This window comes from Struthio camelus, chromosome 3 (genome assembly GCF_040807025.1).
Source record: "Struthio camelus isolate bStrCam1 chromosome 3, bStrCam1.hap1, whole genome shotgun sequence".
NCBI classification, from domain to species: Eukaryota; Metazoa; Chordata; class Aves; order Struthioniformes; family Struthionidae; genus Struthio; species Struthio camelus.
In genome coordinates, this window is record NC_090944.1 from 129,768,593 (window position 1) to 130,257,042 (window position 488,450).

The following is a 488,450-nucleotide window of genomic DNA, read 5'->3' on the forward strand; positions in this document are numbered from 1 at the left end:
ATTTCCTTCATCATCTGCCCAGCTTTTACTGCTATGAGAAATATGTAGAAGATAGCATGCAGTCTCAGCTGTCAATCTTCACAGCCACCTAGAGTAAAAAGTAAACTATAGCCACCAATACCTTCCAGTTCACGCTTGAACTTAATGGATTTTTCATGGGTGTTAAATACTAAGTTAAATCCATTAAAATCCAACTCTCAAACCAATTTAAATGGTTAATATTTAAGGGCTGCCTATACAGAAGTATAACCAAGGGTGCCAAAATATTGGCGAGAGCAAGCAACTTCACACAGCAGTTTGTTTTATAAAGAGTCTATTTGTTATGAGGAAGATGGTACAACCACTATTTCGTTACTAAATGAATGTTCCTTTAGCTAACATTGGGCAAAAGAGTATACGCAGCAATATGATGGCTCTTAATAGAACTGTGCTTAAAACTGTATCTGTGCCTTTCCTTTTTGCCTGACAAGTCTCCTGCAGAGAGAACATAGGCTTAGTTTGAATTCAGCAGCAGTGAGCATGAATACCTAGCTGTCAGTATGCCTGAATAGGCTTCATTTGTAATCAAATCCACGATGCGGCTCAAACGGAAAGTTGCCTGGTAAATTGATGCAATTTATTGTAAACGCGCCTAGTCCTGTTCCCGCTGTAGCTAGTGGCAGATTGCAGGGAAAGCTGGATCAGGCACTGTTGGCTGGTGCTTGTAATCCTAATGTGGTAACGAGTCATAGCAGGAAAAACATCCTGAAAAGGCTGTACAGGAAACATACCCCACCCCCCTTTCCCCTTTTATAAAAATCTTGCACATTTTTAATCAATTACTTGTCTTCTACAGCTCCCTGTGTCAGTGGGTTTGTGGTCCTCACTGATTCAGAATTGCTAACTGATTTTACTGCAGTTCTGAAAGTTATTGATTTACTGGAGGTATCGTCTCCTGGAGTCATGTGAAAACAGTTTTCACAAATTAGGAACAGTGCCACCTCTGCTGTTTGCAAAGGAAGGTGCAAGAATGCAATCAGTAACTGCTATAAAGGACCAGTAATGTTACTAATGATAATTCTTATCATTAAAAATACCATGAAAAAAAATTCTCAGTTAAAAAAAGTCTCACGAGTTTCCTAGCTTGACTTAGGTTTTTGAATGGGTGGTAGTACTGAATAATAAAATAACTCCTGCCCCCTCTGGCACTGCTAGTCAATCACCCCACAGCATGTACATTACACTGATTTGTACCATGCTGACACACTAATATCCTCAAAATTTGGCCCTAGATCTCTGAAGACCATTATAAGAAATTCACATGACTGATACAATGCTGAGCCTACAATACTTGCAGTTCTCCAACCATTCGTACCATCTGCCTCCACAGATTGGATCACGCTGGATTACTGAAATATGGCGTGGTTTGCACTAGTTTCTCCTCTTGCCTTTGGGTAAACACAGTATTGTCCTTTTCCCACTATCTGAAGATAGCAGATCTGGTGGCGGTTTAAGGATCATACGTTATAATAGGCTTCAGAAGGAATAATTTATGCCCTTGAGCCTTCCTCAGATCTCCCAGAAAAATTAGACATACAATGGCAAAATTTAGCTCTTTGGAAAGCTGTAGGGATTAATAACGTGCCCAAGAGGATTTGGGTGCCAGACAAGAAGGGATTAGCATGATCCACCAGTGTGGCTGTCATCAGTGACTGATCCAGGACCGTGCTCTCCATGTTTTGTAATAGCCATCTGGAAGTGAAAATGGGAGAGAGACTGAGGTATGTTTCATGGCACCGGCTTGTCTTCTCACTAACAGTAGTGTTATCTTTAGTTGTCAGGCAATGCTGTGACATACGTTTTCTGACCCTGCCACGGGCCAGAGGCAATTTGCTTCCAAACCACACAGACAACAGGCTCCCGCATAAATGCCCAGGGATGGCAGCACCACAACCTCCTTGGGTTAGGGCAGACTCGAGGCTGGTAGCCCAACCTGTGGCAACATTGCTTCCAAAGCCTGGCGACAGGGGTTACCCCAGAGGCACAGCAACGCGCCGGCCTCCTGGTGCTTGGTGCTGTGTGGGATGTGGTCAGCCGTGCCCCGGGTCCAGGTGCTTCCTGAACATAATCTTCAACCAGACGAATTATACAAATATTTATGCAAGAGTTAAGCACTCTTGCGACACTCCTGGTCCAGACACTGGTATCTCGAGGCAGGCACTGGTCCACCTTGCTGCAGTCTCCCCGACCTGGGCCCAGCCTTGGACGCTTCAGAGGGAAGCAGAAGTAAAATGGTCACAAACAGCATGCAAAAATAAGGTTGTTGACAGAGCAAACAGGACCTGAAATGGGCAGAAACCTTTTGTGCTCAATGCCCACGCCTCTGTCCCCAAAGGCACTGGCTCTCTCCTGGAGCGCCACAGACCAGGTACGGAGTCAAACAGCCACTCGTGCTTCTTTCTGATGAGATGAATAAGGATGCCCAAAGTTGTCTCTCGTATAAGGGGGAGCAGTCTGGAGAATTGCTATTTCCTGCTTGAAATGCCCAGATGAAATGAAAGCCAACCGTCGGTTATCTCACCTGTAGCTACGCTCTCCTTGGTTTTGGCTTCAAAGGGGATGTTGTCATTAGGTAGAATTAAGGCCTCCTTGATATTATGTTTCCTGGAAGCTGAAGCTTGTGCAACCCTTTGTTCCGAGTCACAAGCCGAACTGCTCCACAATAGACGCAGGACAGGAATAATTAATAACACAAGACCTCACCAGCTGAATTTCATGTGATTCTCGGACAACTTGCTGAGCCTTAACCCTTGCCATGCAGTTTTAAACGCTGGGTTTTGGAGATCAATAGGAAAAAAAAATAGGTGACTGTAGAATATAAACAAACGTGAGAGGGAACCTGACATATTACAGTGGCATACAATGACCATTTATTTTGCCCAAATACATGGTTTAAGTCTTGCAGTATTCTGCAGTAGACCTTTGCACATTTAGCTCCGAAAGAGGGAAAATACTCCAGTAATGTTCCCAGTCAATGGCAACACATATAATCAAAAATGTTTTTATACTGAAATGAAGTCCTTCGCTCTGTTGGGTGTTTTTCAAGCAGTCAAAAAACATAGAAAAAGAAAAAAGCCCAAACTGCCATAGGATCTTGTTAACATTCATGCAAGGAATAGCTAAGAAAGCTTTGCATCTGTTGGCATTTGTCTTCTATCCAATGGTAGGATATCCCCCCCCCCCAAAAAAAAAGACCCCAAAACAAACCAAAAAAGCCTCCCCAAGCCCACACAGCTGAAGACCACCTGTTAATTGCTGCAACAATAGAAAGGGCTCTATCTTGAGTCTGCTGAAAGGAAGTGCTGCAAATGGGCATTCACAGTGAAACAGTTGACCTAAGGCAAGTCTAAGATGATTTAGGGATTTAACATTCCTCCCCCCCCCCCCCAAAAAAAAAAGGAGGAAAAATGTCATCCTACACTCATGCTAATACACTGTTTACAGCCCAGCTCCTTCCCAGAACCTTTGATGATTCACTGCAGAAAAGGAATAATTCTTAACAGCACAGGATTCCCGGGTGGACTGTCAGACCTCCAAAGGACTTTTTGGAGCATCTGGACATATTAAGTCTTCAAAATATGTATGCTTAACACAATAATTAGTTCCCCTGAAGAGACCCCAGTAACTGACGGAGTTTTCTCTGAAACCTATTACGAAAGCATGAAACAGATCTTTGTAAGAAGTGGTGTTGGATTTTTCACTGTATGCTCCAAACATGCTAAAAATCAATATTAGCATCAGGCTAGTAAATCCTGACACTCGAGGAAGTTTGTCGCGAGAACTGCTTTGCGGTCAGCGAGAGCGATGACGAGAGCGCGTGTTGCCAGAGGTGCAGCTTCAGCCGTACCTGTCCCACCGTGCTGCTACTTGCCGACAGGCGAGCGAGCGCCAGCGGGCAGCTGATCCCTGCCAGCTCGTCGAAGGAGCCCGCACACACACACGATATATACGTAACCCAAGGGTTTCTCATCGTAGCTGAGGTACTGAAGGTGCTATGGTATAAAGGGCTGAGGACCAGCGCACTTTCTCCCCAAGGTTAATAGAGCCCACGTGCTACTGAGGGTGCAGCAGGAGAGCTGCCTGCTGCCTGGGGCAGCAACCCTGCTCGGCTGCACGGAGCAGCCTCGCCGCAGCACTCCCCACCATCAGTGCTGGACACCGGCCTCCAAGGGGGTGTCTCTAAGAAATAGTCTCCTTTTGGGACAGGAGTTATAAGCATCATTTTTCTGAAGGCAGTTTTTCCACTTCTGGTGACCCTCCAAAGCGTTCAGAAACCTAGATAAACGTGAAACGAATAGCGTCTATACTGCATGTTGGCATTGCAAATACACTAGAAAGAATACCAGAAAGTTTTCACGCCCTTCAGGATCAGGCATGCAAACTAGCGAATCAGGCAGAGGAAGCAAATGAAATCCTCTCTTGTCAGCAGAACAAATACACAGGACAACTTTGGGCACGTAGCTTTGCCTGAAGAATGACCTCTGCTGGGGACAGCAATTATTTTCCGTGCCTCTTCCATCGTGGATTTCTGATGGAGCCGCTGCAGAGCGTCAGCTAGCGCCGACGCAACAAAAACATTTTTGAAACGAAAGTGTGAGAACCTGCCTAAAGTAATCAATTTATGGGGCTCAGCTGCATCAAAACCTACTCCTTTTCATGTGCTGCTCCCATGCAGCTTTTATTACAACTATTTCTAAGAAAGTGCTGTGTGTAGCCACATATTTATATAATGCAGCATACGGCAGCTGTAATTATCTAAGAGGTCAGAATAAGCGGACGAACGCCTAGCTATATGAACTCCACGAGGCAAGACACTGTGGCTCAAGATACGATTAATTGTGTCAAACGCACCTTGGCCCATAGGTTATCCCAGGGAAGCAGGTCCAACTCAGGAACCAGCCGTGGAGCAACCCCAGCACGGCCAGCCAGGGCAGCCCTTCGGTCCCGGCACCGCGCGGGCTCCCAGGGCACCCCGACACCCCCGTGCCCGCCGTCGCAGGGCTTTGCACCGTCGGGGCTGCAGCCGCAAGCGGGGAACCTGCCGCATCCCAGGAGGAGTTGATAATAGCAATATTTCCACAGAGAGCCAGATCATTTCATTCTCATTAGTTACTCTGACACAAGAAAGTTATCATAGCGTCCCGATCTGTCACCGGGATGATGGAATGGGAATTTGCTAAGCCAGATACGGGTTTTAAATTATGGAAATAGAGAGAACATTGCTTTTCATAAAATAGCTCTGGCACAAAGAGCGCGTGCACACACCCCCCCACGCTGAATTTCCTCAGGGAAAACAAAGCAATTATTTTGTTGCTATCAAGGCGATACCAGGGTGTTTTCTTCCTATTTGTAGGACTCTAATGTAATAAAATGCGTTAATAGCAGCAAGACGTACGAGTCATTAACTGGTGAATATGCCAAAGCGCTGGGCTAAATTGGGTGCTGTGCAGCAGAGGCAGCACAGGGTTTCTCAGGAGCACCGGCTACGGCACGGCCGTGACAACAGGGGTCTGGCGACGGGCCAGGCCTGGCTTGGGTAAGGAGAAGAGCAGAGAGGCAGGAGGAAGAGCACGGTGCTGCAGGGAGGAAGGAGGCAGGGGACCTCTGCAGGGACAGGCCCTGCTGCACACGTGCGTGAGCATCCCTGGCACAGCCAAAGCAGGTAGCCGAGACCCAGCCAAGTCACTAATCCCAGCACTCGCCTGCCCTCTGCGACCACTGACTTTGCTTGTGCCTGGAACCAGCTCAGTGGTACAGCTGCAGTATCCATCTGCCTATATATATATTATTGATAGATATATAAATGTATATATGTGTGTGTGTGTGTGTATATGCACACACACATATATACACATATTAGAACTAGTGCATATTAATATATATCGGCAGGTTTGCTGTGGCTACATTTGACCCTAGTAAAAACATCCCTCAAATATCCTGTGTCAACAGCTCCGCTGGGTGAGAAATGAAGGATTCTGATTTTATATCTTAATTCATAGAGAAATCAAAAAGGAAAGAAAAGATTTTGCAATGCACGTGACCAGATCCAGAGGAATACTCTGTTGCCCCAGCTGCTGTTGGCCCTCTGTGCATGCTGGGGTTAGGAAGGAGTTTCCCTCGCACTGCGCCCGGCCGGGCCGAGCCCAGCAGAGGCACCCACAGCCGTGGGGTGGCTGGAGACATGGCTCATTCTGCTCTTCCCACCTCCTCCGCCAGGGGCGAGGAGGGCTTGGTTATCCCAAAATGCCAAACCACGGCTTCGAGCAATTCCGTACAAGGCTGATCCTTTCAAAAAGGTTAGATGAACTGGCTGTCACTCTTCGAGAGAGAGTTCGAAGGAACATAAACAACTGAGAAACCTGGCAGGAAGAGAAGATTCTCATATAACAGAGAAATGAAACTCTTCCCCACCCTAAAGAAAAGCTGTGAGTACATCCAGATTGCAAAGCCAGGAACTGCTGCCTCCATATTTCTGACAAGGAAACACCATCCATGCCCCTTTCGCCTGCTCAGGTGTGTCACAGAGCTCTCCACGCTGGCTAAAGCGAAGGCTGCTCTCAAACAGGATTTATTCACAATCAATACAGCATATCACATATCATCACAGGCCTGGGATCTCTTGCCTTGTGCAGAGTTGCTTAAGCCTACATGTGCCCATTTCCCAGGCGGATTTTCTGAATGTGCATCAGGAAAAACACCCATCCAGAAAGGGGACAGGGCTCTATTTTTCACTCTCCTCCCATGCAGAGGGAGCAATTGCAGGAAGAGGCCGCTACAGTCTTCTTTAACCATAAATAGAGACAGCCTTCCACTGTAGGAACAGCTTGGTGAGCTTCTTGGGCAGCACAGGTAACACTTCTAGATCAAAGGGAGCATTTTACAGCAGTATAGTGAAAGCGGGGCATAATACTTATTTACCAAAGGGAATGCAGGTTTTTTCCTGCTTCGAGGAGTCCATCTGCATCAGTAAAGCCTGGTGTTTCCTCTCGGTGGGAAGGGACGCTCGAGAAACTGAAACCTCCAGCAAGACCATTGCACCCTTGGACAGAAATGGCTGCAAGCATCAGCCTCCTCTGCCCCTACTCTCTGTCCCCAGCTGTTCCCGAGGCTGAGACACCACAGTGTGATGAGTCAGAGAGACTTCTCACTGTAGACTTCTTAGCTTTGGTTATTTATCAGCCAGAGAGTCTATCTGCTCTGCTCCACTGGTGGTGAGCTGCTAGAGTACTTGGATTGATTTCCTTCCTTGCTTTATTACTAAGAGCTCCTGTGATGCCAGTTTTACTGATTTACATCCTTGGAGAGAGGCAGCTCTTTTTGCAAGAGGTGTCCCACACGACTGAACCTGATAGACCACGCTCGAGATTATTTTACTGATCTTGGCAATTAAGAGGACACTGCAAAGCCTTTTCGAAGGGAATCGGAGTCTTGAGCGATCACCTTTGAAGTGCCCCATGGGAAAAACTTCTAAGAGGAGCAAGACATTGTGACAAGTTTCATGGAGAGTTAGGCCAGGAGATCCTGTTAGATCATCCCATCTGCCTCATGTGCTACAGACACTGCATCCCTCTTGGCTCCCGGGTGCTGGCCCCAGAAATTTATTTAGTTGAGGCTTCAGGTCCAGGCAGGAGAGGCAGGGAAAGGTGCAGGCCATGGCTGTCAAAACATCTCCTACCCTCTCCCACTCTCTCCAGCAAGCTCTTCCCCTCTATTCCCCGAACCAGCACTAGCCTTCATGCAGCCAGGAATAAAACTAGGAAAAAAACAAGGGGTAAGTCAATATACAGGGGTCAATGTACAATATTAGCAGGGCTGTAGAGCAGGCTCTTTTCTGCACCTTTCTGAAAAGACAAGCAAAACCTAGACAGCATATTTCACTCTTCTGATCCATTACACGGTTGAAAGTAAGTCACCTGTGGTGCTTGCAGGCCCCTATACATCAAGGCATGCATTAGTTCTGTTGTCACTGGTAGATTAGATCAATGCAGCTACATTTACCAACAAAAACAAGCCATCTTGAAGAACAGAACCACTTTTTCTTTTTTTTTTTTTAAACTCATTTGATCCCTGTTACACAGGTTATAATCAGTTATTTGAACACCCCAATTATCCCATTCCAGTTCAGTAACACTAATTATGTTACAGCTTTCAGCAATGGAAGTTTCCAAGCTATCCTGCTCATTAGCCAGGCTCCTACCATTGATACAGCAGCAGGCTTTAGATTTATTCTCTTCACATCTGTCAAGTCGGTCCCAATTTGTTCCTAATTAGAGCTTAGCTCCTCCAACGTTACTTAAAGACATTCTCCCTGCTCCAATTAGCACCCAGCCAAGATGATTAGCACCCCTCTCACAGTAAGACACAGCATATTCTTTTCACCACATTTTGCAGCCTACCATCCCACAGAACCAAAGCCTTTAAAATCATATCAGTTATACAACAGCTAATGGATTACCTCCTGTATTTTCTTCTTTGCTGTTTCCATGCTTTGTAAACTGAACACTTATTTTCTCCAGCTTAGAATTTCTAAGATCCTCCTTGCTTAGCACATACATGCTATATCTGCAATATCTGCAATATTGGTTCCGAAGAACCTAAGAATTGAGCCTCTAGACCCACACACTTAGAAGAAGCATAAAGGAATTACAGCATATCAAAAACAGCAATCCCCCCCACTGCCCCAGCCCCTCTCCTACTGAGTGGAGAGTCTCTTTCTTTAGAGTTCTTTTTTTTTTTAATCTCAGAATGCTTTTCAACAATTAGCTTCCTTAATTTTGCCAGTGAGACTCACCTGCAGCTTTTTGTATGTGGCTTTTGTTTCCTGCATCGACCCTTTCACTAAGCAGATATTTCTTACTTGCATAGGAAACCATCAAGAGGCCCTAAAGAAAAGAATAAAGCCAGAGCCCTGCCTCTAAAGAGGAACCAGTGGTAATGATGGCCAAGCTAATCCACTGTGTGCATTTAGGCAAGTATTATTCCTGGGAAGAGCAAGGAAGAGAGGCAGAGGTTAATAGTCTCAATTCAGCAGGAAACGGCAGCATCACAGAAGCAATCTCACTTGGCATTCAGGTGTCTCTTATGTGTGATTAAGGCTAAATCTGGTAGACAACTTAACTGTTTTCAAATTAACTACTGCTACACCTGGCTCTTAGATGCCTGTTGCTGGAAGTGGAGGTGCTGGAAGTATAATTCAGATCCAATATCAGGTTCCTTGACTCCCTATATAGTTACTGGAGCAAGTAAGAGGTCTGTGGATAACAGCCCATACAAACCAAATGAAGGTACTGAACCCAGCTGTTCATCTGCCCCTAAGAAATGCTGACCTGATGTTAGCAGTTGAAACTGGTTTCAGCTAGGGGTGGTAGATTTTACTTGTGCAGTTTCCATGCTCAGAGCTGTCCTAAAGTCCAAGGGTATAATATATTCCCTGGAAGAAGTGAAGAGGGGCTTAAATGCACAAAGGTACTGCTGCTTACCTTTAAATGACTTCCTAGCAGTTTCAGTGCACGGGCAGGTTATAAGACATCTGGCTCTGCAGCCCTTCAGCCTGCTTCAAGCTTACCCTGTGCTGCTCAGCTGTGTGCTCTAACAGCCACCTCAACATCTCAGCTGGATCATGGCCCCCTCCAGCCCTCATCCGGATGCTGCGTGGCCAACAGGGAACCAATGGGAGATCCATGAAGCTGGGAGCATATACTCCTGCTGGAACCCAGCACTGGAGCTAGTTACTAAAACATTCACTTTGAAGGCAAAGCAGAGTCTTGGGCCACCTTCCCCAACTGATAGCAGTAGATTTGGTGGCTATGGTGGGACTGTCTTTCTTGTGGCTGTCACCAGGAGCATTTGCAGGACCCTCTTTAAGTTTTTGCAATGAACCGGGCCTGCTTTGTCCAGCAGCTGCAGCTGCGCAAGCACATAGCTCTGACCCTGCTGCCCGGCCTCAGCAGACACCATCTTCCCCTTGGTCAGCCTCCAAATAGTTCTTCCACACATTCAAGCCTGTCACCCTCTCTCCTCAGCAGCCAAGTGAGTCTCCTGTGGCCTAAGCACAACATGGGCCGAGGCCATCTCCTCCATCAACTGTGAGAACTCTGCGACCAAGCCCCAGGGGACCCCGGGTTATTTCCCAGTCCTTCCCAGGGCCTCCTCGACTTTTCCCACTGTGCTCGCTGTGCTTGTCATTACCACCTGCCCTCCCCTTTCCTGAGGTCTCCCCCTTCATCCTCCTGAAGTGTCCCTGCAGCTGCACTGCACAGGACAGGACACGACCCCTCTTTTATCTTGCTAACTTTAAGTCAGCTTGCAAGTCTGGGCTCCAGCCTTCACACTCAGCTGCCTCTCATCCTTTCAAAGCACCTTGCTGCCCTTGTTCTCACCGGCTGTTACTCCTCCCATCTACGTAAGTCACTCCAGCCTGGTGGTCCCCCTGGGTCCGTTCTGCTTCTACTGCTCTCCTGCTGCTGGGAAGGGCAGTTTGCTAAAGGGTCCTCAGCAAACCTGATCCTGGATGATTTCACACCCTGCTTCTTCCTGTTTTGGGGAGAAGAGTTATTCTCCATTTATTCATCTATTCCTCTTTTCTTTTGCTGTCTTCCCCCTGTCTCCATTTCTGTCCTATTCCTACTCTCTCCTTTGATTTCATGGCCTTGACTTTCAGCTCTGCTTCCTCCTTCCTTCCCTCTTTTCACAGAGTGCCATGTCCATGCGTTTCTTCAGCCCCGATTTCCCCACATCTTTGCTAGTAAGCATTTTGAGTCTAACTGCTTTGGGGACAATTTATATTTAATAGGTATATCTCATAGTACAATGGATTAATAGGTCTGCTTATCTCTTCTCCCAGAGATTTATTTTTTACATTGTAAATTAAATAGGAAAGGCAGGTCAAAAGCCACAGGAATAGATTTATTTTTCAAAGCTCTCACTGGAAGGCAAATGTTCATTTCAAAGTATTGACATAACTGCACGTGTGATTAGCAAAACAGCTGGGGCAATGGAAGAGAAGTAAGGCTCCGTTAGGTTGTCCATGTAGCTTACAGCTATGGCTGAAAATCATGCAAGACCTGCTCTAAAAAAGCCTGTCCTTGCTCCGTTTTCTGTTGCTTCAGAACACCAGCAAATAACACCTTTTTCCTGGGAAGGGATGTCCATGCACGTGTGATTTCTCTTTGTCACAGAATCACACAGAATCACAGAATCGTTTAGGTTGGAAGGGACCTCTGGAGATCATCTAGTCCAACCTCCCTGCTCAAGCAGGGTCACCTAGAGCATATTGCCCAGGATCACATCCAGACAGGTTTTGAATATCTCCAGGGAAGGAGACTCCACTACCTCTCGGGGCAACCTGTTCCAATGCTCTGTCACCCTCACAGTGAAGAAGTTTTTCCTCAGGTTCAGATGGAACTTCCTGTGGTTCAGTTTCTGCCCGTTGCCTCTTGTCCTGTTGCTGGGCACCACGGAGAAGAGGCTGGCCTCATCCTCTTGACACTCCCCCTTCAGATACTTGTACACATTTATGAGATCGCCTCTCAATCTTCTCTTCTCAAAGCTGAACAGGCCCAGCTCTTGCAGTCTTTCTTCCTAGGAGAGGTGCTCCAGCCCTCTAATCATCTTGGTAGCCCTCCGCTGGACTCTCTCCAGGAGTGCCATGTCTCTCTTGTACTGGGGAGCCCAGAACTGGACACAGTACTCCAGGTGGGGCCTCACCAGGGCTGAGGAGAGGGGCAGGATCACCTCCCTCGACCTGCTGGCAACACTCTGCCTAATGCACCCCAGGACACCATTGGCCTTCTTGGCCACAAGGGCACACTGCTGGCTCATGGTTAACTTGTTGTCCACCAGCACTCCCAGGTCCTTCTCGGCAGAGCTACTTTCCAACAGGTCAGTCCCCAGCCTGTACTGGGGCATGGGATTATTCCTGCCTAGGTGCAGGACCCTGCACTTGCCTTTGTTGAACTTCATGAGGTTCCTCTCCGCCCACCTCTCCAGCCTGTCCAGGTCCCTCTGAATGGCAACACAGCCTTCTGGGGTGTTAGCCTCTCCCCCCAGTTTTGTATCATCAGCAAACTTGCTGAGGGTGCACTCTGTCCCTTCCTCCAGGTCATTGATGAATATATTGAACAAGACTGGGCCCAGGACTGAGCCCTGGGGGACACCACTAGCCACAGGCCTCCAACTTGACTCTGCACCATTCACCACAACCCTCTGAGCTCGGCCATCCAGCCACTTCTCAATCCACCTCACTGTCCACTCATCCAGCCCACACTTCCTGAGCTTACCTAGGAGGATGGGATGGGAGACAGTGTCAAAAGCCTTGCTGAAGTCCAGGTAGACAACATCCACTGCTCTGCCCTCATCTACCCAGCCAGTCATTCCGTCATAGAAGGCTATCAGATTGGTCAAGCATGATTTCCCCTTGGTGAATCCATGCTGACTACTCCTGATCACCTTCTTGTCCTCCACATGCTTAGTGATGACCTTCAGGAGGAGCTGTTCCATCACCTTTCCCGGGATGGAGGTGAGGCTGACAGGCCTGGAGTTTCCTGGCTCCTCCTTCTTGCCCTTTTGGAAGACTGGGGTGACCTTGGCTTTCTTCCAGTCCTCAGGCACCTCTCCTGATCTCCAGGACCTTTCAAAGATGAGGGAGAGTGGCCTAGCAATAACATCCGCCAGCTCCCTCAGCACTCGTGGGTGCATCCCATCGGGGCCCATGGATTTATGGATGTCAAGTTTGGACAAAAGATCTCTAACCTGATCCTCCTCCACCAAGGGAGAGTCTTCCTTTCTCCAGCCTTCCTCTCTTGTCTCCAAGGTCTGGAATTCCCCAGGACTGGCCTTAGCATTGAAGACGGAAGCAAAGGCAGCATTCAGCAACTCTGCCTTCTCTGTATCCTTCGTCACCAGGGCACCCGCCCCATTCAGCAGCGGGCCCACGTTTTCCCTAGTCTTCCTTTTGCTATTGATGTATTTGAAGAAGGCCTTCTTGTTGTCCTTGACATCCCTTGCCAGATTGAATTCCAACTGGGCCTCAGCCTTCCTTGTTGCATCCCTGCACACTCTGACAACGTCCCTGTATTCCTCCCAAGTGGCCTGTCCCCTTTTCCACATTCTGTACACTTCCTTCTTCTGTTGGAGTTTGGCCAGGAGTTCCTTGCTCATCCAGGCAGGTCTCCTGCCCGCTTTGCTCGACTTCTTCCTCAGAGGGATGCACCGATCTTGAGCCTGGAGGAAGTGATGCTTGAATATTAACCAGCTTTCTTGGACCCCTCTTCCTTCTAGGGCCCTACCCCAGGTGATTCCCCTAAGGAGGTCCCTGAAGAGGCCAAAGTCAGCTCTCCTGAAGTCCAGGGTTGCAATCCTACTCATTGCCCTGCTCCCTCCTCTCGTAGGATCCTGAACTCCACCATCTCATGGTCACTGCAGCCAAGGCTGCCCCCAACCTTCACCTCTCCAACTAGACCTTCTTTGTTCGTTAGTACAAGGTCTAGCATTGCACCTCTCCTCGTTGGCGTCTCCACCACCTGAGTCAAGAAATTATCATCAATCCTCTGCAGGAACCTCCTGGACTGTTTGTGCCTAGCTGTGCTGTCTTCCCAGCAGATGTCAGGGTGGTTGAAGTCTCCCATGAGAACCAGGGCCTGTGATTGTGAGGCTACTTCCAGCTGTCGGTAGAAGGCCTCATCGATGACTTCCTCCTGATCAGGTGGCCTGTAGTAAACCCCCACAACAGTGTCACCCATGTTACCCTGCCCTTTAAGCCTTACCCATAGGCTCTCCACTTGCTCTTCATCCACCCCGAGGCAGAGCTCCATACATTCTAGCTGCTCCCTCACATAAAGGGCAACTCCACCACCTCGCCTTCCTGGCCTGTCTTTCCTAAAAAGCACATAGCCATCCATGACAGCATCCCAGTCATGTGAACTATCCCACCATGTCTCTGTCACTGCAATGAGATCATGGCCCCGTGACCGCACACAGAGCTCTAACTCTTCCTGCTTATTCCCCATGCTGCGTGCATTGGTATACAGGCATTTCAGAGAGCCAGTCAAGCATGCAAGCTTCCCAGGAGAGGTGCAAGAGGATCCTCCATAGCCATGTTGCATGCTGTCTCCCCTGGCCGCATGCACCCGCTGGAGGCATCCTGACTTGAACGGTGTTTTACTGACTCTCCTGCCACTATACCACTCCCCTTCCACCATCTTGCCTAGTTTAAAGCCCTCCTTACCAGGATGGCCAACCTGTTGGCAAAGACACGCGTGCCCCGCTTGGTAAGGTGGGTCCCATCGCTCCCCGTCAGCTGTTGATCTTCAAACAGGGTCCCACGGTCATAGAAACCAAAGCCCTGTTGCCAACACCAGCGGCGCAGCCAGTTGTTAACTTGGAAAACTCGTCTACTCCTCCTCCTGTCCTTTCCCCTCACAGGCAAGATTGAGGAGAAAACCACCTGGGCTCCCAGACCCTTCACCACCATTCCCAGAGCTCTGAAGTCCTGTTTGATGGTTTCCAGTTTGCCTTTTGTGTCATTAGCACCCACATGGAAGATCAGCAGAGGGTAGTAGTCCAATGCGTGGACAAGCCTTGGCAGTCTTTCCACGACATCTCTTATTCGAGCCCCTGGCAGGCAGCAAACCTCTCTGGACAAGAGGTCAGGTCGGCAGACAGGTGCCTCTGTCCCCTGCAGCAGGGAGTCACCCACAACAATCACTCACCGCTTCTTCCGGGGGTTCCTGCACGGCACAGGGTCTGCCAGGCCAGTTGCCTCGCTTCAAGTCATGCCCAGCCTCTCCTCAGCTTGGAGGGCGCTAAACTTGTTCTTCAAGGGTAAGCCTTGAGGAGGAGCAAGAGCCTTTCTCCTTCTGCGAGAGGTCACCAGCTTCCAGCCCTCTTCAACAGCGTTATGATGCACCTTTACACACGGTGCTGAGCCCTCCGACAACTCCGCTGCAGTGGGGGCAAGGGGACTCCCGGAGCTGAACAGTCTCCGAGAACACCCTGTCAGTCTCCCGCTCATCCTCTCAGATGCTACGCAGCCTACTAACCTCCTCCCGTAACTCCTTTATCTGGTGACGCAACTGGTCAACCAGAGCACACCTCACACAGGAGAGCTGACTGTCAGCCCAGGCCCCACAGAGAGGCCCCAGGCACTGCCTGCAGCCTGACACCTGCAGAGCTGCATCTGCTGTCTGAGGGTCTGTCTGGGTTGAAGCCTCAGACACAGCTGATGCAGCACCTCCAGCAGCCACTGGGGAACGTGCTCTGCGGCGTGTCATCACCACGCCCCGGGGAAGGACACACCACTGTGCAAAATGGAGAGGTGCCTTCTTTGCCTTCTGGTGCCCTTCTGGGCAAACTGCTGCACAAACTGCCACATCTGCTCACTGCCTCTGTTGGCTGCACTCTGGGAGCTGTGCTCTGGCCTGGCTCTTATATAGGCCTCTGTCTAGCAGTGACTCACAAGGGTGCTTGACCCACCCAATCAGGAGCCACCTGAAACAAAAGCCCCACCTCCCTCTGACCAGGGCAGCCCAGAGAGCTCGTTAGCAGCAGCCCCACCTAGCTAGAACTTCCCAGGAGAAGTTAAGTCAAGGTCCCCTGCAGGAGTCCTTGCCCAGCTCTCCCTTCCTGCTAGCAGCAAGCACCGTCTAGTTCCTCGGGGGTCCCCAGAAAGTCTCCACAACTTCCAACAAGGCCCACAAAAGGCCCAGGCAGAGCCCAGACACTGCTGCGCAAACTGCTGCGTCTGTTCGCTGCCTCTGTTGGCTGCCCTCTTGTCACTGCTGTACACACAAGAGCCTGCAGGGCAGATTCAGTGACTTCTTGTGCCGCTGCCCTGCTTGTGAGCAAGGGGCTCAGCGGAAGTGCTTCACGGTCAGCATGGTCTCGCGAGTCAACAAGCACTTCTGAGTCAACCAATATAGAAAACAACCATCTTGTGTTAAGAAATTTTTATTTGTCCTTTGGATCTGTAATGTAAGCACATAAAATTACAAGTGGAAGAAACATCATGCCACAAAATTGCATAGAATTTTTACAAAAATGTGAATTATGCCTCTGAAACAATCATAGATTGAGAAACCAAAAAATATGTACATGTTAACTGAAGTATTTCATCCTACTTGGAAAGCAAGTCATCAAAGACTAATCAATCACAGACACTATTAATACAATGTACAAGAGCAACACTGATTTCAAAGAAAGGCAAGCAATGATGTCCCTTTAGTTATATTTCAGTGAATGTTTAGCTAATACATGAGCATTAATTAACATAATTATGAACATGTTAAATCTAAAATGTCTGGCCTTCCTTAGAATTTTTAAAATTCTGTTTATACTGCCAAAACCAAGCTATTTTCAGTAGTGTAAAGATATCTGAAGTGCACAACCTAGTTTAATATAGACAGCTCTATTCTATACAGCAGAAAGTTCACAATACAGCATTTCCACACATTCAACACGGAACAAGGCAAATACATAAAAGGCACAAGACTTGCACATCATAAAGACCCTTTTTCATTATCTTACTCTAGTTCAAGTAATATCAATATTAAATGATAGCTGTTTCACTGAAATAGTTTGAACAATGCAAGATGTACAGTATTACACAACTACCTTACACCTGCAGAAAGTGGCACTGTACAGATATAAAAAAATGTGAGTACAGTAAATGGTCAAATACAAACGTACTGTAAAATGACTACAGCTGATAGTATACTTAATCCAACCAGTAGAGTTTTTTTAAATATAAATAAAAGATTAATTGGTATTTGCCCAAGTTTCTTTGAAGACTGTGGTGAAGTCCTGGCTCCGCTGAAGTCCATGGGAACGTAGCGCTGAAATTCAAAGGAGCTAAGATTTTACCTAAAAGCCTGTACTGTACAATGATTTCTGTAATGCAATAGTCCTCAGTTTTATTGTGAACACTGCTATTAGCATATTCTTTTAATAATTTAGACAATATGTAATTTGTGGTTTATAAAATGCAGCATTACATCTTGACCCTCTAAGTTTTCAATGAATGATTAATATCGATTTCAAAGTGCAAAATAATGATTTACAGAGGATTACCCTTTTCTAACATTAAGGTGAAAAACAGATTTTTGAATTTTATGTTCACTAATTTCATCATCGTAAATCAGAATAGTTTAATCCAAAATATGATCTCCAAACAATGTGCACTTTTTCTCTCTTTCTGCTCTAAGCTTAAAAAAGAAACATCAAAATACTGTTTGTTTTCCAAGATTTGAACTTATATATATATACAGTTATTTAACTGAAAAGTTAAGCTTGATTTATATTTTATTGCTTAAATTTAAATAAAATAAGTTCGTCAAAATACTAAAATCCTGAGGGAAAGGAAGTAAAGTAACTTAAATGTTACGATGCATTACAATGCCTGGCGATGTAACTGATTTCTTCCTCTGTTTGCTTTTTAATACAAGGTAAGGCCCCGATCTTGCAAACATGCGTGTGAACACTGCTACCCAGAGTAGTTCCACCGAGTCCAGTGGTACACTGTGTGTGGATAAATCATTTATGTGAGTTTGCAGGATCAAGCCTGTCTATGAAAATCTACATATTTTGAGCTAATTTATCATTTACCCTACGATGCCTTTTCACTACGTTACTGAGGGAAAGGCCTTTAGCATTGTACAACGGCTTGGGTACAAATGAGAATCCATCTGTAGCGTTTCATAATTCCTATTTCTGTTAGTACGGGATGCCAGAGAATAACATGTCTTTACCTTTCCAAATATCCTGACTTGGACCAAGTCTCTCTTTATCTTACATAAATTTCTGAAAATGTGCTGTTACTTCTTTCATGCATATCATACAGTACATTAACTTTGATTGTTCTTATTTTAAGAAGTCAGTTAAATGGATTAATACACATTTTAAATAACAGTGATCAGGTTTTTATATTTTGCTTTTATATTTCAGACCTTAATAAAACTGAACCTCATTCTTAAAAATAATGGAAGATTCTGTTAAATTTCAAATACTGTAGTCCTAAACATTTTTTTAATCCTATCAAATTCAGTAAGCTTAAAATATGATACTTAAAATCAATACTTTTGAGTCTGCAAAATATATATCAAATTTATATTCTAAAACTACTTTGATTTACAACACTAACACCACAAAAAGAATTTTATGATTCAATGATAATCTTATATCAGTATAACCCAGATGTTAGCTTCCATAAAGATTCTCTATTCACGTATCCCTGAAACTTTTCATTTGGCCAAGAGACCATGCTGACTTCAAATAGAAACGTGCCGTGCGTGTATATAGATGTATGTGTGTGCACACATATATATATGTGTGTGTGTGTGTGTGTGTGTGTGTGTGTGTGTATACACACACACACAAACTTATCTGCACTCACATCTTATAACAAACACAAACGTACACAGACACAGACAGTTTCTAGACAAAGTTCTTTTCTTTGTTTTCCTCTTGTCTCCACAGTTCCAAGTATTTTCAGCAGCAAATATATTTCTTTCCATATGATAAACATAATATTGAGACAGCAAGCCACCAGTGCTTGCAAAGCTAAAAAGGATTAAATGTTTCAGTGCAAATGTAGAATGGTGGTACAGCTGTCAAGGTGCAGTTCTAAAGGAGGAAACAAATACAATTAAGTACTGTTGTAATATTCTCTAGGATCTGTATTAGTTTGGAGCACTTTGCACTGGCACTTCAAAAGGAAATCTGCACACATTTGTCTCTGTACAATACACTGGTCTTCATTAAACATTCTTAACAGTGAACATGGCCAGAAAATTACCCATTGTAAATTGGCCAAGAGAAAAAAAGGAGAGGATGGTTAACGTGTTACTTTTCCCATTACAACTGTGCTAAGCTTTAGCATAATAATAACATGAAGAATGAGAATGAAGACCTTTGCACAATACTTTTATAAAATGTTCCTTTTGGGAAGTGTGCACTGGAATACAGATTCCTCCTGCCTTCCAAAGCTGTTCAGTGGCAGCTCACGTCAGAAAAGCAGCGACGGGCAGCTTGGGAGTGGTGGGTCCTTGCGCATTAATGGGTGCTTGGGCAATTAAAAAGTAGTATCAAACACTTTTTCTGGATTATCTTCTTCCAATTCCTCTTCACTTTGCAGAGGTTTATGGTTTGATTTTCCACTGTCAGATGCCAGGGAAGAAGGGGCAGAACTGTGGTCTCCATCTTCGCTGATTTTCCCTTTCATGGCTTCCTGTACAAACTCCAGAATTTCCAAAGGCAGTCTTTTGAATTTGTCTTGATACTCCTGATCAAGTTCAACCTGCAACTACAACAAAACAGCAAGCTGTCTTAAATTGTATCGAATGTGATCTGCGCTACATCATGGGGAAAGTACCACACAAGGGGCAAGGAGGGAAACTGGTATCTCATTTTTGTATGACTTGAAAATATATTAATTTTTTGTACTAGCACTACACATTTGATATGCCTATTAATTACCATGCACTCATTGCAAAGTTGAAAGAAAATGCTGCCATTTGTGCACAAGGCTGTTTTTTTGGGTACCATGCTCTGGTACCTAAATCCTTAAAATATATGTGCGTTTAACTGTACTGGTGTCCATAGTCCCACTGGCTTTCACAACATTACTTCTTTGAGTGCGGTAAGGAACATGGGTATGCCTTTGAGAGAGCAAGGTCTTAATTAAAGTTCAGGCAGGTACCCACGCCGTGAGAATTCTTCACAGCTTTAAGTGACAAACATTGCTCTGAGAATAATATAATAACTTTTGCCAAATTTATTGGGTTGGAGAAACCATTAGGAATAATTTGGTTGTCAAAGAGAGTCAGAGAGGGAACGGAAAAAAGTTAAATTACATTTTTTAAGGCTAGATCATGGAAAGTTACATTATCTGATTAATGCAGTATGTGTCTTGGACATTACTGGGGAAAAAGTGTCACATCATTAACAGGATGTAAAAGGCATGCAGAAAGAAATCTGGCTATTGGTCTTCAGGAAGTTGTGGGCCCTTTCCCGGTATTTATTTGTATAGCCTTTGTTTTTAGTGCCCATATTAGGATCTGCATGATCCGTTATTTAAAAACATTAATGTGTATGAAGGCTTCAGCTGAAGACAAAGCCCATTTTTTCATCGTGACCAAATCTGATTGTGGCAGGAAGAAAGGGGGTGAGTTCCAAAGCCAAACCCTGCTAGCTCTCCACCCACCCACCCACCCACCCACCCATCTTAAAAACAGGCAGTCAGATTCTGCTAACTGTAGCTGCAGCAGTTTTGCAGTAGTTTCAAGTAATTATATTTTGAACTAGACTGCATTTTTTCAGGGATGTATAAAGATGATACGAATTCTGATTCTTCAGCTCTATGCTTTAGTCTAACCAATCTAGTTTCACGTCTCCTTCATCACTTCATCACTGCAACAGCTTTCACTAGGTAGTATAAATCTTCACTCAAACTTTAGGACCTATACTACTCTTATCATCCGTGACCTGTCCACAGCATGTGACTTCACCACTATACCTGCCTCTTGAGCCCTTCCGACCCTGTTCCCCACGCTGCTGTTCTGGTTTTCTTCATGCATCTCTGACTTCTCCTCTTCTCCTGCTGGGCAAATCAATGCCCTTAGCTCACTTGATCTAGTTCCACATTCCTTAATTAGATAAATTTTGCAGCTTTTCCTCCACAAGATCTAAGATCTGGCCTTTTCCTTTTGTTTCTTCTGCAGAAGCTCACTTCCAGTCTTGACTCTGGCAACCTGCCTTCTGTTCCAGCCTCTACTGCAGTGCGGACAAACATGATGAGTCTGAGGCATAAATGGTTGTATAATATATTCCTTGGCTCTAAATATACATTTGTATCAACTGTTAGACAGTCACTATCTTAACTACCCTTCTTTCACGTAGTAAAGTCTGAACTCTCCTGTTTTCTGGCTTTATGTCTAGATACAGGTTCTTGAAGGGATCCGCCTTTCTTCTCCATTTTGATAACACCTCCAAAAGGATGTATAATATCAGAGAGAGAAAAACAGTGCCGTAGCATGATTGGTAGGAAATGATGGTGATCATCACTCCTTGCCTGGGTGCCTGCAGCCCAAACACCCTCGGGCTGCTGGAACGCATTGCAACGCCTGGTAGCTGTGCTGCCAAAAATAAACACCAGCAATTGCAGCAGGGAACAACACTGGCACTTTAGGCGTCATGTGGAGATTTACTAGTAACTGGTTCCTGTTGCAGAGTACCAGTGATGGATGCCTACCGCCTAACAAGCTTCTCAGCCACCAAGAGGCTACCGTCTGCACTGGTCTCTGTTCCAGAGTGATGGCGAGTATAGCATTCATGGTGGTCACTTTGCAGATGCAGCCTGCAACATATGTAGCAAAGATGCCATTCTAGACAAAAGGCCAGTAAAATTTCACTGTGTTACCATGGTAAAATCATGCTTTTGGTTACGGTTCATTACTAAATAGCCAGGAGCAGACCAAAACCTAAAGAAATCACTGTATTATCAGCCCTCATTTGTTCAGATCAAAGAAGAGCTTGCAAGCCCCAAACTGTGTCTAATTTCTCAAACTCTATTAGTTGTTCTAATAAAAGATACTACTTCACCCAGCAAACTGTGCCTTGCCTGGGAATTTTTTGTTCTCAGTCAGGGCTGTAATTCTTTTGCTCCATCTACAAGCACTATTTGTTGCTTGGCCTTAGTTAGCTTCCATCCAGCTGGCTCTCCAATGTCGTCTGGATTATGCAGCCAGTTTTGGCAACCAGTAATCACGTGACAAAACTGCAGAGCTGACTCGTTTCCCAGTTCACCTTGCCTCCTGGAGTCTCATAAAACCTTCCTCTTCCCTGTGAAGATGCTAAAATAAAGGTCGTGCAGAATGGTAACACATCTCACAGAAGGAAAAGCAATTGAGTGAGGCAGCTCCATCCATTCTTTCCAGGAGGTCACAGCTAAACCTGGTGGTTTGTATTAACCAGCATAGTTAGTTAACACGGCTGAATGAACACTCACACCGCTTAAAAACAAAAAGGAGGGGCAGAGAGGAGTGTCTGTTAATTTGTGGCAATTATCCAAAGGCGCCATCACAGGTAGGAGGAGATTTATGCCATATGTGCGATAAAAAAACCCAAAGCCCTGCATTCATCCAAAATAGCCCAATGCTCTGTTCAGATCAGACACATGTCCGAATGAAGCAGTGACCCCACTGCCTGGGCACAGAGGCTGCAGGAACGGGCAGTTCCTGGGGTTTTGCAGCAATGGGCGAGGTGGGTGCGTGGGGTGCCTGCTGGAGGGGCTCAGAGCACGCTGTGCACTGCTGGCACTGGGCTCCACCACATTTCTCTGCTCAGGAGCACTTGCAGCAGGGCACAGGGCTGCCCGTGCTGCTCGGCAGCGGTGCCCGGGCACACCCCACAAAGGAGTTGATATTCAGCCCAAGTCCCCACAAGCACAGGCAGCTCTGCATACAGTCGTCTTTTAAGCCTAGGAGTCACAGGAACGGCTCTGGGCCATCGGAAGACAAAGCTTTATATAAGGGCGTGAACTTCCTGAGACAGGACGGTCAGGAGGCAAGGCAGGGGTAAACGGCTGCTGCCTTTCCACACCTCATTGTCATATACAGAAGTACTGAATTTGTAAATTTTGGTCAGCTCAGAAAGAGGTATGTAAATTCAAAAGCCAGAGAAGATCTCCTGGCTCTCAGCTCCCTTTAGAACCCAGATATGCTTAATTAGGTTTCAGGACACTAGAAATATTTGAAATACATCAGAAACTGAACCTTACTTGAACCTAGTACAAGCCTATGTATGTTGGTAGATAGCAGCTATGTCTAATAGTCACCTCTTACCTTACCTATTACCTCTCAGTGGATAATCCCCCCAAAGTCGAGCGTTTAATAGAGATTACATGACTCTGGAGCTACCTCTCTCTCCTCAATGTCTCTAGAGACAGCCTGCATAGATGAGATCTCTCATGAGGAGAAGGTTGAAGTTAGGTGAGACGGAGCTGACACTAGCCAAGGAGGCTTGATGAAAACTGCAACAGTGTGTAAAAATTAAGTTTCTTTTCAAAGCCATTGTCGGTCCTTCCCCCTGCCCCCTGCTTCCCCTCGCTTGCTGTTCAGGCAAGCACATACAGAGTCCAAAGCCGCCACACGGCCGCCTGAGGCACCAAAACCTTCCCCAGCGAGCCGGGGACCTGCAGACCCGTGTTCGCCTCAGAAGGCTTTGGCCATATTTCTTGTTAAACCACTGCTCCCAGCACGACACTAACAGCTGTAGGCCACAGTTAAAGAAACAAGATCCAGTTCTGAGCTTGCTTGCTTAAAATCAGTTGATTCATTAAAAACAAAAAAATCTGTTTTTCTTTTAAAAGTCTCAGTGTCCTCCTGCTAAAGTGATGTCAATATTTTGTGGCAGCACTCCTATTAGTAGCAATAGTCATAGGCGTCTTTTACTTTGCTGGCTGATTACAAGACCGAGCTCCGTGTCAGGTATCATCATGAAACGCGAACCTCTCAGCTGGGTTTGTGCTCCCTAGAAATGCACACAGCCTTTTGCTGTTGGCCACCCAGCTGCATAAAATGTCAGTGTTTGCTGTTAGTCCTTGTCATCTGCTGGATGTTGAACCTGAGAGGGTCAGAGAGCGCCCGAGGGACCTTGGCCCCCGCGAGTGCCGCCACGGCACTCGCATGCAGGACAGCTCAGCGCAGCTCCACGGCTGGGACGCTGCACAGCAGGGGGACTTCTTCTCCTCTCTGGCAGTACAAACATCAAACAGCACCACTGTCTTGCTTCCCCCTGGTATTTTAAACTCAACTGCAATGCTGTTTATGGTGTTATGACGGAAGTAAATCAATTTGTTTGCGCTCATCCCTTAGGCATTTGAATAACGCCTTTGCCTTAATGCTAAAGAAAAGCCATCTTTTTTCAGCCCAATGATTTTCTATGGAAGCCCCAGAACACCTCCCCTGGTATGTAAGAGCTGATGGCAACGCTCCTCCTTAGTGGAAAAAACCAAGCGGCGCTGGCTCAATAGCTGGAAAGCGCAGACTGCTTCTGTCACCTCTCCCACACAGGAGGAAATGACAGAGAATAACAGAGCTGCTCACTCTTTTCAGACCATTGCCACTTCAGGAAAAGGCAAGGCAGGTTCATGTTTCAGAACACATGCCTGACCCAAATTGGAAAAAAAAAAAAAAAAGTATGTGTTAAAATCAACAATATACTGCAAAGCCTTGACCTTACAACAGATTTCACAGAATCACCTCTCCACAGAACGAAGTGAGCCATGGACGTGCCAAAAGCTGGCCTTTCAGAGGGGCTGAGGTGCATTTTTGGTACCTCTTGCACTGACAATAAACCGACAGAGCAGGCAGCAAAGGATGTGTGTTTGTGTGTGTGTGTGTGAATCTCTCTGCATCACTGGCACCTCTAACAGACTTGGGCACAGCATGGTCTTACCAACACTTGGGTTGCCTCCCATCAAAAATCCACCTATCCAGATTTATCTGTTACTATACGCTGTAGCTGCTAAACAAAGTGACCTACACTCGCTTTTAGGTGTTTGGAGATAGACAAGGCGGGAGAAAATAAGAAGGATAATTAGAAGGGCAGATCATTATCTGGACCCTTGTTCCCATTAACACACAACAACCTTCCTCCTTCTGCTTTCTCATTATCTGCCCTCTTATCTATCCTATCATCTCTTTAATCCCCAACAAAAATACTGACTAATGTCACCTCCATAAGAATACTCTCAAACCATGCTCCTTTAGTATCCCAGAGTGGCTGGCAATATTATTTCTTGTTCAGATATATCGTATTCCCACATATTTTACTTACAAGCAATAAGTTAACACTTTAAAACTTGGAGCCATCATTACATGTTTGCAATGGGGTCCTTAGGGATATGAGATGAATTGCATTAGTCACTCTTAAAAGCAGTGGCCATAAGCTTTTACTCTTGAATGCATGTTTCTCTCTATCTGCCTTTTATTTCTTACCCAGCAGTGGTAGTTAAAAAATCGTCAGGCTGATCCTCACATCAGCTTTACAAAATGGATATTTATCGCCACGTTACAGATGAAAACAGAGAGATTAAGCTTGCATCAGGATCAAAAGCCAGAGGGTGCCGTGCTCAGTGACGGCTCATTTGAAAGGGGCTCTCCTCCACAGTTTTTATGATGGTATATCATACTACACGTGCACCAGCACAGGCCTGGAACGGCCTGTGGACCAGTGAGGGACCAAGGTGCCCTTCATGGAACTTGAGCGTTTTGTGATCGTGTTACCCATGACCAGGATAATAGTAGGTATGCTGATGCTTTAATTATGGCTGTCCTGCCGGTGTTGGCGCTACCCCACTAGCGGTTTCCGTGCAGTTGTCATGCCCGAGGGTCCCCTCGGACTTCGGCCAGCCGCTAAGCAGCGCGGCCGAGTGAGGCCTTGGGCTGGAGTGCTCTCTTGTGCCCCAGTCTGACAAGACTGTCTCCTCTGAACCTGATCTACAGCCAGCCCAGCAGCTAGCAGTACGGGTGGAAATCGCAGGGCTTTACATGACTAAGCCTGTACTTCAGCTAGCAGTTAAGACACAACCAGAGGCCCTGGTGGCTAGCCAACTGTCCAGCTGATTGACTCACATTCCCTTTGAATTCAAAAGGATCTTTGGCATCCTTAGTTACAATCGCTTTCCAAAAAGGGTCCTCATTCAGAGAAAGGCATGAGCAACACTTCCTTGGAATGTGGGAGATGAAAATGAATATGGTCATTCAGCTTAACGCAAGGAAAATGCATTAAGGAAAGGAAATATGGTATTATTAAAACTATTTATATCATTTATACCTAGCTGTCATTATTGAACCTACCAAAATAACACAGCATAACATTAAAATAGGGAACACAGCATTAAAAATAGTAACTGTGATCAATAAGGCATCACAGAAGCAGAAACTGTGGTTTCAAACTATTCTGATCAACCCTCTGTAGACTTTCGCATACTTGCAATGTGATCTAATGAACTTCTGTTTCCATCAAGAGCAAAAATAAAATGATCACATGAAAAACTCAGCGTGCTGCCAACACAAGTTACCAGGAAGACTGAAGTTCACATAGAGTGTTCTGATTAAAAAAAGAAAAAAAAATAAAAAAGGGCTTACAGTGTGCATTAAAGCAACCACTAGTCTCCAATGTGACCCAAACTGTCTCTAATGAGTAAGCCTGCGGTTATAGAGACCAAAGGAGTTCCCAATCCTGCTGTTATCGGAGCACCTACACAAATATTACATGCACAACAAATTTAGGGAGGCATCAGTGGGCTAATGCTGTTGCCAGGGTGTGGTGGAAGTCTATTGCCTCTACCACACAGTCAGCTTCAGCAGCTTCCTGAAGACGACAGGCAGAGATGTACGACCTCCATGCCCACCTCCTCCCCTTCAGCTTTCCAGCCTGAGGAAAAGGGAAGCACTGGGGAGAAACCTCGTCCAAGGCATTCCCTCCTGCCATGGCAACGCCTTTGAGGCTGTTAATGCAAACACTGATGCTCCTTTCTGTTGTACCTGAGAAGTGGCATTTAAGAAGGTGGTAATGAGTTTTCAAACTATCTTCTTCTGTCTTCCCCATCAAGCTAGTGACGCTGAACCTCTGGTGTGCACAGTGGTGTGGCCTCATAACGTATGTCTCCTGATATAAGATCAGGAGACCCCCCCAACCCAGAGGCAGCTATCTTATGCAAAGGCAGCCCTGCTTCCACACAGGGACTGCAATTCATTCCAGCTCACGCTTCTTTTTTTCAATTAAAATACATTTTCAATTCAAAATAACTGAAAAAGCATCTAAAGAATTCATCTTCAGGCAAAAATGTTTTCAGAAATTTATGTCTAAAATACCAGTGGTCAAATATTTTGGTGAAAAAAAAATTCTCCAAAAATATAATTTTACTGAATCAAAACCTTTCATTAAGGCCATATTTGTTTTGATGAAGTTTTTCCAATGAAAAATATTCAGAATGTCTCACAGCAAACTTTTTAAAATGTCAGAGTTTCTATTTCTGCTTACAATTTTTCTGTAAAGCCAATTTTTTCTGTTTCTTTTTTTCCATCCTTTTAATCCATCTTACACTGCATCATTCAAGAACATTGTTTCCCATATCATACTCTTTCTTGCTCTTATTGAAAAATAATCAAAATGTTCTGGCTCAGCAATCCAGGTGAAAATGCACTCTAAGGACCAAACAGTTTGGTATCTCCAAAAGTTGCTGACGTTTGCAAGACGAAACTCTTTATTCTCCAATTTGTGAAAAGCTTTTCACAATTTTTGAGTTTTGAATCCAAATGTGAAATATTTGTAACTTGTGTTAATTTACCTTGGGATGGGAGAGAGCAAATATCAAATGACATTTTTAGTACATGTCAAAATAATGACATTCTTTAGCACATGGATATTGTATCTATTTACCTGCTGTCATCTGACACTAATCTCTATCCATAATTACTGTAGCACTACCAACACGAAGTATAATACTTAATTACCTATAACTACTATCTGTTCCTTACGTTTCGTTGATGATAAACTCAATTGTATGAATTTATTTGACGTAACTTGAATAGAATTTATTTTGACAAGAGGTAATCACTGGTCACTACACAATTAATAACAAAACGGGACTGCAACCTCAATAGGACTTAAAAATCTAACTGTTTCTGTTTAGTAAAGTTTCCATTTTCTTGTTCACATATCATTGGAACTAACTGTTTTATTTTCTTAACACCAGTGACACGGGCATTTCACTGATTAGTGAAAGGTTACCGCAGCAGAATTATTGGTCTGAGATTGTTGCCCCTTTCTCACTCCTCCCCTGTTTCTGTAATTCTGCTAAAGCTCTACATACTTATTTTTCTTCCTGTAAATGTTTGACCTATGTGCCTGAAGATAATTTTGAATAGAGGATTTGGGGCTTTTATGACTGCATCAGACAACAAATATGCATAATGTCAGTGACCTCAATTTAGCTTCCAAAATAGCACATACAGGACTCCCAGATTAAGGGTACGGAGAGCAGGCAAGCTGCTGTTCTGTTGCTTTTCATTTTCAGAGCTTACTTAATTAGATAGTAGTTCTGGAGGGATGCAGCGTTAAAAGATATATGAGTAGCAAGAATTGTTAAAAGCAGATGGAGGCTCAATAACAGGGAGAATGAAATTGAGGACCAGAGCTCAGGGATCAAGTGATTTATAGGCAGCAATTTTCCTTTATTGAAAACAGGAGGAGTTTCTTATTAAGGACTATGTTATTCCCTCCACTAAGCAGATTCCTGCTGGGAGGCACAGGAGGAACGACTGCTGTGTCCCCCTGCAGCACGCAGAGCGTGACGGGAGGCTGCAGGCAGATGGTGGGTGGCCAGAGCTGAGGTCGGTGGGCTGCAGCAGCCCGGAGGACAACCTCTGCAGGCCCCTCCGAATGCCACGTACATGCCCTCTGCGATGTGCAACTCAGGAAAGGGGCCCCACGAAAGCAGCTGGGAAATGTGGCTTCTTTGGAAGCCTTTTATCCAGGGCTGAGGGGGAAACCAAGGACTGAAAGGAGTGTGGAAGCACACTGGGAAAGGAGAGTTTTAATGCCATACGTGTGCAGAGCTCATTAGAGGAACCGAAGAGGTGAAGGAAAGGGCTTTTTCTTTTTCTCTCAATAATTGCAAGCATGCCATCATGTTAACATTTGGGCCTAACACAGCTACTCAAGGACAATATGGCTAAGCATGAAAAGAAACTATTCAGGCAGCTGAGGTTTTATCTCAAAAGATGCTGGAGTGTGGAATCATTAAAGAAAACCTAAGGGCACTCGTAACAAAGAAGGTACAGGGAACATGCATTACAGTAGCCAAATGGCAGATGCAGCAGGAATGTCTTTATATTGACTGGAAACCCTCCTATAATGATTATTATCCTCAGACAAGGACATCTCAGTCTCAGTGGATACTCATCACTACCTTTAAAAATAATGGTTAAGTCAGGGTAAGCAAATCATCCAAAAGCATTCATCATCATCATCAGCAAGAACAGCAGGAGGAGAGAACTGCCTATCAAATCCTGTCCTTCCACGGATACAATATTTTGCCATGTGGGACAGTAACCTCTAAAAACACAGTCTTCCAGCAGCAGCTCCAGTCGTCTCCCAGGTGAGACGCTGTCAAGGTGACAGCTCTCCTGAAATGCTTAGATGCACCATGGAAGCAAATAGGGCCTGCTAGGGCCCCTTTCCACCTCCTCTCACTGAACTAGTCTCATGGACTCCACATGCCAGCACCCCACTTTTCAGACTGTAAGAGACATGGGCACACCAACTCCAGGACTTCCTGGGCTCCCAACTCCAAAGCTCCTTTTCTCCCAGAAAAAGCTCCCGCAAGCCAGTCTTCCTGCAAGCTCTCCATACTACTCCTAGAAGTCTGGCCCTGTTGCTCAGCAAGTAGTTGCATTTTTGATGAGTCCATACCTGCGGCCCCCCGTTTCCCTGCGTTCCCTGCCAACAGGTTTCACAGTCCAGATACCTCCTTTTCTATTCACCTCTGCAAAGATCAAAATGGCAAGAACGAACTTGGCTTCATAAATTGCCCCAAGATGTGCTTGATAAAATCACTGTAACACCTTTATAACAAAACCACTTCACAAGCCAAGAAGTGTAAAAACTGTATACTGTGTTATCTTTCCTTACATATACTACCTCTTCGTCTTCCTCTGACTGCTATCTTTCATGCTTCAACTTTGTGTCTCTTCCTATTAAAGCAAAGGTGATTTGTTATGCCTTCTCTAACGTACAACTAGTCCCTGTACCAATGCGCCCTTTACTATCTGCTGTCTCAAGGCATTAGACTGTAACCTCAGGGCCTTCATCAGTCTGTGTCTCCACCTTTATTAACTGCAACCTCAATTAAACCAATGGGACTATGAAGAAAGCTGGGACCCGGGCTCCTAGATTCCAACACTCTCCTAAAGAAGCTTTCATCTTCTTTGTGTTCAGTAAACAGAAATCTATTCCAAGAGCTAATTCAAAAAACAAATGTTTGAACGATAAGATGCCTATCAGCAGGTGCCCAGGTTACACATGTTTTATATATACACAAGCCTGTACTGCGCCTCTGCTGAAAACTTCTGAGTTGGAGAGGCTACTTGCAGCAAGAGCCTAGAAAGGCGATCTTTTGCTGCTCATAGTTGTATTACCGTTAGTAATTTCAGATCACTTGCATTTTCTTTAAGGAACTAGCTTGTACTGAATTCTGTGGGGGGATTTTCTTCACAATAACTTTGTTTTCTATTTCTTTGGTAGTACACTTTAATCTCATGCAAAGCCCCGTTCTGTGCCTTGTAAGCTGTATATTTGGAATCATTCATTTTTCTGATGACTATTTTGTGTAATTGTTTCCTTTTGTGGATAAAGTGCTTTCTTAAGCTGTCCATGCTTTTTTGATGACTCTATAAATATGTGACCTATGTAGCTCATGATGCATATGAACAAAGATAATTTGAGCTGGTACGAATGGGAAAAAAATCTGTTCGCCATGAATATGCAAGATGTTTTAGGGCCAGATTCTGTTCTTTTTCATTATCACTGGAATAACTAAGTTAACTGCACTGCGAGCAAAAGACAGTCTGCTGTTTCAGTGCAGTAAACTCAGAGAAACGCCACTGAAGTCTTTGCTATTGTCAGATACTGCTCTTAGTTTACTGGCGTGGATTTTGGATAAATAACTCTAGTGACATAGCTCAAACAGAGGTTCTTAATCATCCCTTTTATAAAGTGCTGTCTGTATTTTGGATACTGTCTTCAAAACAAAGAAGAAAAAACTCAGTGTATCCATTATCTTCTAATGACCGTGATTTTTTCATTCCCGTGATGCCTCCAAGACACCCTGTAAACAGGCAGCTGACTGTCCAACAGCAGAAGCTTTGGAAGAGTAGCATTATTTTAACTCTCAGTGCAAGGGGCCAGAATAGTCCCTTGGAAATTTCTTTTAAATGGCATCTTGAGGTTACAACAGAAACAATATATTCCAGAAATATTTCAAATCCCAAGTGTACTACGGAAAACAAGAATCTCAAAGCTGTGTAGTGCCGCAGCGGCCAAGTGGGATGTCCCAAGGGCGCAGTGGAATCCATACGGCCAGTTATATAATATGTTTTGCATAGAAGTGGTGCTGTCCTGCAGATTCAGTGGTTCCGGTTGTTTCTGAAAAGAGGAGTGAGGCAAGACATGAAAGCTTCAGGTGCTTAAGGCATAAGGCATGTGTGAGGGCTCAGGAGCTGACAAGGTAGAGACCTGAAAAAGTTACGGTGAAACCACCACCATGCTTTTGGGTTTTTTGCCTAAACTCTGAATACAGTTTAACAAAGTTTTTTTCAGTCTTGAAAATTCATTTTGCTAATAGATAACTGTAGTGTCGCCTGTGTCCGATGCTTGGCAGGACATCTCTAGTAGGTCCCTTCATTATCGCAGAAAATTCCCTCTAAGCATAGCGATTTCATCTCCAATATTACTATAGCATGAAAAGGAAACAAACGGTCTACTTCTCTGTTTCTCTCTAGCGGCACCACTGTGCTACTCCCTGGAAACGGCACAGACTCATCCATCCTATGGCTAAGGCTGGCAGCTCCTTTCACTGCGATGCTCTGCTCTACCTTTCCTACTCAGTCCAAACTCTCAAGCCTGTTCAAAGTAATAAGAGCTCCTAACATGCCCTGAGGTTTGTGTCTTGTGACTACCACCTCCTGAAGAGAACAACGTTTCTTAAGGTATGTGCTCAGTGTAACTTCCATGCAATGGACTATTGTCAGGAAACTGTGCAGAGTTTTAAAAGTAAGCCATCATTAGTACAAAAAATAATCACACCGTTAAAACCTTATACAGCACTTTGAGGTTTATCTTGCACTGACTCCACATCATAAAAGACTCTGCAGCATCGAACTTCACTGAAATGTCTGCTTGGAAAATTACTGAGCACTCCTTCTGTTAATATCCTGCTAAAAATGAATGCTTTTAGACTAGAAGCAATCACTCACTGAATAATGATCAAAGGCATAGACTTTTTCTTTGAAAATCTTTTCAAGTAGTTACTGTTCTGCAATCCCTTGTAACAACAAAGGTTATTCCAAAATATTTCCTAATTATCTCACTAACAACACGCATCTAGCTTCCTCTTTACTATTAGCAGACATGTGCATTGAATCTCACCAGCCAATCTATTTGTATGAGACAATTTAGTGACCAACCCATTATTTTCGCACATAACAATCTAATGAAAAAATCTAGTTTGAATGTAATGCTGAGGTATCTGAGACACATGGACTACTAAACGCAGTCAAATGCGCATATGATGGTTAGATTAGGCAAACACTGGCGAATATTTCTCGCATTTCTAGCAATGATACAGTTGCAGCAATGCTCTTTGGTTTCTTTAGAATTTGGCAGCAGGGAGAACTGAGGTTGTGTAAAGACAAGAAATAACTGTAACATTACAAACTACGACTTTCTCTGATGAAGTAACATGCAATTTTTTTCAGTGAAGCAGCCTGTTCTTCATCACACCCACCCACCTCTAAACACAACAATAAAAGGGAAGCTTCACATGACATATTTGATACACTACTTTAGAAATTCTCTGTATTTTACGTCACCACTACAGAAGTACATATTATTTTTTCCAGAAGACAAGCAGAGATTAATTGGAGGAATGAATGAATGTTGGTATACCCTTCTTTAGGAATCTATGTCTTAATCTCTTTGGAAGGTATTTTTAAAAATAAATTAGAATTAGCTGATTTTGAAAAATAAACTGCAGCTACCCAAGCCATTTACATGCTCTTAAATCTTTGAAATTTTAAACTAAAACAATAGAGAGTTTAAAACTACTCTCGGATATTCTCAGCTGTTGGTGTGTTTCATGAAGAGCAGGCTTCCCACTTTGGGAAAGCAACGCAAGACCATAAACACATTCTAACCCTGCAGCTGAGTTGTATATCGGCTTTTGCTTTGCTGGTTCATGGATGGGACTAGCTGACGTCTTATTTTTATTTATTTTTCATGGTTTATCTGACAAAAAATCAGTTTTGGTAGGAATGATCTGTATTTCCCCTAGATTTTGCCCTTTTTTGAACTGTTGCCCATGTTTTCAGTTCATTCAGGATGAATTACTGTAACGTCCTAAGTTTTTTTGTTAGTATACATAGTTAAAAATCAAGTGGCAAAATAAACATATGTTCCTGCACTTATCTGTATTCCTTTAGGGTCAAATTTTCTAAGCTGCCCAACGCTGGCTTAACTCTACACCGAGCAACAGTGGAGACAGAGCTACTGCCCCTCATTTTCAGTCTTTAAGCCTTTGTCCTTCCAAGAGGACAGTGGCATTAATGACACAGTGTTCCCAAGAAGGGAGAGTTTTGAGACTGGGTTTAACAATGAGAAAAGGTTGGGACTCCACTCAAATTTATTACATAAAGAACAGCAAAACCAAGTGCCAGATGCTACTAAGAACATAAAGTCTGATGCAGTTCACACGTGCTCTGTGTCCACCTGTACATCTCACTACTTCCACCATTATTTCATCCATATATCCACCAATTCTCATTGTTTTGTGCTGTATTACACAGCAAGTATTTTTTGATTTGGGAACTAAAATTAGTATGGAATTTTAACTGCAACTCTTAAAAACTAAATGTAAGAGCAACACTGCCCAGAGGGTCAATCTAATTAAAAATAGCCTGAAGGTTTTTACTTCCCAGTACTACAATGAACTTAAAAGGAAAAAACCTCTTCTTGTCTCTGTACTGCTTTTACTGGATTTAGAAATACTATGCAATGGGAGGTTAACGAAGCCATCCTCATGATTAAGTTCAAGGGATTAATGCTTCAGTTCAGTTGTTTTTTATTTAAACATTTTTTCAAAGGTCATATTAGCACTAGCTATTGCAAATTACCCCTCAAGTTTAAATGAACCTTAGAGAAAACTTTATTTTGACCATCTATAGCAAGCATCCCACAATACAAAAATTGACATATAAGGCAGTTTTATAACACTAGATAAATAATACAGTCTGTCCCACTGTTACACAGAGTAGCTTGAACTCGTGCCTGTCAAAGGGCTCACCCAAAGTTCACTCAAGTCAATGAGAAGACAGTGATTGACTTCAAAGGGTTTTGGATCTGACAGCGCTGGCAACCATGTAAGTACAGGCGAAAACTAACTAGGTCAAAAGAAAGAACCACTAGCACAAAATAGCATGAAGTGCACAATCCTTCACCAACAGAAATCTGTAACTAATCTGAATCAGAAAGAAAGGGTGCAAATGAGGTAAGCCCAATTTCTCTGCTGCCCTGTTTCAGAGGTTCAGGATTTTCAACTGTCTTGCCACAGCAATTGAAGGAAGCTGCAAAGCATGAAAGGAAAAAGACCAGGAAACAGGATCAGGTTGTCACTTAAAATCTAAGCCTGTTTCAAAAGACAAATTCACATGGGGAAGGTCTAAACCTGCCCATCTTTCTCTCTTTTTGCATGCAACCTAATGTGGGTTTCTGCTGGGCACCTGAGCTCCATGAAGAAGGGAAACATCTGAACATGCTTTGCTCTCTTAATGTGTAGTATGGATGAAGAAATACCACCCTGAGCATACTGCAGCCCAACCAGCCAGCAGATATCCAGAGGTCAGTTCTTCCTAAGTTTGGTGGAATACACAGAGCCTGGGCTAGCAATGAGCGATGACGATCGAAAGCGTGCGCCTCATAGCACCTGACATGTTTAAATATGCCCTTTAGTAGGCTTTTCACCTTGCAGTGCAGCTGGACATCTTAAAGTCCTCCTTAGCAAATCTTTTAACGGTATTCCCACTAGTACAAATTGGTTTTGTGGTCTGACCTTTTGCCAGGAAAAGGGATATACAAATTCCCTAGAAGCTTTTCCAAAGGCAGCCGAGACAGGAAATTAAGGGATACTACCACTTACTACCAGTTAGAGAAGTCTTATGTCTGGAGAACGTCTGTACACCAGGAACCTTAGAAGGCAAATTGTGTTTGAAAGGATTTCTTTTCATCAGGCTACCAGGAACTTGAGTTCTACTGAGAATCGGACGTGTTTGTCTGATTCAGCTTTATAGGAACACATAGGACAACTTCCTTAAATCCTTAGTCTGCGTTTAGTAATACGGTTGTTTCCCACTCCATTTTTAAAAGACCACTGTGACGTTTTCAAGTGAGAAGTTTAGTCTATTAAATGCTTAGGTACCTTCATGGCTGACCTTTCATGGCTGAAAATCCACTGCCTATTTTTACAAGTCATGAGCCTTTCAAAAGGACTTGAAAGGCTCTATAATATGCGCCTAAAGTTAATATGGAACTTTTCTATTTTGTCTAGAGTCGTACCTGATGTCATCTGCGTCCGGTTTATAACGATGCCAATGGAGCTGTTCTTGATGTGTCTCCACATGCAATCTTTTCATTCTTATGAAAGAAACACCTAAGTATTCTAAGAATACTCAGCACGTGGATAAAAGGGATGGTAAGTAGTGCCATTCTACCTTCACCGTTTGTCAGGTAAACCATGCCATTCTGGATTAAGGTAATTAGCATCTCATGTTTATTTTTATAACTAGCCTGACAATACATATCTTTTGACAAGATCTTAATGAAAGCAAATCAGAAAAAAAAAAAGCCATTTAACATCAACGGAATATGGTAATTCGCCACAATAATCTAAATCTTACAGGTTTAGTGTCAGTTTTAAAAAGGGAATTATTCTTCCTGAAACTAATCTCAGCGGAATTATTCAGCTCAGTAACAGATTTGGAACAAAAGAGTGAACTAACCCAGTGTTGTCACATCCCCCCTTCTCTGCTCTAGAGGCTGTTAACCATGAACTGTAGCATTTATTATTTCTGTTACAGTAGCTACCAAAGGTCCCAGATGAGGTAAGAAGGAAATTCCTTTGGAAAATTGCTCAAGAAAAAATAATCAAACGTTGGCTAGGATGCGCTGTCAACGTCTGCTCAAAAGTTTCATAGGAACTGGGTCTACTTCTACAGACACTTTTAGGTCAAAAGTCTACTAATTGCTACTAAATGGAATCCCTCAGCAAAATCATCTTATGATTAATGTATACCACTGTCAGGGCTGGTTTTACAAGCAGCACAACTCTTCCTCATTTGAAGTGAGTTGGCTTGTGCATGCATCAGGTCTGAAAGTGATGGAGCTAACAACTGGTGCAGATACTACTGCTGCAGACCCAGAGCGTGCTTCGTAGCATACTTAAATGTCTCTGTAATTGGCTACTCAGTAACTGACAGGAAGAAGCATAAATTTAGCATAGCAAGGTAAACACTGGTGGGTAGAGGAAAAGTAATGATAAACAGCCAAGCTTTTAAAGGAATAACTGCAAGTTGGGCACATGCAGTGTCCACAATAATCATGTGTTTCAGAGCATGCTACCGTCCTTGTCCTTCATCAGGTCGTAAAATCTTACAGGTAGTTCTTGTTTTTTATACTCAACATATATAAACAATATGTGTATGCTGCTTCTTCCAACAGAAACATATACATTATGAGGGACTAATAAAGGAATACATAAAACTAATAACTTACAACAGCTCCTTTAAGGTGGTAATGTCTGTAATGACAAGAACTGACGATAGGGATACGGCAACCCAAAAGGTAGTTTCTCCAGGTATATATAAGCTCCTCAGGTAGCTGCTTGGAGGCTGGCTGCAATACTCTAATAGGTCAATGATTCAGACTAAAGGAAAGCAGGAATATCTAGACCTAATCATTACAATCAAGTAAGAGCCCTAAGTAATTCACATTAGTCTGTGAACAATTCTTGCAGGGGCTGAAGAATATCTGTTTTCTAACAGCTTATTACATACAGCTGTTTGAAGGCAAGTATGATTTGCATTTTGGGTGTTTGCAAAGACGAAAACCAAAATAGGAACAGTAGATCTAAATGTATCAGAGGCCCAACAGATTAACCCAAACGGAGCCAGTGAAATATTATCCCTTCTAGTTATTACTAGAATTTTGTTTGTCTTTTTAAGGGTTCAATATCCCTAATCCCTAGAGGATCAGAATTTGAGAAACTCTTTTTTTCTCAAAGCAGATCTAATGCCTCTAATTATACCCTACAGCGGTATCTCCAACTCTTAGACAGTGGGAGAAGTAAAAATTTTACGCATATTAGTGTTTTGGAGATATATGCAGATGAATTTGCTGTTTTACATGGAGAAGAACAGAAAAGCATAAAACAAAAAAAGAGAATAGAGTAGCAACCCTATGGTATGATTCCCGTATTGCCCAATTCCTTTGAACCTATAGAGGCTTTTGCTTTAACCTGGTACGTAAGTAATTTGTGGGCATGGCAGTCAGGAGCTGGCTGTATTAAGAGGATGGACTGAAGACGGAGAGTCCATGCTTAATTAGACACAAATTTCCTTTAGGGCATTGAGTGAAGTCACTAGTATCAAAAGGACCAAAATTGTCTTTTGTCCATGCTTTCCTATCCCGTACAGAAGGACTCAGACTCAGCAGGCTGGTCAAGCAGAGCATGTGGGATCCTAAGAAGAAAGAGCAGCTCCCAGAAAGGTGGGCCAGACACTAGCACTGAGAGGAATTGCTTCCACTGGTATTTTCTTTCTCCACAGGTATCAGAGGGGCCATGATATGTGGAAGCCACACTGGGGCCTCATCCAGATCTAAAGTCTACTATAGGAAGAGCAAGCTTTTCTACCGACTTCAGCGTGTGCTGGATTTGGTCCCTGCCATTTTGCTCACTGAAGTTAACACAGTTCATCCAAGTTTAGTTCATCAGAGGGTCAAGCCTGAACTCAGGTGGATCTCATGGAATTTCAGTAAGTCTTTTGCTTTATTTCCACTGAGATCCATGCCATCAAAACATGTAACATAGTCCTTGGAGGTCCAATTTGTTTTTAACCTTATTAAAGCTAGGTTTCTTCCTATTGGTAGCTTCTATCTTGTAAGAGTCTTGTTCTGCGCAAAATGTCATTTAAGAAAAAAAAAAAACCTACAAGTAGAACCAAACCTCTTTCCATAAGAAGCACTTTTATTTTTAATGCTCTATCACTATTTTACTATTACTACGGTACTTGACATCTTCCAAATGCATTAAAAAGTTCTTGAGAGGTCTTACAACTTTACAATGTATTCTGTGATGCCAATTCTGATCACAATCTAGTTGAAGATAAGTTTAATGAGCACTACAAAAATACAGGCCTCTTGCGATAAGTGATCAAGTTATTTCAGGAAGCAACAGCATACTTTAAAAACATTGGCTGCATGGTTTAAAGTTCTACTTAAAATGTTTTTATTAAGGATATCAGAGACTTATCTTGGACTTTGGGAGTATTCCAAATGATGGTAGGAAAGTATCAGAGATTATTAACTTACAGAAAACACTTCTAGAACAATGACTTACAAAATTCCATCTTTTACCCATTTCATGTAAATGTATTTAGAACGATACAAACACCGACAAGCATTAGATTTAGTAGCGGTGAATGAATAAAGTCAATTGCTACTCTATGTAACAGTAATAAGATTATTCTGAATTAGTTACAGAAGTTATACCTGAAAAACTTCTTATCACTATGTTATTTAAACTTTCTTACACACCAATTAGTTTGAAATAATAAGTCTTTAGGCTATCCATTAATTGCAGCACGGTAGACACGATCTGTATTTAATGTTCTGCAATGAAAATTAAGCCGAAGCACCAAGCAGTCTTGGCTAACAAAAAAGGTTTCCTCAGCCCTTCGGATACAGAAGGAGAGATAATGGGGGCACTGAATTCACATGAGAACTCTTTCTCAGTTTACTATTCTCTGCTTGTCTCATGTTAATACAGACTACTGAAGCCACAAGCTGTTACCCACTTGTTTAATTTGCAGTGTTGCATTTGCAGTATACTCATTTTCTGATCATGTGGTAAAAGTGTTTTCAGACAAAAAAAGAAAAGAACATCAACGATTAATGCAAAGGAAAGGGAACAACATATGATAACTCCAAGAATATCAGATTATGAAAATCGTGCCATTCAGAAGATAGAGAGGGGACTGGTTGCAGAGAAACATGCTCTATACAACAGGAGAAGTCACCTTTTTTAGTTCTTCTCTCCCCCACTGTTATGGCTCTAGGCTCTCAAAGAAGGCTTCAAACTGCTATTTTAAAATTTACTGTCTTTGTAGAATAGACCTTAGGACAACAGAGGCACCCTTGTCTGGTCATTTTTTGCCTCACTGCTATATTGAAGCTACAATTGGCGTTTGTACCATTACAGCTGCTTCATGCTGGCAACTGTCAGAGGCGCACAGCATGGACTGCCACATCAGTCAGCAGCTGTTGACTGCAGCGGCTATCCTCAGTGCTAGCAATGATGGGAAGTGGAATTATTTTTAAAAATGCAACCATTTAATTGATAGGTGAGCGTCTTTTCTTGAATCCTCTCTGCCTACAGGATCAATGCAGATTCAAAGACAACATTCAGCTGATTCAGAGATCTTGGAAGTGGTCCAGAAGTTAGAAGCAAGCAGCAGCTGTGCTGAAATAGTCTATGTTACAAAGCATGCCTGATGGAGATAATCTGAGAGTATGCCTGACAGTGAGGCTTCTTCAAAGTCAAACTGAGCCAGCTCTCCATCTTTCAGTCTTTTCTGCATATCAGACCACCAGAGTTAGAGCTGTACCTCTTTACTGTTTCTTGTATCCTAAACTTGATTGCACTTGTACTTACTAAGAAAAGGCAGAGCACTGGCCAGTCAACTTACTCTGCGTAATACAGCTCTTTTCATCCTCAGACAATAATGGTTTACGCTTCCACGCAAGAAAAAAGATATCCCCTTTAACACCCAGTCTAGCCACTGTGAGACTCCCTAATATAGGTATCCTGCACTGGATACGTGAGGCTCTGTCACAAAAGATATGCACCATATTCAAGGATGTTCTCTATTATATGCATGTTTGTAAAAAAACGTGTTCCTTCTAACATTTACCAAATGGGAAAAGAGTGTGGACACTGAATCAATCCACTAACAACATGTCTGTATTTTTGTGGATGCATAAGCTCACTAAAATTTGGAAAAAGGGGGATCTGAAGTATTTTAAGTAAATCAAAATAATGATCTAGCTGGCATAAACAGAGACTTTCTAGAAAAAAATCACATTACGTGATATTCATACAAAAGACATAGCTTGTTTAGGGAGGACAGGTAACGAAATGGATCCTAGGTGAGATATTTATCGATGATATTTACCTCCAGACTCCTCTTCAGCAGAAAGACCTGCTGAACCTCTCTGGGTAATGGTAAAAGTGGAAAATAACATGGACATTTTTATGGTTGGTGCCTACAATAGACTATCAGAGTAGGAAGATCAGGTAGTGAGAATTACTCACTTAAGTAAGACTACCTGGAAAACTTCTGCAAAAGGAATGCAGCAGGGCACAGACTAATCTCAAGTTCTTAGCAGGCAAAATTCATATTTACAACACGTATCTCTACTGGCAACTGTATGGAGTTTGGAAAGACAGACACTTATTTTGCATAAAAGACCTGTGCTACTGAACAAGCTTATTGCTTTTTAACACTGTATTAGTTTCCGCAGCAGCCAACAGAGAGGATCTTCACCTATATCAAACCCTCAAACATGGTTTATGTCACTGAACTAAATCTACTCCTGAGGGAATAGCAGCCATTAAATGGCAGCTGATATCACGGGAAATAAATTCCAGCCTTAAAAAAAATCACTTAAGAGCAAAAAAGCCAAGTAATAATTAAAAAATAGAATTAATTTTCAATCAATTAGTATTTTCCAAGTGTGAGCCACAGTAGTGTCTGTCTGTCTGAATATAAATGGGAAAGAAGGGTCTTCCAGGTCAAGAGGAGAAATTATCACTGACATGGAATTTAGGATAAGTTATTGCACAATTTATTTCATTATGCTATGGAGAGCACAAGATCCTGCTCAGAATTACAATGATTCCCTTGTACGCTGAGAAAATGACTGACAGTGAGTTGTCATTCTCTGGAGCTTCTATAATTTCCACGCTACTCAGCGTTACAGCCTCACAGATCTCTCACGCCTTAACTTCAGCAGCATCCAAGCTATGCAGTATAAGGCCTATTACTAAAAGAATAGGGGAGGCGTTAATTGCTACCAAGACCTTCAGTCCTATCAGTAGTAGTGACGGCTGAAACCTGAACTCTGTTCTGAAAACAGAACCTTCAGAATTTTTAGCAGAAAGGAGCCTTTTAAGAGCAGGAAAATTACACTGAGGTCTCACTGACGCATATGCCACATCTTCTTTGAGGTCTGTGTAACACCCTGCAGAACAAAACTCTCACCCTAACCGCTGCTTTGAAATATGTTAATATAAATATTTAATTTCAAGAAGGATCGCAGGAGATAATTTATTATGTCTTATAAGTTTCTAGAAATACTAAAGTTCAGTATTGTGAAATAATCTGCCCTACATGCTACATGTGGTATGTTTTATTTAGGCACTGACACCTATTTAATGAAAATAAAGATGTCCGAATGTGAGCTACCACATGGAATATCGTTCCCACATGCCATACAGTAGTGAAACATGGTGGCTGACATTGCACCAGGCAGAACTCTAGTACATTAAAAAACTATTAAAAAACTTATAAAAGTCCAGGTTTAGAAAAGATGCCAGCTTGACTCTAGACATCGCCTACATGTGGCTGAAGTCCCACTGAAAAACTCTCTCATGTGCTTAAGCGCTTATCTGAAACCCAGGTTCAAGGTTGAGGAATATGTAGCAGTACAGCTTAGCTCCTACTTTTCAGAGCTCTCATTAGCCATCCTTTCCCAGCCAAAGTATCCTATTGGAACAGACATTCTGCAGGGAAAACAAAGATCAGCGCGTTCAGACCTGACCTGTAAGCCTATCATATTCTTTTATTTTGTCTCCACATTTTAATCTCAGGTTTCTGCTGTTGACAAATATAAATCACAATACTGTTAACTGAGGGAAAATCCCTCCTGTATACGACTAATAGCTGGTCATTTGTGGATTAGACACTTAATTGACTGAGGTTTTGAAATTAGGTCATTTCTCCAGACTTCCGCTCAGACACCATCACGGCTTAGGAGGATCATGTACCTCTCCTATATACAAGTATTTTCTAAGGTCACTAGTTCTGTTGAGCTGAAACCCACTGCTTTCTTCTGCGGGGGCGAGAGCTGAGATACCACTTGACAGCATACATGAATACTTGAGTTGATTCTTTCCTTCTGTTCAGCCTGACCTCCCCCTATCTGGAACAGCTACTACAGGGCATTCAAAATGCCTTGTTCCGTAGTTGAAGCAGTGAGAGCTTGAGACAGAAAGGGATGGAAGGAAAAAGAGCTTCTTCCCATCATTCTCACACTTGCTTTGGAGCAAGGGGAACCTTGCGGTGATGGATTCCTTCATATCATTTTGGAGCTCCCCAAGTACTTGCTGTTGATCCATTTTGTTTCCCAGTTATCACTCGTAGGCTTCCCTGAATGGTACTTCCCCTAATACCATACACACAGCCTATGAGGTTAAAGTCCTGAAAGGAGGAGGGACCAAAGGAAAAAAGTAACTCTTGTGGATGAGATAAGATACTGTTAGCAGTTACACCACAGGAGGTTCTTCTCAGAGGTCTGACTTCCTTCTACTTTTGCAGTAGCCAATTGAACCGCCCAGTTCCCCACCATCCTCCCAAGATATCCTCATTTGGCCCAAGCAGGTGATACGAGGTTGGCCTCATAATTGTTTAAAATATAAGTGATGTATGAGAGGAACAGAGTTAACGCAAGTACTTCTGTTTCTCTTTCTCTACTCCTATCCTCCTGTTTTTCGGGAAAGGAAGACAGGGCCTCTCTTAGGAAGAGTAATCAGTATTTAAGACCCTGAAACACAAATAATAGAGAAATCTCAGTTCGCTGGTGAACAGCTGACAATTTTATGTTGCCATCTCCAGTAAGCCACTCTTTTGAATACTGTCAGGGTGCCAACATATCTGTTATGGCCTCTACTTTCTTTTGTCACAACTACTTTGCTCAGAAGATGTACACTCTTGGCTGCCTTGCCTGTATCTGAGAGGAAAATAGCAGTCATGACATCAGGGATCCACCTAGCAACTTAATCTATGACTTACCACAATGAAAGAATGAAACAGTATTTAGAATTAACTGTATTCTTTTTAAAAAGTGCTTGAAAAATTATCACTTTTTTGTAAAAACATTAAAATAAATCGTAAGTATGTAATGGTAGGTATAGATACATGAAGAATATGTTATTGTCCATGTGGACAGAGACAGCTGATTCACAACAGAAGAGCCTAACAAATCAAGTTAAAGTCACACTTTTTAGATTGGTAAAAAAAAAGGAAAAAATCATTTGCATTTCACCAGAGTTTAGAAATCAGCCTCAATTGTGCAAAACAGACAGCACACATACAGAGCTGGTTCCTTCTTTCTTACCAATACATGTTCACAGAAGTATACATGGTAAGTGTGCAAAAAAAAGAAGGCTGATAAAACAACCCACGGGGAAGTACAAGGAGTCAACACACTGATGCTGGCCAAGGAGCAGAACAGAGACCACAGTAAACATGCTCCTTCACCACTGCTGATGGTGCATTGCTGCTAACACTGGTACCAGTATCGCACAGACTGGAACGGGAGTAGTTCAAAAACAGAGCCCCAGGTGTTCATGGAGAAGGATTATGAGAACGGTTACTTGCGTGAGTGATGAACTGGGTCTTTCTTTCTACCGTTATTGTCCACAATCGGAGAAAATTCTTCCTATACAGCTCTCCACCACCCACCGCACTCACCTGTTTGCTCCAGTTCTCTGAAGAGCAGAAACCCCGGGTTTCTACACCACGATCCCAACAAATGGAAGCAGCCCTGCAACTTCCTGTGTTTAATTTAAAGATGAGCTGACAGTTGTGACTTTGCCAGTGCTCCCAGCAAAGGGTAGCAGGGACTAAGAAGCAGACTGTGATGAAGCAGTCATCGACTCCTTCCTGGCTCCCTCCCTCCCTCCCGAAGCCAGAGGGTTGCGTAAGTGCCCAGGGTGCCAACACAAACTGTTTCATCACTTGGCAGGCTGAGAGGGGTGGTGAGAAGCCAGACAAGGATGTTCCCTAGAGTTGAGGAGCTGCAGTGCTCTTGAGAAGGCTGCTTCCTGCACAGGTGGGCTAGATGAGCCAGGAGACACCGAAATGCTGTATGTAGGTGCCTGTCTGGCAAGGAAACCAAATCCTTTGCAGCTTGGTAATTATAGCAGAAAGGTAGGTTTTGTTACCCTATACAGTCTTCACTGAGAAGCCATGGTGGTTCTCTCACCAAAGAGAAGTAAAGCCTATCAAAGCATTCCAGACAGCAGCTTTAGAAGAAGTATTAAATAAAAATACAAAGCAAACAGGAATCACCAGTTCTGCGACAAAGGCGTGTGGTTTATTCCCACCCCCTTGCCAGTGAAAGCGTCAGACCTCCTGGCACAATCATATTTACAGGCTGTTTCAGGAAGCTCACTTATAAATATTTATGTCTCCTGATAGCAAACATATCCCTGAAATACTAATTCATCCTATTAGCATGTTATAATCATTAGCCTTTCCATAAAGCAATGACAAAAATTCTTTTACTTTAATCTACTTTCATCTTTCTTCCAGGCTAGACGGTCTTTCCCCAGCTGTCTTCTACTCCTTTCCTCTTTCCTGAAAAACACGCTCTCTTACCTCTAAATCTTCCCCTTTGGGCTCCACTAATCCTGCTTTACTGATTCACGTTCATAAATTTTTCTTTCTGTCTTCAAATTTTTCTTCCTGCTCTGATGCCCTGGTTTATCCTTTCTCTCCTTACCCACAGTTTGGTGTCAAAGATGACAAATTCTTAATATATCTGATTTTCATCTGGTTTGCTTAATCGGCCAGAGATACCGAGCACTCCTACTTCAACATCTTTCCTCTGTCTCCTACCACTCCTTTTAGCTGCTCTCAGCTCTTTCTTTGACACTTCTTCCCCTCCCACCCCCAAATCTTCTGTATCTTTTCAGATAAATATTTAATAGAGCCTGGTTTTCTGATCTGAGAGTACTGCAGCTACTGTGAGCAGAGAACAGAGAATATCCAGATGACCCAAAGGGCTGTGGAAAGAAAGCTCGTATAATCATGCTACTACATACAGCTCCTGACCGCTGCACTGAGGTGGGGCAAAAGCAGCAATAAATAAAACAGGCAGGCAGACAATGGGGTGGGGTATGACTTGAAGAAGCCACAAATCGCTTTCCCGGTATAAAAAGAATATAATGGCCGGTAGCAGCATATGTTATGCAGCTAGCAGATAATCATCAGGGCTATAAACGCTCAAAGATTTCAGAAGACCCGCCAGGCAGTAAATTGTGGATATTCCTGACTCAAGTTTTGACATGTAAAATGCAAACAACATTAGCATTACTAGATAAAAAGGGGAACATTTCACTCACTTTCACTATAGTCTCATATTCCATTTCTACTTCTGTTTTTCCTCTACTTCTTGTTCTTCTATGTTCTTTAAAACAAAACCAAGGATCATTTCAATTTGAGGTGATTAACAATTACTCTAAGCTGAAATGACATAATTCTGTGCATTACAGTAACACAACATCTCTTTAATCTATGCACTTAATGAAAAACAAAGGATCACTTCATGCTTCTGTGTGCTGGCTTATTAATGTTTGACTAGTTGGTAGGAACACGTTAGGCAGAGAAACCAGCCTATTTATCACAACCTGTCACTCCATATTAGAAGAGGACAATATTTCAACTGTGTTACGTGAGAGATTTGAGTTTAGTTAAAGTTGGAGCTTAGGAACAACACAAGGAGTGACACCTTTTTTTCTGAGAGGAGGAAAGAAGCATGTCTCTGAAGGGGAAATGAGCATCAGCCATGCTACCTGAAGCCTGTATCTAAAGAAGTATTTAAGGCCATTGCAGCAGGAGGGCTTCAGACTGCAGCTGGCCTTAATTCCATGAAGTCAATGCAGGCTGGATAGAAAACCTTCAGGGACAACTCCAAATGCTTACAAAAGTGCTGCCGCTGTTTCCCAAGATGGCCTGCTCCCTTTGAGTCAGTCTTCTATGAGTGCCTGAGCTGGAAGAGGTGCAGGACACAGTGCTGCTGGAGATGTTACTACTGTTCATTTGCCTTCCTCTTGGAGCTGAAACCTCTGCTTGACAGTTTGAAAGAGCGGCAAGATTTTCATGTTGTCCTGTCACGCTAGAAGACCTTAAGTGCTGCAGGCCCCTACATGTTAATTAGTGCTGACTCCCTGGGATAGTTGTGGTTCATCACATACCACCACTCTGAGCACATTTAAGTCGAAATCTCTCTCTTGAAGAGGTCTAAGGTCTGGATCAGAGAAGTCCTGAAGGCATTCCAGCAGCAAAAAAAAAAGGGATCTAAGGTTTTTAGCTTGTGCAGTTACTAGAAGAGCTATAAAATTACAAAACCGAATGGAAAGAAGGGTGACTTTTTGGTTCTTGCTAAGTGTAGTATTGAAGCAAAATGACCACGACGTTTTCAAGTGGCTGCAGTACATTTCATTCTCTGTTGTGCTAAATTATCGTGCTGTCTTGTTTTACTCTAAAACAAAGTGCTATTTCAGTACTAAGTGATTTACTGCTTCATATGGACAGTAACTGCATGAATGTATTTCTGGACTTGGTTCTGCTTGTAGAAGGTAAATCATGGCTATTTTATGATACAGTTGGTGCCACTAAAGTCTTGATACTTCCACATCATGTACTTCATACTCCATCCCATATTCAAGATGGTGAATACCAAATACACCTATTGTATCTACAGTGTCCAAGAGTCAGAGCTGTAACGGCAACCAATGTAATAGTAGTATTAGGTCAGACTCGGCCCAGGAATAATTGCATGCAAGTTCACTGAGGTCAATTGTTCTTTGTCTTAGGTGCTGGCTGTCAGATTTGCTACAAACGAAACTGAAAACTGAAACCTTTAAAAAAGAAACTAAACAACAGCACAAAATTAAGTTTTCTGGTTTAATGTTTAAAGTTAAAATAGCTTCATAACTGAAGTAGTACTTTTTAAATTTGTCACAAAACATTTCCTCTCAAAGGATTTTTTGTAAACTGAACATAATTATTGAGTCACTTCCTTGGTAATGGTAAAGAAGCAGAACAACACAGCTGAGCACTGTGTCCTCATTTCACTTTCATGTAGATTCCTAAATGTCTTAGAATTGAGCCACAATGGCAGGCAAAAATTGTAATTAGCTAACTTAAGGTAGCTGGATTTGGTTGAAATTCTGTGCAAGGGAACTTATGCCATCTTTTGTGTTGCTATGAGTTAATGAAACCATTTTATCTATTTTCTCCTTGAACTCTTTCTCACCTTGGTAGCAGTGGGCTGTAGAACTACTGCATTAACACTGACACAAATGGTGTCATAAGATACGTGTTGGGTATAAGACGGTCAGGAAACGGGTGCCAGTGATAGTGGTAGCTTGCACTATTTTGACATGCAAAATAAATCTAAAATATTAGCTGAGGAAGCAGAAGGTGGCAGTTTGTAGCAGAAAAAAATACAGCAGAAAGAAGGTGAAATGTGAAGTGAAAAAAGAAAACTGCACACTTCCTTATCGCTTCTCCTGATGCACTTAATTTTTCTGTCCCTTTGATCTATACACTTCACTGGTTTTATGTTCCCACTGACACACAAATCAGATAAAGTGCCTTACTTAATACTGGCCATTTTTACAAAATTACATATATGCTTGCAGCACACAAACATTTTGTTACTGTGGATGTTGGCCTAGTTACTTCAATAACACTCATACCTGCTAAAGCCAGCTTAGGATTTGACTAGAAATTCCCTTAAAAACCATTCTTGGAGAACACTAGTAAGCATCATCTTCTTGCTAACTTCCTTTGTTTTTCTTACTTACGGCACCATTTTTAGCCAGCCTCCCTGTTCAGAACACATCTGTGCTTCTGAAAATGCGCGTCTACTTTGCATGCAGGTCATTGCCGGCACGTATTGGTTAGCGCTCACACACCAGGATTCTGGTGTGCAAAGTAGGCACACATTTGCAAATGTGCAGATTTTACCAACCTAGAGGGCAAACATCAGGCTCAAAAAAAATAAACTTTTCAAAAAAGCAACATCCAAAAATGATAGCAAAACAACTCCACTTAATCAAGCTGGGGATTTTCCCTTTGATTATTTAGCAAGTACTCAAAACACAGTCCACTGAATGTAACAGAGATATCTGGATAGCATGAATTCCGCAGTGATATGCAGTTATACGGGTTACAAGATACAACGCCTTTGTTGTACGTAAGGTATACATCATTCAAAATCTATATAGCTTATAGAGCTTTTAACAATACAGTCTGTGCACCTGCACCATTAGGACTCTCTCAATCCAAATGACGTTAGTGTAGCACACATAGATCGTGTATTATACACACATATTTACCACAGAGTGCTCATTAGTTATGGAGCTCCAGCATTGTCTTGCAGCGTTAAAAAGAGAAAGCCAGAAAGAAACACATGGATTAAAACAAACATTGAATTTCTAGCTGTTTTTCATTCTGATGATTGTGACTGCATTTGTTGCAATTACAAGGTCTTGGTTTAAATTCCCCAAGCAACTTCTCGATTCGAGTGTGAGAAGTATCCTTCTGTATGTACAGACATAGCGTTAAATAGCTTTTCATGAAAACTTTGATGTATAGATAATACAAAACAGACAGTATGCATGCTTTCCCAAATCAAAACTAAGCAGCCAAATAGCTATTTATTTTATTAATGCTGGGACAACATTCTAGAGAGAAGATATGTGGGAACTAGACTGTAGAAGAATACTAGTGGTGGGGAAGTGTTAAAATATTATCTGCTATTCATAGTCAACATCTAATGCTGTTTTCCCAGCCATTTTCTGGAGACAACTTTTAAAGAAGAAAGCCCAGAAATAACTTAGTGCAAGCTTAAGCTTTTAAAATACCACATTTGAATATATTCTGTTTTATTTGACATCCGAATGTGTCCTCACTTGTACAAAGGGTCACAAAAAAGGGCGCATTTTATATTTCTGGTTTCTAAACTGTCATTAGGAGCTGTGTTGTGTTTTCATTTATTGCGACATGACTATAAGGAAACACTGCCATACTCAGTCTAGATTTATACTCTTGCAAGTGTAGAAATGTAGCCAGAATCTGGTCGTTCACTGCAGTAAATTGTGCTGGCGTTATACCCCAAATCAAATGCTGTTAATATGAATGCATTCTTCTTTACAATTATCTTTTATGAATATTTACAAATATGATAAAGAAAAATATATTGTATCGGGGGAAATAAAAAGGGAATATTGCTTACCCACAAGGGCTGCCTCTCCGCGCTCCATTTGGTTCTATTAAAAATTCACATTTCTCAGTTATTCAGCTGGCAACTTACATGTGTTGCTATCGGCTCTGCCTCTGGCTTACATCTATGTTATTTTAATAGACCACAGCAGCACAAAACCGCCATGTTAAAGAAAGAAGAAAAGATTTCCAAACGCACCTTGAGTGGAAATGGAAAGCTTTTAAGTCAATGGTGCAACCCAAGTGGCTTCAGATTTTTAGAAATTAAACATCCAGGCCTAGTTCCTGCTCCCGTTTCTGCATTATAACATGTCTATCAAAGTTCATTGGTTGGCAATCTGAGAAACATGTTTCTGCTGCAACTTTGGCCTGCTGACTAAGATGCAAGCATTGCTCACTGGCCACTAAGTCGAGGAAAAAAGAATGTGCCATCTGGAAAGGGCCATATACTGTCTGTTAGTCAGCCAATGGACCAAGCAAACGTGTCTTGGACTTTATGGAAGCTCTGGCCTAAATTATTATTAAGTCATGATTCCTCTACAATTTGTTTGCAGATGGGCTGTAGAGTTCATCTTCAAATAGATGCATTTTAAATAAGAGAGTTCTTTACTCAGATATCAGAAGATCGAATTTACAAAACAGAAGCTTGAATTGCGAAACAAAACAAAAAAGCAAGAGGAAAAGAAAGGATACAGGGCATGCTTTCCCACGGATATAACCTACAGCAAGGTTATACAAACACACACTTAGGACAAAATCTAGCTTGTGGCAACACAGAAACAGTACAAAAACATTTAAAGTAGCAATCTGTAATCTTATACTGAAAAAGTTGTGAAATTTTATTATATTCTTATCTTTCATGGATCAGAAAAGATCCTCCACATCTCAACATGAAGTTTTTTATTATTTGATCTGAGACTGACTGGGAACTAGATGGATGGAGGAAGACAGGCAGGAGAAAGAGAATGATCTCACTCAGTGAAAGGGTACAGTCAATCCAGATTAATTCTATTGCACGTCAGTGAAAATCCCTGGTTTAACAACAATGTAAGTGAAGTCAATCACTATGTAGTTTCACACTTAAGTTTTACACACGCAATCCAACTGCAGCAAGAATGGTCTTGCTAATAATCTTTCTTATTTCTCTTCCTGGACATGAAAAGTAGTTTTCCTACTACTTCCACTCCTGCTTCCTGTTGATTACTTCAGTCATACCATTTTTAAAAATTAAACTGCTATTATCTAACACTTCCATAAAGGGCAAAAGATGAAGTCTGTATATATATTTTTCAATTAAAAAAAAATCCCAAGCATCAGTACAAGATCCAGGCAAAACACAGCTGAAATTCTTTATGTACAAAACACTGCATCTATCACTTTCACTCTCTGTAGAATAACATTTATTAACTTGCAAGCTGAACAAAGAGCAAGGAAATGTCATTTACTCCTTAGAAATATATTTCCATTAATATAGTAAATGAAAGTTAGACACGTACAATCCAATTCAGGATTTTTACACATCAGTGTATCTTTCCTACAGAGCTCTTGTTCATCTGGGTAAGCATGAACAGTCAATGTACTGTGGTAATGAGATCAGTAAGATTCTATGAATGTCTCAGCGGATGCTTTTAATTGAAAGTCTCAAAGACTTACTCATTTAGGACATGGTCTTGCTCCACTGAAGTCAATCTGAATTTTGCTATTGATATCAGGCAGAATAAATTAAAGTTCACTCCTCACTCACTCCATGGATGTATTTGGCAAATTGCTGTAGTCTGAGAGGTAATCAGGCAACACCTGTGAACCAGCTACTTATCCTCAAAAGTCAAAATTACTTTAAAAAATTGAAAGAATGCTAAGGAAATCAGTATTACTACAGCTAGCCCAGCAATAATTTGGTGAGGGACTCTTTTAGGGTTCATCACCAATTATGAAAAACGGGTTCCAACCCTGTCAATTAAAGGGTAAGAGAAACTCAAAGAGACTGATTCTCATTGGGAGAGGGATAAGCAAAGAACAGAAATACAGACATGTATTTTATTTTTTACTGAGAATGGTTTTGGGTTGTTATGATTATTCCTGAGGTACTAAAAGAACTGAAGTCAAGTCAAAAGTTCTTTCATTTGCTATGGCGGCACGGTCACCAAGTGCTTCAATTGAGAATTACTAACATCTTTCTGACATGATAATTAGGCCTTTTCAGTTGGCCTACGCTGCTCTCATTACCAGAAAGCTGGATTCTTGTCTGAGTACCATGGTTTCTACACTGAAAACAATCACTATCTATAAAACCCGTTATTTCATAGAAGGAGGGTATGAAGCCTGCAGAGTCTTTATACATGAACCGGTATTGTTGAGGACATTTTTCCTCTCTAATAGACTTAATCTATCTAGATTAAACACTTAGTCCTTTGATACAATTAGGTATCTCAGTATTTCATGCTAAGTAATACTGTATTCTCACTCGTCCTTTAACTCAAGTATTACAAAGATGAATACATATACATACACAAGGAGCAGGAAGGATCTCCTGCCTCTGAGGTAATCCATAAAACCAAGAGAAATCAACTGAGCTCCATCTTCAAAATAGTTAGGTATTCTGCCTGTGCAATGCATAATTTTAAAATAAGGTATATAGTACCCCAAAACGGGACTACTTGTCTGATGCATAGTTAAGCATCAGCATCAGTTAACACAGTTACTTTGGTAAGAACGCAGCCTGCCGCAGTATTCTGAGATGGCTCAATCTTCCCTCTGTCCTTACAGTAAACAGGTCAAAGAGAGTAAAGCCCAAAAGTTTTTCAGTCAAGTCTACTCATTGCCCCAATTTAGCAAATGTACCACATCACTCGATTGCATTACAGTGTGAAGTGTCACAAACAGTGGAGCCTGTATGGATCATTTTCTCATTGTTTAAACTATCAAAGGTCCTGGGTGAAGCACAGATGCCCAATATCTGCAAACAGTGGCGGGGGGAGCACAGGTTGCACAGTCTGGGAGATGGCATTCTCCCCTTTTCATCAACGCATAATTTAAACCTGTTTTTTTTTCCCCCACTAGCACTGGAAGAGCCAGTAAGACAGGCTCAGCTTCCCCAAACCTCCCATTTCTCTCCCTATCTTACCTCCCTTTTGCCATAGGACAGTATATCGTTCTCTGATGTGATGCAGGCTCTCAGATGGTCATTCCCTGGAGCCTCTGTCACCTTTGCCCTTCTTTTACTGCCTCTGTGCACTGACTCGAGGGACCAGCCGCAATCTGGCTTCAAATCACTGAGTTCACTGACACGGGCGTCGTTTCCCTTCTTGCTGTAGGCGAGCCTCTGTGTTTGTTAGGGCCCACTCGCAGCAATGGAGAAGTGGAGCCTCCTTGGCCAGCTCAAGGGACGTGCACTGCAAGGATCGTGGTCTTTATCTCTTTCCATATCCACCCCCGGACAGTTTGTTCCAAGATATGCCCTCTCCTCACCTTCAGAGTCCAGTACGTTCTAGTACTTTTACAAACGCAAGTTATTTTATATTCAGTTTTGTCTCAGTTTATCAACGAGCAGAGTGAAAGAAAACAGCGAATGCTGCATTTGGCTTTCCCAGTCAGTTATGTAGGAGAGGAAAAAAAAGAGCTGTTTCAGAAACAGCTGCTTTTCCTTTTCTCAGTGGCGCATATGTAAATTCCCTTCAGGCGATGTAAAGAACCAAGCCCTGTGATCTTGACGGTGAGACAGGCACTCCTGTTCTGTGAATGATACTCATAATCTGGAACACTGTAAATTAAAGAAGATTCTTCCTCTAACCCAAAATTTCATTCTAAACTGCACCAGTATAAATCCAAAGCGATACCAGTAACATCACTGAAACGGTTAAGGGCAAATGCCAGTGCAATTGAGATCAGAATCAGGCAAAAGGGCGTCTCACTGATCCAATGCCTCAAATAAATAAAAGTTTAGCATTCTTGTTTATCAGCCTGATTTCCTTTGTGACTCTTCATAAATCATTTCACTGCTATGACCTCAATTCTCCCATCTACAAGATGGTACAAAATATAATTTACTAGCTCAAATTTAATTCCATTAAAAGCTGAAAGCAATAGGTTGTGCTGCCTTATGGAGCTAGCATGATAGCTTAGGCAATTTTAGATCCTCCTTTGTGTTAAATATACCAGATTGCACAGCTTTCCCTGTAGTAAAAGGTGATTTATTTCATAAGAATGTTCAAAATCTAAATCCTCTTCCTAATGAAGTGTCACCTAAAAGGATCTTTCTTACTCAAATACCAGATCAAGAAAACACCAAGTCTCCTAAAATTTCATTAAACATTAAATGATGGTGAAATAAACAAACAAAAATATTTTTTTTTCAATAAATCATTATTAGTTACTTTTATTTTGTAAGATGTAACACATATGCCAATTAGTTCTTCAAATGACTACAGGGGGGAAGTCCCTTCTCTCCCTGTGCTCAGGACTGTATAACAAGCTCAATTAGTTTGCCTCTAAGAACAGATTTTCAGCTTCATTCTTTTCTGAAACCAAAGTTAGTTTCAAACAGATAATGTAGCTACTGCTGATAAACTCAAGATGCCTTAATATCAATTTGCCGAATGGAAAATCCTGCTTATTTTGAACTAATTTAGTTCAGCAGTACCTGTTTAAGATCAATTCACAGCAGACTATTTCCTATTTACTGTTAATTAAAATCATGGATTTCCTGTTTCAAACAGCATATAACCCTGAAGAATTAGCTACAAAACCAGCATATTATTGACTCAGCTGGTGGACTGTAAGTCTGTACTTACTACTGAATGCTGTGGTTCATAAAAACAACAGTCTAAGCAATGACAAAATGGCCAAAGCAAGGCTAGGTGAAGAGGGAAAACAGGAGCCAATCTCTGAAATTTACCTTCTCAGCGTTACAGAAGTGCAGAATGGCTTAACTGTGATTTTTATTTATAGTCTGAGAAACTGAGAGCACAATACACTGGAGCTCTTTCTTGGCACAATAAATGTGGGGACCACCCTGCCTTGCTGTCTCAATTCCAGCCCTTTCCGGCCTTGAAGAGAATAATACCCTGTTCTGTGCCAAGGGAATATCTGCAGGTGGCATCTGGTTTGAGCTTACCCACCCACACCTTTGATGTTAGATTTATACAAAACCATTTTCAACTGATTGTGCTGTGCAGATACAGGCCAATTCTTTCATTTTTTGGAGTTCAGTTAAGTCAAGAGAGTATAAAAGCATGGGAACGGTACTGAATTAAAGGAAGAGTCCACCCAATCATTTCTGTACGTTGGTTCTGAGCATTCATGTTCACGATGTTTAAGCCTCTAATGCCATAGTTACCAGGAAAGCAATACTGACTTGAGCCTGAAAAAAGACTTCTTCATGATACCAAAATTCCAGAGAACAAAAAGAGCTATGCAATCCCTATTTCTTTTCATTAAAACCCATTAATGAAGTAAGAGGCAATACAGGAAGAATGCGAGTTACTTCTGCTTACTAGTGAATGAACTTTTTTTACTTCAAGAATTCTTGCCTCGTTTCCCCAGTAAAAAGCTCAAATCTGCTCAGACTCGTCTGATCAATCACAACATGCCATTTCCCCAAGGAGTGTGAGTTTAAGATGCAACGGCAAGAATGATATACAAACGTAAATCACCTCTGGGCAGCAACCCTGCAGATTTCTAGATAGACATTTCTTCAGAGCTTTCTCAAATCAGGTGCCAACAAATGTTATCTCTTCACTTGTACCAAGTCTCGAATAGCTTGGTGTTTCCTACCCACTTTGTCAGCAGAAAAAGACGAGACACAGTGCATACATCCCTTTTAGAGTCTCCTCTAAAGCTTTTTTTTTTTTTTTTTAATGAGCCTAGATAAGCCAGTTGCCTGAGCACCATATATGTGGGTTATTTCAGAATTTACACTACCACTGGTTAATGTTATGAAAGATAAAATTAACAAGGGTCAGCCTGGAAGATTCCTAACTCCCAAAAGCTGCAGAGATGCGTATCTCAGAGCAGCACCATTCAGAAACAATGATAAGAAGATCCAAACCAAAACTGTACCAATTGTGGGCCAGCAGGTGACTCATCTGAGACGAGAAATAAACAGAAGACCTCTTTATTCATCAGGCTAAATAGCAAGTGAGGATTGATTCCAGGCTGTGATACTTCAAAATGTTGCACTGAGACTTACAAGACTCACAAGACTTACAAGGCAAACAAAAAATCTCAGTGTTTATAAAATCAGGCCTGAAAGTTAACGACTTATGAATTACTTGGATTTTAGACAGTGTCCCACTTTGTTATTAGCGTTTTCTTTGACACCCAAAAATTACTTGTCCGACTTCCCTTCAGGCATGGAGTTGCGTGGAATCCTACGCATTAGGGTTATGGCTTCTATCTGGCGTATAACTGTTGAAAAGATCTTGCTTTCCTTCTTGTTACGTGGAAGAGAGCACATACTATTCTTGTGGCAGGCCGCTGTATGTCTCTGACGCTGAAGAGTGTCTTTGGCATTGCGCTGTTTTAATTTGAAGAGCAGCAGCTATTGCTACATGCTGTGCTGGCATGGGGCGCTTGTTTGCATCTCTCTTTAGTGCAATGATTCTTATGTCACTAATATGTCTTTTTACTTATATCCTTTTATACCCAGAAATAAAGCTTCTTTTTCTTCACCCCCCACAATGCAGTGTTAACCTCTTTGGTGTTAACTACCCCAGGTTGTGACTGATCCCTTACTCATTTTGCTTTTCCTAGGATAAAGTTGTATTCAAATAGCTGTAGCAGTCTGTCTCTTACTCATTTCTTTGGATTTTTTTAATAACAGTGCTTCAAGATATTAATCTCATCGCAAGAAATACAGTAGGTACATAATTAATGCAATAATCACAGTGAATGTATATTCACTAGGTTTAAGAAGAAAGAAATACTTAAAGCTGCCTTTCGTAGTACAAATGCTTAATTGTTGCAAAAATATTTATATAATTCATCTGTTTGAAGATTATGTTCAGGAAGCAACTAGGGCAGGGACTATCTTTTTGTGAGAGGCCCACGCAGAATAAAGCATTTTAAGGGTTCTATTCTTGCAGTGAGCTACTGCAAATTCATTACCACTATAATTTCTTGGAGGCATGGAGTCCTTTTATTTCTGCAAAAATAGAAGGAAGCTAAAGTAAGCTTGTCATGTTTCAAATTTGCTTCAGCTCCAGATTTTTTTTTTTTTTTTCATAATGAGGGCTTCAATTCACATTCATGGGTAAATTTAATTGGTGTGGCTAAAGCAGACAGTATCTCCAACAATCCCCCTTTTCTCTCCTGCAGATTATGCCATCCTCGCAGGCATGGCTGAACAAATTCTGTATCTGCTTGCTAGTTGATGTTGCTTAAATTAATTACGTGCATTAATATAATCTGCTGCCAATTGGAGTTTACATTAATAGGCAGGACTGCAAATAGGGAAGAAAGGTGGAGGTTACATATCTCATTCAGCCGTCTCCGGTGACGCGTCGGGCAGAAAGCTGAGGCTGGTCCCTGATGCAGCTGTCTCGACATACAGTTCTCTGGCTATCTGCACAGCGAGCCAGCAGCCAGACCCGGCCTGCGCACTCTCACCAAATGGTTTTGGTTCTGTTCGAGCTTATTTATGCTGGCAGTTCAACAGACCTGATAAAGCAATAAAACCAGTGGCACAGAAACTCTCACGAAAAGAGATGGTTAAGTGACAGCAGCCAATTCCCCCACCACTGGGGGTGTATCTGAGCTCTGGCAGGAGAAGGGCTGCACTCCAATGCTGTTTAATTGCCATAATAACTTTACTCTGACGAACTAGCTCAGCTTAGGTCAGTTCTGAGGCAGCTCAACAGCACTAGCCAATGGTGACATTCAAATACAGTGGGAAGTGATATGGATACAAGCAATTTGCAACAGTGCTGTTTTGCTTGCATTTCTTACTAAAAGACTGCAATTAAATTAATAAATGGATATAACTATCAATACATATGTTGATATTTAGATGATGAAACATACATCTGTTTAGAGGACTACACAGCGCTTGTCCTTTGAGAGCCTGAAACTACTTCATTTATCTCCATCTTGTTTTCCATTATAACTTATTTATTTAAAGTATGTCAGGGGAGAAACCTAATTTGTAAGGACATTTTCCAATTAACTTCCTTAATTAAAAGTAAAAGTTAGACTCAATTGAATTGTAAAGTTTTATTATTTAAAACAGCAAAAGTCATAGCTTCTGGGAAACAGTCTAGAATACTGCTAGGCAAGTACTATCAAAAATGATCCAACGATCAAAAATCATCTCCAAGTGTTACAGAATGTTTTTTGGCATTCTGACTTGTAAACTATGTTGTCTGCGCCAAAACTCTTTTACGCTATTAGGGAATTATTGTTCCCTTTGGATTCTGCCAGTGCTATAAGTAAGTGCTTACATGCTCTTACAATGCATACACTTAAAACTATTGACTTTAATGAGTTTTAAGTTCTGTTTGGAATATGAATCTTTAATAAGAGTCTCTGTGTTGATCCAACTTTGCGAATTTGTGCTAGAATCCACTAATATCATAGCATATGCCTGCTGCTGCACTGATTCAAATGTCTGTGGTTCAGGAAGGTATCTTTTGAGTCTTCTAAGTTATATTTTTTAAATTAAACCAGGCTCATGAGCAAGAACCTAGGAATCCCATTGCTTTGTGTCTGACTTGGTGATCAGTTAGAAACAGAATCATCTAACTGAACAGTTCACAAGTACTGGAGAAACATTTAAATCTACGTAAGCACAAAAAGGTGATTGCAAGCTACTTAAAGCAGTAAAATTTCTTATTTCTCTAGTACATTCCTGCTACGGGAATAACTAGACTCTCTGTGGATGCAATTGCTGTGGATGCAGGACGTGAGGAGCTATTGCAAACTTTCTCTGAGATGCATCGGCATGTCATATGAACATACTTCTCAGCAGTTGCAGATTTTATCCCTTATGTTGAAAAGGTGACCTCCAGCGGACAGTAATGCCCTTAGGGTATGAAACTGCATTCTTATATTTCAATACTTGCTATTTTTCCTTTTGTAAAGCCAGTCTGCTTTCGGAAGGCCAAATTCGAATGCTCAAACACACGCAGGTAAGTCTACTGAAAGTAATGTGACCTCTTTCTTATATCATCACCCAAATGTTGGCCTGAGACATTGTGTACTGTGGGCAGGTGTAAACATATGCCTAACTCCTACTTGCATCCTAACCATCTTATAACAGCTTCACACAATTTTTAGGCAGCACTTTCCTCTGCTTTATTGTTCTGCTCATAGTATTTAGCTAAGAGCACTTAGTATAAAGAATGCTTCTGCATTTAGTCTCACAAGAGAGAAATAGGAATAAATATATGTGGTTCAATACATTTACGGTATAGAAAGAGTAATTTCTATGTTCGCATAAAATGCTTTCAGAAATAATTTAAAAAAAGCTGGAAACTCTGATATGGCCTAGCCATAACTGAAGAAACAAAATAACTCCAAATTTTGAAGACAGTTAGTTCACATTATGTGAACATACATTTTAAATTAGCATGTTTGTGTGCCGACAACAGCATCATATTCTTATTTTGTAGCGGCGTTATTAACCACATGTGTCATAATGTGGGAAGGCGGGATGAGGAAACCTGATGGCCTCCACACTTAAGAATGTCTCCTTTGTTTAAGAATGAAAATGTTTCCTCTGGCCAGGACAATGTAAGAGTGAAGTGCTTCGCTGCAGATCTGACATTCGCTAAACCCGTTCTGGAGATAGCATGGAACCTGGAAATCTATAAAACTGCCTCTCCGCTTTTTTATTTTCCATACACGGGAAACTCTGACTTCATTGCTAACACAGTCAAGTAGGAAAACTTGAGTAGACCACAAAACTCCGCGGGATTAGTGGTTTCAAAACAGGACTGGGAATCATCAGAACTGGATTCTAAATTTGTCATGCAGACATGTCATTCTGCGAGATGCTTAAGCCAAAGATTTCAAACACTGACACCTAAAGTACATAAGGCTGTGAAATGCAGAGTTAGCTATGCACTGCAGCAAAATCTTTAAGTACATGAACAACGCTGTAATGTTTGAGTTGGAATCAACATAGGGAAATTTTATTATACATTGTTTTTCTTTTGGCATTTTCTATTCATTTTACATTTCAGACTCACAGAATTAAAACTTGTGGCCATATTTGTCTTGATAATGTCATTTCAATTAAGTCACAAGCATTCTCTGTTTGCTGGGTTAAGCTTCAGAGACTTTTTTAAACTGAACGCTTCGAAATGCAAGTTTCCTCAAAAACACATCCTTGCATAATATCTAAAATCTCTCTTTTTAACATCAATTGACCATAATGGATCATTTTCGTTTATTTCGTGTCTTCATACGCATTTATTCAGCCACCCTTAGCCATTCAGTGAAAATTAGATGTATACACTGGGATTTAAAAAATCCATCATTCGTAACTAAATGTAGCTATCACTGAAAAACAGCAGACTCCCTAACTGCTAGTTGTGGCCACACAGATTTCCCGGAATAAAAAAAAGCCCACATTTTTGGATTTTCCCTTAAATATACTTGTGAATGCAGGTAACCCTCCTGTAGTCTCTGCTCAGTGGACCAATACTGTTACCAAGGTCACCTTTGCAGAGTTATATTTGCATCCAGCTGACGTTGATTCATGTTGCCAGATGGCTAAGGACAAAGCACAATCGCTCAACACAATGTGTGACCCACTTACACGCCTAACAATCTGCTGTTTAATTCTTTGTAAAAGCATAGAGACTTTGATTAAAATTTTAATTTTGCTTCATAGTTAGCCCACATGTGGCAAGTACATTTTGCATACCAGATACATCTGGTCCAACAGAGCAATAGCATGATGCCTCCAACTTACTTCTAAAACAGGGCTTATGAATGCGTGTCATTTCCTTATTTCCTAAAGGCACTCTCAAAAGTAATTACAAGTTATTGCTTTACATATGGACAACTAATGAAGTGCCAAACACTCTCATGCTGGCATCATATAAACAAATAATGACGACAATAGTATGTCAGCTACAGAAAGGAAGAATGAAAACATGACACAAAAGAAATTCCTGTAGGATTTCTAATCAAATATATGTAAAGTCATAGGGAGATTCCCAGTTTGTGCTCAAAGGCTCATATAGACGTTTAAATTATAACCGGGACAACATAATTTTTTGCCTTAACTACAATGTGAAGATATGCAAGAGCATTAGTCGTGGCATTTGGTCATTGCAGGCCAGATTCCCCAAAGAGCTCCGGGCATTACGAACGTACTAATTGCCAGCCTGAATCAGACCCAAGGTTTACTAAGGCCTGCACTATCTCTCTGCCCGTGGCTAGTACCAGATGTTGTATCAGAGGTAAGAGCCCTAGAGCAGACACAGACAAAATAACCTCCTCCTTCAAGCAGGTCTTATCCTGAACTCTACTAGTTAACGACTGACTTAAGTCTTGGAATTACAGTTCTAATATCCCTTTCAAAGTATTTGTCAACAATAATTTCAGCTCCGAAATTTTTCATTTCCCGATCAGTCTCCTAACTCCTTTTGAAACCACTTAGCCTTGGCAGCTTTTCAAGGGCTAGGCACCTATAAATGAAGCCAGACTGCTAAAAGTACTGAGTATTCAGCAGCTCAGCTCCTGTTGTGAAAGTTCACGGCCAGATCCTCAGGAGGAACTCAGTGCAGTACATGAAGCTATGCACACATAACTTGATGTCTAAATGAGAATCCTTTGTGAAAACTAAATGCTTTTCTCCACCCTATGGGAAAGGAAGGCAGAAACCAAGAAACCAGAAAGCCCACAGAGAAACAAGTCTAATGCTGTGTTACACGCTGAGGAGGAGGTGATAAAGACTAGTTGGAAAACATCCCATCACATATCAATATTACACACGGAGGGGGATGCAAGGATGCAAAATCAAACATAGGGAAAAGCGGTTGGTGCTATAAGGTGATTCTAGATAACAAAGTAAAGGAAGATAAATGACAGGACACTGCCAAAAATAAAATGTTACTGGTGAAGTTATTACCGATCTCAAGAGTTAGACCTAGGACATATCCTTACTTTATCTGGCATTTCTAAGCTCTCCTTGTGAACACTATATAAAAGTAGACACTACTAATGCAGGCTGAAGTATGCTGAATACAAGGTGGACCGCTCCCTAAGTTTCTCTTCAGTTTACAGTTCTTGTGAGCCTGATTTTGTTTAGTACAGAAAATTCTCTCCCTCTCTTCACGGGTCTGCAAGGTTTTCTTGCCAGCAGCATCACAGGCAGGAGCATATAGGACCATTTTGACCGTGTGCAGTGTTTGCCATGTGGCTGGAAACAGCATTGTTTACACAAAGAAGTTCCCTGCCCCATTGAGAACTGAGAGCTGCCTGGAAAAGACGTTCCAGTCCTGGATGAGAGACGACAGTAAATATCTCACAAAAAATAAAAAAGGCTTTTGGGTTTACAGCTATTATTTTCTCTACATTTAGGCTTTAAAGAAAAGATTTACCTACATGACATGTCTTACAATACTGTTCCTTTGCCGTAACTGAAGTTTTGAGAAAGAAAATAGTGTATGCATATAGAATCTTAAAAAAGCATTAAAAAATTAGCATTTCTGTAATTCTTGAAGAAAGCACAACTGTTCCGGAAAAAATATAAGGCATCCCTTTTTAAAACTGAAAATCACAGAAACCCCCTTTTTGCTTTTAAACTAAAGGAAGCCAAACTCCAAATTTTTAAGCCAAATCTTCACAAGTGTAAATTGGAACTTTTACTATCCCTAGTAATTTGATTTTAAAATACTTATTAAATATTTGTAGCAATTATAACATAGTGATGATTATTCTAATCATAGTTCTTCCCTCATACAAAACGTAAGTATCTTTGTCCTGAGCGCTGCTTCAGCATCAGAACCTAGTAGAAGCTGCTCCTTTGCGGTGCAAGTTTAGATCCTGTCATTATGTCCATCTGGGCGGACCCAGTTCAAGAGTTTCTGTTCTTTTTATACAGAATACCTTCAATTACAGGCAGCAAATGCATAGCAGAATGCCTGTTTTAGTTATGGCCAGTGACCTAATTACAAATCTAAGGCTGCATACTGCCCTCAACGCACAGCAAAGCTCCCACAGCTCTGCACAGCCAGAGATCTGCATAAGGAACCAGCAGACGACCTGACCGGCATGCAACAGGAGCTCTGTTCACGTTCACACGTTATCATTTGCCAACTTGCTGTACACCAAAGATGATAATATAATGTTGATAACATTTTACCACGTCTGATTAAAACTCCCAATGTCTCGTGTCCATTAGGGCTGCGTAGCAAAATAACAAATAAATCCACATAGTGAAAGTACAGGATTTAAATAGGTGTCTTTGGTCCTACTTTGCACAGACCATCCTTCTCCTTTGCTGGGTCAGATTATTTTTTAACTTAAAAATCTGTGGAGGGAGAAAAGTGTCTGTTTGATTTGCTGTTGTGGGGGAAAGAGGCAAAGGTGTCCATGAAGGCTACGCTGTGCCTATGCTGTGGGCAACTGTTTGCTCTTGGGATAGCCTGCACTTTTTTAGCAAGATGCCACAGAAAACCAAACATAACTGAAGAGAAGCTCCTTAAATGAGAACAAAGGAAGCAGAGACGCTTCATTAAAAGTTACATCCCCTGATCCTGCTTTTGCTGTCAAGTCCGTTATTTTTTTCTGTTTGGCCTAACTTTAAAATTAATTACCTTTGATAGAAAACACAATTTGTTACGGTTAAGCTAACAATACTTTGAAGAAAAATGACGTCTTCTGGCAAGTGTGTCTTCAGGAAAATGAATACATTTAGTAAAAGTTATACTTGCTCTTCAGAGCCTTCAGAAAGTAATTTGCAACTGGTTGTGTGCACTGCAGCTTAATGTTTATATATGGGCTATACTGATACACGTACTCGGAAAAACTTCCTTTGTAGCTGCAGTAGGGCAGCTTTTGAGAGGTTTGTACTAGCCACCGACAGGATATGACTGTAAGGGACATATGGACACGTGTGTAGACGTTGCAGGTGCCCAGCACCATGAAAAAAGGAGGCTTGTGATGTGTGAAGAAAGTATGAGTAAAGCTCAAACACTTCCTCACTCCAAACCTCAAGAATTATCACCAGGGCACAAGACATCTGTCAGTGTGGTGTTTCCCCTGCCGATACACACTTCTTATGCTCTTTTCAAACTGTGTAGTGACAGAATACTTAGATTTCAATCACGGAGAAAGTAAGGGAAGCAGAACAGATAAAAATTTATTAAATTTAAAGAAGTAGAATCACTGATTCAAAATGCTTGGATTTTGTCTCAGTCATTTGTAGGAAATAATGGCAAAAATAAAGCTGCAGACTTGAATTATTTATGATGACTTTTAATAAAGCTGTGGGAGCCTGTTGCTTGTAGAACTGATGTAGACACAACCATTTATTCTTAAAACCCTACTTGCATTTAGTATTTTATCATTAGCGTTCTGATTGTCCTTGATTGCTCTGTTCTGCTATATTTGAGTTCAGAATAAAGACAGCAACGATAATTTGAGGTTACTTGATGGGCATTGGATATTAAATTTTAATCACATACTCAGAAGTGCAGAGCATGTTACAAAATATCTTTAGTTTTACTACTCAGCTGTGGTTTGAGACAATCATGCAGCCATCACAAAAGGGAAAAGCGTCTTAAATAGCATGGAAGTGGGGTAAACCAAGAATAGCAATACAATTGAACAGTTCTGTCTGGTTTAGTGTTTTCTTTTGTTTTCTTGGAAGAGCTGGATGGATCATATTCAGGACAGCTCTTTATTTAAGGAACAGAGCACACATCATAAATTAGAAAGTGTAAATATTTAAAGTTTTGTTGAAAGTGTACACAATCAATCCATTATGGCTGAACTCCTTTTTCTAGGCAGTGGCTACAATAGATGTCCTTAAAAGTGATCACTTAATACAATATTGGCCAGAGACCAAGAGAAACTCTGTTTCCATAATGCTGCAGTGCAGAATTCTTTATTTTGAAGTGCCACATGGAACATCTAAATTAAGTTATAGGAGGAAAAAAATCTGTGGTATCCAAAACCTTTGCTCAGGCATATTCATCACGGCATCACTTTGTTAATCATCCTGGAGCTAAACAGAGCTGTTCACCGATGACTAAATCAAATGATCAACTGCTTCAAAGCTGTCCACCCTGATGCCAGCTCTTTTCAGAACTGCACTCTTGACCACAAGTCTAGATGTGCTTTTAGGGTTATAATGAGGAGTAAGCCAAAAGAAAAAAAAAACACTCGAGTTCTCTAGCCAACTAGCGGGAATTTCCAACAGCTCCCAATTTGGAAATGGTTGAGAGTAGAGCAAATACACAATCAAAACCAGTCTGTGGATGCAGTAAGTCTATGCCTGAAGCAAACTACAAGTCAGAGAGTCTACAAACAAGCCAAAAAACAAAAGGACAGTAAAGGATGAAGGGAAGAGGGAGAGATCCAGCACAGAACGAAAAACACAGGAGAGCACAAGGTTTTTTCTTTTCTCTCTGAAGAGTGTTTACAGAATGAATGCCAGAATTAAAAAAAACACAGGCTCTCTACCCTGCATTTTCACCTGTTTAAGATTTTTAAGTCAAAAGTACAACTTTTAAGATTCCTATCCTTTTGTCTCTCTACTATCTGTGAGGATGTTCCTGGGGACTTGAAAGCACTGTGACTGTTTTCGTAGAGGTGCGACTGCTAGACTAGATTCACCTTGATCACCCACCTATAAAATGCTTTCCTCTACCCTCACACCTTGTTACACAGTCAGCTGTGATCTCGGCTGATTTAGCCTCTCTGTGAAACTCTGCTTGGGGAAGCAATAACACTTGTCTTTAGGAGCAAAGAGGAATGATCTTAATTTGTTTCCTCACACATCCAGAAAGCTGGGTATGGGAGATGGTTGCACCTGTGCTTTCAATTCTAGAGCTGTCCAATGTACTACCTTGCCGTTACACATCGCTTTATCGACCACCTTATTGCAAACAAAGGGAAACTCAGGCTAGAACCTGTAACATGGTCTAGCTCAGTCTTTTCTATGGAAAGCTCATGAGAGAAGGCCTCAAGACTCTCTGCAAGATCCACCGTACAAAATTTCCAGGAAACCAACTTCCCATGTGTGCGGCTTCAGAAGCAAGTGGATACGTGCTACAACTTTTTAAGCTTACGTGGAATTTTAAACTATATCTTAATATGGAAGAATATTCTGCTTGGAACCTGAAACTCACAGTGACTTCAGAAGACTGTGATCAAATTTCTAAAGAATGTGCCATTTTGCACTTTGATACTCTAGCCCTTCTCTTTCCTTTGTTGGCAAAGCAATCCTGCCTAATTTTCTCTGGAGGAACAGTAGCAGCAGCTGAAATTTTTCTCTGCTGTTGCTTAAACCACCTGCAGAGGCTAATCAGATAGATACTGAGCAACAGAAACTCCAACATTTGTTATTATTGCATTATACAGCATCCAGACTCATCCAGGTAATAAATTATTTTTCAGACACGCAAAAGTTATTCTATCAAAACACGTACAATATCATAATTGGAAGTGGAGAGAAAAGCTTGATTGCTACCTCTAGTTGCAACTTCGGCACACAATAAGTAAAAAGACAGATGAAATAACTTTCCTCATCACAATAAAACACACTCTTTCTTATTTCAACATCCACTTCTCTTATTTAAACGTCCACTCTGACTTTTTTTAGATTCCAACCCTTCGTAATTTTTGAAAGGTAAAGAGATATCTCAAATTATGACAACACTTAATTGCTCCATGCTGAAGATAGGCAATGAAAATAGCTGTCAGTAAAACTTTGATGTCCGTGGACAGATATAACGTATGCCTGTTTCATAAGTGTCCGGTTGCCTGTCAGAATATATATCTAGGGGCATTTTGTGCAAAATACACAATGTAAAATTCACTTCTAGTCTCTGCGGATAAGATAGACCAAGGAAATGGAAGCAATGTATGCTTATTGCAAGGGACGACTTAGAATTACCATGATGTCAATTTTCATACTTTGCTAACATGGTTGGCTTTAATTTAAGCTCAGGATTAAGGTCCGAAGTTTTGGGTTTAAATTTTAGTTTTTCAGAACAGTCCTAAATTAATGAGATGCAAAGTTTAAACATTTCATCTTAACTTGCCTTTTCTTCTGTTTTCTTGTTCTTTATTACTAAAAATATTGTATGAACATTAAATGAGGAATGTAAAGAAAATGGTACTAATTGCTATTTTTATTGTTTTGAAGGCATGCAATGTATGCCTTCATAAATCTTGTTTAAACTTTAACTTCAGATTCACCAGTATATTTGGGTACTTTAAGCTCCCCTAGGACAGCATGGAATACTCAGAGCATATTGGTCCTGCTTTGTATTGCCAGGCAACAAAGAAGCTGAACAAAGGAGCCTTCCAAATTTCATTTCTTAAACAGGACTAAAATCTGAGTCTGCCTTAGCAAGGATGATGTTGCTTCATTTGCTTGCTGTCCACCCATTATGAAAGAAAGGAAAATAACTGAGGACACGCGCTGTGCCTCATTTACAGTCTGGCCATGGGTGTAGGTGGCCATTTAGAAAGAGCACAGCTAGAACCAGGAAGCCTACGTACAAGACTTTAGTGGGGTTTTGGAAAAGTCTGAAAGGTCTGAAATCTAGTGCTACTAAATTCACTTGGACCTAAACAAATAGCTAAGACCAAGGACTCTTCTTTTTTTTTAAGGAGCCACTTAAAAATCTTATTCAACATACAACCTAAAACAAAGAACTGTTCTTCTAAAAGGATTTGGTTCACAGACAAAAATCAGGAGCAGTAATTTTGAGAAGGACACCTCATACTAGTTTTCACATGCATTAGTGAAGTTTCACACTGCTGGAGTGAATTCATCCTTCGCTTTGGAAATGTAACGTCAGCATCCTTAATCCAAGAGGGTTGAGCTAGTTTTGCTGTTACTGTTTTACACTCACACACTCAATACATTTTTTAACCAAAATATATGTCATAAGTCATCTCTAGGAGTTCTGTATTTATCTCCTTGCATAGTAGACAGATTAAATGGGTTCGGTGAATCTCCTCCTAGCAGAATGATGTTTCCCCAAAGGACTTGAGGACTTGCACAGGCAGACAAATTTCTTGTACATCTCTAGAGTAAGATGAGATGAGCCTCACCTCCAGTTTTGCATCTATGGCCTTTAAAATGTTCTTCAGTTATATTACATTGTGCCTCCTTTAATTCACACAAACTTTAAAACTTTAAGACTTATAATTTAATTCATCTAAAGCAGAGCAGAAATGTGGAAAGATAAAAGTCTAGAAACTAAAGGAAATGCATTAAGAGCATCTCACTTGGTTCTTTCTTGAATTGTTACTCATCTCATCTGCAAAAATTTACACAAAAATAGCAATAGGTGAAAGGAGAATGCAGAAAGGCTGAATATTCCTTAGCTCACAATGCCCTTTTGTACAGCTAGCTATGCACAGTATTAAACTTTAACAAATGAACTACAGAATGTACTGCACTTCCATGTATCTGTCGTGACTGAGATCCCAAAACCACAAGGAAGTACGAGGAAGTGAAATATTACCTATATGCTGCTACTTAATCTGGTCTTAACTGTGTAACGGCAATTCTTCTCAACAAAGTATGCTGAAAGAAGCTTTGACAGAGAAAGCCAAGTAGAGAAACAGCAATTTTCTTTAAAAACACTGACGATATCTAGCAATACCCTAGTAATGAGGAATGCTGAAAAAAAGTGAGGATGGTGCGATGTCAGCCACTGAATAAAATTTAATAGAACCTCTTAGAAATGCAGAACTGGAATGATTACTGCCCACAGTTGTCTGCTGTTTATGGCACCAGATGAATTTCAAACAATAAAAAAGGCTAATATTCAACATTCACCAAGATATATGCGGTAACACTGCATGTAGACATCTGGATGTGATTATAAGTAACATTTTCAAAAGGGCATAACTCAATTAAGTACTTTAAAATGGCATTTGTGTTTATAATTTTACCTGTATCTATTTAACTCTAAAGCTTTCCATGTAATGAGCAATTCATTAGGAAAATGAAGTGCAGCATTTAATCTTCTGACCACAGAATGACCTACATGGCGACCTATATACCATACTCTTAGATGTATGTGTTAAGAGATCAAACTATCAGCTATTCCAAAAATCTTGAATTGATGGGTTGATATATTTTAATTGCAGTAGCCAAACACAATAAATATAAAATTTATAATTTACATAAATTCCAATAATATATCATAAACTATAAAATAAGATAGGATACCAGCTTGAAAGTTAGTGCTCTTTATCAGCAATTTTTAGCAAAATAACAAGAACTTCCATCTCCAAAGAAATAAAAAAACCCAATCCATTACTCTAGGGAAAAAAAAGCAAAAACAACAAAAATGTTGCTGCTTAAGTGCTCTTTATTCAAGTCATCTCCTTCTAGCAGTTTTTCATTAATCACACCACTTGTCCTCCTTTCAAGGGACACCATTGCTCCCTGCATTCATTGAGGCTTGCAGACTTTCTCAGAGGGAAAGCCAATATAGACCACTAGTCCTGAAACTCGAAGGGTTCTGCTATGGCTCTGCGTGCATACATAGTTAACTACAAGCTTAGCTCTGGTTTAATGGCACCACTTGCACTGTGGCATTGACGTGTGTCGGAAACCCTTAATACCATCGTTTGAGAAACTGATATTGCCTGTTCAGATGTCTTCTGAACAGTTTAGTACAATCTGCAATAGCCAGGAACATTCTGAAAACAATTTAAATTTGTCTGCTATTAAAAAGTGACAGTGGGGAGAGCAAACCACTTAAGAGGACCTTTCTTTTGCAGTAGCAGAGAAAGACTAGTCAACTGCATATTAATTCGGATTGCCAAATTTTGGCTAGAAAAAAAGTACAAATGGGGAAAGAACAAGGAGAAGATGGAAACTGGTAAACATTTGACTTCTGGCAATGAGGAAGAGAAAGTGCTTCATTTGATGGCCTAATATCCAGGGAAATCTCAGTTGAGGGATACTGAGGAAGGAACAGGAAACTCCTCTGTCTAGAGATAGAAACACCCCCCCACCCCCCCGAGAGGAAACTAGACTATTAGAAAAAGTGTAATTCACGGTTCATATGGCACAATCAGAGTATATTATATAGAATATAGCACAGTACAGACCATCCTTACAACGATACTTTCTCAGGGAAATATAAATCTCATAAAGAGGGCAGATGAAGTGGCATCAATTAATGCTTGGGGGGCACCTTTTCATATAGAACCTGAGCCCAAATTGTCACTATCCATATAACATGGATAATACATTTATCATATTACATAATGTATCATTAATACTGCATGTTGTCATGGGCTTATGCATGAGACAGTAACTTTGTACAGATATCTGAAGGAGAAACAGAAGCCTTGACCTGAAAAGCCATCATAAAACCTAATGGAGAACATTGCTTCTAGTGGAAGCTGAGCAAAGCCATTTACCATCAGGAAAACAATCAATAAGTCACCACAGAAAGCACATTTGTAAGTGCCTTCTGCACAGTGAGTAACTCTGCAAGTGAGGCAGATAGATAATAAAGCTTTAAAACTAACACAAGATGCTGGAGAATCCACCCTAAATGCAGAAGTGTTATGTATCTTGTGAGCTAGCTATAGAAAGTAACTTTCTAAGATACCACTTGACAACAATCTATGAACGAATCTGAGACAGGTTTAGAAAGGGGCTAATCAGACGAACACTAACGACAGCAGCGTTAGCAGTCAAGGTGCTAATTAAGAAAATCTTGCACTTTGTAGGTAAAGAATATTCAAAATGTTCACAGCCCTTCAGCAAAAGATCAAAATCAAAGAAAAAACGGAGCTCACATCACTAAAGGATCTCAATTAGCCCGTAGATGTACCTGCACAATGACAGGAAAACTTAAGTATGGTGCATGTACAGTGATTACATAATTAGGGCAATAAGAAGTCTAATGTATCTTGTCTTCATGAGCACAAATTCCGTATCAGAATACAACAGAAAAAGAAATTCAATGTAAAAAATAAAAAACGTGTTTCACTACTGCAAAAATCAACATATTAAAGAACGTCAAATAATGAAAGGATTATTATCAGTCTGAACTTTGTTAGAAGTTCTCAGCTAAAGAGCTTCCCCTTTCTCCCACACCACGAGCAGTGTGATCTTGGAATACTGGCTGAAAAGGGCTCGTAAGGCAGGATGGCGACTGTGCCTGGGAGTCTGAGAAACGGAGGACTCTCGGGGAATAGCTAGTTAGAAGGTCTGGTGGAAATAAAAGACAAGAGTAGGGATTGAGAACGAGGATTTGGAAGAACTGACCGGCACTGTGGTGGTAAGAAAGATCTTGTAAGGTTTAGCTTCAGCTAAAAGAACAGAGACAATTAAAACTGGTTTCTTTCTTCCTAACAAGAACAATATCCTCTTCTTTAGGAATACACGCCATAGTGCCTTTTCTGGACCCAAGGACAGAAAGTGATGGAGGAGGATGGGCTATGGTTCACAGTGCCAGTATACGCAGCAGTGAACCTTGGGGACAGTTGTTTCTATCTTAGGTTTGCCCTAAACAAATTAGACTGCTGCTAGGCCTCCAAAGCAGCTTCCTGATGCTCTCTTTCATCCATTTTCTCCTTACTGGGCAACCCTTCCCACAACAAAGCTTACTGATGCCCACCTGTTTTTCCTTTTAATTGCAGAGAGCCTGGTTTTTTTAGTAACCCACATATTAACATGAGAAGGAAATATCAAACAAAAATGGAGGGAGCAGGAAAGCCCAATCCAGAAAAGATAGCCACGAACTGCTTATTTAAGAAGTGACTTGCTGGAGAGCCACAAGGAAAACTGTCCAGAAAAGCATTACAGAAACTAGATGGAAAGGGGACAGCTCTAGCAGTAAAGGCATTGGCTAATGATGCTGCAAGCAACCACAAGCACATTTTCATTATAATTTTGTCAGGGCACCTAGATAATCTCAGGAAGCAGAAATCCCAAACTGATAAACATGAAAGCAAATGAAAAATACCATTTCCAATTAGAGAAATAGGAAAATGAAGCAACTGGAAAGGAAGCAGGTTTTTTTTCAAGCTCTCAAAAAGGGCATTCGCAGTGAACAGGAGTGAAAAAATATGCAAAACTAGTGTTAGGCAGTATGCCTTATATAGATATAGGGATACAGATTTATTCCGTTATTGGATGGAGGGAGGCTAGGCATTAATTGTGAAGTCAATGCAAATAATGAATGCATCATGAAATTTTGATGTTTCATCTGTCTTCTCCCCTGCCAAGCCATCTCTCTGGTTTGCAATCTGCCATTATTCACCACGTGTTAAGCTTTGCGGTGAGGATGGAACTATATTTAATCTCTTTCTTTGTGAGAGGTTTCAGAAAAGAAACAGGGACTTAGGTCTAAGTATTGCAAACGCTCTCTCCTTGGGGTAAGCAGTCACTGCAGTTTATACGGAGACTGCTGACAAGAGAATTTAGCTAACTGGTAGCTCACATTGAAACCTTCTTCTCAACCTTTCTCTTTCCTATGTATTTATCATTTTATTTCCATTTATATACAACTTCTCTAAACACCTCATAATCTTGAATGTGCTCATCCTAACAATTCCCTACGTAATCAAGAAGCGTTAGGGAACTTTGAAGGGTAAGTATGGATGAAGGTGATTTATGTGCTCTAACTCAGGCACGCGAGCTAAAAGGTTTAGTCTCAAGTCCCCTATGGAGTTAAAAAAAAAAAAAAGGGAGACCAGTACCCTGAATTGCTAATCAATGGGACATATTCAAGCACAGGCTCCTTCCTAAGCAGTGAGCAGCATGTACTAATGTTTAGTGCTGCGTGCTGTCTTATTTTGGGCAGATCAAACTAGATCAATGTGATATTACACCTTTAACTCCTATCTACACATGGCCCGAGGTCTCCTTCCTCATGCCATTTTGCTGCATTTATTGCCAGTGAACTTCAAGTCCCTTCCCACTGGATAGGAGGAAAAAATTGTTTCCTCATAGTCTCCATTTATTATCTTTTCAGAAGGGAGCTAGAATACGAAGTAGGCAAATTTAGAGAACAGAAAAAAATCTAGGCATTGGATCCAACTCTAATTGGATCACAGAAAGGTGATCATGCCAGTTTTAAAATCACTAATATAATTTTCTAATACTGCATTTTACAACCCGCAAGGTGTTCCAAGCTATGTTTTTTATGTTTTCCAAAATAATATAATAAAATTGCTAGGATGCTGGTGAAAAGAACAGGCTGTGGATAACTGAAATTTAACAGATGCACCCAGAATGGATATATCAAGCTAATCTCTTCAAACATAGCATATGCATGTTCTTAATATACTTGCTGTGCGTGTGTGTGTATGGATGCATAATAAATATTTACTTTTAGATGCACACAAACTCAGACACATGTATTTATGAATATAAACAGATTATATATGCTCCGTATAAAATTTTCTTGTAATTTCCCTCTGACTTACATTTGTAGCAGCTAGGAGAGTATTAGTGAGGTTATAGGTAGCAGCATGACTCATTAGCAATGCTCCACCTACTAATCTTCAGAACATACAAGACACAAGCAAGCTGAATTTTACTGTAGCAGATTACAGCTCACACTCTCACGCCACAAATCGACGGCCCCTTCAGGATCTCAGAACAGCTGGGCTGGAGTGCAGTCTACCAAAATTAAAGCGTCACTCACTGAGGAAACTACATATATTTAAATTACATATAGACCACCCAGAGTTATGGTAATGCCTCCTTGTTCCCAAACCTTTGAAGATGTGAATCTCAGTGTGATTTGATATCAGAGGCACTGTAAGATATTATTGTTGTATTCTGCTATAGGAGACCTGCATATTACTATACGCATGTTATTAGTTCTATGATATGTATTTGCAGAGCACGTTTTGCAAAAGAGAGGGGGTAATATTAGTGTATCACAGGAGTTAGCTTTCCTGTTTTTATCTCATCTTAATTGAGATAAAATTATTAATTGAGGTTTCTGCTGCCAACTAGGGTTTAGTAGGCTTCCCTGATTTATGAGCCAAAGGTATTTGCTTCACTAAAACTGGCATATAATTGCTTGTCTGCAGTCACATTTGCTTTAAGAAAGGGATGAAAGAAACCAAATGAAATGTGCGATATTACTGGAAAGTATCTCTGTCTGAATAATGAATAGCACTGTGGGAATAGCTGATCAGGTCCCAAAGCAAAAAACAGATAGGGATGGATTTCGATATAGAAATATTTAGATTTATTCGTGCCGAAAATACAAAACAAAGCGTTTTCATTTTGGATGCTGTGAATTTCAATCTCTAACTCTAAAATGTTGTGTCTGTTTTGCCCTTTCAAACAAAAGCACAGCAAAGGAGATGGCATATGGGCTATTCACAAGGGAAAGGGGGAAACTGATGCTACGAGCCTTTTATCAGTACTCCTGTGCTCAGCATATTCAGCTTGTGCTCTGCCTGAAAAGACCCATTTTGCATAGCAGGGAATGCCCCAGTGCCTCAAATGTGCTAATACTGTCCCTCTGAAAATGGCACATTAGGGGGCCAAAGAGAAAGAGTGAGGGAAACGGTACGGGCATTGATGCAAGTGTTAGCATGCCAGGGTTTCAGACTGTTTTGTGTCAACAAAAATTCAACTATTTTGAACAAAAAACAGAAGAAATCAACTGCAAGGAATCTCCTCCGCAATTTACATTATCTTGGTTAGGGCAGTCTGCTAGGGTAGGCTGAAATCCCCTCAGTCTGAGAAAGAAAATGAGTTCAGGAGCCAGCAACTCAGGTGAACAATCTATTCCCCTGGCTCCTATTGTTATCGTGGTTTCTTTCTTTCTTTCTTTCTGTCTCTACTTTTTCCTCTAAATATCAGATCATTTTCCTCTGTCTCAGAGCATATTATTCTGCAAACTCAACTGATGGATGTACTGGACCACATTTTGGATGCAGGGAATACATTATTTACCAAAAAAACAATTTCTAAGACTTAGTCTTGGCACTACTAGGCTGCACAGTTGAGCACAATGTACCTGCTCTGCAAACTCTTATTCTATAAATATAGTTGCAGTTAACTAAGCAGCTTCCATTGCATTTGTTCCAGCAGGTAATGCACATGAAACATGACAAAGTGGGCTGAACACAACAGAGAATCCAAAATAACTGACAAATCACTGACTTTCATTTTAATAGGGGAAAAAAAAAATTAATTCTGACCCAAAAGAGCCAGAACATCTTGCTAGGAGCAGCAGAGTTGGTTAGACACTATGCCCTAATATCAGATTGAGCGGTTGTCAGCGTGGCCCTAGACCCCACCATGAATTACAATTAAAAAAAAAAAAACCACATTCAAGCGACAATCGGCAATCTCTTTTATTAGCTTGACATCCCTTGCGCACTGAGGGCGGCACTGCCAAGCTCCCTGTTGTCATGGATTCTGTGCTGCACATGCCCACCTCCCCCGTGTATTCGCTGCACAGTCCAGTAGTCCCTCTCCTGATATAAAACCTGCCACTTATCTCTACACCAGGGACAGCAATTATAACAAGGGTTAAGCAATTCACATCTAATCCACCATCATTCTTTGGCCTTGATCTCAAAAGCAAAACTGTAATTGCCCATTTCCTCATCATGCAACGATGACTATGACAGTGGAACATCATCAATCAAACCTCAAGCAGTAGCCGAAATGTGCAGCAGCATATGGATTGCAGGCTGTTGCATAAACTCAGAATTATTGAAGTATTTGTAGGAACAAAGCCCACATTGCTGATGGCTCACACACTTCAGAGCACAGAAGGCAAGACTGACACTTGATACAGGCACTTACATTGCATTTTTTCTGTATTGGACTGGACATAAAACGAAAACTGTAATAACAGAGAATGAACCCAGAATCTATATCCTATTTCCCAGCAAAGACACTTTCATCTGTATTTCTCTTTTTCTCCCTGAAGTCTTATCTAAGTCTCAATATTTCATCTAAATTCCTTAGCCCCACTCATGTTTTTTTCTCTGCTGTTTAATTGTAGTTTCAGTTCCATTTTTTCATTGCTTTCACTTGAAATATTACTCTTCCTCTTAGACCACAGAGTTTTGGGGTGCTTATGAAGGATTATTTTTTCATACATCTCTTTCGGAGCTGGTTTAGCAAATCTTCTATTTGATGAAAGACTTTGCAACATTTTCCACTTATACAGCCAAGCTTACAGACATGAAGAACATGTCAGTTCTTCAGCAGCTCTTCTCTTTGGACTTGTCTTTTAATTTGAAAGAAACACTATTTCTATAAGTACTTGTAGGTACTCCTTACAATTTAATAGCAGCAAGTGGTGGCAAAGAGGAAGAGCAATACTAGGGGGAGAGCACGAAAACAGAAGTATAAGAAAGAAGTCTAAGAAAAGAGCCTAAGAAAGAAACGACATACTGTGAAAAGAATGTCTGAGTACAAGACAGCAGGAGAGCTGGCAAAACTGAGGAAGTGGGAAAATGCAGAAAGAAAAGAAATTAAAAAAAAACCCAACAAACTCTTCCTACCATTACCAGTACAGTACATCTGGTAACACTTGTCTCTTTAGTACATCTCTTCATAGTACACGTCTTCATTCATTTCTATAAACTAGTGGCCAGTCCCTGAGATCTGCAAAATGTATAGAATGAGTCCACGTTGAGACTCCTTGTCCCATATTCAGTAAGCTTGAAAAGGAAATTTTTCCATCAGACGAACATCAGAACTCTTGAAATAACGCTTGCTTTCTTTTCTTTTTTTTTTTTTTAGGGGAAAAAGAAGAAGTACTAAAACATTGTCAACTTTTGTCATTCTCATGACAATTTTCCTACAGATGATCTCTGGGTCTATTACTGACTTGGAAAGGTCAATGTTACAAGAGTTTAGAAATTCATCTCGTTCATTCTTGAGCAGGCCTCTATATCTAACCGTCTCTGGAAAGCTTCCATTTCCTTGGTACATCCACTTTTTCCGCACAAAACTCACAAGTCTCTAGGACTCCATAAAAGATCACTTACAGGATCATAGCTGTAGTTTATGTGCCTAGTCACACTCCACAAGGTCTTAGAGAGAACCTCCTCCTGCCATCAAATGGCTGGATAATACCAAAGGTACTGAATCACTGTAGTTAAAACTATATAATAACATCATCCACAACTCCTGTGTTTCTGTCAGAAAGTGCTGATTTGTTGGAAATGATTCAGAGGAGAAACGTAATGAAAATTAATCTTTCAAGGGAACAAACAGGACAGGAACAGCTTGCTGGTCTACTTCCCCAACTACTTTGCTGCAGACTAAGAAGGGCTGTCAGGCCTTTGAGGGCTGTACCCAGGTGGTATGGAAGCATGTGCTGAAATGCGTCTGAGATCCTGGTGTCCCTATCGCTGCACCTTCTCTTCCTTTTGGATGCACGCGGCTTTGTCCCCCTGCTCAAACTCAGCTGCCAACTCTAGCGCATGCCCAGGGGGGCCTTGATGACTTTGATTAGCAGGTGCCAGGAAGACCTAGGAATGGCACTTTTAAAACTTCAACGTTCTTGTGAGGTTTGAACTTCAATATAAGGTTCAAAACCTCCTAGCTCATCAACAACTCAATGCTCTTGAACTACTGGAGAAGATACTGCATATCAAAGCAACATTTTCCTGTTGCAGGAATTTTTGTTCTTTCTAAAAGTAATATCACAGATTCCCTGCTCTGTGAGAAAAATTTAGGGATTTTTTTGTCATGATTGTAAATATACTTTTTAATCCATGTATTCCTTTGAAACTCTCACATTATTTTTGGCATTTCTGCTATCCCTTCTACTAGTGTATTTATCTTCCTGAAGCGTCTCACTGTAAAAAAGACAAACTCAACACACATCTTATCATGAGTGTACTACCAAGACCAACCTGTACCTTGAACGTGTATTTGAACCTGTACTACTACGTCACTCATGAAAAAGCAGTATTACTTGCTCTGTTTTGCAGAGTGATTCTCCACAAAGACATAAGCACTGCCTTAACGAACCATTTGTATATGTAAAGCTGTGCATATACTCCAATCGTTGCAAGACCAGTGACTTCATTTCACTGTTCATTAAGGAACATATTTTTTCCTCATTTCATGTATTTTTAAAAAGCTCTCTAATGAGTTTACAGTAATAACCATTAATATTTCTTTTAACATCTTTCTCTTAGTTGTGTCAAACTAAATATCTTATCATCTGTCATGTTCCAGTTCTTCTTTTGCATTGAAGATCTTATAATTAACAAGTCACAGAATCACAGAACGGTTAAGGTTGGAAGGGACCTCTGGAGATCATCTAGTCCAACCTCCCTGCTCAAGCAGGCTCACCTACAGCAGGTTGCCCAGGAAATGTGTCCAGATGGCTTCTGAATATCTCCAGGGAAGGAGACTCCACCACCTCTCTAGGCAACCTGTTCCAGTACTCTGTCACCCTCACAGAAAGTAAGTTTTTCCTCACGTTCAGACAGAACTGCCTGTGTTTCAGTTTGTGCCCGTTGCCTCTTGTCCTATTGCTGGACATCACCGAGAGGAGTCTGACCCCATCCTCTCTACACCCTCCCTTCAGGTACTTATACACCTTGATCCCCACCTCAGTCTTCTCTTCTCCAGGCTGAACAGGCCCAGCTCCCTCAGCCTCTCCTCACATGAGGGACGCTCCAGTCCCTTCATCATCTTAGGAGCCCTTCGCTGGACTCGCTCCAGGAGCTCTACATCTCTCTCATACTGGGAAACCCAGACCTGGACACAGTACTCCAGGTGAGGCCTCCCCAGGGCTGAGGAGAGGGGCAGGATCACCTCCCTCCACCTGCTGGCAACACTCTGCCTAATGCACCCCAGGATACCTTTGGCCTTCTTGGCCACAGGGGCACATTGCTGCCTCATGCTTAACTTCTTGTCCACCTGGACTCCCAGGTCCTTCTCCCAGCCTGCACTGGGGCATGGGATTATTCCTGCCTAGGTGCAGGACCCTGCACTTGCCTTTGTTGAACTTCAAGAGGTTCCTCTCCGCCCACCTCTCCAGCCTGTCCAGGTCCCTCTGAATGGCAACACAGCCTTCTGGGGTGTTAGCCTCTCCCCCCAGTTTTGTATCATCAGCGAACTTGCTGAGGGTGCACTCTGTCCCTTCCTCCAGGTCATTGATGAATAAGTTAAACAATACTGGACCCAGTATTGACCCCTGGGGGACATCACTAGCTACAGGCCTCCAGCTAGACTCTGTAGCATTGATCACAACCCTCTGAGCTCGGCCATCCAGCCAGTTCTCAATCCACCTCACTGGCCTCTCCTCCAGGCTGCACTTCCTGAGCTTGCCTGTGAGGATGTTATTGGAGACAGTGTCAAAAGCCTTGCTGAAGTCAAGTGTCAAAAGCCTTGCTGAAGTCAAGGTAGACAGCATCCATTGCTGCTGTTGCACAAAGATTAAAGTTGTATAGGAGCGTGTGGTTCTACCTTTGTGGTGCTCACTGTTGAATCTGACCTTAACTTTGAGTGATGGAATTGTGTAAAAGATACTATATAAAGTACTACAGTTGGGGGTGTGTGTGTGTGTGTGTGTATATTTATATATGCTACAGTGCATTTTATATATACTATATACCTACACACTATGTATCTCTTAAGCTTATTTTTTATAATATATGTATTCTACAAAGTATTATTCTAGCTTAGGAAAAGGTGAGAGGGAGTCAACAGCTTATCGGTGCTCTTTTCCTCCCTTAGGTTTAGCATGGAAAACAGCTGCCCTTGCAGAAGCACAGTTATTTTCCTAGCAGAGACTTTTGTCAGGATTAAGTAGTGCATGGTCTAGGCTGGAACACATTCTGACACAAAGCGCTTACAATCCTGAGCCTCTTTAAACGTTTTAATATCATTTTCAGCCCTTTTTTCTTCAGAGATAACAGTCTTAACATTCAAGTTAGTTTAGCGCACTTTTTTCTTACAGCAGGTTGCTATCTTGCAGCTTGTTAGCTACCTGCTCACATTTTGGGAAAAGTTTGCTATGGAGAGCATAAGAAACGCTGAAACAAGGTGAGCGCAGGAGCAGGGAGCTGCACAACACAGGGGCACAGGTTACTGAATGACGCCGGCCAGGCGGGACTGCAGCCTGTGGCTTCCGCTCCGCGTCCGCTTGGCGCCCTGTGCAAGGTGCCCTGTGCCCTGGGCAGCACCTCAACCAGGGCCAGGCCCTACTCTGGCTAAGCACACAGGAGTGTGAGGGACTTAGAGTGGCGAAACGAGAGCCCGTCTGCTCTGGATGAACATAGAAAATGCCCAGCACTTTCCTTTAAGCTTAATAGCATACTGCAGTTCAGCAGAGAACGGGATATTGCAGGTGAAAGAGCTTTGCGAGGTGACAGAGAACAGGTAAGTGGCCTTTCTAGTGTTACACTATTCACTCCAGGTTGGTATTTTCTTGTCATCCTTAGCAATCTGCAGCACACAGAGGAGCACACGCCAGCAGAGACAGCGCGCTCCCGCTACGATGTAAGCTTCCTGAACTGGACTTGGCAGACAGACGCTACATGTTCGCTTTCGCATCTTCTTTCTGGTTTTCTGTTCAGTCTATGGTAAAACACACTGCCCTCTCCTCTTTCCTGCATAGGAAGATTACTTGTTTTAAGAAGAATTAACTCTTCACAAATGTTAAAATCAGGAGTTAGACATACTTTGGCAATTTACGTTACCAAAGGAAAACGGATTTAACTTTCCAACGTTTATTACACCGCTGATCATTTTCCTGGCAATTTGTGACTTTGTTCCCCCTGTAATTGAACTGTTTTTTAATTCAAATTAAATACCTAAGACAATTAAGAGTAACAGTGCGGTACTGTATAATCCTTTACTGTATAAATACAAGCAACTTTCTTGCTTTTGACAAGTGTGGGGATGGCATTTTGAAGGAATACCCCTGACTGCGAGGAAACTTGATCTGTTCTGTCATTTTGATGGATTGTCATTGCACCAGTCACTTATGAACGGGAGGACATCCTTTCAGCTGCACAACAGTACATAACAGCACATTCATTGCTTATTATTTATATTCAGCTAGGCTAATCTGTCTTCCGATCCAAGCCCTCCACGATGTTACAGAAGCCAATAGGGGCAATAAAGGCATGGCAGCTTGCCCTGGAGCGGTATAGATGCCATATGCTGTCCTGCGCTGCTCTAGCAGTGGCCATTGGTGGGTGCAAAGCTGGATGACTTTCTGGAGGCCAAAAGAGGTCTCAGACATGCACCTCTGTCCTCTCACCAAAGCAGACAGCTATGGGTGCTGCTGTACTTCCTACTGAGGAGAGGAAGGTATCTGGGGGGACACCAGCTCTGACTTTGAGTATACAGAGCTGCCTTCACCTTCCCTCCAGCCAAGCGGGAGCTGCAGAGCGGTAGGGAAGCTCTCCCTATGTTCGGCCATACAGCGCCAAGTCAGACACAAGAGGGGAACAGCAGGGAGCAGGAGGGTCTGAGTGCTGGATTTTGGCTTTCTTGGGTCTATTGGGTAGGCTTACCGAATAGGTAACCACAGTGAGCTGAGACATGAAGTCTGTCCTTACCCAAGCCGGATGAAACAAGGAACAGGTTGACTTACGCAAATAAGAAGAAATTAGTGAGGTTTGTTTTATTCAGGAAAACTCAAATGGGCTGACTTTTTTTTTTCTTTTAAATATCCTGCAACCCCCTTTGCCCACAGATGGTAAATGGATTCTGAAATCACCTTTCTTAAAAGTTTTTTTCCACAGTGCTGTTTTATTAGCGTGTTATCCAGGAAAATCTCACTGACATTCCAAAATCAAATCTGTCTACTACCTGACTTCCATTATGGACCATACTCAGCTTTCACTCATGCCAGTTTAAATCATCAGCGACTCAGCTACCTTCAGAACACTGCTTTTCGCTTACTACGGTGCAAACTGCAAAAAAGTTTGGCCTTTCAAGCAATTTATTTTCCTTTTTTTTCTTTGCAGCTCCAAATAAACTCCAACTTTTTTTCTGGTTTCCAGTTGAATGATACATGCGGGGGAAAAATAGCATTCTTTGTCAACAAACACCAACCTGAATTTCTTTTCTCTTATGTCTCTCATGAAAATACTTCTTTAAATTTACAGTCTTCCTACAAAGGTTCTGTGACATCTCTATTCAAAATAAGTGATATCAGAATTCATTAAAATAAAATTTAAAAAGCATTTTGCATATTCTCACTGGAGATGTGATGCCGTTTGATTTGAAAGTTAGCATTCCTGAGTGGTTTTTGGTATAAAATTTGCATAAGACAAAGGTCAGCCTATTTCATGTTAATGAGTGAAGCAAGGTTATTTACTATTCAACTTACAGGCTTAAAGTGCATTCTGCACTGTTTGCCCATTGAGAGAAGCAAAAAAAGAGACAACCCCAGTTTTATGAAGAAACAGCCTGCAACTAGGGACTACCTAACAATTGCACTAATATAACATTTAAACAAACATCAGGGTTTAAGCTACTCAAAGCCTATTAGATAATTAGGATGATTGTTGCTTAGGACTTAAGATGCTCAGAGGTGCTGAGCAAAGTGCTCAGGTCCTCGAGTGAATAGCCCCTGAAAAGTACATCCTTCAATTTGAATGCATGCTCTGACACAGAAGTGGGAAGATGCCAGATCCTTAAAGATCAAGTCAAAGGAGGATTTGGAAATCTCAGTCTAGAAAATTTTGGTTTTGTAAAAACATTCTTTTTAAGTATTTGTTGCTCTTCGAGACTAAGTAAATTCCACTCATTTCTCCATGCTATTGCCCATTTAATGAGGCAGAACAGCATTTTATTATTCCCCTCTGATGAATATACAAGCACCAAAACCCAAAGCTGAACAGTGAAACAAACATTAAATTATTTCCAACCCTCTTATTTCTGTACTTTTTTGGCAGATACTGCTATAACTCATTTTAGCTTAACAACCACAAATCCAAGAGAGATTTCTCTTTAAACTTTAGAGATGGTAAAACTGACCCAACTCACAGAAGAAATAATTTTTACCTAAACATAGAGAAAACAAAAGCAGAACTTCTCAAATAGTACAGTGGCTATCAGTTAATTTTTTCAGGTCTTTTTGCACTTGCACAGAGTCTGAATACTATTTTAGCAGGGCAATGTCCCCCCATTGAATCCAAATCCATGCAGTGCAAAGTCTCATAAAACTCTGCAAGCTGAAATAATCTTTTCTCCAAACTCCTTCCCAAAACTGTTGAATAGTTGCCTGTGGTTAAACTGGAATGCATTTGGAAATGTTTGAACTGAAGTGCAGCTAACCCAACAGACAGTTTGGCTTCCTACAGAGGTGTAAAGGATAAAAAAGGAGATTGCGGTGAACACCACATTGTCATTGTGAGAGGTGAGGTGAAATGATACTGGAATATTCATCAAAGTTCCTAAGAACTGCTTCCTTCCAGCTGAACTTATAGAGTGGTTCTGTGCTCTACGTTTAACTGAAATCAAAGCAAAACGCGCTGCATAATACACTTGCTTTCAAAAGTTAGAGAGGTGGTTCTGGTGCCCTTGCTCTCAGTAACAGTTCCACTCAACTCAGTGACCTTATCTGCATAAGAAGGGCACAATGGTTTATCTAAAGCATTTATGACAAGCTGTAACCTTCACAAAGATCAATTCATTTTGAGATATTCCAGGAAATTAGAACGTACGGATCTGAAATCTATGAAATCATTCATTGGATTTTCAAATATCTTGTTTTAAGTAGTATTGCCCAGCATTGCTTCCTTAATAGACTTACATGATTTGTGATTCATTGTAAAAACAGCTAGACCAGATACAAAACACCCTGGGTGTCCCTTCCAGCCCTATGTAATGAAAAGAAGACACTGGAGGTATAAAAGGCTTGCTACTGTAAAGGATCAGCATCTCACTAATTTGTTCTGTAACTCCTTGAATATGTGCCATTTTATGTCCCCATAAATTTTCAGGAACAGTGCTAATATTAATTATTGATTGGCTATAGAAGTGTCGACTCCCACTGCACGCAATTAATAATGCATATCATGCTGTGAGATAATAAATGTGTTCTTTGAAAGTGACTTAGCAAGCATCGGATGCTTTTACTTTCCATTATCAAGAGTTATATATTTTTAATTGTTTTCATTATACTTTTTGAGAGGAAAAAAAGAATTTCACACCTTAAGGCTGTACTCAATTCACGTGGGAAAAGCAGAGACAGATAACACTTACAAGAAATTTTGCATAGCTCCTCTACAGCTCTGATGCACCCTTTGCCTAGGTAAAGCCTTTCCCTGAGGAGTGCCAGGCTTTCTATAGGAGCATGCACCATCTGGCAGCACTTGGCTAAGGTGGGATTGTGGACAGCAGAATAGGTGGGAGGAGAAACACGAACACAAGCTGCAGAACCAGGAACCACATGCGTTACAACTCCCTGGACAGCTCTGGCTGCAAGAACATGGTCCAAAAGAGTCGAGTGATTCTGAATGGGAGCTGGGGCTGTTTTCAATAGCACAGGAGCCTCAGTTAAGGAGCCTCAGTTATTATGTTGACATTTGAATGAGTTTAACTCTGGCCCGTGAGCCTCAATAACAAAACTCTCATGGATTGCAATTAGAGGGGGCCTGGGTCTATTTACTGTAAGTGAGTCAATTCTCAGAAAAATAATTAATTCCTTGTCATGTCTCATGTGTATTGATTTTGGTAATTACAATGAAATGGGAGGAAACAGGAGAGGGGGAAGAAATGCACTTGATTTATCTTTAATCTGATGCACAGTCTATCAAGAACAAAGAAACTGAGACGCAACGACTGCGCTCATCCTCAGCGCACTCAGTTGTTCTTAGCTCGGGAGCGCCAGACACACGGGAGCGGAGAATCTAAAATCACCCACTGCTCTAACGTACAGAATTCAGTACTGAGGTGTAAAGAGCTGTGTTTCTATAGCAGCCTTCAGAGGATGTGGAAGAGATGCTCAAGGGACAGAAGATCACGACTGGACAAGCTTACTGTGTATTAAGAACTAAGAGAAGAAGACAAAGAAGCAGAATGGGGGAGAAAAAAACTGAAAGTCTTCCTGATAATAATGCTGCAAACAGATAATGTAAAAAAAAAAAAAAAAAAGAAGAAGAAAACAAAGGAGAAAAGAAAATACATACAGGCTTGTTTGGAAATGATGCTGTTAAAAAAAACCACAGCAGCATGAGAATATTTGAACTTTGTTTCCACTGTACTTTCTCTAAAACAGCACTCAAGCTAGAAATTTCTTGACCAAGGGTCGGTCAGTCTCTGACTTCTTAAGAAGGTGAGATTTTCCTTTTCTAAACATGGTTGTGGGAGTGGTTGGCCTGTTTCCATACACACACAGGGATTTGATGATTTCTAGCTTCTATAGCATCAGAGATTAGTTTGTGATTCAGGTATCCTCATTACTTTGGCAGATACAGTATGAAATTCTGGGTCCATTAAAGCCAGTGCTTGCACTGACTTCAGTGGGATCGCAAGAGGCTGAATAATTGTTTCCAGCCTTTTTCCTAACAGCATCAGCTCAGGAAGTAAAACTCTCTTCAACTCTTATATGAGAGAAAGGCTTTTTTTTTATATGAGAGTCCTGCAAATGAAAGCTGAAACACAGTCTCATACCTAAACATTAGAAAGAAATAACATATGCGAGGGAAACGCAGAGTTTAAGGGTGTAAATCAGTTCCGAGTTAAGCACCTCCATCTAGACACGTGAGATTTTAAAACAAAACAAAAAGCAAACCCTCTGCCTTCAGTACATAGAACTAACTTGCACGGAGATCGTGTGCAGTTTTTAAAAGTGGTTGTCTAACATGTCAGCACTCTAAGGCAAATTATCCTCTGGTGACCTACCCACACTGCAACAAAGGAAGCTGCAAACTCATACTTAAAAAAATATTCATCTCATTGCTATGGCAGCCTGTTGGCAATGCCTTGTGAAGCAATGTTCTTGCTGGCTATGACAGAGCTCTGTACACAAAGTCATAACACAACAAATTGTAAGTCACTGATTAATAACCAAATTACAGTGATTAATGATGGCACATCTGTCCCTAGTGGAATCACTGGTAAGAATACAAAAAGAGGAATTCTTTCCTTCTTCATATATTAACGTTTTTGTTTAGGTGTTGAGATGATCCTGCCAGAAAACCCTTATGACATAGCTAGCATGAATTTCAGTAGGAGTTTGGATACCGAAACACGAGAGGCCAGCCCGTTAGAAAAGTTATCCCTAGAAAGGCTGATATTTGCATTAAATATATTGGTTCTTCTCAACTGGGAAGATATTTGATCTATTTTATATCATATGCCCTGTCACAAAGGAAGCTTACGAAGTAAATATGAACATGAAATACGAAGCAAAAAATAAAAAGAGACTTAATAAAACGAGCAATCACGTTTTGCCTAAATCCTCTCATGCTAATAAGAGGCATATACCAACGTATATTCAGCAAAGCCATTTCAGCAGGTGGGAAATGAAAGAAAGCAGCCAGCCCCTGTGAGCCGTGTTACTGCAGAGGACCTTCTCAGGAGAAACGGAGAGCGCTGACTACGGAGCGCTGATTACTGCAGCGCTTCAACTGACGGCCAGACGCAGGGGCAGACAAGGGATCTGGAACTGCTCAGTGCCATGTACCAACTTTTGGCATGGGGACAGCTGAGGAAAGAGTCTAGTGCTACCAGCCCAGTACAGTCTTTCAAAATGCAACCCAACTACTTAGTGACAAATTTTCAGTACAGATTTGCTACTTACCAATGAGTCAACAAATTAAAAAATAAAACAAAAACAAAAACAAAAAAAGGACACAGACACAAAGTAATCAAGTGTCCAAGTATTTGTAAAAAACTGGTATTACAAGTACTGACCGATTATTCTTTGAATTACATTCAGCATTTAAACTTAAGTTTTTTAAATTCACATGCCTGAGAAGCTCATGATCCTAAAATATCAAATTCAAAACATATTTTGAACTTTCTTTTGACCCCGACACCCAGAACATTGAAAAGTTCTGACTTATTTAGAAAATGAGTATTAAAATCAGAGCAGAAAATTAGAAATACAAATATTTTTCTTTATCTAAACTACTGCAAAGTGCTAGCTATTCAGACGTTAGTCTAATTGACACGCTTGATATTTCACAGAAATGAGATGACAACACTGATTAGCTGACACCAATACTGAAATTCCAGCTGTAACGCAAGCAGGGAAACATCAGGACTGTGGACACAGACAAGAAATTAAAAGTGAATCCTAGAACACATATGTGAGCTAGTGCAGAAAAAATGAAAGCAGAGACGACACGAAGGGCTGTGGAGAATCATACCTGCATGTAAACCCTGATGAAAACATGTCTCTGTACAAATAGGCTGATTGTTTAGTTACCAGGCTTTTCCCACCGAAAAATCATATCCAAATGAAGAATTCTGAACTTTCTCCACTGAAGTCAATGGCAAAACGAGCACTAGCTTCACTAGGAGCAAGATGCATCCTCTGGTCTTTAAATTTAAAAAGTGTTTGTGTTTCAGAATATCGCGCATAGATGCAGTGCACAAAAGCAAACGGAGGAAATCCAGCTAATAATATCTAACATTAAGCACTAATATTATAAAAATTGCTCATTGTTTTCCACAAAAATATATCCTCATCAATTATCACATATATCTGAGGCAAGCATGCTAAAAAGATATCTCTTTCTTTCCAATGTAAACTGTGTTTTGTTTTTGTACAGCTAAAGCACCTAAGAGCGAAGGGCACACTCTGCTGGTCAGAAGCACCGTTTACACTGAAGGCTCTTTAAGGACATGCTGGAAGTACTAGAACATAAACCCACTCTCATGTGGCATCTGGACTTGAGGTCGTATTCCCTACTAGGTTGCTACTTGATGTGTTTTTCACCCTAAACATCAGAAAAAATAGCTACGATTTATGCGTGGACTGTCAAGTTTAAACATCAGCCTACCTGATGCACAGAACACTTGCTCTTCTAAAGAACGTTTTTAAGCAGTATAACATTGTTCAAAACTCTTTACCTTGGGCTTTTCATCCAGTATTTGCTGACGAATCTCCTTGTGTTTTTCTACAAGTTTCTCCTGTCTTTTACTTTGAGCATCTTCTAGCTACAAGAAAATACAAGAGTCCTGTCTCAGACATGGCACATCCTCTCTTTCCCACCCCTTCCCCCCAAACTTTTTAATCTACCAAAATTAAAATATTATCATCCTAACTGTGAATATTTCTAATATAAGCTTACACACCTTTCTCATAACCATCACTGAGCTACACTGCTGTAGCAGTTGTTACGTGGACAATACATATCAAACTTCACATATAGGATTTAAAATCAGAAATGTCTAAAATATTTACTATAGACTGTAATACTACTGACAACATTCTTCTGTCCCCAGGAGAAGAGGATCTGCAGTTCCAGAGTCCTGAATGAACATGCTGATAAATTCTGGATTTCATTTAACAGGGCACTCAAACACGTGCCTGATTCCAGCAGGAATTAAACCTACTTAAATTGCTAAACACATTCCTTAGGTTGTTTCCTGAATCAAAGCATTTTTGAGTGAAAATGGGCTCACTTTTGAGTCAAACTTTCCCTGCACTGAAATTAAGAAAAAAATCAATAGTGGCACGTTTCACTGTAGTTTCACACAGCGAGACACGGCAGTGCTCACATTCAGCCCAGAGTAAACCACCCACAGCTACAAAAAAGCTTACGCCTGTAATGAAATTCTTTGACTTTTATTTGTAGAGCTTAGAACCTGTACAAATGTAACTAAGGTTAAAATATATTCTGCAATTAAGCATTTATTGACTGCGGGAGTTTCTTATGCTAGCATTGCATTCACGAGACAGCAAGCCAATTAAAAAGACACACAAACAAACAAAACATTTCTCAGTATCTGAAAGCAACCATGGAGCACGTTTCCCATGAATAAACACAGAACGTTCAAAGATCACATCACAACTGTATTAAAATCTGCCCCTCTCACCGCCATACACCCAAAGACTGACTAACAATTACTCAAGAACTACCTGAAATTCCAGTTTAAGTGGGATGTCAATAACAGTCTATACAGCATCTGCGAAAAATCTGCACTTGCCTAATCTTTAGAATCTTTAGAAGCTTATAATCTTCAGTGAAAAAACACCTGAAACATGCAGGTGGACATTTTACACCCCCCAAATGAAAAATAAACACATGCAATGGCCTGACATACCCTTTTTATGTACTGCACCACCTCCTGGATATACGATCGAATCATTTCAGTCTTCTCTCTGGGGAGGAGCAATAAAGAAGTTATTGCAGTCAGTAAGATCACGTCAATGTATTTTAGTCCGCCGTAACTCCCCACAAAATGGGCAAGGCTATGTTTTGAATGTATGGGACTGCCTACCTAACTTTTATTCCCTTGCTAGATGTGCCATTCCTAATAGGGTGCATTGTAATTATACGAAGTCTTGAGACTCTGCCATGACCCACCACAACAAAAATCCTGCTCTTTCACAGGTTGTCGCCATAGGGTGTTGCTATGTGATGGCTGTATTTTTTATGTCCCTAAACGGACTTTTAAGAGAATGCACAACCATCAGTTGATGCACAGTGCCACATTGTGGCATGTTTTATAGTAGCGAGGTAGTCTCTGCCAGCGAACAGATACTGCTGGCGACGACTTGGAGACAATGGCAAAACTCCCGCTCAGCTCAGGACAGACTCAACTTTAGTCCACAACTTTGCTATTCAAACCACAGAAAGCTGAACTTGGAGGAAGTATTTGAATTTTAAGTGTCTAAATGAGATTGTAATTAGGCAGCTTCTGGAGAAAGGCTGAAGAAGAGATCCCCCAAAGGGATTAAGGCACACAAAATAATAATTCATGGAAACTTGAGTTGACCAGATCCAAGACAGTACTCTAAATCCCAGCTGCCTACGTTAAGAACAGTGAACTGCTATCTATTCGGGCGTTACTAAAATCTGATGTCTTTTTCATAATCAATTATTCTCATTTTGTTATCTTTTCTCTGGGATGCTTAATAAAGTTCTCTAACCTCTATTCTTACATTAGCTGAAGCAGTTCTGTGTGCGTGTGTGTGTGCGCGCGCGTGTATGTGCGCGCACATGTGTGGGCTTCTGAGCGCGTCCTCTTCTTTCAGCACGGCCAAATACACAGATTCTATGTTGAGAAGCTCAAAACTTTGTACATATCTTTCTATTGATTAAAAAAAAACAACACAGCTGTGTCTTTGTTATACGGCAACACTCAGATATTTTGGATTTTTTTATGTCCCTCCTGTATTTTTAACTGGTCTTATATTTTACTAAAACAAAGACTGATAACAAAGACTATCCCAGCAAATAGCGTAAGATTAGAATGTTCCTTTTTCCTTCTGAGCTGTTTGCCACAATAAATGAAGGATAAACAAACCTAGATACCCTTGGGAAGACCTGCACAACTACAATTTGTTTTGTCTTGTGGTGCACAAATGAAATTAATATTTCTGTCTCTGTCCACGGAAACTGCACCCTCCGAGCTCAGTTCTCCTCTCTTTCACTAGAAGTAAGCACATAAAATTGTCACTGGAGGAGAATCAGTAGCACAGCATCTGGGGGGAATTTATCACAAAAGTAGAGCAAACCCTCCAATATGTTGCTGCTATTTAGAGAGCAGCTTTAACAGATTTAAGAAGATAACTCACAAGCAAAAACCTATGTTACGGTGAAATTCAAAGTTGCAGGAACTGAAGTCACTAAGTCTATTTATAGCCAAACTCAGAGCAGTAGTGTTTCGAAGAACAGGGTCTTGGTGAATCATTCTGTCACCCAACCTTTTCTCACTCCCTTATCTTCATGCCACACATACATAAACATGTCCCCATGCCACACAACCGCACCTCTGCAGTAGACCTAGACTCTCAACGCTTCCTGAACAGCAGATTAGATTTGTCTCAAGAAATTAAATCAGTAGCAGCTGAAGTCAGAAGGACTCTACTCCTCTAGTCAGCTCTTGCTGTCTGACTAAAAGCAACCTTGTATTTAGGGTTGCAATCCTTTGATTTTCCAGCTGTGAAAAATCTTGCATTTCTTCATAATATACAAGGATACGGATTCAAGAATACGCTTACTCTTCCATTTGATTTTTATCCTTGGATTTCGCTTCCGTGATCTTTTCCTGCCTCTTCTTGTCCATTTTTTTCTTCAATTCCTTCTTTTCTCTAAAGTATAAGAAAATAAAGGTAAGTTAAAAATGGAACTAAACAAAAAACACAGGGAGTTGTGATCAGTTATAAGGGGAATGGCACCTTACTTTTCACAAGTTTCTTTCAGTTTCTTTAGCTGGCTGTTCTGACACTCCTCCGCTACATCTGTCAACTTCTGAATAAGCTAAAAAAAAACCCAAAAAACAAAAATAGGTATTTTCAGCTGAACAGCATACATAAATCTAAGTTTCCTCAAAAGTCTGTGGCGCACGCGAAAGGGTTATACCATTCGCTGACTAGTTACCTATGATTAAAAGCTAACAAATGTTCTTATCAGTGAAAATGCATTCTTAACTTAAGCAGTCCAGACGTACAAGACCAGACTTGCACAGAAACTAACTACTAGCTCTCTGTACTTCTGCTTCTGGGTAGTCTCAGAATAATAAATGCAAAATTAGAAGATATTTATTAGATTTTACTATTGGTATGAATTAAAATACCTATGATAATTCATAAATGACTACAAACTGAATTTGTACAATACAAATTACAACCTGAACTTCTGTGTCACTAAATACTTCGAGGTTCTCTCTGAGTACTGAAAAAATTCATCTTGCATAGAAAACTATTACATGGATCTGCTTGGATTTCACTGTGGCCAGGTGGATATCGAAAATTCACACATGACAGCTAAGGAAGAGTAAGCTGCATTTTGAACACTGAACACTGGATTCAGAAAATCTGGGTTCTAGGTTTGAAATCTGCTGTGCTGCATTAGGTTCAATCTCATTTCTGCTGACATCGGTAAAAAAAAAAAAAAAAATCTAGTTGACTGAACTGGGAACAAGACAAGATTCCTAACTTCTCTGTGCCTCAGTGTCCCTTAGAGTGAAAATAAGCACGCATGCGGTGATGACGCTCTGGGGACAGTACTGTCTTTACACGGGCAGGGCTTATGTTTAAGTTCAAAGACTTAAAGCAGAAAATTGACCAATTTGACCCGGTGACCTCTGTAGTTTAGGTCTGACTCTGTAAAATGACCCTCTCTCAACTACGAACCAGAGAATACATAAAAATTGCTCAGTTAGTCTGATCCAGCTTTTCTTTCCTTAGATAAAACAAGAAAGATGCTGAGAATAAGCTCTCCTCTAAAAGTAAGATCTCAGAACGAATCTCTCACCTGTAAGCCAAATTTTAATCGGAACAAACAGCACAGCTCAGAGGGAGAGCTGTCCGCATGTTCTCCGTTAAAGAATGAATTTATCATAACTCTACCTAACGGAACGACGCAGAAAATGCGACTTGCCTTCGGGAACTGCCATTCTCCATTCTGAAATCAGAAACGAGTTAACCTGCAACGTGAACCCTCACAAATACGTGAGTCCAAAATGGTCTGTTTTTATAAAAATCAAGACAATTGTTATTGCACCCAACAGGAGTAACCATTCACCAGTGTGAGTAAAGGCTCAATTTTTGGTCCTAACTAAACCGTAAATATTCAGGCCCTTTCCTGTTACTCTGTGCCTTCAGTTCCCAAATACGGTGCAGCTGGATGCCGCCCTCGACAACCAGTGACAGGGCAGACGGCTGTCTATCGCCTCCACCTCCTCTAACCCTCCCACTAATTTAAACTTTCTGCCAACGCATATATGAACGGGGGACAGACGGTGCCCGGTTTCACAACACGGCGCAGCAGCGCGGGGCAGCTGACGCCTGGAGGCTCTCCCCTGCGGCACGGGGAGCTGCACCGCTCGCGTGCTCCGGCGCTGCGCCTGCTCCGTGACACGGAAGTGATTCACGTACCACTAGAGACACATAGGGGCAGCGCGCTCTGACCCACGGCAACGCATTCGCGAAAGGGCGCTGCTAAGCGCTTCCCACACGTTTGAGCCCCTCTGGCCTGCTTTTTGGGTGGCAGGACACCCGGGAGAAATCGCTTCACGCAACGGTACAGAAGCGGAACTTCACGTAACAGAAAGCTACCGTGAGATACGACTTTCTGGAGTTTGAGAAACAGTTTGCACTCCCGCAGCGCCCTTTAAAAATGTTCTTGTAAGCCTCTGAACGTTCGTCAGCATCAGCTGCCATCTGCTGAAGCGCCTCTCCGTTAGCTCAGAGGGCCCCTGATCCTAACATAGCTTCAGCCAAACTCCAGCTGTAAAAACACAAGCTGGCTGGGGCCGATACATGCAAAACCTCTCCTCACCATATACAGATGATGCTCTGCCTCCCTTTAAAGCACTCAGCCTGCAATAAGAGCACTTTCAGGCACAACTCTGTGCCCCGGGGAACGTTTGCAGCTATTTCAATTGGTTTTGTTCTCATGGTGTTTCAATTTGTTTTCCAGCTAATCCTGCCTCCTCGAGCGTTGTACGTTTAAAAAAGTGACAGAACACAATGAAAACACCATCCAAACCCAGCAATAAACGGGAACTCACAAAACTAGAGGACTTAGTAAAAACGGTGGTTTTGCCTTTATGCCTTCTAGCCAAAGCCCCTGAAGTGCGTTAGAAGTGGTAGTGACCAAGGGACGCAGGACACCCTCGAAGTGGCCGTGGGCCACAGGGAACTCAGGCCCTCGACGGGTCTCCGAGCAAGAGGAAACACCACTTAACTACAACCTCACACCGCTTCCGCTACTGACTGAGAGATCGCTAAAGAAAAGCAGACGCCACAACAAACGTACCAGCTTAATGTGCTCTCGTTTCTGGTACTTTTCACTGTAATACTGCTCCTGCCGGAGATTCAGCAGCTGCTGTTGTTGCTTCTCCTTCAGCTCGACTAACTTCTGGGTCATTTCCGAGTCAAGCGCAGCTAACTCCTGCTCAATAGTTGAAGAACTGTGGTCGGGGCTCCCCGCTTCAGACCTGCGACGACACACATAAACACACGCCAGCTCTAAGTCACTCGGTATGTATGCTCTGCCCAATGCTTAATCTCTGCTTTAAAAGCAGCTGGTTTACATATAGCCCATCAAGAAGTTTCGCACCACCACATACAGGGCGAGAAGACGATTTCGGCTGTAGTTAGTCCATTATGCCACTAATTTAATCTTCTATGGAAAGAAGTGTTGAACGTCCATTAAAGAAACGCGTATTGCTTTTAAATCTCATTTCACAAACCTGCCATGAGGAGGGTGAACCTGACTCAATATATACGAGCCATAACTGCAAGCGCCAAGACTGCCCATGACGAGATGCCCATGGCACTTCTTCATCCACTCCCAGACTTCAGAGTAACCCGCGTTGCAAAGCGGCATCGGCCTCAACGAAGATCATGCGAGCTGAGTATTTTTGAAAAACCACATCATCCTTATGTAGGCCCATCAATAAATTTAACAGCCTAACTTTGCATCCATATTCACCAACCGCTTTACAAGCGCCTGCTTAAAAACGCGTATTTTTCTCCCCTCTTCAGGAAACGCCATACGCAGCACGCACAGACGACTGCTGCCCTCAGGAGGAAAGCTGACACACCAGCGGGGAGTGAACCTCCGACAGGCAGCACGCAGGAGCAAAGGAAAAATATAAGGAGGCAGCTAAAGAGCAAACACAAAGAGTTGTTTATTTTTTTCCCCTTAAGACAGAAGAAAGGATACACAGGCACGGTGAAAGGAGACATGACAACACCAAACCGCTCAAGGAAAAAAACAAAAAAAAGATAAACAGCAAAAGCAACATAAATCTCGGGCCATTAATCAGCTAAACCCAAGGAAAACATACAAAATACGATTATGCTGTATCCTTGCTCTACTGCTGTGATTACCGCTCTACTCAGGTGTTAAATCAGTTGCCTAGGAAACCTCGGGAAACGTGCCCGAGATGGACAAAACAGCAAGGCCCTGAACAGAGAGGGCAACAAATGAGTGTGCTGTTGAGAAACCGAAGGAGATCACAAGGCAGAGCGCTCGCCGCCCGTGTCTGTTCTCCCTCGGGTTCACCTTCCCAGCTGCTGTGCGTTACTGCACCTTCAGCCAAAATAACGTGAAGCTGCTTTCATCAGTATCTGAGGATACGGCCCAAGGCATCCTAAACGTATTTGCGGTATTTGTGTTGTTTTTAAATATTCTGCTAAGAGGTTAAGTGATGTCTGTGTGACAGGGGACGTCAGTTTACATACAGAGCCACAAGATAGAGCGCTCACGAATACTGAGGTCAATAATTTATGCCATTCCTCTATATGTTTTGAAGCTGGCATTTCCTTTGTGTTGTTGGGGAAAAGAAATAAGGCCTATCTCTAAACGTCACCTAAAATACTAAGACTGTCTTTTAAGTGGCGTGTTGATTAAATAGAAACTTCAGAACCGCACCAGTAAAATACAAGGATATAAACAAATAGTCCCATCACCCCACAGACATCAACTTCACCAAATCTTGGCTGAATTTTAGAAATGGGCACAAAGCATCCATTGCTTCTGGTCACCGACAACATGACAATCTGATACAGGGACTCCTGATAAAGTAGCGATTTGAACTCTGTAGTTACAGGCAAATAGCTTCAGTAATAGTTTAAAATGATGAAAACCGTCCTTTTGCTGGGAAGCAGTACTCGATCAAAAGTTTTCTGCTTGAGATAATATGTAGTACTTGCAAGTTTGAAAAGCCCTCAATACATATTCCTGTCTTTTTGAAATTCAACATCAGATTTGTTAACCTTCAGATTTCTTAGCATCTGCACATAAAGAAAATCACTTCTCTGAAATTACTGTGACAACTCAGTGTAACGAAGGGGAGTGGAGTCTTTTATTGCCTGACTGTCATGAATGAACTGTGGTCAGACCATAATGAAATAAAAACCCAAATCCTTTTTACTCAAAGATAAATGAATCATTTTCTTTATTCAGTTTGTTTTTCTGCTTAAATTTGAACAGGATATGCTAGAGAAAAGAAAGAAACATGAAATTGTTTTGTCTGGCACTGTCTGTCCCACACCTCCATCTTGGAAAATACGGCAGATAAAAAGTCACAATGGATGTAGCTGACAACCAGTCATTAAGGGAGTTCAGAAAACTCAAGTGTAGTATCCAGAAACCTGAAAACTGGCTACAGTTAAGGGCCAGCTGAACACTAATGTATCACGACTGTTAAGTTCCTATTAAGTCAAATGACATTCTGTCATAAGGCAAGCATAAATGAATAAGCTCCTTTCTAGGGACGACTTACGGCCTGAATCCCAGTTACTTATAATCAGAGGTATGATCAACAAGTTTAGCAGCCAGAGAATGCCTGTAGCTTTTCTCTCTGATGGTTTCCTACCAAAAAGTATTGAGAAATTTTCTTACTGCTTTTTAAATGTTTTCTTCTTTAAGAACTGCAGCTGATCAATTTTATGCAAAAAATTAAAGGGTTTCTGTGATTACCTAATTACTCCAAGCAATAAATTATGTTAAAATGAGAATGCTGCACTGAAGGGACAAAGAACCACCTAGGGGATACCCTTGCCTGTTTAAACACTCACTTGTAACAATATTAGACGCTGACTGTTCTTACGCATGCATAAGTTTTGCCTGGAGTTAGGAATGATCCTTAGTCAAGTTTTGCCTGGAGTTAGGAATGATCCTGAGTCACGCAGAGTCCCCTACTATAGGAACAAGATGATAATTGTGGAAAGATTAATGAGTCACAATAGTCTTTGCATTTTTAACTGATAAACGCAACGTTCCTTTATTACTATCTAAACAGCTAAAGTAAAAATGACATGAGCAGACAAAGAGATAGGGCAATGCACGACTGAGGAAGAGACATGGCACAGAAGGGGTGCGTACTCAGAAGCAAAGTCAAGCAATCATTAAGGAGTCCTCAGGTGGTCTACACATCATCATTTAAACTGCAGTCAGATCCTGATAACTCTATCAGGTGTTTCTTTCACGTAAATATATCCGATGCTTTGTACTCCAGCACCAATTTTTTTCCAGGGTTCTAATTTGGTGACAATGCTTTCCGTCAACAAATTCAGAATATCCATTCTGCCCACAAATAACATAACAGAGGACTAAATTGTGTTTGTTTTGATACTCAGGTGTTGCTCCACCTCCAGAAAGCATACCGTGGTGGTCCTCAGCATGGGCAAGAGGATTGTGTGTTGCTACTTGAAAAACCCTCTCCTTGCTTGACAAAGGCGCTACATTATAAAGTTACATTATCAAGTGTGGGGCAGAAGTCCCCATGGAACTGATACTTCTTCTCCTAAAGGAGGTCAGCATGGGAGATGATGGCGTGCTCTGATAACACATGCCACAGCTGAGCTGTGTAGGAAGGTAAAACACATTGTCCAGATGGGCTGGAGATCTTTCACGCTGCAGTCAGGTTTCTGAACTCTCTCAGTATGCAGGAGATGCCGCATCACATAGTTTATGATTAAGCTCACCACCAAACCGCTGGCTGCTGTTGCCAGTACAGCTGAGTTACCTACCACTACCAGAGGTGAAAGCGTCTCCAGGCACAAATGCTGTGCGCCCTAATTTACAGGGAAGGAGGCAGGAAGTCATGAAAACCTTACCTGGCTTCTAGTGGAGAAGCAGCATATCATGAGGAAAGTTTTGTCTGAGGATTCACACTGGTTTCCCTATATCAAAATGTTTGACTTTATCTAGGAATACGTTTGATTTTTATTCGTACCCTAATGTCACCTCCATAGTACTTGTTTACCATAAAATAAGACTGAGTAAAGATCTTTAATATTAAAGCCAAGAAAGCTACATTCAACATACCTTTTCTTACTGTCTCTTTTTGCCGTTTTTTCTAAAACTGCTCTTCGTCGCAGGTAGTCATTTTGGATTTCATTATACTTTGCAGTGTGCTCTTTGATAAGATCAGTGGTTTTCTTGTGATGCCTCTTTACAAGGTCCTTCATTTCCTTGTAGTGCTTCTTCTGAAGCTTAACAAATGACTTCTGTTGTTTTAGCTCCTCAATAGTCTGTGCTTCCACTTCTGCAATGGTAATAACAAAAGCCCCTTCCACTTTCTCTGACCGCAACCATACATTATCAGAAGACAGAAACTGTCATCAGCGAGGAATGAAACAAAGTATGCTTGTTTACCATGTTAAGTGAAATGCACTAGCTCAAACTAACTAAGTGAACTTACCTGGAAATAAACTAACAAGATTGAAAATACTGTGGCAAATTGAGCTGATTTAAGAGTAGGAAGTGAAATGAAAATTTAGAACAGAAAGATGTCCAACAAAATCAAAACACGTACTGTCTTTCCTCAACTTCTTTCAGATGCAAAAGGTTCCTGCTAGCCCAACATATATAAACATGATGTTACATAGATATGATCACAGTTCTTTTCTGTATTCACTGAACCAACACTTCAAGTCTCCTTTCTCTCTAGATGATTTTTTTTCCAGGGTATGTTACCAACTGAGGGGGAACAAGCAGCCATCTGTCTTTGCTGTTTCGGGTTGTCTGTTGCATTATCTACAGTTGCCAAGGCAGGGAGTATGGATGGCTGAAATGCAAACCGTAGGGGCTACGTAACATGCTGATGTCTGAAACCCCTTCAAATAGCACTTCAGCTGCCTGCACTCCATCCCTCATCCTGGGCGCTGGCTGGTGGCAGTGGTCCTGATACGATGCCCAGTGCAGCTCCTTCCTCCTTCCCTCCCAGCTCCTGCACCTCCCCATGGGCAACCAGGAATTCCTTCAGACTGTGTTCTGCAAGGCCTCTTTTCTGAAGCCCAAAGATGAGGCGATGCAGACAATCGGCGGTGAGCGAGGACAGTATCACATATCTCGTCCTGTTGAAAAAGCTCAACTCACACCCAGGACACTGGATCAAGGCACCCTGGGAAGGACTTATTCTCTCTCTTCCTGGAGACCTCGGATCAGGTGAGATACGTGGCCAGCTGTTTACCAGTCCAGCAAAGGATGGCAGGGCCGTTCTAGTAGCTAAGTGCTGAGAACGGCACTCCAGCGCTCTCACTCAGAATAGCAGCTATCTAGGACGTTCTACCCCGAAAACACTGACCACAGCAGGAGCTCTGTGTCTGCTAGTCTGATCTGCAAGAGATCAGACCGCATAAGCGGTGCTCACGGCCATGGCAGAGATGCACTTCAGGAGGCTCATAGCTTCTTAGCCACTGCCAGCAATAGCAACGGCAGCATCATATTACAGTGAAAGATACCAAGCCCACTGCCCGGATCATGATGTCAGAAGACATAGTCATAGCCAAGTGTCTTAGACGTAGTTCCATCCTCTCACTAGCCCTACCATATCAGAGCTAAAGCTAAACGGATTGGCAGCGGATGAGATGAGGGGGCCTGGACGTCCATCAGGAAGGCAACTAGCTGGCAGAGTAACAAAAGATAGCCAATGTGACCCGAGAAGAACATTTTCAGACAAGCTTTGCTTTGCAGTAGCGCATTTAGTAATGTGCCCTGCTGGTAAACCAAACAGCAATTGCTGCCTGTACAGGGGGAAGAGATGAGAAGGGAGCACCTATTGAGAACTATCAGAGAACGAGAAAGAATTGGATAAGAGATGTATGCAGCCCAAACAGTTGACTGCTCTGATACAGATGTGCCCGTGGTAAATTACTTTACATGAGAGAATCCATACTCCCTGAGTGGCCCGTAGCACTGAAGTGCTTTCTAGCATAACATGAGACCAGAAAGCAGTTTTTCCAAGGATGTCTTTGACTGGTGAGCACTTAAAAAAAAAAAAAAACAAAACAGCAGTGGAAAGGATCCTCGGCTTGTGTGATCTGGGGAGGCAGGTCTAGGAAAGGCAAACTGAAGACCTGTTCCCACACCTCTCTGCAGAATGAGCGCATGAAATCAGCAGGTACTTCCACACACAGGGCCAGTCTCTTCCTGCTGTTGATGGGGGAGACTGCAAGGTAAACAGCACACTGACTTGCATGTGTTCTATGTTTTCCACACCTAAATCTAGGCCTTCACAAGATTTGGACATGGAGTGAGGTCTAAGGTAAGGAAATGACTAGAAAATAAACTGAATTATGAGATTTGCAACCTAAAATCTGTCTCTAAGTTTGTGGATACGACTCCCAGTTGAACAATAGGGCGCTACCTGACTGACAGACAGTTTACTTAGTGTAACAGAGCAGTTCCAGTTTTGCCGGAGTGATGAGAGGGCTGCAAGGCTAATGGAGACAAAATGCTTTCACTACTGTTCACAATATTTGGAGCAGGCTTAGCTTCCATTTTGATAATAATGCTATTTTTTTGTCTGCATGAGATGGTAAGACAGTGCTGTGCCTGTAAGATTGTAAAAATAGGACATTTAAAAAAAAAATTCCCTGTAGGGACCCAATACTAATCTCATGAAATGGGTGCTCAAATGTGTCACGCTTCAAAGCTGAGGAAGAAGAGCTGGTACATGCACTTTCTATGACTTACTGAAGTCATAATCACACAAAGAAATGTCTAAGCCAGATGGGCCATTTCACAAAAATGTGTGTTCCTCTTGACAAAAAAGCTTATCGTTCATGTAGCAAACTGTGTATTTATTACCTGTGAGGACACTCTGAATAAGATCTTCTGTCTTTGCAGGTGCTTTCACCGAACCTAGAGGTAAAAGAGATGACTGACTGATTCTTTTAAAACAACAGACATTATTGTGCTGTTTGATTGTATGCTAAAATATGGCAGGTGACACAGAAGATATGCTAACATAAGTATTCATTAATCATTTGAGAAAACACATCTCTTGAACAGAAAAGTAGCAACATGGAAAGCAACGCTAGTCCTGTGAACCAACACCAAAAAGTAACCTTCCAAAAACCCACCGGAGCTTCCTTGTTTTACTTATGAGAAGGAACTCACTGATACCACTCATCTGAGTCATTTAAGTGGTATTAGGCTGACGGTTAGTACAACTGCTTATATTACGGTGATAGTGCAAAATTTCTGAACATGAGATGAATCCAGCTCCTTGGAAGTCAGTTAGATCAAGCCTATGAAGACTGCAGTCATAAAATTATAAACACTGTGCTTTAGCAAGCATTTATTATAGAGGAAACATTAACACAGAATATATAAATATCTAAGAGTGTATGTTGTATATGGAATAAGATCTAACTACATGCACAAATTAGGCATATTTGTAAAAGTAATTTAAAGCGATTCCTGCACTTAAAACAACAACAAAAAAAAACAATGGCAAACTTTCTTGCCATAATGAACTTCAATTTCAGCCCAAAGGCAACTCTCTTAAGTAGAAGATACTTGTATATTTGAAAAAGACTGGCCATAAGAGCATAATAAAGTAGGGGGGAAGGCCATAAGAGCATAATAAAGTAGGGGGGAAATGCCCACCTGTTTTATTAAAAAAAAAAAAAAAAAAAAAAGAAACCTTTATTCTTTAAAGCACATGAAAAATCTTTAGCCAGATTTATTTTACAGAGATTTTACCTGGTGCTGGTTGGCTATGGACAACCTGAGTTGCTGGTTTCGGTGTAAGAGAGGCAGTGCAATTTACTCCATTTTCTGCTGGTGTTGGCCTAGGTTCATTGTTGGCCTCTGATGGTGCCTCTCCATGGTCAATCTGAAAATACATAATGATTTACATTACTCTTAAGTAACAGATTCAAAATCATTTGTTTTCAGATCTAGTTTACTCCCTTTTTACATTGTAAAATTCTGTAAAGGCCATAAAAAAAAAAAAACTTTAAAAAAAAGGAAAAAAAAGTAGCTTTAAGGGGCCTGGTAATCCAGGTGGTTCATTTTTGCAGGGTAAATTTCAAGAAGAAATAGAGCAAGTATTATTCTGAAGAAGTATTTTTATTCTAAGTAGATATAACTCAACAGGGACATTTTTCAGTACAGTATATATTAGCTGCCGCAGATGTGAAATCTGTATTTTACTGAAGTATGAAAGCATTGTTCTTTGCTATAAAACCTTTCTAGAAATAATGTAGAAGCTGGCACAAAATTATTGCTCAAATCCCTGCTGTGAACAAAAACGTGTATACAAAATTACTTTTAAACTCACAGATACACACAGCACTATCGTTATTCACCATTTCTCACAGCACAGAGACATACTTCTGATTCCCAAGATGTTACATTCTTGTAATCACGCTCCAAGGATAATATGTAAACAGTACCTCCATCCTGCTGCATAAAAAACATCTGTGGTATCCAAATATTTAAGCATTTTCCACAAGCTTTTCTTTCTCTCCAGTTTCCTGAAGGCTCAGGTTTACAGCGTACATTGCACTATGCACTGAACATCGTGCAATCGTCCTCGCGGCCATCAGTTTGTAAACGACAAGCGAGCAGCCAGTGCTCAGCAAGCAAAGCCATTCAAAGCAATTTTGATTTTGAAACGGCCACCCCCGGCTTCTCCGTGTCCCTACGAAGGGCCAGTTGCCATGGTGTCCGAGGGGAGTCCTGGATTTGTTCCTTCAGCTGCTTCCATTTCATTCTTCGATGGTAATCAAATTACATGCAGAAGCAGGATACTGCACGTTTTTTTTTCCCCCTTGATTACCCCACCCTTGCAAAATAGCAGCCTGCCACTGCATCAACAGAGGCAAAATATAGTCTGAAAACGCTGCAGTCAGAAGCATTATGCCATTGAAAACCACGCTAACCACTTCATTTATCTCAAGCAGGAATAACTGCAGTAAAATAAAAGCAAAAGATGACCTGACCAATATTTATGATAGTAGAACGATGTGATTGGCAAGAGCTGTGGCCATATAAATATATACTCCTCACCGTAGGCAGTTCATTAATTTAACAAAAAGAACATTTCCCATCTGGATCATCAACATTTAACACAAATAAAGCTAGAATTTCTAACTTCTGGCAAGTTTGTACCCTAAAAGCTACTGCATGTGAAAGCGGGTTTCATCTTTTTTGTGGCTAGGTTTGTAAGGTGTGAAATGCTACATCATGGCTTGTTGAGAAACTACTAATACAGCCTGCCAGTTTTGGACAGAAAACATCTGCTTTCAGAAACTAAAGTAGAAATACGAGACAGGATCAGGAAGTGAATAAAGAGTAATTTTCAGTGCATCAAGCAATCTAATCTCATTATAAAGCACTTTCTGTTCTCATAATTCATCACCCAGAATGCTAAAGTAAACATGATTTTCCCTTAATAGAGAATATTCTAGGCTCCTTTTTTAAATACACGCTATAATCTAACCTTATCTTTTATAGTTTTAATATTCATGGAAAATGGTTTCTACTCTATATATCGCCATGTCTTTTTTAACATGATATGTTTAAGTAGAGAGACCGAGACCACATGGGTACATACTTACACAGTTTGCATTTTTATTTTTACAGCAAAAAGGCGCTGAAACGTATTTGGGTTGGGAGATCCTCCTCTGGCACTGAGTGTATCTGTGCTGCAGTGGCAGACTGCAGAGCTGTGCCTGCAGTTTTCACTGCTTCTGCAGCAGCCTGCGTATGTCTGGAGACGCAGCTTTCTCCAGGGGCACTGGGAGAACGTGTGCATCCCACAGGGGAGGTCCGCAAAGGACAAAGAACTACAGCAGCACTTACGTGATTTTGAAAGGACAAAGAACTACAGCAGCACTTACGTGATTTTGAAAGGACAAAGAACTACAGCAGCACTTACGTGATTTTGAAAGGACAAAGAACTACAGCAGCACTTACGTGATTTTGTCTCTACCTTCCTTGGCAAAGGATAAGTCAAAACAAGGTCTCCCTACAAGAACTGTCAGATGGTCTTAACTTCTTGTTACTGCAACTTGGTCTGATCATAGTAATTTGGGAAATTATGCCTAAATCTTCATTTTAAATAATGGTTTCCATTTCAACACTGTTCTATGGGTAGAAATAAGAGGTCAGATGTTCTGCTGCTTTCATCTTCAGACACATTAGTGAGGCACCTAGACCTCCTGACTCCCTGACATGGCTCTGGAGCAGGAATTATGCATGTCCCCAGGGACACTACACACCAGCAGGCGCAGCAGACATGCCTTCTACTCTGGCCAACCTCTTCTAGACCCCTATACGCTTCTACTCCCATGACTGTGGGGATGAAAACGTAGGAGCTACTTACATCACTGCTTCAGGCAGGGATAAATACACACCTAGGAACTCCTCACTGCAAATCTCTGAATGGCTCCTTCGTCCGGTCTGCAAAGGGCACTGCACAGGGCAACTTCACTATCCATACACACACAGAAACTTGGTACACGTTCAGACGAGCGCAGTTAAACGTGCAAACCCCACAGCGCAGGTATTTCAGTGCTTTTGTGCTGTGAAATCCTATCTGCAGAACAGTTCTATCTGCACTCTAAGACCAGGCTGAAGTAAAGCTTTGAAGTACTGATCAGAAACCTAAAGCTAGGACTTCGTGTCATGTTCAAGATGGGAATGCTGCAAAATAATACAGAACAGCTGCTGTAGATTTTATCAGTTCTTCAGTGTTCTTGATTTATGTTACTACATTGCTAATTAACAAACAGTGTAATTCTAAGCCTAAAGAAAGGCTAATTTAGCTGTTCAAAAATAATTCATTATTAAGTAGCTTATCTGGCTACTGTTTTGCAAGAAGTCTGAGGAACGTCTTACAAGAATGCAGCTTAAACTTCAAAACAGCAAAGAGGAAAGCTCTCAGTTCCCCTCTGTTTTGACAGCTGCAAGAACCCAGGTCAGATAAATACATGTGTGCGAGGAGAAGGAGAGGGGCGCATGGCAGGAATCAGCGCTAGGAGATAGCGCAGCGCTGGACACAAACAGTAGTAACGGGTAGATTTGAAATGGTACCTAGAAAAACTCAATCCAGGTGCGCTTATGTGTACATTTCTGGCAAACACACTTGGAATTATTTAACTCCACCGCCATTGAGCATACTTGCAATTATTAACCAAGGTGATTCTCACGTGCCAATGCAAGTGAACAAAACCGATCTCTTACACTTTCGCCAGCCCTGCTGGCTGATGAAAATGTTATTTTAGAGACTGGGCAACTCGAGACTCCCAAGTGCAGCCCAGCTGCCAAATATCTTACCTACAATGTATGTTTGTAAATACAAGGTAAGAATGGTGTACCTAGACTGGGAGAAAAAGTGGCAGTTTTGCACATATCCCCTGCTGCTGCATCTACTTAAATGGTTATATATTTTTAGGAAATGCATGGCCACAATCATTATAGTTTCCTTTTAAAGGTATTTCTCTGCTACTTCAAACCTAGCTCCTTTATTCTACGAGCTTTCAAGCTCCTTGACATACGGTAATGTTACCTAAGCCTTGCATTGCAATGCAACTTCCCCTCTTCCTAGTTGCTTTAAAAGGTATTCCGTGACAGAATTTTTCTTAAACTAACAAATAAGCCTGTACAGACCAGGGAAATCTGTAGTTTTTCAAAAGTAAAAATGACCTCTAGAGGTATTTAAAGCATTATGTTAAAAAAAAAAAAAAACACACTTGCTATTAAAATAGACTCTCATGTGCAGAGCGTCCTAGATAAACGTCTAAGATACTATTGGGCTTTTCACAGTGTCCTCATTCAGCCAAACTTGTGACACTCCACAAAGAGTAGATTGTTGGCCACTGAATTGTAATGACTTTCACTCATCTGGTCTGCTTTGGGAATGTATTCTTGGCTACAAAATCTAGTTCACATGAGGTTTTGCACATCTGAGAATTGAAGAAGACAGACACCATAGCTAAGAGCAGTTCAGCAGTTACAGAGCATTTCTCCACGTTTGCCAGGGATCTGCACAGAGCGCCTTTTGATTCACATGACATGCCCAACATCTGACACAAGCCATTTTTAAAATACAAGGTTGATCTTTTCAAATATTGCTAGAAGATGTCCAAGTGATGTCGACTAAAGCTGAATCTTTCTAATTGCTTTGAATTCCTCCCTACAGATAAAAATACATCATAGAGTATATAGGAGACAAAAGCTAAACTGTCAGTACTTTCAAGAATGCTCAAAATTACATTGCTGTATTTGTATGCACAGTATCTGCAATTATACAGAAAAATGGGGTTTAAAGGCTAGTCCTTAGGTAACCACACATATCCCAAACACACACCAAACCACTGACAATCCGGCTCCCACAGCTTTCAACTAAGCTACAGCAATAGGCCTGAACACTTAAGTCACACTATGGTCTCCTCCTTCATCTCTCTCTCTCTTAGACTCATGAGAGACTGACGTCCAGAGGTCCTTTCCAACCCAAATTATTCTATAATGGTCTTAGGTCTCTTTAGTGCTTCTTTGCTCATGAGAAGGGTGTAGAGACATCAGAATCTGTGAGGTGTGAATGCTTCTGTACAGAATAAGCTCTCCAGAAACAAAGTGCTATAAACAGAGCCTGAAATTCTGGAATATTTGTAATATTTTCAGGAAGAGCTACTGATACAGAGTTGTCATTTTTACAAGGGGAACTCCAGCATCAGACTGATGAATACCAGAAGATGACTTATGATGATCTTCATTTATGAAATAATAAAGCTGTAAATCATTAACGTCTAGCATGGCTTTTCATTCAGCTTTGGTATCTCTTTACCTCTGGATTTGCTCTACTCGTAACATGCTGACTTCAGTAGAAATGCATAGCGAGCACAACGTTACTCAGCAGTAATATACCCAAGCCTAACTCCGGATAGGATTTTTAAAGGTGCTTAAGTAATTACCACATATAGTTCCACATAAGGACTTTCAATATTTGTCCTTCTGGGCAAGGAAGGTGCTTTCAAATACTGTAACATAATTTCCAGAGACTGTGAAACCTCCCTTACCTCTTTCTTTACCTCTTCCTCATCTTCCAGTGTCAGTGCTGCCAGCTGCTTAGCTCTCTGCTCCATCAAGTTTACATATCTAATTGGATTGGATAAGGCCTCGATCACATCTAGAAATGAAGGAAATACTTCAGTTCCAAGCCCCTTATGTTATGGTTCGAGTGTTCCTCAGGCTTTAAGAAAGAGAGATGCTTTTTCTATAGATCTGCTCTTTAGAAGTATTCTTAGGCTCTAGAATTAGCAGTGGAAGGGAGTACAATTATCATGTACAAGCACTCTAAAATGGGACATCAAACTCCAGCAGGGGGAACATGTGCTGGCAGTATTGATTCACCAATAGTGAGCCTGATCACTATTCGTTATTGTTACGGAGAGCTAAGAGAAAAATGAGGCAGATAAAAGACGCTGCTTTGGCTGAGCTCTTTAATACGTCTTTGAGTTTGCGCTTGGGTGACATGGATGTGCATTTTCGCACACATGGTGTTTTATGATGGATTTCCATAGACTTTCAGCAATGGCCAGCTTGGCTCCTGCTCCAAGACATGAGGCACAACAAGGAGCATTAATAAAAATCCTTTTGCTCTACAATTGAAACAGCTATACAGAATACATTTCTTTTAACCGAACATGCACAATACGATCTTTGAACCTATCCTGCTTTATAGCTGATTCCAAAATACAGCACTCTACGTTATGGACTTCCCTCTGCTTAAGGGATAGCTACATACAACTGTGTCACGTAAACAAAGTTTCATTTGTGTTTCAGTGGCAAAAGCCTGGGAGGCTTCCTCCTTTGGAGTCATACAAAGTGTGCTGAAAATTAAAGAGTTTGCTCTGATCCTAAACCACAGGTGGATTGCTACAAATTAAGCTGTTCTGCATGAGTGATGAAACATAATGATCCATCAGATGCAGTGGTTTGCTCAAGCAAATGCTGCCCCATTACAACAGGTCATTGACACCACATCCATTTTGCATTTCAATTAACCTTTATATCTCCCAGCAGGAAAATTTCACAAAATTACCTGCATAAGTATCGGGTACATAGTCCTTGACCTCTATGTACACAAAGAGAGCTGGCAGGGTCAAAGGTTGGTTCCTTTCATTCCTCAAACAGATGTAGTGATAGCCTGTAAAATAAGAGCCATCCAGTTCAGAGCATAAACTGGGTATTTCCAATGTAATTGTGCTATCACTTGTCATTTACAACGTGGCTCCAACTGAGCCAGCAACTCCAGGAACTCCTGGTAGGGAAAGTTTTACCTTAAGGTTTTCAGAGCGAGGCTTACAGACAAGGGACCGTTAGAAAAGCACAGGACACTGCAGTTCAAAAGAGCATTTCTCCTTTATTTTTAAGTCCCTGACTGATGCTAAATTGTCATTTATATTATTTATGATACATTCTATTTTATTCCTTCTGGCTAGATTTTTTTTTAGTTTTGGAGCTCTTACTTTTTCTTCCAGAAGTAACTCCCCTAGTACTCAGGAACCTGAACTGTCAATAAAATTGAGATGCCCTAGTCCATCCACAACACAGTATCTAATTAAACGACAACGGCAATGTGGCACTGTTTGTCTAAAGAGCGTGTCAGAATTAATTCTATCATGTTACCAACCTTAGAAATGTATTATAAAAAAGATAATTTGCTGACAGTTTTGAAAGCTGTCCTACGACAGTAAGGGCACAGCGTTACAACACGGCTTAGCCAAGCTACTGGCCGTCCCCAGTCCCCTTCTCCACCCACTCCTGCTCCTTCTCCTGTGCATTGACGCTTGTCTGGCTCTATAGATAGACAGCTCAGCCAGCTCAACTTCAGAAAAGGCAACTTTTGGAAACTGTGAAGAGTTTTCTATCCGTTTAGCTCCCCAACAGACTGCCAGTTTAAAGACAGTGATGGGAGAGCATGGCTAGGGGTGGGAGAAAGGGACTTTCTTTTCAGCCCCAGCAAACTGCCAAAGCTTAGCAGTGCTGCAAAGCTGCACCCTCTGCCTCATGAATTTGTGCCTCCAGCACCACAGCTGCAGCGGCTCTCCTAAGGCAGGATTATGGAGCTGTACATACAGGCAGCGGTAGAAAACAAGTCAGCGGCAGGATACCCTCATCTGGGGAGATCCTCAGATAAACCGCTGCGTACTCAGGAGTATAAAATGGTTCAGTCCTCGCTTTGGGAATAACAGTAACTCTGTGGATTTGTTTAACTGTATGATAGTTTTCAATATTGCCTCACTCCAGTGTGGGTATTCTCCCAGAAATTAAAACAAAAAGAGAACACATATTACAAACGTTTCTCAGCTCCCTTGAGCTCCACAGCAGATTTTCAGCACGTACACAAACTGAAATAATCATGCTGTTCTCCATCACATGCTCTAAACAAACGATCACCAGAGTCAAAAGGACAGAAGGTTGGCCTATGGGTAGAAGCTCTCAAAAGCGCTTGTATGATTTAACATAGGGGCCTTTGTTCTCAAAAGCACGAACTTAAAAGCAGGTACTTTAGCGCTCTTCTGAATAGGCTGTGTTGCTCAAAGGGTGACTGCCATGAATGAGGCTCATACAAGTTTAAGAGCGCACTTCCACCACAAGAGGGAAATCCTGCTTCCCATTCACAGCCACCCTTCCTTCTCTCCCATCACCTTGCTCTGGCACTCCTCAAATCCTTCATAAGGCAATTTTATCTATGAACCCAGCAGAAAACTCATTCAGCATAAAAAAGTGGATTTGTGTTCGACTTACAGACTGGGTTGACTCAAAGACTCAAAGATCTATTGATTGACAGAGCTGGCACAGCAGAACGGCCAGGAACGCATGGCCAGGAGCAGGCAAGAGAGGAGGAAGGGACACGGGAAAGAGAAGTGAGTCTTCAGATTAGACTGGTGAGGAAATGCTGCTGCAGGGACGTGCCCAGCAGCAAGCTCCACCTAGTCCATCTGCACTCGTGCTGAGGCCAGACGACCCACACCAGCCAAGACAAGGCTTGGAGGACTTCTTACAAGTCCCTTGCTGTCACCTGTCACAGCAGAAGAAGGGACTGTTTACAGGTTACTCGAGCTCAGGCAACCTCCAGGCAAAATATCGACAAACAACCGCTAGATACAGGGACATATGAGTTTTGTGCTACTGCTGGGACTGGCTAGCTCAGGTGTAGCGTAGACACGTATATCCTTCCTTTTACACTGTGAATGAAGCTGCAGACACGGCCCGCGCGCTTGTCCTATTTTGGGTTCCTATCCCTCCTGTCACAGGAAAGCTGGTGTTGAAGTCGGACACTTCCCTTGCTCAAAAGGCCAGCGTCACCATATCCTTTTGAAATAAACCTAACAAGTAAGACCCTCACCTGGAAAATTGGGGCTGAGTTCTCAAACAAGATAATTTCCAGTCGAGTGGCCAAATGAATTACAGTAACAGTAATAGTAAGATTTGGAAGAGACCAGAAATGATCTTTAAAATTTTCAACAATAAAGGTAAAATAATTCTAGGCTCATTTTAAAGTTTCGCACAGACACAACGGCTTGCATATCCACCGTCAGTCCTTCCATGCATGCCTGTAAAATTACATTACAGGAGCATGCTTTGCTTTCCTTCCAAGCACTCTCCCATTCTCATACCAAAATTGGCTGCTGCTGCCCTCTTTCCTCTCAAAAGAGGAAACTGCACTTACTAGCATAAACTTGTGAACATGCAGTTGACCTACTGCAGACCAGCAAGTGCCAGCCATGATGCTTAACGCTATTAGTTTTCCTAGTTCATTTACATGAGAAAGCTAGATTTAAATGAGATTTAAATTTCTGGTGAAATATGGTATCTTCCTGTTTGAAGATAAGATATATTATTGAAATTCCCAGTTGCTACAAATCTGCAAAACTGCTGTTGGATCTACTGTAGTTGAAATTCTGGCTTGCTGTTTCTTTTTGCTACACAATGTACGTCTCAATGGAGAAAAAAGTTTACCTGGCCGAATTGCTGAGACAGGTAATATCCGATGACCAATAAATTTCCCTCCTTCTTCATACACTGCTAGCCTCAAACATGCCAGGGAAGGTAAAACAACCTAGTAGGAAACATTGCCGATTAGTATCCTGCTCTGAACGAAAACAGCTGCTTCCAGACACAGGATATATAGCAGGCAGGCCGGGTCAGTTCTGTCCCGCAGGTACCAACATCTATACATCCACAGTAAGACTTTGCCATACAAGAAATCAGAGCGTATGCAACTGCATATGAAAATAACTCTCAGTTATTTTTCAGTCAAGAAACTTGAGGCACTACATGTGCACAGTACGCTGAAAGCGGCAATTCAACCATACATTTTGAACATAGTACAAGGGACTTTGGCAGCTCCACTCTTACCACATTTGAATGAGCTCTGTTCTCACACCCTACGTCTGATTTTTTTCTTTCCTTTGTGTGTGTGTGCGCCAGTGGGATTACATATTTCTGAGACAAGTTACTGATAGACATATTAGTGCTGAAAACTCAACAAGCAACTCAACAGGTTTTGCAGAGTGTCAAAGTATGAATTACATGGACATGTCCACCCCAGTGGGTTTCCAGCGCTGCAGCATGTTTGCTGGCAAGGCTAAAGAGGTTTAGTCAGGCAGAATGCTTGCCAGCATTGGATGCTTCCTGACATGGTGCGGTCAACTGTGTAAGAAAGGACAAACAGCAGAAAACAAGAAGTGAAAGAAGGGTTACAAAACTACCCCACAGAGACCTGAATCACTTTAAATATACTCTGAAATCTCAAAAGTAAAAAAATCTTAGTTGTATTTCTGCACTGCCAACGAGACTTTAAAAAGCGTGCAGCATAATTCATCTCATTTTCTTAGTCAATGTGAATACACACACAAATACATGTATTTTGAACCTTGGTGCAGATACATGTTTTTTCAGAACATGTCATGCTAAAAATTATCTAGACAATGAAAATAAATGCCACAATCCAAAACTAAGAGTTTCTATAAGTTATTTTCAACATGACTAAAAGTAGCAAGCCATGTACCTTCTGAGCACAGAGGCAGTCGAGCATGATCACAACTAAATAGAGAAATGAAGTACACTAATTAGAAGTTCACCACAGAAGAAAAATGCTAGTGATGTTTCGGAACTTGAGCTCCGGCAGGCTGCCAAAAGAAAGTCATTCAGAAAGCAAAATGTTCAGGGAGAAGGGCTGCGCTCGCTAGAAAGCAGGGCTGCAAGCACCAATTGTCTCGGCATCGCCGTGAACTACGTTTGCCTAGGGACATATGAGAGAAGATGTTCCTCAAATACTGGGGCTCAGGACCCACTGAACCACACTGTCCAATAAACAAAACCCAGATAATAGCAGAGCTCCTGTTAGAAAAGTGGCTGTGAGTATGCTTATAAAACACAGCAAGAGGTTCATGCTGCACGATCCTAAAACATGCTTAGCTTTTCTGCTCCCTCCAAGTTTGGACAATTGAGTCTGAGTAATAGTGTTCAAACTGCATGAGTAACTCAGGGGCCTATGTCTCACTTCAGGTGGATGGCATTTCTGCTATTTCATCACTTTGGTTATATTTACGGAGCACAATCTAGTGCGAAGCAGAGGCAACATCGCTTTGAATGCACTAGCTTGCACAGCCAAATCGGTATAGCTGTACCCACACTGTGTTGCTTGCAGGTTAACGGGTTCTGCTCTTCAGCAGGGCTGTTTAGCCCACGCAAAATGCCATGGTAATTCAGGGAAACTGCTTCTGCGATCCGTGCTTGCTTGTTCACGGCTCAGCACGGCACTGCCCCACGTCACAGAGATCCGATATGTTTGCTGTTTCCAGCTCTATCAGTGACACAAACAAGGTCACTTTTAACCTGACCTATTTTAGCAGGGTCTGGCATGACTACAGCAGCAACATTATACCAGAGGTGGTTAACAAAAAAAATTCAGAATCTCTTTATAGCCTTTCTGGCAAATGCAAAGTTTCTAAATTGGAATTATTCCACTGGACAGAGATAAAACAAGCATGGTGCGCCTTCGGGAGGCAAGCGTTACACCAACCTTCTTAAACACGATGGTTTCCTCTTCCCAGACAGGATTAACTGCGTTGCCTTGAGAGGTCTTTGTCTTCAAAGCTTTTCTCCTTGTATCCACAGGCAGGCCAAACATGTCCACTTCTACATAGGTACCAACTTTTTTATCAGAAAGAAACTGACCTGAAATTATCTAAAACCAAAACAAATGAGGCTCACTAGAGATAATTTTGGTAAATTAGGGAACGAGTGACTGCAATTCAGACGGATAATTCTCATTAATGATAAGATAGCATGTGTTCTTAAAAAAAAAAAAACAACAACCAACCAAAACCTCCCCCAAACAATAAACAAACCACTGTCTAACACTGCAGACAGAAAAACAACTTAGGAGGCCTGCTTTCCTGCGACCTTGTGGCCCTGCGTTCCCCTGTGAGTAATAATGTGGTTAAAATGATGCAGCTGTCCTTCCCTCGGCAGGAATACTGATTTGGATCTCATTTCTCAATCTGCCTGCCTGTTTTCACCACACATTATCTTTGAGACCTGTAATTTCTAGCCAGTTGCAACCGCAGGTTCAGAAGATAATGCTGGAAGAAAAGAGGTATGAGCAGCCGAGAAGCTACGCCTGCCTTTTATTGTGAGGGGAAAAAACAAGCTAAAAAATATGCATTCTAATGCTCTTCACAGAGATAGACAGGTTTTGCTACAAAAGCAAGACAACTATGAAATAGCTGGTCTTTACTACACCTTGCTTTAAACTGGAAACCGAATTCTCCTTGCGGCTCTGAAAAAAATAAAGCCTGCAATTCAGAAAACTGAAAAGGCAGGGGAATATGCAGCAGCGTCACTGTACCTTAATAACCGCAGATTTGCTGAAAGCAAATCTTATTCAGTTTTCAGCTGCATCTTATGTGGCCACTGACGTTACAACTAGCAGAGTCTTCTTTGAGCAGGCAGAAGCAGCTGACTTCCGACAGCTGTCTCATTATTCCTGGGGGCTCATTCCTGTTAGAAATGCTGTGCATCTCCCAATAGCTATTGAATGATTTCCACCTCCATCTAGTAAAATAGTAGAAGAAGGTGCCTCAAAACCCCCAGGAGGGTTCCCAGGAGGAACTAAAAGCTTCTGTGATTACGGGTCACCGTGAAAGGTCACTCCCAGCTAGTCGTCCTTTTTTACCATGCATGTCATCAGGTTACTGCTTTGCTCGTATCCCTCGTAGCAGCACGCTGCTACGCTTGCGTCTGCAGCCTGAAAGGAAGCACTTGTTTCTCTCAGTGAAAACAGGAGAATATTTTGCAGGTGGATTCTGTAATAAGGACACTGTTCTAATGAACACGTCCATTAAAGGAATAACAGGATTTCAGAAAGTTTATGCTTTTACACCTCGAGCTACACCGAGTATAAATTTGTGATCCTGTCATAGCCAGTGCAATCTATCACTCTGAACGTTCATAGAAGTAGATTTCAGTTTGCAGATTTCCAGAGGGTCCTTGGACTTCATGAGGAGTCCTTAAAGTAAGCAAGAAAAGCAAGTTGGCAATGACTTGCAGCTGACATTTAGGGTTCTACAATTTTATGGAGAACTTACAGGGAGCCAGAAATTCCTTTTTACACTAAGCGGTGTACTGTTCTGGCTATTTTAGTGCAACCTACCAGTTTATCACAGCATCGTATTTTAAATTCAGCCCTTTGTGAGCCAAACTACTCTTAAATTCAGTAACTTCCTGGTTACTTGCATGAAAAAGAATGTATAAAATAAAAGTACCCTTATTTAACCTGCAATATGAGATGTGGGGCAAGATCCTTCACACTTTAAACATTAACTGTTACTCCATGAAATTAAACTAATTTATTTTCTGGAATTAGTATGGTCATTTGCTAGGCCACTGCAAAACAGAAATGTGTGTGTGTTCTGAGACGGTCATGAGAGCATTTTCACCGGTTGTATACATACCTTGACAGACAAGGTGTTAGCTACTATTCCATCCACTATACTTTCAGTAAATGGGTCAAAATGTTTGTCTGGTCTCCTCATGAATTCTGGCTTTAACCTGTATCCGCTTTTGCCATTGTACTCGTACATTCCCATGTTTATTTGCATAGACAAATCTAGGCAGTAAAATATATTGATAGGAGTAGATCACAATTATAAATAAGCAATAAAATAATATTGCGCGTTGCAATTTCAAGTGTATAATGCAAACAGCTATTCATGGCACACTGCTGTTCGTTGAAAGAGGTTTCAGATTCGATTGCAGCTACCCTCCTGGATTCTTTCCATAAGAAAAAGACATCTTTCAGATATTACTCTCTAGATAACATTTTCAGATTTTAGAGAAGGAGCGTTTATACTTCGGTGTTAAGTTCATCAGTCTCGTACTGATTCAGGACCAGACCTAGCAGAGTACTTACATCTCTAACCCCTTCTAAAATTAGTAGGATGCCTGACACTTGGTTGAAAATGGGCTGAAGAGGTTTTTATTACTCTACAGCCACAGTCTATACTGTGTTATAGTGTTCCTCCACAGTCCTGCCTCCCTGCTCAGCCAAGTAAGGGATCCAGTGGAGCATGCCATAGCCCCCTTCCAGTCTGCGCAGGGTTTTCCTTTCCATGGAGAGGAAGTGTGTACATGGCCATGCCTGGGAAAGGAATAAGGCAACGACACCAGCCTCGAGACAACATAGCCGTGATATCTACTGGGATCCAGTAGCTGGAAATACTCGTACGGCTCAAAGAACAGACATAGCCTTGGAAGACAATACATCCTATTTCAACAGGGACCTGTGCATCTAGGAGCCTGAATGTCTTTGTTTTTTAAACACTTGCTTTTAAAATGGAATTTGCTGTCCAAGTCACTTCAGTCTTGATATACTGAGACTTTGCAAGACACAGGAAAAAATCATTGCCAGATCTCAAACGCTGCTCAATGTTTACCCCTTACAAATGGTGCTAACATGGAGATTATTATGTGTGTACATTGTACTAGCAACAGCATGTTAATTATGAATATTGCTCACGTCTGTTTAAATAATGTTAACTAACATTATGTATTATTCAACTGCTGACAATCTCTTGGTGAATAAACCCTTTCCTACCTACCAAACAAAAACTGCACCACAGAGATGGAAAAGTACAGCTTACTAAATCAAGAGGCCAGTACAACTCACCTACAGTTTGGAAGTTAAGAGCAACCATCTGGCAGCCAGCATTCCAAAAGACCTGTGGCATGTAGTTCGAAGAATCTACACGTGTTCCCTTTGGATAAATTCGGCTTAGCTGCATTTTGTTGTATCTAAAGGGTGAGTAGTTAAGATATGGCTCGTGTGACAAAAAATGCCTTGCAGAGAGGTTATACAATGGTTATACTTAAACGTGGATCTAGACTGGCACGGCATTGCTTTTGGAATTTCTGCAACCAGAATGCGTCCAGAGGTCTGTAATTTTGCAGGAGACGTGATAAACACAGGGGGATTAAAGCTGCTATTTGTTCCTGTACGGAGTACTTGGAATAAGCAAGGAAAGAGCATAGGCATATGCATGAAAAAGACAGCATTCATAAAATTCCATGCATCATCATGACTACCAATTTGCGATTTTCCTAAGATTGTGTTTGTAGAGGCTAATTAGCTGTTACCAGCAAACCTCCCACTGGTGGGGAGGGAGGTGCTCAGCTAAAAAGGGAGCGCTCTTCTGAAATAAGCATTAGAATTAGCCTCCACATACAGACAGAAAGGATGAGTATGCCCTTATAGCCAAGTCCACCAATCTCAGACATCACAGCATGCTGCAGGTTATCTCTGGAAATTGCTCTCCATTAGTCTTCTTCAAGGCATTATTTTATCTTGATCACTCTTTCTGAACTGCAGCAATGAAAAGAAACAGTGAGAAACACTGAAAGGTCTAAACAGATTCCTCCTTAGCTTTTCTCTAGAAGTCACAAAAGAAAAACTAAAAAGGAAGAGGGTACCAATAAGAGTTCAGTGTTCTTGGGACCAGAGGAACAAGAGTCTGAGAAAAAGCAAACTCTCTTGCATGACTCTGCCAAAAGCCAAGTTACCCATATTTTGACAATTTTCTCTCCATAACTCATACCATCTCACATGGGACGATAAAAGTTTAACAATGAGAATATAAAGCAGGAGGTCTTCAATATGTAGCCTACTCCTTCTGCTGTTAGACCACATCGCAAGGATTCATGCCAGCTTTTAAATTAGCTCATCAGAGCTCAGCCCCGTTAATTCACCCAGGAAGATCGTCAAGCCTACACATTTCACTTGGCTTCCCTCTTCTCCCAGCTCCTCTCTCCAAATTCCAGTAAAGCCCTGTAACAAATCGAAGATTTAGAAAGGCTAGGAAAGCAACTTTCTGAAAGTCAAGGATACTCCACAAATTCCACAGGAGACTTTGTAAGTTGCTCAAGCCCTTTGGTTTCCACGAAGGAAGACATTTCAAAACTCTTGTTGCGTTCTGTAATTTTAAAGGGGAGAGAAAACAGTGACATATTAGAGCCTGAAATCATATGCGGTATATGAGCTGCAAACAACTGGTTTAGTGTCAGTTCCTCTAACCCACCTACTGTTCACCCGCTCGTTTCACAGCAATCTCAAAGGATCCATCTATACAATCGCTTGCTGACAGCAGTGAGCTCACTCTGCACGCACTCAAGGGCTCTGTCAAACCCGTGTTAGCACCGCCTGAACGAAGGGGATTGGCACTGCCTTGGTGCGGTACTGCACCAGCTGCAAGTCACCAGAAAGTCAGTGCACGGGCAGACATCTCTCGTGTTTGCTTACAAAATATCGTGTTGATATATTCTGAGAGGTAGAGTCCCACGCTCGTAGGTGAGGAGGAGAGGTAACCTGGCAGCTATTGTGGGGAACACAGAGGGTCTTGCTGAATCTCCAGCCTGTCTTTGCAGGTGGATGCGAAGGGTCTGAGCCAATTTGAAGCTGCAATGCCTGATGTCATATCAGATTAAACCAAACAGTGTGCTAGCTGTGCCTGCAGCGGTTTTTGTTATCTGCAGTATGGCAGGGTAACTCACCTCTGCCTTGAACTGTCACAGAAACGTTCCTACCTAATCGAGACCAAAGGTACACTCCTGTGTCCCACCACGTCCTCAGACCTAAACCTGGATTGATTTGAAGCTTCTATGATCTCTTTAATTTGGTTCAGCTTTCTAAAAGCTGAACAATCGTGGTGAAAAGGCCATACTAAGCTTACAAGTTAGTGGGGCTAAACATTCATTTGTATATCATTTATTACTCACTTTTGCCTGATGTGGGCACAGCCTTTCAATGCACCCACGTGACATGCTGTTGCAAAAAGTCTAAGTCAAAATCCTTTTAGGTTAAGTATTTTTTCCTTTAAACTTTGGTACAGAAGGTAAGGACTCCTGTAGAAGAAGAGCTTCTCATTTCATCACATAATCAGCTGTGCGTATTGCCTAGAAGGGGCCACAGCACTGAGAGATCATGTCCATTAAATGCCTCAGCGCTGCTCTCTTTAAATGAGGCAAATAGTGCAAGTGCTGCAGCATGAACTCTCCAGCCTCAGCACTCCGTTGAAAGCAAACAATAAGCCAGAGAAAGAGCTTGCCCTCATCTAGCTTTATAAGTGACTGGACTGCAGAAATCCAGGATGTCCAGGAGGCCAGCCTGGCCAGCTCCTTGAAGTCAAACTGCGAAGCTGTAGGAGACACATAAAACTGAACAAAAGCGCTTGTCTTGCAGAGAGAAGCAGCACAGAAACAGGTGGGCCGTTTCCTTACAGGAAGCCAAAAGGGAAGCAGAGGCTCCAAAGTGAGGAGCTAGATTTTTTTGGCCAGTGTGGGAGGAAAAAGGAAACAGCGCTACCAGCTGGTGATCTGCAGACTCAGAATATGTTGAAGAGTCAGGGGATCACCATGTGTCCCCACAGCGATTTTCTCCCTCTAGTAGAGCTGAGACCGGTATTTCATTGTAATCCCTGTTCTCTATCCTCACTCTAGTTTTCATGTTCTTTTACATCCAGAACGAACGCTTGGTTTGGTATTTTGGGTTGTTTTTTTTTTTTTTGTTTTTCCAAAAGCATTTTCTTACCATTCCCTCTTTTTAAGGAAGTTTGAAAACTGCTTTCTAGCTAGCAACCATCATGCTACTGCCATTAGTCATAGCTGTTGCAGAAAGACTTCTGCCATTCCCTCGAGGTTGCTCTCCTACCACTTACCTTCCCTTCGAACAAGTTTTATCCTTTCTTTCTCCAGACTTGGTTCCAGCCAGCTCACTCCCATCTGAGCTCTTCATAAAGGCGCTGAGACTATTCCTCTCGCACCTCTCCCCTTAGCAATGGGAAAGCACTAGCAACACATGCATAGCGCTAATGTAGACTACCAGTGCATCATCCAGATAACAAAGCAGTTTTTTGAAGAATGGCATTCATGTGCCTGAACACTGCGAGGTTCACTTTTTGCCAACTGAATTACGGGTTTCTTATGAATCATCTAGAAACGATTAACTGAGTCATGTGTGCATTCCATGAAGGGAAGCTTTCCTGAAGCCTCTTGTACCACGTGAAGGAAATATTTCAGTTGATGGCAACCCAGAGAAAAAAAATCAAGTGAAATCTTATAAAATGACATTGATTTTATGTTTGACCCGTTCTAATCTTCTTCACTCATCATTACTTATTTACTTCAAAATATAGTTATTTACTTTAAATTCTGTCCTACCAGGAAACAGTGACTGCATTTGTTATGCCTCCATGGTTACTTTACTGCCATATGACTGCTATGTAAAGTGTGAAAAAGAATCTTCAACATCTATCACTCCCGGGAAAGAAAAAGAGCATGCTTTTTATTCCATTTAGAATACAAGTGCTGGAATTTGTTGCAGTAATATATTGTATCTCTCAGCTTTATATTAAAATTGAAGAGCATCCGTAGGAAACTGGTACTTGCAGTTGTTAAATGACTCCGTGACTAAATGTGCAGGGCTTAATCAAACTCCTAATTAAAATAAGAACAAATAAGAACAATTATTTTCTGATAGTATCTGGAGGGGACTGAGAAATTCACTTGAAGAAGAGACTGTCCGGGAGGGACATTTCTCTCTCTGGTGATACATTACACCATGCTAGCTTATCAGGAGGAAGTCACTACAGAGTAGACAAACTCTTTGAAAAATTGTTTGAAAATCTTGAAAAATGCTTCTAAATACTTACCAGTTATGTACTGTCAGATGGAGGGAGCATCTCTAGCAAGGCCAACCAGGGGACTGTTACAGATCCAGTTCTATTCAATACCTCTATTAACAACTTGGATGCAAGACTAGAAAACGCACTTCTAAAATGTGTCAATGACAGCAGCAGTGAAGTGCTGTGAACACTATGGAGGCCAGCCTCACAAATCAAAACAAATTTTGAATTAGAAAATAATACATTAGAAAGATGTTATAATATTGAAAAGATGACACAAAGGAAAAAGAAGTCAGGTGAACAAAAATACAAACTGGGCAACAACTAGACAGGTGGCAAAACAGCAGAAAAAAGGTTTTTTGGCGATAATGTACTACTAAGTGACGTTCCCCCCCCCCCCCCCCCCAAAAAAAGAAAGTTTTTGGTTCTGCAGCTGTATAACTGAATTTGAATAGCCTTTCTGTCTCCAATGAAACTACATTTATGCTCATACTTCTATCTGCATTAAAGAGTAAATTTTTTTTTATAACTTTGATCCTAGCTGTTTTAAACCCATGTCACTTCAATGTAAAGGCCTTTCAGTGGGGGAAAAGAAACGTTTAGTCTTCTGAACGAAATTTGTAACATGTTGACTATCTTTTACTACTCACAGCCTTAGATGCCCGATATTAGGAACAGTTAGTGCATATATAGATACCCAAGCCATTTCGGAGCATAAAAGGTGGAATGCAAACAGCAAAGGAGGAGGAGCTGAAATACTGCTTTTTTTCTTGACTCATTTAATTTTAATATATTTAAGGATGACGCCAGTTGCAAGGATCTATGATATTTGCTTTAGCAATGCCACGCCTCAATTAGACCACTACCAGAAAAAAAAGCTTTTTTGGAAAACTGAAATTTTACTAACAGTTGGGAATTAAATCAAAGAAACAAGTACAAATAAAAAACAGTAAAATAGAGAGGAAGTAAAGATCTGGCACCAAGCAAACAAAACATAGTTTCCCATAATTTTAAACTGAAAAATAATACTCATCTAATTCTTTCCTATTCAGTTGATGTTCACTGAATTAAATGAACGTCCAGCAGGAAGTCAGGGCCAGGGGTAAGAGCAAAACCCAGAAGTCATGCTACAGAGGCCACTACCTTAACCAATGAGCAACATTTACCATATAATGATTTTTTCCTACACAAACATCAGAAAGATTCATTCTTCAACATTATGAGTTGACAGAAACAATTTCATGGATCAAAGGTCACATCAAAACTTACAGTAGAAAGTCTGGACAAGAACAGTTCTTGCAAAATATATAACTTGGAAAGGCACAGGCATGTGACACTGAAAAAACCTACACATGAGAATTTTGTAACAGCTGCATCAACTTGTCCTGCTAGGATTCACACGACTGCCTTTCCAGAAGGAGTATTTCCTTCCCACTGTGTACTTGTAACTCTCATTAGAGCTAATGGTAATTATAAACATCCAAGGGACACTATGATAAGGAACTAGCACAGCGCTCTGCACGATTTTGTGGAAGTTTGTGTGTATGCCTGTATAAACACACACATACATATAAATGGGCAGAGGACTTTTTACCATTTACTTTTTTAATACTTCCTTTTGTGAGATGTATTTAACACTACTCTAAATAGGCAGTTGAGACCACAGCTGTAAGTCTGTCATTCAAAAGAAATAAACGGAAAACCTTGTATACGGATACGGACTTAGGAACTCATTGTCTGTCCTTTGCCAAGGCCTCCGTAGGCCCGTAAGGAATTAAAATGCTATATGCTGCTTTAACTAAAAAGCTCCATGAGCATATTATAACCTGTCAAAACAAAGTGAAAAAAGGCAGGCAAACAGTAGGGGGTTCTGCTCTGAGAAAGCAAAAGATGCTGCAATGTTCATTAAGGATGCCATAGAGTGCATTCCCAGCAAGGCATCTTCTGTAAAAGCCAGCAGGGGATGAAGTTATGGCCTTTCCTATACAATACACAGAGGCAGGAAATATGGAATTTGCATATGGGAAGGGCAAACTCTCTGCTTACATTAATCCCTTATAAAAGTAGCTCAGGCACAATATAAATGCACTTCCTCAAGCTGAAGGAATATTTATGATCTCCTTCCTCAAACTCCTTAAGTTATTCTTCAGTCACAGACAACAAATACAATGCAAGTATAACATTTTCAATTACTTGAAAATACTTCAGTTGCAATTACTGTTGATGAAGCTTGATATTTAGACTAATGCAGATCTCAAGATAAATATGGAATCATTGGGCTTAATACCAAGAGAACATTTTCTGTCATTGTGCCTGTATCTAACTGAGAGGACACAGAGTTAGCTTTTCTCCAGAACTTTCTTCCAATACCTGTAGGTAATTTTCAGCATAAGACGTTACTCATACTTAGCTTACTTACTTTTTGATATTTCAAACGACTCAAACTTCACTGGCTGTATGTAGTTCACCAGGTTAGACATCTCTTCTGTGGCCATAGCCTCACTTCCAGCAGTTCCCTGGGAAAGAGAAGGGAAAACATTGAAGTTTTAGCCTGTCAAAATCCATGGTGACCATCAATGCAGTAGCCACAAATACCAGTGTGCAGTCTTGTGTCTACCGTGATATCTCCCACTGATCCTGGCTTAGTGAAGTCAATGCCTCACCCTAGGTGCTTCATATACTAATGAAGAGAATTTGCCATGCAGTTTTAAGGGCAAATTAAACAGATGCTGTTTTCATTCTTTTTACAAGGCTCCTAGGGAAGGGAGTGCATTACCTTTATACTTGCATGATGCTGAGTACACTTATCAATATTGTTGGATAAACACCATAGCTCTAAGCTTTCAACATCCAGTTTTTACTTCCAACAATGCTAAACACACCATAAGCAGTTGGCTGAAACAGACCAGCCATGGTGTTATTAATTCTTGTTCTTCAATAAATTAAAATATAAACGAAGTAGAGATGTGCTTCCAAGCCTATTGGCAACCGACTTCAGAAAACCGGCATAGCAGGTTTCCCACCGCTATGCTTCCTTTCTCCACTAGATGGTAGTCCAACGCCTGGTAACACAAGCCAACCCACGATTGCTGGAACGGAGCCACCAGGACAGAACAAATCTACATGCTTACTTCATCCATCGAAGACTTTTTACAGTCATCATCATAGTCATCATCATCATCGCTCTCAATCTCTGCTTCTCCTGAAATTTTTTAAGCACAGAATAATTACTGGCTGAAGCAACAGTTACAAATACCAGGAACATACTTGAGAAACGTGGAACTGGCACTGCTTTAAGGATACCACATTATACATGTACTTGTTGTCATAAAACAAACCAAATACACGATCTTGAGGGATTTATCTATTTTCAGTGTTGGTAAGTTCTTACTGTCCCACCAAATGAAAACCTCCTCGTGTAGCTGCTGCACAGTCAATATTTGGAAATCATGGAGTAGGTATCAGAACTGAGAAAAGAGTGTTGTGGTGGGTGTTAGCGTGCAGGTACAATAGTACACGCTACTCTGAAGATATGGTCCTGTGCTTAGGCCACCACCTTGGGGTTAGGAAGACTCAACTTCAAATGTCCTCTCTGTCACAGGACTTGACCTTTAATGAGTGCCTTCATCCCATCCATGAACGGCCAAATAACAGCATTCACAGGATGAACAAATGTAAGAAAATTAATGAGATTCCCAAGTACTGTGGTAACAAGGACTGTTCAGGCAAATTCCTCTGTTCTGAACAAACTCCACCGCGTGTACTAAGGGGGCACAGCCAGCAGGCACTGGTGTAAGAACATCTAATTTCAATAGCTTGACTTCAGTTACCTTCATGGAGACTGGCTTGGCATACTTTCCTACTAGCTGAGGCAGCGCATCTCAAATTCACCAGCTGAGGGCAGTGCAAATCAAATAATGGGAAGAACAAGCCTAAATCTCTTCCTCTCCTTGAAAATGCATAGGCATAAAGGCACTGAAGGCATAACTAGGACCAAATAAAACACATTAAGACTTGCTCCCTATAGCAGTATACTCATCAAGTTCCTATGGTCTAGACTCAGAGTCTTTACTGTTAATTGAAGAACGCCTCCTTTCCCCCAACAAAATATTTTGATTTGGTTGCTCCAGGATTTAATCCATTAAGTAATATCTTCCCCTCTCCATTTTTCTCTTTAATATTTCCCACTGTGGGTTTGGCTATCATAAAGTATATACCATGGCTCTTGAGAAGACTCTGAAAGCTAAAGTTTAACTTACACTGCAGTCACTCATCTGCACCGATGAGATTAACAACTCTCCTTAAAGATTTTATTACCTAAAGCTTTCAGCGTTCTTTAGCAGTGGCAATTTTACTTTGGTGGCACAAAAATCTAACCGCTGTGCAGCATTCCCAAACTCTCAAGAGAACAGTAATTCAGTCTCTGTTCCTTATGTCAATTTAAGGCCTAATCCAAAGCCCACTGACTCCATAAAGAAATTCCTCTTTACTCCAGCAGGCCTCGAATCATGCCCAGTGGGCCTCTTCAGACCATGCAGAGCACATATGATTTAAATAATGAGCGCTCCTTTCACAACTGAAGGATGACTACTCAGGCTGAATTTCCTTCCAGACGCCGATGTTGAAATGTCATGCTTTTATTCATGAACGTATTTCTTCCTGAATGTTTCATTGAAGAAAATAACATGATTGCTCAAGAGGCTCAAGGGATGGCGCAGGGAACTTCAACGTACTGCTAAGAGCCAGCCGTGCTCTCACAGGATTTGCAGTGACAGTCTTTGGATGCGAAGCGCTCACTTTATTTATCCAGATTGGCAAAATAACACTTCTCACAATCCACAGAATGGGAGACATGGGCAGACTTCAGCCAACTTGCACTGCTGAGATACCAAGTAGATGAAGGCTTGCTCCTGCTAAAAGTGTCCAGGGAGGGAAGTATGCAACACATTACCCATTCCTCTTAAAAAAAAACTTAACAGGAAAGCTCCCAAGGAGATCAAATCTTATTTTCAAGTTCTCCTTTGGACAGCAAATCCAGCAGAAATAACACACAGGAATGCAAATACAGAATGAAAATGAATACAGTTTTAGAAACTATGACTACATCTGCATTGCCTTTTACTCAATGGCACAGTCCTGTGCTCAAGCTGAAACTTCTTTTGCTGTCACACTGCTGAGATGGAAACTTAGAGCAAGCCTTGGCCAGACCAAGGAGACACTTGAGCTCCTGAGGCCTACAGGCTCACCCTCCTACAGTACTGGTGGGATCAGGCCAGGCGCCACCCTCCGCAGTCCTTCCTGGAAGAGCACAGACACCGTGTATCACAAAAGCATGTGGGATTTGCTGACACACACAGCTATGCTACAGGTTAAGTGCAACCCAGCGGTAGGGAGCTGTATCAGGCAGCACATTAGATCTACTGAAGATCGTTTTTCCATCAGTTTCATGAACATGTTGCAAGCCATTCTGCAAAACTCTTGTTTCAGAAGCTTTTTAAATTTTTGCTACTATATCACCATCATCTAGCCTTCATATAGTATGTTTTACAAACATATCCTAAGAGTGGTTTGGGTTTAATTTAAATCTGACCTCAAGCAGTATAAGGCACAGAGAAGCTTGCTATCAACTGAAGTATGGATCTTCGTATTTTTTGCACTGCTGTGACAAAAAACTTATTTACAATCTCACAGAAAGCTAAATCAGCACAACTTTCTCCTGGAGATCAGCAATAATTCTGACAGGTCCAATGCAATACAATAGAATTATTCGAATAATACACCCAACCTGCTAAATCTAAAGATTACATTAAGGTTGCAAAATCAAAGCACTTAAAATGTTAAGAAACGTTAGAACTAGGCTTCCTTTACTGAATCTTTAATTACACTATTCTTCTCATGCTCTAGAAAGAAACTGGGACTGGTTGTAGAGGAGCATAATGTCTGCAAGGCTGCAGCATCATATGCTGCAGATATTGAGATGCGTACAAGGAATGAGGCGGTGAACAGAAGAGCGTCATGATTACTGCAGCTGAATACTGCCCCACGGAACCAGGCTCTACACTTGACCTTGACACAGTGGTCTTATAAAATAGTAGGTAATTTTAAAAAAAATATTCACAAACAGAAATCTGGCATCTGATTTACAGAAATGCTGAGTGCTCATAGCTGTAGCTGAAGTCTCTGGAGCCGTGCTCTGAATGCTTAAAAATTCAAAGTATTCTTAAAAATCAGATTCTGGACGTTGCTAGTCGGCCACCCCAAAACTGTTCATAAGCTCTCTCAGACCCAGTTGTCCTTAGATAAAAGTGGGTTCAGTACTATTTCTTCAGTTCCCACAGCCATTGTTCAAATCAATGTACTGTTGTTTGTGAAGTGCTCATATGCAGCATCGAGACCGCCACAGAAATTCAGTGCAAGGGGAGCATGCAAGATCTAGGATCAAGTACCGATTGACAGAGAGGAAATATTGACTAATGAACATTCCCTAAAAGAGGCGTGGGCCCTAAAGGAAAGGAATGCCCGGCAGAACGGTCTCTGTAATGCATTTTGGCAGTCACACATGAACAAAGTGACCAAATTAATTCTGCAGTCTCAATTCTAGCATTTCCTAAGTTTTAAGTGTTTATTTTTACAATCTATAGTTAACAGAGATTGTTACATAGATGACTAATACAGTGACTATATACTCACAAACTTACGTACTCTAGTATAGGACTGATCCCCCTGACTTACATCATCATCAACATCTGGATTCACTGCCCAGGTCTCTTCCTACCAGAGCTAATGGAGAAGCTCATGAAGTGCAAAGCTGTTAACGTCTGTGCAGACCAGGCACTCAGAAAAAAAAGTATGTCAGGAGTGGCACGTTGCCACTGGTTTTTCAGTATGTGCTGACAACAGAAAGGTAGAGTTAGGCACCTACGGTCACTTCCAAGTTCTGGAACGGAGTGGGTTGGCATATGCACACCTATTTTTCTGCCGCTTGTAATGTGTCTAAAGCAAATCATGAAAACAGAATTAAAACATGCCTGACATCAGAGTGAATCTTCCTTTGAAATCCAAGACCTACTCCAAAGAATGGCCTTTTTAAAGTTTCTTAAGCAATGGTTGAAAATTCTTCCTTTCTTTCTTTTGCTTCTAATAGGATAAACAATGTCATCCACAAATACAGCAGGACCAGTTTTAAAAAAATTCAGCTTGAGGGAAACTGTCAGCATGCAATTTTTCAGCCCAATTAATCAGAGTTTAGAAAAAAAAGTATAAGCAATGGAAAAAAAGAATTCCTTATGGCAAACGGTAATGAACTTGTTTTCTAGTAGAGATTTCAATCATACACTGCAAGTATTCTGATACTAGGGCATAAACACCTACGCTTTTAGTGATCCCAAATTTCAGTCTTAAGAGGAAAAAGAAATTCTGATGCAGGGAACAGATACTAGGCTGGGAATTAGGATATCCAGATTTTATGGCTTGTCCTGCTGCTGATCTGCTTCAGTGCTTTAGAGTAAATACTTTATCTCTTTCTTTTCACTTTTTGCTTTTCTATTTAGGTTTTAAGCTCTTCAGGGCAATGACCATCTCTTACTACGTTTTTGCACACCAAGGGCCACAGTGGGCCCCTGCAGATCCTATAAGCATTCCCAGAATATACCTATTAAATTCCAGTAACCTTTCTATTTAATTTCTGATTTTGAAAATTCTGCTGATAATGAACAAAAAGTTAAATGTTATTTACTGCTTTTCATTGGCTACATTGCCTACAATTCCTGGTGGTAACAAATACTTGTTTTCAGTATTAGTTTTGCCTGTTTCCATCTTTGGAACATGTGAACATGTCCCAGCACTTTGCACAGAGGTCTGCAACTTGCTGCCAGCTAACGAAAGGCAATGGACTGAGTGGACTGAGCCCTGGCTGACTGAGGAGTAGGTCCCCTACCTCACAGTCTCCCTAATCTTAAACATTGCCAAATCACTGCAGCTCTACAGCGGAAAGGGCTAAGACGTAGCAAGGCTCTGAAAGGATACCAAACGCTAGGCATGCCTCAGAAACAACAGACAATGTTTGCATTTGATATGGGGCTTGGGCACACAGCAAAGGCACCCAAAGGTGCTTGCTCAGCTGCCTAAGCAGTGCAGATAAACGTTGGTGCACATCACTGAGCTTTGGGTCACTAGGTGAGTGACTCCTCAGCCTCAAGCTTTCTTAGTCTCTTGGAGCAAAACCTTCTTTTCCTACTGAGTAAGACCCACACTGCTATACCTTTACCTTGCTAGAGCAACACATATGGGTTGAAAAGCACAACCGTATTTCAGCCTTTGTGTTTTAGGGAGAAGTATATTTGTAGATTCCACTATTACCTGCTCCAGGGGAGGAAGGTTCAAACATACTAGAAGTATCGCTGCACGTGTTAGAAGCTTGCTCAGAGAGCTTCTTTTTTGCGCTTCCATCTGCAGACTTATGTGACTTCTTTTTATTCTTCACCAGGATTTTGTACATTAAATCCATAGGGCTTGGGAGAGGAACTCCAGGTTCAAGCTTGCAGAAAAGGAAGAGAAATTTGTAATAACAACAAAATAAATGAATTTATTGCAATTTCTTATGGCCCACATGGTACAAGACAATTTTGTAACTTCTATGAGCCCTTTTAAAATGAAATGTATTTTCCACAAGAGGTAACTGCCACACTAAAAGAAACAAGGCTACTGGGGGCACTTCAGAAGAAAAAAAAAAAAAGCCTTATGAAATGTCTACAGTAATAACTGAAATAAGTATTAGTTCCAATGGGAAAGCTTACATTATAAAATGGCAGCTATGAGAATCAATTGCATTTAGAAGATTACAATTCAGAACATCAGAACAATTTTTGCATCAGAAATCACATGCTTAAGTCACCAGCAGCGCATGTTGTTTGACCCCCTCCTTCAGACTCTATCGGGGAAGCTTGTATATGAGGAATGAGACAGAACTGAAACACTTAAATAAGAATTCACACAGATAGGTGTGATCTGATAAATACCAAGCCATATTACCGGATATTTTTCCAATGGATCCATAAGCAATGCATCTCCAAATATTAATCTGCAGTATTCTGCCATTTTTGCCTGCTGTTTAGGGCTAAAGGGGGGAAAAGAAAGAAAGAAATGACATTTACTCACGCTACAAACTGAAAGCAGCAGCAATGGAGTACCTAATATCCCTAAACTAGATAAAATTTCCTGATCCTATCATCGTGAATTGTTCACAGAGATCTAGATGTATCAGGCAATTGCTTGACTTCTTTGATAGAGCTTATTAAAAGGATTATATCTGAGGTAAAGACACTATTCTCTTGAATAATAGTGAAACTGAACTTTTAAGATTGGGGTAGATTTTTCCCATGCACTTAATAAGAAATAAAAAATGAGTATGTCAGTTGTTAGCGTATGGAAATAACTGCAACATGAATTTGCCTCTTTCAGGCAACTTCTTTATTAAAAATCTAAATGTTTTCTCCCTTATGTTACTTTATGCATATTCCAGGCTTTCCTCCCCCCCAACACTCACCCCGTTCGGATTTCTTTCTCTTTTTGTCACACACAACCTAGGGCATTAAAACCAAGACGGTTACACTGAAAGCAGTCTCATCTGCAGGCATCTCTTTTTCAAACTTCCCAAACCATAGGAACCTATTACCTGACGTGGCACGTCCATATGGCGCAGCCATATGGAAGAAGGGGCAGAAGCGATCGCTCGGGTGTCAAAAACAGTAACATTGCGTCAGGAATATGCACAGGTACAGAATCAGCTAGTTCAGACCCAGCAAGGTTTCAGGGCAGATTTTAGAGCAGCACTTTCTGCCCTATTCGTGTGGTCCCGCAGGAGCCGAGCGCTGTGCCCATGCAGCGCCGCAGCCCCTGGAAGACCTGCAGCTGCACTTCTGCACGGCGCCCCGCTCCCAAGTGGTGACGTGGTCCCCGCCTCCCCGGTTGGGCTTACACCAGAACCCTTCATGGGTCTGGCCAGCTCAGCCAGGTGCTGGCACATCCTCACCGTCAAAAGTCATAGTGTAGGTGTCATTATACTACCATTAGGAGATCTATGTCAGGTTGGAGAATTGCTGTAATAAGTGTTGGTACAGCCACATTTTATATGCATATCATTTCATACTATATGCAGGTAATATGCATATAACTGGGACAAACGCACCAGAAAAGCTTTCTTAGTGGAGACCTGGACTTAACAAGCTGCTAGGTGGAGCTGCTGGATGACAATTTTAGCTCACTGTTTGGATCAATGGCGAGATTCCTTTTTTATCAGATACCGTGTCAAATTTTACCATAGTAAATTACTTTGGTGTTTTTCATGACATCCTCTAGGGGTAAATCAAACCTCAGCAAACTCTACTTATAATCAGTTTGCCCAAAATGCAACCTAAGTATGAACTAATTCCTGTGTATCACAGTGATGGGAATTCTAGGACTGAAGACAGGTTCTACTGCTTAGAAATACTACTCAAATCATCTTAAAATGCAGCTCGGTGCTACAGTCACTCTCCTTCTACTTTTAGACAACTGTGTATTTTTGCTCTAGATGCCTGTTGAAAATCTGTAACATCTGAGCTTAGGTCTCTTTGAAAGTTTCTATTTTTGATACCCTGATGGGAAGTCTCAGTTAAAGAAGGACAGGTTTATATTGCTTAATATAACTTCCTCAACTGACTACTAGTTATATCATGGAAGATACATGAATGGTAAAAGCAATTATGGCACTATGGAGTTATTTTTCATGAGAAAACAGTTGAGTATATATAAAAAGAGAAGTGCTTTTTTTTTTCTTGTAGATTAACAATACAACTCTGCGTGTTCAGAAAGCTTTGAAAATCCCAACGTGTATTGTTGTATTTCATCACTTGAGATTAAAACAACAAATTCCTATTCCCACAAAGTGTTTTTAGCATACATGACTAATCTTCTACATGAAAAGATTTAAAAAAGATGTAATAGTGGGTTCCTTTTAAAGGCTCTCTACATTATCAGGTCAGTATAAGAGACCCTTCAGGAGGGAAAATCTGCCCAAAGGCGGTCTCTTGTCACAGCTGCAAAACTATTTACACTCTTGCTGCTCAGGTAGTTCCCATATTATGCTATGACTGCTTTGTCATTAGGTAGCCCCAGAGTGCTTGGCGCTGAAGCAGTTCCTGGGGTCAGCAAGGCCAAACCAGAGCTGAGATACAGCCTGGATGGCATTTGAACCGGAAAACGTGATTTCCCCGAGTTCAGCATTCTGGATGGCACTTGGAAGCCAACACAGGGTAAACCAGTCACCAGCTCAGTCTCTTACAAAACATATTTCGAGCAGGTTTTAAATGATTCCACAAAGCTATGGAAGCGCTGCATGCAGCTGAAATCACTAGAGTATTTCATTAATGCTTTCTTTTACATACCGCCAATTCTGCAAAAAATTTAAGAGCCACTTTCAGCCGAAGGTGTAAAATTAAGATGAGGACAAGCAAGCCAGCAGAACTGAGAACCCGCAAGGGAGAAGATGATGGGAAGAATAAATCAGGCCATGACAGTATCTAACTGCCAGCTACCAAGGAAAACACAGGCAAGTCATTCTACTCTAGTAAGAAAGCAGACTGGGTATTTGCCAGAACTCTTGCCTCCAAGGGGAGTCATTATAAGGAAGTTTATCTCCATCTTCTCCACCAGTGTATATTTTGAATGGATCCATGCTCTTAGGACCCAGAAAGTTCACAGGATATTTCCCCGAATCAAAAGAGCACAATTTTTTAAAACTTAGAAATAGACACGAGATCAGACATCAACTCCTTTAAAATGGGCACATCTCCAAAAAGAATTCCCAAGAGGAAACAGAAAGGAGTATGCAAAAGCTAAATCTCACAAGTTTCATAGGATCGCCACAGCTAGAACAAATTCTTCTCATCTTCCATCTTTAACTACATATTTATCTCCAAGACAGCAAAGTGAGTACTTTCAGTTTTGCAAAAGAGAAAAATTTAATGCAGCATATTTTGGTTTAGCATATAAATTCCAAAGTCATTGCTTCCCAAAAGAAAAAAGGAGGAAAAGGAAAATTTCATGAAAAACTAACACTTCATAGTAGTATCAAAAAATCTTGCAAGAGCAGACCAGGCCAAACTAGGAAAATTTGGACATTACGTAATTACTTTTCATTGTGAGCTGGACTAATATATATACAGGTATTTTTAGAATCTCTAAGAAGGGAAATGAGAAATTTAGGAAATTTAAAATATTCAGGAGTACAAGTATTTCACTGAGTGGTATTTTTGTGTGTTCCCTAATTATATACTGTTTCAAGAGATATAGCCCTAGTAATAGTATAGATTACATATTACTACTAGCATTTTAAAAGTCAGAATATTAGTTTCTTTTTATTTTCCTTTATTTTCAAAATTATGAACGGGAACAACTGATTGAGATACCTCCTTTTCTACATCAACCAATTTCCCCATTTGTGCTGTTATGAAACAAAAAAGCAGATACTTCCTAAAGTAAAAGATGTCCACATCTACTGCTGTGGAAAACTGTCTCAGTGTTCATGTAATTTACTGAAAATTGATTTTCTCGAAAACTGATTTTCTTGAAAAAGCTGACTTTGTCTACTCAGTATGATTTTCACTGTAGGCAGCTGGACTGGTATTGCTCATAGAGGAAATATATGCCCCCCAAAAGACGTCAGGGGGATTAAGTGGAAGAAGATTAAGTGGGAACATGATACTTAGAGAAATGGAAATATACAGCATATGAAGAAAAAGTTTCATTAACTTTACTGTGTTGTTTGTATTTTGTTTTACTATGTTTGCACTATGCCTATGATAAAGGCCAGTCACAGAGTCTCCTTGGTACTACTGCAGGATTTATCCTCCTAACATTATGTTATTATCACTTCTGCGGAGACCATTCTTCTGCGTAAGACCCAAATACAGCCACAGATCCTTCCCAGAAGTGTCTAAAATAATTTAAAGTGTAGGAGGAAAAAGTGATAAAAATCCTGTTAATATTTGAAATAATAATTCCAGCAAGAAATCAGCAATATGAATAACTGCAGTTAAATTTAATCTTGGAAGCAATCTTCTATGGATACTGCTCAAGGATCACTTAACCTTTTGCTGTGTCACCAGTGCATTTCTAATTATAGAGCGTCTGCTTTCAGATTTGCAGATAGCTTATCTTCTTGCAAGCCCAATTTCAACGTCAAGGTCTTCTGGAGGTCTTTCCTACATTTTCAGGGCATTTTTCTATTTTTTGACAGATTCATGTCTTTTTCTTAGCACTGTCTTTTTTTAGTAGGCTCACTGTGACTTCAATCAGTACAATTGATGTTACATATAATATTGTATATATTCTAAGATCTAAACACTAATTTCTCTTTCTAGACATTTCACTGTGCAAAATCAGGCAACAATGAATATACTACGTGCTGAAATGACAGTAAAGGAAGTATTCTTCTCATGCTATGAAGCCATTTCAGAGGAATCCTTCTAGGAAAAACACTGAAAGAAAGCAAAATGAGATGATTAAGACTAAGTGCTAAAAAGTAATGTCTTCACTAGGCAGACAAAAAAAAAAGTGTTAAAAATAATCTCATGAACAAAACCAGAAAGAAGAAAAAAAGGCACTTTAACTCCAGCAGTGATTAACACTGTCCTATCTGTGGTGGTGATTTAAAACAGATTTACCTCTGAAAATCAGTCTTTTAAAAAAGACTTGAATACAGAACACAGGTAAAATCATATTTCTACTCAAGTCAATGGTAAGGTTTCTACTGATTTATATGGGACCAGCATATTGACCATCATAACTTGAAAATCAGAAGAAAAATCGGTCGCCCAAATGAAATCAGAATTGATCTCAGGGGAGTTGTTTGACAGCAGTTCTATGAAAACACTTATGGCATTGTTTCTTAATACTCGGGGCAAAACCCATCTTTCAAATCTGGAAGAAAAACAACATTCCGAGTAAACGAAAAGACAAAAGGAGCAGTCCATGACACTAGGTGAAGGTTTCTTTGAGTGGCATGAATAATTGCAGATTTCTCTAGCAACTAGTGAAGAAATGAAGGGATAATTGCAGCAGTAAGTAAAATAACTAGAAATTATTTTCAACCAAAGCAAAATTAGAAATCATACACATTAAGTCTGACGATTTACTGCAGCAAAAAATAATAGCAATTTTCTCACAAAGAGAAAATATTAGATATTGTTTTACCAGACTTGCTTTACTAAAAACGTGCTAATGTCATAGTAACGCATGGAAAAGACCATCAGATAATACAAGTTAGGGGTGACTGATTATTCCACGGCTAGAGCTTTCCGAAGAGAAAGTACCAATCATTTCTGTGGGGTAAACGGCAAAGATGGGAGTACTGCAGCAGTAACTCTACTCCCTCTTTGACACGTTCCTGTAGTATCACAACACCTTCAGTTTTGACAAAAGTCTCACCTTACAGTTTTAAAGTCACTTTTGTATATGACATATCAGATGTGAGTTTATTTTCTGTTACGCCACTATTTACTTCTTTTACTTTCCTAAAATCGAACAGAACGCCCTCATTAACTCTCAATAATTTTAAAGAAAGGAAAATGTAATCCTTGTGGTTAAAATAAATCAGGTGCTGATTCTCCTCATCTGCCTTACAGAAACACAGTGAACACAAATTTTAAAAATACAGAAGAACGAATGCACAATATGATACGTTGAAGAATGACAGGTGAGAGTAAGATCTTTTTTGAAGACCACAGGTTACGTTTGGAAGCACGGTGAAAAGCACTGTGAGCTACAACCCACAGCCGTAGGGGAGCTTAAGCAAGTCTAGGGTGATAAGAGTGAGAAGACTTATTACAGAAAGAAATGAAATACAACATCTGTGTGGTCTTTTACAGGGAGACGGAACTGATTAAACAGGGTTTAACAGCTAGGTAGCCAATTTAGTCATAACCATGTGGCCTCAAAGGGTGAGCAGAGCAAGCACATATTTGCCCACAAAAGGTAGCGTAAACTTATATCCTATAAGGTATAAAGGTAGCAGAGGTCAGCTCTCAGATTTAAAATTTTTCTATCTATCTGCATCATTTTTGATCAACATTGTTCTCAGAAACACTCTTACATAGCTTCTTCTACCAGTTCCTGCCCTTATGATGAGAACATTCTTCCTAAAACAATGGAAAACCAGTTAGTCCTCACCCTTTCTTCTCTTTGAGGAGAAGTGCCAATATCTTTCCTGATTTGCACTGTATCGTTCATAGGTGTCCCAAAGTTTATTTTCTATTATTTTAAATGAAAAAAAAAAATCTCATGCTAAATTGGACCCAGAAGTGCAGGAAACATTTTCACAGATGAATACAAAGGGGAAAAAGTAACTGAAGATGAGGGACATGTTATGGGTCAATGAGACCTCATTTTAAAAAATGTGTTCCCTATAGTCAAATCTAAATAAAAGACAGTGTCAAAATAATAATAATAAAAAAAATTAAATTAGCTCCCCAGGACAAATTTAAAAGTATTCTCACTCCTTTTCTTCTTTTTGCTTAAACAGGAAAATGTCCCTTTCTGCAACTAAGAAAAAAACAAGCAGCTTGAGCAAACTGGTATTTCTGGTCAGAAAGTGTACAGTTGCTGTCAAGGCCAGTCATGCCGCCCATTTAGCAATCCTAGCTAGTCTATGGTTCTGGGCTCTACTTCTGACACTAGAGTAACAGATTAAAATCCGCACACACAATATGTTCACAGCACAGCATGGGGTCGTAAGTGGGTGAAAGTGTTTCTTTTTCTCTGGCAAAGTACTGCTTCACTCAAGCAGTACCTACTTCAGCTGCAAAGTTAGCAGAATTTCACTCACAATTTTCCAGACACTCTCTTTCATACGACAGGTGCTCAAGAACATGCCCAAATTATTCTGGTTATCTTGGCTACTTAGGCTGATATAAATTTTGGGGATAAGAGCTGTTGATAATGTCAGGTAATAAAACTGCCACAAATTAATACATAATCCTGTGCTTATTTGTAAAAATCTAATACTAAACAGGGAAACATGGTAATTACTTACGAATCCACGTGATTTTCAAAGGAAAGGAGAATTGGAAAAGGTGATGTCTTAAATGCACACTCAGCAATAGCTTCTATTACTTCCTAAAGAATTAAAATGCATACAGTTACAAATCTACGTGACTAAAGGAATGGTATTTTAGTCTTTGTAAAGCAAACAGAAAAGAACCCAAAGGTATCTGTTATCATATCCAAACTGCCTGAAATCATACCCAGCTCTCCTATTCTCAATGTCCCAGAAAGCTCTGGATATGCTTTTGCAGCCACCAAATTTTTCAGTCTGAACTGTAATCAGACCTCCACAACGTTTGAATAGTCTCAAGTGTTATATTACTCCACTAACGACTTGTGCCCAACTAAATCAATAGCCTAAATGTAAAACTTGGTCTTTGCATGGAATTGTTCCATGCTTGAAGCTATGATTTTTGTGGATTATTTTGCATAACAATAAACATGCTCTGACACACTTTTATCTTCTAAACATCATCTGCACAAGCCTACATCTGTAAAATCCTTAGTTACTCTGACTCACAAGTTTTCCCTCCCCCCCCCCACTTTTTTTTTTTTGATGAGAGAAATAAAACCCTCTAAGGCAAAAAAAGAAAAAAAAAAGTGTTTCAGTTATAGGAGTTGACTGTGTAGCAATCATCAAACACAGGGCTCAGAAATTGAAGCTTTTGTAGTTGCTGCATTTCAGCTTTGATGGAAGATGGCAACTGTAAATCTGGCAGAGGAGTCATTTGATGACACTAATTGTAGTTGGGTGCACAATATATCCTAAAGCAATTCATCACTGTTAGAAGTTATTCTTGCTTCCCCATCGGAATACAAATCCCTTTCCAGCGGAACTTACTTGAGCGCTGAAGGCTTCGCATAGTCATAGCTGTCAACATGCGCAGTTTAAAAGACCCCACACCTCTATTCCTTCCCAAATCACACGGATGACTAGAAGTTGTAAGATTTATTTATTTTAAACAAGCCTTCTATTGGGAGTTCTTGTTTGTTTTCTGTTCTTTTAAAAGTTCAGCTCAGAAGCATAACAGAAATGCACTTCCTAAAATGAAAGCTGAGGTTCTGGCACATTCTTACGATTTCAGATAGCACAGGCTTGGGCTTGAAGAAAAGCACAAGCTATCTCAGAGTTGCTGATACAAGCTCGGATATAACAGAATTTACAGTCTTCACATAAGCAGGAAAAAAACACAGCTCAGGCACCAATTGTCAGAGCATCCCTTAGAAGATGAGAAAGCAGCTCTTTCAACGCACACTAATACGTGATGAATAACTCCGTTTAATAAACTGCAATGGCCAAATGTTTAATGCTTCACATATCACTAACCATTCACATACCATTCACGTGCTTCGACTAAGATCACTTCTAGCCTTTAGAGAAAGAAAGGCAAAAACAAAGAGCAGGGTGCTGGATGAAGACAGGCAGGAAGCTGCACTTTCTCATCAGTCGTTCAGGGGACAAGACATGGCGGGGGTGCCCTCTGGAGTGACGCCTGCCTCTCACTTTCTCTCTAGCTCCAGTAAATTGCTAAATGCTGGTCCTACCTTGGACTGGTCACTGTGGGTGGGATTTTTAAAAGCATCTAAGGCAATCTTGCCACTGCAAGGGAAAAATAGGGCTGACAGTGGGGTTACAAATACAAATTCCTCTCACCTAGATGCTTTCCACCCACAGCACGGGCATTAGCTTGGTCTCCACCCACCTACATCTCACCATGGTTACAGATCATGAGACAGTGCTTAAGAAGACATGAGACTGGACATGAGAGGTACTGCAGAGAGCAGTCTTCAGGTCTTTCTGGAATACTTAATTGTGACGGTCTCCTTGCGGGCTGGACCTGAGGACCCTCTACGCTTCATCTTCCCAAGTGAATATGAGACAGGTCAAAGGACCTGCAGGTACTCATACCTCTAGAGCCATCTCTAAGCGCAGGCTTGGGCATTAGCAACACAGCTGTTGTTGGGCAGGTCTCCTCTTCACAGAGAGTTTGGACTGACACTTTACTTCCAGTGTAGCCAGATGATTCGGGAACATGAAAACACAACTGGACTTCTGCCTCTCTGAGCCACTCTGAGTATCCTGGTCACCATAATTTATACAAACGTTGGGTCTGGCCATTTTTTCATAATTCTAAGATTTACTGGCTATTTTTCTCCCCTCAGAAATGTTAGGCTCCTCAGTCCTGCCATTTAGAGAGGTAAACTGGAAATCTGTGACAAGCTGTTGCTAAAGGACCAACAACTTATGTTCAGAGAAAGATACAACATATGTCACACTTTTAACACTGCTTTGATACTGTGATCAAATTCTACTCTTGGATTTATACAACAGAGCTGAACCAAGAGGGCAATGGTATTCAACAAAACAGCAAAACTATGCTACGTGCTTGAGTGTAGAAGCAGGAGTCTTGCTCTAGTTATCGACTAGCTCCATGAAGTTATTTTCAACTGCATTCTCAACTCGAGAAAAGGATAAAATTCAGTATATATGGGGAAAAATAGCCTGAAAAGAGTAAAGCCAGGCTGGTACAGGCAAAATCTGAGGATACGAAACTCAGGGGAGAGACAGGCAAGCTGGTGATTCAGTCTTGCAGTGTCTTCTAATGTGAATGCAAATCTTTACGGGCAGGAAAGAACAAAATGGTGAGTTCTGTATTTTACTTCAGTGGTGGAATGACTCACCTGAAACAGTTCTCCAAGGTATATATAAAGTACACACACACACAGAGACTCCTGGTTACGGCATGAAAAATATTGTTATTTCTCTGTAGGATCATATGCTTGCAGCACCTCAAGCTGCAGCTGACCAAAACCTCACAAGTTGCTGTATGTCATAAAGGAAGGTACACACAGCAACATAAGAATGGGGAGTATATATTACTTCTGTATCCACAGTTCAGAAAACCGATCTGAGGCAGTGAAATCTAACAGACTGAACAGAAGTACTGTGTGCCGTGGTCACGCTGAAAGCGTGAACTGATAAATGACTCACCATTCAAGAGCCAGTCATCACTCTGAACTGATTCACACACTTCCGACACATTATTTCACCACCATTTTGCTCCTCCTAAGTCAATCAGCACACTTGGAGAGTTGAAAAGAGAATAGGTAGTAAATGCATTGGTGTGTGTGTGGAATAAAAATATTTGCCCCTAAAGTGACAGATTCCTGAGCAGGTTTAAAATATCTTCCGATATTTCCCCTGCAAAAACAAGGGCTAGAGTTGAACACCTAAACAACCAATGATCATTCTCATTCCTGCTCATGCTCTTTTTAAGAACCAATTGGATTAATTTTGTTCTAAATTCCTGCACATGGCCAAAGGACTTTCAGGAACCAAACTCTATGCATATAAACATCAACTGGTTTCATCAGTTCCATGGGAAAGTTAATAACAGAACTGCAAGAAGGTTCTGTTTTACATTTTCCTGTGATTAAGTCAATCAGTGGAGAGTTAGAGAGAATAAATTGAAAAAAAAGGAAGGAGTGCTCTGGTGCAAGTCAAATTTGGTGTTTTGTCTGTGTGGTAGTATTGCTATTTTTTCTAAGGGAAGTTACTATCTAGACAAAAAAACCAACTCATGCTTCAAGTGTGGGAGACACTTCAAATCTGTAGCTAGTAGAAAAGTCATACCTATCACCTGTAATACAACAGAAATCAGAAATTTTTCCACGTCTTCTTGCACACAGGTAAGTCTAGAAATACATTTCCATGAAGAGTTAGCATCTCAAATAAGCAGGAATTATTTCTTTAGACTTCTAAAATGATAACCTGATGTATCACAAAAAGCTGTGCTGACTACCAATCTTGACAGTGCAAGGAAAACACCTCCATCCTGCTGGGTATAGTATCTACTTTTTATCATAGAAAAAAAAAAAAAGATGAAATTCAAAAACACAGGCAATATGTTTGTGGTTTGAACGGCACTAATATCCACTCCCATTCTCCAAAGCTATTCATTTCTCTTTTTCATCATCCAGTGCTTGAGATTTGACCCCAAGCATCAGGGATACGGTTGCACACACTACTATTAATTTTTTAATTAGTGAATATAACGATGAATGTCTAGATCCCACAGATGGGACCTCCTCAAATGAGGATAAGTAGTTTACTCTCTGTTTACTAGAATTTAAAGGTTTGCATATTGTAAAGATCTACGCTATAGCTTCTATTTCCTACCTTTCTTCAGCAGTTTTGTCTCCTACTGTCCTCAATAACCTGCTTGTTCCCTGGCTGTCAGATATCCAAATGTTTAGGGAGACAATGAGGTTCACATCTCAAGTATCATTTGAAAAGTGTGGCACGAAGCTTCTCTCCCGAGTTGTGGTCGGTCTCAGGCCCTCTTTTCCCACGTGAGACAAGCAGCAGCATCTCTCCCTGTCAGCTAGCTCCTGCCCGTGTTACTAACAACCAGCTCTGAAGGAGGGAAGGAATGAGTAGGGCTAGAAGCCACTTGAAGAGAAAGGGGTAACCTGCCAGGGAGCTGAGAAGGCTTATCAGGAAGAGAAGAGAGAAAGAGAATATTCTGTTCAAATCCTTGCCCAGGCCTTACCCTGTGGCCTGCATCTCAGCTCTCCACACTGCTGCATGCAGGATTCCCTTCCTGCGCTGAGAAATGTGGCTACACTACATACTAGTCCTTCCTCCCAGTCTTCCTGGCTCCGTACGTACCCTTAGATCCACTTCACACTTGCCTTTCTGGTTGTGCAAAACCAGCCGTAGCAGCAATACTTGGTCTTTCAGCTCTGACTGCACCGGCCTGTTTTCTCCCTCTCCATGAGATAGTCTGCATACACGTGCACAGGAGCTTGGATCAGGAAGGGCACTGGAAATGACACTGAGCCCAGTCTGCTGATACGATAGGCAAACATGCCATATAATCCCTTTTTCCGGGATTTCCATGGTCACCAATAATCTCCTCCTGTGCAAGGCTGGAACACTGCAGCTCCCTTTCTCTTCCAATAATCCCGCGTGTGTTCCAAAATCTCCTCTGAAAACGTCCTTTTACCCCCCACATTACTCTTCCTATCTACTTTTGTATTAATATTCTCTGAGCGTTCTTCTTCAAGCTTAGCAATGTACTTGTGATGCACCTGATGCCAAAGAAACTGCCCCAGCTGGAGCTAACTACCCCCACGTGCTGCACTGTTGTACCTTGAAGGATATTTCAGTTGTCATGGTGAATCCGTGTGTAATGACAGGCTCCTCTTCCGCTGTCCGTCCTTTCCAGCAATCGAGCTCCACACAGCGGCAGCCTGACAGAAGCACTTGCCGATACATCTCTACCGATGAGTTACCAGCCAGCTGTCCAGCTGTGACAACATAACAAGCACATGAAAAAAGGGAAGTCATTTTGGGCCTCGGGAATAAATACGAATAATCTAATAATAATTACAGCTAACAGCATCTTGTACCCTCAGCTGACAGGGAAAACACTCAAAGGCATACGGAAAGCACAAGAACTTAATGGAAATGACTTAGGCTGAGTCAATGTGTCATGGTTTGGATTCTGCCCTCAGTTAAACTACTGTGAGTGAGAAGAAATAACGGAATAGAAGCCAGTACTGTTGTCTTGATACAAAAGTTTTGTTAAACAGCATCAATTACATAAAATAAAATGGATGTCTCCGCTCTTAAAGACTTTGCTATCCTTTGACAAGCAATACGAAACCCAGAGGCAACTCAACACGGCAAAATCATGTTTTCTCCTAACATGCGGTATAGTTTAACTCCAGATAAAACAAACTTCCCACACAGTCACTAACAGTACCACTAGAAGGTCCCAAATCAATATTTAACACAGCAATCACCACACTGAATCGGTCAGTTAAATTTCTTGATGTGATACTGCATTATGTAGGGAGAAATTTAAGTAGACTGCCAGTTTCCAAGAATGACATAATATAAATCTAAAAGTATCAGGGAAAACTCAGCTCTTCCTATACTCGCAGACTATTTAAAAAACTAAATAAATCCAGTTGTTGTATTCAGGAAAGGTTATCCAGCCAGGGAGTCTTCATCTGCTAGAACAGGTTTGGTTCCAGTGATATTGATACATATGTCTTGCAACACAGAGGTAAAGAAAATAAAAGAACGGCTTAGTGAGTGTTTTGGATATGAAGAAAACAAGATGCAATTTCCTGTTTTACAGCAGACTTCCTGAGAGGGCATTTCTGGATTTGCTCACTGGAATTCACTTGTTTTTTTCACGGGATAGGGAGTTCATTTATGCTAAAGATTCTTTGCTGATGGGGGTCATATAAATACTCGAGCTACAGTGACATATAACATAACGCAGGCTACTCTAATTCTCATTTACTATCTCTTCAGTACAGTGTTCAAATTTTGTGGGGGGAAGGACATGTTTTGGTTTGCCTCACTAAATATCATTGTTTGCCTTCTCTATGTTTTTACTATCCCCTAAAAATTGTAACCCACGGGAAATATATGTTAATAATAGAAGAAGTTGGACAGTGGTGGATGATTCAAAAATCCAGAGAGCTGGCGAAGTGACAATGTGTCTCTTTCTTACTTCAGTTCTCTTCTGTGTTTCTCCTATCGATTATGGCAGGTTATCTTTACTCACACAAACGCTTTTCGTGGTGCAGTTGTAATGCCTGGGTAAGCAGTTGCTCTTTTTCTTGCAGGATACAAACAAGCATGAGCATGTATCAAGGTACAACAGCACATGTTTCTGTGTACTCATCCTAAGTGCCTGGTTTTGAAAACTTAGCTCTGATTATAGGGATCCTCTGAACTGTGCTACCTGAAAAACTGCATTCATTGAGAAAATTGTGTGCTTTCATCTGCACTTTTGTTTCCCTCAAAGCATATTGAATTTTGATTAACAAAATATTTTATGATTAACAAACTCTACCGTATTTCCTCAGAGACTACTGTCCGTTATTATTGCTAAGCATTTTGGACTATGAGATCTTTGACCTTCAAAGTCCTTAAGTAGATTATGACATGCATCACTTGACATGCACATGATACTTCTCCACACTGCCTTATTAATAAGACTCAGTCCTTTTGGAAGGATTCCTGCTAAGGATGAGAGGATATCCAACCTCTGTTACATTCAATCTTCAAAAAAACTCTCAGTCAGAGTGCAAAACAGTAGGAAATGTTTCAGTAGTCTCAATAGCTTATGGAACGTTAGAGAAGTTCCCTCAAATGTTTTTTACACATATTTATAAAATTCTGCTGTGTGAATCTCGATTTGCATCTATTCCAAGCCATCCCTTTAATTGATGCATTCTAAAATGTGCTATTACAGACACTAAAGGGAATACTTGCAGTATGATATTTTAATATCTTGTGTACAGACATTTTTAATGCTGGAAACTGAAAGCGTTTTGTGTTCCTTTCTATAATATATACAGCATCTACAGGGACACCATAGTATTTTTATTACCTCATGCTGCATTGGATAAGGAGAAACAGATTCTGATAAAAATTAGCTTTTCTAAAACATACTGGGCCAAACCATACCTGACATAAACCAGAATACTAAACTCAATGGGCTTGTGCTAATTTGTATAAACTGAAGAGCTAACCCATGGTTTCCCCATATATACCAGACCCACACTTTTACAGCTTTAAGCTACTTGTTTCTCAGCAAGTGCATCCTCACTGGGTTCATTCATTGCCGATTTTCCAAGTGATTTTCTACTGTGCTCCTGTATATGTTCTGACTCCCAAAAAAGACTGACTTGAGAGAAGCAAAATCTGGATTTCAAATATGCTAAAGTTCCCACTATTCTGATTCATGAATGGGAATCAGCACTTTAAAAAGATGCACATTATTTATGACATATGGATTGAAAATACGATTATGATTTTAAGACATGTATCCTCCCAAAACTGGAGGCTATCTGGATCCAGCAGGTGTTTGGAGTCACTTGACTCTTTTCTGCTCTAAAACTGGAAACTCCCACTCGCCCTCCCACAGCACCACCTTCTCATGGCATGAAGAAGCGCCTGCATACTCTCTTTCCCATCCAGTCCTAAACCTCATCTCTTAAGCAAAGTCCTGGAAAAGCAGTCAGCGCTCTGGATCATACACTATAAAGTGCAGCACGCAGACTCAGACCCCTGTACTACCGGGTGTCACGCTCTTGACTCTAGCAGTGAGAGAAGGTGCTAGCAGCTGAGTTTCTTTAACACATAGCATTCATTTGAATTTATTCTCCTTGCAAGCTATTTTGCCATGCACAGGACAAGTGAATTAGACCCCTCACTGTGACATATTCTGCTACCGTTTGTAAGTAAGTCAAAATAAGGCTCTTACCCTGTGCCTGTTAATTTTAATGCTTTACATCAGATCAAAGCAGGATGTGTGGTCAGGCTTGCTCCAGCCAGCAGCAGCAACACAATTGCTGTCAGTATTCATGCAGGCCCACCCAAGCACAAGATGCAACACTCGGGTATGCCAGAAGCGCCGGGGCTGGCCTGCCTCTAACTTCAGATTTGCACTCAGCCCACTGGCAGCGCCAGCACCGAAGCCAGGCCACGTGACGGGAACTATGCCAGACGAAGCGGCACAGGATAGCGGGTAGCCCTGGTCCCAGCTGTGGGACCCGCTCGGGCTGCTGAGACCAGCACTGCTGGCCCTCCCTTGCGACCCAGCTGCACACCCCACCGAGGCTCTCAAACTGCAGTGAAGTAGCATGACCCATAGCGACCTATTTATGGAGCCTTTCCCCTGCTGCCAGCTCTCCATATCTTACAGATCTCAGCCATGTGAAGATCTTTATATTCTGCTATTAGATCCAGATAGGTTACCCAGCCTTCAACAGAGTTTTATCCTCCTTCAAGAAGAGGTTTTAGAAAATAACATTTCTGTTATTTTAGTATGCTTCAATTGCTGGCCTTAAAACACTAAAATGGGTAATGAGAACAGACGAGTATCTTGAAAACTCACTACTAAGCGATAGTGAATATTACTTAAAGGGTATCAAATGCTTTCACGAGCTTGACTTTCCCTTTCAAGAATCTAGCAACCCAGATTGACCAAACATTAATTTTTTGTACTCTTTTTGTTTACCTCGGTTGCTCGTGGAGATGAGCTTTCTCTAGAAATTTTCGTGCCAACTGCTGATCTGAATTAGAGTAGTTAATTAAGCTTTGAGGACACAGTCTATATAATTGTTTCTCTCCCTTTCAAGAGGTTTCCACTCACTTGCAAAAGTGGAAACTCACTCTGAGTATGTCTTCAGAAAGAGAGAATTGGTGTAGGTGAAGCTGGTAATGAGGGAGCAGGTACCGCTTAATAACATAAGAAGATAAACTGAGATTTAATAGCACTAATATGGACACTCAGTCATCAAAATTGGAGCACAGATTTAAGAATTTGATAGAGACCAAAGGAGTGTCTACGCAGAGGTCCGCCTAACTTCATAGCTGTCTTCCCACAAAAATTCAGCTTTGCCTAAGAGAAAGATGTAAGAGAGCGTGGAGAAGACAGGAATGACCATCTTATCAAAGCCAGTGATCATCTGCAGTTTACTGCAGACAGCTGGGTATATCACTGTATGGATCGTCCTTGTAATCTTAATCCTAGCTATTCTGACTCCAGATGGTGATACATCAAAGTTAAAAACATCAGTCTGTTCACTCTAGGTACAAAAATAATCTTCATTACTCTAATATCTAAGCGGTCAAATTTTAAACAGTTTTTTTCCACCACATCTTGGAGCTGGGGAGCTGGGAAATGGGTCAGCAGCGTCCACTACCTCCCTTCTCTTCTCCCCATGTCGGCTCTTCCCACAGCCCACCCTTCCTTTTGCTTCCTGAGGGACTTAGGGGCTTTGGGAGAGGCAATACCCTCCTCAAAGCTGCAGGAGAATTGTTTTTCAGAGCAGGGGACAGAGCCAGGGTCTCCAAAATTTCCACCTAAGATCTCCCACACAGATCATCTCTCCACATTATGAAGCACAACGGCTTTTCCTCCACTGATTTATTTTTTAATAGAGAGTCAATTCAACAAGGTAACTGTGGAACTGTAGCTGCTTCCACAGTTGCACTAAATAGACCACCAGGAGCAGACAGAGTCTCTGTAGCTGTGAGGTGAAATTATCATGTTCAAACAAACTTAATCGCTGAAAATTCAGCCCTTTTCCCCATTGTCACATGGGCTTTTACGATATTCTGAAGGGGAATCGTGAAAAACAGTAAGAGCTATAAAGTAAAAAAATACCCCCCAAAACTGCTGACTGATGGAAGGGCACAACAACCACTACTCCTTCTTCTAATCTTCTACTCCTCCTTCTAACCCTCATGCTTCATCCCAAGACACACCGTGGCCTCAGCACAGTTCCCGAATGCCCGTAGGAACCTCAGGTATCTGCCTCAGCTTGTGCAAAAGGATTAGCTCAAGCTCCTGGTGCGGGGACAGCGATGGCTCCTCCCCAGCTTGGCTTCTACCTGCTGGGTGAGCTCCTGGACCGCCCTGGGAGCGCCCTGGGAGCGCCCAGGGACTGTCCAGCTCACCGGGGAGGCAGACAAAGGCTGTGGTAGCCTGGAGGTAGCCTGGAGGAGGCGCCTCAGCTTGACTTGAGGGGCATAAAGCAGCAGGCAGTCAAAACCTGCGCTTAGTGGTGTTACATAAATTCGTACATGGAGCAGGCACTGCCCAGCCTTTCTTCCCTTCCATATAGCACTGTGATCTCTAAAATTGTGGAGATACTGTTTGGGAGGCTCTGAGGACGAAGAAGGCTTCAAGGAAGTGCTGAAAGCAGATAATAAGCAAAAATAGCTATGACTGAGGAATAACTGAGATGAGAAAAGCTGGAGGATGGTACAGGAGAGGCTACAGCAGCAATGAAGGAGCAGAGACCATGCCTTTCATGACATTTTTTTCTAGGAAGAACTGAAAGTTCTGGACTGCAAGCAGGAAAACAGATACTGAGTGTGTGATAGTCCCATGTTGGCTAGGCACGCTAAGCCCTTAACTGAAAACTCTGCAACCTACTGCTGCATTTTGATTCAAAGACAAAGTATGTGTGAAAGGCTTATGATTTGCATATTGAGCATTTCACACGCTCTTCTCTGAACAAAGGAAAAAATAATATGCAACAGTAATGATGCATAATCATAACTCATCTTTGACTTCGAGCGCTGCTGAGAGAAATGCTGCAAAGTCACTCCCAACTGTGACAACAGCAATAATCTGAGGCAGTATCGGTGAGGAACCGGAAAAAACCAGGGCTGCACATTAAGGGTTCGAAGGATCAAATACATAAATAAATATGACAGCAGTGAGAAAAAAAACAGGAGAGAGGAAAAAAAAGTTTCTAGAAAGACGCCAGCCTAGGATCTTCCTTCTTGATGGATTTTTACCTTTGTTCTTAAAAATTGCATTTCCCTTTGAAAAAGAAAGCAGTAACACTTCTAAATAAATAATCAGGACTTGATGTACTGCCAAGGGTTTCCACTAAAGGCTAGGAAAATGATCAGGGTAATTAAAAATAAATTCAGAGTGTGCACATGTTTCTTTTTAGGTTATAATGTTTCTTTGTGGATGCTTTTTCTGGGTTAAAAAACTAACAAAGGGACAGATAATTGGTAGGAAAACAAGCACAGTAATAATGAAGTATTGCTACTGAGTGGTTTTCTTATTGTCCTAATAATTATTACATGACTAGTTGCTATTTCATAACTCAAATGACGGAGAGGTGTTACTGAAGCTTCCCTTCCAAAGCCATGAGCACTTCAGCAGGCTCCTGGAAATCTTCTTCGGTAATAAAAATAGCTTAACGCCATTTATTTTACAGGTTTCAGCCGAACTAAGTCCTTGTGGCAAGAAGGCAAATGGCAATGTGACTGCTGTATCTGGTCTAGCCTGAAAGCAAAATCTAAGGCAGTCAGTTTTTGTAATACACAGATAAAAATCAAATCATTAATCTCATTGCCAGCCAGCTGTCGCACATTTGCTGAGCATAATGAACCCACTCAAAGGGAAGGGCATGTGTTTTGTGCCTCTAAATGTTAAAATACACACTCTTAAATGGAATTTGAAAGGGATTCAAACGTAATTTGTCCTCTCCTCCAGTTCACTCTGATTTACTCCCCCCAATTTACTCAGCCAGGAAATTTTATGTTAAAATAACATTGAGGCTCGTACTCCTAAACGTAGTTTCTGAAATTATTCAGAAATGCAGGCCAAGAAATCTGTAGATGCAATCCGAGATGACTTGGAGACTTTCACATGCAAGGCAAAGCAAATCTGAAACATTTTCAAAGTAAACTTTCTTTCTGCTAAAATAATTAGGCATGTTAGGTCATTTGCAGTGCAGAGGTGCTTAAAAAACTTAGAATGGGTTGAACTAACGATGAATTTGCGTCCTTAATTCACTATTCTTTGGCTTCTATGCTTTTAGGTCTTTAAAACAGGGCTCTGTCCTGATCAGGCCTGATAAAAATCTGTGGTGTGGTACTTGCTATAAATTCAGGGAAAGGCTCTATTTTACCTCTTTAAACCAACTTCTGGACAGACCATGCTGTCTGTCCTCCTCGTGGGCCTACGCTTCCTACATTTGTACAACGGCTTTGCTGTTGCACCAAATTCCTCCAGGAATTCTGCCTAACGCTGCCGTGTTCTGCTAAAGCGGGCGCTAATCCTCACTGACGGAACAAAGTCCACACTGGAGGTAAGAGGCCTGCGAAACATCATAACTAAAAATTGCTTTTGCTTTGGAAACGTCTGCACTCTTCCAAAGAGCATAAATTTCTGCATATTGGAATCATAACTTGAAAGCGGCCATACTGATTTTCATTTCTTTTAATTCAAAGAAACAAAGTAGCTGTCAAGCTGAATACTGTTATGTGTTTTAGCACAAAATACATTTCACAGCCAAGATATAAACTTCTGAAAAAAGGATGTCTAATGGAAACAATGACAGTTCATTCACTTAATGAAAGTGCCAGAAGGTGCTGTAGAAAGTGCTATCACAAACACAAAACAGACTCAACTAACTACCCCATGGTCTGTTTAAACAGGGCATCACCACTGCACGGTTATGTTTAGATTACTGCATACTGGCATTTTGCAGCCAGACTGTCTCAGTCAGTCAAGGCAAGTCTGTTAATTCAATAACAGTAAAAGACTACAGTTACACAAGAACCACATTTCCAGCACATATCACGGTATCACCTTTCTTATGTGAGACAAAACAAAGAAACATGAAATCAAACGGAAGAAGAAAACTGCTTGCCAGAATTCTTACATAAACTAAACAAACCTAAAATTGTGGATTTACAAGTGCTTTCTCACATTAAATACATCTTAAGACTATAAAAGGAGTGCCGAAAGCTGGATTCCTCAGCTGTGCCTTACTGTTTCAGGAGTCTTAAAGCTTTGTTGACTTTGGTGCACAAATCACACAGTTCAGACTCGTTAACTCACTCTCACTGATATTAGCAGAGGCTTCTGGGTGCTCAGACTTTTAAAAAGTATGATAGGACCTAAGCATTACAACTCAGACAGTAGATACAGTTGGAAACCAGATTTCCACTCCTCGCAGATATGAATGGACTGTCAGAAAGCTATGTGCCACGTTGGGAACTCACTCTAATCTCTGAATCAAAGCAAATTTCATTGAACCCTGCACCTCAAAAAAATGTCAAATTTGGTATTTAGGAGCAAATGTGTTAGCTGCAGAGACATTTCTCATATTCTAGTTTCCGTATTTGTCTGTCTATGCTTGGTTGCCATTAAAAAAATACATCATACCCTTTCCTCTCCAAATAAGGACCTGTTCTGAAATTCTATCCAAGCTGTGGGAAACTTTCCAAGGACTTCAAAGGGCTTCAGGTCAGACCTTACCTGAAAAACATAACTGCTGCTAACCTGTTAATAAAAGTATGTTTGAAGTATGTGTGGAGCAGTTTAAACAACAATCGGAAGAAGAATTGCCCTTGCTTCCCTGGAGACTAAGCTCTGGCCTCGTTCGCCGTCGATCATTTTGGTTTATTTTTTGGTATCCCCACAAATACGCAATGAATTTCTGTAAAGTAAAAAATTAGATTTCTCTAACACTGTACCTGTGAGGTAGGTGTTGTGTGAGGAATTGATGAAATAGTGTGACAGTGGTTGAGACATATCTTCATTTAAATCCAGTTTCTCGGGTGGAACAACGCCGTTCTCTTCTCCACTCAGATATCGCATAAATCCATCCACTGATATCTGTCCTGAGAGAAACACAGATGCCGGCAAAGTGCCAATTAATTTCAAGCACAGATTCTGAGACATACAGATTTTTATAGTCAACACACACTTGGACAACGGTATGTATGAAAGACCATATCATCATCAGACCGGCCTTCATCTAGTTATTAATGTAGTCTTTTTATTACAATTACCTCAATTTCAGTCATGAAAGTTGCAGACAGTCCATATCCCTTTAACAGAAATCCTTCCATAATTAGTATCTACGATAATCAAAGGCATAGGAGAATCAAGAGATACAGAGGGCTAAAAGAATAGACAAAATAAATTATGAAGTACCAGGGAAGGGGATCTTCTGGGGATAGGAGAAGGTATCCCTGCTGGAGGAAACCAAGAAACCAGTAAACAGAGCGCCACGCAAGGAAACAGGCAATTTTGTTCTCCTTTGAATACGGTCAGTGTGCGTATGTGAATGGCACTAAACTGCAAAGCAAGTGGGAACTAAGCTTTCTTTTGTAATTCTTTTACTTGTGTTCCAGTTGTGTTCTCACTGGAGTGCCAGCAGAAATGAACATTTTATATGTTGCAGGCAAATTAAAAAGTCAAGTTCTATCCTCAGCCCAAACATAACCACTGATCTCAGTGGAGCTGTGCTTTCTACATCAGGACAAATTTCTCCTATCAACCCTTCTGCCTGAATGTTGATTGTAGGGTAAATGTTACTTGTACATTTGGACTTAAAAAAAATCCAGTTGTCTACATTTGATGATTAATGCTGCACTGAACCAACCTGAGACATTTTTCTTTGCCTCGTATTTTTGCTATTTTGTCTTGCTTTCATCTGTTGATTTGCTCAATTGCTTAGTTGGAGTTAATTCAGTTACTTCCTACAGTAAAACAAGACTTCCGTGTCTCTGAAGAACCACGAAGTAGCTACATGATTGGTGTCTCTCACCAATGAGAATTTCTTACCTCTTGCCCCGACCCCGAAATATTCTGTGTAGTATCTCTATCCAAAAATGCTAGTCAACTTGCTATGGATTGAAAAATGGAAGACTTCAGTTCTACTCCTAACTCTGTTACTCCCTCCTTTAGGATCAACTCCTTTTTCTTTCAAGACATGTAATCTTATACACTTTTTTTTTTCACATTTAGAAGAGAAAGGGTCAACCTTCTACCACGTTTTAAAGCTCCTTGCACACAGATGATGCAAATGAGGCACATGAAGTATTTACTTAAAACCTGTACTTGGACCTTGGCATTTGGCTCTTGATCAGAGAGGAAAACCTGCGAGAGTTTTACGTTCTGATGCCTCATATTGAAAAGAGCCCACGATGGTAGCACTAAAAGAACCTCTTTGTACGATCAAAAATGTAGTGATAATACAGAGCAATGTAATTATCATTCCTTCTTATGACAACAATTGTAAGATGGTTGGAAGGAAAAACATCAAGTCCATCTACTATTTTAAGACTGTAGTCTGAGCGCAATCTTGTCGGGGCTCCACAGCTGCTTTGTTACCGAGTAATTAATCATCCCGACAGAGGCCTATATTTTTTCTAGTGAAAGAAAAAGTACAGGGGACAGAGAAAATCAGGAAGAAAACACTACTGAGGTTTCTCATGACACCAAGATTAAAGAACAACCAATCTGCTGAGTGAATCTACCAGATACACATTATAAGTGTAAACAGTATCAGGCGCTATCATGGAGTTGGCTTGAGCTAAACTCATTTACAGAAACACCCTGCACTGACTTCACTGGGATTTAGATGTGATCTGCAGCGTACACTAACACCACACCAGTACTGAAAAATGGGTATGATCTGAATGGGATAACTGCAACGCGGGGAACTAGCCAAACCATGCCGTCACAGCGATTTGCCTCTTTTACTGTTTGAGATAGCTCATTATAGTCACTTTGGGTATCTCTGTGTTGTTCTGAAAGCGCTCTTTCAGGCAGGGTAGGAGGCTTAAAGTTGTTCTGCCGTTCCTCCTCCAGGCTACAGTGAAACAAAGTGGCCGTCACACCTCCTTTAACAATGCGTCAAAAAAAAAACGTGGAACCCAAATCATACGGTGTTCAGAAAGAAAGGCTTCTGTTTTGCTGTACAGATACTCATGTAGAGTCATGCAGACACAGTATCCAAGCATGTCAGTGTGAGCTATGCTTTTAATCCCCAGAGCATACTTGAAACGTACAGACTTTGCAGTCCCTGTTTTACAGATGGAGACCTGAAGCTACAGATAAATTGATGGGACAACATTCAACGGAAAATCTGTGGGTTCAGCTGGCAATTGAAATGCACAATCTTCTGAACCCTGGCTGGGTTTCTTATTCATTTGAACACCTTCAGAATAAAAGGAAGCAATGCTGAAGCCTGCATTTCCTTCCTTCTCTCTGTTTTTGTGGTCCATTCTGCTTCCTCGCTCCCTTCTGCATTGCAGAAAGTTGAAAGAATACAAGGTCTGCAGAGTGGTCCTTTTGCATATTACCACTGCTATTAACATAAATCATAGCAAGTATTATTCACACTTATAATTACATAGTTTCTGAGTTACACAGTTATCTGAGCTTATGGCTGTAGAATGCTATTTTCCCCATCATAATTAAGCAGTCAGCATTTCAGAAACTGAAGCAATTTGCAAGTTCAATTTCAGCCGATACCACACTGGTGAGAGTTTGGCTGTGGAACAGAGATGGCTGTTGTCAAAGATACTTTGCATCTGGGATATTAAGGAGAAGATTTGTTTGTGACTAATGACAATGGTATTCTAAGGCCAGCCGCAGAGAGGGGCGATCCTCAGCGGATAGTTATCCAAAATGAAATAGCCTCAATTTATTGGTAAGATGTGCTCTCTATTTTCTTAAGCATATTACAAATTTACCTCAGATAATTCCAAGAAAAAATAATTTGTGATCTGCTCTTTCAATAACAGCTGTCATCTTTTATCTTCAGATACATATTAGGAAGATTTAATGATACGATTAGATATAAAATGTTAGCAGGAAAAGAAACATACCAGACAAACACATAGGGACAAAGCAGATTCACACGGAAATGCTCTCGGGTAAGAAGAACCCAGCACAAGGACTAGAACGGGACAGACGGCTCAATCATATAGAATTAGGCAGGTCATAATTCCCATTTGGTTTCTGTTGTAGCACAAAATGGCTACTACCATGGAGCCAAACTGGCTTGTCTTCTTTATTCACTCACCTTTGCCTTATTTAAATTTGATCTGATGTCACTTACTAGGACAAAGGCAGATCCAAAGCTCACCTGGGTTTGCTGAAATGCTGCCATTAATTTCAATCCTGTTTGGGGCAATATCTTAATAAATAATCCCAAGGGTAATGCAAAAGGGAGACGACAATGCAGATCACTCTCTTTTAGCTGTGTTGGTAGTGTCAGAGCAGTAAGAGCAAACTCTAAGACATGACTATACCAGAATATGTGTTAACAGCTACAGAACTCAGCTGAGGTCCTTTCCTCTACTGGGTTTGGAACTTACTGGTACAAGGGATTTGTATTTTTCTTCAAATACTTCCTCTTGAATTTATCTGGTTAATTAGAATTTCCCTTTGGGGTCACTTAGTGGTGCTTCATTTAAAAAAATGCAGACCGTACAAACTTAAAAATGCCTTGCTTTTATTGTAGTGTCTGGCCTACTTAAATGCCCAACACTTAATTCCTTCCCATCGTGCCACTGGAACGCCTTCTGCTAAATATATAACCTTCTAAAGAAAAAAAAGTACACACAAAGGTCCAATTATTCGTTCTGAAGGTAACCTTGGTGCCATTCATATCAAAATGATTTTTTTTTTTCATCATCTCAAGGTTTACTCTAGACATTAAAAAGAAGATTAAGGATATTCTAATTCTAACCAGCCTTTTGGTTTTCAACTAAATTCAAATCCACTTCTGCTCAAAAGACAACTACTATCTCAGCACCTCTCTTCAAGAACCGACCCCATAATGTGCCATAGCTGCATTACTTGCAAAGTTTGTCATTAGCTGTCTAATTCCCACATAAAAGGAAAGATGCTCCTGCTGCTTTATTTTATGATTAACATATGGATATTTCTCTTCTTGGAACTTACTATATTGAAGAAATAGAATTGAAGAGGAAGCCCATACAGAGGACATCAAAAATGTCCCAGAGTTCAGTGCTTCACCTGCAGTAAGCTGTGAGGCTGCCTGTTCAGCAAGCGATTCCACAGGACATCTTGAATGAGTGCTCCAAAAGACCTGCTTGGTGGTGACATTCATGCAGACATCAAAGAACCATCACCAGTACCTCAGCCAAGTAAAGTCGACCAAATTTGTTATATTTTTCAGGAACATTTGCTGTTAAGGAGAAATGATTTCTTAATTGAAGGATAATATATTTAAAATGGACTTTGACGTATTCTATTTTGTTTCCCAGGCTGTGATCAGCTTGATTAATTGAAACATAAAATGTTAGTGCAGCAGGTTGATCTTTTTTTTGCATCACTGGCTCCACTCCCTCTGACTGCTCTAAAATGTTTACAAGGGAGAAAAAAAGACTACAAATGAAGTGGCAAGCTTTGACCATTTCAGAATATGTCCTCATCAACTACAACTACATAATCACATACCTTTCAAGATCTATTACATTTGGATCAAAGATGTAAATGTTCATGGGTAATGGTTTAAAGAAAGGTATGTAAAAACGTAGCTGTGACTTTGCAAGAAAGAGGGCTCCTTTGTAGTCAGCATTTGTCAGTACTGAAAGGCAACAGAAGTCACTTCTGTCATCCCAAATCCTTTTTCTCGGCAGCTGTCTTCAGGCAGGTGGCATACTTCTGGCCAATGCTCTACTGAAAATTCACAAAATCTATGGAAGTAATGAAGTGAATCCATCGATTCATTTCTTTCCTCCCTCTTCTGTGGTTCTTCTTAGATATTGCCGGCGTTCATCAGGCAAACGTTTTTCATCTGAAGTTTATCAGACCTGGAATCTCCCCGTTCCTGGAAGACGGTGCATATAAAGTTGTTTTGAAACAGGAATTCCAGGCAGTCAATTAAATGGGCTGATAGGACAGGGCATACTTTGCGAATCCACTCCTCAAAGTGATGAGACTCCTCTATTTGCAGACTTAATGTGTGAGTTAATGTGCCACAAAGCTCTTAATAATCCTCTTGGACCAGGTCTAGAGAAATCCAGCTCCTTTTTCTAGTCGGGGGCTATGACAGTCCTTGCGCTGGGCCAGGGCACTGTGGAGCATCCTGTGCAAGCCTAGACATTGATAATATCCTCATGCTCATGCAGTTTCCAGAGCTGTCAAAACAACAATCTCTCTCCAGTTGCTCAGTGAGACATAAATAACTCTACAAGTTCCTGCTTTACAAACCTCACTAGTTTGCCAGCATGACGGGCACAATGTTTTGGATGTGGAATTGCTTGTGGATCCTTGGGAGCTTGATAGCTCATCAACTGCAGGGTGTAAACCAATCCCTGGGCTCTCAACTTCTAAAACGCCATGCTGAACATAAGGTAAGAGATGTGAAGTTTCAGAGTAGGGCTGAGGCTTTCCTCTAAAAGAAGCTTCTTTATCCAGTCCATGCCCTCTGCAGGGGCCCAGGATAAGGTTGAAACCCCAGAAGTGTAGTAGTCTGGAGGAAACGTAATAGCATAGCTCATCCTGCAAACTTCTCAACCTTCTGGGGGCCTTCTGGGGACCTTCGTTTGGACAAGGTCTTGTGACAGAGTAGGACAGAAAACAAGAGAGGCACAACAGACAGCAGACAAGACCACTGATCTGCTCACTTTCCTTGGTATTTTAATTTTGGAACCTTAATGTTGTTTGTCTCTTCAGATTTGTAATTTTTTCTGTAGGATAGTTAAAAACGTATATTTGCTTGTAAGAAGTCAACGAGTTTGGCTGCATGGATCTTAAAAATTCTCTTCCATATATTTGCACATTTAATAGCACCTTCCAGTTGTTTAAGCCCCTGCTGTTGCTCTCTCAGTTATACTGCAACTGGAAGGCATGATTATGCCAACAGGTTTTATTACGGTAAAAAAGAAAACAAATAAAAGAGGAAAAGAGACAATTAACTGGCACCTCATATCTCCCAGCCAGCAGCACGGAATGACACTAGCATTCAATTTGACAGAGAAATCAGGCCTATTTCAATGCAATCTGTAACATGAGTCACATTCACTGTAATCCCATACAACTGAGCAGTCCTCTGAACTCATAGATTAAAATTCCCCATGTATCTCAGATATTTCATAATCCTATAAGATATCTGTACAATATATCCGATTGGGAAATCTATTTCAAAAACTAGCACGGCAATTTGTAGTTGATAAGGTATTAACAGTTTTCATGGATGACGCAGACTAGGAGGCATAAAGCCCCAGTAAAGTCAATGCTGCTCTGTATCACAAAAAACACTGGGGACAGACAGAGAAGACTCTCAGGCCTCATGTCAGGATCTGCAGTAACTGAAGTACTGTGTCTGAATGCACTTAGTGACACATTGGAAAAAGTTTCAAAATTCAAATTTTTCTTTTCTAGAAAAACTAATCCAGTAGAAAGACGAGATAAAAGTAAACTGAGGCCAGATTAGAGGAGCAGAGGAGTTCCTCTGAATCTGAAAACTAAACTGCCTGAAGATAAGTCCACAACCTGCCACACTGATCAGCAGTAGGTCTAGTTTCATATAGTCTCTAATAATCTCAAAAAGGAGAATCAACAACACAGTGTTTAAAGAACAGACAGTACGCTTGGAGCCGTTATCAAAACAAGATGATAATATGTAATGAAACGGGTAAATGGGAAGGAAATCAATGACAGTGAACATGAAAAATGGTAGCTAACAATTCAGGCAGAGACGAATCCAAAATACAGAGCTGAACGGTATACAGAAGACTATTTACGTAAGTGTAATGAATAATAACATTAGCATAATACGTGTCAAAATAAGAAAGAGATCAAACATGTAAAGTGCAAGTGGAAATAACAGAATGGTCAACAAGTGTTTTAAGTGTAAAAGATAAGGATGAAGAAGAACGGTTAAGGTGACTGGGGTAGAACAAGGTAATGAAATCAGAATAAACAACGGAAAACTTGGGGTGAAAGAATATTTGAAAAAGCTTTGCGATACTGCAACCAATTGCACTACGAACCAGTCTCACAAGAAATTCATCAAGTGTCTCATTGCTTAAACCATTTAAAACTAAACCAGGTATACTCCAGAAGACCATGCTGTTGTGTTTGAATCTCAGTTCAGATTTTCATTAAAAAAAAAAAAAAAAAGAATCAAATTGTATTCTGTTCTGTTTGCTCAGCTACTCTCTCTAGAAAGACAGCAACCCTGCTACCAACAATACTAAAGCAAAACAAACTCTCTTTGGCAGCAGATTCTGAAAAAAGAAACAAACAAACAAAGAAAACCCAGTAAGAAAGGAATAGAGCAAGGTTCACTGCTGTATCCCTGAAGCTATAACAGAGGATGGCAAAATCTGAATATAAATAGAGAACGGTATCTTCTATATACTATCTAAACTAAATGCATACTGAATGACAAGCAGTCAGGGAGAGCAAACACTGGAAATGTGTTGTGCTTAGGTCGCGCACATAAAATCCATGCGGAAACACCACATGGCCAAGGACAGTAAGACCTAGGATATTTTGCAGAGCAACAATCTTCAAACAAGTAAAGCAGAATGAAATGCGTTTGAATCAGAAATGTTTTATCATTCTAATGAAACTATTACTTCCATTCTACAGCTGTACAGACGCATAAAGAAAACTAACACTGGATATCTTAAGAAGAAGTTTGTAAAAGAAAAAAACACTTTCCTGAGCGGAGTTCAGAAGAGGTACTGCAGCTCAGGACACCTGGTTGACTTTTAGGGATGGAAACATTTTACTATAAGCTTTTAAAAAAGCCACATCAAGTAACAAAACTCATAACTCTATAATTAAAGAGCCTTTTCAATCAGAACCGAAACTCTGGAAGCATTCCAAGGACACTGCCATCTCAAATGTGAAAGGAAGATGGAGTTTCACCTGCAAAGAACAGCAACAGTTTCCAAATCTCATCGGCGTCTTTTATTATGAGCCATCCATTTTAATGAGATCTTAAAGTGGCTGCACAACGTTGAGCAAGCTGTTTATTTTATCAGAAGTCACAGGTTGTTCAGGCCCTTTTCAAACACCCAGGAAGAAAGGGTTGCGACCCACAGGGGCTACAGCCTATGGAACACATGTATTTTTCTTTAGAAATGATAGAAAACAGCAAGATATGCACATAAGCAGGGGAGATTTCAAATACTCAGCACTTTCTCTTCCTCAGAATGTAAATGTTGGAGGAACATTCATTTTGATATTGATCATCAGATCTCAACAGCAGCTTTAGAAAAACCTCTGCTGTTACAAAGCATGGCCACAGTTCACATGTTCTGGTAAGCAGAGGTCATACACGGTCATGTGTTAAGAAGCACAATTATTGCAACTCTGTTACACTGTAAAACAGTGCTTTATTAATAGCGGATAGTATATATAAGGCATATATTTATGAAAGCTAAGAAACACACAACTGTCCAACATCTTGCATCAAATAAATCTGCATTACAGTTCTCTATCACACACTTTTAATCAGATCCCTATATGTAACATGAAGTAGTCCCATACTGGTTATTATCTTCTATTTTGAGTCTACCATCAACTTTTTTATTTTTCACTTACTATATTGGTGCACTAAGCACAGACACAGACTCCAATCACTGATGGTATCTCATCCTCATTATCTTCATTCTGAATGCTACATCTGGCTATTTCCCATGCTGCACATACTTCCATATCTGGATATCCTGCTTATTAGCTATGGATATAACTTCTCGTGAGTCAAACTCTCAAATTCCTCTGTACTTAATTAACAAAGCTGTAGTAATGTTTTAGGCTTTGCCTGACACTACATGCAGCTTAGCTCCACTGTTTTCAACTCAGTCACAGTTCTTTCTTTAAACCAAAAGTTTCTGAAACACCAACACACACACACACACACACACACACACACACACACACACAATTTCTGAAGATATATTAGTAATTTTTAAGGAATGAGGAAAAATTCCATTCTAGTGTAGATGAGCAAGCACTCTCAAAATTTTAAGTTAGTCTCAAGTATGATGATCAACATCATCTTCAAGCTGGACGCTTGTGAAATGCTGCACTAAAGTTAGCTATAAAATCACATAGAACTGCAGCACATTCCTTGGCAAGCGTTTACTTTTCTGCTTTTTACTTTTTTTGTTCCCTCTCCAAATGGAATTTTGCTTAAAAGTGTTGGCCTGACTTGTGAAGTCTTTACACTAGCAAGCCTCAGCTACTGTCTTCCAGGTTCTCTTCCAGGAGAGGGACCTTGGCCACGAAAAATCACAATGAATCTACATTTTGATGATTGTAGCTCATGTTACAAGGTAATGCAGAGAAATACACTGATGTAACAGGTGTTTGTGCAGAATCAGCTAAACACAGGGCAGACTCTCTCCTCGAGGCCCACTTTCCCACCATAACTCGTTTGCATGCAAACTTGCCTGCTGCTGTGGACTGTGGTTGAGGTCTGGCATGTGATCCAGGAGGAGATGCTGAAGGCCCTAGCACCTGAGCAGGTCTCACTCATTACATGAAGACAGATTAAGCAAAGGCACAACATAGTGAGCTACACCCCAGTCTCCCAGCAGACCCCTTGAGCTTGGCTATTCCTGAATGCTGTAAGCTCAAACTACAACCATCTACAATGATTGCTGCGGACAGAAAGTCTGTGGGTCAGAGTTGTACATACATAAGCCTGCTCTCTAGCTGCTCTTAACCCTTCAGCACAGCTATGGTAAGAGATCATTTCTGAGAGGATAGCTAAGCAATCCCTTACAAGATATGACAAGGTAGACAGATTAAGTTCAATTAAAGCTACAGATACACTACAGAAATACCTTCATACTTGTTCCTAACTAGCAGAGGAATGAGCACATTAGGACACAACAGATTTCTAAGGCAGGCAGACAAATAGATAATTGGAAAGATTTTAAATCAGACAGATAAAAATACCATTAATCCCAGCAATACAAGATTTATTTCAGACAGGATCTTGAATGAGTGCCACTACTGGAATACATCACTGTCTTCCCAAACCTCTGAAAAATATGTTCTGTAGAACGCCTACTAGTAATCCTGGAAGATGTAATAATGTTATATGCTGGCTTACTTCCAACTGTTAAATTGTATTAGAAGACATCTAAAAATACCAATTCGTTTTTCTCTAAAGTGATACTTCTCTACACAAGCTATTGCTGCACTTGCCAGAAAGTCTATTCTGAACTATAACAGGAAGAAAGTAGAGTGTGACCCTTCCATAGGTGTAAAAAGAAAAAAAAAAAAAAAACACACCACCTGGGAACAGCCTTCATCTAGATTAATATATTTATTTCCAAAAACTCCTCCAGCTGAAGAAGAGATCCCTATTCAAAAGAAGCAGAAAAGAATAAAGGCATGGTTTTGCAAAGACAGTTCAAACAAAGAAAAAGGATAATCTCGGCAGGACTTCCTTGTCTCATCCTCAAGGTTGGTCCTGCAGCTACAGGCACTGCATTATACAATCCCTTTCACAAACAAATCACGCTCCATCTTAATAATAATTGCCTTTTTTGCCCTCTTTACTACCTCTGGTAGGCTGTGCCAGAATCACAATGTCAGGAAACTTCTCTTAATTTCCAGCCTAAATCTATCCAAGGCAAATTTATAACCCTGTGCTCTTATGCCAATATTGTCTTTTAGCTCACTACTTCTTTCTCGTTCCCCAGCGTTCGGCCCTGATGTATTTACAGGCAACAGTCATATTTCCAGCTAAGGCATACTGTTGCAATAGGTGATTATGTCTCACATTATAAGGGCAATTTCCTCATATGGTAGTTGTATTATGGTAGCACACATACTTCAACTAATTTAACAGCCCTGTTATGACAGATGTCATACATACAGAAAGACTCAGAGATTGTTAGCTCCTCAAGGCAGAGACTGACTATCTATTTAGAGACGTGAACAAAAGGATGAGGCAAAAAAGGAAGAGGCACATGAAAGGGAACTGACAAATTTCATTTCATTCAGCTCATGTGCAGTAGGGCAAAAAAAAACGTGCTCGTGGCCTGCAGTTCTAGATTTCATCCACTGGCTCACAAGAGTCTTTAGTCCTTTTGTCCTTATGGGCCCTTTGTAGCTGCAAAGCGCTACATTTGTAGTAGTTATAATGAAGAGGCAACGTTTATTCAAAGTTTATCTATGTTTGTCTCCTTCAGTGCGTGAGCTGGCCCTTTCCACGCTGCTTTATGTTTTCAGAAGTAAACTTTATCTGATATTCACTTTCAAATAATAAATCCTGCTGCTAAAATTGAATACTTCCCTGTCTTCCACAAAAGAGGCAGTACAACAGCAATGGCAGAAATAAAATGTTTTACTTTTCAAGTAAGTTTTCTGTTTATGGGCTCTGATAGTCTGAGGCTAAGTCAAACACAATACAGGCAGGCAGCAGCAGCAGAATGCTTTGCCATAACCCTTGAAAAGCTGTATTGATGTAAAACTCTCTTGATCTATCCCTGAGCAAAAGCTCCAGCAGAAGGGAACGGTGCAGCCACATGCATACCCCAAAATCTCCACCCACGTTTGCTCTGCAGCTCTGTCACCCCAAGTCCTTCTCCTGGGTTCTTTCATCCATTTGCAGAGTTAGGACATTGGATAGTGTCGGTAGAATTTCAAGCTGGGGGCCACCAGGTTTCCAGGACGTAGAAGAGGTTTCCAGGATATAGGAGTTAACTACTATGGTCAGCTTACATATTAGTACAGGTTTGGTTCATCCAGTGCATACCCTGGAAGAAGACTGAGATGAACAGGGGCGGAAAAGCTGCGGAAGACTTTGCTGACAGACTTGAAGCATAAAGGTCAATTTGGTCAGGATTTAGAACGGAGCAAAGCAAGTTGTTTGACTTCAAGGAACTGGGCATCTCTTTGACATGCAACTCCAATTAGGTTTGAGCTCTGGCCACATGTGCATGGAAAAAAAACTCGTGCGAAGGCTAGAAAATCACTGAAAATGCACTCTGCCTCTTCTTCTGCTTGAAAATGCTCTTCATGATACCAGACAGAATAAGAGCCAGCCCTCTCTCACCAAATACTAGAAACACACCATCAAAAATCTGTGTTCTTCTCAGGCAAAAAGACTGAGAAGAGAAGAGGGAGGAGGAATCCGAGTAGCCAAGTATATCAGGATAGAATTTCTTATTGGCTATTACCTTATCAAAATATTATAGCAGGAGGACCTCCTACTTGCTCTGGGCAAAGAAGATTTCATATCTGCTTTTTTTTTTTTTTTTTTACTATTTCAAGGGCACTGCTGTTTCTATGATAAGTGTCTAGTGCTTCCCCAATCAAAATCAGTATCTTTTCTCTTCAGATTCAACCTTATAACGAACAATCTGACTGCTGATTTTACATTATCAGTATTAGTTCTTGCCCTGGAGTTCTCAAGATATAAATTCCACAATATATCTTTGTTCGAGGATTATCATGGATAGGAAAACCAGAATCTCACATCTAGAAGAAACTATCGATTCCAGACCTGATCTGTCTATTTTACACTCATTATAGTTTCACTGATATTAGTGGTGCTATTCCTGGTACCAGATACCAGAATCAGTCCCAGAATTTCTGGAAAGCTCATGTTTCTTTCAAAGCATGTATTATACACAGAAGATTAGGAAACTTTCCCTCCCTGGAACCCTTAACATATTGTGGATGAATGCTATTATAAATGCTAGGGCATAGCAAAATCTAACTCTATGGGTAAGCACATAGGGCTCAGATCCAAGCCAAGTCCTAATCTTCTAAAATGCCACCGAAGAATAAAGTTAAAAACAATTTTGCTTTGTTACAAAGCCACAAAAAGATATCCTGCCACCACTACGTCTTTTTTCAGTGTTGTAAAATCCATTATTACTAGTCCGCATCACTGTTTCATTTTATGTTCTTTACCAAGTCGTTAAGTTAGAAAGATGAGACACTTCACCTGGAATGCAGATGCAAAAAGGGAGTTACAGGACATAATCGAGGCTTTTACATTCTGAAAGATTTTAAGAGTGTAATTTTTTTACTTGGGATACAATCTTCTGAACAACTGGAACATTTCAAGTGAATTTTATAACTTAACAAAGAACTCAAAAAACAAGCAACTAAAAAGAAAAGAAAATGCATTACAGAAGCATATTTTGCTAATTTATTTTGACAACATGAGTTTCCATGAACTTATTTACGATGCTATCTTATTCACACTAACACTTGCTGCATATATATTTCTAAAAACAAAAAGGGCTTTCTGGCAAGCTACCTAACTTAGCACTTACTGCTCAGATCATGAGGTAGGCTAGGACTTTTGTGTCTTATAAATTAGACACTTATGCATTCTAAAGAGTAAGAAACTCTGATTTAACTGAGATGTGTTGTTCTGTCTTCATTCCAGAATGAGAACTAAAGCTGAGAGGTCTTCTGTTGTAACACTAGAATACTGAAAAAACATTGAGTTTTGAGCCTAAAGTTAATGGGCTTTCCCATAAATATTCTTTATTTCTAATGTAAAAGTTAGGAGGTTGAAGTATTTCAACACTTGGTAACACTTTCTACAAATGTTTCAGTGACAGAAAGCCCCACTATTTGACTGAATGGTTCATATATCAGAGCTTCTGCTTTAAACAGACTATGTTATGAGGCATGTCTTAAAAGCGTAGACACATTCGCACAGTACTTTTTTGTGACAACAAAACCTGTTACCTAGGAAATGACCCTCTTCTGCCATCAAAAGACTGTAATGTGCAATTATTCTTAAGCAGTTACTAAAAGGTGAATTTAATGCGATGGGACCAAAATGATTTAAATGTGTTGATGTTTAATAGAGGAAAAGCACATTTTTATTTGGATGAAAACTGCTTAGTGTTGTGAATGCTGCCATGGGAAAAAAAACATTTTGGACATGTAGTAAATACATGTCCATAAAATTAATTATATTTTAATCTATTGTTAATTGCTTATTTTATTTTATTACTTAAAAAAGCCCAGCACAACAACCGCCAATAAACCTGCACCAGCAAAACAGAATTAATACTGAAATTCAAAGGGAGTCATGAAACAAGCTCCCTTAGAATCTTTCTGAAGACGTGTCTATCTAAAACTGACATACTGTATTTATGCAGCTGAGAAACTCTAGAGAAAGAAACACTTCTTAAGAAGAAAGTTCTTTTCTTCTACGGAGACCCAATGATTTTGTCCTTGTGGGTCTTCTGATTAACTTTTCAGTTAATGCCACATAACACAGTCCTGAATGCCTTAAAATAGCTAGAGATATTATTTAAACCTATGCATGTTTAGGAGAGAGAAAAAATATCTTTATTCCACTGCTTATCTCAAAGATGTCTTCCAGTAAGTATAAGCTGGTGTACAGATCCATTGGCCAGAAAAATCTGCGAGCTCTATCCTTAAAGCTCATGTGACGGTCAAAAAAAAAAAAAAAACCCCACAAAACTCAAACCTCTCAATAAAAAAATAAACACTCTCAAAATACTAACTAATAATAACTTATCTCTTTTCTTGCTCCCACCAACTAGGACATTAGGAAGCATATCCTTTATCACTAGAGAGGGACTCCAGCTTTTTCATGTCTCCTCTCCCTAGCAAGCATTGGTTTCCTGTTCTTCATTCCTAGCCTTGTACATGCATATAGCTTTTGTTCTTACGTGCTTCAAGTCTTTAAGAGACAGAGGATGCCAAGGCTCCCTTACTCAGTGGTTTTCAAAACACTTACTGGTTTCAGAAGCACAGGTTTAAATTGAGACAACGGGATTTAAGCTCTCAAAGCCCTTGGGTCTTTTTGAACCTAGAAACTTTTCGAAACGTACTGTAAAGCCAAGAAGAACTAGCACATTTCTGCCAGAATTCCTCCGGAACGTATGTGATTGATAAATTTCACAAAATTTGAGAAACAAAGGCTGTCCTTCCCATCTTTGTATATTCTAAGCAGAGACACCAGAAATTTGTATTGATGTCCCGTCTCTGATCCATAATATAACAAGACCTTGAACAACTTACTTTTATACAAGCCTTCCTAACCTTCAAAGCAAGTAAGGAAATTTCCAATCAACCATTTGGCAACTGATTTATTAGTATTCATCCCATAACCAGTGTGTTAAGTTGAAAGGGAGTACAGTCAAGCAATTATGACATCCACACAATGTAAATGCTTTATAGCTTGAAAAAAACCAAATCTGGAGACATTGCTTAACCAGGCTTAACAGCCACACAGCATGTTTTTGCTGACAGTGAGAGACTGCTCAGCAGTACCAGGAACTTCCTTCTGCCTCCACCTGATAAGGAAGCATGCTATACATAGCACATTAATCTCCTTCACTGTGTGACACAAAGCATTAATCACAACAGTTTGCTTCAACCACAGTAAAGCACCGCTCCACATGCTTAACCTATGTAGGTGTCAAGACCATGTATCTGCTGATGCTACAAAAGCTCAGTCACATCCTACCGATAAAGCAAATACATTAGCAATGTACAGAAACATGGGGCAGCCTTTTTACTCAAAACTGTACAATCTACGGCCCTTATCTAGCAAACACATAGGCACATGATTTTTACCACGTGCTTGAATAGCTGTGTTGTAAAAGTTAAAAATATTATGTACAGCTCTTGCTTACTATGTTCAAAATACAATAATTTATCCACAACAGGTGCAAAAAAAGAGCTGTTAGGGTGATCAGAGGAACGGAAAATCATCTTATGAGCCTAAGTCAAGACAGTGTGACTCTAGTGCTATGGAAACTGAGAGAGAATGTGACCATTCTTTATAAATTCATGTAACTAACTATGAGAGAAGAAGAATTGAGTTAAAATATAATATTGACGTACAGAGTGCATATACAGATCACAAAGAAAGTTAGATGGGAAATTAGAATAAGACACGAATCACCAGATGAGGGAAAGTCTAGAATGGTTTTCCAAACAGGGAGGCGGGAGCAGCGAGTTTAAATTGCTGTAAGAAGGAACTCGGCTCACACACGGGAATGCGAGTACAACAGGGAAAGGTGGCTCTAGAGTTAGAAGTGAATAGGGTTCTTCAGGAGTTTGACGCTGATAGTTTTGCCATGAGGAGGATGTAAGGACAGTAATTTGCTGTGTGTTCATACCATATTTATATTGTTTTTCATTAGGATAATACTTCAGGGTGAGACAGAATTTTTACTATCACTTAGCTTCTGGTTAGGCTTTCCTCCTTCCTCTGGAAGCACAAGAAACTGGCAGTAGCTGAGGACTAGCTGCTGAGCAGAGTTATCTTGGATAATAATCAGTACCCAAGAGGGCTCAGAGATGCCTGCCTGGCACACTTGGTTCACATTTTCAGGGTTTTAGCAATAACCCCACTGAAGACCAGAATGGGGGTTCTTTCCCAGGAAGGACTGGGACTCCTGCATTCCTCTGAAGGGTTGTTCCTTTGTAAAATTATTAGAAGGTTACCTTCTAACAAAGTCTCTGCTGTAGAAGAAGCTAAGAGCTGGGTAGAGTCCTTTCTATTCCCTGCTTCCTTCCTATGGCATCATCTTGTGTGTCTGAGGTTATCGGTCCCTTTCTAATACATCTTCTTCAGTTTGCTACAGTGTTGGGTGTTTTATGGCTAGTGGACGTCTCTGTATCCAGGAGTACGAGGAAGAAGATCCAATGACCCAGGAGTTTCAATTTCATACTCTCTAGTTCTGAAGAATCCCTAGAGACACTCACTACATATTATGTCACACCACAGAAAGTGAGAAATCTTGTTTTAAGTAAAATAAGGCAAATGAATTTGCATGCAAGTACTACGGTAAAAATTCTCACTGAAGACAATACAAGGAAAAAAGGTGATGTCCGTATAACTCCATATAAAGAGTATCAATAGATTAACTTCCGAATAGTTTCTATTTCCTAATACTTCTATTTTAAGATTTTAGATTTACGTTTTCAAGGAAGAAATCCTAATTCTATTCAAAAGGACTTTTCATGTATCAAACTGTATTTGCTAAGAAGTACGTACATCACTCTCTCTCTGAAGTGACACTGCTATCTCTGTTCATGGTTTTGCACAGAATAGTCTTGACATTTCACTTTGACAAAGTTGGGAAATAGATAATTATGGGAATTGCGCTTCACTCAAGAATTAACAGGATGTTCCAGCAAATGGAGCTTAAGTGGTTTTTATATAACTATCCCTTCATCCAACACCATCCATAAACTTAAGCGTATGCTTAAGTGATTTATTATACCGAGGCCAGGATGTTTTGCACGTTGCAAACATGAGATTTTATTCCCTCAACATAAATGCTTTCAGTAAATGCTTTTAATTCCTGAGAATTGCAAGGATTTAGTTTAAGTTTATATCTTTACATATGTGCTACTGCACACAAAATAACAGACAATATTTTGTCTTTGTGAGAAATGATTGGAAGTATAGGCCTTGTGGCTTTATAGAATACCCGAAAAATAAGGGCATTTTTCAATGACTTTGTGTCAGGCTTTTGTAAAAGTAATTTTCTGTGGCAATTTAAAAAAGGGCTACAGGGGCCTTAAAGATGCAATAGAAGAGCTTGGCTTGTTTCATGAAGCTGCTGAACATTAATCCCTGTTTTTCAGTGGGATGTCTGAACACGGGATCGATCGCCAAAATAATTAAACACAGAAATGCTGCAGAAACGAACATGAAAGTAGACAGCTCTTCACCATTTACATATATGTTTGTATTTAACTTCTGTTGCAATACACTGAGTTGCTACTAATGAGTTAACCTGAAACAAGACAATGAGCAGATCCTGTCAAACAGAATGCTTGCTGGTACCAAACAATATGCACATGAGCTGCAGATGTTCAAAGTCTAGAATAAGCTGAAGAAAAAGGATTTACTTTGCATGAAGGCTGGCAGTTTATATCATCTAACGCTTGCAAACCGTTGTGGTGGTGGTCTCTACCACCACAATGCATTTTAAATCACTCAGTATTCAAAAGAATACTTTGTTTAAATCACAGCTTTTAAAAGGACTTTCCGTTTCTTTATGGTATTTTCTTTTATTCTGTATCTGCATCTGTGACTCACTTTAAAGGGGTGACTTTGCATTGCCAGGGAAGAACAAATACATATAGTATGTTGTCAGTTCTTCTGGCTTGCTTCTCCAACCCACACTCTGCAAAACTTCCTCCTTTCTCTCGCTTCTCTCCTTCTCTCTCGCTCCTTCTCTTGCTTCTGCTCCAAAAGCCCAAGTGTTTAATTGCATCGTGCTGGTACAATAGCAATGAACTCCTTAGGCCACCTGTATCTCACTTTCCCATGCCGCTGCTCATCACTTTTCTCTCGTATTTTTACCTTCTCCTGCTGTGCCTTGTTGCACTACTCATGTCTTCCCTATGCTTCTCTATTTCTTGTTATACCCCATTAATTCTAAGGAGCTTTTTATCTGGGACCTCTTCCAACTCGCTTCGAAATTCAGGAGCATGAAGGAGCATGTGGAGAACGACCCTAAGCCCACCTCACTCCATAGGGCTGTTGAGCCTTGTCTTCTGAGAGCGCTATTCTGGATGAAGGCTTCTGCTATCTTGTTCTGCTACCTATTTTACCTGGCAGTCTGGGTACCTTAAAGTTTCTATCTATCTGCTCTTAACATTTCAACTGACAGTACCTGGGCCATTCTAAAAACCTCTTGCTTCCCTCCTTACCTCTCAAATGATTTTGGCCTCAGTAATTAAGAGGCTTTGATCAATACCACGACAAGGAACATACCAGAGTATCTGAGCAGCAGAGCTTGGAAGTTAAGGCCAGCACGTTCATGGGTGTATAGCAGCGGACCACATGTAAGTGTAGTTTGAACATCCGCAAGTCTACTGAAAATAGCATCTCTGTGCAATGGTCCAAGTGAGCATAACTTTTAGTGGCAGGGAAAGTATCACTGATGTGTCAGTTCTTCACTCTACCTTCTCTGCATTTCAACCTGTGAACGGTCCTTTGTGACGGCAGAAAGCCAGAGTGACAGTTTGATTTAAAACACCACATTAAAAGGTTAAATCATTATTTTGAATGCACACTGTTATATTTTGGTGACATTTTACAGACATGCAGCATTTGTTTGCAATTATTCTATGAGTGTAGGATTGAACACACACCTACACTTCATTTAAAATACAGTGAACTGGCATTCCCAAATCAAAGCAGATGTACAGAAAATACTGTGTTCCCGTGTTCCTCCTGATTCGCCAGTTCCTATAGTATTAATACAGTATGCTGAGGATCTGCATTGGGGTATGATTAGCATAGTTTTTATATGGATGCTGCCTCAACTGCCAAAAGATTTGGGGGACAAAGAGCACAGTCTTTACATGGAGGTATCCTGAACATAACTCTTTTCTCCAGTACAGAAACGTACATATGTGTTTGTTGCGTAGACCAAAGAAGAGAACACAACCTCTTAACTCCTCTCACTGCAGAATACAGCAATTTTACTTCCATCTCTTTAGTAGGTCTACATTTTCAAGGTTTTGGGAATCCAAAAAAAAAAAATTAATAGCTGATTAAAAAATGCAAAGACTTTGGAAAGCTGTGCTAGTTCTTGCTTCTGTATAGTACGTGACTCGGGACTTTGGGGAAAGCTCCATAGTGCCTCTGACCATAGATGAATTTACTAGAGACGGAACTCAACTAGCAGTTGCAACTTCTTGGCTCTGTAGCTATATGGTCAACTTTCCCATTTTTCATACGGAAGTGATGAATGTAAGTAGAGCGACCGTCAGAATGTATTCACACTCTGTCTTGTACTAGCTGTGATTCTAAACATGGCAACTAAATTCAGACGCTCTTTATTTTGTATAAAACAACTTATTACTCAAAGTTGATTAGAAATGTTTTTAAGCTACATTCCTATTAGTAACTCTGAAAGGCAATATAGGCTATAGGCATATGACAGAATGTGACAGCTACCATTCCTTACTATCTAAATACCTGTGCTGGCCTGTCACAGTTTTAAGATAAAACACATTAACTTCAATCTTAGTAAGGCCAGCTTAAACTAACTACATTTCTACCGGGACAGGCTAAGAGAATGTGCCAGTTACCACAGCTCAGCTTACAGGGCACTCATCAAGAGGTGGTGTCCACAGCACAGAGGAGGCCTGCAGGTTGTATCAGCTTAGTGCAAGTTTGACGGAAATCAATGCACAAGTTTGAACAGAAAAATACTAAAGGAATTAACTCTCTCTAACCTGGCCTTACATTTCTAAACTCAGGCTTTTCTGTGAGACCTGGTTCTGTAAGAACAATATAAAACATGCCCGGAAAGAAAGGCTCCTACGGAAGAGTAAGTGCATGCAGCAAATGTGGGCACCAATGTAAATTAGGATAAGCTGGAAATGTTCCACAAGTCCCACTCTGAGGGTGCCAGCAAATGCCACCACAACGCTCTTCCTTCTGAGGCTGGTTTTATGCTTCCTCCTTATTGCTAGTCAGAATGCAACTTGACTTTGATTCTGTTTGCACACTAGCACACTTTCTCCTAATAAATCTTTTATTTGGTTTATACAAAGTGCCAATATTTGGCTAATGAGAATGATCGTTTATGTACCAGACTGTCCTGCGGCTGCTGCGAAATAAGGTAAGCACACAGCTTAATATTTGCACAGATGAGAGAGGAGGCTACAACATCTTTTCATCTACTTATGCTAGTACTCTCACTGATGTTGAAAGAGAAACTTGCATAAGCAGGACAAACAAGTGGCATTTAGCCCTCAGTTAAACGCTCTGGAAACACTAAGCTTATTTGGACTGGAAAAATAAGATGAGTTATGAGAAAAATTAGAAGCGTTTTGCTTTGAGATGACGTTGATCACTGTATCTAAAGAGCCACAGATTACCTACAGGGGGACATCTAGGTCAGAAGGCTTCCGAGCAGGTAGGGACACCAGAATCAGTGCCTTCAGGTAAGCTCCAGTGACTTTTGGAAAAGATGGCTTTTTGTTTCTTAAGGACTGCTATGGGCTGGGCTGGGCTTGGCAAATCACAGCAGAAGGTTTTTGTTTTCTGCCCTCCTTCGGAACACTGCAGGGGAGGTGCTCATGTGGGACTGGCCAAGAGAAGCTAGGTAAGAAGGAGGAGACGCTCTGGGTCTTGCCATTAGTCTCCATGTAGAGCTGGGCTGGTGTTGCAGCATCATACTGAGCAAATCTGTTCTTATTTGACTAACTCTGTAGGCCCTCATCTTCTCCTTGCTGTGCTCTGCCCCGTTTCCCTCTTATCTCACGAGCAAACATCACGAGAGATTTCAATAAGCAGTCACAAAGAGCCACCTTCTTTCCTGGGAGCAGCAACCTGCCGGGGTCCACCCTGCTCCTTTTAGCTCCTGCACATTTTCTGCTGACTCTTCACTGTACAGGAGTATCCTGGTTGCACAGCGGGAGGCAGGCATTTGCAGGGTTCACGGAGAGAACATTACATGAGAGCTTGATTCCAGCCCATCAACCCAGGGAATGGACAGCTGAAATCTAGATTGCTGACTCTGACACACTGTTGAGACCTTCTTCCAACTCAGGTTTTGAGAGGCGATATATACAGCAGTGTGCAAAAGACTCCACAGCATTTACAGACTTTAGCTGATGACTTACTTACCTGTCCCACCTCCACTCCCTATATTGCTAGCATTACATACTATATGTTTTTTCTGTGTGCAGCTATATGTGCATCCATTTTTGTGTATGGGGCAGCCCTCTAAATATGCAGTGGATGAACAAAAACAAACAAAAAAAAGAAGAATAGCTTCTCCTAGCTGCCTAAATCCTTACTGCAGAAACATATGAACTGGGCAGTATGGAGAGCCCAGTCTAAGAGTGAAAGAATCACAATCTGCCAACAGCAAGACAGATAGGTAGATCAGACAAAACATCTGAAAAAAGCTTGTGCTCGGACCAGAAAGAAGGGAGATATTTTAACCAACTCTTGAACTGCATCAGCAGCAGTCTACATGACAAACACAAAAGCCTCCATTTAATTAATCTAGGCCAGAAGCTGCAGGCAATATTTTATCAAACTTTTTTTTATATCAGTAGAGTGTGATTTCTGTTCATAATGGGCCACTGACAGGATCCTGCCTTGAGAGTTCTGTTTAACTGAGGATTCCAGGGCTTTGCCTCTTTAATGCTGTTTTCACTCTGATTCTTCAAAGGACTGAGGATGCGGAGCTCAGGTTGCTCAGGAATTGTCAGCGGATGCTTAGCAACTCATGAGACTGGGTCCAAAATCTCTGAACCAAAACAAATTTTTCATATCAGAGCTGCTTCTCAAGACATTCCCATGCCCCTAAAATTTCTAAGGTATAAGGTATAAGCACATTAAAAGCTCAGGTAGTCATTATGATATGTGGACTGCCATAAAACAGAAGGCAAACACAAATTCAGTGCTATTTTAAGACTTACGGTGGTAGTAAAAATCTATGTGCAGAGATCTGAGCAGGCGTTCTCTCACTGTTTTTGGCAAAATGCCCCGTTAAGCCTTGAAAACACTTAAGATTTTCAAAAGGGAATTTTCTGTGATAATGGCACAAAATTCTCTCAGCAAGTCGCACATCTACTTCGTGTAGCACTTTATCAGAGAGCAGAGGGCTCGACTTATTACTGTTATTAAATGATAGATTATTTTTTCTTAGTTTCAAAGCCACTGATCGTTTCTTTCAGTTTTACATTTCAGATGACAGTAAACAGTAAGTGTCATAGGAAGCTTTTTGCTGAAATTTGCCTACCAGAGCAACTGTTCTAAACTATCAGTTATACATATTGCAAACTAAATAGTGAAACCAGCCCATGCTTCCTACATTGATTCCAACAAAACACACTTAATCACATGATGTCTCATAGGCTTATATGATCCAGAAGCAGATGGCTGGAAATGGATTTTGATTCTGAACGAGTCTGCTTCAGCATATACCATCAGGTAATTGATTTATTGTTTCAAACCAGAAACTAAGTATAGTGAGAATATAGAAACTACTGACCTTTCTTTGCTAGATTACTGTTGGGTTCATATTTCTCAATCAGTTGTTGAACTTGTTCCTGTTTTAACGGTGGATAAAGGATTTCATTTAATCGTGGATCACGTTGCTTAAAATTTATAAATTCCATCATCTGATCAACAGTAAGGTATGGTTTGCTCTTGGCACCACTAGAGAAAAATTAAAGCAACAGCAAAATGATTACGACATGTTTCCTTGAAATCTCGTTCAATGTTCTGTATTTTCCCAGGGAAAGTGAAACAAGGTTTAAGCCATCACATAACAAAAATCATGTCCTGCTGTGTTTCCAAGCTAATTTACCTTGTCAGCATGTAATGACAAACATTCTGCATCAAATATCTAGGAGTGAGATTTTTAAAAGTGTTCAGCATTATTGGCATCAATGGGAAAAGTCAGACCAACGCTAAAAGCTTTTCATTACCAAATTCCTGTAACAAAGCTATTTTTATTAAAAAGTAAAAGAGAAGAAGATATGGAATTCAATACTGATCTTGCCACAAATGTTCCACTGGCATTCCAGGCCTAACTACTAGGTTTTACTACCGAGCAAGAGCAGCCCTGACTTTATTATTCCAGTATTTGCTTGTCTTATAGAGCTGGAAAAAAAATGTTAGGCACTTTGCAAAGCAAGCAAAAAGATGCCTATTTTCAGATTTAGTAAAGAGAGTACAGAGTTTGGGTATGATTTGTACCCAGATGGAGATCTGTGAAGCCTTCTGAACAGGGAACGTGCTTAGGATTTTCTACAGCACTCGTCGCCGGCCTAGTTCCACTCTAAGAGAAAGCAAGAGAAAGTCTACCCTGAGGTTCAATGGGAGCAAATTAAGTCAGGACTGAGTTCTTCTGAAATCTTATCCTTCCAGAAAATAAGGAAAAAGGAGTAAGTGAGCACATTCATGTTGCAAACACGCATTCACTTGGTGGTCTTGGGATGTATTTTCAGAATTACTTTGCTTTCATATTTGCTTCATCTTCTGACTCCATTGATTAGGCTCTGCTGAAACTGGGAAGCACAGTGAGTTGCTGTAAGGAGTAGAAGCATCATGAAATAATGCAACAGAAGTTTTATAGCTTGCAACTGAATGTATGAACTGACTAAGCTGTAGCTGGCTGCTAATTTAATTTCACGGTGTAAATTCATGATGCGCAAATCCTAAATGTTACTACCTTTTTTGCAACTCCTAATTAAGCTTTGGGGAGTGATTATACATATTCTCATGCCTAATGCATGTTCTTACTGCTTATCTTTCTTCCTCCCTTACTTTCATGGAAGCCTAAACTATCATAATCCGTACGGAAAAACAAGGCCTGGCAGTTCTGTTCCTCTAGGAACAAATTACTGTAATACTCTGGTCGTTAGAAGCGGAGGCAAAAGCTTGGGAGAAAAGGAACTCTTGATTCGAGGTTAAATAACAGTCCCGTTTGACACTGAAATCTGTTCTTGGCAATCACTGCATGGTGCTGCAGGCTAAATAACCTACTTTGCCATCCCTGGCACAGAAAATCCGTGGAGGGAAACAAATAAATGAGTGTCTTTTCTTACAACTCGGAAAAGATGTGGTCAATTTCGGGCCGAGGGCAGAGGTTGTTTAAGAACACTCGGTACACGTCCGGCGTGAAGTCATCTTGAGGGATCGAATCGTTCTGCGAAAGGGGAAAAAAAAAGTGAAAGAAAGAAACAGCACTTTTATACTCTGTCTGTAAACAGATCACTCACTACTGCGCTTCTTTTGATTTCCTTCCTGCAGCTCACAGAATAAGAAGTTCTCCCAAATAACATAGCAGCTCAAAGAGCACATCTTTAAAAAAATGTAAACGCTTTCATCATCTTCCGTAGGCAAAGCTATCTGTTTCTGTGAGCACCTATGAGGAAGAAAGAAAGGACATGCCCCCATTTAAATACATAGGTTAGCTAAGCATAAATATGTACGCAATTCTGATGATGCTTCTAACCTTACTCCCATCGGGACGGAAGGGGTACAGGCAAGGCACAGGCCCAGTAACTTGGCAAGCAGCGCTGAGCCAGCAGGCTTCAGGAAATAAAACGACAGTGTTAAGAGGAAGAGCTGATCACTTGTCTTTCTAAAGCTTTCAAAGAACCGGGAATGAAGTGGGTCACTGAGTCATAATTAATAACCTTGCTCTGTGACAGTAGCAGAAATTTTTCCTGTTCCTTCCTGAAGACACAAATTGAAGATATTGCCATTTCGGAAAAGTCTCATGGAACGTAGCTTTCATGTTGTTCTACGTGTTCAGATACATGTTGTTCTAAACATGCAGTGCAACTGATGAGGAGGCAGTTGGACTCCTTTTATAAAAACCGATAAGGATGTTTTCCCATAGGAGAGATACCAACTTTTCCACTTTTTTTTTTTTTTTTTTTTTGCATTTTCTAAAATTTAGAACAGTTTACATGTAATCCCACTTCCAGATGGTACTTTTATCATCCCCACTATACCTGATGATTTTTTCCCCAAAAACTGAAATCCAGTTTCTGACTGGAGGGGGTATTAGAATGGATATGACAAACAGTCCTTCGCATGGAGCTCAAGAGCTCTTCTCCCAGTTGGACACGATGTCCTCAAGCTCCAGAGCTCTCTTAGCAGGCAGCATGGATGGCTGCTTTCACGGGGCTGGGAAAAACGAGGGCCCTAAGGAATGCGCAAGCTGAGCAGACTTTCTCAGTGCAGAACAGAAATGATGTGCCCCCTGGCTTCTGCCTTTGCCTGAGTGCACAGAGAAAGGCAAATGGCTTATATGTGGTGCAGAGGAAACCTTATAAAAAAAGCAGGAAAATGATAACACAAAAATGTGGAATGCACACACTGAAGACCTGATACTGAATTTCCTCCAGGTGAGCTAATTTTAGCAAAAGTCATGAAATTTAGTCTCTGGAAGCAGAATAGAATCACGTTATGCTTCTCCATGGCTCCAAAATAATGCCTAATTCTGATGAACTGGAGGAGGAAAATTGGAGGAAAATTTGGACACAAAGCTGTTTCCCTTTAAACACTGTTGAACCTACTTGTGTTGGAAGAAAGCCGCTGATAGAGGAAATCATTGCTTTTATTTATTCCGCCTGTTTAATACAGTTGCCAAGGGAACCGGAAGCGTCTATTCAAGCCTTTGTCAGAAGGAAGGAAACTTTTCAATATTTTTCCTGCTTTAGCTAACAAAATGCAATGGGCCTCACTTTATCTCCCCTTTCATCTGTGAAACCCATGGAAGCCCAAGAGCGTTTTCTATCGTGACTGTCATTCACCGTTCCTGTCCCCTTGTGCACACTGAAACCTGACCCAGCTCCTGCTCAAGCCGCCCTGGCTGGTTTCCTCCCTACCACGAGGCTGTCCATTCCCAGGGCTCGCAGAGCTCAGGGCAAGGGAAGGCTGCCAGCCCTCAGGCCACTCTGCCTTCCTTCCTTTTTTTTGGCAGACTTAATGTGCACGGGTGCTATATGTGGTTATACCTAGCAAGGCCCTTCAGCTCCTCTTCTCCGACCCAGAAGAGCTCAAATTGCCCCACTGCTTACGAGGAGCTCCCCACCACAGAAGGGCAGAGCATGCTCACTCCCCCGCCCCAGTGTGCCTCTCCGGGAGCGGACAGTGGGTTTTACTTCAACAGATACTTCTCAGAGACAGGTGGTATTGGCCTCCCTTTTGAAGGCCTGAAGCGGCAAGAAGGGGACTGGAAGCGGGGCTCTGTTTACACGTGACACCTTCTTCACCTGCATAAATTCTGTTTCTTTCCATCCTTTCTGCACAGGTTATACACTCACAGGCATCGCCGCAGCACTCAAGCACCCTTGAGGCATGAACTGAACAGCAGTTAACGTTCATCTAACCCCAAGATGCCTCCTAGTGCCCTGTGGGGATGCGTAGCATGAAGAATCTCAGGTGAACCTCAGTCTTAGGGCTCCTCCCAAGAACCGGCTGCAACCTATTCATCTTCCTAACAGTACTCCTGGGGACGAGGGCCGCGCTCAGTCACAGGAGACAAAACCCTGAGCAGGTTGCTATGCTGCTAAGAGTTTTGTTTCATGACGAAGAAATGATCCAGACGCAGTCTGCTGCAAGGATAAGTCTGGGTAAGATCACAGCCTAAATGGCACTGCTGGTGATGCCCGATGCATACGTACACTACACAAAATGTCTTGATAGCTTCTCCTGCTTTGTTTTATTTTGTTCTTTCCCCTAAGTCCCCAAACGAAAAATGGGTACAAAATGTTTACTGATGACTGTCTCAGCAGGCATGGGTGACATATGTTGCTCTAATTACTTTTTCTTTTCCCCCAACTGAAGACAGTTACTAATGTGTCAAATTTTCTCTTTAAATGTAGCTACACCTGTTTAAACACATTATTTATGAATTATGCTAAATACTATGAGCCACAACACATTACAACACAAACAGTTCTTGAGAACTAATTTTACACAGCTGAGTTAAAAAATAATTAAAAAAAAAAAAGCCTTTTGATTTGCTTGGGCACCTGCGACACTGATTTGCTTCTGTGGGCACAATCTATAAGCAGTGGCTTTACCAATGCAGCATTCTTAAAGAGGAGCAGGCAAAACAGGCGTTAGCAGTGATATCCTCAGCATCGATAAAGCACTGAACCAGACTCAGCAAGAGGAGTTTCTCTAAAGCTTAGCGCCCTGTCTTCACAAACCGGAGAACCACCCAGCGAATCCCAGGCACATCACAACACCAGAGATTGTCCCCCGCATTATGCGGTAAGACCTGTGATTTTCCTCATTTGTAACTTTTTAGCTCTTAGAAACAATCATTTAGGATCAGTTAAAACAGTTTTTTTTTCCTTTTGTCTGCAGTCACAAGGTGTTGATACACATCTGGTTGCACATTTATCTGGGACTGCTTAAGCAATTTCTGCCTCTGTTATGAACCGCTCACTACAGTGGACAGATAAACAGGACAGGGAGCAAACCATGAGCTGCCAAAGCTTACGGTTGCCTCTTTCAACCTAACAAGTTGTATGCAGCAACCATTCAGGAACAGATACACGTTTCTTAGCTGCTGTTGCCTTGAGCCTGACAAAATCTGGCACAGGAGCAGGGTGGACAGCCAGAGATACCAAAGGAGCCTCACTTTCCACATTTATCCCCACTGCAAATGCCTTTCACCTCCCTTGCACAGCAGCTAGCTGCTACTGGGTGGCTGCAGGAGGAGCTGGTTCAAAAACACACCCAGGAAAAATGACCCTGAATAGTTTACCATGGGCTCAGCTTGCTGACCCAGGTAACTCATGTACTGCACAATTGCTAAATCCAACGCAAGTGTGAGCAAAGGAATTTATGACCTGAAGCTGGAGGATGGAAATATCTCCTTTCAGTGACAGCCACCAGTGACGTAGAACTACACGTGAAACCACACTGAGTAAACTTTGATAAACTTGGCTGTGCTACTTTAGGTTCAGGGTAGTTCCAGTGATTCTTGTGTCTTCCTAATGGCCTTGATTCATAAAGCCTATGCATTTTCTTGTTAGAGCAGGCACCTCAATTTTCACTGTTCAGTGTATCTACAATCACTACTCAGCAGGCCGCTGTTCCTCAGTCAGTTTTTCTCCCAAGGGCATTTTAGACGTTGATTCTGTAATTACCACAGAATTACAATCTCCTGCTGACCTAATATATTTTTTTCTTTAAAGGGAATTTGAAGGCACTCAACACTGTACAAAACGTGGGTCTTTTCTGATAACCTAAGATCCAGGCTTTAGTACACTTTTATTTGTCATTCGATTCGGTTTAAAAATATGCTTCAGTTTCCAAACACTTAAAATGCCTATCTACGAAAAGGATAAGCAATACAAGTCTTTGGGTAGACATATGGAATCTTTTTACAATTACTTATTTCCTACCAGTAATATAAATCAGTGAGCTACAAAACATGAAGATATAAACGGGAGACAAAAGCCTTGCTGTATATATTTGCCACCCCAGGCACAACTTCAGACAACTACTATATTTGGATTGCAAAATCCTGCTTGCCAAAAGGGATTAAAATATTCTGCCCCTTTCAACATCCTGGTCTGAGCCATCCACATGTCAGTGGAAACACCCCCACACCGTATGCACTAATCTCTTTTTTTGAGATCAATGAACAAATTGCAAACTTTCCGTAACATACAAAAGCATCTCTAATTTCTGGCTTTGGTGAACGTTGGCATTCAATTTTATTTTGTAATTAAGACTCTCTATTAATTTCAAGCACTGTTGATTTATGATTTGTCTGGTAACCTGCCTGCTTTTGTAACATCTCTATCCATCCTCTTATGTATTCAATAGCATAACAGCTATTCAGATTATTTGCACAGAAAGGACTCAATAGCTGGCTGGGTTTTACTTGAGTTAATAGTCACCTTCACTGACGCATACTCACCGTAAACCTCTATACTAACTGGAGAGCAGAAACCAGTCTTCATAGCTAGACAAGTGACTAAAATAAAGCTCTTTAAATTCTATTTAAGGCACCCTTTGACTTCAAAAAAAAAAAAAAAAAAAAGCAACCTAAGATTTTTAAAACTGCTTAGGGGAATCAGATCCCAAACTAAAAACTTCACTGGCATTTTTTAAGACTTCATTTAAACAATCATTTAAACATTCACCTGGTTTCAGACCCGTTGGACAATGAATGCTTTGGAAAACCAGATCAAAGAGGGTGAGCTCCTACAAGACTCTAAGCATTCCAGGTCCAATCCAGAGAATAAATAAATAAATAAAATGCATCCTTTAAAAATGTGCTTTAACTTGAAGTCCATGAGTCATCGCACCGCAGTCATGCTAGCTGCTTGGCTGAATCGGGGCTGGAGTGCTCAGCGCTCTAGAGAATCAATCCCTTATTAAGGTCCCAAAATATGAATTGAAGAGTTTATTTTAGGCACTGCAGGGGGGTCTCTTTGGTGCTATTCTTCTGCAGCAGGATGAACGGAAACGTCTATGGCATTGAGAATTCTCCCTCCTCTCCCACTCATACAACGGCTACACATTGTCCCGCAAGGCCTCCTTGCGATCAGCAACACTGGGAATTCCCTAAAGAGAGGGGCTAGCCGATGCTGAAGTGATACCCAAGTCCATGCACAAACAAGCCCATGCAGTGACACCACCCACTGGCAGCGTAGCTCAGGCTGCCCTATGTTCAGGTCACTGCATGTGATGAAGATATATGAGGGACTGCTTCAACCCTGAAGCTATGAATCAGGAAGAGGCAAGACTGATATATGCCGACCTGGCATCCATTTACTTGACTACGAATTTCATTTTGTGTTTTAGGGTTTCCGAGTGTGTTTTGCAGTTTCTGAGAGGTGCAGCAAAGAACCATGGGAAGCTCGTGGCCAGTGAGTCCCAGATCTTTCTAATGTATGAGAGAGAGGTTTTTTTATATCATGCTTAGAGAAAAAACCCTCTTTAGAGGTATTTTTCACAATGCATGACTACAAATAAATAAAAAGTGTAAGCTGTTAATGCCCTCGCAGACTGCACGAATATTCTGAATAATTCTGTGTAATTTTATTGAGGAAGACTCCCCGACATTCATGTGGCTCACATACTGCTAGAGTCCAGTGTGCTTCGATGCTCTGGAGGAATCCCACTTGTCCTGTGGTACAAGAGGGCAGAAAACCTGGAAGTGGAAGCTAAGAATCTTTTTTGTTCACATAAGCAGGAACACAAAGGAGAAGAACTGCAGTCGAAGCACTGATTTTCCTCTAACCCGTTACCTCTGTGAGATTCACAGTTTCATGCTTTTCAAGCACTTAGCTTCTAAAATATTTTATTTCCAAGATAATCAACAACGATTTCTTTGTTGGATGAAGTGTATTTCTCTTTTGTCCCAAGTGAAGAAAGGATCCACTTCATACCGTGAATATTTTTCAAGATGGTATCCCAGCAACGAGTATCCAGCCACGTCTATGTAAAATTGACTCTGCTTAAATAAATAACTGAAAAAGGTTGTGGTTTCTTTCAAGGACTCTAGTGATATTTTTTTCAGTGAGAGGTAAGAAATGATTTTTTAGATTTGCTGAAATTTAATAAATAGAAGCAAGAAATCAACTCAGTTAAAAAGCAATGCTTCAGTGATTTTTTGACGTATCTTAAAAATCGCCTTCACTAACAATTAAATGAAAACCAATCTTTAAAAAATGAATCTTTTCAGGTTTCTAACCTCACGACATTTTTAACTAGTCAAACACCTATTTTATACAGTAATATGTGAAGTACCTCATTTCAGCTGAGATGTTTATAATCTTTTATATCTGTCTTACAATCATTCCCTGGCATTTCATGGAATAAAGCTCCCAAACCTATGATGGAAAGTCCGACTGGTAAGGGATACCTCTTTTGCTTGTGAAGATTTTGCTCCATCGCTCTTCTGAAACACTAGGACTGACTCTATTAAGAAATGACCTCTGACGCAAAGGCTAGGTGAACATCACAGTACAGGCTTTTCTACAAAGAACTAGGGATTAGGAGCTACAGGCTCTCCTCCACTACAGAATGGTTCTGCCCCATCTCCTGGATGCTAGGAACTCGCCTGGAAGAAGCTTCTGGGAGGAGAATCTCCACTTCAGAGGAAAGCCTAAGGACAACGTCTTCAATACAGCGTAAACCAAAATCACCTGCTTGAGTTCATTCCTCTTTAATGAGCCTTCTCCAGAGGGCGGTATCATCCTGCAAGCGCTCCTGGCAGAGCTCTGGCATTAGCAGCATACAATGGCAGCTTCCCTACAGCATTATTACCTTTGGCAGTATAGCATTTGAACGTTTATTCAATGCGCCTTTTAGACAAGCTGCACTGAGTGTAAATTGTCACTTAACTCAAGCTATAGATTTTCTTGTGAGGAAGAAACAGATTACACCGTTAGCTACACCTCAAGCTAAACTTTCCCTGAAGTCATGCCTTGACAATTGTATATAAGTCACTGAGTCTTGTAGGGTTTCTCCAGGACTGGACTCACAGCCCCCTGCCCCTTCCTTTAATCCATTTCACGCTTCCTTCAGGTGCTCCTGTTCCCTACACAATTTCAAAGCAAAGATAAATTCAGATTTGCAGACGGATATCAGTAACTTCTGTGTGGGAAAGAAACTGCTGAGGACCTATCCAGTGTTCAACACTCTGTAAGGGTCAGGAGTAAATTCAGATGCTTACCCTGGAGGATGGAAGATTACAAGCTTCTAACGCAGTCTCCACCCGTTTTCTGTCAGCGGAAAACAAGCGGTATATGCTGCAAAATGGAAATAAACAAGGGGTTGGCTCAAAGACACCATGCTGCCCCACGTGGCTGCGCACCACTTCCAAGTTTATCGTGTCTTTAGCTATTTAAATGAGGAATGTTATTTTACGTTTTAAGCAAAGCTATGCAAAAGTAAGCGAAAGTTCCTTACAGACAAACTTGTAATTCCACAAGGTCTGATCGGGATAAGGAAGAGGGAAAATGAAAGGGTCATGGAAGAGACAAAACGGTTGGGAGCCTCAGGAGACGAGATGCATTACTCTTTTCTTGGTGTCCTGTTCAGATACAGCCCAAATCAGCAGCGATCAACATGTATTTCCATTTGCTTGCTGCTCCGTAACATGAATGAGTTTCACGATGCCCACAATGAGTTCAATTCTACCCCACACAAGCCCCTACTACACTGGATAGTTATTTTGGAAAATTACCACTGCTCTCTTCACTGCATTACCTGAGCAGCATGTAATTGGAATATATCTATGCTTACAACATGTCTCGGAAGTAAAGAAATGACGTTTGCTCATTTTACGCAAGTGGAACAAGGACAGAGAGGCTAACTGTCATGCTCAAGATCACAAAGGCAATCTATGCCCCAAGGGTACTTGAACACAGACATCGCAAGTATCACTAACCATTTGTTCAGTTGGGTCTCCCGAATGGTAACCCTACCAGTGACCACAGCCTGGGTCAGTCCCAGCTGCGGCCTGGCACACAGACAGTAGAGAACTGCCCCTTAAGGGTGGCCTGGGGGCTCAGTGACACAGCAGCGAAGCTGTAGCGACCTCTTCCATAGGTGTTACAAACAACCGATAAACGACTACTTTAGACACAGGGATCGCGTGTCCGTCCCAAGCACATATTCATACTCGAAAATCAAAGAGACTGAAGGGTAGGAAAGGGGAAGAGAACTTACTTCTTCAGAGGAATACGTCCTTCCGGAGTGACCTGCAGCTTAAGTTTTGTGTAACTGTGGAGAGAAAAGCATCCTGTTTTATTTTTGCAGCGTTCAAAAATATGTCTCCACACAGCTCTATAGCCCGACCCTATTGCTCTGATCACTTCTTAAGTTTCAGTCAGTTCTTTTTCACAAAATGAAAATCTTAGGATATCATTAGTAAGTAAATATCTTTTCCATCAACAGTAATGCACCTGCAGCATCAAATAATATTCATCTTGTCACAAATTATTGCATATACCATTAACACACACCTTTATCCTCCCTCCAAGCTCCTTCTCACCCCAGCACAAGTTCCCAGCTCTAACACTAAGCTGCACAAAATCACAAACGAAGAAATGAAGTGGCCCAAGCGGCCAAGCAGCCTATCCTTTTGCCAAAGGAGGCTGCTTCCTTTCTGCTGTGTTCAGAGCAGATATAAACAATGTTGCAGCTTCATCTCCTTCAAATCCACACCCCAATGGATTTCTCTCTTAGGAAATCCTCACCGGTATGAATGGAAGTCTTCCTTTGCATCGTGCCTTGCCATTACTTCCAGCTATGACTCTACCTGTGAGTAGCTTCAAGAAAAATGTTATTCTTTCCTGGTGGTTGAATACTGGCATCAAAGGTGCACTGGAGAGGCAAGATGCTCAGGCTGAAGTGATGGGTAAGTATGTTTCAAGGATGAAACATACTCCTCCCAGCTCACTAATATCTATTATGTGACTGTCTGTCTTGCTACCTCTGTAGCAAGGAGAGCCCCCTCCTTCCCGGCAGAGCAGTCTGCTTGCTCAATTGTGCCATACAGGCCACACGACTTGACTGGACGGGGGGCCACACTCCTCTTTCCGAGACTGAAATCATCTCTGGATGCTGCATGCAAATATCCCTGCCTCCCTGAGTCCTCGCCATTTGACATCTGTGAATGCTTTTCAGGCAGTTTGACCCTAAACGTTGTCGCTCCTCCACTGAAAAGAAGTCAAATCACTGGCAACTGAAATGTCTCCACACAGGCAAAAGTGTAAATATATACAGCAGTCGTGGGCAAGCTCGAGACCTTAGGAATCTGAAGCGATATAAAAATTACAAGCTGAAACTGTCTACAGTCAGGCAATTACGGAGCTTTTGAACTAAGTATTTAGAGCATCTCCATATCTCAGGACCTGTGACTCTTCTTTCACATGCTCGTTAGTGCAGCAGAATGAAGATGTATCTCTTTTTGTCCTAATCTTTCAACATACTGACGCAAAGCCTAGTAGGAGTCACCCAGTAGCTTTAATGAGCAGCAGTTTGGGCCTACAGCTGTTATGTGATGATTCTCCTTGCATGTGAGGACTACTGGTTACCAGCAGCAGCCTGCAAAGAGCTGAACCTTCCGAGCACATTTTCTGTTCCACTAGAAGAATGTAATTAAAACTATAACTGCGTTTTACGGCAACATGATTTGGTGAAAACTATGGTGATACTGAAGTGTTTCAGCAGTGTTTTTACTTTTTGCTTTGACCCACTGGCCTATGAAGAGAAGAAGAAACTGCATATTTCTCACAAACACTCATTTTTCTCCCTACTCACAATACCTGTAATGGCACCACAAACAAACACGCTAATATCTCTAAATAGCTTATGAACATTTTCACAAATCCTTGTCTCTTCATATATATCTTGTGGAAATTGAAATCTCCAGCGCTACTGTGTCATCAAATAGAAGTATTTAGAGGGGAAAAAAAAATGGAGCTAGACTTAAAAAAAATCCGTGATTAAAAAAAAGGTTTCTTTTTACTTGCCTTCTGTTTTTTTAACTTTCAAGTACACTCTGGTCACAATTTAGTGTTTTCCTCTATTATCAAGAAGGCTAGAAATAGAAATAAAACGAAAAAAATAAGGATCCTGAGGTTCTAAGCTTAAGTTAAAGCAAACTCTAAAGATTTGTGTCAGAAGTACAGCCAGCCTCCAGCAGTAGTAGCCACCTTTTTCTTCCCCAAAGTCTTTGATAGACATGGGACATTATTTGTTTCCCCTGCAGTCAATCCATCCAAGAAAGCCAGGCATGCCAGTCTTGCTAAGAAGTCTGCTGCTGAGAGATACACCCATCAGCAGCCGCTGAATGGACTAATTTCAGCAGTGACTGACTGACTCCAAAACTGACAAAGTTTGGACATAATGCTGACCCGAGGTTTCCACCGCAGACTCATCCTTTGCTGATCACTTCAGTAGTTAATATTCCAGCATTGCTGCACTCCAGTATTAATTTTTGTACCCACATACAAAAATACACTGCACAATTACAACAGATGAATGAGCACTTTATATCCAAAATGCCAGTTTTTATTAATACATTCGGCCCAAAAATTAACCCTATTTTTCTCGTCTGACCAAATCACAATCTAATTCTGCTTTAATGCAATTGCTTTTTTATTTCGACAAAAGGGTTCTGACAGGACTGCGGCCAACCCTTTGCTCAGTACAGCAACTACAACAGGGACGTATTTTTAAACTTCAAAGTCAAAGATTACTTAAGTTAATCTGATTTGGCATTTGTGCAAAGGACCCTGCAAACCCAACAGTTCCCAGGTGATTTATTAATTAGTGGAAAACGAAAAGACACAGGAATACCATACTTGCCTGCTATTCAATCTACTCAATGCGTCTAGTGACTTCACCTTTAATTAATATTGCTTGAATAATCATAGAAACATAAGAATAAGGTGGGCTCTACTATGCTAAAATGCTCCTTCTTTGAAGCCTGTACGAGAACGTGCACAGTCCTCCCCACTGCACGCCTGTCAGCCAAGTCCACTGGCCACCTGGGAATTTGAGTGGCAAGGGGCAAGGAAATAGTAAGCTCAAATCACCCCTCTAACTCATCTACAACCTATGGAGGTGACTGCAGTTATCCCTGTTCTTGCTCTCACACAGAGCTGTATGGACAAAGCGAAATCTAATCCAGGGCTAGCGGCTCGGGAGCAAAGGGGGCATCTAGTCTCTGTAATTTAGGAATCTGATGTAAGCACTGCCTAGCTGGTATTTTAGGTGCATAGTCCTAACGGGGAAAGGGGAGAGGGCAATCTAGTCCTTCCAAAGTCAGTGGAGCGACACAGACCCCAACAAAGAGCTAAAGGCAGAGATCTGGTTTACCTAATTCAGACACACTCATTTCCCCACTGACCCATAAAGGAACCTAGAAGACCCTCTGGAAAGTAACTGGAGCTGCTCAAGTTAGCACAGGGCTTTCTCCATTGTCAGCATACGGAATCGAAAGGAAATGCTAAATGCTTCCATCCACTGGGATTTGGTTCGCTTAATTCATCGTTGCTTTCCCAGCATAGCATTATCAGATGATGGTTCCTGCTACATCCAACTTTCAAAGTTTCTTCAAGAATTTGTGTTGACTTCACCCAGATCACAATGAAAATTATGTGAAGGAAACACCCCCTGCCCCAAACAGGCCCTTCTGCCTAACTGCATGGGACTGAAGTTAAGCAGTCAGGGAACCTTCAGACTAAATGTGCATGCAGCTAATGAAATCAGGCATGCACAATCTTGAAGTCCACAAAAGGGGTGGGCTAACTTGGTTCTTGGATGGAGGCAAGTTTCAGGCAACCTAAGCCCCACCTAGGATGTAGTCGGATTGATTTTCTGTCTATGAGCAGAAACTATAAGCTGTTCAGGGGGTAATAAAAAGCTGAATATAACTACCCCATCTGGAAGCCAGGGACAGTGTATCTTGTCTTTTGACAGCATAAGGCTATCAAATACCTCAGCTAGTTATCAGCTTTGCCATGCTGCTCTCCACACCACTTAAGCAAAACCATCTCAGCCTGTGCATTTACCATCCCTTAGATACTCGCTAATCTTAGATTTAGTTCTCTTTCATTTCTGAGGTGCCTGCTGTTTTCACACCCCCAAATTTATCACAAACAGTTTCTGTACTTTGCTGAAAATAACTCCGAATCTATGCTCTATGCAAACGAATCTAGATGAACAGATTTACAACTTCTCTCTAAAGCACGCTAAAACCAGAGGTATTAGACTAAGGAAAATGGAATTCCAGTATTTCTCATTTTTTGATCAGTAACAGAACAAAGGAAAATAAACTAGAAGTAGGCCAGTTTGGAATTCTTTGCATTTACATGGCAAGCTTCAGACTACGGCTGAAGCTACACTTTCTGTATGCTACGGAAAGATGGCATAAAAAGCTGTATTTTAGCTGTGACTTATTAGTATGTGCTAGGAACCTTATCAAGACTTTTCTTTTAAAAGATATTTAGATAACAGGCTTTTTAACACAAGGATAACCTATGTTTACAAAAGTAACAACTGATCAAAGCATAAACAATAGATGACAATATGACTAACAAGAGAGAAGGAAAATGACGCAGACAGAAGAGTAACACCCATAGCAATAAACACTACGGCTACTTACGCTTTTTCCAGAAATGCATCCCTTGACATATTCTGTGCCAACAAATTTGTTGCCAAACTGAACACTTCATCTGACCATTCCTACAGAGATAAAATTTGATTAAATGGGGCTTAGTTTAGATGTTCACTTACATAATGGAAAATACTTTCAATGATTATATTGTTAGGAGAAAGCGCCTAATTAAAGCCTGAACTTGATTTTTCCAATTATAGCTTCCTTCCTGGTCTATCGGACCTGACTTTTTCATTCTGCAAAAAGTGAAGATAATTAAAAATATTTATTGAAAGATATCTTATCCTGGTGTATTGGAAAAAAAAGATCAAATAGATAAATGTCTGATGCAAAGCACATTCCAGTTCCTGGGAGTTGTGCCATAAACATCATAGAAAAATACATTTTCTTGTGTGTTGGATACTATTCTGGCTGATGCACAAAAGGATTAAAAAAGGAGCTTCTATACTACTATTCTTGTAAAATGAAGCGGAAATGGATTTAGGTCCCCTCCGAAGTTAGACAGACCTGACGCTGTCGGACACATACCATACCATAATAAATACCTTGCTAGAACGGCTCCCTTTGTAAGAGTTTGTTACGATAGCCTCTACATCACTCTCTCTATAGGTTGTAAAGTAATTCAGGCGACAAATATCAACCTAAGCTTTTATGGTGTACACTGAATTAAGAACTGTAAGTACAGATCCTATTCTGAGATCTTATCAGCCAGCACGAGAAACATGCCTGAAGAACCACACCAGCAGCAGAGAAATACAGGAACACCTTTCTATTACTCTCCTGTACTGTGAAACTTTAACTGCAATTTGTAGATACTGATAAACAGAACATTGTTGTTTTATATAATCAAACCCTCACAACACGTGTTTAGATTTCTGGTCACTGCAACATCACCCGTCCCCATTTAAGGAGCTAATATATATTCAGTCACAGTTTCTTATGCTGAAAGGATTCATGCCTTTTGAAACCATCACAGTATGTGAAGTGTCTTCTTCCCTTTCTTCATTGCCAGTGTCAGATCTACAACGAACTCTCTGTTTTCTCAGACACAGAGGCTGGGAGCAAGTTTTGATGCCTCATTTCCCCGTGGGGATGTCTGCAACTCATTTATCCTCATGTTTCCACCACAGACTCTTCAGTCCCCACACTCCTCCGCTTCCCCCCATCACATGTCCTTCCTTTTACACTACCCTGTGGTCCTACCGCTCACTAAATTATTCTGCCCTCTTGCCACTCCGACTTAGGGAAGAATTCTCCTCTGCAGCTGGCTGCTCACAGAACGCCTCCCTTCTCCACTTGCACGTTTGTCTCTCTTTTTTTCTCCTTTTATTTTCTCATTCCGATGTCGGTGTCTTTGCTGAAGGTCTTTCACTGGCTCCCAGGCCTTTCTCAGGTTCACAGCGAGACTCTGATACACGGTTATAATCTAAGTACAGACTCTCATAGCTTGTCTCGCAGGTCTCTTCCTGCTCTTTTCGACAACTTCAGCACATTTTTCTTTGCTAATTTGGTTGTTTATTGACAATCTTTAATTGACATTTGTTTTAATTACAAATGTGGCTTTGGATTCACTTTGTTTTAATCCTCTCAAAGAAACAAAGAAAAATATTTAATGCCTTTGCACGCAGTGTGATTTTATTTTTGACTTAATGAAGTTTTCTGAATTTTCTTTGAAACTAAACATTGAGTTTTCCTTCGTATCAGTTCCAATTCAAAACTCCCATGACTGCACCCTCTCACAGATGCATACTGTTTCGGAGGTAATCACTGTTCTCGGTTCTCTTTTTCTGAGGAAAAAAGGAAGTTTCATTTTGACAAAAACTGATAACGATGTGAAAAACATCACTGACTTCCAATGAAACTAATATTGCTACGTTACTTTGGTGCTTACAGGTTTGTTTTATCTAAAAAGCCTTAAGTTTCAGCATGACTAGGTGATCGAGTCAGGACAGGTTAAAAAGATGTAATTGTAAATATATTTTTTTAAGGTGCTAAGATTTGCTCCCTGAAGTTAGCAGCCCGTTCCTGCAACTGGTCTCACACAGCCTCTCACAATGAGAAAAGGCTCCTTACATGCCTATTTTTCCAGGGACCTCCGATCCACTTCAAGATTGCTAAGTCCACACAATTTAAGAGCTCGCACCTAAGCAGCTGAGATGAGCACATCTTCTTGTGACTGATACTCCTGGTGGACAAGCCTTCCTCCCTAAGAAACAGATTTGTTGTCCTGGAGTTAAACGATTGCTGCTGAGGTACTCTTCCCCTCCACCTCCCCGACTGCTTCCATTTTTTTAACTTGTTTTTTCTTGCTAGTTCTAATTTTTAAAAAAACAGGGGTGTGAGAAAGAACAGGAGAAAAGAGCAGGATCTTTTAGCAACAGGACTGCTTCTCTGTAACTCTTGGAACAGAAAGTATATTAAGTGCAGAATCTACTTTCTTCTTGGTAACTCATTTTTCCAGTCTCAAAATAGGCACATCTTGTAAACACTGCTTTGTTTAGGCACTAATAACAGCAGTTAAAACCTCTCCCTGTGACATTAACAGCTGCAAAGATTAATGGCAGCATAAAATATTATTTAGAAATTGAAATTTGTTGGCTTTTAACAAAACTTGATAGGCTTTGTTTTGATCTCACTGATGCTGCTGGGCTTACAACGAACGCATTTTATGGAAAACAGAACTACGGCACTTCAATAATATCCCACACCCCAAGTCGTCCTTCCAAGTGCTTGTTCACAGGAATATAAGGAGAATATACAATTATAATGTGCCTGTCACAAGCATTATGTATATAAACAGTCTTGCCATGTTCCTTTGCTAGCTCTTCCTGGCTCTTCAAGCAGTAGCATCTCTCTTGCCAAATATTCTAAAGGCTACCTGCAGACTGAGCCATTTCTAACTACACAGAAGCCGAGTGAACAACATAGAAGCAACACTTGCTCATTTCCGCTCATATTTTAGGGTCTTCACTCCAGTCACCACAAAGCTGCAGCCAAAAAACCAAGATCAGAAAATACGCCAAGGATCACGTCATCTTTCCAGTCACTGGTCTGAACCCTCAGCAGGAGGTGAAACAACAGCACTGAACACAGATCCAAAGAAATAAATGAGATGCTTTTTACTGACTTCGATGGACTTTGGATAGATCTGTGAGCCAAGACGTGACTCGTTCGTTTAGCTAACAAACGGTTCCGTTTCCTTGGTTTTGCTGCACAGCGTATAGTAAAACTCATATTCTAACTCGGCGTGTAATATAATGCACCGTGCAGGATCCCTTTACCAGCAGCACCGGTTCCACAGCGCAGAGCTTGGTGAGAGTGCTCCACAGGGATGAAAGCTGTTACGTGTAGAAAGAAAACAGCCGACTGTGGAAAGATTATAACAGACTCTGAATCACTGTGCAACAGCAGACTCCTGTGCAGATGCAATACAAAAGGAAAATATAAATCTGGGTATTTTGAAATAGGTTTGTATTACAGCCAGCAAACTCTGTTTGCAGACTGGAAGCCTCTGATCCCTTTTGGTAGAGGAAGTACGCAGCCTTCTAACAAATTCTAATTCCAAGCAAGTCACATCAATCATGACAGACCTGCACGAACCACTCTCCTTTTGACTGTTACACTAATTCATTTTTACTCCTAGGAACTTTACCAACAAATTAGGCAGCTCATTTGTGCTTTGGCAGATAAGTAGTATATAAGCAGCAGCATGTTTTGAAATCTGTTGCTCGAACTCATTTCTCTCCTGTACTGCCTGCCTCAGAATACATACCTTAAGACATTTATCTCAATAGAAGAGATGAGGCTTTTTCCATACGAAAAGACAGCACACATTCTTGAAAATCCTTCCTTCAAATCAGAACTGACTACGTGTGAAGGCAATGTTCCTTGTTTGTTTTTGGTGGGAGGTTAACAAAGCAAGTTAGTGAAATCATATGCTTTGGCAGCCATATACGTTTTATTTAAAAAAAAAAACAATACAACCCAATGGACATGAACTTACACTGTGTATTTGAACATTTTATTATACTGAGTAAGCTTTTAAATACGCCTAAGAAGCTGAAAAAATGAAGCTGTCTACACATTATAGCACAACTTGTGAATCATCTTTGACTGCATCATTTTTCTTATGGAGGAATTCATCAGCTCTTAGATTTACATCTGATCTGAAGCTCATCAAACTTCTTCAAACAAAATTCCCTAAGCTCTCGATCAAGCACTATATGGCTAAGACAGACTACGGCAGTGAGGATAAAGCTGGTGCGAGCAACTGAAACGAGAACGACAGGAAAGAGATGGGAAAGACGAGTTCACTTCAGAAGTGACTGGATTTGGCAAGAGAATAGAACATGGTAGAGAAGACACAGAGATTCACAGGTTGGACTTTGTACTGCTGTGAACAGAGACAGAGGAAAAAGAACATCTGCTCCGAACAGGGTTTGAGAAAGAAATTCTTGCTTAGTCCCGGCTTCTGTGTCTTTCTAGATGCTCATAAATCCTGTCCCAAGACAGACACAGACACACCTGTCTGAAAAAAGGCAAGCACTGTATCGATGCTATTTGTCGTCTTCATCAAGGTGTGTCTACCAGCCTATCGTTTAGACCTAACAAATGTCACACTGCGTTCCTTGTACAAACCAGCCGGTCAGTGTTCTTCAGCTTATTACTAACATATTCTAAAATTTAGCCGTCTTCCCTTTGAGGACTGTGAACAAAACGGTACATTGTGACTTCATTGTAATTTCTAGCTCTTTTCTCAGTTCACTTAAAGCAAGTTCAATAGCCCAAGGCTCACATTTTCATAACTGTCCCACAACTCAGACAATGGATGTGCTGAACACAATTTGTAGTGGAATGATCGGTAGAAGTTTTCAAAGTTCATTTAACAGAAAAGTGGAACACTAGGTCCTAAAGTGGAGGGGGAGAACGGGTTCACCAACCTGTGAAGCAAGAAAACCCCATGATTTAATTACTTCAACGGCCTTACTAAGGCTTTTTCTATTTACTTTGGCTTTCTTCTCTAAGTGAGGGCTGACTGATTCATGTCACACTGCTTGAAAAACAAGGTATCACAAAGGAAGGGTTAATCAGAAAAATATTCATACACTGAAAAGGGAAAGGTGGGGGAAGTTTTCATTGGCACCTGCTTTCCCTAGAACGTCAGTGAGAGTTAGGGTCACAATTTTCATGTGTGACGTTAGAAACTTCTTGTTTTTGCACTCCTCCTCGAACTCCCTGAAGTGCTGATCTGAGTCATTACACAGAGACCGGAGACTATATGGATCACATTCTATGGTCTGGCTCATATAAAGTTGGACAGCTTGTTGAACAAAGAAGAATATTTAGATGCAGTCAAAAGTGATTACATCCCGCTCTCATTGAAACAATCAGGATATTTAGAATGATTTGAAAGCAAGCAAAACTATCTGGATGCTTCTGAAAGTAACACCCTTAGGCTACCTTGCCTAATTGATAAAATATGTATTTATTTGGTCCACCGCACTTACAGTAACAAAAAAGACTCAGATTCTTAATTGTTCAGCCCACAGGAGTTGCTCAGGATTTACAGCAGTAAAACTTCTCTAAAACAGTTTTTGTTTACTGCATTTTAAGGTTCCATAACCAAACAGAAAACGGCCCTAAGATAGGTATTTCAGAACTGATTTAGCTTGACAAATAAATTATTTTTCACTGATTGCTTGCTAGACAGGAAAGCAAAAAGGAGAAGGAAATACACTTCTGATTTATGTGACCTTCCTTGGTAAGGGTTAACAAATTTCGCTGTTGAAGTTTTAATATACTTTTTCATTTTCCTGCATATACTCAGTTTTTTCCTGAAGAATTGCCTCAAGTGCTTTCACTTACGCAGCGTTAGGTTTCTTACCCACCCCAGTAGAATATAGCTCTGCATTTTAAAGCCTAAGGACAGCGCTTCCCACACATCAGTCCCTGGATCATTATGAATTCATTTGTCTCTACTCTTTCCTGTCACAGAAACACAGGAAATTGTATTTTCATCGAACTGACCAATTAGCTAATGAACATTAGCACAGATGGAAACCTAGCAAGGAAAAGTATACCCTCCCAGGTGAAGGCTTTCCTCCTGTGACCTATCTCACCTGGTCTGACATTCTCAGTTGCCTGTGAGGCACTGTATCAAAGACATCCTTTCACCAAAACGTGTGGGGGCAACAAGAATACTGAAGAAGTCCTTACTGTAGTTAAATAATAGGATTCTATGGAGAAACTATCTTTTTGAGCCAATCTAGTGGACTCAGGCACGCAAACTGTATGAAAGCGTACTCTGTGCAAGGTTGTCTGGAGGCTACCATTATCTATATGAATGGAAGTGCAAAAGAGGAGTAGCTTTTAAATGACAATTTGGGATAGCTAAATCAAAGACTTCCCATTTCATTAAACGCAGTTGTGGCATATAGAAGGTGCCAGGTAGCAGCAAAACAAACAGGTGTTAAAATCTATTGTAGCTTCCTTATCTCACACAGCTGTATTTCAGGTGTTTTGTTGGACAGAAGTGGCAGGTACTGTGCAACTGCCTGGAAAAAATGCTTTCATAAGGCAAGGACACCTACTTCACAACTCTTTTCAAGGACTATCAGTAGGCAAAATGAACACTTAAAATTGACCTTTGAACATGACTAGAAAATATCATGAGCCTAAGTTAAATTAGGTGTCTGCTTGCTGTCATACTTGAATATACAAAACAGATCTGCAGATAAACAAACTCCCACTACTCTGACACAGGTCAACCTTAAAAAGTCAACAGTTTACACACTTTGGTATCATGGATGACCCATAATTAGCATACGCTTAGAACAAGCATTACAGGGTGATAACTACTGAAAAATATCAATCATTGCTGGAGAGTCACAATGTATTTCTTATATCTGAGCTGATCTGCACATATATGATTATTTTCACAATGCTCGTTTGGGCTTTACGGAGACAGTAACAAGTAACGTTCTGAAGATGAATACATACATCAGTGACGGAATTTGCTGAAAATACTCCCAGAAAATAACGACCGCCTATATCTCCCTTTGATACTGAGCAGCACAACTCTATTATAGAATGTAGGTTCATCTCATTTGAAAAAAACAGTTTAGTAATCTCCACTTCTCTCTCTTATTTATCCATCTTCCAAAGCAATACTTTAGAAATATTAATTCTATATGACACAGATGAATGTGTATTACCTTTGCTATATCCTCTTGAAATGCTACTAGGTTCAAATACGATATATTGACCAGGTCTGGACCATAGACAACAGTTATCATTCGATTTTCCAGTCGACCTCCTAGGTTCCCAGCATCCAACAGTTCACGCAGTTTTGGATCCTGCAAGTAAATATATTGAAAAAGAGTTAACATCTTTTGTAAGTACTTATATTTAAAAACAGTGGGTTGTTTTTTTTTTTTCAAATACTTAAATTTTGAAAACCTGTGTTATTTTGAACATTTTAAACATGATCACTGTAGGTTCTGATCTGGTTATTTTTTCATTAATATATTCAAAGTTATTAACTCAAAGTAAAAAAAAAAATCACTACCCAGAACCCTTCAAAGCCTCCGACCTCTCCAAAGGCGCAGTAAAGACGAAAAGTTGTCCACTTGTTGGCTGTACCTTCCAATTCTCAGGTATTTAGTCTCTTAATTTAAGCACACACAACCTATTTTACTAGTCAAAATTAAAAAGTCTAGCCAAAGGCTACTGGTCCCTGTAGAAAGATTCGCTATGATTTTAATGGATTTCAGGTAAAGCTCAAAATGAGAAGAATTTATTTTTTTTTTCCTAAAGAATTCACAAGACTGCCTGGAATTAACAGCCTTAAACATTATGCCATGAAATAGATAATGTAATTTTGGTGATGCTTTCCTCTTTCTCCTGCACGTCCAAAAGGACATATATTACTTAAATTGCAAGATACATTCCACTTACATTTAGTTTTCGATCTTTTTTCCATGTTTATGTTCATTATAAAAATTGCTACAAAACATTTTTGTGAAGGAAAGATATATTCAATAATATTGGTTTTTGTTAATTATAGCCAGAACTTCAACTTCATTGGTAGCATAAGCACGTGAGAAACAATTTCAGGTTATTTTGCAGCCCTACTGCTTTCTAAGAAATTGTGCTGCAGAACTTCCAAGAAATGCACTATGTGTTTTTCAAACTAGGAAAATTGCTTGGCCCTCAGCCTCAAGATACAGTATATAAAGGCAAACATAGAGGAAAAGAATAAGTCCTGTACGACTGAATTCAACTCTCTGCATAGAGCTAGTATAATTTGAAAGTTCAGGTTTCTTATAAGGCAGGATTTTTCATTCTGGCATAAACACTGGGAAAAGCCCAGGGAATGGGATCATTACAGGATTACATTCAATTTCTCTACTAATGGGAAGATGTAGTAGATTCTGTGTAGGGATCAAATAATTTTGAAACTGTCAGAAACATATACTGCAGTCTACATTTCATTCTCATATGAACCTTTTTCCTCACTGTCTGCCTATATAGTCAGTATTAACGGTATTTCTTAATAACTTTTGAATAACAATCAAAATCCTGACTGTCCCAATACTAATTCAGTTTGCTGTAAGAGCATGATAACCTTAAAAGGATAAAAATGGTCATTTAGCCTGGACCTCAGAGGAAACTGTACACCCACAAGACCCCAGTCTAAAGGCCATCTTCTGATCGGTGTCAGGTCTGTTTGTAGACCATGGAGTTACGCACATGTTCGCCAAACCCTTCCCCACGTGCAGAAGAAGGTTTTGAAGTACGGCATAGGAACTGGAAAGAAATTGCAAGGCTGTCTATCATAAAGTGCTGAGCCTCACTGAAAACTGGCTAAGATGGTAAGTGTTGCCGGAAAACAGACAGAATAGTGCTGTTTGCGGGCTCTGTGCAGCAGGACTACGATTGCATTCTGAGTCAAAGAAGATTTCATGGATAAACAAGTTAATGCTTTCACATAAGACGAGACCAGAAGAGGGAGATAAAAACAGGAACTGTGCTCCTGACAGGGGGATTGGAAGAAGAAAGACTCAAAAATTATGTTGGTTTGCACCTGGGAATAAAGCTAGAGAAATATACTGAAGATACTCAGTTAGTGATGGTGTATTACTAGACTGGTAGCATCCTCTTTTATTTACTGGATGAATGTTATAAGGCATTTTTTAATTTCCCTGGGAGATGATAATTCATCTACTTTTTACTCTCCACCTTTTCAAACCCTGATCAGACCGAAAAACTCTTCTACTGAAATGGCTGGCTGGGAAAAGTCTGTCATTCCTTCTTTTCTAAAACTAAACAGGATTGTCTATCTGTTTTAATTCTCTTTCACCATTCCTCATTGCTTTCTTCCTCTCCTGGGCTGTACATATTGGTCACAGTTTGCAGAGACGATCTGCAATTATACCAGCAACAGAAAAAGAAATGAGATAATCGTTTCCCTTCGTAGCTATAATCAGCTATAAGATGGATCATACTCTAGCTAGTCTAAGATACGCATCAGTTATGCATCATGCAATAAAAAGGAAACACATGAAACGGGACATTTTACTTCAAAGCAAATACATAAATAAAAGAGATTCTCGGGACTGGCTGAGCAAGGTTTTCAGAAGGGCACAGGAAGCGGCTGGACAAGCAATGTGAGAATGAATTTGGTCCAGTCTTGCAGGTCACAGGATTTTTCTCCAAGTTTTAAAGGCAAGAGATTAAACTATCCTCACTGGTTTTTTTTGTTTGGATGAGTGAAATGTGGAGTAAAATGTTGAATTCTTGCATTCTGTTTGACTTAAGTCTTACAAAGTTCAAAGCATACAATCCCTAATAGCAATACAGTATCTGGTTGCCATGCCGCAGCTACTAATAAGGGGTATACACCACATATCCTGAAGCATCTCAAGACAACATACAATGCACACACTAGATTTAAAATATCAGTCCAGCTTCAGCTGAACATATTTCAATAAAATATAGAAGAATCATCATTTTAGAGGATGCAAACACGATTCTTCACTGAAATATTTCACTTATAAAAAGCTAAACCCCAAATGACTTTTACGGGACATTGCAGATGGACTTGCAGATGTGGCTTTTTAAAAACTGCAATTATTACATTCATTTATGCACCCCCCCCCCCATATATATATATGCATCCTGTGAATGGCAACATTTTGATAATAACTGGAAGCTGGCCCTTTTTGGCCATTGCCATGGATGTATTTGCCTTTTAAGGGTGACAGCAGCACTTCCATTTGTGACTGACAACTTACGCCTTAATTGATAGCCTATGTCATACTATTTGGTCCTCTAGATTTGAAGCTCTCAAGCTTTAGGTACCAAAGCACTCTGTCAGCTCATCATATTCCTCATGAACAGCTCTCCTCCCTTATTACCACACTTAACTGCAAAGGAGATCAGCAAAGTACCCGTCATCAAAGTCTTGAAGACTATCAATGCTCTGTGAATCAAAGTCCTTTTCAAAATGTCAGCAACTTTTCCTGTGGAGATGAAGATCCTGTGCTGATAGGAAAATACATGGAAAACAACCAAGCAGCAAGCCCCAATTTAGCTTCTTTTATGTAAATTGGATTATTTTGATTTTGATAATCCTGTTTTGAAGAACGAGGCTCAAAGTCTGCTGCCGTTTATTCTTTTAGATAGGGGCTCACAAGCAAACAAACCGGTTTTCAGAGCAAGTGCTTTGCTAGACTGGGGCCTTTGTGAGGCACTCAGAGAGCAACGCATACTGAATATTGGTTATATGCATTTTTGTGTCACCTGAGCTACTGAAGCTCTATCATTTTAGGGAACATCTCTGTGGGATGCTGAATAACTGGCACCCTACTGACGGTGGCCGTGTAACTCATAAAAGTCCATTTGTGGCACCATGATTTAACATGCTAGAACCTTGTTTCCCACGCGCGTAGATGTTTTCTGACAAAGAAGCATCCTTTTGCCTCTTTTATTCAAAAGGTCTAGGTGTCAGTTTGCTTCTGCCTTCCTACTAAAGTCTAGGAGGAACTTCAGCTGCCTGAAGACTAGAGCTGCCTGAAGACTTAGCCACAGACCAGGTCAGAAAAGCCAATGTTTCTGATGTAACACTTCTGTGGTTAAAAGACTGACAGATACCCAGAGGGAGATGTGAACTCTAAGTAGACGAGCACAGAGAAGATGACAAGGGGTGGTATTGGCAGCATAAACAGTTTTAGAACCTATTAAAAATCAGATTAACCATGTCAAATTGAGGTAAGAGTTGGGCAGATGACTCTCTGCTCATTCGGAAAAAAGGCCTTGCCTATTTAGTTCCACTGGCATGACAAAACTACCAAAAGCAAACATACCGTAAACCTATCCAAAACAAAAAGTAGAAGAAGTAGAAGAAGAAATTAGCTAGAAACATGGAAAAAATAATAAAAAATTACAGAATTTCTACAACATTCATGAACAAGCACTAAATATAGACTACTTGTTAGAAACCAGGATCCTGCAGATAGGTAGATAAAAATAGATTTTAATCAGACTTCCAAAACTTTCTCCTGGTCTGTTTTGTCTTCCTGGAAATCATAAAATAGTGTAAACTTAAAGAGGCTATTCAGCAACTTGAATAACAGTCTCTGCAACCTCTGCTTTCAGCTGTGGTTGGGGTTATTAAAACGTAACTCTTAATACTTAAATTCCAATTAAGGTGTGCTCTGCACACTACAGTAAATGCGATACATCTTTTAATAGCATCATCATTTCTTTAACCTTTTTCTGAAGACCTGCAATACACCATCTGTCCAAGAAAATCTGTGCTATTTCCTAACACATCGCCATACGTGCATATAAAACGCTGCCACGTAGTTTTATAGATTTAGCCTTTAGAACTTATTTATGATCTGTTTCACACTGATTCTCCGCTGAGACAGGGAAAGCCGTCGGCGCGGGCAGGGACCAAGCAGTGCTGGGCTCTGGGAGCTGCAGGGCGCTGGGCTAGCGCCTCCCGGGAAAGCTGTCTCGCTGGCGCCGGGCTGACACCGGTAGCAAGTCCCAGTCACTCCGCGTGGAAACCGCCTGCAGCCCAGCTTCACTCGGACAGGCTGCGCGTGCTGTCCGGCTCCGTCTCGCCCACTCCAAACCCAAAGGATTACTAACGTCGCCTGTCTCCACAGAACAAAAAGCAGGTTTCTGTGTTTAGCGCATCTCAAGCACTGGTCTAAACACATCAACGGGCAACGGGTCAGCCAAGGCTTCATCTTAAATGTAATGCAACACCTTCCTCACAAACGTTTCTCAAAGCGGCAACTCCGTTTTTGAGAGCAGCTGTCTCTGATCTGAGAACTACATTAAACAGTAACAGAATCTGTCAGATGCTAAAGATTTCCCGCGGGGTTTAATAGCTACAGACAACGTGAAGGCCAAGCTGGCTGACTATTGAAAACCTCAGCCACAGCTTTTGGGTTGAGAGCACAGCTGTGCAATTACATTCAATTCTTCTATGTCCTCAGTGCTGGAAGACATTAAATTACAAAGTAGAGAAAAATAAAGGATAATTTACAGAAACTTTTTTCCACATTTTTTCATGTATCTACTTTGCGTCCCTGTGTGTGGACAGGGACTACCGCTGATGGACGCAAAGGTAAATGAAGCCCTGGTCCATATCACAACGTCTAAATTGACTATTAATAGGAGTAGTGTATGCAATCCTTTTATTTCCCACTTGCAAGAACGGTCCTGACACTATTAATGGCGTGGTAGACACAGATCAGGACTCCAGTATTTATACTACACGTAGACTACATTACACATATAGACTACTCACAGTATGGACCACATTTTCTATACGACATTCAGTCCTGTGCGTGCACAATGTCGTACGCTCCCTGCCCCAAACAACTACTAGCTAACATAAGATCAGCTCGGGACCTGCAAGAGGAAAGCCCTATGATCCTCTCAACCCAAACACAGGCTGTCTCAAGAGCACAGAGATGAACGTGAGGAAGAAGAAGGGAAAAAGGATACAAATTTAGGCAGCCCGACCATGTGTTCACTGGCTGGTATTAGCCGGCAACAAAGGGGAGGAACAGGTTCGCCCCCCACCCACCTGCAAACCCATATGTAGAAGTGCCCTGCGCCTCCTCACTCCTGTTCCCTCTCCGCCTCCCAAAAGCTGTGAGAAATCCTTCACTCCCTGAGCCATAATACGCTAGAGCAGCACAATGAGGCCTGACAGTTTCCAAAGCTTTAAAGCAGATGAGGTTGTAGCAGTCTTCTGGGACAAAAGTAATGGCCACGGAAGAGACCTGTTTGTTCACTGCTCCACATTTTCTATTTCTGCAGTGTTTATTTAGTGGAGGGGGGCATACATCATACAGTGCAAGGGAGAATTACTATGTTCTCCTCCTCAGTGCATGGAATTTTACTTTCCCACTGTCCTGTCAAAGACAATAAGAGCCGCTTTTTGTGGCTCTTACAATGGATTTTGAAAAGAAGCATGTTCCTTATTTGTAATGAAGTCTATTTTTATTGTCATTGTCACACAAAATGTTTTTAAATTCTTAACTAGACAGACGTTGTTTGGAATATTACAGTCATGATTCTAAATGACCAGTCAAAAAGCTTCATGACAATTCTGCGACTATTTAGCTTTTATCTATCAGAACTTGGAGAACTTACTAGCTAATCTTTTAACTTTGTTTTAACTCTTGTGAATGCTACATGAGAATACGGTAGCATATACACAGTGAAAACTGAGCTGCACAGAAAGGCTGGATCCCTCTACAGTTTTGCTTTGAGAAAGAGCAATCTCATACATCCACTGCTTGTGCACGTATTTAGCCAGGCTACGGAAATCCCATGCAGGGAAACATTCTCTTTCAGGTATCAACTAAATACCTAAGTGCTACTGACGTTATAGCTATGAAAGGGATCCCAGAGCCTCCAAAAAGTAGGTGGCTAGTAAAAGAAAACCCACCAACAAAAACCACCACATACAAACCTCAGAGCTTATCAGCTCTTTTTATGACTTCTGTCCATCTGACATACGATTTCGAAATGCTGTCTGGTTCTGGCACTAACAGCGTGTCATCATCTTGACTCTAAAATACTGTCTAAAAAAAGCAAAAGTTTCTTTCAGTAAAGCAGTGTTGGCTGAGAACGTGAACAGGAATTTCTTTGAACCAAAACAAACTTCATTTTATCAGGGTTTGTGCCTTATTCTTGTGTCTTTACTAAAAGAAATGCTGAAAATACTTTGATTTTACAACTGAATGGTTTAATTGTGGTTTAATTATATTAAGCTTTAAAAGACAATACAGCTCTTCCGCTGGGTAAATGTGTAGTACTTGCCACTGGTAAGTAATATAGCTTCTCTGAACCCCAGTTCCTTGTGTCCTTTTTAAAAGCTGGCTGGCTTATCTTTATAAAACAGCATGGAGATCTGTCTCACTAATTCTGTTTTCAGTTCTTTGAAAGACTTCATGTGTGACCCCCGACTATATAGGATTATAATATGTACCTAATTTACAGGAATGCTTTGGATTAAAATAACAGACAGCCTGATCTCATGTCCAGAGATGATTATGTTAAAATTTCCACAGATTTGAAATAGCTAAAGGAAAGGTTTGAAACATATAAGCCATGATACAGAACTTAGTAAAATTAATATAAAATTCAGATATAAGACATGTAAGAGAACAATAAAAACTCAATAATTACTTTCACTAACAGAGGGAAAAAAAAGTGAATGACAGTGCCACTAAATACAGATGTAAATACCTCATAGTACTTTGCCAATAAACAGAGATCGCATTTGCTGTGAACAGGATGCTTGCAGAGTCTTTTTTTAAAAGCTTAGCTGCAGTAAAATTAGAAAAGACTCAATGCTGAGATGAAATCTGCTTCAGTGGCATCTTGTCTGAGAAAAGTTATGAAAAGTATGCAAAACCATGAAAGTACACCTTTTTAAAGATTCAATAGTTAACATATAGTCTAAGTTCTGAAGAGAAGTGCTCCATGGTAGGACACGCAAAACCACAGAAAATATATGCCCATTTGTACCCTTCCACAGGGATACATCCCAGGTTCTGCAGGACAGAAAGCTGCTCAAGGACCTCTTCTGCTCTCCAGAAACCTTGAGCAGGGCCAGCATCAGTGCAACTACAGGAACTGCGAATTTTGTTTCCGCACAAAATATTAATTGTCTCAAGTTAAGTCAATGGCTGAAGCAAAACATTCATTATTGCTTCAGCCAAAAACGTTGTGCTAACGTCCCTACTGGAGGTATAGTATGAAAAGATATCCCTGCAGTGACAAGTAGAGCAAGGAAACGTGGGCCTCCCACTCCTGCGTTTTTATCATCTTCAGTAATCAGAACGTCTTCCAGTTTGTTGTGCAAAACGGAAAAAAATATATATTTACATACATTATAAATATGCTCATACTGTATATAATACAGCTGCAGCAGTTTTATATCAGGTAAGCACATTTTAAAACGACATGGCTCCAACAGTACTTCAGGATTCCTTAGATTCTGAAGTTTTTTATAAACCCAAATTGTTATATTTGTGTCTTGGCAACTTCCAGACTGCAGAAGTTTGAAGTAAAATTGGCAATAGACTTTCATGTCAGTTCCTTGCTCATCAGAATAAGATTTGCAAAGATTCAAAAAATATTTTTCTAGCTCTTTATGTATCCCTGGGAAGTGGTGGGTGGGTGGGGAAAAAGGTTAATTAGATAGCTACATTTGCAAAGACAGTTTTCCAGGCAGCGCTTGAGTTTGTGCTTAAATTAAACTAAGAACCTTGCTAAAATGGGGCCTTACTTTCTGACTCTGCCCAAGGCAGAACTCCCACAGATTTTCTGCAAGTAGATCTAAGTCTTATCTGCAGTAATAAACAGAAAAAGTTTATTAACAGAAATGTGTATATAAATATGCATACGTATGTATTTCTTTGCACGTATATTTTGTATATTTAACCCAATTTCAAAATAATAAATCTAAACACCTTAAAGTATCAAATAAATAGCTAAATGTAGGAGCAGTATAAATAAGAAGTACTAAGTTTCTCTCAAAATCAGACTACTTACGTATATGACTAAGTACTTACACGGCTTTCCCAGCCCCTGACTCCACTGGCTCATGAAGTGAACCAAACGTTCTTAGCAGTGCAAGAGGCCCAATACAGAAGGCCGCCTAAGGGTAGGAATTAGCTTCTAATACCCTACCGAAATGCTTTGCTACCATCTGTCGTAGCTAGAGTGCAGAATTTTGGTCTATGAGGCTTCCTGGGTCAACGACGATAAATAACAGTTACGTCTTAGCTTTCAGTCTTTGGAAGTGTCTCATCTCCTCTACTCATTTCATCTGCCTTTATAGCCAAGCAAGACCGCTAAGCACCTCCCTTGGAAACAGTTCGCCATCTATCTCAGAGTGGAAGAAAATACCCCTCTGACAGTCCTCCCTCTCCTCCTATTGGGTACACAGGGTTTAGAGGCAACTGTTTACTGGAGACGTCCAACTTTTGGAGGTGAGATGATCTGAGTGCCAGCGCTCCTCATCGAATCTTTCAGGGCCAAGGGCCATTTCTGCATGGCCTCTTAAAAAGCTGTGAACTGCTGTGGTGCAACACCTTGACCCTCAGACACAAATTGCTCTTGCAAACTAAATTAAAATTACCGCTAACAACACAAGATACAGATTTCAAAGCTGGCTCACACAGCCTTTCCATCATACATCATATAGCAAAGGTAGAGGAGTAAGAACTTCCAATCAAATGGATTGACACTCATCTTTCACAGAAATGCATGTTTCTTCCCTAATTCTTTTCTTTGCTGAAACCCAAGCCAAAACTATCAATAATTTATCTTTCAGTAATCTCTTTCACTAATTAAAGAGAATGTCCGCACATGCGAATAACTTACACCTACTGAACTAGCTGAAAGGATTTTGTCTTTTCTTTACTGATAGTCACGTGAAATGAATATACTCCGAGTACACGAACGACAGTCAAAACAGTGCTCTCCAAACTCTCTTTTCTATTACAACATAGACCTCGCAAGACATTTGATATTTAAATACATTCATGCATATCATCAGGTCAGTTTCACCAAATTCATTATCTTTCAATCAGAAATAGATTTAGTCCAGTAAAGACAAAACAGTGCTACGGGATTTTAAAAATGTGTCTTCATACATTTTGCGGAAATGCATCAGAGTAATAAGCAACCAAAATATTTGCAAACACTTCTTCTTTGAAAATGTTTTTCATTTTTATGGCTTCCAGATGTATTCCAAATTTTGCCTAATATCACTGTAGCCACCTGTGCACGGAAACACAGCCTATGCCTTACCTAAACATCCAAGTCTTTGTTTCAGATATCGTTTTTGTGCGGAATATGTCAGTGTGTTCAAAATCGAAGGATGTTTCTTAAAAAAATGACTCTAAATAATCTAAACTGGCCTTAAGTTGACCATCTGTTCAGTTAACAAAGTGGTGTATTTCTGGAATAGAATAATAATAATAATAATAATAATATTAGAGAAGAGGAGTCAGAAATGCTTTAGACAAAGAATCAGTCCCTGTGGAAAGAGATCAGAGACTTCCACACTGACTTCTAGGACAGATGTTTCTTGATGCGTGCAGCAATACTGAATGGCTCAGATGCAACTAAAACCTATGGCCTTGTCTTCCCACGGAAATTAACAGGGATGAAAGGACACTGAATTAGGAGTCAAACAGTCAATCCTGATTAACTCTCACTGTGAAACCCGTATTCTAGAGCAATAATTGCTTTTCTCAAATTATCTTAATCCAATTCTATGCTGGAAGTAAGAACATCAATACATCAAGCTTACCAGGAACAGTTCATAAAGAATAACAAAGCCTTAACCTTCTTCCATGATGATGTACAATTTTTAAGGAAGAGCGAATAATGAATTATCTATGTGCCTGCATAAAATATACTTTTCTTTTGTACAGAAATAAAAAGTAAGCAAATTTATACCTGTACCAATGACGTTTAACTCTGAAAAGCAGAGGACTGTGTCAATATGCTTTATCAAATATAAATGCTTTTCCAAATATAATCCTAACAATTCAATTCCTAACAAAATACAATCCCAACAAAATACAATTCTAACAATGAGTTCTAAAAATGGGGGATGAATTCAGTGATCTCATTTTGGCATGATACAATACTTGCAGTGCAAGACACAGGGTATCTACGCTATTATAAAACGCTATTAAGCAGTATTTTGATAATAGTTATGGATGCCCCTGAAGAACTTTCACTACTACAGCATGCCAGTCAAAGGGCCGGCGTGCATCCTTAGCAAGGTCGGGGTGACTGCAGCCTCAGGGGAGCAGGGGATACGCTGGAGAGCAAGGCTGCCAACCGGCACTTTTTTAGGATTCCACGATTTTTGTACAGGCATGTGCCTACTTCTGTTACAAGAATTAGCCAGAGACAACACAATGTGCTTACTGCTAGAGATTCAGAACCAGCTTTGGCAAGCTGGTATTCTTCCTTACAACCTAAAATAATAATGGCTTTTAGGGGAGACGAAGGGATATGACCAAACAATGATTTTTACTTTAATGCTACTCTCTGTGAAAGCAAGGATTTACAAGGAGAATGAGTGGGATGTGCTAAGGAAAAGCCGAGACACTAAAATAGGGCCGCCTCATTTCTCTTGCTGTGACCTTTCTCATAGTTCAAATGATCCAAAACCAGCTTCCCTAGTGCTCTCATGCCAGAACACTGAGCATATATTTAGCTTGCATTTTTGTTTAGTTCTCCTTTTTAATGTCCATATTTCTCAGATTCTTCTTAATTTCATGGTATTCAAGTTTCAAAGTGGTAGCAAAGCTGCGTGTTCTAACCAAAAATAAGTGCTAGTACAAGCTATTTAAGTAAAATTGGACAAAATGTGATTTTTTCAGGCCATTCTACTTCTGGATGTGGTTCTGATTAACATTAAAATACTTTATATCTCACAGCGTACACCTCAATTTAAAAGGCAATTTAAAAGAGGCGAAACATCTAGAAGAAAGCTACACCCATACACAATCTTTCTTTAGGCGTTTTCTCACTAACAATTTCTATTAGCTGCAGATGGTTCATTATTTTAAAAATGACCTTTAAATACGCATATTCCCTTTCACTGTATCTCCCTTCTCAAAGTACTTCGAGATTTTCTTTAGCATAATTTTAAAGAAAGAGATGAAGAAATAGCTGAGAAAAGAAACGTCTCTCATTTTCATACTACCCCTCTTAATTCGTTCTCTTTGGTCTATATTAGACCGCTGGAACTACGGTATGTCTTCGAATCATATGATTTCTAAAGCAGATTGCAGAGCGCGTAAGAGCAGGAACAGTTCCCCTGCTGTGCTGAGTTATTTTAACAGGCTTTCTTCAGAGACGGATGAACATGCAGCTATTCACGTATACATACTTCGTAAAAGCTAAAGTGTTTTGAATCATTTGAATGAAAGGTATTTTGAATGTCCATTATGCTTTTTGGAGTGCTCATAAGGGTTGGAGTACGAACACTTACGTTTTGATGCATTTGTCAGTTGATGGAAGTTTGTCTATCCAGATGTCTGTAACACTGAACGCCCCCACTACCTACCCTGTATAACTTAGAGAGCTATAATTGACTAATGAGCTCTTTATGATTGCAACATTTCATTTACATTCATTAGAACTGAAAGAATGAGATACCCTGTTTGGCCATGTAAACATTATTTTGTTATATTTTACCTGTTTGTGAGACATTTTGCTACTGTCAGAGAGAGACAGAAGCGTAGGTGCTAATATTTGCTAAAACTTTTTCAATTACCAAGTCATTTAGGATGCTTACTGCTAAAGGTTTCAATTTACCTGATTTTAAGTGTTGCACACACCCACTATTCCCTTCAGCTTTAAGTATTTAATTCTAGGAAACACTTTGCAGTACAGCAAAGAAACCTCCAAAGAATTTCAACCAATTCCGGTAAAATCATAGGGAATGAAACTGAGACTTGCAGGAATAAAAGCATAAACTTTCCCTGGTTAAGCTCAAATAATTCTTTTTTTTCCTCGTTGGGCGACAGCAAACAATCAGCTCCTGCAACTCAGGCGGTGAAACTACAACAGACCCATAACGGCACATCTGTTTTACTACCGACTGCCAACTACAGCTTCTCATGCGCTGTCACTTGTCACAACACCTTCACCTTAATTTTGCTACATATCTGTAATAATAATTGAGAAATAAAAACACATTTACAGACCCTTGAAATCTGAAGATTCATGCAAAATTAGCAGGCACGGATGAGCTTATCTCCTGCAGATCTCAACAGAGTTGGGTGTTACACGCCTGCCACTCCTGCTGACTCCAGCTCAACAGGGATCTGCGAGCCAGGGCACCACAAGGGCAAGGCAGCGCTCATTAGCTCAATGCTACCTTGACTCCGAAATCATAATTACTGCTGTAAGATAAGATCACCTGAAAAAGCAGCATGGCAAAACAATCCAAATAGCAGAGGCCACTGCTAAAGATGGTAAAGTTGAGAGATATGAAGCAATATATATCAAAACAGAGAAATCATGTAAGATTTTTTAAAGTTTCTCTTTGGTCCAGAGGAGATGATCTCTTCTCAGTATACCTTTTACTTTTAATACAAATACATAAATGAAAAAGAGCACAAACAGAGTACTATTTTACTGGGCAACGTGACTACTGAAAAAAGAAGTGCAATAAATGGAGTATGAGTAAGATCTACAGATATGTTCTTTGGCTTTGAGTATCAAGGAGAGAGAGAAAAGAATGAACAAGTACCGAAGCTGGATTTGAGTAACTGTATGACAAATTAATTTTACTACCCGGTTAAATACAGGTAGCATGTTCAGTTATTGCTAGGAAAAGAACATCTGAATACTAATGTTTTTGGCAAACAGCTGCAGATAGAAGGAATTCTTCAAGGGATTTATGAACATCATTTTAAGCGGGTTACTTTGTACTCTGTGGTACTGAGAAGCAATCAATGAAGGGGATGTCAAATGTGTGGCTGGATCCATTTGAGAACAGACTCTAAGAAGAATGTAACACGTCAACTTGGAGAACGGTTTTAACGGAAATGATGAGGACTCCATATTTGTGAGCAGGCAAACAATGCAAGAAAACTAAGATAAGGATGATGGAAAATCAATGCAAGAAGAAAGTGATGGGAATGGTCCCTAAAGAAAACGGACTATCTGTCACGAGGTCCATAAGAAGAAAAGACCAGATGAAGACACTTTGGCACACTGAGCAACTCTGTGCATAAGACTTATTCACATATTCACCTCAACAGAGATTCTCTCATAAATACATCTCTCTGCCTACAAATTTGTACAAATGGAGCCTTAAGTAAGACAATTATATTTAGAAATAGTGTTAGCAATAACGGCCAGCTTGGTCCTTCAAGTTTCTCCGTTCGATGAGTTTTTCTTACGGTTCAGAGGAAAACCAACCAAAATAACCAACTTGTTATTTTAGGAAAGCAGACAATACTCAGTGAACAATTTTTCCATTAACAGTACTACAGCATCCTTGATACCCATTGATTGCTTCCCATGGTAGAAATAAAATAAATGTTTTTTTTATTGCACCTTGCTTGAACATGCATGGACTCTATGGATACTAGCTACCCCAAAACCTAGCATGATTTTGAAAACTCTGAAAACCTTTGTCTCAGTACAAATATCAGGTGATGCAGTGAAATTAGATGTAACGGGAAGGATCCTGCGTTAAATTATATCCATAATAAATTTCCTCATTTCAAAGATGTTAACCTGGATTTACAGTAATTTAGAAAAGGTAAAAATTGGCACAGGAAGTTTAATAGTTAGTAAGTATTTTTAAATGCGCCTTGTTCAAATCATGCCAGTTCACAAAGAATTCAATTTCTTACATTTAGAAAGTGGATCAGCACTTCTCTTCCTAATATTACTTGCTAAGTGCCAGAGAGACTTCTAGTTATTCAAGAATTTAATGAACTACATCCAACAATTTAAGGCTGTTTCATTTAGATAAGAGGCTTTCCAACTTAAAGGATAAAACAGCCTTTAAGGCAGTGGAAAATAAAACACATCTCTGTGTATATAAACCACCCAAGCAGTTAAAGCTAAGTCTGAAAATCACATTCTAGCTGCAGGAAGTCAAGCAAATAGACGTGTCAAGCAAGCTGCAGAGCAAAAGAGTGCATGGAAGACTAAAAAGTACTGTGAAAACTCCAGGCCACTTTTTGTGGTCCCCACTTAGTCACAACTTCCCAAGGATCCCCAGTGGAATATTTGACTGAGCAAACTATGCACTCCAGGGTTTGACAAAAATATTTATGAAAGGTTATAAAGTCCAGTGCTTTTTGAAAAGGGAATTAAAAATATTTCATGAACATAAGATTATGGCACTTGCACATTTTATCCAATTGAATCCTTTCCAACACATCTTTAGGAAAAACAAATAAGTTACAATGTAAGCAAACTGGAAAGGAATATTCTGCAAATATGAGACTACCCTATATGTCATTTGCCTAAAACAACATCATTTGGTGCTATGGCTTTCAAAATACAGAGAGTATAAAGGCCTATCTTATAAGTGGACATAAACTTCTAGAGAGAATTTAATAACTTCTCTAAAATATTTCAGTTGTTGGAGTTAGTTGTGTAGCTAATTCAAAACAGTGGTCTGACCTTTTAGTAGTAGCATGCACTGTTTCATTTAGACGTTATCAGATAAATCAAACTGTGTAAAGCATTTGCTCGCATAAAGCACTTGTGTGAGACAGACACTCCTTCGGACAAGGCAAACAGTAAGCTGTAACCTTAGACTACACTCACTCACCGTGTAAAGGCTAGTCTGTAGTCCACTTAAGCATAACATTTAAATATACTAAATCATTTAGGATGGGGCCTTTGCCTTGGAAGACCGCTACTTTCCTAACACGTTCTTTTGTCTTTCCTGCTAAGGTAGGAAACTGTTGCATTTCCAACGCAAAGCCAGTTTCAACAATGACCAGCACGGAATAGCGGACAGGAAGATCAGCTGAAAGTGCAGCAATTGTAGGAGGATTTATGAAGCCAGGCTTTAGTCTAAGGCTGAAAGGATTTAAGGATTTTGGATCAGACCATCAGTGAATAAAAAGTACAGTTAAACTGCTGATCCAGCAACTTGCTAAAGTTGGTTATCCACAAACGTACACAATTCCTGCGCTGCGCTAGAGGCTGCAGGATCAAGCAAAGACAGCTTGATCCTAATATCCAGCTGCAACCTTCATTCAGCTGTACTGCACAGTCCTTATGTTTTACAGTATACATTACTACAACGCATTAACGCTTTGCATTTCTGGAGTCCCCTCGCTCCCTCTCTTTCTATTTTTCCCTCCTTTAACTGAAAAAAACCCAAACACACACAAAACATGGACATCTCCTACGACAAAGGCTACAGAATGCTAAATTTCAATGTCTTAATTTCCTTCTTTTTTTTTTTCTCCTGTCATAAATTCAAAGTATTTCTCTATTTTACTTCTGTTAAAGTCCCCAGAATTTCAGTCTTTTCTTCTTTAAATCATTTTTAGAAAGAGAAATAAATGTCTGCCTCATACTTTCGGTATATTTAGGCTCCATGCAGTGATGAAGCATGTAACCTCCTAGTGTTAACAGGAATAGATGTAAGCATTTTCTCTTTTTTGCATCGCTGTTTAGTTGAGGATCCTATTTTGAAAAGCTAGAAAAACCCAGCCACACACTGGTTTACGTTATGAACATATCTTGCAATAGAAAAAGGCACAATATCCTTGGCGTTTTTATTTATATCTCCTGGCACTGAAAAGCATAAAGCCATGGCTGGCTAGTAATTCTGTCGGCACGACAGTGCTTCCCACGGAGTAAATGCGAGGCCACGCCACTGCGCGAGGAGTCTGCGAGGGGATGCTGCGCTCCAGCCAGCTCCCCGCACCCAGCGGCTCTTCAGGGGCTCACGTCTCCCCGGCTCGCGCTACAGGAGAGCCCAGCGAAGAACAGCAGGTTCCAGAATTTTGGAAATCCGGCACAACAGACTTTAGGGTTTACATTTTCTCAAAAGAGGAAAAAGCCAGCTCCATGCACAATACGGATAAACGTTTATGAAAGCTGTGGTTCCTTGCCCTCTCGCCTCAATGCAGCCTTTCCTTCCAGAGCTGTCACCATTTGCTCCTTCCCAGCGGTGAAGGCTTTACTGAATTATTTTTCTTTCTGCCAATTTATAATGTCTTCAGAGAAGATGCAGAGATGTTATCCATATGCCTCGGCCATGAGGCAGAAGTAACATTCCTTAGGTTTGCTAAACATGTAAGCACCCTTTGCAGATTTATGAAGGTGATGATTTCGGTTCCTTAGAAACTTTTGTGACCCCTGAATACAGTGTATATATAAAACCTTGGAGCAAATTCTCAGCTGGTGTGCAATAACGACACCTGCTTGCCTCAGGTCAGGGCCTCACTTCACTTCAGTACTGAATTCCAGCCTTGGACTGCTCCCGGCCTAGTCTGATTACTGCACACACACTCGATCTGCATGGCTCACGCAGCGCACTGAGTTTTTCTTCCTCACAGTGTCTATGCAACACGCCTTTTTGCATATAGCCGCGGGAAAGGACTCTTGAAGCAAGTGGCTCCCACGCAGACGTGCCCTGATCTTTTTGAACATGATGTGATAGGACTTTCTGGTTGCTACCAAAATGTCATTTGTAAAAAGCTGATGAGCTCCTCCTGTGCACTCATGCTAAATAACCTCTGATGTCACGTCACTGTTTTACAGCCTATCAGAGAAAGGTTGCTATTTTGTCACTTTTTTATAACTCCAAAAAGTCAGAGAGACTTTTCTGTAATTTTCTATTACGTTTAACTTTTCAACAGAGACTTATTATAGAAAACTGAATCCCACTTGTATTTTGAAAATCTTTTCGAAGTTTATGAAATCACATCTTTACAGCACGATCTTGTTAACAAGGTTACCTTGAACGACAATGACTCTGAACCACTAAAATTAGCAAAACGGGTGACGTTTACCACGGAACAAAGCAAAAGCCCTATAGGTAAAGATCTTGTGAGGAATGGATTGGTATTGTAAAAATGGAGATCTATAGTACTTGGTGCAAGCCCAAATGCTCCAATTTAAACTAGTGACTCCCCCAAAACAGCAGTAATATAAGGCCAAGTGGCTCACCCTGAAATCCTACCTAAAAGTATAAAGTGTGTACAATAGAGGGATAAAGTCATCCAGGAACCTGCTTTCTTTTTTCTTATTTCTTTTCCATGCTATTTAAAGACTTTAAATACGTGATGCTTTATTTACTTATTTTTTTGGGGGGGAAAAAAGGATTTAATTTCCCACCGCGTGACAATCTGGAATCCTTAGAGAAAACTGTGTATTATTGCCAATTCATACCGGCAGCGCGATCGCTGTTCGGAGCCCTAATATGCTATTTGTGGCATCTGCCGCTTTCTGCATGACGATTTGCAAGGAACTACTCAGTGTGCAACTCCAAGTGAAAACAGATACGGGGTAAATTTGCAGTAAATGTTTAAATGCCCATTTTCTCTTCAAGGAAGTGATTCTGTTTTTAATCGTGGCTCATAAGTAAGTTCCTGCAGGAAGAGAACAACAATGGGTTTTGACAGAGGGATAAACTAATATTGGGAAACTTACTATTTGGGCAGGAAAAGCAGTATAGCCTGGATTATACCTTCCCTTGGAAAAATACTGTGCCTGATAAGACAAATGGTGAATGGAAGTATTACTGAGCAGAGTTCTGGGCAGAATTCCCAGTAGGAATTTATTTTTGGCTTATCAAGTTTCTAATCTATTTTTCCAACCAGGCTACTGAATAGGTATAAATCTCCTGAATGGTATGAAACCCAGTCTACAGACAGAAACTGTTCGACCACAGTACACGTAATCTACCCAGACACCTGGTCTACTGAGCCCTTTACCTGCAACTCTAGTGAGACACCGGAGCAGAACTCCAGAACCACAATCACATTTACGGCTCAGATGGAGTCTAAAAATATTTTCTTTTATTCCAGGAAGTTAAAAGCTTACATGGGGCTTTGGCGGGGGGGAGGGGGGAGAAGAGTATTTTTAGCCAGTTCTTGCCTCCTGTCAAGTCAAGTTTATGAGAAGCCATGGGAGAGATCATAATCTAGCAGTGAACAATCAATATATTGCCCCATACTACTATTGTAATTTTAAACACGACTATGTAAGAATTACAGGAAAAAAATGGTAAAATTATAGAACATCAGGACAACCGACACAAAGAAATTTGCTACTGCCCCAAAGCCAGTTTGCTATAGCCTACAATTTATCTCAAATCTTTAGCAAACACATTTTGAAGTCACAGATTTAGTTAGCTCTTCGTAAAGGTTTTCATCAGTCAGCATCATTAGGAAGGCTATAGAGTCTAGCCTGATACAGCTTTTACCTTCCAGCCCTAAATAAGCCAGAATATCCATGCCCTTCAGTTATCTTTGCACAACCTTTAAACATCAGAAACTTGATCTTAATTTTTGTTGATACCACGTCTGGCCTGCCAAGTAACCCAGAGTATTCTGTAAGAACAACTTACAGTATAGAGAGTCTGATTCAGGTATCTAAAGAGCAATTAAATGCAATACTGACAATATTTCTCACAGAACCTGCAGGACAAACTGTGTAAAATCAGTCAAGCTATTCTACTGCCCTATTAGACAGTCTCACAGACTAAAGTGTGATAGACAGAAAAATGGTTGATACCAACTAGCAGTAGTTTGGAAAAAAAATGAGAAAAAAATGCTTGAAAGTTTTTCTTTAACATATACATTTCCTGAAGAAAAATGCAGTCACAAATGACAAGTCTACAACCATCCAAAATGACATCTGTGAGAAGAATATTGAGTCAGTTTTTGCCACAGCGCATGACTGAATATAATCAAGGTCTGTTCAGTACATGCAAAGTTATTTGCATCTTGGGTAAAGCAAAATGTGTGGGAAAAGGGACAAATAATGTTCTCTTCTGCCATTTTGCAAATCATTTCACTTTTTGTTCCCCTGTTCCATCTGTAAAATAGGTCTAATGATACCCACCTCTTTTGACAAGTGTTTTGTGATTTATAAAGCTGAAAAGTGCAATGTAAGCTCTTCGTTTGGCACACTCCAATGAAAGGCTCCACTCTTCTTGATATATCTCGAGTTCATAGTATCTAATAATCTCTTGCTGCATCTCCCTGTCAGTATTTCTTCTCAAACTCTCTTTTTGTTCGTTTAGATTTTGTTCTTCGGATCTTATTCCAGCTGTATAAAGTTTGGGATAATGAATCAATATATAACATTTTTCTTAGGAGTCAAGGAGAATCATGGCCCAGGTTAAGAGAGAGATTGTTCTCCCAGATCAGGAGCCCGAGTCAGGTATTTAGTGTTGGACTTATCAAGACTCTTGAATGCCCTCAGCTCCCTGAACATCTCGTCAGGGTTCAGGATGCTTGGCTCACTCTAAGAAAGATCAGGCCCTTGTACTGGTACAAATGCAGACCCTGCACGTTCTTTCAGCAACCTATAGACATAACAGTAAGTTCATGCTTCACGTACTTGCTTTTTATTGAACTCAACACAACCTCTACAGAGATGCTCCCCAGTGACTTTGAGATAAGCAAGATACTCTGGAAGGATGCCCCCTGACTTCATGAACTAAGAAGATGAAATAAAGAATTGAAGAGATTTCACCTAATTTGGCGATAAGGAGAAAACTGAAATCTCAAAAAATATAAAAAGAAAGAAAAAAAGAAAAGGATGCCTCTCTTGAGACCTTCTCTGAGATCCTTTCCAGACAATGAACTATGCTCACTGTTTCAAAGGAATACAAATGCCTACCAAAAAACAAGTACTTTTTTTTTAAAAGCTCAGAGCAACTCATCACGTTTTTTCCCATCAGATTAAGTGTCAACAGCAGGTAAGGAAATATATGACCGCAATGTATCTTATCAGATCACCTGTCAGATAAATTCTCCTCTGCCTTTAAAAAAACCACAGCCACACACACAAAGCAAATTAGGAAAAGACTTTCCGAGGAAAAAATCTGCGAAGGTTGCTTAAAAAGCTTCTAAATACTAAGTTAATGCCATTATTCGACGTTCTGCTTAAGTGGACTTAAGAGATACTGAGTGGAACTTAAAAATATAACCTAGGGAACGATCTGACAGCCCACAGTGCAAGTGGCCTACAGTGTGAACTACACCCATGTACTTTCTGTTTCATTTTCTATGTCTAGACAGTTATGGTAAAACACATATAAAGTATTTACGTGATAACGTAGCAAGATTATAGAACGAAATGTGAATTCAAAGCTTTCCTCAAAAATTGGCTCAAAATGAGTATACTGTGTGGCTTAACTATCTGTATACCTCCAGCATACACTGAAGGACCGCTCCACCCTGTGATTCACTGGTCCCCCAAACTCCTCAAGCCATCAGACCAGAGGACCTGATGGAGCCCACCACAGCTCCTTCCCTGCCTACAGGTTCAGTTGACTTTCAAAGGAAGGACATGCACTTAAATCTCACCTTGCAACTGTGGGGAACATAGCTGTGGGGTACACGGACACAGCTGTCCTGCACAGTGGGCAGAGCTTTAGGACATCAGTTCCAGATGTGTGGCAATCCTGCCCAGGGAACAGGAAGGGCTGTTCAGAACCTCAGTGTAGCAACTGATGTACTTTGAGAATAAAAGAGCAAAGACATACGGGATGAACCGCTCTGGTACTCTTTGAGAAGGGAAGCTGTACCACGGGGAACAAACTGTATTGGAATTGCTCTTGTGAATAATCCCATTGATTTTAACATGAAAGCCTGAATGAGTAAGTCCCACATTCACATGATGACAAAGAAAAGCAGATGCCCTCAGAACACAGGAAGAGTTAGGTAGGTGTGGGCTGCTTTAATATAACGTTCTTGAGCAGAATTTAACAGTCACGGGGTGATGGCTTCCCACTGACGCAAGAGTGATTAGGCCATACTGAATCGAGCAATGAACAAGCAAAAAGTTCATCCCCTTGTCCTCTTGCTTTAACGATGCTAATTTCTCTCATGATCTTCAATGGGAGATTTGCATGTGTCTGAACAAGGCTAGATATAGGTATTTTGAGTTACAGTTTATCCCTAGATGTCTAGTCTAACTCCTGTTCACTGTAGGAGCTGTGCACACACCCCAGGTATTACTGGGCAGTCCAGGTCAGGCAATCACAGAAGCAGAAGCTTAATTTAAGCACTGGAGTGGTCCCATTAAAATCAGGGTACTGCAGATTCACAGGTAAGACATTCAAAAATTTTACTTTGGGTTTTTCAAAGGACTCAAATTATGTTTACATTTATTGTAAGAACCCTTTATGCTTCTAGTGTGGCTTGAACATGCTTTCACATAAAGAAAAACAGGCTTTTTCTTGTTTTAATCCACTTGTTTCTGACATATTTCTTTTTGGAAGGTGTGACATTTAACATGGGCTTGTGAAACATGAAATGTTATTTAGAGAAGTATATACATTTTTGCTCTGAATGAAAGGAGCTGAAAATTAGCTCTTGTAGTCTTTGAAGAATTATACTGCTTGGGCACAAACTACTGAGAAAATTGATTATTTTTCAGAAAGTCAAAGAAATGAGTAAGTGGCTTTGACATCTATAATACAATGCCACTTGCTTTTTACTTTTCAAGCCTTATTTTGAATATTCACATCTGAAAGTAGCAAGAAGCCTTCCCATGTTGTTAGACCCACAAAATAAAGTATTTAATAGGAGAAACAGGGAAGTTTTTAACTCACATGCTGTTTAAGGAACAAAGCAGTGAAAAAAGGGATGGGTAGGAGGGCTCACATGCATGAGACAGGGATTCCAATTAAGACATTCTTTTCCAAGTATAATTTTTCAATACACTTTTAACCCGACTCTCATAAACTCGAGACCCAGTGCTTCTATCACCAGAGGCTGGGACTCGGAATTAATACAGAAATTAGTCCACTTCCTAGAATAAGACATTTTTTGTTCAAGGAAGATGAATTACTGTTTTCTGTACGAAGATTCAAGAATCTGATCAGTATGCTTTGTGCACAGTAAAGAAATGCTGAAAGCATCGATTCCTGTAGAGGTAGCAATGAGTACAAAGAACGCTCTCAGATGATTTTTCAGAAAATTTAAGTGCCGCAGGTCTGATTCTACATCCCTAATTCATTCACTTTCATGTCTCAGGACTGCAAGATGCAAATATTGGCTCTAACTGCTTGGCAAAAATTTAGCTTAATAGGCTAGGATCTACCTCCGTGGACTTCTACAGACCCTTGGCCTCACTGACACTGTGTGGAAGCAAAAAGGGAACCCTTTCTCTGAAATCAGTGCTGTTCAATCGGGTCTTCAGCACGTAAACTTACCAGTGGCAGGGACACACTCCCCTAAAAGATTATTCCCTAACTGCTGTCACAGTTTATCTGGACCTTTTCTGCCCATTACTTTTTCCATACTGGTGTCTATTTCTTGGCGTATGCTTTGATATCTCATGTGATTGGCTTACAATATACATGTGCAGTATTTAGTTATTTGCATTGCTGATTTCATGTTTGCGTATTTTAACCGATGTGCTGTGCATACTCAGCGAAATCAGAGAGGGAAGATACAGGTAGGGTGGTCCCCCTATCAAATACAGATACACCCATATTTGTGTATTTTCAAAACACAAAAGGAACTATCAGCTACCTGCTATGGAGACAATCCTGAACTGTCCGGCAACACTGATTTTCTATATGGCTTGAGCAAAACGACAAAATAGTCGAGTTTATCAGGGGAACTGACTTTTTACAAAAATGCCTGGCGAGTATACAGCTAATTGTAACGGACAAGCTTGAGGTTTCTTTGTGTATTTACACACTGATGGGATAAAGATTGGGGTGGTGAGGAGGGAAGAGGGAAGGAAAGGTGCAACCTACAAGATCTACAATTGCAATCAGGACGTCAATGGGAATTACCCAGAGCCCGCTGAAGTCAGACGGAAAATTGGCAGTAACATCTATAAGCGTTTTATCAAGCTCTACTTCACTGATTGGTACTGAAAGATTAAGGTATGTAGTCAATTTAAATTGAAAGAAATAAAGCAAAATGAAACAATTTATCAAGCTTAAAGTTGTGTGGGTTTGAGATTCTCTGGATTTTGAAGTGATCTGTCTTAGGACTCTCTGTCCGTATAGTAAAGCCATGAACTACATGTTATATCTACGTATAGATATACAACAGTAATCGAGCACTGTAAATGGAGAATAAGCGTCATAGCAAAACTGAATGGGACACTTATAGATCTCCTGTGCGTGCTAGATACCAGAATCCAAGCTCCCTGCAGCTAGGAATACAGCCCCTCGGGTTTACAAGCATCCAATTTCATCCAAAAACGTCTCAGTAACACAAACAAAAATGTACATCAACCTGCTCGATCAATGACATTCCAAAATGTCATAACGAACCTTTTAACCTTCGAAGCCGCACGTGCAGCTTTACAATTTCTCATGAAAAGTGCTCGTGGAGCTTCTGACGTAGCCAGCTTCAGACGCGGCGGTCATCGCCCGCACGCTTGCGGTAGATTTTCTCACACAGATCGAGCTTTGCTTTGACGACGGCTGAGCAGCCTGTCTGCCCGAGTTATGCCATGCTGCTGGACTGGAACTTCTGTCAATAGCTGTAGCGCTGATTTATTTTCAAGGTACATCAGCTTTTATGTATGAAAGGAAAGTGCACGTGCCTATACATGCAGTGACGTACTTGCCATTTAAAAAGGTAGCATTTGCCAAAAGATAGTCATTTTCAAACTCATTTTATGAGGGAAAATAGCAGCACCTTAGATAACACCACCATTTAAGACACCGTGGCTGTAAATGTTGGCTAACAAGAACTTTCATGGTGACAGTCCTTCTATTTTTCCCCAATAATTGCTGACTTGATGCTGTATTTCAGAAGTGCATTTCACATCCTTCTTTTTTTTTTTTTTTTTTTTTTTTTTAAGAGCCACCCCACCCTTAGTTTTCCCTGGATCATTATTTTCAGCCTACGTAGACAACACTATAGTCTATCTGCTGTGAATTTCAGCAGCTGACATCCTTGACTCTGTTTGGTTGAAAGGAACATTAAACATACCCCATATTATCAGCCTGTGTTACAGATTTCCTTTATGCTAACTGTTAGGCTTTAATAGTTTGGCCTTTATTTGCTGTTAACAGGCTGAAAAATATTTTTGATAAAATAATGCAGTGTTTGTTCAGCTCTCCAAAACAGAAATACATAGAAATGCAAGCCAAAGTAGCTATGTGGACAGCTATTAATTGGAAACTAAACGGGTTCAGCAGCCGAGTATTTCTAGTCATTATCAGATTAAATTAATGTATTTCTTTAAGTTCTAAAAGGAGAATAGGAAATTTCAAGTACTTCATCATATTATACCAAGTTGTTAGAATGTCATTTACTACTATTTATCCATGCGCTGCTGTACCTCACAGTCTCTGTTTAACATTATTTTATTTCCATATTCACAATACTGTCAACCCCTAGCACTTAAAACCCATGAGTTCAACGAAAGGCGCTACTTAAAATCTACGGAGATATAGCCTTATTGCTGTTGCTGTCATTATTATCATCAGTATCTTGCCGGTTCCTTGTGTTTTTCCAAACTGATTTCCATACCTTTATAGTTAACACAGTCAGTCTTTCTGTTATATCCGTGAGAAATACATAGGTAGGATGAGGAGTCTCTAACCTAGCGGTGGCTGCCTGATATGAGGAGTAACATTCTGAACTTGCTCTTGGATGGGATGAATACATGTTGGGGTACTTGCCTCTCTTGACAGCCTGCTGAAAGAGGCTGGATGATTACTTGGGATGCAATATTTAGTTTTTGGATAGCTAAAATCATGGAGAATTAGGTTTATTTGATGAAACAATAAGGGTAATAATTGAGATTCTCAAATTTTACAAGACCTCAGGAAGTGGAACGTTAAGACACAAAATAACTCCCGAGTTGCACTAATTTTCAGATAATGAATATGCACATACTAGCACAACTCCACTAGCCACTACTTACTGAAAATACCAAACAGCAAGGCCAAACATGAACACCAAACATGAAAAAACTCATGTAATAAATACGTCGATGAGCAACGTACAGCAATCATTTTTTGCAGCAATTTTACTGTCCTTACAGTTGAAAAAAGAGATATGTGAGGTCCTATCCCCAAATTCTATACGTTTTGCCACTGCTCTTGAAATGTTACAAATATGCTAGTAATGCCATTTAGAAACAGCAGAGATACATTATATAATAGAAGTGTATAATTTAGTCTTTCAAAGAAACCTCAAAGGTCTCTCCAGTGAAAGACATAACACCAAAACTAAATAGGGGGATTTTTCATTAGGCAAGCCATACTGCAAGCACAAGAATAAAAAGCTTTTCATTTGGTAAGCTGTGTGTCCCTGAAACAGCTGGTCTACCACCCAACTGTGTAAGGTGCAGCTGTCTTGCTTTCTTATACAGCGTTCCAGTTATACTGGAACTGTAATCTCGTATTTTTACTAATGAATACATCCATACAAAAAGCTGATTAATTTCTCATCAGCATCCGCCACAGCACGTGCTATTCTTTTACAGGTACAACAGACTGGTGCACAGGCAAAAGCCGACTTTGAAATTTTTTGCCAGCAAAAACGCTCCAGTGAGCAGTACAGGAATATCTATTCCAGACACAATACTGCGCTCGTGTTAACATACTCCTGTATCTGAGATCAAATGCTAACAATATATTTAAACTACTGAATGGTGAAAAGGTTTTCTGTAGAGCCTGCACACTGTCTCCTTTCCCTTTGGCAGCATGCCTTTAAATTTGATTGCTATTTTTTAAATACTGAAGAGCCTAGCCTCCTATTGCTAAACCCGCGTACCTCATTACTGACGCAAATGAGAGGCTCCTCATGCACGCTACACCGCGAGGACACGCTCCCTTTAAACACTCTGCTTTTACCAGAGTAATAAAGCAAGAGAAAAGACTCAGGATTCAAACCAAGCATTTAAAATCTCACTTTTGTTATGCAATTAGAATTATGCTATGCCCTGAAAGCCTCAGGAAGTCTGATTAAAATGTCTACCAGAACTATACTATTTCCTTCCTTCTTTCTCCTCTGAAAATGTTACCAATGAAACGAAGACTCGCGCGACTATTCTGTCACGCAGTTCACAATTCCTCAGAGCTTTCCACACAAAGTTTGCATCGCATCGACTGAGTTCTAAAAATGCAGCCTTTTTCTTCCTCAAATCAGAAGGATGACAATTTTTCTCTTATCAGCAAAGGGTTACAGTGCGCTCTTTAAAGGGTTTTTCACAGTGATGTTGGTCGTGCTAATTCAAATGCAAATGCAGAGATGGTGACAACTCCTCAAGCTGCTACTCTATATGCTTACGCTCCCCTCTTCTGATTTGTGCAGACACAGAAGAGTAAGCCAGCATGTTAAGTAACCAAAAATGGCATAATGCTGCTGTTGTCCTGCTATCTCAGCTGGCTCTGTGTAATTCCCATTTGATAATTTCCAATTTTAGGGTAGCACGCTGTAACTTCACAATAACTTTGATTTATTTTTTTTTTCCGGCTAAATCTTCTGCTTCTGCGTTGAAGATCCTAGTTAGTGTTTAAATTTTAGATATTTCCATATTTCTGATCCCTGTAGTCTTCCTTAGCATAAAGCATGGGCTATCTGATTTCATTTTGAAAGCTTTGGTGAGTATATCGCGAGAGGGTGAGACTCACGTCTAAACTGCCTGCTGGCAGTAAGCATTTGCAACAGTGCGATTTTGTTCGGTTTGAGCTCCACAACCACGACCATGAGCAGGTCTGACAGCATAGGTAAAATTGTTACCGTTCATGCAGAATACCACTACATAGAGAAGAATAATGAAATGAGTATTCACGCTGTTACATCTGGATAATCTTGCTAACGCTTCGCATTCTGTAGGTTGGCTCGTATTCAGGGTCTGCTTGTCAAAGTTTTCATCACTGATGAGGGATGTTTGGTCAGAATTTTTGGCTTTGCTATTGCTGGTCTCGTTCCAGAAGCAATCTGGACGCTTAAAGCAAATTTCCAAACCACCATCAAAAAACAAACAGAAAGATTACAGATCTCAAAAGAGAAATGTAGGAAAAGTAAATCCTGGAAATAAGCAATAGCAGAGTTGCAGCTAGTAATAAGGCAAAGCAGAAAGACAGGCAAATTCCTTCTTTACCTAAGGAAATCAAGAGAGACTTTGAGTGCCATGCCCCTGGAATATATTGTGCAAAACAGGCAGGAGAAGCTTTGGACATAAAGACCTGTATTGCAGTACCTGGAATTCTTTACAAGCAACTTTTTAAAGTAGTTCAATTGATTACATAATTCTTATTTTATTTATTTTCTAAATTACTGGATGTTTTAGATTTCCTTTGGAATATTTTTAGCTCTCACTTTCAAGGCATTTGCCCTTCCACTTAATTTCTGCCCTGAAATGGCAAAAACTAATCTACTTCCTAGATTGTATTGAAAAAGTTCTCCACACCTTCGTAAGACAGAGATTTTACAAGAGAGTTTTCATACACTTCTGCATTTTAAGACCCCCCAAAAAAAAGTGTAAGATCCTAAGCAAGACTTCCTGTCTAATTCAGTAACATCAGCAATTAAAATAGTTTAATACTGCGTTAAACATAGCTTAACTTCATCTTCTGTAGTAATATCTAATTCAAGTTATCACACACTGGCTTGATAAGATCAGGCCTGTCTGCATCAGTGTCTATCATTCAATAGTTTTCATTGACATCAAACACGATAAATCAGGGAGCTGTATTTAAACGGGATGATCTCTATACATTCACATTAATGTAAAGCTATTACCATATGAGTTATTGCCTATACTGAACACTTGTTTTGTTATCATACTTGGCCAAAATTAAATTGTGGAGTCATGTCTAACCGACTATTAGGAAAAGGATTAAAAACAAGATCAAAGGAAGAGAAAACTTCTCAAGTAGTACTGTAGTGACGCAATTTTTCCCAGAACTGCCCAAAGGGATCTATCAAAAATGTGGTTACTGTTGTATTGATGTGGGTATTTCACCCACTTCAGTATGAATGTTAATCAAGAGATTAATCCTGCCTGTTGGAAATCCTGTTGATGCCACAGATTGCACAAAACTTGTGCGCTTTGTCAATGCCCTTATACGTCTGCTCTTAAGTCTTCTTCTGAAAGATTTTTCCTGGCTTAATGCTGAGAACAAGGTGTCTGCTAAACAGGGTCTGACCAACCTCTGAAAATTCACCATAGAAATGACAGGCTTTTTGATCTGTGGAGTCCTGAATGCCTCAATGAAGAGATTTTTTCCCTCAATTTCCAGCTACAAAATCCTTGCTAGTAGAAGAAGATGGAGTATCCCAAAAGATCATTTGAATGGATCCGTGCTTCTCCTGAGTGAGTCCAGCTCACAGAGTGAGGAAAGGGGCCAGGTGCAGAGGCTATAACTTCTTGATTCAGTACAACACAGTATGCCAGAACTTTGCTCTCACTATCTGTCCTTTTCTTCTAACTAAATGCCAAGCTCCTCTTAAAACAGGGAGAGCAGAAAAACTGACATAGGAGATGATAAAAAGAGATGAGGTGCCCTGCACAAAAGAAACTCCATTAACCACCCTAGACCACTCTAAAACTTCTCAGTCAACCAAAGAATTCAGCCCTGGAATATTTCCTGAGACACATCACTATTTTTTTTTTTCTATTTCAGTAGAGTATGGTTTGGGAGATCACTTTTCTTAGCATTTTACAAAGTTTCTCTCTTTCTCTCTCTCTCTCTCACACACACACACACACACACACACACACACGCAGAGGACAGTTACATTTCTACCTGCATAGATGCGATAAATATTTGTAAATTACGAGGAGCACAAATGACACATAGTGAAAAATATAACACATCAGGAGCAATAATGAGATTGCTAGCATGGAAAATTAATGCCCGATTATCAAATATGTACTTGTGCGAATGTGCTGGTTTCATACAACTTTCTGTCATTAATGTAGCACTGCAGCCTCCAGTCAGTACGACATCTTCTATAGCTTCTTACAAAATACGGCAGTTCTAGCAAGCCCGTCCCCCCAGAAGCGTGCCCCTCCTGTGAACCGACACAGTATTCACAACTGATTAGGAATTTTCTGGAGAAAAAAACTAGACAATCCTTCTTTCAAACAGAGTATCAAAAAGACTGTGAGCTGAATGAAAATGAATGCAGATTTCTTGTATCCGTTTTGGAAGCTGTCATTATTTTATTTCAGGAACTTTGGATTTTTAATTTGGAATATTTTTAGTGCTTTTTATTTTAAAAAGTCAAGACATATTATTAACGTATGATCACAGAGTTCACAACTATATTAACCACATTTTGAAATGACTAAGGACATCTACTATCAAACACCAGCCAGGTTTCTCGAGTCGTCACACAGAAAAGATGACCTTTTCCTTCACGGTAAAGGCCTGGGCTTCCTGGGCAGGCTGCACTACGGAAGGCCTCGCTAGAGTTGAAATTCTTCAAAAGTAAAGGGATCAAGAGGGAAAAGACAGAGGAATGAGCTTGACTGGCTAATAAGAGGATGGAAGTCTGTTTAAATAGTGGTTTGGTTGTGAAAAACAAACGAACAATAAATAACTGGGGCACAGGATGAACAATCGTGAGAATCCACTGTGGGGGTCCATCTCACCTATCTTCAAAATTAAAAGTTAGGCATTTGGCCCAACCCACTGTCTAAATCCTCTCTTGCGCAATGGAGAGAAATAGGCACCTCCAAGGAGAAACTGGCCCCAGCCTGGTCCTGGAGCTGAGGCCAGAGAGTCAAGACCTGGCTAGCCACCTAGGATTTAGGCAACTGAAATGAGAAATCATTCTGAGGACCAATAAGCCTAACATGACTGGACACAACCCATGCAATACTTGATTAATCCCTGGACTTGGAGTCATTTTAAAACTCCTACTTTCCCGACAGGAATAGATTTGGATGTTAGAACCGAGTCAACAGTTCTGGGGACGATGCAGTCTGATGGAGACCTACACTGGAGCACTCCAAGCACTGGAATTACTAAGAAAAAGCTCTTTGTTTCTTTCGTACCTCTAGATTTAAAATTGAGGTGACAAAAGGGAGAAGGCTAATAACCTTTTAGGCAATATCACATTTGCTTATGAACTCCCTAGTATCTGAATGTCTTCAATGCTTTCAGAACGGAGCTGAAATTTTCTTGGCATTGCATACCAGTGGCTCAAAAGTCTCTGGGCACTCCTGTGCCCCATGGTGTGGGATGGGCATGCCCACAGCCATAAAATCTTAAAGGTCAAGAGATAAGAGTCCTGTGTTTTTTTAAAGGATTGTTTTCTTCTAGCAGGACAATATCCAAGGGAGGTTCTTCCCCCAACTCAACAATATCCATTAAATAATAAAAACCGCACTGCCCTAGGAACAAAGCTCACAGAAGGCAATAAACCTGTCTGCTGGTCACAAATTAGGCACTTTAAAGGAATACAAACAGCAATATAAATGTTGGAACATAATTTCTAAAAACTTCACAGCCAAACCATTATGACAGTCCTGCCTTAGCACACAGACCACTGACCACAGCACACTGACCCATTACTACCTAGCACACAATAAGCCTCTCCCCTAGAGTGGTCCCAGGGATAAAAATGTTTGGCATTAGGATCATAAGTCATTTCACGTGATGCAACAGCACACAAAGCTAACACGAAAAAAAGAAAAAAAAACAAAAGCTTCCCAGTATACAAACAGTTCCCAGTAACTGAGCTGCTGAGATTAGAGCTCTGCATCAGTGAGATGAAAGCAAGCAAGCAGTTTCTCAGTAGCTTTAATCACAGTGGTTAAAGGAAGCTCTCCAAAGGAAGACAGCATTTGTTCCTATAAATAAAGGCTTCAATTTGCAAAGCACAAATTTCAGTAGGGACCAGACTTTTGCATGGAGTGGGCCCAATCCCTCTGTCAAAACTCTCCCCAGGATGTTGACACTCCAACAATTCACGAGGATCTCCAAAGCAACTGCTGTGCAGCTCCACGTTCTGCAGAGCTAGCTAGGCAGCAAGCACAGCCGTCTGGAAGACTCACTCAATAAGGAGGTTTTTCAGAGTCTTATTTCCCACACAGAGAATAAGGTTTATTTGTCTTTGCAGTGGTTAATGTGCTGTTCTGTTTCCCTTCCCTTCCAGGGAATAAATCCCAATTCAGACACAATTGCCCCTATGGTTACGAAACAGACTGTCAGCTCCCCAAGGAATGACTACTGAGTGCAAAGAAAAGGAAAGTTCAAAACAGGAAGACATATAGAAGAAATACAGTATGACTACCTTCTGCAAGCAGAAGAAGTTTTTTTTTCCCCAGAGTGCTTTGTCCGTGGGTACTGAAATTGAAAAGCATTTTTTGGCAATACTATGGCATGTCATAATTCACAGATATCCAGCAAATTAAGGCCCAACTATAGAAGCGCTCCACATGCAGGACTACTGAACGACTGCTCTACATAGAAACTAGTTGTTAGTTTGAGTGTTAGTACTTTGGAAGCTTCTCGCTGAGAGACACTATCATTTCTACATTTAAAAAAATGTACTGTCTGAAAACATGCAGATATTTAAGCCTTTGAATACCTTCTAAAATGTATATAGTATTCCTATTCAGGAAGAAAGATTTGAAACTCTAACTGATCACTGAGTCCCTTTAAAGAACAGAAACTTATTTGGGGTTGGTAGAGGAATCAAGCAGAACTGTATTACAGACATACTGTCAGATCAAACTGAGGCAATAACAACCACAGAAATAAATACTTGATGCCAATGGAAGTAATTTTAAGCACAGCCGAACAGCCCATCTTTAGCAGCTACTACAACCCACATACCACAACCTTGTGACCGTGCACTGAACTGTATCCTGGGGAAATCTTGCAAAAATCAGTGCTGCCAATCAAAAGTATTTAAAAATAATCAAACTAGCTTAGCAAGTATCCAGAGCTTCAAGATTCATAACACAGCCAGAAGACTGAGCAGCACTGAGAAATAAGTGTAATTTACTTGTTTTCACAAGAAGAAACTTTGGGAAATCCAAGAAATACTTAAGTGACATAGCCAGAGAACTAAAAACAGAACTAAACAAACATCTCTTATGAGGCTCTCCTCCAGCCCTTCTAAACAAATACTTCATTAAACCCAGAAAGGAGTAGGATGAATCCTACAAATATCTGCAGAGAATTTAAAACTAACCAGAATCAGCTACCTACAGACTATATATCAGCAAGGTCAGTTATGTGAATCAGCCTTGCTTTCAGATGTGGTTGCGGTTGTCTTTTTAACTAGGAAGAAAAGATAATAAAATTCAGCAGAAATATAATTATTACACTTCAAAGACAAGATCTTGCTAAGTCTATCTCCAATTCCATCCTGCAGTTAGTGGCTCAGACAGAAATAATAATCTATACCTTAAGAATCTTTTTAATGTAATAAATACAGGAAGGTATTGCACAGAAATTCTCCGCTGGGGACTACAAATTTATACTGCAATGATTAAAGTCAACAACACCCGCAAAGCTTTCACAGCTTTCCAAAATCCTGTTGATTCTTTCAGACAAAGCCCTTAAAGTAATAAAAGCAAACAAAATTATCTTACTATGGGCTGGATTGTTAGAAATAATACTAACAAACCCGAAGTTTTTGAAGCAGAGTCCTTGGATGTCCTCTGCAGATCTCCATTTATTTCTTCTGTCTTATCCACTCAAATTTATTTTGCTTCGGCTCTGAAGATGAACGTTTATGCAGCAACTGCATTCCACATTGGACCAGGTACCAAGTATGAGTTCCAGGTCCCCTTTAAAATTTTCTTTTTTAGCCCTAGGTAATTTTCTTCTTTCAATGAAGTACAATTAGATGGAATCAGCAGCAAAAAGGCTCACCTGCCTCTCAATACAGTGCTGCAGCCATACTAAACAATAATCTCCTACCTAAGCCAAGACTAGCAAGAGCGACTCTAAGATAGGCTTTTAGCCTAGAAATGTCAGCAAAATGGCAATGAATCCCTCAGCAACCACAGTTTGATTAGTTTTCTTTGCAACCTCAGGTTCATCTGACTGCTTCCCAAGAAAATGTCAAAAGACAAATGAAGATACATAACCAGGTAACAATGCCATGAAGGGTCTGGAGCTTTGCTTAGACAAGCAGAGCATACACACTTCCTGTGCCACCACATGGCAGGTCTTTATAACCACACAGGTTCTTCAAAGGTGGAAAAGCAGAATACTCTGCTCTCTCCTTCCTCCGCTCCTGATCCTTTCTCAGAAGGCCACAACAGCCTAGAGGAGGTACATAAGGAACTTGATATCATCATCAGCTTTATACTGTGGGCCAGGTAAGGCTTTGCTTCCCCCACTGGCTACAGCTATGCTGGACGTGCACTGTGTGAACTCGTCCTTCCTGTGGCCACCTCCTGCCTCAGCGCAGAGCCAAAGAGACAAGCGCAATTGTCACAGCCACCCCGTTGGCTGGAAGTGGATGTTGACCTAGGCAACTCTAGAGTCAGCCTCATTGAAAACCAAGCTCTTCTGCTCAGCAGACCTTCATCTCCTGTGCACCAGCCACAACAGGAACTGCATACCACATCCTGCCCGCAGGATCAGCCCTTGGGAAGATGTACAGTCTCTGAATGACTTGTCTGTGCAGAGTAAGTGCTATTCCCAAGACAGCTGACCCTCATCTCAGCTTTTGGCTTAAAACACCTTGCAGAGCACTCCTATCAATGAGACCTCCCAGAACCTTTCTTCAGTATGTTTTCATGAGTTGGAAAACCCCAAAGATACCAAGCTCGTGCACTTCAGGATGTTGAGTCACAGTAAACGAAGAATAAGTCTGTGGAATGAGAATTTACTGCTGTATAATACAGTTTAGCAAAAGCATTACTGTGAAAGACTGTGGTTCAAGCACAACGGGAAGAAAGTACTATTCACTAAAAGTGACAACTTTTGGGAGGGGAGCAAGATATGCTGAATGACAGGACATCTATAAAAAGCAATGCTCAGGGAAAGACACACTGCAGACTGCTGACAACGGCAAGGAAAATGATTTCACAGAATCACAGAATCGTTTAGGTTGGAAGGGACCTCTGGAGATCATCTAGTCCAACCCCCCTGCTCAAGCAGGGTCCTCTAGAGCATATTGCCCAGGATCACATCCAGACAGGTTTTGAATATCTCCAGGGAAGGAGACTCCACTACCTCTCGGGGCAACCTGTTCCAATGCTCTGTCACCCTCACAGTGAAGAAGTTTTTTGCTCAGGTTCAGAGGGAACTTCCTGTGGTTCAGTTTGTGCCCGTTGCCTCTTGTCCTGTTGCTGGGCACCACGGAGAAGAGGCTGGCCTCATCCTCTTGACACTCCCCCTTCAGATACTTGTACACATTTATGAGATCGCCTCTCAATCTTCTCTTCTCCAGGCTGAACAGGCCCAGCTCTTGCAGTCTTTCTTCCTAGGAGAGGTGCTCCAGCCCTCTAATCATCTTGGTAGCCCTCCGCTGGACTCTCTCCAGGAGTGCCATGTCTCTCTTGTACTGGGGAGCCCAGAACTGGACACAGTACTCCAGGTGAGGCCTCCCCAGGGCTGAGGAGAGGGGGGCAGGATCACCTCCCTCGACCTGCTGGCAACACTCTGCCTCATGCACCCCAGGACACCATTGGCCTTCTTGGCCACAAGGGCACACTGCTGCCTCATGGTTAACTTGTTGTCCACCAGCACTCCCAGGTCCTTCTCGGCAGAGCTACTTTCCAGCAGGTCAACCCCCAGCCTGTACTGGGGCATGGGATTATTCCTGCCTAGGTGCAGGACCTTGCACTTGCCTTTGTTGAACTTCAGGAGGTTCCTCTCCGCCCACCTCTCCAGCCTGTCCAGGTCCCTCTGAATGGCAGCACAGCCTTCTGGGGTGTTAGCCTCTCCCCCCAGTTTTGTATCATCAGCGAACTTGCTGAGGGTGCACTCTGTCCCTTCCTCCAGGTCATTGATGAATATATTGAACAAGACTGGAGCCAGGACTGACCCCTGGGGGACACCACTAGCCACAGGCCTCCAACTTGACTCTGCACCATTCACCACAACCCTCTGAGCTCGGCCATCCAGCCACTTCTCAATCCACCTCACTGTCCACTCATCCAGCCCACACTTCCTGAGCTTACCTAGGAGGATGTGATGGGAGACAGCGTCAAAAGCCTTGCTGAAGTCCAGGTAGACAACATCCACTGCTCTCCCCTCATCTACCCAGCCAGTTGTCCCCTCATAGAAGGCTATCAGATTGGTCAAGCATGATTTCCCCTTGGTGAATCCATGCTGACTACTCCTGATCCCCTTCTTGTCCTCCACATGCTTAGTGATGACCTCCAGGAGGAGCTGTTCCATCACCTTTCCAGGGATGGAGGTGAGGCTGACAGGCCTAGAGTTTCCTGGCTCCTCCTTCTTGCCCTTTTGGAAGACTGGCGTGACCTTGGCTTTCTTCCAGTCCTCAGGCACCTCTCCTGATCTCCAGGACCTTTCCAAGATGAGGGAGAGTGGCCTAGCGATAACATCCGCCAGCTCCCTCAGCACTCGTGGGTGCATCCCATCGGGGCCCATGGATTTATGGATGTCAAGTTTGGACAAAAGATCTCTAACCTGATCCTCCTCCACCAAGGGAGAGTCTTCCTTTCTCCAGCCTTCCTCTCTTGTCTCCAAGGTCTGGAATTCCCCAGGACTGGCCTTAGCAGTGAAGACGGAAGCAAAGGCAGCATTCAGTAACTCTGCCTTCTCTGTATCCTTCGTCACCAGGGCACCCGCCCCATTCAGCAGTGGGCCCACGTTTTCCCTAGTCTTCCTTTTGCTATTGATGTATTTGAAGAAGGCCTTCTTGTTGTCCTTGACATCCCTTGCCAGATTGAATTCCAACTGGGCCTCAGCCTTCCTTGTCGCATCCCTGCACACTCTGACAACGTCCCTGTATTCCTCCCAAGTGGCCCTTTTCCACATTCTGTACACTTCCTTCTTCTGTTGGAGTTTGGCCAGGAGTTCCTTGCTCATCCATGCAGGTCTCCTGCCCACTTTGCTCGACTTCTTCCTCAGAGGGATGCACCGATCTTGAGCCTGGAGGAAGTGATGCTTGAATATTAACCAGCTTTCTTGGACCCCTCTTCCTTCTAGGGCCCTACCCCAGGAGATTCCCCTAAGGAGGTCCCTGAAGAGGCCAAAGTCAGCTCTCCTGAAGTCCAGCATTGCAATCCTACTCATTGCCCTGCTCCCTCCTCTCGTAGGATCCTGAACTCCACCATCTCATGGTCACTGCAGCCAAGGCTGCCCCCAACCTTCACATCTCCAACTAGACCTTCTTTGTTCGTTAGTACAAGGTCTAGCAATGCACCTCTCCTCGTTGGCGTCTCCACCACCTGAGTCAAGAAATTATCATCAATCCTCTGCAGGAACCTCCTGGACTGTTTGTGCCTAGCTGTGCTGTCTTCCCAGCAGATGTCAGGGTGGTTGAAGTCTCCCATGAGAACCAGGGCCTGTGATCGTGAGGCTACTTCCAGCTGTCGGTAGAAGGCCTCATCGATGACTTCCTCCTGATCAGGTGGCCTGTAGTAAACCCCCACAACAGTGTCACCCATGTTACCCTGCCCTTTAAGCCTTACCCATAGGCTCTCAACTTGCTCTTCATCCACCCCGAGGCAGAGCTCCATACATTCTAGCTGCTCCCTCACATAAAGGGCAACTCCACCACCTCGCCTTCCTGGCCTGTCTTTCCTAAAAAGCACATAGCCATCCATGACAGCATCCCAGTCATGTGAACTATCCCACCATGTCTCTGTCACTGCAATGAGATCATGGCCCTGCGACCGCACACAGAGCTCTAACTCTTCCTGCTTATTCCCCATGCTGCGTGCATTGGTATACAGGCATTTCAGAGAGCCAGTCAAGCATGCAGGCTTCCCAGGAGAGGTGCAAGAGGATCCTCCATAGCCATGTTGCATGCTGTCTCCCCTGGCCGCATGCACCCGCTGGAGGCATCCTGACTTGAGCGGTGTTTTACTGACTCTCCTGCCACTATACCACTCCCCTTCCCCCATCTTGCCTAGTTTAAAGCCCTCCTTACCAGGCTGGCCAATCTGTTGGCAAAGACACGCGTGCCCCGCTTGGTAAGGTGGATCCCATCGCTCCCCGTCAGCTGTTGATCTTCAAACAGGGTCCCACGGTCATAGAAACCAAAGCCCTGTTGCCAACACCAGCGGCGCAGCCAGTTGTTAACTTGGAAAACTCGTCTACTCCTCCTCCTGTCCTTTCCCCTCACAGGCAAGATTGAGGAGAAAACGACCTGGGCTCCCAGACCCTTCACCACCATTCCCAGAGCTCTAAAGTCCCGTTTGATGGTTTCCAGTCTGCCTTTTGTGTCATTAGCACCCACATGGAAGATCAGCAGAGGGTAGTAGTCCGATGCGTGGACAAGCCTTGGCAGTCTTTCCACGACATCTCTTATTCGAGCCCCTGGCAGGCAGCAAACCTCTCTGGACAAGAGGTCAGGTCGGCAGACAGGTGCCTCTGTCCCCTGCAGCAGGGAGTCACCCACAACAATCACTCGCCGCTTCTTCCGGGGGTTCCTGCACGGCACAGGGTCTGCCAGGCCAGTTGCCTCCCTTGGAGTCATGCCCAGCCTCTCCTCAGCTTGGAGGGCGCTAAACTTGTTCTTCAAGGGTAAGTCTTGAGGAGGAGCAAGAGCCTTTCTCCTTCTACGAGAGGTCACCAGCTTCCAGCCTTCTTCAACAGCATTATGATGCACCTTTACACACGGTGCTGAGCCCTCCGACAACTCCGCTGCAGTGGGGGCAGGGGACTCCCGGAGCTGAACAGTCTCCGAGAACGCCCTGTCAGTCTCCCGCTCATCCTCTCGGATGCTACGCAGCCTACTAACCTCCTCCTGTAACTCCTTTATCTGGTGACGCAACTGGTCAACCACAGCACACCTCACACAGGAGAGCTGACTGTCAGCCCAGGCCCCACGGAGAGGCCCCAGGCACTGCCTGCAGCCTGACACCTGCAGAGCTGCATCTGCTGTCTGAGGGTCTGTCTGGGTTGAAGCCTCAGACACAGCCGATGCAGCACCTCCAGCAGCCACTGGGGAACGTGCTCTGCGGCGTGTCATCACCATGCCCCGGGGAAGGACACACCACTGTGCAAAATGGAGAGGTGCCTTCTTTGCCTTCTGGCGCCTTTCTGCGCGAACTGCTGTGCAAACTGCTGCGTCTGTTCGCTGCCTCTGTTGGCTGCGCTCTTTGAACATAGATATCTTTTCAGTTCTAAATTAATCCAAACTTTCAAATTTAGTTTCGACAATGCAAGAGATGGGTTTCAGATCAACACCTTGTCCTTAACCTGCTCAGAGTATCTCTAGTCACTAATGACATATCCAAAACACACCGATCTATTTACTGCTACAAAGTAAACCCTTGTACAGCAGCCAGCTGCACATGGTAAGTGCAACAGTGACATTACATCAGCAAAAGAATTCAAAGGAAATTCAATAAACTCCAATTTAGTAAATTCAATATCCTAAGCACCTAGTTCCCAAGCCTGACAAAGTTGTAATATATGCTGTTGACGGTAACTAAAAAGTACAGAGTAAAATGATGTTTAATCAGTGATTTTTAAAGTATGACCTTAATCTTTTTCATATTCTCCCTCCTAGAAAGGAACAAACGTGCTTCTTCTTATGTCTCTGTCCCAGAGAACTGCGCCAGTGGCACATCTGCAGGTACTCGACAGGGGTTTTGCTGGCTGCTACCCTCTCTCCTGAGTATCAAAAACAATCATGACATTTCGAAGCCTCTGACACTAGAGAACCCATCTAAGCTGCATATTTTTATCTCCTCTGCCTGAACCTCTCTGGATTCTACTTAAAACAGACCCCAAAATAATAACGGAGGGGAATACACTATGCATACGTGTGAACACAGGGGTAAGAAACGATCAAGAGAAACAGACTAAAAAGAAAAATACAAATTAGCAAGCTTTTGCACAAGAGCAACTCTACAATATCCTGCTCTAACACACCCCAGATCACCTTCTAAGATGAAGGCGAATGCCTTCACAGCAGCAGTTATGAAACCATTTACCCACATGGGAAGTGTGCTACTAGCCTCCACCTGTACTAGAGAATAATATCTATATCCCATTCAAAACCTTCCCTGCTGCCATACATTCCTGTTCAGCTCACAGTCGCAGTGATCCCTTTTGACAGCCCATTCCATTAACTGCAGCTGACCGTAAAATGTGTACTGACCTGCACTTGCCAAATCATATTTTTCTTACTCACAGCAGTAGAGAAGAGCAGAGCACAGAGCCACAACAGTCTAACCCGCCATGGGTAATCCACTAAGGGTATGTGATACCCTTTCTTACTGGAAGCCCAAGAGAAAGCAGGTGAAACCTAATCATTGATCTGACGAATAATCTGTGGCTTAACTTGACAAAGATTAATTATTATCGGAGGAGAAGAGGGAGCAGGAGCGGCAAGCAGCAGCTATCCCCGAGGGAAGTAACAGGCAAGCAGCAGCTATCCCCGAGGGAAGTACCAAACTCCAGAGATACGTTTCCCAACGAACAGGCACAACAACAACCAGCTGCATTTTAAAGCTTCTCTAGACTCAGGACCACGGCAAGACTGCAGCTCCAGCATCCCTTGTTTGCAGCCGCGGACGGACCCCTCAGCCGGGGCGTCAGTTCGGAGCAAAGCTCCCCGGAGGCGCTGGGGCCTCGCTGAGCACCCGTGCCTCCAGCGCTTGGCACGCTGGGCCGGTGCGGGGAGCAGGGCGCCGCAGGCACCCCGAGAGCCGCGGACAGCTCGGCCGCCAGCCAGGCTGGGTGCACGCGGTGGGACGCGCGCATGCGGCGGCCCCGTCCCCCGGCAGCCTGGGCTCCCAGCCATCGCAGGGCAGGCTGCTGCGGGCAGCCAGGACCAGGGGGCAGACATGGGGCGCCTCCAGGCTCCTCTGGAGAGCTCCAGCATCCCCCCGGCTCACACCAGTTAGACTTAGCCGAAGAAAGTCTTTTGCTTTTCAAGTCCAGCCGGGACTGACTTAGGATCACAGAGCGAGTGTCCAAGCGGTCAAGAGACTGGAACACAGAGACAATCTCTCTCCGTTTCTTATTCCTCAAAACCTCCTCTTATTTGAAATATAACCAAATATAACTATTTAAAATCATAATACTGTGTTTTTCTGCAAAAATCTGTATCGTTCCAAAGCTGACGGGTATGTCCTGAAGGGTGAATTTGGGCTATAAATTTACCTGGTGGCATTTTGAAGAAAACGTTTTTCTTTCATCCTTTAAAATATATCTGCAGGGTCTGCAGACACACCTAGAGCTTCTCACACAAATTGAAACGACCAAGTAACTACAAACACGGGAGGGTGATGGACATGCGCATATCTGGCAACAGGCCTCTTCACAGTTTTCACAAAAGTGAAGAGACAGCTAAAGGAGGTTTGCACTCAAGCGGGGATTTGGAATACTTATCTCAGTGAATGCGACACTAAATTATGGAAATAAGTTTTCGTACAAACATTAAAATTATTTTCCCTAAATATACAGTGTCTGACTTCATCACTGTAAATCAGTTAAGTCTTCTAAACTTCAACTCTGAGGCCAATATAAATATTTGACAGAGGTTCACAATAACGTATAAACTACAATATAATAACGACACCACATCATTTTGTAACATTTAAAATAAGCTCTCATTCATAATAAACTTTCTGCAAATTCAAATGCTTAGAAACGATTAATTCTATATAAAATTGTCTTGGCATATAATGGAGATCATATTAATGAGGTCTATATATGAAAGTATCAGTCCAACATTTAGTCATATTAAAGACACACACTATGAAAGAACCAATCCTGAAGTTTACAGTCAAACCAAACCTCATGGATGCCTTGGAAATCAAACTTATGAGCAACCGTTCTGCAGCTAACAGCATCTCCTAAAGATTTCAATAGGAAGAAAATCCACTTAGGGGTGTAACGTTCACCTTATGCGTTACTGCTCTGACACCACAAGAAGTATAGAGCAACTAGCATATTTTAAACAAACTGCAGACAAAGTCACAGCCTCCTCTGTCTATCGCAGCACTAGAACATGAGCCTGTTTGCATCAGGTCCTAAACTACCCGAACTGCTGCCGGGCTTTGCTAGGCATGAGATCCCAAAACACTGATTTGCTTTCTGCCAGCTGCTCCCACCTCATCTACAGCAAAACTGAGAAAAGGGGAAGGATCAAGACCTAAAATTTTTGCTTAATTAAACATTCAAGGAGCTAGACTTTCAGGGAACAGGAGGAGGTAGTTACTATATCCAGAAGAGAAGAACTGGAATTGACTCAAAGGCAGAAAAAATTAATTGCTAGTTCGTCAGTCGTGCAGTCATTATAACATTTGACAGAATTTACACTTTTCTGAAGAAAACTCCAGTTCTTTCAAAATCAACTTTTTCTGACCGTGTTTCTACTAAGAATTTTTGAACTGTTCCAGATCATGCCCCACACACCTAAGGAAAGAAAATAGCAACACCAAAAGGCAAAGGCCTTCACCACCACTTGAGTGAAATATCTTTACCTTGGTTCTAACACGGAAATAATGTTGTGGAGTCAAATGGAGGGCAAAAATCCCTCAGGAATTATGAAGCTACCCTCACTACGGCCAGAGAAAATTAGTCCGTGCAACAAACAAATACATCTCCATACATTTATGGAGAAAGTATATTTTATTCGCTTAGCTTTTCAGCTCCACCTTCACTCTCATCTGTTTAAATTAATAAAGTGGACGTGTAAGTAAATGCTATACAAAAATCTATGTAAAACGTTAGACCTCTGTTAATGCATTTGCTCCTGTACAACTCATCTGAACAGCAGTCATGCTAGGTGCTCTCTGCCAATGCCCAGCCACCAGACATATATATGCTGTACGTTTATATTTTTCACTTGAGATACAGTACTTCAGTTTCCTTCAATACTGCAACCGTTTTTGGAACTGTGTACCTGACTTTAAGAACATTAGTTCAGTTCTATTAATTGGCTGCCTCAATCATTAATTAATCTTGTTGGTAAAACATCTTCATTCTGTATAACATGCAGTCTAATTTCCACGAGGTAATGAAACTTGGCTTTCATGTCACCGAGCAAGCCAGCATGTCAACTAAGAGACAGAAAAAGAGCAACCTGGCGAAAAACAAAAACAGAAGAACAAACCCTAGCCTTGTTTCTCCGTGTTTTCATAAAAAAAAAAATTATTTACCATTGTTTGCTAGCATTTGTTTTAAAATCAGGAAGGTTTGTGCAGTAAGATTCAGATCACAGTTCAGGTACGGACTTTGTATCAAGACGTTTCTTCTTTACTTATAACACACAATCCAACTTCCCAGAGGTGGCTTTTGGTCCCTTTTTCAAAATCTTTATCTGCCTGCAATGGTAGATAGTGTCCATTTGGATTCTTCCAAGCTCCTGCTCCCTTAGCAACCTAAATACCCTGGTAGATCTAGCCTTACATCCCTAAGTCCTTGATTCAGAAAACATCTTAGATGGAATTGGACAGCCTTGGCCAGTGGCATGATCTACTCAGCAACTGACAGAGGTCTGTAGGCATCTCTGCTCCCACAGACTGGCTCTGCATCGGATTAGCACAAGTAACGGTCTGGGAGCAGAGCGAGGCCTCTCCTGTCACGGCTGGTAACTGGGCTCCAACCTTTCCTTCACACTCAGGGAATCAAATCCTCACAACTTTCCTCCCCAATGGCACAGGAATGAGGGAAAATCCTGAATCTATTCCCAACTTCCAGGATTGTTTACACCTTTTGTCCAAAGAACTAATGGAAAATACCACAGTTAGCATCAAGCAGGTATGTTCTGAGATTATGCTTTTAAGTGACACAGAGAAAAGGCTTGCTTAGAGATCCTGCCAGCTGGAACGTAAGAAAGGCCTGCTCAGTGCAGAGGCAGAAGTTCATCAGCACACCTCAGGGTCAGACAGAAGCGGAAAGGCAGGTCTGAGGGCCACAATTCATCCATACGTTTAACATAGTTCTCTTTAAATGACTATATTTAATTTTGTTGACTGGACTTCTGACATTTCTGGAAATTTTATTCAGAGGCTCTGATCATCTGATTCAGATGCAACCCCAGACTTCATGCACACCTACGCTGTGGGGGTGGATTCTCAATTCTGGTTCAACCTTCTCTCTTCTTTTAGCCTTATATAACGTACCTATTTTAGTCTGTACCATCAAAGAGGAAAATTAAGAAAAGCTAGTCTTCATAATTGAATATAAAGTAACTTCTTTATGCTCTTGTTCCTAGCATATTGTACCCCTGGGACAAAGCAGGGACACTTAACTATAATCAGTTACCCACCACCGGCACACGAATAAGTGCAGCGTAGCAAACCAGTCTTCACACGTTTGCTTTTAGTTGTATAGATTTCCAGCAATAATCCAGACGCAGGTAGACCTTTTGCATTTCCAGATGCTGCTAACGACAGACATTTGCAGAGACCTGAGCCTGGAACCTCTCTGTAGGTAACAGGAACTCTGCCCGCACAGGTCCTGCTAATACCCTTTCTTGCGCTGACTTTTCAACTGGTAATTTTGACGTTCACTTTCCAGTGCAAAATGAAACCCAACATGCTTCACTGACAAGGTGGGAACCAGCTAATAGGTTAAGCTCCCACTTTTCTTGCGATTACATTTTTGAGAACAAGTATCTCAAATTTTTTCCCATGCAAGTACAAGTCATTTTTTTTTATAAAAATGGAGATCCACATTAATATTTTAATGTATGAACTTCAGAGAGTACGTCATTACTAAGACTTGCCCCATACCCCTGTGATATTGCTCAAACTTTAATACTTCTTAAGGTTTTATCTCTCTTCTTTTATCCCTAGATGACAATCTGTGAAATTTCACATAATAAAACATAACAAAAAAGCTGAAAATTGAAATTCAAATAATTGATAAAGTTGTAACTCGAAATCTGGCTAAAAAAAGAAAAGCAGCTATTCCACATTTTACTCACAGTTTGGCTTGGAGCAGGAAAAGCTTGTCACTTGCTTTTGAGTATAACCTATTGTAATGTTGCTGATTTTGTGAAAAAAGGCATAATTTTACAGAACAGATGCAAGTAGGGAAAAGCAGACAATCCCTATCAGTGAACAGAAAATAAAATGCTCTCTCCTCTGTCTCTTAACAAAGGAAAATATTATTTGTTTTAATGAAGAGTGGCTAATAGAAGTGCTCTTTGGTTTTTCAGGAGATCTGGGTTTTTTTGGAAAGACTTTTGTCAGGTAATATTTAAAAGCATTAATTCTCAAATGTTTAATATTATTCAGCTGACCCAATCCATTGTCTAATACAAAATGAAAACAGTCAGCTTCATCTAGAGAACAGAATATACTTTTAAAGTTAATGGGATTTGATAAATGACACCTCCTTTCCCAGCCATCCTTAACTTGATATAGTGATCACACATCTGTCTCTCCTCCCCGTGGAATATTCATTTCTGTTACCTCCAAGCCCTGAAAGCTCTCACCTGCCAGCTGATATTAAGCAATAGCCTGACAGCAGAGGAAACAAAATGAGATGAATCTGTGCAACTCAAGAGCAACTGGAAGTATTCCTAGAGAAGGACACATTAGCACAAGACTGTTGATTGTTAAATGCTGTACAAAAGATTTTGCAGCATATGTCCCTCATACTTTGCTCGTGTCTACGCTAGGAAAATGTGCTCTGTTGGCATAATTTTATCTATTTTGTATCTCATGAGGAAAGGGATTTGATGGATTTCACACTGCATTAACACACTGCAACCTTAAGAAGTTTGGCTAATATTATATAGTTAAGTGGTTGCAGCAAAACACAACCGGTACTACACATTTTCCTGTGAAGCAGGTGGGATTTTTCAAAATGTTTGTTTTTCTGAAACATTAAGTATTAGCCATAACAATGACTAATACTGAATATAGCTGGGAACAGAGTCACCTACCCCACTTTCCTGCAAATACAGAAGGAAAGCTACACCCAGATATGACTGGTTTCCAGAAAAGTGAGGGTGTTCCCACAGTCAAAAGCCACAATCTTGGGAGATAAGATGGGCCTTCAGATCCCGCGTCCCTGCGTGTCCCGTTGCTGTCAATGCAAACATTTGTATCTACTTGTATGAACCGCTTCCCAGAATCAGCTCGCAAAGAGCTTCATGAGCTTGGAGGACTCAGACCAATTCATTTCTCTGCCAGAAAAATGGTGCTGAGAATGCCAAAAGAGATATTTAATCAAAGAATTCAGACCAGGCTTATAAACCTCGTAAGTCCTTAGCCAGCTCTCCTATGGGGTTTGCCATAAAATTTGGCCATGAGGAAGACGATTGCTGCATTCAGCAGGCCGTAGTTTATTCTGCCCTGGGAGGGAAGGGATGGGGGCTAAGCAAGAGCTCGGCTTCCTCTGGCTTTGCCTGCAGGGAATCAGCTCGTTCATACGTACAACTATTTAGGTAGCGGTCCCTATGAACACTTACCCGCCGCAGGGTACGTAGATGGGCAGCAGCACTAGCTATAGTTCCTCAGGCAGGAGGGTGGCACGACGGGGAACGTTGCAGCACTCCACCCCTGTGCTCTGAGAGCCTCAATGTCATTCCCTCGCATCGGCACTTATTCCTAGTTTCACGCTTGGCAAAGGCCTGCTGGATTTCTCTATTGCTCTGTTGTGAATTAAAGCTATAGGGAGCCTTTTTTCAGTTGACCTAGAAATACTCAGTCTGTGAATCCAGACATAGCTTCTCCTTCACGCGGCCTTTCAGATAAAACGCCTTGTAGATACTCTCCAGGTGGTTTCCAGTCTCCATGGCGGGTCTTTCGGCACAGTCCAGCAGCGCTGATTTTTACCATCGACCTCACCATAACAAGAGGCCAATTGTGAGTGCTTTGAAAAGTCCCAGTGCAAACGGGCTGTGGATAAGAGATGCTGTGGATTGCTGTTACAAAGCAAACAAGCCTGGACCCTGCCTTTCCATAGCACAGGATCGTTGCAGTTTCCACGCTCCAGCTTGCGAAAGCGCTTGCGCCGCAGAGGCAGCTGTGTACTGTGACACTGCTTCCCGAGCCCTGGCACTGTCAGTGAATGGTGCTGGCAGACATCTGCTTTCGCATGACAAAGAGGTATACAACTTAGCTAGTATCCAGTAAAACGAACCACGTTACCAGCACTGCTCAAAAGACAGGAAAAGGGCGATGGGTGGAGAAAGAAACAAACGGGCAGAGGAAAGAACCAGTTTAAAATTCATAACCATATGTAAGAAACAACGTAGAGCTCAGAAACGCGCTAAAAGGAAAGAATATGATACTCAAGCTAGCTAATGCCTCCTCTGTAGCTGGGCCTGTTTTGGTTTGGCTCAGAAACCCCTCGTCGATACGTGAAGTCCCTCTGGGCAGCTGCCCTGACCACACAGCACACAACAGTGCCAAAGGCTTTCAGCCAAGGCACACAGGAAATTTTATCCAGAATACTTACATATAAAATATATATATATAGGTGTGTGTGCGTGCACATATGTATATGTACATATATATGTGGGCAGTATTTTTATATTTATATACCTATACACACACACATGTATTTTTAAGTATCTTAGACTGGCCACTTTTCTCTTGTCCCTTAGCAGCCCTGTTGAGGCGATCAGCCCAGGCTCCATGTGGGGAGACTGAAGCTCATACCTTATTCAGTCCCACGGCATCTCCCAAGCAGCTGAGCCTCCCGCCTGCCTTTTCGACACCTCCAGAAGTGACAGCAGACGCCCGAGCCCCGGAGACCTCTGCGGCTGCCTGCTTACACTGGCAGCGGGCACGCGCCACGGCCGCTGTTCACCGACACCTCTGCACCCCGGGTCCTTCCGCCGTGCTACGGCATTTTTTTTACGCAGATCGCGAGCAAATCCTTAACCTGATAAAAGGCATTTTATCTCTACCTTCTCCGCTGGACAACCTTTTGTTGAAATATTGCCCATTGTTGTAAAGCATGTGCATTCATTAAAAAATAGATCAAACCACTCCACTCATTTGCAAATGTGTATTTAATCGGAGACAGGAAACTCAGGCCTCTCGAAAAGCAAATATGAGTTTGTAAATAATTCTCCAACTAAGCAGTTTTACCAGTGAACTTAAAAATCTCCAGTGAAGATTTGGGCTATTAAGGCAATGCCTTTCCCAAGCTGTTAGTGCCGTGAAGGTGAGGTGTCTAAAAAGCCTCAGACACCTGATTTTTTGTTGGAGGGGGGGGAGGGGAGAGGGAGGTGGTTTAATGTTTTCTGAACATTTTTCAGAACTGAATACCCAGTTAAGCCTAAAGGCAGTGAATATCAGAATCGATTATTCACATACAGCGAAGAGTAGGCAGAATGTCCCAAAACTTTCCCTTCTCCAAAAGATTAGACATGCAAAATACACTGAAAGAAAGACTACAGTGAAGGAATGATTCCTTAACCAAGGAAGCTACAGATAGGATGTTAATCTCCAAATCCTTCATGAATATTTTTTCGGGGTCAAAATGAACTAAAAATTCATCCCATTCACTTCAAAGGGATGACTTAAGTGCAAAGTACTGCATGTACCTAAAAATATTTACAAGACTGGAAGTCTTTATGCAAATTGAGAAAATAAATTAATCAGTTCAGTCAGAAAATACAGGCCACCAGTGAAGACAGAAGACACGATATGGCCCAAATAAAAGACAAGGTCATTCTGTAATCTCCTTGAATGTAATTCTTCGTGAGTTTAAGAATAATAGCGGTTCCCATTATACCTCATAGTTGTTTGAAGTCGCTCTAAATCTCAGTATGTGCAAGCTGAATATCACTGCCTCTAGAAGTACATTCCTTAAAGGAAGCAGTTTCGTTCACACAAAAGCCTAATCCTGCCAAGTTCCTCGGAAAGGATTCTGCCACCTTCAAGGCAGACCGTACCTCATGCAAAATATGGTAATGGTTACCCAGACCTTCTGCACACTAGAAATATTTGTTTCAACATGGTCATGCAATGAAATACATTTGAAGGACTTTGACTACTTGCTCATTTTAAAACCTGCTTTTTATATATTGCTCCCTAAGTCTGCGTTTAGTGTGAACATGAAGAACATAGTATAATCCCTAGGTTGCTAGGTATGAAAACTACACTTGAATCCTTTGGCCTCAATGAAGTTTCTTTTGTCTCTTATTTTTTTCATTAAAAACACACTTTTCATCCAGCAGCTTGAGCTAGTTTGAAGCTTATTCATGCAGCAAGATTCATTTTTAAAGAAGGCAAAGAAAAAAAAAAAGAAATACAGAAATAATCAAGAGTTTCTTAATCACTATTACCTAATTTAGAATAACACAGTGTGTCTTCATCATAATTATACAGCTATTGCTTCACATCCTCAGACGGCACGTTTCAAGTTGCTCAGATTTTCTGGAACGCATACCTACAAAATGGATAACGCTGTATAATGCTCCTTTCTAAACTGTAAGTTACACTCTCAAATGCAATTGAATCTTGGGGTGGATTCTGGTCTAGGGGACTGCCAATAAAAACAAGCCATTAGTGGAAGACTTTTGATCCAGGAGCAGAGTATCTCACCTCTCATATTAGACAAGAAAATCCCTTTCCCAACAGCCCTGAGAAAAACTAGTTGTGGGTCTATATCGAACGGGAGAAGGGGGAAAGGACAGAGCAGCCTGTGCATATACACGAGAAGGAGTCGGCGGATTGACCAGCAACAGCCTGCACCCCGTTCGAAAGAGAGGCCAATTTCATTATAATTTTTAATTAATGCCTAAACCTTATCTTTCAAGCATATGCTGTCTTCAAAGGCTTATCAAGTAGCAGAATTAAGCAACGGAGCTGACGTACAGTGATCCGAATGCCACTGCTAACAAATCATTGCAAGAACAAAGTCGCAGCAGATTTGGGAAGACTAGTTTATTTGTTACAATGACAATTGTCCTATGGGGGTAAGGAGGGTTATTATTGAGTTTTTTGCAGCTTTTCTAGCAGGAGCCTTTGCAAAATAAGACATTCCTGCCTGAACAAAAAAATAACTGGATGCAATCAACACATTCATAACTGTCTTTCCCAAGGCTCAGTGCAGAAAAAAGCCTCCACCTTTATTCTGCAGGTGCTAATTTCAGAGCACTGTATTTTTAGGAAAAAAAAAAAATTCATGCTGTATGACTGACGTATATTAATTAAACCCTGCTGTGATGTTTATTAGTTTAGGAATAATTATTTAATCAAGAAATAGCTGCGAAGCTCTTGATTCAATGCTGATGAATAGATACATTCAGAAAGATTTCTGAAGCTGGCTGAAGTAGGAAAAAAACAGAATAATTTATACGAATCTGAAAGTGGCAGACCAGTGTAAGAACACTGACCCAGCATTTATTCATGTGCTAAGTCTGAGACCTTTAGCTTCTTTCCTGAATAAACTGTATTTTGATCTGTAAATATTTATTGGCATAACTGAACTAAACATAAAAAAAAACCTGACGGAAACAGGATAAATATCTTGACAGCTCCCTGACAACTTGTGCTACATGTATTCATTCTTTCCACTGTTCCTACATAAACACATCTAGTGAGACAAAAAAATTGTCAAGTGTATGTCCACTTGCTTTTTCTTTCAAAAAGTGAGTAAGCTTTGACTTCTTGACCAGTATTAAAAGCAAGTATGAAACATTACATAATATCCACCATATGACTGGAAGAAAATTCAGCTTTCCTTTCTCAATAAATAAATGATATATTTAATGTTTCCTGCCCTGGTTGTGTATCCATGCTGCAATCTCAAGCAGTAATCAAATGGGAAAACGGTCAGTGAGCAAGAGTTCTCAAATACATTCTATATAAAAAGTCGTATGTGTAGCCAGGGGCCCACTGAATTAAGTAAAAATTTCTTGCATGTAATTCATTCAATCCTAGGTCCCTAACAAAAACCATAATACAGTCTCATGTACTACTATTATTGTAAGTAAAACCACGGGCATGCCATATCTTCTTGCAAAACAAGGTATACCCCAGACCCCCAAAACCTGCAATCAAATGCTGTCACTCCTGCATGAGTGGCTACGGAAAGACTACTATGCAGTCAGACACAGAATAAGAATGAGAACTTCATGCAGTGGAAGAACAAGGAAGCAAGATAAGAACAGAGGAAGAGGAAGAACAGCCTTATATCAAGCTTACAGGATTTCTCATCAGAGACAAGTGAATTCCATAGTGGATTATATAATGCATATATAAGTATATAAAAATAAATATAAATTCTCAACCGAGTGCACGATTTTGAAAACAAAAGGCAATTGCCTTGGCAGACACACTGCTAAGGGATCCGAATGAGAGAGGTAGCTTGGAAATGAATGATTTTCCTATCTGGATGTGAAGAACTCTGACTTTTTTTCCCTCTCTTTCTGAAAATGGAATAATGATGGACCAGAGGAGGCACTGTCAATTCCAGCAATTTCTTTATGCTTCCCTAAAAGTGGTAACACCTTCAGAGGAGGACGAACTTCAAGAAAGTAATCTTAAACTGATAAACCAGCACTGCTTTTCCTTGGAGTGGCAGGAATTACGGAGGAAGAAGTTGCACTAGCGTATGGAGCCGGGGACTTCAGAAGTATCCTGAAGTTGACAGAAGGGGCTGCTAGTGGTTTAGCAACAGAGGACTCTCTCTCATATGGAGTTGAGAGTCTCCTAATTTTAGAAAGAGTGGGAGATTTAGTGAGCCTGAATTTCAACAAAAGGTTTTGTCTGCCAGAGTGAGGAGGTGTAACAGAAATTAGGGTGGGAGGAAGGCATCAGGTACTAGAAAAAGGGCCCAACCTCTCCCGAGCACAAAGATTCTCTCCTTTTGTAGGAAAGCTGAACTCAAAAAAAGGGCTATGTTTGGGGGGCCCTCTCGAGATTATATCAGCTATGCCATCATTTCAAACCCAATCTATGTGTTAACTTAGTCCTGGGATTTTTGTTTTAGTTTAATTTCTTCGGGTTTACTTGCTAGCTCTTTCCACAATTTTTTTTTTTTTTTCAAACTAGGCCAAAACTTAGAGAAATGGCAGTTTCTACTTGCTAAGAAGGCGTGAATAATTTTAGCAACTCTGTTTCCTGAGGATTCATTTCTTGTCAAGCAAGCTAAGAAGTATCACACTGGCAGGGGAAGGGGCAGAGGACAGATCAGATCCTACGCGGTCCGTTTCCTTCCGACTCTTCTATGCGCCTGGGCATCACAGGCGACCTTAACTCTGGCTTTTCTAAACTTCTGAGGAATTAATTTTGGAACATTAACAATATATTCCTGAAACTGCTTCCTGTGCTTACCTAAAACCCGTTACCACAGTAAATCACAAACACCTGTGAGCGGGAACAAACATCTGCAGTGACAGGAACATTCCCTACGCAGCTAATACATAGCCATTACCTTAGGATCAAATTCTAACGAAGACGAGGCGGCTTCTATTTTCCACTTGTTTAATCTCTTCCACAGCATGGGATAGACTAGCTGTTTATTTTGAATAGCCAATATATGCCAAACCTACAAACAGCCTGGTCTCCCCTGAGATTTTACTTCAAGCTAAAAACTCATTTAGTAAAGACAAGTTTTTAAGAAGTGTCTAGACTAGCTTTTGCCCAGGCAACAACTACTTGGAAATACAGAATTATGTGTACGCTGTTTTAAAAAAAAAAAAAAAAAAAAAACCCAGTGGAGGTAGGACTTACAGAAGTTGTATAGCTGCAAAGCCTAACTAATTACGCACAAAAGTTTCAGCAGGGTAATAAAATAAAAAGGCCTGAAGAACCTTAGAGGAAGGTCAGAAAATCTAGACTCTTGACTAGCATCCTTTTCCATGTACTTAATGTTTTTAAAGGACAATCCTCTTAGCAAGGATTACAGGCACAAAGGCTCAGATCTAGCATTTACTTCAATTTACTTCTATGAATACATGCAGTTGTCTGTTTGTCCCTATACACATGAAATGGGCTTGCAGCTAAACTGGGTTAGTGTGTTACTGTGACAGCAGTTTTCATTCTAAAGAAGTGCCCAGACTGTACAAAGAGGAGACAATCAGGACAAGAGAACAGAGACACCTTGTTTTTCTCAGGCACAGGCTTGGAAGACAGACAACCACAGAAAGCTGCTTGGCTAGTGCCCGCCTAATTTTGTGTTGTTAGATGCTATGGCTGAACTGCTTTGCAATATCTCTAATGGTTTTGGATTAGAGTGCAACACCACCACCTGAGGAAGAGACTACAGGTGAACAGATTAAGATTCAGACACCATTTCCTCAGGTCATTTCCCCCCTCACCTAGAAAGGAAGGGGGAAATAAATGGCTTTCCCTTTACTTGTGAAACTGCTTGCTCCTCCTTATGACAAAAACTAAGGGTAAATTCTCTTACTTTTGCAGATAAACAATTGCCACTCTCCAACTAGCAGCCTTAGTGAACCACTAAACTTCTACCCTGACAGCCGAGGACGGGCTGAGATTACCTGACCCACCCAGATCTTTAATAGTAATGAAATGCTGAAATACTGCTGATCGTTGGGAGCGGGGGGCATAGTTTATAATAAAGTTCTTTGTAGCTACGCTATTTCCCCATCTCCTCCTTCTTCTCAAACTCTCACTTTTCCTCTTACAGGTGAGGACAACAGCACCTGACAAACACAACTGCGAAGGCCAACCAGATGTCATCTTTGATGAGGTTTTGCATCTGCGCTGCCTTCCAGGACACGCATCTCTCCTGGGTTCTCCACTTGCTTTTGAACTACTGCAGATTCAAGCATGCTTCTAAAGCAGGGTGTGACAGCTCTCCACGCATATAGTGTGGTTGGTCCCATTCAGCAGTGATCCTTTTGGTCAGAAGACTAGTAATATTAATTATTATGCTTCTAAGGTGTGATCTTGCTATTGTGATCACCCAGCCTGGCTGCAGAGATGCGATGGCATGCATAAGACAGCACTAAACAATCTAAAGGAATACAAGAAAGCAGATCTTGGACTCTTTGGCGGCTTAGCATCTCAAGGTAAAGAACGAAGCCTGCCCTGCCCAATGTTTTGGTATGAAAATACAACGCATGTTTTATTACTTTTTGATGAACCTTCTTGTAGCATGAAGGTTGTGCCTATCTAATGTACAAGAGCAAACATATTTAATTCTGATCAATCTTGCCGAATTTGCAAGCTGAGCTCTCCACCACACTTCTGAGTGCATCATCTTTTACAGAAATGTCTATCTTATTGCATTGAAAATTGCAAGCAGCTGTAGAACAGATGCAGCAGAAGCTATCTTCTGCAGATAGCTGAAGCCATTTCAATCTTCCTTTGGTTTTGCTGTAGATGACATTATTTTCTACAGACTTATGCAAATGAATTCACAGAAAAAAGTCTAAAAACAGGTTATTCTTTCTTCAAAGCCAATACAATTTCTCACAGGATAGGTACCATTACAAAAATTTTATCTTAGCACTGCTTTGACTCCTACTTACACTGTACTTCAGAAAATGACTAACAACATATTAAACAATAATCACATGATCTACATTTTGGATTTGATCACCAAAGGGACTGTGGAAATAATCTGTGGGTAATAAAACTGAAATAATCTAGACAAAAGGAACTATGCATGTGTATCAGGTCTGCACACTATTTTTGATAATCCATGCAATCTATTGGTCTGCCTACAACTGGTTCCGTGAAAGCAACAGGCACATCAAATGTTGTTTTTCATTACCACTGGAAATGCACCTATCTACCGTGTAGCATCCCTGCGTTGTATGCTTTTATCTTTCTGCATTTGCAGACCTATACGATAGCCTCGTAAGTATTTCATATGACAAGGTAAAGGTTTATACCGATGACTTGTAATTAATTGAAGGGTGAACCGTCTTGCTGAGCCACACTCATCACAGAATGTCTCCTTTTCTTGGAGATGGACTGGTTAAAATCAAATAAATACCCCTGCTTCCTCACACCATGCCTTTTTGTGACAAGACTGTGGCACTCAGAACCAAGGAAAAATGCATTCGGCATTACCTGTTTGGCATAAACATAAGGCAGAGGCTATGAGCAGCTAGCCCGCTACACATCTGTAAAGACACGCAAGTAGAACTTGCTAAAAGATTTCTCTCTCTTGCCTGCTGTGACAAAGCAGTTTGATGCTGATGTGTAAGACTTGGTGCTGCTAAGCACAATGGCCCTGAGCAATTCTTTTTGTAACTGTGTCTACCGTCTGCATGATGTAGGATCTTAACTGAAACAGGAGTCTGAAACTCACATTGACTTTGGGTTGAAAACAGCTTTCATAAGAAATTAATATGCAGCATTATTTTATAGTGATAAGAGATGCCTTCTCTTCCTTAGTGCACTCAAACTGTATTTAAAGTAAAAATTCATTTTCCTTATATTTTATAAGCAGTTGCTATTGTCCTAAATTTTGGAAAAGACCTCAGTCTTGGGAAATATTGGGAAATTGAATTATAGTGCTGTAAGGATGAACAGCCGCTTTGTCTAAATCGGGAGGAACCAGTGGTGATGAATCTTGACTTGTGAGAGCTGCTGTTGCCATGATATTATACCACTTGCTGCTATCAATATTACTCTCAACTCTGAACTCTCCTCAGCTTCAATTAGGAAGAACAATGCAATTTGGAAAGTGTCCTGCATTTCTTAGGTTGCAATGCAGTTCATAACTGGGATTAAGAGATTAGGTTTCATATGCAGCTCTACCAAAACAACGCATGAACATTAAGTTGTTACACAGTCTTTATTGCAAAGTTTGCCTACATAATAATCAAAGGACTTTATTACTGGCCAAAAAAAAAAAAAAGCTATAAAATTCCCTAAGGAAAGCCAAGAATGCATCCGTAATACACAAATGGTGAAAGAAGAGGAAGAAACACCACTAGTCTCATTCCCTTCCACAAAACGGAAGACTTTTCCTTGTGCCTGCTCCGTATGTTTGGAGAGCTACAGTCAGGAGCAGGTAAAGATAAAGCAGCACGATTCCGTAGCGGCATGATCCACTCTAAACATCAGCTTGTCCCGCATGATCTTAAACACGAGTGACCTTTCCTTGAATTAGCTTAAATCCAGTGAAGGTGCCTATCAATACCCACGGTATGCAGTGAGCCTATCAGCAGCTAACGAACGGGGATGATTCTGAACGCACCTGTAAGCCTCTATAATGAACCAGACAACGCACTTTCACACACAGGCTATTGCAGACTTCATCCTACTAAGTTAAATGTCTTTATGCACGAGCAGGAGTTGAGTGAGGGCCAGAGCACAAAATTCTAACTTGAGTTAATCCCTGCAGCTAAGGCTTTGCAAAACAAAGAGAAATAAGCCAAATATTCTCTGAGTAAAGGGAACTCAGCTGCCTTCAGCTTAATGTTTGTATTACTGAGTGACTTGGCTCCAATTTTCTAATTGGCATATAGGCCCACGAAAAGCTTTATCTCTCTTTCCAAAAATGTTATTTTAACCTTAGAAAGAATGGGACTCTTACATGAGTAAAGGCTACAGGCTTGGACACCCTGACATTTGTAGATACATTCCAAATTTTAAAAGAAATTCCAGGCAGCACCTTTAACGTCTTTTGTTAACTTTGTCTTTCTGTGCTCTCAAGTAAGAGAGCTTCGTGATCCGTCTGTGGTGCACAGCCGTTAGCAGCAACCACCGCGACTGCCCTGGATCACTGCAGAGATGTGCAGGCAAAGCATGTCTTGAAGCACAACCCAGCAGCCTTCCTGCTAGAAGCAAACTTCCTACGTATTCAGAGCCTCATATCATTTTTAGATGATAACACTGGGCTAAGCACTCAAGGTTTTACTTCGGTTAAAAACTGAAAGAAATACTGACTTTTCAGGAACGGTCAAACAGAGAACAAAGGATCCCTTAAAATTAGTGTCGCAGTAGAGAAAATGCATTCAAGTTATAAAAGCTACAGTATTTTAGAAAAAGGCTTTCTCTTCTTCTTTAACTCATCACTAATGTTAATTGCGTATTTCATACATGGCTTTTGGCTAAGCTGATAACGTGTAATCTTAAAGGGTACATCTGCCTTTTGCTAGTCAAATAAAACGACACTGAAGTAGCAGGTTGAGGCAAAAGCCTAGGCCCCGCTCGAGCCAACAAAACGTTGCTGTTGAAAATCAGCGGGGCCCACATTTCACTTTTGATTCCCTGCATACACAATTTCTGATTATATATAAACTAGTGAAATATAAGGGAGTATCTTCATACCTTAAAATACACGGGTAACCTGATGGAAAATATGAGAAATGACTGTAATATGTATCTCACGCTGAACACTAGATTTCTCTTCCAGAGCAGTGTCTAAGATGTCAGTGAGCTATATCCTTTAGTGACTACAAGGAATATCTTACCATTTCATCATTGGAATACGTTAAAAGGGTCAAAGATCAATTTAAAAAAACAAGGAGAAAGAGAGAACAAACAGAAGCCTTCAATGATGAACGCAAGCAACTGATCTTAAAAAATAATTTTCAGATACTGTTAATCAGCATATCTCACAGAAGCCAGTGGAACCATCCCGAGGTGACCAAAGAATCAGCCACAATTTTCTATGCTGTATGAAAACCAGGAAATGGAACATATAAACGGAGCTTAAATATCTGCTTATATTTAAATACCCAGTTGCTACAATTTGATCTCTCTGTTTGAGCTGGACAAGAGCGAGGAAAGGGCATTTTCTGTTACCAACTTATAGACAGTAATGCACAAGAATTAATTGTCAACAGTATTTGTAATTCAGAATACTCATGTGAGCATTTCCAGAGAGCGTTTTACTGATGGTCAGGCACACATATCCTCTACTACACCTTTTTATACTCCCAACAACCTACTCCAGAGAGTAAATATTTGGATTTATTTAAAATCATTTTAGTAGAATTTTATCAAAACTATTTACTTAGATTGCTGCAGCTACCGTAATAACAATTGGCTCCTCATCCCCATTTTTTTAACACTGTTAGGGGGAAATGAAACCAACATTTCATGATAATTACGAATAGGAAAAAATGAACAAGCTCAGTCCCTTAATTTTTTTCAACCCCATTAACATACTCTTCCCTTACAGGAGAGCAATAAAACGGCCTTCCTTTTAGTATGGCATTGTATATGAGCTAATTTCTCTGGTCACCCCTTATATCCTGGAAATACCATCTATCTGAGCAGGTCAGTAATGCACATACAACTCAAAGGCTAGCCCATAAAGTCCAGATCTATCCCAAAAGTTGTTTTATATGCCATATATACAAACTGACAGAACAACTTTAAAAGCTTTTAGACAACATTTAGAATAGAATGCTAACTTTTTTTTCCTTATTTTTACTTCTTCAACCTCTATAATAAAAATTGGCTATTATGGACAGTGGAGATTTGGCTTTCAATAGCTACTCTTCCAGAAGAAGCAGGGGATTCTTTACAGATAATACAGTCAAAACCCTGCCCCCGCCCCTCCCCAAAATGCCAGAGAAGAGTGCGAAGTAAAGAGCGATGCAACTGAAAACACAGCGTCCCTCCCCAAACCAGACGGACCTAGAAGGAGCTGGGCTGCCCTCACCATAGCTCTTCACCCCTCTTAACCAACCTTCAGCACTTCACTTGCACAGGATCGCAGCGTACGCTCACATACTCTCTTCCAGTAGAGACACTTTCCCAAATTAACAACTCCCTGAAGTGAGACCCTAGTTAAGGTTACTTAAATGATTTAACAGAACTTTTAGTTTTAACTCCTTTTATTTTGAAAGGAATGGAAAGGTGCATGGCCTTTGCTCTGGGGAGCCCAGACTTCTGTCCTCTCCACCGCTGCCGTTTCCCCTTGAATCTCTGTGGCATTTGTTTGTATCAAGCACAAAGAAATAGGAGAACGCTTCTATTTTTTTTTAAAGTTATTGTCTAAGTGATTTAAAATAAAAATTAGAGTTAAAAGTTAGATAATGCTTTCTATGCGATCTTTTTAACTCTCCTTTGCAACAGCAGCTCAAATCAGGCAGCACATATTTTGCATACAATTTCTCTAGTTCCAAGCAGAAAACGTAAATCTCCTATATTTAGCTGAGATTTTTTTTTATTATTAAATTTACACAGAAAAAGAAGAAATTGTCCTTACATAAAAATATGGAAAGCAGTGAAGGGAAAATTAGAACCTGTGGGGCGCAAAATCACTGGCAAGCTTTGCAGGGGTTAGTTAAACATAAAAGCATGCTTAGAAGCCAGCCCTCGGCCAAGCAGGTGCCTAGCAACAAAATGCTACACATGATGTGTTTTTAAAGGGAGAGAAACTCCAGCAGTTGTACTGGTAAGCCTAACAAGAACTCCTGTTTGAAACTTCATCTTGTTACTGGTCGATCGAATTTCATAGGTCAAGGCTAACGGAGGCTTCTGCGACATCAAACTGAATTGCTGAAATCACAGATTCTTGCTATATGTTTATAGGAGCTGTACCTTATGCATAGCCATACGGATACGCTCTCATTTTGTTCATAGGTTTTCTTCATAAAAGTACATAAATATTTAAAGAAAGTCATGTTATAAATTTGTGATGCTCAAGTGACTAGCACACCTCAGCCCTTACACGTAGTATTGATAGATGAAGACGGCTGTCAAGCTACACACCATCTTTTAGCGCTGCATAGAAAAAAAACCCATAAAGCATAAGCCAAGAACACTAGCGCAGTTAAATGAGCCCCCGAGATAACTTCACTTACATGCACAGAACTTGAGTCACGTGAGTAATCGTGGCTTAATTGGCCCTTTCCTTATTTTTCAACTTCACATCCTGAAGAAAGATGCATGACTGAACACACAGTTAATCATTGCAATTACGGACGCTTCATAGTTCTGTATATTGAACAGGCATAAAACTATTTGCACGCTGACAAAATAATGTACAGCTTTGTATAGGTAATGGCTAGAATTAACAGCTTACACCTACATTACAGGATCTATAACCATTACAGCACATGCAAAGACGGAAATCAAATAATGAAAGAACAACAGAAATATTCTGTTGAAAAGGCTATTATGCACTTGTTAGTAACAAATGTCAAGTCAAAAACAGCTGTTCCTCTAAAAAAAGTAAAAACTTGCTAAATTTGTGCCATTAAATCCCAACAGGAACAAAGACCAGTATTAGAAAATCTTCTGAGGTACGAGGTAAAATTAAGGTATCGAGGTGTATAGACTGCCAGAATTTAGTAAATACAAAATGAAATTTTGTACATTTTTTGAAATGTAGTACTACCTGTCAAACTGAAAATGGGAAAAATTAGAAGTGGAAAGAAAAAAAGAAAAAGGACTAACCCCCCAAGATAGATATGGGCCCCCCAAAACATCTTGCAACTGAAGCTATTCAACCATAGCGCACAAAATACCACCTATGAAGCCCTTCTCTTCACTTCCATGTTTTAAAAGCATATTTTGTCAATTTCTGATAGGATTTGGGGTTATTTTTGACAGTACAACTGCTGAGACTGCTGGGTTTCCTTACAGACGGACTATGTGATGCAATCGATTAGGATGTCCCTGGGAGAGAGCTACTTAGTAACGGAAATCACTTAGGATTTGTAGAGTTTTTTACAGCAACCTGTGAAGACCTCTCCTAAAAGCCGTGTTTGCACAGGAATGAAAAAGTAATCTTTTTCTGGGCCACAGGGATAAGCCACGTTCTCCAAATTCCATCCTGAAACCCTTGTTCTTGTTACAGAGTCCTTAGGGAAGCTGAATACACATTAGCCATCTCTAAAAGTATATAGAGTAGCCTACAGAGAAAGGACATCAAGAATGGATTTGAGAGGCCCAGGTCTTCTTTGAATTTGCAAAGAAGTCAGGATGTTTACAGTGACCTACTGTGAAAATCTGGCTATAAAGTCGAAAAATGGGAGTGGTTACTTTCTTAAAGAATGAGTTCTGTTATATGGGTTTGAGATATAAAAGGCATAAGGACAGACTTAAGAGAACAATTTTACTTATTTTATTAAAATTACTGGAAAATCTACTTTTTCTACATAAAAAAAAATTCATCTAAAATATAGCTGCTACAGGAATTATAACTCCATGTAGTCCCTTCATAGTCTAGGTTTCAAGTCCTAATTATTATACATATTAATTTGGTGTGTGCATATGCGCTGAGGATGCCTAACCTAATGTTTACACATAAAAGACACACATACCTTCACACAAGGCGCTCACTTACACCATTGACAATCTGTCTACAGTCCATTAAATTTATCTTAGACAACAATATTCTGTATTTTATGACATCGATAACCTTGTTTTTCAAAGGCCGTAATACCTTTTAGCTATTTTTTACCAAAAAGGAACGTAGCGGGAATTTGCAAATATTAATTGAGGTCTACCATCCTTCAGAATAACAGTTACCAGAACACACTGAAAGAAGCATCGCAGCCTTTCTTGTAAATGATGTCAGGCTGAGAGTAGATATGAATGCAAGTTAGTATTTCACCCGGTCTGAGAATCGTTTTACACGTCATACCAGCAAAAGAAGAATAAAAGTAACATTAAAACGATTCCACTTGACCCTGTTTAATGTGATTTATCCTACTGGAGCTGGAAGAACATAGGCAGTATTTTAGGAAATAGGAAAACAAAACTGATTAATGATATTTTCTCATTTTTCAAAATACAGTGGTTGAAGGTAGAAAATTGGTAAGGAAAGAGAACTTCATTTTCTCTCCTCTCTGCTTTCATACACTAACTCTGACAAGGATGGACTGTGGACTGGTAACAAGTACAGTCTCCTGCACCGTACCTAGCCGTATCAAGAGAAAGCATGTACACTGTTGTTTGGAGCTGCTCTTATGTTTTCAGGTCTTTCAAGTCTTCCATTTCCGAAAACTGTACTTACTTTTTTTTTTTTTTTTTTGGTAAACTATGGGCCATCATAAAACGGCTAGGACTTTTCCAGAACCCCTTGTTTCACTCTCACTCTGCCCTCTACCACTTCATTTATCTCTTTTCCTGTTTCTTCTGGACGATGCCACATTTTCTGCTGATCTCCCTCTTTCAAGGTACCTAACCAGATCACCTCCTAAATCTATCCCCACGATCAGTTTTTCTCTCCTTTTTTTTGGACACCTCGCAGTAAACTTCCTTTCCTTCTTTCCATTCTTCAGACAATGAAAAACATTGGAGACTCCGGCAGCAAGGAAGCGAGATTACTTTGGGGGATCCATCAGGTACAGCACAGCTGGTGGCTGCAGGTGCCGATGCGCAATTGAGTCATTCACTCAGGTACCACAAAATCAATGAAAGCCTTTATACTAGCCTGAGCAGGAACAAAATAAAGCCCATCTCCTCCTCCTTCCCTAACGCCTTGCTCAAACTATCAGGTTATTTCCCCCCAGGGCTCCTGCTAAGCACCAATACCTTCAGCCTAACCTCTCTATTTAAACCATGCATGTAGTCTAACACTTGACACAGAAGAGCGCCCACTAACTTTTTAATGAGCATGCAGACAAGGACTCCAAAACCCCATCACACCATCAATGAAAAGCTCGTTTGCATAGGCATAAACGGAGTTTTTCCTGTCAATACATTTGTCATTTGTTCAATTTAAGGTTCACCCAATGAGCTTAATGCATTTACAATTGAATCTTTGACTGCCTGGCTATGAATAACGGTTTAGGCCTGATGCAAAAGGTTGCTTAGACCTTGAGAGCTATGAAGTTACAAGAACCATTTTGTCATCGGAGTAAACAATTTCAATACGTTTTGAGAAATACAAAGTGTCCTAACAACAGAGCCAATCAGACAATTGAATCATACTCTCTTCTATTAATTAAAAGTCAGTCCTGCTTCCTAAAGCTGAGGATTTTGATGTACCCTTTGTCAACCTGGCAACTGCATTTATCAATTATAACTACTTCTTTCCAAACGACATACATAAAAAAATACTTGCCTCATTATTTGAGGACATCACCTATGATAACCTTTGTACAAATATGATCCTACTTTTTACTTCTAAGGCTTCTGTACATTAAAAGACAAATCAAAAATTAATTTGGATACAGCAGTTTATAAGAAATTTTTTGAGGGGAAAATATCGCTCGAATGGAAATATCTTGGTATTTTTTTTAGCATCGTGGAGATGATTTTCTATGAAACTTGGTCATTACAGTTATTCAACTGTGGAAAATGCACATTTCAAGTGATGTGATAAAATAAGCTTTGTTTTTGGTGTGTCGGACCGTTGAAAGAACTCATGAAGCCAGAGCACTTCCTCCTCCTTCAGCTGCCTCTCTAAGCCACCTTCTACGACCCGTAGGTCTCAGCATCCTCTTTGTTCTGAGATAAATTGCATGCATTTATAACAAAACTGAAATAAATTAAATAAACAAAACAGTTGCATTCAAATTTCATTAAAAAAAAAAAAAGGCTGGCAGCCTGAAAGAGGACATTTTTGAAAGTGCTGTATTGCGCCATTTTTAAGAAAAGCACAACTGCATCTAGAACTAAGTGGTATAGGAACGCAGGGGGTTTATGAGACAAGCTAACTTCTGTATTCCTGGATTTGCTGTTCAGGCCTCCCTTGGGACTCCTCCTAGGCTTTGAAGACAGTTCAGTGGTAGTTTGATAAGCCGCATGGGACTTGAGTGCTGTTTTGCTTCCTTCCCATAACGATCGCTAGCAAATAAGCCTAGACTTCCGTGTGGCATTTAGTCACTTACACACTTTTTGGCATTCTATAATATCCATGCCAGACTACAAAATGTTTATTTATTCTTGCTAATCCACTTGCTCCAATTACAGTTATGGTTCAGAAGACATTTTCACTTGAAATTATGATTTTCAGTTACCTTTTCAAATGGAGTTTTTCATGATTACTGCAAGCCCCGGTGTGATGATTTTCTACTAATTTAAATGCATGAGCCTCAAAATCTTTTTTTCCACACTTTCACGGAGACCAATTTCCTTCCAAACGAAAAGGCCAGGCTGTCTCCTAGATTAGGGCATTTTCCGACCTGCATAAGGTCGCCCTATGGATGTGTCAGTGGCCAGCGTGAAGGCCCGCTCTGCAAAGGATCCTGAGAACAGATCAATTGTTTGCAGTCTCCTGTATCACCTCCCTCTGCATGAGGTGCCACTCTTGGCACAGTTAGCAGTATTGTCTTCCAAAATCAGGGGACATTTATCAACCTCGATAAGAGCACAGTATCGTGAAGGCCACCTTACACTGCTGAGTCTATGAAAGTCCCAGTAGCTGGCACAAGCTGCAACATGCTTTGCAGCTGGTCGAGGATGCGGGCAGCATGCTGCCCTATAAACGCGACCTTCACACATATACATACGCTCAGCCGCCTTGACTTGAATAACGCAAACCTGATTCCCATCAGAGAATCGCCCCCCACTCCTTTTTTTTTTTTTTTTTAAACTTCAGACTACATTCTGGGAGCTGTTGACAAAAGCTCAGTTTTTAATGGCCGACACAAGCTTCACTGACAAAATTTATCATACCCATGTAACACATATCACTGAAAAATGACAGTGTCCTTGGAGTTAAGCTTAAGCTTAATGTTCCAGCACTATATGCTGTTTGCAACACCATAAAAATACTTTCATCTATTCACGAGTTTCAAATAAAGATTAACACTTATCACAGTGAATTTTGAAGCTGGATGACATTCTTTTCCATATAATTTTCAAGATAAACCAAAACAACAGATCACACACTAATCACAGATCACAACAATACTCTTCTCGTAGGCTTCTCCTAACTTAAACGTATACTTAGTTTAATCTCAGAAGTGACACAAAATCACAGCCCAGTAAATCACAAGCAACTGAAGGACAGCCAAAATAAAATACTGAAATGAAACCATTCTGTCCTGTCTCATCAAACGATTGGCAACAAGACGGGCATGACATCTGATAAAGACATCTAGGGAAGCACAGCCTACAGCATCGCAAGGCTCTGTCTGGCAAAGAGCATCTTTGTACTTGCCTCTGGGGGACTCACAGAGTGACTTAAGAAGCTTTGGATATGTCTACACAGCTACTGTAGGGCAAATTCGACACTCAGATTAACGGCCACTCTTGGCACAGTTAGCAGTATTGTCTTCCAAAATCAGGGGACATTTATCAACCTCGATCTATCGACTGAAAGAGACTTAACAATGTCTTAAATAACACAAACTAAGAAAAAAATAATAAAACAACACCACTTCTGCGATCAGCACTGTTGGCACGTCCACAACCTTTCACTCTTTTCTCAAAGGCAGCCTTTCTTTTCTTGTTCTTGAAAGGTAGATGTGTGAAATGATTTCAGATACTCTATTAGTGACTTAAGCTGCGTGGGTTTAGAGGTCAAGACAGCAAAGTGCATCAGAAAAGCCTACGTGCATCCAAACCAAAAGCATCAACTTTTAAAAAGCTGTGATGTAGGAACACCATCTTGTCATGAGATTGTGAGAAGATGCATGCATACAGCAGGCACACAGTAACAGCTGCCTCAGCGCAGGTTGTGATGGCGTTCCTCAACAATCACTTGTAGCAGCAGCATCTTTAAAATCATGGAACACCAGACATACACAACTGGCTGTCTCACCAGAGCTCTGATTTCTAAAATCTGGGAAATAATTCAAATTGGAACTTATTTTCTACTTCCTAGTCTACCAAAAATATTTGCACTTGCCTAAGACCAGATAACTTGGTTGGTTAAGTTGATCATTTTCTAGGAAGGTATTGAAGATTTGATGTCAAATCTCATTCTGTTTACTTATCTGAGTAATTTATTGGGTTTTTATACAACTAGTCAGATAACTTGAATATAATTTTGCCATAAAAATCTAAATCTTACTGCTTTCTGGTGTTTATGACCAGGCATAAATTCATAATAATTTCCTTCAATACTAGGTAGGCTTATTTAGAACCTGAATTATAAAAGCAATTTTCAATAATGTGATGTGTGTGTGAAAAAGCCTTTTCCATAATCACACCACTTATTTAAGAGAGATGATACTTCACAGAACACAATCACATTTGAAGAGGTCTCATTATAGTAACTCCTCTATAACTGGAGCATTAAATAAGTTCTACTGTGCTATTAAAAAGTCTTGAAAATACTCTTTAAAGTTACTTAAAGTTATATTATCACTCTGACACTTCTTTTAGAAAAAATAAGACCTAGAAAGAAAGTCACAGAATTATAACACGAGCACGACAGATCTACTGCAAGCAACTGTGCCCGTGCAAACTAACACTGAGCGGCTGCAGCATGCAACACCCTCTCCCATCAGTAGAGCATCTCTGAAGAGGCAGCAGACCTGCCTTTGCTCCTTCTAGGACTATTCAAGCCTCTTTTGCCCATGCAATGTGAGACCCAGTCCTTTTGTTGCACTGCTTTCTACTGCCTTTTGGTGAACCTTCTGCCTTTGAAGCAAAACTGGGAGAGACTGAGAGGAGAGACTGATTACATTTCTTGCTTTAACTCTTCCCACCTGCTGAAATGTCATGCTGCACATCAGAGTATAGATGGCAAGATGAAGAGGGCAGACCAGATCATCTCTAGTAAATATGTATCAGTCACAGAAACTTCACTTTTGCCCTTCCAAATTAAGTTCTTTAGAAAATCAATCAAATCTAAGTATCAGTTGTAAAAGTACATACAAAAAAGTAGCTAGGCTAACTAAATAAAAACCTCCATATTTTGCTTCTTTGAATCCTACCAGTTTCTGGAAGAATTTACTTTATATGGACTAAAAACATAGCGTGAGGTTGGAATGCTACCATAGACTGAGTAAAGCTTAAAAAAAAAAAAAAAATTGGTGAACAATAGATAAAATAGATAAACATCCACCAATGTTATGGAGATATGATCAAACAGCAAAGAAGAAATAAAAGCGTTATTTCCACTGAAAAGGAATAGGAGTATGCGAGGTTCTAGCACTCTAAAGTTCTTTTTTGGAATATGCATAGGGCTAGAACGTAGCAACTAGTGACTTTTGTTCTTACTGACTGTGTATGCTCTGCAGGGAGAGCCTCTTCTCAAACGGTTTGTTAAACAGCCAAGAGTGAAAGCCTGGTTTTAACTAAGTTTTGCAGTTCCCCTCAGCGGAACTTTTCAGCTTCAGTCGTTGTATGCAGCACCTAAAGGCTGACCCCACAACCTGCTCTTTGAATCCCTGGGGCCCCATTAAACAACCTCGAGCATTTTGGGGGAAGTTGAGAGCTGAAAAATCAAGGCATATAAAATTTTAGAAATTTAGGCAATAGATGCACTGTCTTCTGAGATTTCTCATCCTAAGTAGGTACTAGCACTATTTTTCTCCCCCCACAGGATAATGCTGATATTCATTCTCACGTCTAAAAGCAAAAACGAATTAATAACTTTAATTCGCATTTGCAAGCAGGCCACAATAAGTTGTAAAATTAGTATCTTCTTTATTTCTGGCTATCCATCACTTCCTAATAGTGACAATGCACCACAGGTCCCTCTGCTATGAACAGAGGGTGCAAATTTAAGTGAAAATTTTGCCTCAGGAGAGCCCAGGCAGAGCATTAACTGCAATAGTCTACTCTTTGGGTAAAGCTTTATAATTTCAACATTCCGAGAATTCTTCATATGTCAACAGGCAAGCGACAATTTTGCAACATTAACTCATGTCACTTTTCAACCAAATATAATGATTAGTCAACAAAAATGGCAACAACATTTACATCCATTACCTCCTAAATCCAGCAGATGAAGGCCAGCAAGACTGACAGGCTTTCCAATTACAGTTTAAAAGCTCTAGTATGTAAAACCTAACACAACCCAAAATGTCCTTAGCCAACCCCAAAATAAACTGTGTGCAGGATGTGAAGGTATCTAATTTTAGTATATTTTTGAAGTATACGAACATTAACTTCAATTTCTGCATGGGCTGGAAATAAAATTTAAGACCTTTAATAGCTGTTTAGAAAGCAGGGAAGTTCCCAAGTATAGTTCAGAAGTGAAAACATCACTACATAATTGGGAAAACTATGTATTATAATCTGTTATTAAACAAATAAAAGTTTTGCCAACCTAATGAAAATTGTTACTAACGGAAAGCATCCCCACTGCATGTTCTCATATTGTCAAATCAGCAAAATAAACAATCTACTTACTGGAACGCGTGAAACCCTCAAGGCCCTTTGCAATTGGTCTTTTGGGTGACATACTGCCAAATGTGAAAAGCATTTCTCTTTCGGTGGTTCACGGCAGCAGGCTTGCCAGCCTCCCCAGCGCATCACATCTCCCTGCACAGCAAGGATTTGAAGTGCGGGCCTGCTCTTGCTCACCAAGCTGCAATAATCAGTATACAACCCAGCCAGTAACTACTCCATAACACGCATCAGGCGTTGTGTGTGCGAGTTCACGGGAAGCAAAGCAGATGGTGGTACCTTTGCAGTTGCAGGCAACTGTTTTAACGGACTAATGTAGCAACAACATATTGTGAATTCAGCTGGAAAATGGGCAATTACTCTTGGTTTTGCATACTGGAGTTTTTCTGCAGAACTAACCTTTCCAGTCTTAGCACTGCCGAAATAATTACTTTTCACTAGCTTCTTAGCATTTTAACAGCTCTATTGTTGACAGTATATTAAATAAATGGCACGATGGACAAAGAAACAACCAGATGTTAATTCAAGCTACAAAGCTATGTTCAAGGACAATCACTCACCTTCTCTGTCTCTCATTTATTTGATTTTGAAATCAAATAAGATCAACAAAAACGGGGGGAAAAAAGTACTGGGTACAGATTTTTTTTCTCATCATAAATGCCCATGCTCAAATAATTCTGCCTTTCAGTAACCGTCTCAACATTTTCAGCTAGAGGCTCTATTCTCAAACTGCTTATCTCAAAATGCATCCATCTGTTTATTTCAGCAGACTTTGTAGGAAACCTCAAATACATAAACCCATGTGTATGAAAAACACAGTTACATCAATAGGCTTCTTCTTGCCCTAATAGAAAAGAAAATAAGAATGAATCTTTTTATGATATGATCTCAGAATACCTGCTGGTTAATCACAGAGAATGGCACTCCAAAATTTTTTTCCCTAAGGTTAAATTTTATAACAAACTAAGTTTAAACATTTTTATTCATTTTAGCAGACCAAAACGACATATTCAGATTTGTGAACGGTGAAACAATCTACCTCATCTGAGACTGAAGAAGAAAAGTCTTTCAACCTTCTAAACTGGAAACTTTCTTTAAAACAAATTTTCTTTACATTTTTTCTCCAGTGAAGATGGAAAAAGATCAGATGCGTAACTCCCCACAGAATATCAATCCAGATATTCCACTAACTTTCAAAAGACAATCTTAACCCACCTTTGTTGCAGCTTATCTGTCACAGGTATACCTATAGCGAATTTTGGTAAGTAACTCTCATAAAAATCTCTTACTGGATTATTTCTTTGGAACATTTCCCTAAACCAACACTTACTAAGTACAAAGCTTCAGCGATCTCTTCCGAACAGACCATGCTGATGATTTGTTTTTAATTCTCAGATTTCGTCTTCCATTAGAGGGCTGTTTTGGTACTGTCAAGAAACAAAAACCTCCTGATGATCTGGATGGTGGCACACAGAGTCTGTTTGTTTGCTTTGCAGGTGCCACGAAGCCTGAAGGGACAGCCAGCATGCTGCCTCATAGAACAGACCCAAAAACATCCGTGATACCTGGGAACATGGCCTGAAGCGATGGGGCTCTCTTTACGGGGCACAGAGAAAGTAATACATTTAGGCACGACAACAGCATGAATACAGGATGGGAAAAAAACTATACGTGAGTGCGGATCAGAAGACCAGGATGAATCAATACTGTCGTGAAAAGGCAGACACGATACTTACTTGTACAAAACACACAACGCCATATGCATACATATAAGCATGCCCTATGAAACGAAGCTCTGCTCCCACTCAGGTTTAGTAATAAGGAGCTGGCTTGAATGCTACATCCAGTTTTGGGTTCTGCATTCAAAGAAAATGGATATCAACTGGAGGCAGTCCTGAGGACAGCACTGAGAATGATCTGAGGTCTAGAAAACATGATCTACCAAGAAAAAAAAAAAAACAAAAACAATACACTGGGAATATTTAACCTAAGGAACAAACACTGGGGTGTAATGGCCTAACAGACTCAGCAAAGGTTGCAGTGAAGAGGAAGGCAGTAACATATTTTCCAGGTTCACTGTGGATAGAAAAGGAGGTACGCGCTTAAAGTGCAATCAGGAAGGTTCATATGAGACAACAGGAACGAAAAAAATCACAGTAAGGACAGTAAAGCATTGGTAGAGGTTCCTAGAGAAATATGGCATCTCCAAGACAGGAAATCTTCACGGAGAGATTAGACAAACATCTGCCAAGAGTGGCACTGGTAGAGTTGACCCTATCTGAGGCAGGAGGTTGGATGAGATGGTCTTGCAAGATCTTTGCTGGGTCTGTAAGTCTGTGACCTCTATCTTGCCTGTCCCAGCTGATTCCACTGTATCACTTCATTCACTGCCAAGGCAATGGGAAGGAAAGTTTGCCGCTAGTTTTAGTTCATTTTAGGGATATTCAGAGAAGCAAAAAAGGGAGGGGAATAATGCAAAATAGTTGTATTGTGATGAAGGAGTATAAAAAATCAGCTTTCCAGCACACTGACTATATCCAAAGCAAATCTAGTTACATCAGTGGTGTGTGCCTGGATTCACAGTATTCTAGGGCTGGTGAGAATCTGGTAGTGATTTTAAAGTCAGACACTCATTGACAGGGTAGCTGTACTATGAAAAGAGCTGTTCTAACCCACAGAAAACTGTAAAATGCCATCTTCTTGACTGCCAAATCATTTGTTAGAGAAGAATGTGTGCCATATCTGCTTGTGTCTGTTTACTTTCCTGAAGTTACCTCTCTTATGACATCCAGTTGATGCTTTTAAGACACTGTTCTTCTGTCATAGCTCCATACCTGAATCCAGGAAAATACATAACACTGGCACTGGCTGAAATGTTTTGTCCCAAAGTTACGTGAATGAAAAATGTCTTTTTATCCTTTTAAAGTTTTTTTTTAATTGAATTTTCTCAATTTAATTCTTTGCAAATATCAAAAAAGCAAAACAGACTGTCTTGTTAAATGTTTGTTTTCAAAAATGGAAAATGTTTTCTAACTGCTTGTTTTGCATTTAATTCTGTTTTGATTATGATAAACAGATTTCGTAAATATCCCATGAAATATATGCGCAAGTACATGTTAGTGTGTTTGGAGGGTGGGGGGCTGTAATCTCACAGCTTTGCACAGCTCCAATCACGAGCGACTGCTCCACTTGCAAGGAAACAATTGCGCTTTGGAAGCTAGTGCAAGAGGAAGGACTTGATGCTGAACTTGGCAGCACAGAGGACGAGGAGCTGACAGCTGTGGTTGTGTGGGAGTTGAGAAGACATACACGGCACGGCAAGTTTTCTGGGCTGGGAGTGGGAAAAAGACACGGAGAGGAGGAGGCTCATGGGCGAAAGTGTGGAAAGAAATGGAGAGACAATGAGGAGGCTCTTCCAAGTTAACTGCTAAGGGCCCCTGTCATGCTTAAGAATTGCAGGGAGGGTGGAAGCTTTCCCACTCTGAGCGCATGCTACAAATGCTAGCCAGGACGCTTCTGAGTGTAACAATTACGGGAGCAATACAGTAACCAGCACAGAACCTACAGCTCAAGAGGAAACCACATCACTTTACAGCAGCCAAGAATTGCTGCTCCTGCCTCTCTCCTCTTCTCTCCAGTTTCTCAAAATGCAAGCAAGACACAAACAGTTACTGCTACTGCAGCCATCTAGAGCTTTTTACAGGGAAGAATAACCTCCCCTCCCTAGTCTTGCCTTTCTCTCCAGTACTCTGGAAAAGCATGAGGAGAAGAGCAGAGTCCTGTCTAGTCATGAAGGAGTGCAGAGCCCCTTTCCTCCCAACAACTCCTCAACGCACTCCCAGCAGCTGGAGGCAGGCAGCAGTCACCTACAGGTGGAAATGGAAGACAGGTAGGAAGCAAGCTTGAAAGATACTTTCCACCGCCACCTCTGCAGTGAAACAGGAAGAGTTTAGTGCAAGAGAGAAAGAGATGCAGTAAATAACGAGTGTGGAGAACGTGGGAGTTGGAAATTACAACTGTAAGGAGTCCTTAGCCCTCTCAGCTGCATTGCGCTTTAAACCCTTGAATAAACTACAACCCAATTGTACCTTGCCCTGGAAATAACACTGCTTTGAGATCAACTGGCTCAGATAAAACAATAGCTTTTGTGACTCATGACAGAAGTCTTAATGCTGAAATTTTGTGCAGACCTACTGAGTGTGTCTTTTAGAACAAAGTGCTTATTACCAGGGGCTTGTCGTCCTAAAATCAACCACAACCTTGACATCTGCTTATTTTCTTTTAGAAAACTACCTTGCTTAGTTATTACATATTGAAAGCCTTGTGGTTGCCAAGTTAGAAAGGGTGCAAACTAAGGAGAAAATGTCACAAAGTGGCAATATCCTAGCTGCAGGCTGTGATACTGCTCAAACTCCCTCCCTTCCCCCCCAAAAAAAACCTGTTAGTACTGGGACCTTTAAGAAATAGAAATTCTTGATCTTCCAGTGAAAAACATAAAGAAAAACTTGTACTACTTCATTCTACCGAAAATTTCCACTAAATGCATCTCTTTGCTTTTCATATTTCTTCGACTGTCACTTTGTGAAAGCCAGAAATGAAATGAATTTCTGCGCTTGTTGCCAAGAACAAGTGAGCAGTGTGTTCTGGCTCAGAGGAGGGCGAATTGAATGTTCTCTCCTTCTCGCCAGTACCCTTGTGTCAGCCTGGTAACAACCAGGAGATGCTCAGAGAGTATTGCTACGCGCAGCCCCAAGAAAGATCCTGTAGAGCTGCACGGTGGTGAAGGTATTTGTAAAACTTTTGTCATGCTACAGATACCCTCATTTTTTCCCAAAACTCCTACTGTTTTATGTGCCACTGAAATGAACCACACAAATTCGGTCATCAGGATATCTTTCTTCCCTTCAGGTAACGGCCTTATGTTGGAAGGTCATTAAAAGTGTTTACTCCAGAAGGAAGCAGCCCACCTGTGATCAGCAACTGCAGATCTCTGTCAGTGCAGCAGAAGCTTTTCCTCGCTTTCTCCTTAATTGCACAGCACAAAACTCCTACCACGTAAGCAGTGAAGAATATCAGACAAAGGCAAACAAGACAAAAGCACAGGCAAGCTCATACTTCTCTTTGCCGAGCTGCACCTTCTTTCTCCCTTTCTTGGTTCTTTACATCTCTCGGCAGCACATTTTGGTTTCTTCTCACAGACTTATGGGATGCCCACCATCAGAGAGCTTCAGCACCTCCCAAGGACTAGTTTCATAAACACATACATTCTAACAGGTCTCCCTTCCTCTCTCTCCCCCTGTCACTCACACCTGCAGATGCTATTTATAGTTCTCTGGGTTTTTTCTTCCCATAATGAGGTACTAGAGGAGGTGTAGAGATGGTGAAAGGAACGGAGCCACGTTCATTTCTTCATGCCATGAGGTTTATGGGGACGAAATAAGAACTACTTTTATTAGGAACTTGGGAAGAAAAAGGGCTGAATTCTCAAAGGAGATGAGCGCGCTGGCTCTCTGTGTCCCAGCAGACACCAAACATTGGATGTGAGCAGCCTGGAAGGCTGCAGAGTCACAGCGAGCAGAATTCGCCTGCTGATTCTTGCAACTGAGCGGCTATGAGAAGAGAAAATGCTTTCTATGGATTTAATAGGACCACACATACCAAGATATGGAAATCTGAAGGACACTGGACAGCAATAAAGATGATACTTAGATCATAAATGCAATTAAATTGCATGTAAATTTATGCGAATTGAGGGCCCTAAACGCCTTGCAGGGTATACCTTACCAGCTGCAGGATTAATATACTCCATTCTGTAGAGTTTTTAAAAAAGAGACTTTAGGGCTCATTCCATAAGAAATGATACTGAACAACAGGCACAATTTTTCAAATTCAGATTAATGCAGACAATTTTAAATTTATGTGTAAATAAAGCAACAATGGGAACATCCTTGACAATTTTAATTGCACTAGAGTCAGACACAGAATGGATGAAAGCATAAAGATGTCAAAATTAATATGAAAAACTAGGCTTTCTATAGCCATAATTTCCATACAGAGTATGCTCTGAAATAATATTAGTATATTACAAAGATGGCTAAAGTTTCTAGCTCTAAGGTAGAAAATCAATTCAGTGGAAAGATCAAAGATTAAAGAAGGCAAAAAGGCAAAGGGAAAAAACGCATGGTGGAAGTTCTCTATGCTGTATCATTCTGGATATTCTTCTGCCAACAAAATCTGAAAGATGAACTCAGCTTTCCTTCCTCAGTCTGTTACAAAAAACAATTCTCATGCTTATTGTTTTATATATTGTTTTTCTCTTACAGCTCACTGCAGCAATACTCCTTCAGCAGTCCCATCCCCATCCCAAAACTAGCTTCCTAAGTTTATTGCCTGACACTTTCTCACTACTACTGCCACATCCAAACTCACCGTCTTTTGTCTCTTCTCCAACATCATTTCCAAAATCCTATCAGATCAAGTGGCAAAAACAACGCCAAGATCTTGTGTGGGTGCCAAACCCTCTAAGCTTCTTTTGCTTCCCTCTTCCCTCCCTTACTCAAAAGGCCCCCAAGAAAACCCTCTAAGTAGCCCCTACATCATTTTAACCTGCAAATAAATAGTTTTTCTCCAGGGCCCCAAACCACTGCCTTAGCTTGCAACTGCTCTCTCTTCTAATTCCTAAAATCTTATTTCTTTTCTCTTTCTATCCTCTCCGCCTGCACCCCTTATTTCCTACTTTCTCCATGTACCGCTTCAAGAGCGGAAAGGAACTGTTGTTCACACATTGACAAATACTAACTGCTTCTGTGAAAATGTTATTATAAAGACTGGAAGACTTTGTTCTGATTAGCTTTTTGGGGGGCTTTTGTTGCTGCTGCTTTTTTTTTCAAAATAGATCTTTGAAAACTAATCCGTTCATTCTTTTCCTTCTTTTCCATCCCTTCTTTCTTCCATTTCTGCTTCTGAGTGAGAGAGAAAACGGAGGGGAAAAAAAAAAAAAGAAGGAAAGGAAAGGGGGGGGACAGTTAAAAGAAAGATAAAAAAGTCAAAAAGACCGCAAAAGCAAAATTTTTGAACAGAAATTACTTTTAAGAAACGCTCTTCGGAAGTATTTTTCAAATGTAGATCTTTGGCAAGTTCTGCTAACCCTCCAAGTCGCTAAACAACCAAGGAAGGGGTAGCGAATCTATTTTCTTTTCTGTGTTTGGGTGAGATAATTCATCCTGTCTTGGTTTGAGGCACATAATCAAGGTGTTCCAGATTTGCCACCTGAGGGAGCTTAGCACTCTTTGATATACAGGGAAATCACCCATCCAGAATTAGGTACTCTGAATCACACATTTTAGAATGCATAAAATTTTCTAAGTACAGTGCGTGAATACCTGGAGCTTCTATTTAAAGTGTAAGCTCCTGAAGCACCCTACGTTGTCAATGTTTAAAAAAAAAAAAAAAAAGAAAAAAAGAAAAAAGAAAAAAAAAAAACGCTTTATTCTTAAGCTCTGGCTACACCTACAAAAGCTGTTTAGAGCCTGTCTTAATTATTTTAACAGTAAAGAGATGTCTCCCTGTTTTGGATATATTCTGATCTGCCTTTTAGAAACATACATATAAATCACTGAAGAAAACGATATCGTCATTGCAAAGTTTTCTACTGATGTTGGTGATACCCGGTTATATGCTGATACGGGCTGGACAGCACCCCTGAAGCTGAGGCTTTTGACAGGCAAGTGAGGGGTTAGTTTTGTGTCCTGGAAGAGCTCCTATTCTCCAAAAGGCCTTCAAAACAGAAGAGAGTCAGAGCAACACCGCGGGTCTCTGCTCCCTTCTGAACCATCAGGCCCCCGTTACAGGGGGTCAGCAGCTGAGGAATCTGGCCAACACATCTGCACCAGATGAAGTGAAACGCTGGCTCTCTTGTCTTATTTGACCCTACATAACCGACAAAACTTCCCTTTACTTTCCTTCGCCAACACAGAACCTAGGAAGATGCTTGTATTCTATTTACACAAGCACTGCAACAGGAATTGAAGCAAAACCATGGGTTTGGCTAACAGATAATAAACCAGGAGCTTATTCTACTCAACTGTCTAGCAACTGAAAAGAGTCAGCAGCTGGATTTGCATATTCACAAAGCACTAACAAGAATTTGGCATTTAGTCTCAAAAACAAAGGAAAAGACCTGTCTCTGTTACAAACAGCAGGGTACTACAGGATTTTCACCACCAAAAGAGACGATAAACTTCCCAGCCTACATATCTGCCTTATCATTGTTCCACCACTGTCACCAAAATGAAGAGTGGGCAACCATTAGCAGTTTACCTTTATTACCTAATTGGATAAGGATGACAGGATAAAGAGAATAATCGTATTGCAGTGGCAGAATACGACATTTTAATTAAGGGGATATGATTCTCTTAAAGTAACGCTCCCTCCCAACCGCAGGTTCTTAAAATGTACCTGATGTCAAATCCTTCACTGTAGATTGTGTTTTTTCACTCCCGCTATTTTTAAAAGTTTTTAAGGAGCTTAGAAATAAAACGTACATTTCTCTACTAGGTGTAAATCAATTTTTGCCAGGTGAAGAAGGATTTATTTTTCTATCATTCTGTCCTATTTCTCTTTCATTCCTAAATGTACTATTCTATTCAAATGTACATACTGCATTCGTTGTGTTTTTATAGTAGAGACTGTGGGAAGTCCAGAGCTCTCAGCAACATTGCCATAGCTTTGAGCAGAGCCTTGAGAGGTCTCTAGGCCTCCAGATCTTATCCACTTATCCTTATCCACTACAGGATACTGCTTCCACTGTGCAAAGCAATAGAAAACAAAAAGACTTATTAGGTTGCTGAAAAAAATAGCTATGAAGCTATGACATTCTATTAATTTTATTTGTATTGCATTATACCACAAGCTCATTAAAGAAACACCAAGCAAAGTAATTTTTTTGGTTGTTTTGTTCTCTAGAGCATATCATCTAATATGAAGATCATTCTTTGCATTTCTGTATTTTTTTGTCTCTTTATTTTGCATATGAAATATCATAAGCTGAACTGAAAATATTTTACAGTAAAGAACTACAGATGGAAAAGAATATTCTACTGGATTAATTATGTGGCCAAACATAAGAACCAACTTCATATTTTTATACACACACAAATTATGTTGTGTACCTGACTCGTGAGCACTAAACCAGCACTCTCCAAATAGTGCTTTGAAAACCAGGATCTTAACAGTAAATCAGATGGAACAAACAATTTCATAGGAGAATTCTACTTTATGCTCAAAACTTTGGCCACGTTGGAAAAAAGAAAACAGAAGAGAAAGCAGGACTTTAGAGATCAGTGCCTCAGTGAAATCAACAAAAGGCCTCTTCTACTCACCTCATACCAACTCAATATAACAGCTGCCAGGCGACAGCTCTATGTTCATAGAGCTCTTAAGACCAGAGTCCATCCTGGAATTAGCTGGGCCTAATTCTGAATAGGAGCTGACCACGCTCAAATGGGATCCGTGTTTCTAGCCCCCCCTCTATCTGCAGTGTGGGTCTGTCTCTCTTGCTAAATTCCAGAAATATGAGAGAAATAGGGAAAACCGTTAGTACATACTAAATTAAAGAACTTTGCAGGACTTTATTAGATTTAACAAACACTTATTATTTTCAGAATGTAGAGGTAAATTACTGATATAGTAGAATTATATCAGGTTTGTATCACTTTAGGTAATTCTTCTTCAAAGTAAGGAAGAGCCTTCTGTGACTCACTTCTAGGAAAAAGAGCTATTTTATTTTGATGAAAAAGAAACTTCTGTTTGAAACATAAAAGCATCAGAACACATTTCCCTTCTTTAGACATGCGAATGGTAAAATAAAAGATTTATTCTCTAAAAGATTTTATTTTCTTAGTTACTGATGTTTCTGTGACTCACCTAACATTAAAGGCTGTCTTTAAGGTGTCTGCCAAAGGTGACCAAAAAGCAACAGATGTTGTGAATATATACTGATTTTTGTATATGAAGTTTCCCAAGTGAGTTGTTTCTTCACTGAAACACGTTTAAGGATCCACAAATCAAACAAATCACTGTCAAACTGAAAAGCCTCCCATTCACTTGCTATCAAAAATACTCCTTTGCTATCAAAGTAGTTAAGCTTCAGAAAGTCTGACGTCCCTTTAGACTACCGTCCCTTTGAAGAGAGGCTTTCTAAGACGTTTTACTAATAATGAGCAGTTTGTTTTACATAGTCCTTGAAAATTTTCCACAGTTTTCACTCCATGCTCTGAAAAACAATCAACAAGCTTATGCCAGAGGGAAAGGATCATACTAGAAGCATAACACTGCCAAAAAACAGTATTGATGATGCCGCACACCCGGGAGAAACGCAAGAAGATAGGGTTTAGATAGAACGAACTGCAGGTAGAATTTTAAGTAGGCTGGATGTAATATTCCAAAACATTTTTATGCTGCTCCTATTAACACATCTCTTCAAAACATTCCTTAAGATGCTTCAGTTTTAAGGTTTTTTTATAATGACATTTAAAACTAACTCAACGTGTGTAAGAAACTGCTCCAAAATCTGTCCTTGCTTTACTGTCACTTTTACTGCCATCCTTACTGAAAACTAATAAAATAAAACAAACCGAAATCACTACACAATGAAAGACTACTTATGATGGACAATTTCCAAATGTTATAATGTGAGTTTATAATAACAATTCAGTTAATTTCTTAAGAGAAAAAGTAAACATTACTTGAAAAAGTGAACTTCATTTTGCACTTTATCTAAATATAATACTTCCAGGAGCATTGTCCCCACACCCACGGTGGTGCAAGGCTGATGTTTAAAGCTGGACCAGGTCTATCACACATTTTCCGTGCTACTTAATCCAAATTTGTTTTTTGGGGGTTTTTGTTTTTTCTTCCCTGAAATCTTCCATTTGCTGACTGAACAAGGCTCAAGAACGCTTAAAGATGTTTAAACAAGCGCCTGACATCAACTGACTGAAATAAATAGGAGGCAGGGGCTAATCCCACAAAGGCATCTAACTTTCAGGGGTTTGCTTCCCAACACGGCACTCAAAGAGCCCAGTTACACATTGCAGAGGAGGCAACGACACCTGGGATGTACCACGTATTTCAAACCAGGGTCCTCATCAGCTGGCTTGCTTAGATGCCTTACTTCGAGCTGCAGACAGAAACATATGTCAGCCTGGGGTAGCTGAATCCTCTTGGTTTTGTCCTCTTTATAACCTTCATACCCTGTTATAAATCCGTTTTATGTTTCTATAGTTCAGGATTCAGCATATCATCCAGGGCAAAAAAGTCCAAGAATCTATGCACTGTTGAAGGCCTTTTTATTTTAGGGCGGGGAAGGAGGCGAACCAGACGGCCGCGCCGCTAGGATGGGAAACTCGCTGCCCCGGTGCTGGAGGCCCTCTGCTCAGGCAGAAACCCTGTCGTGGCCGCTGCGGGCGGGTAAGACAGCCTCGCCGCCCTCCTCCTCTCCCCAGGTCCTTCAGGATCACGACTGCCTTCGTTCAAGAGAAACGTGTTCCGACAAGTGCTCCTAGCAACACTCTTCTCTCCAGGAGAATAAACCGCCAAGAAGAAATAAGTCCAGCTAAACTTTTTCAGTTATTGAGCTCTAAAATATAGAACAAGCCACACAGGCTCATTTTAATAATGTATGAATGCTACTTGCTGGGTCCCAGAAGTTATTTCTTCATTCGAATGAGCTTCCAAATTCATAAGAAATGAGCTTAATTTCTTTCCGTATTAAAAGTGCAAAGACTCTCTCTTAATTAACTATGTATCTGTCAAAAGTATTTCTATCCACACAAGTTTATTAAAAGCTCTCCAAAGTATTCAGCCACCAGAACTTATCATTTAACGATTATGCATGCAAAACTCAACTTTTGAACCATCTCAATCAATTAGCTTTTAATTGTTGTTTAGCAGCCCTGTAATGACTAGAGATATTTTTCTAAATCCTGATAAAGCTGCCCCGAGATGCGTAAGCTGGAGTTCAGCTTCTCCACAAAGACTATTTAACCGTGCTTGGCATGTGTATGTTTACAACGTTATCGGCCGAGTAATTCTTCAGAATTATTTTTAGACTGGCAGTATTTACTGAAAGCCGCATACATCAGGCTTTTGTGGACACTGGAGCTATTCACCAGTTCATATTGAGTTCAACATCATTAGGGTCAGACCTTCCACCCAGAATAAATCAACATAGCTCTATTGATCACATGGCTGCTCATCTTATCTATCTGGCACATAAATACAGAAAGAGCATGCTGAAGGCCTCTTAATTCTGCTCTCCTATGGACATAAGGTCATCCGTTTTCCACACACTCCTCATTTTCATATGTTTCAGTACAAAGAGTTTTAAAAAATGACTTTTCACATACCTTATTTCACACGACCACACAGACAGCTCCTCGCAGTTGGGACTACATAACCTCAACCATCTGCCCACTGCTGAAGTTCAAAAATAAAATACAAGAATAAACGAAAAAACGCCCTGTCTAGATGGACTACGACGCTCGCAGGAACAAACATACGGCCCAGTAACACCTGCTTTTGCGGCTCGCCACCAGCGGCGAGGGGGGGACCCTACGGAGGCAGCGCTCTCCTGCGGTGCGGGATGCCCCGGGCTGGGTCCCAGACCCGCAGCGGAGGCGGCCAGAGGGAGCGGGAGGGAACGGGCCGGGGATAGGTGAGGCCAGGCAACGACGTCCCGGGAAGCAGAGTTTACGGACGACTCGTGGAGGGCGAGCAGCGGGGCTGCTCAGGAGCCGGGTAGGCTGAGGCAGGGAAGGCTGGCTGCGAGGAGACCAGACGTGGGAAAGCAAGGAAAGCTGGGATGCAGCCCAAGCACGGACCCCAGAGAGCACCGTTCCTGATGGCTGCGGTTTGGACTGACTGGGAACGGCAGAGGCAGGCGCGTTACGTGAAGAGGTGACAGCAGACGACATCAGGGTTTTACCATGGCACAAGGACTAACCTGAGGGACACTGCAAATGACGAACTGAAAGGGATTGCCACGGCTCTGCGCATACAAAACCTCTGATGGCTGTGCGGCTGTTAAGCCTTGGCATTACAAAGCGAAATCATGTTGGACACCATCTGACTACATCCAAGACAGCGCAACAGCTTGGTCCCAGCACGTGGCAGGCAAGGGCCACAGCACAGAGAGAGCTGGGCAGGGGACAAAAATCAACGTCATTGTGCCCCTAGGACACAACCATCTTGAGGGTCTCATGCCCGCCGTGGCTGTGAACCTGGAAAGGGCCCTCAGGGAGCCCAAGAGACACCAGGGGAGAAGGAGCCAGGAGCGCAGGGTACCTGGCGCAGGGTGAGCGCCGTGATCTCTGCTGATGGCGACCGCCGTGACAAAGGAGCATCAGCAGCGCTGGTTAACAGACCTGGTGTCCTCCTGCACGCCAGCCCTACGAGGCACAGGAAAACCTCTGTTTCCCCTAGCAACGTGTCTCTGGGGGACTAACTATTTCATAGTTTGGTGTTGATCTCAGCATGGCTTACTTTTGAAGCGCTCATAAAATGCTCACTTCTGATGCCACTTCATTACCAGCTTGCCAGAATCCCTGATCAACATGATACCTTCGCGGCCTTCAAAATTAGACTTTGCTCAGCTGAGAAAGTCCCGTCATTTCTGTGTTTCCTTCATGTGGGAAATTAGGAGACGCTTCCAAACTGTGGGGAGGACTTCAGATTTTAATCTTCAGTAATTCAGGATAATTATGCTCCTCTCATAACAAGCAAAGCATTCTCCAGTATTTCATATTTGCCTAACCAACACTAATTTAATTTTTTAAGGGCTGCAGTTCAGATGGTGCATCACAGTGGCTATGGAAACTCCTTGAAGGAGTCCTTTTGATGAGGCACAGACATTTTAAAAAGGCTAATTTATAGATTATTTAAACTACAGTAAATAGACAAGTGGACGAGGCAATTTCTAATAGGATAGAAGGATAGCTAGTATGAAGAACATAACAGAACACTGAGCATAATAGGGAAGTTAAATCACATTATGTTCCTATTCTGCACGTACAAAAGAAAGACTACTGCTACCTTCCAAGACTGTCAACAGCTGTAGATTTATTTACTTATAATGACTGCTTATTGAAAGACCATTTTGAACAACAGACACGTGTCAGGTCCAAAAGATCTCTGCATCAGCAAATGCAAAGCTGAAGCATGTGGTGGGAAAGGATGAGACAAAAAAAAAAAAAAAAAAAGCAGGTACTAGCATAAACTTGTCCAGCCAAATCCTCTGAAGCTCTACAGCCACAGACTTTCACAGAATTCAGAGGTACAATACCTATTTGCATCAAGCAAACTCCAAAGGACTCGAAATCAGCCAAGTGAAACTTTCATATAAAATAAGTGTGGTCTCCAAACAACACAGCACAACAGGCATTTTGCTTCCTTTTCCTCTGTCCTGCGTTACAGCTTTAAAAACTTTTTTCTTCTCAACTGTAATGCATTGATAACGCATGCAAGTTTGCATCTTAAAAGAGGGTGACAGTTAATTTACTGATTTTTAAGCAGTATTTATTATGCTTTTTGTTGTCATTGAATGTTTTTCCAGGAAAACTTCATTATCGTGATTAAACAAAGAAAAACTTATATTTGCGCCTCCACTGTTGTACTGTGTTCTGGCAAAGTCTGAAATGCCATGTGTTTGCCACTCCTAATGCTTCCATGTTCAAGGGGTGCCAGCACTGCAGCATTAACATTTAAATTGCATAACAAAAGTAGAAGAAATCTGTGCAATAACATGACTCCTTTGGGATGACTAATATCGTCTCATCCTCTTCTACAATTCTATTTTGTTTTGAATCCTTTAGAAACAAGAGTCCAAGCACTACTTCAGTCTTTAATTGTTCTTAGTAAAGAAACTTGCGTCAAAAGAAAATAAAGGAATGAGGCAAAACAGCAATCAGGATGATGCGTATCATGGCCTCAGTACAGCAGATCTCTTAAGCCCTAGTGAATTCTTGATCCTTTTCTAAGAAATGTGTTTATTTTTGTTAGCCTTTGTTAGGAGTGGACCTTTCCTGGTATGCTAAACTTAATTAGTGGTAGTACTTGCTTTGTAATTCTAGTTCTCTCTCCCTTGAAAAACTATAGCCTTTTTTTCCATTGGTTTTATTTTTTAATCTCTACAAATATGACTGTTTTAATGCTGGATGAAAATTTTCCCCTAAAAATGACTGTTTAGTAAAACTGAGTATTACCATTCATCTGTATAGGTATCTGCCTGTTTTCAGAAAGAATGCACTACATCTAATCTTCTAATCATGTATTACAAAAACAGGGGCACATGCCTTTAGATCTGAAAGCCAGCAGTAATGTGGCGGCACTTCAAGAAAACAATTAGATGCAAGAAATTTGCAGCATACTTTGTTCTGAGATTTACAGATTCTGAAACACATACGCAGAGGAACACCCCAAAACGTTGCAATTTTTCCAGCATTAGGACCATTTTTCAGGTGGTGATTATTAATCTTAATTCCTTTACTTGGTGATTTTACAAGAACCTGTACCCCATGTGATTATTTGCAGTCCTCACAATTTCCTGTTGTTTGGCTGCTCCAGGCCAGTAACATTGTGACTGATCCAGCAGTTCTGCACTACTTAGCATCCAAAGCCTTTAGAATAAAACTTCTGAGATCTTCAGAAGGCAGATTTCGAGATGGCTACAGGAATGCATGCCCTAAATGAAATCTTGCCTTGCCAGAAAAGGACTTTTTAGAGCCCTGCTTTTCCTGTTAAACCCTTCTGGGCTGATTAAAAACCGTGGCAAGGGCTTCTCTTGTGAACTGTATTCCAAGGCACAGAAAAGATCACATTTTCTCAGCAGCTCTCCAGTTTCTCCCTGAGTGGTACTACTTTCCTCAGTGCTTCTGAGGGGAACAAGAGGAAAATACTGTGACTAATTATCTTTCCCACGTGGAAGGAAGCAAACCTACCAAAAAGCACTGTGGGCAAACATGCTAATTTGCAGGAAGTGGTACCAACTATGCAGTGTGCTTGCTTGTATTATTTTAGACTCATATTTCTGCCATTTTAAAGCGGCCTTTATGATTATTTTTACAGATTACACTTACTTTCAAAACGACATAAAGCAGGAAAAAAGCCCTCAAAGCTAAGACAGAGCAAAGAAATTCAGAACATTTAAAACACTATTTCCCCGATACAAACACTACAAAACTAGAAAATTCCTTGTGACCAAGGATCTAACATTACTGCTGATTGCTCATCTCATCCAAAGGTGCCTTCCTTCACCGATACTCAGATTTGTTTGATGGAGAAACTCGTTAGCTTCGCTAACGACAGAAAGGCTTAGAAATGTTTGAACCCCATCACGATATTTAAAATGCTACGACTGGTAGAGCGGGGTTTTCCGTTACAGAATTGTAAGCAGCAGGTGTAGGGGACCTGTCTTGCCAAGAGTAAGTCCTCTTGCAGCTTTCTGTGGCTAGATTACAAGAAAATATATTGAAAATAAGTTACCTATAGTCTTCAAAATATGCACTGATTAATCTAACAAATCCACACGTCTGCTGAAGAACTCCCTGGGAAAAAAGTAAATGCATCCTATTCGCTAGGTGAAAAGCGTTCAAGTATTTTGTTTGCTTCACCCCCACAGACACCCCCATTCACTGCTACAATTAATCATTTTATACCTTATTTAAGGCAATGGGTTTCGGATCTAACACTCCTGGACATAACGCTAACAATAATTATAATATTAGCGCTACTGCTAACAACAAACTTTCCTTGAGCTCAGCATCTTCCCTTCCCAAGAGCTATGATTCCTGCTGCGACAGAGACCCTTGCTGCTTCCAGCCTAACCCCTCGGCCAGCCCTGTGGCGGCAGATGTGTCTAAGCCCCTGCGGTTGCATGTGGATGCCACAGAAGTCCCTCATCCAGGAGACAAGATTCGGTTAAAAACTTGCTTTACATTAAAAAAAAAAAAAAAAACAAACCTCTGCCTTTAGGTAATTTCTTTTCTGCTCACTAATTTCCTTTGCACTGGAGAACACAAAACCATACCTTCTAACATACAAGGAGAAATAGTTTCAGGAAAGGGAATGAGAAACAAAGTCATAGTTACCACAATAAATCCCTAAAGAAGAAAAGAGCTGATTTTTCTCTCTGAAATAGAAAAGCAACATAGAAAAATCTATCTCCTTCTTACAAAAAATCAGCCAAAGAAGAGTTAAACAGATGAGACACTAAAAAAAGGGGGGGGGGGATTCTTTTATAATTCAATGAACAATTACTTTTTAAAGAGTTTGGAGATGCACAGGTGCCCTGTTCCTTGAGGACCAGTACAGCCAAAGGCAAGTCAGCTGCTGCTGCTCCCTGTTCTAGCAGGACCCCTCTCGCATGCTTCCTGATTCACGGCCTGATAAAGATTATACCATTTGACCAGTGAAATGTAAGTAAAAGTTCAATGCTTCCTAACTGAAAGCTACAGGTTATAATCCATTTGACGGTGCACATCAGTATAAAACCCCTGAAAATCAAGGAGAATCATTAACTCAGTCCCACACAGAACCAGGCCTTTTTTCTTCACATTGCAACTGATTTTATTTTTTTAACGCGAGCTTTCAGTTAAAACCTTCATCATGCAAAATAGTAACAATTTTCCTTGGATTTAGCTGCTGCAACAGCAGGCTTTGCGAGAATTAAAGATACAGACAAATCAGTGGGGAATATGCTAAATTTTCTCCAGTTTGAGGGGGTGCCTGTTTTGCCAATTAGAGGAATCAACTCAAGGTGTTAATGCTTCTCTCCCTTGCTTGCAAAAAGCTCTTCCTAGAAAGTAAGATGTTCCTTATGCTACAAAAATGTTTTACATTTATCCAAGAGAATTTCACTGACATTTAGTTAAATTATAAAGTACTAAACGTAATGCTCATTTTACTTCTTTCTTGCCTTCCTCAAGGAAATGTTAGTATTATGCCTAAACCAGCAACATAAAAATGATACTTCCTAGTTTTCACATGTGTTTTGTGACCTATTATACAACCTCTAACTTTTGGGAGGTGGGGGTTGGTAACAAATACGTAGATCATAAAGAACTTGAAGAGCAGCGACTAACGACTTGGGAACCCAACTCCCATCACCGTTCAGGTAGAATCCAGCACTTAAAGCTCCTTGAGGTCTTTTGAAAATCCTAGACGTTACTGTCAAACCAGCCGTCATGACAGCAGAAAAGCAACAAGGGCTCTGTGTAGGTCCGCTATCCAAATATTAAGCGGGAAAAATAGTTGCTCTTCAGTTTGGAGTGACGGACAAAACCAAAACCAGTAAGAACAGCTGTTTTCACATCTGTGCTCTTCTTTCAAACAGAGAACGACTTCTGTAATCACGACATCCACGGATATATGAATATAATTTGGTTTCTTTTAATAAATCTAGTTATTTGAAGTCTAGCTCGAATGACTCATTATCTTTCATTTTTTTAATCATTTAGAAAAGATAGTAACTAGAAGAGTTAGGGATCACTGCCCCCGAGGGAGGAAAGAGCACCACAGTGTGTTTAAAAAGCTGAGCAGGCTTCAACAAAAGCCAGTAAGTGTCATCTGCTTAAATGCTACTGAAAGTCCCACTCAATTTCTCTGCGTATTTCTAGGTGCCAGAACACCATCGGAAACACACCGGCGGGTGGGATTCGCCCGCCCAGCGGAAACATCTATTAGCCATAGTTGGCTGAACTCTTTGGGATCTTCGGGCAGTCTTTCAGCGCCGAGTCAGCAGTATCACATCCGCGAAGCGCGCGCTTCTCCACTGACCGGAAAGGCACACAGCCGAAGTTAAGGTGACAGAAACGCACCCCACTGTCACTGCCTCATGATTACTGTTCTGCCAGCTGTAACTATATGAAGCATTTTAACTTGTAGTGCTGATTTCTCACTTTTAGCAACCTATATGTTATGGCAGCTTGTGGGCTGAATGATTTTTTGGGGTGCGGATAAACGAAAAAGACATTCTCCAGAGAATGTGTATTACTCTGCTAGAATTTGCATGAATTAAAATTAATTTAAAAAAAAATCACAATAAGGAAAATGCGTAAGGAGCGACAGAAGATACACAATTGCCAGCATTATTACAGTAAATGATATGAAATTTTGGGGTGTAAGACTTGAATAAAAAAAAATTTTAGTGTTAAATTTTTCATATATAAATTACAAATATGAGGCAGCTATAAGAAGAATGCAATTATTACTAGATAGTTTAAATTTATTCACTATTAAATCTCCTTGCATCACTAAAAATTTCAACAAGATTTAGTGGAGTTGCAGAAATATAATCACCAAGATCCATTCAATGTACCATGCCATTAACACATTATTATAAGGAGACTGTAATATGAAAGTATCTCACAGGCAGCACTGTATTTTGCAGTTCCTAGTGCAATTAGATCTAAGTCTGATACACTGAATCTGGTCGTAAGTGGCATGCAAATTGTGAATGTCTTCGTGCTCCAATATAAAGGTCAGTCATGTAAGTTAGCATTAGCTTCACTGGGCAATTAACAGAATAAAGCTCTCTTCTAACATGTAAGGTCCTTTCTAGCAAGTACAGTTGACACTAATAGCAACTAAGGATTTTAAAAATATAATAATACACACATCCTGAAACTCTGATACTTGATATGTTTTTGGTCAAAGTATTCCTTGACATTTCCATTTTTCTCCTCTGTGGCTTGATTTTATTTGTCATATTGTGCCATAGACTTACGGACAAAGCAAATCCGTAAAACTACATCAAAATTTTCTGCACAAGGACTTAAGACTGAAAATTCTGAATTCTGCCATTACGTAGTCTAATATTCCGAGATAAATGTCTGAAAAATAAATATGCATAATCATGATTTTTTTCTAAAAGCTAAAATATGAGTCCTGTGAGCATTTAGGTATAGTCTTTACTTCCTGCAGAGCTACTTACAATATTAATGTTAAGCATGAGCATAAGGACTTCAGCAATGTACATGACAGTTTTCTTCATATCCTATTATGAGTCCTAATTCATAGCAGCAACACCAAATTCCATGCATTACATTTGTGGGACGCTGTGGCTAAGTTCACCCATGTTTCATCCACTTATTCAACAGTTCTGGTTATATCAAGCTGCCCAAGTATGCCCTGCCTGACAGTTGGTAGAGTCTGAATAATTAGCAGTTAATCAAATGTCAGTCCTCAAGCACTAACAATGTAACAACCCCAAATCAGATCAGAAAATATTCCTATCGGATGACCCTTAGCCATGTATGTATTAAATGCATGAATGAAATTGCATCAGTCTCTTCTTTTTTTTTGTATCTGGCTATAATCTTACAAGGGCTACTTTTTCAATAAATTTTAAACATATACTGAAAATATTGGAAATATATTTTAATTTCAAAAGAACACCTGAGTTTCCATTTATACATCAAAGTAACTTCCCTGATTTTCAAAACAACTAGGTATGCTTACCAAAAAAAAAAAAAAAAAAATTAGGACCCATTATGGTTGTTGAGAACCCAAATATCTGGCCCAGTGTTTGCACTAGAATTAATTGCTTCTATTTCTGTCACACAAGGTCCGGGTAATTGGGGTCTATGCTCTACCACCAAGCAGCTTCAAAGTTGAAATCAACCTTCTGCACTTGCAAGCTATGGGCTGAAAGAGCTGGAACGGTTCCTACCTGTTAAATTACTGTGCCGCAGTACTCATGTGGGGTCCTCTCATTAGGTAATAGGAAGGGCAAAAGCTTCATCCCTGTCTGGCTCATGTCACTGTGCCCTTTGAGTTAAGTGTTACTTAGGATTCATGAATCATGCTAGATGGCACAGAGCAAGCTGGTCTACAAGCTGATTCTGGAGGCATTCAATGCTTATAAATACATTTCTGCTATTATCAAATGTTACCATCTCTGATTTTCAAACTTAGCCAGACAATTTTCTTAAGTCCTTTGTTTTTTAAAGCAAAACACAAAACCAATAGTTAATTAAATCAAACTCTGAAAAATAATTTCTGAGACAATGAAATAAAGTCTTTAAATGTTTCCTTCGGATTCAAATGACATTCAATCAGTGATACCACGATCAAGTAGCATTTATATTATGTCTTATCCATCTTGAATGCCACTAAAATACTCTTCAGCATTTTTTCTTTTCTAACGACTATGTCCACTAAGGATGCTCTAGTTAAACACAACGTTTGACTGTCCTTTGTGAGTCATTCTTCTCAAGCCTCTGAAACTAGAATACAGCCTGACCTTAAAAAAGAATTTCCACAAGTAAGTGGCATCTCCCAGCTGACTCCACTTTTACTGGAGATACTTTATGTCTCTTAAATTCAGTGAGAAAAAAGAAACCTGAAAACAAACATTAAAAGAGGAAAATGAATTTTATATGGCCTGAACACTTTTCAGCTTTATCAGGTAGGAAAATTGTTTTCAGTAAATATTATAATGAAAGCAGCTTCAATGACTCAGTGGTAAGCCTCTGTATTACCATATACGAAGTTTGAATATGAATCCTTTTTTCCCCCAGGTTGCCACTTTCTGATTATTGTGCTGAAATAAAGCCCCAGGTTTTGCAGGGGTGGGATTTCTCCTGCAGCCTGACAACGACTACCTCGCTCGGGTGGGCAGCGCTGCCGCGTAGCCTGCCTGGAGGGGGTTCGTACCAAACACCCCACTGGCAGAACGGTGATTTCCTCAGGGGCCTTCAGGAGGGGCTCAGTCCAAGGCAAAAAGGAGAGGAGTTTTGTTTCAAACTCAGTTTTCTTTTTCTTTTCTTTTTTTTTTTTAATAGAACATGTTTACCAGTTGCCAACTATAAAACGGGGTATAAAGAGTCACACCTACCCACCTTCCCCTAAGCTGATGATATTTTCTTCTCCAAGAGATGCTGTTATTGACTGTCTTGCTGGGCTGAGGGTATTTACCTCCTCACCTAGCTGTCAGCTCTGGTACTCAAGTGCTCCCTTTTAACCAGGCTGATCAGGGCATCCTGGGTCTCAGGGGCAGTTAGGGCTCTCACGGCTCAGAGACTGAAACAACTTAGTGCCCCCACTCAGCTTCTTCCCGAGTCTCACAGCGCTCTTGAGTGACTTACATCTCTCAGAAACTCCACCGAGTTTAAGGTGTGGAAGTTATTTCAACTGATGGTGCATATTTTATAATTTGTTACGTATGTCACAAACTGAACGTTGTCAGGCTTTTTGTAAAGAAGGCCAACACCCTATTAGAACAGGCAAGTAGGACCACAGCCTCCACAAAACACGGGGTAATCAGTGCTCCATCCTGAGCACGGGAAAAGTCTCAGCTGGATTAGCGTATTCCACAGGCAGTGAGTGCCCTTCAAGATGTGCACAAAACATACAGATACTAGAGGAGAGAGACAAAAGCAGGGACAAATAAACACAAACTGAATAAACTGGGGTTGAGAAAGGAGTAATTTGTTCTCCACATACATGATGAATAAAGCAAGAAGTAGAGAACATAAACTGCAAAGAGAAAGGTCCATGCTAAAGCTCAGGAAAAGCTTTGGAGGTACCCAGGCAGAAACAAGCCATTGCTACCTGTACTGTTGTTTTAGCTGATGACATTTAGACAGGTGACTTATGCAATCTCTCCGCTAGAATTTACTCTTTTGGTTTTATGACGTTTATTTGGAAGATAAGTATAAAAGAATCTGATCACTCACTTGATACTAGAATCTCTGCCTTCACAAAATGATTAATATTGCGGTGCTAAACATGCCTCTGAGGACACAGACGTCATATCCTACAGGATATTGGTCCAGAGTCTGGTCTCAGAGTATTCCCGTGCAGGTCTGTAGCTATGATCTTGATTCAGTGTGAGGGATAGGCTGCCAGGCCCTGGATGGAAAGTGCTATCAACCTCAACCACCTTGCAAACTGTGCAAGGACAGGATCTAGCCACAGCCACTGACCTCAAGGCAGCAGAGAAACTTCTACTGATGCCTCAAGAATCACGAGATATCGCAAGATGAGGAGGCAGCACATGTAAAATCAGTGTATGCACAGGCAGCTGAGAGCTCCAAGTCTTACTCACTTCAGCTGTTGCATACATAATCGATGGAAGTATTTCGGCAAGCAGTAGAAAAAACTGTAATCTAGATGTACTAATTTTAAACCAAGCTTCGAATTAGATACCCCCATTTTTCCCTTGACTCGGACAGGAGAAAGATAGCAGTGTGAGGGGTAAATGAACTAAAGCACTTCAGCTGCATGTCTCAAAAGTTCAGGCCCTAGGTAAACTCCAAAAAACACCTACACACAAGCTTATTTATGAGCCTGCAAACAGTCCTAATCTTCTGGGGTCTACTCACATACTAAAAGCAAAGCCTGCCCATGAGTGCCTTATTGGATAAGACCAGATTTGCTCAACAGCTTGTAGGATTGACCCCTTTTAAAGCATAATCCACAGATACCAGTGCACAAAGTAAGACTAATTTGAAGTTATACAGCACGTACTCTCTCCATTCATTTCTAAAACAACAGGTCATTATTTAGCTTTTGATGTAGGAATAAAGACATTTTTCTAAGGCTTACGCTACAGTTTCTAAGCTATTCCATATACGCCACTAGCAAGAGAATCAGGAAATTTTTTGGAAGCATTTTCTTTTTATCACAAAGTCCTTCAAAGCTGCACACACATACACTAATCTTTCTTCTCATAGGCTCCTCCCAATCTTCTTTCTACTGTTAGCAGGATGGTAAGCACAGGAACACAGGTGTACTATTTACACAAGAAGCATTTTCTCCACAGAGCAGTGAAAAGGGATGATCCTGAGGACAAGCAACAGGGTGGGACTGGGGAGCTGTAGGGTCCTTTTCTAACTCGACATTAGCCTAGTCATCCATCTCGTGTCACAGTCTGTGAGACTATGACTCGGTCATAGTCTGCGAGACTGGGACTGTTAACACCTGCTCAGCTTAGCTAAGAAGATGAAGTCCACCAGTGCACTTTTTTCTCATCAAGTCTAGAATGAGAGTCCCCTCAAAAAGTCTCTCTCTAGTTGTTGCAAAACATCATCAGAGACCCATCTTCTCAGAACTGTCCTGATCTGCCATCGCTTCTTGGGGGAAAAAATTCCTGCTCGTATTTGTGTGCGCAAGCATTGAATTACCTCTTACTTAGAGCATGCTTGCTGTTGTCGCCGAACGAAACGCACCAGCAAAAGACTACAGTTACTAATTTCTGTGTGGTGACAAAAATATGAATAGAGATCTGCTGAAAAGTTTTCCAAACCTTTATGGATTACATAGCAAAAGGTATACATACTTTTAAAGAACGGTAGAATTTATTTCTGACTGCAGGAAAAGAAAGAAAATCTAGAAGTTACATATCTTCAGAGCGCTACAAAACTCATCACAAGAGACAGAAACGGGCACTGCGTGTGTGTGTGGGAGGAGGAGTGTTAAATTACTCCTGCATATATTTTCTTCAAGGAGTTGAAAAAAATTTTTAGGAAGAAAACAGATGAGAACCACCTGAAGGAAGAATCTGATCAGTTTAGCAGAGAAACGTCTGTGAAATATCTGTAATTTCATATTCAACACAGTCAGTAACAAAGGTGAGCCAGTTACCCCACACTGAAAAAGAAGGATTTTATGTTTACACTTGAACGGGCTCCGAAGCTTACAGTACTGAAAGCAGGACTTTCCACTGACTGCAAAGGACTTTTGAGGAATAACTCAGGATCTAGAACTAAATAGCTGGTTATTAGACTTGTAAATAAGTCACGATCTTTTCTCCTATAACCACCTCAAGAATGAAGAAAAATGATCAGGCTTGAATCAGCTAGAAAATACAGTGGACATTCTGTAGCATGGAAGGCAAACTAAGTAAACCGTTTGGTTCAATTAAGACAAGCCAATATAGGAGCAACTTCATTATCCAATTTGGATCCCAAACCACAATTTTATTTGCTGATATTCTCGTGCTCTTTGCTCCTGGGAACACTAAATTAATCTCTCAGGTCCATATTCAATAAAAGCTCCATCTTGTTTTGGCAAGACTGAGGTTTCATCTGTAGTTAGTTTAATTTATGAGAGTTTTGGCAGAGCAGAAACAAGACAGCACATCTAAACAACTATCTTAATATTTAGGATGACAGGAACCGCTATAATGAAACAAACCTATTCCACACCTAATTTGTTGCCCTGTAATTAACAGTGGCTTCAGGGGAAAAGAGGGAAAGATCCATTGCACACACCCATGAAATCGCAGAAGACAGAGGTATTCGTTTCCTCTCCACATTACGACCACTGCAGTCCACGGACCGAGGGGACTGCAGGGTTTTACCTAGCCCGCGTATCGAGAGATAGTATTCTTAGCCACAAGCGCACTGGATGTTTGACCTTAATGAACGTACATTTTGCGATGCCTGGGGCTGGGGCTGCCCTGCTCCCTCGCGGGGCAGTCCCTGCCCTGCTGCCACCAGGAGCCTCCAGCCTGCCAGTGCCCTGACTTGTATATGGTCACTTCTGAAGCACACAGAGTTAATACAGAGTTGCAGGCAGACCTCCTTGCCTTCCCCTCCACCCTCTACACCAGATGTGAACCAAAATTGTTCATTATTTCACTACTGTGGAAAAGGAAAACACTGGATACAATTCCATATTAAGGAAAGAACAGTGATGGGCAAGGAAATACAAAGCACGGAGAAAGGTCCATAAAACAAAGAGCCTGGCCCATTTCTGAACTCCGAAGTGGTTCACTTCGTATGAATTAAAAGTTTGCCTCAGTGCAAGAGAAGCCAGTTTCTTTTCCCTGGTTTCTGCTCGCCCACTCCCACTCCGGCATTTGTCCTTCACATTTTTGCCATGCTGCGTCTCGCTCCAGAGCGGGCGACACACCAGACGCTTCCTTCCGTGTGAGCAGCAGGCAACGAGCAGAGGGAGGGCTGGGAGCTAACAGCACCAGGCTACTTCTCAGGAAAATCAGCAGGTGGGGTGCACGAAACCTTCACGAAGTCCCTGGCGGAGATGTGGGAAGAGACTGTCGCCGCAGGGAGTACCGGCAACAAGACAAGGATTCGGAGCAAATTTCATTCCTCTCTACATGTTTGTTTGGCTTTTTTTTTTTCTCTCCCCTACTGCAATCTCATTTCAAAGAGAATGGCAGATGGAAGTTGGAAAAAAAATAGGTTTGTGAGAAAAAGGTTGCAGATTTCTTTGAGACACTACACACCAATTATTTGCATAGGTGAAAATACAGGATGACAAGGACAATGATCAGTTTTAGTTAAATAAAGACAGATGATAAGAAAAAGGCAGAGTAGCTACCTTGCTTATTCCTTTTCTATTAGAAGGCATGTTTCACCTATACCAGCTGAGAATACAAAAAAGCTTTAGAAATGACCAGCATCATCACTGTCCTGTGTGAATCATATCCTAGGAAAATAGGATTATAGTTATTAAATGGAGTATTAACTTTCACAGAGCAGAACTAGGCAGCTGACAAACCTTACAAAATACTCAGTCAGAAGGAATCTTAGAGTTTCTTAATGGTCAACAGATAAACATTGGCCACGTGTGCCAATAAAATAACCAACAACTAACCTATGCCAGAATCAACCAAAACAGCTTAAAACGGGTCCATCTACAGAAAGAAATGAGTGAGGCTGACCGACCAGCTAGACCGAGTTCTGTTTAGGGAAAATACAAAATCAAGTCATAAAACAGCAAGCCCTGCATGCCCCGACCGTGGAGCCTGCAACAGTCCCCCTGTGCAAATACTCTTCCCTTATCTCAGGAATTCAGTTGTTACCGCATTCGTCGCACCTTCGCTCCCCGCTCCACAGGAATTGCTCCGGAGAGCGGTGAGGACGTTAAGAGGGGCTGCGGAAAAAAAGGAATACAGTGGGGAATGGGCAGTCAAGCAGAGTCAAAGCACGGGAACAAGAACAGGCATATTTTCTCCCCCGAAATCTGCCCAACTCCTGCAGGGGTTCAGAGGAAACCTGCTTGCCTACAGCGAGCAGGCCCCCGGCGCGGGGCCACACGGCCTTCAGGAGGAAGAGGCAGAAGTGGTGCAGATGCACCACTGGGCACAGTGTGGAGCCAGTAACACCCTGTAATTCCTGTGAAGTGCTCCTATACCATAGTGGTGAGTGCCATATAAAGCACGCAGAGAAAAGAACTTGTTATTGATAGCAATTTCTTTCTGTGCCACGCCAAATTTGGACTGTCAACGCCTTGGCTCAGAATCCGAGTCCCATCTATGTCTGTGGAGCACTCTGAGTATTTACGACTCTTTGTAATTAGTTAACAGCAAAGAGATAAATCATTTTGAGGAGTAGGCTGCTGTGACTGCGCAGTTTTTAACACAGAGGAAATGCATGTACACAATTTGCCCACAGCTATTCAGCGCTGTGCTCAAACACAGCAAGTTTGGAAAATACGGTTCAAATAATGAAAAGTGAATCACTCATCAACAGCTGTTGACGAATCGATACAACATCAGCTTTTTATTAAGAATGCTAAAAAATAACGATTCCTAGAGCAATGGGCCATGAATAGGTGATTAAAGAGGACTGCAAGAGTAAGTTTAAATGACGAAAAGTAAATTAATAGAGGAAAAAAATTTAATAAGCACAAAGAAGGATAGAATTGCTCATGAAGATAAATGAGAACTTCTTTTCAAATGGAGAATATGACAATGCAGGAAAATGTAGGGACATAGGATATCAATCATATATACTATAATTGGCCTCTACTTTCAAACAGATACCACCCCGACCTGACTCCGCCGTCCCCCTTTCTTATACAGCCACGGTTGCTAAGTGCCATACAGTTTTAGGGGGATGCTTCCTGAGCAGGCCTGCAGCACAGCAATGGTTCTCTTAAGCTCCAACAGAAGAGTTAACAGATGTGTTGCCAGCATCACATGTTAAGTCTGCAATAGGGTAGAAAACAGCACGTGGTTAGCCCAAATCCCAGGCCAGCTTGGACCACGGGGACACCTTGTCTGTAGCCACAAGTGCTATCTGTCCCGAGGAGCAGAGAGCTCGGAGCAGTCCTCGGATTCAGAGCTGCCCAGCAACACCACAAGTGAAAAACTCACGAGGTCAGTCCCTTATTTAAGCTGTACTCTTTCTATGGAGTTAACAGGCATAGCAAAATCTTGCTCTGTCCCCTCAGAGACTTCCTTATCCAGCACAGTCTCCACCATGCTCTCCTTTCCGCTACAGCTGGGTAGGGCAAGGAGATGGCACAGGAACAACACAACCACCCCCTCCCCGCCACGTTTCGGTCAGCACGGTGTTCTCCTCTGCCACAGAGATTCTCCGCTGCCACGTTCAGCTCCCGTAACACCAGTTTCCATCATATAAGCTAAGTAAGAAATTCCCCTATTAGCTAAGAATCCATTTTCCCCCCTACTGTTCAGAAATTCAGCCCGAAGCGCCTGACTCTTTGATGTGCCAACCACCACAACGACAATATCAGCATATCGGGGGCGCTCAGCCCTGGGCAAACGGTGCCATTGCATCTGCGTTTGTATGCCCAACCCCCTAGAAACCTCGAGAGTTGACTTCAGACACTAACGCTTGAAAAGTGACTTCAGAAAAACTCCAAGTTCGGGCAAAACCACCCAGGGATTTTGTTGCCTGTTTCAGTACACTGAGGTGACCGTAAAGGTGCTGCCTCAGAACAAAGCAACTGCTGAGGAGAAAGCGGGAGGATAAACGTGAGACTCCAGCAACGTTGCTGACGAACAAGGTAACAGGGCAGGCTTTTAAGACTTCAGCTATGAAATTCAAAGAGCAGCTTAAACCAAGTGGAGAAAGGCTGATGGTGAACAAGTGGAATACCGCACAGGGATTTGGTGAGACGACTTGGGTAACGCAGCTGTGGTTGCAGAACGGGTAGAAGCCTTGCAAAGCTATCAAGCAATGGGCCAGACCCCGCACAGTTAAAGGGCTGTCACTTATAAAATCAGAAATCGATGCTGTCAAGTAAGCACTGAATTTCTGCACTTACTTCTTCTCGCTGTATTGTTCCCTGAGCCTATGTAATTATCAAATATGATGTCAAAAACGCAATGAAAGATTTACACACACACACACACACACACACATTATATCCCCAGCACTGGTTCATCCTTCTATGGTTAGATAATGCCTTAGAGCTTAAAAAAGAAATATTCGCAGGACATTTTAAAATTCAGAAAATGCAGACTCACTTCATCTTGTAAAACAGCTCAGGACAGAAGATAACTAGGAAAAAATAGCCTGAGTTAAATATTCTAAAGGTAAGAAATATGCCAAAATTGGGGTTATGTCTTAATCTCCAGTGACAGAAATACACCAGGTGAAACTGGTATTAAAATGACTAACGTTTTTACGACAAAAACGCTAGCGGTATATTAATACAATATGATGTACTTTGAAGTGGAAACTGTTTAAAAAGTATACAGAATAAAACCAAACCAGAGGAAAGCTTTTTGACAGTAAGATTGCATTAAGGGTAATTTTTATTGCACTTCAAGGGAAAACTGTATTAACATCCATTAAAATCTATGGTAAACTGATTACAAGTGATCGTTATATTTTAAATATGCACTTTGCTGACTTCTGAAAAGTACATGTCAGAAATAACAAAAAACGCCCTTGGAGAATCTACACATGATGGCTTAGAGCAAGGGCTGGACAGAGGACATCCAAGCCTGCCGTCTACTGGCTCAGTCAGTGGTCAGTAGTGGCCACTGCTCAGGAGTAAGCAGCTCATCAATACCAACTCAGGGACTACAGTCACCTGGCTGTAATACGGTATAGAGGAAATCCATGTATCTGCATTATGCTTTTCATGGTAATAACCGAGCGCTTCTAGAATTTCTTTAACCTGCCGTATAGTCTCCATATTCTTTATTTCCTATCTCTTCAACAGACCCCTATTCTTTATCAAAATAACGTCCCTCTGTCAAAGCTATCAGAACTTTGCCCAAGAAAGGACTAGTATGGAAATTTTCCTCTGATTTCACTGTTAGTTTTGCGTGCCAAACAAACATAGAACAATTTCCCAAGACGCTTTTAAGGCAAAAAATATATTTTTCCATACAACTGTAGATACACTTCATGTAAAATGCAGCCTTCTGTAGATGCTCACCATATTTTCATCAGATTTAACCAGCTGCAAGATGCTGTTCAAATGCAGGTTCACAATCAACACTGCCAAACAATTAATATGAGACAGAAGTTTTCAACGTCGCAATGAATGTTTAATCAATTTGTGTTGCCTTGTACTCCAGCAGGCATTTAAAATGCAGGGAACAGCTACAGTTCTATACTGCTGAAAGAATAATTACCACGCTGACTGGGTCCTGAACATAACGTCACTCTACAATATTTTTCTGACAAACACATATAGACAGTCTCACAGATTCTGTGACATTTTCTTTTCTTTCATTAAGTATTCTGTGTGGGCAAGAAAAGAAAAAAGGTTGCAGTATAATTTATGGTACCACTTAATATCAATAACACAATACAGATGAAGGAATCTTAAAAGCAAATCCCAGTGTTTCATCTAATAAGTTACCCTTCTTTTGTTATAAGTAAGTCATATTTTTGACATTCACAATGCAAATGAATGGTTTCCCTTTCTGAAAGAAAACAAGGAACTCAAAGCATTGTCGACTAAAAGATCAAGAAGCAAAAGATGTCACATTTTAAAATTATAAGAGATTAAATGATTAACAATTAAGATTAAAAAATTCCCCACTCACACTACTTCAACTTTCTACAAAGATGAGGAAAAGTCTGAGATGGGAGATATAAAAAATATGGTGGGTAAGTAAAGATTTTTACACACATACATGCTTTTCCGTATACTTAAGAATACAAGAGACAAAAGGGCAGCTTATAAATGTAATAAAAGCATCAATATGCAATGGTATAAATCCACAAAGCACCACGCTTTGGGTACTACAGGAAGTTCTAGCCATTTTGTAAAGGCACAATGAGGAAACGTATAAAGAAGGGGAACACAGACGAAGGTCAAAAATAAGCTTTTGTCACTGGAGAGACGGGGATTCTCCAACTTGGAAGAGAAATGACTGATTGAAAAATGCTCAATAAAATCACGGCACAGCATGGACACGATGAATAGGCAACAATTTTTTTCCATAACCATAGATACAGAGAAACCAAATTAAGCAAAATTCGTGACTGCAGTTAGTTACCTCTTCATTTTGAGAGTAGGTTCATACCTCTTGTAGTGGGCAACATACAGCCAATACAACGGGCATGTTCACTCCATCTGGGCGTATTAAGATCCTCAGAGTGGTCAAGTAGAAGTGCAGATGCCTGCTTACACAATCTCATTTGCAGGCTAGTTTTGTCTTTGCAACGCTTTACATGATGCAGAAGCATAATTTTAGATTCAGTAGGGGCTCTCAGCTTAACATTAGATTATATAGCTTTAAACTGAGTTAACACTGGAACCCTAATAGCAACTTTGGTGATAAATTGGATGTTTCTATCTCAATTGGATCTTAAAATTCCATGCCCTGATGAAAATGTTTGGTAGTTATTTACCTACTATTTGTAATTGTTCCTGATCTGGGAATAAGTGTTAATGTAAGAAATGAAGGGTTGAAAAAAAGTAAGTATCAACTGATGAATTAAAGTAGAAAAACAGTATCAGCTGCATTCTTTTGTCCTAAAATTTCAAGTACTTTAATCTTTAGAGAATCCATTTTCAAACACATATTTTGCCAGTCTGTAAGGATTTGGCATTTAAATTATTCAGTAGCTAACAAAACAGTAATGAAAATTCTCCGGGTCACGTGTATCCCTTGGGCAACTGATTTGCATCTGGTGTGCGTATCAGTATACATTCACACTGACAAGCATGTATTTTCAGCATATTGCAGAACTACTCAATTCCTTGACTTTGTTAGGGTTTGAATGTATTTAATCTACAAACTAACATGCCTTGTTTGCCAGTCTATGAATGTGTATACCTCACAGGATATAACAAACGCTCTAATCGGTTTACTGATACACTAACGTCTAAAGGTTAATCTGCTTAGTACCAACTGGAGAAAACTACAGGTATTTTCTCTAAGTGAGAGAAAACATTGTCATTGAAGTTCTTGGAATTTATCCTGTTTTCAGAATTACGTTGCCAAATGAATAACTGCCTTTAACAGAAGCGGAAGAGATAGAGAATGCAAGAGATGCAGTGCACTTTGCAAACATCTTCTCCTGGGAAAATGACATCATGTCTTCACTGGTCTCAGACATTCTCCTACATAGAGCAGTTCAGACAAAAATGGATTACATGTTGTCATTTTCCATTCAGAAGTTGCAGCTATTTTGCTGGATAGGTGCTTGCTACCCATTAACGTTCTCTATCTGCTTCAACGTTCTGAATTGACATAGTAATGACATCATTGACATAGTAATGACATCTATCAAAAAAATACCAGTAAACACAATGGGATTGTCATATATAACGCCAGACTTGCACTGACTCCATAATGACCTGATTTCTAATCCTGACCACAAAGCTAACATTCGTGCCGTTGATGGAGGCTAACGCTGTCCTGGGACCAGGTTCCAGACCTCACGTAGAAGTCCCTCTCTTTCCTTGTGCAGCCTAACCACAGTCAAATCATCAGCACCGAAGACTTTTAAGCTTCGGCAAAGCAAAGCCTCTAAGTAATTTTCCACCAGAAAATAAAACCGCATGGACACTGGAACTAAATGAATAAACTCCTGCAGAAAACCCAGTTAGAAACAAATTCTGGCCAGTGTAAGGATCTGAGAAGACAGACAACGAGAGGACAAGGACATAGTCCTTCCTCTGACTTAAGGGGTCTTTCCTCACCTCAGAGCAGGGAGGGAGACAGAGCTGGCATAAATGCTTATACTTTTCCTTTACCTCTTACACAAAATGCAACCATTTACAGTCACATGCCACCCTGTTCTAGTGACTTCATCTTTCCTCCCATCTCTGTATTCAGTATAGAGCGCATGAAATGTTTTGGGGTACATGCCTGTTTGAAACATATTGGATAGGTCCGCTGGGCAAATATCATGGCCAGAAAGGAAGGCTGCCCACGCTGCATTTCTCAGGTCATTTTTAAATGGGTAACTATAAAAACAAAATTCATACAATTCTGTAGCTCATTGCATGAACAATTTGTATTAACTGCAGTTTGAAATGTGTGTATAAAATGAAGGAATCATAACTAGAAGTTCTTCCAATGAAGAAATAGATTCCCAACTGTATCCTAAATCTGAAGATTAACTGAATTGATACAAGAAGGCTCTACGACAAGGTTTGCACTGTGAATTCACCTGCTACTGCATACTTTGATTCGTTATCTTTTGCGATGAAGTATGATCGTGAATTAGGTCCAAATGAGTTGGAACAAGCAGTAACACCTAGGCAAATAACACCGAAGAGTCCTGCTCAATTGTCATCGGTGGTCCTGAGAAGCAACAAAAAATACGCTACACAAGGACCTCCTCTCCTTTCATATCACACCAGCATGACTTCTAATACTACTCTACAGACATATAATGCTGAGAAAGTGTCAGTCTTTTTCTCCAACCCATTTGAGAAGTTCAGCACTGCAATTTTTGCTTGCTTGCTTTCTTGGTGGGGGAAAAAAGGAATTCACTGTTGTAGGAAGAAAGCAAAACAAAATGAACAAAACCCACCTAAAATCATACCAGATAACCTAAAAATTAAACTGTAATGAAACCAATGCACTTTTGCTCACTTGTAGAAACTCTTCTATCTTCATGGGGCAACTGAAATACAATTTGGATGCCTTAGTAAGAACGGTGAGCCTGTCAACTCTAATGCATTATGCAAGAAGCCAGACTTCGGCTAATGTAATAAGAGCATCCTGAACAGTACCAAATCTCCTCGTCTCCATCTCTCCACTATCTCGCTCTTTAGCTTTCCCACTTGAAATAGGCTTCCCTTCCCCCCTCCCCCCTTCTTTCTAAGACGTTTGACATGACTTTGCAAGTCAGGTATTAAAAAGAAACCAATGGTCATTTTAGATTTATATAGATCACAGACTCACGGGCTAGCGGGTGTCTGGGAACCTCACTGTATAGTATAAAAACTTGAAGCATATTAAGGTTTAAAAAGCTAAATAAAAGTCAGCTTCAGGAGTCTGTATTACTTTGAACATGAAGGCTGAACTTCTCTTACTCCTTAGAGCTTGCTAGAACTAAGCTTCAGAAAGGAAAGCAGCAGAACTAGACAGAAAGACCAATACTCCAAAGATAAAACATAGCACAAGAATGTAACAGAAGACGTTGAGAATACAGAGAGATAAAGGTCTTGTTGCCTCTTTATGTCCAAAAGAGAAGTCAAGAAACATATCACCCTTTAAAAAAGAAGTTGAAGATACACAGATGAAAACATTTCTTTACTGTAGGCAAAATGCATCTGACAGTAAAAAGAAATCTGTTCACTCTTCTTACAAATAAGCACTATGGTTTGGCTTACTCAGTATGGAGTAGATTCAAACATGTAAATCTCTGTAGGAGATTCTCTGAATAAAAAGGAGCCATAGCACATACGCGTTAGGATGTAACAGGAGAGCAACTGCATGGAAATTTAAGACATACAACCCTGAGAAAATCTGAGACCACAGCTAAGAGCATCGCTAGCCAGCGACCTTCAGTTTGTATGACTAATGGCAGATACCGCGAAGAATTAAGCGGCCGGATGAGCCAGACTTGCTTTGCTCTTCCTAACTGAGCAGCCTCAGTATATGAGATCCAGCAGGGACTTGCCCTTCTCCAGAGACACTCAGCACTGTGGAGACATGAGCCCTCGGTTGGAAGTGACATGCAGCATCCTGGGGCACAGGGCAGACAGGACACCGTCTGCTGTAAAAGAGGGGAGCCCATCCCTTACTCAGCTACTACCACGCAGTACGGGAGGACGCTAGAACAGAGTAGGTCTTTGGACACTGCAGGCTTATAAAGACAGGACTACAAATCCTATTTGTATCCATTAATTTCTATGATGGCGGATTGCAGTTACACTAGAAGATAACTGCAAGTACCAACATTTTAAAATAGAGAACACATCAGAAGCCAGCTGAAATATGTTGGTCCCGGGGAGGATTTTGAAAAATGGCTGGGGAAAACTACATGTATTCTAGCAAAACATACAAAGCCTCTTTCTAAAATAGGAACATTTGGCACATATGAAACAATCACATACCGTGGAGCAAACTGCCTACAGAGCGCAGAATATTTTTCTTAAAATAATTTTAAATGAAATAAAATACATAAATATCCTTTCATGAACATGCACTATAGTACAGATTACACAACACTGCTTCTATTAAAAACAAAGCCTAGTCTAAAAAAAAGTTCATGCTGTTTTGAAATAAGAAATAGTTGACTAGGAGCATTTTCTCATGTAAGTAACAAACTGCATCTCAGAGAGGGATATTTTAAGACAGAGAACAACTGGCCAGTCCTCAGCTGGAGTAAATTATCACTGTTTCATGGGGCTCTATTTCTACCAGCTGAAAATTTACCCCTAAGCCTCTGTCAGGGAAATGGCCCAGGGAACCGCAGACATGTCTATGGAAAGGAATTTATTCTAAATAACAACCAGAGAATTATAACGTTTTGGAGGGTTACAGACGGGAGGGGGAAGTCGATGTAACACACAGTAAGTGACGAAACAAGGAGAGCAGAACAGAAATACTGGCAGATCTCTAAGTACAGTAATACATGTGCCATGCCGAGCAGCCACTATTTAATCTTCAGAAAAGTTAGAAGATATTAGGTGACTCCTGGTTCTCTTAAAATCCACAGTAAGACCCACGCTGACTTATGAAGAATCCAGATTTCACGCTTTATATTCTCTTAAAAGGAACGAGGGTAGACGTAGGACGATGAGTGGCGAAAGAAGCCGAATGGTAAAAATTTCAGGGGAAGGTTTTCCTTCATTTATGTACTGCATTGCTTTCTTGCACACAGAAACTGCATTTCTGTTGCAGATTTGTACAATGCAAGGGAAGAACCACTTGAATGTACTATATTGGCTATAAGGTAAGACCAACATGGGGTGATCTGGGAGCTCTCATATTTCCTTTTTCCCCTCAGTTGTGATTATAGCTTTCGCTAGACTCCCTTTCGCTACAGAGACCTGCTCTCAGGGTACCTTCAGCCGAGTCGGCCCAACCCATCCAACAGTTGCCACCGAAAAGGACCAGTCCCTTTCCTCCTCCCGCCTTTTCCTGCTCTTCTCAGGAGCTGGGGCTCCCCATGGGGCCGTCCTCCCTCCTCTGCCCGGCTGCGGGGGCCATGGCTGGGGGCTGACGCTGCGCAGCCAGGAGCGAGAGGGCTGGAGGCAGCAGCGGGGGGGGGGGCTGGAGGCAGTGAGCTCTCAGGTGGGCTCCGCTCAGCCCGCCCGCTGTGCCGGCACGTTGGCGCGTCTCCCAGAGCTCCTGCCTGCAGTCTGCAGGAGGTGCCCCCGCTCAGCATAGCTCTAGTGGTGGTTAGGAACAGAGGGTGAAAAATGGTCAGCGTTGTTTTTTTAGTTTTTTTTCTTTGTGCTGTGTTACAACTCTCGCTTCTAAACGCTGTGCCACGTATCCCGTCTATTAACTGTGCTTCACCACCCGGGCTGAGTCAACACCTCGGGTTCCTCCATGAAGCAGCCAACGACAGCTGCTGAATGCACTGTCTGCACTAAAATTAAGACAACGGTTATTCTTAACAGCAGGGTTAAACATTTACAGACAAAGATTTTAAGATAGTTATTTTCACAGGCACCTTGGCTCAACAAGGTGAGCCAGCCAGCCTATTTTAAGCCATTGCCCTGATGCTTGGATAGAGTGTCCTCTTGCTTTGTACACTGTGCCCGACTGGCTTCCACCTGCGTGGCAAAGCGAGCTTTGCACTCTGGGGGAGGGCTGACAACCAGGCCTTCACAGTTAATCGGGGTGTTCGCTCCTAATTCGGGACATGCTTGCTGGAGGGTCATCATCCTGAGCAATTGCTTAGTTTTCTGCCTGTTTTTCCTGATAACCTTGACGTAACCCAGCACAGTCATACGCTAAGCAACCCATGAAGCCCACTCTAGATACCAGGTTAATAGACTGTAACAGAACAGCTCCAAAATCATCAGGTACGTAGGAAGAAAGAGTACTCGAGAGATCTTTCAGCAGCTACAATTTTAAACTTAACATTTTCCCCAGTATTACATGTAAAGTTTGAATTAATTCAAAAGACAAGAGAGAAAAGGAGGCTCTAGAGATACTAATGCTTTCTTTATTCTAGTGCATTTCATTTCTGGTGCAAGAAACAACTTTCCTAGTAGCGCACATGCAACACACCCCCCACCCCGAGTTTAACTTTTCCTACACTGAGAGCAGATTTGCTGCTGACAATAACTACTCTCTTACTTCATTTGCAGGAAAATAAGGGACTGGAATCGTCACGCAGTATTTGCAGACATGCGCCACACCAATTCAGCTGGTCAACATAGCTTTATAAAACTATAAACTTTCATTGCGTGGAGTATGTTGCTTGTTAGAGCCAAAAGCTATTAAAATGAATAGCCCAGCTACTGATAAAGAACAACTTCTAATTACATGTAGTAATCAGTAGTTACCATTTATTCACAAGTAAAGCCTTGACTCATAGATGATAAATGACGTGATACTGAAGATGACACTGGCATCTGTATGTGTGAAAAGTTAGTCACATCCCTGGATGCAGAACAGATATGCCACCACGTGGTGTCTTGTTAAGCTTGGGTGTCTTTGTAAACGGCCATTTATGCTCAAAAATCAAAGAGAGACTGTCCTTGTGGAACTGTGGAGGGAGATGCTTTGGACTTGAATTCAGACCAGATGATTCTGCCAAGGAAACATTATAAAAATGATGGAAACTAGCAGGAGCAGATTATTAAGTTTGTACTGTGCTGGATTCACTGCTACTGCTTTTAACAATGGCTTTATCCTTCATGTACCCAAATTGTGTCTCTTCAGGACTTACAAAAACCCAAACCAGCGAAACGTACTATTTTCAGCATTTTACTCTACAATATCCTGTTTTAATGACTTTTTTTTTTTTTTTTTTTTTAAAACTCCTCCATGAAAGGCCACTTTAGCCTACTATAGTAAATACTGTAGGGTATTTACTCTGGAAGCCAAAGCGTTGGCTGTACCTCCATCTCATTGTAAAAGGGCAAGATAACAAATACAGATTTATTATTAAATGTCCCACCTTTCACACTATGCAAATTCACCCAGTCTGCAGCCTACTTTTGGCAGCCCTCTTTCCCAAGGGCCCTTTAGGAAGAGGCTATCAGCCAGATTAATTATTTTAACAATAGCAGTCTTTTCCTAGTGCCATTTCTTCTGTCACCATTATGCGACACAAAGCAGGGAGGAGGCTGCCACCGCTACCCGAACGAAGGCATCCAGCCTGCAACATGCATCAGCCCAAGGCTTCCCAAAAGCACTAGATTTCATGTGCGAGTGCAGCCTCAGCCTTGTGAGACTAGTTGGTCCAGTTACAGGGGACAAGAGAGACCATCACACGAGCCTGCCTCTGGAGGGGGCCACACCAACCATTTGGCTGGAAGGGGGAGCACCAGACTATGCTGTTACAAGACAAATAGAGATAGCTGTTAAAAACCCATAACTAAAATAATCTTCTCCTGTTCATCATTTCTTACAATGCATAAGCTCTCAAATGGAAAATGTGGCAACTCATAAATCCTTTGATATTCAATAACTTATGTACGGTTCATTTCCCAGTTCTGCACTCTTGACAGGTTCTTGACAGGATCATAATTGCAGCAGCACGCGATCACTTTGCTGCACAGACTAAAAGGACACGTACTGACCTTCCCACACACCCTCCCACAGAAGCCCAGCCCCTCTAACAGAGGATGAAACACTGTGCAGCATAGCCTGCGCCTGGGGAGCAGGACAGCCCAGGCCCCATTGCCTGCCCCAGGGGCATTCGTGCAACCCCACAGCAGCCGGAGGGCTTCCTCAGCTACTCCTGCAACATCCTAGCGCGTGAGAAGCAAGCCTTAGGTCTCCTTGTCATACGCTATAGATACAGTTTGGATGGATTTGTTAGAATGGAAAAATGTAAATATGGGCAGTAAGGACAAAATTGCATAAATTGTGGGGTTTTTTTTACCCAGCGGTAACTCCTGAAGTCAGCAGCCCACAGGCTAAACCTGTAGCCTATAGGCTAAAATGCACCAACGATTCCTCAACTTACTGTTTTACTATTCAGTGCCACAGATGTGAATGGAAGGAGAAAGAAGTGCTCCTCTTCCAGCCTAAATTATACTCAGCATTTAATTTGCCCTTTTGCCGTGGCAACCACAGCCTCACTGCTTCTTACTGCAAATGGGACCTTCTTGCAGATGGTGGTTCTAAAGATGCAAAACAGTACGGGCACTGGAGATTTGTTCGCCATGTGAACGGGCTGCGCTGTATGTTTTATTTAACAGAAAACATAAAGCAGTTGGCACTCTGCAACCTACTATGTAATGTTTACAAAATGATAATAATCTAAAAGAAACGCCAACAGGAACTCAGCACAAGTTAAACAAATCGCCTTCAAAGTGGCACTCTGACACAATGGTGTCAAAACACATTTCCCTTCTCACTGGAACAATCCTATTATTTCATATTGGCAAACGCAGGGCAGAAAAGCAATTTTTAAATCATGGAAAATTTGCAAATTTACAAGACAACAAGAGAGCGGCTCATGAGGAAACAGACTTGTTTGGGGTGAAATTGTGCTTCTTCAGGAGAAGACCACAAAGGAAAGGGACGTTTGACAGAGTAAAAACTGCAGAATTATCTCAAATGGTCTCTCCCAGCATCAGCATAAATCCATGAAAAGACAATACAATCTCAATGAATTCAATGAGTGCCAGATCATGAGCCCACTTACGACATGAAAAACATCATATGCCCCTATTAATTGTGCCTTCTCCATACCAACAGGCAAGCAAATGAGATCAAGTAAAGTAAATTATTTTTACACTATTCTAAGAATAGCAATTGTAAAATTAGATAGGAATCAATGCTCAGGTAAGTAAGTCTAAAATGGCATCATGAACTGAAGTAAGAAGGAACTGATTACACCGAACCTGTGTTACTGTGACAATTTTCTTATTTTCTTACAGAAAGCTCAATATGGTTTGGTACATTCCTTGGCAGGAATGTTGTCAATTCTTCTTCTTTCCTGATCATCTATCAGCCATATCTTTTGCAGCACTTAACCTTTGAGCAGAGAGATGATGTTAGATTATTTTAAAATATCACAAGAGATGAGACATATACACAGTATGCAAATGACAACCCAGATGTGGCTCACCTGAATTGAAAGAAAAATGAAATTTGAGAGGAAAGAACAATCTTAAATTTATACTGCCATCTTATACATAATTTGCATGTTTTTCAGACATCAACTTATTAATTTGACAAAAATTGCATTTTAAAATGCAAGATGTTTAAGAGCTTTTTGTACACAAGCTGGAACACCTACTCACATACAGACGAGAACACACGATTAGGACCTGGGTAAGGACTAGTAGTCAAGATAATTTACCAGTCCAAGGGCACAATCCAAATTTCCAACTTAGTCCTTTATTTTTCATTTCACTACTGTGTTTCTTCAAAAGAGATAATGCGTATGGAGAGAAGGACAAACATTCAAAAGGAAAAAAAAAAGAAGTCAAGTGTCTCTACCACAAAGAAAAGTTAATGGCCGCTTTTCCCCCCCTCACATGCAGGAGCTCCACTTGACAGCATTCCCCACACTTCTCCCTACGGTGTGACTGGCCCAGATGGCGGCTGGACACAACAGCATGCCCACAGATGTCAGTGCCAGCTAAGCCTGGGGTGGAGAAGCGGCTGGCTTAACCTATAGCACCTTCATAGACAAAAGTGCTCAGGAATCAAAGGAATTTAACAAGTTTTGAACAGGATTTTACGACACAACTTGTGAGAGCAGGGCCCAGGACTTAAAGACCTGACAAAACCTCTCCCAGATCCCAGGCAGCTTCTTGTGTGAATACAGCTCCAGCATACAGAATCCTGAAGCAGCCGTAAATAACTGAAAGTCCATGATTTCTGACATTTTCAGTGAGAAGAAATGGGCTCTGTCAGCGAGATTAATGTCACTTCTTATTACAGAAGTCCAGCACAGGATGCCTTAAGTTAAAGCAGGAGGGAAAAGGCTAAAGATAGCTCTGGCTGTATGCACATTAGCAACTAGTGAGGATGACAGGAGCAAATTGGTAGCGTGAAGATCCTGCTGGCGCTCAGGACTTGACATTCACATCCTCTGTATTTCGGAGGGTGGGGAAGAAGAGGATGGGGGTATTCCCTAGAACTTGCTCTGCCCGCTATTGGTGGGAGCACATTAGGCATGTTCCTGGAGCACAACTTCCAGTTTAGCTTCATCCAGTTTTCATAAGCCAAGACTGCGCTGCAGCGTGAAACAAATCAGGGCAGATTCGCTTCAAAGCACGCTCTTAAAAACACCAGCAGGCACAAACCTTCTGTTGGCATGAAAGGAGCTGGTCAAGCGTACCTGTGTGGCAGGGGCTCCTGGCTGGAGAAATAAGGCACTAATACACACAATGGGCTCATGCCAAAGAACAATAACAATGAACAGTGAACCGAGTTACTGAACAGCAGTCAAACAGTATTCGATGCTGAGAAGCTGTCTTAGCCAAGAATCAGGGACACTTGACACTTGAGTTACAAGAAGTTCCTTTACCTAGATATAAAGGAAACATGCGTTGGCTATGAAAAATAATGTTGATGTTTAAGGGTGACTGCATGCATATAGACATAGCCACGCTGTTTTATATACGTATGAACAAATAAACGCATGACTGCAAAGCCAAAGTTAAAGAAAGAACCCCTCAAACAGTAAATGACAACAACGGCTGTGCGTTTTGCTACTTCTTAATTACACTTTACAAAAAGAACTGAATGAATATAGAGAGAACGGAGCAGATATAAACCACAGTCTCGCGGTTGGCTAGGGAATACACATTGTTTTATAGAACGCTAGGAACGTGACAAAAATATGTATTTCTATAACGTTAAAAAATTTGTTTCACTTTCCAGGGCAGCTTCGTTCCCTGTGTTTCAAATTACTTCACAATAACGGTATGACTCGGACTGCGGGACTAGGAGGGAGAAGAATCTCCCTTGGGTACTCACTGAAGTCATCCCAACCTCGGCTGGGAGAAGCGCACCCAGCCCTGGCCCTTCTCGGCTTCTTGCGCGTTAGCCAACGCAGGCAGACCCTGCGGGCACGCGGCTTAGCGCCGCGGCTGCCTCGCGGCACGTCCCTAAGCCTGACCCCGAGCAGGTGTGCAGCCACTGCCGAGGTGTTTCTTGGAGGCATGGGGCTGCCGGAGAACGAAACAGCTTTACCACGCGGCTGGGCCCTGAAAAATAACCTAGCTCTTAAGCCTAAAGGGCTTTTGACATCTGCCTCTAATCTTGGCAAGAAACAAACCATTAACGTGCCACACAGTTTAGGATATTTAGCAGACTCCTGTTTTTACTAACATACGTAAAAGATTGTCATAAGGTCATTTCACCAGTCGTATAACGACATAGCACAAGCAGCTACCTGTGGCGCTGCTTATGTTTAAACATCTCTCAGATCTTAGACTCAATAATAACTAGCCAGAGCTACTGAACGTGGCAACTGAAAACTAAAATTCAAGGGAGATTATTCAAAGCTATGCTGAACTCACAAGAATCCTAAGGAAGAAACTTAAGGAAGAAAAAAGCCCAGCAACTTTATTTACATGCTTGGAACAAAGCATAAAGGATAATATAAAACTTACAAAAGTTATTGTGAAATTGCTGGCCAGCTACTAAGACAAAAATCCAATCCTATATTTGTACTGCATGACCATCAAACGTCCAGGTGCACGAAAACTACCTTATCGCTTAGTCTTTGTAGTTACCTGGAGGAAACCTGTGGCCACTGTAAGCGCGGATCGTGTGGGGGCGGAGGGGGATGAGGAGGGTCACCTCTTTGCACAATTAAGAGAAAGGTAAGCCTGGGAGGCCGGGAACCTCAGCGCGGGTGCTCCTGGAGACCAAGCCAAAGCCCACAGTGTTCCCACGTTAGCTGCCCAAGAGCGATGACATCTCCATTCACTGCTAGTAACGGTCATGGTCTTATAATGCAATATCAATTTTCCTCTGCTATTTGCTGAAACTTCTAACTCTTGGATGTCTCTGTTTTCTTGAGGGCTCCTGAGAGCTCCTGCTGCTGAGCTGGCTGATTTCCTAAGACAGGAATCCCTGCACAGATGTGGGCACCTGATTTGTCCCTGGAGGCACCTCAGCTCAGCTCAGTAATTAGGCTGCCACCTTTCACTTGCTTCTGCTTCTAAACAATGCAGCTACAGGCTCGCTCCAAAGCACGTCAGCCATTTAACTACACAAAAGGGATTCTTTCCTCAGCAAAGAAAAAGAAGTCGGATTTGTGAATTTTTGAAAGAGGTATAATTACCAACCATTAGTAGCAGCACATACCAAAAAAGGTTGAAAACTAACATTCGGTAACGGGCTTTCAGAGCCTCTTTCACTTAGTAAAAATATCTGACTAGGAAAAAAAAACCCTCCACAACATAAACAGCATGGAGTCCTTTTGCTGCATAATACGTTTCTTATTTTGGTAATAGCGAAAGGAAAGTTGGGCACTTTCTAAAGCAGTTTGTTCCAGAATGCTAGCTCCCACTGTACAAAAATAATGACCCCTTCCCCACCCCATCCAAACAGTAGCATGCAATCCTTGCAGCACAATATCCCATTGTCCTTCACTGAATGCCTTATTGGCAGCGTAACTAGTGTGAAGGAGGGAACACAATCACTTCTTTGCCCTCCTACTGTTGCCAGTTGGAGTCCAGGGAAACATGACTCACAACTGTTGCCAATATGTTGATTTGAGGGAATGAAGAAAGAGGCCACACTAATATAAATGCATGGACAAGTGCCACACTCTGGCCTCTTCTCCTTTTAGTAACTGAAGTGAACTTGGAAGAGGAAGTCTCTTCCGATTGTGATAAGCAGCAGAAACACACTGTTGAGCAGGACAGCGCGCTTCTGTAGCACTGCTTTCTCCATTTAGAGCCATACTTGAGCTTGGCTATTTTATAAAACGACAAATCTCCTTCTTCTCATGATCCTGGAGCACACAATGAAACCTTTTCAGTGTACACATATTTGCCTGCAGAGAAAATCTCACGATGTCTAAGTTGTAGTTCTACCATCCCTGCCTCTGGTTTTCTGCCTTGTATCACACTTCCCTGGCCTCTCAAGTGCATTTATCAGGCAAGTAGACAGATAGCTTTAAAAGTCTGCCACAGCACACATTCAGCAATTGAGATGCTACCCTGAAGATTCATAAAAAGGCTGAAGGACATGAAGGACACCTTGTGAAAACAGAGCTTACGCTATACAGAAATGGTGGGACACAGCAATATGAAGCAAAACCATCTACATCCAATTCCTCTGTTTCATGAATAACACATCCAAACACTGAGGAGCTGCTAAAAAAGGACATCCATACCCAGGTTACTCATTTGAAGTAAAGCAAAATAAACAAGAAAGAGCGTTCGGAGCTGCTTCTGAAGCCCCACAACGTATGAAGTCAGTATCCCATCACGAGGTGAGCCTCACCGCACGAATTGCAGGGTAAAGGCAGAAGACAATAGGCTGAATGTGTACATGTGGTGGTCCAGACTTTGCAAATGGCCCAGCCTGTTCCTCCTTAGACTGCAGCCACACGACTACTGTCACTACTGTTCCCGCAGCTCCTACTTGTTCTTCTGACGTACACAACCCAAGCTGGTACTTTACCATCCTTTTTTCATTACCATCCTTCTGATTCTGCTTGCTTTTCCTATAGGCCTGTGATGGGGAAGGTCTAGCCAACAGTTTTCTGCAGAACTTAGCTCACGGTTCCATTTTGTTTATGCCTTTCAATTTAGTGAAATAATTATAAATTAATTCCAAGAATAAAGTTACTCATATTCATTAAGCCTGTTTTTACGGAATTTGACAATGCCGAATCCTATCCGGAAAGGATTCCGTATCCATGTTTGCAGAAAGGTTGGACGTAGTTGTGACAATGGTGACTGTGTAAACTGCTGTATCCCACCTCTACCACATGACCGGGAGCTCCCTGAAGGCTAGAGATGATAAACCAATAGTTTCTTTCCATACCATAACACAACTTCTCGTGGCTTGCCACAAAAGCTTTAAAGCTTTTAGAATTGTATTTTAAAAAGTGAGCGTTTTTTGGGTTGTGATTTTTAAATATGTATTTTGGATATTGTATTTGGCAGGACAACCAAGATCTTCTGACATCTGATACCCATAGAAACTGTTTGGGAACAATAAATAGGTATTGTACCTGACAAAAAGCACATTCTAGTTCTTCTCAAAAAGTTTTGGAAATTAAAGGCATTTCATTCCACCAGAGCTATAACAACTTTTTTCTATAGTCTTGTATCAAACAACATGAGCATGACTATTTAGGTCAGAACCTGGATAATACAGGCCGTGGAGTTTCAATCATCAATACTTGCATCACAACCACACTTTTGGTTAGTCAAAGCAGGGGTTGCACGTAACCCACGCAAGGAGATAACACAAAACCAGAAGACTGAAATGCCAGCGTAAACTTAATCCACAGTAAGAGGAAACAACTGCCTGTTCCTATGAACCACTTATTTTCACAGGTATACTATTATAGGAATTCAGAAGCCCCAAACTTAGAACGTAAAGCTTTTTGTTTAAAAAAAAAAAAAAAAAAAAAAAAAGGCAAAGCCCAATAAAGTTGTAACTTACCATCTCTCTAAATTTATTTTGGAATATAAGTTCATTAAAAGCTACATAGCTGACCCATAAGTACCTCTCAACAAGTTTAACGTTGTTCTTCAAGAACCAGGGCAGAACTGGATACTTTCACCTCTGTGCACCGTTGCTGAAGAGCACAAGTAGAAGTCTATTTAACGGAGACTTTCGTGATAGGCTTAGCATCTCTTTTGTATAAAATATTCCAGTTGAACCAGGGAGGATTCAAGTTTTTATTGTACAACTTTCTCTCATGTGAACTGTCTCCCCTCCTATTCTCAACAAGGCATAATATTTCCAACAGCAAAGAACATTCTCCAACTTAAAAAATACGTCCTTCCCACTCACAATCAGTGAGTGCCAACTCTGAACCAGTGTACTGCCCTTTGGCAGACTCAGCAAGCACTTCTATGTGAAAGTGGCAAGTAAAATCTGGATCTAGTGCTGAATTTAGTCAGAAAGTGTTTTGGTTTAAGAAAAATGAACCTAATTTTCAAAATCACCCAAGTAACACTAAAGCTATGTCCCGCTCACTTAAAATGGAAATTGCCTCTCTAAAACTTTAGGAGGAAACACAACGACAAAATCCCTGACGAAGCAGAAAGGAGCAAAATCATTTCACAGATTGATTGCGGCTATTTGCAATTTTCAATAACACAAGTAAAAATTAGTGACAGTGACTGCACAGTATTACGCACAAAATATTTTCCACCCCTCAAAAAAAAAGGGCCCAACAAATCTCAAGTGAATATGTACAATGTTTTTGCTACCTGAAACAAAACAGAAGACCAGTCACACTAACCTGAGCTCTGGACTCGTATTTGGACGAAAAGGCACTGCTAGACTGAAGAAGAGCTGACAGCTCTCCTTCCCAAAACTGTTAGGACCACCGAGTTTAGCTATTGAGGTTAAACGTATCTTATTAAATTACACTGAAAAATTTGGTTTTTACTGCTCATTCTTCCATCTACCAGGGAGTAGCAGAGGGACAGTAAACTTGGAACTTAAAGCTGCATCACTGGTAGCCACCCCACTTTATTCCTTCCTCCCTGAAATTCTAAAATTGTTTGTATTTGTTTTTTCCAAAATCTTGCTTTATTACTTCCAGTAGTCTGGACGGGAATTGATGTGGGGAAAATGCCAGAGATGTCCAAACAGAAGCACGACACGAGAGCTACCGCCTGAAAAGTGAAACTAGACAAATTCCCTTAGAAAAGGTCACGTCTTTTCACTAATGCAGGCAAATTAACCAGCGGAATAACTTATTCAGGCACCGCACGCATTCTTTAAATACAAAGACTGAATGAATTTTTCAATTCAGTATTGATAGGCAAATTTACTACTAAGTTAATGCAACTTGATACTGATTTTCTAACACCTCACCACCCTGACCACACGCTACTTGGCTTTGGCAGAGGAATCACTGGATGAAATCCTTCAGCTCCTCCTCAGCAGGAAATCAGAATGACCATGATGCTCCTCCTGTAAGGTACGCACCAATGACGCGCTCTTAAGAGTCAAACGTCTTGTCACGTCACACAACTGGCGATGACTTGGCGAATGCGAACCAATGTTTAACTCCAGTAAACTTTTCCAAGACCTTCATTAGCACTCAGAAGAAGGAGAGCTTCCCTTGGGCAGCAAAGTAGGCATTATAACTAAACGGCAAAAATATTATAGGGTATAAAGCTCAATGATATATTTCATGGGTAGAAACTGTCAGTATCTTTATTTTTTCCCCCCTATGTTTTTGTTTACAAAACAATTCAAAAATAGATTTTTTTTTTTACATCCTCTTCTTGCACAGCTTACAATTTATACAGAAATGATACTAGTAAATCATGAGAAGAACCATGAAGAAATATTCAGTCACAAATAGCACTGAAGTACAAAGCTCTAGTATTTCTGCCATATACCTTCCAGAAACACGCAGCATAAAAAATATAAAAGAAATCAACATTCTCAACACTACCGCTGGCAGCTGCAGGTCCGGTCACCAAATCTGAATTAAGTGTATTAAATTCTTCATTCCTTCTAAGAGTTTGGAGACAGCTACCAGAAAAGTCAGAGACTCCAGAGGAGAAAGAGAGAGCGCTGACAGCTAAATGAGGCCCGTGCTTGCTGCTTGTACCAGCAGTGTCACGAGTTCCATCCACTTCATGTAGCCACGTGATTTTGTTACTGCATGAAGACAACTTACTACATGAAAATATGACACACAGGCAAAAGACTAGCATGAATAAAGGCAATTTAAATATACGTTTCTTTTAAAAATAAAAGGAAACGTTTTCTGAAAACAGAGAAATCAACATCTTATTGAAACACTGCTATCCTAAGCCATAAAATGAAGGAAGGACAAATGCAGCTGTTGTTTTCTCTTGCTATCAGTGAAACAGGAAAAAGGGTTAGAAAAAACCACTTAGCAAGAGTGCTCAGTTGCAACAGAACGCACCAGTGTTTTTTAGTTTTGAAAGCCAGCCAGCCGATTCATTTAGCATTTTCTAGTAACAGGCACTTACCCATGTCATCTATGCCAGCCTTTTTGTTTGGTACATAGTTATTGTCTTGAAAATTGAGCCTGTCACACAGATTTATAAAAAAGTCCACACCCATCAAACAAATGCAAGCATCTCAGAGATAATCATAACCCTGCACGTAGCAGCAGCACGCAGGGATGTGCTCATTTTAATGAGCATGGAATTGCATGGGTGCATGCAGCTTCTCCTCCCTTCTCTCAATGAATAGCACCTTGTTTCGAGTTATTCCACCAAGTTGTGGAAATACTTATGGAGCAAAAAGCAATCAGCTCAAATAGGGGTATCAATATTTCACTCACGCTCCAGCCAGTTAATAAGGCAAAGGGGTTTCACAGATGGAGACAAAAAACATATACCAGATTCTCAGCTAGCTTAACACCACATGGGTTCCCTCTCAAGTTTGTTGGGGGTTACTTCTATGCTTGATCTTGAAATAGGCGGAATTATTTGAACATTAAGCTGTAAAGACATGGCGGTGATGCAGACGGATGATACTGACTCAGGTTCAAATATGGCTAATCATATTAAGCATGTGATGATACATACATACACACATTACACATTAACACATGCTTGCATATTCATTGACTTTTTCATAAGGAGAAAAATGTTGGCTGGTATAGGAAGAGAATATAAAGATGAGATTGCAACTGAGTTTGCTTATTAATATTTTAGAGATTATCTTGGAAGTACAGTAATACGCTTCTCGCTCAGAAAGGCCAACAAAATCCCTGACAAACAGTGATGATGCTTCTCAATTATGTAGCCTTTACCAGGCATGTTTCAATTGTGTTAATTTTATCTTTGCAGGAATTTTAGGAATTTTGGTATAACGTATTCTAAAAAGTGGTGACAATTTTCTACAACAAAATAACAAAAGGAACAACAGTGATGAAAAAAGACAGTACCAGATAACATGTTGCTTTCTGTGATGAGTCTTACTAGAGTTTTTCTGCTTGCTTCTTCACTAGCCAGAGAGAATAGAACAAAACTCGCTGCTATTTTATATTTAATCCTCTGTTTTCAAGCACTCCCTGAAGTTCTAAGGTATCTCAAGCTAACTGAGGGTAGGCCCAATAATGTCTTAAACACATGACACTAAGTGTTTTTGACAAGCTGTATTATAATTATATTTAAATGTTTTCTTCTAAAGCTTGTGTTTGCCGAAGTCTTTGATGGTAGATTAAATTACCTTCGCTCTAAAATCCTATAACAAATAAAAGAAAACAGAAACGTAGTGTCAATTTGTGTCCAGATCTGCTTACAAAAGGGAATTAGCTCAGGCCTTTGCCCAACCAAGCGCTTAATCATGTGCGTAATTTTTATTACGTCAGTATTCCCACTGTTGTCAAGGAACAATTGAAGCTATGATCTTCCGGTTATACACATGCCCGAGTGCTTCGCTGGATCAGGGCCTAAGAGAATTCGCAACACATATTGCGGTGCCTGAAGACTGATAGTTCAGGGAAAGTCTCTTGTGACAGATGTCAAGACTAAGCTTAGCACACAGCCCTAGGCCATCACATGCTTCCTTAGAAATAATAAGGAGTCAGAGGACAAATTTGAATTACTTTTATAACATAAAACACCGTGTTACACTGGCCTGAGATGAAGTATCATCTACAATTCAGGCAATTAATTGACAGTAGAGCTGTGCCAGTTAATTAAAAAACCTCTGACAGACGCAAAAATTGCATTCTTCATTGCACTTCTGCATGACCAACACTAGCTTTGCAGTTTTACCTAGCACAGGGACAGCTCCGAATCCCAAAAGTAACTTGTTCCTTCCTGTCGAGACTTCACTGCCCAGCAAAGAGGCCACCTGGATAAGCAGCAAATAAAGACGGGCTGGGGCACCTCAAGCTAACAGGCTCATTTGACTTCCGGGGCACTTGCCTGCAGAAAAAGTGGGCCCTGTTGACCAGTCCTGGAGCCTGCGTGTACTTGTTAGCAATTAAGCTTTGTAACAGGCAATAGTGAGATTACAGGTTGAATCTGAAGACCAAGAATCGAAGACTCGGAGGATTTCCGTGGAAACCTTCATGAAAAACTTAACATTGATGAAGTTTTGTATTTACAAAGCGGAGGCTAGACTTAGTGCTTCTGCAAAGGAAGGACACTCTTACTTGTGCTATGGAGTTGAAAGCAGGCTTAGGCAGCCAGAGAAAAGTATTTAATTAGTGCTTAGTCAACCATAGCCTGTCTGTAGCAAGCGCTGCCTATTTTGACGACCACAGTCACCACCCTCTTTCTGCCTCAGCAAACAGTAAGGGAATATAAGGTGCGTTTGGATTCTTTTTGCTGCAAGGGAGTTTTTCCTTTATTTGTTTTACAAACTTCAGCTTTGTTGCAACTTCTGGTCATTATTCAGCCAAGCAAAAAAGAAATATTTCCTGTTTCTCCATAGGTCAATTAATGTAATGCCTTAATAATTTGTACTCTTCCGAGATCCCTATAACCCACAGTATATTGTGCATGGGTGTGTACATATTTTATATAATAAACACACACACAAGTATATCCACACAATAATTTACACATTATATATATGCACTATTTACTTATACACACATTTAATTTTTGACACGCTGCATAGAGTATCTAAATCTTTCTCAGAATTACTGCTCTCTTGCACCATTTTTGGAGAGCAAATTTTAATGGAAATTCATTTTTTACTAGCATAAAGAAAAAAATCACAAATCCAGAGGTGGGCTTAAATTTAACTGGTACCACTAATTTTTTGTGCTGATAGTACCTAGACCCATATGAGAAGCAGACCTCCTCCTACAATTTTACGTATCTCATTCTGTGTTTAATTTCTACAGAACAAGCATATGAAAGCTTTGTGTAACAGTATTTACAAATGCCAATCCTTGCTAAAACAGTGACAATAAAACAGTGACAATTCTTCTCCTTGGTATCCACTTCATACATCTTATATGGTTACTCTTGGCTTGATGAATGTAGCAGCTTAAAACCCCGGGGAGACCAAGAGAACAAAGCCTTTGCAAGCTTCACGGCTTCATATCAAATAAAACAAGCCCAAAGTGCCACACTGCGCAGCACAGTCCCCGCAGAAGAAACGCTTCAGTCTTTTCATGCCAGTGGTTTCTAGTACATCCATTAGTAAACCTACATTCAAATATATTCTCAGATATGGGCCTCCAGAGCAGAACATCCAACTCCTCCTCACTGAGAGGAGGTTCTGTGGTGTCTACTCAACCTGAAGAAATTCAGATACAAATACGGTACAGAAAACACCACAACAGTCTAGCACATGCCATTTGAAACAAGGCCAGCAATTTCTGCGGGGCTTTCTGGCTACAGCCTGCGGGAAAGAAAAGGGGAGTCTTTGGCTTTTTGCCTCTGCTTTGTGACACAATCAAAAGCTCCACTTGTTTCATTTTCTCAAAGCTAAAGTTTGCTTTTTGAGACGTAAGCTGGCAGAGTCTTAAGGCAGGAGGCCTGCCTGCTGCTGGCTGAATACCTGCTGCTCTCGCCGCAGCGGCACCAAAACATCGCAAACCGGCATGACAGGTCACAAAATGCATTTTTGCACTGTCCCCCATGCTCGTGGGCATCCACGATGCAAGGCTGCTTAAGGAGACAGAGCTCTGCAGAAACGCCAGTGTCAGAAGAGCCCTGCAAGCTCAGGACCTGTGTCAGTCATCCTACCCACCCTCCGTTTCTTAAAAGTATTTTCAGATGTTTTCATTTTGGTGACAGACTCTCCTTTCACCATGCAGTTAACCTGTCGAGTAGTACTGCTTAGTGTCAGGCAGACTCACGGAAAGACCGATGCGTGCAGGCCTCCAGGCACGAGCTACAGCGTCGCTGTCTTTATCGGTGTGGATTTTAATACCGCGTATGCAATGATGAACACCTTTCTCATACAGTCCCCAGCGGGCTACCGAAACACTGGGCAGAGACAGACGTCCCGGCAACTGAAACTAGCGCTCCTGTTAGGGGCACGAGTGTGCCATCTTTTTTTCCCTAGGTACCCATACCCCCTAGGTATGTTTCTTTCACAAAGGACAAATTTAAGAAAACTTAATACATTAAGAGCGGAAGCTATATGAAGATATAAACCTTCACCAAACAATTGCGCTCTCTCTATATATAGATATATATGTATATATACATACACACACACTTACATACATACACACACAAATTCATTTCAGGAGATTACTTCTTATTGCTTCATTTGTTTTCATACCTTCTTCTTTTTACTAGCAGTTTAGAAGTATTATTTCCCTAGAGAGACTGAGCAGTAAGTAGGATAAAAATCTTTCTCAAGAGCCTATTTTTGCCCATTTTTTCACCTTGTTTCTGGTGAAAATTCGGGTGAACTCTTGGTTTTTCGTCCATTTTAGATGTCTTCCTAAATAACCTAACTTTGAGGTTCAACTTTGATTACTTTTAAATGATTAATCATCAGCCAGCCACAGATCAAGCATCTCTATTAAAGGCCTGACGCTGGTCACGAAGCACAAGGAGGAAAGGTCTCTGCGCTGCCCGGCCAACATCGCTCTCCAGGGAACGTGAAACAGCGCTTCTTCTGAGGCTTAATCCTACCTCAACTAACGACAAAGAAAAGACTTACAGAGATCAGAGGATTTGAAGCTGGTCTACAGTAGTAACTGAACTTCACTTTCTCACTAAAATCTGATGATTAACATCATCAGAGCAGAGAACGTAAACTTGTATGTCAAAGCAGAAACAGCAGTACTGCAACAGTCAGAAGCTAGTCTCAACTGTTAAAAAAGCTGTTCATATTCATTTTTTATGCTGAACTGACATAGCTGTAGACATTTTTGATTGTGTGCCCTTTTTTGAAGGGACACGTTTTGAACTGTTTTACAAAGACAGAATTGTTGAATTAATCTCATAAGGCCAAACTAAGCTTCGATACGGCTAAATATGCAAAATACTGAAAAGCCAGCAGTGCTCACTGAAACAAACTTCATTCTGAATTTTTAATATTAGTCATTAATACATTAAACAAACATTAAACAAGAGATTTTAAAGTGCCCATAAACCTTATATTGTACTCAGCTTCGAAAAATATGCTTTCCAATCAAGCAATTCAGATGCTTTTTAAAATGTATCTTAAATCCTTAAAATAGTGCTTTCTAATTTGAAACATCTAAACTTAAAAACTGAGACCTTAACTGAATAAGCGTAATTCACACGCGCATTTAAGAAGAGAACACTCGACAGCGCTAACACAGAAAACTTCTTATAATTACCTCTTATAGAGCGGCCATCCCTCAAGATGCCTCCCTGCGGCCATCTGCCCTTTGCACCAAAGAGCTACAAACCCAGCCTAAAAGTTAAATCAGTTTTTCAGGCGTTTTGCTTAAAAGAACAATACTCCTTTGAACTATTGACAAAACAAGAGATGTACCAGTGCAGAAATTGCTACTGGGTCAGCCACACACTATAGTATCTTCCCTGTGCTTTAACATAGAAATACTTTGTCTTTCTCAGATTTTTGCATTAATCGTTCTAATGCATTAGCACGATATTGTCTGTGTTTTCTCTCTCCAATCTCATCTTACGTTCCAAAGATTTAAACCAGTTTAAAGTACTTTCATGTCAGGATATTTAAAACTAAATGATATGGTATTATACTGCAGGGAGTTTTTTTGACTCAAACTGATTGCAAAAGAGAAAGTCATGGGAACCTTGTAATGAACTCAGGTGACTGATCAGGCTATGGGAGAGGGTGACAAAGGTAAGCTTTTTTCCTCAGAAACATCCTCCCCATTTCACACAGGTTCACGCTTATCTGAAAAAGACATGTTATGAATTATAGGGAGGTACAGAATGAAACTACTTGCAGGCAAAAAAGGATTTTTGGAGGTGGCTGCGGTGGATCTGGGGGGCAGAGGATGGTATACTGAAAAACTTTTATATTATCAAGCCTACCAAAAAATGCCGTTCAGGTCATGAAGTGTGTGACCTTGTACCCGTCAGCTGGGTAGGAAAGTAATTGTGATTGACTGTTTTTTTTTTTTTTACTACAAACACGTTGCAATTTCAACCTCGTAACAGGTCTACAAACATTGCCATTTGTGCTTTTCTTGCAGTGCTTTCTGTGTCATCTGAACACCACTGAGTCTTGCCACACTTTTACTGGTGTGCTCCCTCACCTCCCCTCCCCGGTGTGCTCCCTCACCTTCCCCCCCCCCCCCTTTTTTTTAATGCCAAACAGCCTGCATAAGACTCCTGGAGGCCAAAAAGACAAATGATTCATCATCCTCCCTCCATCCAAAATAATACCAATATGGAATCCAATGCTTTCCCTCTCTTAAATTCATCAGAAGATTTTAAGTTAAAGACTCTCTAAAACATAAAAGAAGAAATAGCGTAAATAAATACCAGTTCCAAGTGCCCACTTTTTCCCTTACTCTGTGATTGTAAATTGACATGCCTTAAAGTTTTAGATTTTTGGCAAATTAAGTGAGTGAAACCTTGGTGTTACTAATCACTTGCACAGCAGCAAGTCTCTCTACTGCTCGTAGGAAGGTTATGGAGTGGATATTAAATGTCAGGCCAGGCTGTTAGTGAACAAATTTTTATTACTGCATTTAGCAGTTTTCTGTGGGGCGGAATGATCTCTATGTGGGGTTTCTAGAGCCTGTTTTCATGGCTCGTGCTCCGAAAGAAAACCTAAAGAAAGAATGTCTCCTTTGCCAGTGCTACAAAACTCAATATAGCAAGATGCAGACATCATAATGCAGCACCTTCCATTCTTTGAATTTTAAGTGGAGGGGCGTTTCACGGTACACTCAGGAAAGACCGCAGTATTTTAACAAGACTTCCTGCACCGGAGGACTGGAGAAACTGAGCACAGCTATGGATGGCAAGCTATGGATGGCAAGCTATGGATCTCAGCCAAAATTTTCAGAAATGAATGGCCGCCTGAGTTTCCCCCCACCTTTACCTACCCAGTTTGACCTATCAAATGTGCCTAATTAGGAAAGCTGAAAGCATTTTCTGAAAATGTGCTTTTGAAGACCCCAAAAGGGAAGGAAAATCCAACCGCCATTGACAATACATGCCCAGAATCAACATGAGCGATGTTATCTCCATGCTCCACACAACTTGTTTTGGAACGCACAAACTGAAAGAAGGCTTAAGCGCATGAATAACTTTTTCAATGATTTTTTGGTTTTTCAATTCCTGTTCAACTTTCAGACTAATTAATTAGACTGGTCTTTCAGACTCCTTTGTTAATTAATCAGACTGGTTATAAGAGAGCGCTTCCACGATACGAGCCAGGAAGGCTCCTTTTTGTACAGTTTTCGACATACAGGATCACATTCTTAGCTGGCGGAGAGCAGCGCTGCGCCTGCCACAGGGGGCTTCCATACATGCGGGGCAGCGGAGCCCGCGGCACTCGAACTCACGCTGGTGCCCAAAAGTCAGGAGCGAACTAGAGGATATCCCGCAGATATCAAATACGTGAAGTACACTCAGCCCTTCTCATCTCTAAACAACTAATTTTATTTTCTTGTTACTGTCTCTTATCTGCAGACTCAAACATTTTACCTAGGAAATGACAGGATGCTACAAGTAATTTGTTTCTAGTTCTTGCATTGTCTTGCCCTGAGGCTAATTATATTAATAGACTACCCTGGGTTTAATTAGTATTTTGTCTAACCCCAGCTGATCATTAACATTTCATTTAATCTGATCACTAAAGTACATATTTTAAGTCCAGCCCAGATGAAGGAACTAAAGTGTACTACTACCACTGAGTGGATAAGCTACTGAATTTAACTTAGACCAGGGCATTTTTCAATCGTAAATTTAATTTCTGTATCTCAACTCTATTAGAGTGGATTGCAGAATCTTTCTCCTCATTTAACTGACAGCAACAATAAATCACAAGCTCATTTTTTGTATATCTGAGACCCTAATTCTCAATTCCTGTCACTCTGCGGTTGCGAGTGGCTCTCTCATACATCAAGCTCAAGACTCCAACATCAAACCATCCCAGCGAAGACATACCTTCACAGCAGCAATATGTTAATTTGTTAGGAAAAACCAAGCCATTTCTCTGAAGAAAAAAATTCCTCCAGGTAAAGAGCTCTCTTGCTTCTGTAGTTCTGTCTACAGTAGGGCTTTTATCACTCCAAGTTTATCAGTCTTGACACAGCTGAACCTCTTCCACACATTTCCTGAGCTGTACTTCCAGGGGAGCTATTGCGTTGCTCGCTACGAAAGGCCCAAGGAGATTTATTTGCAAGTCCAGAACTCTCTGCAAACAACTTCACGGCTCTTTTTCTGTTCACTCAGGGACATACCAGTTCGTTTTCAGAGAAGCGTTACACGGAAACGTGAGCGTACACACTTCCCACTTCATATGTAAAGTGTAGCTATTTGTGGAGACTCCCTGTGCAAGTCATATGCCCTGAAATTCCCAGCAGGTAGGAGCAACCCAGAGAGAGATAAGCAGCAATGCCGTAGCTAAAAGAAAGTCCTGAAAACATGGCAAGCACCAATTAACCCAGTTCTCCACAGCGGAGCTGACAGCGCGCACACAACGATAGTCAACCAAAACAGTGACAAAAGCAAAGTCTAAATTCTCAGTATATATTAAAACCGAAGTCAAAGAACAAAACCAACCACAGCTGCGCCGTTTTACAACAGGACATAATGCTGTACTTCACACTGACCTGGATAACGCCCCAGAAATGGGCTTAACACATAGAACTAAAAGTATTTTTATATTGCAATTGGACAAATCTCAGCCCTGCATGTACCTACACGCAGATATTACGGCCCTTGCAGTGCTCCAGTCCTCTTCTCTGAGTTGGTGTTTTGTGAACTCTTAACCACAGCCACATGGGAGAGCTTTCCACATGCCTTTGCCTCCTTCCATGAGCTCAGACCTTAAGGCTGTAAAGGAGCATTAGAAATGCTCCGGGTGGATCCTTCACCCTGGCCGGAATTCACCCACAGTAACTTAAAACAGTCGCAGCTAATTCTATCCCGGGCTGCACAGAGAGAGCCACAACAGTCTCCACTCCCTTGGTTTTCAGACATACAGCTCCATTAGTCCCAATCCTCCTTTCAGCAGGAATCCCCCAAAGTTAACAGCATTGGGGCTCCGCAGCAGCTGGGCTTTGTATATTGACTGTACATGAACTATGTTGAATTACCTAGGAGACGTAAAAACAAGAACAAAGATCAAAAGCCTTCCTTAGCAGGACTTAGGCACAAATTTAGGACTGACAAACGAGAACACACACATACACACACAAAACTCTCAGATATTTCAGATACTTTTCTGCAAGGAGCCATACTTGGTGCCAACAAAAGTTGGTGATACCTGTAACCTCTCTATATAACCTGTAGCTTTAACAATAATTCCCAACTCACTTGTGCGCTGCTCTGTCAACAGCTGCCACAGGACAGACCCTAAACTCTCAGCCCTTTACACCTCAAGATCGAACCAAGTAAAACCTATCAACTGTCATATAAAAGGCGTTTATTTGAAAAGTTCAGGTGTTCATTTTTCTTCTCTTAACATTAATTCCACTCAGATAAAACTTTCATTTAATTGGCAGTTCTGTCCGCTTTAGGATTTACAAGCCACTGCTTTGCTGTGTTTAAAACAATTATTCTCTCGCAGTGCCTAAAGTTGGCAGCCGTCTGGCCACGGAGACATAATTATTTGACTATACAGCCTGAATCCGAACAACCCTATAAAAATGTTTAGGCATTAGATGGCAAAGTAATGAGGTCAACAAAAATAACGTAAGTACATTTTATCCTTTACCAGAAATGACTTCCAACTCACAACACTAATTTGGCCTGTTTACGGCCTGCCTGCAAAATCAGAGGGTAGACGGGCAAGGAGGATACAGTTCTGGAGTAGGTAAGGGGAAGAAAACGCAGTGAAAATTGGAGAACGAATGAACAGCTGAGAAATCCAAGAATGAAAAAGGAAGGAAAAGGAATTGGGAACTGGAACAAAGTTGAGTTTCTCGTAATAACAGCATAGTAAAGGATTAACCATTACTATATGTGGCAATGCAAACTACAAACCTCTACATGAAATATAATCACCTTAAAACCTATGAACTTAAAGGTCCTGATCTTGCAGCTACACAGAGCTACAAGTGAAGGCAAAGGGGAACACCACAGATGGAGGAGTATGCAGAGAAGAGCAATGAATGTTTCAGTATTCAGCAGAGGAGAGGGAAAAAAAAACAACCTACTTGCCTTATATTGAAAAGTGTTTAGAAGTGGTTTAATAACATAACTGTGGGTGGTCTGTCCTGCGGACCAGAGTATAACTTTGAACAAGCAAAATCCTACACCCTTTCTGATACTTGCACAGCGAGTTGCTTCACTGAGTTCAATGCAAAACAAAGCAGAGCAAGTAGTACACGTAAACCTGCTTAGGTGAAGCCTGACATAATTTGCCAAAACAAAATACTAGGTTCCCACAAAATTTCACTTGCTATAGGTACCACCACATGGCAGGAAATGGATTAGATAACCTCAGTTCTCTCATATATATATGGGCATACACTTCAACTGTTTGAACTTAATTTTTTGAATTTAAGTTTTTCAGTCTCAAAATAACCAGGGAATTCAATGGAGGTTGTTCCCTCCACTTATCACAAATCGAAAGAATGTATTTACGAGAAAAAAAAGTAATGATTTAGCTTAATATAACTAGTTTAAGTAATACAACTTTACTCTGAACTGGCCATCCATTAAAATGGACTGCTCTAAATCTTTTCTACTCCTCTTTAATGCCTTTAATTGACAGGCTACATTTTGTCAACAGCTATCTACAGCGGTCTGACAGCTTGCTGATACACCTAAAAGGTTTCAGTGGACAACTTATCAGGGCCAGGATTCTCTGGGGTTATTTACAAACTACTGTGGTCAAGTTATGAATAGTAAACAACACAGAAACCACGTTGTACTATCAAAAATAAAAAAAACAAATGTAAGTGAGGATATAAAGAGCAATATGTTTAGCTATACCTAGAGTGGAACTTCAGGCCATCATTGTTTCATTACTAATTCAGAAAGTATATGGCTACCTTCTGCATTACAAAGCTACTTCTCGAAAACTAAGCTTTTCCTTAAATTTCTCAACACTAATTTTGCCTAATATTAGTCTATGAGGATTCAACTCAATGTGACTTGGAATTACCAATATAAAATAAAGTAGTACAATTTTCCACTGAAAAGTTTTCTAACCTCAAAGTGAAAATGCTGTTGCACAGCATAACATGTATCTTAATTATCACTAAGAAGCTCAAACCAAAGACCAGCTCTGCATATAAACACATGTAATCACATCCAAATATATACAGAGGGCTATGCACAAATTTCTTTATACATGTATAATTGAAATCATGCATCTATGACGTTCAAGTTAAGAATTAAAAAAAAATACATACATAATCTTTATTTCACACAAAATCATATACATAAAGGTTAAAAGGGTGATTAATTTTGCCATAAGAAAACCCCCAAGCTCAGCAAGTATTAGAATCTTTCCTCCTTGATCTATGTCTTTTAAAGATCATAGACTGCATTTTTGCCTAAAAAAAATCATTGCTTAATCACTGAACATATTAATTTTCAAAAACTGTCCTCATTAAGAGGTGAACTTAGCTATGGGCCACAACAGGGTGTATATAAGTTGTCTGAAGGTGTAGCTTTGGGTATACCTAAAAACACAGAACAACCTAATAATGGATAAAGTCCAACCGCGTATTGGTATAGCAAGATAGATCCAAAATTACAAAAATATGATAATAAACTACAATGTTTTCAGGAAAGTTATTTGAAATATATCCTTTCACAAAGGAATGAAAAATATCTCCCGACTCCTGACCGTGTCATAAGCATCTTTTCTTTACTCCTTAGTGTTATCTCCTTATCACAACCAGATGCCTGAAAGCATTAGCTGATCACTCATCATTCCTCTTGAATTATCTGAAGAATTTCTTTCACTGTCTCTCATGCCTGCAAATGAGACCTGAATTGTATTGGTCTTTTAAATGCACCTCTTATGTGGCCTACATATTGCTTCTTACGATTGTTCTTCTTTACTGATGCTGCTTATAGTATCTTCTGTTCAGCTTTTGTTGTTAGAATTGTTAAATAATTATTCTCATGTGGCAGTGGCAATCTATTTCTATGTTGAAATCTGTTGTCTCCACTCTAAAAGAAATCCCAGGGCTGGGAAATCTGAAACTGGAGAATTCATACAAGCTCATACATTCCATGTCCTGCTTCCTTATAATACATGAAATACAGCAAACATTTCTGTGGTAAAAGGAATTCATTTGCAGAATCTCTGCTGCTTGTGACTTCTACAAGACTGATTTTGCAAGATGCTCAGTGTTCCCGCCTAGGTGCTGAATAACTTCAACTCCCACTGCTTGATTTAATTTAGATGGAAACTTCATTCTGATGCTTAAGTTAAATCTTGAATAAATCACTGCTACGCACTAGTTATTTAGGTCTTGTGTAATTCAGATGTTTAAAATGCCTAGTTTACATACAGTTGTGCTAGCAGACTTAAGGTTAAACCGGGAACATAGAAAATTGAAATAATAGTTTGTATTTCCAAGAGTTTTCTTTAATTGTAGAATAGCTTAATAATCTGCTTACAGCCTGTCTGTTTTTGTTTATCTGGAATAAAGCAGCTTGCATGAGTAAGATAATCCAATTCAAAAAAAATACATTCCCTGTAGATGTCTCCAATACGTAGAATTTTGGTCACTGATGTTTTTCACAAAGGCTGCGTTCCTCTTTCTTCATAAACCTTTCCCCTGAGGAACAGTAGATGTTATGTATGAATAGCTTTGGATTTTATTCTTTTAAATATTGTGTTATAGACCCAAATTCCTCTGGCCATTTTTGTTTGCACAAATCTCTCCCACAAAGTATTAGCCATGCTCTGATTTCTGCTAAATATTTTTCATGAGCTAAATTCTACTGGCATGGTGGCTCAGAAACAATGTGAAGCTGATTTGTAAGTAGTGCTATCTAGAGTCTGTAGCTCAGCTCCTTATCCAAACTTCTACTATAAACTTTGACTGTTTGCTTGTAATTCTTGGGAAAGATCTTTTCATTAAAACGCCAACCATGAAAATAAAAAAAAACAGCAAGGAAGAAACACTGTTTTGAAATGGGAAAAAAAAAAAAAAATGAAGCACTTAGTCATCAACCTATTAGTATTTTAAAAGCTAGCTTTCTAGGCACGAAAGCCCAACGTTCCAGAAAAGCGTCCCACTTGGAGGCCGACAGACTGACGGAGGAAAGGCTGGGGATGAAACAACAGCTCCCCTGAAATGGATGGTGGTCTGTGTCCCACTTGCTTTTGAAACGCACAAATGTTAACTTCACTGAGAGAAATTATGCTGCTTGCGATTCAACAGAACGTATGTGAGAAGGGAACCGGCATCTGCATCTTCCATATTCTCTAGCTGCAAGTCAGCAGCACAGAGCTGGCCTCGTTTCCAGAAGAAACAACCGTTTCCTCCTCCTCCTCTCATTCCTTGTAAATCAAATCGTCAAGTGTCGTCCTTCTAACCCCACCCACCTCCTGACAGCATAATCAGGTTTTCAAATTTCAGCACTAGGCGACTTCTCTTCCTGCCACGGGATGTAACCTCTGACGTGCCCTCTACACGGGCTCTTCCACTGCTGCTATTTCCTGCTCAGCTAGCTAGCATTGGTTGCACACCCTATTGCAGGTTGAGAGCCCCTGTTTAATTAACAGCACCCTCAGCCAGTGACTCCCGACGGATACGAAAGGGAAATGCCTCCCCAGACGTTCAGACAGAGCTGAGCGTTTGCAGACAGACCGCCCCCCGCCCCCCCCCCCCCCAGCCCCAGGTGTACCTTGCCTGTAACCCCCGACATGGCACACGGCGTATTCAGCCGGTGCTCCACTCAGCGGTTTTGATTCATCTCTTCATTTGTTCCCAAGTACAGTCTCATCATCTTGGTTTTGATATCACAGCTCAAATCAAATAGCTTATTAAAAAGATCTGGAATCTTGCAGAGAAAAGGGGCTTTGCCTTGACCGATAAGGAAGGGCAGCCTCCGTACAGACGTGGGCGCGAAGGGACTACCTTCCGCTCTACGCCTCTAGGGAGGAGACCTCTGCAAAGGAAGCAAGCTCCCTGACAGAGGATCACGTCAGCTGCAGGTGGGCCTGAGAATGAATGTAAATGTGCTACAGGGGGGGTCTTTATAGGTTGATGATTATAAAATTGAGTTTTTCTGTTCTGTCAATAATTTACTTCCAGTCTGTTTCACTCAAATACCCAACTTGCTTTCCAGAAAATACATTAGACTTCTGCCTCTTCTTAGTCCTCTTCTGCTAAGCAGAAGAATGAGCATCCCAATGTTAAAACCATTTCCCAAAAGAAACTAAGTCATAAGCAAAGGGCAAGCAGGAAAAAGCAATATCACAACATTTTACGTTCTTGATAAACTGACATATAAACTTTGCTGAAAGTTCATTTCATCAGTGCCATAAAGTGAAGCGTTTACTTATCTTCCGCCACTGTAAATCGTCATAACTGGATGATAGCGCTAGCCTATTAACTCCAGCTTTCCTGTGTCAGGCACCGTCTTAGGAAACTGCCTTTCTAAAGACAGTTTCTTTCCAAGATGTCGTTGATGTTAAACGATCGAGAAAGAAAAGCCAAGGAGTCAGGCACACCAATGACAGTAATTCAGTCGCATCAGTGGTACATCCTTCTTCAAGCATCAGACGTACACAACAAGAAGGATTATTCAGAGTTCTAGCTATACCTTCTACATAGTTTTAGGAACTTTCAGGCTGTCTTGGTTCATGTTTCCTGGACTTTGACAGTTAACAACAAGCTCCCTTATTCAAAGAAAAAGTATCTGATGATTCACAGCTGCATAATTAGACTGAAATATTCCACGTTAAGGAATCAAACAAACAAACAAACTCAGCACGTGTATTTTAGGTGATGAGGTTGTCAGGAATTTCTACCCAGATTTATGGAAGCAGATGAAATGTTAATAAAATCCTTACTGATAATTGAAGTTAAGCTCTACTGCAGGTCATCAGTTTTGAGTATTTTACTGTTCCAACCTACAAGCTTTACTTATGACTACAAGTACCCTCTCCTATAACTTACTGTTGTGGAAGGAAAGTAAATTAGAGCTTGTTTTTGAAAAATATACTCATGGATTTAAATAAATGTAAACCTGGAAAGGATTTGAAAGGTCATCAATAAATTGTAGGGGAGAGGAAATACTTCAGTAAAACAAGTAAGTATGCTACTTCTCAGTTTCTCTACAATTTGACACTATCCACACTATCCCTATTTCACTGCAAAAAAAGTAAACAAATATTGAGGGCACTATCCAGTTTAGTTACTACTGTAAAATTGCATTAGGCACAGATCCCAAAATAATAACTGTTCTGCTCCTTGGCTTTTATACAAAACACACACATTTGCAAACACTCTTTACACCATGTCTGCTAGCCAGCAGTTTATGAAACAGAGAAAAAAGGCTACTTTTACAGAATTGCAGGTAACATATCTTATTCTTTCACTTTCTGTAAGTCATCTCTTTCATCACTGAAATGATGTGAATAAATAGCCCTAGAGACAGAGAAGTAAAAACGTTCCAGTCTTTACATATACCACAAAAAACAAGAACATATTTGAAATTAGATAATAATGTTATGTAGCAGCAGAGCGGACTACCAGGAGGTCATATGATCTGTTTATATTCATCTTCCTACCTAGCTAGTGCTTTAACTATATAATATGTGCTGAAAGGGGTAATTGATGGTTAGTGGTCATTCCTGCTGCATAATTTGGACAGCAGTGTGACATGAGGTTTTTCATTAACAGAACATGGGCCAGCTTTCTAGGATTAAACAAATTTGATTTTATTCCTCAAACACGACATGCACTGTCAAACACAGTTTCTTCTTCCAAGAAAAATGTTACAGATAAAGAAATGGAATTGTACACAGATTATAAACCTTACTTAAACTGATTAAAGGTTAATGCATGAGCCTAACCAAAGACAAGTAGTGATGAGGGCTGTGTATCTTTTGAATAGAGCTGTTGTTTTATAGCCATTTTGCATGCAATTTTCAAGAAGCAAGACCAACCACTAGAACACTTTTTAAAAAAAAAAATACAGAGAAATTCACTAACAATGCAACCATTCTACGAATACTTTGACAGTTTGGGTCTAGGTAAACGGAACAAAATGGACAGAAACCTATAATAGGAGGTCCTTCATGTGGCATTATCAAACCACTTCCAAGAAATAAGTAAGTGTTTTGATTCTAGCTAGAAGTAAAGCAGAGAAACTGTAGTACTACAGAAATAGTAGAAAAATAAATATTTATCTGTAATAAAAATGTATCAGTTTTATTATCTGCTCACTAGCGGACTTTTTCTTGGCTTAGCTGTTTCCCAGTAATAACGCTGCTAAAATTCCCCAAGGTGTGCTTTGCCTCTACGTCTCCACAAATTCCCACCTGGATGCTACGCAGAGAAGCTGCCTCTGCCGCTTGCCATCCTCCGCTGCCTCCCCGGCTCGCGGCTGCACTTCCTCTGTGCCAACCCAGCCATTTGTGTGGCTGCACAGTGACAAGTGCCGGGGAACTGAGCCAACCAAAAATGAACAAAACTTTCCCCCTAAGCAGGGGAAAAGTCTAGTTTTCAATTCTCCGAGTTCCTTGAACTCAGGGTATCCCGTGGTTTACTAACAGTTGTTACAAGCAAGTCACGGTGCGGGGCTGAAGATAAGTGGCCAAAAGGAGCGGGCTAAGACAGCTTTTTTCCACGCCATGGTTTATGCTGAGTTACAATGTCTTGAACGTGAGCCTAGACTTCCGCCTCTGCTCTTGGGATCGCCATGGCTAGCTGACGCTTGCAGAGGTTGTTTGGGGGAGTATTTCCAGGGAGGAAAAGTAAAGTTGACATAAACGTTCCTCCTGACAGCACAACCGGTCTCTGCGTTTCAGGCATGGTGGACTCCACCTCCCCCAGGCCAGGGTGCAGAGCTCCTACTTCCACAGCCCCTCGACACGCAGTTTGGTGCTTTAGGCTCTACTACCTTTTTTCATGTTTCACCTCCCCTAGCTGCTAGCCATTAAAAGTTAACGTGCTGCCATGGGTCTTCTGCTGCATCTCCACGATAATTCCAGTCATAAACTGACACTTCATTTCTACCAAACTAGGCATGTGATCCCAACCCATCTTTTCTCCTCCTCTAGAGGAAAAAAATTCATATCGAAGTCAGGCACACTAAAAAAAAAAAAAAACGAAAAAACAAAGAACAGAAACATTTCCCACAATTCTAAAAGAATACATTTACAAAGGTCATGCTTTGTAACACTACTCCCAGATATAACAGCTAAGAATAAAAATGTATGGATAAAAAAATTTTTGCAATAAAATACTCATTTTAATACAAAACGGTATTTTTAGTCTAGCCAAAGTAAATGATTTTCACTGATCTCAGCTATGGCAAAGGCGAAAAACAGGCAAAAACATTCACCACACATTTAAATTAATAAGCTTAAATAGCTATCTCTTCTAAAATACAGAATTTTTCCTCTAAATCTCTCCTGTGATGTTGTTTGAAGTGAATAAAATTAACAAAAAATTTATGCTGAGCATTTTTAGCAATCTCACGCTTAATAAAATTTATTCTATGCTTGTTAAAACACAGACAGACTCAAGAGCTTTTAATTAAGCTTATAATGTATATACACAAAGAAATCAGAACAGATGCATCAAATTACTCTGAGAGCGAAAAAAAAGTTGAACTATGAACCAGCCTCTCTGGGCTTGGTGTGCCTAGCCGGCGCTCTGCCCAACCGTTCCTCTGTTTACAAAAGCACTTAAACCCAGTGTCAACCAGTGTCCACTTCATTCATCTCCTCACTGCAAGAACAGAAAGCTTTTCAAACAAAATAAGCTATTGTGTTGTTTTCTCAGCCACAGTTTCAAATATTAGCGGCTTTGTGCTTATTTTGTTTATTATTTTATCTTAGACACAGATGAGGTGACAAGTCAGCTCATTTTTTGCAACGTGCCAACGTTTCTTTTTGTTATAACTTAAAATAACTCATCATCGGCAAGAGTGGTTTAGAAAAGAGCAATTCTGAACACGCAGAGCTCACTCGTGTTAGGTTTTAAAGCTAAAAACTTATTTTTGAAGCAAAATTAACAGCAAGCCAATCAACTAACTCTGGATGATGTGACTTTAAAGAACATCACCAAATACCTCAAGAATAAGTAACACTGAAATATAGGTTCCTTCTTATTTTCTCTTTGGTGATTCGTCTGCTCATTTCCTGAAGACATTTATAAGTTCTCTACTTTCTAAAACCAAACAAAAATCAATCTCCCCCCAAATTGCAATCATACAGTAAAGTGTGAGCAAAGACATGAAAGCAATAAAGGGAGCCTTACAGCTTTTACCTATGCTTGTGCTCCCAGCAAGAAAGGCATTTATTTTATGTTGGGGATGGGCTCACTCTGCCATCCAGGAAACTGGAAAATACACGGCAAATACAGCTAACAGAGCCCTATAAATAGATTTTGGCTCTATACCAGAACTCCGATTTGTGACAATTGATGTAAATAAGCTCTAGCTTTAAAGCACACTACAAACACAATACTCGAAACCTACTTGGTTGTATAAACAACTGTCTACATGGCACAAAAGTGAGCATGAGATCCACTCTCTCACTGCCCCGTCCAAAAGTGGACACATGGATTTAGATTAGAGTTAGCACAGCTTTCATATTTTCCTTTTTTATCTTGCAAGTAATAGTTAAATAATACCACTTCTTCTCACACAGTTTCAAACTTTAATGACTCTACCAGGATCTAGAGAAGATTGTGTAAAAAATTTAGTTTCCTCAATTGAAATATTGCCACAAACGGATCATTGTCTTAAAAATGAGCCAGATAATATTCAGCATTTCCTAAAATAGTTTATAGAAGTAATAACTCCTTTGAAATACACAGAAGTGTCACCATTTTCACCCCAGTGGGAAACACGATGCAATGTTTAATATGTCAATTATGATGATCTGCAAACAAGCAGAAATACCACAGCTTTAGCAAAATGAATGGACATCATCCCTAAGGGTCTGATGTCCTCACAGGACCAGGGATGAGTGCAAAACTTATTGCAACCTAAAATGCTGTAGTCTGTATTAAAATAACTCTACTGTCACCTCCACAGTGAACATATTTGGATTAATACTGCTGAGGTGCAGAATCGGGCCATGGATCAGTCCACAAACTGTGGCTGGTTGGCGCCGACCCATGGAGCAGTGCACTTCTCCGCTGCCAACAGAGACCTCACTTCCTGAGGCTCCCCTGGGAAAGACCATGCCGGGGCAAAAAGGAGAGGACTTCCCGGCCACCACAGCACACCACGTGTAAGGCTAATATCGAAGTCACCCCCAAAATACATTCTCCTGTTCCTTCTGTTAAAAGCAAGCACAGCTGAACCTCGGCAGCAGTTCTGGTTGTGAAAACCATGCTCTAGCCCATAACCACCCTCCTGTCCTCTCCTCCCCTCCTCCTGCCAGCCAGGTCTTGGCAACTTGCACATGCACACCGGTAGCAAGAGACCGTTGCTGTGAAGAAAGACTTTCTATCAACATCAGAAACCGGTAGATATAAATATTTCTGGAGACAAAGATGACACGCTTCCCTGCAAAATCAGTGTCGTGCATGCTAACACAAAGCAGAAAGGATAAAACAAAAAAGGAGAAAGGAGAAAAGACGGCAGCTCCGGGCTTGCTTCTTCCATGCGTGGCAGAAGCAGTCCCTACAGATCCCTGGAGCCAGCTCTGAGAGGAAGGACAAAAAGGGTTTTATTTCCCCTATCAAGGCAAAACACAGCAAAACTGGACTAATTAGGTTAGCTGAAATCAGCTTTCCTTCTCAAATTGCCAAATGACCATTTTGTGTTTTACAATGTTTTACCAAAAACATATTACAGCAAACATATTACAGAAAACATGTTGGTTTTGTTCTGCAGGAAAATGAAGTGAATCTTGGTCTCAACAAAAGCCAAAAGCCAAATTCCCACTGCCCTCAAAGGGTTAAGGTTTCACCTGCTGTTAGCAGCAGGCAGTTACACCTAGCAAGCGCTGTTCTTCACCTGAAGACAAAAGCATCGTTTTTTGTACAGCCAAAAGCTCCCCACGTTCTGCTCTGCCCATCAGGACTCAGCACCTTTGCCCGCTTTCGCCATTCCCCGGAGGCGGCAGCCGAAAGCACCAAGCCTCACCGCCGCGACCCTCTTCCCGGCCTCGGGCCGGGCCAGCACCATGCGTGCACTGGGCCCCATCCGCAGCTCCTCCGAGACGCCAAGGACTGTCCAAAACTCTCCTTTGCAGGCTTCAGCACGCACGCCGTACTCCGACACTACTCCATCACCTTCCCACCTTCTGCTCGTTTTTGGCATTACGTGCAGGGCCCCAGTCAAGGACACTTGCGTTCCTCTTCCCCCCCCCCCCCCCAACCCCCACTCCTTTTTTTAAGGGCATCTTGACAGCGTGCATATTCCTACCATTATTTCTGAGATGAGTTTGACTTCTTTTTTCTTGTGCATTATAACCCTGCCTAACATTACTGCTCTGTTCACGCCAATGTCTTTTTGAAGCAGTTTATATAAAGCATTCACAACTGCAACCTACGGCTTCTCACACGCTTTTTTTTTTTTTTTTCATGTTTTGATTAAACTCGAAGGAAGGAAATTAACTCTGGGAGCAACAAAAACAAAATCTTCCTGTAATTTCAGTTATGGTATTACAATATATAACAAGTTTCAGTAAAGAAAAAAGAGCATCAGAAGCACTGCAAGTCAGACCTTCACTAAGTACTGGATCTTTCTATTGCAAAAGTTGCTACAAAAAAATCACTGAGTTGGTTAAAAAAAAAATTGTATTTGGAAACTGCAGAAAGGTCTCATTTCCTCTGACCTATTAAAAAAAAAAACGAAAAACATGACACTCGCAATAAACTATAGTGTTTAACACTGTCCTTGGACCAGGAATGGACCAGGACATGGACATAACTTTCCCGTAGGCAAAGAAAAAATTCAAATCAAAAGGCCCTACAACACGGCCCATAACAGCCAGATTCATCGCCTGCTGAGCTGGAGCTAACCACCAGCTACATACCTTTGCTGTCTTCACGATCGCATTCATTTGTCAGCACAGGTTATTGACACTTGTAGAAATGGTAAAATTCATACACCTCAAATTATGACGTTAGTATTTCCCAGTTCTGTTCACACCTGTTTGAGAATTTGTCATGGAAATAATGAAGAAAAAAGAAGTTTTCTTTGCAGGAACGGGTGTTATAGCAAATAACACTCACGAGAAATCTGTAATTTGGAAAGCAGTCAGTATCTCTTAACGGCAACTGAGCCCCAGTCACAGAGTGCACAATACCATAGAAAAAAATATCTGCTGCCACCTAGGCCTATTTCTGTACCGAAAATTTGCAAGGTCTTCTAATTCCAAGGAACAACAAAGAAAATGCCAAGGGTATTTCTTCTCCAAAGCAAGGCACTTTATTTTTATCCAAATCTCCCAAGTTAAACAATGTAACTCAGAAGCTAACAATGTAAACCACCATGGAATCAACTTTAAAAGAGTGAACCTTCATTTTAACAGATTACTGTAATTTACAATCACATACTTATTTTTTTCTGCTTTGCAATTCAATCAAGGCTGTTGTAGGGACTAAAAAAAGAGCTAAAGTGAACTGCAGTGTAAGATCAGCACTGACTCTGCTCAGGCACTTTCTCCACATTCTTGCTACGCTGTGATCCTAAGATCTTTCTGGTACATTTTCAAGCACATCCCTGAATTTCTAGGCTGGTCAATAATTGAAGCTACACTTCAGAGGCATGAAATGGAGAACAATGTATCCAAGAAAGAGCTGGGATCCAAACCATATACTTTAACCCTTCAGTGCAATGAAATTCCTGAATATACCCTAGAACAGAGATAAGTTCTGGAAAAATTCAATTCACCTACTTTCACACACATCCCATCAGATTACTTCTGTTCAACAGAAATGACACACACATTCACGCACAGGATTTCTCAGTAGATGAATCTTCTCAAGAGGAGCCAAACTCTGATTTTTCCGATTTAGGGTCATTTTGCATGGAATGCAAAACAGACCCTCTCCCAGTACCCTGAGCAGCACTGGAAGGACAGCACACCCTTCCAGTGCTGGCCAGCAGACAGGAGAGAAAACTCACACCCAGAAAACGCCCCGTTATTCAGTCCTTATTCATCACTAGTGATGATTGCTCACATTGAGGAGGGACCATGGCACTTTTACCCATTAGCTTTGTAGTGACAGAAATGGTTTTCCTTGGGAAGGATAGGTCCCAGATACACTTGATGTGTAAAAAAAGCCTTACTAAAGAAGGTACTAATCAGTACGAACACGCAGCAGTTTTTATCAGGAGTACATTGCGCTTCCTTCCAGTGAGACACCCATTGAAACCAATGGCTGAAAAATGTAGTAAGCAAATCTGGGGATCTCAGAGAATAGTCTTTTAGCGCTGACATACAGATAGCAATTACTTTTCTCCCGCATGCACACGCTCGTGTAGCACTGAACGTCGCTGTGCCATCCGTTTTGCAGGCGCCATCCCTGTGGACGGCTCATTAACACCCCAGGCACAGAGCAGAGCGGAAGAGTGCTGCAGCAGCTGAGCATCCAAAATCCCTAGGAGCAACAACTGATCAGTTTTATTTCACTAGGAGGAGGCTGTGAAGCAACAGAGTTGAGAAAGCCAGAGACAGGGAATTTATGCTCAATACAGCTACAAGGTATTTTGTCATTACCACACAGATACTATCAGCATTACTTAAAAAATGAAGTATTCACATGCCTTAGTAGGTAACATCATCCTGTTTATAATAGAAAAAAAAGTCTTGCTTTCAGTAATCTGCTACTGCAAAAAAAAAAAAAAAACAAACAAAAAACCCCACACCACACACACAGATAGTAGGATGCACCTGCCTCCACGTTCTTATGCATCCATGGCAGACTAGAGCAAAGGAAAAGTGTTTCCTGACACTCGCAGAAGAATTACACTGAGTTCAATATCTGTTCGAAAAAAAAATCACCTCAACAAGGCAAAACATTCAACACTAGACTTCAGGCCATACAGAATATATTCCTGCCTTAAAATATTTTCTCACTTCAATTATGATAATACGAAATGTTTCCGGAGGAGATCTGATACATATATTCCAAAAAGGCAATGATCCTTTTTAACACAGTACATAAAATATACAAAAAATATTTACAAAATATAAACAGATTCTAAAATTCTGTAAAATCTGTGTCAGCAGATATTCCTACTTGATCCCCTGGAAAATGATAACATGTATTTAACGTTACTATTCAAATATCACTGCGTAAGCGCGAGCCACAGTTTCCTGTTGTTTTTTAATTCAAAAGGACTCTTAGCTATTTCTATGTAGTCCCTAAGCTAATTTCAAACAGCTACTGCTCTCCTGCCCAAACCGTAGGCCCCATCCAACAAAGCAGCTACCTGTGCGCTCGAGTCAGTGACAAACGCCACTCATAATCACTTTACTGAACTTTGGATCAGGCCACAGATAGTTGCCTCTAAGCGTTCTGATCCACTTTAAAAAAGAAAAAAAATACATTTCCCTTATCAAATTCAAAACTTCCTGTAATATTTTACCTTGATTTTGTGTGCTAGTGAGACAGAGAGATGCCTATGTTCCTTAATTTGGTGTCTAGTAAAACGTATGATTATCTTACCTGCAGCTGACTCTCTTCTAAGTCCCACTTCCACACTACTAATAAAACGTTTCCCCACAACACCAACAGAGGCCCGTCAAGAGAGCAGGATCGCATAAAGGTGTGCCTAGCAGTTGTCAAGTTTACTTTTGCACTTTCATCAGAAAACAAGACGTTTCAGCCTCCCTCTGTGGGACATCTGCAGTACTTTAAGAAACAGCAGTACATCTGATGCCGATATCACGTCACGGGGGCAGTGGGGCTTCTCTCCCCAGGTGCAGGCGTGCTTTGGGACATTAACCAATACGCTGAAAAGCCACAGCGATACAACAAGGATCGTTTGCAGTAAGGGCCATAAATTTTGTGATCAACGTTTTAGCCCTGAGAGCCAACTGCACTATCTTCAGTTTCTTCACATTACTTTTTCCATAGACATCTGTCCTGGATATCATACAAGTAGTTAGTAACAAACGTAAGGCAAATATGTGTGTTTATAGCCAATTGTGCTTAGCTGTGAGCCCAGGAAAGGGCTAATGTAGCATGGGAGATAACGAACTCTGAAACTGAAAACTCTTCTAATGGAGTTTTAAGCAAGTTTAAGTAACTTCAGTATTAAAGAAAACGTCTTTGACAACCCCTCTAAATTTTAAAAACTAGTCTGAATTGTTGGCTTTGATCAAAGACACTTTATCATTGTTTAAAAGGTACAGTTCCACGCTATTTACCTGAAGGCTTCCAGCAAGCCTTTGATGTACGCCTCGGCACGCAGGCGCCCCACTGAACACAGGTGATGCCTTACCAACCTTGATGACCTCCAAGTCTCACGTGGCTGCTTTAGCACCAAGCCCTCCTGCTGCCATTCATTACTATTTGGTACTTCGTCTTTGTAAAACATGCTCAGCTTAGAGTAGAGTAGGGGATACGTTTTCACTTGGTTGCAACAGAGGTCTCGTCTCTGAGCCTAAATGCTTTTGCTTGGTTCTACCAGGAGGTGCAGAATAAGCTGCCTGCCATTTACACGCAGGTGGTAACAAATATATCTAACCCTTGCAACTAATTACAATTCAGCTGTTTTCTCTGACCAGTTATTTACAAGACACGGCTGTCATGAAATGCACTAAGCTGAACACTGATACCATGGGGAAGTTTTAATCTTTTGTTCCAACAACTATGCAAAAAAGTTCCTGCATTGACATTTTCATTTGATCATGTTCTTTTGATTCCATCCTCCCACATCTGAAGCTTGAGGGTGTCACGCTCAGATCTTTCAATGCAGACATAGCTCCAGACTTCTGCAAAAATATACACTTCAATATTTAAGAAATACTTCTAGATGGAGATTATCACTCAGAAGGAAAGACTAACATGACGCAGTTGGTAGTATCTTTACATTTTCCAATGAAAAATTCAGAAAAAATAAGAAATTTTCTGTTGCGAGCGTTCATGGCCGAGGCTACATGCAGCATTCTTTATGAAAAGCAACTTGCTTTAATTACTATAGCTCTTAGGAGCCCTATTCATGAAGCAGAAGCTCATTCTGTTAGGTACTGTACGAACACGGGAAAAAAAGGCCTGAGCTTTCCCAAGATTTTGTGATCTTAGTGTAAATCAAGAGGCAATGTGTGGATATGAATACACAAAGAGTGCAAGATGACAACACAGGACATTCTTACTATATATTAACATCTTAGCATCACTAAGCTGACCTCTTAAACAACCTTTATGTTGCCCTAACAATTTTTAAAATTCTTGCCAACCATCGAAAAAATGCAGTTCATGAGACCTGATGGAGCTTTACCACAATTCAGAATGGGGATGGATCTGTGATGGTCATGGCTAGATAGGCTGGTCCAACCAGTCATGGCTGAGGCAAGCCCGCCAGAGCGCATGAGTCGCACCCCAGCGCAGAGGCTCCTGCCGTCTCCGGCAGGATTGGCCGCGGGACTGGAGCATCTCGTGAGTGGGAATTCGCCCCCAGAGACGGCCACGTTGCAACCTCCCCCCTTCCTCCGCGCCCAGGCCAGAAAAGGCAAGCGGGGAGCTGAAACCTTCACGCTGACGCAGAGCGGAGCTGACTACACCCAACACACCACTGCCGCAGCTGGGAAACACTAAATACTCCCTAAGCGCTGCACTCCCCATCTGCATGAAGTACACGCTCAGTTAAGTGATTAGTCCGTGCCCTGCAGTGTACTACTTGAATCTCCCCCAGCCTCAGCCCGAAAGCTCCTGCACGGTCTGGGGGGGTTTCAGATAGCATTGGATTATTACATGCGCCTGAGGCCACCCAAAGCTGCCCTCGCCAGTCACTCTTCACAACCATGCAAAAAGTCACGCTGAAGGAGAAAACAAAAAATAGACCTCAGCATGCAGGTTTACTCAAACACATGTTCAGAAATAGCATTTAAAAAGGTAGGTTTGCCGATGCCTGCTGGTGCTCTTAACACACACGGTGTTTCCCTGTTGCCAGTGGGCAGTGCCCTAGTCTACCTTTTAAAATGCAAACTGTGCAAGCTGTGAAAACATTTGTAAAATACCTTTGCACTTAAAAGTAGAATTTACTGTTATGCACTAGGGCATGAAAGCATAGACTAAAAAATAAAACATACGTTTTACAAATATAACAGAAGATATAAAACCAAGCAGCACAGAAAAAAAAAAACTAACTGAACCAGTGTGTGGGGAGGGGATTAAAAAAAAAAAGATAAAAATAAAAAAAAAGACTTCCTGGCAATGATTCATAGTCAAAGCCTTGCACAAAACAGTCCCTTCTGCCTCGTTCCGAACGCGTGCAAACGCTGAGGCTGAGGACCTAGGAGGCAGAGCCAGGCTTTACAGCTGACCACAAGCTTCCAGAAAGGTCCCAGCCTCGCAGGGAGCAGCGGGCTGCACAAAATCGCCTCAAGCAACCTGGGCCACCCCGGGGTGCCAGGGGATCTCCGAGGAGGCCGCGGCCCTCGGCACGAGGGGCTCCGCAAATTGCTCCGGAGCCGGACCAGCAACCCGGGCGCTGCTGGGCAGCTTTCAGAGCGCGGGTGCAAAACGCTCGAGCCCGTCCACTGCGCTGAACAGGCCGCCCCGTTGGACAGAAGGCGTGTAACCGGAGGACGCATCAAGAAAACGGCTACTTTGCCGCCGGCCAACACCTCGAGCGTCGGGTGCCTCTTGAGGAAGCTCTGCTTTGCTTTGCTTTGCTTTGCTTTGCTTCCCTAAGAGCGTGGAGCCCATCCCGCGCGGCGACGCTGGCCAGGGAGAGGGGGAGCACACAGCTCCCTGACAAGTCCTCCGCGCAGCGGCACCGAGAGCTTCACCGTCCTCTGTGGATGAGGCCCTTTCCCCAAGGGCTTAACTTCCAACAGATCATTGAGGAAAAAAATTTAAAAGCCTCTTAGCAATATGCCCCCTCCCTCCCCCCCCGCAGTAACCTGCATTACCTCACTATGGGCAGCGCTGAGACGTTTCCTGGCAAAAGTCGGCACTGGGGGGAGATGGGAAGGACCGAAAGCCGCCTGCGGCCATCAGCCGCCTGTGCGGCTGGCGCAGAGGGGCGACGGCGGGCAGCGAGCACCCGGGCAGGGCTGCGGGACCCTCAGGGCAGAGCCGCCGCTCTCCCGCTCGCGCTGCCCTGCCCCGCGACTGCCACCGCACCGACGCTGCTCCCTGAGCCTGCGAAACGGCTCGGCCTGAGCTCCCGTCAAGGAGAGCGCGTCCACAGGCTTTAACCATTGTGGAGATGAAACTAAGCAGCGACGCAGAACAAAACAAATATTTAGGGGCTTGCGTTTGTTGTTGTGGTTGCCGTTTTTGTTTTTGTTTTGAGGAGGTTAATGTTATATCTAAGATGAGTCAAACGAGACGAGTTTTGGTGGGAGGAAGGTGAGTTGCGTGCGCATTTCAGTCTTTCTTAATTTTTGGCAGAAACGGAACGTTGCTTAGGCATAATTTACATGAGAGTTTCTAATTTAAAACAAGATTGTTGAAGGGAGAGTGCCACGCGTTTACCAGCAGATAAAAACAACAGCAAGAGCGGCACTGTGGACAGGCAGCACGCCGGCAATCCTGCGCTGCAAAGGCCAGGTCTGCCACTCTCCTGCGCAACCCAGGGAGGCGGCACACTTCTCCAGGGAATTCAGAGCGGAAGGAAAAATAAAAAATAAAAAAAAAATAAACCCAAAGAATCTATCTGCCGTTTCCCTCAAACAGCCTAATCAGGGAAGTTTATTAAACACAACATAATTGCCCTAGCTCAAGGTTTATCATAAAGAAAGGAATAACCACTCAGCTTTCAAATATAATAAAAATGATAGAGGCCTCTTTCGGGCTCTGATAGAAGAAAAACAAACAATCTGACCACAGAATATTGGACTGCCAGCAAAAATATAAATTCAAATACCATACGGAAATCCAGTGACTGGTTTATGTTTATTTTGACAGGCTCTTGTCATTGGATTGGTAAATTAGGAGTTCGAGCCTCATTCAGAGGTAAACCAACCATGCGTTATCGGTGATGTGTTCATTGGCCTGTGTGTGCTTTGACTGGGTTCAAGAGAGTTCTTTACTCAGGCAATAAGTTTGAAAAAAAAAAAAAAAAGATTAAAGATTATTTGCAAACATAACAGACAGCAGTCTGTTTATTGGCAAAAATTTTACCCAAATGTCAGTAAAATTCTGAATCAGTGTACGAGATTACAGAAGGAGACTCAGTAAAACAGCAGTCTTCATAGCGCTAACAGTTCAAACACGAAGACTTGCACCTCCCCACTTCCCTGAAAATCATCAGGTAATTACTTAGACATGTTTTCAGTTTTCCTTTTAGCTTTTGAACCCAATTAGCTCATGGATGACAACTTTTCCTCTACAAACATGTTATAAACTAGCCAACTCCTCGCAGTGAGGAAGGCGAGCGTATTTTTAAATTAAAGCTGAGATGCTCCTGAAATCATCTCACTCACTCTACGATTTGAAGATTTCAGGAAAAGCCACCAAATACAAAAAGACTGGTGAAAATACTGTTATAGTTGAAGCCTTGGTAAACCTCTGATATTAAAAAGGCTTAATTATTCTCTGTAAAGCTTTCTTCTCAAAGTGAGAAAATCTGGGGTAGGGGAGCAGAGAATTTTTTAAAATTGGGGACTATGCTCTATAAATATTTTGGCATTTGAACGATCCCATCGTTCATAATTTAATCTCTTGCAGGTTCTATACAGTATATGCCATTTAAAGAAATTCATTTCCTGTTGAATGTTTTATGATATCTTTGAGGGAAAACATAATAATTAAACGCATCAAAAAAGTTTTAAATGTGAACATTTACCATGGGGTTATTTCCTTACTCCCGCCAACTCATCCTGATATTTATTCTTGCTACTAAAAGCACTTGCACAGTTGCATTAAGATTTTAGTTTCCATAGAAACTGTTATTGGCTAAAGTAAATACAAGATGGTAAAAACTGAATATCGTAGTCCTGCTAGCATAATGCAGCTGCAAAATTGTCACCACCTAACCATTTCGCCAGTACTTAATGCTGCATGACATTTTCAGCTATGTGTCTCTGTTTCAGGGAGATGGACACTTTTTTCGTGGCACTTCCACGCTTCGCAGGGGGAATGTGAATACGCAGCGCTATTTCTGTGCTACATTAGACAAATACACATCTTTCTGTCCAACTTATGTCTGTGTTTATTTTATAGACCTCCTCATTAAACTTCACAAGTGAAAGTACTGTGCAAGCGAAAGGAAGTAAGTAACTGCTTCATCGCAACCAATGATTTACACAATTCCTTCAGCATTTAAACAGTCAATCAACATAAGCCCTCGGCGTCCTGCTGCTTTAACCTCGCTGCTGCCAGCTGAGTGCTGACTGCCTGGAAACTGGAGAAAGGCCCTTCACATTTCAAAAAGGCTGCACTGAATTTACACAGTCACATCTTCAGAAGGAAAGAAATGAACTGTATATTAATCTATTCTCCACATTTCTTTTGCTCCCATCCTAAATGAGTCTGACACTTACTAAAAGGCTACAGTTCTGATAATCATCTTATAATTCCCTCACTTTGTATAACTTTCATTGTGTTTTGAATTCAGATGGTTTTTCTAACATACACAATTAATAAGTCTTTTTTTATTCTCCTCAGAACATTACTTCCATTTATATCCTCATTTAGAGATCCACTGCAGTGCTCTGTACTGCCTGAGATTTGCCCTTCTTCTGAAGAATAAGACTCTGCATGTATATGGCATTTAGCTGGAAAACTCTGTGATCATTTCTGAAGAGAGCAGCTAAAGATAGAAGGACTCATCCCTGATAAAACGTGGAAAAACAAGGCTATGTTCAAGTTTCTCAGTTACACGGGGTCGTTCAAGTACACTGTTTAGTGATTTGGGGTCTGAGGACAATCATCTTTTCTCCCAACTGTTAAGTGTTTAGGTACACACTAAAAGATGTCCCTCCTACATCACTAGAAAGCCATGTTCCAGTGAAAGACATATAGGCTTATTCTCAGATTCTTAAACACTTTGACAGATAAAGCCTCTAACCTTTGTGTCCCACTTCCTTTGCTGTTGAAGTGATTGCTCTACTTAAGAGTCAAACGGCCTATCTTCCACCTAACCCTCTAAATCTAGTATTTCCTTTGGCTGGAGGCATCCAGCCAATTGGAAACTCAAAGCCTCCTGCTTGCGTCTTGTTTTCCCAGTCTTGAGTCTCCTTTATTTACAAGGATCAGGGATGTTGCCATGGATGAAATCAGTATTGAGCTTTCTGAAAGGATAAGGGTAAAGGCCCACTCTGACACTTTTGCACATAGGGAAGTTGCGGAGAGGCTCTAGGGCAAGATGCTCTCAGTAAATTGCTGTCTAGCTGTCCTGATGGATACGGCTCTGAATCACCATCACAACATAACCATCATCTGCATCCCACTTTTAACAGTGCAAGGAGCAGACGGTGAAAGGCTTCTTTGTATGCTGCATGAAGGACGCTTGGTTTTCCACACAGGAACTATCCATAATGATAGTTCAGTATCTATTCTCACCTGAGTAGAAGGGTTGCTGCTCCCTCTGAAAGTACACCTGTAGAAAAGTACCTCTAAAACCTAGGAGTTTTGGCAAATACTACACATATGTACCAGGGATTACACTAGAAACCCCCATGCAATCACAAGCTGCTACTGCTTGACTTAGATCCAAGCTTTCCTGCTGCTATACGAGTTTCATAACTTCTGTGGATGCGACACAAACAGTTGCTTCTGTAACGCTGGCTCACCTGCGGTCAATACTGCTTTGCTCAGAGCCCGCAACATGCATCAAAGCAAAACAGACATGACCAGCCCTAGAAAGAGCATTTGGTTTCACACAGTTTGCAAGATCCTATCAACAGCCAACCCAGGTGCTGTTTTCATTCTGCCCACACAAATCAATGACAAAAAGCAAATTCAATCACACAGGTGGTACATTTCACCACCCTAAAAGTCAGGATTTTCTCATACCCTTCATTTAATGCCACTGCTGTCAAATAGGTAACATGCAACAAAAACAGCCTTTATGTAACCTAATAAATAAAAGTCACCAAGGCAATAGCTATGCATAAATTTTAGATAAAAACATTTTGTTAGAAGAATAAGAATGTCCTCTGTAAAGTGGGTAGCATTTTAAAATAATGTTCTAGCCATTGTTAATACTTTATTGCTATTCAGCATAGAACCATTAATCATGGTGAACTCATTTGGTATTAATGTGCATGTCATAAAGTACTTCTGGAGCATTTCAATTACAACTCAGCCTTCAAAACGCAGCCAGCGTTACATGGAAAGCTTTGAAGAAATCAAACTTGAACAGTCTGCTCTGAGATAACTACAGGCATACTCAGGCATGGAGAAACCACCATTTCTACTCTTAACACATACCCTCCAAAGGCTGAGAAGCTCACGGGGCCGTGCCCAGAGCCACGGCTGGGTGGAAGAATGAGGGAGCGCGCTTCAGAGGAGCTGCAGCCGTTCAGAGCCAGCACGTTTTTCCTCCCCCCAAGACGAGGACAGGAAAAGCATCCTGTTGGGCTACTCCAACCCTGCAGGTTCAACAGCAGTTAAGCAGCCGCAGTGCCGTACTTTCAGGAGCCCAGAGAGATATTCTTTTCCTGTATCACTCCTGTGATTCCCCAAGGCACAAGCTAGCTTCCAGAGCTGAGCACTTGGGTTTCTCTCTGATGTGTAGTTTATGTCCAATTGAAAACATCACAGAAACCATAGATCTACTGCCAACTGTCTTTAAAGACAGCAAAGGAGTATGCAATCCATCAGAGCGGGCCTAAAGGAACTCATATCTTGACCTCTCTGAAGACAGCTAAAAAACTCTCTTTCTGGCCTCAAGGGGCACCAAATGAGGAAAATACGCAGCAGAAAATGCAACGCCGAGCTAAACACTGACCAGTTCCTGGCCATCAGGGAAGCCAGGAACTTCTATCAGTTTAAGCATTGCCCTAGACAACACCCAATTCTCGTCTGTTCACTTCAAACAGAACTTTCATTAGCATTGTCTATAAAGAACCAAATAGTAACAGCTCAACAATCATAGCGCTTCTTATCAGAAACCTTGTTAAATGAAGGAAAATACAAAGTTTTTTTTTTTTTTTTTTTTTTTAATTACCTAAGGGAAATTTTGTAATGCTTACATATAATTCCCCTTCTATTTTCCCCTAGGTAATCAGTGTAACACGTAGTAAACATCCAGCAAAAAAGGCCTACCTTGGGAGCTCTGGCATGTTTTCCGCATCTGGCATCTTTGACGAGACTGATATCTAGCAGCTCAGTCTCCTGGAAAGAAAAATTGCAATATAGATTATTACTACATTAGTTAAAAAGCCTTGTTGTATTAACATAGCCTCACTTCCCAGTTTAGATAACGGTTAGCCTGTTTGCAGTGACACCTGTCCAAACTGCAAACAGTTTCATGGAGCGCTGTATTCTAATAGCAATACTTAAGTTACTTAAGTAACTTAAATTCCTTAAAAATATGCATTTTGTCTCTTATCATATATATACAGAGGCTCAATCAACCATATTAGTCAAGCATATTTCTTGGATTACTAAATACCAGCTGTTGTGGTTTTTTAAATATAATTTTAGCTTTATGTTAGTTATAACGTGAAAAGGGGGATGTTACAAAACTGAAAAATTCTCTCTCTGCAACAGAAAGTCTACCTTATATTTTTAAAAGTGTACATTAAAAAAGTATACATAAAAAAAGCTATATATACAACGACAACATGTTCCAACAGTTTTACAGTGACTACTGTTACATGTTACTCTTGAGTTCTGGGTTCTAATTGTTAAGTTCAGGGTTATAACTCACGCCCTGGTGAGAACAAAACTGACCCATGACGACAGCTTCTGCTAGGCAAGTTCATGTACTACGCTCTGCATGTATGACATGAAGCGTCTTTTTTCAGTGCTAACCTAGTGCTTTCGGGACCCTGCCCCTCCTCGTGTGTGTCTGGTGGCCCAGGAGGGTCATGGACCCTCGTGGGACGCCCTCCTCGGTGCATGGGACACTGCAGCGGGGTGCACCCACCCCACGGGGATCAGCGCAGGGCATTCCTCTCTCTCCAAACAGGCAGTGAACTGTAACCCTGAGCCAACATCCTTTTCCCAATCTCATTCTGTGACAGGACACTTTTCGATGTTGCCATGTTGGTTCTTTTCTTGAATACCTTAGCATTTACGGGCATAGAGAGCTTGGACAGAGGATCAGTGCTGGAGAAGGGAGAAGTGCCGTTCTCAGCAAGCACTCAGATCCACATAGCGTTATGTATGTTTTCCCAAGACCAATACAAATTGTTTTGCAAGACATAGGCAAGACTATCTGATCTGATTTGGCATTACTTGAAGATCTTAGAGCACATCTTAAATTTGTCTGCCTCATTTACACTAGTATTTGGACGAATAGTCCATGTTAGCATAGCTCAATTACATACCAAATATAGTTTAAAGGTACTTCAGCAGGAATGCGACCACACTGCAATTAGAGCTATGACGAATTTTAGTCTTCAGCGCAATGCTGTGCAGAGAATTTGAGATTTCTGTGCAGCATAAAGCCATTATATTTTTAAATTCCAAGGAGAAAAGGTGATTTTCTCGCAGACATATTGTCTCCCATAGATTACTTTGTAGCCTTACTTCTTTTGTACTTGAAGGGACCAGTTCCCGCACAGTTCTTGTAGATACACTTCGGCTGACTTATAAGACAGGAGCTCTACCACAAAATTTTCACTTGCCTATGCATTCATGACATCTCCCTCTGCCCACCATGCCAATCCCAATTCTATCTAATACCAGCTGAACTTACATCACCACTTTTCTGTTACTGGGGACAGGAACAGGATCTTTCTCTTTTCCCCAGCTTGTTAGTGAGAAATTTGGACCTTTGCGACATTTATTTTGGGTCATAATTGCCTGAAACAGGACAATGGGGTCAAAACTGAGGGATGAGGAAGCTGTATAGGCAAGGTTATAAAAGGTGATATTTTGTAAACATCCTTAGGAAATCATCCAAAACACACAAATATACAAGGCATATATATAAAGTACTCTTCTGACAATGCTCCGACCTCTGATGTTTATAGCTGATTGCCATACATAAAAGCCTGTCTACAGCTGTCCCTGTTACAGCTCGGGGGTTTGTGAACCCAACTTTCAGGTCCAGTTTGAAGCTGGTCTTCTTTCCAGATCTACAGCCCCCTTATACATCAATCCTTATTCTGTCTGACACTATCACAATCGACATGAGGCTGTTAGGACAAAGCTCAAAACCCTCAGTGCAGAGAAGTCCTTACACGCAAGAAAGTCCAGCTAACCAGGCCCATACATAGACAACCGCAGCATTCTCATAGCAGAGATAAGCAGAGTCAGTAGCCAAAAGTGAAACGAGTTTTCAAGAGAAGGGAGCAACGCTTAAAAGACTGAGAGCTCACCCTGGGGAAAGATAGCTCCTGTGTAAAAGCACGCAATTCCCCTGCTGAAAGTCCCAAGGTGGCACTGCTACTCCTTCATGCCCCTCACACCGTACCACTAGTCTAATAGTTCCTCTCCTATACCTTTTCCAGTTTCTTAAAATCAGGGCCAGAACAGCTTGCACATGTTCACATGGAACTATTTCAACCTATGATACCTAATCTTGCATTACTCACCAGGAGAGCTGCAAGAAAAACATATAAAAATGGAAGAGTGCAGTGAGCACTAGCTCTCCATTTGCCCACGTACTTTGCCCATTTGAATGGACTTTGTTCCCTCTCTCTCTTCTTTTAGAGAGGCGTTGGGGGGAGCTGTCACAACTGGCTCTCGTGAAACACGCCAGCACCAATGACACCAAGTGACCGTTTGGGATACGTCAGCAGTGGAAGGCAGGCTTGCTGCTCAAGACAGGGAAAAAAAATGGAGATAAAAAATCCAAATAGGCACTATTAAATAGCTGTGTGTTCAGGTACGGGTAGCAGGTGCAACCTTAAATAAAACAAAAAGAACACAATGTAGGGCTTGTCTTGAATTTAATGCATGTGGGACATTCAGATATTGGCAGAACTGAAAGTATGAAATATGGCAGAGCTGTATGAGTGTTTCTCACACCCAGAGCAAGAACTAAGGGAGGAAAATGGACAACAGTCTAGACATAAACGAGGGGAGAAGGAGAGCAGAAGACATTGAATAAAAATGGAGCTAAGGAAGGCAAGAAATTGCAAAGAAAACCAGGGATAAGAGCCAGAAAATTCTGTGACCATAAGGCGAAAGGAAACCAAGACAGGGCAGAAATGTAATAAAACTCCACCAACAGCAAAGGCGCTACGCAGAAAGAAGCGCAAAGACAGCAGCTCTTCAGAATCACGACCCAGATGCTCAGCAAGAGCAAGGAAGCAGAATTTTACTCGTACTGGGCAAGAACGTGCCTTCAGAGTAAAAGGCCAGGGGTTATATTTACCACAACAAATACCATTTACACCCCAAAGCAGTCTCCAGCATGCTGTGAAACGTTCTACAGAAGCTATGGACAAATGCAGTACCTACAGTAAAAATAACATTTAGCACACTGAAAAGATTGACATACACTAAAAATAAAGGCTTTAACAGCAAGCACATGAGAGAAATGAAAGACACTGAAGAAAAGCAGGTCTTAAACAGAGATGATGAACCACATACAGAGTGAGTTTCAGAAGCTTTTTTTGGTTGGATTGTTCTGATGTTTTGGCTCTTAAAAAGCAAACCAATAATAAAAAAGGCAAAAAAAAAAAACCCCACAGAATTAATCATCTTTTCACTTACCAAAGTGCAACTAGATCTCCCATAACACAAACATAAAAAGACCCTTTCAAACTGAAAAATATACATTAGGAAGAAATAGAAAAGCAAAAGCCAACAGGTGCTCACAAAGATAACGCAATAAACTGAAACACAGCTGCTCCGTTCTGTACCTTCGGGGCCTTCCAGCCCCAGCGGCTCTCAAACCGAGACTGCTCGGATGCCCCTTGCCACGGCTGGAGACGGCAACGCTATCCAGCTGTTTGGGCTGCACGCACTGAATAAATCTCCTTCCTTCCCCCCCTTAGGGAAAAGGTGAGGGGTTGAATTTCTTTTTTGGGTTGAAGGGGGAGACATCTGTTGGTTTTCAACTACTACTTGCAAGTCGCTTGCATGCCACTTGTGGGAAATGTGACAACTTGGGGATCCAAGAGCTAAGGAGGAGAGTCCAAGAAGAACAGGGGAGGAGCAGAGTTTGTAGGGCTACATTGACAGGACCTGCTGAGGTGGCTATGGGAACGGCTGCACCCTGCAAATCCACTTTACGGCCCTGCTGTCGTGTTACCTCTTTGTCATGCTACCTCTCCGAGGTAGCAAACAGGCTGGATAATCCTATCTATACATTCCTTCAAATCCCTATTTGACAAGACCACTGAACTCTTTAGGATGCTCTCCTAGGCAGCAATTATGGAAGCTGGGGGAATATAAAGTCCAAAGTCCTAGTCATCAGCACATATCAGAAAGGATTGGTCCAGTTTTCATAATTAAATGTTATATGCGCATCGAGAACTGCAAAGCAGCAGCCTGTTAGCTGCTGTAACCTGTGTTTTAAATTAAGGAGAAAAGAGAGAGATCCGCATCCACCTCGCTGCCTCCACAGGCACTGTTCAACGAGGTGCAGATAAATGAGAATTCATAATGTGCCGTTTCTTAGAAGTTACTTAGTTCAAAAATATCAAACCTTTTGGAATTCCCTGACCCCTGGGCACTTGCTTTCATCTTTCAAACAGCTAATTAAAAAGACAGAGAGCAATTTCCTTCCCAAATGAGAAGACAGACAATTTCCTAATCCCCTATTACAACATATGGATAGACTTTTAGAAAACTAAAAATACACTTAGTACCAGACAGAAAAATGCCCCATTTCATGTGCTGCAAAACAGCTGGCCCAAGTCCTCCTAAGTCAACAGCAGTTTTACCGCTGACTTCCTTGGTGCAAGCTTGGTTGGAAGCACGCTCTGTGTGGCACGGGGCATAAAAGCCAAGGCAACTGAGATAAAACACAACCCATGCAAGTCCAACTATTCCCTCTTTAGAGACCTCCAGGCATTGCCATGGGAACTTACTAATCTTGCAATAGAATATCATCTTTTAGTACAACTGGCAGATCCCACTTCCCAGTAATTTACAGCAGAGACAGTCCTAAGCAGTGAATTATTAATCCTACTATGGTTGTTTTCAACTAGCAGCTGAGACAGAGACCTATTCATATAGGGCTAGATTGTGCAATCTCACTTTTATGGGTGAGACTGCACACTCACAAAAGCAGTAGATTGTGCAACCCTCAGTGACTGCTTGAGTATTATAAAAATAATTAGGCCCATTTGAATTTAACATAGTAACACCAATTTATACCAGTTGAGGATCGGGCTCACTCCTATTTTAAACTGCCGAAAGTGATGCCAAGCAAATCACACTGTCTACGGAAGTTGCTAGTGACATAACGTTAGCTATAAAGCAGGATTCTTTATGGATCTCACTGGAGAGCTCTGCCTAAGAGCCACTGATAGTGCGGCAGGCTGAGTGCTGGAGCGAGTCTCGTACCAAATTTTACAGTTACTATGTCAAGAATACATTGCAAAAGGGCATGCGTGCAGCAACCGCTGCATGGCGTTGGTCAGTCCAGATACCTTTCTTGTATCCCTAACAAAATAATTCTATGTTGAGCATTCACTGTGGTTGACTGGTCGTGTCACTCTACTGCTCTAACCTGCATTTGGTCAATCTCCATTTCTATCTAGCACAATTCTCATGGTAACGTTACTGTAGCCATTGGGGCCCAGGGATATGACCTAACGGATGCACAAGTAATTGAACTCTCACAAATCATTTTCCACTTAAACTTAGCTTTGAAATCTGCTGCTTTTACATCTGAGGAAGAAGATGTGTGCCTGAAGGGTTATTTAATCCTTCCAAATATTTTCAGTTGATAAAATAAAAGACAGCCCTCTGCCTTCAAAGTTTGTCATGTCTTACAGTCTGGCAAACGAACCTTTGATAACTGAGCCAGTTTTGTCAACAAGCACCATTTAAGGCAATTAGATGGCAACATCTGGTTGAAGTTTTCAAACGGAAAATGCCATTTTGCTGAAACAGAAACTTCACTCGGGGACTTCAACAACACTTTATGTTGGCAAAAAAAACCCACAATGAAACGTTTCCTTACTACTGAAAAATTCTATTTTAACATTTTCTGAACATTAAAGCAATGAACATTTCTTAAAGCAAAATATCTATTCAGTTCTGTATTACTTTTATTTTGAATCCGCATTTTAAATATATTATTTAAAACAAAAACTTAAGTGACCTATAATCTTTTCTTTCTAACACGCTGGAAGGAAATTAAAGTCAATGTTTAATTCTGATTGAGAAGAATTAGAAGTTATGCGAAGGAAGCATCTGGCCCTATCTATTCAAACTAAGTATGCAGGCAAACTCAGTAATTTATAATCATTTATAGAATAAATCACATTCAGGTTTCAGACATTTTGATAGCGTGCTTATAAATCAACCACACTTGAATTACTCCAGGACTGAAATTCTCTGTAATAAGAGTGAACATTTAGGGCTAATTTAAGAGAAGGTGCTTTCACAGGGAGGGTATGTTATATATAATTTCTCTCTTAAAAACACTTTTTTTCCCCTTCATTGAGAATAAATTGAATGAAACAAAGTGATTTGTCTCCTTATCCCAAAGGAAAACTGTGGCGAACCGGTGAGCTGCTCTGGAAGAACCCTGCACTGACTGCTGCAGGAACAAACAGCAAGACCGTCAGTGACGGTAACCGGAGCCGAGCTAAGGTGGTGCTGCGCTTCCCTGAAAGCCCTGTTCCATAATTCATAAGCTGTATCCTACTAGAGCAAGCCGGTCCCCAAAGAAGCTGTGTCTATGCTTCCTCCTGGCAACACACAATTCAATTATCAGACATCCAAATCATCTGCTGTGTCAACAAACAAGTAGCACAGCACACCCTGAGGTCCATGAGAAAACTCGCGTCGACAACAGCAAACTCTTTTTCCATATAAAGTTGCTCTTTGCAAGTTCAAAATGTTTGTTACCTTCCCATCTCTTTTTAACAAGCTGTTAAAAATTATATTAATGCTAGGGCTAGTCAACCTGTGTGAAGCAACTAGCCCTCTTCCAGCTCCTTGCACCTGGTTCAGATCGATTATAGGACGCTGTGCTCCTTGCAGAGGTATGAAGAAGCAATAGCTACGCATTCAAACAACAGAACAAATGCTATTGGCCCGGGTTACATTTAAACTAAACTCATATTTCCAAACTAGCTGGTTTTCCCAAGGCGTACTAAAATAAATGAATAAATAAAAGAATGACACGTTTCACGCCAATGAAGATCAGACAGCTCTCGGATTTTCCTCATATTCTTCAGAATCCAGGCTACGTTTGGCAACGTCAGCAGGAGCAGCCATAAAACAGCTAGCACTTGGGAACGTACAAGCACAAGAGGATGTACTGTTCTCGGCCATCAGCCTCACATCCAGAAAATAAAGCAATCCCTTCAAGCCACAAGTTAAAGTTAATGAACTGCCAAATGCACTGTGCATTTAAAGGAAAAAAAAAATTCTGCCCTCTGTAGCGTGGATGCACTAACTAGGAGGGAAAGAGAGGAAAGTCCCTCCCCACTTCTTACAGCGGGGCACCACTGCAATCTTGCTATTATAGTAATGACAACTGGCAGGGAAGAAGGCATTGCCTAATTTTCTGAAGACTTTGCCATTTATTACGCGCAACAGCCGGCATCCGGGGCAGCGCATAGCGGACTCGTGTAAGCAGCTCCTCGCCGTAGGGTTTCTCCTCTTCCCTGAACCTCTGCTCTTGCCTCCACGCAGAACAGCGCGGGCAGAGAGAAGTCTTGGACAACTTCTTTCTTTCCCAAAATACTACAGCCAGACTCTGCCTCCCCATTTCCAGGGGCACCAGAGGTGACTCTTCTCCCAGTGCTCTTATTTTTAAAACTTGGTGAAAAGGACTCCTGAATTTTCTTCCTCCGACAAACCCAACTGCTCTGCATCCACAATGAAGAGGAGCAGAATCAGCAGCATTGCTAATCCTGAGATACCAAGACAGACAGAAAACACTCTGCCGCCTCAGCAACTTCACTCAAAATCACTTATTTTTAAAGCTCTGCATTTCCAGCCAATAAACACTGGCAGAAAATCGCAGCAGCCCCATCTACTTCAGGTCCATTCAGAATATGAAAGTGAGCACAAAGCTGTAGGAGGGAGGTAACTTTGCCTTTTCATTTCACCGCATTTCACCATATTCAGAGGAAACAGCAGGTTCAACTCCTGCACGCACCTTTCTCTCACCAGAGTCATTTTAATTGAAGAGCTGCTGCAGCTTCCAGAGACGTATGAGGTGGCGATTTCTGCTGTCCCCTACCTATGCACTATGTATAGGTCAGTCTGGCCCACATTATTAAGTTGAGCTAAGCAGTCTGTACAAACGCTTCCAGCTAAAAGTACTAGAGAGCACCACTTATGCCTAACAAAAACACATGATTTGAGACAATTCAAACCTCACTCAATTCAATCCCTCCTAAAACCTAACAGCAGGAAACATGCCCCATTACAAAATCAGGAGTAAGGCTGAACAGAAAACAATAAATATATTTGTGTGCTACTGTTTTCTTTTTCCTCCAAAAGCATTTCCCTACTTTTTGTTCATGAAATTTTCCAGGTTAAAGCAGAAAATAGCTTTATTTTTTCAGAGATTTTTCAACAAGCTGAAAATTTCGAAACAAGTGAGGCTGTTTTAGTGGGTAGGTTGCATTAGTAGGCACGGAAGTTGCAAACGTAGCTGAAGGAAAACATTGATTCAAACAGAAAAAGGGAAAAGCAAAATGAAGATCTGAAACTCAGTTAGCTTCCTTCATACTAGCATGTTCTTAGGCAGAGAAGCCCTCATATGGCAGGGCATCAAATGTGCAATTCAGCCAACAAGAAGGGATGGTTTAAAAGTCACTTTGGCTGCACGGGTTTCTTAGGTCTGAAAAGATATCTCTGACCAAATAGTCCTGGCAGACACATACCCTCCTTATAACTCATGGCAGCGAGCAGGGATTCAAGCAAGTGAACGGTTTAAGCTACTGCTTTGTCTGATTCAGAATACAATTTTGACACCAGCCTTTCCATATACCTCAAATTCCTAGCCACTCCCCTCCAACGCAGCTCTCTTTAGCTTGCTTTCTCAATTTCTTCTTTTCTACTTTACCTAAGCAGATAGATACGGTTCATCAGACAAGGAGCAGACGATGCACTTAAGACCATGTTAGAGCTGGCACGTCAGGTAGTTCTCCCAGCACTCTTGCCTACCTGCACCTGGTGAGGTGACCACCACTACTATCAACTATAATCATATGGTGGATTGTCATCCCAGTGCACACATTTTCAAGGGTTTTGTTATCAAATGGAATGGACATTTTTCAAAATCACTAAAACAGAATGACTTTTTTGTCCTAATCAAATTATCTGCAAATCTGAATCTAAAACAGCTTAAGGTTTATCTGGGTGGTCATTAATTGCTCTCAAGTCAAAACGAGTTGAAGGACCTCATCCACTGTAAGGCAGCACCTAGTATTTGGGATTTGACTTAACTGCACAGGGAACGAGTCCCAGATACCTTGCCAGGTTTCTTTGTTTGCAGGTTCTTCTTTAAAAGCCAAGTCACATGACATCCCTACCGAAAGGCCCTTATATTATTCCTACAGAAATGTAAGCCACAAGGAGAACTTTTTGCTATCTCCATAACACTCAGTCTCTCTGCATATATCCCTGGAGACATAAGAACAGTAACATTTTCCAGTACAGGGAAAACAGTCTGCAGTTTATATGAAGCAGCACTGGGCTATTAAGAAAAAAAGGGAGAGGGAATTTTCATGCTAAGTACCCTTTTAATAATGAAAGCAAAACAAGTCTTCCGTGTCTATGCATATAGTTCTTTGCTGTTTCATTAAGGAAAATCTCATTTACTTGGATTTACAGACCGTGGCTAAGCAATCTAGAAACTGGTGCATAGAGTCCACAACTCAATCCCAAGTGCCAAAGAAACGGTCAGGAAGCAGAAAAAAGCACAGCGGTAAAGCTTCATGCCTTTGTCCCAGCAAACTGATCGGTGCCAACGGGTGTAGGATATACCAGTCACAGTGTTCGACAATCCGCAATCATCTCAGATTTTAAAAGTCACCACACTGGAAAAAGGTAATTTTTCCGTAACAATGGAAAAGAATTTAGTCTGCCCCTTCTTCAGTCATGTCTGAAGCTACGGTTCTACTCCAAAGTCACCATTGTTGGATCAGGTATAAGACAGATAAATAATTATTTCTCCCATCAGTATATACACTCCGTAAAAACAGTCCACAGCCCTAAGATCTTACAGCCTAAATGCACAAGACAAACCGAGGATGAAATGAGAAATAGATATATGAAGTAATTTACCACTGGCACAGGGAAAACCAGTGGCAAAGCTGGAAAAGTATCTCAGTATCTTAGTCTCAGGCCCTATCCATTAGACCAGGCTGTTCTCCTTTACCACGCTGCTACCTTTACATCATATTCCAGCTACCGTTGCTGGAGGACAGACAGCGTGCCCTGGGGCTACACAGTTCGACAGAAACTTGAGGTATGAGACTTAGGAACTTTAGGATGGCAGGAACCTGGCTTTTTTGGAGAAACGGGTGCACAGACGACTCTGGTTATAAGCGATGTGCTGTAAACCAAGTGAAAACTCAGTCCCTGGCAGACCTAGAAACGGGCGCCTGGTCATTTAGTTTCCTATTAGGGAACGCTACCTCCTGTAGCTACTATCAGATGTTGATGAACTGGATGACTACTTTCTTGTTTTAAACGTTTTAATGAGCTTTTCGAAGCTTCCTTCAGAACGGGCATTCTGCCACGCTGTCCCTCATGCTACCACTAACCTCCCCAGCTCCTGTGAAACAACAGGAAATCTGGCACCAACAGGAGCAATTTTCTCAAGTTTAAGGCAATGCAAGTGCACTCGCTGCTTGAAACTAGATGCTTCTCATCCAAACAATTTGTTTTTCCTTGCAGTTAGCAGTGGGAGTTGCAGGGACGCAAACACGACTAATGTACTGGTGATAATTGGTTTGGTCCTGTTAAAATTATTCTAACAGAGCTGCACTCCACACTCTCACAAATGAATAACAATAGGAGTAAAAGTAGAACTGATGAGGTACGGCCAGCATTCACACACAGAAAGGAACTGGGGGAGGACTGGCTTCAAAAGGAAATACAAAGCGTATTGTAGGCAGCTTTCATAATGGTACTTGACTGATTTTTATTCACATAACTCGAGAATAACCTGGCAATTTTTAGCTTTAGAGTCGCAAGGAAAAGTACATTCAATTGAAGTTTTAAGCAGCAGATAAAAAAGCAGTGTTTTCTATTAAGAAGCTTCTCTTTTCAAATGAAAAGTCATAATCATATGTGATTATGATGATTAAGCGCCTTCCCAGAAAGGGCCATATCGTATTTTGGGGGTGATGTTCTTGTGCCATTATTTCACGCTGACAAGGGATCACAAACTACATAGATCACTATTGTGCTTTTTCTATTGAAGTGTATTATTTTCAACAGAGTGCCCCAAATAGCGAATAGTCAGAGCACAGACTATACTCTAAACTTTGAACATAGCTGAAATAGCCACTACCAAACTCCTGCTTACTGCATCGCACCGCTGTACTACCACACCTGATGTCGTAGCTCTTACTCAGTCCAATCACCTATTGATCAATACAAGACTTTTCCAAGGTTGAACTACAGCAAATCCTTCTGACTTCTTCTATACAATAATTTTTCTATTTGTGCAGCATGTATTTGATGCATCTAAAAAATGACTAACACATTTATGGGTTTGAATATACATTTCTTAAAAAGACTTCATCAGGTGAGGGCGTTTTTGGCAGAACTACAGTGTTCTCTAAAGGTTTCTGATTAGTTGTTTCATGTGGACGTGTTTGCGGACTGCATTTTTAATTCATGTCAATAGCCTGGAGCTTTTGGCATCTTTATGTTAAATATATACACACTTTTTATACCTTTAAACTTAGCAAAGTTATGAGATTAGGAACCTGGAATTGCTCCCCTCCTTACAAAATGCATGGAGCTTTAAGGTTAAGTTTTAAGGCTCAACAGAGTCCTAATTGCAGGTCTGACTTCTATGGAGGGAGACAATAAAATCATAATCAGCTGGAGACCATACAGAGGCACGGTGCATGGTTCCATACCTCTGCCCACTCTTCTAGCAAAGGCTGTTGCATGGAAAATGCATAATGCAGCAGCATTTCCAACCGGAGACTACAGTCATAACATGGAGCTTGAAGACACTAAAGGCAATAGCTGAAAAGCCACGATTGACCTTCTGAAATAAAGACACTGCTTTTAGGGTTCAGGTTTGGCTTGTGGAATGTATTTAGAGCTGAAACAGCAGTAAAAGGCATGTTGTTCTCCCCAAAACACAAACGTCTCTCAAGTTTAGTTATTTTGTTAACATATCTGTTACTTTGGGATGAAGATTTCTCACTGGATTATGAAGTAAATCATCCTGGTTTTACACCTAATCCATACCAAAACCTGGCGACTAGAGAAAAACTAACACATCATCTACATTTTTGAAAAGGGGAAGAAAGGAAAATGACCCAAGCAGCCACAGTCACATCAGTCTGATAGGCAGAACTTTTAAAACAAACGATGAAAGGAGTATAACAACGCGAAGGTAATACAAAAAACGAGACACACACAGCAGGAGCTTACCAGTCAGATCATATCTTACTGAGCTAATAACATTTTTGTTTGGCACAGGAAGCTCTGAAGGTCCTCCCTGCCTAGATTTTGGTTAGTTACATAAGGCAAAACTGGCACACCACCACCCAGAATTCTGGTCGCCAGTGCTCACAGCTGAACGCAAACTGAAGGAGATACTGAGAAGGGCTCCGAAAACGATCAGGGACTGGGGAGCATGCTTTTATTAGAGAAGGCTAAAAGAACTTGCTTTCCTCAAAGCAGCAAAAGGAAGGCTAAGGACGGTACGATTATTGTCTTTACATATACGCATCGTGTAATCCGTTGAGAAAAGGAGGAGTCAACCTAAAAAGATCTAAAAGTACGGGCAAAATTTAGGACTATTTTTAACTCTAAGTTACTGAAAGCAAAAATCACTTTTAGAATGGAGTTTGACATGCTTCTGGATATTGTTTGCAACTTGCGTTATTTTGACATTCAGAAACATAAGGTTAACCCTGGAAATCCAATCCCGTACTACAGACCTAAAGGAATCATGTTTGTTTACCTCCAAGTCCTTGAATAAATCATGAAATACTAGTGCATAAGGGGCCTATTTTGCAGGTTTTGATATTACAACAGTTTGCGCGGATGTTTCTCCCAAAGAAGAGTTATAGTTCCAGGCTCTTTATATCAACCTAAGAAATAAGGAACGTAAGCTATGCACGTGCATCCCCCCCCCCCCAAAAAAAAAAAAAACAGCTTTTAGGACTGGATCCTCAACATTTTTCTCTTCTAAGGGAGAATAAAATACACAACCTCTGCTACCTGAGGATCTCCTGCACAGCTGAACCAATGAGAATAATTGAGGCAAGTGCATAATGTAAGCACAAGAAAGCACCATTTTGTCACTAGGTAAATCACATTTTGCTTTTTCACCTGTATATAGTTTCTAGTATACTAACTCAGCAGGAACCCGCAACAGCCGTGTTCTCCTCTCTGGGCTGCAACAGCAGGCAAATGCTTCCACTTGTCAGAGGTATACTTGCTCCATACTCCTGCAGCCCATTTCACCTCCTGTTGCTGTATTCTAATTTGCCTTATTACCTCGCTACTTCCCTCATAATCATAAGCAAGTTTAGGAGATAGTTGTTGTGTTTGATGCTTATTCGTGAATTAGAGAAGAGTTAGAGTTTCCAGCTAATTTATTTTGTACAAGCTGTAACTGCTATTATTTTACATGCTCCCAGGGTTTATGGATAAGCACATTTTAAAAATCAAAGCAAATAAATAAATAAACAAACGGAGAACCCAGAGATCTGAATCTAAATGACTGGTGGGTAAGTCTCTAAAGATTTAATTTATATTCATATACTATTAATCTGAATACATAATTTCCTTCATTATTATTTTAAAAATAATTTCCCAAATGTATCTAGAGATTTATACTAATGTATTTGCAGCAGCATGTCTAAAACTGTTCTAGTCGTGGCAGTTGTACTTGAAATTACAATTTACATCCAGTAAGGAAATATGGGTCATTCTGCAAACACAATAAAGATGAAGTAAATGGCAACTTGTTTGAAGTCCTTGAGTTCTCGTCAAGCCACATCTCCCAAAATATTTTGCCCTATACCACACTCAAGCTTTCATTCATCAGTTCTCCTACATTTTCTTGTAGGAGCCAGCTGCTCTGATCGTAATTCAACAAAACTTAGCAGGGGCTCACTTAGACATGTGTGTGATTAGATCTCATTTTCTTTAACCAAACTGAAGGACACACTGCTCTTCAGAGGGGCTCCCTTCAACTGGCACCTGAAGGGCCGTAATACTTGGTTCTTTGCAGCATTAGACTTGGTCCTACTTTAAACACGCTTGTCACTTGGCAGGTATTTCATTGCCCCAGTCTAAAAGTTTGACAGCTGTTGTAAGCTTTTCCGTTACCTCTGAGTTGTCTCTGTTAGCTGCGAGCATGAAAAAGGCTTTCCCCGCCATGGTGGGAAAGCCCATTATTTGAAAAATAAACAAGACTTCAAATACCAGTGAGATCTACTTAAATATCATGCAAATATTAAGTCTTCCTCCTCTGCAGCCTTGAAACGTAAGTCTTCACTCCCCCCGCCCCGCCCCAAAAAGAGGTAGCAAGACAGAGAAACAAAGAAAAAAAAAAGGGGGGGGGGGTTGGGGATCCAAGAGGCTTAAGAATGAAAGGCGAGCTGTTAAGGAAGAGAAATCATTCCAGAGCTGAGAACTTCTGGAACAGCAGGAGGAATTATGGTAAAGCATAGAGAAATGGGAACGGGGGCAGACAGATGCCACTTACTGGATTCTCACTCATTCAGAGAACGGCCAGACCATTCTTCTGAAGAACTGCTCCATTAGAATCAGGACTCGTTACAGATCCCGAATTTTCACAGCCTACCATAAAATGAACTTTCAAAACAACGTCTGCAAAGCGTGGGAGGAACCACGGCGTAAGCAAGCTCTGCTGTGCTCATCGCTAGCATGACACAAGGCCAGAGCCATGCCAGGCTGGGAAATGCGCATCTCAAGGACAGGTCCCAAAGGCACAATGAACACGCAACCCTGAACGAGATTTAACAGGAGCATCTAGGCAGACTGGTTTTAATCTGCTCATAATTCGTATCATCAGAAATGCGAATAACACGGTGTACAGTTGTCCAGCATTTCTCATTATAAGACCTCGATGTCAGCTCCTTATTTCCTTGCCAAATTTTAACCGTTCAGAATGAAATAATCATGCTGGATGATTGCCTGGGGCTGGGACTGTTTGTTTGTTGTTATTTAAAGTAGCAGCCAGAGTAATTTTATCAATTTCCTTGAACGAAGTTACAATTCCTCAAATAAGGCACATCTCCTCAAATAAGGAAAAGATGATGAATGTGAGCCAGAACTGTCTGGAAAATGTGTTTTATGCATACTCAAAATTTCAACTAGTTCTTGCTTGGGAAGAGCTAATGTCTTCCCGCTTAAGGGAATACCTCTGAATGTCGACAGAGTCAAACAAACTGTCTCTGTCTACCAGACCTGTGAACATCAAGCCAAGCTGCACAAGCTAGAACACCAGTAATTCTCAAATTGCTCATGCTAAATAAAAAAAAAACTGTGGAGAAAACATGGTCATATTGTTATTTTCAAACTGTATAAAAATGCCAAAATACAGTTTATTCTAACATTTCCTAAATTCTAAGTGGTTGACTTTGTAGCCTAAGTTATCTTTTAATATGTGTCTCATTTGATTTTTAGATGAAATTTCCTCTCTAATAAAATTAGTGTTAAAAACTAAGTGTTAGAATAAGTATATCTTTCAAAGCAGGCTTGGCTGATTCTAGGATGCCTCCAAAGAGCACCATTAACGTGCAAAAGCATGTTAGAAGAGAAAAAAGCTCTGGCAGACTTAGAAGGTAGATGCATCCTTCAGTAGTTAGGTGGATTGAGAAACAGCTATTTTTTGTAAACACCTTTAAAGAAACTTTTAAAGTTAAGGAAGGAAACAGAAGAAAAAAAAAAATCAGTAAGCACATTCCCCCTCTCCCTCCTGGTATTTTGAAAAATGACAATGAAAAGCAGATAAATCTACTTAGGAAAACAAAGAAAACACCGTTTTGGTAGAGGACAGGGTTAGTGAAATTACCTACCATGATTTTAATCCATGCACACATCAGATTAGGCATTTTACTGATGAGATTTTAATTAGAGATTGATCACCCTTGAAAATCCCTCCCATAAGATATAGTTAGGCTGTTTAGAAATGAGGAGAGTAGGGAGGATGCAAGATACGTGAAATCAGAAACTGCTTGGCTGATCGCTAAGCTAGTTAAAAGACTGGGGAAATCAATCACCCGGGAACTTGCTGGAAGGTCAAATTTGTGTGTATGGTGTCCAGCTCTTGCAGCTGTATGCTGACAACGGCGATATTTAGGGTTCTGCTTGGGAATGCCTTTTTTTAAAAAAAAAAAAAAAAATCCCAGCTCCTGTACAAGAATTACAGGAGTGTGTTAGGCAGGGGTACACTAAATTTTAGGAAAAGTCCTTCCTAACCTTTAAAGCTATGCAATGAGCGATACTTTGCCCAGTTAAAACAACGAACCTCAGATTCCCTCCCATGCTCTTTCCCAAGGCAATGATACTTCCTACATAAATACAGGCAGCGTTTTGCCATGCTCCCTTAGTTGCTCGCAGGTTGTTTTAACTGAAACCACTTATGACAAGTCAAAGGTTCTCACAAAAGGGTCAAAGGTGACTGAAAGCGAAAGCGTTTTGTTTTATACTGGGCAAACATAAAATGCACAGAAACTGTGACTCAACTGTCGAGTACGTAAAAAAGTTAAATTCCAGTAACTTTGGTTTTAGTCTCACTGGGCCAAACGTTAAGGTATTACTCAACCTGACTAAGGGGATCCAAGTCTCTGCTGTCACTGAAGAGTTCTTCTGTTATTGTATGAAGCGTTAAGTAACCTTATTAATTTCCTCAACCCAATGACTAATATTACAGCAGTTTGTGCAACACTAAATTTCACTGGAGAGCTTTTGCAGAGCATTTTGCTAGCACAAAGCCAAACTTAAAAAAGACATTTTGGCCATGACTCTTTGATGGCGGCAGCTTAAATGCCCCAAACAACAACTAAGAATACTCCCCAACAGAAAGACGCCTCTTGCTGTCTTCTGCTATTGCTCACGCTGCATGAAAAGTTGTAAGAGCTTTGCAAAAAATCACGAGAACTCATGACCCTCTTTCTTCTATTAATCTCAGCTCAACGGCTTTATCCTCTCTCTGGTCCGAGCACTATACCACCACGGCGTTATAAAACCAGTGCCGAACCCTTACAGTGGGCCGAGCAGCTGAGCTTCAGTCCCCGCTTTGCCTCCCGGGTACCAAAAGTGTGCGTAGAGGGGTTGTATACTATCAACAAATTCAGTGTAAAGCTCGAGAATAATCCTGTCAGAACGATGCTGTTTGTTTTCTACTAAGGTAAGAAATGGTTCACTTTGGGAATAACACTTCAGGAAACAATCAAAAATGCTGCATAAAAGCCAGTGAAAAAAGCTGAATGGAGCACGGGCAGCTTTCGACCCTCTCAGCCCCACCGCAGGCAGAGAACAGCAATACAGCAAAGCACCCAGAACGGACTGCAGGACAATTAGTACTCCTGTTACGAAATCTGTCTCTCTCATAACAAAACCATCCACCTTGTGGATATATGAAACACTACATTTCCTTTTCGATCTAGATGATAATGTCTAGGACCCTCCCAAACTCACTTGAAGCACTAATGCGTGCACCAACAGCTCTTGGTCTGTGAGGTACAAAGATGTAATGGTACGCCTGTTTCTTTTCCTAAAAAAAAAAAAAAAAATGGAAGTTTTTCTTCACAAAAATTTGCAGAAGCAACTTTTAATTTCTCTGCAAGTCTGGCCTTACATGTCAGTACAGATCAGAATTTACCTGCTGCAGTACTGAAAGGCTTTTAAAATTCAAGTAGTGTTTATCTGATCTTAAAGGTAAGTTTTTATTCAGGTTGGTAGAGGCTTAATCTCCCAGTAGTCTCAGTCATTTCTAAGGGATTATTTACCACCTCAATTAAATGAAAAAAGAATAACATGGCCAATTAAGAAGCAGAAGGTGCTGGGGTTTTCATTAGACTTGAAATTAGCCTTGAAGCTACAACTGCAACTATCCTTATGAATAAACAAACCTTAGCCAATTATTGCAGCAGCAAAACAAACTGAGATACAGTATCAAACCAGATTAACATGAGACTAACTTCTAGAATAAAATATGTTCCCAACATGGACGAGCTCTTCAGCAGTTTCACAGCATCTCACAGAATCCAGCATATCCTTGTCATTATGGCACTGAAGTAAGTAAGTATGTGGATCGTAAGATGTCTTGAAAGTTCAGATGTTTAAAACCACAGAGCAGTTTTAGCACCATCAGGAATGGTATTTTAATATTATTTATTTTTTACATTAGTCTGAATAATTTAGTGTTATTAGTGTAACAAAGTAATTTGTTTGTGCTTAAGAAAGATCCTATAAATATTTGAGCAGCACATCTAGCCTTCACCAAATAAACCAAACGATCTAGATTTTATTGCCGTGGATATAGTATCTACATTTGATCAGCTCATAAATTATAGCTCGCCTCTGATACTTAGATGATTTTGAGAAACGTTTGCTTGATAATGGATTTAAGTAATGAAATATCGTTCTCGTTCCACTGGTAACAGTTTTCCCCACCCCAGAGTTAAATGAAACTGCAGGTTGGGCATATCAAGTCCACTCATTTCAAAAATACTGGAGACATTTCTTGTTTTTTTTTTCCCTATATTCCCAATGAAGGGACTCGAATCTGCATATCATCTTATCGCCCAGTCATAAATCACAATGAAAGATGACAGCAGTGCAGAGTGTATTTCTCAACATCCTCTATCACCAGATTGATTTTACTTCTGAAGGGGTCTCTTTTTCCATCAGAAACCTGTTGCAAATTATATGCTATGAGGTATGAAGAAACATGAAAGACTCATGCTTCCTGAACGGACTTAAAAGGAAAACTGGAAATACAAGCAGAGAATTATTCCAGCTATATATAAATTCTCCCAGAGTTTCCCTGGAGCACAGAAGTCCTCTTTGTGACCGTCTTGGCACGTTTCTGCATTTAACAACTGCCACAGAAACGGTTTCAGAAGCAGACGCAGTGATTCCTTTTGAATCATACCACATAAACTCAGCAGCACGCAGCCAGTACACATGTAACATGCACTGATGAGGCAAGCAAATCGGTATTTACTAGGTACCTCGAGTGCTTAAACTGTGCTCCCCAGGTCACTAGCGGGACTTACGGCAACAGTCCAAACCTCTGAAGAGCTTCAGAGGCCAATCAAAGAAGTGCAGCCCCCTCACGTCTCTGCTTATGAGTCCTGAAACCAATCAGATACTTAGTAATAAAAAAGGTCCTATAAGCATGTGGAATCATGACCTCCCTCTCTTTATAGGCCTATGTACTAAATAAACTTTTATTTCTCTTCTCTCCCAACTTCAAGATTTGATCATTTCCACAATACTGAAGATTATAAGCAGAAGAAAAGAAACATAGCTAGTTGCCATACTGGACTAGTCCAATGGTCTGACTGATTAGAAACCTCGTTTCCAATACCTTGTAGGAAAATGCACACAAGAAGATATATAAAATGGACGCATAACCCAGCTGTCTAGTTTCATTCCAGAACACTTGTTTGCTTGTCTTTACCAATAGTCACGGAAGTAACTTTTTCCAGGCCGCATATTATATAAGCGGTTCTGAATTTGTTACTATTGCTACTTATATTACGGGATACTGTAAAATGGGACAACCAATTATCACATTATCCAAGTCTATCTCACAGATAATCTGTTTTAAAACAGATTAAGTCATCCTATTCTTTTTAGAGAGTCTTGTTTGGAACTCCTCATTTGCTATGTCACTGAGAAGCACTGCTTTCTCTCTAGCATATATAATATGCTGGAATACATAAGTCTTATTAGAGGGAGTTAATCTGCACTTGTTCCAGGTGGGGAGAGAGATCCCAAATCTGTTAAAACTATTCACTGCGGGGCTATCTGGCTTGGCGAACAAGATCTCATCTCCCAGAGGTGCTAAAGATCAGGAGGGCTCCGTTAGCTTCTCCTCCCTCACAGGCAGTGGTCCCAAGTCAATGGGATAAGAAAAAGTGTAGTTGCACAGCAGAATCTCTAGCGGCAAAAACTTAAAGCTTAAAGTAAAAACTGGATGAATTATTTTTATTTCTAAAAGTTACGTTAACAACTACCACTTACCATAGGTCTTTGTATGTCTGCTTTTACAGCTCCCTGTGCATAGAGAAATTTAAAAAAAATTTGACCCAAGTTTATTAAGTAATTTCTGTTATGGTACACTTTTTAAGAATTGTCTGCGATGCACTTAGGTTAACATACATCTCATACGTTATTGAGTCAATACCCCACCCAGTGTAAATCTCAAAGCGCAACATACCCTGAACTGAATTCGGTAATGACTGCTAAAGACAACATTACAATCTGTAATGTCAATACCATACTGCAGTCTATAGCTATAATTTGTTAGGTCAATAATTCACTATACAGTCTACTAGACTTAGCACTGGCTTCCTCAAGAGCTCTAAAATAAATGTTTAAAAGGTTCACAGTAGCATATTTCTAGGCATCCATAATGAGCTCAGCAGCATCGCAGACACATATTATAGAAACTTATATATATAAAGGAGACTGCAATCGTCATTTATAATTTCACACTTATTCTCCAAGGACTGACATAAACAATCGCAACTACTCCTCTAAAACCTGAAAGCCTTAATTCACAAAATAGCTTGCATGATCAATGAAACTCTGTAATGCTTCGTTGTCCCTCTGGCTGCATCTAGAGTTTGAGCAGAAGCTGAAGACAGACTCCTATCTCGGAAATGACACGATAGCTTCCAAAGAGGAAAACTACCTGATTTCCCTCTCGTAAGCGAGCCCCAGCAGCCAGAGTGGGCTGCAGCATGCGGCTGAGAGAGCAGTTAGGTCTCTCAGCTGGCTTTGCTGCGCGGTCCTCACCTTCCCTGGGAAAAGAGGGGAAGAGAGATGCGAGTCCCAAAGATCGCGTGATGGACCACACCGGGTTAAGAGACACACAAGGTGGCAAGCGCCCCCTGTGCAAGTTAGCACAGAATCTGTCCAGGAGGAGAGCTGAGCCGTCGTGCTGAAGTCCTAGCCTTACTGCACGTGCCGGCTCTACTCAGACCGTAGAGGCCTCCATGCCATCTTCAAGCACTCTGCGAGAACACTCAGCACAACTGAAGTACTGATTTTCAGGTGAAAAAGGATGAATCGCAAGTGTTAGATGTGTCACCTATTTTAATAATACAGTGTGATGTAATATAAGATAATAAATTACCTCCTCTGTTAGGCAACCAGGACTCCTACAGGATGCAGGAGCGCTGGCTGTGATCTGAGGTGCTTTGAAAACTTCAAAAGCCTGTCACTACCTTTGGAATAAATACGATCTCTATTAAGGAAAAAAAAAATGCCTAGCTGGCAAATGTTGATGTATGGCAGCTCAATTTACAGTGCACACTGCTGGATTTGCTTTTTAATCTATATGCCAGGAACAACTGGCCTAAGGGAAGATTTTTTTATTGCAAGTTTTGGCAGATCCAGTCAATGTCCATTACTTACAATTACTCACTTTCTGTGTTTCTAGTGCAGTGTCTCAGTTTAATTGTCAAATCCAGATAAGACTTCAACACGTAATTTTTCAAAGGTCTTTTATTAAGTGAGGCAGATGCAAGATATAGGGGAAAAAATAAACAGTTAGTATGAAGCTACATATTCCTAACAGCGCTTCTGGAATATATCTATGTAAGCAGAAAATACATGGCTGGTTGGCACTGAAAAAACCTCTTTGTGGCTTCAAGATTTTTTTTTTTCCTCATTTTTTCTTCAGGAACTCAACATCCTTTGTTTTTCATGTTTCAATATAAAACTAATTTGCACTAAGAACTGCCTCGACTTGCACTTGCAAAATTCGGATAGCTTTTACCCCACTGCAGCATAGAACTGACATCGCAGCGATCCTCGACAAGAAACAACAAAAATCACAGTCCTGTAGGCCTACGTCAAGCAGAGCTGTCGCAGATAACATCAAGACCCCAAGAACAGGAGGAAACCATAAGGGAACTTTCTTCTGCCTTTTCAGTTATTTGCTCCGTGCGTTTGGCAGCGCTCCTCAAGGAGCCTGTACCCCGTTTGCTGGCCGCCAGGCGTAGCCTCAGCTCGTGAGCCAGTGTCACAGCAACCCGCTGGCGTGGTTGTAGAGGACAAAATGCTGTTACGTGCCCGCTGCACGGCCCTGCAGGAACAGGTTTACCTGTCAGAGTAATTCAGCTCCTGGTTTGGGAGCACCCCCTGACGGGAGGCGGGAAAGCAAGGACCAAGAGGAAGCAGCAGCCAGCCTAAGGAAGAGAGGGCGGCATAAGAGGTAGGCAGAGCATACGTTATTTTGTTACTTACTCCCAGAACTTCTTCCTTGGTGGAAGGAAAAGAAAAAAAAAGAAAAGAAAAAAAACCCACAATCAAACACCTAGGGGGGAAAAAAGCCAACAACATTAATACATTTTAAAGGTGTTCCTGCCCAAATAAATTCAGAAGTTTTGGGTGATTTAGAAAAAAATTTTAAATTTCAGTGAGATTTGACATTACCATTTTAAATTAAAAAGCAAAAAAAAAAAAAAAGCACCTACACTCAAACCGCTTCTTTCCTTCCCTTCCCAAACAGAGGGATACAAAGCCTATGAGCCTATTCTCCAACAACAATAGACCAAAACCAAGGGAGTGAGGCGCTAGCTCTGCCACACGCTGGAGAATTTGAGCTGCCCCAGCAGAAACGGCCCGTGAACAGCCAGGCCCTGCACGAGGGTGGCACCTCAGGCAGCGACAGCAGGGCCGCGACGCAGCAATCGACACTATCTGTCCGTCTGCCATAGGTTTGGACCTGCTGCCTCCAGAAGTTACAGCTAAACTCAATCGGACAGAGTTAAACCGACCAGAAGGTAGGCAGACGTTACGGAGTTAGTGCCGACAAATTTTGTGACATGACATGTCAGCAGTGTGACAGACTTATCATAAGCTGATACAGTTTGGCACATGACAAGTCCATACAATGGCCCCAGGTCCTGAATTTTCCCTCAGGTTAGCTGTGGGCAGATGAGGCAGTAACAGTTTATCACCCAGCTACACGTGTGCTTCCCTCTTCTGTTCCCGGGACAGCCAAAACTCTTCTTCTAAGGGAAAGAAGTTTTCCGGGTGAAAAGGAAGGAGGGAGGAGAAACAGGTCAAAGCAGTTTCGATACCGAACTCTGACATGAAACACTCTCCATCTGTCCTTGCTTAGAGGACTCGTTACAAGCACCCAATGTCTAGACGCGCATCTCTCGCTTTCACTCATGACATGCTCCTTTTTGCCAGCATCTTCTAGCTAGCGCTAACAATAAGCATCAGCCTGGAATTTGCAAATGCACTAAGTGTGGGAGTTACTTAACTCCCACTGGAATAAATGGCATAAGTACTAACAGTGCTAATGGAGGAAGGCAGCCAAAATAACTCTTCTGAAAAACGAGCTTGTATGACTTACCTATCCTGCTATGGCTCTTGGAGGACAGAAGAACCTTGGCAAAGTTGCAGTCTCAACATCTATTTCTAACCCAGCACAGCAACAAAACTAATGTAAATGAATAATGCCAAACAAAATGATGTTTTAATATAGATTTGCTGGGCATTAAGAATAGAACAAATGCATGCACTCTGTTCTGAAATGCACTTCCACTAAAAACTTTAAAACCATATTTTAATATTTTCCTTTGCACATCCCTTCCAAAAATAAAGGGTCACATATTGTCCGGTTTTCGCAATCCTTGAGTTAGAATATTCTAAGGATACACGCCACCCCGCAAATAACTGAGCAATACTTTATAGTTGCTACACAATCAAGAGCTGCAGCTAAGCTCAGTACCTCATACAGTGTTTACGCAGGAATTACAGGAATCGAGACAGGAAGAAAATAAGCTCTTCCGCAAGCATGGGAAAGGCCTAACAAGCACAGTCCTATAAATAAATTCCCTGACAAACCAAGTACAAGTTTGACTTCTCCTAACTGAAATAGGTGATACAGGGAAACGCACTGACTGCTCTTGATTCCAGTATGTCTCACTGATTTTGCATCTGAGTGGGTCCTGTAGCCATGGCAGAACCAGGTTGACATTCCTGCTAAACCAGGCTGCAAGACACCTACTCCAAACAGCTCACAGCTTCCTCAGCAAGAAGCCATACACCCACAGACTGCCAGTTATACCTCAAACCTAGGCTGTGAGCACCCATCATCACAGTGCCTGAGGTGAGATAACTTGATGGTGTCAGTCCCAATCCCATGAGGATAAAAAAAAAAAAAAAAAAAAAAAAAAGGTTCTCATCACACTGCTGGCAGACTAGCATTTGAGCAGGCTCTTGTTGTCTTGTTGGTATACCGAGCAGAAAGATCCCACTTTCACACCGATGCCAAGTCAGCTGGTGAGACCCAAGCTGGCTGAAATCAACAACAATCTTTCCATGGGCTTCCCAGGATCTGGGCCTCACTGCACGTGGCTGTTCGGATGCCTGCACGTCCCCCGAAGGGGCATCAGGCTGGTGCACCCTGACCGCACCGCGCTGGCTGCCACAGCCGTGCCTGAGCACCCACCTGGCTAGAGGCGTTCAGCCAAGAGCTATCAGCCTCGCACTTTCTGTGAACCTCACGTTTCCTTCTTTTAAGAGTGAAATCTTTTCATGAGCTGCAGAGCAAAGGGTTCACTGAACACAAAAGTGGATATTGTTTCTAGGGAGATCTGCCATCACATCCCTTCTCCTTTTGGTATCCACTTCCTGTGAGCAGAACATACAGTTCTTTCAGCCCCATGTGGATTGCTACCTAAACACTCAATAAATGCATCCCCCTCTATTTATTTGTTGATGGCTATAGTTAAGAAGTCTCTGGATATGGTAAAAAAATTATGAAAAGATGAAATACTCCTACCTTGCTGCTAAGTAGATTGGCTGAGCGCTGAGGAAACGTTAATCATCAAAAAGGCTAAATTCCCTATCCAGCCTCTGAAGTAGTATCAGATCTGCCTCCTGGCTAAAAATGTCCCTACCTATTATGCTGCCTGTACTTCCACAGGGAGGAATTAGTCTGTTAGTGCAGCCCTTGTTTGATCTATTCCCCTACTCCCCTCTCCTCTCTTGTCCCTCCAAAGGGCTTTTTGGCACTTCATCCTCATGGATGCGTTTACAAAAGGGACAGCATGATCTCTTGTACAAGTTACTTCAACAGATCAAATGGACTGCCCAAAGAAAACAAACTCTTGTCCATGCATGTGGCACATACCACCAGCCTGATTTGATTGCACAGAAAGTGCCTTTCCCCCCAGCTAGTAGCAGCAGGGCGTTAGTACCTACTGTCCCCTCGCGGCAGCGGGTGCTGGATTCAGCTGTGGCTGCACAGTAGAGAGCTTGGGATGCCAATTGTGGGGGTTCTGGGAAGGTTGCGCAGCTTACTGATAGCTTCTAACAGGATCTGATTAGCCAGAGGCAAGACCTTCCTGGATGCTAAGTTATCTGGGTGTAGGTGAAGACATCAGCAACCAACCAACCTCACTGATGCAAAGTGAAAGGCATCAGTCACGTGCTGTGGCCAAGTATCAGTTTTTTGGGTGGGCAGATCAGCCAACATCACAGATTTTTTGCTTTTTTCAGAGTTTACAAGGGGAAGAGAGCAACACTGGGTTGAGTAGCTGCTTTGTTTGTCACAACTTCAGTGCAAGGTTTGGAGGTCAAGGACATTGGATGACCACAGCCAGCCACAGAAGTAAAACACGTGGTCGTAGGCTATGGATTTTGATGCACGATGACCAGGACCCCTTCAGATCCAGAGATCCAAAATAACTCTTCCCAGAGAAAGAGATCTTGGCATGACCAAGAGGAAAGAAACAAGGAACGTGCTTTACACCCACCGGGCATTGTTTATGCCTTGGTAACTACACCATCTGCATGAGAAATAACACTGCGCATCCACAGTGTTTAATTCCACATCATATCCCCATCTCTTTAGCACACGGATCTTGCCTAGAAGAAAGTTTAAAAGCCTAAAAGTAAAAAGCCCCCAAATCCGCCTGAGATTATACTCCGTAGTGACAATTCTATGTACACAGATTTCATCACTTTATAGGGTTTGCGTCACATCCTTACTATCAAGAGATGTGAAAGGTCCTCAAGTATAAATCTGAAAGAAGCTAGAGATACTCTGCATATAAACATTGAATGTCCTCAATACAACAAAGATTATGTGTCATTTGTACAATAAAGTTAGCCAAAGAGCTCTCGGGATTTTTAAAAGTGAGAGAAGCACTTCTAAACAAGCCCTTCTCTTATATCCAGTCATAGTACCTTCAAACCTGGCTGGATTAGTATGGGAAAACATTTAAAACAGCCTACCATATTTCACTGGCTTCACTCATGCAAGGGTTACTCCATTCTAACTCTACTTGGAAACAGACTTTCTTTCAATATGCAAGAATGCCAACGAGAAGAGGACTGAGTCCCAGGCAGACTCCTTTGGCTTTGAATCTTCAGAGCTATTCAGCCAACACTTTCAGCCACATACTCCTTAAGCAGAAAGCTTCAACTTATTACCATAACTAATTATCATAGCCAACAGAAGCCTTCTGCTCAGTACGCTATTAACACAGTACACAGCTCTGAGCGTGAAATTGTAGGCAAGAAAGAAAGAGAATTGTAAGACCTGATTTCTATTTCTGATATTTTAGTCACTTGTTAAAAGCTGTTCTAAAATCAGCAGCAAAATAAAAATGCTACTTTTAGGGCCATTCTCTTCTTAATGAATACAAGAGCTGTTATAAGATAGCACTAAACATAAGTTTAATACTAAGCACGTATTTACATAGTTTAATACTAAACAATATGCCATCCTATATATGGTGGGATCTAAAACAACTCAAATGGTTGGATGAGAAATTTAGAAACAGACATTTGTTGAAAGTAACAGACTGGCACTCTGTAAAGTGCAATAGTGGTGCTGTGTATGTGTGGGTGCTTGCAACCTGGAGTTTTCTTCCCTGTATCTGCTATTCATTTTATCTGCTTTCATCTCCCTTCCAGCATCCCTGTTCCTTGAACGCATAGTGGAAGTGGCCAGGCTAGTAGTAGCCGCTGTGGCCAGAGTGACAGAAAAGAGCTATACCCTAGGGCAGGGAAAGGGCATCCTACGACTGACCTGTGGGCAGGACACGCCACATCACTTCCACTAAGCCGAGTCCCCCACCTCTTTCAAGTTTCTGCAGGTACTATACCTGCTTCAGAAGTAATCCCTCCTGAGGCCTGGATTTGGACAATAGACCTCTCCTATCCTCAACAAATATCTTTCAACGTCTGTTTCACCTTTGCTGACTTCAGAAACCTTTGCAGCAATCGCACTGTTGTTGTTTTTAGAAGGACCCTTAAGTAGCTGTAGGGTTTCCACTCGGGTGGCGATGCTGTGAGGTTCAATTTCACTTTAAATTAGTCCCAGAAGCCAAAGAGGTTTGCTGGCAGCCATGTGCGTCCCTTGTTATGCCACATAATGTTCTCCACTAGCAGATTCCAACTGCACAGACCACAGGTACGGTTCATGTGTGCAAGGTAGGAAGATTTTGCAGCTGACCCTCCACGCAAATAAAATCTCCTTCTCTCAACATAAACCCGAACACATTGTTACTCCAGGCTCAAGATGTTCTCTCTAACCATAATGAAGTACTCGGGGCTTATTATTTAGCATGTCATTATAAATTAAGGTGTAGCAAGCACATCTTTTGACTGTGCTAGCACATGTGGGCAACGGAGACAGGAAAAAAAAACAACAAATGAAAACAAAAAATTCACACACTGAAAAATATCTTAAAATCAAGATGTTCATGGAAGAGGGAGGCCTTGTGTTGCTTGAGTGTCTTCAGAAGAGTCCTCCCAGGCCCCTAAATCCTTTTATTCCACCCAGGTTCCTAGGGAGACATAAGATAAGACTAAACCACGTACAGGGTGCATACTGATTTGCACCAAAAAAAACATATAGACTATAAAGACTTCCCTGGGAGTTGGGAAAGCAAGTACGGCTATGGCCCACTCTATACACAAACCCCTGTCCCTTCTTAGAGGGAGACATAGAAGCAGCTTTCATCCCCAGCTCCCCTTGCCTTTTTTTCTTACTGTTACTGAAAAACCAAGATGCACGAATGAGACAGGAGTGGGATTCTCTAACAAAACTGTTGACTACTTCCTTCCATTTTCTTTTTATCTTCAATTATTCTTCATATTTTCTAATGATTTCCCGTCCTGGCCTCCTCCTGCAGTTTTGATACACTTTTTTGGTTTTGAAGCAAAAGAAAATGAGCCCTAAAAGCTTTATTTCAGAACATTCCGTGGGAAAACAGGTAGGGTAAAGAGAAAGCAGAGTTTCATTGTAAATAAAGGTCTTAGAGACAGTCTCTTCTCAAGCTCATTAAATGATTTTAAGAACAGAATTCTTTTTTTTTTTTTTAAACCTCCTCTTCCACTTCTCTAAAGAAACTCATTTGACATCCTGTTGCAGTTTTGCAGAATTAGCATGCGTTTCCTCACAGATCTCTTGCTATCAGCATCTGACCTTGTCTTTAGTACAGACATCAAAAGACAGCATGCTGCAGTACTTGAATTCTGAAACAAAATCAAGATTGTTTTCCCACGACCGGCCAAGCCAAAATAATTTGAGGTTAACTTTAAATTGCACGTGTTTAAAAATCATACATGAAAAAATACTTTTGGTTTATTTGAACCAATGATGCATGTCATTGACTGTCAGCTCCCACTTCTCCTAGCATTTTGACAGCTTGCTATTTAGCCACAAGGGAGAGCAGGAAAATGTTCCTTATTCTGGCCAAAAATAAAAACAAGCAACACCCATCCCAAACACAACCTTCCCCCAACACACACACCCACCAGAAGACCCAAAACAAACAAAAAAATCCAGAGGAAATTAGCTTGAAAAAAAATAAACAAGAATGAAATTCCTTAGCATACATCTCCTTTGAAAAGAATGCCTGGCAACCACTTCAAAATCAACTGGGATATGCAACCCATATTGCATGGCCTCCTTCTGCAGAAATAAACTGAGAGATCCTGTGCCACTTAAAAGGTATCTCTGAGCAAAAAACAATGGGAGAACGTGTGCGCGCACGTGTGTTTTCAAGGACTGAAATCAGCAGACTTAGGGTATGTTGATTCTGCCATCTTCAGAGACTTTCAGGCAGTTTCGAACCGCACCTCAGCACTGTACAGTTGGCAAATCACGTTTGTTAACTCTCCAGAACATCGTTTCAATTACTCAGTAGGAAAGAACAACAACGTCCCAGGGCGTTTCCCCCCTCTTCCCCGCACCCAAGAGCCAATTTTGTATCTATATCCATGGCTCCATCTGCACGGCACCTTGTATTTTATAGTTACGCTTGTGATCAAAAAAAATTTTAAATAAGTTTATATACTACATGATTTTTAAAAGATAATGCAGTTAAGCTTCTCTTTTACTTGCCTTTGTTCAATTTTTTTTAAAACCATTTAAAAGGTTTTTTTGAACCACAATGGTAAGAATATTTATTTCTCAAAGCAAACAAAAATCTAATCGTTACATAATAATGGGACTGCAGAAATTGGATCTTTAAACAAAACACCAAATATGATGAGACTCAAGACTATAACTGCAGAGTTGGGCAGCAAGATCAAGACCTATGAAAATCTGAAAAAACAGGTGAAAATTGAGGATGAAATGCACCACTCACATCCATGGAAATTTCAGCACCGGTTTCAACAGGACTAGGTTTTTCATATTGTCAGTCCAAACTTAGAGTTTCCAGTCTTTCAGTCTTTTGTGTTAGCTGACCGTGCCTTGGCGCCTTGCCTCTCCATTGAGGGTCAGAATTTGTAAGCGAGTTTACAAGGTTAAAAGCTGTAAGGAAATGACATTTCCTATCACAAAAGAAAAAAAAAAAAGACAATGGAGCATTACAGCAGTTATACCAGAAGTGCACATTGGTCACTGTTCTGATAAGAAAATGTTAAAAATAAAATCCAAGAGCTTACTCATTTGCCTCTTACCGCAATCCACAGCGGCACAGCCTCCTGGCCCAGAGCTGCTCTGAAGCCCCCCGACAGACCGGCTGCACGAACATCTCGGCCTCGGGTCCCATAGCCCTGGAGACGCCTCTGCGGCTTGAAACAAACCTTCCTCCCCTCACCCAAAAAAGGTGGGAGCACTTCCTAAAGGGCGCCTGCCTGACGAACTGCCAGCAGCAACACTTCCCTGTCAGAATCAGGGTCAATAATACGGCCACACCGTCAGTCCCTCCAGCTATCAGGGTAACCCCAGGAAAGTTTGCTGAACTACTATCCATAGCAAAACTAGGAGTTTAAACTTCGGAAACGAACAAGTAAAAAGCTTTTTTTTTTTTTAAAGCTTTTGTCTTTCTCATGCATTCAGAGTAAACAACTCTCTAAAAGAAAAACAGGTATAACATGAAGGAATATATAGCAAAGCTCAGGCAGCAAATGATCCTCTTAAATTTGAGGTACGATTGCTCTGCAGTATAATCGTCGTCATCATCATCATCACAGGATGTCTCAGAAGAAATCTGGAGTCATATCTTGCTGTCTGTTTTGCAAACAGAGTTAATGAGAGTCATGTGGGTAATGTTTTTCATTAAATTGAGGATATGAGCCTGATTCAACTCCACCGAAATCAATGGGAGTCTTCTCATTAAGATGAATGAGGCTGAATCCACTTCTGTAAGACTAGAACGCAAAAGCCTTCATTCAGTCCAGCTCACAGAAGGTATCTGTTATCCTCAGAAGAGTCTAAGGACTACTTTACCACACTGAAAATGAATAAAATCAGGTCAGGAGAAAAGAATATAGACCTGCAAGGGTATTTCAGAACCAGTAGGACATATATTATCATTATTCTGCTATTTTCAGGGTTTTCTTTATATGAAATGAATCAGGTATTCTTAAACATGATCCAAAACTCAAATTGAACCAAATTCAAAATGCACTGACAGAGAAGTAGCATGCATATTTCGGTTACAGGCAAGGAACTGAAGCACAGGCAGGCATTTTTAGATAAAGCAGTGCTCATGTTATGAATGAAAATTGACTGTTTAAAAAAAAAAAAAAAAAAAGGATAGTAATGCCCTCATTTTTTCCAAACAGAAAAAACCTCCGAGTTTCAAGCACTCATTTAAAAGAAAAAGGAACATAAAGCAAAATACTCTCCCCTGGACAAGAGCTGCTAATGATGCATTTAAACAATAAACGATTTTCAGGGGAGGCAAAAAGAGAGCTGAGTGTGGATCCTGACTTGAGCAAAGGACTCGTGTTCTCCTGCTACCCTTTAAGAATAGCAAGTGGCAGCATCTCCGTAGACAGATTTTTACAAGTTTCTTTTACAGCTTTTTTATGTTTCCATATTAAATAATGGCAAGGTGATGGACAGTAAAGAAGGTGCGCATCAGACCAAAAGTATGTCAGGAAAAGGTGCAAGCACGGATAAGGAGTGTTATTATTTGTACCACAGCAGGGCCTGGAAAGCCATGCTAGGCTCAGTGCTGTCTCTTGCTAGTTCCAATGCAAATACACTGCAAGACAGTCCCTACTTTTAAGGGCACAAATCACAGGGATGCTAATTTAATAGCTACCAAGGGCATATAAATTTGGAATGAAAATACTTTTACTTCACTTTCGACTTTTAGCTATTCCAATGTCAGTTCTGCCACTCTTGACAAATAAGTATTTTCACCAACTTTTAGCAACACCCTCCCTCCAAAGCTTTCCCCACTGTTTATATTATTTTTATCCCTTCTTGTAAAGTGCATACGTTATGTTAACCTCCTTCCTAACGCTTTGGAAATGCTGCACTTCAAAAGGACAGAAACGCCTTTTGAGGCATAAATGCAACTTTTATTACAGTTAATGAGGGTTACGTGTCAAAAGTTCACTGAGGGAGGCTGTTCTAGCTCCTTGGGTATTTCCTGTAGCATTTAGGGATGCAATTCATCTTGGTCCAGTGCTTTGTCAACTTTTCACAGTTCTAATTACCTTATTATCTGCTTCAGTACGCCAGTAAAGCCTTTTAGTTTTCTATTTTTTTCTTGCAGGGTCCTACTGCTCATCCTAGGAAATACTTCTGTTCACTTTTTTTTCCCACCTACGTGTGAAAACCAATGCAGAGAAATCACATGAATTTGCTCAGTGAACTTCTTATCTCTTACCCCACTGCAAGGCCAAAGGCACCTGCCAGACCCAACACACCCAATGCCTCATGCTTTGCACTCTCCAGCTGATTGCCTTTTATGAGTACCTCCAGTCCTCCTTTACTTCCTTTTGTAGGCCCGCCTGTGTCTTTCACTTCAGGAAGAATTCTTTTTAGTAACAGTTATCTGGAGGAGGACAGGTCTGGGTCAAATTTGAAACAGAAGGAAAAAGAATATGGAAAGAACAAACTGCAGGTATAGAGACATTAGACTCCAGTTCTTGAGTTTCCATGACTAGAAATAACCTATACATGCCTGTCAGAAGGATGAAAAGCCTATCTGAAAGACAAAACATCAGCCATCTACCAAGGAGACAACCAACTATTTGCCATTTACCCCATTCAAGAGAATTGCTTCCTGTGCATCATCAGAGCTGAACCGAACACAGTGTTCAATCTTTTCTCTTCTGGATTCAGAGGTAGTTAAACTGAATTCCAAACTTAAAGTGGATTCTGCCCACTGGTCCCAGCTTTGAGCCTTTCTGCTACTGTCGTCTTCTTCCCTTCACTTCCCACCTGTCCTCCAGAAAGCCGTTTTCTTATTTTTCCCCAATCCTCCTCTCCCACGTCTTTCTACTCTCCCCCTAAACCTGATAGAATCAGCAGGAAGACCAGGCTTCAGCTCTGTTCTGCCATAAGCCTCCCACCATACTGAAACTCCTGTGAGGCAGGCACACCTGAACTAGAATTCAGCCAATTTACTTTACTAGATCCCCAACAGAGTCATTTAACTTTCATTTTATAAAGCACATGCAAAAAAGGCTTCTTGGCAAGAAATTAGAGCTACAACTATTCTACCAAGGATTACTGATTTGCACTTGTGAGTTGAGTTATTCCCTCTCCTTCAAAAAAAAAAAAGAAAGGGGGGGGGGGGGGAGGAACTGAATCCAAAAGCCTAAAGCCAGATTTATGACTCAGTGCATCTTTCAGGAAAGAACAGACCAGCTTGATGGCCACGCATCATGCTGAGTTTACACTGCTAGCTGCTAGTGGAATCATCCTTTGACTTCATTTTGACGAGGAAGCACCAAACTGAGAACACGATGAACATGAGTCTCCACATGTTCGTGAAGCGCACAGAAGCGCTTCAAAATATTTCCAAGGAAGTACAGACAAATGCCTAGAATACAAATACGCACAGCTCAAAATCAGTATTTATATACTGGATGTTCTCATATCATTACAGACCATGTTCACTGTGACAAGGTGCTCAGGAACCCACCTCAGACCACAAGTTGCCAATCTTTGGGCAAACAAATCTGGCAAAATCCTGACCAGCTACATTTTCAAATGAGCTCAGGTTCCACTTCAAGAGGATTTTCAAAAGTTCCCACACCCTCAGCAGACTAAGGTCTTCTGGAAATAGAGATGATGATTTGAGGGCCTGTCTGAGCCACTAACAGGCATAGACTGCAAAACTCCCTACGATTCAGGTGCCACAGTAAATGAGACCTGTTTAGAGCAGCTCTTGCTCCTAAGTTGTTTCCCTGCTCAATCACTGCAGCTGGGTCAGCCCAGGGAGCTGCCACAGGTTTACATCTGCAATGCAGGCAAAAGTCATTGTGAAAAACCAACCCCAGTTTTGGGTGCCAAAATCCTTCTAGATTTTCTCAAAGACAACCGAGAGACTGGAAGGTGCATCACACTGGGGGAAGGTGGAGGCATCCTTTCTCCTCTCATTCTGTGTGTGCTTCCAGCAAGCACTTGTGGCATCCTGTTTCCATTATTTGTTACTTCTACACACATTAATTGCACCTATTCTTTCTTTCTTCTGTTTTATCTTTTCATCTGTTTTCTTTGGCATTATTTTAATCATCTGAACAGCTAGCTGCCTTCTCTCCTTTAATCACACAGTGCACTTCCTCAAAGAAAAAAGGTTTGGGGGCCAGAGGGTTTGTTCTTGTCTCTTCAGTTTGTTTATTTTTTTCTCTTTAGTCACCTTTCTTCTACTCAAGGAACACAATATTGCTGCAGGGACCCTGTGCGACCAGTGATGGGATCTCTGTTGATGAGAATCTGTTTCCTGCTGGATTGCTTAAGCCTCAAGAATCGAAGGGGAGAGGCCAGGCAAAAAAATAATTTTTGGTTTTTGGATTAATGGAACTTTGTCAGTTCCTCTAAGATGGGAGCCAAACAGCAGCCCAGCAAACCCCTTAAAATAAGTTAACCAAGCAAGACAACCATTAACACAGAAAGGCAGCCATACTAGCATGATAGGAGGAAGCGAAGCAAACCAGTTATGCCCCAGAAGATGGCTGCTGGCATGGAAAGAATTCAGACTCTGAATAAACTACAGTATTGCTCTTCCACCCATGGCCAGATTTTCCAAAGCATTCAACACCCACCACTGCGAGCAAAATTTCAAAAGGGCTTCAGTTCCCATGTAGGCAAAAAGAAGCAAATAGCCAAATTTTTCAAAGAACTCAGCACAAACTCTGGCAGTAAGCTCGTCAAACATCTATTTAGAAGAATCTGGTGTTATTACATATTTCTCTTGTTATTATACATCTCTGAGTTCAGTAATTATATCTCATCTTTCAGGTATGTTTAACATCTACTTAGTTAACTTTTATTTTCTGTTAACTCCTTCACAGCTGTTTCACTTTAGTCACACGCCCTCAGTCATCATTCTCTGAATTATTAGTATTGCTCTCTCCTTTGCCAGTTCACACGTGTTTTGAATTAGGAAGCAAGCCAAGGCTGGCTGCACACACATACTTCCCATTTTATTTCCTTTTTAATGGAACACATAGCCTCTGGTGCCCAGGTAGCTAAACCCTTCCATTATCTCGCTGACCTTTTTGCATATTTTAACAGGTTGTTTCTGCAAGTTGTGCAAAGAATGCAGTATAGTTCTTTGAGACTCCTGCTCTTTCCCACATCCACACCTCTCCTGTAATACGGTCCCTTGCTGGCCATCTCAATCAAAGGGAGCAGGTCGAACCCAGCCTTTTCCTGCTATATGCGAATGCTGCAGGAGTAAATAGGAAAAGAAGTATTTTGATGTAGTACTTAAAGAATGATTGTATTATACTGAAGCAGTCCATGAATGACTTCTGCTAGAAGAGACCTAGCCCACAGCATAAGGAATGGAGCGCACTGGGAAAATCACTGCACTGGGAAACAAAATGAGAGATAACAGAAGTAATGTGAGAACCCCTACATACAGCACTAAACTCTGCAAGTGTTTTTCCAGTGCTCCTGGGGAGCCTGAGGTAAGCCTGGCTCTGGTGCACATGAACAGAGAGAGGAAGGCAAAGGATGCAAACCTAACGGAGACTGCTGCAGTCAACGCCAAGTGCCTCTTGAAAGCCTCCCAAGGAGGCTGTTTGGCTAGTGAGCCATGGCAGCCAGCCCTCAGGGGTGCAACGACTGCATGAAAATTGCATGAGATTCAACCCAAGGATGAATTTTGATGGCCTCCCCTTCCACTCTTATAATGGCTGAATAGTATTTCTCTGGCTACAATGCTCAGCTCCTAGGAAGCTAAGGCTTCTAGAGCATTCATGTCCTGAACTCTGATTCAGCTTCTGTTAAAAAGGACTGTTAGGATTACACTTACAGCACTGGACTAAGATGGAGGAGATTAGCATTCATCTTCTGCCTTTGCTGCATCCATCTTGTGCAACCTTTGCCAGACCACTGATCCGCATTGTGCTTCAGATACATTTTTACAGGATGAAAATAATGCTTCCTTTGTTCCAGATTTTGCTTTGTCTTTTAACAGTATAATTCTTTTTCCAAGTAAGGCCTACGTTCTAAGCTTGTTTGGGACTTTCTGATACTAATAAAATAAAAATAAGAAATGAAAAAGAAATATCAGAAGAAGCTGAATAACTCAGTACTTTACAAAGGCAACTCTTCAAAAAGACAAGAGATTTCACTTTCGTGCCAGAATGGAAAAATCAACTAGTTCAGGAACATACCTTGATGCTGTGCAAATGTGCTAGTAGAATCTCTCCCATTAGTACACAAGTTTTTAGATCTGCAGTATTAAATAAGGCTCCTATTAAACATTTATCACAACCTGTCCCTTTGCATCTGGTGGCTGTGTACAGCAAAGCTAGAGAAGCTCAGCAACAATCAAGTAGCTGCAGTAATGCCAGCCTTACTTTGCGAGAGTTCCAAAATATCTTCTGACACCAAGCGTACCACGTAACAAAATACAGAGCTATTTCTGTTTAAAACTCTTAATGATCTACTAAATGAGCGGGTGGAACGAGGAGGGAAGGGAGTGGGAAAGGACTACGTATCTGTAAATGTCAATAACAGAGCGTACTTTAAGAAAGAGTTTGCCAAACCTTATGTCAAATTTCAAATGACTTTTTTGTATTTTCTTTTTAAAAGGTATTCCATGCATAACAACAATTTTTCTGCAGAAGATGAAAACGTCTTCTGATCTACAGAAGCCACTACGTTATTGAAGACCAAAGAGGAAATAAAATCAGACCTGGAGGTAACCTGAAGTTAACCTACACAAAGGGGCTGGACAGAACTACAGCCACTGACCGACATAGAGCAGGAACTGCATCAAAACAGGAGGGATAGAGAGTGGACATAGTCTACTGGTGCTTCCTTGTGCTGCACTTGTTTTGTACCTGATCTCATACAAAATGGTTTCATACACATTTTTTTTATCAGATTTCATACTGAAGCTGAAAACCCCGATTAGACTCCCACAAGTTGAAAGCATCAGAATCTCAAATTTGCTTAGCAATGTAAACTGTACTCAGAGTTGGGCAGCAAGATCAAGAACCTCGTCTCAAAAACCAGAGTAGTTTCTGGAACAGCTGAAAACTGTAATTTAAGATACATCTCTAAACACTGCTGAGGGAGACCGTCCCTATCACTGATTTTTTTGGATTGGCATGAGGACTTCACAGCAATAGAATATACTCAGTAGATATGTCTGATATTTCTTTAGTCACTGGACTTGGGAAAATAAAAACCCACCTTTCAATCTAAAGGGATACTGAAACTTGCCAAAAACTAGCCTAACGATTCCTCCTTGATTGACTTTGATCAAATATAAAGTGATTTTTCTCAAAGCTGGCATGGCTGCTAGGAAAAAAAATGAAAACCTAGAAGTCTGCCAACAAAACGTTAGAGAAATCAGGGGCAATAAAATGATCAGAAAAGAGAGGCCTATTTGTTAGAAGGCTAAGATGAAGAACGGCAGCTGTGGCTAGTAGTATGTTTTAGATACTCATGGAGACTTGTATGCATTTCGTATGAAAGCAGTGGGACAGGCTCACTGCTTGCAGGGCTGGCATGAAGATCTGCACCCTCCAGAGGTTTCAGTATGCTGCTGTAGAATTTATATCAGATACAAAGGGGTAGTTTTCTGTTAGAAAATATTCACTTCTTGTTCTTAATCTTTACAGAGAGAACTGATTAAACTTCTCTCCCAAATTTAATTTTGATAGTGCATGCTCACAAAATATGTCACAATTATATTTAGCTATAAATCAATAGGGATTATGGTGCACAAAATCAGATCAACAATGGAGAACACAACTTGTGCAGCAGAATCCTGACACAATAAAACCTCCCCATTATGGGGCAAGTTTTACCATAAGAGACAGTGCTTCAATTGTGGCCAGTTTGTATTCACAGAGGGGGACAAAGACAGACAACAGCTGCCATTTGTGTTCACAACAGGGAGAGAGCAGAAGGGTACACAAACTGCAGCGAGTCCAGCAGCGCCTGGACAAGAAGGGACCGCACCAGCCACATCGCTGCTACATATGACTGGCTTTCTCCTTCATTGCCATAAGACTCTTAAATCAATAGTGACAGGAGTCGTCACCCAGGCCAACGCAACTCTGGGGTGTACTGCTCTGTTTTTTGGCTATATCATCTGTCTCACACACACACACAGAAGCAAATCCAGAGTGGGCAGGGATAACGTCACTAAATAGATATAGAAGTCCCTAACGTATTTAGGGATCTTAGGTTTGCCACTCGTGCAGAACTTCCCAAGTCAGGACAGCCAGGGACGGGTACAGATTGTCTAAGCGTCCAACCAGCTCTTATTCATAGCACCGTTTCTCCATGTGGCGAAACGGAAATTAAAGTCTTATTTGGAGTTTTTCAGCAGAGAAAACTCTGTAATAAGTGAAAAGAAAAGACAAAGATAGCACTTACTGTTTTTCAGATTTATGCCCATTTCTTCCCATTTTATCTTGGTTTTCCCAGCATTTAAACATGGCATCCCACACTTAACATCTGTTTAAACACTGCTTAATCGTCTGCTACTGGCTGAACACATTCCCATTAAGTGGGATTTATGGTGCTGACCTGATTAGGCAACAACCATTGGCATTGATTAGCATTAGGCTAAGATGCTTCCCTGGGAGATGTCCTAGTAAAAGAGGCTGTCTCAATTAAGCACATTACAATTAAGTGGACTATATCTATAAGGTGAGCTAATGAGCAGGAAAAGGGCTGGCATTTCAAAGGCCTGTCTTTTTTGGAATATCTTTAGTGCCAAATTAGTACTTTTGAGGGGAGGAGAGAATAATATTTGTTTCTAATAATTCTTTTGGTAACTGCAAACTCTTACTTCAGGGCTAAAGATTTTTCTTTAATCTCCATAAGTTCTATGCCAGCGCATCTCCATGTCGCTGCTTCACCAGGCCTGAAAAGCACAGGTTGCAAGGGAGGCTTTGCCAGCCACAGTTGTCCCAAGAAAGCCACCTCTGCATTGGGGAGGAGCAGCACAGAGGAGAACAAGAGCAGTGTGTAGCAACAGAGAAGGCCGCTTGCAGGTGTCTCTGCCTGATTTGTTACAGGATTTGGGGGGGGGGGGGAGAGACACCTACTAGATGAGGCTGGAAAACACAGGAAGGGAAGAAGTTTTATGGCCAAAATTAGTTGATCTTTGTCCTTGGTCAGGACCCCCTTTCCCTGGCATTTCTAAGAGATGCCAGGCAAATCTCTCTGCATGTGTCTTTGTAACAGAGCAATTTTGGTCCAGTTCGCAGAGGTTGGTCCCGAGCCCCCTTTCCACCCACAGAAAAACCCTTCCGTGACCTTAGCGAGCTGGCGGAGCAGCACCACAGGCACGTGCCAAGAAGCCATCCTCTATTTTGGTGCATAGCCAGTCGTCCCTGCAGCAAAGACATACACTGGCCCCCCTGCGCAAAGACATACGCAGTGCCACCCCGTGCTCGCCGGGGCCCCTAGAAAGCAGACCATTCAGGCCAGCAGTCAGCGGGGAGGAGTCACGCGGCCCCTCCGCTTACTGTTGTGCGGAAAACCTCAGGGGACACAGTCATAAGACAAGTTTTCAATACACCTGAGCCTCATGTACTGAGCACCAACTGCCACAGAAGGTTTGCAATAAAACACACAACTCTGCACAATGGGTTAGCGATGACGCATTCCCCATGGCGGGGAGCAAGTGGGGATGGGGAGAAGCATAGCAAAGCCCTTCCAGCCTGCTTTGCTGCTGTACCAACATCTTTAGCACTAACCAAAACCAACAGGAGCTGTGCCCTGAACACATAAAAAGCTGCTCAAATCTAAAGAGATGGGGTGCAAATCCTACACACATAGCTCAAAGTTAGCAGATGCATTTTACTCCTTCACTCTGTGCCCCGCTCCCCTAATGTGGAACAGGGGTAGCAACACCTCCTGCCTGTCAGAGAGGTGTAGGAAAAATAGATCGGTTCTTTCTGGTGGTTCACTTCAATGCCGAAGTGCAACGTGCCACATACAGTCCCATGAGAAAGTTAATATTGTTGTCTCGAGTGCAGAGCTTGAGCATAGTGAACGGCATAACAGAGACGGACATGCAGCAACAAGGTGAAAACAGAATATCAGATAAACTCTGCCTATTCAACGAATACCACTTATTTCTTGCCCTGTATGAAGCAGATCTCATAGAAATGGTAATACAGAATCACACAATTAACGTCTGTAAGATAATGCACATACATAAAAGGTCTATAGCTAGGTTTTCTGGATAACCTCACTTCCAGCTTTTTTTATATTTTAACTTACAGACTTAACCTTAAGTCATTTTTAATTAGGCTTTGCTTTTTTTTCCTCCTTCAATTCCAGAGTTTAAGTGAAGGAGTTTCTATATGTACAGAGGCCCCCTTCTTTACAGGGATCTGGGGTACGCTTACAAGCTTCACAGCTTCTCCGACACACTTCTCCATTTAAGAAGCTTTAATCTCCTCCTCCTTGCTGCTCGTGCCCACCAGCACAGCAGCTGTTTTCATCAAAGCAACAGACCTGGCATTGGTAGCATTGTGCCACCAAATGGACCGTCGAAATTGAAATTTAGGTCCCTACACACCACAGAAAAATCACTTCTAAAATAGAAATTTCATCTCCACATCATTAAGATTCTTGACAATAACACAAGCTAATAACCCAACTTTAGACAAGAGCAAGGCAAAGCTCGCGATCAGACAAAGCTCCTTCTACATTGCGTAGAGACACCACAGGGAGCCCTCAATCCCTGGCAGGCTTCTGGGTAGTTCAAGTTACTGATTCATACACCCTTTCTGGTAAGCTTCATTTACCCGGTTGACCCGATATCTCCTTCCCAGATGAGAACGACGAGCGCGGCGCAGCGGCGCGAGGCGCACCCTGAAACGCCGCTCCGGCGAGCGGACCAGCGCCATGGAAACGCAGAAATGCCAGGGCCGCGCTGAGGGCACTCGGCAGTCACCACATGAGCAGTGAATCAAGGGCTGAGGAAAACAGCTGTCAGCAGCATTACTTAAATAGATTGCATTTCACAGGGCAGCTCTCATTAATACTGCAGGATGATATTTAAAAACCCGGACTGAAATTTGTGTCATTAGCTACGGCATTATCGCTTGTCTGGCCAGATGACAAAAGGCCAGTGATCTGACCTGCAGCCTGCGGAAAGGAAGGACTCAACTTTATCGCTCCTCTTCGTTTTAACGGCCATTTGACTTATTTTCTACAGCTTGTAAATTTAGATTGTTCCAAGTAATTTATACTGAACAGTTTTATATTGTTTTCCTTCCCCTTTTGCGCCCCGCGGAAAGAAAACAGAGCAGCCACAAGTATTTTCCTATTACACTTCGTAACTTTCGTAACTTAAAAATAAGAAAAGTTCTCAATAGTAACAGATAGATCCCGTGCTACAAGGCACGACCCGGCAGGACCTTGAGTATTCGCTGAAGCGGATCGGCAGACAACTTGCTCCCCAGCAAGCTGAGCAGCAAGCCGGGCCGCCTCTCTCTCGCTCCGCACAGATGCAAACATCTGGCTCCTCCAGCCCAGGTCCTCCTGACAGCTAACCAAAGACTTCAGGGAGGCCTGATTCGCCTCTGCTCAGCATCGCTTATCATCATTTTACAGCACTGCAAAGCGTGTGTTCAATGCTATCAACTCGGCATGGCGGGGGGGAGAAGGGGTAAATACAATATATAGGAAACGAGAGAGAAAGAAGAGAGGCAAGGTACACTGAAGAGGCAGGCCAAGGGCTCTGACAGGTGTCCTCCAGGGACACGTGGTCTGGACGTGTAAGATCTTACTACCCCATAGATGTCTGCCCTGCTGGCAGATAACAGGGTGGTGGGCAGAAAAGAGGAAGGATGTTCTGCCCCTTCAGGCACAATCCAGGGTCTTAAGCCAGTGATGAAGATAAATTTTTGCTAATAAGCCAGACCGATCTGCATTAGTCTTTCTGCCTATTAGGCCATCAGTGAGGTCTTAAACCATCATCACAAAATTTACTGAAGGATATCTATCAGACCCTTACTGCACAATGTAACCTGCAATACCGAGGTAACTAGTATAAGTTTCCTCTAATCTCAGCGGTCTTTGTTAGAGGCTGCATCAATCTATCAAGCTGGTCTGTTCTTATTTATTTCTTTGGTAACATTTGATAAGCTTGCAACTACCCAACTGCTGAGAAACATGCATGCCAAAAAAGTCAGAGAAATATAACCATAACATACCTGCTGTAACTATTTTACTACTATTTTACTAGGCTTATTACCAAGTGATATGAATTATATAGAAATCTGATTGATGATATGCTGCAATGAAGCAGCACACAAGAAACAAGGACAAAAGTATAAAACTACTTTTGTTGCCTGAAGGTTTGAAGAAAGTACTTCAAGAGCACCCAAAGCAACTTTAGAAAGGACTTAGTTTATGCTTCTGAAAACTTTATCTTCAAATTATATATATATATATATATATATATATATATATATATATATATTTGAAGTTTCATAATAGTTGACATTTACTGTCCTCAGCTTCCAAAGGGTACTCATGATATTTTGGGTTGCCAAAATGAGATTTTTTTGGTTTTGTTTTTTAGAAAGCAAGTCTCCTCAGGACATTTCATCTTGAACACCCTCAGAACGGAGGCACCCGAGTTCACTAGCGGAAAGAAAATTTGGCTGAGCTTATTAGAGGCCTTATTTTTCTAAATAAAGCAAGAGCCTTGTGTGACCTGCAGTAACACCGGATGTCTAGCCTCCACCATTACCATGCTTTACAAAAGAAAGTAAACACTGCGTTCTAGCATACCAGCCACACTCCTCTGGGCAAATGGACGAAAATCCCTTCCACTGAAATACCTGTTGCAAAGTTTACCCAGCACAAGCGCTTGGAACAACAAGCGAGAGAGACTGCAGGGGAAAAACCTCCTGAGATCACACCTCTAGGGTGAGAGGACCTTAGCGATTGATCCGAACTTCGCTTCCTTCCTTCAGGCATGTTCATAATCTGGTTCTTAATGAGTGTTTGTACATCTGAAAAACTCCCTTCCTGTGAATGAGGTTTACCCCTCTTTTCTTTCTTTTTAAATAATTCAAGTAGCACAATAAGATGAAAAATAGTGCCTTTCACCAAAAAGCAAAAGAATATACAATTATGCTACCAGTTCAGTTATATTTCCCATGCCTTCTCCTAAAATTTTCTAACATGCTTAAACAGCGAAACAGGATACTTTTAACCATGTATATTTATATAGTATACAGAATTCCAGTTAAATGACCAGTGGCAAAATTTCAATAATTACTCAACAAATCTGGCTATTTGAATCAGTAATTTCCTGTTTTGCTCTCACTACAGGACTGATTCATATCTCCCCCAAAGCCAACAGAAGAGCAGTTCCAGTGTGCATCAATCCAGGGTTCCCATTTGCTGTAATGTAAAGATCTGAGAGACAGAAGCACTGCTTATTTGCGTAACAGCTGCCTACGTGAGAGACCTGCGACAAACTTTTGTCACCCGGTTAGAAAGAAAAAGCTCAGCATTCTATTTGCTTCCCGTTTTATGGGTATGGATGAGTTGTAATGAAGGTTATCCTGGTTACCTACATGCAGAATGTGAAGAAAAAACACGAGCATTTTTATATTTATTTATAAAGCATATTCTGTAACAAATCTCACAGCTCAACTAAAACTTCGTAAAGCAATTTTTCTCCTAATTAAAATACTTTGCTAAAAATATAGATACTTTTTCATGACTTCACATGTTATATTTGCATTTGTAAAATATGTAAGAATCAGAAAAGCTAGATTTTTTTTTCCCCAGGAAAACATACTAAAGTTTCACACCTGAAGAAGCTGAAATGCAATGAAGATCGGAAAAAGATACCAATCACTTGTGACCAGGACTGTGAAAGACCTAGGATTTATTCTGAATGCAGTCGTTCATTCTAAAATTTTGAAAATAGTTCTGCACGTTTAGGACTCGGAGATTCCTAGAAAAACAGTTTAAGACTGTTCTACCCATAGAAATGATAATATTTTATGTCTATAAACCGCATTCACTTCCTTCAGCAGAACGGATCACCTTTAAAGTGTGCCATTTAATAATGGGTAATTAAGTAGTAGAAACAAATTAAGTGCAATACATGCAACTGGAAAGAGTTAGACACCCATCTTTCTAACAGAAACAGAAGGTTCTCCTAAAGCAATCCGACACCTTCCATAATTCACAAATTTTGCCAAACACTTGTGCTCCCTTGTCAATGTTTTCCCTCTCCTGTCATTCAGCAATTCTAGACTAGTCGTTTTCCTGAGTTTTTTTTTTTTTGAAATGCCTACGTTCTTCAACATAGAAGAACGTCTTCAGGGGGAAGACCTTGTTAGGTGTTTCAGGTGGCTCTGAAAATGTTAACTTCCAGTCACGTTGGCAGTAAATGCTGGATTCCTCAGCTTCATTCTATACACCTGATGCTTTCTATACCTACGTCCTGAATTCTCTGCCTATGAACTACCCCAAAAGGTTGCAAAGCTTACAGCTGTTATTTTTGGAATATCCATGTCTAGATGAGACTTTCAGGGTATCTTTGCAAAATTTTATTCTTTTTCTCCTTTTTAAAATGAGCATGAAACCAAACTTTCAAATATGAGCAAATGGATAAGGAGTTAAAATTGGGATGACTGTAAGAATTATGGTGCTTAATTTTCTCATGTCATTTTAAAAACGTTACCTATCATTTCCAAAAAAAACTTCACATCCAAACCCATGCTTCATTTATTATGTACATTGCCCTCAGTGATTAACGTTGACCTTCCCTTCTCCCAAACCACAGAAAAGGCAGAGCCTGGAGTAACTCGGTCAGGCTCCTTCGAGCCCACTGCACTGCACAGGGAGCTTTGCCTAGGCTGTGAAAGCCAGCACTTGCCACAGCTGCAGGCTGTGGACTTAAGTCCCCAGCTGAACCAGCAACAAGTTACCTACAGCTGTATAAACTTCATTTATAGCCTTCTGGCAGACTTTCACCCACTGCCCCAGCATTTTCCTTGGGTCTCACAAGTAGCTCCTGACTGAGCCAGAAGCTGCCTGAGCCGCTACACCCCTCTGCCACCGCAGCCGCCTCGCCTTCCCCAGAATATCTGCCCTTCCGGATCTGGCCAAGATACCTTGTGCATCTCTTAAGCTGCAAAGTAGCAAAATGGTAAAAGTTCAGACTGTAGAAATGCGTACTGTCAGAGTCCCAAAGTCCCCGTTCCTGATGCGAGTGGCAGCCAAATGACAACTGCAAACCACGAGCGAGGGGAGCCTATCCCTAACAGACTGTGTGTCAGGACACTGCTCTCATTTAAAAGTGACTTTCTTTTGCTTTCCAGTTTTGAAAGTATGGAAGGGCAGACATGCCTTGCAACTTACGCCCTTACAGCTTCCAGAACCAAAAATTCTGGTTTGCAGGTCTTTATCTTTTCAAGAGACAATAAATCTCAAGGTATAAAATCGGGAGCAGATGGAGTGGGATGTTCAACCGACAGGATCCATTACCACCACCAAGGGCTTGCCACACACCAGAACAAAACGGGAGCCTTTCATCCTGCCTCCGCGCAACTAGCGGAGGAGCTACTTGCCTGAGTTGGAGCTATTGACAGATGAACACGAGTTGAGACCAGATGCGACTACACTGATGGCTCGCCGATTATTGTTATAGCACTGGTTTACCCATAAATCGTTAGATCACAGTGCTATATGACTCATTTTTAAAGTTGGCAGTAGTTTGTAATAGGGCTATAGAACGGCACGACAGCAGTGAAAAGCTCTCCAGGAAATCACAGGCGAATCTCTAGCTTCCCGTCTCTCCTTCCCTTCAGGAACTGCAAGGGACAGAGTCAAAATGGGACCTTTAGGGGATTAGGGAACAAGAAACTTGCGATGCTACTCCTTGTTTTCCCATGCAGCTGCAAAAAACCCGATTTTGACAAGAATTGGAGTGCATCCCTTCTAACACTTCTCAGTCTGAAAAAAGCCATTTGCAAGCTAGAGAGATAAAGGTAGCGAAAGCAGCAGAATCCCTAGGAGAAGGGCGGCCCCCCAGCTTCCAGGCAGGAACAGTTCTGAGAAAGAGCAGTGCAAACATCACTGGGAAAGCCACACAGTACAAAAACTAAAATGGGATGCTTAATGAACACCAAACAAAGCGAGCCCGGGGGCCCCTGCGTCACTGCCTCATTTGTCTTTCCCCAGATTTTCAGCAATAAGATGACTCCGCACAAGGGAGCGGGGCACAAAAGATCTACTACTGTCTGTCTTCTCTGCTCTCTACTGTAGCATTACTCCAAATTTTAGAGGTGACCAGTCTGTCTGAGAGCCTATGCAGTAACAGCCTGTAACTCTAGGCTTCTGCCACCAGTTCCAATGGTGGTCTGCCCATGTTGACCTGCTATTAGCCTTACCAGCCAGTTTTCATCACCATTTGCTCAAAATGAAACGTTACTGGGCAGGACACAACTAGAAATCGAGGTTGCAACCACTGGCGCTACTGCAAATTGAAGTACATGATGATGAATGAGAAACCGCCACACCAATAACGAGGCTCAAACCAGCATAACATACACATTACACACTTCTCTGAAGGTAAAATTAAAAGGAGGTATTTAAAGGAAAAGGAAAAAAGTGACATTATGGTTCAATACCTAAACCATTAAGACACCTCACCTGCTGTGACAGGTCTGGAGAAATAATTTTGTTCAGCCAGAGGATAACAACAGTGGCCTGGTCGGATGTGTGTTACAAAGCCTGTTCCCTGACAATCGGTACAGCAGGCCCTTAAGCATCTTCTGGCCTGGCTTCATCACTGTAACATACTGATTGCTTGTGACAGGTGAAAAAGGACACAAGAGGACAAGAAAAGCTAAGGGCAGACGTCTTTCACTGAATCTTGCTGATCACAGTGTAAAGTATTTTTGAAGTCTTACGCCAGCACTTTGCAGGAGTCCAAAGAAGGAGATAACCCGTGCAAAGTCAGGGTCAGATGAATTATCTTGGCTGATGAACACCCTGGTTAATCGGGGTTGTTTTCCTACTGCGAGAAACTCAAGTATTTCCTGTAGTGGCTCTTTGTCCTTGAATTAACCAGCTTGATTTCTGGCTTTCAATTGTGATAGGGTGTTTATTAGCTGCACATAACCCCGTCCTGAGGTAGATTCAGTTACAGCAGTGTATTTAAAGCATCTGATGACAGTGACCATGAAGTGCTATCCCACATGAAAAGGGAGCAGGAATACGTAGCAGTGTAGTCAGGATAGCACAGGTTGCAAGTTAGATAGCCAGGAACAGAGGCTGCTTGTTCTGTCACCGCTACACTTTGAGCGCAAATGAGTTATGTTCCACCTCAGGTTTCAGAAGGGAAATAAAACACCTGGGAAAGTGTTCCAAGTTTCAGGAAAAGGACTTCAGAAAACACACAATGTAAAAACAAAAATACTGCTTTTAGTAGATCTGTTCATTCACTCATGCTCTATATCTGAAGTAAAACCTTTCAACTTGCTTGTTTTCTCCAGTATGCTGGAGAATATTCTGGTTGCGTTCAGGGCTTTTGGTTTGATTGCAGACTTAGGAAAGCTTTAAGAGGAAGGAAGAATCCCGAGATAATTATGAATGGTTACTTCAAGGTACATTTTGAGGAAAACAGAAGGCTCAAGAGATGAATAGTAAGTCACCGAGCGTTTTGCTTGAAGGCCATCATTTCTAACCCAGCCTGAGTAGCCGAGAGCAAACATCACTCCCTGCCAGCGGTGTGTATGAAACAGCTCCTCCACAGCCTCCCAGAAACCTCCCCAGTCTCTTTGCAGGGGCTGCGGGCAGAGCATCAGAGAAGAGTACTTTCCTCTCAACACGTAGCTGTTTAAAACAGGCAGGACTACCCAAGTACTCTTGGTAACTTTTGATAGATGGACAGTAGTCTCCAGCAACACTTGTCTAATGTTAACTCCATGCATCTTTCTCTGAACACAGGACAGCTCCACCTGCGGAAAAGCATAGTGTAATGATGCTTTGAAACTGCAACAGTAGCACGCACAGCTGGGTGAGAACTTCACAGCTAGCCAGCGATGGGTTAATTAACCACAAGAAAAGCCAGTCTGGCCTTTCACATCATCATGCTGACTCCAGTCATACCTCCCTTGCACCTTGCTGAGAAAGCTTAACACAAATCTGAGTCTAGCATGCCACAGAGGCCACAAGTGTAGGCTTGGCACCATGCTGGTCTCCCTACAGGATGTCAAAATAGATGATTTGTCTACTCTGCATATTCCCAGGTACGTTGCTTTGTGCGCCGCCGATATTTGCCAAGCAACTTTCACCAGTAATACCTGACACCTTTTGCTCTCTTCCTATCATAACTACCAATGACTCCTTTAAGCCCAACATCAAGCTTGTTTTAGTAATGTTACATCCTCAAAGCCTTCTGAAAGCTTTTTCAACCCTCTTGCAGATCAACAGCGCCTGCCCCAAACCATTCTTCAGCTAGTCATGTTATGATGCCTGGAATTCGTTTGTCTTTATTTATCCAATTTTATAGGACCTTACTCTGCGTTTTATCTGTAAGCCTGCAGTTAAGGTTAAATTGCCTGGAGCCTATACCCTGAACCACTTCACAGCTGAATTCCATGGTTCACCAGTCACCCTGAGTGTTAGACTGAACACAATGTTGTTGCTCCATTAACATGAGGATGCTTACCCAGTGTCTGACCAAACTTTAATCGAGTGACACATACGCCAGCCACATTGCCCACTAACCCAGGCTCTGTTTTGCAGCGTTCAGAGCACGGTAGCCTTTACAGATTATTCTGCTGCTGTTGGTACTTTAACTTTCCCCCTCTCCCCAACAACTTAAGACCAACTGTTTCTTAGGACTGCAGAATACAAAAAATAAAAAGGTTTAAACCATTTCACCAAAAGCAATAAACTAAAGAAGCTGTCAGAAAACTCTATTTGTGAAGTTCTAATTGCTGCCATTTCTAATAAAGACACTCAACTTTATAAGTAGCATTAAGCAAACAAACCAAGTATATAAAGAGAAGACTGTCAGCAGGCAAGCCTTCATGCCATTTGGCCACCAGCTGATCAAGTGGAGCACCCAAAAACACTTTATATAAAAAGATACACAAACTAAAAACAACCTAGAAGATACTTCCTAACATATTCAAGTGATGAGATTTAATTTGGCATATGTTACTCCCACATCTTATGAAAAGCAAAAAAGTTTTTTTTTACTGGCAAAGAAGTATGAAATTTTTAATAGAGTCTGTTCTCTAAGACAGTCAGCAGCTTCCCTGCTTTTTGGAAGTAACTCTTACTTTTGTTGAAAGTTATCACTACAGAGTCTCAATGCGACCTTCATTCCATTAATTTAAGTGCTGTCTCAAAGAGGTATCAACTCAGATAAGACATAAAGGAAGAGAGAAAGGAAGTACTACTAATCCCACATCACAGATCAGGCAAAGAAAGGTTAAGTGAACCTTTCTTGTTTACCAAGGAAGTCTGCATCTAGTCTGGAAAACCAGTCCAAGCCTCCTAATTCCCAATTCAGCTTTATAGCTGGAAAATGGACTTCCTTCCAACTAAAGTTTTACAGGAATTTTAGTTATAGGTTTGCACACAGGCAGAGCAGTAAATCTTTCACAAGAGAAGACAAAGCAATGTCACATACAGGAAAAAAAAGGAGTAGATAAAAATGCTATTTTAGACCCTCTTCCTAAGCACTACTTCTGACCCTTCCCCAACCCACCCTCTCCTGCCACCACATGGGCAAACAAATTACAGCCATTTATCCACATAACGTACACGTAGTTTATTTCATTTACACTACTGTTATAACTCTGCTGAAGTTATCTTTACCTTTGTTCAGGAAGACAAACTGAGCAACGCAAAAATTGCTAAATCAGTGGCATAAAGTTAAAGGAAACGAAATCAAATTAAATGGATGATTGTAGTAGCATGAATTAGTTGAAAGAGGTTATAGGGAGTAGCTGAAGCGCAGCTACCTTTTCAGTAGCTGAGAAGGCATCACTGGATTCTGCAGACTATAAGCAGTGAGTCCCCTCAAGAGCAGAGCGAGGCTTTGGGTTTTTTTTTTTTTTTTTTTTTTTTTTTAAGAAACCAACTTTTCCTGATGCGAATATTGTATCTTCCTCTTTCTTAGCCAAAAGCCTCAACTATTCTCGAAGTAGCTATAGTTTCCTTATGGCTGTAGTACAAATAAAAGATGTGCTAGAAGGGACAGTCAAAAAAGAGCATCCTGAATGATTACAGAAGTTATTCTGCACCATAAACATAATGTATTATAGTCCCTGTCTATAAAAGCATAACCATGTTTTTGAGCAATACTAGGAAATTCCAGGTTTGAATTGACTTTAAAGAGCTGTGTATGTTTTTGTCCATATATTTAATCAATATGAATTGGTTCTAAACAGAAAAGCCATTAGTTGACAGGCTAAGCTATTTCACCCCAAGCAGGAGAGAAATGAATAAACCTATATTCCTTCAGCACGTTATGATTCCACTGGCAGAGATATGACTCATTGGTGTCAATGGATTACAGCTTAAATTCAACAAAGAGTGGCATTTAGCATACTTCCAGAAAATATGTAGAATTTTAACTCACTGTTGATCTGATAAGATGGTCTCCAGCAAACCCTTGAAAGCTCAACAGGAGCCAGCCTTGTTACACAGACCGTGCTCAGACTGTGGAAGTCGACAGCTGACAATGCTGAAGTTTGGAACTTGCACGATGCATGTCTCCACTACTGACAAAATAAGACCTCTAAGGTCCTGTGCAAGATACTGACAACGTTATAGGGCCATAAGCCATGCAATAAGTAATTTTTATTTATATATGCTGAAGACATAGGTTAAAAATAAGATTCTGCATGTGAAAATACCTACACTTGGATTATAAAAGCTCATTTTACTCTCACGTTGGGGAATATATCCATTACTGCAACTGTTCTTCAGCCACTGCATACCTGAAAGCACTCAGCGAACCCTGCCAAGTCAGTATATATCCAAAAAAAGCTTTGAGCTGTGCTCCTGTCTTACCGGCAAAAGTTTGCTTCTCTGGTTGGGTGGAAATGCTTGACCTACTCACAGTCACTTCTGGGTTTAGTCCAACAGTAGTGAGCATCGTTTGCAGAGTTTCAGGCATCGGTAGCTTTCCACTGCTAGTAATGTTCAAGTCCGATATGCAAATGTCATTTAAAAATAAATATTTTTAAGGACTGGAAACATTTCTATCAAACAACTGCTAAAACTCCTTTTGAGAATTCTATTCCTACACGTCAAAGCAAGTTTTATGCATCAGGAAACACACTTTAAACGCTCCTTCGAAGGATCTGTTCACTATGTATTTCTTTCAAAAAGAAATAAAGGAAAAAGGCATATAATAGCTACCCAGCCAACCAGTTTAGGAAAGAGACTGCTTTCATACCACTGTACATTAGTTTGGTAGGAGGTAAAGAGGGTACTCTGAAGTTACATTAAAGCCCTTAACGGGCCAATGTTTAAATATGCAGCATTCAGAATTACAGATTGCATCAGTGACGGTAAAGAACATCAGCTCTGCTAATACCTCAAAGAATCATAACGTGCTTTGATGCATTTCAGCATCAAGCTAGTGAAGGGGCAGGCAAAAGCAAAGCAATCATCTAGCCCGACTTCCACCCAAGCACCTATGCCTCGCACTCCTCTTGGCTCAGTTCTCCTGAAGACTTGGACAAGGGAAAACACTCGACGTGGAAGCCTTGGACGGAGGCGAAGGACAGGCGAGCCAGGAGCACGCTTCGCACCTGCGTAGCACGAGGGAAGTGGGATGGGAAGCAGACCTCCCCTGCAGCCACGCTGAAGTAAGACACAGGACGAAACCTCTGTTACCAAGGGCAGAATTTGTGAACTGCTAGGTGTCAATTACGCAAAGTAATTTACACACATTTCTTCCTATATATATATGTATATATATATATATATATATACATACATACATACACATCTCGGGGAAAAAAAAAAAAATCAAACTCTGTGGTAAGCACAAAAGCTGACATACTGTCATATTAACTTAGAGACACAGGGAGTTAAAGTGCTGAAAGGTAATATGGTTAGGGCAATCATTAGATAAAAACAAAATTTTATTGTTCCAAGAGAGATTCTCTTTCTTGTATGTTCCGGTCACAGGGGAAAATGTTTAGTTTCAGCATCCTTTAGGTGAACTGGAATAACATCACCTCATCTGCATCGTTTAAATGAAAGTTTATGCAGGATGAACCAAAACCCTGATCAAGTAGGAAAGAACATTCTGGAACAGAGTGGATGAAAATCAGTGCAGGATTATGCAGAATTTTTATTTTGTAAGCCCGAGAGCTTACGAGTATTAAAATAAGAATTTCTAGGCATGCATGTGCATGGCAGGCCCAGCAGCGCTGTACGCAAGCCTCACGAGCGGCGGCCCCGGGCTGGGCTGCTTCGCCTGCACCCTTCGCCGCGGCCCCCCGAAAGGGGCACAGCCCTCCCCGCTGCCCGCGGCGCTACGGGCCAAAGGGCCAGGCGACGCCTCGCCGGTACGACCGCCACGGTGAGTCTCTCCTGCCGCGGCGTGCTCGCAGGCTGCGCCCGTGCCGGCTGCTGCGCTCGCTCTCAGATGCGAAGTGCCCGAAACGCCCAGGCCGAGGCGCTGAGCCTGCTGCGAGGCTGAGGGGGCAGACCGCAGCGCGCGGGTATGTCCCACAGGGCTGCGGGCCCCCGAAGCAGGCAGGACGCAGTCCTCAGCGACCGTGTCTACCTCTCCGTTCGTGCTGCGGTCAGGGAAAAGCAACCGCTGGCAGCAGGCAGCGACGGAGAGCGCTCGCAGAGCTCCGCAGCCCTGCCGGCCCGTCTGCCGGCCGGCGAGGGCAGGCCCAGCACAAGCTGCGAGCTCCAGGCCCTCCGAGAGCATAAGCAAGCCTCCGTTCTGCAGCAATACCAGAGGGGCTAATCTTTCTCCAGGGTTATTGCTATAAGAGACTTTCCATACACTCGATCTCATTTACTTTAAGACGACTGTCAGAAAGACTTGTCGGCAACTTCTTGGAAAGGCAGCAGCGGGAGGGGAAGCAGACTGTTAACGTTAGAATATCACCTACCATCTGGATGTGTTTAGCATAGGATCAGATATAAGATTTGGATATAAATTCGCAGTCCTTGGTCCCATGCCCAGACAAAACTGAACTCAAAAACTTCAAGACATGTTCTCGTCTGTGAGGTGGAGTATGTTAATAAAAGCGACATGCACTTAGATAGCTTCACTGCATATACTCCCTTGTACTTTAAAAAACTGTGAGGTGCCTTTAAAAGGAAAAAAAAAAATAGAAAAAGCCAATGAAATACTAACAAGTTCTACTGTACATTGAAGAAAAAAGAAATTGCAAAAAAGAAATTTGCAATCCATGAAAATCCCAGTTTCAGATAGCGAATTTAAAAATGGATTTACCGACAGGCAAGACTGAAAAGGAAGTCTGTGAGCGCAACTTAACTTTGAATATATCTAACAACAATCCCAGTCACAGTCTCTACTCTCAAAAAGAAAGATTAAAGAATTGCAAAAGGATTTTACAATCACCCCTAAAATTCCCCGTTTGAAGAGCAGAGGGTACGTAGACCTCACCACAACATATTCATTCAGAATTCCCCAGGATCATCGCAAGCATCCCAGTTTCCCTTCCTCTCCCCATCCCTTCAGCGCTCCTTCCCCAAACTACCAATAAATAGCCCCCAAACTGCATTTTGAGTACTTTTATAACATCAGTTAGTTTCATTAGACAGACCGAATAAATATTTCGGTACGGAGAAGATTTTGACTTTGCCTAAAAACACCACAAGGAACACAGTTCACCCGGTCTGCCAGCTACGCTCAGCCCCTCCAAAGGGGCACAGCCCGGCCGACAGGTCCAGCATCACCCAAAACGGCGAGCTGCACCAGCTTGACCGGCATGGTCACAATACTCCATTCTTTAAAACAGAATCAGAAATGATCAGGACACTCAAACAGTTTTACTGTAATCTGATATTATGTAAAATAAAGAATTCTTCCTGCTAGCAAATGCAACCAGAAAATCAAATTCCAGCCTCACAGCTCTGAACCCGTTTCTATGGCTTGGTTTCTCCTTCTCTTGTGGCAGCTGAAAGGAGTGAAAGGGCTGAGAAAAAGCCCTCTCCCTACACCATTAATCAAGAGACCAGCCACCTCCTCACTATTTTGGTACTATGTAGATCTATATGGACCCCATAATGGAAAGACAATGTTGAGCTCTGGGTGCCTTTGACGGTTCCTACACCCAGGGCTGCATCACTGCAACATGCAAGTGTAAGACCGAGAGCAGGGGACTATCTTGTCAGCAATACGAACACGCAAAACCTGGAGAGCCCTCCTCAGTAACACCACCAGCAAGGCATCCCCTCGCAGCTCTACCCGTCGTTCAGCAGAACGAAACAACGCACATCAGTTAAGAAGGCCTCCTGCACAGAAGATCTTTTGAAGCAAAATAAAAAAGAACATAAATTTTTCAGTATATTTGTTTTGTTAACGTTTCTACATTTTAAATATTTATTGCTAACAACAAAAAAAAACCAACAATCACTAGCCAGCACCCATCTGAAAACATAACCAGTTTTCTGCACTTTCCATATGGATCTACCAAATTTAAGTCAGTAAGTAAACAGGAAGCTAGAGCAAGGACACAACAAAATTTCGGGGATGGAAACAGGTATTTGTGAGATGAATTATTTTCTCTCCTCCTTTCTTTTTAGAGGGAGAAAAAGGAAAGGGCGTATTTTACGTAAGAATGCTCTGAAGATTGGAAAAAAAAAAAAGGAAAAACTAAAAACACCCACAACTTTTGCTGTAGCTTTTAAACGCACCCTTTCTTTACATAGCCAAATAGCACTGCAGACATATCTCCACCACCCACATAATCAGCATGTCACTCCCCAAGTCACTTACTGCCGGGAGCGCTGGCAGCTTTACACCTACACGTTGTCTCCTCTGCCGACAAAGGTGCACCTTTTTGCCAGGGGTAGGCTGCGCACAGAAACTACCACGTAAAAACCTAGCAAAGATATTTTGCTAAGTTGATACGCAAGGTGAACTGAAGGCAGGTAGTAAAGCACTGTCCTCGCCTACTTATCTTAAAGTAAAAATGACGCATGCCCTCACTATGGCAGTAGTAGCGCTGTTGTACCAGTGATGATTTAAGGATGTGGGAGAGGAAGTGGCTCTCAGGAAGTCAGAGCTCCTGGATACAGACAGTACAGACTGGAGGAAGGACCTGGGTACCCAAAAGCCTTTCTCCTTTTCCCCACTATGTTTGCTGCTCTAATAAAATTTAGACCTCCCTGGCTTTTCTGTGGTGGGATTTCACGGTGGTATCCTGCAGCAAATGCACTAGTTATCCTGATTTGAGAGCAAAATAAAAAGAAAAATCAGAAATTCATATTGCATTGCCAAAGCACACACCTTTTGACCAAAGGAGGACATGGCCATCTGTTCAGCATGCCACAAAGCGCTTAAATTTATGATCAGGTTGCACGTAACAGAGAAAAAGCAGCAAGATAAAAAGCCCTTTTCCCTAGGTTACAGGGGGAGTTGATAAGCAAGTGAGAATTTTTCCTCACAAGAAATGTTGCTGAAAAACAACACGCTGTCAGACTTTCATAAAAAATATTTTCTTGCTGAAAAAGGAAACATTTTCACTTTGGTGTCCCAGAAAAGGAACAGTTCCATGTTCTCTAGTGTAACCTCACATATTTCTTATGAAAACACGAGTGTTGTATAAAAGCTGTCTATTTGATGGGCTAAGCATTCTCTGTTTAAATTAAAAATAAAAAATGTATTTCAAACATTTGGAGGGAGGATGCCCTACCAACTCTATTTAAGAAAGAGAGGAGTAACCTCACAATAAGCCTCTTAAAACGCACAGAAGATCACCTTCAAAAACACCGCGCTTAAGTAGCCAGGAGAGTCTGCAACTAAAGCATGCAGTTACTGTCAGAGCGCCGTGATGCAGCATACGCTGACGCAGCGGTACTCATTGCATTACCCTGTGTAATGCATCTGCGTTACAGCCAGTTCAAAAAGCAAAACTGTTTTAAACAAACGTGCTGGAGCAAAACGTTTAAAATACTAGGTCTTCTCCAGGTCCTCCAATGCAGAGCTTAGCTTGCATCTGTACCACAGTCCCATCAACTCAACGGAGCTCCGTTGACGAGCGAAGCTATGTGACCCACACTAGATGCAGACCGTTTCTCCCCCTGCCCACGTTTTTAAAACGCACATCAGAAATTACGAAAGACTTGACCCAAAGATCTCCAGCCCTCATTACAGCACCATAGATGATCAGGACTGAAAGGCATCATATGAATAAGCACACAAATAAGGGAAGCATACAGCAGACTAACTGATGTTTCATAGCAGTACCTTTTCTTATGGAAGTCTGCATGTGCCAGTATAATATGACACTTCAGTGTAACATGAGGGTAATTTTGAAGCACTTTAGGATCTTAAAGTATTCTCTCTGCACAAGCTATAACTATGACAGTGTAAAGCTAAATCAGAAACTCTGTAGCGTGCATTTAAACAGCAGCACTCCTCAGCTGAACTACAGCATTGATTTAGTCTCCTGCCAAGGGGTGCGTCGTGTCTGTGTGTGTGTGTGTGTGTGTGTACGTACATGCCAGTACATGCTTGAGCAGCGTGGGAAGATAAAACAGGACCTACATTAAGAACAGCTGTGCAACACTTTTCCTTTCATTATGGGGGAAAAAAAAACCACCCTTCAAACGTAATATTAATGCTGATATACTTCAATTTAAAAGGGCAGTGAAAATAACTAGAAGAGCTTGACTCGGTCACAAGTTACTTAAAATATAAACAACTCTAGTCCCAGCCCAAAGTTTTGTTATATCGAGGTATCCGGAGAGCACTGTGAACAAAAGCCTGCTCTATCAAAGCTCACAGGACATTTGCTACTATATTTAATAGAGCCTTAATTTTTCTTTCTTGCATCCAGATTATCCAGTTGTACCTTGTTATCATTTAAGTTCCCCCCAAACCCCGAGGTGTTAATCTTGCAATCAAGGTGTGCTAAAAGCATTCCTAGAAGAGCAGTACATTTCCTGCACGCTCAGGCAGTTCTCAACACTGACTGAAACTCAGCCTGCATCAACAGCAGACTGATCAGCTACAGAGCAACATTCGATCATCTCCCACCACACTGAAAGCTCCTTCAAAATAAGCAGATTGAAATGGTTTACAAGGCAACTGTCAGGGTGCTGTTCCTGCTGAAGAACGCTATGTGATGTTAACTTGTTCTTTCTAAGTTGTAATTTAACCATGAGCAAGAACGGTTAGATATATCCAAGTTATCAGTTATGACACCCAGGCATCTTACCATCCAGACCTGTTTAATCAAATTAGCTTTCACTCTTTCAGTCATCTTCAGAGAAGCATGTAGGAACACGATAAAGTCCATCCCAACGCAGGAACAGATTAAGTGCATAATTTAACTTCTTTTTTAAATGCTACACTCTGGAATTGGGAAGCTTTCCCAAATCAGGACATTAGTCACTAAAAATATGAGTCAAATCAAAGCAAACTCAATCCCTTTCTCAAGAAAAACCTCCTGCCTTTCTTAAAGTTTGTTTATTTTCATTGAAAGTAATAAGGCAAGTCCTCCATATTACTCAGTAGATTTTAATTTGCAAAGCAGGGAACATTCTTGAAAAGATAGGTGTTTCGAAATATGCATCTTTTCATCAGCTAAGGTTCAAAGAATTTTCCAGGGTTGCAAAGGAGCATTAACCCTCCCCAGAAACGTGATCTTAACCATATTTGAGATTCTACATCATTCAGCTGATTTATTCCTGTTTTCTTAGACATGCAAACTGATGCCACAGACAACAAAGCCTACGTAAAAATGATTGCTTCCCTTCCTTCATAATTAGTCTTTGTATTCCCCAATTTGTGAATAAAGAATAACTATGTTTTTCTATTATAAATGAAATGCTTTTAGAGCAGCATGTTAACAGTTCCTTTTTGTTACTGAAGGATGGAAGACTGCAATAGTCTATTGCAGTCCCTCTGTTTTAGGTTTCATAAAAACTTTAGCAGAGATTTCAAAGGCACAAAAGAACATTTAAACAGCCTCCACTCGAATAGAAAACTGAAAACTACTACTTCTTCAAGGAAACGGCCATGCTAAACGAACTAGCAAGAGTTCCATTTTAGAAGAATTTGGAAATTCATGTCCAGTTATAACTAGCACTCTAATCCTAAAGATGCTCACTCCCTCCATTTGACCAAATTTATGCACGCTGATGTCAGTAACATTTTGTTGTCACGAGTAAAGTTTCCCCATAAAACAAGTAGGCCCAGCACATTTCAAAAATACTGTGCAGAAGTAACAATCAGTTAATTTTTCTGGTTTATCTGTAAGTACAGGCGGGATGGAGTTATTTTCTGGATTTCAAAGTTACAGAGAATAAAAAAGAAAATTAGAAGACCGATATCAAGTACTAAACGTAACTCCCAAGACATCACAGAGTTGGAAAATTAAGATGTGTTGTGGTACAAACTCATTATAAATAAATATTGCTTCTAATGACCCTATAACTTGGGACAAGCAAAAAATAAAAGAGAATTACAATCTGTTAGCGACCTGAGAAATGCCGAGTGTGATAGCAGCAAAACTTTATCAAAAAATTATGAAACTATATGTCAGTATCAACTAGCTGTAAATTAACATTCCATAGAATTATTTTTGTTCACTTCATAGAGCGTTAATGCAAATAGGTAAAATAGGAGCCCCTTGCCAGGAATGGGGTCTGATTATCTATCTGTGCCTCTTATCCTACAAGCGTATATGATCTCATATCAGTACAGACACTTTTCTGTCTTATATAATTAGGACATAGGATGCATATTACTAGGGCACCTACGTAAATATTAAATTAGGACATTTATTTTCTTTCAGGGACTTTCTTTCAGATCTGTTCTCATAGTAATAACTGAGAAAATGCATTTACAAGTTAGCATTAACCAAACTTGCAATAAATTAAAACTATCACACATACATGCATTACAAATAAATATACTTAAAGATGGCCAAACATTACAATCCTCCTTTAGAGGCTGCCATTCAAGGAGAAGTCCCAGTGGAATAGTTCATCAACAGAGAAGCTGCAAAGTCAGCTCAAATACTAGTATGTGAAAAGCAAACTGCTTCCTTTGGTCTTGTTAGTGTAAAGCCACAGCAGTAAAATAAGGTGACTATATTACATAGTGACCTGTATGCTTGTCAGTCTAACTGTCAGACTGTCAGTATTTCCAATTAGTATTGTTACAGTAACAAATAACTTGTTTCTAAGCCATGCAAATGACTTACCCAATTGAAACTGTAAACTCTAAATACTTTGATTAAAAGAAAGAAATAGTTTAGGTATATTTATATTAGATAAACAGGGTTAAAACAGAAAGTGTTGCCATAGATAGATGCTGGGTTACGTGAGAAGCCACTGCACGGGGAGCAGGGGAGGGAGGGAGGGAAATCTGAGAGCCAACTTACAGCATTTCTTTCAAGTCACTAGGTCAGGGATTGGTTTCCTCTGAAACGGGTTAGCCTGAAAGGCCACGGATTTTGGGAGACTCAAGCAGCTCCAGAGCATTTAGGCCTTCAGCTCTTGGCAATAAGTAGACCGATGTTATAGGCAGCACCTTCATTCTAAGGGATGTTTTGCCAGATAGCCAAGACTTCACCTTCTACCTTTTGTGCGTATTTTGTTTTAAATGAGCAAACAGGTAGTGTTTTGTGGCTTGATTAAAAAAAAATAATAATAATTACTGGAGACCTGGTCATATCTTCCAAATGATTTCCTTTACTTTCAGAGAAAAAGCTCTTATTAAAAGAATTGCTTTTTGTATTGTGCAACCACCGGTGCAGTACGCAGAGGAGCTCCACCGTATGGCAGTGAAGTCCAATTTTAGAAATGAGAGCAAAAGATCACTCTGGTGAGCTAAAAATAGTAGATAAGCACAGCATAAAATTCAGAACTAAAACCAGAGACTTTTGTAAAGTGAGGCATTATAACGTTACCTAATAAAAATACCAGAAACCCTATCTCAACGTATCATTACAAACCTCTGCCAGAAAATTCAATAAGCTGAAAGTAGGTTCGGTGCAGAAAACAAGCTGCAGTCTAAAAAGCACTGAAAACCAATGAGAAGTTGCTCATGTTCTTCCAGGAGAACTAAAGGTCTCCAACTACATTAATCGACTTTTTTCTCTCTAGTTTGGACACAACCAACCAAGAGAACGTGAAGCGCTTCCAACACCTCCAGCCAAGCTTTCCTGTCTTCCTCACCTGTTCGGACAGAGAACGCGGGCTCGAGGAAGCCCAGGGCACTGCTCCACCTTCGCTCTGCAATAAGGCGGAACAGACTGGTGCTTTGCTCTCCCACATGAGTTTGCATAAATTCAGTGTGAGAACGCTCAAAATGAAACATCTTCTCGTTTGCCTCTAACGAGGATTCTGTGCCACGTTACACTGAGCTACTGGCTGCACTGGCGCTTGCTACCAGCACAGCACCTGCCATCTGCACACTCTGTACTAGCAGAGGTTGCCTTCATCTCAGATTCACCTCCGAGGTGAGAAGGAGCAAGGTTAGAACGAAGAGCCTCCGTTTCAGATCCGTACTGTAACTTTGGGGCCACAGCTGGCAAACACTGATGGGGAAAGCACTAAATCGGCGCAGCCTGGCCTGCCCTGAGGGTCTCGCTCCTGGAAACGGTTCAGAGGCTGCCACTGGTGACAGCTGCAGTCTTGGCTAGCAGAGTACCCTACCGAACTGACAAGAAAAACTTTTACTTTTTGAACTGCGCTATTTCCAGGTGACCACTAGCAACTATTTAAAGATCTAACCAGCTGGGACCTGTCTATATGTGATTTAACTCCTGTCTGTGCAACAGCAAAGGTCACCAAGCGGGACTGTGCTGTGACAGAGAGAAGAGCGTGCTGTCAGCATGGCACTCTCAGGGGGACCCGCTAACTCTGGATTTCACACAACAGGATACCTCTGCTTCTCCTCTCTATTCCGGTGACACACTGCAAAGCACATCTACCTCGAACAGTTTCTCACAGAGAACAGAAGATGACGGGGTAAACATCTCAGCAGGAGTGAAGTACTGCACTATTTGTTGCTCAGCATGGCTGTACAATTTTAAAAGGCAAGACTGACTCTAGGATCGTATCTGTTATTCTAATAAGGCTTCATCCGTGACACAGCTTAATTGCGTCCAGCTTTGCATACACACTAGGATGAGATCTATATTTAGTAAACTCTGCCACCATATTAAGGTCAAAAAATCTGCTTATTGTAGACAGAGTTATAACAGCTACTTACGGTTTAGCTTAGTCAGCAAAACAAAATGCGCCGTACCAAGAAAAACTAAACAAAACATGCTTATGCTGGTATAGCATCGCTTACATGAGGGCTTTTGTCAGTATAACGAGTGATAAAAACAGAGGTAAAGATGCCTTGGCTCTCCTACCTGATACTGCCATGCAATAAAACTAGCAAGTGAGGATTTGGCCACAGCAAGGGGCAATCTCTACCCCAGAGAAATCAGATGAAGGATTACAGAAGGAGAAGGAAAGAGGTCCTTTTACTCCACTCATGGGAAAAAGAGCACAGATAAAGTGAACTAACCAAGGTGACACGGAGATCTCCAGCTGAAATTAAAATAAATCTTGATCTGTTCAGCTTGCTCAGAAATTAATCCACAAGATCCAATGTCTCTAATGCTGGAATGCAGTTTGAAGTGCATACAATTTTAGCTTTGTACCTTTTATTTTAGGTTTTGAATCAAGAGGAATGCATGACATTAATTCACAGTGGATAAACAGTCTGAAGAAGAGAAGATATATAATCATCTCAGCAAATGATGAATCATTTGCAAAACATTCTTCCCCTTTACTATTTTATTGGGAAATGCAACCTTACTAGAAATCAAAACAACAGTATCGTGCACATTTATGCTAATGGCAATGTGTTTCGCCCTGGCATCTAATCTTGCCAAAAGCACTGCTAACAATCAAGGGAAACAAAAACAACATATATTTCAAACACAACAAGCATAAAAACATAGCAAACAGGCCAGAGAGTTCGGGGGCTTCTATCAGGCTGAAAGAATCCCTAGGGTCAGATGATACACATCAGGAAACCACCCACCAACTCCAAGAAATTGAAAAAAACATTTGAATTCTCCACCGGGATTTTTGGAACAATTTTTAAGCAAAATCAAACCAAAACAAAACCCATGATCCGATTCTGTTAGTGAGTAAGAGTGCAATGAGCAGATGGGGTGATGCAGGGAGGAGGATCCCCACCATGACAAGAAAAGGATGATTCTCTTCAAAGAGGTGACAAGAACTGTCAGCAGGAGTGGCTGCCAGAATGGAAATTACAGAGCTGCGCTGGATCCAGTCTGCTTCGGCCAACATAACACGCCAAAACGATGAGTAAGTATCCTATTAAAAAAGCAAAGCCTGCTACAACCCATAACCAAAGGCAAAGATGGCCCCCCCCCCAGATTAAGTCAGATGGAGGTGCATTACACCACGCACCTCATCCTACATCTGCGGCAAATCTCCCAGGGAGCTCTACAGTTTCAATGGCCTTTTTATGTGGCAGACCTTCTAACCTATTTTAGGATTTCAAGGCCACCATGTCACCTACAGATGGGACGTGACTGCTGACAGTAACAATTAGCAAACGATAACAGGCTGTAATTTTTCCTCTCAGGTCAGAGAAGGACTGTTATGATTGCCTCTAGACTAGGGAAATGCAGCAACACAGAGTAGCCACAGATCAGACTTCAGCACAGTCTCACAGTATTGCAGCCAACTCCCTGTTGTGGGCCAAGATTGCAGCATTCCCTTCAAATCAGTTCAGGTTAAGTCCATCGGTAGGCTAAGACATTTGAGCGCGGAAGAAGAGTTGTCATCAACAAGGAAAACAGTTTGTGGAGGCCAGAAAGACTGAGTGGCCTACGCAGCGGTTTGGCAAACAGAAGAACATGCAGACAGCTTCTGTTCAGCAGCAAGCACAACACGACTGTCAATTAATAGCAGTGCCAATCAAATTAGATAAACCTGTTTTTATGTATGTATTTCCCTTGTACACTTAAAAGGTAACAAAAATACACCCAGCCCTTGAAAAAGTAGCAGCTAGTGACCCTATAACTATTGATGGCTTTCAAACACTGGCTTCCACAATCCCAGTCACAGGGTATGCAAGTCAAAGCCAATATTTCTGTAAATCTTTCAAATCCTTCAGTTTAGCACACTTCCTTCTTCTGACTTAAATCATTTGTGACACTACATTGCCTTAAAGTGACACACTGTAAAACCTGATGATGCAAAACCACAAAAAGAATGACTAAAGCTACTGTCAGAGATGGTGGTGATCAACACATGCATAGCATGCTAGGCATCTCCTTAGATTTCCGCTTGCCAACAGAACTCTAGCTTTGCTGGAGTAGGATGCCCTGGAGACTTCATTCACATCTAACATTTTTATCTATTGATATACTTAAGCCATTTCTTTCTGCAGCATCCTGAAAGGAATACATCAAAACACTGTGATTTTTCCCCAGTGTTCGAGGTCTACTTTAAATGACTACTGAGGCCAAGGCAAGTATCAATTTTGTTAAGCTTCACATTCAGCCTTTGGTAAAAACATCAGGGGAAAAAAAATACAACACTTGCGCACTTCTTAAATAGACCTGTCTCTGTCCTCCATCTGTTCCTGGGACATCAGTACCATCACACTTACAAAATCTTCTTGCATTGGATCACATAAATACCAACAACAGAAGACATTTATAAATGCACTTATTAGCTAGTATACCTCACGCTTTCAAGTTTTCCCCTGTTTTCTTGACATCAAGTTCTCAGCTGATGTCTCTCTGTACCAGTCAGAGCTTTCCTCCTCCACAGCAGATTAATCATGACCAAATTGCATGTGTGATGGTCACAGCCATCCTCTGGGCCTCATGTGGAGCCCCGATACCTTGTGATATAACGTGTGTGTGTGTGTGTGTGTGTGTGTGTGTGTGTGCGCGCGCGCGCACGCATGCGTGCACTTGCTTTTCCCTCCAGTCAAAAATGGTAAGATACTCTGAAGACTGGTTCACAGCCCACTCGTGAACTACGCGATGAGATGGAGCGATATGAGAGGGCCTTATCTGAGGCCGCATCTGTATTAGGAATTTGGCTATGACCAAGAACAAGGTTTTGATGTAAATTACCTTAACTAACTCTCTTCGTCTTGTTCTTGTTCAATTCTCTAAGCAGCCCTGGTGCATGCAAACTAAACACCTTCCAGAAGGAACCAAGTCCAGAGAAAGATTCAATACAAAGGCTCTCACAGTACTGGAGACATAAGGTCCAAAACCTATATCTATGGATGCAAAGCCCACTGCAACAGGACTTCGCAGAGCAGAGTATAGCAAACTTGGCACAGGCTTCTCTGTTCTGCATTTTGGACCAGTTACCAGAACAAACTCTCTTCAGAGTCACAGCTGGGTTTATTCCAGAGGGAGCTGCTCATTCACTCGAAAAGAGAACTGAGGAAAGAAATAACATTTATTCAGTGTGGATGACCAGGATGTGGGAATAAAGTGGAGAGCCAGCTTGCTTGGTACAATCAGCACCGCCATCCTGTCTGCCCTGTGCACTCCACAAAGTGGAGCTGCCCGAGCTGCAGCCCCTCTGAACAGGCACATGCAGAACAAGAGTGAACACCGGCAGCAGGATGAACAACAAAGTGGCTTCTGTGACCTGGAAACACACATCTGCATTTATCTGCCTTTTTCTGATAGAGCCTATCAAAGAAAGAATAAGCATTTGCATAAAGTCTGATATTTAGTTTAAAATCTTGCAAATCAATTATTGAACGCAGTTATGGTTACTTTGATTCAATCAAAATGGTTAATGTTTGCAATCAAACTAGTAATATGCGCCAACAGGTACTCGGTCTCATTTGTAACAGAAATGAGTGTACTTTAAATACTTTCAGGCACTTCGTATTTCAAAAGGCTACAACAGTTAATATGCATAAAGATGAATCAAAATATTACGATATACTGTTTGCAAAAACAATTTTTTAGAGCTTCGTTAACTCAGTACTAAATCAAAATAGGGTATACCAAACATATCTACAGGGTAGAAATTAATAACACATTTGCATTTTAGTCAGTGTAGCATTATACAGTTGGGCCACAGACTACCGTCTTCATCTACAATAAAATTCTCACTGAGGTCAAAGGAAGCTTTTAGACTTGAAGTCTACAGCTCTCAAGGCATGACTTCACAGGGATGCTCAGAGAAGTCAACTGGAATTAGTTTAACATATGACCTTAAAGAAGATCAGTTAAACACTATGTGGATGCTTTCCTTCAGAATTAAAGTGACTTTAATACGATTTAGTTTACTTAAGTTTTGAAGTGGAGTAAACTAAATCAAATTAAGGCCACTTTAACGTTGAAGAAAAGCATCCACATAGAGTTTTGATGCAGTACAGCAATCTGCTTTAAAAATTAACTTTGATTAGTTTTCCCATGTGTCCATTCATTCACAAGCCCTTTAAAAAGGCTACAGTTTTAAAACTATTAATCTGATTAAATGAAATTCTGCTGTATCAAATGACAATTCCAACTGTTACTTTGAAGAAATCATTACGTATTCTACATATTAAAGCAAGCTCCCCCATGGAAGAGCCATCCAGATTCAGAGGAAACAATATTTTTGCTGAGATACTTCAGCAAGTTACACTGAAGGACTAAAAGAAAAAAAAAAAAGAAAAACCGAAAGACAAACCCCCCCACTCTTTTTAGAACTTGATGAGTGACAAGAAGTGAGGTATTGGGGTAGGGGGGAGTTTAGCTGGTTTTTTTTTTTCCTTTTGCTTTAGGGTAGAGTAATTTCTTATTTCATGGAGAACAAGTTCCGTATCTACCACACAAAGGACGTTTTCAGCTATAAGACAACCTCCATCATAATATTGCCTTTCACACAAACTTTAATTCAGGAAAGTCAAATAATACTAGTTACATCATTAGCTAGCATCTCAGAAGAAAAGACAAGACAGTTAGGATGGCTGAAAGGATGACTATACATGCACTGTCACAAAGTACTGGGCCAGTGGATACTATATTTTACATACGACAGAAAAAGAATGGGAAAAGAAGAATCCAAAATGAGTACTGATCTGCAAGACTCCAATAGTACCGTTTGCTTTTTTCCTAGACCATTTTATATTTCAGTCAAACACTTTCCCTTTTGCAGAATTTCTGTGCAAATGTAGCAAACATCATTACACTAAAGGCAGAGAGATCTTTCAGAGCTATAAAAACAACTCATCATAGAACATATTTTATACACGCGGTGCATATATATGGATTTTTATAATACATTATTACAACACACATCTCTCGGTCTCCAACTGCACCAGAACTTGCCAGGAGTTTTTCCTCAGACTTATCAGAGGTGATCTAGGAGTAACAACACTCAAAAGTAGCCCTCACACTCCTGAATAAGTGGGACATAGCTTACATGATGAAACATAGCTCTTAGCATGATACGGTGAGACCCACTGTCATCATGGCAAAGATGATCTTGTAGTTACGTGTTGGTGTACACAGCAGCACATAATGAGGAACATTACAGAAGCCTGTATTTTCTTTAATTTTCCCCCATAACAGCCACATTCAAAAGTAAATTTTTGAATGGATCAGCGGGCTATTTTATGTGGCTTGTCAATTGCCCTCTGGAGTCTGATAGCAGTTGGCAGTGTTCGTACTGAGTAAAGAAAAGCTCGGTGGCTTAAAAAGATGAAAAAAACAAACAACAAAAGCAAGATTTGTGGCTTGCAAGCTTCTTTTTCTGAGACCTTCCTGGTTCATGAATTAAAAACAGAGGGCAAATTCAACTTAACAGCAGTTAAGACTAAACGTTTAGGATGCAGAGGATGCATTGCTCATTTACAACATGTTTGAGGTAAGTATCAATATCAAAAGGAAAGAAACACTACACTAAAAAAGACGAGTTGATCTAAAGCTGCAGTTAAGAGCATGAACTCAAGGGAAAGAAAAAATAGTTTGTGTTGGTGGGGGAAACACTTAAAAAATTATACATAGAATTAAGATCAGTGTTATATAATTTTAGAAATGAAGAAAGCAACCCAGATAAGAAGCAGCACAGTCCAAACTGCCAGTTTATACAAAGAAAAGGGAAAAAACGTGTGCCAATAAGGCTGTTAAATATTTATTTCCATTAAGCTTTAAATTGAAATCTAAAATAGAGAAACCTTTTGTTTAAAACCCTGGAAATGGAGGTGTTCTCACCTGGGTGGGTTACAGTCTGCTAGCGGGAAGAATACCTCCACTACACTGCTTGCTACTACGCTGCACGTAAAAGACTGATGCTTATTGGGTCTGCCAGGGAATTGATTTTATAAAGAAGCTCCCTTAGGAAGAGAAAATTTCCTTGCCCCTGGCTTCTCCCTCTTCTGTGGGAGAGGATCCTATTTTGGTGGTTGAATACGTTCCTTCTGCAGCAGAGTGCTTTCATCCTGTTCCAGAGACTCCTATCTTCTCTTTATTTCTCCATGCAGATGGAAACAGGGCCCTGCACCTTGATGTTACTTCCAACATCACAAGAAGCAGCCCTTTGACTTGCCCTAATAGAGCCTAGTTAGGTATAAACATAAGGGTCAGTAACTAGCTATTCCCACATGAATTGTAGCTGAATTCTAAGGACAGACTTGGAGAAGAGCATCACAGCTCGCAGATATGTATGGGACAGGGTAAAAGAATGGTTAGAGGGAAGTGCAGAGCTCTATATACAGGAAATACATAACCAGGGAAGAGTGGTATTACTGATAAAACAACACCACCACCACCACTTAGAATTCAAATTGTTTAAGGTGAACAACGTTACCCTCTGGCAATGACAATTACAATTCTAGATATTACTCTGTGACAAATCACTTCAAATACAATCTTGCCCTCAGTTTTGTCCTCAAAAGTACTTCTACAAACAGCCTGACCAGTGCTTTTATTAATTAATTAGTCCAGGCTTATAAGCAGGCAAAGTTGCATCTATCTTGCCTAAAGATGTCTGCATAAGAATAATTTGTTTAGTATGTTTACTTAATAGAGACAAAAAGCATTGCATCTTTCTCTGCTTAACACTTAAATGAGCTAGTCACTGTTGTATTTAGTATCTATGCTTTACTAACGACTTTTTTGTAAGAGCTATTGATAACATTTAGCATATAGATGAGAACGAAATGGTTGTTGCAAGAGAGAAAGGAGGATCTACCCACACTTGCTACATCCTCTGCTTTTCAGTCAGCACACCAACAACATACACATTTAGCAAATACCACTAGTCATCAGTATACCATTCAGCCACAGGGATCATAACGGTCATCTCTTATTCACTCCTGTCTTACCCATCTTGCTAAAGCTATCTGGGAAGAATGAATCTACAAACACGAGTAACTTCAGTTTTTGCCACTAACAACAAAGCAGTAAAAGTCTTAGCAAACACTGCACGTGGCTGTGAAGCAACTACACAAGGGGGCAAACACTCACACTCTGCCAGCTCTCTTGAGAAGACTGGGATATTTCAGAAGGCATTCGCCTGCCCAGGAGTTGGCGCAAACTTCTTAACAGTTTTGCAATCAATGAACTTGATTTTCCCCTCCATTTTGTCACTTGGTCCCAGTATGTCCCATAACCAGGGCACGTTCTCTGTTCTGTCCTGCTCCCCTGCTACCTCTCTCTGTTGGCACAACAGGAGAAGCAAGCCTTGCTACCCTGTTGATTTGATAGCAAGTGCTAGAGCAGCTCTGAAATTCCCTTTCCTACAGCCACACTCTCTTCACAGTCCGAAATGCAAGAGCAGGAAACATATGTTGGGACAGAGAGCAAACGCTAAGATATATCCTAGCAATCTCAAGGAAGCAGGTGGTTCCTCACAGATCACTGCCAACTCCCGCATCTTACATCAGCCCATGGGCTAGGTGCAGCAGAGGTATAATCAGGCCTTAAATATCCTTTTCTTCTCCATATTGCTCAGCCAACAAACAGCAAAGTCTCCGTTTCGTTATGTCTGGTGGCACTACAGTAGCAAAGAGGCTCAAGACACACAAGTTTCCTGTTTTTATTGTTTAGAATACTTCAGCAGCAATATGCTTAAAACAACCAACTCAGGTCATTAATCTGTTTTAACTCATTTGGCAACTGACAGCTGTCTGCTTCTCAGAATTTGTGTAGCCCCGGTTAGTTTTAATCAGCTGCACAACCATTAAATTATCCTTCTGGTTCTCCAAATGAAGGAGAGAGATTCTGGGAATTAAACTTCTGATATGAATAGTTGTGCTTGCTTGGTCAGAGAGCACTTACCGAGACTATTCCATAACTGTCACTCAAACTTCGCTGTTTCCTTCAGCATTCCTGCCAGTAAACTCTTTCTCTGCAATGCTGCTGGAAAACGAAAGCCATAAGGGAACAAACGCAGGCAACTGGACATCCAGATATGGTAAAGTCTTGAAACCCTGAACACAGTCCAAAATTTAGCCCTTTGCCAATACGTAAGCATTTCCCAAGTTTAGGTCAGAAAACTAAGATGCCAGCTCTGTCTTGTAACGCTATGATTTAGAAACAATACGTATCCGTCAGCCTCAAGCTAAACATACCCTAAAAAGAAACAAATTAATAAACTGTTATAAACTACTGCTAGTAATAAAGTCTAAATTGGGAAGGGTGGGGGAGGGGACACCAAACTACTCCACCTTACCAAGAATGTACCACTGCAGGACTTGCGACCAAATAGTTCTTCTATTTCCAAATAGACGAGACATACAAGCTATAAACAAGCAAGTTCAAGATGTGCATCGATCACAGATGCCACCCTTTCGCTCCACTGTCCTTTATACATTACAGTCCATTTCGGAAGTTCTGCTTATTTTCTTCCCCATTCTGTGCGTTAAGAGACTCGAGGAAAATGATCCAGCCTGTCCAATTCCACCAGGTACATTAGCACATCTCTTTGGCTCCCTTCACATTGTTTCTCGCCCTGGATTTCTTGTACTAGGGTAGTACCTCCTGGCCAGTACCAGCTCATACATTTCTCTGTAGGATGCAAACTCTCTAGATCTTTTCTCAGATAATATTATACACGTGTATGGTCATTGTAATTGTTATTTAAGCAATAAAGCATAGACAGCATGAGGCTTATTAAGTAGTCTGCTACTAGACACTGGAAGCTTCACCTCCCCACTGAATGCTTTCCAGAGGTAAAGTTATCTAATGTACATATGAATTGGACTTACTATATCCCAGCCATAAAAAAAAAGAAATGCTCTACTTAAAGAAGCTGCTTTCATGCGTAAAATTTAAGAACTCGACATGAATAGTACTACTGTTAGCATGATCAGCAAGTATAAGACAGACTTCCATATCCTATAATTCACAGGGTCAGTCTATGTATTTATGGTCTATTTTGCAGCCTTCCAAATTACTTGCAGTTAAGAAGGAAACAGGATGCAATATAAATACAAAACCTTTGAAGATAAGTATCTAGAGCCAGTCATAGTGTAATCCTATTTTAAAGTCACGACTGTAAAGCCTCTCACCGTACAAATAACGACAACGCTTTTGCTGGAGATTAACTAGGATTTCTTGTAAGCTTCACCTTAAAAGAAAACTATGGAAGTGATTTTCATCTTTGTATGTAGATACATAACATGTTGGACGCTGCACTTAAAAACAAAAAACAATCCTGCTTTAACGTTTCACATCACAAGAATCAGTCACCAAGTATACAAAAGGAAACTAATGTAACCCTAAATATTTTAAGAACATCAGCTAAAAAGAAATAAATGTTAAAAAACCTTCTAAATTTGCATATAGTTGAGCCATAGTCAGAAAAAGCCACATTCAAAGTCTACCTAGTCTCCTACCATGCTTACGTAATGCCATTAACTGAAGAAACTTCTTAGATGAGTCATCTGAGGGCTTCTAGAATATAACATTAACTCCAATAAATAGCTCTGCTAAAGTTAGTGCCTGAAACTTTCAAAGACAGCACAGTACTCTCAAGCTCGTAGGCAATGAAGAGCTAGCTGCTTTCCCACTAGCTCTCCCGTTTGTTTTCACTGCCCATTCGCGTGACCTCTACTGGGGAACGTCTCGGGCACGGAGTTCCCAGACGCTGTCCTCTGTCACTGCAGAGCACGCGCAAGTGGTCGTCACCGAGAGCTTGCTCTCTCTTGCCTATGCCCTCAGCAGCTATACAAGATACACTAAAAGCCTTTTTTAATCCTCGAGAACTTCAAGGGCAGGAAACACAAAGGTGTCTTAAACCGCTGTAATCCCCCATTACTTTCCTTCTCCCAAACGAAAAGTCAGCGTCATATTTCTAAGAGTATACCTAGCGTGATCTCCCAGATGATCTCTTTGAAATTCAGAAATTATCAGCTAGGTGCTTATGCCAGTGTTGCCCTCAGTCCACACAAATATACAGTACGTCTCAGAGACGCTGATTAGCTCAGGCTCAGCACAACCTAACTGCAGCATAAAACTTAACTTTCTCATATCAACTCACAAAAGACTGAACAGACATCCTCCAAGAGAGCCAGAGAACCTCGCCACAGAACCTGTGTCTGTGACAGGAGCAATTTCTCAGCAATAGTTTGAAACTCAGTAATATACAGTTTCATTCTAACTCATTTTAAGTACTTATCTGTACAGATGATAGGAACACAGCACTTCAGTCTTCTCTCAAGCACAGAGAAACAGGCTTGCCTTGCATTCATTCATTGCCTTTTCCATAAGCACTTTAGGAGAACAATTTGTGTAGCTGGAAAGTTAATAGAAATCTTGAATTCAAGTGATATTATTGAAGAGTCTCAGAAATGAGACCTGAACTTGCAGGTGCTAATATTTGAAATGAAACTACAGCTGAACAAATCACATTCATCAACAGAGAGAACGGCTATAGCACAGCCCTGTGCATCCAATACAGCCTTAAGTTGCTCATTAACACAGTCATTTGAAGAAATTACCCATCCAATGATTTGAAAATAGATACGTTTGATTTTCTGCAGTGGCTGATGTTCAGTTCTGAAACAGGAAAGTAAGCTAAATTCGCCATATAAATAATCTGAAATGAATTACTCACAGGTGTTTGGCCCCAGGCGTTTACAAGCTCAGCTGCTGGTATACAAGAGGCCTGCAGCACTCAAAAGTCTTAAATAGCTACCAAGCAATGGGTGGCAGAGCCCATAGGTGCACCTAGCAATTTATTTCCAAGCTTAAAGATGCACATGGCATTTGCAGCTACTCATGCATGTTTGTTCAGAAAAATGGGCAGTTCTAAGAAAAATGATAGCTCATGGACAAAAGAGGATATTACTTACATTTTCTTTAAATAAAATTTGCTATAGAGTCCTGTTGTATTCCAGAAGCCCCATATGAAGGGCTTTACCAGATCTGCTAGAGAAACTGGCAGCAGCTAACCAGCCTAACCCAGCAGACTTCTCAGGGTAATGAACAAGAAGCAGCCAAGAAATACTTAGGCCGTGCCTACACTAACGCAGCAAACCTCGAGCCCATAACCATCCATTGCTGAAGACACTGCCAGTATCCCCAGTAAAGCCTGAGGACTTTGTAGCTGCACAAATGGCACACTTAAACCTGACAGCGGAGTTAGAATTAGCTAGCAGAGCTTTATGTCTCCACATCTGCTGATTTCATAGTTTACTAAATTTTATCCTAAAATGTTAAATTTCAGTCCTACATGCATATAATCTCAGCATCTGTACCTCACTGAAACGCATGCTCCTGTGTGCTCACAGTATATGTGAAAAGCAGTAATACAGGGGCATAACGTATTACTGTCAGTGCTACAGAAGAAACCTCCCTAGGTGAATCCTATCTTTTTGAGTGCTTCTGCTTTTGCTAATATGTGGCATTAACACTAGGGTTTTTGTTTTTTTTTTTAAATTTACTATTCTCTCTCATCTTCAAACCTTCATAGCTATTTTAACGTTTTAGCTACAAATCCCCAGATCCAGGAGAACAGATTGTGCTCCTCTAGAAACAAATTTGTCTTGTTAGTAAAGCAATAACAAACAACACTGACACAGGCTGAGTGTAAGTTATTTAACATCACCCGCAGCAGAAGGGGACAATGAACTAAAAATGAATTTGATCCCTTCACACTTTCTTTCCTTTATCCTCCTCAGCACTGAAGCTAATACCCAGAGCCATGTGTAAGATACACTTGGCAGTTGCACGGCTGAAGCTGCCAAGTTTCAAAATTATTTTTTCCTGTCTCAGCAACAGGAGCAGGATCACACACTTTTTGTCAGTCTCCGGATATTCCACTGAGAAGCACTGAAGTCGGCTGCACGTGGAGGGGCTGGAGGAGCTTCCATAAGAAAATTTGTAAACAGATCTACTTGTATGGTTTTCATATAATCAAAAAATTTGTCTATTTAACCACAGATTGAAATACATTTTTGTTAGAGTACAAGACAGACAACTGTCCTAGGCTTTAATCCACCTATAGCCACAGATTTAGGCAGGGCAGAAATGCTCCACTTCTCTAGCTTTCAAGACGCTGGTCAAAACTTACTCATTATTTGCACTGAGGATACTTTTGAAGCTAGATTCTACTGTCATCAACTTCAACGGCACCAAGAGAATTCGCTGAAGAAATAAGTAGGCTGGACAAGTTTTACCCTGAAGCAGTAACTCTTATTTTTTCCCCCCTTCAAATTATAGTGTCCACACCTGTTCCAGGCCCGGCACTGTAAACAGTTGATTTACAAGTTAAGTTACACTTGGTAGCTTTAATTTCCTTCCATGCAGCTTCTGGAAGAGACCCTCCACAGGGCCCAAAACATTTGGTAACCTCACCTGCCAGATGTTCACATCAGCTTTGCAGGTAACCTCTGACAGCAAGTTCATCCCAGCTGGGTACCCAGTTGAAAACAATGCTGTTCTTTGAATAAAACAGCACAACGTACAGGCATCTTTTTTCAGTGCGTTTACAGGCAAACGATACCTCTGTCTGATGTGATCAGACAATAAGTGGGACATGGGGAACTCTGAAACAGCTCTACTGTTTGGGGAAAGAAATGGAAAACAAGAGATGAGTGGATGAAAAAATGACAGCTTCCCCAGGTAGAAGTCTAAAAGGAGAGCTAACCATTAGCAAAAGCAGCTGTGAACTTTGATAATGACACTTTCTGACATAATTACCATAAAAGAAAAGCAATTAAATGCTGGCTTCTTCGTGCTAAAAATCAAACAGTTACAAACGAGAACTCTGCTAAGCAGAGGTATAACATTCTTTCCTGTGATACGTGAGGCAAGGGATCTTCTTTTATGACACTATGCGTAAACATGTTAATTCAATATTGCTCAATGCCTTAAGCTTATTTCATGGGGAAAAGTATCTTATTTGAGAGTTACAACTCTTGGAATTTGAAGTTAAAAATAGCAAGTGCTGTGAAGAGTACGGGCATCTAGATTCTTTAGGAGTTCCAGTTATAATCACATAATGACATCCATTAAACGGCAGTTCCTTCAGCAAGCAATCAACATTCCTCTGCCTTGGCTTACAGCAGAAGCTGCACAACCCAGCAGGACCGGCCATATGCCATCTATTGCCATGTCTGGGGCCAGAAAAACTGAGCAGGCCACAAGCAGGTCCCAAAGCTTGGCCAGTCACTGGAATAACATGAGGCGTGTCAAGAGCCTCAAATGAAAAACAGACACTGATTGAGCCACAGGGTTAAGAAGATACCAGTTCCCTCCTCTCTTCACTCATGCATCAAACCAAAGCCAAGTCCATGCCATTGCACACACGGAGCTTCACAATGGTGCTTATGTGAAGCACAGCAGAGACAGGATTTGGCTGAGTAGCAGTTACATTTATGTCCTATTGCAAGACTTTCACAACTATAGGATAACTCCATCGGAGAGCATGGAAAATCCTGTATTTCATTAACCCAAGAGAGCACTGAGCAGAATGCAAGTTTGCAAGCATGGTCACTTCAGGAACACTACCAAGAGACACTGCTCCAAATTCTTAATCCTCACAGTTTATACCCAGGTACAAGCCTGTCTCTTGTAGTGGATTTCTTAAAATTAGGCACTGTGTTAAAGTAGCTGTGTAAAATTGAAAGGAAAAGTGTCTTTGCTGCCAAATCAGCATAATATTGTATGAATTTAATGCACCCAAAAGAGGTATCTAATATGGTCATTATAGTTGGCAATTACTGTCTCAACTGCAATTCGAGATTAATGGTTAATATACTACTTATCTCTTGAGCTATGTGGAATGCAAATTCTTAAAATGCATGAGTAAAGTGCATCAGACGGTAAACAGTGGCAAGACTCTGAAATCTCTTTGTACGTGTGAACTTATCACACTAATTCTCCACGTCTTAGAGGGGCAACAGGAGTAACTGGAACACAGAAGGAAAAAAAGATGTACTGAAGAGTCTGTTTGTAAATATATAAGAACAGGCCAGTATTTCTAATCAGAGATCAGAAATGCCACAGACTACTGCCACAGACTACTGCCACACTTCTGGTGTGATGAACTGCTGATACCCCGGACCCACCAAAAACAGATATGGTTGCTCCGAACACCTGAAAAAAAAATCAGTCTCACAACTCTGAAAACATTCTTACTTCATCCCTTGGAATGCCATGATGGGACACTGAATTTGCAAAAGCTGCCAGACCTGCCCCTAGGTTTCAGACTCACCTAGAATTAGGATACCATAGAAATCGATTCACTAGTCTGATATATCAGGATCTGTTATTAACATTGCAGGTACACATTAAGGCGAAGGAGGATCTCATGCTGCATCCCGACAACACTGACCCACACTTCTGAACTGCATTTACTGAACCAGGGTAGAACCAAATTATGGCTTAGAAGTGTCAGCCAGCTGGCAAATGGGCAGAAGAAATCAAAAATAAGAGAAATTATCTTTCTAAAGATACAATAGCTACACTAAAGTGAATGTTAAGATCAGCCTTTGCCCTTGGTGAAAGAAAAGTTCTGTTATAAACGTTGAACAAACTGAAACACAAATGTAGGCTGGCCTAGGGAAATATACGCGACAGGACTAAGCAGCAGACACTCAAATAGAGATGCAGTACTAATCTCCATTGCCTTCAGATAGTCACTGAAATACTCCACATCTATTCTCAATTCTTCCTTTCCTTCCTCTTCTACCCTGCCACCTAGACCGCATATAGGGAAAACTTGAAAGAGCTTGCTGTCGGTAAAGTAATAACATTTTTGGTCGACAATATTAAGGACAAAGAAAAAAATCGTTTTATTCTGTCAAAAGCATGTAATTACTAGTTTACAGTGGAGTGGAAGCACCCCAAGTTGTTATTACAAAGCATAAATTGCAATATTTTCTAAGTTGTTTCTGGGTTCCAGAAGCATTTTCCATGTGCATTTTGATGCTTCTGCTCCAACTCACAGCAGCTTGTAGAAACTCACAGTTCTTATGGTCAAGGAAATATGGCCTTCCATTCCCGTCTTGCCTCAGAAATGTTTCCTCTGTGATCTGATATCTCGCTCAGTACATGTTCCTGATGAAAGCTAATACCCTACCTGCCTTTCCTCACTAAAAGCACTTTCTCCCTAAGTACAAGCATACCTGAGATCACCCAGCACAGCAGCAAGTAGTGGAAAAGATCACATCTGGTTTGGCCATGCCAAATGAAGTTTAACGAAAAGTAACACATGCGGGGCTGAGTAACCACGTATTCTCTGAGGAGAACAATATCTCCTATATGCAGGACTTCCAGCATCTGGAGTTCTGCAAGCAACACGCTTTCAAAACATTGTGTGAAATCAGAGACTGAACATAGCCAGTGGCTTGCTGGGCAAGCAAATCTGCTCAGGATTTGTATTAACTTGGCTTTTCTCAAAGACAAAAGATTTATTGTGGAAAAAAAAAAATCAGAATAGAAGTAAAACTCTTGGAAAGTAAAAAAACTCTGAACTTTAAGACATAAGTGATACGACCTACTGTAATTTAGGCAAGACCTCAAGGATTTGACCTAGCCATGCTAAGTCAGACTTTTCTTTTGTATGTAATAGACATCTTAATAAAGGTACAAAGAAGTACTGTAAGCATTGATATTTCTTTGAAAGCACACACGAGGATGAGCAAGATTGTAGTTGCTCGCAAAAGACGTTATTTGTTTAAACTCTCACTGTGCAATGGGTCACTTACTTTCTTAAAACTGCTTCAAGCCTAAACATAGCTACAATATCTGTATGTTTAAGTAGAGCTGGCATTTTAAAAAACACTTGGCCTTAACAACGGTATTTAAAATAACATGGGAATAATTACTGACATTTACTGTGCTGTAAGGAGAACACGCAGAAAGGGGCAAGCAAGCATCTGAACTACACCGACGCCCATGGTTCAACAGTACTAGTGTCAGGACAAGACCACATTAAATCCAGTACTCCACATCCATTCCAAGTTTGTAGACACTCAAGAAGCACTTATCTTCCAGTAAATAAGAACTCAAACATTGTTCAAAGCACTTAAGGATGCATATTATAAACTTGAATCTGGCACTCTTGAGAATTATAGATACAAATGATACAGCATACTGCTCAAAGGGGTAATAGAGATTTTTGCGAGCCTTGGCATTACTACTAGCCTGCAATTTCAAGTGATTGAAAATGTTCAGAACCAGGTTGTCAACAGAATAACAGCAATTTTACATTAAAGTAAACAATTATTTCTGCCATTCTGACTGTGAGCGCTACCTAGAAATCTGAGTAAAAATCTGTGTCATCAAATGCTGTGAATGTTTTTAAAAGATCTGCTGAAGTTATTTACAATAATCTAAAATCCACCCAAACTGTGCAAGAGTTAGACAGCACTTTCTGCTAGTCAAAAAGATGCAACAAATTCTTACAAGCGTCAGGACTCTGCACTGCTACCTTTCCCACCTTCATCCCTTCAGGAAGCGACACCAGCAGTAGCTGCCTTTTCCAGGGACCATCTCAGGCTTCACTTCTCACTGTTTCCACATGCTCAGGCTTTCCTCGCGTTATTTTATACGTAAAGGAGCATAGAAGCATAGGAGCTCCTTATACATAAAGGAGCATAGATTTCTTTTATATCCCTCAGCAGTCTATTAAATTCTCTGAAAAATATTCCAGAGGGACATTCCTTACTCAAAACACCCCCAGAGTTCCTGCGCAAGTGCTCATCCCACATATTGCAGCAAAAGAGATGAGCATCCCTGAGACAAGGACTATATACTTTCTCCTTCCCTGAGAACAGCATGAAACAGGTTTGTCACCTGGGGGACGCTCTGGCGCAAGGAGCCTGAGAATCAATGCAAGCCTTGCAGGCCTCCAAAAAGCCATAGAATGGCAGAACTTTCCATTCTCCCTGCCACTCGAATCAGACATCCTGTTACATAATTTTTACCTTAATTTGGCAATGACATCTCCAGCAAAGACTTCCAAGGACAGCTTGTTTATAATGGCATATTTAACGTTAAGCATTTGAGACACCGCTCTCTGAACACAGGCACGTACGTTTCAGACACACTATCCAGACAACAATCACAATTTTCAAGGTCCAAGTTGCTTCAAAGTTCATTCTTTTGAAAAAAGGTTTGAAAGGCCAACAGTGAGAACAAAACTCTTCCAAAGCTTATCAAAAGTCCCCTAAAAGATAAACCCTATTCTTACTCAGGATGTCGACGATTCGAAGCAGGAGCAAGCACTGTGCTTTGGAGAGCATGTGCTGCTGGTCCAGGGCTCTGACACATGAAGACGTACAAGGGTGGGACTGGGGGAAGCTTCTAGGGAAAGGCTCTAGAAATAAGAAAGTGGCAGCAGGATGGTGGGAAGGAGGAGGACTTAACAGTAATAATATAGTAATATATTACTAGGTTCTCAATAAAAGCCATTTAAAAAAAAAGTCCAACTGCCCTTCTGAAAAACCCCTTTTACCACTATTAAAAAGATATTAGTCAACTATCTCCCGCCCAGACACAGCCCCCTACAAAAAACCAAAGAACACCTTCTCACCTTCTCTGTTCCAGCAGGAATCTGGCAGCTCTCCCAACACACAGCAAATCAATGAGTTAACATTCATGTCTTCTTCCTTGCAAAGGTCAGGCCTGGCCACAGAGCCAGCCTTTGGGGCACGTGGATCCTTCAGCCTCAGACCTCTTCGTGTTTGAGACTGACAGTTTTGATGGGATCTCTGCTGGCACAGAGCTCTCTCACAGTATCCAGGTGAGGAGACAGGGAGACTCATTCACACCCAAGGCTTTGTCTAAAGCATATTCAGAAACAGACTTACAAAAACACACGCAGACGGCTCGGGCTATTTTCTGTGTGCCATTCAAGCATACAGCTTCAAGCACACCGACCAGGGTGGGGGGTCACCAACCCCACTCCTTTCGGGTGTTATACATCTGGCAGATGCAGGGGGGGCACAGCATGCCCATTGCACCCCTGGATACCCGTTGAGCCAACTTCTCCACTGAACTGCCCAAGCAGGCCCCAACGGGCCAGCCGGAGACAGAGGTCTGGATGGCTTTGTGCCGAAGGCACACAGGAAAAACTTGGGCTGGTTCAGTCAAACACAGAGAAGACGGGACATATTCTTTAAATTGCTTCACATGTTATGTTAAGGTTTTGCTATTGGCTTAAGGACAATATGCAAGTTGAAAAATGGAATGTTTGCGAGACAGTGAATATACTTAAATTCGTTGTTTTCCCTGGCAGCTATTGTTTATCTTGCAAGAAGTACTCGCAAATTGCACATTTCATAATAAACATCTGATTAATTGAAAAATAAATCTCCATGTTTGGCCTGACTTAAGCTTGTCCTGTTTGTTTACATGTCTACTTCTCTTTTTAGCAAGTGCAACAAAAATTTCAAGAAAAAACACTAACCTCATGCACACATTTCCTTTGGAACTTTCCATCAAGCTTGCAAGGCCAAGCCTTGCTTTATTTATTGCATAACTTTTTCTAGGAGGTAAATACATATCATCCAGGAAATAACAGCAGAGTGTTTTTCTGCTGATTTACATCAACACGAATCTTCGTACAAAACTACTGGGGAAAATTTCAGCTCTAAAAAATGAGTCTTGAGGTTTCCCACCACAGTATGTTTCCTAGAGGAAGGTGCACAAGCATGCTATGAGGACGTGTTCAACTCCCACAACTTTTAAGCGCCCACTCTTCCTGAGCTCTAAAAAACACACTTAACTGGATGTTTACATATTCCAAAATGCAGTCCTTTTCCATGGAATTTCACCAATTTTGTATGCCCTGGGAAATGAAAAGAGCTGAAACAAATGCAACACAAGGAAATACGCAGAGTAAAACATGTTAGCTGAGGGCTCAAATGACTGAAACGTCTAGAAATTATATACAACAGAAGTCAATAGTATTTTTTTACTATTATTCCCTATGCAAAACATGATAGTATGCTTTATATTCAGGAACATACGTTGAATCAAATACAAAAGCTGACATTAGAGAAAAGGAAAAACAACTTGCACGGACTTCAAGCATGTTTTCCTTCTTGAAACGGTATAAAGTGGGTAACAACTATATGGAAATGCTGGATGAGTTCCAAGGTATCTGCTCAATACCATACACTAATATACATTCCAAATAACTACTGCTCAAGTTATTTTTCAGGTAGCATTAAAAAGTCTCATTCTAAATGGCCGCTGACTTTTTAATCTCCAGTGAGAAGTAGCACAAGAGGCAACAACAGTGTTTAGTTGGTAACTATTAAATTTGCTTTATACATCCAATTTGAGGCTTTAAACACTAAACATACACCACAGACTGCTAAAAAAGTGGATTATTTGCATTGCAGTGGCACAGGATCTCTAGTCACAGGTCAGGATCCCATCCTGCCAAGTATGCAATTAGTTCGTGACTAGGACTGCAAGAGAGCTGCAGTATAACACTATACTATTTGTCACGCAGCCTTGAATATTAGAACCTGACAGAGGAGGAATCTTGGCCCATCCACCAAGGTTATAACCTGCCCTTTCTGAAGGAACTATTTCTTCACAGCAAAAGGGACCTTGGTCTAATATTTCATCTGAAGGACAGAACCCCTATAAGGGCCAGACTCAACCCTATTTCTGTTGAGTAAAGGTTTGCTATGGATTTCAAGGACTGCATTAAAAATTCTGGAATTTTACAATACACGACACTGTACCAGAGGATTAGCTTTGAGAATGAACACAAATATTGAAGTGATCTTTAAAACAAAATCCCCCTACAATTTCTAATCAAAATACTCCAAAACTGTCTGTATTAAGCTCTGTGGTGCTGTGCTATTAAACAAAATTTCACTGCTTCACCTTGTATTATAAACTAAGCAAACAATACAGCACAGGATTTCTCAGGTATCAGCCAACACAAAATAATGGAGTAACTTCACTGACTTGCACTGAATATAAGGTTGGGTATGCCTTCTACTTACTGAACCTCTGCTGTAGCATCAAACTAACGTTTAAACTCACCTCAACAAGCAAAGGACACGAATCCTGACATTCAAGCTCTTACAGATCTACCCATAAATGCTTTAATCTTTCAAAAAGACATAGTAACATCTGCCACAACAGCTGCATTCTGTAAAGTACATTGAAGAACTTAAGTTTCATCCAGTCAGGATTAGCCTTGAATTTTCTTTCTTTTGTGTATCCAAGGTAAGAAATTATTTTAAATAAACCTTTTCTTATAAAGATGACAAAAATGTACAATATTAAAGGTAGTATAAATTGTCCAGGGATGCTTTCAATAAACATCATTTGCCGAGTTAAAGACATGGGTTGCATACAAATACAATTACAGGTTTTTTCCTGTACTTTTAACCACTCTCTTACAAAGAGATGCCAATGAATTTGGCATGACATGAGGTTATATTCCTTTCAGCCTTAACACTGTCGATTTATCATCACTGATTACTCCAGTCAGTCATGTAAAGACAGCTGACTTTTCTATGCAGGATTTCTGCTTTTCTTCACTGAAAACGTGCATTGCAGCAATACCCCAAATTCTCTAAGGATCTTTGAAAGTGAAATTATTGCCTCCAAATTCACAAAAAGTAACACAGACCACCAATTTTTCAGTAAAGTCTATGGTTTCCACTTCAGGGTGTTGCACAGAATCAGGAGTCAATCATCATAATAGTTCTATCTCAAATTGAAACAAAAAGGAGAGAATCAAGCAAGATTCACCTCATTCACACTATTCTTCTCCAGGCCTCCACAGTTCAATTAACAGCTTTCCCTTTTGCCAAGTCCCAACTTCAGTTTTCATCTTTCCCCCCCATAAACTAACAGGTCATTTACCATAAAAATAAGGAAGTATACTTAATTTACTCCAGCATTTTATTCAGTCAATGCAGAAGGCTGCATCTTCAGCTCTGAAAGTTGTACCAGTTTACCCTGGATCAGAGCAACTCAGGTTGGAAGGGAGCTCTGGAGGTCATCTAGTTCAATCCCTTCTCAAACAAGGCCAACTTCAGAATAAAGTCAGGTTGCTTAGAGCCCCATCCACTTAAGTTCTGAATACCTGCAAGGAGCCTCTCTGAGCAACTTAATCCAGTGTTTGAATGTCCTACTGGTGAAGATTTGCTTACACCTAGTTGGATTTTTCCTTGGCTGTCAGTTGTGTCCACTGCCTCCTGTCCTTTTGCTGTACACCTCCGTCAAAGAGGCATGCAGCTCCACCTTCCCTAGTTACCCATCAGGTAGTTGAAAACAGTAAACAGATCCCCACTTAGCCTTCTCCAGGCTGCTGAAGGCCTGTCTCCACAACAGTTGCTGCAAATGAGACAGCTTGCGTAATCATACGTTGAAATAATTTTCCTTTCACACCAGAAGATGCATCATGAAGTAGATTTAAACCTAAGACTGTCCCTGTCCTCTCCATTTTAAAGAAAGTTTAAGTAATTCCATGTACAAACCTACAAAAGAGATCTCATTCATGCCTTAGATGCCCTTTACCTTTTATGTCTCCAAATACAGTGCCATACCAGAAAAACTATGATTGTTGCATTTTCACTATAGATAGGGGTTTTTTGTTGTTCGTTTTTAACTGTATTATTACTTCATTGGACAAGGCATTAATATCTGTGCTATCCTGAGGACTCAAAAAGCATAATTTCAGCGTATGATTTACAATCTAAACACAACTCTCTGTGCATATGCTGAAGGGACTGCAGTGCCACACGTGCAACCTTTCAACTTTGCTTCCTGCAAACACTGCTTGTGCAACCGCTGGTGGGTTCAGTACTTTCCCAGTGCCTCTTCTCCACTGCCACACCATTACCTTCTGCATGATCGGTTCCAGCCAAGCCTAACAGAGCCGGATGGCAGACCGAGACATACAGGTCCTGTTCAACAAGTCCAGTGAAAACAAAAGGATCTTTTTACCCGGCTACTTAAATCCCTCACTGAAGGAAAGGGTGCAATATGAATGCAACTCTTATTTGACACCAGAGAATTAGAGTTCACCCTTAAGATTCACCAGTCCTGCTACTCCTGTGATCACTGAAAGGCTTCTTAGTGCTTACTGCTAAGTCTGCAAAGAGCTACACTATGAAATCAGTATTATCATTTGAACTGTAGAAGTTAATAACTGTAGCAATAACAAAGCACCAAATTAAGTTAACCTTTTTTTTTACAGGTTTTGTTGTTTTGATTTTAAACTTCTGAAAAGTCTAAGTGTACTTTAAGTACAAAGCTTTTCAACAAGTCTCAAGGAACATACATGACCACCAATGAAAGCATTCTAGAAGAAGCCAACACACTTGGAAGTTGTTAGCACCTAATAACCTCTGTGCTAATCATTATTTTCAGTTACTTTAAAAGGCCAAGTTAATGATTACACTAGTAGTAACAGGTGCGGATTATATATAGCTGGCAGAAACCCTTTCCTTCACTAAATTAAGCCTCATTGTTATTCACCTGCAGAAGCCGGAAACTAGATGCCCTAGGGAGAAGATTCAGACACAGAGCTAATGATTATCCACATAGGTGTGATACAGCCAGAAAACATACCCAGCCAAACAAGACACACCCTTATGAAGATATCAAAGTTTCAAATGGTTTCAGACTACTGTCAAAGCACACACACCTCCTGACTTTCTCAAAGCATACTTACAGCCACCCTTTTAAAGAACGTGAAGCAACTGTGCTCACACCAGACTATTAAACATCGTCTGCTCCTGCAGCCGTGGGACAGGTGTATCTTAGGTGACATTGAAGAGTTGTTTTGCACCGAGATCTCAAATAGGAAAAGCTAATCTCAGTCCCAGGATTCTACAGCACTCTCTGCACAGCCAGAAGACAGTAAGACAAAGCCTTCAACCTGCAAAAATTAGTCTTCAATAGGAAGAAAAGTGATGTTTCCCAGCAGATGCTACCAAGAAACAATTACATTTCGCTTCTGAGAATTTTAAGATCCTATAGTTCTGTCTGGTAGCCCATTTACTCTTTCTACAGAAGGGCAAATGACAGATGAAGCCAAGTCTCATTTAACTACAGAAAATTCAAACCAGCATAACAAAAATTGGTTAGGATTGGAAGAGTCTATCAAGATTTAAGGGGTTCCATATTAGCTCACAAGACTTCCCCTCTCCTACAGCTGCTGTAGGATTACAGGGAGGACAAAGAAAGGAAACAAGTGTAGTCCACTGCTTTCAGGAGTTCATGGGAAGGTTCAAATTATTCCAGCTCACACTTGTCTTCCACTCCGAGCAGAAGGAAATTGGCATCAATATCTGCATCATGCTAACTTTTAAATTGTCAAGGAACGAAATGCTGTTGCCACAAGAACAAAGCCCAAAGAAGAGCCTGTCTCATGGCAGCCAGCTGGAAGAGACGAGAGCTAAGCCAACAGCTATAGTATCAGGTAACACGAAGAAGCCTTGTACACATACAAGGTTGGCAGAGAGAGCAAGGTAATTCCAAGAAAAGCCAGGTGAAATAATTCTTACTTGTAGGAAAGAGGTGTTGCAAATCCTGCAATAATACACCAATAAGGCTTTATCTGACATTCCTGCTATGAACAAAATAAAAGTAACTGCTGCACAGAGAGACTACTGTTGTTCCCATGCAAGAGCAACATAAACAATACTTGTGACCACTTCGGAAAAATATTCCCACTCTGGCATGTATAGACAGAAGGTTAAACAAACAAAAAACACCAACACAAAACAAACAAAACACTACCACATGCACACCTCTTCCCCTGCCAAATTCGGAAGTACAATGAATCCTGCTTTAATAATATAGCTGTAAAATAATTACTCCTTCATATTTATCAGGAATAAGGATGCTCAGCAGAGCTTCTTAACTCAGGCTTGACTCCATGCTCCGCAGTTCCCATTTGGATTAGAGCTAGCCCATGCCCTGCTGGCAGAGCAAGCTCATGTGTGCCTGCAAAATGCAATATAACAACTCTGACAAAGCTTTACACAACTCAGCAGTTGTCTAATGCAAGGAAAATCCTTAAATAACTTGTCTATATCTTTTACTTAAAACAAAGAAACAACAAAAAAAATCTATGTTTATAGAGCGTTGTTCCTACATTAGACACCCTTCATGGCTGTTACCACTTGCGCATCTGGAACACCCAGACACAACTGCAGAACAGCTGGTTCTCCCTCCCATTTCAGTTTGAGTACCCTGAATCAATCAAGGTCCTAGCAAGGGAGTTCTGCAACTCACACTGTCCTATCGAGCACATGCTGTCCTGGCTCCCAAGTGACAAAGGCCCTCCTTTGGGGTCAGCATCAGCCATGCTATTCTCCCTCTGCCAGTTCCACCACCCCATGCGAGATTGTAAGGAGACATTTGGTGCTTAGTGTCACCTGTGGCTTCAAGCACAGCCTGCTAGATGCTTAGTGGCTTCCCCTAAACCGTGAGGATGAACCTGCATGGATGGAACTTGCTATAATTAAAGGGTTCTGCAGTTCCCCAAAGTATGACATGTATGAAGGGCAACATTAAAAACAAAAACACCGCTAAACAAAAACACTCCCAGCATACTAGGGAACCAAGTTAAGTAGGGCAATTTTAACAAAAGCCAGAAGCCCCCCGAGAGAGATTCTTTTCCTTATTTTGTACAGCAGAGCAGATGTAGAGTTCAAATGGCTGAGGACATACACTTCCACACCATTATGTGTTGATGAAGGTAATATTCCTGAACCATGACTTAAATTACCTTCTGTTAAGAACATCCCTCACAAGGAAGAAATCGCCAGGCACAAACCTAAGACAACATAAAGAGAGCTTCTCTCTGAAAGCCAATTTAGCTTCAAAGAGCAAGTCTCATAACCAGCTTTTTATTTTGACCACATAACATGAACCCACCTAAAAAACACTGCATGACTTCAGGTTTTCAGATGCACTGAAATTTACCCTCTTAAAAAAAAAAAAAAAGATTTTTTCCCCTCTATTTCAGTGAAGGACCTTTCCAATGCCCAGTTGTGCAACTGTAACATCATACAGCTTCATCTCATTCTAGCATTACTAACAAACCCCCAAGAGTTTAAAAACACATAGTTTAGCTTGACTACTTAGAAAGTGCTCTTGGTCTTTTGGTCTAGCACTTAACTGAAGATCCTTGAGTTCAAATGTTCTAAGCTATCTCCCTATGATTTGGAAAGGGAAGGACTTTTTTTTTTTTTTTTAAATGCCCTTTAGTGCTGTATTCATTAGTTATTTGCCACCTGATCTAAGGCTTCAATTGCCAAAAGTTGTTTATCATCAGCATAACATTTTGCAGTGAATGCAAAACAGAAATCTGCTATTGCTACTAGATTGCTAGGTAACAAGCAGTACTCCTCCATTCCTCTTCCCCTCCTCACCCTACCTTCAATCCTACACACTGTAACATTGACTAAGATCACCAGCCCAACACTGTGCCATGTGTTGCTCTGTAACATAACTTTGACCTAAGTCCAATTTATTGAAGCATGTCTCATACATCAGAGTCACTTGTTCTCTAAGTAAAATTTAAAAAATTACAAGATGCAGAAGACATTTAGGTAGAGGATGGGTCAAAACAGTGCTCCCCTTATGTAATAAAAATGCTCTTCTACATTCTGTAAGCATATTGACTAATACACATCGTTCACTTTACGATCAGCATATATTCGTTTGGTGGAATGCACAGTTTAAAAAAAGACAGAACTCCAAGTCTTACAGGTTCTTACAATATCCTGCATTTTTTGATCTTTCCGATTTATGCAAAAGTTTATTAATTAGTAGCTGTTACACCAGAATGGGTCTCTAGAGCAAACATTGCCATTCAAATCATAATTACACTAGCCAAAGCACCTTCTCAAGCACCTTCTCTAAGAGACCACTCATTTCACAGGTATATTGACTTTTTGGGAACTGGAAAGGGAAAAAGCAGCACATGCAGACAGGTCAATCATTGTGGCAGATGAAAAACTACAGAATATCAATTTAGACAGTCTTTGGAAAAAAAGACATAGGATTTTCCTCAAAACAAACAAAATAGAATGTGGCTGATCCCCATAATACTATCTTGTTTTAAAACGGCTGCGACCAACCCTGACCCTCTCCCTAAACTATACATGAAAAATCTCCATATAGTTAGGAGAAACATGATACACATAACGCACATCCGTCTTTGCATCTTCACCCCATCTGATAAGTGGGGGTAAAAGTGCAGAGGTAGACAGAAGGTAGACAGAGGCAGACAGAAGTGATACTACAATATTTGTCTCTAAAAAAAATCCAAGAAAGTTTGGATTTAAACCAGAATTGTTCATTCAGCCTTACATGACAGTAAGCAGATAATGTCTACTTCTATTCCTCATAACTATAAATAAAATCAAACATGACATTCAGGGTTTCCAAAAGCATTCCATTCTGTGTGATGAGGCTTCCTTATACTGAAAGTAATGAGTCTAAATATTTAAAGTTACCCTATTTAAAGTTTTAATTTTATATACAGGTAAACAACCAAGTATGAAAGATTCAAAAAAAACCCATGTGATCAATATCTATTCTTGTACTTTTTTTTGTATGAACATCATAAAATTCAAATAGGGCTGTCCACCATAGCTGGCAATAGTGTGGTTCCTACAATCAGTTTTCCTTCCTCACCTTGGAGGAACTGAGCTGCTGCCAGCCAGAAAAGGTAGTCAGCTGCTCCCCTGACTAGTATAAATACTTGTAGCTAGTAAGGAAGCACAGGAGGGAACACAAAAGGCAGGGAAAGAAGGTCTTGCAAGAGAAGAGAAGAACCACCAAAAAACACAGGCAGAAGCCATGGCCTACTGGTCAACCTTCAGAGGCATGAAGCAGAAAACAGACTGAAGCCCAGGCTCCCAGTTCCCTGAGCAAGTGCTCCATCAACTGAGCTGGTCAGAGATGAGCATGCCATCTTCTCTTGTCGTGTCTTAACAGGAGAACCACAAAGAGCCCAATGCCATCCGCATACGCTCAGCTTACTCAAGATGAACTTAAATACGCCCTCAGGGATCCAAGCCTAATCCAAGTGCAGAAGGGAAGATACCCAGCTGTTCAAGCTAAAGAACTCATGAACAGAAATAAAAGCAGAGCTACAGGAACTTTTAGGTCAGGTGAAGAGATGGCTAAAAGGATGAGGAATATGGGTATTTCAGTTTGGGGTAAGAGAAACCTACGGTCCATTTTAGGCAATGAGGTTTTTTCAACCAAAGAAGAGAGAACAACATGTCTATGACAGTCAGACAACTCTTGAAGCTTCATCCTCAAATCTATGGAGTATGCCTGCTTTGTAAAGAGTCCCAAGACCCACCTCTGAAGAGGCAGCACTCCTCCACATAACAAACAGGGCAGGTCACGGCCCGATTTACAAAAGTAGCCCCCTCTCCTCTGGTGGCCAAACAACTTGTTGGGGTACATATCAGAGTAATCCCTGGGCCTCCTTTAGAGCAGGAGATGTAACTACAACCTCCCTACCACAACCATCCTGGCACCTACCAGTCTGACTCCAAAAACCTACACTGATTCCTCAGCCAGGTGCAGACTGGCCCTGACAATACCACTGAGTGGACGGGTCAGATATTTTTTTTAGTGGAAGGAAACTATTAAGGCCAGAGCTCTGGCAAGATGCATCTTTAGGCAATAATCAGTTCTGAACCTTAGCAGAATATATCTGTACACCAACTGGCGAGATTCCTTCCGCGAGCTCTTCCAACCTAGTAGATTTGATGGTGGAGGCAATAACAGATAATAGCAAGTGATCATCTGTCACTGCCCACGAGAGCTATGCTCGCACACAAGATTATCACCGTAGCAATTCTTGCAAGCTAGCAAAAGATAAAAAAGAAAAAGGGCTGAAGTGGACAACAACAACTGACTAGCAATGACCCCCCTGATTCCTAAACGCAGTCGTCTTAATGCTCACGTCTAATTCTCTCTTTACTCCGATCTTCACTCTGTTGAAACACCCAGGTTAAATTGAGGGGGTTTGTCATTTCCCAGATGTTACTGAGCTTAAAAGCCTCGTACCTTCTCCTTCCGCACACGCACACACCCTGCTTCTTACGTAGAAATGTATCACTCTGCATTCCAGCAAACTCCATGCATATGAACAGTGCCTAGCCTAGTGTTCAGAAATAGCCCAATGCCTAACCAGATAAAGAAAAAAATCTTCATCTTTGCAGACAGGAAACAGATAGAGGCTCAAGAGGGAGCCTGTGGCAGGAACTGAATATTGCCTTATTCAGCAAGCCACGAGACCATCTTTTCCTTGAATGATATGAAACTTGCCTCTTGCATTTACTAGAGCTGCAACAGGAATAAATACAGCCTTTTAAGTTTTAGTTTTCGACTAGACGTGATACTGTTGTTTGGCATATGACTCTCTTACAGACTACAGCTCATAGCATGCTTGTGCTCATAGGCTAATTCTGTAAATCATTAGTAGCATAATTAATGATATCTAGATATGACCATTCAGAAGACCTAACAATCTATATTCCAAACAAAGCCAAGCCAATTAAACAACACACCTAATTATGTTAAAGGAGTAGGTTTTACAATTTCTAAAACAATCTATTCAGATTACTTGTGAAGTGCTTTTATTTCCCATGGAAAAAATCTCACACTTTGTAGTACCCATATAACTGGCATCTTTTTAGTCCCTGGTGAGTTTACTATCAGCTTATATCGCCCTTGTGATTCAGAGATAATCCTCACATTGGTGTCATCATCATGTTGATTAAATTCAAATGTACAAAATTAATACACAGCTGAAACACTGAGCTCACAGCTTCACCAGTCTCAGATACACTGGTGCTAAAGCTCCCTGCTTTCAATCCCTTTTTTGAACCAGGCAGAGTGAGACTGGAATACAAGTCTCTCTAGATACCAAGGTATATACTATCAGTCAGTCACTCTTCTTATATTTGACAGGAAAACTCAGATAAGCTGTTTTCACTCTAAGAAAAGATTCACGGAAGAAAATCGCAAGAAGAGGGACTAATCAGAGTCAATCAGATGCTTAATTTTCATCTCTCTTTTTTCTATTTACCTCCCATTTCACTAAGAAGCAGAGGAGCTGTGACCTGTCAGACACGAGCATGCCATCTGCACTATAAAGGTAAACCTGAATGCCCAACTCAAGCTTGAGAATGCCAAAAGGCGAACATAATTCCAGATACTGGCCATCTGTGCTCAGATGTCTAGTTCAAGACTACACAACTGCAGAGCTGTGAGCCAAACACGTTGAAGTCCTGGGATAATGATAATATCTGCGAAAGAGAATAGGACACTCTTATCAAAGGGAAGGTTTCTTAGCCATAAAGAGGAACAGCCCTGTTCCATTGTCACCACGTTTCCCCCAGGCTGAACAATACTTGTGTTTTCTGATTGTGCAGATATGACAGTGTTACAGAACGAATGCTGCCCCAAACAAATTCCTACCTGAACAGATGATCAAGTATTTTGAGATCCATCTCTTCACAGGTAGGAATTTCACCTTCTCTCATTCTTGAGCAGCCTTGACCTCCCAGTTAACTCCCTAATCACTTTTCTGTTGTTTTGCACATGACACTTGCCTGGATTTCAGAGGGAAGAGTTCAACCAGCAAGACAGAGCCCTGAAGGTTCTGCTCCTTCCTTCAACCCACAGGACTTGTCCTTCAGTCACTGATGGATTCAATTTTCCTGTCCGTAAAATGCCTGTTTATTATGCCAGCTTATGACACAGGGCTGTTTTAACAAGTTCAGACTCAGTATTTCAAATCTTTGAGTCCTCAAATGACAACAGTACCTGAAAGTGATCTACAGAAATACGAACAAACATCAGGTCAGCACCTTTTTGTGTTACTATTGATACCAAAGAACCGTTACTTAGGCTCTGAGCTGAGATTGTTAAAGACCAGCACTTTTGACTTAACTCATCAAAATCATCACTTCTGTCGCTCGCTGTTCTGATAACATAACAGCGCAGCAACAAATGAGCAGCTCTGAATTATAAGCGTGACTCTGAAAGGAAGTGCATAGCTCCTGTATAAACAAACTTTGATCTACTGCAGGATGGTCAACAGCACCTGTTACTCTAATGTCCCACATTATTACAGTCATTTAGCTAAACAGATCGCAAAAAGAATGCTGTATTAGCCATCTTCCTGGCATAAATTCAGAAGTTTTGCTGAGTGGCTGTGACTGAGTACCATCATAGATCTGAAGGATTTTCACCTCACTCATAAATACTAAATGACATGGCTACACTCAAGGAGCACTACTGCAGCATCTCTGACAGGCTCTTCCTCGCAACTTTCACTGGGAAAAATGTCTATAGGTTCCTGTTTTTCAGTATGTCTACAGAAGGGTACGATGCAGTCATATTTATCTGAGATAGTTTTAGACTATGACTTTTGTTGATAATATGAGAGCAATAAACCAACTTACACTGCATACAAGTATTTTAAAACTACCTCAAAATCAGACTACAGCGGGGACAAACTTGCCATCTACATAAAGCAACAGTATCTACTGAGTTCCTTTGAACTTTCCTTTTTTTTAAACAGGGTATTGATATATATACATATATATATATACACACACACATATATACACATACACACTATTTAAAACAACCATATGAAGTATTTTATTTTGCTGTCAGATACCAGTTACTTATTAGTCACCTCACTGAACTATAGACCATCGTATTATTCCAACCTATCTCATTGCATTTTGAGGCAATGCTAGTAAAATGCCATTGTGCATCCACACCTGAAGATAAGGTGATTTTAGGAGAAAAGCCCCAAGCTAGGGGATGGAAAGGCAAGTTCCAGCTATCTTCAAATCCCAAAAGAATCAGAGCAACCAGATTTTCCTGGGGGGGGGGGGGGGGGGAAGAGCATGCATCTTTTTCATGATCCAGTCTAATCCACTGCAGTGGTAGGTGAACACAATGAAGGGGATGACAACTGCAAAAATCAGACTGGCCTTGGAACAGCACTGTTACCGCACAACACATCGTCAGCTTCATTTCATGCATGTTTGGGAACTTTTGTTTAAATATAGCACGGGCTGGTGATGGAGCAAAGATTTCGTTATGGAAGACTGGCTGGCACAACCTCCTGGCAGAGGACTCCAAGACATACCACTGCAATGGCAGCTTCAGTGGAAAGCAAAAAAACAGTTCAGGAAGTTCAAAGTCTTACTTTCATTTAGAAGGGTGCTGTTCAAAAATAATGTGTTCCTAGGTTTATTTTAATACTTAACAAGCAAATCTAGGTTGAAAGCAGAGGGGGGGGGGAAAAAAAACTTTTAGAAGTTTTTTTAGTGAAATTACAGAATACAGCTATCTTCTGTATTGTTCTGAAAGTTCCCCTAAATAGAGATCTTTATTTTTCCTGGTCTCAGAGACTAAACTGCCTTAAGATAAGTTACATAAGTTTCTCTAATGGTTGTCCCTGCATTTTTCTGCCATATTCCTAACTTTCAGGTATGCATGTTCTACTTCATGTATGTATGTGCATATCTATATTTTTTTTTAAATGAGGTCTTTCACCCAGCTGTCCTGAGCAGCAAGAATAAGAGATAAAAAGTTGTATTTAGAATTTCATTACTGTTTTAACAGTGGCTAAAATAAGCATCGTTTATTACCAGACAGCTGTTCCCTACAAATCAATATTTTTTATTATTACTCATTAAACAACACTTACTGCTGTTTATCAACCAGAGATGGTCACTTTCCTGGGTAGTAAAGCACCTGTCCAAATTATCCATAGTCCTCTTAAGTGAGACATATTGTAAAGTTAAATGTTATCATTCATACAGTTTGTGCAGCATATTGTGATCAACAAGATAGCATTCACCTGGGTAAGCACCAACGTAGACAGATGAAAGTTAGCTTTCAATATATAGAACTTGAAATAGCTGGTAGCATAACTGTGCTATGTCAGCTCACTATCCATGGACTTCAACTGTGAGGCAGATCTTGTAATCTGGAGCTGCCAGGGATGTACTGCTAGCCAATTAGTTAATACACAACCAGCTTGACAGTGTCTGTACAAGTTGCAGCCACTGCAGGAGCAAAAGGCTCAGAAAAGCCCTGCAGGCACGCTATGACCTGCCCTGAAATCAGAGATAGGTTCTGCTAATCTGCAGCCCCCATACAGTAGGGTATCTCTTTGGGGGTGAGGTACGAGGGTGGAATTTCACTTGTCATATTTAATTGCAGCCTTGAAACAGTAATGTTATATATACACCCCCCCAAAGACAAAATTGTTATTGAGCTAATTGGACAGCCGAGCGTTTAACATGCCCTGGAGATTCAGGATTTTAATATGTTCTTTGACCACAAACAGTTCTCTCCCACAATAGTACATCCTGTTCCTCTCACACAATGCAGAGCACATCTTGAATAAAGGCATGTGCCAGTATTAGAAGTCAGACAAATCTACACACTAGAAATTCAGACACTGGAAATTACTTTTCCCAGGGAACGAACAAAAACCAGAAAACTAAATCCTTTACGTTAGTCCTACTCCTTTCTCCTAGCCTACGAGGAACAGCTTGACATCAGTAGAGCTACACTGGTATAAAATAGGTGGCAACAGAGATGAGAACACGCGTTTATTATTGCTTTTTCTTAGTAAGTGAAGGATGGACAGTGACGTCAAGACATCACAATACACTGGAAAACTTGCCTACGTGGAAAAATCGATTAGAATAACTAATGAAGAAGAATACTCATTTCTTCTGTGTAGAGGAGCTCTCATAGAGGCCAAAAAGAGGTTTGCCTGTTGACAGCACACCCATGTGCACACACATACACAAGGCAGCTTCTTCAACAGACACCAAAACAGTCTTTTCTATTTTGGGCATTTGACATCCTCTAGAGCTCATTCAGAATTTTAGTAGCAAAACCTTTACCTGCAGAAGAGACACAACAGCATGAAACATCAGGAAAGCCTAAAGCCAGGCCACAGACAAGATAATACACAGATCACAGGCAGAAGCTGCCTAGTGACTTTATAGACCTTCTATTCCAGCAGAATATTTGGAGGAGAATAGTGATATAAACAGCACCCATGTAGTCAGAAGGGCGCAAAACAAACAGCAACACAGATGCACACAGCGAACCTAAATCTCTCATGACTTGCAGCGTGAGGTTGGTTGCGTGCCATGCCAGTACCAGGATATATAATAGTTCTTTAAAAGCAAGGAAGATAGAACTGAAAGATGATATTCTGGGAAAGGACCTTAGCGTGTCTTCTGGCCATATACATTACCTCTAGATCAAAAAAAGAAGATAGCACTGTACAGAGTACATTGTTACCAACCATAAATACAACAGGCCTTTATCTTTTCTGTTGCATGATGCCAGCTTCAAGCGTGCAGAGCTGTTGTAAAATACCACCAACAGCAGGAGTTAAAAAAAAAAAAAAAAAAAGGCAAGAGAAGGAAGCAAGGTCAAGTATGTAGTAAGAAGCCCTAAAGCAAGTAAGGCAAGTATTAGTGCAAAACTAAAAGTTATGTGGACGTTCTTCCCCAATTACTTGTATTTCAAGAAGTTTTTTCAAGCTTCTTAAAAAAAAAAAAAAAGAAAAGAAACAAAACTTCCAAACACATTTATCACATAACTGACTACTACTGGAGTATGTACACTCACACAGGAAAGTTGTGTGCGTAGACAGAACATATTTTAAAGATCATCTTTTTCAGTGCACTGTCTCTTACAGGGTTTGAAAAAATAAATAAAAAGCATGATGGGGAGATGAAACAGTCTGGATAGCAAGCACTAGAGAGAAAGTATCTGAACTTGCACAGCCACAGCCAAGAATGCAGTATGACAGACACTCCAAGAGCTCAGTTATCCCCCCGATGATCGGGAAAGCTGACGTTCTAGAAGCCAATTTCTGAACTGTGCTAATAACAGGCCAGTCAGCAAATTTAACAGCACATATTCCAGCAAACGTATGTAAAAAAAACAATGAACATGAGTACAAGAGACTTCAGGAGAAGAAACGAGAATGTGAAGGCTAACTTGCAACAAAACCACTGTGTCCTTTCACTGCAAGCATTTCTTCTCAGCTAGGAGACACCGTGTACGTTAGCATCTTTAACACCAAATTACATGTACTGCAGTAGGCTGCAACCACTTAGTACTATGTACTAATTATATAGTAACAGGCAGTCCCTGCTCTAAACTACTCAGAGGACTTCTCCTAACAGACAAAGCTAGCACAGGACAGAATGGAAAACAAGCACAGAGAGGTAAAGCAGCCCATTCCCAAGTTATGGCAAATCTTGACAGAGACGAGACTAGGATCCAGGTTTTCTGAATCCCAGCCCCATACTCTTTCCTAAAAGCATACACAGCTACTAATTAAAAGGAAGCATCTACTGATATGTTAAGTAGTACTATAAACAGATGTGAATTACAAGAAAAGGTCTTATTTAAGTCATTTAGCATTTGAAAGCTTGACATAAACACCCATTAAAGTAGTCACTTCAGTGTGCATATGCAGATTTGGCCACAACTTTTCTTCACTGAAATATTTAAGCTGAAAATTTCAGCAACAGAACAGGTTCAAACCACCACATCATGGAAGTCTACCCTAGAAGTTTCCAATAAGCTGCTTCTGATTTAAAAAAAAAAAAAAAAACACAACAACACACAAACCACCACACACACCCACCACAGATCTGACTGTCCTTGATACTTATCTTTAGCTGTGCAGTCAAAGCTTCCTAACTCTCAACCCACCTAAACAAAAGATAACCTATAATCTTCTTTGTAGGAAAGTCACAATCCATGCTCAGTAAGATAGCTAGGTTAACGTTCTTGCATACCACAAAATGTTGTCTTAGGACTGTTCTCAGCAACTGAGATAATTTAAAAGTGCCTCGTTTGGGATTTCAGGAAGTTGCTGACACTCCAGAAGTCATCCTCCCTTGTTGAAGTTCTTTGGCTTTCCTCATTTCAGAAACTGAAACGTGGACCTACAATGTGAATTAATTTTCTACTCCTACCTCCTTCATAATAAGAGAGTTATCTAGAGATATTAGCGGGAAATGCTGCTCATTATGGATCTTCTGTGTTTGATGTAGTATCATTTCCCTAATGGGCCTTGAACAATTTCCATGTTTTGAGAGCAGAGAGATTTCCTTTTAAAAACAAAATTGGTAATCTGATGGGAAGTTGACCTCCATGAAATATTTCCTTCAATTTTCATTTTCCGTGGCAATATCCTATTGCTTTCCCAGTCTTCTTTTATTCCACTTGCATGCTGATTTTAAGTGATTGTGAGAAAACATGACCTGTGGCTTCCAGGTGACTGAGTCGTTGCTAGGCTGATGTCCCTACTGCATTAACTGCTGAGCTAGAAGTTTGCCCCAATTCAGTATATATTAAGTTCTTCCTCCTTCAAAAGATCTGTGTAGCATATGTAAGGTAAGCAAGGAGGCACAGTTCTTAACTGAAAAGGTATTGTCACACAGTTTCCAGTGTGAAAGCATCAGTACGGGTGTTAGCTTCTGTACTTTTTTTTTTTTTTTTTTTTTTTTTACAACAACAACAAAAAAGGGCACTACCTAGGAGTTCAGGTATACAGACAGAGGTGAGGAGTTATTTCTACATTAAAGAGAGAGCACAGGCACGCAAGTGAGCTTTTGGGGATTATCATTCTGGCTGCTATCAGAGCTAGCAGCTCAACCTTTTAACACTTCACTTGCAGCTGCTTCAAGTTGGTGACAGTGCCCCCCAGTCTGAAAACTGGGGTTGTAGATTAATTAGCTTACCTACTTTCAATACATCGCCTTTTACACTGTTTATCTTCATCTTCACCAGAGAAAGAACTCACCTTTAAGATTTCACTTCCAATTTATACACTGCTCAGCCTAATAGCTGCAACAGTGTTTTAGTAAGTATGATGAATCTCTTCACCCTTTAAGATATTTTCTTCCAGTCCTTCCTATTAGAAATGGGACAGACACAGAGCTTTAGAAGGCAATATTTCTAGGTCATTTTCTTATCCAAAGATCTGCAGCCAGTTCAAACAGCAGTGTTGCTGGTCTCAAATTTCTAGTGCCACTTGTGCTCCTCCTACCATTGCACGTCAAAGTCCTTTATGAATCAAGGAGATGGTAAACCCATGTTGAAGGCCCAGATATTTGCTGTGCTGCCACTTTATTAGGTATTTCAGGTTCACTTCTGATTCCCAGTTTCACTGAGGAGTAAAAAACTCAAATCACAACTCCTTGTCCTAGGGGACTCCTCATCGAGATTCCAGTGAAAACTACTCTTTGTCACCTCTTCTAGCACAGGAGGTATTCGTTCTGAAAAAGGGATTCCAATCCAATTTTACCTAATTGTGCCAAGATACTAGCATCACCTGCTCAAGACCTTGTCCACCTGCAGGAAAGTGAGACCCCTCACTCCCTTTAAATTTCCAAGTGGAATATAATGAGTGACACCTGCCCTCATGAATTAGCAGTAATTAATCTGTAGATCCCCGATCAGCTCACACAAACAATAAACAGTAAAGAAATAGTGCCACAAGGAGACAATCTTGAGCAACATCATTCATGCAATGAAAGCTGCTACATATAAAGAGTTATTATACATAAACCATTCTTGAGTCAGTGCTCTAACTTTTTAGAGAGAAATCACAGGAACTGAAACAAACACTATGCACCTCTACCAATTTCTCTTATCTCAAAAACAGGTGATTATATTAGGAATGGGTTTGGGCAGCCATGAATTTTCCAGAAGCATACAGCAGCCAACACAGTCCCATTCTCCTTAGCACAGCTATGGCCACATTGCCCGACGCACAAACGCAACACTGTTCTTCAACAGGGAACGGAGAGGGCTACTAACAATCTCTCTCTGTCCCCCCAGGCAATAAGCATTTATCCGAACACAGCAGAAACCAAATTTCCTCTAGAAATTAACTTTCTCTTCAGTGGAAAAAGACTATAATCCAAAGTCACGAGGGTCCTTCTGATAAGGAGCCAAGAAGGTATTGTATCTGAGATTATTTCTGCTGATGACAGTTTGACACTAAAGAACATGATGATGAAGATTATACATAATATTTTCATAGAAGCTGATGAAGCAGCCCCACAAGTACTAGAGCACTGAGACCATAAATCACCCAATCCAGATTTCACTCCCTATAAACCAAAAAATGCTCCATGAAAACTTGAATGTGCAAGTCTTGCTCAGTGCCTGCCTGGCAGACTGCCAGGGCTGTACATGGATCTAAGTTCTCCTCAATCCTGCGGTAACTGTATCCTGCAGCTAGAGCAAAAGGCAAATCTATTTGTGTAAGAGGAACTGTGTGATAGAAGCCCATATATCCAAAAACCATTATTACACAGTATTAACAGTAAGGAATGTAAACTGCTGAAATGCTAAAGCTGCTAAACGAATGAGAAGAAAAAATAAAGCAAGTTTTTTATTGTACATGTTAAAATAATCACTGGGTGAGATACGCATCACCTTTTCTCATTTAGTGTTATTTATAATCTCAGTTTTGCAAAGCATTTAGTTATTTAGCCTTTCTCCCCTCTTTTTATATGCAAGGAAGAGAAGTCTGAATGCATGTTTAATGATGCACTTGGATGTTCTCAGCAGTGGGATGCATCACCGAGTAACCTTGCTCTTGAATAAATTAAGCCAAACAGTTGGGATTTGAAGCAGGTATTTTTAAACCTAGTAGTATTAAATATTAAATTCTCATTAAATTATTAGGCATAGTTTAAATATTGATATATTAACTTCAGCCTTTATTGTTTGCTTGTCAACGGCACTGTAAAACCTATAAAGATATAATGAAAAGATCTTTGACCCATAGGCCAGTACAAATATTGACCCAACTGCTTTAAAGCACAGACTCAAAGTGGACACAAAAGAACTCTTTAACATAGCCAAAATCCCCAGCAGCTGGAAAAAAGCCACATCATCTTTCATTCAAAAGAAGGCAATGGGAGTGACTTAGAATTTACAAACATGGTGAAGTTGAGCCTAATCCTACAGAACCCTATGCACTACAGGCACAGCCCTTGGGCTCAACTACACACTTTTGGTCAGTGATCTGTGGTGGGTTTTCAAGCCTAAGGAAACTCATGATTATTCAGGACACAAGAGGGGAAAGGACTTTTGAGGTCAGAAAATCCTCTTCCCTCTTGTAAGGAAGCACATCGTGCAGTTTGTTAAAAATGAGAAAGCTCTGGCTCGAGGTACAGTATTTTTTGCTATAGGCTCTCAGAGCGAACTCATTCTGTGGCTGAGCTACAGCATATCACTGCCAGTTCCGCCAGTGAGATTTACACACGTGCACAAAACAAACAGGCCTATCCCTTTAAACGGAGAGCCTACTACTACTTCTCCTCCTCCCCTAGTAATGAAAATTTTGCAGTTTCCAAAAAGACCAGGTACAGACTGAGTCTCTCTATCCTTAGATATTCTCTGCCTTCATCTGTGCAGCCCAGAGCTGGGGGGGGGGGGGGGGGGGGGGGGGAATCTCTGTCTGCAGGTACTTGTGCGCTGCAGCAGGCTCATCACCCCATCGGTCCTGAAACCATGGACAAGCTGGAGTCACCAACTTTGCAAGCTTCCCTGGCCTCTGTAGCGAGCACTCACTCCCACTAAATCACCGGCAGAGCAGTGCCCATGTGCCAGTCACAGTCAGTGGACAGGGAAAACTTCAAGCCACGCATCCCCTCCTCAGGGGGTAAATATCACCTCGCCACTTATAGCGGTTTCTCAGCACAGACTTCCTTTGGACAAACAGGACCACCATCTGTTTACAACAGCATTTCTCTGGAAGATGGATTACAAGTCGCTGCTGAATCCCCAGGACTGGATACCTATGTTTAGTTGCATGACACATGCTGTTAGACAGCTGATCCCTTTTCACGGTACCAGGAAGGAGACTGAGTCTGCATCTCTGATATTTTCAGCAATCGCTGCGTCAGTGCTGTTACCTAGCTTCCTGCTTTAAAAATAAGGAGTAAATTAGCATGTGCTAGTGAGATGAAGAGGCAGGCACATCATACAATCCCCTTGGACTTTCAAGAATTTGAATGTCCCCACCTTAAAAGCAGCTGGTTGCTTCGCTCCTTTTACTTTTCTTAGGCAGCGTCAGAACTGCCCTGAGCCCGCGGTTAGCTGCCTTGCTCTAACGCCCGTTAGACTACATAGTATGACTTCCAGTTAAAGGATGCAAGAATAATCAGGCACACCCTGACCACCAACACATATCTCTTCTCCTCCTTTGCCTATGCACTCGCTGATGTCTTTACAGACAGAAATCACGTTCCCTCTCTAGCTTTGTTTTGCTGGGCTAAACACACCGAACTCCTAGCCTCTCCTCATCTCCTGAGGAATGCTTTCTATTATTACTCATTATTCTTGTAGACCTGGTCAAGTTTCAATTTATCTTTCTTGAACACTGGTGACTAGAATAAGAACAAATTAAAGTAATGGTATTCTATTTTTAAAAAATAGCAGGGACTTGAGATATGTTTTATTCAGCTCATGAAAATATTACAATGCAATGAACGTTGTCTGGTTTTGCTATAGCAAGAAACATTACTGAAACAATAAGATATGTAACAGATGCTAGCTTGTCACATAAAATTAATTTTTCTTTTTTAAACCCATGTAGAGAATCATTCAAGTAATAATATGAAATCAGCCAGCATTCCACATACAGATGAAGCAAATATTCCAGAGCCTTCACCGACAAGAGAATTTCATAATAATAAATACAATTAAAATCAGAAAGCTGTCCTGCCATGTGTTTAAAACAAAAGGTTTTAAATTTCCTTGATGTTATCACAATAAGGCATAGCAGAATGTTACACATGACTTAATTTGGGAGGATTGTCTTTACTGATGACAGCAAAATATCCTTAAATATGCAAACATACAGTAAGTGTGTCAAATTGTAGGATAAATTGTTATTTTTGAATTGTAAGATCAGGGTTTAAACGAACTTGCTTAGAGGATTTCAATGCAAGTGTGACCACATTACAATAGGCAGTTGAAGGCAAACACAGCATATAAATATCAAAGAAAAACGGCACATGATCAGAAGAACTTGTAGGTATTTTCATTCTACACTACTTTTTACTCCGCTGATCAAGTCATTAAAAAGTGGTTGACCATGCTTCTCTGTTTCAATACAGCTCCTGTTAACATCCAAAAGCAGTCATGCTGGATCTGGACACCTCGCAGGACATACGTAAGCTAGTCCAAACCTGCTTCGATGGTCAAATCCTACATTGTCGCAGAGCAACGAGCAAGATGCATGGATACTTACTTTGCACTGAGCGAGTCTTGTGCAACTAGCTTACTGTTTGCCTTGCCTATGAGCTACCATACAGCCAATCTGTGGCCAAGCAGGCTTTTGGGGGCTTTTTGTCTCTTCAGTCTGCCTTCTGTCTCCAAGTTCAGTTGCTGCCCTTAGAAGTAAACACCAAGGAACTTGGCTCTGCTAAGCCTGGCTGCCATCGGCCTCTCATCACCGAGAGAATGCCCATCGTTATGGTTTTTCACATGGGATGTAACCTAAGTGGCACAGATTCTCACCTGTCTGAAACTACAGACCCAGGATCATTTTTATTGTAGGCATATGGTTTCTGCAAGCAAACTATAAAACTTGCCACTAACTTATTTATCAGGAAGCTACACAGGGCAGCAGGTTAAGAGTCCAGACTGTTAAGCATAACTTCACTGGCAGCCTTTTTGACCTATCATCTGTTCTACTCTAGCATTATCCAGACCCGTAGACTGGGTGCAAACCTTAGGAAAATTGCTTATTCACAAAGAAGGGGGAGGTAACACTAATGGGAGAGCTGCGTTGAACATGTTATTTATTTCTTACAGCAAATAGCACACCCACTAAACATGGCGAGGCTGAGGGTGAAGAGGTGGGAGGACTGACTATTTGGAAGCTGCCACGTACAGACTGCCACAACTTCATTGTGTACGTTCCAGGTTGGGAGGACTGTGTGCAAACCTAGATGCATACGTTCATTTTAGCGAACGCCAATCATGCTGAATGCAACAGACAAATTGAATGCAACAGACAAATTGACTGGCTTCACCTACTGCAAAGGGAAATAAAACAGACAAAGTGGGGGGAAAAGTGGAGAAATAAACAAAAAATGAGGGGAAAAAAAGGAAGCGTTAAGATCTCATTTATGCTATACACAAAGAGCAGCATGCATCGTCACCAGGAACTTTGAGCTCCGAGTGCACGAGAAACAATCCAAAGGACCATCCAAATACGCTGCTAGACACTGAACACTACTTGTTTTCTTCTTCCCTTCCTTTTCTATTTGTTCTTTGCTCCAAAGAGACGTATGAATGAGAAAGGAAAACAACGCAAGCAGCAGCTCACCCAGACAACAAGTTAGAGAGAGCTGCAGAGCTAAAACCACCAGCTCCCTAAGCTAAATAAAATTCTAATACAAGGGGAACAGTTTTTTCATGCAGTGATTCATGTAATTTTTGGATAATTTTCCCTACACGGCAACAGCAAGCAGATTCCTGAGCCAGATCCCTGACTTGAAAGCCCTAGAGCTACTCGGGTTGTAATGTACTGCTTTTCAGAGTGACTAGCAATCAGGACTGGCTGGAAGAATGGCTGCTATGCGTGCCTAGTCTCCATACCCATATGTAGAGATCACCCAAGAAAATGGGTTTGACCAATGATGCTGGCAGTCAGGCTTCTCCAAAGAACTGTTGCATTAGATAGTTCATTTTGTTTGCACTCCAAAAAAATAGCAGGCCCTCATTATGACAAAGGCAAGTTGCTTAAAAAAAAAATAATTAGTTAAAAAAAAAAAAAAGAAAACAATTGCAAAGAGGCTGCACTGTCCTGATATTTTTCAAGTAGCTCCACTGCCATCAAAGGATCACTGTTTACACGACGAGAAGGAAATTAAGAGAATTTCCTATATATCCTTTTCTTAATATGTCAGTAATTTCACAATAAACCTAAATCCAAACATTCTCAAAAGCAGAAAGTGGCATTTCCTTCCTGTCCCTTGCACTATCAACACCCCAATAGAAATATTTTAGTTCTTTAAACAGACAGTCTATTAGGATGGGGTTTGGAAACAAGCTCTACTTAGTCGTCATGAATTATTAACCAGACAAAAATCTTTTTACAGAGGCTTGATTTGCAAGTTTAAAAATCAAACTGACGCTTATGTCTATTATACAAATACCCAAAGTTTTAAAAAATGCTCTGGGCATTATAAATACATTTTTTCTTGAATATGGGAACAACAATTCTATAAATAGCTATTCTTCACAGAACTGCTTCAAGACATTGTTTTTACAGACAACAGTAGGAAACTGAAGGAGGTCTTAGTGCCAAACATATTAGAAGTGAAAAAAGCTCTCCAATCAACTCTGTTTTTCCATTTATCATAATGAAGTTCTCCATTATTTTTTAACTTACACGATTGGTTTATGCAAGGGGACAAACAAAGCTGAAGACTTTGCACTGTGTTCTGGATTACCTACTTGGTTGGTGTAAATCCATAATATGCTTCAATTTCTAATGGGACTCAAAGCTTTGCTTCTTTGAGTAGTAATTTAACAACTCGAGGCTATCAACAGATAAACACACTATTAACCAGCACCACCTTGTACAAGAACCACCAACATAGGACAAGATTTTTATTGTAACTCCATGATATGATTTCCAAACACAATGACTCAAAACCACACTCCATCGCCTCTAAAAATCAATCTCAGGAAGGAAGACAAATAAGATCTAATGTAATAGCAGATAGCCTGTAGAGTCTACACGTTTAATGGGTCCTACCTCCTTAGGACATTTTTGCATTGGTATCTAAACACAAAATCAACAGGAACTTTTTTAAAAGAGCTGCAGAATTGGTAAACCGAGTTGCCACAGCCAGGATATTACAACTACGTATTTAGTCATTTTGGCATACACTCCAACATAACACCAAAGCTAGAACACTAGCAAGTTCTAATACTGTTTTTAACAGGTGCGAATGTTTATTTCGTGAGAAACACTTGAAAATTCATCTGAAAAAGAAGGAGGGAGGTAACCCATTCACTTCCTAGTTTTAATACAGTATTTTACGATAACAACAGACATTTGCAACAATCACTTGCTATTATATATTTGATACGTAAAACAAACCACACCCAATTGCTCAGGGCTGTGCTCCTCTTTCACCCTACTGCAATTCCACGGTCCCTAACAGCTGGAAACATGACGGCGCTGTTGTCAAGGGGTGTCATGGCTGTGAAACTGGAGGAACATAGTGATAAATCAGGCCACGAGCTTTCCCAACAGCTCCCCAGCCACGAAAGCGATCTAAGCATACAGGAATGTTTTTAAAAGAAAGTAAGGGTCCAACGAGGATTAGTAAGAATTTAGTGACGCGGCCCACCAGGCATGGCCTGGGAACGTGTGGCAGTTCAGGAGGATGAATTCAAAGGGAGCTCTGACATCTGGGAATTCTGCATCTGCCACGCACCAGAGCCAAAGTCTTTAGCACACGGCAGGCAGGACAGAGAAAGCACAAAGTCAACTAGGAACCAAAATATCATCCCAAACTGAACCCTGCCTGTACACCAGAACGATTCTATACAGAATCATCAGGCATCAACAGATTATTTTCAAGGCTAGGAAGTGCCAAAGTACCAGAAAACTTTGGACTTACTTCCCTTCTCTCCATGTTTTGTGCACCAGGGATGAGCATGAGCCTATCACATTTGCTCCCTAGGAGCAGAAGAACTTCGGCTGATGTAATGCTTCTGTCTGCTATGCCAGAATTAGCATGCTAAAGCCTCCATCATGCCACCTGAAACAGAACCATTCTAATGAGGAATCTTCTCTCTTACCTTACTTTGATCGGTCCAGTAAAAGAAAAATCCCTGGGGATCCGTTCTGAGAATGATTGGAGTCACAACAGTGGAGTCCTAGCAAAAAGAAATACAAGAATACGTCAACACACAGAACAGGCAATTATGCTCTAGCTACCATGCCACCCCATGTTAACGGACTATGATGTCTAGAAACCACCCTTAAGATATCACTAGTAAGTTGTCACTACAATAATTTAGTATTGCATGCTTACTCTCCGTTTTCCTGACATAATGCATTTCCATTACTGAAAAGACAGCACTAAATAACTCCAGCCTTGTCAACACATGGAGTTATTCCAGAAAAGCTGGAAGTGGATGAAGTTAAACAGACAAAGGACACTTACTATCAAACTCCAGACCATGTAGCAAAGTACTACAAATAGTTATTAGAAGAAGTCCACTGCCCACCTTAATCCAAATTAACCTTCAGATACAGGTAAGAGCTAAACGCTTATAACCTTTCCTTACCACACGAAGGCTATATTTGCCAAGAAAGTCTGAAATAGTATCTATTACAATGCAGTAAAACTTCTGTCAGTTACTTTACACTAAAATCTTTTCTATTTTTTCTACTACCCAAGTATGAAGATTGTAATGTGTGTGTGCGCACACATATACGGGGGTGCGTGTGTGTACGCACACACACCAAGAAAAAAAAAATCAGTTAAAAACCTCACCCTTCTATGGTGACATCCATAGCTCAGATCATTTCAAAACAAGCTCATTTGTCAGTACCTGAACTAAGGAAGCCTGGTTTCCTATATGCTCATGTGTTCTGACTGACAGCTTGCACATGCGTCTAAAGATACAAGCTCTAACTGAAGCCTTCCCACAGATGGGTGCTCCTTACATCTCCCACCCATCAGGATTCCCTGGTGCCTAATAATAATTCAAATCAGTGCAGCTTGGCCCTAATAAGATTTCTCTTCTCTTTCCTCTACCATTTTTCATGACATCTGCAAAACCACCGTTGTCTTCAGACCTCCACCTTTTCGCCAAGTTTGATTAAAAAGTTATGGAGAGAGCCCAGAAAGGAAGACAATGACAGCCAGCAGAAAAATTGCTTAAGCCTTATCTCCACAGGAAACCAGGCTAAATACAGAATTCATCCTCAAAGAGGATGCATGTTTCTGTTGAAGTATTACAGGTATTTTAGAGCTTTAGAAATCATTTGTTTTCAAAGCAACAGTATGCAAGATCATTTTACATTTCTTTGAAGAAAAAAGGCTCTAACTGATCCCAATTAAAGTCAAATGCATTTAACTTTTTTAACTGCAAATTAAGTTATTGGAGGTGACATTATCATAAATGAATAAACACTAACTTATACAAATGCCATTTCTGAGGCAGAAAGATAACACTTGCCTATGCTACACTGCCAGTACAGTCCTTCATGATGGAGTACCAGACTCCCAGTAATGAGCATTCATGAAACAGTGAAGCTGAATTATTCCCAGTTTACAGCTGGAAAAACAAGATACAAAGCTGCTAAGTAATCAGTCCAGCACCACTCAGAAGTCTATGGTGGAACAAGCAGAAAAAATAAAACAAAGCATGAAGCATGTTTTCATCTCACAAGCAGAAACACACAAAAAAAAAAAACCAAGATCAAATACAAGTGTTCAGCTCTTTACACTTAGAAGATCTGGGCTGTGCATTAACTCTGTCACAGGTATAGTGACACCCAAACAGGCTCCAGGTGAGCTTTAGGAGACTGAAGAAGTGCGGGTGCATTAATGCCAGAAGGTGCTATGGGAGCTTCCCAGCTGGGATCAGAGCTAGTTCACATCCCACAAAGTGCCACTGACCCTTCTTTTCCTCATTACAAGGTAAATCCTGAATGCACTGCCCTTAACAGAATTAACATATAGAGTTTGCACCATCCATATTTTTTGCTTTTCCTATTTTTCCATAGTTTCTAATATCTTGTACACCTGAAAGTTGGGTACTGTTTGAGCGCAACAAGCAAGTCGGTTTTATAAAAAGCACCAAGCCTGAAAGATACGTTGAATAGCTGCTAATCTCCATAAGCTCCTAGAAACGTGTTGTTAAATCTCTGCCATTCAAAGAAGGAAAAAAAACCCTGCGCTGGTGTTATGAACTCTCCATAAAATAAGAGTGTATATATATATATATATATATATATATATGTTTATATGTACAAACATATATATAAAATTAAAATATTAAATGTTCTTCTGTGTTAGAATGAGACATACACAACTTGGGGGGCAGGGGGAGGGAAGGAGATGATGGGAAAAAGGCATGAAGAAATTATAGCTAAGATTAATTAGCTTTGCTGGTTAATCTTCCAAATCAGCTGCTTAAACCCCACAACTGTTTAGATTTGTCTGTGCTGATGACACATAGCTGTCAAAGTAAGACTTTTCTAGATGTGGGCTGTAAGATGTTGACTATAATCAGATTCAAAAGTGTGGGGGGTGGGCAAGAGAGCCCTCAATATCTATCAGGCAGCATAAAGGAATCCTTATCATGACAAGGGATAACAATTCTATCTGCTACAGGAAGATTTTTCTGATAAAGAGGAATTTAAAATCTGTGCATTATTTCCTTACTTTTAAGTCCCGTGAAACCATCACCTTGAAGCAGTGTAATATTTCTTTGCCTGTTTTCCAAATTAAATATACTGCTCTGATATTAAGCACAGTACAACTACCATGCTGATGAACACTACATCCCCACTCTGTTATACAGTATACAAACATAGGATCAGAGAATTATTTTTTGAGACTTCCTGTATACATCTTAGGAACTCTTCCACCAGTTAATAGCAGCAATAAAAGTCACATGGACAATGTTCTATATATTGTAAAAGTTATATTTAACTTATAAACATAAGTTCCTCCCACCAAAGGCCAGAATCCTTATCTTTGGGTGTAGAAGAAGGGAAATAAACCTCCCTAGTCACCTCTACAAGTAATGCTTCCCATTCTGCATGAATGGAGAGTCCTCTAACACACAGGACAGTTGGTTGCTTTTGTACTGCTTTGCAATCACAAATTGCAAAGGTAGGCAGCAATCGAAAAGACGCATGAAAATCCCTTTTTACAATTTGCATTCAATAAAGAGCAATTCAAGGCTCTGAATCAGAAATTTGTTTCAAATGACAAATGCCAAATTTACAGAATTTATTGTAAAGTGGATGGAAAACTGTTTTATTTCCCAGAACAAATTCTGCTGTCAGTCATAAGGCCATTAACTCACTTTCCTTACCCAAAGAGCTGAACATCTCATGACTCCCCTGAATGGGGTTAGCAACCCTACACACCTTTAAAGATGACATAATAGGGCACGAGCAACTACTGCTACCTCTCAACTCTCTTGTATCCTTTAGCTGAACAAGTTATATATAGCCCTGCAAAGGAGAAAAAAAAGAAAACCAGAACTCAATGGCCAAATAAATAAAGAGCAGAGACTCATTTCTTCTGTAACCCACTCAAATCCAGAACACGAAAATAAAAAGTAAAAATAATTTTTAAAAAAGAAGGAACGTCAAATCCAATGTATTCTAACTAGAGACTTTCAGAGACAGATTTTTGAAGTAGCTCAGCTCCTATCAAACACACCTAAGTGAATTAGCAAGATTTTATTTTCAAGACACAAATCTGAGTTGGGTGGGTGTTGTGCATCTCCTAAGCTGACAGATTTGGAAATCAACACAAACTTAGGTACCTTACATGGGCATAGCTCTTAGGATCATCTGGCTACCAACAAACAAACCAAGCAACGCTTTGGGCAGGAGCCCCTAGATTTCTGGAACATTTCCAAGTGTATAATCAGTGTAGGAGGAAGAGGTCAAGGCAAAGATCAGGTGTGATCAAAAATGGAAGAGGATGGATAGAGAACGTCAGAGTCAGAGATGCAAATGATTACGAGTCACCAGGTTTTTCAAATGCCACCCACGGGTGCTTCTGCTAGGTAGTGGCAAACTGGCCAGGCTTTTGGTAAATTGTCATCACAAATTCCTTTAGTAGAAAGATTTAGAGTAGCCTTAAACCGGTAGTGCCAGCGTATTGCATATAACACCAGTCAGAATTTAAGTGATCAATGTTTTTAAAGGGCTTTTAATTTGACCTTTAAAAGGCCCCTGCCTTTTAATTTATTGACATAGTGCCAGTTCTCCACTTTCCTCTAGTTTCACAGCCCCGAATGAGTAATGTGGTTGTTCTATACTTATTCCATTGAGTTGCTTCCCAATTGGCTGCATAACCTCAGATCCTCCTGCATTAGCAGTATTCTTTATTTTACACTTTTAAACAAAGAGGTTTCAAATTCACGCCCACAAAGCGCCACCAAGAACTTTGGGATGCTTACCTCCAAGGCACAGCAGAACACGGGCGTAACAGACCAAAGGCCAAATCCATACTTACGTACCTGCCAGATAACTGTTTCAAGGTTTAATTTTAGGTGTGGATCCCCTAGACCCCCATCCAGCATTAACTAGCAAAAAATGACACCTTCATTTTAATTTCACTGACCAATAATATATAATATATATAAAGCCAAACAACAAAGCAGGCGGAAACCTGGGTTTAGTTCCTCTCTGACTGTATGCCCATGTTTCCCACTCCTCAGAGCACCCCTCACTGCCGGGCTCTGGGCCCAGCAGGGAAGGACAGAGCCTTCACAGGGAAGGATTCAACAGACAAGGCCAGAAAGAAAGGCTACACAAGGGTGCACCACCGTAGCTTATGGACTAGGCTTTGGCCTTTGTTCCAGCCTCTCTGCCCTTGATCTATACCTGATGCATGAAGTTAGCAACGGCGTACACTGTTGCCACTGTGTTTTGTGCCAGGCAGAGTTCCGCATTAAAATTATTAAAGAATTATCTCCATTCTGATTCTAAGCTGTGACAAAGCATAGAAAGAACGTTTTTACTTCCGCATGCAATTGAGAAATGCCTACTGCGTTTTTCCAGTCAGAAGCCACAGGCTATAGAAAAGGGATAGGTGGACCACAATTTTAGAGTTCAGCAAAAGACAATCATCTAAGTCCTGCTCCTGGTGACTATGCCCCACTGCATCTCATCTCCAACTCATTTCACTAGAACATACTCCAACAAAGTAGCTTTGCCATCAGAATACCCATGATGCAAGTACTGGGCCAATCCTGCCAAAAATGAGAAGTTTGTAATGAAGCCTACACGTATAAATATGGGAATCAAGTTCTGCATGTATCCTGCCAACTGCAAGATCATGACTCAGAGGAATACGTTTTAATAAACCATATACTAATAGTGTTTCTTATAAATAGTTATAGTCAAATTTCCAATCAATGGGATGAAAAAATGCATTAAAAAAATTAAGTCAAAGAATCTTCAAAGAACCTGAAAACATTTTAGAAAGTTTTAAAATTTTTTAAAGACTTTTAAAGTTCTGGGAAATATAATTTTTAAAATTAATATTAAAATTATTTATGATCTGGATGAAGGGACAGAGTGCACCCTCCGCAAGTTCGCTGATGATACAAAACTGGGGAGAGTGGCTGATACACCAGAGGAACCTGGATAGGCTGGAGAGATGGGCAGAGAGGAACCTCGTGAAGTTCAACAAAGGCAAGTGCAAGGTCCTGCACCTAGGCAGGAACAACCCCATGCACCAGTGCAAGTCAGGGGCCAACCTGCTGGAAAGCAGCTCTGCCGAGAAGGACCTGGGAGTCCAGGTGGACAACAAGTTGACCATGAGCCAGCATTATGAGCTTATGGCCAAGAAGGCCAAAGGTATCCTGGGGTGCATTAGGCAGAGTGTTGCCAGCAGGTGGAGGGAGGTGATCCTGCCCCTCTACTCAGCCCCGGTGAGGCCTCACCTGGAGTACTGTGTCCAGGTCTGGGTTTCCCAGTATGAGAGAGATGCAGAGCTCCTGGAGCGAGTCCAGCGAAGGGCTCCTAAGATGATGAAGGGACTGGAGCATCTCTCATATGAGGAGAGGCTGAGGGAGCTGGGCCTGTTCAGCCTGGAGAAGAGAAGACTGAGGAGGGTGACCCTGATGAATGTGTACAAGCATCTGAAGGGAGGGTGTAGAGAAGACGGGGTCAGACTCCTCTCAGTGGTGCCCAGTGACAGGACAAGAGACAACAGGCACAAACTGAAACACAGGCATTTCCATCTGAACGTGAGGGAAAAGTTTCTTCACTGTGGGGGTGACTGAGTACTGGAACAGGTTGCCCAGGGAGGTTGTGGAGTCTCCTTCCTTGGAGATATTCAAAAGCTATGTGGATATGACCCTGGGCAACATGTTCTAGGTGACCCTGCTTGGGCAGGAGGGTTGGACCAGATGATCTCCAGAGGTCCCTTCCAACCTCTACCATTCTGTGATTCTGTAAAATTAAAAAAAATGCTTTTAGAAGTTTTAAAAATTTTAATAGTTTTAGACATGTTTTTAAAAAATTAAAAAGAAAAATAAATTCTTAGAAAAATTTAATATGCTTAAAATGTGAGATATTTGATTTGAAAAATAAAATTAGAGAATTAAAAACATTTTTGAAAAATTTCAAAATACTAAGCTTTAAATGCCTTTAAACTTCAATCTCTTAAAAGAAATTTAAAATATTTAAATAGATTTCTAAGAATTTTTCAAATGGAACAATAAAAATAAAAATCTAAGAATTTACAAATATTTTAGAAAAAAAAACTTATTAGTTTTTTACTACGTATAAGACAGTACCACAAGCCCTATAAAGCCAGATATTGCTTACCGAAATTTTTATGTCATTTACTCCATTTGCTTGAACCTGCTTCTGGAAAATCTGTACCGCAGTGCCTCCGAACACAAAGCTAAGAAATATAGGTAACAGAGGCACAGTATTCTGCAACTTCTCTTTCACTTTGGAGGAAGGGCTTGAAATTTGGTTTAGCAAGGGTGCAAGGCTGCAGCAAGGGGCGGGGGGGGGGAACATCTCTTCAAAGACAGTTTTCTTGCCACCCCACAAACTGGGGGGGGGGGGGGGGGGGGGGGGGGAAGGCATATAGGCTTTCTTTTCTTTTTTGGGAAGGAGGTCGGGGGAATGAAGGGGTAGGGAAAGGAGAGCACAGGAGAAAGGCAGTCAGATCAGCACAGGAGAATCCCAGTTTACACACGTTGAGCAGATACAGTAGCTGCTCGATTCCATAATGCCCTGGGCACATGCAGGCTGGAGCCAAGCGGGATTACCCGACCAATTTCCATTATGCATTTCTTTAGGCTGACAGCTGAACTAAGAGACAGAGAGAGAGAGACTACCACTCCCCCAGTTTTGCAGTGAACCCCCGAAACAATCAGGAAGGGTAAATATGCCCTTTTATTACAGCTGGCAGAAGAACCACATCTGCTGTGCAAAGGAACAGGTTTCACAAAGAAAACATCAGCGAAAGCAAAATGAGCACTGGAGCTTGGAAGCAGGAAAGGAAAGCAGAACTAGAATAGAGTAGGATCGGGGATGGACCCTGGTATAAATTAAAGCCAGGGCCTGTACACTGAAATCCCACTTGTTGAGTAAGAACATAAGGGAGGAAAAAAAAAAAAAAAGTTCTCCACCATGAGTGCCTAGACACTGGAACAGTCTGCCCAGAAAGGCTGTGCAGCCTCAGTCCTTAGAGCAACCTGATCTAATTGGGCTCGCTCTGCTTTGACAAGGTGCCCCTATGGAGCACCCCTCCACCCCCGATTCCTCTACGATTCAGAGACAAGGGAACGGGCTGGGAAACCCAAGCAGGGGAACTCAGGTTTCCCCACAGCCCTGTCAAATCCACAGGCAAATGGACTGCCTGAGCCATATGAGTCATCCCTCAACTCAAGCAGTACAAATCTGTGTGGGAAGTACAGGGAAAGCACAGCAGAGGTTGCAACTTTGCTGATGACACTACATGACACAGGTGGTCACTCTAGTAATTGAAGACTAACTTCCTACAGCTTTAAAAGCGCCAACTTGGACAGGATTTGTTTCTCAGAAGCCCCCTCAGACTACCCCTGCCTCATTCATTTCTCATGCTTTCAGGAGAACTGTAGCCTTACCTTCTTCTGCAGTCTTGATCTGTCAGCATGAGTGCTTATTTGTTGCAGATGTTGCAAAGTATGCAGTCAAGAAAGAAAGAATAGAGGGGAAAAATGTATAGCTAAGGTAGCCAAATGCCAACAGGGAGGATTTTGTCTCTGCCAGAGTTCTTATGTGGTGCAGGGCGAATCATTTAAAGCAGTGTTCATGGGCATAAATACTGATTTGGGAGGTGGGGTGGAGGGTGGATACTGGAATCTTATTTACATGTTTCCTTTTCTAACATGCAGAGACGCTGAGCCCAAATTCACCTGTAGTCACTGGGGAGTCGCTCTGAACATCTGACTGTATGGTGCTACGCAGTCTGAAAACTAGGTCCGAGGTGTCTAACCACAGATTAAAAATTAGTAGTTTTTTGGTGCTAGTCTCTTTTTTTGGACCTACAGTAGTTCAACTGGGAACTGATTTCATCATCTAATGCATAGTGTGAAAAAAATTAAGAGGTGCTTATGAAACGTTTACTCTATAATAGATAGAAGATTCTGTAATGATTGAAGTTAACTCTGTATTTCACTACAGCCCTTGTTAGAAGCAGTATTTGGAACACACATCAAATATAAGGTGAGGAATGCATCCATTGTGCAACTTCCATTCACAGTTAACTCTGCTTTCTCTCACACAGAATTCCTCATTTACTTAAATGAATTACTTCCAATTTTCCTTAGTATCTACCAACACTCCAAACTGCTCAGGTGCTATATTAACAGAGGTTATCTGCAACTGAAACCAGGGTGTCCCTGTATTCTTTGAGGCAGGCATCCAACCATTCTGCAGGGGATCCAAACCCAACCCCAGCAGAAGTCAATGAGAGCTTTGCAATGGAGTTAACTAAGTTCAGGCTCTCCCCTTTACTGCATGTTAACTGCTGGGAAATTTTAAATTCAGTCTGAATACTCTCCTATGTTGCAAGAGGGGCAAACCACAACTTTGAGTCATTCAGATAAAATACTTTTACGTAGCACAGAGCTGATGCTTGTTTGTCACATAAAAATTAGCAGCAAAGGAAAAAAACAACAAAAACCCTAAAATGTTGGACTATTTCTTCCCTCTAGATTGAAAACATTCAGAAAAAAATAAACTGTTTTTCAGTTTGTTTCAGTTTTATACGCACAAAACAGTGGTTGCTCATTTTTCATGGCCTCAGGAATATACTGTAGTGACAGACTTGTGCAGAGTTTTAAAAAAAATGCAGAAAGAAAGCAAATTGCATGAGCATCAACATCTCAAACTGCTTCTGAAAACTTCCAGCCTTTTTTTGTTTGATGATACTCAGATGTTATATTTACTTAAGACTTATAAAGGAGGTGTATCTCATCCTCTTGATAATCTTTGAAAGACTCTAACCAAATAAAGAAGTCCAAGAATTCTCCCACATCAGTTTACATAGCACTCATCATCTGAGCTCAGAATTACTTTATAAAGACAAGGAATTATTCCAAGAGAAAGATGACATTAAAATAGAACTTAAAAGACTTAGCTTTATTTTGTGTTCTCACTGGAATATCTAGTAAAGCATCGTAGTCACTGAACAATACTACTTACTAGTAGCTTTGCTTCAGTAACTAAATATTTAGGAAAAAACTACACAGCTATAAAACTAAAATTGCGTCCCTCGGTTTAGGTAGTGTTACATTACCTTACTGATATAGTTAACATGTAAGTAAAAGTAAATAACATAAGTTAAAGACCAGCCAAATTCTTTTCTGTAAAGTACATATTATCACGAGGGAAGATAAGAAAGCCTTTAAGCAAGAACTGAAAACAAATCTATCTTTAAACATATACCATCGTATTAGCCTGCTTCCGTATGACAATTACTGCTCTTAGAAGACACCAATCCAGCTGTGCTCTAGCTGTCAAGCTATTTGTTAACTCAGTTATGTCTGTTATTCCCATGGGCCACAAAGGAAAAATAAAGCACAAAAGACATAGCCAAGGCAGGTTTCAGCCCCTTTAGACCTCATAACAGTCCTGTGAGAAGCCTTCCTTAATACTCAGGTTTCATTAACTGCCTCAGCTAGTAATATATTCTGCAGCATTATTTTCAACCTCCTACAAAAAGACTTCACCCACGGACTTGGTTGCATCTTTTTTCTGGTTGTTCGCTATTTTGTCAGTTTTAAAACTCTCATCAGAAAGAGCTTTTTATAACCCTTGTTTTTTTCTACAGCAGAGTAGATCAAGTCAGTTCTTTAAGCCTTTCTTCTCCTCAAATAGATGTAGTTTCTCTCTAGGAGTAACAGACCACATTTGTTGGAAGATCAGTCTGCTACTTAAAAGACTCAGAGGCAACTCTCAGCAGTAAAGTGGTTATGAAAGCCCAACTGAAGGCTGCATGAAGAAACGTGACTTTTCAGAAGCAAGTGCTCAGCAAACTGGCATCTTAAACCAGACATATACATGTACATATCCACAAAAAAACACCTAAGCAGCTAGTCACTTTTATCTTTCACCTATTTAAATTCAGCTATTTCTCTTTAGTGCCCTGTGAATCCAATCTACTTATCAAGAACAAGAGTTAATTCTACAATATATTTTCCTAACTGTAACGCTATTGTAGATTAAAACAGAAACCTAATTCTTTGTAAGGAAAAGGAAAGTGCCAGGAAAGCAATCATTTGTTTGATGTTAGCACTTTACATCCTGATCCAAAACCGAAGTCAGTGAAAAGACTTTAGTAGGTCATTGGATGGCTGAATGTAAGTGATATTACATCCAATCCTGACACACAGAAGTGCGACTTGTCTTGCAGAGCCAGAACTTTTTAATTGATCCTAATGCATTTACAGTTTAGAAAGAAAACACTCCACAGAGGAAATGGAATTGCAAGACTCCTGAACTGCTCACCTTCCACCTGCTTGCATTTGATCTTGAGTGGCTGCCGTAACCTCTTACTCTCCTCCGCCGAGATCTGCACAAAGCTCAGGAGAGGCATTTCTCTTCCAAACCTTACCATCTTCACACTTTGAGGGGAGCAGGGCAGGAACTGGACAAAGTTCATATATAACACGTAGCAGATTTCACTGCTGTTCCTCAGAGAAGAGGGCGCATTTAACAACGTCAGTCCCATGTCTGCTTACCAGGAGCCTCAACAGATCTGTTGGAGGGCCTGTACCGCTACTGTTCTGGCAGGTAGGTTCTGCGCACCATAGCACAGCAGCGTTCTCAAAGCCACCAAATACATTCACCAACAACTCTTACTTTGTTCACCATGAAATTCCTTACATGCCTCTCACGCTATAGCAAGTAAGTACTACTTTGGTTAATATCCTTTCAGCATTCCTATTAAAAGAAAATAAATGCTATTTTCAGTGGTTTATAACTCAGCTGAAAAAGTTTTGCTTTGTGCTGAAACTTGGTACCAGTCAAAAGAACTCATCGACAACACTCCTTTGCTTTGTGAAAGGTCAAGCAAAGTCAATATAGCCATCTTTAAACTGCAAAACAGCAGGAAAGTGTGCTATAAGGATATGCCAGTGATTAATGTTGTCATAGTGCATGGGCAACTGGGAAGGACCGAGTATCTTCTTACGCCAGTTCTTACTCTGAAACAGTAAATACAAAATGGTGTGTAAAAAATGTTAGTACGTGAGCCTAGCTTCTTTGAACCGCCCAGTTAACACGGCGGAGCCAAAGCAGTCATATCGGCCAATTCCATTTTACCGTTACACTTTGCAGTTTACTAGTTGTCGTTATAGCCTACTGTTTCACTGGAGAGTTTGTGCATTCATATTTACATGATAGACTACAGAGGTTCAGATTAATGATCACTTTTTTCTTTAATTCCCTTGAAACAGATTAGTTTGACAGAAAACAAAGACTCTGAGGCAGTTACTGGTCGCTCAGTGGTAAATACTTTTCAAAGTCACTCAGCATGCATTTGTCTGAAGACTCTCATACAGCAGAAATTCATTTTCATTGAGATCTTTGATTTTCTGGCACTTCCATTGCTGAAAAGAAACACTACGGGCAAAACAGTTTTGTTGGGGGGGGGGGGGGGGACAGGACAGGCAGAATGCATACATACACATATAATGTACTGATAACAATGAGTTAACGCTAATATTCTTTTATCACAGTGTGCAGCTCAGTATACATCAGCTTCACAAGACTGCCGAATTTGCTCACGGAAGCACCCACTTCCACCACACAATAGGATTTTTCTCATCTCAGTCACACCTCCTAGGTCACACCTGTGCATCAGTGAGTATCCCTTTTTACCCGAAACATGCATCTTTTGCCAGAATTTAGCCATATTTTATTATGCAGCCTTTATTTTTACAATTGCGGATTTTTTTCCATCCAGCCTATAGCAGATCCATTAGCGAGCAAACATCCATTATGTATAGAGAATACCTCTTCCACTTAAAGATATAATGCTTTAGAAATAGCACCTGAGCTAATAATTTCAAGTGTTACCTAATTGCTTGGACTTTCAGTCTGCAGATATATGCAGAGGACAAGTTAACAGTGATTTATTTCTGTATAAATTTCTTGTAGTCTACTGAAAATAAAATAACTGTAACACAAAGGTTTAGGCTATGCTGTGTATACACTAAGAAAAATATCAACAAAAAGGAAAACATTCTCAGTCTCTGCATATCAGGCAAGTCATTCAACTTTAGTTCAGAGCCATCTTCTGAACACAAATCACCTACGTCAAGCCAAGGTTTATTATTGTGGATGTGGTCAGGCAGCTAAGTTTTAGATGCCTACTAGCTTACTATTGCCAAAAAAAAAACCACACACTGAATTTGTTCTGTTATTTGGTGCCGTTTCCCTCCTTGAACTCACAGGTTTATAGAGGTCGGGCTCACACATTTGGCTGCTGGATACGCTGAGAGCAATGGCAAAACAGCAGCATGTAACAGGACAGGAACAGTTGTCAGACACATGAACTGCTCCTTCCTCCTCCCTCTCTGCTGTCCCTCCAGTTGTTACTGTGGATGTCTTTCGCACAGCCAGATTCACAGGAGAAACACTTGAGAGCTGTGCTCAGGCTCTCAAAAACAAGTTATCCTCACCAGTTCTCCTGACAGCCAAACTGTCCAGCCTGCTGGGCGTCCTTCCCGACCTCCTCCTACCCCAGCTCGCACCTCACGACTCCCCTCTGCCCTGTCTCTGTCCAAGCACCTTTCCCAGCCAGACTTTTTGGGGCACCAGCTCCTCCACGCAACCGAGACGCGAACACCTGAAGTTGCGCTGTGGGAGCAACGCCATGAGCGCAAGGCTAGCGGAGAAACTGCCCTCTCCGTTTTCCATCCCCACAAGTGCTGTCACTCTGGTCTTAGCGGCGTGGGACAAGCAAAGCTGAAAAGCCCTGGGCACAGCCTAAAAACGTAGGAAGAAACCCCGGCTGCTGCACAGCTGCCCTCACAAAGGTGAGGTCGGCGATGCCAGCGTCAAGCAGGGGGAAGCCGCCAGCAGCAAGGGGAAAGGGGATGCGGGTTTGAGGCGAGCTGCATGCTCCGGTGACCCGAGAAGGGAGCGCGCCCTTGGCGGAGGGAGGCAGACGAGCCGGAGCAGGAGGGAGGGCCCGGCCAGGGGCTCGGCAGCCCCCGGCGACACAGCGGGACAACGCCGGGGCAGCAGGAAGGAGAGAGGTTGAGAAAGTCGGAGGGAGACCGAGGAGGGGGGGGACAGGTTGGAAGCGCTACGTTACGCGGCCGCAGAGGAAAGCGCTCGGGAGAGGAGCCAGCATCACGCAGCCGGAACCAGCGAGATTTAGAGACTTCAAGCTCCGGAGAGAAAGTTTCGCTGGGTTAGCGAGGGGTTAGCGGCGGACACCCTCCAGCGTGGCGCGGACCCCGGGCGGCGAGCCACCAACGGCCGCCCGCGGCCACCCGCCCAACGGCCGCCCCAACGGCCGCCCCGCACCTGCCCTCCGCGCCCCTCACGGCGCCCCGCGCGGCTCTCCGCCACCGCGCGAGGCAGGGCCGGGCCGAGCCGGGGCGTCCGCGCCGCCTCGGCCCCCGGCTGCCCGCAACATGTGGGCTGGAGCCCGGCGGCCCGGTCGATGAGCCCCGCGCGTTGCATAACTGCGCTGTCCCCGTGTCACTGCTGCTGCCGCCCCCCCCCCCCCCCAATGCGACCCGACCTGGCCCGGCCCGACCCGGGCGCGCTGCCCCGCCGGGCACGGCGGAGGGAGCCTACTCACATCGTCCCACTTGACGAATTTGATGCCTTTCTTCAAGGTGTCGGAGACGCAGACGGGCTTGAGCTGCAGAGCGTGCACCCCTGGCTGTGCCCCGGCCATTTGCCCCGCATTTACGCGCTTCTCCCCCGGCAGCGGAGAAGCCGCGAGAGGCGGCCGCCTCGGGAGAGAGGGGCGGGCGGGCGGGCGCGGGCAGCGGCCGCAGGAGAGGGGCGGCAGCCGGGCTCGGCGGCGGCCGGCGCGGGCAAGGGAGCGGCTGCCGAGCCGGCAAGGGCGAGAGGCTTCACCGGCGCCCGGCGAGCGACCTGGCGCGGCGACGGCGGCCGGGGCGAGCCATGCGGCGGCACATCCTCTATATACAGCCGGCTCAGCCACACACCGCCCGCTCACACACCCCACGCACGCACACACACACGCGCGCACACACACACGCGCGCGCGCGCGCAGGGGCACGGCGCGAGCGGCGCGGCCGCCGCCCCTCCTCCCCGCCTGACTCGGCCCCCCGAGTTCCCCCCCCCCGCGCTAGGTCAGCGCGCGGCGCCGCGGCGCCACCTGCCGACGGCGGCCGGTACCGCCCGCGCCACCCGCCCCGGGGGGGCCGCCCCGCCCCGCCCCGCCCCGCCCCGCCCCCCGCGGCCTGCTGCCGCGCCCCGGGGCCGCCCTCGGCCTGCGAGGGGCGAAGGGGAGCGCGGAGGGGAGCGGGCATCGCCTGAACGCAGCGGGGAGGGGGTGCGTGTCACCGTCCCTCCCCTGCCCCAATCCCAGGTTTTCAGGAAACCTCTCCGAGGAGCGAAGTCACACGTGCTCCAGAAGCGGCCGAGTCCCTGGCAGGCAGGGCAGAGGCAAAGCAGCAGATGACACAGCACCTGCGGTTTCTCCTTTCTCTGTAGAGGTTTCCGATTGACCCCCCCGCGATTTAGAGGCAGCAGGTCAAACGCTTCCTTCTATAGATGAAGCAAATGGTGTAGAGAGGAAGTCTTTAAGGAAAGTTTGGTTTCGTTACGGAGGAATGGTATTTCCAAAAGAAATGCTAGGGAGAAATATATATTTAGTCTAGGTGGGGAGGTGGTTGTATTTTTTTTGATTAAAAAGGTACGTAAATGGAATAGTGCACTCCTGTCTCCTCCTTACTGAGCGTTACAGGGCTGTTAAAGCTCACTGGGCCTGTTGCAACTTTTTTCACTTCAGGAAGAAACTTTCCATCGCCTTTAGTGGGAGCTGAATCTGCTCATTTACCATAGTCTGTGCAGGGAATAACGCACACGCTCCAGGGCTAATTAATCCATTTGATCTATTTTTTATTCGTATCAGCCTTTCATGCAAATGTTGGTGTCACATTAGTCAGGATGAAAGCCTGCTCAGTCACTGCTATGTTTTAATTTCTGTTGATTTGCCATGACTTAGAAGAAACAACAACAAATTCTGGTTTTGCCTGCAGTGATGTAAATACAGGACTGCTCTACTTACGAAGGGGTAAGTGGGAGAGCTTTTCAGGAGCGTTTTCACAGCTGCCTTTTCATCCCAGTATATGGTATACAAAAGAATGAAAATAAAAATATGAAACCCCCCCAGAAAATAAGGGCAAAGAGCACGGATACTGCTGCAGCAGTTATCCATGATCACTTAAGCACTTGTATTCACAGCAGGCTACCTTCCAACTGTTTGGAAGATGTAAAGCCACCACTGATTGTTGCAGGTCTGTGGTGATTTTCTCGACAAGTATGTAATACATTTCCGCTTGTCTTCATTAAAGTCTCTGTTAAGGAGAAACAATTCCAATTCACAATGATCCCTTGTGATTCCCAGTGACACCACAGCTTGACATTCCCAGATGCCTGGGAAAGCATTAGTCTGAACATGTAAGAGGTCATCTTCTTGCATGAGGTATTGCTTGGAGCAATTCTGTGGCTCCTCAGACTTAAGTTTATTCTAATTAAATAAAATGTACCAGAACATGGTTATTTGGTCCAAGAGAAATTTGTCTTTTATACGGCAGATACCTAATTAATTTTGCATCAAAATGAAGAAGAAACAATAAAGGAAAGGGGACTAAGAATGTGCCTTTTAAATAACACTTCCGGAAATTGCTTATGATTCAGTCTTTGCTGAAATCCTGAGTTCAGTGAATTCAGTGGGAATTTTAGTCTTCATCCCAGGTATGTAGCGTATGTGTTACCGCTATTGCTTAATTAACATATGCACCAGCTAAGAATGCATGCTTTGATTATATAGTACATGCTGCACACATTTAAATTCAGTGCACACCTAAATTCAAGCTTTCTCTTCCACAAAGCATGGGATCAGTGACCTGACAACAGGCGATGTTCAGCAGGACTGCTTCCCCGAGAAAGCATATGATTGTCTTATTAGATGATTGGACAAAGTCAGGGAAAATAAGAACCAGACACACCTTTCTCCAAATTTGCAATTTAGCCTTACTAAATGTCTAAAGTGTTATGCTTATCTGCTGTTGCTCCTATCAGTCCCTTTCAGCTCCAAGAAATTAAAGGAAAGAGGCACTGCAAGTAATAAAGTCAGTAGTGGTTTATTAAGATAAACAGTTGTTCAAAATTCTACATATGAAGTGTAGTATACACTGGACTTACTTTGCTGCAGGAATGGACTTCAGAATGTTTCTGTAGGTTCAAAAATCTCACCCTGGATAGTAAAAGGATCCTTCTGTAAATAATGTATATTCTTTGCATGCAATATACCTGTAAAGCTTTCTTTAATATACCGTGTGTTTATGTACAGATACTTAATATTCAGAGAAATAAACTGAATATACAGTATGTTTTAGATTCACATATGCAAGTGTATGTAGACAAATAGGAGAAAGGAGCCGTGAGTGATTTAAATAACAGATGGCACTGATCTAAGTCAGATCAAACAAAGATACAAAGAACGCTATAGTGAAAAAACTGTGTCGTGAATTGATATGAAAAATACATTACAAATGTAATTGAGTCTTTTAAATTTGATTTCGGATAAATACATACGATATATCTCAATGCCATTTCTATCCCAAATTTATTGGTATCAGACTACATTTTGAAAAGAAGCAGTGGCATCAGCTTTGAAAATGCTTAAATGCAATGGAGCAGCTAACATATTAAGAGTTAAGCCTAAGTAGCAGTGTTGGCAGGTTTGGGATTAAAGATAAACTCAGCTTCAACAGAAGTATATCATCCTAATTGCATTTTAAATTGGGTGAAATTATACTTCAATTATCAGTGGGAACAGGATCATTAACTTCTACAGAACAACTCTCCAGAAAAGAAATATAGAAGAATTGACCCTATATCTCTAATAAAAGCACAGTCATTCTAAGGAAAGTACCTTTCAAGTCAAGCAGACAGTAGAGCCCAAATCAACTGTCTTGTGGAAGACTACCTTGTTAAAAAATGAAGCCTGCTAAAGATCCTTGTCTCAAGAGATACCACTTTTTTTTTTTTGATCACTCTCATTTACTAAAAGAATTCACCTATTAAATTTATAATTCCAAAAACCCATGGCCAGTAGCCAGTGGAATATATTTAATTTGATCAAATTTACATCAGTGGACTGATATATCCTTTATGAGTGAGGAGACTGATAACTTATGTGGCACAGCCACTCCATCAGGTGACTCTTCAAGAGTGAATATAAAATTCTGGCACACAAACCACCACCATAGCAACAAAGACAGCCTGGCAACAGCAGCTGCTGCACAAAAAGAAAATTGCAAGGGGAGGGGGAAATCTTGTACAGAAGTCTATTTCTTGTCAAATTCACTTTAAAATATTTTTTCTTCCTATCAGCATCATAAAATGTCTTTCTAATGCTGGATTAGTGTATGGGGTTTGAAATTATTTACGATACTTACAGTGTCTTTGTGTATATGAAATGACCCCGTCACTTCTGCGCTCCCTGGGACCGTATTTTGCTCCAGACAGCTTGGCCTCATACACAGCTGGCCCCCCGGGGGTCTCTGCGCTGGAGGGGGCCGCGCTGCCTCCTGCCCAGTGACCCGGGCCAGAGGAGCTGGCCCCGATGGTCGCTACAAGGACATGGCCTGGTAGAGCTCTTCATCCACCGGCATCTGGCATTTCCATCACGGTTCTCCCCTGTGACCCTAGGATTAATTCATTACAGCGGCAATTAGCAGAGCACTAGGCATGCACTTTTCACCGGTGCATTTCCTCTGCAGAATCACAGGCTGATCTGAATGGAAATACGTGCCTTTTACTCAGACACTTCTCTCGCTCTGCCCCTCTCCCTGTCAGGTCCCTGCCCAGCCCCAGGTCAGCATCTCAGCCCAGGCCAGGGCCATCAGTGGCTCCAGCCCCACCGTGGCCCTGGCCCTGCCCGGACATGGGCCTCCTCCCCCCCCCCCCACCCCCACCGACCCCAACCGGCAGGCGACTGCCTGGCCCATCCCCATCCCTGTCCCGGCGGAGGTGCCCGATGCCTGGGGCTGCCCTGCTCCCTCGCAGGGCAGCGGCACGTGCCCTGGTGGTGAGGCCCTGCCGGACCGGAGAGCCCCCGGGCCACTGCAGTTCATGCCTAACCTCTGCCTTGAAAGAACAGGGGGAAACAGGGGGAAACAAAAAAAACATTAATGCAACATCTGCACAGTTAAAAACACAACAAGTCAAAAAGCTAGTAGGTAGGTTCCCCAGAAAGTGTTAATTCACCCTTTGTTATGCAATATAAACTATTCTTGCTTCCCTGTTAAATTTGTAGCATCATACATTTTTGCACATTGTTAAAAACAGTCCATAAAATGTAGAAAACATTTAAGAATGCTGAACTCAGTTAATTGTGGAAGACTTCCCTGCCTACCAGATTTCTTAAATCACAGCTGGTATGAACTGTCAAAGGTCCACTGACTTCAAAGCCATGCATTTGTTTACACCTGTGTAATGTTCGCACCTTTGCCTTTTTTTCTTCGCTGGCTCTAAGCTACTGTTTCAGCTGCAAAGGCCAATTTGAACCGGCTGGAAAGCAGGCTGTCTCACCTGCCTTTACTCACACCCAGTTTAGCTGCGAGTTGTACTAACACAAAACACAGAACCAAAATGTGTTGCAAAGCAGAAATTGCAATGAAAAGAACCCCAGTCCCTTTGGAAACTAAAAATTATGTGCTCTGGAGTTTGTAGCTGCCAAATGAATGGCAGCGTCTTCTGTACTTCATGCTGATAGAAACAACTACCTGTGTTACACTTCTCTTGCAGAACAGTCAACTAAGCAGCTGCCTTAGAATTACAGAAATCCACTTGCTGTATCTTTCGGAAGCATAGTGCGGGCACCAGCGGGCACTTTCTCTGGATTCCCCTCCTGTAATTCCCACAAAACTAATTACCACGTGTATCACTATGACTGCAAAACATTCTGCTGCTGGGAAAAAACAAAAGAGCCCTCAGCTGTAGCTCCCATTACCACAGTGGAGTCATGCCACTTGGGAGCTACTGAATTTGGGCCTAAACTACAAGCTTTGTTCAGTTTCAGAAAAATTACATGAAAGCCTGAGGCAGGATGGTCTGTCTTTAGAGAGAATGCAAGACTAAGTCTGAAAAAGGGAATTCTCTTTTCAGATCTGCCCTGATCTTTCTATAAGCCTGAACGAGCAACTTCATCTTCCAACTCTCCTCTTACTAGAAGACTCTGTTGCCCATTTAGACTCCAAGATCTTAAAGGCAGGAACAATGGGTACAAAGCCTATCACAAACATGCCCTGGATTTCTAGATATCACCATGGCATAAGGATTCGGTTTAAGTAGCTTAAGAGCAAAGGCTCAGCATACCAGCAGGTGTACTTGATTTCATTACCCCTTTATAGAAAGGGTTTTATGATTCTTTCAGATGATACTAAGTTAAGGGAAAATTCTTGCTCGGGCTTGTCGCATTGGCAATTTGACTTTTTTTTTTTTTTTTTTTTTTTTAAGATTTCCCAAGTGCTTTTGTGTCTTTTGATAGTTCTCACAAATTAATCCCAGAAGATTTTAATGATGTGCCTTATCTTGAAGTGAAGCAGCTCATTTAAAATTTCACCTCTTGCTATAATCCTCTAACATTTTTACTCTATTCCCTTTTCAGAAGCATTTTTGTAATACCCCCAACTTTTCTGAATCATCACAGACTTCTCATTCCCATTCTGGCTACTTTATAGAACTTGCAGTTGTAAAGGGTGAAATTTCACGACTGACAAAACATTAGTCACAAAGCAACAGAACACCATTTACGTAGTTGAAAACAATTGCTCTAAATTATATTTCCAAGGCTTGGAGCAATTCTGTTGTGATGTAAACCTTGAACCACAATATCTCTTTGAGTGAATTGTAACTATTTATGGCAAAAACCCAACCCACAGTTATATTTCAGAGAAACTGATTTAAATTTAAATCAGTTTTTAACATAATTAATCCAAAAAACACACTTCAGACATGCCAAATGGAAGGCAGGACTAGTCAGTCCCCTACAGTCTACTAAGCAGCCTAAGAACAAGTCCCAAAGTCAGACTGACTGAGGACAACGTTTTCTTGCAGGACTGCAAAGCTGAAGCTGAGCCAAGTAAGCCAAAAGGTATTATGGCATATCTAAATTCTTGTGCGGCTTAACTACTAAGAATTTTAGGAAGATTTCTCAAGATTTAAAGTATTCTTGTAAATAAATAGAGACATCAATTCATCAGGAACTAATGGTAGCCGGTGCAGTAGTCCAGGATTTATGTAAAAGCTGTGAGGCTAGAAACACAGGTTCAGTGAACGGTTCAGTTGATGGTTCTTGTGCTGTGAATATGTGGCAAGGAAAAGCACTAAAAGGTAAAGCACTTGGCTGTCTGGGAGGCAATCTGCTCTAACAGGATGCCTGCTGAGCAATCAGAAACAACATTTACCAACCTCCCAACCAGAAGACATTGTTAGAAGCATAAAGCCATGGTCAGAGAGAGGTAGGAGGTTAAATGGGGGAAGAAAAATGCCTTTTAAAGAGGGCCACAGGCTAAATCTTGGTATTCATGAGCAAAGCACAGCTAGCAGAAGGAGAAAAGAAACAAACAGCCAACGTGCATCTGTTCCATAACAGTACAGGGTCAATAATGAACAGTGCCAGTCACCTTATTCCCATTTTCACCTCACATCTTACATCAGACATTCAGCAAGCACCACAATACCCAAAGCCCTCTTGGTCCAAAAGAAGAGAGCTGAGGAGGACTAATAGGTCAAACTGCAAGGGTCCAATCAAATTTTGGTTGAAGTCATCAGCTTTGATGGGTGTTCAAACAGGCCCTCTGGAAGCAAACAACATAAATTATCTTTTTATGAGATTATGCAACCATTTTGATGAAATGGCTGATGATTAATTTAGGATTCAACATTCATTTCCCCAGTAGTCTTGTAAATATCTAAAGGTCATGACATATAGTTTCAAATAAGAAAGAGCAATTATCATAAAGAAACCTCAGGTTTCTGAGCAGCCAGCAGCCACAGAGCTGTGAGCAAAACAAAGCTAAAAATGAACAGCACAGAATAAAATAAAGAATACCTCTTGACTTATCTAAACACAGTGAGATTTGCAGTAGTCATAGGGAATATCTGGCACATGCACTGATTTGAATTAATATTCCCACCACCGGCGTTCCCGGTATTTCATAGATCATCTCTAAGCAGACTATGTGCTTACAAGAGTAATCTGAATGTAAATGCCAACTAAAGAAGCTCTATTTTTCACTTGTTCAACAGAAAAAAAAAAAAAAGAACAATAGACATTATTTACTCTATAGTGCTAAGGATATGTTAACTTATTTATAATCTTGTAATATACCAAGAATTCAACCACGAGCATAGCCCCATTTTGCACAGACACACTATAAGCTGTTTGGACGAGGGCTATTTATTACTGTCTAAACCAACGACATAGACAAAGAAAGGAAGTGTGCTCAGAGTGAATATTATCACTCCCCTAAGAGACCAAGATCTTACAAGAAGTCTTAGACAAGCTGAGAACTGAGTCCAGATTTCCAAGAAACCTAATCAGTACTGTTTCTATGCTCTCCTACATGCCTCACAGCACTGATAAAAAACACAGCTGTTTTAGATATGATGCAATAGCAAGAATTAGCAGAGCAGTATAGGGTGGGGGAAAGGATCTTATGATTAATGCTATATAAACATTAATCAATGGTTAGTGTTTAATATAATTTGGTACCAAGTTTGTCAGCAAAATTTTAACCATTGATAATATCTCAAAGCTAATATAATAAGAGTTTTTCTTGAAGAAGTATTTGAATTAAAGTACAGCTGCCTAGCAGAGTAGTTCAAGAAAAGTATACAAAAGAAACCCGAGGGGGAAACATAAAAATGTGACTTCAGCTTGGCATTTCAAATAAAGTCACTGAAAATTCAACAATGTGAGCTCATCACTACAAAGCCAGAGCAACGCCAGCCCTGCTTCAAAGAACTTCAAATCTAAGTGCCCGATCATGCACAGTACTGATCTTCCTTGGTATTTTCACTGACTTCCATTGGGTTGTAGATCCTCAGCTCTTCCTGGGATCAGTTCATGAAAGGTGACTTTCACAGTCAGAAATGGGACATGGGAAATCCCGAGGCCCTTAGCAGGGAGGCTGTATCTATTTAAAAATCCAGGATTTTAAATGCAACTTAACAATGGGCATCTATTTTTCATAAGAGATGTAAACAAATGCTAACATATCCCTGCATTTGCACAGAGGTAGGCTGTATATTCTGTAAAGCAGGTGTTTCAGAGTCAGGCCTCCTGCTTTTTTCCTCCTCCTGTCACCATTAATCTGTGAAAACCTCCTCCTGCCTCAGATTACTGATCTGAAAAATGGATATGGTTATTGCCCTGCAAGGATCTTACAAGCTATAATAAATATCCAATAGCACTATAGAACTGTTGGCTAAAAGATGCTGCCTTTGCTGTAAGAACATACAAAACAGTAAATTTGGCAGTGGGGAGACAAGCGCTAGTTTGGGGCCAGTTTGCTTCCCCAGCAGAAAACTGTCTCTCTCTAACCATTTTGTGGATATAGTCAGGCCTTTCACTTATGTAACAAAAGCATGGTAGGAAAGCGGGGAATACAGTCCCCGAATTCTGGGCCTTCTGCGTCAGCTCTGTGTTTTCATCTCTACCATGGGGAAACTCCCTGCCAGGAGTTTCTGCTCCTAAGATCTCCCTACTTATGTTTCCAGCACCTTCCTGTAGCAGGGAAGAACGAGTATAGTTCAGCCCAGCCCCTTGACTTCTCTTTCCCCTACATCGCCAACATCTCCCGCTAGAAATCATCGGCCATGTGGACCATCAGCACAGGAGGAGCGTAGTGCACCCAATACAGGTGGTGTTGCAAAAGTGGCTGAACTGAACCTTGTTCCATTCGGGGAGGAAGGAGCGATGGAAAGTATCCACAGAAAGTGGATTCACGTGTATTCCCCCGCCCCAGGATTACTTGAGCCTCAATTCAGAGTTTTATAACATGCAGCATTCCTGCTCATGCTCTGTCAAGTAGTTGGCAGAGGATCATTTCTTTTGTGCTAGAGGTGTTTTAATACCAAGCTGTTTATACAGGTGAAGAATTCCACATCCTGTGTCTGCAATATGAAAAGAAACTTCAGAGTCAACAGAAAAGGCAATGCAACCTACAAAGACAAACTGTGAATCTCAAAATGTTAATACAATGACTCTAGAGGAAAGCTCCTGGATAGATTCAGTATTTCCTTTTGGTAGAGTATCTTAAGGAGATGCCTCTCAGATTGCAGTATAGGAAGGTTAGAGTTATGCTAACAGGCAATTTAAAACACGGTCAGAGTTTGTTAATGCTGTGGCAACACGCGTGTGGAAGGAGAAGGGTTTCATCGAAAAGAGGCAACAAAATAATAAAACCTATGTGGCATTTGTTCAAAATCTGGAGAAAGAAGAATATACAGAACAAGAAGAAAGATCTGTAGAAACAGTTTCACAGAGCACCCTCAAAACATCTATCATCATTGAAAGACTAGCAAGTTCAGATAGCAAAGAGACAAGACAGAGAAGGACTGATTTCTATACAAGCCCTAGCAGGATACTCTAAAAGGATTCCTCTGTAACATCACTAACTGATAGCAAATGGCTGCCTTCTAACGTGCCATCGTGAGGCCATGGTCTCCTTGCTTTCCTTCCCAAATTGTTCCACGAGATAATGAATCTCCACAGACTAGGACAAGGTAAGAAGAGCTCATGAAAGGGCTTTGAAATCTTCCATTCCTCATTGCTGGGCGAATCACTGTTTCTCAGTGCTGCACCAGCCTGAGCAGCTTCTCTGTTCACGTTTGCTGCCAGATGGGGTTTTGCCTCGCCGGGTAGGCGCTGCATTTGAGAAGTTTTAGGAAACGCTCTTTTGCAGCACTGTGTACAGCAGCATGGGAGGGCTTGGCAGCAAATTACAAGTGCGAGCTCTTGCTCACTTCCGATGAGGCATTGTACTCTTGTACCTTTGCTTGTTTCTGAATAGCTTGAACCAAAGCAGATGAAAGAGAAATTGTCTGAGATACAGTTTATTCCTCCACAGAGAAAGAGGGTCCCAAATAAGACTAGACTGTGGTCCAGCTTACGTGCCAAACACTTTCTGTTCAAACCCTCTTTCTCATGCACACATCTTTTGGAAGAATTAACGTTTTAGGGTAGTATTTTCTCAGCATATAGTGGTTTTTTTGTTTTTGTTTTTTAAGTATATTGGATATGAGCACATTTTCAGGTATTTTTTGAGCTATGAGAAAGGGAATTGTTAAGTCTTTTTCCCTTTATGTGAAAAAGGGAGTGATATACAGCAAACCCATATATACACATACATCTCTACTTCAGCTAATCCTAAAAAGCATTATGCTTGGGACATGGCGTATAGGTAAATCTTCATGGAGAACTAGCCCTTTTGCTGCAATCACTGAAGAATGAAAATAAGTTGTCACATCTCATTTTAAATAAGTGAGTGAAATATTTTCTCGAATATGCTGAATTAATTTTTTCTTCATTTTCTGAATCAAATTATTTGAAATGTTATCAATTTTCAACAGAAGAAATATTTATTTTCTCCCTGCAACACTGTTAAATCCCCAAACCCAGTTATAGTTCCCTTTGCCTGGCTCTTGAAACCCACTGCCATCCTTCGATTAAAGAATCAACCTGCTACACTGCAGCATGGACCAACAGATAAATCACAGCTGAGAGCAGTTTACGAGGCTATTTATGAAACCTCTAGCCACCACTTCCCAAGTGAAACAAGATCCATGAGTTCTTCTCTTCTGTCTTAAGGAGGCAGCAACTAACCCTTGCCCCAGCCACTTTATCTGCAGCCTGCACCTATCAGCTCTCAGGAGCTAGTGCAAAAGTGGAATTTATGCAGCCACGTTCTAGGCCTAACGGGGAGGTGGTGGTATTAGCTGCCTTTCATAGTTAAGCAGTCTGTTGCGCCCAGGTCAGCTAAGACTATTCATGTATGTCAAATATCAGCTTGAGATGATCAGAAGGCTGAAGCACCTGTCAAATCTGCAAGGGATTGAGATGCATGTTTAGGATTCTGGATGGTGTTGCCAAAGTGTGAGGTTTTACCCCAACATACCCGTGAGGTTTAGTGTCAGGAGAAGACACCAAAACAAAGTTCATGAGCAAGAGGGGATGCCTGCTGAGGTAGCTAGGGAAGGCAGTTGGGGATCCTTGACATCCTGGGCATACAGGGGAAGATTCCTACTGGGGTAATACACACTAGATTTAACAGCTATTTGAATTTGGTCCATATTGCTTCCAACAGCTTAGCAACAGAGACTTTTCTGTATAACTTATTTTTTTAAACATCTCTAAAAGCATAAAAAACAAATAGGAGTTCGATTTTTGCTCGAGTATATAGAGTTGTCTACTCTAATAAAGTGTCTTAGCCTCTGTGGAAGACTCACCTCTTTCTAGCAGTTAGGTACAGCCACAGCCCACCTCTAATGGTAACATTTCTATGGTCTGAAGAAAGGCTATTAAAAAGATACTGCCTTACAGTGCTATAAAAATGAGTTAAAAGCCATTTTGCTGCTAGGTACTTTATATGTGCAACTACTCAGAAAGAAACCTGTCATCTCTGCTATAAACTTGAGAGAGGGAAATATGTACAACACATCTTTTAAGCAGAAAATGAAAAAGGAATGGTAGCTTTATGTGTAATATATAATACCACCGATGGATTTCAGTATATGAAAATCCTATTAAATATTTAAAGGGATTTTATTTGTGTCCCTTAATAGCAAATGATGCAAGATCGGCTGTGCTTGAAAAATAATGACATTATCAATGTGAACTGTATATGGTAAAGATATTGTTGAATTATAATAGAGTTGCTGCACTTACGTCTCTGAAGATACTTTCATTCTCAGTCGCTGATCTTGGACATTCAGTTGTTTGCAATAAACACCCTTTGGCATGAAATTTCTGTCTTTCCTGAAGTCAGGCTTTCAGTCACGGGCATCCTGTGTGCACAAATCTGAGTTTTCATCTCTAGTGAATTTGTTGCATTGCTTTATTCAGTCTTTGGGGACTCTCTGGGGCTAACTAAGTTTGACACGGGGCAAAAAGGAGTGCTTTATCTGTGCCATAACATACAAATGAGTGTCCCCTGAGACACTGAACAATTGCTACCTTGTATTCAAGATCATTTCCCACGGCATTAGTATTCATTCTTGATTAGTTCTTCTCATTTTACCTGTATCATACATTTGGGTTATTAAAGTTTGTTTCATATTTAAGGTAAGCAACTTTGGGGATAGAAAAATACTGAAGTGAGGTGTCTGCAAAATATATTCACACACAGACCTCCATTCCTTATTTGAAAGCCAACCATTTTGGCACAGTTATAGCCCACGTGGAACAAAAAGAGGCTGCTAGGCAAAGCATGCATGACTTATTGCCGGAACCCGTGCAGAAAGTTGCACAGTATGCCTATACCTCCAGCCCCAGCCCCAGCCCCCGCATTAGGAAGCAAGAGAAAACTCTCCATTCCACTGCGGCAACCACTATAACCCATCAGAGTATCCTACCCAGAAACTGTTTCAGATATTCACTGGTAAAGAGGGAGTCCTATTTTGAAGCCTTACCTACTATTAACTAAGCTTTAACTGCCCTGAAGGCCACCTAAACTATCCTGGCTGACTCTGTGCCAACACAGCTTGGGTGCACACCTATAGTACATCCCACTGAGTCTCCTGTATCAAAATCTAAGGAACTAGGTCTTAAAGACGCGCTTGATTTAGCAAGTTAGCCAAACATACACTATGAAGCATGGCAGTAGCTACCCAAAGAGGACAACTCACAGGCTTGACATAGGTGCTAAATATCCCAGTGATTAAGGAACAGAGTCATCTGCAAATATTCTAGCACTACAAAGCCTAGGTCTAAGCTCAGGAATGTGCCTGACATAAATGTTAACCACCATGGTTTGATCTGTTAGTGAACTATTCTATATAAAAACAGCATAATAGCTTTGTGATTTACCACTCAGTATTTAACACTCATCCTATTGCTAACAGCAATATTTTGCCAATTTTTTGCTTGTTGCAAGTGTTCAGTAGAGAACAATATTCTTGCAGTCAGTAATTGCCACATCTCAAATAATTCTAGCCTTTTAGTACCAATTTCCAAGAGATCTTTATGAAGGGTTGCATATGAATATTCAAAAAGTATTCTATTATATGTAACTGGTGGTGTACAATGTATCAGTTTAAAAGAGAAAAATTCTTACTCATTACAGGATACTTTTAACATAAAACAATAGCTCCTTTTATATATCTGAAATAAGGCTTCTAGCATTGGTGTTTGGATTTAAATCAAATGTATTCTTAATTGATCAAAGTCTGCTTGGTACTGTAATTCTGGTATACATTATTTTTAGGTTGCACTTATAATAATATAATGTATGTGTTTGCTTTATTCAATTTTAGCCTCAATGACTCTCATAAATCAGTTTGTCTTTCAGCTTAAAGCTTCCTTAATCACAATAAAATCAGAAGCTAATGCACAAGGGGTAACTTACCAGTCAACAGTCATTCACAACAGAAGAGTCTTTTATATAGGAGAACTGTGAAGCATGTCCATATCCAAAAGATATGGATAGCAAGAGCTTATTTCAATTAAAAGGACAAGTTCCTGAACTATTCAGTCAGGCTTCACCCCAAGTTTTATGGCTGTGGTTTCACAGGACTGTCTGTGCAAATCCTATTGACCAATACATTGTTTTATGAAACCGGAAAAGTGTGAAAGACAGGGTTTGTAGAGCCAGAATTTGTGTGAAAGAACCAATTTTAGAGAAGTGGCTTCCACATCAGTTTGCAAAATTATGAGAAGATGGTGAGAGTTAATCCCCCAAAGAGATATGAGAAGAACTGACAACAAAAGAATTGCATATATAGAAAAGGCCTGCTGACATATGCAAAACACATGCAGCCTTTACAATTCCATACAGACAAGAAAGCATGAAGTGCGAGTACCAGTATTTACCACGAGTCTTCTCCCAGCAATATTTTAGACCTCTTCTGTCAAGAAAATTGATTTGCTACTTGAAAGATAAACCAAGATCCTCAGCTGATATGAACTCGTACAAAGCAACAGAACAATACTAATTCATAACCCCTAGAGATCTAGAAAAAAATCCAGCTACTCTCAGTCAATAATAACTAATATATTTAGATTAAACTAGCCCCAAGGATTACGCAAAAACAACTTTTTGAGACAAAGCATGACATAGCATAAAAAAAGGTAGAACCTGAGACTGAATGTTTATAGCAATAATTTGTAAAAATGACTATTCATACCTAGTTGTGATCAACAGGTAAATCATAAATAGACAGAGAGCGATACCATGTTACTTTGACAAGGAGAGTGGAAAAATTGCAATGCTATTATGGCAAGTTCCCTACCTGGATGCAGGCTGCTCCTCGTTTCCATAGTGGAGGACGCTCTGCTGTGCCCGTGCAGAGGTCATGAAGCTGCAGGGAAGCTGCTGGCAGTTTCAAACCCAGTTTTGACTGCTGCTGTTTCTGTTTCAACATGCCTCCCCACTGTGACAAGTTTCCAGGCTTTTTGTATAGTTCTTTTCAAGCTGACTCCTCTCTGTTTCAGAAGTCTTGTAGTAATTTTGGCTGATGGTTATCTTCCTCTTTAACATGAGCGCTTTGGGGCAAAAGCCCTCTCAGCCCTTTTGCGTAGTCCAGCCACACACCCCATTTATGCTGCGAGTCCTATTAGCAGGCCATTTGCCAAGGATGGGCTGAGCCAGAACCCCAACAGTGTCCTGTACTCTTTTATTTTCTGTGGACTTGGACATTTACAAACGAACTTGAATTAGCTGAGATGACCAACAAGAAAGGAGAAATCATAACTGGGCAGTTTCGATAACATAAGGTACAGATCTGGCTCAGTGACCGTCATTATGTAGCTCAATCTTTTTTGAACTGCTAAGCATCACCATATTTAATATCAGGTTTATTACCCCATAATGTCAAGATGCCTTCTGTATCCACATGGTGTCTCAGTATACAAAGATCTATATTATTGGCTCCGATGGCAGAACTGGAGCTTCTTTTACATCTTTCTTATAGAAAACCTACTGACCACTTTGAGGTTTAATGGACCTTTTGCTCCGTAGGTATGCAAAGCTTAGAATCCAGGAAACTGCCTTCCCTTTTAGCTATGCTTCAGTTCTTTCCCCTCCACCCACCAGTTATTTTATCAACCAAAATGAATGCATGCCTCATTCCCAGAGTGCTTGCTCCTCACACAAAAGTGCACGAAAAACGATGGGAATGCTAAGTGGCATCTGAGATCATCTTTGATTACGATTGAGCCTGAAAGCTCTTCAGAAGTTCACAGACTTACTCCTATAGGAAAATATAAAATACATCAGCCCTAGCTACTATGACCATCCATTTATGCTAATGGACTTTGATGGAAACATCTCTCATCAACAATTTTTAATGCCTCTTCAGAGTGTTTCCGATGCTTAATAGGCCTAATAGTGTGGGGAACCAAAAGACATGAGAGATGAATTATGCTTTCACAGTAACATTACACTGCAATTCTCTCATTGCTATAATTTTAAAACAGTACTTAGGGTTACAGTGACCTCAAATGCACATCAGATCCTAAGCCATTTTGAGATCCTATTAGCTTTCATTGTAACTTGGTTTATTCTGCAGATACACATTGTTTTTAAATCTAATCTGTAAGGAAACAAGAATTGGACTTTAATGTGAACATGAATAGCCACAGTTATGTTGACTAGAATAAAAAGCGCTTATGAAGAAAAGGCTTTCATTCTTTAGGACAACCAATGTCCTTCCATGATGAAAAGACTGTTTCGATAAAACGTTGAGGTAGATCGCAACAGAGTTGGTTTATGCTGCTCAGAGAAGTTAAAAATATCCCTTTGCAGGACTCTCTCAATGCGCACAACTGCACATAAGTAATCAAAGAGAAAGATGAAGGCTCTAAATTGCACTCCTGCCACGCTGGAGTCTGACCCCAGGATTTTCAGCTTTCTCTGGGTCTCTGAGTAGGGGTCAATTGACAGCTATGCAAGGAGGACTGCTTCAACTTACTCTAGGACTGTACCAGGCCACAGCAGCCCCAAACTAGCACACTAAACAAGGCACAATAGTAGCCACTTGGGCTAGTATTTCTGCCTCTTTTTTATAGCTGTCCAGAATCGGAGAGAATTGTTCTTGTTTGTTCATTTTTGTTTTGCTATGTTTTGGAGGTTTCTTTGCATCTTCCTCTGGAGTATCTGCCTCTTGCTTGAGATAGGGACAAGGTAAGAGCATCCTAAGTTTCCAAAGATGCTTCAGCACATCAAAAGCGTAATACAGAGTCTAGGCGAGATTTCTGGAAGCTCTTTTCTCACACTTCATACATGAAAAAGATGAGAAAGAGGAGAAAAGTTCAGGGGAGCAGGCACACAGTACCACAATATTTACCAACGTTTACAAACACATGAGTAGAAACCATGGGAGAACAGAAAGTGACAATGTGTATAATCTTTTAAAAAGCAATAAGGTCAGAAAAGTCTACACAGAAAAAGATTTCTTAGCCATCAGAGATTTTTTAAAATTAAAAAAAAAAAAAACATCAAACAAACCAACCACCAGATTATGTCCTGAAAGTAGAAAGATACTGATTAAAAAAAAAATCTGAAAAGCTTAGCAAAACAACTAGGTATGAGATTGTACAAAGGACAGGCAAGTGATCCTCTCTATTCCTGTGAGCCTGGGTGCTGAAAGAAATGGGTTAGATAGCTGCATATGTACAAATATGAGACATGAATGCGCTAAGAAAGGAACCCATCACAATTTGTGGCACACTCAGCAGCGCCTGGCAGCATCTGGCAGCTAATTCATTTGAACATGGAGAGAACCACTACAGGCTGACACACAAGTGTTGTGGATCAGCAGATGCCAAGAAGTATAAGCTTTGAATTAAGGGCATTCAGGAAAAAGTCCCTTTTAATGCCATAACAAGCTGCAACAAAAAAAAAACCCTAAAACTGTATGGGTATAGATAATGCCAGAAATCCTTCCTATTATCTATCATAAATATGCAATAATATTCATCAGAAGGATACAAAACCTAGCATTAAATGGTGTTCCAACCTGGTTAACAGAAGCCACAAAGTAATGCAGGTTGTATATATAATGGAGAGAACATAACTAAGGGTCAGATTGCCACTTAATTTATTGTGCCCAGTGTTCCTTATTGGTTGGCTCTAATCCTTCATAGGAGCTTAGGAAATAGAGGGATTTAGATCAGATAAATACAGGTTGGATCAGAAAAATCTGTGCCAGCAGGTCTAATCTCATTCACACAATTCTGCCTTACATTGAAAATAGACCTTATAACATTGAAATAGCAAACGAGAATAGCAGTTTCAAGTGCAACCAGCTAGTAGCAACTCCCAAAAAGAAAGAGAAGTCAGATTTTTATGCCCATGCCAGTTCAAAGCCAAAGCATGACAGTTTTGAAAAAGGCAGCATTTTGAGGTAAGAAGCCACAGAGGGGTTTCTGATTTTTCAGAAAGTGTGCTTTACCTACTTCCAGAAAAAAGCAGGTCTGCTTGTGGGAAAGACAAAAAAAAAAAAAAATACAGAACCATCCAGATTCTTTGTCTAAAGCTGCTCTTTATCCCTTCTGTAGTATAGAGCTACAAGTTTGTTTCCATAAAACCATAACTTATTTTCTCTCTCTCTCCCCCAAGGAAAAGAGAAACTGAGCTTATAAGAGGGACATTCCTACAGTCACAGCTAATTAACAAACAGAAAACCATCTTAAGATTTTGGCAAGCCCAGGCAATAGTGACTCAAAGAGTAGGGCTTTTTTTAAGCTAAAAATTTTTTTCTGTGAGTCTTCAGTTCTTCCTTTCTTGTTAAATTCTGCATGGCGTTAAACTTCTAGTCCAGTCACCTGCAATTACTTGTCTTATATGTATTTAGGGAATATAAAAGCCACCTGAGTGGGGTTGATTTGTAAAGAACAAAAACAATCCCCCCGCCCCCCACACACCCCAATTGTGGGTCATTGCTAAGCAACAGCAGGATATTCTCAGTGTAAAATGTGATGAGAAGATGCTTCCATGTTATATTTACTTGCTCACCTCTAACCTCAAATGGTAAAGCCTAGGGAGTTCAGGTTTGAAATACTCTGACTCTACTAACCCAATCTCTGTTTTAGGAACTCTTTATTGGAGATAAATGAAGTGACATGAGCTATTAAATTGATCACATGACAAACAGCAAGCAATTTGAGGTTTAATTCCAGCTTTGGTACTGACATTGAAAGGTTACTTAACTTCTTATCACTTCTGTGGCAACATTTGTGCTCTGTAGATGCGCAAGGGTTAATTAGTTAAAATTGCCCTTCAAAATGGAAAGTGCTACATAAGTGCTACATACCATCATTTTTTCCAATAATAAATTGGCATAATTCCTAGACCTGATTTCAACTTGTCCAAAACCCATGCATAATGCATATGTACACAAAAAAGGTACATCATCTATTATATATGACTTTGAGCAGCCTAGAGAAAGGATATTAGCCTAAGCGATTCACTAAGTATTTCGCTCTCTCTAAAACGGTCCAGAATTAATAGATTGTAAAACATATATCCTTTTTCTCTGCTATCTTTTCTCGCAGTTAGCACACCAAAATAACAGTTATTTCTGTAATACAGAATGAATTATGGAAAGGTCATATGCAACACAATCAAGCTGAATTGGCATTCATTCAGTTTGGACAAAATGTAAAAAGTAGAATTAAGGAATAACAACTGTATTCTGATTATATATGCAAGTTGTATTTATATACCATATAGCAACATAGCTTGAGAGCCTTATAGCAGTAACAGATTACAACATACTTTTAGTAGACTATCATCCTCATGTTTATAACAAGGGGGGAGTGGGAGGGGGAAGGAAAGGAATTCATGAATTGCCCAAGATGAAAGAAGGACCAGGTTGAGACTGAGCTAGAAAACTAACTCAGTCTCCCAAGTTACTTGTAAGCAGTCACACCTCTAACTTTGTGTCAAATGATTTCCTTTCTGATGCATCGATTGTTTTCTCCTGTTATTTGTCAAGAATGAAAGTCTCCAGAACAGTCATGTGGAGATACATAATTGCAGAGGAAGTAGCTATTAGGATTAAATAAAGCAGACACGTAGTGGAAGAGAGAAGTAAAGCAGACCAGAGCAAATTTGCAACAGAAAAGGTTGTGGGAAGAAATCCTGAACTGTCTTGAGAATCCTAGGAGCTAGCAATCCTGGAAAAAAAAAGGAAGCATGGTCTTGGAAGCCCCGATTTTATTTCTCTTAATGGCATAACATGAGAAAATCTGGTGCCTTACTTATGCACAATAACCTTTTGGCTTTGTAATTGCCGACAAGGATTCTGGCTTCTTGCAGGGACTCTTAGCTTCTAAAATGAGACCTTAGACATCCATGGGGCCACACCATGACATATAGTCCTACTAACCCATTTTTGGGAAGATTTTCTTGACTCAGCCTCAGCGGATGGTAGTTTTTTAGGGCTCCCATATGCCTTTTGTTTTTGTCAGAGTGCAGGGGGAAGAGAAGGCTTTTGTCATCTTTGACACTGCAACTCAACATCCCCTAATGAATTTCAGGGAGTAAATAAGTCGGAAAACGTGTTTTAAGTGATAACATAAGCACAAATAGCACCAAAATACATAGAGGATGGAGTATGTAAGCCTGAGGAATTATCATTACAGTCTCTTGGATCCAGTTAATACATTTTGCAACCTGCCCTAAGTAAGGGCTGGCATAGCACAGCGTAGCACATTGCTTTTCCCTCTTATTTGGGGGAATAGCAAAAGAGTAAGTTACTTCACTCTATTTCATACAGCACCTTATTTCCTCCCACCACCATAACCAGCTGAACCACACTGTTTCTACATCTTCACGTTTACCGTTTCTCAAAGCAACTTAATACAGCAGAACTTCCAGCTTCCTATTTCCATCTGTTCCCTACAGTTACCTATACTAATAGCCATTCAATGACTATTGCTAGAATACAAGCAGCCTTCAACCTACTAGACATTTTCAGCCTAGATTGTATCCTTTTCCCCCCCCCTCTAATCTTCCTTCAGTTCAACAGAGGTGAATTAACATGTCAAATAAAGATGTACCCCAGTTATTTTTTAATCATACAGAAAAAGGTTGCAAAAAACCTTCTAAGCTATAAGCAGTCCTACACTATAGTAACAACCCCATACCTGCTTAACCCAACAAACACTCGTCAGTTAGTAAAGCCTTTGTTAAATACCCCTATTTATATCCCTCAAACACAAAAAAAAAAAAAAAAAAAAAAAAAAAAAACACCACCCCTACCCACTATCTCCCCTTGTCTACCACCATGTGGTAGACACACCTCACAGAGCACAATTAGCTAACAAACATCCCCTGGCTACTGTGGTAGCCAGGACATTCCCAAGCCAGTCTAGAATATACACAAACAATATAATCACCTCCAAACCAAGGCAGAGGAACCCAAATGGTATTTCCACCTGGCCACATTTCCAGGTGGAATTCATGATTGTGCTCTATTAGAGGTAATTTTTGTTAATGCTTTAAAGTACTAACAAGTGGTAGAACTTAATGAGGGAAACAAGGCAAACCTGGAGTTTATTTTGTTTCCATTGCATAACTGAAGGAAGAGCAAAGAGCACCAGGCTATAGCAAATATACAGGAAAAGTCACTGAAAGAACTGAAAGTTTTTCACTGTTGACTGTGCCTCACACTGAGCCTGTGAACAGGAAGAAGATGTAAGAACCCACCTTCCACTCTCATACCCCAGCACAGGCTACTGGGCTTAGAAACGTGAAGAGGACAGCAAAAAACTGCTCACCTGGTTACTGTCCTGTTGCAGGAGAAGGCTCCATGCTTCTCTGCTCACTGGTCCCAGTGTCTGAGTTTGTTGCTGTAACTTACAGCTGTGACAGGCTGAGACTGAAGGGATTAAACCTTAAGGGCAGAAAGTTACTGATTTAGACATATCTTTCTCAGTCCCTTTCCATATTGCAGCTGGACTCGTGCAATTTGCAAGCTGCTCTCAGAGGCTGTCTGCAGCTTTTAAACCTTTCCCTGAGCTGTCAATGCAGCTGGAAGGCTAAGCGTCACTCCAACCTTCCCTCAGAAAATGTAAAGAGAAGATTCAACATGTCAGTGCTCATAAGAACTGCCAGATGCACAGCACAAATTTTGTGCAGACAGGAACACAATCATTCCCACCGTCTTTTGGCAGCATGTTGTACCCTGACCAGGAGACTGCTTTTTGCCGTGAAGGCAATTTACCTTTCACAGCCACTTGGTCCTTGGCTTCTCTGTGAAGATTTCCCAGAGTGTCAGTTAATACCAGCTGTGTTTTTCTTCTGAGACATGCCATCTGCCAGTTAAGACAATGAACTTGATTCCCACTGCTTTCAGGAATCACTATCAAATAATATTTTTTATTTGCCTATTGTTTGTTTCTCAGTTCAAACTAGAGCTTAAGAGAAGGCACTGGAGAAGTCTACTTACCTTGTTAGCAGCTCTGTGAGTCATTTAGATTACTCTGTACTCTGTGTCAGAGCTGTTTATAAAACCCAGCTTTCTTAACATGCATCCGGTAAGAATTTGGCAAGCAACTTTGCCTCATGGCAAAAAAAATCTGTTTAATACTTGGAACATTTGTGGCCTCCAGACAGCTAACCAAGAGAACACTTATCTAGTCTTCCTGAACATGCATTTGTGGGTGGTTTCCAAAGGGTTAAGGGCTACATCTAATTGTTAATAAAGTTGATAAAAATATTCTCAAAGGCATTAATGGGAATTGGTTCAGGCCCCAAATCAGTGAATCCAGTTTTTAATTAAACAATGTTTAATAAATAACATCTACAACAACTGAGCAGCTATCTTAAGACTCACTAAGGAAAGCTTGATTCTTAAAATGAAATTTTGCAGACTATCTGGCCATAACATAGAGGAGGTTGAACTGAGATTTTACAGAATAAAGCCTTTATCTTACTATGAGATCGGCCTTGCTGTGATAACTTTGATTTGAATTAAGTTATTCCAGATTTGCAGCAGACTGGAATCTTGGAATATTTTGTAGCACTCTGAGCTGATCTCAGCGTGATAATGCGAGAGAGACTTTCTTTAATACACACTGTCGTATCAGTATATTTTCAAATCCAGCATGCTGAGACTTTTAAGTTCTTGGAAAAGGGAATGTCTCTGTTCTATGTTTGTGCAGTGCCTAGCAGAGTGCAGTTCCAATACACAAATAAGGCTGATGGGTATTCCAGTAATACAAACTATAAGTGATTACTTAACATTTCAAATGTCTTCATGTCACAAAACAGATGCTTTGTCTTTCATGTGCAAAAGGTTGAATGTGATGCACTTCTGACTAAGCAAGTGTGAAAGTCATCAAAGACCTACCTGACAAACCATATGGCAGATTTATTTATAAAGCAGTGTACTTTCAGATGTATTGCCTGAGAACACGCTTGTCATAAACAGTTGTGTGGTCTACAAACACATGATAGTCTTAATGTGGTGGGAGGCATAGATAAATGCATCTGGACTGCAGTACCCTGGCTGACTCCTGGTACTGCTCGTACCTTATTCTACCACAGCCCCATTGAAATCAGCTATTCTACATGGGCAATAAGGGTGTCACCAGCTGGTCTTTAACTGCGCTAATTCCTGTATCACAGCATAAACCCTCTTAATCTACTTGCCCTGGTTGTACCTACTGGTATCAGTTATGAGTCACTGCCATTCTTAGCTCCACTATGACTTCCCTAATTATGACACATCCCAAAGGAAACAGGATTGCTATCTTGGATGCCAATGCACTTCCAGGCCGTGTGAGCTGCCATCATTGTCTGGCACCCCTTTAGAGCTCTCACCAGTGATGTATGTCCTAGTGACAATATTTCAGTTAAAATTAAAAAAAAAAAAAAAAAAAGACAAACACCACAAGACACAGGTCCCTTAGAGGAAAACATCATGTTCGTGGTCTGAATGACCCCTAAAAGTACTTAGCAAGAGAACAGTTCTGTTCACGCCATAGAAACAATGGATGAAATTCCCCTTTCTCCTCTAAAATGTTTTTCCTTCTAAGAAAAGGTTCATTAAATACCGTAACACGTAGGAAATCCAGTTCAAAAGCTTTATTCAGTAACGTTAAGTTTTCATTAGTGCAAGTAAAACAATGATGTCTATCCGTTAACTACCAGCAAAGCAAATTCTGCAAACAGTGCATATTTGCACAATCGATTACTGCTCTGCACACTGTTCTAGGAGCAAGCATATGGGGAGTCAACAGCACTGTGGAATCCTATGGATATTCTGCCTTTTTATTTTCTGCCTATTTACATAGGCTCCTGATATCATGGCCTGGAGCACATTTCCCCCGCCCCGATAAATGCACTTTTAGGAGTTTTGCACTCAGCACTCAAGGCCAGCTCACCGATAAGGGCTGTTGTGAAGAAAGCTAGAAGGAGACTCAGCAGAGGCTCCCTCCAGCAGCTCTACTAAGAAGCCTCGGTGGGGGCTCCCCTTCCTTTCCTTGCTGCTTTTAAGCTGAGGCTCTCACCCTCGGCTGCTGCCTGAGCTAAACAGCCATTCCTGAGCTTGGCCATGCATCCTGCAGATCCCACCCCCGACCCGCAGGCGACCACCTGGCCCAGCCTCAGTCCAGCCCTG

General features: G+C 41.2%; 1 protein-coding gene across 2 annotated transcripts; it reads right to left on the reverse strand.

Moving 5' to 3' along the window:
* Positions 1 to 15,968: 15,968 nt before the first annotated feature.
* On the reverse strand, positions 15,969 to 464,665 carry PLCB1 (phospholipase C beta 1). 2 transcript variants are annotated; one of them, XM_068940307.1, is made up of 33 exons: positions 464,191 to 464,665; positions 449,960 to 450,037; positions 344,084 to 344,152; positions 194,879 to 195,019; positions 187,653 to 187,732; positions 183,206 to 183,259; positions 182,208 to 182,283; positions 174,592 to 174,692; positions 173,031 to 173,197; positions 149,772 to 149,918; positions 140,880 to 141,037; positions 135,714 to 135,796; positions 128,675 to 128,759; positions 128,003 to 128,180; positions 122,776 to 122,846; positions 122,064 to 122,160; positions 116,854 to 116,938; positions 115,639 to 115,763; positions 114,425 to 114,579; positions 112,492 to 112,656; positions 110,424 to 110,523; positions 107,500 to 107,604; positions 106,475 to 106,584; positions 101,151 to 101,283; positions 100,251 to 100,304; positions 97,485 to 97,704; positions 93,462 to 93,642; positions 90,883 to 90,959; positions 90,701 to 90,790; positions 88,798 to 88,855; positions 87,601 to 87,687; positions 45,551 to 45,615; positions 15,969 to 19,333 (listed from the first exon to the last, which is right to left on the reverse strand). In XM_068940307.1, exons 1-32 carry the CDS (start codon positions 464,287 to 464,289, stop codon positions 45,577 to 45,579), a joined length of 3,468 nt encoding a protein of 1,155 aa, XP_068796408.1. In that variant the 5' UTR covers positions 464,290 to 464,665; the 3' UTR covers positions 15,969 to 19,333; positions 45,551 to 45,576. The 2 variants fall into 2 exon arrangements, with proteins under 2 accessions (XP_068796408.1, XP_068796407.1); XM_068940306.1 differs by lacking the exon at positions 45,551 to 45,615.
* Between the last annotated feature and the right edge of the window lie 23,785 nt (positions 464,666 to 488,450).

What these genes read in the sequence shown, in the direction of transcription:
- PLCB1 (XM_068940306.1), bottom strand. Translation starts at nt 464,289, where the DNA reads ATGGCCGGGGCACAGCCAGGGGTGCACGCTCTGCAGCTCAAGCCCGTC. An exon ending in GATGCATTTCTGGAAAAAGC is followed by an intron (nt 183,260 to 187,652) that starts GTAAGTAGCCGT and finishes TTCTCTCCACAG; the next exon opens with TTACACAAAACTTAAGCTGC. An exon ending in TGTACCCGATACTTATGCAG is followed by an intron (nt 106,585 to 107,499) that starts GTAATTTTGTGA and finishes CTTCATTTCTAG; the next exon opens with ATGTGATCGAGGCCTTATCC.